The sequence below is a fragment of the Phyllopteryx taeniolatus genome, chromosome 16, assembly GCF_024500385.1.
Source record: "Phyllopteryx taeniolatus isolate TA_2022b chromosome 16, UOR_Ptae_1.2, whole genome shotgun sequence".
Classification (NCBI taxonomy): Eukaryota; Metazoa; Chordata; class Actinopteri; order Syngnathiformes; family Syngnathidae; genus Phyllopteryx; species Phyllopteryx taeniolatus.
The window spans coordinates 16,886,757-17,442,462 of NC_084517.1; the positions used below are offsets into that span (position 1 = coordinate 16,886,757).

Sequence of the window (555,706 nt, forward strand, 5' to 3'; positions counted from 1 at the left end):
GCCGGATTAGTGCCGAACTTTTGCATGAGAGCGCGGAAGGAGACACGCGAGGACTTCTACATCCAGTGCAAAAAAAAAAAAAAAAAAAAAAGATTAAGGACTAAAGTTCCCGTATCTTTGGTGGTGGTCACCATGGAGAACTGCTGTGACCAATGTTTGTGCAAAATGAGTGTATAACGATTTGTTTATATGTTGTTTTAGATATGCATGCAAAAACACACATTATAAAATACCGTGCAACTCAGTGAAATAGCATTTAAAACTTAATTCTGGCCAACTGTAATGTGTGTGTGTATGTGCTGTCTCATGTTTCACCCTCAGGACAAGATCCAGGCTGTTGCTAGGTGCCGTGACCTCCAAAAGCAACACATTCGCGGATGCGGACAGGGCACCATGCAAAGAGAAGGGCTGTATTCTGCTTTCAACCCCCTATGCACAGCCACAGATACACAATTAAACACAACCTTAAAAACACAACGATGGTTTTAACATACTTTTCCTGTGTGGCAATGAAGATTCATGATCAAAAAGTGAGCTTTTTGTTTGGTTTGGACGACAGCGATACAGTTTTGAGCCTAACATTATTGCGAAAATGGTTTTCGTTCTTCTTGTTTCTCCTCGGCTTTTCTTTTATCCCTGCACAATGCTTGAAGGTGCAATTGTCATGTTGTCGGTCAGTTGCCACAGTCAGCACTTCAAGCCCAAGGCAGAGCCACAAAAGTGCAAAGACAGTTAGCAAACAAACTAGGAGGCAGACTAAATAACAGCGGTGGCTTGTGCATTTGTGTGTTTGTGTGGTCATGTCTTTGCCTTTGCGTACATACTGTATGTGTGTGTGTGTTACAAGTAGCGCACGATGGGAACAAAAGTGTCTCGTCACCATGTGCATGCGCCGGGCCACAGCTGTTGTTGGTATTTAAACTACTTGCAGGTGTGTGTGTGCGCTGCGGTCTTTATTGAGCTGTCGTGCGCTGAGCTTGAATATATCAGGCTTGACATTTTGTGTTAATGAGTAGTATGTACGGGTGATGATGGTGATATCTCCTGTTTCAACAACTACCACTTTAATGGACACAAAAGGGCCATATTTATGCGAAAACACTTTGAGGACGCGACAAAAAAAGACTAGAGTAACTGTTACTCCTAATATTCTAGAATATATTCATAGAAATATCGTAGAAATAGCGTCAGAAATGGTATGATCAGTCGAAATGTCATCCATGGCTATCATCATTGTACTGCCATCACTACGGTTGTGTTTGCAATCTGGTCGAAGTGGGGGACTTGAGTCACATGACTTGAGTCAGACTTGAGATGCCAGTTTTAGGACTTGGTACTTGCTTGGCTAAAACCTATGAACGGCAGGGCAGCATTCTGTTGCTTTGAAGGCATTACTGCTCAGTTCTGTTGCAAATGGTGTCAGAAGTGGGACGGTCAGTCATAACGCAATTTGGGGCAGGAGGTGGTAATGTGGCGCAGCATGCTATCACTATGGTTGTGTATTCAATCTGGTATGCAAACTGGTTAAGATGTACAGTTTTTTGGGATACTACCTCCCTGAGTTCTGTAACGAATGGTGTCAGAAGTGGGATGTAGTGTAGTTCCATGCCAAGGAGCCTGGGTCTTGTTGGTCTTAAGGTCAATGCATCACCGCCCCCCCACACAAACCAAATAGATCTGGATTGAAGGTGGTACTCCTTCGGAGTCCTGTGACAAATGGTGTCAGAAGTGGGATGGTCCACCATAAAGCCATCCGTGATGGGAGGCGGTCACGCGAGACAGCATGTATTCACTATTGGTGTGTATGATGGCTGGTTAAGATGCCAGAAAGCCTGGCTCTTTGTGGTTTTGTGGTCAGCGGACAATTTTTTCAGTCAGTTCTCAGACTTTTGTGAAAAAAAAATAGTGTCAGAAGTGACACCATCATGATCATGATAATTCTACTTTAAGTGGTAGATTTTCCTGTCACTTTTGTGGTACCTTCAAAGTTTTGTTTTTTGTAACCTTGACTTTTACTGTTTCAGGGAACAATCCTGAACTATTTCGGTCCTGGAAAAGGTACAGTTCCTTAGAGACTGATATGGTCTTCTACTGTAAGCCTACAATCTCAACAAAAGTACATTATGCTTACTAGGAAGTACAATCCTGGACAAGAAGAATGCATGAAGAAAGTCTGAATTGGACCAGAACTGTGACACGATATGGTATCAGATCAGGGTTAAATACCAACAAAATTCCGTAGGATTGTCACATCCCAAATGCGAGAGATCAAACAGCTGACGCACCAGTCGAGCCAACCCTGGGGTCTGAGTGGGGGGGGGGGGGGGGGCTGCATGTCCCGCTCTGGGCGCCTGTTCAGCACGGATCCCGGCACCCCAGCAGGAGGCCCAGGCGGTGCGTGAACACCCGAGGGCTGCTGTCACAGCTCTGTTTACGGCCGCCACCGGGAAGCCGTGACAGCAGGTTCTCATGGGAGCCAGCCAACATAAACACTCATCCCGGCGAGAACCCTGCTGAATTCCTAAGTTTCCCAACAGGCCTCTGTCAGTGTTATCTGCTTGTGTTTTGAGTTGATCCCACACACACACGTAAGGCAGCTGAAGGTTCCTCCATCCATCTTCATGACAAGTAGCGCTGAGCCATGATAACAGATCAGCATAACTATCACATGGAAACATCTGGGCACGAGCTGTGACCCGCAGGCGGTGCCCTCAGTTATACGCGTAGGTGCAGACTGTGTCTCCTTTTGTGTGCGTGTGTGTGTGTGTGCGTGTCTTACCAGTGCATACCCCTATGGAAAACGCACACGAATAGAATAAGGGCAGACCAAAGCGCTATCTGGTGAGAAACAAGTTCCATTTGTGTTTGTGTGCAAAATAAGCGGGCCCTTCAAAGTTTTAAAGATGCCATTTTTTTAAATATTTATTAGATCAATGAATTAATTGCTAATTAAGTTAAATTAATTTAAGATGAATTAAGTTTTGTTTTGGTACTGGCAGTACACTAAGTGTGTCCAAACTGGCACGAAAAGGGGGAAGCAAGGAAAGACAAGGGTGACATCTAGTGGTCTTTTGTTGCAGCATACACATTTAAACAAAAAAAATAAAATAAAAATTGCATCTTTTCTATTTTTCAAAAAAAAGTAGACGTTTAACTTATTCCATGAGTTAACTTATGAATTAACCATGACAAGAGATGTTTTAATACCTATTCCATGCACCCCACTCAGTTTTTTTGTTTTGTTAATTAATATCTCTGCAGCCCCAGTGAAGAGATGGACGTTTAAGTCTTCACTGGCTCCCAATAAATGCATTATACTGATCATAACTCATGAAGTGGGGATTAAAATTACACTCTGCTACATATATTTTTCCATTGTACACCACACACATGCAGGGCATGCAATGAGTTCAACAAAGGCGCCAAGACAGCCGGCAGGAAGCCGACAAGCGTCAAACAACAACTCGCTTGCCTTCATACATTTTGTCCACAGTGGGACTCCAACTGTTACCGTTGCAGTATCAAAGCCCAAGTCCTTACAGCTAAGCTATTGGAGGAGGTGTGAAGGCCGTCTTGTAATGTCTGTCTATTGTTCTATGAATTAAGCATCAATTTGTTTTTTTTTGCATGCGCTTGTATATTGGTTAACACACCACCAAAACGGTCATTAACGGTGGGAAATTAATGCCCTCCCAATACCATTTGGGTGCCCCATTTTCGGGTAGATGTGCCCCCCCCCTCCTTGCACACCACTGTTCCAGTGGCAAAACAGGGAGTTTTTGTATAAAACTCAATTATTCATACATATTTTTAAAATCTCTGTGACACAGTTTAACTAAAATATGTGAGTTTCTCGCTCCTGTGTTCCACCGTGGATCCTTTTAGCATCCAGATGAGAGACTTAACCCCCCACCCTGCCCCACTCCACATGGCACACACAGATCATATAGACTGGGATCTGTGGTTTGTAAAGGTCAAGAGTTAAAGGGGGAACAGATGGCAAGCCTGACCCACCAACTGCGTATGCAAGTACAGGAGAGCTTTTCAAAACATTGTGTTGTTATTAATGTTGGCATTCAGTTATTTCATTGTTTTTGCCTTTCCAGATATAGTACAGGTACGTACTGGTTTTCCAGTATGGGAATGGGGGTGGGGGCCGGGCTTACAAACAATCTCGTTTGATTGAAAAAACGAGTAAATCCGCACACACTGGCATCCAATCTCGCAGACACACTGTCGTCCCATAAACCCACTTCTTAATCCCAAAGCTGTTTTTATTTTTTTTGTCCTATTTTGTGGTCACTGTGTTTCGCATCACCATAAATCCCCTCTGACTAAGTCTCACCCTCCCTCCCAACCTGCCTCACTCGTCCATATTCAGGGACAGCAGCTGGCATCATCATCATTATTATCTTAACCTGTTCTGGAACATTCGCGGCCGGACAGTGTACCTGGACAAGGTCACCGGTGGCCTCCGTATCCAGCCTGCAAGGTGGTCCAGGACGATTTTCTGGGACCATTTCCTCGACGCACTCAACAAACCCGGCGCGATCTGACCGGCTTAAAAGTGGGAATTGTGCCAAACTGGGATATGTAATGTCAGATGAGCTGCAGGCGGCGCCTATTTGCCTGGTGATAGGATGAAGACGCCTGATGGATTCTTTTTATAGGGATTTTTTTGTTTGTTTGTTTAAAGTCCCTCAAGAAGACCTCTTTGGAGAAGCTATTCTGGGAAAGATTCAGATATACTCGGCACCAACCAGAGAAACTTTTTCCCCTTCACTTGCTGTGCTCTTACCAATCATACATTAGCATCACAACATTCAACCATTTCGAGTATTGAGGTGGGGGTGGGGGGTGGTGGCGAGGAGCTGCGCGTTCTCAGCCGGTCGCAGCTTCAGCACCAGCATCCCATGCGCGTGCCCGCACCGGCAGAGCCTGCCCGGGAAGAAGAGGAGTTGGAGGAGTTAAAGTTTGCTCCGGGTGGGGGGGGGAAAAATATGCGATGAGAAGAGCACGCTGCGGAGACATTCTACCGTCTAATTAACATTTCCAATACGGGGGAAAGGCGCCCTAAAGTCAAGGATGACTTGCAAAATATTGACTTTATGCCTCTTGTGTTTGGCTGTGCGACACTGCTCGTCACGTAAGTCTCGTCATGCAGTACGATTTGCGGTCTTTCGTTGTTATATTGGCATTTTTTTTTCGCGTTTTTTGTGCAAAAAGTTGCACGCAAAAAGAAGCAGTGAAGGGCATACTGTTTCTGCATTGGAATCCTGAAGGGCACATAGTAGTACTGAAAGCACGCCTTCTCGGTATAAACATTGCAATGCAATTATTATTATTATTATTATTAGCGAATGCAATGCTGGGGATTGCAGTCGGTCGTTTCGTGCTGTTCGCGTGCAAGCAGACCGCAGGCAGGGAACAGCGTCAGCCCCGCAGAATTAAGGTGAGCGGGGACGGGACTGTCTGCATTGCAGTGCTTTCTGCACGCAAGTTTGTGCCCGGCGCAGCCTCAACTTGCACCACAGGAACAACGCTGCAGAGTCGATGCGGCTGTGTCGATCGTCTTGGGTTGAAAGTCGTGGGATTTCAAATAAAGACGTTTAAATAGAGGCTTGAGACCACGGCTCAGAGCCCTGGTCGGGACCAGCCCACTGCACCATTTTTGAAAAAATGTATTCATTATTTCTTTTTTTTTTGGGAGGGGGGGGGGGGGGCATTACCTGTCAACCTGTCAATCAAATAACCTGCACACACATTACCTTGAAGGGTCCCCTTTACTCAGATGTTAAATCATGCTTAAATTGGCTGCAAATGACATTGGTGGTTTTAAGATGAGTGCAGTTTTCTGTATTATATATTTGACTACATGAAATGCTTATTTGCATATAGCAAGTGTGAAAGTGAGGGTGAAATCCTACAATCAATGAAGTTTAACTATGCAGCATGCCTGTCATGACTCAGTAGTTCTGCAATGGGAGAGGGAGGAGGGATGGGCACTAGTCACGTGGCTTGGGAATAGTTTGGAATATAAAAAATAATCTTGCCGTCAGTTTCGTTTTGACTACATTTGTGTGCTTGTTACAGTTTTGAGTGGAAATTGATCAAACGCCAACTACAGTATGCTATACGTGCACAATGTAGATGGGCCAGATGAAAATGGACTCGCTTTTTTGTTATTATAGGCTCCCTATAAGCGGTGAGTAAAGTGCTAATAGTAATGAGGAAGGCTCCATACAGTGCCTACAGCGACTGAGAAAGGTGCCCACAGTAAAAAAAGAAAGGCTGTTGTCGACAGTGCCATTGTGACTAAAAGGGTGCCTGTAGTAACTACAAAAGCTGGCTCCATTAGTGCCTAGAAAGGATGCCTGTAGTGCTAACAGTGACTAGAGAGGCTACACAAAGAGACTAGAAAGGCTGCCTATGCCAATAGTGAGTAAAACCGCCTACTAAATTACCAATACAGAAAGGCTGTCTGTAGGGCTAGTAGTGACTAAAGAGGCTACATTTAGTGCAGGGCGCTCAAAGATGCGGCCCGGGGGGCCAAAGGAGGCTCGGGGGACTATATTTTATACTTGACATCAAAGTTTAGTGTTAGTTCGGCCGGCGTGTTTTTTACTTGGTTGTTGCCCTAGGCGACATGTGTTTCTCAAAACCTGTCACGAAGAGAAAGGTTGGCGACAAGCACAGCCAATTTCAGGAAAAGTGGATTTGAATGAATTTGTGTTGAGCCAAGGGCAACCCCGACGTGTCTTATATGCACAGAGAAAGTTGCGGTGCTCAAGAAATACAGCATCAGATGTCTATTACTCAACCAGACAAAATACAAAATACCTGAGAGATGAGGACCAGTGCTTTGGTGCCTTTAGCGACGAGAAAGACTGCCCATACTCCCTGTATTAAGGCCTGCCTGTAGTGACAGGGGTGATTGATGGCTGCCCATAGCGACTGTAAAAAGGCTGCCCACAGTGCCTCGAAAGACAGCCCAATGCCGAGATTGCCAATAGTAACAATAAGGATTTGAAGATAGTCCCAAAGTGACTAGCTAGGCTGCACATAGATCCAATGTCAACCAGGTAAGCTACAAAGGCGAGCTCTAGTGACTATAAAGGCAAGCAAGAGTGCCAATTGTGACTACGCTTTAAAAAAAAAAAGGCTTTAACGTCCATAAAATCCAAAATATTGGGGCAATCGTTCTGATATTGTCAGAGGTTAAATTGGGCATAGGTACAGATGTCTATATCTATTTTGGTGACGATTGCTGGCAGTTTTGTGACATTAAGTAATATTAGGGTTTTTTTCTATACAAGAGGAAGACTCAACGTTCATAAAATCATGAAATCCAAAATATTGGGGTGATTGTTCTAATATTTTCTAAGGTTGAAGTGGCCTAAAGTGAAGGATGACTTGCAAAATATTGACTTTATGCCTCTTGTATTTGGGATGTCCACATAAATTCTGGTGACAATTGATTGCAGTTCTGTGACATTAAGCTACGTTAAGGTTTTTCTCTACAGTGAGCATATAGAGGAATCGCCCAAAGGTCTTCAATGTAATCAAACGTTCAAATTCACCGTGACTCCCTGGCGACCCAGCGAGTCTGCAGGAGACGTCACGTAGACGTCTCTGGAACCAGTGGTGACTCGAATCAACGTCAGGTCCCGAACTAGTCTCCAGCCCAGTGAGATAGCGGTCTATAGTTCCAAAAGGGTCCTATAGTGACTGGTGTCTATAATGACTTAGGAACGCTCGCTATATATACTGCAGTAAGTAGAAAGGCTGCCTGTAGTGCCCACAGTGCTAGAAAAGCTGCATAAAGTACATATATACACACACAGTGACTATAAGGCTGTCAACAGTAACAATAGTGACAGCAGCATCACGGGTTGGATACGCTGGAGAGAACGTACCACCCACCCACCCTCCGCCTCCTCCTCCTCCTCCTCCTCCTCCTCATCCTCTGACTGCTCTCTGCATAGCGCTGCTGCAGGACTGACGTGTCAGCTCGGTAGGCCCGTCCCACTCTCATACAGAAGACTGATGAGTCAGCACAATTGGAGCCGGCGCTCTAAATGTGGCCACAGTGTTTCCACGCCATAGACGCTTACCGATGAATTTATAATAGGTGCATGGGAGAGAGAGGGTAGCTTGGGGGACACCTTGAATTGTCCACACAGGCCTCAGGTTTCCAACTTGACAACGCCCTCCAGTGGGATGCCGAGCCTTTATATAGAGTGTGGCAAAGGAAATAGTTGCCTCACTTTTGTTACTACTGGAGGTATTAAAGCTGATCAATATGTCTTCCATTAGGAGCAATGCAGATTTCCTCTTGAAGAATATTCTGGTTCTGGCTTGCGCTGAGTACAAATATGAATTCTGTCAGAGGATGCAGGCACAGTAGGAAGGTCACATTAACCTTGCTCGCGAGGACTCGTCCACCTGGGGGTGTCCTCGAAAGGACACTGAGCAACGCATCCTCCCTTTTTTTCCCACTCACATTCTGGCCTCTCAAGGTGCGGTACATTTATCCACCACCGTGACACAAGCGAGACAAATGAGAAGGATGGCGGCTTTTAATAGTCGGACTAGCAACTCGCCTTGACACAAGGTGAAAACGCTGCCGGGCATTTAACTCTGCAATTTTTGCATTTCCTTGAACATATAATTGACAAATTTTCCCACATGGGTGAGCAACTACTATGGGTATGTATTACACTTTTTAGTTTGTAAGGCGAGGTTGAATAACGTCTAATTAAAATCCAAAACGTCTCTTCTCATCATGTAGCGCCAAACTGACTTCCATTCGTGTTTTCAGTTATAATATTGCAAGATCAATTTGGGCAACACTCCAACTAATTTTCCTTTTTTTCCCTCATTTTACTCATCACTTATTTGCCCATAGAAGAATGTGTTGATCCGCTGGTGTCTGGTCTCTATGCCTCTTCCTTCCTGGCCTCCTCCAGATATAACTTTCTCTACTCTGCCAATTTTGCCAAATTGTACGGTAGGTTCATTACGCATTGTATGCAGCTAATGAGATGAATCTCAGGGCATTGCAACTATCTGTAAAACACGTCTTCTTCTTCCTCGTAGGCAGCAGCGGCTGGTCGCCCTCCCCCAGGGATCGGCAGCCGTGGTTGCAGGTGGACCTGGGCAGGAAGTACCGCCTGAGGGCCATCGCCACCCAGGGCACCTTCAACTCATACGACTGGGTCACAAAGTACACCCTCCTATACGGGGACAGGCCGGACTCATGGACGCCATATATCATGAAAGGAGGCAATTCGGTGGGTGCTACGAGAAGGGGGACTTTGAATCCTTAGTGGGATGATTGGAGGGACAAGATTAGATGTTTTTACTGTTTCATTGTGTAAACATATTCTAAGTCATATCTATCCATCTGTCCATTTATCTATCCGGGTCTGTGTCCTTTATTGTGTTCATTGTCAACTGCACTGGACTGAAAAAAAGCACATCATCTCGAACACTGACAAAGCTCATCTCATCACCGCTTTATCACTCAGTGTCTCAATAGGGCTGCGACTCAATAACACTCCCCCTTGTCTGTTTGCAGACTCTGCCTGGGAACTGGAATTATTATCAGGTGAAGAGGAACGTCTTTCATTACGCCTTTACCGCTAAACACATTCGCCTGCTGCCTCTGGCGTGGAACACAGAGAACGGAGGGAAGATTGGTGTGAGGTTGGAGCTGTTTGGATGCCATTATGGTAAAAAAAAATTATTCAGCATGGTCACTTTTTGGTTTGTTTTCATGGGAAATTAGTGGGGTTTTGTACAAAGCGTAATATGTATTGTCAAAATGTGCCCCATTCCCCCAGATTCCTATGTGCTGCAATACAATGGGGATGACTCGGTGGTCTATATGTACCCCGAGAAGAAGTCTCGCACGCTCAATGACCACATTGCCATAAACTTCAAAACCCTGGAGCAGGATGGTGTTCTGTTACACAGTGACGGAGTTCAGGGAGATCGCTTCACCCTCGAGCTAAAGAGAGGTCGACTCTACCTGCACATTAGCCTGGGTACAGCCTGACTTTCAGATTACGGTAAAGTTTATCAGCCCTCTTGTTGTAGGTAGGTGACCTCAAGATTTCCGGTTTCTTTGTCTGTTTCAGGAAGTAGCGTCATACACAAAACAGACGGTCGAACTACTTTGGTAGCTGGCAGCCTTCTCGACAACCTACACTGGCACTATGTCACCATCAAGCGCTCAGGCCGTCAGGTGAACTTCACCGTGGACAGCCAGACGGTGACGGCCATATGTAACGGACAGTTTACCCACCTGGATCTGGACAATAAGGTACGTTTGGACAGTCAGCATCCTAAGACGCCACTGTATTGGTTATTTGCGCCTGTCTTCTAGTTGTATGTCGGTGGTGTAATCGAGCCAAAAATGCCTCACCTCCCCACCACCCCGAATTTCCGTGGCTGCCTTGAAAACGTCTTCATCAATGGCATCAGCATCATCTATAAGGCTAAGCGGGAAGAAGCGGACATTGTCATACCAAGAAAGGTATTCTGTCTAGCGTTTCAATGAACTGTGGATGAGAGTTGTAGATCAGTGGCATGCAGAGGGGGTGGGGGGCTGGGGGTGGGGGGCGGTGCTTTCCCCAATCACTCACCTCGGGTGGGACATCCAAACGGGGTTTGCTGCGGATCAACAGCCGTCCCCCGAGACATTTTTCCGGGCAAGCATTGTTGAGAGGTGTCCAAAAACCTGTATCTCCTATCCCCCTCTTTGATGATCGGTTTTCTAGGTAGGAAAACCTCCGTCCACACCCTCTCAACCCCACCCCTGTTGATGATTGGTTTTCCTGGGGCATCAACAATATAAATATTTTTTCAATTTGTTCATCACAGAAGAAGATGCACTTTGCCTGCCGGGATATTCTTCTCAAACCAATGACCTTTGCCGGACCCAACAACTACCTGCAAGTGCCGGGCTACTTCAGAAGGCCTCGCATGTTTGTAAAGTTCAAGTTCCGCTCATGGGACTACACGGGGCTGCTCATGTTCACACGCTTTGCCGACGACCTGGGCGCCTTGGAGCTAGGCCTGAGTGAGGGGCAGATCAATGTCACCATTTTTCAGCCCGGCAAGAAGAAACTGCAGTTTGCCGCAGGTGGACTTATCGCAATGATCGGACAAAGTTAGTGATGAGAATTCCTTATTTGACAAGCTTTCACATGTGTCTAGGTTACAGGCTTAATGATGGTTACTGGCATTCAGTGGATTTGGCAGCCAGAGATAACCTCCTCACCCTCACAATTGATGAGGAGGAGGGTTCCCCGCTGAAGATCACCAACCCCTTCACAATTCGCACTGGGGACCGCTACTTTTTTGGAGGTGAAGTGATAACTGAGATCGACTCAAAAACAAAATCTACACTCTATCATTCATCTATTGGTGTCCCTCTGCCCAGGCTGTCCGAAAACTAACAACACCATCAGGAAGTGTGAGACGAAGCTGAATCGCTTTCACGGTTGCATGCAGCACATTTTTATAGACAATGAACAGCTCGACATCGACATTATCTTGCAGCGACAGTGGGGGCGCTATGCTGAACTCTTGTTGGGAACATGCGGCATCACTGACAGGTGGGAAGCATCCCTTAACGCCCTTGTTGCTCCTAATGTGAAGTCACCGCTGTTGTATGGAAAATATTTTGTATTGTCTTTTATAGATGTTCTCCCAATCCGTGCGAGCATGAAGGCAGATGCATACAGTCGTGGGACGACTTCATCTGTCTCTGTGAAAACACCGGTTATAAAGGGGAGGTGTGTCACATGTGTAAGTATTAAACACTGTAATTTCATCCCGTTTCTTCAGATAAAGCCATCCCATATCATATGACGTGAATCATTTTAACCCTCACAGCTGTGTATAAAGAGTCATGTGAAGCCTACAGACTCAGCGGAAAGTACTGGTCTGGAAACTACACCATTGATCCTGATCTGAGTGGACCCCTAAAGCCATTCGAAGTATACTGTAAAATGAAGTGTAAGTAAGACTCTCACTAATGACTTACATTGTCTTCCAGCCTTATCCACTCATCATCTTCACTATCATCTTCCTATTCCTCGCATTGTTTCGAACCCTTCCAGCATACAAAGCTTGGACTGTGATCTTGCACGACCGCGTGGACGGTACCAAAGTAACAGGGAGTTCAATTGACAAGCCGTACATCGGCAACGTCAACTACTGGAACGCATCTTGGGATGAAGTCACCGCCCTGGCCAACACCTCCTTGTACTGTGAGCAGTGGGTCGACTACTCGTGCTACAAGTCCCGTTTCCTCAACACACCTGGTGAGTCTCTCCACGCAAATGTGGGAATGAAAAGCAAGGATTAGTGAAGGGACACTCTCTTTGCTTCAGGTGGAAGACCTTTTGGTTACTGGATTGGTCGCAATAATGAAAGCCACTATTACTGGGGGGGAACGTTCAGAGAGGTCCAAAAGTGTGGCTGCGCTATCAACCAGACTTGCGTTGACCCCAAGTATCAATGCAACTGTGATGCTGACTACAGACAATGGTAAGATAAGGACATACAGTTTTATGGTCTGTTATACTGACATGAAGGTCATTGTTAACCTTCAGGTACTCCGATAAGGGTTACTTGGACTTTAGGGACCATCTTCCTGTCAGGAGGGTGGTGGTTGGTGACACCAACAGGACTGGCTCAGAAGCACAGTTCACAGTAGGACCTCTCCGCTGCCATGGCGATAGTGAGCTCAACGCTTATGGTTTACTTTTTATAGGTCTTTGAGTTGCTTTCTCTCCCTAACATTCCACTGTTTGTAGGAAACATCTGGAACACTATATCCTTCACCATACCTGCCAACATAACCTTCCCCACCTTCAAGCCGGGCTCCAGCGCTGACATCTCATTCCACTTTAAAACATATAGATACGACTCAGTCTTCTTGGAGAACTCCGACGACCACCTCAAAAACTTTATCCGACTAGAGCTCAACAGTGAGTTCAACCAGCAGCGACCTTTTCTCTTCATTGGATTGGCAGCTTTTGTAAACCTTTCTTCCTTCTTTCCAGCCACCCATAATCTTGTATTCATCTTTATGGTGGGGGATGGCATCCAGAATGTGACACTACGCTCCCCCGTGCCACTCAATGATAATGAGTGGCACTTTGTCCAGGCTGAGATTAATGTGAAATTGGCTCGGATCAAGGTTGACTACCAGCCTTGGACTGTCAAACGTTTCCCCAGTCAGACTTTTGTCACAATGAACTTTACCAATCCTCTTGTTGTAGGTAGGTCACCTCAAGAATTACCTATCCAGTAAAGAGCCCGGAAGGACATAGCATAACCATTGTCTTATGTAATAGGTTCACGCAACCGCACTCAAAAACCCTTCTTGGGTTGTCTCCGAGGGTTGCGGCTGAATGGTGTTCCTCTGGATTTGGAAGGGAAAGTCGATGAAGAAAAAGGCATCAGGAGGAACTGTACCGGCCAGTGTCTCAATGCTACCATACCTTGCCGTAATAGTGGCCAATGTATTGAGGGCTATGCCTCCTACACTTGTGACTGCAACAACACTGCATTTGATGGGTTCTACTGCCATAAAGGTGAGTTTTTGGGACAACTTGTCTATTCTGAAACTGAGGAAGGCTTTAAAGCTGATTCGCTTCTTCTGTTGGTCTTGTTTAAGACATTGGTGCCTACTTTGAGCTTAGCTCCTGGCTAAAGTACAACGTGCGGAAGAAACCAATATCCGACGAAGCAGCTTGGGCCAACTGGATTGACCCGCATTATGATAATTTCAGCCTGGGCTACAACGACACGGCGGACGACATTGAGTTCAGCTTCAGCACCGTCTACACACCGGCCGTGCTGCTCTACATCAGCTCCTTTGTCCACGACTACATTGCCGTCGTACTCAAGACCGACGGTAGGGACCGCATGAGATAAGGACATTCATCGTGTAGTGTATGCGCTGTCAATGCCTTCTGTTGACTTACTTCACACAGGCAGCGTGGATCTAAGGTACAAACTAGGACTCATCACCCACAAGTACGAGCTGACTCGTCGAAACCTGGCAGACGGATACCCACATTACATCAACATTACTAGACACAACAGGACCATCAAAACACAGGTCACTGCTCTGGTTCCGCCCACCCTACAAACACTTAAACCAAACAGTGCTACCTTGGATCTATTCAAGCTTTTATCATTCCCAATACCCTGCAAGATAATTTCGTCTAATGTCAAGGGGTTTTTCTTTAGTTTACCACTCGGTTTTCACAACGGACGAAATACAGATCTTTGTTTGCGTGAACCAAATCCATGCTAGCTGCGTAGTCTCACATGCCAAACAAAATGTATAAATTAATCTCTATGTCACTACAGGTGGATTTTATGGAGCCCATTGTTGAAAAGATAACTTTAGTGGAGGATGCAAGATTTGACTCTCCAAAGTCCATGTTCTTAGGCAGAGTGATGGGTATTTTTTTTTTAATTTCCGTCTCGAAAACACATCTCTTCTTTTTTTAAAGGACTGTATTTTGACCATGCCGTGTGTCTCTCAGAGGTCGGCGATATCGACTACGAAATCCAGAGGCATAATGCTCCAGGCTTCATTGGCTGCATCTCCGGTGTGAGGTACAATGTTTATGCCCCTCTAAAGGCTCTTTTCCGGCCGAATGAAACAGACCCTCCGGTGACGACGCAAGGTTACGTCTCTGAGTCCAACTGCGGCGCCTTCCCTCCTGTCCTAGGTTACGTCCCATGGGAGGTGGATCCCTGGTTTACCACCATAGGTATGCCAGTTCCCCCGCAAATACAGACGTAAACTGTAAACACACTATTTCAGTTCTTATTGTGCATATCTACCTTTCAGATTATATATACATCCATGACGACCTTGGCCTATTCTGGATAATAGGTGAGTCCTTCACACTTTTAGGTATTGATCGCCTATATCTGAGTTTACAAATTAATTAAAGGTGCCATATTTGACCAAAACACCTTTTTTTTTATTTGGGATGGCCCCAGTAAATGTGAAATATGAATTAAAATCTTCCACGCATTCTGGAATTCCAGGCGTTTTTCTGCCGTGAGTCCTGAAATCAGGTCATTCGAATTTCTCAAACTTATCTACGTCACTATTGAAGATCTCCACCTCCCTATCCGCTCCCAAGCCAGTGCTGTCAACATTACAAACACGTGTGCTCTCACAAGTGGGTCTTCTACACAGAGGCAACCAACCAGAGGAAAGGGGGCGGTCTTAGCCGAATACGGAGAAAGCGGATACAAAACTGGGTCAAACAGAAGTAGCTGTCAGAGGGGTCTTTTCTGGACACTCGTATGACAAAACCAAGGTGTTTTGTTTTTTTAAATGAAATTGACACTTTTATACTAAGTCCATGTTAGAGAGTCACTTTATGGGGGTCTAAATTGCCAAAATATGGGACCTTTAAACAAACACATTTAATATATGGCGGTTTAAAAATCTCCTTCATCCATCCATCCATCCATTTTCTGAGCCGCTTATCCTCACAAGGCTCACGGGAGTGCTGAATCCTATCCCAGCTATCATCGGGCAGGAGGCGGGGTACACCCTGAACTGGTTACCAGCCAATCGCAGGGCACATAGAAACAAACAATCATTCGCACTCACATTCACACCTACGGGCAATTTAGAGACTTCAATTAGCCTACCATGCATGTTTTTGGGATGTGGGAGGAAACCGGAGTGCCCGGAGAAAACCCACGCAGGCACGGGGAGAACATGCAAACTCCACACAGGCGGGGCCGGGGATTGAACCCCGGTCCTCAGAACTGTGAGGCAGACGCCAACAACTGATGTCAAGCAACAGTTTTCCACATTCTACTCATGCACAATGGATCTTCTTCAAAATGTCATGTTTTATGGTCCTTCTCCAAAGCAAGATCCCTACAAAATCATCTTCAAATATGAGCTTCTTTTACCTTTGAAAATGAGCACCCTCGATCATCATATTGCAGATGCGGGGACAGACTGTACCGACTCGCCCGTCTGAGACCTTTACCGGATCAGCTCTGTTTAGTCTGCTCTGGGCCTAGTTTATGGCTCATCATCTTACTGCTGGTCATTGATAGACATTGCAGATTAATACGTCACCGCCGGTCAGATTGAGAGGTATTATGCTAATGCAAGATGTTATCGTCAAAGATTAGAGCAGGCATCCCAACATTGGACATTCTGAGCCTGTAATACTGCTTTGGATGTGACACAGGGCATGTTTTTGTAAGAGGTCATGGTCGTAGAATTAGTAGTAGACATATTAAATAATTTAAAAAAAAAATAAAACATTTTTTTGCCATTAATTAAAGGTAACATGGGTTAAAAAAGATTAAATAGTGCTTATTACTAATCTATTATTCCTACGTTTCACAATATGGACACCATGGATGACAAATATTATCGAAAGAACAAAACACAAACAAAAAGGATGTCAAATGCAATCACGTCGTTGTCCAATGTATTCAAAATTAGATTAGAGGTAGCCAAATGCATATACAGTAAGTAAGTGATATCATCAAATTCCCAGTAAAACCACATTTTGGCTGATCAAAAGTGCACATATGTCAAAAAGTAAGCACTGTTCCCCCTCTCAAGAGCATCTGTTTGCCGAGTGATGCTTATCTCTCTCAATAACTGCTATTTTTATCCTGCAGTCATTGTCATCCTGGCGTTGCTTCTTCTGCTGGCGGGCTTGTATAGCATTTACGTATATGCGTACCAGCAGAAGGGCACCTACCGCACAAACGAGCCCAAACACCTGGAGTCGCCCAGCAGCTCCCGGCCGCTCACTGAGACGCTGAGACGGGAAAAGAAGATCCTGCCCGAAATAGATGAGGAGTTCAGGAGCGGCTAAGCTAATAAACCGCACGGTGGGACCAATGGGACAGTGACATTGGGAAGGGCTTACGGGAAATAAGTTACATGACTTTGCATTGATTCTTTTGATTATATTGGCAGTTCCTCTGAGGGAATCACTTGTGGGTTTAGCTACCATTACGGTCCATCCATGGGACGAAAGACTGGAGAAGTCAAAGGCATCAACAGAACAACGCCAATTAATGCATGCCAACTAGGGCGGATGGCTATGATTGGAGTGGTGGTCTGGGTCCTGGGGCTACATCGTCACATTCTCTAACCCCCCAAACTGATATAGTAAACTGGCTAGAGTTCAAGCAATTCATTTTGAAGTATTGTCATCCAATCAATCATTTATATGTATTGTTGTTGTTGGGATTTTTTCAAAGGCCATTTGCGGACCCTGCGTCCTAACAAGTCCTGGCCATGATAAATTGATTTAAGGTAGGCTTTTTTTGCATTCTCAGTCTCTCACTGTTCAATATCTGTATGGCTTGGGTATTGTTTGGTTGCGCTGAGAGGTCTATGACTGAAATGGGTGTGGGAATCAATGGGTTGTCCTTGTTGTTTCCTGTCTTGGGAATTGTCTCGGTTGTCCTGCTGAAAGACAAATATTGCCGAGGGGCCTGGGCTGACCGTGTGGTGGTCACTGGGGTGATTAACTGGTTAAACCCAAACCTGACCTGACTTGATCGTTGAAATTTGTTTAGAAAAAAACTGATTTCCCTACTTAGCAGCATACAGCAGTGTCACGACTGGTATAGTTTTCTGACTAAATTTTTTTTAACGGGATGTAAAATTACATAATTTGCACTGATGGTGTGGTGGAACATGCTGCTGCCTTTGATGCAGACGGTACAGGTTCGATTCCCACCCATTTCCCCATACCCAGCCTGGGTCGGTCCAAAGATGGCTAAAAAATGGGTGGGTGGCATCAGGAAGGGCATCCAGTGTAAAAACTGGGCCAAACAAATCATGCGAGTGACTAGCTGTGGCGAGCTGAAAGTCACAACAAAATCATAAAAGTAAATAATTTGCAGTGGTTCTAAGTACTTGTTACTAGAAAATCTCAACAATGGTTGTCGCTACTGTGTAGACAGGTGAACAGAGTTACTGTATTATGTTAACAGACCTACAAACTGAGAAATTGACAAAAACAAGCTATACTGTATATTAAAAAAATTGCTCAAGAAAATATTTATTTTCTTTATTTAATCTTAATTGATCTAGGTAAGGCAGTTGAGAACAGTCTCATCTGCAATGCCGACCTGGCTGCATTGAATTTTGTGAGTTCTTCGGAATGCAGAAGTCAAGCCCCAGCAGGAAAATGAGGCTAGAGTCCAAGCTGGTCTCATACAGTACATGATCTGATATATCATATCATATAATATACTGTGTATATACCAAATGTGGTCAATTGCACAGCCCGATTAGCTACCATGTAGGCCTCACGGGGAAAACGTACCAGAGTAAGTTAAACCCACAAGCAATAACCTCTGAGGACAAAGCCAAACTACCACCAGAGTCACCTGGCTTAGGTTTTCCAATTCTTTCATCGCTTATTTTCTTGTTAACATTTAAATGAGGTTTTTGGTTTTTTTTTTCCAACCCCAATTGGGTGAGTTGAAATGCCTGGTGCTGTACAAAGTTTGTATTTTGTGAATTTTAAGCCCCGCCACATGCGAGCCTCACACTGACCAGGAGGGTAAAATACTGAAGTGCCTCATCTGAGCAAGCTTGGTTGCCCCCCCCCCGCCCCCGCCCTCATACCCATCTCAAGTAACCACAAAAGCTTAAATCAGAAGGCATTTGGATCCAAGAAAAAGGAATTACACACATTGTTTTCTGAGCCCAATTGAGGCTGCCGATAACCCACTGTATGGACCGCATGAAACCTCCACCTTTAGCCGACAATCTGATGACATCATAACTCGCAATGTGTCCATGCAAACAAAAAAACCCAGTTCGTTTGTAGAAGTAAGCCAGCCTGAGTGACACACGTTGAGAAAGCAAGAGCATTGTAAGAGGTGCATAGGTTTGTATGTATTGTGTATTCTATGCCTAAAAGCTACAGTAAAACAATGCATTAACTATACAGAATGACATCTACACGCAGTTCAGAAAGGCCATATTGTACAGTATTAGTGGTAGATTCCAGTACCGCTAAGGTATCTCCCTGTTATTTAGCGCGGGGCTTCAGAGGATCATGATAATGATTGATTCCGAGATGTCCACCATACAAGTTGCATCCGTCTTGCTTGTTACCTTTTGTCTTACCTCGAAGAAAAGAAAAAAACAACGATCGGGTGGAGACGCTTACATATAAACATACACACACTCTAGGGTGCTTTCACATGTACAGTTTGGTGTAAAAATCACTTGACGTGTTTGGGAAATTTGTCCATTTTGACCAGAGTGGGATTTCTTTCCACAATGGAAAGGCTGTGTACTTGAACTCCATCCATCCATCCATTTTCTGAGCCGCTTCTCCTCACTAGGGTCGCGGGCGTGCTGGAGCCTATCCCAGCTGTCATCGGGCAGGAGGCGGGCTACACCCTGAACTGGTTGCCAGCCAATCGCAGGGAAGATACAAACAAACAACCATTCGAACTCACATTCACACCTACGGGCAATTTAGAGTCTCCAATTCATGCATGTTTTTGGGATGTGGGAGGAAACCGGAGTGCCCGGAGAAAACCCACGCAGGCACGGGGAGAACATGCAAACTCCACACAGGCGGGGCCGGGGATTGAACCCGGGTCCTCAGAACTGTGAGGCTGAGGCTCTAACCAGTCTGCCACCGTGCCGCCGTACTTGAACTCAGTATAAAAAAATTAAAAAAAACACCCATAGGCATACAGCATACTGACAATCTATCACTTAAAATTGGACAGCACCAGATAGAATCCATCCATCCTTTCGCCGTACCGTGTGAAAGCACCCTAAATCACAAAGTACATGTACAGAGGACCATGATGGTGTAAAATGCTGATCTTTTACTTCCAATTCACACACATTTGCTGGTAGATTTATGCGCCACGTCATAGATCAATAGCCGATAGCCGACTACTGTCATTATCACTCTTCGCTAGCAGCTACTGTGAATGTGAAACGAAGCAATATAGCATAGCATGAACACATGACAACAAGCTTCTTTACGCCACTGACGTTAGTTTAACCTGCAGATGCACAACAGCGAGGCGTTTAAAGCAACCTTTTGAATGTGACATTAATGTACCGCTTGCTCAGGACTAAGGAAGTACCATTACTTGCTCTTTTTAGCTGTAATAAGCCACCAATGTGGCCATGTTGGATGGATTGTACAGTGAGTGACGAGATACTGCTAATGTATGCAAATGTACAGATGGCAATTAAAGGCACTATTTTTAAGAGTGCGCTGTAAACGTGAATGTAAATGACAGCGTTGCTAGTATGCAGGAGTGTTCATGTTACATGTCGCTGTATTAGTCAGTCAGTGTGTAGCTTCTCAACATAGCGGTGTCATCTCACTCACCATGCGTGGTCCCCCAAGTGTGTTTGTGTGTGCCTGTATATGTGTGTGTGTGTCCACTATTTGACCACCAACAGACAACAATAAACAAGCAGACCCGTGCACAGATGCCAACTACTCACTACTGTAGTACACCAGTACCAGTAAAGTACAAGTGGTGCCTTGAGATACGAGTTTGATTTGTTTCGTGACCACGCTCGTAACCCCAAACACTCAAATAATATTTTCCCACTGAAATAAACTAAAATAGCACTCTTTATTATTTTTATTAATAAATTAAATTATTATTACTATTTAGAATAATACATGTTATTTTTTCTAACGTGTGCATCTGTGTTTACAGCTAGTAAGATATCTAACACAGTCACTGTGATGACAGTATTAAAATATACGGTTTTGGGGGGTGAATGTGTAATCATCAGATTTAAAAACTACATATGTTGATTTTAGTGCCAATCTGTTTCCCAAAATATATTAGTGTGTGTGTGTAAATGGGTGATTGAGAGGCATTAACTTTGTGCACGTTGTAGGTTGTGGCTTTCTGACGTTTACTTGCATTAGTTTACAGACACATCTGCCACATCCAATATGGCAAACACGCGACTACGCGACAAGACGCTCAATATTCAAGTCTATGTGTAAGTCTATGCTAAAATTGCGATCTCCGTTTTTTTAAGGATATAGTTTCCAGATTCCAGTTTCCATATTGTCTTTATTGACTTTATTGTCTTCTCGTCTCACTTAAATCAATAACTGACGTGACGTTTAGTTAATCTTTGATCAAATATTACTGAGCTAAACTGTGACGTTAAGATAGCTAGCTTACCTGCGTCTGAACGATTAAGGCACCCTTCGTCCAAGTGGTGTGTTTTATCGTTGAGTTGCAAACCTGACTTGTTGCTATTGCCTTTCCCCCCCAATTTCATCAAAAAGATAAATCAAGTCGAGTCTTTCATAAATTTAAGCCAAGCAAGTCGCAAGTCATAAAATCAGCGACTCGAGTCGACTCGAGTGACGTGGACTCAAGTCGACTCGGTTCTCAAGTCAAAGCAAAGATTCGTTTGTCAAAAACTAGTCAGTTGGATCACTCGTATCTCAAGGAGCCACTGTATTCAATAGACAGCGTCATAGTGGTGAGTGAGCATCAGCGGATGCGTTGAATGCTACGTAGAGCCTTAAATGTCCACTAGAAGGCGACGGATGTCACTAGCCACTTCATTAGCGACACCTCAATGTGATCCACTACAACAATGCTCAGTTATGATTAAGAACTCTCAGTTCACCCACTACACTACAACAACAAGCACATTGTCAAATGAATGCCTCTCTTGCACTGGATTCCCTGCCGGTGTACCTAATGAAGTGTCCAGAAGTGATTAGTAGTGTTTGTGGTCACACACTGACTATATTTTGTCATTCACATTTTGTTGTTTTGTTTTTGGTTTTGTGATATTGTCAGTGTAAATGCCCATTGTTATTCTTATTGTATAAATCAAAGTAAAGCCAAACTCACCTCAAAAAGTGTGAAGGAGCCCACTTGGTGTCGTGGTCGTGCAAGACAGTACATCTAAGCAATTCCCAACCTTTATGGAGCCAAGGCACCCATTTTGTACATTAGAAAAACATGAAATAATAAATGAACAATGCTAAATCTATAATTAACAAAATCATTTTCAGATAAGTTGAGATTGGATCATTTCCTGTGGCACCCCTGATGATCTAAGCATCAGATTTGTAATTAAAGATAATGAACAAAAAAGGAAATGTTTAGTTTGATGCAAAAAAAAGCAAAAAAATGATTTTTAGAAGCTATTTCACATTCAATGTCACAATTAATTGAAATGGAATAAAATTAGAGGTTAACTGATGAAATAAAAATGGTTAATCGTAAGAATCATTAATTGAAAACCTGCTATAACTACTGTTATTGGTGTGATCATTTCAGATGGGTGATCATTATCTCTTTATACAATGTAAAAAATTTAAAAGGATATAGGGATTACTCTTCTTTTGGGGGGGTCAATTTTAACAGACACATTGAAGGGGAGATGAGAAGCATTAACAATTAAATCAAGACGTGAAAAAATAAGAGTCCAACACTCCCACTTATGCTAAATGAAGTATATTTTATTTTTGTCTTTTTTAGTACATAACAATCATTTTAGAAACATAAGACTTTTCAAGCAAAAGATCTACCCGGGAACAAACATACTGTATGTACATACAGAAAACGTCAAAAAGTTGAAATGTACAAACACTCAGTGCGACCTGGAAGGGAAAACTGGCAGGTAAGTTACATAATATATATATTTATAAAACCCCGAAAAAGAATCAAACAAAAACAACAACAGTTTTATGTTGAGTCAGAGTGGAACTTGTGAACAAACATGAACTGGACACAACAATAAAGAAAGACTAGTAGTAGTAGAAGTAGTAGTTTCTACAGACGTGGCATGCCACTCGTGTTCACACCATGGTACGATGAATATAGAATGGTCATTTTAAATTTTAAATCAAATCTCAAGGCTGATGGGAATAAAGCGCTTGGCTTTGCGAGCGCGTCATCCATCCTTGGAAAGTGTCAAAAGCTAAAAGGTGCAGCACTACACGGTAGCGTTCCTTCCTTCAGTCTCTTGCAACACTCTAAGAATGCACGTCCACCACGGTAGATGCTCAATAAACGGCATTAAAAATATTGAAATTTGCCGTGAGGAATGATGGAGAAAAAAAAAATAGCAGCTGGTGAGCATATTTTAGTAAATGTGAGGTGAAACTAGAAAAAGGAATGCATGTATTAAACAATGAAACAAGGATACAAACAAAATACAGTCTTAAAAAAAGGCAGTGACAGGCTGATTTTAAAGGCAAAACAAGTTGAAACTGTCATTTAAAATGATGACAAGAAAAACTAAAAAAAAAAAAAAAAATCAGAGGTGGAAGATTTTTTAGTTTTTTTAAAGGCCATCATTAAAAAAATAGATGTGCTTTCAATTCCACTCCTGTCACATAAATATCCATTGTGTGGTTCATTTGGCCAGTCACCACTTGAAGTGCTTGAGACACACTCATCTACATTCTTAATACTCTAAAGAGAAAGCACAATTGAATCCAATTGGGACACGTCACCACGCTGGCAGAGCAAATCTCCACGTAACATTTGAACGGGCCTGAATAAATACCAGGAAAGGTGATGAGCAGGCCTGAAGGATAAATTAAATTAGGCAAGAAGTGGCACTTTTTTTTTTTCCCTCGCGTGAAACTAGGACAAAAAGGAGTGTGAAAATACCTACAAAAAATACAAACAATAAATAAAAATAAATGAATTCCCTTCAGCTTTTATCTACTTTTAAATGTTGGTTAGTTTTCAGGAGAGTACCCATAAGTCTTTTCAAATAAAAGACTTGGTTTTCTTCATATACATTTTTTTTAATTTTTTAAATTCATAATAAAGTCCATCTGTGACAGAATTACTTCATTAAATTGTCTGCTGGTTTTTCAGACAACACACGTTTCCCTTTTACTGTGTCTCACAAGACGTCCGCAAACATCGCACGCGGGTGGGCGGTCCTCGGCATAAACAACAAGTCAATCCAAATCCAATAAAAAATCTTGGAAACAGGCTGACACATAAACTGCATCTTCAAGAAAACACCTGCATCTTTTTGTTGGCCTCTGGGTTTTTAGGAATTTGGGTTTGGGCGGAGCCGGCGACGGCAGGGCTAGGCGTGGAGTCTGACCAGTCGGACACGCACTGAGGGGAGGGGCTGGACCAGGGCTCGGGCGACTCGGGCGAGGGGGTCAGGTAGGGGTGCTCGGTGGGCAGGTGCAGGTAATGCTTGGGCGTGGCGTCGAGCGCCGACGTGTAGCTGTGCTGCGAGGGCGGGGTGGGATAATCTTCCGTGGAGCCGGGCTGGGGGGCCGCGGGTTGAGCGGGCGGGGCGACGGCGACGCCCGGCGGGGCCTGAGGAGGAGGCTGCTGGAAGAAAGGCGGCGGGGGTTGCGAGGTTTGCGGTGTGGGCGGCGTGGAGGAGGCCATGCGGGCCATATTCTGCTGGCCGCTCAAGGAGTGGCTCATGATCTGCTGCTCAGTGATGGAGGGCAGCTTGACCGGGCTGACGCTGGGCGTGGAGGTGACGGGCGTGGGTTGCAACATTGCGCCACGGTACATCTGCTGCTGGTGCATCAGCATGCTCTGCTGCTGCGGGTGCATGACCGTCACTGGGCCACTCTGCACCAGGTTCACCACCTGCTGACCGCACTGGGAGGCGGACACTCGGCTCTGCCAGTCGAACGGCACGCTGACCGGGCTCACCAGGCCCATGTTTAGCCCCATCTGCCCCGACGAGCTCAGCACGTAGCCGTGGCTGACGTCGGACGCCATGGAGACGCGGCCCTGCAGGGACATGCCTCCGTTGCCCAGGTCGTTGAGCTGCGCCAGAGACACGGCGAAGGGGCCGCCGCCGTCCAGCATGCCGGCGTGCACCATGGGCGTGCCCGGGACCGACATGGACGAGTGGAAGAGCCCAGGCGACGGCATGGCCACCGGGGACGTCGGGTTGGTGATGTAGCCGGCGTTGCTAGCGCCACCGTGAGGCGAGTCCAGCGAGTCCACCGGGGAGAGGGTGACCGAGCTCTCCAGCAAGGCGCTCTGCATGTCCAAGGTCAGCTTCTTGTTGCGGGCCTTGACAGAGTCCTTCAGACCACCGGGGTGCTGACCTCCGAGGCCGGAGCCCTTAGCCCCCGGCCGACGGTTCTTCTTGCCCTGCGGGGTGGTCTTCAGGCTGGGCAGGAAGGCGCTGGGCGGGCACATGAGGGGCGACAGGGTGTGCCCGCTGGAGAGGTGAAGTCCAGGCCCGCCGTGGCCCTGGGGGCTTCGCACGGTGTTGTACTCGTCCAGGAGCTGCACGATGTCGTGGTGCATGCGCTCCTGCGCAATGTCCCTGGGCAGCCTATCCATGTGGTCCGTAATCTCCCGGTTGGCAAAGTGAGCCAGCAGAACTTTGACGGCCTCACAGCTTCCCTCGCGAGCCGCGAGGAATAGAGGCGTCTCCTCCTGAACAACACACCGACACGCACGCAGAAGTTTAGAAACACAGCTGATAGAACACGAGAACAAGCGGAGGCCGTACCTTAAGATCTTGCATGTCTTTGTTTGCGCCGTTCTTGAGCAAGGCAACAGTCGCGTCCACATTGTTAACAGCCGCAGCCCAGTGCAAACCAGATTTACCTGACGGGCAACGCAAACTCCATTCAACATTTGCTACTCAACATGTAGGTGAGTACAACTCATTTCAATCCTGCATCAACTTAATGGTTGCCTTTGACGGCCTGCTAGTCACTATAGTGAAGATAAATCACGATCCTTAATACAACAAATGAAAAAAAAAAAAAGAAATATTTGAAAGCATTTCCAAAATATTGACTATGGTACAACAGTATATCATTCTTAAGTCTTCTTTCTAGAAGGCCAATCCCTACCAAATTTCTGTATAAAAAATCATTTTGATTGTTTCTTATATAATATGCAAATGTCTTGAGCTCTGAGTATAATCATTAAAATTATGAGAACATAAAATCATGACATTATTCACTCTGCATGTAGTGAATTTACTGCATAAAATAAACTTGTATTATACGCTTCAGGAAATGCACTATTATCCTATGTACTACCAATGACTCTGCATACCCCTGGTCTTTATGTCCTAAATGTATATTTTGTCATAGTGGCTGTTTGTTGTACTAGAGTGGCAAATGTGTGTCATACTTGGCCAATAAAGCTGATTCTGATGTATTATATGTTCAAAAAATTGCATTCATTTAGTCAATTTCAATTTGTTTTTTTTTTTTTACATGTAATTGTAAATTTGGAAAGAATTTTTAAGAAAAAATATATTATGAATAAAATGTATGAATGATTGTTGTTAAATTTAGAATAACTATTAGTTTTTAATATATGTTTTAGTCCTTTTTCTGCCCTTTGCACCTAATCCCCCCGCCCCCTACATAATACCAATACTTGTGTCATGGTTCGTACAGTTCTGGACTGACTGTTGCCATCTTGTGGCTTGATGCCACCACTGAACAAAAAAAAAAAAAAAAAACTACAATGTGGCTTACTATAAAAATGATTTGGACACCCCTGCTCTAAAGGGCCTGTGTTTTTTGCAGGCCATATGAAAGGTGACGGGTTCAATTTGGATAGCATGATGATAAGAAAAGCAGCAGCTGCTTACCCAGCTCATCCACTGCATTGACATCTGCGTGGCAAGTGATGAGTTCCTCCACCATTCCCTCCACCGCCAGCCGGGCGGCCAGGATGAGCGCAGTGGAGCCGTCGTACATGCGCGAGTCAAGATCTGTGGCCCTGTTTCGGATCAGGATCTACCAGAAGAGAAAGATGGGGGTTACATCTTTGGTCCTTTTCTCGCATTAATAATATTACATTTTTACAGATGTGCGTTCATTTTGATGTGTACCTGGAACACTCCCTGCGCGTCTGCAGCCACGGCGGCGTGCAGGGGCGACCGTCCGGTGTTGTCCTGAGCGTTGGCGTCCGCCCCAGCGTCCAGGAGCCTCTTGGCGGCGTCGGCGCGGGCGTAGCGGGCAGCCAGGTGGAGCGCCGTCTCGCCCGTGCGATCCGTTTGGGCGGCGAGCGACGCGCCCTGGTAGATGAGGTCGGAGATGATGTTGGCCGAGCACTCCTCGCTCTCCTCCTCCTCGGGAATCTCGGGCTCCAGGCCGCCTCCGCAGAACGACGCCAGCATCAGTGGAGTGAAACCGTCTAGTAAAACAATAGTTAGATAGAGGGTTAGATTAGATTACAAAAATTTGATTAGCTAGATAAAGATGTTGGATGCTGGTATACATAGCAAGCAAAAAATAGTAGACTCCAATTATTTTTGTACAATGACGGCAAATTGGGAAGTAGATTATTGACAGAGTGACATATGATGATTAATTATTATACAACCAGCATGTCCAGTGTGTGAAACATTTGAGGGTGTCCCAAAAATGATTCTCTCTTTGACTGGCCATTAACGTTTCATTTTGATTTAGGCCTACATGAACGTAGATAAACGTCTAATGAGTTAAATTAAAGAAAATAACATTGAATTTAAGATAATTTAATGGCATAATAGAATTTTTTTTGGAACACCCTGTATTGGTATGTACAATATTTATAGGTGTTTAAATAAATATAGTTTTCAAAATCAGATCCGTTCTCACTACCAACCTGGTCCTCGGACGTTAACATCCATGCAGTCGCTTTCAAACTCCCCTTGCGGCGGCGTGAGCGCCATGGTGGGCGGCACGCGGATGTCTGCCGCCGCCAGGTGATGCTGCGTCCATTGCCGGCAGTCCACGGCATCCTCGCCGTCTGACGGCATGCTTGGTTCCTCCATCTTAAAAAAAAACAAAAACGGCAGAGCGGTCAATGTCACGATTTAACCACTGTGCTTGTGTGTGTGTGTGGATGTAGCACGGACTGACCTTCAGTCTTTTGGGCTCTGGGCATTCGGTGTCTATCCACTGGTCGTTGTGATCTCCAAGCAGAGACTCTTCAACAGTTTTGGGCATATGTCTGTTGATAATACGGAAGAATATAAAAAATAGGACCAAAAGAACCTACAGCCCTTGTTCTTATTAATGTCACAGGTGAGCAAGAGCCTATCCTCGTTGACTATTTAGACGACGTATTTTTGTATAAAAGTGGGTTTCCCAGACAGCAAGATGTATTTTCCAAAGCAAGTCGTTTTTTTGCGGACGTCGCCATTTTACAAGACTATCGGCTCCGGCAACCTTCGGAAGCACCTGGCAAAGAGCGGCGCAAAGGCGGAAGCGTCTCTTCTTCTTCGGTTTTCTGAGCTCACGTTTGAACACGCGGGATTTTGAGATTAGAGGCAGAACAGAAACTTTGTGTGCGTGGTATTCTGTGTATCTGAGCACACTAAACACAATTTAACCAAAACTGTTAAATGCCTGATTTTTTTTCAATCTTTATGGGGTGTGTCACAGATAAAAAAAAAATCTTTTAAGATTTGAAAAATCCTTGTGTGTGTCCCAGGCCTAACGTCCGGTAATTGTTTCCACGGAGCAGATATAGTGCTGATTCCATTTTTGTGTTAAAGAAACGATGGCTTCTTAGAGTCCGAACTTTACGTACCATCGTATACCGAGGACCCGATGAAATACTTGCAAATATTCCTTGATTCCTCGGAACTTACTTCATTCCGAGAGCATCCTGGCCCACTGGCTCCCTGCGGTTCTTGTTGCTGCTGGGATCCTTCTTGAGGAAGAAGCCCTCGGGGAACCACAGGGTGCTGTGCTCACGCTTTCTCCGGGAAATCAGCATGCCGAACACCATGATGACCAGCAGGAAAAGCGAGGCTATGCTCACCAGCATCAGCTTGGCCCATTGAGGAATAGGGTCCACTATGTCCACAATCTTTTCTCCTGCGCAGACACAGACAAGAAAGTGATTGCAGATATGTTGCTCGTGGTTCCTGCTGTGCTACTCAAGTGCGCCTCTACCCACCGCGGACTTCTTTGAGGGGGTACGGGAAACGGAGCATTTCGACGGCCGACAAGGCTCCGAGGTAGTCCGCGGCGCTCTCGGCCGATGGGAAGCAGTCGTTGGTACACAAGCGGTTGTCTATTTCCAGGTACACTATGGAGCTGTCGGAGTCAAAGGAGAGACTGATGTTAGTGATCTCAATTCTCTAAAATGGTGATTCTCAAAGTACCACTAGTGACATGAAAGACTCACTGTCTAAATACAGCTCCGCTGTATAGTGGTGCCTTGAGATACAAATTTAAATCTAACTCAAAAACCCGTATCTCAAATAATCTTTTCCCCATTAATTGAATGGAAATGCCACGAATCCGTTCCAGCACCCCGCCCCCTCCGCCTCCCCGCACAAAAAAACCCAACAAAAGTTATTGTAATACAGTAATGACATAATTAAATAGAATTATTAAATATTATTACAAATATTTTGTCACATGTCTCTCTGGTGCCCCCTTTGGGCACGTGGGGGCAGTATAAGATAGAGAGAAAGACATACTGTTCATTGAGCTGTCTAACTCCTTCCAACTCATCAGTATGGTACTAATATTATTTGTTGTCCACAAAGGTTAAAGAATATGACCAAGTACTGTTATATTGTCTGTCTACATGTGTTGCTCCACCGTTTGTGTTTAACCCGCTGATTAAAGGGGAAAAGAGCTGCAACATAAATCTAGTGTTAGCATTAAAGTAGCTGATTAAAAGGCTAAGCTATGTGGTGGTTTTAAATACAGTAAACTTCAACTGGGAGTGTCAGTAAACAGCTTGAAGTCGATTTTTGATGAACACATGGCTCGCGTCTCAAAAAATCATTGGCAGAGTTACTCATATCTCAAAGCACCAATGCCTTTTAGTTTTTTTGTACAATACATTTGCATTTAACCTTTAAGAACTGTTTGTTTTTAAACTTTGATTTAAGTAACATTTTTCTTTGAACTTTATATTTATTTAATTTTAATTTTGAATTTGAATCCATTGAGTATTGCTCTAAAACATCTCCCAACTATTCTCCATCTGCGTGTGCGACTGACCCAATGATCTCCTGCTGAGGCTGCAGCTCCCGCTTGAGGCGGGCCTCCCGCCGGGTGTAGGGCCGGATCATAGCCTCGCCGTTGTGGTCCAGCCGGAAGCGCAGCGTGGTGTGAAGGATGGCGCTCAGCTTGAGCAGGAAGGCGGTGCTGGTGCGGAGAAGCTCATCCGGAGGCAGCAGCACCACCAAAACCAAGGCACCGTCCACGATGTCTTCAGGAACCTTTTGAGCGCAGTCCAGGCCATCCCAGCCGCACTCCTCCGTGTTGCAGCCTTGGTCGCACAGGCCGTCGGCATAGTGGTCGATACAGTAGGTCTCATAGATGGGACTGAAGGAACCACAAAAAGAAGATTGACATCATTCTCCCTCAGTAAGAAAGGGGCATGTTCTGTGTTCTAAATTTGATCCAGATCTGTACATTTGCATCCAGATCTCAATCATGATCGTCAATTAGTATCTATGGATCAAAGTTAATCAGGCTATCTTGAATATACACAGCAAATGTATAATTTTTTTTTTTAAGAATTCAGAATCAAATTGCGGCTAAAGAACACAGTTAAATAGATCTCAAATAGACCGAATCTGTTCACTTTTGATTTGGATCCAGAAATTTGGATGCAGTCAAAAATGGAGTAATTCGGCCTAAGGCTTAAGGCCTTAATTGAAATTTTAAAGTAAAATCCACATGGAAAAATTATCCAGATGCAGATTATGATCAAAATTCAATTCATTTGTTCTTAGGTCATACCAAAGACACAAATCAAATTTCAAACAAAATGTGATCAGATCCTCAGGATTATGCTGTAAATCTGATCTGGACCCAGACATTTGGATCCGAAAGTTAAACTCTAAATTTAACCAAAATTAATTCCCTAATTGCATCCAAATTTCTTCAAATAAGTTCAGATAATGATTCATTTGATGGTGGCTCATTATGAAGTTAAACTCAAAATCTGTTGCCACATTTTAGAGTTAAATCCACCAAGCACCAAGAAACATTTTGTAGAACAGGATGAGAAGTTGATGAATTTGCCCTTAGATCATACCATATGTGTTTACATCTGTTCCCATGTTGAAAATGTTGATCTGGATCACGATCAAAACCAAATCAATTTGGCTTTGGCTCAAACAAAAACTCACTTGCAAACTTTCTCCTTGGTTTTGCAGTCAAAGTTGTCATACAGACAGTCTGCATTGTTGCACGACTCGTCGCACTGGCTGTTGTTGAAGACCCGCCAGCAGCGAGAGTCCGAACACCGGGCCCAGGGGTTGACCGCCAAAGAACAGTCGCCGCCGTCCCAGCGGCAAGCCAACGTGCTGCACTCCTTGTCGCACACGCTGTCGTTGGACTTGCCGTGGCAGTCAGCCAGCGGGCACGACAGGGCCGGGATCTCGTTGACTCGGCCGGCTTGCTCGCACCGTTTGCCCGTCCAGCTGCTGGGACACTGGCAGTGGAAGAACGGGAAGGCGGTCTCCTCAGTGCACAGGCCGCCGTTGCGACATGGCTGCGAAGCGCAGCCCTCGTTGCTGCGGTGGGCGCATTGCGGCCCGCCGTAACCGGGCAGGCAGGTGCAGCGCGCCCCCCGTGTGGTGAGAGTGCAGCTTCCGCCGTTGTAGCAAGACAGCTCGCGGCAGGACATGCTTCTCTCGCAAATGGGCCCCGTGTAACCCTGCGGATGAGAATTGGAATCATATTTACTGGCCAAGTATGTCAAAACACATGAGGAATTTGTGTCTGGTTGCTGAGTCACTCTGGTACTACAGACAAGACAGACAGTATAACAAAATATAAATTAAGACATACGGTAAACCTTTGCATATTCGCGGTTTGACATTCACAAATTTGCTGTGAAGTCTACTTAAGCCATGACAATTTATCTGTACAGTAGTCCCTAACATTTATTATTGTGTGCAAATTCAAAAAGATGAGTTGATTGACTGTAAAGTGCTAGTGTGCATATTTGTTTGCACATGTGTGATGTCATGTCAGTTTGTGTTAGAATGTTATTTAGGCTAGTATGCTAGGTAATACTATTGATGTTTATTTGTGTTGAGTAATTGAACTACTGAACAAAGGTTGTGCATATGCCATGGGTTCCTGATTGGATGGTGTTGATGCTTTATGATCCTTTGCTACCATATTGTGACATCTATACACAATTACGAACCCCCTTTGGGGGGCCATGAATTATTTGCAGCATTTCGCTATTTGTGGCAGGGCTCGGCCCCTATTACCCGCGAACAGTTTGGGTTCACTGTTTTTATATTTAGGATAATCAAACCAATGTACCAAGACTTACAAGCTGACATGTGCATGTGTAGCCAACAACAGAACCGGATGCAGAGCATGCTCCTCCGTTTTGACAAGGCTGAGACTCACATGCACTGAACCTGTTTTGGCACCTTCGACCTAAAACATAGAATAAAGACACACACACACAAAGATCAGTCACGAGCGCAGACCTCCGACAAAGCTTTAAAACCTCAATTCTGGATGACACAAGCTGTACTCTGTCCTCTTAAAATGGACTACCAGGAAAAGGCAAAGAGAAATGGAACTTGGTTCTTTTGCATTCCCATTGGAAGTTCACTTAACCCTTGCCTTATGTTCGTTAACAGGAATAGCAATGATCAGATCTGTTTAATGATCCCAAAGTGTCAGAAACAAACACTAATTTTCAACGTCATTGCTCCCCATTTCAATCAATATTTATGGTGGATTGCACTGACTGTATTATGGTAAGATTTGACAAACTGTATGAATGATTTTTTTTTAATATAGATATATATATATATATATATTTTTTTTTTGGATTAATTGAGAGGATGTAAGGCAGCCATCTGCCTCGACCGTTACAGTTAGGAGAGACGAAGCAGGATCTAACCTGTGAAGCCGGCCTTGCAGACACACTGGTAGTCGTTGGGCATCTGGATGCAGTCCAAGCTGTTGGAGGGGCTGCAGGGGTTGGAGAGACACTCGTTGATGTCCCCCTCGCACCGCTCGCCAGTAAACCCGGGAGGACAGTTGCAGCGGTACCCTCCCACTCGGTCAATGCAGGTGCCGTTGTTGAGGCACTTGGGGGGAGCGCTGCGAAGTCTCATAGGTGGAGCGCAGTCGTCTTCGTTGATCTCGCAGAGGACACCTTGTGTGAGATGATTGTTGGCGAGTTAGAGTTATTAATACAACTCCAATTCCAATGAAGTTGGGATGTTGTGTTAAACATAAATGAAAACAGAATACAATGATTTGACATATTCAACCTATATTTAATTGAATACACTACAAAGACAAGATATTTAATGTTCAAACTGATAAACTTGATTGTTTTTAGCAAATAATCATCCATCCATCCATCCATTTTCTGAGCCGCTTCTCCTCACTAGGGTCGCGGGCGTGCTGGAGCCTATCCCAGCTGTCATCGGGCAGGAGGCGGGGTACACCCTGAACTGGTTGCCAGCCAATCGCAGGGCACATACAAACAAACAACCATTCGCACTCACAGTCACACCTACGGGCAATTTTAGAGTCTCCAATTAATGCATGTTTTTGGGATGTGGGAGGAAACCGGAGTGCCCGGAGAAAACCCACGCAGGCACGGGGAGAACATGCAAACTCCACACAGGCGGGGCCGGGGATTGAACCCGGGTCCTCAGAACTGTGAGGTTAACGCTCTAACCAGTCGGCCACCGTGCCAGCAAATAATCATTCAGTTAGAATTTTGTGGCTGAAAGACGTTCCAAAAAAGCTGGGACAGGTGGCAAAAAAGACTGAGAAAGTTGAGGAATGCTCATCAAACACCTATTTGGAACATCCCACAGGTGAACAGGCTAATTGGGAACAGGTGGGTGCCATGATTGGGTATAAAAGGAGCTTCCCTCAATTGCTCAGTCATTCACAAGCAAAGATGGGGCGAGGTTCACCTCTTTGTGAACAAGTGCGTGAGAAAAAAGTCGAACAGTTTAAGGACAAAGTTCCTCAACATACAATTACAAGGAATTTAGGGATTTCATCATCTACGGTCCATAATATCATCAAAAGGTTCAGAGAATCTGGAGAAATCACTGCATGTAGGCGGCAAGGCCGAAAACCAACATTGAATGCCCGTGACCGTCGATCACTCAGGCGGCACTGCATCAAAAACCGACATCAATGTGTAAAGGATACCACCACATGGGCTCAGGAACACTTCAGAAAACCAATGTCAGTAAATACAGTTTGGCGCTACATCCCTAAGTGTAAAGGGGAAAAGAACCATCCGGACTGTTATGGACGCAAAGTTTAAAAGCCAGCATCTGTGATGGTATGGGGCTGTGTTAGTGTCAATAGCATGGGTAACTTACACATCTGTGAAGGCACCATTAATGCTTAAAGGTACATCTAGGTTTTGGAGAAACATATGCTGCCATCCAAGCAACATCTTTTTCATGGACGCCCCTGCTTATTTCAGCAAGACAATGCCAAACCACATTCTGCATGTGTTACAACAGCGTGGGTTCATAGTAAAAGAGTGCGGGTACTAGACTGGCCTGCCTGCTGTCCAGACCTGTCTCCCATTGAAAATGTGTGGCGCATTATGAAGCGTAAAATACGACAACGGAGACCCCGGACTGTTGAACAGCTGAAGCTGTAAATCAAGCAAGAATTGGAAAGAATTCCACCTACAAAGCTTCAACAATTAGTGTCCTCAGTTCCCAAACGTTTATTGAATGTTGTGATAAGAAAAGGTGATGTAAAAAGGTGGGAAACATGACCCTGTCCCAGCTTTTTAGTTAAGTTAATGATTATTTGCTAAAAACAATAACGTTTACCAGTTTGAATATTAAATATATTGTCTTTGTAATGTATTCAATTAAATATAGGTTGAACATGATTTGCAAATCATTGTATTCTCTTTTTATTTATGTTTAACACAACGTCCCAACTTCATTGGAATTGGGGGTGTACATTCACAGTCAGAAGTAGTATAATGGCCAACGTAAACTGAGGACTTTTTAGGCAAGCTTTGTGTTGTCCTTGCGCGTGCATACCCAGTGTGCCTGGAGGACAGGAGCAGATGTAATGTCCGACGAGGTCGATGCACGTGCCTCCGTTCTGGCAAGGATGAGACTGACACTCATTGATCTCCAGCTCGCAGTTCTGACCAGTGAAGCCTGGCATACACTGTAAGGACATGCAAAGGAAAAACAGGATTATTAGATGGGGATATCGTATGGGCTGGGTAAACTTTTATGCTCAAGGGCCACATTTGATTTTTAAAATGGACGGATAGATATAGGTGTGGTGAAGAGGACATTTGTACTGTATGTAAAAATACAGTATATATATTTATATATATAAAAAAAATAAAAAATTAAAAGGGCTGGCTTGTGTCAAGAAGTGAAGCCGGCGTATTTAAACAGATAAAAAAATAAATAAATCTGAAACAATTTATTCAAGTGACCTGCTGTGGCAACTCCTGATTGGACAAGTCGAAAGTCACAAAAACAACAAAAATGAATATTACTTGATTCTAATTCATTCTTTTTAAACTATTGATTATAACTTTTCAAATGATGAATTAACCAATTATTTAATAAAATAAATAAAAAAATGTCAAATTCATACATACAATTTTAATCGATTATGTCCTTTAATTTTATTATCTACAATAAATCCATTTACTAATTATTTAATGGATACAAAATAAGAAAAATAAAATGAATTCAACAGACAAAACAGGACCAAGTAAATGCTTGGCAGGCAGGAGTGGTCCAACAATGTTTCATCAGTGTGAACTCACATCACACTGATATCCTCCAACGTAACCCCTGCAGGTGGCGCCATTGCGGCAGGGTTTGTCTTCGCAGTGGTCCACTTGGCTCTCGCAGTAGCTGCCAGTGTAGTCGCTGGGACACTTGCAGTAGTGCGTGTTGCCCGTATTGACGCAGTGACCGCCGTGGTGGCAAAGCTCGTCTGTCTGGAGTCCTGGTGACAAGAGAAGGAGCCGTGAGCGACTCTGCTGCGTGGCAAACGGGAGGAGGAGTAGAAAAAGGAAAAGTATACCTCTTTGGCGAGCAGCCGTCTCACAGGAGACCCTGGGAATGTCGCAGTAACGTCCAGACCAGCCGTGAGCGCAATCACAGATGTAGGACGAGTCTTTTTGATGACATCGTCCTCCATTCTGGCAGGGAGAGTAGCGCCTGCACCAGTCAACTTGTGTCTAGGAGCGCAGAATAACAGCAACAGTTGGTTTATATTAACACTCAAGACTTTCGGCTTTGATTAGAACTGTTTTTTTTTTTTTTATGTGTACCTGACAACGTGTGCCGGCGTAGCCTTTGGGGCAGGTGCAGCGGAATGACTCCAGTGCATCTTGACAGAGACCCCCGTTGAGGCAAGGCTGCGAGTCGCACTCGTTGACCTCGTACTGGCAGTGGGAGCCAGTGAAGCCTGAGCGGCACGTACACGAGTAGCCGTTGATCCTATCTGTGCACGTCCCTCCGTTGAAGCACGAGCTGCGGACATGGAAATGAGTTAGTTAGTCACATATTAAGTCACTTTACATGCACCAAACATTTCATTAGGTACACCTGCACGATGTAATTCAATTAATCTCAACCTTTATAGAGCAAAGGAATGTTCTACGATAAAAAATAAAATTTTACTGCAAAAAAGCAAATGAAAATGTAACAAAAAGTAAACAGTATATATTGAAATAATGATCTCGTTTAAATTTATTCATAAATGTACTTATTATTCTGTTGTATGAATGGCAATGGGTGGATAGGTTAACCGTACCTTCTACCATTTAGTGGAAGAGTATTTAATTATTTTGCGTGTCATGATGCATCACTAGCATCAATAGATGAACAAAAAATAATTATTATTTTTATCACTGCTGATAAAGTTTAGTTTAGCAGAAGTGCATAGTATTATAGTAGGAGGTGTTTGTACTGTTTTAGCAGAGGGACAACATTTTAGAAACAGCTCTTCGTATGATAGACAACGGTTCCGCACAATGACAAACTCCAATAGCAATAATAAACGTAAGATTAAGTGTCAATACAATAATGCATTTTTCCTCCATCAATGAGCAACAAAATTTGCTGTTGAGCCTCGATGTGACCCCAAATGATAACCAGAATGCTGAATCTGATCCAAATTAGGATGATTCAGTCTTGGTGGAAGTCTTCACTCCATTTCATTCCATTCCTTGTATCTTTCTAATGGTAGACGTTTTGAGACATCTCTTGTTGGAGCTCAATAGGGGTCTCAAACCCACCCACCTTTCCGTGCAATCCGGTATGTTGGTTTCGCAGTGGATGCCAGTGAAGCCGGGCCTGCAGGTGCACGTGTAGGAGTTGACGAAGTCTGTGCACGTGCCGCCGTTCTTGCAGGGCAAACTCTGACATTCGTTGATCTCCAGAGCACAGCGGGGCCCGGTGAAGCCCGGCAGACAGTTGCAGTGGAAGGAGTTGACGCTGTCCGTACAGGAGCCTCCGCTTAGGCATGGATCTTTGTGGGTAAAGGGAGAGAATGAAAGATTTGCCATTGACAACACGCACATTCACATTCTTGCGGCCACTCACTTGGGGAGCAGTCGTTGATGTCCGTGTCACAGGTGGGCCCAGTGAAGCCGGGCCTGCAGGAGCACGCAAAAGACCCGAGTGTGTTGGAGCAGGTTCCGCGGTTCTTGCACGGGCTGGAGAGGCATTCGTTCACGTCTCTGTTACACAGTTGCCCTGCAGAAAAAAACCAAGTCAAGTTTAGGTCACATTCTACGGATACGAACGCTTCCCGTCAGATCCCTCCGAGGTGCCCACCTTGCCAACCGGGCTGGCAGTTGCACTGGTAGCCCAGGTAGTCTGGGGTGTGGGTGCAGACGGCCTGATTCGCGCAAGGGTTCGGGGAGCACGGGGTGAGCACTTCGGCGCACGTGGGTCCGCTGTAGGGAAGCTCGCACAGACAGGTGAAGCTGGCCACGCCGTCGACACATGTGCCCTTATTCAGGCAGGGACTGGACGCACACTCGTTGACGTTCACCTGGCAGAGGTTACCTATCAGAGGAACAATTAATTGGTTGTAAATTAAACGCCAAATGAAACATATGCGATAGTTACGTTTTTGAAGACCCTACGTTGTCAGTGTGATTATTTTTGTATAGGCAAACTGATTTTTCAATTTTTGTTTTGTTTTGTTTTGTTCAGAAAGACCAATAAAGGTTCCACTTTCAAATAAATCTATTTTTTTTGTCAATTATTTAATGGCTTTACATGATTAATTTCCTCCATAGTCTAAAGCCCATTTCTGCTGTTAGGTGTACCACGTGGCTTACCTCTAAAGCCCTGACGACACTTGCAGGTGAAGCCGTTGAGTTGGTCGATGCAGGTGCCGGCGTTCTGGCAGGGGCTCGGCAAACAGTCGTTCCTGTCCAGGTCGCAGTTCCTTCCCACCCAGCCTGGCTCGCAATCACAGCGGTAACTGCAAAGACACAAAAGCAATCAGTGTTTGGCCAAACACAAAACAATCCAAAAGGCAAAGTCGCATGAGTCTTCCTCCCGTGCATACCCGTTGATGTCATCTCTGCATGCGCCATGGACGCAGGGGCTGCTGCCGCACTCATCCACCTGCGAGTAACAGTACGGGGGCTTGAAACCCTCCGGGCACTGGCAGTGGAAGCCGTTCTCCTCGTCCACGCACGTGCCTCCGTTGCGACAGGGGGTCGACGCACACTCATCTATCTCCACGTTACACTTGGGACCTGACAAGATAGCGAGTGTCAAGAATGCTCTGCAAATGAAATTTAAATGTATCAGGGTTGTCCACATTTTTTCCATTGAGGGCAACATACAGCAAAGGAGGTGCAAAGCAGTTAAATGAATTGAAAGCAAGCAAAAAAACAAACCAAAAAAATAGTCTACATTTCAGCTTGGTTTTTTGGTAACAAAGCAAAGTTTTAGTGTGATATCCTGTAAGAGTCCAAATTTGTTTGGAATTTTCTAGTTTTAAAAAGTTGTATGTTTTATTCAATGTTAATAAGTAAATGAATGTAAAGAATTTAAAAATACAACATGTGATGTCTTGTGACATTGAATTTTTTACAATTGCATTTTTAATGAAAACAAAAAGTGTGCGATACATTTTAACATTTTAATGTTTTCTTGTAATCTTCTAAGACAGGTCATTTCTTTATTTCATAATTAGAATACACCGCAGGCCATAAAAAAAACAAGCAGCGGACTTTGGACAACCCTGGTGAATGTTCACATTCCCAATGACTTACCGGTGAAGCCAGGCTTGCAAACGCAGTCGTAGCGGTTGATGCCGTCTTTGCATATGCCGTAGTCACACGGGTTACTGGCACAATCGTCAAAATTGATCTCACAGTTGGTGCCTGTTGCGATAGCAAAGTTTGAAATGCTTTCCCCCCCTCTCACAATTTAAGGGATTTCACACAATTATGACATAATGCAAGATGTTGAGCAGAAAGCATATTTCAAAACCTTCCATATCAGTTGGAAAACTGACTAATAACAGACAGTACAGTATTTTAATATCATAGTAAAATAATAGTACTGTACTTCCAATGTACTTCAAGCAACCTAGCAAACAAAAACTTAAAATATTTGATTGTAAATAATGGAAACAGTATTTAGCTAAATAGGACATTTTATTTATTTCAGATTTAAATGTGGAAATGTAACAAACAGCCAATATTTTGCGAGTAGATACAGTATTAGCTATGTCAGCATTCGCTCCAAGTCTCGTACCTGATGTGCCGTGCTGGCACTGGCAGATGTATTTGTTGACCAGGTCCACGCACTTGCCTCCGTTCTGGCAAGGGTTGCTGTGGCACTCATTGAGCTGGTTCTCGCAGCGGTAGCCCGTGTAGCCGGCGTCGCAGTTGCACGTGTAGCTGGCGATGCCGTCCACGCAGGTGCCGTGGTGGCACGGGTCAGGCTGGCAGTTGTTGATGTTGCTCTCGCAGAGCGTACCCTCATATCCTAACGAGACAACAACAGATTATTAGTGTGTTCGAGATTTATTCAACATGATCAACAGTCAATTGATGGAATCTACAGTGGAACCTCGATTTACGAACGCCTAAATGTTCGAACTATTCAATTTACGAACCACAGACCAAACAAACAAAAATGTCAGATGAGCATGTTATGAAGGAAGGACTCACTGTGGACTTGTGAAAAAAACAAAGACAATTTGTGAGGAGTACGGAAGAAACAAGCTCACAATTGCCACTCTTGTGAAAAAAAGGGACGTTTTTGTTGCTGCTGACACGGCCAAGGAAGCAAAGTATCTTCGAAAAGACCAAGAGAAAGTTCTGGACCAAGTCGATGGCTTGCTGTTAACTTGTTCAATGAAGAGATTTTTGATCAATCACCCCCTGTCAGTACTGCATAGCTTTATATTGTGTTCAAAGTGTACAAACTTTTACTAAAATAGGGACTTTTATTATTTTTTTCCAATGTACAAATCCCGTTTACGAACAAATTAAGTTTGTAAATAGGGGTTCCACTGTATTATTAGCCCATCCCTAACAAGGCTTAACCTCAGCCTCTTCAACCATCCATTTTTGAATGCTTGTCCTCATTGGAAGTAATGAGTGAGCTGGAGCTTATGCCAGCTGACTATGGGCAGGAGGCAGCGTACACTACGATTGCACAAGGCACATGTAGACAAACAACCATTCACAATAAGACTTACAGCTATGGAAAATTTCGAGCATACAGTAGGTTTCAAACTCAAGAAACCTAGGCCACCCATTAGAGCAAATAAACTGTGTGGCATAAAATCTACAGTAAGTTTTTCTTCACTTTTAATAGTTGTAAAATATACGGAAATATTTGCGTGCGATAATTTTCCATGACTTCTGGAATTAGTTGGACACCCCTAAATTAAATTCTTCAGTCAAGCTAGCAGGAATGTGGGAAGAAGCCAAAGCACCCGGAGAAAAGCCAACCAGGAAGGCCAGAGGCAAGTTTTGAATCCAGAACCTCTGAACTGTGAGGCAGACTTGCTAATTACGCCAATACTATTTTATTTCTCAATATTCAGATTCCTTATGAATGTCCACTTCTTCGGCTTAATTTTTAACTACAACAAACTTTTCTCCGTTTGCTGTATTTTTCTACAAAACAAGGGGTCCTTGCGGCTTTGGGTAGTGATCTCCCTGGTTTCCATGCCAACAGGTTGTCTGTGTGTCAGACAAGAGTTGGTTTGTTTGGTGTGTGTACGGCGCGCTGCTGAGTTGGGCATAAGGCCCCCCAGGCCCACTTTTGTTCTCGGCGGCGGAGGGAACAATGGCGGGCCGCAGCACGTCAAACAGAGCCACTTCACCATGCAGAGGAGGGGGGGACACGGGGGTACCAATACAGGGAATACCAAGCAGCTGGCATTTGAAACAATGAAGCAGACCCGTTGATAGGCAAAGGCCCAAAGAAACGCCGAACATCAAAACACACACTTAACAAACGTGGCTGTGATTCCCAACACTATCCTTGTGGAGCTGATGCATTTTTTGGCTTAATAAAACCGCAAGGTAGGATACATGTGGAGGAATGTGAGAGTCGGACACCATACGGTGGTTTGTGTGTGTGTGTGGAGGGGGGTGAACAGATGAACAAATGAACAGATGTCGGGGTGATGACCAAGGTTCTTTTCTTGGCGAATACTGATTCTCAATGACCCTGTGATCTTGAGAGGGGCGGTGGGGTTCAGGGGGGATTAGCGGCCTCAAGTCAGTTTGCGGAGGTATGGATGACCCCCCACCCCAAAAAAAAACAAACCCACAACAACTGGTTAAGGCTCCCGTTTGAAATGCGTACGAGCGTCCGACAAACTTACCTTCGGCACAGCGGCACTCGAAGCCGTTGGGGCGGTCGTAGCACTTGGCGCCGTTCTGGCAGGGGGTACTGGCACACTCGTCGATGTCGATCTGACACATGCTGCCGGTGAAGCCTGGGACAGTCAAACACAGAGGCGACGGGTCAGAGGGGGGTTTTGTCCCTTCTTTGTGGCAGGGGGCAAAGGTCTCCGGCGTGGTCAGCGACGTCTGGCACAGACTGGTTAAGGATGCGACATCTGGGCGCTGATGGAAATCATGTGACCTTGATGGTGTTTCAAGGTCATGGAAAGGAGCTACATCCAACTTTTGGAATTTGTTAATGATCTAAAATACTGACCATATTAATAAGACTTTGTTGCTGTGAAGGCTTGAGAAACTTCGCAGCTTTGAAATCGGTGGGCGAAGTGCCCAGATTGGGGGTTGAATTGCTGCCTTGGTAGCATGCTGCTCTGTTGGTTAACAATGAGAGGATGGGCTGTGTGTTGGTGCTGATGGAGGGGGGGGGGGGGGTAGCAGAGGAGACAGTGGGATTGTTTTCTCTTTTGGGTAAACCCCCCTCACCACCTCCTCCCCTTTCCTACATCAGCTCCACTGCCTCAATAGCGAGATGGGGAGGGGGAGGGGGGGAGATGTCTGTCCCAGATGTAAATTGCAAAACTGGAAAAGAATCTCATTAGCAGGACTGCTGTTCCCCCTTTTACCAGCACAACCAAAAACAACCAGGGCAGGTTGATGGAGACTGCTGTCCCCTCTAAATTGCAAAGGGGAGGGGTCTGGGGGTCACAATAGTGTCTTTGTTCAGGCAAGAGGATAGGCAGACGTTTTATTTTATTTTATTTATTTTATTTTTTTTTTTTTTTTTATAATAAGTGGAGATTCCAAACACTGCAGGCTCACTGGCTCGGATTGTGGCAACATTCAAAGTGATGTGCAGACAAACAAGGATATATATTTTTTATGTATATATTTTTCTCTGCCTTTTTTCACAAGCAAACAGTCCTACGTTTTGGGAAAGTGAGCCCTGGAGAAATATTTTCCAAACTTGGTCTTTGCCATTATTTGTCTTTACAATGTGTATTGTTATCCACTCGTTATACCAGAAATATAATTTGATTTGATCACAAATTCATATCTATATTCAAGTGTAATATTGAGGAGTAGTGTCAAATGAAAACTGATGGCCAAAAAAACAACTTTCTTGAAGCTTCTGATTGGCTAATATTCTATGTTTAGGGAAGACAGAACCACCTGTTGATCTTGCATGCACTTCTCTTTTGAGCTTTTCCTGTTTTGTTGCCCGCAAAAATGTTACTCAAAACACCACAGTATGCGTGGACACAGCATTCAAATTCAATACAATCTTCAATCCTGCGTATTTAAAAAGATGACAAACGCTCATCTTACCAGGTTGGCAGGTGCACGTAAAGCCATTGACCATGTCCCGACAGATGCCGTCGTTCACACACGGGTTGCTCTCACAGTCGTCTATGTCGGTCTCACAGTAAGTCCCCGTGTAGCCTACAAGACAAGAGTTTGCACGTGAGCACACACATTCCAAGTACTGTCTATTGCTCTGCGTGGGTGTACGTATTTGTGTACGGTCTCCACCATGGGAAAACAATTCTGTGAGAAAACCTTTTCTATTTTTCTCATGGGGGACCAGACTGAACGGCAGGATCCGCTGACCTGAAATCCTAGCACGTTACTATCCGCGGAGCGTCGCCGCACCCCGGGTCAGTGTCCCATTCACTAGATGCATGTTACACATTTGTTGTTAGCAAACCTACTAAGGGCTCCCTCTATTGAGGTGAATCCGAGTGTGGAAGCCTGGGGAGCGGCTAGTGTGGAATCCAAAATAATCAGCGGCTCCACATGAGTTTTGTCGGGCCGGCTGACGATGAGGAAGGTGAGGAAGAAGGGCCTGTCTCTGGAAAGCAGAAAAATGGGGGTGGGGGTGGGGGCGGGGGGTGGGAGGCTCTGGGAAAAGGCCTCCTTTCCCTCTCTGTGTATATGAGGGTGCAAAGTGGAACACAGAGGGGCCCTATTGTTCCGTTCCATTCCCACCACTCTACGACTCATTACTATTCACAGCACACCGCTCCCCCTAACTGCTCGCCCTCTCTCACATCCAGTCCTATAGAGCCCACTCCCAGCTCTAATTTGTATAGTTCCCAAAACCCCAGGATTCATGTAGGACCGTGCGTGAGAGTTTCACTCTGGTTTTGTCACCCAGAGTCCAAACCATCACTTTGTCCGCACTAATACCCTTTCTGTCTGGCTGTACAGTGCGCTGAGAACAGGCAAGTGCCCCCCCGGCCTCCGACAGCAATGGTACTCTATTACATAATAGGCCCCTCTGCCAGTCCGTATGGCAACGGTGGAGATAATTCCTTCTTGGAAGGTCGTATTCTATACAGTATAGAAGGTCCTGGTACCTGGCATGCAGATGCAGGTGAACTCTCCGATGCGGTCGAGGCAAGTGGCGTCGTTCTGACAAGGCATGGACAGGCATTCGTTGATGTCGATCTCGCAACGTGGGCCTGCGTATCCTCGGCCACATTCACACTGGAACGAGCCCACGGTGTTGGCGCACTTCCCAGAGTGCTCGCATGGGTTTGCACCTGTGAGACAAAATGGGGATTTTAGAAAATCCGAGAGAAGAGAGGGCGTGGGACTTGCAGTACGGTAATGGCTTACAGTCCATTGACAACAAACGAGAAGCAGACATACCGATGCCGCATTCGTCCATGTCCTGGTTACAAGCGCCTCCCACAAAGCCAGCAGGGCAGGTGCAAATGGCACGGCCGTTGAGGGGGTTGGTGTCGCACACGGCTCCCTCGTTGCAGGGGTTGCTGACACAGGCATCCTCCAGGTGGCACAGCAAACCTAATGGAGATGGAAAGATCCAATAATGCCAATTCATACACTATATAATGTATTACTGTAATCTGCTCTTCCAACCAGTCAAGTCTTAAACTTTTCATACCAAGTGCCACTTAAAAAAAATCTTCCAGTCTCCTGGTCCCACCATCATGACCAACAATAAAATAGTCAGAAAAAGAGGCCAAGGTTTTAGTTAGAAAAAGCACATTTACTGTACTTAAGTTAAATACAATTGCACTGTACTTAAAAATGTACAGTACTTAAGAAGTACAGAAGACACTGTACACGAAAAGTAAAAAAAAAAAAGTACTGGATTATAAAAAACAGCGAGGAGGAAGTGGACGCGATCCATTATGTTATTTACTTTATTTCAAAGAGGGTTTCGTGCTTTGTTGGTGAAAGAAGCAGATAAGCATGTTACTGAGGTACAGAAAATAAATCGATGACTAATAATTTCACTTCTTTTATTTAACTTGCACCGAGGACGTAGCAATTCAATGTACGCGTGTAGACGTATTGTGCAGCAAGTTGCGTCTTCTTGTTGTTCAATTATGGCCTGAAAACTCATTGATGCTTGACGTTTGTGATATTAGCAGTTGCTACAAGTTTCAGGGAATGTACTAAACCGGGACGGAATGCAAGTATTCACCCAGAAAAGACGCATTTTGCAACATCTTTGGCGTTCTCACGTAGATGCCCGCAGCGACAATTGAAACTTCCCTTTTCTCTTTTATTCGGTAAACCCCATCCCCGATTAGCTGACAAGTTTCAGTTAAAAAATATCCACCATTAAGCTCATAAGGACCGAAATTTGGAAGTGTTTTCCAAGCCGGCCCCTTAAAATTACCGTGACGTACTGTAGTAACTTTTTCACTTGCCTTAAAACACTCGATTTAAATAGCAAGTTGAACGTTATTCATGAGCAGTGTGGGCAGTAGAATAGGTCATGTAATTTAGTCATCAATTGTTTTTTTTGTGTGAATTTGTTATGGAGGCGTTTGAAGTGCTCATTCCATGTTTTTTTGGGGAAAATTCCAAAGATGTCGGCCACTTGTCATGTTGCTAATGACAGTATATTGCAACTAAACACATTCATTAAAGTGTATTCATTTATGTTTATTGTAAATACTGTGACACCTTGAGATACGAGTTTAATCTGTTCTGTGACCACGCTCGTAACTTAAAAGACTCATATCTGAAATCATCTTTTGGCATTGAAATCAATGTAAATGCCATATCTCAAGGCACCACTGTATTAAAATCCAAATATTTGTAAAATAAGTCGGCCTAATACTTTTTTTTTAATCTAATGCATTAAATAATTTGTTCTTTTTATAGTGAAATTCATGATAATAAAATGAAAAATGTTGAATTATTATTGTATTATTAAAATAAACTATTTTACACATCTTACACGTTTTGAAAATTCAATGTGACTCTTGAGCACCAACGTTTTCCCACCCCTGCTCAAAGGTCACACAAAGGGCACCCAACTGACGCATTTGCTTACCCGTCTTTCCGACCGGGCACTCGCAGAAGAAGGAGGCGACTCGATCGTGGCACGTGGCCCCATTGAAGCAAACGGCGATGGCGCAGTCGTCGATGTTCTCGCTGCAGTCGTCGCCCGTCCAGCCATTGACGCAGACGCACGTGTGACCCCCGATGGTGTTGAAGCACGTCCCCCCGTTGTGGCAGGCGTTTGGCTGCATGAGACACTCATTGACGTCCTCAGCGCAGTACTGGCCTGCCGTGATGAGGCGTATTATTAGCTCACACGACTCACAAGTAACGCTTTCTTGAACTATGAGGTACCTGTCCATTCAGGTGGGCACTGGCAATTGTATGTGTTGACTCCATCCACACATTTCCCTCCATTCATACACTTGTGGCCTGGGCAGTCATCCACATTATTCTCACAGTTGTGTCCCTCAAAGCCTGGAGCAGATGGAGAGAAAAGGTTATGACAAACAAACACATTAGGTCGCCCCCCCCCCGTTTCACAACGTAATCAATTTCATAACCTCAAGTCACGTTTTCCACGCTACGGGAGGCGTGAGGCAGTGAAAAGTTTGAGAGGGTGTCTGACTGTTTACATCCACTCGTGACTGTTCCCACACGACGCCGGCAGCAGCCACGATGGCTGCCTCGGAGGCTTGCGCTCCCCGGGGTGTTTGCTTGTTTTATAATCTCTCAGTTTCAATGACTTCCTTTCTGGCAAGAGACATTTCCTGTCGGCTCCCCAGTGGCAAGCCAGAAGGTCCATAAAGTAAATTCCTTCTGTTGTGGACTTAGTGGAGCGGGAGCGCGGGCGGGCGGCCGCCTCCGACTTCTCACAACCGCCGCCACACCGTTTCTCATCGGGGGCTATAAATAGCAGGCGGGGAGCTGACCTGCGACGCAAGAGTAAATCCCAGCAGTGGCGCTCAAAAGTGCGTCATCAGCCCTGGGAAAAATCTTCAGTCTTGGGAAAACAGTGGGCCTACGCTCTGTGATAGTGATGGTTTGCATGTGTGCAAAGCCACGTCCCCCCCATGTGGGACGGCTCCATTAGGCTTGACGCAATTTGGCTTGCCTTTGTACAGGCGGGATCGTAATAGGGGCGTCAGCTACGTAGATAGTGTGATATCAAACCAGCGCAACACGACTAAACCTACGTATGCTCAAATTCTGACATAAAAAAAGAAGCACAAACTTTGACACCTTTCTCTATCAGAATGGACATTTTTTCAAAACTTTGACTTTTCTACCAGTAGTGTTTCCCAGCCTCTACTAAAGTAGACCCCTATATGTTGCTGGCATAAATAGATGAACGAAGATTATTTGCAGTAAATAAATGATTTAACTTAAACTGGATCATTTCTGGCACCTGGGTTAGTAATTATTGACTTAAGGGACAATACTCCAAACTTATCGCAATGTACAAATGTAGCTGCTACCCTTATAGAAGGATGCCAAAAATGATATATTTTGGTGGCCGTTACAAATATTGACCATGGAAATAGTCATTTGAATTCAAAGGTAAAAATGAATGTTTTTCATGTAATGTAATTTTTGGAGATGGTGAATTTGCGGTTTCGTTAGCTGTATGCTATAGAGTGTTCTTAAAGTCACTGTGCACTTATATATATTTTTTTAACAGACATGTTTCAATATAGAATAGAGGCGGGACATAAAAATGACAACTATAAAGATGAAATGATGAGAAAAATGCACAGTGACTTTCCGAGCAGCCGATAAATCAATTTGTGTGAACAGTGAATCTATACAATACATGAGGTGCACTTTTTGAATGCAATTACTGAATACTGACATAAATGATATTTTCCATGACATTGCAAGTTATTGAGATACACCTGTTACCATAACGTGTCGGTTTTTAACCTTACCTGGCAGGCATGCACATGCGTAGGAATGGTCGCTGGTCTGGCGACAAGTGCCGCCGTTGAGGCACTGCGAGGGGGCACACGGCTGGGTGGATAACTCGCATGTGCGCCCGTTGTAACTGGGCGGGCACTGGCAGCGGAAGGACCCGTGGGTGTTGATGCAGAGGCCGGCGTTGAGGCAAGCGCCGGGCTTGCGGCACTCGTCCACGTCGCTGCGGCAATTCTTTCCCTGGAAGCCAGGTGGGCAGGAGCAGTTGTAGTGGTTATTCCAGTTGGCACAGCGGGCACCATTGGCACATGGATTCGTGGCGCAGGCGTCAATGAGCGAGCAGTCTTGGCCTGTAATTAAAAGGTGTGTTCAGACTCTCCGAGAGCTGAGAGTCGAGAGCGTTCTTCTCCGTGCCAATTGTGATGGGCATACCTCTGAACCCCCTCTGGCAAACGCAGCTGTACTGCGGGATACCATTGACCACGTGGCTCTTGCAAGCGGCCCCGTTAAGACACGGTGATCGATGGCAGGGATCCTGGTGCTGACACAGCTGACCGATGAATCCTGGACGACATCTGGACAAAATAATTCACACTTGAGCGTTAACTACAAAACAGGTAACAAGGAAAAACCTTAAGAAGCAAACCTTCGGATCCAACTAATTCCCATTATGTTCATTAATATACCGCATCTGGAATTCCGGACCCCGTGATACCTCCTAACTGAGTCATATTGTGGTGACTGGCGTCTACGCCCTGGAAATATTTCATATTAGCGCCGGTTCCTTCAAAAGTCTAATGTGGTTTTGTGGAATCAGTGATGCACTCACAAAGTGAGCCAGGCCATATCCTGAAGGACAGGATTTACCAAACACACAATTTGCGTCCTCTCCAGCTGGAGAGACCCATTTTTTCAGTGTCAGCTAACATTCCTCCGTCGTTACGGCTTTTTCCGCAGGTCAGCTCTAAAGAATATATGAACACACCCAGCGACGGCTGCCAGGAAACCTAAACGATTCCACCCCAATGCCGACATGAGAAAAATTGGGTCTACTCTTAGCACATGTTGAGTAAATAGGAAAAGGCAGCTGTGATATTTGGCGAAGACTGTCTATTCGCTTCCAGAGACACTATTTGTTTTTGCCTTTTACCTCAACATATCAAGAGAGGAACAAGAGTATCTGATTGCGGTCTACGGGCCGACGAGAGTTCAGACAAGGTTTGTGCTAACTGAGGAGGTTAGTTTGAGTTAGAAACCTGACACCCACAGTGGAGCCGATGGCTGGGGACAAGCCCCCTCTTCAAACAGGCTGTTTGATGCTGATGACAGAGCAGTGATGGCTGGGTTTTGGTTCACCCCGAGGCTCTGGCTTTTCTTTCACTGGAGAAGAACCCCTGGGCATAATCAACAATGGATTTCCCTCAGTGCTCCTTTGTAGAAGCGTCATTTCACTCGATTTTTGTGCGCTCTTCTACAAAACAAACTTTTATTTTGCAACACTAGTTGGGAGCAGGCCAGCCTTTCTGCAGTTTGACTGTTTTGATCTAGTTTTCTTTGGCTTGCATTGCAGCGTCACAAAGACAATGGAATAAAGAGAAGCCACAGGGCTTGGTAGAAAGGAGCGCACGGGCGTATCCACAAGAAAGAAACATGAGGGAAAAGCGCAGTAATAGTTAGTATTAGTAGAGCTCATCTAGTGGACTGCATCGTAGACTGACTGCCAGTCAATCAGAGGGCACAATGACTGGGGCCCAGAGTTGAAAGGAGCTGCTTGCAAGTAATCTACATGAAGCACTACACTACCAACGCTCCAACGAAACAGTTGTCCAACCAGGTAGCAAACATTTACCGCTCTGACAATACAAGCTGAAGTTGGCTCAGCTACTACCCCCCACCATCACAAAAACGCCAGCTCGGCCCCCACCCTTCCTCTCACCGCTCAGAGGTCAAATGTCAGAGGTCCCCCGTCTGATTGTGATGATAATGTCACTCATGCTGCAGGGCGGGAGGTGGGGCTACGCCGCAGGAGAGAATGTCTCCGTAGGCTGCAACTGGTGGACGAAGAGCGAGTGAGGGTGTGTGTGTGTGTGTGTGTGTGTGTGTGGTGGTGGTGGGGGGGCTGGTCCAGAGGGAATGCCATGTCATATTTCCCGTAATCCCTTGTCCGCTGATCTGAAAACACGGTGCTCGCTCCGAAATGCAGGATCCCCGTCGCCCTGGCAACAGCGCAGACGAAAGAGCAAGCCTGACACTCAACCAATCACCCGCCCGCCCCTTGGTGCCAACGGCTATTTGTCATGGCTTGGCTGGGTTTATTTAGAGGCAAATTAACTATGTCTGGAATCTAAGGGGTCAGGACAAAAATGAAACGTGGCACATAGAAGGCGACTCGGCGAGGGCCCAAGAGCAAAGGCCGAAAAAATATAATCGAGAATGTTGAATCCCTCTTGAGATTGTGAGATTTGATTCTAGTGGCAAGGCCAAAGGTTGTTAAAAGATTTACAGACCCACTGTTGCTTGAGACTTGGTATCCATCAGCTATTAGGTGGAACTGCATCAAGCAGGATTCATGTGTAAGGAACAAACTTGTACTAATGCCTGCTAAATTTGTTTTCCTCCCTTTCAAATGTGCATTGAGCTTGGCCTCCAAGACACATTCTTTTGTCTAGACTTGACTCATGGCCAGCGTGCTTCTCCCATAACACACAAACTCAACTGATACCAGCGCACAACTTGGTCCTGCTACACCTAAACATCTCCTTATCGGACTCGATTGTGGATTCCGCAGCTTCTGGGAATGCGAAAAGGCCAAGCGTGCCTTTGCTTCCACTTGGCTTTTTTAGACGCATGTTAGGGGCAGGTGCAGGCTGCTGCCCCCCGGGTGCCGACTTCTGACCTCTGAGGAAGAGGACGCCAGATGACGACGAGGAAGAGGTGCTTGAGTGGTGTGGTGCAAGGATGGTGAGAGAGAGTGTGGCTAATCTTAACTGCGTTCAAACATGAGGGATTTTGCCAGCTGCAGTCCCCGACACCACGCATCTGTCCACATCTGTCTTGCACCATTGCGTGTCGAATACTCAGAGACAAAATAACAACTGTTTTGCTCACACACGTGCACGTAAACACGCACGCGCGCGCACACACACACACAAAAACCACTTCACATGACTGAATAAAGAAACACATCATCCTACATAAAACATGCATTAACAGTTCCTTTTTTCATTGTGTTCACGCAAAGGCAACACAACATGCAAACAACCACATGCCTGAACACAAAGAGGAGAAACTTACAACCAGGGTGGTAGCATGAACCCACAAAGGATGACATCCAAACGGGATATTGTAAAGGAAAGAAGAAGAAAGATTTTTAACAAGAAAGAAATTAGATATTTCGTTTGAAATATCTCAGCGGTATGGACATTTAATTTATGGGAGCGAGCGCCGTCACCGGTGGAACCCAATGCCGCTTTTCCTGCTCTCTGACTCATTGAAGCATGGGTAACCTGAGCTCATCCCCTCGCATACAATAGCAGATACTCCGCGACAGGTCAGAGGGCGACTCACCTGTGGACAAAGTATTCTGTGACACTGCTCATACTCTCAAGTCAAGCTCCACAAAGCAACATGTATAAATATCTCCAGTATCTCTATATCTCTAAGATAATTTCCTCAGAGAGCAATGGAGAAGGACAGCACCAACAATTGACTTCTTAGCTTCGTTTTACTATTGTGATTTTGTGGAAACAAAACTCCACACTATTCCTTAATACGAGCAAGAACTACATCTATTCTCCCATTTAAGTCCATAGTGACACATCACTGCCAACTTGAGCCTATCCACATCCCCCTCCCTCCAGCAGCCCTTGGCTCTCCCTTTCTCAGCAAACAGCCACGTTGGGGGGGGGGAGTGTTTTGTGGCCCCCAAATAAAAGAGCTAAAGTAGTCAGAACTCCTTTGTATGAACAGGTTGGAAGGAGGAGGGAGCCAAGGGGGAGCAGTGACCCAAGCAGCTAGTCTTTCAGGTCTGGGCTTCCATGGATCAACAGGCCTGGGCTGTCGCTTGGCAACAGTATCCCATGGAGAGAGGCAGCCTTAGCGGGGAGAAAAGGGGTGCTGGGAACGAGGGTTTTGTGAGGACAGTTTGAGTACTTCGGAGGAACGACCGCTGCATGTGCAGGAAGCTCGCGACACACGACCGCTTGCTTCTTGTGATTGAGTTCCTTCCTATGCCTATCCCTTCCATCACAAGGAAGTTTGTTTAAACAAATTATGCTTATGAACACAGACTCAGGACCACCCTATTGAGGTTCTTTTTAATGTATGAGCATTACCCCGCAAATATCAGTCAATTCAATTCTATTTCAGTGAATGAAAACATGACGCGTACAAGGTCCAGTACAATTAATTCCTACAACAGTCATTCGAATTTGCCCCAAGTGTCAATAGATTTTTGGCGGCAGTTCCCTGACATTTTTCAAATAGCAGCAATAACCACATGACATGCTTTCCAAGGCCGAGGTCTTTCCAAACATTTTGCATCAGACACAACCACAGCCCTCCCCTCTAACCACCAAAGCCGAACCAGATTTATGCAAAAACTTTGAAATTCAAATCAGAACTTTAATTTCTTTCCAAACATGAAAGACAAGGCCCTGTCTAGAATTCCTCAGACCTCCTCACCACATCAGCAACATAGAAAGGAGCTCATCTGAACCTCTGAAGGCCTTTATGGTTGTTTAACAGGAATTGTCCATTGACTGAGAGGAGAGGATTTAAAAGAATATCATTTGGTATGAAAACACAGTCCTGACACAACCTTATCCTGATACTCGCGAAAAGATAAAATGAGGTGCAAGGAAAGAATCCAAGTGTTCCTCTGGAAATGAACAAAGTGAATATCAGTCACCTCAACTGCTGTAGTAGGATAAAATGTATAATAGCAAAAACAGATATTGTAATCAATTCTTATACTTCAGCCCAAGATGAACTGAATCTGATGATTGAGTAAGGCGCTATGATTAGACAGGATGTGTGGAGCACAAAGGTCAGAAGGCAGAACTTCCTGCGGCAGGGCCTGGGAACCAGAGCTCCCAGTTTGCAATTATAGACAAATATCATCCTCCTTATAATAGTTTAAAACCTAATATATGAGCGATGAGATTCCTTTGAAACCATTTAAATAAATCTTTCTGCAATCCATCGTGGCATGACTCCCCAACTAATTGTGAAGTCAAACATTCCCAAAATCAGGACCTCAATGAGACTGTATTGTCAAGCACATTCCTCAATAGCCTTCCAGGGTGAATGAATGAATGGGAGCTATGGACAATAACCTGTAGCTTCCAGAGGGACAGGAGGCATCTTAGCCAGCATTCCTTTTCTAATCCGCCGTAAAGATGCCCAAAGAAAACACTGACTCGCGAGCTGGTGCTGTGGACAAAGACATAGTCGCTCTCCTTGCGTCCGGCCAGCCAGCCAGAAACACGTGACCCGGCTTGGATCCATATTGCAGTGGAAGAGCTGCATACACTTACTGCAATAATATCAACATACTGTTGTTTCACTCAAACAAATCAGCTCGTTATTTAAAAAAAAAAAGCTACTAACATCTTACGAGACGAGCACCCATACCACTGGGATGTTTGCGCGCTATCAAAATACAAATCTCCTTTCATCATGTCTTGAGGGCCTGGGAGTAGCTACAGGGTTACGACACAACACTCACAATTTATACACTAACTTGGCAACTGAGGCCAAAGGCAGCGCATTCATAAAAAAAAGGCACGACCGGCCAGTGCTTACACATTGGAGCCACACCGGGGGCGACTCTACTGTTTATCTTTATAGCTAATTTGTGTTTTTATATTTAATACAGAGATTTATGTCGGAAAATAATAAAGTACATACATAAAGTTGTCACATAATCCTTAATGTCTGACTCCCTGTTCCTGCTGGGTCTTTATTCCTGGGCAAAGTGCCATTTTTTGAACTCTACGTGCTCTGCCTAGCAACAAGTGGCAGTTCAAATGTGATGAGTAGAATCTGTGAGACAATTAACATGCGCTAGCGAGTTAGCAGGCTAGTCCGCTACTCCGCGAACTTGTCTCCCGCAGCACGGGGGCCGGCATGCGACTCAATGGCAGCACCTGGCCCTGCGCTGTCCCTTTGTTGAGATCTGACTCTGCTGGATTACCATCACAACATCCACCAGCTGTCTCCTGCGCTGCGGCCCCCTCCTCCTCCTAGCCGGACCCCCGCTACTTGTTCACCAACAACCTCCCGCCCCTGCAAGAGTCCAGCTCCTCCAGCTGGATCCTCTCCGAGTGACACTCTCTCAATCTGCCTAATTATCGCTCCTGCGGTCATGCCGCCGCCGCCCTATCCAGACTGCACGTTATTCCCACTCACCACCGCTTGAAAATGTTTCCTTTCATTACAGTATTTCGCTTTATAGTGCAACGTAAATGGGCTCCGGCTGCATGATAAGCTGTAAAACAGCATGTTGATCATCTGCTCTGCTAATTTATTGTTAACGTGACCATCATAAACATGTTACAGTAGTGAAATCATAGCATCGTAGAGGCCCCTGGTCTACCACAGCCTGTGGGACCCTCCTCGAAACTGCGCTAACCCCCAGAATAGACATTTCTACATTTTTTGCTTCTATCCAATAAGCTGTTTTAAATGCTTTTGTGGGGCTGTAATAATGGAAGGATTGTATGAAATGTGTATATCTTATTGTTATATTGTGCATGAACTCTTTGTGTATACAGTATGCAAAGTGTTTTTTCTTGTCAAATGAGCCAATTCTGATTCATATTTCTAAGAGCTAAAGTTCAGTTTATGACTAGTTTGACTATTTTTCTTCAATCCTTGGTCTTGTTTCTATTACTTTATCCTTTCGTCACATTTACCAATTTCCATGGCTTGTGTCCTACAGCTATTCAAAACGGGGACTTTCTGTCAGCTCACCTTCAAAAGCTGCAAAACTGTGACACAATCCACCCTCCATTGTTGAATTCAATCACTATTTTTGTTTTGTTATGCTGTTAAACATCTAATACATGCGATTCATTTTGCCGTTAAAACTAGTAAGGGTTGGACTCTGATCTGTGGCCATGAGTGACTCCCCTGTGCAGGAAGTCGGAACACTTGCAAGTCATACATGTTTTCTTTTTTGATGTGCCGCCGCGAAGATGATACAGAGCAACAACATGGCTGTATAGGACATTAGATACACCGCTATCTGGGGCAGTAACAAAGGCAGCTGCCATATATAAAGTACGCATCTCATTTGAAAAGGCCGTAAAACTAAATACATAAAGTTTAGAACCACTTTCTGATGAAGAACATTCTTACATTCTTCGTACAGGATCCCAGAAATTGCATTATGTGTGTAAACATCCAAATTCAACCCAGTTTCTGTAGCTTTTTCCTCTCTGTGCTCACTTTGTGCACTCTGTATCAGGTATCTGCAGGAAGAAAGGATCTGTTCTACTCTTGTACATCTTTGTTCTTTTCTCCTGGTTGGTGGGGTTAGGTAGTCACCTCAGTACACAACTGGTCCGACAACTCTGTGTTTGGCTACTCTGATCTTTAATATTGGCAGTAGACGCATTCCTTCTCATTCTTTTGAAAGTGCCTTGGTCTTATTAAATCAACACGAAAAGCTTTGCTGTTCATTTTCTGTTTTCCTGCTACGCTTTAAAAGGAAAGAAAAAAAAAAAACGGGCTGCAAGAAATTACACATTGGCTGCCTTAATAGCACTCAGGCCACATCCCAACAGCAAATGATTGATAAAACGTGGGCGGCGGTTGCTGCCAATGTGGCTCGGCATGCGGCCGAGCTACACATTGCTGAGTCTCGTTATGTCTGCCTCGCATTGGTGACTGAGATTTACGCATAGCGGGGTAAAAAAGAGGATTATTCTTATCTTATGTGTTCCTGATGTGTCGCCTGATCTCTCATTCCACTAACATGAGGGCCTTTTGGAGGGAAGCAGGTGGAGGAGACTGCTTGTTTTGAACTGAATCTCCTTGGTGGAACACTCATGGTCCCCATCAAAAAAGCTACAAGATGGTTTAAGAGGGGACAAGTGACCCCCTCACCCCCAGGCAAGCCACTGTAGGCTATTTCACTTGACTATTGTCGCTCCTTTTCCCACACAGACCTTCTTCTCCACCCCACCCGCCCTGCCACCCTCAGCAATTTGAAAAACAAAAGCCTTATCAGTGTCAAAAGATGCTTGAGGCAAGCGGAAAATGCGGACACTTCAATTAAATGAAGCTTTTAAGGGGAATCAAATAAAACCACCTGTGTGTAATCATTTCTGTTTAGACATTCAACAGGTGCAGAAGAGGCATGTGGAGGCTTTCTAATGCTGGCAGGTAAATTAATCCATTAGCCACTTTCATGTTAAGTCAATTAAAAGCAGAAATGTGCATGTCGTTGCCAAAGAGGACGATACTCGTCCGGAAAAAATAGCTGACCTCTCTAGTTGAACGCGCTACGAAAAAAGCAAGTGTTAAGTGAATTTAATGACACCTTCAGAGTCAAATGAGTTGCACTTACATGCATCGGGAGGGTGAATCTATGCATGTCCCTCCGTTTTCACACGGCCTGTATTTGTCAGTGCAACGAAAACCTGCGGAAAATGTGAGAAATTAGTTATATTGAATATATCCAGCAAACCTCCAAACACTGAGGAGCCACTACTGCAACATGAAAACTGACTGATGTGACCCCAACTCCTCCTCTAATCTGAGTCCGGCCATGCAATTTGTTGGCATCCTGCAGTTTTTTTGTCCACCTTTAACGTGTTTCTGATGCACTTGGTAAGGACTCAATTGTACAAAAAAAAAAAAAAAAAAAAAAGTTTCTACAACATACCTGTCATGCATGCAAACATTGCTCACTTATTTAAAGTTTTTTTGTTGATATGAGGGAGGAAATGGGGTGTTCAATTCATTCAGCACCCAGTTTTACACTAAACAAATGTCTTTTTAAACACACTTGTGCAAGGCGGGCTCCATTGGTGCACCCGCAATGTTTAAATATTGCTGAAATTGCACAATAACAGGGGCTTTCCACATGCACGAGCAGGAAAATAAAAACAGGTTCATTAATTTGCTTTCAAACTCAATGACTGTACTTCACGGCACTGCATTAACACAATTTTTACACATTTAAAACTGCAATAAATAAATTCTGTACATTTAGGATAGATGAAAAGAGACCATCAGGTGACCATGTCTACACATGTCCAGGAAAACGCCATAGTGTGATGACCATAAAACATTATTTACCTTCAGAAAGATGCATGAACAATAAAAAAGACAAAATAATCCACGGAATATTCCCTTCCATTTCGGTGGAAAAAGTTCCCAGCACTTCGTGGTGCTCTTTCAGTACAAATACATCCTTGAGGGAATCAAATTGACGCAAGAAAGAAAGAAGGCACCGGAGTGTGGTGGCCGCGATGCGAGCTTTGTCATAAAGTCGACCGGTAAGGGAGTCGCGTTAAATCCCACAAGGAAGGAAGAAGAAAAAAAAAAAAAAGTCCTCCTCCGCAGCTCAGCCACCGCGGATCCTCCTCGACTGAGAATCCTTGTAAAACTTTTGGCTGCACGGTGGGAGACTGCAGCAGCACACTGAGCACACTCCGCCTCTCTCTCTCTATCTCTCGCTCCCTCTCTCTTCCACTCTCTCCCTTGCTCTCTCTCTCTCTCTCTCTCTCTCTCTCCCTCGACCCCCACCCCCTCACTTACTGGAAGACCTTAAAGTTTTATTGGTCCCATTATCAACTATCCTTTCATATTCTGTGCAGTTTATCCTCACGAGGGTCGCGGGTGAGTTGTAGCCTATAGAATTTCATTTCATTTAAAGCTAAGTAGTGCGTAACGTTTTGGGTTAAAAAAAAAAAAGTCCTACTAGTCAAGCCACTTCCAGAGGAGACGACACAATGGTGATTAAGCCTATCAGCTCGACTAATATAACTAATATAGTAATATTATAACATAACTAACTCATATATTTCAGTATTTTATCTTTTATATTTCGTGTCAACTGGCGACATTACCCGAAAATCAGGTAAATAAAACGATGACCGGACATGACGCAATCTACCTAGCAATGGGCGGAGCTTTGTCTCCCATTTGTAAAAAGTTAACTAAATATTATTTTGCGTTTCTGTAGGAGAAAATAATCATACAATAAGTACCTCCTGCGAAGATTCCAAAACAGAATAAAAACGTAAAACGGTGGGGACAGACATAGGCTACGCAGAGCTACCAACCAATAGAAATTCACCTCCACAACAATTTGTCCACATTTGTCTGCGTTTCCATATTTTTTAAAAATTTTGTCAAGAACATTACTGCGAGACAGTTATTGCAGTATATTATGTAATGGGATTAGTATAAAATGTAATAAGTGTATTATGTAACAAAATAATCGTGAAGAATTTGTGGCTTCAATGTTTTTGTTATTTTAATGTATTTATTGGGTCAATCTTGCATCAAACACTAGCATACTGTATCAAAGTAGTGTGTATGAGATTGCCATCATCTATGGATTTAGTAGCCTTCACCGATTCCGTTTCTAAATTCCAACCGTAGTTTAAAAAAAAAAAAAGCAAGTCTATTAAATCAGATTAATCAGATCTCAATAGTCCAAATTAAAACTCAGCACTCTATGTTACAAATAAACAAATAACATTACTGAACGATTGGATAGTTTATGCACGGACAATAGTTTAGGTTTCTCTTCTGTGTAATGTACTTCTTGTACAAATGTTTCTCTTGCGTGTTATTTTTGTATATCTTGTATCCACTTATTGCTGCTGAAACAATGCAAATTTTCCCTATTGTGGGACTAATAAAGTTGATCTTATATTAGCAATAATATTTATTAATAATAATATACTTTAAACCTTGTAGGCCCCCGTTTCAAAAGGCATCCTGTCCTGTGTGGCTGTCAGAGGCCTTTTATTATTTTCTCTCCAGACACTTATTTGCTTTTCAAAGTTGGTACTCTATGATATAATGCGGTTCTAGTCAGACCTATGTGCGACAAGTGTACTGTATCAGCCAATCACTTATTTTGGTGTTTGGCTCTACATGTCACAATAGCTTAGCAATTACCAATGCAGAATTCCATCGTAGTGGACGACAGAAGCCATGCACAGCTTTTAAGCTTGACTTATTTTCAACTTCTTCTTCATAGAGATAAGTACGGTGGCTGAGAGAGGTCACAACAATTGCAAACGCAACAACAAATGTAAACGCCACAACACGACAACATACAGCCACTACGGGATGACATTAACCTACAACGTAAGTGACCGGGAGTTCAGGTTACTTGGGACTACGATTGCAGACAGACCAAGAGACTGAATGATCGAAAGTAAGCTATTGTTTTGTAGCCATGATCGATGTCACACAGCATTAAATTGGAACACGTCCAGTCCAGTGCATGTATGCTATCTTGTTTGTTTGTGTGTTTACAGTTTGTGCATGACAGATAAGATTGCTAACTATGTTTTTGTGTTTGCCAAAAAAAAAAAAGCCAAGCCTCCGTCAACCCCTCCTCACACCGCACTCCCAGCATGCACCTCACATCAGCTTGCACCTCGTATATAGAGCTTCGGTTGTTCAGCGGCCAGCACGGAGCCGCTCTCTTCCAGAGACAATAGCCTTAATTTGAATCATAAAAGGAGTCCGGCATTATGACACAGTTTCTCCCCACAGGGGAGGGCGGCACACTAATATTCAAACACACTGCCCTGATGCCACCGTCCCACCATCACCGTACTAGAGCTGGCCTTGAATAAATTGCAAGCATTGGTTAGGCCGTGAATGTTGCAGGATGGTCGGGAGTGAAGTTCGTTAGCGCAGTGATGTCATCTGGGGGGGGGGGGGGGGGGGGGGGGGTATCCATGAAACAGACACCTGCTTCCTTTGGCACACAGCATGAGGTCAAAGCTGGGTAAAGTTTTCAATGGTAGGAAGGGATTCGTACCATGTTTACTTCTACATTAAGCAGGAAAATTTCATGCGTGCATGTTTTGGGCAGTCTCCTACAAGTGCACGAGAAAAGCAGACAAGGCAGAAGGTGCAGTAAAGTTATTTGTCACAACTTATATTTCTTTCTTTTCATCTGACTGGCAGCGATATATGACATTTGCTACTAGGGGCCGAGTAGTAGTAGCAGTAGAGTGTAACTTCTAGTTGGAAGAGGGTAAGATCTGTCCATATGCCAGAGGACAACCTCCAACAGTATGTTTCTATCGAAACCTTTAAAAGGACTCCACCTAGCCATCCATTTTCTATAGTGCTTGTCCTCACACATCAATGAACAAGCATTCACAAGCATGGACAACTGAGAATCTTCAATTAACTAACAAGCATGTTTTTGATATAGGGAAAATGTGCAAACTCTACATAGGAAGGTCGGAGCTGAGAGTCAAACTCTTAACCTCAGAACTGCAGGCAGACATGCTCACCACTGGTATTCAAGAACACATGATCAATCATATATAAAATACACAGGGTAAGGTCAGATCATTAGGTTCACAGGCCTGGCCAGTACTATACCGCTCTCAATTGTCAAATGATCATTTTCATCTTGTCTTTCAAGGTTTCATTTGCCAGTAGTTTGGTAAAAACATCATGCTTGTTGGTGTTTTACAATGTGAGAATCCTCCATAGATGTTCTGACCTTAAGAAATGATTGTTCTTTAACTTTTTTTATGTACATCGTCAATGCTTTTGAGTGCTTTTTTCATCAAAGTTGGAGCCCGAGCATTCGGTGGTGTTTTTATTTTTAATTTTTTTATTAACATTGTCCTTTTTGGGGTCTCAACATGCCTGAAAACAATTTTTGCAAGCGTATGTGCCCAGGGGAAAATTTGTGAAATTTTATTGGTGACAAAACTCTATCAGCAGCAGCCCCTGGAAAGAAAGTTTTTTTTGCCTACGTCATTTAAGCAAGGTTTGACGCTCGTTTGGCATGAAAAAGGGGCGAGAGGGCCCGTTCACGACTCTTAGTAACTTTAATCTTCAATTGTTTTCCGACTTTCAGGCTGTCTTTGTCAGACCAAGAACCCTGTTACATTTTGAAGGACCTCTGACTGAGAATTCAGATACAGCATAGAAATCGTTTGTGCTTGTAACCGCTTACGGGTCACAGTCTTGAATCAAACTTCTAACTATCACGTATTATTGCTCTATGCAAGAACACTATTGATTTGCCAATTAATAAAATTGAGCTTCCATTTGGAACATTCCTCTGCCCTCTTGTGAGAACAGAATCAGCGTCAGACCTCTTTGAGACACCCCCAAAGACTTTTTCTAAATGCAAAGATTGCACTGATTGACTGAAGAAACAATCGGAAAATTTCACTTGCTCCTCTAATGTCATGAATAGAAAAGGAGCCGAGTCTTCCCTGTGGAAACGTGATCTGGCCTGTATTGTCGTATTGTTCTAGAACTGAAAACACGGAACTAAATCACGTGTGAACCGTAGCAGCGGGACAGCCTCCATTCTTTTTCTTCAAGTAGTACAGCCAGCAAACAGTCATTTCAATAGAAATCCAATGACATGTCACGTGGTTATTTATTTGCTGTCCCTCCTCTCTCACGCGCACACAAACAAACATCAAGTATTGGGGTTTTGTTTGGACTGCAGCCAGGGTGTGAGAGTGGAAGCTCTGGTGGCAAAGTTCTCGCGCATCACTCAGGGGGATTCTCCCATCACACAAACAAGTCCGTCGGCTTGGCGATTTATAACTCTGCAGAGACAATCCCCGGTACCTCTCACCACGGCTTACCTTAAATGTGACGGTATAAAACATCTTGATGCTCCCTGCTTTTTTTCCTCCAGCCTCCTCCTGTTCTCTTCTCTGTGAATTGACACAACGCACTTTAATTGCTTTGGTTAAACATTTGATACGTTAGAATAATACCTTATTGTAGCATTCACTGCCAACAGAAGGGCTTTTACAGCCAGAACAACACATGATATTGGAGATTGTGGTAAAGGGAGTTAAAGCAAAACATTGACTGTTATGGTCATCCTTCAATATGCCTAAATTTACAGACAGTGCACAGACATGGCAAAATTAGTTGGGGCAACCTACATTTTCAGAGAAATACAGAGAAAAACATCACAATGACATTTTCATGCTTCCAATTTTGTGGGAAGACTTTGGGGAAGGCCCTTTTCTGTTTCCAGTTCACAAAGCAAGGTCCATAAAGGCTTGACTAGATGAGTTTGGTGGGGAAGAACCCAACTACACACACCTGACAAATGCTCTTTAATAGATGAAGTGGCAAAAAGTACCACAAAAACACACCAAAACTCTTTCCAGGAGAGTGAAAGTTGTTACGAGACATAGTTACTAGACTTTTGTCCATATAGTATATGGTGTGGTAATTATGCAACATAATAATACAACAAAAAATGCTAGCAATATGTCAACATTATTAAAAGTGAAGACAATTTGCAAATTAGACTCAATGTCATTTTTAAGTAACAGGAAGTGCAGAAATGAATATAGAAAAGTGATATCTTTCAGATGAATACTGGTTTATGGTTTTGTTGCAATTTTGACATTCGGGGGGGGGGCAGTCCATTATTACACTCAGCACTTTTCCAGATATAGCAATGCAACACTGGGCCAACATCCCAGAAAGTGACGTTCAAAGACAGAAGCGATCTATTACAACTGGACATCCCAATATTTAATAATGTGTGATTAAGGCTAATGATGCAATATTTAGCATGTGTGATCTACATAACTTGCTTTAGTAGCATATTCTTTAACTAACACCAAGAAGGTCAGAAGCTATTGATTTTTAGTCATCCATCACCCTCTTCTTTTTGCTTGGTTGTCAAAGTGTTAACAGGCAATGTGTGTGCGTGTGTGTGTGCGTGTGTGTGTGTGTGTGTGTGTGCGTGTGTGTGTGTAGACACAAAGTAGACCTGATGACTTTACCACCCAAGCCAGACTGATTTATGGTCATAAACCATGAGAGCACCCACGGAGAGGATTAAAAACCCACCGCCTAATAAAAAGTGGTCACGGCCAATCGCGGTGCAGAGACCCCCTGCAGTCACATGTCGCAGCCAATCAGAGCGCAACAGACGGTGATCTTTGATGATCTTTCATAATTTGGCCCTCGCTTCATCTGGGAAGTACTCGAGCGTCAAGTGTTGTGGGATTATGGGACGTAAATAAGAAAACGAAGGCCGGATACTGTTGTTGCCTACGAGTAAGGCACACGTGCGCAGACGCACAAACGCACGCACGCACACACAACTGCTTTTTCTTGCTGCTGGAAAAGTGACATCATACTTAAATTCTTACAATAATTTAGACATATACACTGGTTATAAAAAGTCTACAAGTCATTGTGCAAATGCAAAAAAAATTCCACCATAAATGTCATTATAAAAAAATTCCACCATAAATGTCATACATGTACATATAGGTCTATATGTATATGTATGACTCAATTGGGGGGGGGGAAAGAAAATAAATCTTTTCAACAGGGGAAGTTAAAATAAAAAAAACTGGCATAATATGGTTCGGGATGTGGTTGTGTTCAAACTTAATCACATTCAAATTCATGTTAAACGGGACTCAGTACATACCTGCCGCCATTTAAAATGCAATGGATTAACCCCAAATAAAGTTAAGATGTTCTGGTAGGCTTTTCTTGACAATTTTAAGTCGCAATTTACTGCACAAGCCATGGTCGCAGAGAGCTTCCACAATATTAGAGGGATCTAATTATTCAAAGGTATCCGTCAGGAGAAGATCACAACAAATTTCCCAGGCATTAAATATACTATGGAACGCAATGAAGACAGACATCATCAAATGGAGAAAATATGGCACAACAATCACATTACAACAGCTGGACGTCCCTACGAAATTAATGAACAGAGGATGTGTTATGGGCTGATGAAAGAGGGTGTAAAACCACAATATGTCAGTTGTTTATTTTTATCTCCACTCTTGAATATATGTATATATATATATATATATATGTTTTACAAATTGAGTTTCAAAGTCACATTAATGGTGGAAAATGTCTTATTTTACATCATAATAACCTGGCATTTGAGCAAGGGTGTGAAGACTTTTTATATCCACTGTATATGTGGCTATGTGGGCAGTGTGTATTCGGTGCACCTGCTTAATATAATGAGCTCTGGTACAAGTGCTGTGTCAAAAACCATGTGCAAGTGCAGAGAGCTGGATCCGGATCCCTCCTTTTGTTGCAAGAGAGGCTCAAAATATTAGAAACAGCTCTAAGTGTGATGCTATGCAGGTTCGACACCACCACAATAATAACATTGATTTAAGTTTCAGAAAAAATGTACGATTCCCAAAGTGGAATACAAAACTGATTATTTTTTTCTGTAAAGGCAAATTATTATAAGTTTTCTTTTTTTCTTCTATTCAGATTTGATTATATGGTGCAGGTGTACCTATTGAAGTGTCTGGTGAGGTTATGTATTCATACAGAACATGAAGTTAACCTTCATTTTGTTCTTCCAGTCCAACACTAATAAATTTGTCAACTTGGACGCTAAGCGCAGCAACAAAAGTTAAACTTTTGTATCCTCTTTCTCTGCGCTCTTTTTCTTCCCCTCCCACCCACTCACTCGAGACACACACAAAAAGACACGCTCACGTGCACACACATACACAATGCGACTGGGGCTTTCTGACTAAAGTAAACACGTGCGAATGATGAATCTTCTTTCGGATTGTGGGAAAATGTGTTTGACTTTCACACAAGCTCTCTAAACGGCTATTAAATCCTCAATGTGTACACACGTCCAGGGACAGGCTTGAAGCGAGAGGGGAGAGAACGAATGTTTTACCTATGTGGAATTTTGTGCTTTTCTGGGCTTGTTCGTCATTACACAAAAGCTTGGAATGATATCCATCAGCGGAATGTGTGTTCGCAAATTCAAATGGGGAAATAATTCGTCTCTCAGGGTATGGCGACAATTCAGCAAAAGGGGGTTGGGGGGGTTGGCAGTGTACTGAGATATTCTGGAAGGCATTTTGGATGACCAGTGTAGTGAGAATTGGGGGTGAGGGGGGGCAGCGAGGGCATGGAATAGACATCCCTGCTTAGGAATGTATCAGAGCTGGAGACGGGCCAGCTGGAGATATTCCGAAATCCATGACTGCGTTTCCGTGCAAAATAGCCGCTTAAGGCCACTGTGAACAGCTGCCGGACAGTGCCCCGTGTGCCCCCTCACACCGCTACCACCTCCCTCCCCCTTGCCCCTTGGAGGGCCTGTAAATCTTGAAGGAGAACAGGAGGTGCCGGCGACTTGCTGAAAGGGATCCAGGGAGGAGCGCGGGGTTTAGTGCTAAAGGTCACTTGTGTGTAAGTAAGGCCCTGATGCTGATGACCCAACACACGCTCAAGGATCAGCTGCTGGACACCCATGACGGACCGTGCACTTCCTGTTCGAAGATGGTAGCTGGACGAGGGCTGAAGCCAGGGTTCTTATGATAACAAAAAACAATGGCAGTCATTAAGAATATAAAAAATATATATCAATAAATAAATAGGAGCTCAAAGCATGTAATGTGACAAATAAAGCAGCAGAACACCCGAGTTAACTTGCGGCATATGCTCCAGTCAAAACGTCAAATACAAGACATATTGAGAAAAATGACTGAATTACAACTGCGGCTGATCCCACATTTGCCTGTGAAAACGGCAGGAGAAAGACACGGAGGCGACCCGAGCTCCCCGTTCATGGCGTCCCTCCTGAGTCAATTGTTGGGGAAGCGCGGTGTCAACCCCGCGCCATCAATCACCCGGCTTCAGAGGAGGGCAGACAAGGCAGGGACCCGCCCCGAAGCACAGGGGGGGTGGAAGTTCTCATGCCCTCCCCGCTTCCCGAAGCCCCACGCCCCTGCAGACTGGACTCGGACAGCTGGTCTGGCCATTAGGGTCGGCCCGGGACCCGAGGGCCCCTGCACAGCAGCAACAGCTGCCAGCCCACTGGCCCCAAACCCCCCTCCCCCAACACCACCACCCCCTGCAGCCCCCACTCACACTACTCTATGAATCCAGTATTAGAACATTCCTTTGCATCGCCTCACAAAGATGGCGGCAGCACACATCTTCCTCGATTATTTGCACTTCTTCAGCTCAGTTTACTGTGAAATTGTTGCTCTTTTTTTTTTTTTTTTTTTGGTGCAGCACGCGGTTTGCAAAGCATCAACCTTGCCAGGGCACTTAACTGCCCATTTTGCAATTATTATTCTCAGTGGGTGGCTCTCTTATGGAGTTATCAAGCCATAATTCAACTCTTCCCAGAGTCACAATGAAGTAATCAAAAAAACAAAAACAAAAAAAAAAAGCCAAATGTCCTGCTGAATATTCTTTTATAATAGGAATATCTTAGCACTAGTTAATACTTAAATGTTTTAATAACACAAAACGTTTTTGTTTTTTTTCTAAAAGCATGAAACACTTTACTTTAAAATCATTTATTCACACGACAGGCGGCACGGTGGAGGACTGGTTAGCACATCTGCCTCACAGTTCTGAGGAACAGGGTTCAAATCCCGGCCCCGCCTGTGTGGAGTTTGCATGTTCTCCCCGTGCCTGGGTGGGTTTTCTCCGGGTACTCCGGTTTCCTCCCACGTCCCAAAAACATGCGTGGTAGGTTGATTGAGGACTCTAAATTGCTCGTAGGTGTGAATGTGAGTGCGAATGATTGTTTGTTTCTATGTGCCCTGCGATTGGCTGGCGACCAGTTCAGGATGTACCCTGCCTCCCGCCCGAAGATAGCTGGGGTGGGCTCCAGCACGCCCGCGACCCTAGTGAGGATAAGCCGTAAAGAAAATGGATGGATGGATATTCACACGACAACAAGTCTCAAAAGTGCCATCCATTTTCTATACCACTTATCCTGTTCAGGGTCACGGGTCAGATGGCGCCTATCCCAGCTGACTTTGAGTGAAAGGCGTACACTTGTGACTGGTCACCAGTCAGTTGCAGGGCAGATATAGAGGCGGACAACCGTTGAAACTCACATTCAAACACATCACTGAGTGGGCATTGAACCTCCGCTGCCTGTACGGAAGTCAGACGAATATATCTCAAAACTGCCTTTTATTTAAACATCAGGGTGAACGCCGAACACACTCGAAGGACATGCGCATCCGTGTTTAAGTGCAGACCACAGCAATCTTCTTGTGTTTGACATTTTACTGGCTCTCCAGTAAAGTGTACATTTACTCATAATTCAAATCTCGCATACAGTAAATGCCAGTGAAGGCTTATCAAAAGACGTTTTCGGCAAAGACTCAACCGGTACTCGTGCACAATGTGGGACATCGCCGCATTTTCAGTGCAGTTTCATAAAAGAAACTTTTCAAAATTGCACGTTTCCCGTAAAACTAACCTCCAACTAACTCCACAGCAAGCTCTTATTTTCTTGACTGCTGCTTAATTGTATTTACCATACAACTATGCCCTCATGTCATTTTTGTGTAAATTGTAGCTTGCAAATGCATGCTGATTGATGTAAACACATGAGTGTGCGGTCTTCTGTCTGTGTTTGTGTGTGTTCCACATAGAGCGGGAGTGGAGAGGCGTTAGAGGAGATTACAACAGTCCCTCGGGGTACTTGTTACTCATGCACTGCTGGCAGCGGCGTGGTTCCCACACTTTCACGGTAGGTAGTGAGGTGAGGGAGGCTGCACCCACACCGCCCCCACCTGCGCCTTTACGTGCCCAAGCAGAGCTCATCTGAGCTGGGATCGTCCGTCCTTAAGAATGGGGGAAGAAGGGAAAGAAAAAAATAAACACTAAGCCTGGCTTGCGTGCAATCCAAACAACTTTCAGCGAGTCACAATGCAAGAGCACTACTAAGGTCTAATTATTACTGAAGCATCCCATTAGTGCAGTGGAGTCAAACTCATTTTTGTCACGGGCCACATCGTAGTTATGACTTCCCCCACAGGACCGTTATGACTGTGAACCCATATGAATAAATTATCTCATATAATTACATATATACAACAATTTAATAGATAGCTACAGTGGTGTGAACAAGTGTTTGCCTGCTGCCCCTTATTTTTATTTTTTTTGCATGTTTCCAGCCAAGGGATTTCTATAACAAGTTTGGTGACTACTCACATGAGAAATGACATAACGCAGAGTCACTCTTCCAAGAAACCATGGAAAGAAACTGGTTGTCATGCAGACACAGTGGAACCTCAGCCAGCTTACTTTATTGTGAACGTTCCGTTTTTCTTTTATATTACTTTCAATTTTGCCATTTTATACAGAGCCGTACTTTTGGTCCCTTAAAAAGCAGGAGGTACATATGCAAACTGTTGTAATTGCTACACTGTTGACCTGATTTGAATGTAAACACCCTCAAATTAAAACATCCATCCATCCATCCATCCATTTTCTGAGCCGCTTCTCCTCACTAGGGTCGTGGGCGTGCTGGAGCCTATCCCAGCTGTCATCGGGCAGGAGGCGGGGTACACCCTGAGCTGGTTGCCAGCCAATCGCAGGGCACATAGGAACAAACAACCATTCGCACTCACAGTCATGCCTACGGGCAATTTAGAGTCTCCAATTCATGCATGTTTTTTGGGATGTGGGAGGAAACCGGAGTACCCGGAGAAAACCCACGCAGGCACGGGGAGAACATGCAAACTCCACACAGGCGAGGCCGGGGATTGAACCCGGGTCCCCAGAACTGTGAGGCTGACGCTCTAACCAGTCGGCCACCGTGCCGCCCAAATTAAAACAAAAGTCTGCAATTGAAGCACATCTTGTTCGTTTCATTTCAACTCAATTGTGGTGGTGTTTAGAGCCAAAAAGATACAAATTGTGTCAATAACCCCATATTTATGGAGCTGACTGGAGGTGCCTTGCTCAGGGGCATGCCGCCAAAAGTGGTGGTGACAAAGGGTGGTTCAAATCCTCAATCAGAGCCTGGGCACAAGTCGCATGCTTAGCGACTCATCTATGGCTGTTGCCAAAATGCTGCCTGCCAAAGGATCCCCTTTCTTGGGTAAGTGTGTCAAGCTGCAGGCAGAGGCCCAGGGTATTGCAAGAATAATGCCCACACCAAAGCCCACCTTCCCTGGGTAAAGTTCTCAAGCTCCAGATGGAGAAGCCCAGTGCCGCAAAGAACTACACAGCCAAGGTTCAACTTCCCTGTGGAAGATTGTCAAGCTCCAGATGTCAGACGGAGAGGCCCGGTGTCGCAAAAAAGCTGCCCTCTCAAGGTTCATCTACTCTGGGTAAGCTTGTCAAGCACCAGGCGAAGATCCAAAGTATTGCCAACTGTGGGCCTGTGAAGCCCTTTGAGATTATTTTCTGATTGTATGGTCTTTCTCACACATTGGCAAATTTTGCCAACAGTACCCAATAAAAGACTAATGACATGACTCATTTCATGACAAAATTCAACAGGTCTCTTTCCTGGCATCTCAGCAGTGCCTGATTCAGAGAATACAACATGGCAACTGGCTGCTTTCTTTGTCCGAGCGCATTGAAGCGGTGTGAGATTACATGTGTGATTCTAATCCCTACTTCATTATAGCGAATGTGCCGAGTAGAGCCAAAGGCATTTTATCAAGAGTTAACATGTCACCGCAGCTGTGGGTCGTCATTCAAGAAAAAAAAGGAAAAGAAAAGAAAGAGTAGCAGATGACACTCGGGGACCAGCACAGGGAGCAAAAAACAAGGATCAGGTCAAAAAACAAAAAAATTGTTGTAAGGTTTACTGGTTTGGAGATTGATTTAAAAGAGAGTGCTGCATTCCTGCCTGTGGCCCAGAAGCCCACTTGAGTGATAAGGGAAGCCGTAATGGAATAAGACGGGGTGGGACAAGAGGGAAGTGTTGGTGGTTGACATGGTTTAAGTGCTGTGTGCCTGAGGGCTAAAAAGGAAATATCTTAAAGGATTGCTGACCGCTGTGTTTGTAGATGATTTGAAACAGCCCATTCAGCCACGCTTGTGAAGAACTGATAGATTATCTGTATGTGATGTCCTCGCCGCAATGCTAATATGGGTAATTTCTCGTTTCACGTGGATTGAAATGTCAACCAAATTTAGTCCTGTTGCTATTAATATTTAGCTTCTCAGAAGTGGGCCGCAAAGGTCAAGTGCATGTTTGAAGCAGGTAGCAGTGCTCTCAGGAAAGACTCGTTGCGGTGAAAAAAGGAGGGGTGCGCGGGCATGGAAGGGGTGGGCTGATAGTGGCAGACATTCCACCCATGGCCTGAAGAAAGGGGAGGACTTGCGGTAATTCCACTTTTATTAAAACACAAAGAGGAAAATAACCAGCCGGTCTATGGCGGCAGGAAGTGAAAATCAGCATGACGGCAGGCTAGATCCACGCTAAAGCACAGTAGGAGCTTGTCCTCATTGGGCTCGTATTTGAGCTGCAGCCTATCTAAGATGACTTTTGGGCGAGAGGCTGGATACACCCTGGATTGGGCACATACAGTATAGACAAACATGTATTCACACTCACATTCACCTATGGACAAATTAGAGTCGAGAGCCTGACATGCATATGGGGAGGAAGACCCGTAGAAAGGCCATGCGAGCACGGGAAGAAAATGCAAACTCAACATAGAAGGTTATTGGGTCGCCGTTTGTCAGAGTAAAATGCTCGCTATTTTAGTGATTGTCAAAAAGCCTAGCGAAAGAATATTTAAGCTACAGCTCTAAAGGCCCAATGTTGTCATTTTTTCCTCCCATTTCCTCTTTGGTTCTTCCCCATCCTGGAGTCACAACAAATCCCACAGATGTTTCCCCATGGAGACTTCTGTGGCGCTCCTCCTCCTCTTTGGCCTGACTTTTGTGTGTTTAGTGCGGTGTCCTGCGGCTTCAGGTTGTCTTATCTGTCCCCGGGTGGATCCTCAAAGGCTCGGCAGTGCTAATCTCTCCTTGAATGGATGACTTTATTGTCGGAGCAACTTTACAACCAGGCCCCTGGCCACTACAACCCCTCCCAGTGACCTGGTCACTGTCTCCGTGGCAACTAATGCAGGAAGTGGGATCATGCTGCAGAGAGGATGAGGTCTTACCCCCAGGATGGCCTGACAAGGCTCTCCAAAATAAATAGCATCACCAGTTCCCCATACCCAACTATTTCATTTATATTACCCCATCCTTAATTTTTCAAACAGGCATTTCTGAAAAGTGCTTTGAATATATAAGTTCAGGAATGCACCGTGCCTCCATAGACTGGCCCTAAACAAATTTAGTATTAGACTGCATCTCTTCTCTCAACGCCCCCTGGAAGAGAAAGGCTGCGGAGACAATCCAGACATTCCTGCATGCCCTTGTGTCCTCTCATACTCTCTAATTTAAGAGCAGCTGTCGGATCCTGCAAATCCTCAACCATCAAAGCTGAGTGAGGAAGAAGACGAGGAAGAGGAGGAGAAGGGGTCACAATGAGCAAGCAGCCCCCTTTAACCCACTTTCTTAGCTTTACATACTGACTCTTGACGCAACACCTGTGATGGTAAGGATGGAGGCAAGATTACAGGGTCTTCGCTGCCGGTCCTGTTAGTAATAACATGAAGCCTCTCATCTATGGGAGCATTCAACTCGAATAAGCTACAAGTATGCGTTACTGGATCGTAACTCCCAAATGATTCACGAATTTGCTATCGTAACTCTCCATGTCACCTCTTAACACTTAAACCTGAAGGATCATGTTTCAGGAAAAAATATAAATACATTTTAACACTATATATATATATACACTTGTATACACACACATACACACACACACACACACTGGATAATTGTTTTATTTGACTTACCTTTTATTCATTTAAAAAAAAGAAAAAGACAAAAAATACCATTAATTTAATGAAAAATACTTTATCTGAATATATACTTTTTGTAGGGATTTCAAGTTTACCTACCTACCTATTGGATTATCAAATTTTGTACATTTCACATAATGCCAACAGCAGGGGTCACCAGGTAGCCCCCAAGGAGCACACGAATAGCCTGTAGGCCTCTTCTAAAAATAGCTGGAACATTGTGATTTCCTGGGAATGTTGTCGTGAAGTGAAATCAACATTTGCAGATTTATAGAAAGGGTTGCATATTGATATTTATCTGCTTCCCACCTTGTTAAATTGTTGACATTTATTGTAAAAAACATGATCTGTGTCTTCACCTTGACGAATAGAATTAATTATTATGAATAACATACAACCAAAGGCAATTTGAGCAAATTTGTTGCTTCAGAAGAGTATATCAAACAGGTAGCCCTTAACATTAATCAGTACTCAAGAAGTAACTTCAAGCTTCAAAATGGTTGGTGATATCTACTATTATGTAATCGCTGTACTGCGATATCACAGTTAGAAAAATCAAAAATAGTGTTGTTTTCAGCATTATTGTCAACAGATGGCTGAAATGTTGGTTTCTTGATTTGTTTTGACGGTTTGCAAGCGCTTCGAATCAGCATTACTGCCACCAACGGGACTGCAGCCGAACAGCGCCGACCCGGACGGAGAGTGTGGTAGCTTCGGCTTTCCGTCGTTGGCGATGACCTCAAGCAGAAATTCTTAAAAAAAAAAAAAAACTCTTGTAAAATGGTCTAGTGTATGTCCAGCTTTAAGCTTCCCACTGGGCCGGCTGGCACCTGTTCCTTTGAGGAGGAAACCAGGCTCGGAGTCACCTGTTGCTTATTTTGGTTTTGCGTCAGTTTAGTGAAAGCAGAGCGATGATTCGCTGTGTGTGTCATGAGAGCTCATGACTAGCAAGCTTCTCACAACATTCCTCCTCACCTCATCCGAATGCAGATGTCAAATGGAAGAGACACTGTTCTTAGAAACTACTGCATATTGGATTATGCGCACTACGTACAATACATATGCATTTAAATGACCCATTTTACAGCAATCAGTATGATTTCAAATGGAAAATTACATGAATTATGGTTCCATATGTTTAAGTTTTAAGAAGTAAATTCACATTTGTTCAAATTTGTTTTGTGCCCTGTGTGTAGTTTGGAAATAGGTTTGTCATGTATAACCTTAGTATTAATGGTGCTTATGTACTATATATTTCACCACATGGTCTATAACATAGGTGTCGAACTCAAGGCTCGAGGGCCAGATCCGGCCCGCCACATCATTTTATGTCGCCCGCGAAAGCAAAAATCATGAGCGTCAGATACAATGGTTCTTGCTCAAATCTGTACCAAAATTTCAAATTCTCATTTGTAATAAATAATAAACAATAATGTTGAGATACTGTATTTTTTTCGTTAACAAACCCATTTTTACAGTAACTTGAACAAGAGTTGAAAAAACTGGTATCCTTGTCTGCTGATTTCAAAATGTATCCGTCAATTTGTTGTGTATATGTAATAATGTGATTAGGCGATTAAACATTTATATGGTTTCACTTTCATAATGCTCCTCTGAGGGAAATTGTAACTACAATTTGGCCCGTGACAAAAATGAGTTTGACACCCCTGCAGTCTATAAGTATCACTCCGTATGTGCTCACATCAGCGTTGCACCTGTGAGTGATGTTTATTCCAATACCCGCACTTTTCCCACTCGATATCACGAGTGGTCAGCAACACGCAAATGTTACGGAATAATCTATTCCCACGTCGCCCACACTTTTGCGTAGCTTGCTTCGCCTCTGGACTACTTACTTGCCTTAAATACGATACATGGCAAGTATAATAATTTAGTTTTGTGCATTATTAATTGTTATAGTAAATAATAATAATAATACATATGTTCATGTATTGCTTGATAAGTGATATGATTGCCACTTGGCAACTGCTGAATGTAACTAATAAAGTAACTGGGAATCTTAGTTACTCTTGGAATAAAATAATAAGTAATGTAACCAAGTTACTTTTAAAATAATCAGTAAAAAGCTACTTTTTCAAGGTAAGTGTGGCAACGCTCCCAAATATGGTATCCAAATTATTCGCGCTCATTCTCTACACTCCAATCTACAAAGATATTGTCATTGTTTGAGGTTCTCACACTCGTGTTGGCGGAGGACATGTTAAGACAAGAAGACCCTGCGGGATCCCAGATGTGGTCCATACTGCCCTGTGCCAACCCCCTAATTACACCATGGACTCTGTTGTATGTACTAATTACTAGGAATGGCTGCCTAACTCAAACCGGCGGATGGATGCTGTTTGATTTATTCGGCCTCTGCCATCTCTATTGCGCACGCATGCGACACCCCCCCCCCCCCCCCCCCCCCCCCCCACAAACACACACATCGCAGGCAGATGCTACTGCAACAACACAATAACATTTCACAATGTTCTGTCTGACTTGACAAACGCAAGAATTGATTGCACTAGTGCATACCAACAACTTCCCTTTTTTATTTTTTCACTGTTGTCAGAATGTCAGTCTTGTAATGGTGTGAATCTTGGACTCTGGAGGTTGGAGTTCCCACATGTACAAGATCTTGGGGGTCTGTTTGACCTGCACTCCCATAGACGTGCTGTTTCGACAGCTTGTTCTAATTCCGCCTCCGAGCCCCTGGAGGACAAACAGGCAAGCGGAAGCACCACGGTCCCATATTGCTCCAATAAGAGCAGCCCGAGGGGTGCGAGGAGGAAGAGGGTCAATGCAATCGCAGCCAGTCTGGAGGCGCTGGAGTGAGGGTGGGAGTGGGCGTGGGGGGGGGGGGGGGGGGGGGTCACAAAGCAAGCCCACACCCTCTTATTTACTGGGGAACTCTTCTCCCTCGGATGGGGTCCAAACTATTAGTGGTTTTTACGTAAATCAGTTTTCAGTCCCTCTTATTCGGAAACCTCCCCAAAAAAAAAAAAAAAAAAAAAAAAGAATCTGATTGCTATATGTAATAATAACAATAGTTCCATGGGTGGTATTTCTCCAGCAATAGTATATTGGTTTCTTCTAAATGTTTAAAGCAGTTAGAGAAAACACTATCCCATTTCGAAGATGGTTGTGGTTTCTCAGGAGATTAGTCACAATCCACAGTTTTGTCACACATTTCAGTTATGTTGTGTCTTAGTACAAACACTAGCTGGCACTATGTAAAAGGAGCATGTACAGTATGAGGGGCCGTTAGGGACATTATTCAGGATTAGCTCCCACACTTACTATTCAAATGCTTTCACACACACACAAACTACTGAAAGGCTCTCATAAGGACTACTCCAACACTCTCATACACACACGAGTCTTGCTCTCATTAACACTACTCAAATGCTCTCATTGTCTACTCAAATGCTCTCAATGACACTACTCAAATGCTCTTATACGCACGAGTCTTGCTCTCATTAACACTACTCAAATGCTCTCATTGACACTAGTCAAATGCTCTCATTGACACTAGTCAAATGCTCTCATTTACGCTACTCAAATGCTCTCATTGACACTACTCAAATGCTCTCACACTCATCCGTCTTGCTCTCATCAACACTACTCAAAGGCGTTCACGCGAGCACGTCAATCGCATTCTCTCACACATCGCTGGCATTCACGAGTTCATGTCAATCATGCTCACACGTGAATAGTGTAAATCTTTTATTAGGTAGTTCAATTCAAAAAGTGAAATTATAGAGATGAACTGCACACTGCACACACTCAGAGTGAAGTATTTCATATTTAAAATATGTATTATTTTGCTGATTTTAGCGAATAGCAAATAAAAAAAATTCCCCATATTGAGAAACTAAAATATAACGTCAAACGAAATAGTGAATTCATTCAAGAAATAAAAGGATTTTTAAAGTAGAAATTAGGCTAGAATTTGCCCTCTGAAAAGTACTTCAGTGTTTAATCACTCTATGAGAACTGAAGAAAAACTTCCAAGTCGACTTTTTTGTGTTCCCAGTGCACAAAGCAAGGTCCACAAAGCCATGTTTGGATGATTTTGAAGAAGCCCATGAGAAAACCTGTGTGTGGAACTAGAACAGTGGTTGTGAGCCAGCAGGCCCTCTGTCATATCCAACATGATCTAACCACACAGAAGGTCTTCCCGGAAGAGTGTTAGTTCTTGCCGCTGTAAATGACAGATTCCAATTTTACTTCCTGCGTATTTTAATGGGCATTTGTCTCAAAACACGTCCATTTAGTGTAACTCCATAGCTTTATCGTTTTGCTTCAACAAATCCTGTTTTATCCGTTCACTATGTTCATCTGGGGCCAATAGTTTGTTCAAAGCAAAAACAAATGCCCCCCACCCCCCATGGCGATACAATCCCCCTGATAACACAAAGACATGCCAACTGGTGGTTTGGCTCTGGCCTTATGTGACTCAGTCTAGCATGTTGCACATGGTAATGTTTTCCATGTTGGACCGGGCAACCTCCCCACGTCCCCTCAAGCATGCCCCACACGGCAGACCATCAAGTGTAGTTTTTTTTTGGTCACAAAATGAGCCCTCGGCCCTGAGTGAGAGGAGGCCGTGTGGGAAAAAATGCTCTCTATGAGCCGGATCGATGCAGGAGCGATAACAGTCTCCACTGACCTTGACCGAGATGCGTGGAAATCCTTTATTTGTTGTGTGAGAACTTCCTCGTTTTCTCCACCAAAATGAGCAGCGGCAAGGTCACCCCTGCTTCTACCCCCCAAAAAAGGAAAAAAAGTCAGTGAGGGTCAAAGGTGCAGAACAATTAAAATGACCGTTGTCCACTAATGTGGCGCCCTGTGGGTGTTAAAGGAAGTTTTCATTTACCTGCTGCAGCCTTGGAATAAACAACACGTGACCTTGAAAGTGAAGCACACAAAACACTGCAAATTGATTCCAAACATTAGAAAAGTAAACATTCTTGCTTCAGCAGTGTAACACTAGCCTGATATTGATTATTTGCATCATCCTACACTTAAAATAGTTAGTAGCTGTGTTCTTTTGGCATGCTTACAAGAAGGATTTTATTTTTTTTTTTACTTTGAAGAAAAATAGGCCTAGAGTGGAAAACTATTTTGAAGTAGGGCAAATTAATGACAGAGTCTTATAATACAGTCACTTGTGGTTTGCTTTGAAGCCAATGAGATCTGAATTGTCAGTTCATGCTTATTTGGGTGGCATCTAAAAAAAAAAAAAAAAAAAAAAAAGAAAAATGGAAATGACTGCTTCCTTTAAATGAGAGACACCGAATCAGGAAAGTCTCTCTCTTGTGCCGTTTTTTTTTTCCTATGAGAAAAATCTCGACAAACCTCACAAATAGTGAATTTTTAGCACGTCCCAGTCGTTTTTGCATCGTTCCCATCCAGGCATGGTGTGGGAATCAAGGGCAAAGATAGGAGGGGATGTGGGAGCATAGGAGCGACTGGTCGGTTACACACAGTAAGGAAAAAAAAGAACTTATATGTGTGCGCATGCAAATGTGTTCCAAAGTGAGTTTCAGGAATCATCAGGAGATGGAAGGATAAGATGATCTTCCACCTACGTAAATCCTCCGCTCAGCCATGTCAACATGATCACTATCTCTTACTCGAGTGGCAATAAACCTCTGTCCATACTAGCCTACTGTCATGTTGTGTTAAGATTTAACTGTACGGAGCTGAACTACACATACAGTAAATATGAGGGCAGGAAGTGAAAATGGGAGAAAATATGATGCTGGCTCCCTTCTATTTTTTTCCATTTCTACCATAACCCTTTTAGACAGATTTGTTTTTAATCTCTGTTCTGGCAGTATATATATTTTTTTGTAAATAAAGATGGGTTTTTGCATAAATTTCACATTGCACTTACTCCCTTTTTCTTATTTTGATTACTACAGCAGCCCATTTACTGTACATGTACTTTTTTTTAACCTTTTAATATTTTTGTTATTGCGCTAAACTTTTTGTTTTCCATTTCCACAACAGCACTTTTGGGCAGACATTTGTTATATCTTTACCTAGTACTTTGCAGTAATTTTGGAAATTTCTACAGCAACTTGTAGCAGCAAAGCAAAGCAAATTCATTCATATAGTGCATTTCATACACAAGATAATGCAATGTGCTTTACATGATTAATAGCATTTAAAAATAACAACAAAACAGCTTATAAACATTTAAAACAAAGAGAAAAATAAGAATAACACAGCGTACAGTGCAAGAAAGCTCATTTAAAAGTGGAAATGCTCTAAAAAGCATGAGAAACCAAAAACAAAAATATGTTTTTACCCTGGACTTAAAAACATTCACACTTGGGGCTGACGTCCCTTCTGTTGGCAACTAATTCCATTTGTGTGCAGCATAACAGCTAAATGCTGCTTCACCCAGTTTGCTTTGAACTCTGTGCTCCACTATTTGACTCGAGTCTCTAGATCTAAGAGCCCTACTGCGTTTAAATTCCATTTATATTTCTGTATATTATATTATAAGAACACCACAGAATCGGGAGCATAGATGTCCAGAATTCACTTCCAGAGACGGTCGAGTACAAGCCCTGATTGATCATTTTATTGATTAAAGGGTGTGTCCTAAGACTTTAGTCAGTACACGGTATGCGAAGGAGAAAAGGCTGCTCAAGAACTGGAATGCTGGTCCTCAACCTTGGCATTTCACATTCATCCCTATCAAGCAGTAACGAAGGTCTAGCGTGCTGTCGTGTTTTCGTGCAAATATATATAACACACATACCAGAGGTGGCACCATGGGAAAGCAGCACGACATTGCTCTAAAGTGTGTCTCAGGACACAAAGAAATAAGCAAAGAGAGGCAGTGGAGGGATGACGTGGACGGAGAGGAGGAAATGGCGCCGTCTGTTTCAAATCAACGCAGATCCCAAACGAAGCAAAGATGAAAACAGTCAGCGCCATGTGCAGAGTCAACTCGTGAGCTTCTGCAACTGCTCTCGGTGGCCTTTGTGGTGGTTGAAGTGGGCGACTGTGTGTGGCCTGCTTGCTGGAGGAGAGAGCAGGTTTTTACTCTCTCAGACACACACACACACAGTCTCAGATGAGCACTGTGCAAAAGATGCAGAGGTCCAATAAACAAGGCTTATTTGATCACACTGCGCCCCAGCAAGCCTGCCAAGCTTCCTTTTTGTCTTAGCGAGGACACAGCCGCCTTCACAGAAACGGCCGTCTTACCAACTGGCTTTGTGGCCAAGGGCACAAAACAGTGGAACAAATTTGCAAAGTAAGACGAACATTGCCTCAACCGTGACGAATGCTAACTTGGGACTTTATTTTTATTATTAATCAAACAGCTGCATGAGGCGCTTGTGTAACATGCTGGTCATTGGCTGCTGATTGCGCCACTTGGTCCTCATCGCTCGGCCCGACTCAGCCCATGAACCGCTGACCGAGAGTTTACAGTGTTGCAAAATGCAGTACACGTCGAGAAAACACAATCCAGTTAATGTGAAGAAAAATGGAAACAGAATGGAATGGAAAGACAATCATCCTCTACAATGCAAGATCAATAACTTCCAAAATGTACTTCAGCCTCTTGCGTCAGCAATCGCAGGTTCGCAGCAGCAATCGCCAGACTAAACCAAAGCAGGGTACACACATTCCGAGAGACCAGAATCCCACACATGATGGGGAAAACATTGACAAGTGTTTGCTTACTGCTCTTTTAGTGTGTGGTACACTCGAGTTGACCAACACAGCACGCCACATAGATAACCATATCTCCACCGATGATTGTGAGTCTCTTCCCCCAAACCAGATGTCAGTCAAAGTACCAAGACTGACCTGTGAGAGACAGCACAGTGCCAGAAGGCATTCGGACTGCTGGAAAATACAAAGACAAAGAAGGAGTAGTACAAGAAGAAATGGAATATGCTAGGTTAACTGTTAGCTTATCTGGTAACTACATTGTGGTTGCAAGCGGTCGTCTTGTCGTTTTTCTTGTGGTTAATGACTGGTGAGATGCGTTACGCAAACACTCACCACAATCAGTCGCTCCTCTATTTGTGTCCGGCAAACGTAAGTTTGCGGCTGCTTTGTGTTCGGCTATTGTTCCGTTTCACGTCACAACCACGAGTCTGTGGCACGGCTGAACCTTTACCCACAGACCGAGAGCCCAGACTTAACTGTTCCGACTTGCTTCATTTGTATTTAAGATCTTCTGGTTGGAAAGGCTCCAGCTGAGTGTCAGACCTGAGGTTCTCTTCATGAAATACCGGATTGTTGAGTACGTCTTCCAAAGTCTTGAAGCCGGAACCCGGTGTTCCTCTTTGGTTTGAAGGAAACCCTAAACTGAGCCCTTGGATCGGGTGCAACCGACGCAGTTATTTCCCACAGTTGGGACTGTACAGCAAACAGCCAGAGCCAGATATTTGACACTAATCACTCATTAGAAGTGTAATGCCATTGTGCAGCGGGCTGGTAAGAGGAACAGTGACAGCTGCTGCTACTGCGTCCAACTTGTGGATTCTAGGAACGCGTGAACTTCCCCAGGAGACGAGCGTTGTTTTTCCTTTCTTGTCATTTCTATTTAGATGGCGGTTTTGTTGCTTTCTGTCGCAAAAATATGAGACGGTGAAGACCGGACGGTCAACATGGAAAACCGAGGAAGTGAAAATACCGATCATCAGTGTGACCCTCAGATCAACCTTGCTTTTTTTTTTTTTTGACCTTTAAAAGGGACCATGAGGAGGTTTGATGCTTTGGTCACAGATCAGCCTGGACTTGAACAACATGTCTAAAGTGGCATTCCGTGAGTGTCTGGAAAGAAGGGATCAGCACTAAGCTAAGGGGGGAGGGTGGTTTGGGAGAGGTTTTAATGTAGCACCTGTCGGGCCCTGGATTCTGCAGAACCGCTGTCCGTGCAGCTGTGCCTCCGATCTCGACCTCGGCCAAGACAGTCCATAGTCGTATCCCCTCTTTCTGGCCTCTGTTTTAATAGCTCGCGTAACAATGGAGCTCCTCTGCGGGTGCTCTGACCTCAGCAGGGCCTGTAATCAAACGATACGGAACACGACTGTGGCCAGTCCCGGAATGAGACTTACACAAAAATACTGGATTTATAAAAATTTCTTAGCGAGTAACAGTTTGAGGTGTCATAAATGAGTCAAAACAAATTCAACTCTATTGTTGTTTTTCTAGTTTTAGAGTGGCTTCAACAAACAATAACTTTCTGTCTGATGTAAAACAATGTATGTTAATGGGCCTCTCTATATGTAAGCCTTTTGAGCTGTTTTTCAAGTTATTTTGGTTACTTGTTTACGTGACCGCCTGCAAATGCAAATATTTGAAAATGCCACACATTTGTCCTGATAGCACTTCTGGAGCAAATTGTTCATTTATAAAGATTACTCACAATTTATGCCTGCTGTACATATTACAATGTTTCTTTCTTTTTTTTATTCTTGTGGACGAGGATCATTTGGAGTACACAACAACACAAAGAAAAATTTAACTTGGTTGTGATGTAAACAAATGCGTAATGTCAACACAACAATACCCATATATTTATTTCCCTCTCTTAAATGGAAACCAGCCCCTAGCATCTCTCCCTCAGAACCCTTGTGAGAATAGTACATATGATGTGACTTTAGGCCTCTGGGTAGTCCTCACAAACGTTCATTTATAACCCGATTGGTTCAAATAAGCCAAGGAAGCAGGAGTCGCACTTTCCCACAGTGCTGCATGAGGCCAAAAGCGACTTCTCCTTTATGACCGCATGGAAAAGTGCACCCCCGCTACGAACACACAGAATGGGCGGACTAGTGGACTGTGGCCAGATAACACAGCCTGACCTTCTCTCAGTCTGATTAGTCAAGTTGAAGCTAGCCACCCATGCTGATAGTGGCGTATAATAAAAGCTGGACACACACATTGGTTATTTTGCTTCGAGTCTTGAGCAACTCAACTGCCAGAAAGAAGTCAGCGATGATATGATTCATATCGGTAAAGACAAGAAATGGGGAACTCGAGTCACATGACTTAAGTTGAGTTAGACTTAAGTTGACTTTTAGGGACTTGTTTGACCTAAACTAAAGAAAAACTCGATTTGACTTTGACTTGGTATTCATGAGACTTAGACTTCAACTACTGTACGGGACTTGACAAGTCCTTCCTGTTTACATTTGAAAATCTGTCATTTGTTTTATTTTTGAAAGAAAAGTTATTGTTTGTATAGTGCACACAAGTCTAGCAACTCATCAGTATCCTATGATGCGAAGCGCAGAGAGCCGAAGATTCTAACATTAGGATTCAAGGATGGAGCTTTTGATAAAATCTGGAAAACGAAAATGGCATCATGCAAGGTTTGCAACTCAAAGAAAGAAAAGCTAACTTCATCCGTCACTAAAATGCACAAAGACAGGTGAGCTACGTTAACGTCACAGTTTTGTTTACTGATAGCTGCTCTAACGCTCACTCGGCTTCATTTCATTTATGTTTTTAATTGAGAAGACAATTTAATAATAGAGAACACAGAGACTGGGGTGGGACCATAAACTCATTCACTGCCAGCCTTCCCGGTTAACATGGATATTTGACTTCTAAAGCCGTCAATGGCAGTGAATGTGTTAAAAACGAATTGCGAATGCGTTAGTTCAGCTAACTAATTGAAGTACAGATATGGAGTGCAAAATCGCTAACTTGTGAATACTGTATATGTTGTGACTTGATTTATGACTCACCTTTCTTGAAATTTAGTGGAAACTCGACTTGGCTGATTTTTGCCACAGTACCCTGGACTTGCTTGAAACCTGAAGGTTAATAACTTAATAATTAACCGTAATAAGTAAAATGACTTATGACTTAATCCAACCTCTGGTAACTCCTAATGAGCCTTGCATTTGTTGATAACGGAAATTGTGTAAGCAGTCTTGACAAATTAACAACTTTGTTGCTGGATCTTTTTTGACCCCTTTAGCACCTATTGTTAAAAAAAAGTTACCAGCGACAAATGTAGCATGAGAGACACTTCCTCTTTGTTAAGATAGTGCTATGCCGTTAGTTGTTGCTTGTGACTTGGGCAATGATTATTTCAACAAACTCCACTTTGAAGTACAAGGTGTCCTCATTTACGCCAGTCCCAACAAAAGATTTTGAGGTTTGAACGAAGTAGTTTGGTCAGTCGCATAAGAATACGTACACAGTTATTGCCTCATGTATTGTTTTTCATTTTATATTTACGTCCTAGAAATGTTTTTCAAACAAATATTTACCGTAATTATGACTTTATTACTGCATCAGCGTAGGTTAATGATAAACTAGGGCGCGATCTGACTGGCCCACAAATTCAGGTTGCGTCACAAGTGTAGGATCGGAACTCCATTGTCAACCACAAACACCCTGTAGAGATTTGAAAGACATTTTAATTGTAATCGCGACACCGTTTGCCAACAGATTTGAATCCAAGCAAAGGACAAAATGTGCGGCCGGCCCTGTATTAATTTTCTCTGACCAAACATTGCCCGAATTGAAAATATTGCTCTTTTTGTCCCGACATGATGGACACGAAAACGATGTGATAACGTTATGGCATAACCAAAAAGATCATGACACTTACTAAGCAAACCGACCAGATTTAGTAAATGTAGACTGCTGTGATATGCTGTTCAAACTCTGTCGCTGCCATATGAACGGAACTCCATTATAAACTTTTTTTTTTTTACTCTTTACTAACTGTATCAGCGCAGCACCTGCTATTATCAGCATACCAGTTTGTTTTCTACAACCGCAGCTCATTTGACCTCCACATCAGTCCAGCCATATGTTACCCAAATCAACAAGAGTCCTGTCGTCATAATACTCCTCATCTTTGAAAGCCTACTGGGGTTTTTTAGGTCCACCTCAACCACATGTTTTGATTGCTCATGTTGAGGCCCTATGGAAGTGGTAACCTCTGAACGTGATTGAGGGACAGGAAGGAACTGAGTCCTTTGAGAGGATTTACTGCGAATTAACACGCCGATTGCCACGATGCGCCACAGCGAAGACCGACTGCTGAGGATCCCGTACAGATGGGCGTGTTACGTTTCAGACACGCACATGTCCGGATACATTACAGCGGTGACGCTGGTTGTCGGTCACATCTGTGTTCCTTTGAACTTGGATTTAAGCAAAATGATGATCTAAAAAAAAAGAGGCTGCATCATATTTCACAGGGAGAATCTGGGTGTACAATTCCTGACCGTATTAATTCACAAACACTCTATGGATGAAGATGGACATTTGGCTACATTTCCTTGATTGATAATACTTGATTTATTGTTATTATTTCTAATGGGATGGACAAATTGCTCTGTTAATGTGCTGACATCGTTTCAATGTACAATGAGTTGATCTCTGTGGATATTGGCCTTAGTGTCAAGTTGTTCTTCTTTGGAAAGAGTTGAGATCGATGCAAGACTGCCCCTGCTGGTGGCAGCCAAGTAGTGCACATCATTTTGCCATATTTAAATTCCACACAATGTCTTAAGGATCAATTTATCCATCCATTCATTTTATCTACCGCTTGTCTATCCCAGCTGACTTTGGGAGAGAACTGGTGTCCAGCCAATCACGGGGCACATACAGACAAAATACATTCACACTCACATTCAAAACTCTGAGGCGCATATGCAAACCTCTCTTCCATTGTCTCGAATGAGTGTATTCATTCTTTTTAACGCATTTTTCTTTCTAAATGTTCTGAAGTGTTGTGAGCTGCGCATGACTGTACATGCCCCAATCTCCCGTAGCTGGCGACGTGTTGTTCTTCTTCTTCAGCAAACTTGTTGAGACTAAATCGATAGCGCCCCTACTGGTTGTTTTGCCACAATCGCTTCAGGACACAAATAATTAATTTATTAATAGATATGGGGTGTAAAACCATGGGTTGGGTAAAGGATTAGGGGGAAGTAAAGGGCGTAGCACTTATTGATTCATGAATTGAACTAACTGAAAACATATCCAAAGTAATATTTCTTTGAATGATACTTTGATGAGAGTTGTTGACACAGCGCCCCAGTTCTCTTGAATCCATTTGGAGGGCAGCTGTGTAGCAACAACGGTTACCATCCAGCTGGCTCCAACTCTGGGAACCGGCGCAGAGAGCTAAGATGCGCTTTGGACCATTACAAGCCTATGCATGATCTTGCCCTCTCTCCGCCTCCCTCCTGCTCTATTTGTCTCTGTTCCTTTGCCCCTCTCTCTCTCTCTTTCATTTCTTTCAAATAGACAAAAACACAGCAGATCACCCTGAATCGTCAATATAATCGGCGGCTCTGTTCAATGGCCTTCTTCCCAAAAAATTACAGTGCCATGTGGTGCGGGATTCCCACATGAGAGGGGAGCGGCATGCGGCGAGGGCTGCATGTTCCGTTTCCTGCAGATTAACTTTGTATGCCTCGCTCTTTTACTGTGACAGACTGAATCAATCTAATGTAAATAAGCATGCGTAACCTTCAACAAACACATGAAAGTGAGAGAATTCCACAAGTTGATATAAACTCCCCCCCCCCCTTTCTCTCTCTCTCTCTCTCTCTCTCTCCAAAGATCTCAAGCTCGCCTTCCCGACGCCGCTCGGGCTTCCACGACTTTGACTTCCCACATTTAAGGGTTACTAAAAAAAGCATCTTCAAATTGCAACCATAAGTTTCCCTCATCCCACGCTCTTTCAATTAGAACGGGGTCTCATACACTGGGAACAGTTCTGTTGTCGATGCAGTTCAAATTTCACTTTATCCAAGTCACGGCCCAGATGCGGGTGTGCCACTGTATGTATGGGATGCATACTGAGCGGCAGAACAACGTAAGGAGGCTCCAAAGAGGGAACCTCAAAGGTCACAGATATTCTGACTCCTCCACACAAAGAAGTAGATCCACTTAGGGAAATCATTTCCTCTCAGCGTTGACAGGATGGTAAGATTTGGGCAACAGTGTAGCACCACAGCACGGAAACTTAAATAGCACGCAGTAGAGCGTAGCCCTCCGTCAAGGTTAAATTTTTAAGTGGCAAATAAAACAAAACAAACAACATTTAAAAAAGTGGAGAACTATATTCAGTAGGAGGCAGAGTTGTTGCATTTAACTTTATAAATTCTACTTGTCAGAGTCGTTTTAATGCAACATACCTTTTAGTTTTACTTGAGTATTTTGTCAAGAAAAAGCACAACCTTTACACCGTTACACTGAGTGACTTTTATCAAGAGCTATCTATTATGGCTTGAACAATTTATCCATTTTGGTTTGTCAGCCTGCTTTCGCGAATGCAATCGAACAACTAGTGACGATTTACTCCATTTCACCAAATCAAACGTTGCCAGGCAGTCACATGACCGACTGACTTAAGTAATTATTAGGAGGACTACTTTTTTTTTTGCATTTACTTGAGTCATATTAATTGACAGACTTACTGGTTCACGATGGACAATCAAGTAATTCTTAGGATTCCGAGGTGTTACTCAAATGAGCAAAAGAGGGAATAAAAAAAAATAAAATAAATAATAATAAAATATTATGCCCCATATTTGTGTCCAATTCCTGGTTCATGAAATGGACGTAAGACAACAATACAACGCCATTATTGTTCCAGGGGAAGTGGTGATGGTTACACCATGATTTGAGAAAGGAGAACATGAATTCCATTAAAGAAAAATGGACAAAAAGAAAATCTCTGTAATTTGTGTTCGTTTGTCCGTCTGTGTGTGAGCAGGCTACTTCCTGGTTCGCAGAGTATGATGTGGGACATTGCAATTGTATCCTTTTATTTATTTATTTATTTATGATGATTATTTTTTAGAAGGTTTTGATGCAACTCAAACAACAAAAAGAAAAATTCAAATTTAAAATATTATTTCGACATTCTTGTCTTTCTTACTTGTTAATGGTTAATGAAATAATGTGTTAAGATTAGATAGAAAGGACCGTACCATTGGCCTTCTGGGGCAGGAGGGAATGCTTCAATCGTGACTGAAATATGCGCATTTTTAATCCAGATTGGTGCCAAAATTGAAAATGTTTTTATTTCTCTGCACGAGCACATTTGTGTTTTTGTCAGTTGAGGTAATAATCTTTGTGCTGGCATAATTAGAAAAAAAAATACTCTTTTATCAGTTCATATATTTACACTACAAGTTTTATCTTACTCAGGAGGATTATTTTTTTTTTCTTTAAATGTTGCAGTATGGAACTTGATCTCTGTGAGATAGTTTGACAGTTTATCCTTCACACTCATCCCTGCAGTGTGTGCTTGTGTGTGTGTGTTTGTGTGTGTGTGTGTGTTATACAGTAGGTGTGTTATTGCTGCACTTTCCTCAAAACTATGCCGGCCCATTCAAGGGGCCTCTGTGATAAACTTGACATTAGAAAGACGACACTATAACCACACATCTTATCTGCAGCGCCGTGTAGAAGGCCCACATGAGGGCTTCTGTGTGTGTGTGTGTGTGTGTAGGTGCGTGTGTGTGCATATGCGCGCTTTCATGCGTAAAAGGATCAGGGCCAGAAAAAGACATCTTTGGTCATCGTGACAGATTAGACGGAGATGTCAGGGCCAAGAGGCAAGGCCAGAATACAGCTGGATAAATGTTGCTGGTTTCATAGGAGCTTGTCTAATTATGAGCTTCGCAAAATGTCAGATGTGGTTTGCTGATGCGGCCCAAACAGCTGCCTCCAGCGCTTTATGCAGCGTAAACATTTGGACGTGCTGTGTCTCTTCATTCGCAGATGACTGGGGAAGTGCTCCCTATCATAATTTACGCTGTCTTTGCATAACGTATTTATAGTTGAATTAGAAAAAGATGGCTAAAACCATCCTGATAAACAGCACATTCAGGCTGCTAGCTAAAGCCTATGCCCCCAGGTGCGAAGCTTGGGTCTTCAATTTGATTGAAATGTGCATTTGGTAAAGAAACCTGGCTCGCGAATCCATTTGAAATACAAAAAAAGCTTATCTGATAGAGCAAAAAATTCATAATGTCAAATTCGGAGCAGTTATCCCACAGATAATGTAGTCTCGGGACGGCTAAACATGTTCATTAAGCTCTGTTAATAAATGGTTAGGTCAAAAATGCATCCTTTAAAACAATGTTCTGTTTTTTTTTCCAGTTTATTATTGTAATTGCAATAGTGTATAATGGCACTGTATGCGAGTAATAAGATGTAGCAGTTATTTTAATATTATTTTGTTAACTGTAGCCTAAACTCCCATCAGTTATTCTCAAAGCCTCTTTAGCACATTATTTATTGGAATTTTGGAATGCAGTTTTTATTTTTATGTGCCTTGAGATACAAGTTTAATTTGTTACAGAACCATGCTTGTCACTTAAAACACTCGTGTCAGCCTCCCCCAATATAAAATTTTTTAGAATGTGTTTTTAGTAAGTAAAATAACACTTCTTTTTTCCTTTCTAATGGTCCCTTGAGGGGTCGCCACAGCGCGCCATCCTTTTCCTGCATCCTCCTCTCGAACACCAACTGCCATCATGTCTTCCTTCACGACATCCATCAACCTTCTCTTTGGTCTTCCTCTAGCTCTCTTGCCTGGCAGCTCCATCTTCATCATTCTTCTACCAATATACTCGCTATTTCTCCTCTGGGCGTGTCCAAACCATCAAAGTCTGCTCTCTCTAACTTTGTCTCCAAAACATCGAACCTTTGCTGTCCCTCTGATGAGCTCATTTCAAATTTTATCCAACCCGGTCACTCCTAGAGAGAACCTCAACATCTTCATTTCCGCCACCTCCAACTCTGCTTCCTGTTGTCTCTTCAGTGCCACTGTCTCTAATCCGTACGTCATGGCTGGCCTCACCACTGTTTTATAAACTTTGCCCTTCATCCTAGCAGACTCTTCTGTCACATAACACACCTGACACCTTCCTCCACCCGTTCCAACCTGCTTGGACCCGTTTCTTCACTTCCTGACCACGCTCACCATTGCTCTGGACGGTTGACCCCAAGTATTTAAAGTCCTCCACCCTTGCTATCTCTTCTCCCTGTAGCCTCACTCTTCCCCCACCACTCCTCTCATTCATGCACATATATTCTGTCTTACTTCGGCTAATCTTCATTCTTCTGCTTTCCAGTGCAGGCCTCCATCTTTCTAACTATTCCTCCACCTGCTCCCTGCTTTCACTGCAGATCACAATGTCATCTGCAAACATCATGTTCCACGAGGATTCCACGTTCCAGTCTAACCTCATCTGCCAACCTATCCATCACCACTGCAAAGAGGAAGGGGCTCAAGGCTGATCCCTGATGCAGTCCCACCTCCACCTTAAATTCTTCTGTCACAACTACAGCACACCTCACCACTGTTCTGCTGCCCTCGTACATGTCCTGTATTATTCTAACATACTTCTCTGCCACTCCAGACTTGCGCATGCAGTACTACAGTTCCTCTCTGGGTACTCTGTCATAGGCTTTCTTTAGATCTACAACGACACAATGTAGCTCCTTCTGACCTTCTCTGTACTTTTCCATCAACATCCTCAAGGCAAATAATGCATCTGTGGTACTCTCTCTAGGCATGAAACCATACTGTTGCTCGCAAATACTATTAAGTCAAATAACACTACTGTGTAATATTTGACTTTTAAAAAACATGCGGTAATGACACAATTAAAACGAATTTAAAGAATTAAACATTTTTGCCACATTTGCTTTTTCAATTGAATGGACGTGCTGCTCCTTTGCTTGCTTGCCGTTGCTTAAAGGTTAATACACCATGACACCAATGTTATTTGTTAGTCCGTCTATGGTATTTTACATTATTTGTTAGCATTAAGCTAAACAGCCTTTGCTAAGGCAAAAGCTATATGGTTGTTTTCAATACACAACGCGTAATTCTCTGTTTTGTTTTATTTTACCGTAAACCTCCACTGTGAGTAGCAAAAACAGCTTGATGTATTGTTTACTGTTTGTCAAACTGCTTATGTAAAATGTGATAAGTTTCCCTGGCACCATACAGTGCTGATAGGGTTTAGGGTTTCACGTCTATGCAGAAAAAAGAAAAAAAAACAACAACAAAAAAAACGGCCGAACAATTGCGCTCATCTTTAACAACTTGTAAGTTGGGTCATTCATATCTCAAGACAACACTGCATTTGTTTTTCTTGCACGTTTACACGATTGGTCATTTATTGTGGTGGGCCGACTATAGTTAATAGTCATTAAAATTTTGAATTACACACTTGATCTAAAAATGAAAAGCAATTTTAAACTCATTATTCGGGACATATCTGAGACCCTAATAAAATGGTTAAATAGGAACACAAAAGACAAAAAACTGGTCTTTTCCAAAAGAGCCACACAAGAAAAAGAAGCATGAAGATTTACAATTCATTTCATCGTGACAAAGAAAAACAAGTGACAGAACAATTACTGCAATATTCCAAGATAAAGTACAGAACATTCGATAACGAATTGACTCAAGGTTGACAAAGTTCATTTTCGAGCATCTTGCCCGGGCCTGCAGCAGCGTCACGAGTGTCACCAGTGTCATTGACAAGCTCTTACAAGCTCCTGCCCTGAAAGCATCATCTGGCCGCAGATCCGCATGAGGGTCTTCGCAAAACGCTTCCAAGCGTATTTTTAAACACACTACTTCTTTACTTTAAGCACATTTGAATGATATATCATTCCTTTTCATAAAATATTTGGGCTTTGTGCACTTTCTGTCGTACCGTCCGCCGAATGAGGTCATGGTGCTCAAAATGCGCGCGCACGCAACATTTCCATGGGCGCTTGTTGATTTTGGCGGTCGAGTCATTCATTATAATGAAACTCATTGGTACTTGGAGTAAAATGTACTCAACTTGTTTGTGCATGTAAGTTTCGGTGTCGCACCCACAATCAGAGTGTTTAAAAAAAATAAAAATACAAATTAGAATCTCATTCTTGGCCCTCCTGCAGCGGGTTTGTGAGAGCGGAGTTTCTACCCCCGGGGTCTCTCCCACGCCCCCGCCCACCATCGTAATTCTCTGTGAGCATGTGCAAACCGCAGCCAGGTTTTGGGGTAATGTTGCATACACACTTTTCGCTATTAGCCTCAAACGTTAGTTGCAACAATATTAGTATGGAAGAATGACTGTGCAGGCTCAAGTCTCAGCCCTCCCCAACACAGCCACACTCAAAGGCCAAAAACAACTGCCCAAGACCCTCTCTTGGGCTTTAATGATTGAGAGGAAAAAATATCAAAAATAAATACATGAAGTAACGCTCAAATTGTTGCGTGGGAGAGTTCAAAATGCCCCGAAATAGACTTTGGTAAGGCTGCCGGAATGACATCCTTTCACCATACAAGGGCCTGTTCTGTGGAGCAAGCTTCAAAATCCAATAAAACTGACCACTCTCAGGCCACAACAAGACGACTATGTTGTTGTTTTCTTTTAAAATAACTCACATAAAAATCTAATCTCATGAGCTTGACTAATGACTACCAACACATTTGCACTGTATGGCCAAAGAACGCGGGTCTTGAAGGGGACATGTTATGAACAATTGACTTTTAATGGCTTGTATGTAAATAATTGTCTGACCACACATCAGGTGTGACCGAGGAATTTGTTTTGGACGATTGAATGTGCTTATGCGTCACATACACACAGTGTTGTGCTGGGGTCACCAACGGAGCTACTCCTTGGGCATTGTTCATTGCGAAGTTCGACCACTGCGATACACACTTCTGAAATAATACATTTACTCAAATTACTTTTTATTATATCTTATTGTTAATTAATGATATTCATCTACGTGAGGACACTGATCCCGTAATGATGTCTCACAATAATTATCAACAATGACTAAGGTAAGAAACAGATATCTATATGCAACACTTTATTTCTCTAAATATTTGCATGTGTTTACATTTTCAAATGATCACGTCAACAACATTCCAGAAAAATAAAAAATAAATGAAGAAAATCATAATGTCCCATCAGTGGTGTGCCATTTTGAGAACAGTCTTGCAAGTTACTCATGTGGTCCTTGGGTGCTACCTTGTGCTTGCGGACGCCATCTTGACAACCCCTGGTCTAGTGGATGACGTGCTGCCTCCATTAGTGAAAATAATTTCATTGTCTTCATGGGTGCTCACTTTTTCTCCACTCTGAGCATCTATCGTCATGGTAATGAAAGCCAGCCTCACCATTTGCCCAGCAGTATAAGATGAAGGGGCGTGGCATCCAACCACTCACTTGCATGAAACAGGGCCAGCCGCCTTAAAACAGCCTCATTAGGGTGTGTCACGTGTGATACAATTTTGGCCGTATTTTGACAATTTCGAAGTTATTAAAACACCAGGTAATTGTTTGAAATAGTGAACAAAGTGCTAATTTATTTGTATTTTTTTTAAAATCATGAATGACTCCATCAAAGGTTCAGGTACACCACTCCCTGAATTCTTGATTTTACATGTTAAATGTGATGCGTTCAACTTTGGGGGAATGGGCCTTTTCTTTTCCCAGTACACAAAAGTGAGGTCGATAAATTCATGCTTGGATGAATTTGTGAAATAAGTAGAACAGAGATTGGAGCAGAGCCAACACCATTCTTTCTTCTGTTGTAACTTCCTGACAGAATAATGGCAATATGTGTCCCAATACTTTTGTCCATAAAGTACATATTGGAAACAGCTCTCCATTGTGTGACGTAGTGCAGTTTTAAAAGCACAACAATAAAACATATTTTATTGCCACACTCTTTTTCTCCTGAAGTTTTGCAGCTGTACCAAATGAACTGTTGGTAGACGTTAGAATGTTTCCGTCTCAACACGCCGTCTAAGATTCACAAACATCAGATTCTCCAATCTCGTTAATTAAGGAGTGACAGGAGGAGTTGTCTGACCAGACGCTGCTTGGAGTAGTGAAAGGCTCCCAAACGACTCCCACACAGCAGAGCTTGCAGACAATAGAATGACTCACAAGCACGCGATGATCAAGTCCAGACGCACTCTCTTTGGTCACATTTATCTGGCCGTGGTGTCACTGCTGCCTACTGAAGCGATTTCTAAGGCTTTGATCCCCACTTTCTTTCCATGTTTTTCTTCTGCGACCTTTCTTTCTTCGCACAAGCAGATGCACAACGCCAATCACACAAGATCCCGTAAGCCCTTTTGTTCACGAAAAGCTGCTCCGTATTCCGGCCGAGAGTTCTATCAAGTCGACGGCGATGGTACAAAAACACGACTTCCATGATAAAGCATGTAATGGCGCTAAACGTGACTACTAGTCACAATCTACAACTACAACGACACTAAAACACTAGATATTTGTACGTCGCTTGCGTCTTTTCTGTTTAAGCAGGGCACACACATACTGAGAATTGGGCCGAATTTGTGCAATTTTTGCTTCTTTCCAATCAAAGTCAGCAAAGGCCCGCATGTAAGATGTCTCTAAAAGAGAGATCCTGAGCGATTACCCTGTGAGTGTAGTCGCAACCTGCCAAGACAAAACCCAGATTAGTAATTAGTGTTTTGAATTTGCCCAAGCACATTTCCATTCTTTTAAAAAGACTGATAGATACACTATGGATCCCACAGAAGGGTGATTGGTAATAATTACCAGATCTGGCACAAAAATAATGAGCCCCTCTGTGATGAGGTTCTCCAGGGGAGCCGATCCGCAGCAGATGCGACCAAGTGATACAAAAGCATTCGGAGTCGGAGCCAAGTGAAATAGTCGGTTGGCACAAGAGGGCCATAATCCGGAGTTCCTCGACCTTCTAATCTGCAGACGTTTAGTAGGGTTGGCACGTCTCTGGAGCTGTCAGCCCAGCGTCCAAGGGAGGGAACTCTGGATTTAATTTGCAAAAGGCCTTGCAAGAACTCTGAGGAAGAAGGCAGAGAGAGAAAGCGAAATGGAGCCGGTACTATTTAGTCCGTGTTCTGGTTGCATGTTGCGTTTCTTCAATTTACACTTTGTATGTGACAGCAAGAAGGCAAAGTAAACCTTTTGCGAGTGTATTCTGTGTTTATAGGTTTCAGCCCGGGGGCGTGTGCCAGAGAGCAGGAAATGAGGCGTTTATCGCCTGTACATCACACCATAACGAGAACCCAATTTCTAAGGACACAAACGGCAAACCCAGTGAAGGGAAGTACAACGCAAAACAACACCCCTGAAACAAATGAACCGCAAGATTTCTATATCGCAATATTTTCTCACTCTCGGGTTTTTGTGTCCGGACTTGTGCCGAGCAGCGCGTAGCTGCCGTGAGCTGTGGGAGGAAAGTGACAGCCAACGGTAGTTTCTGTCGAGTTTTTCAGGTTTTACTCCTGACGCAAGGAGAGTCAAGTTGAGGCCTGTCTCTCTTTTTCTTCTTCTCTTCTTCTCTCTGGCCTTGAGAACCAAAAAAAAAAAAAACCACCAGAGGTTGACGGCTTGCCTCAGAGCGTGGCAGCTCCTGCTGCAAGTCATTCCCATCCTGCTCATCTGTTTATTATTTTCCTGTGCGGGCTTGTGCCTTTACGAGGAAGTGGGAGAATAGGTCAAGCTGAGGGAATAGTCTCCCATGTTTGGTTGACAAGCCCTCCAGAGATTGACTTGATAGGTTTGTGAAAGAAACCAAGCGTTGGGTTTGATGGGAACTGAGAAACGTGTCGTCCGTAGGAGGTTTCAATTTGCACTGGCGCGGCCTTACTAGTATCCAAGTGATTATGCCCAGAAGGATGTAAAAATAAACCTCCTAATCAATCACATCAGCACGAAAGTCAGCTTTGTGCACCACTGGACAGCCAATGGCCCAAGCTTACAGCACCTGGTATTCGAGAACGCTTCAAGTCCTTACAGATGAGCTTCTGCCACAGGTTTGTGGGAACAGTTTGGGGGAAGGTCCCTTTTCTGTTCCAGCATGAATGTGACCCAGTGTGCCATAAAGGGACCGATTCCCAGGGACTCTAATATGTTGTCAAGTCTTCCCAGAAGAGTGGAAGCTGTTATAGCTGGAGAAGGAAGGAACCAAATCCACATTTTTCTTAACTTGCACATCATCCACGTCCACGTCTATCTTTGCTATTCCCTATATAAAGGAACTCCAATAGATGGAGTGCAAATGGTACACACATACAGATTTTAAACACCTTAACCCCATTTTTTTTTTTTAAATGTGAAGACTTCAAATACGACGAGGGGGGAAAAAATGCCGTGCGTGTTCTTGCTTCTCTTGTGTACTCGAGATGTGTGGCCCACAACACATCTAACCAGGGTTTAACATGAACTTTTTGGGTTACCCGCCACTGTGGCTGCGCGCGTGCGGAGGGGGGGGGGGTGGGGGGTGATTTGCTGAGCGAACTTTCCCGATCGAAATACAAGTTGCCAATGTGGCTGAAATTCACCCGCATTTGGCGTGCTGGCGGGTGTTTATATCATGGCCTCCACATAACCGTATCTCCATCGGCAATTGGGAGTTTCCTCTGCCAAAACCAGATGTCTGTCATACTAACAAGAGAGAGTACAAGAAGAAGAAATAGAAGAAGCTAGGCTTGTTGTCAGCGCAAACTTCCTAATTGGCTCTTGTTCCGTCTTACGACAAATTCACGGTGTCCGTGGCTTCGCCGAACACTGTATTGACCACACACACATAAGGATTTGCGGTATGAATATTGAACAGGTTTGCCGTATCCGTTTGTCAGCCCCGACTGTTTCAAAGCAGATCAGAGAGGACCATTACGCTTAACACATCCCACACCACTGGATAATCACTCAGGATAATCTTTCATAAACATGTGGCAACTGCACAACACTCTGCTGACTTTGATCGGAAGGGGGAGAAAACAAAATGGATGCGATTATCGCTACGGGTGGTCCCCATTTTATAGGACAATAGATGGAGTTTCAGTCTCCCTGCTAATGAGCATGATGTGGTATCTGTTGTGATTTTAAGGCTTTAAGATTCTTATGCAAACGGCACGCAAACAATAAGTGGAAAAAAAAAATGTGTCAAACACAATCCAAGCTTGACACCTTGTCGTGCAGGACTGGGAAGACAGCTGTTGAGGTATCACATCATTCTTCTCCGCATGAGTGGTGGATGAAATCCCAAATGCATTTCCCATAACTCTTTCTCTTACACTTTATGAAGTATTCGCCACACCAGAGGAGGTGGCGGCGCATGTGTAGACAGTTGTTTTCACTGCTGCCCTGGGGGCTCCTGCATCAGCCTTAGGTTTTTATGTGCTGCAGAGTGTGGGTACTCCACTCCGGTGCCCTTTGCCCTTCCCACAGCCATAAGAGGGGAGGCCTTGTGACGGGAAAAAGCGAGGACCCACACAATTCCTCTCAAAGTCACATTCCAGGGGACGCTTTTCCCACCGTCGAGCAAACACATTGCTGTGTTCTCTTCTGGCTTACGTTCAGGGGAGTGGGTGATCATGAGTGGGGTCCTACACGGCACTCATAGGCGACCTGACCTCTGGCACATGCTACAGCTAGTCTATTCTGCGCAGGTCAGGGGAAAAGGCAGAGGGCCGGGATGTGGGAGAAAGGGATCATGCCACTAATATGGAATACAAACTCTTGGCTTTGATTCCACTGGAAATATTTGGCACTGTACATGTGAAAAGCTTTTGTTGCATTTTTTTATTTTTATTTAAATGCTCAGTGTTTACAATTTAAATTATAAATCAGACTATTAAAATAAAAAAAATTGAAAGTATATATATATATATATATATATATATATATATATATATATATAATATAAATAAGTTAATCAGATAGAAAGGGTCATTAAGATGAAGCACAATTCAACAGCAGCAGCAATAATAAACAGAGTTGAATAAATTCATGAAGTTTAACTCAAAACCGATCATTAATATCATTGTAATGGCAGAATTCTGTTCAAACATTTCTTGTACAAATTGCGCAGCTGTACCTAATGTTCTGGTCAGTGAGTGCACATGTTTTTTTTTCACTTCACATTATAGTTATTGCACAGAATTTTGGTACTCTGAGACCATAAAGATCCTCCTTAAAATGTGCAGCCTGCATGTTCTCCTCGTCACTTCATTATTTCGTGCATAAGATAACCTGACTCCTTATCCACCTTCGGCTGCAGATTACGGCATATTGCACGCGGAGTTGCTACTTTTGAGTTCTTTTTCCTTTATCAAACCGTCTCGAACTGCTTCAAGATGTTGAGTAAAATATCCTCTTTATGTTGCAGCATTTCCTCTGAGGAGGAGTTCAGGTTCGCAAAGCTGTGCAGGATTCGTGGCTGGGGGAGAGCTTGACATCATAGTTAATGAGCTGATGAGATAAAATAAAAAGATGATAAACAAATCAAAGCTGAAACAAACGCACCACGTTCAGAAAAGTGAAGGGTGGAAAAATAGAAGCAAAAATGAGTGTAATCTAATTTGCTGTAGTTAAAAAGACAGACGTGAGGGGGGTGTGAGATAAGGGGTGCGAGGGAGAGCGGCCAAATGACAGAGGAGTGTTTGTCTTCTGATTAGGCCCAGCCAAATGGAGGCGACTCACCAATGGAGATAACCAACAAAGGCGTCTCTTCACTGAGGACAAATCGACGAACATCTTTTCACGGTCAATAGATGGAGGCATTCTTTTGTTTTGATGAGGGGACAGGGTAAGGGAGGAGGAGGGGGGGTGAGGGGGGGAGAAAAGAAAAAAAAAAATCAATGGACGCGGCACACAAAGATTCCCTTCATCCCGCTTGCAGCGGAGGCCGTCGATCAAAATATGCACGCTGGCTGCACAGCATGCACTCAAAACATTTTCATTGCTCTGCAGGCTTAAGTGCTTGTTGAACCTTCAGACGTTGGAACAAACATCTCAAAACCTTTCTGAGTACACAAAGACGCTGAGTGTAAGGAAATATTACAAACAAAATGTCAAGAAACTGCAAAAGGTAAGGTGGCTTATGTTTGAACAAGAGAAATTGAGTCCTTTAAGATGATTTTTGAAGGAAGAAGGTTCAGGGAGTTTTAATGTGTATTTAGCGCTTGGCGTTTGCAGGATATTTAGATGTAAAAAATGTAGTGAGGTGGGCGGAACAGGTGTTTGAGGGCCTTGTAGGTGGGGAAAAGTATAGCGGAACCTTAAAGGGTTGCTGGTCAACCTTGGATTTGTTTGGACTTCAAAGCAATCACGTCAGTAACGTCAACTGTACACAATCAGGTTGAAGTAATGTTCTAAATGGCCAAAGCAACTTTTTCTAGTATCCGGGATGTAATATTGTCTCTATGATGCCTGAGCAAACATGAAACATGAATTAAAATCATCCATGCATTCCTGAGTTCCAGATGTTTTCCAGCTGAGAGGCCTGAAATCAGGTCATTTGAATTTCTCGAGCTTATCTATGTCACTAGCGAAGATCTCCGCCTACCTCTGTGCTTCGGAGGCAGCGTTGTCAACGTAAACACGTGTGCTCTCACAAGGAGGCAACCAATCAGAGGAAAGGGGCGGTCTTAGCCAAATACGGACAAAGTGGGTACAAAACTGGGTCAAACAGAAGTAGCTGTTAGAGGGGCCTTTTCTGGACACTTGTATGTGTTTTGAAATTAAATTGACACTTTTATACAAAGTCCATGTTAGAGAGTCGCTCTATGGAGGTATATAAGACCAAAATATGGGCCTTTTAATAGTCTTTGGTCACACAAGTGTACAAAGAAGTTCCTTGCTTATTGTAACGTGGAACAGTGCAGTCAGTGGCTGGCTAAGCTAGAGCAAGTGGCTAACGATCAACAGTTAACTTCAGTGCCTGTCACTAACTAAACAAGCTCGGAATGTTGTTCTGTTCTGCCAGTGTACTGTTTATTCTTCTCTTATCATCCATTGTTCAGTCTGGTACAAAAGCCAAAGGAAAAACCTCAATGCAAATGCGGACAAAAAGTAAACATGTCCTGTAAATCTGATACACCACATTGAAGAGTGTTGTTAACAACCCTTCCAAATTTGAATCATTAAATACAATTGCCGTTTTAGCCACGCACCCTAAAAATCAAGCGAAAAGAAATGGTGAAAAACATTTTAACGCTTTCGGACTACTATTCAGCAACAACATCATTCTCAGTCTTTGCATGTCTACATTTGTCATGCATTTAAAAGCAAATCCATGATTTCACTTTTCACCTATCCAGACGATTCGAGTTTTGGTGCCACTTGGAGGCATACTAGGTGTGTCAGAAACGTTTCTGGACCGCTGTCAAAAACTATTTCTTTCAAATCCAAACTACAAGTTTTTCCCTTCGAAATAAGTAATCCCCTAGGAGTCTAATTCACTTTCTCAGCCTTCTCTGCCATCCTTTCATGCACTACTAGAAGGATTCTTCCAGGATCCGCCGCAGTTTCGTCGGCACGGATATCTTGATGTCTTCAAAATCTTCAAAAACGTGTCCCCTTAATGACGCCCTGTCTGTGACTTTGGGAAAGAAAGAACAAAAAAACAAATAGAAATCACAGGAAGCCATGTTGAGTAAGTTCCTCTCCGCTGGGAACTGTCAGATGCTCAGGGCATTGTGAGTAGGCGTGAGTCTTCGCATACATCGTTTGGGTTTGAAACATACTTTATCTTTTGTGACACCAGTCCTGGAACCTTTCTGACACAACATTCAGGACATTTGAATATCGATGCTCCACTCTCAGCAAGTGGTTTCGGGGGTTTGGAACTGGAAGTCCCTGACATGAACTCTGGATCAGCTACTTGATTTTCAATCCATCTTGATTGAGGACAGCCATAAAGGAGCCTGTTATAATTATCTAGCCTGGAGGTCGTAAAAAAGGAGCGAATAAAGGTTTTTGCAGCCATGAGGGATCACTCATCAACGAGGACATGGGCTGCTTTGGTGATCTCGTTGGCGGATAATGCGGCGTTGAGAATGTCTACAAGGTCATAGATTTTGCGGGTGTGGTTGGAGCAGTCAATGTTGATGGAAAAGTGTCCAAAATGAGGATGGGAGTGCCTGTGTCCAAGACTGACGGGTTGCAGTGAGTGCGAAATCCAGACGGGGAGGCACTCTCACAATATGCACATGTGCTTAGTGTTCATGTGCGCCAACTTATCAAATATCACATTGGGACTAAAGGAAAACGACATGCTTCTCTTTTGGGGTAATTCACATAGGATACGTTGACACGGCAGGTCAATTCCGATTTGTTCGCGCAAATGTGACGCGTTTGATTTTTTTGCATATCAATGTGAATCGTACAATCCTGATTTGATGTGCATATAAATCAGATATGTATCCAATGCGACTGCAGTCCGCCATCAACATGTTTGTTGTTTTCCTCATTGTCCTGCTTTTTTTTTTTTTTTTTTAACCTTCCAACAAGAGTGTCAGGTGCAATATTACACCCATATTACATCATTGTTCAGAATAAAAGTGCAGGATCACATTACCTGGTATCAGATGACATTGTTTCCCAGCCTTGCGCAATTACCCGTAATGCTCTTGTTGGGGAATGACAAAACTGGTACGCACACTAATCACAGCCGCGGGATCGGACAGCAGACTTAGATTGTTTATGTTCTGGTCTGGGGAGAATGCGAGCGAGCTAATCACGTCACGCTCGCCACAATAAGTCTGACAAACACTGTGCATGACTCGTCTCTTTTGATATATGGTCCCAAATGATCTCGCAAACAAGCGTCTGGAGTCAGAACCAGAGAGAATGACCCCCATTTCTTGCCTTGCGCGAATAAACGCGTTGAGTGCGCAAGAGGTCAGCGCACAGCAGGTCAAAATGGACGGAAGCGAAGAGAGAGCAGACAGACTGCGGAGTCCGGCGAGATGGATGTGCACAGTTTCTTTCTCGCCGCCGCCTCTGTTGTTTTAATGGACACCCACAGGACAACTTGGCCTTCTCCTTGTTTTGACTTGAGAAAGATTTATGGTCGTCCCCTCATACTCCATATTAGGTCAATGTATATCACAGGCTCATCTTATGGAATGATAAGCAAGATATCTAGAAAAGCTCTATTGAACCAGTAGTTTATAGTCGAAGTTAATAGTTTGGACACTCCTGGTTTCAGGAGTGCGTATGGCGCTCGTAGTAACACACGATTGAGAGGTTTTGATTTCATCCTAAATCATCACGAAACGGACTTTTTGGTGGTTGCTTGAAATAAAAACTGATTCCATTCATCCATTTTTTTTTTTTTTTTTTTTTACAGCACTTTAGGGTTACAGGTGAGCTGGAGCCTATCCCTGGTCGCCTGTCAATCACAGGACACATAAGACAAAACACCATTCACACCTTTGGACAATTTAGAGTCTTCAATGAACCTAAATGCATGGTTTTGGAATATGGGCGGAAGCTGGAGTACTTTGGAGAAAACCGGAGTCGAAATTCAAACATAGAACCTCAGAACTGTGAGGCAGGCGTGCTAACCACTCTTACTGGATTTTATTAAAAATATGATCTCCAAGACTTAATTACTTTTATGGAAAAATCCCATATCTTTTTCGTTCATCCAAGGCCCGACCCTGCTTGTCTTCCGAGATCAGGCGAGCATATAGCCATGTGTGGCTGACTGTCAACATGTTTCTGGAAAACGATTTTTTAGTGTATGATTGTATACTAAATCTAGCTGCCTACATTCGCATTCAAATGCTGTCCTGCACCTTCTTTCTGCATGTAGTTGAATTGAAGGGATTCAATAAAAAGAAAAAAAGCGTCTGCTGCTGAGCCATGCTGACCTGGGATCAGGCTCAAGCACTGTGTCTAGACAGCCGCTCCTTTTAATGCCGGCATCCCGAAACACTGCAAGCCTTTCCTTTGCCTCGTCTGGGTCCGAGTTTTCCGAGCCTAGTTCTCACAATTTCCTGACCTTGAGTCTTTGTTGCTAGGGCATCCAGTCCATCTCGTCACTCTCCGAACGAGACTTATGTGAGGTGCTCCTATATTGCGACAATGGGAGAAATGAGGATGCTGGAAAGTGGATTAACCAGCAACACAAGGGAGCCGGCCAATTGCATGCACATTAAATATTCGGCCGGCATGCCAAAGATAAATATGGAGGCACCGCTCTTTATTATGTAGCCAGGCTGGTAAACAAGCTCACATTCAGCTCTGTGAGTTTAGTGCTTCTGTACATGTGACAGGGTCACAATAAAGAGGAGACCTCAACACGACATGCCGCCCTCATTATGTTGCAATTAGGCCCTCGATTGTGAAACAATGGTTTGATGAGCGCCCCGTTTCAATGAGACTTCTCTGCAACTCCTGTGTTCATTCAATTAGTAAACAGCTCTTCCATTCAGGCACCCCCAAATTTCCACTTTCCCAAATCCAAATCTAACCCCCCCCCCGAATGGGACCCTGCCCTTCGCCTCCAGCGTCCCAACATTGGCATCCTCAGAACACTCGCGACAAACAAGACTACCCCCTCCCCTCCAACTCCCAACCCCTGCAGCCCCCCCCCCCCCCCCTACACCCATTTGATTGTGATTGACAGTGTCTTTGTTCCATTGTGGGGAGCTGTCGCCTCTGATGAAGACACAAACACAGCGGCGAGGAGCTCATTGTACAGCGCACTGAAACAACAGGTCTGCAACCGGTTGCGTGGTCCTCTCATCGTGACGACGGCCAAGTGTGCGAGAGTGTGGACGCAGGGTGTCACCATCAGGACAAAAAGCCCCGAACGAGGTCCCGGTCTGGTGGTACTAAAGGCGGTCGGCTGCCGAGGGGAGGCTCGAGGCTCGCCGTCATTAGGGCGCACCCCTCCTCGGGGATGGGAACCAGGTCACATTCTCTCACACGGCACAAAGGAGGGGTGCATGCCCGAGAGGGGCGGGGGGTCCGAGGGAGTTTTCTTTTTTTTTTTTTTTGATGGGTAGCAGGCCATGACCTCTTTATATCCATCAACAGATCACTAACTCGGCCCACGGTCGTGCACATAAAACGCATTCACACACACAAACACATGCTAATGGGCATGTGCACAGGGACAAATGCAAATCCCCCCCCACCCCCCCCCCCCCCAAAAAAAAGTATTTCTGCACGAGGCCTCTTAGCTGAAAACTCAACTATGACATTTAGTTGACACTACGCAACTGTCACAATACATTGTTTTAGCAAATCATCATTAAATATACATTTATTTTATGATATGCAGACATAAGAGGATACAGGAATACACCATCTTTCATTTGATTATATTCATTTTTTTTGTTGCTAGATAATATAGCTGTCCTGACTTCACAACTAACTTTAAGCTAATTCCCACACAATTATTTGCACTCTTATCTGTTTTTATACACATATTCCAGTTTATTGCATTTTATATCCACTCAACTTTCCTTTTGTCTAACAGTTATTCATCACTTCAATTGAAAATTGATTGCATGATAGTTGACATTTTTAATGTATTAGTTTTATTCCTGTGGTCTTTGTTCATATTTTTGTAGAGTGTCCTTGAGTGCCCTTCAGGGCACCAAGAAATAATAATAATTTAATTATTGGCTATGATGATCATTATTCTTCTTATTGGACAAGCCGCGTCTCATTTCAGGAATTACATATGAATCTGTCCACTTGCTGATGATCCTTGGTGACTCTCTGAGGGAAAGGTTGTGAAATATTGCCACCTATCGCTCAGAGAGGAGCCTCACAGCGAGGAAAACTGGCACGTGGACAAATAAAAAAAAACAAAAAACTTATTCTCAAATGTGTGCCTGTAAAGGGTCAATCAGATTTGTATTTAATTAGAAAAATCAGTTTGAAAAATTAAAAAATATGCGATTTACCCCCAAGAAGCCTCGAAAAGCAACATGATTCAAATTCATCAAAATTCTGATTCCACAGCAGTTACGACAAACGTGACGTTAGGGGGCGCCACGCGATAACATTTATTCTTCCTGATCCAGTTCACACTTCTGCAAGGCTACGCGTTAGCGTTATTATGTCTTTTTTTTTTTTTTTTTTTTAAATCATTATTACGATAGTTACTTTGCTGCTCTCTGCAACTGAGTTCATCTTTGTGCTTTGCCGAGTGTCCGGGGGACTTTGTGCGTTTCCTAAAGTTCATCCCTCGCTGCAGCGATGACTAAAGCCCTGACTGTTCTCATTTTCAATAAAATTATATTTATGTATCTGTTCATGTACCGTACACTGTCGGATCAAGGTGCCTTCTTCTTTTTTTTTTTTTTTTTTTGCGTAACGACTGATTCTGTTTGCCAAGCTTGAGGGTGGAAAGGGGGGCAAAGGTTCTCAGTTAGGCGAAACGGTGCGTCGGCGCAGGCAACTGCACGTCAGGCACTTGAGGATGCTCATGGTGATGTGCATGAGAGGTCCAAAATTAAAAAGCAGGTTGTAGAAGGTGTTGACGGACAGACCGCCGGTCTCGTCGGCGTACTTCAGGGCCACGACGGGGGTGTACAGGCTGTTGGTCAGATTCCTGAAGCGGGGGCTGCTCGACTCGATCACCTTCTTAGTGCACTGGAGGGGACGACAAGCGACGTCGCGTTGGCCTTCGTATTTTTGTCACAATCCAAAATTGTTCTTACTCACTTTGGCTATGTCCTCCGGCGTCTGACCCATGGCTTCGAAGATATCTATAGACGACGGCAGGTAAACGTCTTTAAAGTAACGAACCGTGTCGGCGTCCACGCCCGGATACTCCATCTTGGCCACGTCCTCCATCATCTTCGTCTCAAACTCCGTGTGCACCGGACCGGGCTCGATCATCGACAACCTGACGAGGGGACACGTGGAATCGTGAAGAAAAGACAAGACGGCACGGCACGGTGGCAAGGCATGAGCGTTTCACAAGCCTTCCTCGACGGAGCATCTCATTTCTACTCGAAGAGTCCAGTTGCCTCAATTCAACCTTTGTGGATTACCCAGTGGCGGTTCTAGGGGGTGATGAGGGGTACACCGTGCTTGGGCCACAATGTGCCCCCCCCCCCCCCCCCCCCCTTGTTTTGGGTCAATCCAGCCCCAAAAATGACAAATATACCACCCAAGATGTTTTGGGACTGCTATTGTTTGGCGAAATGTTCAATCAGCCTCCCCAATGAACAGATTTTGATAGTTTGAATTTACAAGCTTAGTTGTTTTTGGACTGATCTTGTCTAGGAAAAGGTTCAGTCAGAACACCCGCCGCCCATCACCCACCCCCCGTTGCCAACTGTACTCGTTCGGGGGTGCAAACTACGGCCCCTCTGAGAAACCAGTGGGCCCCGAGCTGCCCCCCACTGCTAGTTGCCATAGCAGAAATGCTTTATCCCTCTCTTTCTCTCTGCCCAATGTCCTTCTCCTCCCACAACACAACAAGTCGAGGCGGGAAGCCACCTGAGTGTTCTTCAATCAACAGACATTACCTGACGTTGAACTTCATCAGCTGCACGGCCATGCTCTCGCAAAAGCCCTCCATGGCAAACTTGGAAGCAGTGTAAACGTCGTTGAACACAACTCCTGACCCAGGACCATCAAAAGACGACAAAATGAATTGATGGACGAGTCAACCCCGTATCTGATAGCATGCCAGTAATCATCCTTGGCATAGGAACGGACGCCTACCCTGAAGACCCATGACGCTGCTCATGACCACGATGTGTCCGGACCGCCTCTTCTTCATGTCCGGCATCACCTCTTTGATCATGCGCACGACGCCGAAGAAGTTGGTCTCGAACACTCGCTTCATCTCATCGATGCTGATGCTCTCCACGGGGCCCAGCAAGCCCACGCCTGCGTTGTTTACTGTCAAGAGAACATCAGAATCGGGACTACAGTGAAACCCGCTTCATTTCTGCTAGCCAAGGCGATTGCCTGACTAAATGAAGCTCCTCCCTTCACTTCAACATAATTCCTTGGCAGCAAGATGGCACAAAGCGAAATATTTTCATTTGTGAATTGATTGGTTTGGTCTGAGCACAGGTACTGGTACTTTGTTGGGACTTTCTGGTGACCTTAATTGATACCACCACCAGAGGTCAGTGTAAAAGCACAACATAGAAGTGTGATGCAACAGCAGGCTTGGGCAAAGGCCTTGTGGGTCTTGAGTAAAGAGGTGAAGGGGCTTTGGACTTCGCACAAGACGCAAGCAGGCTTTTCAACAGAACCTTTATACACACACACACACACACTCAAGCCTTAGCACATGATCCGACTTTATTATTAAAGAGCTTATTTGGTGCACTGAAGCACAAAATACGTATTAGATCTGCTACATTTCGCTTATTTCCTCATGTTGTCGCTACTACATTTCAGAGAGTACTTTGGGTTTGGTAGGGGTATGGCGTTTATTATGGCAGAGGCCTTTAAAAGGGACATACGATGGAAAATAGATAGCAACAGCAATAAATAATTGTTGCTCGATATTCTGAGTAACTCTCGTGTCGTCATAACAAAAGCCGTACTTGGCATTTGAATGAGACACAACCACCCCTCCCAAAAAATCTGAGTGATTTCAACCAGCGTGTGAAAAGTATGCTGTAAATTCGTATCCATTGTGTATTTTGACAGAAATATGTCAAGGGGCGTTTTATGAAGACACATAGGAACTGTTTTAAAGTGCATAACAATTGCATAATACACATCTCCTTTAATTAAACTCATACGTATACTACATTAAAAATGTAAATATTATTCTATATTCTATCACGGACTCTGTAACTGACTGAATGGTAGATTTACAGAAACTTATCGGGAATTTCCGGAGGTTGCATGTTTTTTGATTTTCCTGTGTTATCCGTTGCGCTTGCTCTCTCAATATACAGGTACATCTCAATAAATTAGTATGCATTTTAATTTATTGAGATGGCAACAGAAGCCCGCAGATGACTAAAAATGTAAGTTAATGTTTTCAAATTTGTAGTGGAACTGTGTGAGGCTTCAGGCTGTCCTTTTTGCATTTTTCAGCTAATAACTCACATCTGTAGTCATCTGCAGGCTTCTGTCGCACAATTTATTCAGGTATGCCATCTGAATAAAATAGAATAAACATATTCTAATTTATTGAGATGGACCTACTGTGTGTGTTTAAATGTGTGTGCATTGTTATAAAAGTGTGATCTAAAAAAAATTGTAAGTGCCGTAAATGCTATAAAAACATGCCTTAAATAGGGTATTTCTCTATAGCGGATTTCACTTATTGCGGGGGTGGTCTGGAACGATGGAGGACGGATTATTGTACTGTGAACTAGGAAATGCGGTATTTGTATCCATCCATCCATTTTCTGAGCCGCTTCTCCTCACTAGGGTCGCGAGGGCGCGCTGGAGCCTATCCCAGCTATCATCGGGCAGGAGGCGGGGTACACCCTGAACTGGTTGCCAGCCAATCGTAGGGCACATACAAACGAACAACCATTCGCACTCACATTCACACCTACGGGCAATTTAGAGTCTCCAATTAATGCATGTTTTTTGGGATGTGGGAGGAAACCGGAGCGCCCGGAGAAAACCCACGCAGGCACGGGGAGAACATGCAAACTCCACGCAGGCGGGGCCGGGGATTGAACCCGGGTCCTCAGAACTGTGAGGCTGACGCTCTAACCAGTCGTCCACCGTGCCGCGGTATTTGTATATGGGGGTTAAATGCTAGGATTCATGTTTTTGTTTTTTTTAGGCAATTGGGATGCATCGACGTTAACAAGCGCCAAGCACTGTCGGGTGATAACTGTACTGTTTACTTCGGGGTCGTAAAATACATTGCTGAATGACTTTATCAGATGTTCTGAAATGATAGAGGCATTCCGCAGATGGGACGTCACGCGGGCCTGATCGACTTACTCAAAATATCAATATGGCGGTCGTTCACGCTGTTGATGCACTGCTTGACCGAATCGTCGCTGCACACGTCCAGCGGCAGCAACACCAAGTTCTTCCCGTACGCGTCTCCCGCCGCCTCCACGAGCTTGTTCTTCTTCTTCAGGTCCCGCATGGTCGCGATGACTACGGGGGAGTACAACAACACAAGCTCTTTAGACTTCTCATTATCTTTGAAATGGCTGCTTTTCTTTTTATATTGGATCTCATTAGACGGTGCAGGTGTACCTAATTTTATGGCTGCTAGTTAACGCTCGACTGACCAGCACCACTGAGGCGGCACGGGGGACTTTGAGCCCTTTGATCTGAGAGGCCACCGCTATGCGACTTCCTCGACACACACCATCAAGCACGCGCGCACACACACACACACACACACACAAAAGTAATCGTGGGGGTCCAAGTTCCTGCGACGAGCATGCCTCACAGGACACAGACCTGATTGGGTTTGAGCTTTACATGTCGGGGCCCACATTAGCCCACGATGACGACCGAACTCACGATGAGCAACGATGTCTATCAACTCGGCTGCGAGGCCTCGCATGTTTCGCTGAGTCGGCAGAGTGACGTTATCAAGGGGAGGACAACACTCTTGCACAACCCCACTCAGCGTTGGTAAACAAGGAGTCGGCCTCGACTGATAAACGTCCTGGCGTCACCTCAGTTGCCTGAGTAAACGTTCGGATTTTTAGATAAAAGTAAACTGTGGTGTAGGTCTCTTACAACTTACATTGTGGGGGGGAAAAACAGCAAGAGTGGACACATTTGTTCACCGTTACGTTAGTTAAAGGCAAGAAATGTCTTCATTTTGGATAATGACAAATTTTACACATAGCAGCCGTTGCGCATTGGCACTGTAGATTTTTAAAAAAGTGTAACTCCTAATTTGGAGTGTTTTTACACCCCAAATGATTACGCTTTTCATTTGACGATGCATGAATTTAATTCTAATCTTGCACTATATGAGGAATGATAGCATCAGAATGTACAGCAAAGGTGGTTCGGCATATCATATATATATCTCTATATATATATCGTATAACTTGTGATGCCATAATTAAGCAGGATGCACTATGAGGAAAAAAACAAAATTTTCTTTGCAAAGCTGCAGCATTGATGGATGTAGAGGTCAGCGTTGGCTTCTAACATGCGCCACATGAAAGGATCTGCGACCAATTGACAGTGTAATTCGGCTGCCTCATTACGGAAAATGTCTGTCCTAATGGGGGTTCCTAATCAATATTTTTTCCTTTATGTGTAGCCATTCGACGGCCTAGCTCTGCCCCTCAACGTCATGGTAACTAAAGCAGTATTTGGCAATGTCAAAACTGCCCCCCCCCACCCATAAATAAATTTAAATTAAAAAAATGTTACGAATGGATGTTAAATGCGCTGTAATTTTTCAAACTATGTCAGAGACCTTTGATTAAGAAAGACTCCAATAGTGAAACAAATATATAATGTGTCTCCTTTAAGGACAGTTGAAGGGGATTTGCAATTAAAGAAAAAAAAAAAATCACTTTTTTTTGTCACATTTGTTAAAACTGTCAGTGGAATTAGCAACATTTCTGCTCCACAGGTACGTTTATTAGTTCTTTTTGAATAAAAAAAAAACAAAAAAAACACTTCAAACCGATAACATTTAGCATGAATAAAACTCCATTATGAATGATAATTGAAGTGCAGTATTTCAGTCATTTTAGCAGCATGGTGTAAAAACCTGTTTCTACTTGGTTGCTGTCACACAAACAGACCCTTGAGCGACTGCCGTATGCGACGGAGATGTTACACTGTACTATATGGTAATGAGGCCCATTGAGGACATTGATATGTCATGCAATGTGTGTCTGCAAGTCCTCAGAAACACTCTGCGGATATCATGTCACATCATGAAGTGAATTCAGTCTAATTTAGCAATTTGCGAGGCCGCGGCGCACACGAAGAAATGTATGTTTGGCGGCCGGACGAACAAGAGGGCCATTGTTCTCCGGGGCTCCTGCAGGAATTACTGCCGAGCCGCTTTAACATTCTTGTACGAACCACACTGTTCTCCGTACACAACGGTTTCTACTGGGTCGCTCTGTTTTTAGCAAACTAAGCGTTGCTTTAATGCAATATTTAATCTTCTTTCCCCAAAGGATCTTAGGGAATTATTGGGTCACCGCCGTTGTTCATAGGGCGACCTCTCAAAAGAAAGCCACAGTCGGGGGAAAAAATAAAAATACTCCGAAGGGGACCATGAATGTGTTTTCATATAATTTGTGGTACATAAAAAATAAGTACAACGTTACCTTGGAGACATTTTTGAGTTGAACATAAATATGTATGATAGGACTGCTGACTGCAGAGTTTAAGTAAGCAGTGATGATAATGCCTTTGGAAATGCTTTAAGGTCAAAACAGCCATGCGGATGTGTGAACGCTTCTAAAGTCGCAAGTATCGATTGTGTTAGCATGTCAATGAGGTTTTGCATTGCTTGTTAGCATTAAGCTACGTGGACTCTTCCGTGGTCGTTTTAAACCCACGTGTAATTCTTTTTGTTTTATGTTTTGTATGATAGAATAAACTTCCACTGGGTGTGGGGCATTTTCAACAGCCGGAAGCCTCTTTTTTGTCTTTATTTTTTTGGGTGATTTGTTCAATATTTGTGCCAAACTGCTGCTGCTACTTGTGAAGCGAGTTGAATCGAGTTCACTGCCACCGAACAGCGCTTGTATCTCCAGTTAGCGTTGACAAGTCAAAAAAAAATAAAAATAATAATAAAATAAAATCAATCAATGTGTCAGTGTTTGTCGCACACTCATGGGCACACATCACGGGTCCAGCCTTGCAAACAATAAAACCGATAAACCGAACGGTTTTATAGTAAAACTCCAGTAGGAATAAGGTGCATTTTTTTTGGGGGGGGGGGGGGGGTAACGAGGTAATAGGTCAGCACGAGGCCGCAGATGTGTGACCACGATGAGTGTGAACGATTGACACCTCATCAGTAACACCTTCTGTCTCTGATTGGTTGCCTTTGTCTTGCGACTGTTTTTTTTTTTTTTAATCAAATTAGAGACAAAAGATGGGGCCAGAGATGGCTGATCTCTTCACAGATCATATTTACATACCTACGAATGACTTCTCATATGCGACATTTTGTTTTTGTTAACTCCCCCTTGAAAATGTGGAATTGAAAACGTCAAAGCGCAATAACAAGCACCAGAGTCACCAGGCAGGGGATTATGGAGAGGGGCTTTTGCTCGAGTGACACCGGTGTGGGACACCCTCCCACGCACCAATGACCACTTCAAACGTCGGAGTGAAAGCCCTCGCTTGTACAGGTCTCACACTTTGCCCCCCCCCCCTTTTAAGCGGTGGCTCTAGGACCGCCACTGTAAGCCCATTAGACACGGAGCGAGCGGTGCAAACATACACAATGGGCAGCGTTAAAAAAAAAATAAAAAATACGGGAAGGGGGGTTCGTGGTGGAGAAGTCACATGAAAGAAGTGACAAGCCTCCTTTTTTTTTCTTCTTCTTCTTACGATGGCGCTTGGAAACCACGTCCCTCCGTAGTCCCCCACCCCCCGTTGTGGGCTTTCACGTGATAATGGTCCAAGCACAACACAAAACAGAGAGGTGACTGATTCCCGATCCTTCCTCTTAAAAGAAAAGAGGGGGGGGGGGGAAGCGATGGATGCCATATGAGCGTGTGGACGCGACACCGAATGCGTGAAAAGTGGGACAGAAGTGCGTAACAGGAGGAACACAAAAAGTAAACACGGACTCTTTTTTTTTTTTTTCCTCTCCAAAGTGAAGCCCACTAATGTGTCTTCTCTAGTTCGGGGGGGGGAAGGACGGTGGAATATAACATGGAAAAGTTTACCATGGTAACGCTTCTTCTCATCTCTGGCCAGCGTGACGGCGATTCTCAGGCCGATGCCGGAGGAGCAGCCGGTGATCAGCACAACTTTCTGCCCGCCGTTCGCCATGATGAGTGTGGATCAGGGCGCCGTGCGGCCTCGCTGCGCTCGTCGGCTCCTCCGGACGCTTTCGCTCGCTCGCTCGCTCCCAACTAAAAGCGGATCGCCGCGGCGGCCATGTGAGCGTCTCAAATGCGGTCACATGCTCGTGGCAGCAGGGTCACGGGGCCGCGGGGTACGTGGCATTGCGAGCGGGCGAGCCCACGCAACGTTTCACTTTATTAAAACCAAGTTACAGTTAAAAAAAAAAAAAGTGGGGGGGGGGGGGGGGGGGGGGGGGGGGTGCATGCGCGTGCGTGCGCGTGACAGAGGGGCAGTGCTTATGTGATTACAAAGTGGGACACAATATGACACTTTTTTTGTGTGCCGCGCAGTATTGACACGCTTTGTTTACAGCTGATATTTCCGGGTCACGTCACGACCAATGAAGTATTCTCGTAACCATTTGATTTTATTCATTTGACAAAAATAATTAGGTGGAAGTTGACACAATCACCTAATTTAACTCGAAGACAAATACACGCGTTATATGATTTTTTAAATTAAAAAAAAAATATATTCTTTGTTGTTAATTACCACGTGTACGCTATAAGACAATATCATACATTAAATTATCACATTCATCTATTATTAATCTATTATTTAAAAAATGGCATAAACATTTTTAATTCCCCCCCTCGGCAGTTTATGGCCATGCCAAAATTCTAATTTGTCAATCAATTTAAATGAAAACCTAAAACATTCAGATTATTCAATACATCCTGGGACCTCCTGTACTTGTCACTTTCCTAGAATTCCCTCTTTTCTCATCTTTCTGGACAAAAGACCAAAGAAAACAACAAAAATCACCTTAAATTCACACTTTCGCAACAGATTCAAACCATTCTCCCACAAAATCCTACCTTATTCTTTTAAATCCACGTTACATGAGAAAATTACCAAATTGTTTTAAACAAACTCAACTCAGATTCTCAATTTGACAACCGAATCTGTCTTGAGTGTTCAGCATTCACAAGCAATTTCTACAGAAAAAGCATTCTCATTATTTATTTATAATACGCAACTGCTGAAAATTAAAGCTGCACTTAATGCCCTGGGTTATGCTGCCATCTCGTGGTCAGAAGGGATGCTACAGGCTCAGTGTATGCATCCTAGCCTTGATGAAGAAGGCATTCTATGCATTTTATCAAAAAGTGAAATCACTGTAATCCCAAAATGAGGCAAAACAACTGACGACAAATCCCAATGCAGTTATTAGCGATAGATCATTTTTCAGGCGTTGGTGAAACCGCGAGTTATGTTCCCTCGTGTCAGCAGCAATTGATGATGAAAGGGGTCAAAGTGCATCTGATAAGAGCTCAGACTTTGGTTTTTTTTCCCCTACCGGGAGAGGTCAAAGTGCAAGAGCGCGTGAGCCCGCCGTGCTTTTTGGCTTGTGGCGATACGATGTGATGGACCCCACCTTCAATTTTGTGTTTTATGGTTGTCGTACTTTACGTACTTACTCCTACTATGGAATTCCCCAAAATGAGTCCCAATCGGAAAGTATATTCCGCAGATGGATGCCGCCGCTCAATTACAAAACTTTTTGTAGCAAGTGAATGACTTTGTGACAATACCTGATCCATCCCCTTTTGTCCGAGTTGAGCCACTTCCTTCTCATGACAATCCATTCTCACGACTTTGTAATACAAAATGAATGCGGCACTTCTCAAAGCACTTATGGCTTTAAACTGTACTAATGGTTCTATTGTGTCTTCCCTCCATTTTCTACACCGCTTTTTCTCATTAGGGTTGTGGGTGAGCTGTCGAACCCAGAACCGCTAACCAACCACTACGCAACAATAACCCTAACCCCACTGATGAAAACTTGAACTCCTAGAGCAGGCGTTCTCGCAATGCCAGGTAAAGTGCATCCGGAGAGCCGCACTGCAACGCGGCATCGACAAAAGCTCAATTCAGCGGATGCTTAAGAGGGCGATACAGCTTTAGCCAACCCGACTTCAGGTGGTTGGGCATCATAATCTTTTGCTTGAATCCTTTGAACAACCTGAACACTTTGTAAAACAACAAATGCTCTCAATTCTTGTGGTACCAATCCACCACCGTGCCCGCAATGACTGCAACCTTCGCGGTGTTGTGACTGAGGGACAACGCTCGCCCTGCACGCAAGCGGAAGTGAACGGCGCGAGACGTAAATCCAAAACTGAGCGAGGAGAGTCCGGAGCAAGACATGTCCGCTAACTCACCGGCAATTAAACTTTGCTTCCTCCACCGCAAAGACTTCACATGTAAAACAACGTGCAAAAGAAAGCACTTTTGCACGGTGTGCAAATTCTGCAGTCTTTAACTCATTGGGAACAAAGTCAAACTTTAGCTGGCATCTTGAAAGAAAACAGGTAAGCTAACGTTACCTAAGTAACACCAGCGCATCTAATGTAATCTTTTTCAGATGAATATTTCTGCAAAGAGGTCATGGTCATGCTTTTTTTTTTTAACTAGATTTTTATTCTTTTGTGTCTCCATCTCATAGTAATGCATAGTAATGATGAATGCCAGGCCCTCGGCCCCTGCATCCTTCTCCTTTAATTTCCCTTTCTTTAAACATTCAAATCAAAATGTTGCAAAGCGTCAAGGTCATTATTTGGCCACAGCGGGGGAATTATGGAAAGGACACACGCTGCCAGCAGGAGCCGCAGTATGAAGGCCAGGAGATGTTTACGTGCTCTGGGGGTGAAAAGTCGTCTCCGCTATCGGGGAGCAGCTGCTCATTTCCATTATAACTGCAAGGGTATATTCTCGCAGCCCTTCAGATCCATCAAGAGTCAACACACTAAGCGGGCTCCTGGCGTAGGAACAAGTTAAGCCTTGCTATGTGAAAAGAAATCGTTGCAAAAAACAGTTTAGTGGATTCTCAACACGGTTGCGCCGAAGTTTCTATTCTTGTGACAACAGAAGCCCGACTGACAATTTACAAGCTGCTGAAGCTTCATTTCCTCTCGCCGGCTCTTCGAGCTGACGTCTGTAGCAAATAAATACGACACTCGCAGGGATTTCCGGGAAGATTTTTGTGTCCCGATTATTCGTCTTTGCAAACACAAAATGCAATTCCCTCGGAAAAAAACCCTGCGTGAATCCTGATGTTGCGAAACCAAAAGGACAAATGAGATTAGTAAGGTAAATGCTACATCGCAGCATAGTGTAACAATCCTGAGATAGCGTACAGTGAGTTTTGGGGTTCATGTTGGGGACCCCCAAAATACAAACATTAACAACCAGGATATAAGCATTTGCAATAACAGGTGAGTTTTTCAGCTTATTGAAAACAGGCACTCCAAGAGATTCCTAAAAATACAAAACAAAATTAAAATAAGTATACACTAAAATGCGCACCCCTGGACAAGCTTTCTAGAGGGAGGGCGGGGAGAAAAACCACCACCTCAACATAAGTCCATGGAGAAGATTAGGGACGTTCCTTGCATACTTTTGCATTCAGAGAAAGTGGACAGGTGTGGATGGAGATGAGGAGGCGGTGCAGGCCCAAAGCTGCCACTGTGGAATTTCAGACAACTGAGCTATTAAGACAAAAAGAGTGAGCGGGCGAGACAAAGAGAAGGAGATAATGCAAGTCCATACATGTAAACACAAGCGGCCCAATTCTCCACTGAAATCTTTTTTTCTTTCTTTCTAGTGACGGCAGCTTAATTGCAGAGTCGACAGGCTTTCAAGCGCCGACACCTCAGAGCGTAATCTTTACCTCTACGCTGTGGGTTTCAAATCATTCATAACCTTTATTTCCAAAAGAGAAGTCGCTCTTTATCTGCTGACCCCCCCACCCCATCCCATCCCAGCACTCTTTTATAGCTTTATTGTCAATTTCCTGTGAACGGATCAAAGACGCACATGCAGAGTTTTGCTGTCCTCCAACTGACTTCTAGCCAGCCAGTCAGTCTTTTTAATACTCCAAATAAATACCCAAGCCAAGTGGTTTGTTTATTTCTTATAATGATGGTTAAAAAAAAGCCCAAACCAAAAACGGATTGACAAGAATAACCCAAACCACATTTTTTTTTTTTTTTTTTTTTTTTTACACTTTCTATGTAGAATTTATTGTATTCTATGTTTTGATTCATCGTGAAATTGTCCCCTACTCTTCACCCGCCCATCCCAGAATCAAAAATGGTATCGTATCGTCATCTTCTTACATCTGTCACATATGCTAACTTCTGACAGATAAGCTCATGCAAAGTGCTAACATTTTACTGTGGGTAAAATAAAATGAACTAATTTAAAAATGTAATAGGTTTTGGGGGCTAGCTCTTATCATATACATTATTTCCAACAAATCAACAGATAAACTACAGGGGATATAAAATGTTCAAACACGCCTCCTGTGGGTGGCATCTCCACGCGATATAGTTGTTTTTTTGGACGAGCGAAGGATGACGGCCTGTGATGGTGTGAACGAGTGAGCAGAGTTGAGGGGAATGTTTGCCACAGTTCATCAGCGGGGCTTTCTGCTCTTTTTGTGTGCAGTCTGCAGGGGAGGTGTGGAATGCAAACTTGATGAGAATAGAAGCGAAGAAAGAGATGGAGGACTAAAGTAGTTGGGGTGCGAGTGGGGGGGGGGGGGGTTGCTAGGATGGGGAGCCACTCAGCGGACTTAAAAACAGTCAAGAAAGGTCGGAGGAGCTGGGAAAGTGTTCTTGGGGGGGGGGGGGGGGGGGGGGGGGCAAATTGTTGCTACAGCTGCACCAGACAAAATTAAAAAACAGCAGAGCAAAGCTCATCAAAAGGTTATTTAAGTTAACAGGAAGGAAACAAACCCATGGTCCATAATATTAGGTACACCTGTACAATTGAATGAGCCAATAGAAGATCTGCGATTGGTTGGCGACCAGCTCAGGGTGTAGCCCGCCTCTCGTCCGAGAGAGACTTTTTGTTTTGAACAGTTTTATTTGTTAATTTCCTTTTTTTTTTTTTTTTAAATGTTTTTTTTTTTGGTTTTGTTTTTTAAGACTATTGATTATCCGGTCAATTCTGTTACTGCTTTGGCGTCCAATCTGTCACAAATCGTAAGACAAGCAAAGGCTTCCTAAAGCGTTTTTTATGCTACTGACTCCCAGTCAGAGTTTACTGTCAAACTAAACAGAAAACAAAGAACTCCACATTTTGTATTTAACAACCACAAGTCTGCAAGTTTAATGCTAACACAATCGGAAACGCCATAGACGGGCTAACGGATAGTTTCTACCTGTATGTGGTGGTGTTATAATGCTTTAAGCAATGGCTATTTATCATCAACACATGTAAACTGACAATATAATACTCACAGGCATATATTATTTATCCTCTTTGATAAACGACTGATACAATTGCAGTTTACAGTTACATACAGGAGGTGTGTATTATTTATTTGCACAAGTGTATTAAACTGCCACCTAGTGGCCAAATTCCACACACCAGAAGGAGCTGCAATGGCTTAGTTATGCACAAACTTTATTTACATTCTAATATGTTGGTATTACAATGTTTCTATTAAGAAAAATAGAGTATCTTCCATCCATCCATCCATTTTCTGAGCCGCTTCTCCTCACTCGGCTCGCGGGCGTGCTGGAGCCTATCCCAGCTGTCATCGGGCAGGAGGCGGGGTACACCCTGAACTGGTTGCCAGCCAATCGCAGGGCAAAATAGAGTACCTATTGTCCTTATAAAACATTTTTTTTTTTTTTTTTCCTTTAATTATGATCTCAAGGCACCACCGTCTTAGCGTGTGCGGACGTATGCAACCAATTGTACAGTGTTGATTGTTGTATCATATTCTTAAAATTATTTATATCATAAAAATACAGCATTCTTTTTAACTGGAGTGTGTTCATTTTTTAATTCCACTGAATTTGGTAATATTTTTGATTATTGGAGTCTTGAGGTGTAACAGTTTGGGGGAGCTGAGCAAGTATTTCAGACTGCTCTGGTCTACTCTGAAATGTGGAAATAAGATTAACAAATTGCGGACACAGACGCATTGGAACTGAAATGCGATCTTAAGTCAAAGTGGAACTTTGTATTCCCAAAAGAAGGGCATTGTTGACTCGCTGCTGTGTTCAAAGACTCTTTTGTGCACTTTTGATTATTATTTGATTAAGTTACCTTGTCCTCGCAATATATGCAGAAAGACGTGATGGCAAATAAGCTGATTTTGGTCTGTTTGTTGAGTGGTTTAGGGAACAGAGATGCTCCTTCGATGTTAGTTCGCTTAGCGCTTCCTTCAAGTCTAATAATGATTACAGTTATCACCATACTGGCGTTTCCCTTTTGCGGCACTCATGCAACATTTGGACATTGTGAGGCCTTTTTTTGTGTGTGCACAATCTAATTAAAAGCAGCTATAGCGTTTAGCAAATGAGTGGCAAGACAAGCTCGTCAATGTGGTCCATTGACACAGTCAATATTGTTTTTAGTGACAATCCCAGGCTCATTTATTGCAGCTCAGTGGTGCAATAATAGAATAGCTGATTAATAATAAACAAATATACAATGTAATATAATGTAATATACAACACCTTTAGGAAGGGGTGCTTTAAATAAGCTAAGTCAGGATGACGGTATGAAAACAACTACAGCTTCCCCTTAAACAAGTGCGTATAAATCATTTTCCAATTAAATCTGTCGCGTCAATTGATTTATTTTTTTTCCCCCTTGAACCTTCCTTCACATGCATGTTTTCCCTGGCTGTTTGCCTGTTGTACTGTTCCGGCATGTTCCACCCCCCACACACTAACAGAACTCAAACGGTTTCCTCCTAATCACCGACGCTCCTCGGCTCCACTTGATGGTTAAAAAAAAAAAAAAAGTCAAGACTACGCCTCACAGATGGCCAAGATAACGTCAGATGGACGACGCCGCGTCACTCGCCGATCCAATGATTAACCACAGCCATCTGTGACACTCAATGCAACCTGTGTCATGTTATTAACATGGTGGATACAGTCAAATATGGGAAAATAAAAATATATGAAACCCATGGGTATCATTTCACATTGCGAATTACTGTTTCCCAACACGTGGGCTTGCAAAAACAGGCTCTATTGCTCTCTGCTGAGTAATTATGAATAAAAATGGGACCCATTCATTTTCCATGTTAACTATATTTCAAAAGCGATTACAGTACTGTCCAAACTAGAGCAAACCTATAATGACCATGTGCATGATTTGTTTTTTTAAATTATAGTCAGTGCTATGCCGTCAAATCAGAGACGGGACCGGCATCCCGTAACAGATAATGTTCACCCTCACCGGTTGAACTGTACTTGCACGGCATTATATCAACAGGAGTCTGATTTATGAAACGTGACGGGTTGCTGGCACGGGAGCAAATGAATAGCTCAGTTGCTATACATTTGTTGTGGACCTGACAAATAAATTAGACCCAAGTCGGACTAATGTACACAGCACAAGTATTTGTCACCTGCGGCTCAGACTGTCCACCGGACTCCTGGTAACTACCCGCTAAAAGCTGCTCGGAATGTGCGTGGCTCCCATTCGGGGCGGCCTTCGCTGCTTGTGAGGAGAGAGACGGCGGCGGGAGGTTGGCGGGCCTTCTGTTTACACACCAGGTCAACTTCAATATGTCCAGTGAGATGGCCGCTTTTGTCAAGACTATTTTCTTTGACGCTATACACACAAAAGTTAGGGCTTTGTGGGTTTCTGGTGAAATTTCAGGATGAACCTAAAAGCACTACAACCTTTACAGGTGAACTTAATTTGACCTGCACTAAACCTTTGAATGCACACGTCCTACTACTAAATGTCATTTGTTCAGTGTCGTCTTGGTCTCATGATGTCAAAATGCGAACAGCACGATGATCATCAATTCCAATTCTATTTCTATTGGTCCATTTATTGTTCAAACACCCGTTGTGAATGTTGCTGTTCAGCATAACATGAATTGAATCTATCGCCATTGTCCAGTATCTACTGAATTGGAATCAATCATCATCACATGCAAATTATGCAATGTATGCATCTACTGCATATACATCGTGCGTATTGTATCATATCGTACCCACTGCATCATATTTATCGTATCATTTGCACCATAACGCATCATATCTATCGTATTTATTTATATGACCTACACTTTTCAGTTGTGAGCTTCATAACGGGGACAAATTGGGTGTAGGTTTAGGTGTCGTATCATTTTGCAACTAAAATCTAATTTAAATGCAAGTTGAGGGTATAGTTCAATATGATCTGCTATGCTTTGATACATTTCCTTTTATTAACATGAGAATGTTTCCCAAAGTGGGCCGAACAACTGACTTAAAGCGAGAGGTTATTATTATTATATAGTAAATGGAACTTCTTCACCCAATGCTCTGTAGCCAGGTATTGCCTTGCCCCTGAACGCACCACATCTGCTGACCTCTAAACTGCGATTCAAGTTTACAGGTAATATCATGTAGAAAATATGTAATGTGCTGAATACTGAGGTCCCATTTTAGAGTGCAGACTTACAATGCAGCATATTGTACACTTTTCTTTTTTTTTTTGACAGCTGACTTGCATGCATCTACGGAATTACGGCTATTACTTCAAATTACATAGCAAATATCATTCTTCACAGCAGCCAAAAACCAGACTAGATTAGCAAAGGTGATCCGTACGTCACCTATGTGGATAATGGCCGTCTAAAGAAGTGAGACCTAACAAATTACCCGGTAATAAAGGTGATTAACGGCGGGGTATTCCTCTGAGCTTGTACACACTGCTTCTCCAAGACGCCCACCTATGGGAGGGGATGGGAGGAGGAGGAGGAGGAGGAGGGGAGCAGAGGGAGGGAGTGATGGCGTGGTGGAGGAATTGAATGAGAAGCCTCTGAGAGGATCTTGAGAGGAGCCACCACAACAAAACAATCTCTCCAACAGTCCAGCCAGTGCAAACACCCATTGGCTTTTTTATTTGATATATATTTTTTTAACATTTTCTATTCATGCATGGCTGCGTAGTGCCTCAAACTTGCGGAACTTTTTACAGCAACAAGTTTTGGTGGAAGAGGGGGGGTCCCCTCCAGATTTGCTAAAATGGATCACTTTTTAAGGAATGGGACAATACGACTACTGGCTTTTATTCTACTGCACTTCACCACCATTCAAGCTGGTAAAGTATAGCTTAAGTAAATGTATGTAAATGCACAAAGCTCTAAAAATATCAACAAATGAAAAAAAGTTCAGTTTTTGTGTGAATGATGCTCAAGAAACTCAAAGAGCGACATAAAAGTTAATTACACATTTATAAGCTGTTTCTTTCCTATGCGCGCAATTGCAAAAAAAGAATCACTATTTAACACTGCGTACACATTGCAAAGTTATTGAGAAGATGGCAGTCCAGAAGTTCCTCGTGCAGGTTTGGGTCAGGTGTGCGCTCGTGCAAACGTCTGACGTCACGCTGGCGTGTGCGTGTGAGCCGTGTCGCTTGACTGCGAAAGAGTTTCACGTTGGCTCGCGAAAGAGCTGAACAACTGACTTAAAGGGAGTAGATTAAAATTCCTGGCATGGATCTGTTGTGCGCTCGCACACTATAAAATTGCCTCACTTTGGACTATTTGGCATGTTTTATTGTAGCCTCCGTCTTGCTCAGTCAATCATGTCTTCAGGTTACAATCATACAAAGGCTACAAAAAAAACAGCATTTAGTGTCTATGTGGCTACTGTTTGAGTCATTTGGTAATGTCCGACTTTTTAGCTTGTATACGTTTATGCATCTGCAGTGCTCTTAAAGGGGTTTAATCATGGCCGGATCAACGCAAAGGCCTAAGCCAAGGGGTCCCATGAAGGAGTTCTTTATAGACAAACTTATTGCCTAAATACAGTGGTGCCTTGAGATACAAGTGACCCGCCTTTCACGTCTTTTGGGATACGAGCCGTCATTCGACCACATTTTTGCTTTGACTTACCAGCACGGACGAACTCAACTCAACACATTTTAGAAGCAGCGGCAATTTGGCAAATAGTAAACAGTTCATTTAAAAAAATAAAAATAAAAATAAAAATAAAAGGGTTCAAGTTATTTAATGCCAGTTCTTTATTGTCAAATTCGACATAAAATACACCTTGCGTATTTAAAACAGCCAAACTGCCTGAATAAAAACCCTGGTAGCTTAATACTAAGGCTAATTAGCATGTATGCTGAGGTGCTTTAACCGTTTAAGAAACGGACTGAACACAAGCAACAACATGTATGCAGACAATATAACATAACCACTCACAGTCATATCGTCTGCATAGAACGACTAATATTAGTGCCGTACTGATGAGCTCACAGTAGAGTTGACCTTTCATTATGAATTCCCCTTCAGTTATAGGCATGACATGCCCCGCTGGAATATGATTGGCTTCTGCAAAGAGGCAATTAAGGACTGCATGGAGTCAAATGCACATCACTTCCTTCAACCCACATTTTGTGCTTTTAGCAACCTTGATGCTAATGTTTCAGAAGTCCTTGATTTTAATTGGGGACAGCCTAATATATATATATATATATATATTTTTCCCCCCTACTTAAAAAAAACAAAAAAAACAAAAGAAAAAAAAACAAACAAAAAACGTTATTGCTGGCACAGTTTGATTACATCCACCGGCTGAAGCAATAACGTGATAGATGCAGGAAGAGAGCCAAGCGTTGTAAACGCATTCACAGCTGCTGTTGCTGGTGTTCTCTTATGAGGGCCTGTGAAGTGATGCTGACTTGGATGTAGCGCTCGGATTTAAGGTGACGCTGACTGATAACGCGCTCATTGGCGCTGCTTTGTGTGCAGGTGTTACACTTGGAGAGTGTACACGGCTGTGTTTAGTCTGAGCAAGCTTTTTATTTTTTATTTTCTAGCTTTTTGTTGCATCAACACCCCATTGAAAGTGTCAATCAAAACTAAGGATGCCATGAATGGAAATGCCGTTAATCCGTTCGCGCCTAGCCAAAAAACAAAATGTTTGCAGTGTTTTATAACTTAGAATAGCAGTATGTAATATTATACTTTATAAACACATAGAGCAATGACCTAATTAAATAGAATTTAAAAGAAACAGCTATTGTCACACTTCTTCAATGTATGTTGTGCCGCTCATTCTGGTGTGTGCGTCTTGGCCACCTGGGGGCAGTATAAGACAGCCATACGGATACACTGTACTGGAAACTTGGCTCCTCTCTCTGCTTCTCAGTACGGAAGTAATATTATTCTTTCTTTGCAGAGGATAAAGAATATATGCCTGTGAGTATTGTTATATCTTTCTGTATGTGTTACTCTACTGTATGTGTTCAGATATTCGTTGCTTAAGGATTAACAACACCGCAACAAAGTTGCTAATTGTTTGCATTAATTATTTAGTGGAGGTTATGTGGTTGTTTTAAATACACATTGTGTGATTCTCTTTGTTTAGTTTGACAGTAAACCTCAGTTGTGGGTTACAATAAACTGCTTGAAGCCTCTTTTTTTTTTTCAAGAATTGTTTACCAAACAGCGCTCGTATCTCAATGTTGCAAGGTCAAAGCAAAAAAAATAAAAATATCAGCTCATATCTCAGGGCACCACTGGATTATCATTGCCAAGACAGTTTGTTTGAGAAGTACTGCTGTGCCCGGAGTTAGCCGCGTTATTATGATTCCCACATAGTTTCTTGGTAGGACACATCCCACTGCAACATGATTGGCTCCTACGTCACGGGAAGGGCCAGCTAGGCAGATGTACCGAGATGAACATCACAAACATGTATCACATTTGTACAAAAATAATTTAAAAAAATAAGTTTGTTATGATTAGGGTTAGGGTTGGGCCTTAAGGCAGTTTAAAATGGGTTAAAATTAGGATTAGGGTGGGTTAAGGTTAGTGGGAAACATTAACGCCGCCACACCTTCTGGAAGCAGTAGGGCGTGTACAACAGCCAATCATAGTGCGGGAGCACGTGTCCAGGAGCCAGTAATATTGGAGCAGGGCGTGTCCTGCCCAGAAACTATGTGGGAATCCTAATAACGCAGCTCCTACCTTTGTGAATAGTGGTAGAGGGTTGTTGTGTTGCAGTACTATGTTGAGTGACAGTTTACACGATGCACTCCGATTTCAAGGGGCCATTTTGAATTCGCTGCAGTTTTACGAACATCTGCTGCCTCATTCTTTTAAGAACGCACATTCGCTCACAAAATGGTTAGGTTTACATCGTTTCCGCATCATCCCTGTCTGCAGTGGCATGACAAAGAGGAAAATGTGCACAAACTTCAATTGACTTTTGATCTGGGAAAAATCAGAGGCAAACGAAAGCAGAAGAGCAGGTAAAAGCAAGGAAAATGGGGATTTTATATCACTCTTCTGGGTTAACTAAATTAAACAGCTGTCTCCCACGCAGAATCTTTTAATGTCGAGTGAAGCTTGAACTCTTCACGGGCGGTAGCACATCTGGCTCTCAGGAGCGTCTTTTTCGCCCCCGCGGGCTGCATCTGTGATCACTGGATGCTCCGAGCAGCTATCCGTGGGACAAGCCGGCGAGATATACCGCAGAATCGAAATGAGAAGACATCGTCAATCGAGGTCTTTGCGTCGCCCGCTTTAGATCATAAACCTTTGTCGGCTTGCGATGCCCTCAAAAGTTTCACCAAGGTTGCTAGTGCTCGTTTGTGTAGAGCGAGCCCCCCCCCCCAACCCCCCAAAGCCTTTTCTAATGCGGTTCCCATTTCATCTTCTTGTCAAGCAGCCAGACTTCTTTGGATTTGATCTTGAGTGTTGATATCTCTCTCTGGAGGAACTGAAGCTTTTCAGACACTCTTTGAGCCACTTCATTAGGTAGACTAGTGAGAGCCAATACAATTCTTTACGAGAATAAGATCATGTTCAGTTTTAATTATGTACGTTTACTGTTATGGCTAGATCAGATAATGGCTGGTATGCATGCATGACAACATGACTTGAAGCGTAATGGCTGCCACGCATGTTAAGATGTACGAGAGTATTTAAGTGACAGCTTGGGGTTGAATGTTCATGTGTGCACATGCTTTTAGAGGGCTCACGTGGGCTTCGTCTGGGTATGCTGTTAAAAGGTGTCATGTATTACGCATTTTTGAGGAGCAGGTATATCCTCAAGTTACCCTCCCCTCAACCATCACTTCAGGGTATTTAGCGATTGGAAACTGTGGCTGAAGCAGAGATGATTAAAAAGGATGTTCTTTGACATTCCAGAGCCCGTTTAAGAGTAGAAGTATAAACATGTGCTCGGGCCTTGAGGGGCAGGTGTTTTCTCGAAGGGTCCGGCAGCTTTTTGGCCTGCCGGCCGATCATCCTGTCAGCAAACATTAGTCAACAAACTGTGGAAAGTGAAGAATGCGGTCTTGATGTTATCCGTAAGCATCGCTATCTGTCAGCTTTCGGTTTCATGTTGGCATCAGTACACTGAATGTATGTTAACTGATATTTCTGCTACATAAGTTAAATAATCATCTTGTGCCTGCATGGTTGACCTAAATCCATCATAAAAAGACATAACTGTGGAAGAAGTTGCACGCTTTCAACCAGTGTAATGAAATATCGACACCTGCTTTCATCACCGCTCTCATATTGAAATTCATGACGACACGAAGCGTATCCGCTGAGAGTATGTGAAAAATCTTTCCCAACCTCTCGTCTCGATGCGCTCCGACACTGTCAGTGATAACTAAAAGCAGACCTCAAAGCAGCCGCACAGCCCAGTCAGTGTGATTGCGATAACCTCTTGCTTGTCATTTTGCATTCTTCAAGCAAACCACCGTCTTGTGTCGTAGTGTTAAAATTAGCTTTTTGTTATTTTTTCAGACCCTCGAATGCGAGTGAAGCGTTTGAGGAGTAAACATCGGAGAGGAAATTGAACAAGGGCGGGGGGTGCAAATTGCTTTTTGATGATATTATACTGATATAATTGGCTTTGCCGAGCTACTGCGCTTATTTTGTCAGTGCACACAGTGGATATAAAAAGTCAACACATTCCTGACCAAATAGTACCTGTGTAGAAGACAATAAATAATAATAAGTTTTCCTCACAAAAATAATTCCAACATGTATAATGCAGTTAAAAAAATGGGAATTCACTGACAGGCATTTGACTAAATTGATCAATAAATAAATAAATAAATAATTAAAAAAAATCACACCTTCAGTCTTCGTACATGGTTTTGGAAAGCGGGAGGAAGCTGGAAAACCCGGGGAAAAACGATGTAAGGACTGGGGGAAAAAAACGAATAAACAAAAACAAAAATCTTTAGACCACAAACTAAGTGCTCTATTTTTGTGACTGTCGTAAAGCCAACACTGCCCGTGGTGTAACTCTGCGAGGAGGCGGCCTGGAGCCGGTGTTGGAACCTCCAGCACATTTAAAAGTGGGACACCTGCGCTGATGTGGGCGTGTTCGCAGCTGACTTCAACCCTGTCCAATCAAAGCGGCTCCTCTCATTCCCTTTAAAGCAAAGTAGCTGGTTTGGCGCACTTGTTGGTCTTTGATATGGTGAAAGAAGAAACTGATTTGCTCGAGTCCGGGAGGTCAAAGTGCACAAAGTACATTTAAAATGAAATCCACGGGCGGAGGATGCAAAGTTTGACCAATATGCATTTCTAACAGCATAACTACTAATTAATACAATGTGCAGTGGAAAATCTAAACTTTTTAGGGTGACAATTTTTAAAGTGTTACCGTTTTGACTCTGTTGCATTCAGTCTTTGGGTAGTAGTCATCAAAAATCAGTCTAGTCTTCCTCCAAATGTGTCACAATGGTGAGAGCATCTCTAATGCACAGTCCCCATAGATTTTCAGTTTGATCTCGGTCTGTGTTATTTTTTTGTAAGACTCTCTGCATACATCAAGATGTCTGTGAGAAAAACATGGTTTATAATATCAAATTCATGATTTATCTTTTTGATGTACACATGCTGCACCGTCTGTCATGCAACTCCCACTTTGACACAGATATGCATCTCCAAGCAGCAAATCTAATTTCAATCATCCGTTTTCCCCCCCGCCTCCGCGGTGATACAGGGTGCGGTCCAAAAAACTATGGGAAACTCCCGCTGCCCAGATTCCTCTTGGCTCGCTTTCTTGTTCAATTCCTGCTGTCGCTCCCATGTGCAATAGTTCACAGTTTACAGAGTAGCATTGTACGAGGCCTGGTGGTATTTTTCTTCTTGCACGGGGATGTGTAGGTGGTGTGAGTCATGGCGGGATGTTTCCGAGATGATTTTGTGACACAAACACAGAGAACACATTATGTTCATGCATGACTCAAACATTGCGGAGGAGCTTGGCTATGTCATCTGTCGAGCCCGAAGTGGAATTGACCTTTTGGGTGGCATTTTTGCTCCGTGCTCTGCAACAATTTAAAGCAAGCCAAAGACATGATTTATAAAGTATGCGTGCAAATTGTTACGTATAGTACTGTAAAGTTGAATTCATGGATGCTTGAGCTTCTTCCCATGTTCTCTGACCTTGTTACGCGATTTCAAAACATTCTTCAGCCCGGAGGGATGTTCCAATATTTCCAAGCATGCTTCACAGTCTTACCACAGAGCAGCAAAGTCAACAATGAGCTTTTCAGGTAGAGAGGCTCCAACAAACCATCAACATAATTGTATCCTCTTCATTCCAACTCAGGCTTTTTTTCCCCATGTCATGTTTGCCAAGCCTATTCCAGTTTATTCTGCACACTTGGGTGTGAAATGTCTTTTTATCCTCTGCATGAATTGTAAGAGATGTAACACTGCGATAGCAACTTCTTTTTCCATGCTTGGAATTTCTGCTTTCCCTAAACGATTTGTCCTTTTTTTTTTTGCACCGTAGAACATCTAATACTATTGTTTTTTTTTTTTAAATCTAAAACATGCCAGAAGGTCAACAGTGTCTTGTTGCATGAACATGTTTTGCTTTGGGCAACACACATTTTCAACAAAGAATCTGAGGACTGTAATTCATGAAGTTCATGGTGAGAAGTGACAGGTTGTCATGTTCGCAATGAGCCATCTGTAATGAAATGCTGATTGAGTTGCTTCCGAGTCCATTTGGTGAGGATCAGAGCTGCACTGGATTAGAATCCCTCACACGTGTACATGCACACTTCCTCCACTGATGTGGAAAAGAGATAAGTTTTCACTCAGCAGTACAGTCTGGAACGGATGCATTTTTCCCCGTTGCTGCTGTCAAAAGTAAAAAAGAAACAAAAAAAAACAAACAAAAAATGGATGATGAATTTTGCATGAGGCAAAGAATTCCAACGATTTGTGTCATATTTTACGGTACGGAACGTAAACAATGTATCTAAACAAAGGAACAATCTGTTGATTGAGAATGAGATCTGAATAACAAAATGCATAATATTAGTGTGATTCTACTTGTAATACAAGTGATAGGCTTCTTCTTTTTTATTTATTTATTTATTTTTTTACAAACAACGCCGCTGTGAACGGATATGTACTGCTTGGTATAAAAATGTGGCACTTAAACATCTCTGCTCCACAGACCAGAACGTTTAATGAGATACTGACCTTCCACTCAATTACACACTTTTTACGATTATTTCCCAACGGAAATTGATTTGCAGTCAGGAATCAAACGAGAGCAACAAAAACCTCACTGGGGGAATCGGACTAACAAGCCAGCTGAATATAAACCGTTAAGAATTTGATCCCAGACATGATGTGATGCAAGGAGTCAAGCGGGGACAGTAAAACGCTCCGGCAAGAAGTTCCCTTACATTTTAACGATGCTTAGCCTCAAGCAAGACAGATCCGTATCTCTGCGGCAACCCGATTGCGCTACTCAAGGATGTAGTAATCGCCTTAATTTAACCTGCATGGCCAAAAAGTCGAGAATGTTTGCCGTTCTTGGTTATTACGGAAGAAAATCTTAATTGACTAAGTCTGGATGAACATACAGTATGCTGCAAACACTTGTGGAACTTTGTTTTTTATTGTTTGCGTCCACATCCCTGAGGGGATATTTTTATATTTCTCCCTCCATTTTCCCATTGGCTGGCCGCGATCCACAGTTGATCCTATTTACTGCTTTGTTGCAACGCTCTGGGATTGAGAGCACTCGGAGCCACTTGGCATAAACATTGTTTGCTGTGCAAATGCCATAAAATTTAATGTGCTGCTTCTCGGCAATGGCGAACCCGCGCCATATGGAGAAGGAAAGAAAGGTTCAGGAAGCAATTTCGCTGGAGGAGGCTCGTTTCAGATGATTAAAATGCTAAGTGCTAACGGGTTAGCTTGAACCGTCTCCCTAGCTACGACTAGTACGCAACACTAGCTGCATGCAAAGTTCTGAATTCACATTTGCATGCCAAAGCAACAGGTGGTGCCCAACTGTAAGGCCCGAATGGAAATCGGGGTTCAGAAGAGTTCCACTGTGACTCAAATGGCAACAGTGGAGTGAAAGAAATAATTGCAGAATGCCATTTTTGTATTTGCCTGTCTGTTTTATAGTTATGGAGCTGGTCCTGGTTCACTGAGAACGACGCAGGACTGTACCGCTTACTTTCTCAAAAAGGGGTTGACAAGGGTTCCATCAGTACTCAACCAGGGAAACGTGAAATTAAATTCCTCTATAGGCTATGCATTAGACCTGGATTTAATGGAAACTATTTTAGCATAATCATGTTGAGATAAACAAATAATTCATAACCAAGGCCATTTTTTGTTTTGTTTTGTTTTTTAGGAGGGGGGGGGGGGGCAAAAAGTCTGTTTTGTGTGCCCTCACATAGGTTTGTGTGTGTGTGGACAGAACGCGATGCATCTAGCCGAAACCAGTGATTCCCAACTAGCGTACTGCGGCACATTAGTGCGCCATGACAGATCATCAGATGTGTCATGGGAAATTATCCATTTTCACTAAATTGTTATTTATTTAAAAGAGAAGTTTGCCATTAAAAAAAAATCACTTCATAAGGACTTGACAGTAGTATTAGATAAGATATTTTGGGGAAAAAATCTGACATCTCTGGCCCCGTCTTGTGCCTCTATTTTGATTAGACATTACGAATAATGCGCAATGTACAATGAACAAGTCAGTGCAAGGGCTCGTGGGTGCATCCGTGATAAGCGTGCCCTCGTAAGTCTACAAATGTAGTTTTGTTCATGTATCTATATGTCAGCTGCGTATAGTGACAGGCAGAGCAATTAAATGCTCATACACAATGTAAAAGGTATAATTAACCTGTGCCGTGAGATTTTTCTAAAATATGTGCCTTGGCTCAAAAAAGCTTGGGAAACGCTATTCTAAATCAAATGTCTGTGGTATCGAGACAAAAAGGCTGAAATGCTCATGCAGCTGTCAGGTGTGCCGCAATAGGATTACAGGCGGGATGGTGTACCACCCCTATCCCATAATGACACTGGTAGAAGCCCGGCCACCTGCCGCCAAATCTCCCAGGAAGATTGCCTCTTCCGACTCTTAGGAAGCAGGAAGCTTGCCCACTTTTAAGACTGGCTTGCAGCCGCGCTAAATCCCGCTCTTTCAGCTCGGCAACAACCGCCACTTAACCGTCGGCGACGACGACGGGATGACGGGTGGGCTGCCTTCATCTGCCGCGAGCTCCGTTTGTGAGCGCGAGGTGGTGGGGCTCATTTCCGCCCACGCTGCCAGGTGTAACGAGACTCAACACCTCTTTCATTTCCATTCTCAGCTCATCCCATCGATGTTCTCCGGGTGCTGGAGATGTCGGAGAACACGGAGGGGGTTTCCGTGCGCCCTGGTCTCTGCAGCAGCCGTAAACAGGTGGAAGGAACACAGCAGGCCTTCAAAGTAAACCAGAAAATCCAGCTCAGTGCTCCCACCAAACAACTTTTCCCTGGTAGTAGATTTTCTAGTATATTGACTTGATGGTTGAAATAAATATCTGCCTCCTGGTATGACTTAGGAGCATTTCCTTTCCTCTTCTCTCCAGAGTCCACATTCCCTGTAAATTTCTCCCTGATGGCCACCGTGCGAGCCAGAAAGGGATCGCAGTCATTCCTACTCTCCGTGTATGACGAGCACGGCGTGCAGCAGCTGGGGCTTGAAGTGGGCCCTTCGCCCGTCTTCTTGTATCAGGGCCGGGCAACTGGGCAGCCCACCCCCGAAACTCACCCCACATTCAAGGACGTCAACCTGGCAGATGGACAGTGGGTATTGGGGAGTGGGTCATCCATGAGGAATGAAAATATCTTCCATATTTACTGTGCTCAAACTACCAGCGGGCTTGTCTCTCTCTTTCTCTTCCACCACAAAGTGAAATTAGGCTTTACGATTTGGCCAGGCCTAAACAAAAAGTCACAGACTTAACCAAGCCTTGATTTTTAATGTGGGATGACAAACTTGGGTGCCAGAATAGCACTCAAGGAAGTGGAAGCCGCTCCCAAGGTTGAACTGTTAACAAAAGTGCGCAACGAAAATAACAGCAACAAGCAGTTTGTGAAAATTGCGGCTTATTTTTGTTTGTATGTTCATTGACAATGTTGTAAAACAATTTGGATTAGGCTAGGATGACTCCACCATTTGGATCCCGGCGTGGGCGGTGGAGGGCGGAAAGAAACGTTCCACTGCTGTCCAAACCAGAAAAGACAGAACACATTTCTCTTGGCAAACTTTGGGTTCCCTTGTTTGGCACACATCCCACCCTTCCAAAAAGTTTTGCTTAATCCTGCTCATTACATAGAACAACCTAGCATAAACAGGTTTGACCAGCGAGGTGTCAGTCCCTTACTGTGCCCTCACAGGCACATTCATAGCCTCGCGCTGACCTGTTAGCTTGGGCTTCAGGAGCTATGCTGAGGGGAAAAAAAAAAAAAAAAAAAAAAAAGACCATCCCTCATTTGCTAACTGGGGATAAGATTAGCAAACTGAAGCAGAGCGACGTGAAATCAGGCAGCTGAGAGGATTCCAAAGCGATGCGGACATTGCTGCTCGACATACTAGTTTAATAATTAATTTGACATTCCCAAAAAAAATAAAACTTCAAACTGATAATGTTATAGTAACACTCCATTATGACTAAGCAGATGTGGCTAACGTCAGCTTGTTTACAATGCTAATTCTAGCTTAGTATTGCTAGTGCAGCTGTTTTGTTGAAGCAACGACACGCTTACATAACTTCATGCTATCATGAACGGCCGCGTTTGAGTGGACGTCAGTGAGGGGAGCGGCTTTGGTCAGAGACTCGGGTGGCGATGTGCAATTACTCAAGTTTCACATTCAATTCACAATTCATTCACATTCCACATTCAAATCTTGCCAGCGGATTTCATAATCCAAACTTATCCTTTAAGTAACTATGATCAAAGCAAGTGGCTCAATAAGCATCTTAAAAATCACGTTTCAAATGCAAATGTTAACGTGCTGCTCTCTTTGCTCTTCCAGATGGCACAGGATAGCCTACAGTGTGCAGGGCAAGTCCGTCACCCTCTTTTTGGACTGTCACAAGGTAGAGACCCAAAAACTAACACGTGGAGCCGACGCCATCGTCAGCACGGAGGGCATCGTCGTATTCGGATCAGGACTACTGGATCAAGCTGTATTTGAGGTAAAGCCCTCCGCCGTTTGTTTTCTAAAGAGGGTTCAACAGTTCGGGTTTGACTGGAAATAAACGAGACTCCAGGAAAGGGAGGCAACTTTTTAAATATGCATGCGGGATCACGAAAACCCATTTACTGGGCTAATGTTTGATGAATTATGGTTGAAAAATACATGACCTCGACTTTATGCATGAGTCACTTCACAGAATGTCAGAATTTAAGAATTAAACGTGTCTGGCACATGCATTAATGGCAGACTAATGCAAGCATGACTTAAAAAGGGGCTGGGTTTGAACTTCAACATCACCTCACTGCACTTCACTATTATCTAGTATCTCCAGTATGAATCTGCACGCGCAAGAGCTCATCATTCCAGAGCATCTGATACAGAGTGGCATTTTTCGCATTGACTTCAAAGCCACTGAAGATCCGATTTGAAAGAAAATTCATAGTTCAAGAGGCCAGAGGGTGTCGTGGGTCTCATGTCAATCAACCGTGGGAGGAACAAAGCATTTGTGGTGGTAAAAGAGGCGTTTCAAAGGGAATAAACGAGGAGAAAGCGGCTGTGCCGAGGCCTCATCACATCGTCCTCCTTGCCTGCTGCGTTTATCTGAATTTATATGAAAGCACAGTAATAATAATTAAGGAAGTCAAGACGTAGTGCCCATTATTTTGGGACTGTGCATACTATGAACTCGGACATATTGTTAGGTACATGTATGTACGAAACAAAATCTGCCTTTGTGAAGATGACAAGAAATGCATGGTTGTAGAAAAGCGCATTGCAAAGAAAACATTTACTGGGCTAATGTTTAACGTATAATGGCTAAAATATGACATTTATGCATCCGCCACTCCATAAAATGTCAGAATTTAAGAATTAAAATGCACATGCATTAACACATATGTGCACCTATGCAAGAAATACAAATACAAGGGCTTTATGAAAATATTCTGCCTCAATGAAGATAACAAACAACAATTTTGCTACTTCCAATTCTTGGTGATACTGTATATGTAGCATAAACATCCAAAAATGCAGTTCCATCTTAAATTCAGCTTAACTTGTAACTTTTGAATTATAATGAATCTATGGGGGAAAATGCCATTTGGCCTTAATAAAACTGAGCATTGTTATTTTTAAGGCACTCAGTGGTACCTTGAGATACAAGTTTAATTTGTTCCGTGACCATGCTCGTACCTCAAGACAAGTCTCATCTTAAAACATCTTTTCCCATTGAAATGAAAGGAAATGCCGATATGTTCAGCCTTCCCCAAAACTACAACACAAATTGTTGTAATGTGCACTTTAATGAGGAAAAAAAAATCACTCCATTATATTGTACTTTATAAAATCATATAGCAATAACAAATAAATAGCATTAAAAATAACTGAACAGTTTCAATTAAATGCTGCTCCTTCTGGTGTGCCCACCTTGGCCATAGAGGGCAGTATAAGACAGATATACTGTTCTTTGAGGTGTTATGAATCCCACTTGAGTTCTAGGTAGTCCTTGCCTCTTTGCAGCAGCCACCAACATATCCTGCCGAGAGTACAAGTGAGATTCATAAATTCTAACTACTCTCTGAGCTCATCAGTGCGGCACTAATATTTGTTACTTATTACTGGAATTTTATATTCCATTTGTTTGCGCAGGTGTACCAAATAAAGTGTCTGGTGAACTTTGTCATTCCTGGTTTGTGTTACAACGAACGATTGGCCCCACTTACAGGTGTAATTCTCTTTGAGGCTCTGCTATTACGTACCATCTACAACATGGGCTCAGTAATTAAAGGAAGGGCAGGTAGAGTATTGATCCATCTATTTTCTAGAGCACTTGTCCTCATTCGGGTCACGGGTGAGTAGGAGCCAATCCAAACTGACCTTTAAGGTACACCCTGGACTGGTTGCCAGGCAGTCAAAGGGAACATATAGACAAAGACACATCCACACCTATGGACAATTTGCAGATTTCAATGAAGCTAACATGTTTTTGGAATATGGAAGGAAGTCGGAGTACCTGAAGAAAATCCACAAGCACAAGAGGAAAATAAACTCCATACAAATCCAGGAATCTATGGAGTTTTCCTTTGCTCTTCTCCACAACGTTTTATAGAAATCCGTGAAGTTTTTGTGTAATCCTGCAACGTTAAGCCCCTTTCACACTGAATTTAGCACAGCACAATGCTCTCTCGACCAACCCATTCATCGGTTATGTGCATCTGCGAAGACTGGTGGCGCATGAGTTGGGCATAATGAGTGGTGTTGTGGTAGTCCAAAACAGAATGATTCTCTGTGAGGTGAGCGAGGATTGCAGGGTCGTCTGAGTATTTGAGGTATTTGGCCCTGGGAGATTGGCTGATGCAGTCATTAGGGTAGTGTGTGTACAGGAGAGGACTCAACACACAGCCTTGTGGGGCTCCAGTGTTGGCGGTGAGTCCTGGTGATGCTTTTGCGCCTAACCGTTCAGCCTGTAGTCTGTCGTGGACGAAGTAATGGACGAGATAGATCAGTCGAGGAGGGATGTTGAGAAGGTGCAATTGTTGGATCATCATATGCCGTTGGATTGTATTAAAGAAGGAGTTGATGTATTAACGGAGGAGCTGAAGTCTACAAAAAGTATCCTGACAAAGGGAAGTTCAGATGCTCAAGTAGTCCATAACTAGAATAACACTCCGCAGAAAGCAGACCTCAAGAAAAGTTCCACCCCAGTCCTGTTATTACAGCTCTGTTTGGATGATCTGATTGCTCACTGCCACACTTGGCCCCAATGCTAGTAGACTGTAATGTCAAAAAGTACAACTCTATACTTGTATCTGGACATTTTTCCCTGAATCCTCGCCCAAATGTTATCAGTTTCATGCTCAGCACATGCGTTTCACAGTTTCATAGAAATTGGTGAATTTAACTTGTTTGTTTGAAAAACCAAGAGCAGCTCCACTCCAGCTCTGCCCCAGTTGGCCCTAAATCAGGTGGACTGTAACGCCAAGAAGTGAAAATAAATGATTTTATCCGCACTTTTATTCAGCTCACCACCAAAATGTTGCGAGTTCATGCATTGCAACATGATTCAATCATTGACAATGTTTTGTTGAAATTGCTTAGGTAGTTTTTGCGTTAAGAAAATAATCAAAACAATGCCTCTCGCACCAGATTAAGTGTAGAAATTTCTTTCACTTCAGTGCATCTCTGCAAGTGAAAACAGTGACTTCATGAATTCATCAGTATACATGTCTGTTTGTGTACATTAAAGCATTAGTGTCATTAGCGAGAGCAAGGCTGGTACCAGGGGACGGCTGATTAAGAGGGCTGACCTAGTGTCCCCTGTTCCCAGGCCCGAATTCTGGGGGAGGAGGCCAGCGTTCCGGCCCAGTTCTCCCAGCGTGGGAGCTGTGCGGCGTGAGACCAAGGGGGACTTGTGCTGAGCCACTAATGTCTCTATTACTTCCAGATTGCATTGAACCCCAAACTCATGTTGGCGAACGCAACGCTTTACAAACTTCAAAATGTCTACACATCTTTTTGAGCTTATTCACAGCCTGCCGTGGCCCTTGTTTATGTGACTCTTAACACACAGACTGTTTAGATAAAACCAAATGTTTATTTGTTGGGATAATCTGATCCCTTCTCCCTTGACTTGGACTGGACATACAACGTTTCTGTACAGTACGGGCAGTTATTCTTGGATGCTGAGCTGTTGATTTAGCACACAAAGGCAGACTTAATAGGTCAAGGTCTGTTTGAAAGTGCATGTAAGTAGCATTTCAATTTCACATTGAATGATCCAGTTTATTGCTAACAAGCTAATGCTAATTCAGGCTAAAAAAGCCAAAAGCTGACCCAGCGGTGGGCAAAGTTCGTCCCACTCTGCTCTTTATTCCAACCAGCCGAGCATTTACTTTATCAACAATCCTGTAAAATTTGTTGCATAATTTCACCTTTTCTCCCCTATAATTGATGAGTTTAAATGTTAATGTTCTCATTAACTATTTTTGTTACTTCATTTTTTTGTCAATAGAAATAACAGTGAAAGAAATGATTTCACATATTCCTAAAAAAAAAAAAAAGGTAAATAATGAGGCTTAAATTATCATACAAATAATTATAATTGTAAAATCGACCAACTATTCTCTGAGCTCATCAGTGCGGCACTAATATTTTCCACATTTCACATTTTGACACTTTTTCCATCAACAAATGAATTGGCACATTGGCCCAATTTATAAATCAGGTGCCCAAACGTTTGCCCATAACTTCAGCATACCCACAATGAAATGTTATTCGACCAAAATGCAGGACACGTGGTAAAAATAACATTTTAGCGGTTTTAGCATAGGTTAGCGCTTAGCCATCTGGCAAATGAACGTCAGTAGCTCTTACATAGTGTGTCGTTCATTTTACCTGCACCCACAGTAAGTGATGGCGAGCAGACGCGTTGCATTAATTTACTTGAGATGACTGAGGCGCATCAAAAGATTGCGTCATTATGTTGAATGTGTTATCCGCAAATAAGTGGCTTTTACCTCAGATAAACTCTAGTGATTTGCATCGCAATAGGCAGTAGTTGAAGTAGTTTTCATGTTGACTGTAGCTGCCACTTTTCAGAAAGCAGTCAATGAATCAGAGCGCATTCGCCTCCGATGTTTTTGCCTGCCGCATCTTAATTGGGGAACGATGAAGTGTGCATGAGTTTTTGGGGGGCAACACTTTAGTAGGAGAGAGAAACCCCGCCGGGAAAGAATAATAGGAAAACTTCTGTGTGAGAGGTTTGCTTTTGATCTCTGTTTGAGATTGGATTAGTGTGGATTTACTCCCTGTTGCCTCCCTCTCCCCCCAAGTCACTACGACTGCAGCCAGACGAAGTGGGCAACGAGTGCCCTTGCTCGGCGGGTTTCTGGCCATAAACTGCAACAAAAGACACTATTTCGATAACCTTCATGCTCACTGTACTAATGCACAAATTAGTGCTTCAACAGTCATTTCTCCAAATGCTTCAGAGATATATTTATGGATTTGCACACACACTGATGACAAGGCCTGTTGTGAGCATCATAAAGTGATACCCCTGGCTGCTAAAGCCTAATTTTAAGTGACTACAATGGGGCTAAAATGACCAAAACATCATTTAGGTAATTGGATTTAATTTATCACAAATGGCTGCCCACATATCCAGGGATGTATATATTAGAGGTGGGATTAAGTCACATATGTAAAAGTCAAAAGTCAGTCTCAACTCTTCACTCAAGTTTGAAGCAAGTCCCAAGCTATTGTGGCAAAAATCAAGTCATGCACCCACAAAAGTTCGAGACGAGTCATTATTTGCAGTAAGGAAGTCATAGGAAATACAATCTTGCAGTCGATATAAAAAGTCTACACACCCCTAATTCATATGTCAGGACTTTGTGAGGTTAAAAAAAAAAAAAAAAAAAGACTAAGATCAAAAACGTTTTCCACCATTAATGTGACCTATAACCTGGCTGTACAGGACTTTTTTTTTTTTTTTTTTTTTTTTTTTTAAATCTTTTTGAGAGGGAAGTAGAAATAAATAATATTGGCTGCCCAAGTGTGCACAAATGTAGTTTTCCAATTGAGTTGTACGGGTTATAGGTCACATTAGTGCGAGAAAAAAATTGTGACAGGGCTGTGTAGACTTTTTATATCAACTTTATATTATATGTATATTTATATGCATACTGTATAAAGGCTTTTCATGTCATGCAGCCTAGCGATCGTCTAAGTCAAATCCAGTCTGTCTTATATTTTCCTAAAATTGGTGACTTAAGTCTGACTCAAGTCAGGTGATGTGATTCGAGTTCCCCACCTTTAGTATATACAGCATATACTATATCAGAGCGCAAAAGGGGTTGCAAAGAAAACGCACTAACCGGACACTTAATTAGGAACACTTGCACGATCTAACGAGATCCGATTCAACATCACATTGTACTGTGCACCACATTCACAGTTGTTGTGTTTTCTTGTTCTCATTCCAGGGAGAAATTCAACAACTGCTGATTGACGATGACCCCCAGGCTGCTGCCGCTTATTGTGTCAACTACATGCCAGACTGTGACTCCGCTTTGCACCACAACAACCAAGACCTGGACCTTCAAGGGGTCAGTCCTGCCAACTATAAGGAACATATTCCAGTTGAAAACCCCTAGATATAGTTCATGACAATACATCTTATGGTTGTTTTTGTGTGTTTTGGATGGATATGTGTGCAAACAACAGCAGCAAATTACACACACACAAAAATGGATATTATTTTTTTTTAAATAGAGACACAAAAGCCAACTATTATTTTCCCTATTTGTCTCTTTGCAGGATAGAGTACAGATAAAGTAATATCCCTTAACACTGCACTAGTGGCTCCTAGTATTCATGATCATAGGGTCACATATCCATGAGAGATCGTGTGCTTGATTACAAGTTTGAAGAGGTCACATCTAAATAAGTTGGCCCGCATGGACATTGTTCAACCAATAAAGTGACAACTACACAAAACATACAATGAAGTACATTTGGATGATTTTATGACTGATGACTTCCTTGAAACAGCCAGCAGGAATGCATTTCCTTTAAATCAAGTGGGTCTTTGTTTAGGTAATAACAACTGAGATGAAGCAAACAATCTTAAGACGAGCATTAAATCAGCCAAGTCAACCAGTAACTCACTTCTCACGGATACTTACAATGCATATGCGCACGTGCGTCTGCGCGAAATCTAGTCAATGAAAGACATCCAGAAATCCTGCTGATCGTGATCCAGTTGGCTTTTACGAAACTACTTCAGCTCTGGGATGAGCTCAAAAGCCAAAACATGTCAACATTCCCCACTGGCTGACATCCCTTTGCACACATTGACCCCGTTCGGATCTAAATCACATCCCCCAATGTTGTTTTTACTATTACGGAATTTATAGCTGTTTGTATAGAGAGATTCTAAGAGTGTGTGCGGAACACAGGTCAAAGATATACTGACATTGTGTGTCGCAGGACACAAACGACAAACAAACAAACAAACAAACAAACATGCAAGCAAACTCCACACCAGGAGTTCCCGAGCCAAGTTTCGAAAGCCGGACCTTTTGACTGTGAGGAAGATGTCCAACCACTCGTTCACCGTGCTGCCCGTTCTAAAGATATTAGAATTGAATTGAAATGCTGTTTTTAAACACATTTAAACAACAGTGCTGAATATTTTTCTTAAATGTATTTATTTATGACAGCACAGTGGACTACTGGTTGCCGCATCTGCTATTATGATTTGCGGTGAAGGCTAAAACGGAGAACCACAGCGCAGGGAAGCAAGGAGGCAAAACAAGAGTGCAGGATGTGCTAAAAAAAGATGACTATTTTCAAAAAAAAATGATAAAAAGCAAACAAGGCATGTGGAAGCAAACACTAAATTAAGGTCCCCCCCAAACAAGGTTCAAAGTAACAAACACTTGCTATTAGAATGCATGAAGAACAAAAAGACAAGACAGCAGCTGTCTACAACCATGCTGCTAAGTGACTCATATTTGAGCACAGGAATATAATTCATAAACATTTTTATTCAGCCACTTCCTTTGCCAGGACTCATTGCCACTTGATTTAATTTGTTCCTTTGTTATGTTCTACATTGTACGTTTGTGTTTCTTTTCTCTGTCATCCAACTTTTCCTCACAATGCCCCCTTTTTTTTCACTAAAAGAAGTCCCAACTGGAGCAGCCAGAAGAACAACATGGCAAAGAGGGCAGGAAGGGCAAAAAGAACAAAAAGAAGAGGGACAAGGGCTCTAAGGGCAAAGGCAAACGTAAAGGCAAGGGGAAGGGCAAAGGGAAGAAGAAGGGATCCAAGAAGAAAAAACTTGAAGAGGAAAGTCTGGAGGATGGCTTCATCAGAGTGTCTACCATGTTGCCCGAGTATCTGTCCCAACAGCCTTTTTTGGACATAGAAAGCACTGCAGAAACGCTCAGTCCCACTAAAGTCTACGATGACGAGCCCCTTGCGGAGATATCTACAAATGAACCCTCAACGGAGGCCCCCTCACCCGTCAGCATGGCCGAATCAGAAATTCATGTTGAGGTAGACAAGTTAACAGCTCCCCTATTTTTGGTCACCATAACCAATCGCTCCCCCTGCTAATCTCACATTTCTATTCTCCAGCCGCTCGCCACTAACCGACCAGCACCGTCATCACCCCCTAGTGCACCTTTACGACACCAAAACAGAGAATGCCCCTCGAGTCTTGAGTAGGCCTGCTGTCTGTGTGCTTAACTCTTTAGAAAATGCAATGGCATGCGTAATGTGCTGACCCCAATGTGATATGCATGCTCTGTACAAGGGATGGGCATAGTTACACTGAACTTGCCTATTCGCGGATTTAGTTTGACCCCATCCTCCGTTATTTGCTGAAAAACTCGCGGTTTTACGTCTGCTCTTCCTCAAACACCCCAAGATGGCGCCAATGCCCAGTCTGACAGTTATTGCTTTGGCGCCATCTTGTGGCATGTCAGTACAAAGGCAGTATGTTGAAGCGAGGGGATGCTCGTCTACTTAACAGGCCAGAGCACGAACTAACTGAAAAGTAGTGCTTTGGCTCCATCTTGTGGCGTCTCTAGGCAATCATACACTAGTTGGTTGGAATTCAGTAAAGAATTCATTGCGGTTTAGACAAATGGGAGGGTACGACGGAGTTCTGCTCCTATTGCAGCGATGTAGCCTGAATTTGGTACATTAAATATTTCTATGAAAAACACTTCCGGGCCATAAACAATCCAATTAAAGTCAGCAAGACAGCGGTAAATGTGTGCCTTACGCCAGCAAACTGCAAATTCATACTCTCATGCGAACACTAGTTCATTGCGCGCCATTCGTAACCTCAACTTGTCATTATTATTTCAAATTCATTGTAAATTCGCCCCATAATCGCTCAAGCAGAGTTCAACACCCATCCCTGGTACGTACTGTTCAATATGTGTCTAATCTGTTCGGCTTAAATAGCATCACATCTCTCTTAAAAATGGCATCTTTGTGTCACTTCCCTGTAACACCCAAGGAATGACTTGCCCATTTGTGCAGTGTACTTCCTTTTCCCTGCTGTTCTTCTGCCCTGCGGCAGAGATACAACTTACAACTTCAAGTTTCTAATTGGCCTTCCAACTTGGCAACACCCCCCCCCGCTGCACATTGTCCACCTGGAGCGCTAACATTTCATCTCACAATCGTCCTGCAGGAGCCCGAGACCGGGAAGAGCCCAGAGGTGGAGCACGGCGACGACCTTTACGGCAACCTTGTTGACGAGCTCGCTGTTTCCATAGTTACAGCGGGCATGAATATTACTGAATCTGAGGTTGGTTGAACATAACGTCACATTCAGTGCAGGTGTCATTATAAACATTTCAACACAGGTCCTCGAACACGACGACTACAATAACACCAACTTTGATTATGACGATTATGACTTATACGACGAAGGCTACGATTTTGCATTGGGAGAAGGAGCCCAGACGTGGGAAGGAAAGGTAAAGCTCCCGTCAGACATTTTAAGCCAGTGGTCGGTGTCAAGCGATTTTGTATTCGTCTGCTTCCCTTCCTCAGTCAAGAGTAGCGACTGAGAAAGGACAGAAGGGCGAGCCTGCGGTATTTGAACCGGTGAGCTGCCGGAGGCATCGCATAAATAGCATAGTGGCCTTCAGCTATGAAAAACATGCAAATGAGTTTATATTCTGCTTATCTGTTTATAGGGTGCGCTAGTGGAAGGACCGGCAGGCCTGCCGGGACCGGAGGTGAGTTGGTGTTATTGTTCTGTGTCCATTTTTGTATTCATCAAGAAATGACAAAGGGCTGCAGTGATCCAATTCAATTAGATCGTTAATACGTTCTAAATGAAAAATATCCGTAAATGCCAAATGACCAGGATGTACACTGGGGCTGGCCTTTATTTGTACAAATCCACATTTACAATGAACCAACTTTATTTGTGGCGGACAGGGACCAAGTCCTGCCATGAATAATGAAAAATTCTGCCCATCCTAAAGATGCCACCATATGGCAGCAATGCACTTTTTTTTTTCCTTTTCTGTTAGTCAAGCTTGGGGTCTGACTAAATATGAAAGCTCCACCCTTGCTTCTTCCCTCTTGCAATCAACGTCTTAAACACCTAACGTACAAATCCATTACAACATGCTGGCAATTTTTTGACTTGAGTTCGTTGTCACATTTCTGTGGGGCCAATTATACATTACTTGTGCACTCACTGTAGTAATCTCGCCACGCTGCACTATTTGCACATCTGTTGTTGACCAATACTGGCCACTCATGCCAGAGTAGCATCTGCTCCATTTGCACACTGATTGAGGAGTATCTGCAACATTTGCACAATCAACATTGTCCCAGATTATCGCACTACTCGCTTGAAGTCTCGGCGCCCTTTGCACAATGGTCATTGGACCGGACTATTGCAATATTAGTCTTTCGAACTGCTCTAAGTGCTAGAGGACTCTGCATCTTTTTGCACAATTGTCAAAAAAACAAAAAACAAAACAAAAAACAAATGTACCGGCATTACCAGATAACTAGCATCCACCAAGACACATTGCATTGAAAACGTAATTACAGTCATTGAGTAATACCACCAGCGACGAGGTGCTGCATTGATGAATGAATGCAGACAACACACCGAGTGATTCATTTGGGTTGGCGTCTATTTGAGAAGAAGCCACTGAAGGAATATGTAAGTCAGACTGACAATATCTTATTATCCTTCACAGGGACTTCCTGGTCCAGCTGGACCAACAGGCCCCCCAGGATCCAGGGGAGACCCTGGTGAAATGGTGAGTAGAGCTTTGGAGCGTATTGTATTAGACTTATTTGACCACACACACACACACACGCACACGATAATACAGCCACAGGATTACAATGGCCCAGTTTGCAGAGTTCAAGTGGCTGGACCGAAGGGTCTCATGTTGACACACAACGTTTGACCTCCTTTTTCTTGCTCGGTTTGTGCACCTGTTCAAATGTTCACAGTGCACAACAAGGGAATACAAATACTTGCAGAGATTAAATGAGAAGACAGATGGATTGAAGGTCAATAATAAGTGAATAGATTTTTCTTTTTTTTAAATTAATTTAAATATATGCGTGTCATGTATTTTAAGGGTCCTGCAGGACGTACTGGTCTTCCGGGGGTTGACGGAATTCCAGGTCCACAAGGGACGTTGCTGATGCTACCTGTAAGTGTCCATAACGCAGAGCCTGCTTTACCAGTATTGACCACAAGGGAGAGCTGTTTGACTGAGCTGCATCCACTCCTGACTTTATTCTTGCCCTCAGTTCCAGTACAGGAGTGATTCCCAAAAGGGACCGGTGGTGACCCCCCAGGAGGCCCAAGCGCAAGCCATCATGCAACAGGCCCAGGTGCTTCTCTTTACCGTGTGCACGAATCATCCCGTCATTAGAGCAATTGATCATGATTTCAAAAATATTTCTCATGCAATTGCGGCTTTCTTCCAGCTGTCAATGAAGGGACCTCCAGGTCCAACGGGTCTTACAGGGCGCCCAGGCCCACTGGTAAGCTGAATTGTCCCGATACAGAACAAGATTTTTAAAGGATCAATGCTCAATTTGATGTTGCTGCATGTGTCAATAACTGTCAGGGAGCTCCGGGCGCCGCCGGCCACAAAGGAAACATTGGCGACCCAGGCCCGCCGGTAAGACCAGACATGTTTATCTCACCACGAGCTTCCATCTGCCACTGACTTTCATTGTCACTGTATTGACTTCCTTTCATCCAGCTTGACCCCCCCCACATTAATTTTTGCATTTGTCTTGTCCATAAAGGGACCCCAAGGATTGGCAGGAGTTCAAGGAAGTAACGGGAAATCAGGAAAAAGGGTGAGCTATGGGATGGAAATGTCTGTATGACATCATGTGATTAAAATTAGTATTATTATTTGAAACTGGACCACACTTCGTTTAGGGCCGTGCTGGGACAGATGGAGGACGTGGAGCTCCAGGTGAAACTGGTGTTAAGGTAAGACATCACAGTGCTGCATTGCAGTGTTGAGATGCTGCAACTTCAGTGCAAGGAACATTCATGACAGAAATTATTTCTAGACTTGGTTGAGCACAGTGGAAATAGCTTTTCCTTCCTATAACCGAATTCTACAGTAAATGGTTTTCAATATCACCCCTTTGTTAACTCTACATGCAGTTATTTTAAAGTAAGAGTCTTTCTCTGGCAAATCCAGCATCCTCCAACATTCCAAAAATATGCATGCAAGTCTCTTGTCATTTTCTAGTTCCCACATTCAACTTTTGATTGAATGGCTGTGTTTTAGCGTATTGGGGCGGGGCTACAGATGTGCTCTGACTGATTCATTAATCGAACTATAAGTGATTGGTCCTACTATTTTTTTATATTCTTATTTGTGTCACACAATAAGTCTAAAACTCAAGGCCCATGGGCCAGATCTGGCCGTGCATGTCATTTTATGTGGCCCACGAAGGCTTGGACCAATTTGTCCTTGACACCCGTAAACAAACACAGTGCAGCTCAGCTTCTGTCTAGCAAACATCCAAATGGTTCTAAAAAGTAAGAGATTTAAGATGTTGACGTTTCTTTTCAAACGTCAATAAATCTGTCCCTGTTAACACAAAAGCAGCTTGTTTCACATTTTCTTTTCTTACTGTACTGAACATGAAACGAACCGTGACCGGAAAACCCCGGCATGTGCCAAAAATTTACGATTATACCTGCACCGTGAGGGCAATCATAACTACAATGTGGGCCGCAATGAAAAAAAGTTTGACAACCCTGCTCTTCGACCTCACAGGGTGATCGAGGTTTCGACGGCCTGCCGGGACTTCCGGGAAACCAGGGACACAAAGTGAGTTCTTATTCCTTTTACGCGATTTGCGCACATGAATGCCTCACAAGGTAAAATGTATATTTGCATCATCTACTTGATTGTTGTAAATTCTGTGCAAGCGGCGTACGCTGAGTAGCATCTGCTCAAAGCATCCTTCCCATGGAGAGAACTTTGAAAAAAATGATATTATATTGCAGCTTTGTGGTGATGGTTTTGTTTTTCATAGGGGGACAGAGGAAAGCCTGGTCCTCACGGGCCTGCCGGAGAGCCGGGAGAAAGGGTGAGAGAAGAATATTTTTCCAAAATCGACAAAATGCACCATGCAGGTGTTTGGTTTGTTGTATTTTTTTGTTGTTGTTGTTGTCAATCTTGCAAGGTTAAAAGAGATTTAATACCGTGATAAACGGATCAATACGACACACCGTATAAATGCTACAGCACCACACAAACCAAAGCAGGCTGCTCTGAATTTAAGTAACTCCAAAATCCTATTCCACCACACAAAAAACAACAACAACAACAAAAAACATACAAGGCTACACAATGCAAAAAAATAAAAAAAAATGACAGACTGAATTTCTGTCACGAGTAAAGTAAAAGAGAGCAGTTTTTCAGTCATGGATGTAAAAGAAACGTATATGAGGGCGGGGTGGAATCATTTAATTGAGCTATTTGCACAGAGGCGGTCAGAATTAGGATGTCATGATTAGGATCTGATCCATGCTGAAAACCCGTTGCCTTCTTTGTATTTGGTAGGGACCAAATGGACCTGTTGGCCCCAGGGGGCAACCTGGTGAACCCGTGAGTAAAACACACACACACACACACACAATACTGCATGCAAGTATAATTACTAACACTAAAAGATGTTATTTGGCATAGTGGTGCTTATATAAGACCTCATTCCATTTTACATGGCACATGACATGAGCTTGTGACGAGTACATGCATCAAGTTATTTTAATGAACAACAGACATACAAATTCATTAGAATAGAAATATAATCCATATAATCCCCAACAGGAAAAGTTAGTAATCAAATATTGGAATTCCCTCTTGGTGTAATTATAGCCAGACCATACATTCCGATTTAGCACCAGAGTAAGTTTTGAACTATGAACCCTATGCATGTTCGACCTGCTGGTTTGACGTGACTTCTAACCCTTTCATTCAAATCGGTTTACATATTAACAATGGCAGTGAATGAGTTCAATCATTATATATTTTGCTTGTTTACCAATGTTTAATGTGCCAAGGCCAATTTTACACAAACATATCACAGCACACCACTAAACAAAAATGTCCTAAAAATTAGGAATACCGAAATAATGATGAATAATTAATTAGTTATACTACTTTGAAAGGTCATTAAAATAGTTACGCCAATACATTTTCTACAGGGTAACTTTAACGATTGTAACTAACTACATTTCCAAAGTAATCTTCCCAAAACTGCATTATTGTACCTTCTGCCATACAATAGAAGAGTATTTAATTGTTCTGGCTGTCCACTATACATCGTTGGAATAGATCGATGAACAAAGATGTGTGTAATGAATAAATATGTTTCGGAGAAATTAAGTGAAATTGGATAATGTCCTGCTGGACCCCTGATGATATCACATGGCACACTAGCGTAACATGGCACCCCGGTTGGGAATCACTGTATTATGTGATATCGTGTTTTGTTTTGTAATGGCCTGTGTTTGTGTCTGTAAAGATGATTGGCTTGATCATAATGGATTATGTATGAATGAAACATTATCATCAAAAACCTGGCATTCCACCAAGCAAAAAGGTTGCACTGGAAAATAACAAATAAAGTAAAATGACACATGCAATATCTTCAGTGCAGACTGTCCTAGCTCCAAAGTGCCTCGTAGAGAAATGCAAGGCAGGCTGAGATGTGAGGAGCACCAGTGGTGAGCGTGTCATTTCATCTCTGCAGTCAGCATACCGGCTGATTGACTTGCACTCCATCCTTCCTCCCATTAGGAGCTTTGGGCTCAGCGGGCGACTGTCCCTCCAAATGCATCGCTCTGCGCGGCGAGGAAATAAAGTGCCATAAGACATGCTCCCGGAGCTGTGTTAAACTACAGATGCTGTTTTCACGAGTGAGATGGGGAAGAAAAAAAAAAGAAAAAAAGCGTGACAGCCAGAGACAAATGCCAGGCAGAAATTGGGTTTACTGGGAACGAGATAGAGGCAGAGAGAAGAGATAAAAATCATGGCCGCAATGATTATATTTCCATATCAATCACCTCCCGGGAGATCACAGATGTGGCTTTGGAACAGGTGGCTTGGCCAGCCTACAAAGAGTATGTTAGCGGGGTGGGGAGGTTTGGCACAAAAAAAACTTTTTACTTTTGAGTCGCTTATTTTCAGTGCAGTATTCCTCGCATCATGTTATAATATACGCAAATAAAAGGATGTTTCGGCTCCAGGGTTCACGGGGTCTTGTTGGGCCGAGGGGGCCATCGGGAGCACCTGGCCAACCGGTAAGTCAACATTGCTTCAAATTCAAAATCAATATCACATTTCTTTTTTTTTTTTTTTTTTTTTTTAAATCACATCAATTATTAACCATATTGTTAGGGTATCCAAGGAACGGACGGAGTGCAGGGGTCAAAGGGAAACCAGGTCAGTCTGTTAACATAACCCTGATGACTGTATATAAAGGATCACCTGCGCTATTCAACGGTTTAGTAGTTGCATGATGATCAGTGGCAGCTTCTGGCGTCTGCGTGTGTTTCGGTGGTGGGGCGTCAAAAGTGGGGGTCTCGCCCGACATGCCGTTCAAGCTAGGACCGCCACTGATGATTGCATAAACATCATTTGGAGATGATGATGCTTGTTTACAGGGCCCGCATGGAGAAATAGGACCTGCAGGACAACAAGGAAATCCTGGACCACAGGTACTGCACACAGGCAAACTCTAGACCCGTTTTTTAGTATTATTATATTTTTTTAAAACTTACCTTGTTCAGCATCCTGTTCGTTCTCTTGTTCAACATAAGCCACCAATAAACCAATTATTATCTTTTTTTTTTTAGTTTTCTCAGTTCAGAATATTGGCTAAGCTCTTTGGACTTTTGGATGAATTAATATACAAATTGACTTGATTTATTATACAGTATATTGTATTTTTTGTAATACATTTTTAATGATAAAAATAATGATATCCACCACAAAGCTAAAATGAATTTCAGTTCAGATTTGACTCGTTTCCATTTCAATAAACCATCCATCTGCTCACTATTCCGGACTCATATACACGCGTGCGCACGCGCGCACACATTCACACACACACACACACATAGCCACAAATATCAGCTCATCTCTGCATTCTCTGCATCTTTTGACCTTTAACCTGACTGAAGCCTTGGCTTTGCCGCAGGGATCGCCCGGCCCCCAGGGTCCCATCGGGTTGCCGGGAGAGAAGGTGGGTCACTTTTGTCTCGCTTATTCCCAGAATTAACTCTGTGTGACCTTGCGAGCGTTGGCACCACACATGCCCACAGGAGGGGACAGTACGACTCAACTAGTGCTGGCTCCCATTGTGACAGGATTGATACCGACGGGAAATCAATGCCTAAGAAAAATACACACGCGCACGGACATTAAGGACAGCCTTGGCCATTGTGCATCAAGCGGCTGGCCCGATAAAAAGCAAAAAAAAAAAAAAAAAAAGGGGCCTAAGTCATTGTAAATACTGATGTAGATGTAAATGTGAGGTATTCTATGTTATTTTGTCTAATTTAGGGTCCCCAGGGGAACCAGGGCATGCAAGGACTACCAGGCATTGATGGACCGCCTGTAAGTATACACAAAAACACACTACGTGCATCCATACTGTCCAAGCATGTAACTATTGGGCGTTAAGAATGACAACGTGTCAATAAATTAAAGGTAGTCCAGACGGATGAAATGTACACAGTCGGCACATGTATATAAAGCATATGTATAAATGGAAAAGAGGAAACTATTTGAATGCAGAGAAAGGCGGAGGAAATTGTAATTTTTTTATTAAAGTTTGACTTGTCAGCAACTGTAGTGTGTGGACCGGGGCTTCAGGCTGGCGTAGCCACTTTTGAGCGCCTCGTTGTTGCGGCATCGAAAATCCCCGCGATGACCAGGTGGGATATATTCAAGCCACCGGAGGCTTTAGGCGAATGTATTTTTGCTGTTATGTGTAGATAAAAGAAGGATCCTAAACGAAGTAGCCTCCATTTTTGCAGGTCATAGTAGTGGTATTTGATTGAGAGTTGAGCGGGGGCGTACTTTCTAACGCAGACGCACCCGCAGCGTTTGAGAGCTAAAAGAACGGCTTCATTTTTTCATAATTTTGAAGCCTCATTTAAATCCTTAATTTTTCTAATCGTTCATATTTGGCAAGGTTGTTCTCTGTCACGTGTCAAATTTAGGAGACATTTTTTTCCCCGTTACAGGAACTTTGCAAATGATACTTGCCTGTACAGTACAATGAACGTGGAACAGATGAATTCCATTTCCATTATTTCCTATGGTGAAAATTGTTCCTAAATATGAACAAACGACAACAGATTATGTTCCACCGCCATGGTTTCACTGTATTTGGGGGTGGAGGGGGGAGGGTGGGGACAAAAAAGGTTCTCATATCCTAGTCTAAATTGCAGCGGGACACATTTGAATGGCTCTCACTCGATGCTCCTTTTAATTATGCTGCAAAGCTTTGGTTCAAGCAATTGCACTTTAATGGGAGCTTCACTCTCACTAACACGGATTTTTCCTCTTTTTAATTGCCACGTTGCAGTCGGGGAAATTCCATTAAGCGCGATGCAATGACAGTGTATTTACAACGCCACTAATTCGAGTTGATATTGTCCCTTCTCTTGCTGCAGGGTCACCCAGGAAGAGAGGGACCCCAAGGAGACAAAGGCACCCAAGTGGGTACCTGCACGTCACATCCTTGTTCACGCTTACTCTTTACTCAGGAACAACAAACTCGGTCTAGGCACCTTAATTATAACGCAGAAGTGTCATTCTCAGTTACCTGCAGGATAGGACACAATAGCTGAATACAATGATGTGCTCATGTAAAATGTCTCTCACTGTTGATTCGTCTTGCAAAAAATATATGAACATTATAATGTGTCGTATGCAGGGGGTGCTAGGCACCCAGGGGCCAATCGGGTACCCGGGACCCCGCGGCGTCAAGGTGAGACAATTGATGCAATGACAGCTGTGATATATATTTTTTTTTTTTTGAACCGCTCCCACTAAAAGTCATTGTTCACACATATACACGCTTTCTGTGATGGACATGCAGTTTGTGTCAGGTGATAGTTGGAGGCAAATGGCTTGGTTCTCAAGGGGAAGTGCTAACAAACTGCGCGGACACATAATGGATGGAGACATGTCCGAGTACAGAGTGTGTGTGTGTGTGTGTGTGTGTGTGTGTACAATAATTCTTTCAAACTTAAAAGAAAACAAGTAACCTTCTCAACGAATTGCAGTCTGAGATTCAATATAAGAATAATACAGTTTTACCTCAAGTTTTACGAGATACGAGCCATCGCTCGGACGATTATTTTTATTTTTTTTTATTTTCATCTTGAGTTGCGAGCAAAAAATGTGAGTCACGAGGACTAGATGGTAGCAGTCAACTTCGCTGCAAGCAGCAGCTTGGACACTAGCGATCAGTTCTTCAAAAAATAGCCCAACTTCTTGCTTCTTGCTTTTTTTTTTTTGCCAGTCACAGTTTAAATTTACTGGGAAACTAAACATAAAACATAGCGATTTACACGTCGACTATTTAACCAAACAGGATAACCTAGCCTTGCGAAAGTCCCCTAAACTTAATACTAACACCTAATGCAAAATGCCATAGACGGGCTAACGAAACTAGCATTGATGTCGTTGCGTTCAAAGACACTCGGAAATCTCAGCGCTCTGCACAACTGAGCTTGCATACTGTACCGTACAGGTATTTTAGTCCTTGTAAAAAAAAAATGATTTAATGACATTTTATTTTGTTTTATAGATGTTGAGACTAGAAAATGCTTATTTTACCATAATTCCCAAAAATTAAGAAATCCTGATATGGTAAATTTTCAGCAACATAAAAGACTTAAAAAAACCTGCGATGCACTGAATCTGCAATCGGTGAACCGCGATATAGTGAGGGATTACTGTATTTTGTATGTCATGCAGCTAAAGAGTTAAGAAATGTCCGTTAAGCAATGCAGCAAACCCCAAACATGATAATCAAATAAAAATAAAAATACAAACTAATCACCACCAGGATTAGTTAAGTATTAAATATTAGTTTATGTATTTATTTTTATTTTTTTCTTAAAGGGAGCAGATGGCGTTAGAGGTTTAAAGGGTTCCAAAGGAGAGAAGGTGAGTTACACTTTGGATGCCTGTGTTGGTTGCATTAAATCAATCAGCCGTTAAATCCTTTGATTTAGTATCACAATACCGAGACACATTTGTCATTCAAGGTCTCACTTGTCCCCTCATTAGGGAGAAGATGGCTTCCCTGGCTTCAAAGGTGACATGGGCCTCAAGGGAGACAGGGTGAGAGCATCCTCATAACGCTTTGTTTTTCCTTCCCCACTTATTTGATACAAGTCTGCAAAACAAACCAACTTTTTGATTGATTTTTCTACCTTTTAGGGTGACAGTGGGGCCCTAGGTGCTCGCGGAGAGGACGGGCCAGAAGGGCTAAAGGGCCAACAGGGAGCCATGGGGGATTTAGGACCTACTGGGATTGCCGGAGACAAGGTATCATATATGAGGAATAAGGATATACTGGTTAATTGTAACTTCTGCCATCTAGTGGAAGAGTTTTGAATTGTTCTGCCTGTCACTATACGCCACTGGCATGGATAGATGAACAATGATAAATTCGTAGTCGATGAATGATGATTTTCTAACCATTTTGGTGAAATTGGATTTTCCCATAGCACACCTGATGATTTCTCACGGCACGCTTGGTACAGTGGTTTGAAATCACTGCTCTTTTCATCGAACACTTTTCAACTGTATTTGAGTGGTAGAATGTCAAGGACTGAGTGACCTCACAAAGGCTGTCCTAACTCAAGAACTCATTTCAGGATTATGACACCATTTCACATTCATGTCATAAAGATAATGACGTGTAGGCTCATATCCAAGAGGTCAGCTTTGCGGGAACAATAGACGGGCCTTTGCACAAAATGCATATAACCGCGATTGGGATATTGTGCTCATTTTAGTCAACAAATCACATAACTGACTTTTTTTTTGTTTTGTTTTTTAAAAACAGGGCCACCTTGGAGTGCCAGGACTGCCTGGATACCCGGGACGTCAAGGATCAAAGGTAATCAAATCCATCACTGATGAGGCTCAGTGTTGTTCCTGTCTGTACCCATTCTTCTTTGGTTAAGCACAAAATGATGATAGACGATTTATTAAAATTGGCTATTCTATTAATAGACCTCGGAACTACCCATTCATCACATGCTGATGAATAAGGGCATTTAACATTGTGTTGTTTCGGATTAGATTAGTTATAATTTGATAGCGTAATTAATTACACGCTGATGAGACACTGGAATGCGTGCGCCAGGCTGATGAACCTCCTCGCGTCTCTCCAGGGATCACTTGGCTTCCTTGGTGCAGCAGGAGCCCAAGCAGAGAAGGGACGAAGGGTGAGGAAACTTTTATTCATTTAAATCCACATCCCGTAGCTTCAAAAATGCACATGTAGGTACGGTTAAAATGGATTATTAATTTTCAATCCAGGGTCCAGCTGGTCAGCCTGGATCTGGAGGCCAAAGAGGTCCTAACGTAAGTGCAGCTATGTGTCTACAATCTAATACATTATTACCATGATTAGATTGCGATAGTAAAGGTGGCCGCTGTGGCGTTTACTTCCTTATTTGGCACTTTCCCACCATGAGATGAATTATTCACATGCTTATTAGCCTTTTGTTTTGGCCGACAGGGGGCCCGAGGAGGAAGAGGAGCAAGAGGTCCCACTGGGAAGCCTGGAGAAAAGGTGATGGGGCTAAAAAAAAAATATAACGCTAATCTTAAATTATAACATTGCATTTGCATCCTGTAAATATCTAACCTAAAGTGAGCAAAGATGGTGCAAGTGAAATAGGCCCTTCATGTTTTTTGTTTTTGATAGGGTTCGTCTGGACAAGATGGCCCGCAGGGATCCCCCGGAGAACAGGTAATCTCGACTCATGGACAGTGGTTTGACTTTAAGTGTCTCAAATTGGAATTTGACAAGCTCCAAAAAACACCATCATTGGCTGAGGTATTTATTTACGCTTCATATTATGTTTTAGGGTCCCCAAGGGCCACAGGGAATGCACGGAGAAACAGGACCAAAAGGACCAAATGTGAGTGGACTTATTGGTGATTTTATTATTTGTCTTTTACCTTACTTTTTTAGACATCATTTAGTTTGAGTTTTTGACACAATAACCAAAGATAGTATTTGCCTAGGGTCCACCTGGAAAAGATGGAGTACCAGGTCATCCTGGCCAGAGAGGGGAACCAGTAAGTCGTCGACTGCATTACACGCACATTTTATTAATTCTTTATACTGTTGCCTTCAGACCCTAACAATAAATGGCCAAAGAGCTGAGAGTTAGCATCATAAACTATAATACAGCGGGCAAAAGTTATGACACTAAATGTTCTTGCTTATAAGGGATTCCAAGGCAAAAATGGCCCCCCTGGTCCCCCGGGTGTTGTCGGACCACAGGTAAGAGGATTAACACGTTAATACCGCTATGGCTTTTATTCTTTTGAATCCTATTCCACACAGTCAGTAAAAAAAATTGTCCAAATGTCCTTTTTAGGGCAAGTCCGGTGAAACGGGGCCAAACGGCGACAGGGGCCACCCGGGGTCACCGGGATCACCGGGTGAGCAAGGATTACCTGGATCGGCCGGAAAGGAAGGAGCCAAGGTGACTAGTTTTTATCGCAACGTCAAGCTCATAATTACTTGGCGGTCCTGTCCTTTTAATTAAAGCCCAAGGACGTGGTCAAAACTTTCAAAGCATTATCTTATCTACTGTTAGCATTCTAACTTCGAAAAGCTCACAGAAAAGATTAGTATTCTTTCTTTGTACGACTCACTAGTCGATGTAATGACTGCATAAGTGCCTGCCGGCCACTCGGTAGAGTTCTTATGTGTGTTGATTATGCGCTTTCCAGGGAGACCTGGGCCCAGCAGGAGGACCAGGAAAGAGTGGCCCTGCAGGGCTCCAGGGATTTCGGGGGAGCAGAGGGATCCCTGGTGCAACGGTATCGCAAAAATTCCGCTACGAGACTCCGCTGAAATTTGCAGCATTTTGATCACAACGGCTATGATGACTGGAAATCATACGACGGAGAAAATCAAATGGCTTGATTGCAAAGTCGTTTGTGTCTCCCTCCAGGGTCCTGAAGGCTTAAAAGGAGGAGAGGGTGTACCTGGTATTGCGGGACTCATCGTAAGTCTAATCTCGAACTATTTCACTTCACCCCATTCGTCTGTGGAGCTTCTGTAATGTAACATGTTAGTACAGAAGAATAAGAACAGCATCCACTCCCTGAATCACGTCTCTCTTTCTCGTGATCCCCCCAGGGTGCCACCGGAGAGAGGGGACCCGCTGGGCCGGCGGGTGCTATTGGCCAGCCAGGGCGCCCCGGCAGTGTGGGCCCTGCGGGGCCCATCGGAGAGAAAGGCGAACCAGTAAGACTCCAAAAACACTCTGAATTGAGTTTACGCGCCCAATTTGATCCGATGCATAACGATAACCTCGATTGTGTGCGCTTTCATTGTTTCCAAGGGAGAGAAAGGCCCCGCCGGGATGGCCGGGCATGACGGGGAACAAGGACCTTTTGGGCTGCCAGGACCTGTAGGACCACCTGGGCCTCCAGGGGAGGACGGAGACAAGGTATTCAACCCTGACTGACGGACATAACATTGCACTTTGAAGGGTACAATGACTCACCACTAAAGTGGTATCGTCAAAGGTTCTGTTTGGGTAAAAACCTGTTTGGGAACATACCCGTCTCATTTTGGGCTTGGAATAGGTACCAATAGTTACACTGCATCCAATATTAGCTGTTTGACAAAAATCTACGTTTTGTATAGCTCCAGGAACAAGAACTCATCTACTTCAGTAGCCCTATGTGTGCCAATGAAGACTGTGTGTTTGTGTTGACATGAGTGCATCTGTATCCGTAGGGTGAGACAGGAGGACCGGGCCAGAAGGGAAGCAAGGGAGACAAAGGAGAAGCAGTGAGTATGAATTCCATTTGTGACTTGCATCAGCAGGAGGCAGAGGACATCCTGGCTCATAATTGGTTTGGGATAATTCATTATGATAACAGTTTGTCTGTACAATGCACCCCGCCGGGATAATGAGCAGATGGCTTTTAATCATGTCTTCAGCGAAAGTATTTAACAGTCGGTCTGCTTTTTAGGGACCTCCGGGACCTATTGGAATTCAAGGACCCGTGGGCCAGCCAGGAATGCTTGTACGCCGCCATAACTCCCAATACACAGCATCAGTGTGCATCCGCAGTGGATCCTTTGGTTTGTTTCGCAGTGTTGATCCGGCTTTGCGTGTTTCAGGGCGCAGATGGCGAGCTAGGTCCTCGTGGGCAGCAGGGAATGAATGGAGCCAAAGGAGATGAAGGACAGAGGGGCTTCAAGGGACCAACTGGTCCTGCGGGCCTACAGGTAAAAAAGACGAGATTACATTACATACTCAAGATCCAGTAATTAATTCAGATTGAAATCCTTGGCTGTCTTCGTGTGCAGGGAATGCCAGGATTGCCAGGGGAGAAAGGAGAAAGTGGGCATGTAGGCTCTATGGTGAGTAAAAATGATGGATACAACACTAAAATGGTTTATTTTGGGGGGCGGTGCTAGGAGGAGTTGTCATTGCATATATGTAGCTGGACTTTAAACAACAACCTTAAGATAAATCAGCAGAATTCTAACCAATCAGTCAATCCACTAATTATACACACCACAGCTTTGTTTAGTTTTTGCTCTACGGCTTCATTACAGGCCTGTGCTAGAGTAGATTGGCACAAATCAAACCTTCAACCAAATCCTATACCCTTTTGTTATAATAACAATAACGCATTACACTTACATAGCGCTTTTCATGATACTCAGACACTGTACGCTGCCATTCTGCACCTACGGCCCCTCCGACCACACTCATTCACCATTCGTTATACAGCCCCAAACTTCATTCCCGTGTATGAAATAAGATATTAAGCTCTTTTTTAATAAAGTCCACTCTTATTTCTGGAGATGAGGCTGTGTTCCTGTATTTTCTCATTGAGCTTTATTTGGAGCAGATTACTATGAACAGTAATCTGCATCTGTTTTGACGTCAAATCAACATGAAAGAATGTTTGTATTTGAATGTTTGGAGCTTAAGGCGACTACATCTACTTAGATTTATTTTATTATTCATTAAAAAAATTTGAGCCAATGCAGACAAATTAGGACTGGATTCCCCCCCCCCGTTTGGTTGATTATAATTGCACCCAAAATGATTCAGATATGAGACGAAGAACGATGAAAGAATTTCCGCTGTTCTGAATGACGAATGGTAGTTTGTGCTCTTGCTGCATGAATTAGATTAGATTAAGGTTAAATTAGATTAATCTCAGTATTGTACAGACGACGCAAGATGGCAGACTGAAGAGCACGTCTGGTTTTACTTTTACTGATCTATTGAGACGCTGCGCAGGTACTCTCTGTGAGGAAAAAAAGCTAAGGTCTGCCTGTTCCAATATTCTCACAGTGCAAACACCTATTTAATTTTCTAATGTAAAGAAATGTACCAAATACAAGTGAACATAAAAGCCAGGACAACATTATACTGCAGAACATGACACGCATGAAAATATTAGAGGTGCTTTGTTTTGACAACAGTCTATTAAAAACACATTTCAAAAAAACTATTGAAAGGTCCTCGTTCATAAGGATTTGCAAATAGGACTGAAAATACTGTAATATGCAGGCTAGTAGTCGGCATGCAAACCATCTTGGAATTAACGGGACGCCGCTGGACACCAAGTGTGTAAAAAAAGCCCCCACGTGTTATCAGAAACGTGTGATGAAAGAGTAAAATACAGAAAGACCATCTCTGAATGAAAGGCGGGTTCCCTTTGGTGAAAGTGGAAAAAAAAGATGAGACGAGCGACAGAGAGGAAGTGGAGTGGAAGGAAGAGGCGGGCCGCTGACTGCGAGAAGGAAGGAAGACGGTCGTGACAGCTGCTAATCAGATTAGCCTCAGCCTTGGCTGACTAATGAGCATCCTCCTTTGTGATAGTCATCTCGGTGCGCCGTCAACCATGAGCGCACGCTCTGCCAGATTCTCTACAGCCCCTCTGCTACCACGGCCAGATTATGTAGCGAGATTAAGCCAAAACAGAAAGAGTCAGAAAACAGGAGGTTGCCAAGGACACTTGTGGGACCTTCGTGTATATGTCTGACTGTTACGGATCAGGAATTGTCACCAGTATGTCCCCACTGAATGGATGTGTGTGCTTTCCACCAGTCTCAAGCTAGATCGTGTTCCTTTCTTTCACACTTTTCCTTCCGTTTACTCAACTGAAGCTCACAGCACAGTTGGGATTAATTGCTTGGCCCTCTGTAGCGCGGCATTGAGCAGTCCAATCACGTTCTGACTGACTGTTGGCTGAGAGAATACGGTCCTTTTCATAACAGCTTTATTATTACTAAGATGGAGAGAGAGATAGTGGTGGCGTGGCAAATGAGGGTAACGACCTGTCTGGATGTCTATCGTGTCGCTGACATTATGATATCCATGATACATTATGATATTTTGGGGTTCCTCTTGTGAGATCCCATGTAGTTTGATTGATACGATACGTGTTCATTTTCAGCTAAAACGCTAATGAAAACATTTGATTTCTCTCTTCACAGGGACCCCCAGGACAGCACGGACCTCGAGGCTCCCAGGGGCTAGTTGGTGCAGAGGTAGGGGGGGCCCTCGTCCTTTTGTCGTTGTTTTTCTTTGTGTCCCAATCTTAGATTGGGATCGCCTCCCTCTCATTTCAGCCACTAAAAACCTAATATCACAGTACAGAGCATTCACGGTGGTACAGACATTACAAACGGTGCGCAAGGAGCTAGTTTGCGCAGAATACGTTGTCACACAGCATGAGAAGGAATGTTCAGTTACTGCTTCTCATTTGATTGTTGTACATTTATAGCCGACCTCTTTTTCATAAATATATTTACTGTGGTTATGAGTTTACGACAGCATAGGTCGGTGACAGACGTTCTGACTTGTGCGAGTTCGGGTTATTGTTAACTGATATAGCAGTGTATTTTTCCAAGTCCAGGTTAAAGAAAAAGTTCAAACTGTTGGTTTTCCCACATAAAAATGCATTGCCAGACTGTTACGCACATGCCAAACCAACAGGTGGCACTATAACCTCTAACTGTAAGATGCCAGAAGAAATTCATGTCTGGAAAAAGCAACTCAACATGACACAAACAAGATGAACAAAACTATAAACATTTTTTTCCATATAGCCTCGAATTGAAAATCGCATACATTATAGTTCAGGATGTTGAGCACGGATACCCAACGGCAAGTGTTCGCCCGACCCACCTGGAAAAGCATATTCAGAGCTAAGCCAGCGATATGCAAAACAACTAGTGTTGTCTGTCGCATACCTGAATGACTCATCAAGAAAACATGATGGTTTAACACCAAAGGAATAAAACAAATATTCAAATGACCTGTCTGGGCCACAGAATTAACTGATACAAGAGCTATATTATTATTTCTCAATTTGAGGGCAGGCCAGACATTCAGTGTCATCTATAGTCAACCCCATAACCCCTAACCCACGCATCCCATGTTATGTTCCAGTTTGTGGTATCGTTGTTTCGACCACACTCTCCTATCAGCCTTTGGAAATTGAATTATTAACACAGCATAAGGATATAATCCCACACAGAGTAACAGTATATCTACAGCTTCATTAATAATTTGCAAGTATTTGACTGTCAACCCTGAGAGGCGGTTATATTTACCCCGGTAATGGCTGTCCATCTGCATACAGTCTCTCACTTTGCTCAATTATTCAGCATTGAAAGTGCAGTAAGCCATGATCCAGAAATGGACTGATATGGGTTCTAGTGGAATATCCCGTGGGCGGAATGGCATGTGAGGAAAAGCAGTTGGCAGCCGGAGATTGCTTCGTTGTGTTGGAGTTGTGAGATTTTTTTTTTTTTTTTTTTTTTTTACTCTGTTTGACTAAAGGCAGTGAACGCAGCATGAATACATATACGCACAAAGTGCTGGCCTCGAATAAGACAAATAGCACCTGCCTCACAATAAATCCACGAAGCAAACCTGACATTCCAGGCTGTGTTTTTTGCAGCAAAGGGAACTGCTGACAAACAAGACAAAAAGGAGACAAAAAATAGCTTCTTTTTTTTTTGTGCCATCAAAAATATTTGAAAGCTTTCCTTTTTTTTATTTGGGGATCCTCTATCTTTCAGGGCCAAGCGGGAATACCAGGAGGAGTTGGTGAACCTGGACCTCCTGGAGAGAAGGTCAGCATGTCCCGTGAGCAATAGCAACACAAAACCTTACGCTTGTGTTTCTAACGTGTTTTCTCTTCCAGGGTGAGGACGGCGAGGCCGGGGACCCAGGAGCAGTTGGCGAGTCCGGCACTGCTGTGAGTCAAAGCTGGCCCTTCTGTCTTAACCATGGCTTCATTTTTACTTCTCTCCCAGCAACTTTCGTGACATCCTTGGCTGATGTTTCAGGGTATTAAGGGAGACTTAGGGGAGAAGGGAGATTCTGGAGCACCTGGTGCGGCAGGACCTCCAGGAATTAGAGGACTACCCGGAGAGGATGGACCCAAGGGCAATATTGTGCGTCTGTCTGACTGACCGCCTTGCCATTGATGTGCTGAAGTAAAACAATCACGTTGAGTGTTGTATTATTGACTGTTCTGCCTCTCAAGGGCCCTGTTGGATTCCCAGGAGATGCAGGACCCCCTGGGGAAATCGGTGTCACTGTAAGCAACTAATGCCCCTTTCCAACACATGGCTCCACTCGCAATGCCATTGACAATATGTGCTACAAGGTACTATTTCTATTATAGTACCTGGTCTTACAGGATTCCAAGTGTGGCGAATCGAAGTAAACCACTGTTGGTCTCTAACTGGTCAAAAGGATTTACCATTAGTGTGTCATCATAGCTTTTGATGAGTGGAAATGAAAGCAATAAACACAAACTCTACCGTTAGCTTATCCTGTTGTTGTGTCTTAGCGCTGGATGCTGCATTATGATACTTCAGTTTCCACTTTCCTGTTTCATCACAAATAAAAATGATCTACAGTGGTCAACAGCCACACGCAAACGTAATACAGGAGACCCTCATGTTCGAGGTAATGATTGGCTGTGATTCCAGCGATCATTTATAACATGTATTGCATATCATTTAGGGAAAAGATGGTGGACCTGGACCTAAAGGTGACGACGGAGAAACAGGCAAAGCGGTGAGGTTCTTTTGAGGGGGTCTCATGCAGGCGTTAACTTAGACCTGCGTTTTCTTGCACCAATGTTTTGGAATCAAATTATTATCTGCAGGGACCCCCAGGAGCCTCTGGAGAGCCGGGTCCTTCAGGACCTCCCGGACGAAGGGTGAGTTTAATGTGTTATATACGTCTGTATGTGTGTATTTTGTACGCGCATACGTGCGAAACAAGTAGAGTCTTCTTTCAATCAACATATTAAATACACAACCTCAGGGTCATGTGGGCGCTGCAGGATATGAAGGGAAGCAAGGCATGAAAGGAGCCAAGGTGAGCATGACATCTTTAAGCCCGGTGGTCAAAGATTTAGATTTTCTGATGTGTTACGTTCATCATTCTATTGCTTGCCTCTTTTGCTCGGTAGGGAACAACAGGTACCCAAGGTCCAGTGGGTAAAACGGGCCCTGTGGGACCACAAGGGCCCCCAGGCAGGTCTGGTCCAGATGGGCTTCAAGGCATCCCAGGCCCTGCGGTCAGTACACAACATTTGGATCTCTGAGTAAACAGCTGATAGTCTGGTTCCATCTCTCAAACTCTGTTGTGTAACCTTGTATTAATTTCTTTAATCTCCAGGGTGAGCAAGGGTTAACTGGTGCACAAGGACAAACTGGACCACCTGGGCCAATGGTGAGCTTCTTACATTGAGCTGATAATAGCGCTAATGAATTGAAAGGCAATTTCATCAATTTCCCCAATTTAAATCTGCACAATTGAAGTGGCGAACTAACATGTCTGATATTGTTAACAGGGACCACAGGGACTTCTAGGACTGAAGGGGGACCCAGGAATAGAGGGAGAAAAAGTAAGCGTGCTCGTAAAGTCTATGTCGTGGGAAATAAAGTTGAACCAGTCGTCTGCCTGCAGGGTCACGGTGGGTTACTTGGCTTAGTGGGCCCCCCGGGAGACCCCGGTGAGAAGGGTGACAGGGGCCTGCCTGGTACTGACGGGACACAAGGGCCTAAAGGAGATGAGGTATGGATAGTTGTAACATTAGATGAGCTGTACTGTAGTCGGTCTTGAAAATTAAGTTGCCTATTAGTACATTCTTCTACAATATACACTTAGGGTGTGACTGGCCCACCTGGTCCCACCGGACCACCAGGACCACCTGGTCTGTCAGTAAGTTAGAATTACAATTATGTATATCGGCATTTAAGTAATTTTGCATTCAATTATTATCCAGTTCAATGCAATGATACCTTGATATAATATTGTCACATTTCTTCCTCTGTTTTTAGGGAGCTGGTGGAGAAAAAGGATCCAAGGGCAACATGGTGAGTCAAAAAGAGGGCTTTCAATTTCTACATTGTTGTTTATGTTCCAACAGCTCTACATGTGTTAGCAATGTGCTGGGGACAAGAATGAAAGTGTGTGTACCACATAATCATAACCCTCCACTGTGTTTACCTCACGAAAAGCTCAGTGGAAAAAAAAGCAGGCTGCCTCGTGTGTGATTTGTCCATTGGGCCCCTTCTAATAGGATTTGTGTGTGATGTTTTTTGAAACCTGCCATACTGTGTCTGGAGAGAAAAAAAAAGGCTCTGACCACTGACTGCAGATGCACACAACTTCATAATCCTGTTACGTAGCAGCCATATGTGCCTGGATGAAGCTTAGCGTTAGCCATGCGGTTCGAGAAAGCCTACAAGCGGCAAATGACTGACATGATGTTCTCCTCTTCTGTTCTCCAGGGTGCCATTGGTTCCAGAGGTGATCCAGGCCCTGCTGGCCTTCCAGGACCTCCAGTCAGTACAAGTTATGATCAGCATCGTGGCCTCCTGGACTTGGTTTTTTTTTTTTTTTTTTTTTTTTTTTCTTCCCTCCTCATCTTTTAATGTTAAACCCTAGGGACCCGCCGCTACTGTGGTTCAACCCCTGCCAATCCGGGAGGGCAGGAAGAAGAAAAGACGAAACTCTGATCAAGCCGGAACCGTCTCGTCTAGAGAGGAGGAAGTGACTCTCAATATGGAAGACTTTCTGCAAGCAGACCAGCCTTTAGGAGGAGAGGATGGAATGGAAGAAGTCTTCGCCACGCTTTCATCCATGAAAATCGAGGTGGAGCTGATGAGGAGGCCCCTGGGGACCTTTGAAAGCCCGGCACGCACCTGCAAGGAGCTCATGATGGTTCAGCCGGATTTCAAAGATGGCGAGTCAGCGCTTCTTTACACTTGCTATGCTGTCTTTTGTCGGCAAAAGCTTTAAAACAGTATAATCGCTTTTTAAATATTTTCTGTGACGTCTAACAGATTACTGTGCCTATAAACTACTATTATGTCCTATAATGTTTGAAATAAATTGCACAATTGCTGTATGTGAATTTGATGTTAAAAATCAATGATAACCAAAGGCACCAGAAATGATGTAGTAATATGATTAGGAGAAGTCTTCTAACGGCAACCACTGTTGATCTGTGATGAAAATGAGCTTGACATCCTCTGTCCTAACCTACCAGCGTGGGGCTTTCTCTTCATTATGGATAACCGCTTGTCTGTGTGTGCTTTGTAGGAGACTATTGGATTGATCCTAACCAAGGCTGCAACCGAGATGCCTTCAAGGTCTACTGCAACTTCACAGCTGGTGGTGATACATGCCTGGACCCTGACAAGAAGATTGAAATGGTGCGTCTTCAGTGTTTCTGTAACAAGTTCAACTGCCAACTAAATCAGCTTACAATTATTCCCGTTACGGGTGTTTAGGTGAAATTAGCAGCATGGAGCAAAGAGAAACCAGGAAGCTGGTACAGTCAATACAGACGAGGCAAGAAGGTACAAATTTGCACATCCTAAGCGAAGATATTGCAACAATAACTGCTTCGTCTGTGATCGAAGCTAACATCCATGTGCCCGCCAGTTCTCCTACAACGACATGGACGGCAACACCGTACAAGTGGTCCAGCTGACTTTCCTCAAACTACTGAGCGCCACGGCCAAGCAGCGGTTCACATACGCGTGCCAGAACTCGGCGGGCTGGTATGACGGCACGTCGCACTCCTACAACCACGCCCTGCGCTTCCGGGGCGCCAACGACGAGGAGCTGACTAAGGCCAAAAGCTCCTTCATCCGCGCCGTGTACGACGGCTGCCAGGTCGGTGCTGACATCATCCCATTACACTACATTTTTATCATCCATCCGGTTTCTTGTCTTCATTAGGTTCGCGGGGGATCAGGAGCCTATCCCATCTGACTTCGGCCTTGTGCACACAAAGATAATCGGGTTGTTTTTGTCCAGATTTTGCCTCTTACCGACTATTAATGACAAACGCCAAGTTATTTGATGTTTAACTCATTCGCTGCCAGCCTTCCCAGTTAACATGGATATTTGACTTTTAAAGCCGTCAATGACAGTTAATGTGTTGATAAGATTAACCTATAAGATTATTCTGTGGTCTGAGTTGTTTTAAGAGTGAAATTGTCCGGATAATAGGGTCCGAAATGGTTCAGGGCCGACAATCTTAAATATTAAACATGTTCGATATTTACGACCAAAAATCATTTGTGTGGGAAAAGCCGACGACTCCCAAGTCCTGACGAAACGGAACGTAGCCAATTAAGAAATGACCCAGGAACAAGGAAGCGCCTATAAACAAAAACAAACATGTCCTATCCGTGTTACTTGGACAATAACATCAATCATTAGTTTAATTTGAAAAATAGTCCCAAGACCGCCATCATTCCCTCTTCTCATCAGTCTTCTTCCATATTGCATCTTGTGTTTCCTGGTTGTTGCTATGGTTCTTCTTCTTCTTCGGAATGGAAGGATACGTGCTGACTGAGGACTGAGGACTTTTTTAAAAATAACTGCGTCAACATTTCTCTTTCAGTTGCGTAAAGGCCATGAAAGTACCGTACTGGAGGTGGACTCCCCCTCGGCTGAGCTGCTGCCCATTATGGATGTGTCCGCAACAGACTTTGGCAACAGCAACCAAAAGTTCGGATTCCAAGTTGGACGTGTATGCTTCACTGGCTAAAAAGACAACAACTACCACCAAAAAAAAAAAAAAAAAAAAAAAAAAAAAACAAGACCACTGAACACTGAAAAACCAAAGAAACGGGAGTTTTACCACTGCCCCAAGCAATATTTATTATAGTATGTTGTAGATTATTTAAGACTTTCTTCACAGCTCACGTTGGGAATTCCTTTGCCTTTACAAGACGACGACATTCATCAGTTGCAACAACGCACCAAGGGAAATAAGATGTGTTTATATGTTTGTTTGATTTTTGGGGGTTTTTTTGTCTTCAATTTCCTTCCACTTCCATTTGGTCCCGCTCAAGGGTGAACTTATGAGCTACCCAATGTTTTCAAAGACTGCCACCGAGCAATTCCCAGACATTTATTTGCATGCTACCAGGTTACTATACTGACAGTTGCATAGCAGCATCGAACTCGGCGAGCATATTAATTCTATACAGGCGCCATTCTTCATTTTCTGTTTGGGGAAGAGATGAATTATCCCGTTTACCCTTCAAGTGCAGTTTGCTAAATACAATAAGCATTTAATAGCTAAACGTGGGCTCTATTGAACTATACAGTGACTCCTTGGTATTCTATAGTCCTATTTTACAAAATCTGTGTTTCCACACGTACTGTATTTGTCTCCTCGCTGCAGGGACATTCCAGGGCAAAAATTAAGAGCATGCTGATTAAAAACATTCATCTATTCATTGCTCCTTTATACCAAGAGACATGTCATGCAACTCTTGTCATTTTAGAGCCTCACTCGAAGGCATTTGTTTCTCTGTATTATTTATATGTTGAAATATGAACGTGTGACTTGCTCTTCGCCGGTGCTATTTTTTGATTTGTTTGTTTTTGTGCCTCTGAGGGCTGATCACAGGACGAGTAGGGGGGAGGTGGCGATTGCTCCTTCAGCAGAACGAATGTGCTGAAGGCAAAGGGGAGGGAGTACGTGGTGGGGGGGAGGGGGCGTGTTACACATCTTCTGGCTGATTGTGCCAATTTCACACGGCCAGTCGCTGGGGACATCTCAGTGGAGCGTGGTTTGCAGCTTTAAAGGGAATCTCCACTCTTGCAATAAACGTGTTGTAGTATTTGCTCGGCACGAAAAGGAGATTTCCCTATGAAAACGAGCTGAGGTGACATTAAAAGTGTCGATCTCAGTTCATTGTTATATCAGGTGATCACTATATGTTAACGTCTTTAAAAGGGGAATTAAAGCCATGTTCCCCCCACAAGAATATGTTGTATGTGACCCCACTAGTTTAAAAATGGTATTCTGATTCATATTTTTCAAAATTTTAGTTTGGGTTCAAACCACCATGTCATCAACTTGTCTTTAAGCTAGTTATCGCAACACACGCAGGGAGGTCACATGACATTCACAACGCAGTTGTGAGACTAATTTTGGTCGACAGAAGAGGGCGATATTGCCCAACTTGGCGACCCCCTGGGATGGATGACAATTGGTGCATTAATCTGTTTAATTGTTATTCCACAAGCGCAACATTAATCTGAATACAGTGTTTTAACAAGTAGGGGCACATACAATGTATTATTTCCCCCCCCCCCCCCCCCGCCCCACCCAAAAAAAGGCTTTAGTTCCCTTTTAAATGAACAAATGGTGCTATGCAATGTTTTACGACGTCAAAATGTGCATCCAGCCGGGGTGATTTGAAATGTACCCTTCCTCCGGTCCTAGCCTGTGTGACCCCTTGTGTGTATGGCCTTTAGTGTGTGTGATTTTCCATACTGTTATTCTTTAGACTCAGATGTTTAGCCTGAACTGAACATAAATGTATCCGTCAGCCAAACAAAAATTAAGTGGTGTGAATAAAGGCGGTGGGGATATGATACCGTTGAGTGATGGTCGGCTGACCTCCCAGACAGTCTAGATCAAGACTGACAACCAGCAGATGATGTCTGCAGTGCTCTGTCTCAACTTCATTTATTTCAATTAGCCCCTTTTAGTCCTCCAGAGGGAAGGAGGAGGCAGAGTTGCAGGAGCGATAAAGAGAAAGGTCAGAAATGACAGAGGATTCTATTTTTACATTTTTGGTAGATCTCGTGACACGAGCTTTCTATATAACCTCAAATTGATCATTATATTTATGCTAGTCCAGGATGTTTGTCACGAACCCCAAAGACGTATTACAGCTTGACGAACAAGTTGCCAGCATAGAAAGGACATTCCGACGAACACCCTTCAACTTCTACAAATTCAACCTACTGTACATTTTGTGGGAGGGAAAAAAAAAAACACTTCAAAAGTCGTTCAAGTTTCATACAAATCTGTACGTCTATACTCAAGTGCGTTGCTCGCCACTGCTGGCGCATGCAGAATTGGAGCAGTAGTGTTGGTCTATATTTGGCATTGTGGAGCTACTTTCAGGCAGGGAACGTAATTTAGCTGTTCTGTTGTCTCTATGTTTGCTCTCTGGCTCACATCCCAGCCTCGTTAGATTTAGGGATGAATCTGTCTGTAGCCTCCTTCAGATGTGCGTTATCATGATTCAGCTCCTCTCTCGCTCCGTCTCTGCCTAAACTGCCACATGAACGATGAACATGAACAAAGTGATACGAACGGAAAGATAAAAATGCACCAAGTTGAGGGAACAAGTCAAACTCTACTACCGAAAAACAATGTAGTCTGAGGAGGATGGGGGGGAATAAAATTTAATTAAATTAAATTAAAACAAAACCTTGGCAAGGCAGAATTCAACCATTTTTGGGAATAAATTATGCCTAAAAATCACTCCAAAAAATAAATACAAAATTTGCACTACAACCATACATGTACAAGAATCTTTGAAGGACTACTTTTTACTTTTAGTCTTATTATTTTAAAATCACTTTTTATGACACAATTTTTGGCAAATCCCCCCCACTTCTGAGGAGGAGACGTTATTTTCCAGACCGGTGATGTGTGTGCGAGTTCAAACTCACCACAGGTCTACGGTATTATCCCAGGAAGGGAATCATTTAGACCAGTGAAAGGGACAGAAAGCAAAGCACTGCGTGGCGGTAGCATGAAACTGCACTTTATAGCAAGCTATTCCTCATTAAAGAAAAGGGAGGCCAAGCTTCCAAGCTCGATCGGCTGTCTTGTTCCGCATAGCGAGGGAGATATTAGCGGGAATATTGGACGAGGAAACGAGGGAAGAAGTTTGTATGAATGAGTTAGGCCAATTTAGACATGCACAGCTGTTCATAAATCCTGAGCAGGCAGCGCTAATGAAGAACCTTAGCCCTGATATGCAGTGTGTGTCCGTGTGTGTGTCCATATGTGTGTTGTGTAAGAGAGAGAGAGGTGGAGAGTAATAGCAACATGAACCGATTCCTCAATAAAGATGCTCGCCCCCCCCCCAATAAATCACAGCAATGAGCAGTAGAGTCAGTGATGCAGCTGTGGCTCGAATCTCAAGTCAAAAAGTCAGAGAAAGTCATCGTTTCCGTTCACTCTGATGGATCGCACCCCTCTCGCACTTGATCAAACACCCCCCAAAACGACCCTCTCTCTTCCTTCTGCTCCATCTCATCCAATACATTTCTCTCCCTCGCTTTCCTGTCGTTCTCCATCGCCGCTGTAAAGAAGGATCGATGCCGCCCCGCCGAGCATCAGTTCCCGTGATGGTGAATGCGAAGTGCAGCATTGCTCATAAAGCCAAAGTAGAAATAAATGTGTGCTAAAGAACCAAAAGGTCATTCGACAAAGATGGCGTCTCTGTCGTTGCAAAGACCAATTAAATCAATGGTGCCCACTTCTAAAGCAACCTTGGGATTAAAAAAAATACAAATAAACGGATCATCATTGCAAATGTTGCATAACCATCTACTGAATTAGCCCGCTTAAAAAGTAACCTCCTGAGGGGACAAGGCTTTGAAATACATTATTAATTAAAACAAACTTTTTTAAATGAACTTATTGTCATACAATTTGTTCAGACTATTTGGATCAATAAAAGCACTTGAGGCCAATAATAAAGTAACCTCGCGAGGAAACAAAAATAAACGGGGAATGAAAAATATTTTGAAGGACCATCGTTTGCCGAAGAACCGTTTGCAGTTTAAAAAAAATGAATAAATAAATTGTTAAAACTTAGTATAAACCTGACAGCAGTACATTAGTGAAATTATTGATAAAAAAAAAAAAACATTTTGGCCGCATCTTGTACTTCTAACTTGATTTTTAGCAAACCACCACGCCTGAGGGAGAACAACCTATCAGAGACAGAAGGCATGACCGACGAAGTGTCAATCACACTCATAGCCGGTTACCGGCAAACCCCTGCAGCCTGGCGCTGACCTAATAGCACGAGCTTCAGGAACTTTGCTGAAACTATTCACTTCACTGAGAGGAATAAAGTCTCTCTTACCTGAAATTGAGCTTGCATGTGTGCTGCTGAAATTCTTGTGATTTCCTGTTATTGAAAAACAACAAGAGAGACATTCGAAAACCAAAATGGAATGATCACAATTCGCTTACCAATTTACAATTAACACAGAACAAGAAAAAAAATAATAATGTGGCACTTCACCACAGCATGAGGCTCAAGAGCAAAAAGTCCTCGCATTCAAGTGCACAACTTTTACAGCTTTTTAATAACTAATGGATTTTCTTTGAAAATTTTGGAAGGAATCAACGCAAATGTTGGAACTTTGACAGCCTAGAGCACCTCACCATTCTCAGTTTGAGCTAGAATTATTTGAAGTATTCCTATTAGCTCAAAATGGTCTCGGGAAAAACCTCTCACTTCTCTCCATTTTCAAAAGTAGACGCCGGGCCACTGACTGACAAGCCTGACATCATGATTTCCTCCGGCGACGCTGTGAAACGGAGGCCTTTCGTAAAACTCGGTCGTCTTTCCTCCTCCGCCCTCAAAGACACATCAAACAATCATTTCTTGTCGACTCCCAACAAAGAGCGGCAAAGCGCTGATTGAACGCTTTGTTTGCCCAACAAACCGCCATCGACTCTCGAGGCTTCAATCTGAATGCCATTAGGGCTCTCTTTGAAGCAGATGTTAACATCTTTACATGCAAATGTGTTACGGCTAGGTTAACAAGTGTACTTGTGTAAGTGTGTGCGCGTGTGTGTCATTGTGGCTGCATTAATGATTGAGAAGAGGTTTGAGGTGAGCGCTTTGAGACGACGAGTTGAGTGACCGGGCTCATGAATAGTGATGGCCGACAGCTGCTCATTAACGTCAGCCAACACACAAACAAACACGTTCGCACACGCACACCCCTGTGCAGATGTGCCGCACAACACTAAAATCCAATGAACTCCCTTCATCTAGCTCCCGTGTGGCCGCTGTACGCAAAGTTGACTATTTCAATTACTTTCTTAAAATAATACAATTAATCAACATTTGACAGTATTTTGATGATAATTTGCTTAATTTTGAATGAATGCATCAACAGGACCCTTGAAGGTTTCCTCTAAAAAAAAGTGGAATAAAAAAACAGATTATTTTGGAATCAACCACATCTGTTCTTTACACAAATTATAAACTGATAACAAAATGACGGAATGAACAAAACTGTGTTTGTTGCATTATACATATGTATACATACACACACACACACACGCACACACACACACACACACATTATATATATATGCGGAAAGCATGTAAAAACCTGACACCTTGCTGACCTAATGACAAATGTGCACAATTTAGACAATATTCAATATTGGTGCCGAATGCAAATATCGAGTACGCTTTTTGTTTCCATGACGACCAGGGTCGGGACTAGGGCTTTGCAACGAGGCCAGGGCGACTCAGTGTTGCCAACGTCGCGACTTTTCCGACTTTTCTAGCGACTATTTTTCAAAAACGTGACAGGAAACAAATCTAAATACTTCTTGTGACTGTTTAAATCTTTACATTCTATTTAATTCTGTTATTACCTAATCTTTTTACAAAGTACAGTACTGAAGTGGGCTATTTTTCTTGTTAAAAAAAATAAATCCATTACAAAAACATTTTGGTGTTTTTTTTTGTGGGTCTGGAACCGATTATGCCATTTCCATTCATTTCTATGGGGAAAGATGATTTGTACCACCCAGTTCCTTAAACAAAAACCTGGTTGTTTAGTTACACACTTGTTGGGTGGGCGGGCACTCCACAGATGCAAATAATTAGTTTACAATTAAAAAGTCAGTTGGCTGTAATACGTCCCCTTTTAAAGATTAATTCCTTGAACGGATAGATTAATTGATATCTTTATGTTTCTTTAAGGAATGTGAGAATCCCCACCAATATTCTGAACTCCTGCTTCCATTCCAGAGGTGTACTGAGCGGAAGAATGCCTGCCTGGAGGTCTGACTGCTTGTGGACCTCAACTATCAATAGTGCCGACTAGTACATTTCACCTCAGTAGCTTCAAGACACATTCAGAATTCTTACATTTTTTTGTGGAGGGGATATAATTTCAGCCACGTACCGCGCATCGCATAGATTCCGCTCACTTACTCTCACTTTTATTGCTTTTCCTCCGTAGCCTGGGAACCACCTTTTTAATTACACAACGCCACCAGCCGCTCCCATCACAGTTAACCCAGAAGGCAGACGGACACGCGAGTGGAGCTGATCATACATTCAGAGCACGTATAGACTTTACTGACCAGTGTGAATTGCTATTTTTTATTTTTGTATTTTTTTTTGAAGTGCCGCATGTAGGGTTCTTCAGACGGTTTAGTGCGAGTGGGACGAACCCACTCTCTGCCACCTCTAGTTTCATGTTGGCTCTGCAATCTAACTGGCTCTCCGCCTCCTATTCCCCTCACGATACCGCATCAACACATCCTCACTAGCCCAAGGTAACAGCACGCCATCACTCCGCAACGTCCATGTTCTTACTCCATCCTCGTGCCTCAAGCCCTCGAACGCCATATACAGGTGAGCTGGCCGTGCATGACAACAACATGTCGCCATGGCAACACAAGAGCCGGCGGCAAGGGGGACGAGGTGTCCGGGCGTGCGGCGATTCTGCATATTTGAATGGTAATGACAATCAATTGATGCTTGCCGCACACCGTCCGGCATCGAATACAGCGCGGCGCACTTACAGCACAAGCAACTTCAAGGGGTAGTTGACGGAAATAAACGCACACTCCTGTAAAGCCAAGCACCCTTGATGGTTGGACAAGTAAAAATTGGACCAAAATCTTCTGGTAAAAACAACTGTCCATCAAATTTTTATTGCTCTTCTCCTCAGTTGGGTTCAGATCAAATCAAATTTTATTTATATAACACTTATATAACACCACCGTGCCGCCCCCTCCCATTCCCACAAACGCAAACACACCCATACGAACACACACACGCACAAATTCACAAATAGTGTTGTGACGTTAATAAGTTCTTTATTCTAATGTACTGTATTAGTTTTCTGCTTCTTTGTCTTGAAAAACATTTGGCATATCAAAAGAATTTGTGCTCATGTACAGTATACATAATGTGTATATAAATTATTTCACTTATATCCCGATACATCGGTTATCGGCCACTATATCGGATATCGGCTTTTTTTAGTCCTCCGACATTGGTATCGCCATCAGCCCCCAAAACCTCAAGTTGTTCGGGCAATGGAAATGTAATAAAATGCCAGTGTTTCGCCCGAAGCAAGCTCCAATTACCAGCAACCCTAAAGAGGACAAACGGTATAAAATGCAATAAAATGTTTATTTAACTGAAGTGATCCATTCATCAATCCTTTCATATTCTAAAGTGTTTGTCTCAATAGGGTTGCAGGTGAGCTGGCACGGAGATTTCAAAACCCACAACCTCAGGACAGTGAAGCAGACATGGAGGAAAAAAAAATATTTCATGCATAATCACAGGTGACGATCCAAAATTAATAAATAAATTTAAAACATTTAAAAAAAAAAAAAAAAGCAGCGTTTGTTTTTCTTTAGCTTTTTAAGCAACATGCAAAAGAAGGCACAACCTCAAAGGCTGTTTGTCACTTGCTAATAATTTCATTAGTTTGACAGTTAACATCTTTTGATTTTAAACGATGACAGTTGTGATGGTGACAGTTTTAGTCCTGGAACAGATTATTTCAACTAATTCAGTTTCAAAACGCAAACAAAACCAACGTTCTGGAACAGAGTGTTGTTCAACCAGCCACTGTAAATTTCCAGCATTTCATTACTTTTTCTTTTCAAATCTAATCAGCTGTCATCATAAACTAAAACTCTTCCGCTCATTCACACAAAGCTAATCAATAACCTGCGGGGATGAAATCCATCACAAAATCAATTCATGTGTTTAATAATCACACATTGGGGGGGTGCTTGTGTATCTGGCCGAAAAGTAACGCACGGATAAATCTCCACACTCTGCTCTGAACGTGTCGTCCCACTGTCCGCTACCTCTGTCCAGAAGACTGACCATCTGTCACCCTTTTTTGGCTGCAAATCATCGCGTATTGACTGGGACCTGACTGGAGGGATCAGGGCTAAAATAAATAGGAAGTCAGTGACCATGAAGCGCTCCCTCACCGCTCCCAAACGCCAAAGGAAGGTGCATATTTTGACGAAGCATGTTTTTCTCCAACATGGAGCTTCACCTCTTATTTAGACGCCACACCTTTACCTTTCCATCCTGATGTATTCAGGCAATATTTTCTTGCACATGGACCTTTCCACCATTTGCCTCCCCAGGAAATCAAACAAATGCACAATACTAATAGCTGCACATTGGTCTGATCGTATATTTAATACAATTTAAAAGATTAATTTGCACGACTTGTTTCCTCTCCCCGGCTTCCAAGATTAGACTTTGGCATAAAATCATTTAAATCCTTTACATTTTTTGATATTTGTGTTACTCCCTATCCCAATTATATTTTCATTTTATTTATTAAAAAAAAAAAAAAAAAAGTGGTTGGGTGCTTTTCTATAGGGAGTTTGGTTAAAATCTCAGTTCAGACCTGTTAGCTAATTTATTTTATGTTTTTGTTTATTTTTTAAAGGATTTTTTTAATTGTATCACTAACGTGCTTAAGGTCAACATGTTTTTAGTATAAATGGCACGTGACTACATTTAATGTATTTGCTAATTTTTTCCTAAAACCTCACTCGTGTTACTTTCAGTCTTGTTACTAAATTTTGGAGTAAAGCCTTTTGTAGGTTGATACTGTTAACGAGGAGTTTTATATATACTGTAGCACTGGTATTAATTAATGTGCCATATGTCATGAATACAATCAGTTGTTTACTTATTGTACTGAGCAGCAATACGTTCCTTTTCCAGGTCTATGGGCATCTTTACACTTTTACTGGTTTCCTACGTTGGTGGCCTCACACAAAAAAAGGACACTTGGAGGTCACTGAGCTGAAGTCGCAGACGTCACGCATGATAGAATATGGATAGATCAAACTTCATAATGGAGCCATTTCTAATGTCGTCAGTTCAACCTTTCCTGTCAGTCCAACAGTCCTGCGACAAGGGGTGTGTGTGTGGGGGGGGGGGTGCTCCCCGAGCCAATCAGACATTCAGTGAGTCACTGTCGTCTCAGGGGGCACAAAAGGATATTAGAAGACAGGACAGGTCTTCAGATCTAATAAGAGAGACTTGAACAGAACGAATAGACATCTTGGAAGTTGGATGTTTTCATGCTGGGAATTCTGACCTAGTCTTACCTTGGTCCATGCTTTAGTTGTTCAGCTGTCCCAAAAGGGTATAGATATTATAGAAAATTGACTTTTTATTGTTCGTATACAGCAATCTCTGGAGGGCCTGCCAACTCATCAAGTGCAAAACGACACAAGCAAGTAAATCTTTTGTTATATGTACAGTATATTTCTGAAAACATTTCTGTGTGCGAGCCGTTGTGAATACAGCGAATCGTGTCATCACAATTCGGATCATTTACACAGCATTCCCCCTCACTGAGTTTCTCCATCTTCTAAAGCCAAAAGGGCACAAAGAGCAGATTAGCATTCGCTAAAAGCTTCGCTTCTGATAAGCGGCAGGAATTGATCGCGAGGTGAAGCTATCAACGAGGTGAGGGTCAGGGGTTAATTTGTGTTTGCCGATGTGTGCACTGCATCCGCCCCGTGAGTACACCAATTGAGCGTGTGATGCGCTGCCTCCGTGAGTAAAAATGGTGATGAGATTCAGAAAGTGAGATGAAAGGCGTCGTGTAATTCTTGATCCTTGGGGTATTTTCATGAAAGGATGTCAGACGTGTTATTAGGACATCTCGCAACCATTTGAAACTGGAAAAAAATATATACATAAGACAGTGAACCCTGCTTTTTTTGCGGTTTGGGATTCATGAATTTACCCATTTGCTGATTTTTTTTTTGGAGAACCTTTCCTCTGTTATTTGCTCAACTCCGTTATTCTCTTTGAGTGGAGTGCAAAAACACTGAATAGATGAGCCATTGGTGGCATCTTGGTGCCAAGGAGCTATGTCGCATTGAGTTGAAGAGCTTCATTTAGACAAAAGTAGTGCTTTTTTTCTCTCTCTCCTTTACAAAAGTAATGCTTAATTGCCACCATCCTGAGGCATCTTGGTGGCAACGAACAATGTTAAAGTCAGTAGAGGAGCTTCATTTTGACTAGTGCTTCTCCGCCAATTTGGGGTCTGTATAGATCAATTGCAGCAGGCCTCCGTCACTATCAAATATCAGTGGAAACACTGGATGTCGGCTTTAAATATTATATTATCTTAGATTCAGCATTATGATACCCACATTTTTTTCTTTTTAGCACTCCGTCTACCACCAGGGACGTTATTGAAATGTGCTAATTTATTCCAAAAACACATGCACACACACACACCAATTGAGAATCACCTATTTTTATATTTATCTGGCCAAATAAACATAATTAAACAGTCTACAGAATCGTGCCTTTGTCACTCGTATGCACTGCAAAGTGCTTCCATTTGTGCGCGTACAAGCCAGCACACATGAAGTAGTGTAAATAACTGCTGTTGTCTCTCGCGGAGCAGTGCTGCGAACCCTGTATCACTATTTCAGGAACAGCAAAAAAAAAAAAAAAAAAAAAAAAAAAAGCAATTTGCATTGTCACGCAAACATGCTTGACTCCACTGAATAATTGCACTGCAGCTCTTGTTTTCGCTGCTAGCTAATGGCCTTCCAGCGTGTGTTCACAGATTTACTTGTTATGGTACATACAGTACACATACTGTGTGTGAAGTGAATAGTGTATATAAGAGTTCTATAAGGAGGCAACAACAAATGTGTGTGAAATAAAAGGATGCGTGTTAAAGTCTGCTGGTGTCCCTTAAAAGTTGCCCTAATAAAAATTCCTAAAAATATTCATTTTCGGACATAGGTAGTGTAGAGCAGATCTATAACATCGAGCAATACATAGGAGCAATCGCAACAAGCCATAGATATATAACATACAAACATTGGAGTAAATACACGCAGTGAGCAGGCTAAGTTAATTGGTATTTAGGATAACAACAGTGTAGCATTATTTTACAAATAATACTTGTGCATTACCTCAGACAAATGATGAGGCTGTTGATTTTGGAGGGATTCAAGTGACCACAACCGCATAGCTTTAAAAATATCATTTTGTGGTGCATAGATAAACATTACGAAGGTTCTTGATTTAATCTAGATACGTTTTTAAGAAAAGAACGGTACAAATGGAAGCAGTCGAGCAGCTTTAGACTGGAGCTGCTTTGGACATGGGTAATAACGTAATGTAATAATAGGGTTATGGTTTTGACTAAGAGCAATCATCTGTGAAAAGTTTAAGTTTACTGAAGCTGTGTGACCAGTAGAGTGCTGACCTGAAACTTTATTTAGTGCACCGAGGCCAAGTTATGTCCCGTTGTGTTCCTTTGACTTCATGAAAATAATGCAAAAGGAGACCCTGGAAAATTAAAGAGCCTTTTCCTCCACTCACACTAACACCTGAAAAGTGCTGAGTCCACATTTCCTTCCGTCCGGGTCCGCTCGGGAGTGCGTTTTGGAAGATATTGGTCAGCGCAGAGGCAAACGAAAGCATTTAATCATCTGTGGAAAGGGAACAAACTAAAAGGACAAATAATCTCTTGAGTGTTTTATGAATAGCTATAATGCCTTTAAAAGGATTTATTCTATAATTAAATGCATCGGTGGCAGTCTTTAACTTCATCATGAGGTGGAATGTTTGCAGATTGTGCTCTGTGGTTCAGCTGCTCGAGTCACCATGTTTTAATTATGTAAAAAATATATTTATCCTGCTCGTCTTCATCTTTGGGAACACAAAACTGGGAACGCAGTCCGAATGCATGCGTAGAGAACCCAAAACACCGGAGTCCGGGATGCTTCACCCACAAGTCTCCTACTCTTGACATTCTTAAATATTGTGATGCTTCAGAACCTTACTACAAAAATAAATAAATAAATAAATAAATAAAATAAATGCATACAAAAACTAGCAGCAGATGCATGAAAAAAAAACAATTGGTTGGTGCAATTTTCAATGGAGCAGAAACAAAATGTAAACAACACATTTCTGCTGGTTTCTCCCGCCTCGGGCAACGTGGACTTCGGATTTGTCTTCCTCTCCTGCAGCATTATGAATTATATTTCCATCCAATTAAAACATAAACAAAGGCTGGACAAAACTTGGGAAGCTGCCTACTTTGTGTAGTACAGATTAACTGACCTCTTTGCAATGCAGATCAATTCTGGATCTACAAGTACTGTTTTGGTTTCATTCTCCACAGTAAACTGTTCACCAGAGTAGCATCAGGCTTGTAGAAATATCACAGAAAATGGCAAACTCAAACAAATGCGTGAAAAAGGAGAGGAGCCCACAGGAAGGTGTGGGATACCACCTACAGTGTCACCCGACTCTCCCACAGGGCTCTCGAATGAGCATCGCCATGACAACTGAACACGAGCAACCGCTTGACCCGCACTAATCAGCTACCATCATATGCTCATCATTTGTTGTTGTATACGTACCAAAAATCAGTGGTTTGCAAACTGACCCCTGGGGCATTCAGGAGCCAAAGATTGGTAGACCCCAAAATATTCTCCAATAATATATTTTGTATAATTTTTGCATACCTATGTATGTGGTCTAGTGTACCAATAAAAGAAAACATGTTTAACCAATTACTCCCCTCTACCTGAACTTTGGGCCCATCCGCTATAAGCGGAACATCACGTGACTGAACCGGAAAACAGGTTGGCAGGCTTGCTGTGTCTGCTGCTACCATTTATTCATTACAAACATGTTATGTAAACACGAACGAAGCCTAAACATCAGCTATTGTCATCTTTGGTGGCTCTGTGGTGACACCTTGGGTTAAAAAAAATATATTGTACACGTTTAAAGTTTCTATGTGATTTCGTCACAGTCATCTTCGCCATTCACCTTTTTATATAAAATTGTCATGAGAACGACATGTGATTGTGATGCTTATATCTCGGTATTTTTTAACTTAGTATCAAAGAACATATAGAGTGGTACCTTGACTTACGAGTGCCCCAACTTATGAGTTTCACCAATAACGAGCCGTCGATTTTTTTCCTTTGTGTTTCACGTCAAAATTTAAACACACAAATAACAACATGAGAACACTCACAAGCACCTCCAGTAGGCCAAAACTCACACTCACAGAGAACAACCGACCATGCTAGTGACGTCACTCATTAGGCCACGCCCCCTTTACCGGCATTCAGCACAGGCGCACAGTTGTTATAACTTCCAGCTTGTCCTAATGTACCATGATTAAACGTCATAAAACCAATGTATTCCTTTACATTCTAGATTTAAAGATTATGTACAGTGTATAAAGTGGGGAAAATTGGTCACGGAACAGATTAAACTCAAAAGTCAAGAGACCACTGTATTTTCAGTTAAATCGGGAGTTCTGTATGGACTGTTTGGTATGCTTAAGGCACATGTGCCCAACTCAAGGCCTGGGGGCCAGATCTGGCCTGCGACATCATGTTATGTGGCCCGCAAAAGAAAATCATGTGCGACTATTTCATATCTCGTTAAAAATGTGTTCCAAAATTGCAAATTGTCTTCACTTTTAATAAAGTTGAGAAATTGTAAGCATTGTTTGCTACCAAGCCACTTTTTAAATATATTGAGCAATATTTAAACAGTTTACCGGGACTTCATATTTCAAAACTAGTTACCCATCAATTTTTGAGTGTATATGTAATAATATGAAGAAACGATTATACATTTATATGGTTTCACAGTCATTATGGCCCTCTAAGGGAGGCCATAACGGCTGTGGCCTGTGACAAAAAGGAGTTTGACACCCCTTAAGGTTTCTTCTGACATAATTCTAAGATATATTAATACATTTGGATTTATATATAGGTTGTATTTTACATGTTTCATCCTAATGTTCAGTATTATTCAGGAAGCACCAACATTTTCCATACTTGTGTTTTATTGCTTGACATTGTTTTGACAGGCAGCCTGTAGATGCTGAATAGCCTCCAACATTGTAGTCACACGCAGACATATTCAGCCATCAAACATTGACATGCAATCAAACAAGCAGGGCCAGTCAAAGACGGCTCCAAGAGGAAGGATTTAACTAAAAAATTTATATCTGTTCTGCAACGCAGACACATGTGAAGCGACAGGGTACTGGGGGGGCCAATAATGACCGTCCGTCTCAAAGGTTCACGTCCTCCTTTTGTCTCGCCGCCTTTGGACTGACCGGAGGACACAAAGACAACAAAATGGGTCATGTTTTGTTTGCGTTCACCTCCAAATGCAGCCACTGTAACTGGGGGTGGGGAGTGTGCGAGTACAGTGGCTCTCGTGACTCAACGTGGCTTGTACTCACCCTCACAGCCTTTATTATTGTCACTCTTGCAGCAGACGACGTGAGAAAAGAGAGGACAGGAAAATGTAATAACATAACAGCCCCCCGAAAAATGGCACAAGATGACACCGCGCCTCCCTACAGATACACATCATTTCAAGCAGCAGCAGGAGGTCAGAATAAAAAGAAAAAAATAGAGAGAGAAAATGGGTTTTGTTGTGTTGTGATAAAAGTATCCATTACCCCCCCCCCCCCCCCCCCCCCCCCCATTATATTTTGGGGAACAACAACATTTTTTGCATTTCTCTAAAACTGTTTAAGATTTTATATTACATCAATTAAATGACAAGCATAAAATAAATTAAAAAAACAAAAAATATATATTTTTAGATTTGTATTCAATTTGTATTCATTTCTCATTGAATAACATGAATCTTAATGGAGAAGATTCATGTTAGAAATTGGCATTTATAAAGGTGTACAATTTGGTGCTAAGCCATATTAGGATTGGCCGGCCTTGGCTGACATATAATGACAATCACAGCACGTTAAAAAAATATTTTGAAAATGTATGTTTCATATCATATGTCAGCCAGCGCACAAGGCAAGCAGAGCTGCAACCATTAACCGATTAATCGAAAAACTAATCAATTATGAAAGTAATCGACAAGGATTTTGATAATCGATTAATCATTTAGAGAGGTTTATCTTAAATTTGTCCATGGCTTGGAATTTCAGCCTCTCAACAGTAAATATTCTCAGATTCTGCAGTCCTCCATGAAAGCAGACCGATTACCTTTATGTTTAATATAAGACATTTGCAAACATCTGCTTTGACTTTGGAAAACAATGCTTTTGCCTATTTTCTGACATAGACCATACCGGTAACTGAATCATAATCAACTTATGTATGTGCATTTTCTGTACTGTCAGTTTCAAATAATGTCCTGTTTTTAAAAAAGGTATGGAAATTGAAACAGTTTCAATTAATTGAAAAAAATAAATGATCAAACTCAGTTGCAGCCCTCTATTTATTAAAACTGTTAGATTTTAATATTGCTATGTATTCTTCCAGCATGAAGAATCTTTGTAAAGACAGAATTTTGCATTGAATATAACAGTGTGCGGGTGTGCCCAATGAAATGTCCAGTAGGCACCTGCTTATAATTGCACAGACTCCCCCTTTCATCATGCATAGCCCCTCGACTCATGCCCAGAGAGACGCATCATAAATATAATTTCGCACACACAGCAAGAGAGGGAGAGTTTTTGTTTCTACGTGGTGCGTTACGTTGCGTGCTGCCCCTACCGTGCGCACATTGCAAGTGCAGCAGCAGTCACCTTGCAACCTCTTCGCCGCTCCTCGCGCAGTGCAGGACGGAGGAGGACCGAGGAGAAAGACACAGAGCAAGATAGAAGGAGAGCGTCCGCTTGGCACCTTGACACTATTATCTAAAAGTCTCACACACCCCTCGCCACAAACATCGGACCTTGCCCCCCCCCACACACCATCTCGAATTCAGCGACAAGCAGAAGCAGAAGCAGAGCTACTGTGCGAGACCCTGAGCCGGGCGAGAACTGCGCGTGTGCGTCCCCACACACCTCCCCTCCACCCTCCGGTGATGAGGCTGCTGGAGCACAGGAGAGAAAAACATCAGTAGCGGTAGAAGAGGAGGAGGAAAAAGGAAGAAACTGCAGAAAGCAAACATTTGGACGAGGATGCATCTCCTCAGTGCCATGTTCCTGCTTGTCATGTCAGCTGTCATGTCCTGCCAGGTAGGAAACGCAAACACGGCCCTCATACTTGTTTTAAACTTCACATGGCTGGCTTTTTTGCATGCATATACGGCGGACGGCTTTAAAGTAGAAATGTTGTTTTCTTTTTTTGGTGGCCGTGGTCCAGTGTTTTAGTTAATTGTAGTGAATGTGCACTGTAGTCAATTGTGCTCAAGTGAGTGACTGAATTGACTCAGTTAAGGCTTTTTTTTTTTTCCTTTTTCCCTCTCCTGGAGAGTGTTCGATTCTAAGTTTAAGCACAAGTTGAATTCATGCACCCAACAGTACCTTCCGTAGGGCCACTTTATTAGGTACACCGAGACTATCCGTCCTTTTTTCTCCTCGAGCCTTTCACAGCTGAGGAAGGGCTCGCCTGGACTGGCATACAAAATCGCAGACAAATAAGAATTCACACCTAAGGACAATTTAGTGCGTTCAATTAACCTAACATGCAAGTTTTTGGAACAAAAAAGGCTTCTTTTACCTCAATAAAAGTGCTCATGTTTTTATTTTATTTTTTTTAATTTTTTTTTAAAGCACATGGGCAGTCAACCTGAGGCTCGTGGGCCATTCGTACAGCCCGCAGGAGTATTTGAGCAAGCCCGCCATGCAAAAATATAAATCCTCAAAGCAACTGTTGAAGGGGAAGAAGTGTTTAACCCATAAATACGCATCGTATATATTAATAAACATTTGTTTCATATTTTTAAAGTTTGGTGTTTAGAATCTCAGCTCAAGACCTCTCGTTTTTAAGTTCACATTTTCTGCAGGTACTCCAGCTTGCACCCACATTCCCGAACCATGCATGTTAGGTTCATTGAACACTAAATCGTCCATTGATGTGAATGTGAGCGTGAATGCTTTTTTCCGTCTGTATGTGCCCTGCGATTGGAAAAATGAGCCTCATCATCATCACTATGAAAGCAGAATTCTACATACGGCTCTCATATTGGGTGTTAGGCGTGCCTAATGTTATGGTGGCTGAGCTTAGGTGGATTGGTTTCACCGCAGAAGCCGAGCGCGTGCGACGGAGGAAACCCACAGCCCAGTTTTGTCGGCGGTGACGGGCGACGATGTGACAGTTGTAAAGCGAAACGGTGGCGCGGTAAATTATTTGACCCAGAAAAGCTATGGAGTCAAGAGAGGAGCATGCCAACTGGCAAAATAGGGTTCAGCTGGTCACCATGCAAATTTTCTGACAGCCTACAAAGCCTCTGCCTGCGACATGACAGACAGACAGACAGACAGGCAGGCAGGCAGGCAGCCGGTCATGGACGGGCTGGTGGCCTCGCAGCATCAGCAGAAGCAGAAAGTACCGGACGTGAGGTGCCACGGACAGAGTCGAGTCACATCCTGTTCCATTTGAGTAGCCGTTGCTTCGTACTGGACAGTTAGGTAAGCAAGTCGAGCTACACAATGGATAGCGACAGTTTGGAGTTATTCTGAAAAGCCATTATTACACGGGGTGCTATTTAGCATCTACGTAGGAAAATTCATTTGTGTTTGTTACTGATAATTAATTGCAATGCTCATATTGCACTGAACAGACGGACCCTTCGCGAAATGATTTTGCCCAATTTGTTTTTCCATGGTTATCACACTTTTTTCCTCTGCTATCCCCAATCTTTGTGGTGACATCACACGCACACACACACACACACACACAAACAAACAAACAGACCAAAGAAGAAGAAAGAACAAATCTGAACGAGATTTGCTATAGACTGCAGTGACTCCCCAAGCGTGGTAGTAGTACCACGTACCAGTAGTATGCAAGCTCCCTCTAGTGGTATGTGAAAGAATCACTGTGTAAGTACAAGCACAGTTCAGTTATGTTTAACTTTTTGGTTTAACATTTGCACATTTGTTTAATCATTGTTCTTAAACTTTTGAGGTGCAATTTTAATTTTAACTTTGTGGCAATATATTTTTATTGAATTATTAAGTAGTTTTTTTTCATATCTAAGTTCAGTGTCAGTGCATAATGTTACAGTGCCGACATGTTATATGTACTTTTTGGGAATAAAACTTCTGTCTCATTTTTGATGAGCACTTGGGTCTACTACGCTACTCTATTTTATGTCGGTAACGATGGTGGCGCTTGAAGAGAATTTTTTTTTTTTTTTTTTTTGGGGAGGTACTTCGAGAACCACTGCGTTAGTCTTGCGTGACTTCCCGCATAGCATCAATTCACCATCCAAATTTGGGACTTTTGAGGCCTATTTTGCCAGAAATGTTCTCCATCGACTTGAGTCTCCACGGTAAATTTGACTTTCAAAAATTGACAAAAAAAAAAAGACGACTATATATAGATTCATGTCCACGTACGTTAGGAATAATTTTCAAGAGTGAAAAAAAGCTCCCAACCCCCCCCTCCAATTGGCCCCCTAAAAAAAACTTTTTTTCCCCTCCAATTGTCCCCGAGGACTTTCATCTCTTAAGAGTCCACACAAGTCAAATTAATCCCGTTAATCTTTTCAAGCATGACCGCAGCGAGAGTAATTTCACTTAACAAGCCGTGATTAAGCCTATATTGGATTAAATATGCTTTGATCCATTGCAAGGTTATCTGGTGCAATACTGCTGGTATTGTGCTAGCAGTATAATACTGTGACATTTAGAAATTGCACGGGCCTTACACGGTGCATACTCGTGCTTCACATCTCGTGTACGCGACGTATACACGACCTTTTCTAAACCAGAAGAGTATACTTTATTGTATTTATAGGTTATTAATTAAAAAAAAAAAAAAAAAAAAAAAGCAGCAGCTGATGACTCACTGTTCTTTGTAAATACCCTCCCCCTCTTTTGACACTTCATACTATAAATGGCCTTAAGGGACAATTTGATGTAAATGCCCGCATTAAATATTCAAGCGGCTGAATGAAAATGCATTGCCACCCGTCTCGGGGCCGATTGCGCTGAAATAAAGAATTGATACCTTCCTGCGTATGCGGAGCCATGGAGGCGACGCTCCCCCACCCGCACTGCATCGGCGCACGCATAACTCCATATTGTCTGGTGAGGTTCCAGAAATATTTAGAGCACTTTAATGAGACAGATGCACTTGTTCATTCGCCGCATGTGTTCATTAAGGACCCATAAAGCCTCGGGGGTCCTCGCTGATAAAGACAGACACCCGCTCGGCACAGACGCTTTCCTGAGACTACTATGTTTGGTTTGCACTATATTCCCGGCGGCCACGCCGAGATATTTAAAGTGTTAAAAAAAAAAAAGTTTTTTTTTTTTTTTTTTAAATTAAAAATTGCCACGGCAGCCACGGTGCGGATTAGAAACCTCGTCGGCCATAGTAAAACGGGGTGAACGCAACTAAACCTGACAGTATGATATATTTATTTGAAAACGGCCAGTGCATATTAATGAATATTTGCATATAAATGTGCCAGATTATAGCCACATAGTTTCCAACTGTGGTCCCGCGCATAAAACAGAGAAAAATAGAGCAAGTGTGCAAAAGAGAAGTGCTTACTGTAGAGGACTGTAACGTAAAGTGCCATAATAAGTTAAGGGGGACTGGGGCAGTGGCGCATATCAAAATTTGGAGGCACTCCGAAGTGGCATATGTATTTCCCGGCATCTCACGCTTGCCACCGACAACTCTTTTAAAGCTAACCCGCGTTTAATTTACCTATTTGCCCGCCACGGCATACTGGTTTACATCACCTAACATTGTGAGAGAAGAGAGCACAAGCACTGCGCAGTGTACGTGAAAATATTGCCAAATGAAATTATTGACAGAAAACACACTATAATCAAACATTTGAGCTTCAGTATTGGACCCCGCCCCCATCTCGCTGACGCCGACTCTGGAGCCCGGCCCGGTAGAGTGAGCTCCATTTGACTCTGCTAGCTTGCAGCGCTGTCCCATTTGAAAGGGGGACGGAGGGCTTCCGTCACTGGTCGAAAAACAACAAGGCGAGGTTGACGGCAGCCAACACTGACGTTTTCTAGGCCGCTCCCAACTCCAAAGTGCAGCGGGGCTGAAAATCTAATTGGCTGACATCCTCAAGCACGGAATCACAAGCCCCTTGTGTACATACACTGGGTACGGAAAGTATTCCGACCCCCTTAAATTTGTCACTCTTTTTTATATTGCAGCCATTTGCTAAAATCATTTAAGTAAATTTTTTTCCACATTAATGTACACACAGCATCCCATATTGACAGAAAAAAACAGAATTATTGACATTTTTGCAGGTTTATTAAAAAAGAAAAACTGAAATATCACACAGCCAAAGGTATTCAGACCCCTTCGCTCAGTATTTAGTGGAAGCACCCTTTTGAGCTAATACAACCATGAGTCTTTTTGGAAATGATGCAACAAGTTTTTCACACCTGGATTTGGGGATCATCTGCCATTCCTCCTGGCAGATCCTCTCCAGTTCTGTCAGGTTGGATGGTGAACGTTGGTGGGCAACCATTTTCAGGTCTTTCCAGAGATGCTCAATTGGGTTTAAGTCAGGGCTCTGCCTGGGCCATTCAAAACCAGTCACGGAGTTGTTCTGAAGCCACTCCTTCGGTAATTTAGCTGTGTGCTTAAGGTCATTGTCTTTTTTGAAGGTGAACCTTCGGCCCAGTCTGAGGTTCTGAGCACTCTGGAGAAGGTGTCCGTCCAGGATATTCCTGTACTTGCCCGCATTCATCTTTTCTTCGATCTCAACCGGTCTCCCTGTCCCTGCAGCTGAAAAACACCCCCACAGCATGATGCTGCCACCACCATGCTTCACTGTTGGGACCGTATTGTACAGGTGATAAGCAGTGCCTGGTTTTCTCCACACATTCCACTTAGAATTAAGGCCAACAATTTCTATCTTGGTCTCATCAGACCAGAGAATCTTATTTCACACCATCTTGGAGTCCTTCAGGTGTTTTTTAGCAAACTCCATGCGGGATTTTGTGTGTCTTGCACTGAGTAGAGGCTTCCGTCGGGGCACTCTGCCATAAAGCCCCGACTGGTGGAGGGCTGCAGTGATGGTTGACTTTCTAGAACGTTTCTCCAATCTCCAGACTGCATCTCTGGAGCTCAGCCACAGTGATCTTTGGGTTCTTCTTTAACTCTCTCACCAAGGCTCTTCTCCCCCGATTGCTCAGTTTGGCTGGACGGCCAGCTCTACGAAGGGCTCTGGTCGTCCCAAACGTCTTCCAAGGATTGGAAGATTTTCTTTTTTAATAAATCAGCAAAAATCTGAACAATTACTTTTTTTTCTGTCAATATGGGCTGCTGTGTGTACATTGATGAGGAAAAAAATAAACGTAAATGATTTTAACAAATGGCTGCAATATAACTAAGAGTGAAAAATTTAAGGGGGTCTGAAAACTTTCCGTACCACTGTAAATGGCTGGATTTGGCAACAATTTAGCGGCCGCTCTCTTGTACCAGGAGTTATGATTAACAAAAGGTTTGAGGGGTTTCCTCATTCCAGATAGCTATGATGATAAGAGAAACTCTACCAGCGTTGCTTTATAACTGTAAAACTACAAAACAGGTACCAGAAAAAGGCTAATGTTTGGGTGACTGAGGGACATGAAGGAAAATTTACTTTTTAATGGGTTGTATACAAATAGTTGGGGTCTCTGGAGTGCCTGCCCACCCATCAAGTGTGAAATTGCTCGAACCAAGTAAATCTTTTGTTATCTGGCCGTTTCTGAAAATGTGTCCGTGAGCGAGTCAGATTGTGTTGTTACAAAAACTAAGAGAAATGTTTATTTTAGCCAGCGGTGGTTTTTGCACAAACAGGAAGGTGCTCAATGGATTGATTATCACGCACATCCGTTATGAATGGCCGGTCAAACCAAAAACAAAATCAACACACCCACGAGCATTCAAGCAGCCGAAGACCTGGAAAGCAATGATGCTAAAATGGAAAATACTGCGTCAGCACCTGAGGACCACAAGAGCAAACTCAAACTCAGAACGCTCAGTCACAGCGGGGCGGGGCAAACATCTGCGTGGGCTCATGTCCAATATGGGCATCTGTGATTAGTCCACAGGCATCGCCTCGCTGCTGACCTGAGCCAAAAAGCACATCTGCTGAGCATGTCCAAGTCCAGTCAAAGCAACAGCAATCAGAGGTGTGGACTCCAGTCACATGACAGGGACTCGAGTCATGAATTTGATGACTTTAGACTCGTCTTGATAATATGTTACAAGACTTGCAACTCAACATGGACTTCAACAACGAGTCGTGACTTCACTTGGACTTGAACTCACTGACTTATATTAACTAATTACTAATTACTCATATTTTTTCACACAGTGCCCCCTAGTGTTCCGACTGAGATACCACAGTTGGATAAAATTGTGCCTTGATAAAAAGATGACAAGCTTGTGTTCCTCTTTCTTTAAATTGCCTTATGTTTTTGATATTCACAGTGAATGCCAAGTTTAAACTGAAATCTAATTAATCAAATTTCCTCACTAGGAATGTTTGTTTGTTTGTTTCCTGCTGTACGCACAATGTGAAATTCAGAAAAATACTGTTATTTAAAGGAGGAAACCAATTGGTCGTTCATTAAGTGAAATGTTTCATTTTCTCGTATATTCATAATTGCTCTTTAACCAAACAAAAATCTATTTTAATACTCATAATTGCTTATTCTGATATAATTGTCAGTAGAATACTAATTACTACTAAGTACTATTATATTAATTACTAATTGCATCAATCACTACTGGATGCAATTTTGTATTTGTGACAGGTCTGTATAATGTCACTTCAGGAATAAAGTGAGAAAAATAAAGTCATAATATAGCATTTTCATAGAATAACTGTAAACCTACTATCAATCGGTTTTGAAGGGCCAATAAACTATAATCCCACCCTTTGACATTTGCTTTGAAGGTGCAAACATTTTGATCAGTCTCCTACTTTTCTTCTAAAGTTTCAATGCACTTGCTTATCAAATTTGTTTTGATATGGATTTTAAAATATATTAAATACATAAATGCAGGATATAATATATTTTTAGTTTGTCGTTAAAATGACTCAAAAGGAGTCGAAACTCAAGGTTTAGGACTTTCGACTTGACTCGGGTACTTGCATGTCTCGACTTGAGACTTGACTCGGGACTTGAGGGCAAAGACTTGAGATTTAGTTGTGACTTGACTAAAGCAATGACTTGGTCCAACCTCTGACAGCAATAAAACCTCACATACGTGTGCCTCAAAATCTCCCCAAGTATATTACATCGCACAAAAAAAAAAAAACGTTGCCGTTAAAGTGCATCCGGCACCTTTACCAGCAAGACTGGCTCTAAAAGGCTTTTACTGACACAGCAGATGTGTAACAGGCAGGTGAGATTGCCTGTGTTTTGTTGAGAGAAGGCCACGAGACGACAGGCTGGATTGACTGACCTCCACAGCCACAAACAACAAGTGTAGCAAGAGAAAGAATGAAAATCTGCTAAGTCTAAGGCAGCGGATTTAAAAACTGTGGTATGCAAACAATCACTAAATTAAATGTTCAAACTGTGCTGAATGTTACAGTGGCTTAAACATTTTTGTTGTTGTAATAATGCAGTACAATACATTTGTTCACTCGAGTTCAGTTGTATTTAACTTGTAAATACAATACATTTTGCATTTAATCTTTTGGAACAATACATTTTAATTGAATTGTTACTCAAGTACACTATTTATCCCATTTTAATTGCAGTGTTAATATTCAAACTGTGCAGAATGTTTCAGAGGCTTACAGAAAATATTTTTTAGGAATAAAACCTCTGCCTCATTTTTTTTGAGCTTGCACGTCTTAAAACACGTCTTGCTTTTTTAGACGAGAACATGGCTGATATACGGGTTGTCAGCGTGCGGGTGTGGACGTGAGATAGCCGGACAAATACACCTCCACCTTCTTCAGTGCGCTCGCTCCCTCCCTCCGCTCCCATTTACGCACCAGCGTGCCGTCTCACAATCATGCACAGATAATGGCATCGCATTGTGTTGGCGAGATTGAATAGTAGCTGATGATTGTTCATGATGACAATGCTGAATGGCAACCAAAACGACATTTCTCTCCTTTAAAAAGAGATTCTGTTTAAGGTGCTGCATTCCATCAGTTTTGGGCCACTATTTCACAGTACTCTTACGAAGTGCGATTGTGATTTATTGATAGAATAATGGATTGTTACCCTCCCCATAGTAATGTTAATGTGTTGGAAAGAGGTTTATTTACCAGAATTTTTACAAAAACGTTAGAATTTTGCGACAGCAGAACAGTGGCTGGAGCTGAGCAAGACTGCTTCACAGGTTGTTGGGTTCAAATCTCAGCTGCTGCTTTCCAATGTTGAGTTTGCATTTGATCCCCGTGCTTGTATGGTTTGTCCAAGTACTCCGTCTTCCTCCCACATTCCAAAAACACACGTGTTGAGTTCATTGAAGAATATAAATCCTCCATAGCATATACAGTTTTGTTTATATGTGCCCAGCGACTGCCTGACGACCAGTCCTGGGTGGAGTCCGCCTCTCGCCCTTAAGTCAGCTGGTATAGGCTCCAGAAAATAGATGCATGATTTTTTTTCCCCCTTAAAATATTTTTGCATTTCACTTATAGCAGCGGTTAACTTATTTTTACAGTATTTGTTTTTAATCACATACACCTCTGCTGTGTGTTTTCATACAAATCTGGCAAAAAGTATGAAGCCTTGTAAAAAAAAAAGTGTCGTGGTCCATTTACAGTAATTAGCAGTACAGCGGTGCCTTGACTCACGAGATTAATTTGTTCCGAGACCACGCTCTTAACTCAGAACACAACGATGCATTTAACTACTAAGTGACACAGTAAGCTGCAGTAATATCAGTTATTTTTCAGAGGATAAAAAAAAATTATATTCCTGCTAATATTGTTTTGTCGGTCTACGTGTTGCTGTAATGGTTGTGTTCAAAAGTCCCTCGCTTAAAGGGTTATAACTACCACAACATTGATGTCAGTTTTGTTAGCCCATCGATGGTGTTAGCATTAAGCTAGCAGAATTTGTTAAATACACAGTATGCAGTTCTATGTTTTATGTTCAAACTTGAACTGGGAGTCGCATTAAACCGCTTCAAGCAAGCACTGTGTATTGAATTGTTCACTACCCGTTACTTGTTGTGATGTTTCGCCGTCAACCTTTTCAGTGCTCATAACTCAAATTTTGGAGTGCAACTCAAGACAAAAAAAAACACAAATTAAAAAAAATTGGCCGAGCAACAGTTTGTAGCTTGTAAAAGTCGGACTACTCACAAGTCGAGGTATTACTGTAGTTGTGTGTGTGTTACTTTCCACTTCATTCCACAGAAAGTACATCAGACCTGCAGAAATGACATACAGTACAACATACAGCAAAAATGTGTTTTCTCATCTAAAATCAAAGAGGTATTACCTACTATACAGCCACGCACATGTGACTTTTACTAATGGATATCCTGTCCTTCCCACACTGTCAGAGTGGAGAATCGTGTATTCAAACCGGGTCTGTAAATGACCACAGACTGGCCAGTGCTTCCTTGGGGTATGTGTGTGTGTGTGTGTTTGGGGGGGGGGGGGCCGCGTGGGCTCCAAACGACCTCTGTCGCGTTGTTTTCGGTTTCGTAGAAAAACCTCGAGGCCTGTTGCCCTTACGTGACCATTAGTGTTCACAAGGACCGAGCTCGTGTGGCTCATAAATTGGCATTCCGAAGGTCTGTGAGGGAAAAAAACCCATTAATGCTTTCTGTTGTAGACAAATGTGACCTTTTTTCTCACTACTTTTCATTATGACTAAATAATGCACACGTGCTTTCTAATATTCTCACGGTTACGTGTGCGCCCTGCTGTCAAGTGTGAGATAAATATCATCCTTGTATCACACTCTAAGAACCAACCCAGCCACCCCCACCTCCTCACTTTCCCCCTTTCATTCTGTGCCAGTGTGTGCTGGAGGGCGCACGCCTCCCAGAGGTTCACGTCTATGACTCTAAGCAAGAGTGACAATCCTCGGACAACACCCTGACCAGGGACACCCATGCACACGCACTGCTTCATTCTCACACACACACAAGCTGCGTCTGTCTCTGCCTTCTGCTTGCATGTTCACAAGCATGTCAGCGATGGGCTTGGAGTCAATGAGCAGAAGCGACGCATGGAATAGATACCAGGGCAGTGACAAGGGGGGTGGGGGAGGTCACGTGGGGGCGGTTAGAGTGAGCCGGTGATCACATGTGACGAGCATTAGCAAAATCTCTTTCATTTTTGTCTTTTTTATGTAGCCGCTGCATTTACATAATGAGAATGCATTTCCTACTGGCTTTATTTGTTACAACAAATTCTAGCTATGCACAAAAATTATTATTATTTTTTTTAATTGTCGAACTGGAGAAAGGACGGGTTTACTGTTTGTCGTACATAGTGACCCCCCCCCACCTATTTGCAGCTCGCTATTAATGAAATCACGTATTTGCTTTTTTTTTTTCTCCTGTAGAGCCTATCCTCTGGGATTCACCCCCAAAACCTTTTTGGATCTCTCTCCCTTCGAGAAACTTTGTTCTGTTCGACTGATCAAGTCAGATTCTCCACAAACCTCATTTATAATACCACAGCGGGAGCTTAAAAACGCCACAGTGACACAGTAAAACTGTTCCGGCATTAAAGGGATACAGATTTTCCATTCTGCTTGAAGCCGAACAGGACAAAAAAGTTTTGCAAATTTTTTAGGTCTCTGTAGGAGCCAAGATGCCACATCAGGCAAATAGAGAAGTACAGTAATTAGGTCAAGGAGGTATTTCTATTCATGTCTTTGTTCTTGATCTTTGTATGTCTGGGATGAGCCAAGTTTAGCCTGGGTTGTTAGCAGGAAGTACAGAGAGTCTTCGCCATATGTCTATGTTTTTGCTGATGCATTTTCTTTTTCTAAATCAAATCATTTAAAAGCCATTTATTTTTTAGTCTAATGTAAGTTTCAAATGATGTTAAAGCGTTTGTGGATCAATGTATGTATTCGTAGTTTAAATTATTAATATAAGCAATTGAACATTTTTGGGGGGCATCAATTTATTCTACAAGAGTCGCAATGCCGCCACGCTGCATTTACTTCGAAAAATTAAATATTTCACAATGTTTACCCTTTGTTTATGGACGACGCCATTTTGACGTACTGCGCATGCGCAGTTGTACGGTATAGCTACCAACTGACCTTGGATCACGGATTCACGTAGGCGTGTCCACCGAGACTATCTCCTCGGGAGGATGTCCGATTGGCCGTGCCTGAGGAACTGGACGGATGTTCGCGGCAGAATGAACGGGAGAAAGTTGTGAAAGATTCATTCAACATAATGTGTTGAAAGCTAGCCAGCTGCAAAACAGACCGCGGCAGAGGTACGGCAAGGGATCCCAGTTAAAGTAAGCCATTTTAAACTAAAATGAAAAACCTTTCCGGAGGAAGAAGCGGTTGTCACGACCCGACCGCATCACGACCCGACCACATCCGATCACGTCCTTGGTCCAGGCGCCCTTCCATCGGATGATGCTGAGTCTTCTTTTTGAAGGCGAGACATCTAAAATTGTCCATTATACTAATGCAAGCTAAGCAAATAAATGATAACTTCTACAATTTATCTAACAAAAATGCACCAGCCAAAATGCATCAGTGTACTCTCTTTCCGGTGTTGTGAGAAAATCTGCGACCCACAAAAAGCTGTAACTATAGATAGATCTTTCTATAGATAGTTTTCAAATAATCAAATTAGATTGTTTTATTTGTTGTACAATGACCTCTTTATTTCGGAAGAGTACAAGGAGTAACAATTCGATTATGATTTGGGAGTTGTTTGCTTGTTTCATGCTGGTTCTTTTATGGCTGTTTGCTAAATATTGTATGATGTGGGTAAAAGGTGGGCTACTACTTAAGAGCCCAAAATCTTTGTTCCATGTGCATGTTTCCAGGCAGAGAAGGTTACAAATGGCACAGTGCCATTGCCCGAACATCAAGGGACGATTGAAGTCGAACTTGCTCAGGTGTTTCCAATGGATGCTTGCTGAATGCGTCCCTCTTTCAGCAGGTCCTCTTATGTCTGAGCGAGAGGAGACTTCAGAGCAAACGTTCAACAGCCATGTCTTGCAGCTCTCCTAGGAATGCTTCAGTATCCCTCATAATGGAACTGCGTGTAGTTGCCAGGGACATGGGAGGTGCTAAGACTGCCGCTCCGGAACAAATACCAAAATGAGCAAAAGGACAGTGTGGGAGGGATGCGTTGCGACGTGAAGACTACTCTTTTAAAGGCTGAATCGACAGCCGCTTCACATTTTACGTGGAAGTGCAGGCGGACGTCAAACTAAGTGGTTGTCAAAACCCAATAAAAAGAATCTCGGATTTGTAGTTTTTGAGTTCTGCCAGGGCCAATTATGGCAGCGGTAACATAGAGGTTCTAAAAGATTTCGAAGTGCTGTAAAATTGCCTGCAGAAAACACAATGTGATCCCATAAATACAGCCACTCCTATTTTGCTTTTTCACATGCATACATTTTGTTTTCTTTGGGCATTGCAGTATACAGCACTTCCTGACCAGACTTGTGTGCGACCTTGCCTTTCTTACTCCATGAATCTTTTATGAGCCCACAGCGTGGATTTCTGACTAGGAGATTGGAATACATAAATATGGCGGTTTTGCCCAGAGATCCGATTGTGCATGGGCACAAAAGGCTCGGCTAGATTACTGCTGACTGAGTGGCATACTTGAGATTTATCAGAAGGCAATGAATCAGGGAGTGCTGGACGGCAATAGACGTTGCTTCCACCTGTTTGATCACGCAGCTGGACCACACACACCTTATCCACAGTCCTTTTTCCCCTGTGGAAGATTTTGCACTTCACAGTTGATTACATTTTGCTTAGTCGTCCATTTCCAGTATTGTACGAAATGGCCTGACTGAACGACAGCTGATAAGCCAGTCCTCTTCCTCTCTGAGTAATCGCCACATCCTTCAAATTCTATGATCCACGGCACTATTATCCCCGAGCATCCTCTCCTCGCCGCCGCCAATGCGACAGCTGTCCTCCCCTGTTGAAACTCACTCAGCAGCAGAGTTTTTATTCCGGGCGAATGAGAGATGAGAGCTCGGCACCATGGCGGAAGCGGGCCGGTGAGGGGAGGCATTTAATCAATGCGTTTTCCGCCCCGGCATTGTCAAAGCCGCGCGGTGAGGCGGTTGATGAGATGACGCCGGGCCTCTCTGGCTGCATCTCGACTTAAAAGTTCCACTCAGACAGGCGTGGGGGCCCAGCAGCCACCAGACACTGCCGCATATCAAGCAGCAGCTTGAAGAGCCGCAGCCCCGCCGTGAGGACGTCGATAGAGCGGCTACATCCACGGTGTGCGATTACAGGAGGCGCCGTGGAACGAAGAGCTTCCAGTGCATTATTCTGATGATCGAACACCTCACAGGTTGAAATAAAAACGCACACAGGCTGGGAGTTGCAAAAGATCTGCGCAATTATGGCTGGTGGCCAGCACAAAGGGATTTGACAGCGTTAGTAATAGCTCGGTAAATGAGCAGTGCCTTGGAAATGAAAAAGAAGACAAAGTGGAGTCGGTGGAAATGAAAAGCGGAGATTACAGGCGAGGATGGAAGGAGAAGAGCGAGTGCCTCCCGACTGTGCCTGCAGCGTTGTCATCTCTCCCGTCCTTAACTAAATTTAACTCCATCACCACTTCTGTTTCCCCAACAAGCGCCGACTTACCTTGTAGATCATCTTAAATGTAAATGTTATATACTAGAAATTCTTCCATCCCTGATCCCTCCCCTTTTCTTCATCAGGGTCACGGGTGAGCTGGAACCTATCCCAGCTGACTCTGGGCGAGAGGCCGCGTACACCCTGAACTGGTCGCCAGCCAATCACAGGGTACACATAGACAAACATCCATGGACAATTTCATCTTCAATGAACCTAACGTGTATCTTTTGGGAATGATCATGGAAGTCGCAGTACCCAAAAACACGCAAGCACAGGGAGAACATGCAAAATCCACACAGGGAGGCTGAAGCAGAGATTTGAACCCACCCAGAAGCTCAAAACTGTGAGGTGGACGTGCTCACCACAGGACAAACGTGCTACTGTCTAGAAAGTCAACCCTACAGATTTTGGAAAACAACCCGTTTGTATCAGTTGATTGCTGTAGAAACCTTTCACTGATTTTCCTCATCAGGGAAGCTGGAGCTCATCCCAATTGATTTTGATTGATCGCTCGTCAATGACACAGCCCACAAAAACCATTCAGCCTCGCTGCATCCGAGGGAAGTGATCATGTCAAACTTTGCTGGAGGATCTAATGCTGTAATCCTCGTTATATTTCTAAAGCGAATAGCTGAGTTCTTGAGCCACACTAATGGTGATGTGATGAATAGGTGGTATTCAGGAGAGGGTCTCTCTTCTCTTTCAGCTTTGGCGCCCGAGGCGACGAGAGCGCTTGGGCCGAACGCTCATCGCACGGTCGCAGTTTGAATGCGAGCAGCCGAAGCTTCTTTCTTGTGCAGAATATTTAATCATGGCGCGTTCCAGATTGGCTTTTACACCTACAGGAATTGAATAGACCTGAGATGAACTGATTAAAACAGAAAACTCGTGCAAATTACATCCATCCCTCCATCCATCCACTTTCTAAGGCAACCACGGGTGAGCTGAAGCCAATCACGGCTGACTTGTGCAAGAAACGGGTTATTTGGTGCTTTGCATTGTGTTAGCTTTAAGCTAGCAAAAGGCAAGGTTGTGTAGATCTCTTTGTTTTATATTTAGTTTGACAAACTTGAACTGGGATTCGCATTAAAAGACTTAAGACTTGTTTTTTTGAACAATTGTAAATGAAGCATGTCACCAGAGATTGAAGTTGTGATATTTCGATTGGTAGACCGCAGGTGACTTACAATGCAGATTCTCCATTGTCTCTATTGGTGTCATTCGCATTTTCATTTAAACTCTGGCTAATAGGATGTGTTAGCCTCTAAATCTTATTATTTCTTGTCAATCTAATTCCCCCACGCCGAGAGGTTGAATCTCAGTTTGAAAGCATCTTTGTCCTTTTAGCGCAGTCAATCAGGCGCAAGTCAACAATCTCAAGTCCCAGGAGGGAGGAACATTGTAGTTGGAGGTGTTCATTTGCTGTCTTAAAAGACAGCAAATGAAAAATGGCCAGAGGAGATTGCTGCGTGGGGATGAATAGCATTTCCCACTCCCTCTTTTGTGGATGGAATATTAATGTGAGCAATGGCCTTTGTGGTACCTTCCAGGCTGCACTCACAAATATCACCATTGAGCCCAGTAGATTTGTGTTGGTGTTCAGAGCGAAGGGCCACAGTTTGCATCTCACTGCACTGGCAGAACATTTTACTGCCTTTTACGGCGCCGAAATCACATCTGTAACCGGGGAGGCGCCGCCCGATGATAGCGCACGACCCCGTGTGGCGGCTCGGCGGGCGACTCTCTTTTGCAATATGGCGTCATCTCCCCACCCTCCGTGAACTTATTATCATTCCCGCCTCACGCTCAGCTCCATGCGAGCCTCTCATTTCTGCTCTGCAAACACATTTGCACTATTTGGATACTGTTCTGTTCTCTGTGCAATCGCTGAACGGATCGGTGGCTTCTCTGGTGAAAATTGCAACTGAGCTCATACAACCGCTTGTGTCGGATCCTTCGATTTGAAAGACTCGCTTCAACGTAAACGTCCACGTTCCATCGTATCTAATAGAAAAGCCTTGAATATTTTCACACCTCTTGCTTGGAAGCATTCACAAAATTACTTTAAGATCACATGTTGGGTCTTAGATCCTTCTTACAGGATTTTAAATGACTTCACATGTATTATGGATTGCTGATGAAAAATCACTTCACCAATCATTAAAAACCCTGTCACGTGAATTCAGATTGAAAATTATGTAGCACTCAGTTGTGGAGATATAGCATTCAACTGTTTTTCACCATTTTAGTTTTCCAGATTTTTTGGGGTTTGTCTAAAACGAGGCCCAATGACGCAGTGTCCGCTGGTGTGGCCACTTTAGAGTGCCTTGTAGTTGACTCTGAGTGCACACATGGCACACAAATAAGAGAAAGACTGACGAGCTCGGAGGGGGCAATTTAAAAGAAAAAAAATATTTTAATATATAAATTACGACTTCAGAGCCAGCGTGTGGACACGGCTTTCGCACAGGCATTTCCGCACATGTCCAGGCCTCATTGTCGCGGAGTGGAAAAGCCTCGTGGCAACCCGGTGGGATATATTACAGCCACCAGAGGCTTTAAGCGGACATATTTTTGCAGCTCAACTATAGTAATGTGTAGGCATAAGAAAGGTGGTAGACGAAGTGCCATGTATTTCCCCAAGACGTAGTAGTGATATTTGATTGACAGTTGACGGTTGAGTGGGGCGTTGTTTTGGCACATTCAGCGGACATGGCCACAGCATTTGAGAGCAGAGAGAATAGTTGATTTTTCACAGTTTGAAGCCACATTTTATAGACAGTAATATTAGATTTTCTTTAACAATTCATATTTGGGAGGCTTGTTAACAACACTTTGTTTTTTCGAGTTTATAAGTCTCACCTCATTTGCAATGCAACATGACATGATGGATATGAGAAGGGGAGCTGCATCCACATTGACTTCCACTCAGGTAATCGTCCGGGCAGCATTATTCTTCTCCTTGTGACTCTGGCATAGAAGCAGAAGTTCAGAACAGTCAGAGAAAGCTAATATCAAAGGATGATGTTTCTATTTTTTTTTTTTTTTCCCCCCACTTGGCAGTATGTGTTCATGAAGGCCATGTTAAATCAAGTTTTTAGAGGATGGGAAATTTCAGCTCACATTAATTAGCATATGGCCTATTTTTTTTTATACAAAGTTTGCTGCCAGATTATTTTTTAACAGAAAAAAAACCTTTTAGACCTGTCCCGGCCAATGTGCTTTTTTTTTTTTTTTTTTTTTTTTTTTCTTTTACCAATGATATACTGATATTTTAAAATTTCTAGATATTTCAGTTGAAGCTACTTTGCTTTATTTGTGCATTTGAAGTCTGTTCTATTGCATTTTTCTTTAGCCTTTTCCCTCTGCTTATCACTGCTTTTGGCGATTACATCCCAAAAAAATACTAGTAAAAATGGAAAAACTAATTTACTGATAATTGATCATTCATTTCCCTGAACATTAATCACGGACACTTCCCTAATCCTTTATCTGCGGCTGTGGCCAGGACACAATTTCATGTGTGTCCTGGCCACTAATTAAAATGATTTCATTTTAAAATTGAAATAATTTCAATTTGTGTTTTCTTCTGGTCAAACAAAAGGTTGAAAAATAGAACGCACTATGATAAGCTCATTTGCTCATCAGTTGTTATAGCTGCGCATATCCATATTTGCGCTTAACTGGGTTCCGCTGCAACATTCAGTTAGAGGTCATTTGGGGATTTCTCGCTTGTGCACAATGCGCCTTGTGTAGCACTAATAATGTCTCCCTAATTAAATGTCACAGCTTCTCCGCACGTAAATGACCTGGAGATAGCGGATACAAACGGCGGCGTCAGCTCCCACAAAGAAACGAGACCGGGGGACTTGCAGGCTGCTCGTGTTCGTTCATTACTGACATACAGTCCGATCTGCATAGTAGACGAGATCCGTTCTTTTTGTTTGCTCGTGTCGGATTCTAATGTTTTTTTTGTTGTTGTTTTGTTTTGTTGCCACCTTCAACAAAAAGTACGCAGCAAACTCGCAGTCACCCTGAGTGTAATTGGCAGCCTTGCAGCACTCTGTTAGTTTGGTTGTTGCATACGTAGCAGAAAACACCTCCATTACCTCGGGCCTTTCCAATGCATCACTGATAAGTCGCTCTCGGTTTTTGCTTTCCTTTGTGCTCTCTCTTTCTCTGCCTCTTCCGAATATCAATATGCTTTTACAATTTTGTGCACTTTTGAGTGGAGCTGGGCGATGAAACAATTTGATTAATTAATTTGAGTTTATTTCTTTTGACAATTTCTGCATTTTTTATCTAGTAGGTTCCAGAGCTCATATTATAGCTTCCAGTGAGTAGTTTTGATATATGTATGTATATATATATATATATATATATATATATATATATATATATGTATTGTTATTTTTTATATAGCCACTGGCGCCTTTGAATCCCTCTAAGAAAGGGACTTGAGCGGAATTATTTTCAGATTGTTTTAGGTACGACAAGAAAGGAGCCTGGTAGAAGGCAATAGCGAAATAAGTCGTCCTGAACCTCGTTGGAAAGCTTTGACACGGGGTATGTGCTTCCAAGTCACAAATATTTTGCAGAGGTTACCTTTAAAAAGCTGAATCTAGCAGTTTGGTAAGTTGTTCAAAGTTTAACATTGGGGATTTTATTTTAAGGCCATATTGCCAAAATTCTACTTCCGGGCTTATTTTCTTCATGTGAAACTAAGTTAAGGTATCTTCATTCGACAAGAAGCCACAACGTAACATCACACATGACAAGGAATGGTTATGCTCAAGCAAACAGTGTGTGGCTTTAGCGGGTAATAATGCCAGATGATGATGTGATGGGCCAAGGAATGATTACTATAGTAACTGTGTATTCATGTACCATCTCTGCATACTGGTAAGCGCTTCCAGGTGTGGCCGAAGGACACGGGAAGCGCAGCACTTGGTCGCCAATCAGGGAGCGGGAACCGAACAGTGGGCACGCTCCACGGGTACACGCCGACCGATTGCGCCGCTCGCCCGCTGCTCGGGACAATATTCTCAACGACGCCAGCCTTCCTGATTGAGCGGCCTTATAGTCACTCATAACCATCATATACGCTCCATAAACTGCTGGGATTGCAATCAAGGGAGCATTCATTGCCGCGGGCTACGAATAGAATTTGAAAGCATTCTCAATGAGACGTAACTCGAACCCCTCAATCACACGTTACAATGCTTTGGAAAAGATTGTGTTTATGGCATCGATATGTAGTAACCTCTCATATCGTCTTAGCCAACAACGAAAATGTATTACTCTTTTAATACTAGTCTATAATGTTATTATAATCAATTTATTACAGTTACAGTCTTCTCCAATCTTATATTGTATTTGTGTAGAATGGCAGTCATCCAGGTCATGGTAATACACAAATAAATAAAATATACATAATGAACAATTGTGAAACATTTTGGTCGTTTATTTTAAAACGGTTTCATTATATCTGAACAACTAGCCATAAAGTAACCACAATTTTAATTGAAACATTCAATTTAAAAATTACTCAAATTGAATGTTATTTTCATCTGAAAAAAAAACGTTTTAAAATGTTTATTAAAAAAATAATTTTGAATACTTTATTTTAATAGTATTTCACATCAAACTGCAGTATCTTTGAAAAAAAATATTGAAATCAAATGTATTTATTTAGAATTTTATTTGTAAAGTTTTCTGTAATTTATTTGAGTAATATTTTGTACCATTTTAACTACTACTCCCAATTAAAAAAATAAAATAAAATAGCCCCAAAAGATGTATTTTTTTATTTTATTTATTTATTTATTTTTTAAATCAGTTCTCTTAACATTATCTGCGAAAGTCTACGAAAACCTTAAAGAATGATGTGCCCTGTATTAACAAACGGCTTTGAGGTCAATTAGACTGCACAGCTGTCAGGTTACAACTCTAGTTATACGCATATGAGTAGTACCGCCCGACGCTGTGTCATCACATCAGCTCCACCTTTTCTCGATTGTCCGGCCTCCACGGGACACGGCGACAATGGACGGACACGTCGCAGGTGATTTGCAGTCAATTGAGTGAGCTACACTCACCTACTGTGTTGACCTTCCCCCGCACATTCACCCAACAGAGGGACAGCAAGCCGGCTTTTATCAGCTATTATTAGACTTAAGCACTATCGAGCCTGTGCGATTGAAGTACTGAGATCTGAAGCCTCAGCGCAGCCTCACAAATCACTGGGACAAATGATGTTCGAGGCTGTGGCTGACATTTTGCAGTGCTGTACACATGGAGGAAATGTTCGTAAAACATAGCATATATGAATATGCGGACAATGATATGTATAATATATGAATACTAACAGTCTGAACTACAATGACACGATATACGACTAGTAAATAATCGAGGGACTTTTTTTTGTGGTGTCATTTGCGTCCGGACTGCAGATGATTGGTGTTTACACGAAGCCACCACTGGCTAATTTAACCATGTCCCTCCCCGCCCATAAATATTCCACCATAACACTGTATTATTATGTTTCATTCTGTTGAGATGATGCTGATTCGACCCCAGTGGGTCTAACAAACACTTGATTTCCCCCCACCCCCCTACCAAATGAGGATGTAAAAGTACTATCATCATCATCACAATGTTGATTCATTCCTCCCAGAAAAGCTACAACCGATCTCCAATACAAATATTTCCCATAAGTCAAATATAATCGTCGGTGCCGCTGTCAACTGCAGCGTTTTATAGTCAGGCTAATAAAAAGAGAACTAAAGGAAAACAAACAACAATTCTCATTAATGAACGCACGCAACTCGGCAGATCTTTCTGCTCGCGCTAAGGTTTACATGAGGTGATAAGCTTCCAGCTCGCATGACAGGATGGAGTAAAGCACGGGTGATTGACTTGAGTTTGATTTATGAAAACGGGATGAATGCACGTCGCTGAGAGCAATGAAACACCCCCGACCCGCAAGAAAGAGCTTCCCAGAAAGGGCACAACTACACATAATGCAGAGACACATGGACACAATAGAGACTCTCGTGAGAACTTCAGTTCATCGAGCATCTAGAGTAGTGGTTTTCAAAACTTCTTACAGAGTATCACCTCAAAAACAAACAAACAAAAAACCTCTCCAAGCACTAACTACCGCAATGATCAACATTAGCCGTAAGTGTTCATTAAGAAAAAAAAAAAACAGCAGGTTTTACTCCTAAAAAAGTATATTCCATATTATTCCAGGCCACTGTAACATTATGCAATTTTAAAATTAACACCATGCTTAAATAAATAAAAAGTACTTCAAGTAAAATAGATTGTAAATAAAAGTTCAAACTTGTACTCATACATTTTTTTTTTTTTTTCAATATTTTTTCAACATTTTCTTCACTAATGCAAATCCCAATGGCATTATCGAGTAATGGTACTTGGTATCGGCATAACTCAAATGTAAGTACTTGCTTACAGTACTAAGAGTAGTTAATACTAGTTTATGGATTGATGATAGAGCAGATTATTGGAAAGCTCAGTAAATCAGAGGGTGCGCAATTTCCCGAAAGGTTCTCGGGGGGGCTTCCACTGTATGTTGTGCCATGCTACTATTTGTCAATTCAGAAGAATCGATTTCCTGTGTGCCGCAAAGGTTCTGCATTTGTTGTGGATTATCGTGCATATTCAACCCGCGATGACTCACTCCTTGCACTTCGGTTGTCGCACATGTGCACTCCCCGCTGCCGTTTTTACTCGAAAGCCCACAGGAGTCCTTAATAGATTAAAAGCACGCCGCTGAGTCGGCCTGCCTCAACCCTGGGCTACACTCTATTTATGCCATTTACATTGTTACCATGGTGAGGAGGTCACATGCGTACAAATTGATTTGGATCCTGCTCTATTAAGAAGGCGGCGGCCCTCCGTGCCCATCATGTAATTATCAAATTATGACTCATTTATTGGGGGGGTGGGGGGGGTAAGCCGGTGTATGGGCAGTGGGCTGACTGCAGCATTTCTCCGCAGCCTGCTCGGCTCACTGTGGACCGGGTCTTTGCCATAAGCTGAGGTGTCATCTCGGGGCCTGTGTTTTCACATTTGAATATGTTGCAGGCTGCATTCAGTGTGTTTGTGTGTGTTATGTTTCTTATCATGCTGAATTTGGGGATTAGCGGTGCTCCACTGCCATCCACGGGCGTGCACGGGTGTTGACGTTGCCACACATTTTCATCACTCTGACTGTATTAAAAATGCCCTTTATAGATGGAGCGTGCCTAAAGGCTGCTGCAAAGTAGCAATTTTTTCTGTGATCATGTTCAAACCTGTAGGCTCTATTTCAAAAAAGAACCATGTATGTACATTGCAAATGTAGGTCAAAGCATTTCAACACAAACAGTGAAAACACTGGAGAAACACTTTTTTTTTCCAACCAATAAGAAATAATAGAAATGTAACTTATCAGCACTAAAGTCAAGCTGTCACCATCAACAATTCCTTTGTTAACTGTGCACAAAGGTTAAAGGTGGGCATACTTCATTAGTCGTGCATTTTTTAGCGAGGGTGTGTCTGCGAGTGCACGACAAATGATTGACACCTCGTAAATCACACCTTCCAGCTCTGATTGTTTGTTTTTCGAGATGGCTGATGGCGGCCGACTGGTTAGAGCGTCAGCCTCACAGTTCTGAGGACCCGGGTTCAATCCCCTGCCCCGCCTGTGTGGAGTTTGCATGTTCTCCCCGTGCCTGTGTGGATTTTCTCCGCGCACTCCGGTTTCCTCCCACATCCCAAAAACATGCATTAATTGGAGACTCTAAATTGCCCGTAGGCATGACTGTGAGTGCGAATGGTTGTTTGTTTGTATGTGCCCTGCGATTGGCTGGCAACCAGTTCAGGGTGTACCCTGCCCAATGACAGCTGGGATAGGCTCCAGCACGCCCGCGACCCTAGTGAGGAGAAGTGGCTCAGAAAATGGATGGATGGATGGAGATGGCTGATTTGTTCACAAATCATATGTATCCTGTACTTCTGTCAAATCAGGATAACTTTATGCACAAAAGTCAAAGTTTTTTTTTTTCAATCGTCAACTCCCTCTAAGTAACATTTTCACATTCTTAACTGTCATAAAAGTGTAAACGAAGTTCAGACTAAATGAAACCAAACAAATAAAACAAAGATGATGATGCATGCATGACACCATTTTTTGTTTTACACCAGACTGAAAGAGCGAGAGGTTGGGCGTGAGGTTCTGTCAAGGTTTTCTTGAAATCCACAGAAAGTGTGAACAAAAAGGCTGAGAACTGAAGCTAATGGCCTCAGAGCAGGCAGAGAATAGACAAGTATTCAAGTTGAACTTCAACGGCTGTGAAAACTAATCTAAAAACAAATGAAAATGACGATTTTCTGCTTGATAACGGTTGTCAGATTTCATTAAGTAAGCCAGACAGTGTCTGGATTTCCATCTGTCAGATGAACCGTCTCTACCTTCAAATACATTTTTTTCCATTGCGCCCCAAAGACGCAATTAGCTGTGTAAATAAAAGGAAAGTGAGAGTTGTGTAATGCAGCAAACAAGCAGGGGGGCGAGGCTACAACACACGCAGCCCAATGCAACCTCGTTGGCAGAGGTAATTAATCTATGGATGATCAAGTTTGCTCCCCGTGCCAAAAGGTTCCATTATGTGAGATAGTGATTTTTTTTCCCCTCTTCTCTTGCCTTATTAATACTTCTTCTGGCATATTAAATGAAGCGGCTAAAAAAATACACATCTAAATTCATGTTTGAGCCTCTGCTGCCACCCAGTGAGTGAATCTAAATGTGCAGAATAACAAAATAGTGAGGGAATGAATGTGATTTACTGATGCATTGGGCGAGTTTGGTGGTAAGCATGCAAGTACTGATGAAGTCAATGAATCCTAGAGCTCAATTTGTTTGGTTGTTTTATTTATACTGTACGAGGAATTGTTCTAGTTCCTTTGTCTGTTGCTGAATTTCTCTCTTTTTTTTTTTTTTTTTTTTTTCTTTGCAAGAATGTGACACTAAACAAGGCTGCCACATGCCCTCCTCCATCTCCTTCATGCACTGCCGCGGGGTGACATCCACCTGCCACCAAGTTTGCGAGCTTGGCGGTGAGATGCAGCACCGCCTGCAGCCACACGGGGGCACTCTTGCACTCTGGCTGCACTCAATATAGAACCGGCGAGGACGCCTAACACGTTTAGCCCGCAGGTGAGGTGAGGAGAGCTGACATTTGATATATATATATATATATATATATATATATATTGTGTGTCATGTGACAGGCACACCCCGAAGGCACTCATATCACTCACGTGGAAGTGGGCGGGGGGGGGAGGGGGGTGCAATGAATAAGTCAGCAGAGCAGGAGCAAAGACGGAAGATGAGCTGACGCTTTTATTTGAGAGGTCCCCCTCCTTCTTGCATCATGAGACTTGCTGCTTCCTGCCAGATAATGACACCATTGTCGCCAATGGGATGACGTCCCATCACACACATTCACACTACTATGAGATATTAGAGTAGGGGTGTCCAAACTATTGACTGGGGGCCACTATACTAAGTAATTTCTATATTGGGTAGCGAGGCAGAAAGAGAAGAAAAAAACAGTTGGCTTCTCTCACTTATTTTGCACCAATCATACATTAAACACGCCTCTGAATCGCAATTGTTTTGCGACACTTTCTGCTCTGTGTCAAGGTTGGCTTCGGATTCTGAACATGCTGCAGGGGCGGATCTATTCTAGTGGACTGCAGGGTCACTGACCACCAAGTTTTTGCTTCATCATCAAGCTTTTTTTTTTAAATTTTAATTAAATGCAGTATATCATTGTTGTCAGGCAGTAGTCTCGCATCACCAAAACCACTCCTTTTCAGGCAATTATTTTTTTTAAAATGCCATCTTGTTCGAGTCTATTTCAAAAGTCAATAAGAGCCATGAGTGACCCAACAATCAAAACGAAGAGCTGACTAGTAATAGGCGGAAACTAATCTTCACACCAACCGACCCTCGTGGCTGACGGGCTTCCTTCTGCAATGAATCGTTACTTCTAGCGATTTTTAACAAAACACACCTGTTCAAATGTACCCAACCTATTTTCACTCGCTTTTCTCTTTAAAAAAAAAAAAAAAGAAAAGAAAAAACTTGCTTTCAATCTTGCGGTGGCAAAATGCCGCAAGGCTCCTCCAGAGTCGAGAAGAGGTGGAGTTATACAACACACCCGACAGTTGACGTGTCCAAGAGAGTAACATCCTCGCTCTCAAGTTTTTTTTGTTTTAAACACTTTAGATTGTTTAATTTCTAAGATCATTTGGGGACTGACCATGAGAATTGATTTGTGAAAAAAATGTGAAATTGATCATATTTGGACATGCAAGGGTTCTGGTGGACAGCAATATACATAACAATATACATATGTGTTTCACATATCTTTATGGATTGGTTTTAGCGTGTTAAATAAATTGAAGAAGAATTTCAAAGTAGAACTTGCATTTGTCGATATTTCTCTATGCGGCCCATGGAAGACAGTTTGGATGCACCTGTATTAGCGCCTCCATATTAGATAGCTACAATTTAAGTCAATGGTTCACTTGAGTTCATTTTCTGTTCTTGTGTTCACACAGATCCAATCTGGCGCCATCTTGGTGTCAGTACAGTATGTTGAAGTGAGTTGAGGAGTTTGATTGAGACGCAAGTAGTGCTTTGCCGTCATCTCTTGGCATCTGTAGGCCTTTTGCAAATCTTTGCGAGTGGGTACCAATTACTCGCGGATTTTTCGCCAGTCGCAGCAGGTCTCGGTCCCGATTCCTACAGGTGCTACTTGACTTGACTCCTTCACAATGAAAACGCTGAACAATACCATACCGAACTGTGATCTATGAAAGGGTGCACAATTTCCAATTACGAATGAATAATATCACACGGAACTGTTGGACTTGCTGGAAACACAGACTGAACGGCCGATCAGATTGCTGTGCTATTATCCCCTATGCTGCTGACAGTCACCATGGGACCTATTTGCACGACATCAGGGAATTGCTAGGATTTCCTATCATGCATTACTCATTATTTGGCATTACAGTCCCCATTTTGCCTGGAGCGACAGCATCTCTCAGCATTCACACTCGTTCACCCTGATATGCGCTGCGAGCCCAAGCCGTGACGGATCAGCTATCAATCTTGCATTTAATCCCCCCCCCCCCGCTGTTGAACTGTTCTCGCCACACGTTCTCAGACCATCAATAGGACAGACAGATGCTGACAAATGAGTTGCCACGATGCCGGGTGACGGCTCGCCCGGCCACCCGCTAATGTCCCGACAACCTTTAAAAACAATCCCCCCGCATCGATCCGGTAAAAGACAGGAGTCGATGCTGCCAGCAAATTACAAGGCACGCATCTGCTTTGTGAAATGAGACACACACTTTGATGTCCAGACCTCTAATATCGACACACACACACACACACACACACATACACATCTGGTTGTGAGTCAAAAAAAGAACAGAAATGTCAGAGAGAGCGGAAAGAGAAAGAGTGGCTACGAGCTGTTTGGGAGGGGATGGGATGCGAGGCAGCCAATGTGATGCTGTGAATCTCGAGGAGGCGAGGACTGAGGGAGGGAGGGAGGGAGGGCCGAGGCTCAGGATGTCATTCCGAGACGGACGATTCCTGCGTGATGCTGCTCTCCTCAAACAGGTCTCAGCGAGCGGCGAGTCCGGTAACCACGTCAGCTGGCTGATTTGATCCCGCTCTTGCCGAGTCGGAACCGAACCGGCCGGAGGGGACCGGGCTCTGGAGGAGAGAAGGGTCTAGGGTGGGCTGTAGGGCCATCCGGGGGCCACCCCACACCGTAGGAGGCAAACATGAGCGTTCCCATGTTAAAGATCGGGGCGGTGCTCAGCACCATGGCCATGGTGACCAACTGGATGTCTCAGACTTTACCGTCTCTGGTGGGACTCAACGGGACCGCCATCTCCAGAGGGGGCACCTCAGAGAGGATTGTGAGTGTGGGTACCACTTACTTTTTTGAGTGTGGGGGAAGGGGGGTGGGGGGCTGAGAGAATTTGTTGGGATTTGAGTTGTGTGTTGCACTGCTGCAAAGGTCCATCTTATCCCTCAAAGAGAGCAATGATGGCAGCAGACACCCGTGTTGAGAGCAATGTCAAAGTGTGAGAGTCGTCTTTTTGGGATAGCGATGCGGCTGTTAATGATGAGTGATGGTGAAAAGCAGTGGAAGGACATAGTGGTGATTGTATGTTTTATGGTGTGTGTGTGTCTCTCTCACTTTGGGAGTGATTCTGATGCCATCGGTCAGTCATCATGGTGGGACTCAAAGGGTGATGTTATAGACGACTGCAGAATTATTGATGAAATGCAACTTGTTTTCTTAAAGGCAGATGGTCACAGATGACTTGTGGTTCTGTTCAAGGTTCCTCTGTTGGACTTTTTAATTATTTTTTTGTCTCCCATTGTTCATTGACAAAAGTGCTTGTTTGTGTGAAGTGAAATAGAGTGGTCCTAATCAGTTTTTCATGGAACTTTTGGTATGAATTATCATTATCATCAAGATTTTATTGAATCAAACTGAATTGACCAGCAGTGAACCCAACTGAATTTAATCAAATTAAATGAAACCAGTATGAATTAGTTCAAATCAGTCCCAAAATAAACACCACCAAATGAAACTGAACTGACCAGCAGTGACTCAAAAGTTGAATAAACTGAGTTGAATCAGCACAACTGAACACAATTAAATGAAGTGAATTGAACAGATTGAGACAAACAGCTCAAATAAAATTGAACTGGAACTTCACTAGCAGTGATTTAATAGTTGAATACATTGAATTGAATCACATAAAGTTGATCAGAAGTGAATACAAGCAACAGAATCGAATCAGCAGAACTGCACCAAATTGGATTAACTGAATGAATCTAATACATTAACCAAACTTAGCCTTACGGAGTTGAATCAAATGGAATTCAAATGCAACTGAACTGGAATTGAAATGATCAGAAGTAACTCAAGTCAAATTGAATTGAATAGAACACAAGCGGATCAACCAAATTCGACCAAACTGAATTGTGCAGAAGTAAATCAGTTCCAATGAAAGTGATTGCCACAGTAGTGACTCAATTAAACCTAAATGAACTGAATTAAATTCAACTAAACCAAGCCAAATTAAACCCAAAGGAGTGATCAAAAGTGAATCAAGTTAAATTTAAATATTTTGGACCAACCAAGTTCAAACCAGGTTTTACTGAATCAGATTGAATACAGAATTGAATTAAAGTGAATCAAAAGTTAAATACTTTGAATTTAATCTTATCTGAGCTGATAAGAAGAAAATACATTTGAATTGAATCAGCAGAATTTACCCAAATTTGATTACCGGTAATTGAATTGAATTTGACAGACTAAACCAAACTGAATTGAAATCAAATGGAATTGAACTAACTGAACCAACCAGAAATTAGTTTAAAAGCATCTAAAATAAATGGAACACAAGTCAAATAAAATAAATTGAACCTAACCAAATCCAACTGAATTCATTTGAATGGGTCTGAATTGAACAATAGTAAAATCAGTTCAAATGAGTGTAAATGCAATGCAAGTGAATTGAATAAACGGAATCCAGCAAACCAAACCAAAACGTAACGAATAGAACTAAAGCCAATTAACTGGAATTTAATTTAATTTCAATGACTGGAAAGGGAGTAGATCGACTCACAAATTAACTGTATTTCATTGAATCTGACTTAATTGACCAAAAGTGAAACAAATCAAAACAGCCCCATTTGCAGTAAGTGTAGCAGAAGTCAACCAATTTGGACTATTAAAATGATTTAAATGGAATGAACCAAACTGAACCTAACCAATATGAATTGAACCAAGCTGGATCAACCAGAAATGAAATTGATCAAAGTTGAATGCAAATTGAATTATGTCCTTGTCATTGATTCGAAAGTGTTCGGCGACGACGTTTGGGGGATTTGTTCATTTATATTTCATTAAGACGCACAAACATGAACTTTGCACCTTTGCTGATGGGCGGTGTTAGAAGATGATTATTCAACACCATTAAGTGAATTCATTTGTCATTTTCCGACGTTCCCGCGGTGAGCGATGCCTCTGCTTTCACCCTGAGCACGTTTTCAAACGGCCCCTCGCCCGATAATGCAAATGCAGCGTTCTGTTCAAACGAAGGAAGGAAATTTAACATCCCGAGAGATGTGAGGCCATCTGGATATGAAGTACACGCACAAGTGTGTATGTGTGTCTATTTTTGGTGGTTTAACCATGTATTCTGACTATATTTGTCTTAAGGGGGCGGCAATGTCCATCTGTTTTAAGACGACTTTCATCATTTAATCATGTTTTAGTCAAAAGCGCAGTCACGAGGTTGAAGAAACACACGGAGCCTGAAACTTTCGTAATGTGAACACGCCTCAGCAGGCTATTTGCAGTAAAACATCACTGTAAAAGGTGCTCAAAGTGTGAGAAGGGTTTGAATTATTTACACCACTAAACTCTGGAAATCCTGCCCGACAACGACATTTCCCTTCGGGGTGTGCGCCCTTGCTTAATCCATCCATTTCACTTTATCTCGCTCGCAGTCGAGTGGGAGATGAAATAGGTTGCCAGCAAACTCAGAATTCTGATTGAGACTCGTGGCTGAAGTCCTCTATTTTGCATTTCAAAGCAGCAGGCGGAATCAAAAATATACATAGTTACGAGGAGAGATTTTATTGCAGGTATTGTGCAGCCGCCTTTCGTCAGCGTTTCATCAAAACTCACAGGGCCGGTTTGATGGCGCCGCCTTGAATGGGTAGCATATGTGATGGTAGATAATCTCCCCCTCATAAATAATAAAAGTTGAACGTAAAGGCCTCATCAGGTCCCATCACGATTAACGAGACGTTTCCCGGCCATCTTGACTCACCAGCGTGTTTGGTGCTCTTATCAAAGGCGATGTCGCGACGCTCTTGTGGCACTCGGGTGCCAGCCAGCCAGCCAGCCAGCCAGCCAGCCCGCCGCTGGCAAACACACGGCTTCTGCTCGCCCTTTCGCACACGCGTCCTACATTCGGTCTAAGTTCAGCGTCGGGTCCCCTCCGCTTTCAAACAGAGTCATCCTGAGGAAATGGACGAACGGCTTGACGCCGGACCGCACGTGATGTCAGTAAATGCAACGCTGCCTGGATGCTTGCGCACATCTGGATAGTGCAAAATTGTGTTTCCTTAATGAGTGCGAAAGGCCCTGAAACGCTCAACGCTGCCACGTTTTGTAATACGTTGGAACGCGAAGCATTGTGGGTATAGAACTGGCAAGACGTGCTAAACGAACTAAACGACGGCAACTAGAAAACTCGACAAGTAATCATTTTACTGCAGATCTCCAACATTGGAAAAAAAATGGCCACTATTCGTATTTGCTTATTTGTCTATTAATCATCAGGATACTTCCTTTTTCATGGAGGATGATCATTCACATTACAATAAAGCAAATGATGAAAAGTGAACATGCATTTCTCGATCTGCACCATTATTTGGAATTTGCACAAAAAATGTTTATTCTTTTGACAAGTTGTAGTTAAATCCTGCTAAGGATATTTATTTGACTATATAAAGCTTCTAAAACTATTGCAATGCATTTACATAAGGATACATTCATAAGTATTAAAAAAAAAGTCTAACATCATGCACTTGACAAAAAAAGCCACTTTTTACTTTGTTATTTTATTAGGCATTATTTGGGAAATTTGACAAAGCCAGAAATGAATATTCATCGAGTAAGGAAGCAGTGACTGTCCTGCACAAAATTTATAGTCCAAAGGTTCTTGCGTTTATACAATGAAAACCACCATGTACTGTGCATCTGCATTTTTAGAATAAAATAGTCTTTACTCAACTCTAAATAAGGAAACTTTTGTTTTACGGCATCAAAATGGAAGGCAGCAGCACACGAGAACAACAAAAGTCAAAGGTTCAATTATTGGAACAAGATTGGCTTCTAGACTGCTATCAATCATCGTCATTGCCTCCCCTTTTAAACGCAGATTTTTGATCTATTACAGTATTTACAAAAACAAATTAATGGGGGAAACAACCGTCTAGACTAAAAATGTTTTTCAATTTAAGATTGTAACTATGAAACTCGTTAAAAAAAAACTGCTTTACTTAGACTCAGAGTGAAACAAAAGCTAATTGTAATAGTCTCGATTCATTTTCAGTCACTGGAATAGAAAGATCTGAGTGTGTAAATAAAAAAAGTTCAGGGATGCACTGCTCTTTCTTTACTCAAACTCATATTCATATCTGTGAATGTGTGATAATGTGAATACATTGACTTCTAGACCTGCGTGTGTTATCTTCAATTTAAAAAAAAAAAAAAAAAAAGCTCTGAAGCAGCTGACAGAATAGACTTTTTTATTTTTTTATAGCATACCAATCAAACTGTGATTGAGGTCAGTGTGGCGCTGTCCGTCAAGCGCTGTAAACCTTTACATCCACTGTGTGGCCCAATAAAGCAAATTGTGTTGATCGATTACACGCCGCTGATTAAACGGCTGCAGACTTTATAGGAGCGGCTTTGTGGCAATTTACAGCGGTCACCTTAAATTTGTACAAATCAAACCCACAACAGGATTGAAACAATTGGCCATGGACGTGATCGATTGCAATTTTTGATCATCAAGAATTTGGTCCATGGTGTATAATTGATAGGCAGCAATTAGCAGAGGTGGTGTCGATTGAGTAAACTAGTTTGCTGTTTAAAGGGTTGTAACACCGACTGTCGAGGCTATTCATTAGCCCGTCTATGGCGGTTTGCTTTGAGCGTTAGCATTGAGATAGCTATCGTGGTCATTCTTATTTCAAATCAACTTTTCCCTTTGAAAATGAATGGAAATGGCATTCTTCCATTCCTTGCAAATAAGAAAGTAGTGATTGGTGTCAAGAACTCAAGTTGAAGTGATACTGTTCAACTGCTCGAAGCCATTTGTTGAGACGGAGCTGAATTTAGCCTGGGTTGTCAGTGGAGACATTCTTAACCGCATGTGTAGGTTTTTGCTCTCCTGAGTGGCAGTAAAAAAGCTCGAGCCAATAAATGTCGGCGATCTCGCTATTGCTAGGTTGCAAAGCAAACACACGCACAACGTCCTTGCACTTCCGTTACATTTTTGGAAATCAGATAATCTGTAAACCAAGTATATATTGTAAGAGGAGTTTGAACTCATACCGAAGTGTTTAATGTTGCGTGGTATATTTAAAGGAAAGTATTTGAGTGTGTGTAGTTTTATCTGCTTGCGTTTGATTCCATTGCCACACCGATATTGTAGAAAAATATTATCTGGTTGTTTGGCATTCATATTTGTGAGGAACACCAATGTCCTCTGCAACATTAACTCGAATTGTAGAGAGGTTGCGTTTTTTGTTTTTCTTGTTTGTTTTTTAAAATTGGTCATAGCCTCTTAAGTTCTTCTTAAATCCTGCTGAAAGTGAGACCTTCGACGACTTCGACAAAAAAATGTATATAATAAATAACATATTTTTGGGTCCCTTAATGCTTACAACAATAAAGATATGAATTACAGGGGAAAACATGACTGCTTAATACTTTGTTCTTTAATATTTATTTAACTTTACAACAGAGGGGAATTTTCCGGTACAAAAAAAAAATAATTATGAATTTATCTTGAGATTTAGGCCATAAGTGTTTGCAGTAGTATATAAGCAACAAAATGAGTGTTGTGGCAAAACATTTACGCATGATGCCCTTCAACGTTAAATCACATTTCGTCGACGCCTTTATTTTCTTTGCTATGAAGTGATGACTTCAAAAATAAAAAACTCTCTCAGATGTGAAAACATGTCATCTTTGATATCCAGAGAGAGTGTTAAACTGTAATAGGTTAATGCACTCTAAGCATTAACATAAACCTTATAAACACATTAATACTGTATATATGCTAGACATTGCATCATAAGGGGAATATGAGAGGATGGAGAAGGATGTAAGTCACACTCACTGTCTCATGAGAAAGTCAAAATATAATAAACATTTAATCTTTAAAATCGGCACAAGAGCTTATTACTGTAAAGTGAGTGGGGTTCTGCGGGCGTTTCAATACTTTTGGTCGGATAATGTATTGTACAAAAAAAAAAAACAACAAGCAGCCCACAGAGAGATTTTTTTGAGGTTAGTTCACGCACGTTTAAAGACAATTCTATCTTGATTCACAAACTCAGCTTGTTGCTTCAATGCATGCATTCCCAAAATGCATCTCTCACTCCCCCGACCAACCTCTCGTTTTTTTCCCTCACGCCATCTCTTGCAGATGTGACGGCGAGTCCAGCTGACGGTTTCATGGGCCAACTTGCTGCGCTGGCATCGCCCAGTGCTTATGAAGGTTCTAATAGACTTCCCGTCATGCTCATAAAAGTAGGGAGCGACAGATTTATGATCTCATTTAGCCGCGCCTGTACAGCAGCCAGCTCCAGGGTCGCTCTAATGAAACACCGGAGGAGTCTATTCTCTCGACAGCGATACCTGCAGCTCGGACGCCTAATTGGATAATCCCACGGAACTTTGTTAATCATTAAGGGGCTCTCACAGCTTCATTGCTGCTGAGCGATGCTCAGATAATTGCAGAAGTTGATTAGTTAGTCCGTCGTCATGTTCGCCCGCTCAACTGCGCAGTTTCTACGCTCCATTGATTTTAGCTGCCATGTGCTGATGGCCAAATATTTGTTATGGCAGGGGTCCCCAAGCACCAGCCCACAGGCCATTTGGTACCGGGTCTCACATATTTTATTGATCAGAGTGTGAAAAAAAAGTTTTATTGTGCAAATCAGGTGCATTTGTTTGTGCCTCTGTCAAAACACTAATCTAGGTCACATGCGGGGGGGTGGGGAGTAAACCCACAATTTAAAATGAGTTTGCTTTCGGTTCTGTGAAAAATGACGAATCTTACTGAAACTTAGTCTCAACATTCTTCTTGTGTATTATATGGATGTACAGCAGTGTTCCCCAACCTTCTTTGCACCGTGGACCGGTTAGGAGTCGGCCTTTTTTCTGACGGACCGGCTGTGGTGGCGTGTATGTATGTATGAAAACCATATGAAAACCACGCCCCCTTGGAACATTCAGCTGTCAATCAAATACATGCTTCCTCCCTTGGCTGCTTTTGGTGTGGATGGCGACTCTTGGATGGGTTAATGGGTACATCAGCGCTATTGTTATTTAACATCCCACCCTAAGAGTGCCAAACTGGACAGGACACAGGAAACAAGATAATTGCAATTCAGACCGTTACCACAAATGTATATTCACGAAGCGCTAACTAACACTGAGCCCTGACGTGGCCATCGTCAAACAGTGGCGATAAAGTCCGCTGGCCAAATTAGCCACTATAAATGGCAGTCTAGTCAACACGTTTCGTGAGTCAGTGTCAGCCTTTCAGACGGTTACTTGCAGTTTATTGGTTTCTGTCAGGAGTCTGATGGTGGGGGAGAGGAAATACTGCCAAGGCTCCAAAAAGCATCAAAGCAAAAATGGTCATAAATGGACACCCTGATTGATTTTTCATCATCTGCCCTCTGCAAAACAGTCGCTCAACTCAATGTCGCGGTCTTGTTCCCCCGCTCCTCTCACCATGAATCTGACAGCTTCATGTCTGCTACTTGCATATTCTATTTAATCCTTCACAGCTAACCGACCCATTTATGTGACAGTGAACGCAACGCCTCTTCTCGCCTTAAAGGGGACATAGTATGTAAAAATGGACTTTTTGAGGAGTTAAACTGCTTTTCTCAGCTCTGCTTCCTCACGTAGAAGCAAGCAGTTGGCCACAGCGCACACAGACTGGCAAGACGATGTGAGTCAGTCTGTTGAGCGACGCAGACAAGGAGATGTCCAGAGATCCAGACAGATGTTAGGCTAACACTTGCTAGAGTGATTCAGCCCGATTATATGCATACACTCGCTGGCAACATCCAGCCTGTCATCAGGCATACACTTGCCGGTGAGATCCAACCCGACATTACGCTTACACTCACTGGCAAGATCCAGCCCATAATTAGGTATACACTTGCCATTGAGATCCATCCCAACATTGTGCATACACTTGCTGGCAATACCCAGCCTGTCACTAGACATACATTTGCCGGTGAAATCCATCCCATAACGAGGCATAAATTCGCTGGTAAGATCCAGCGAGTCGTTAGGCATACACTTGCCGCTAAGATCAAGCCCGATGTTATGCTACACTCACCGGCGAGACCCAAACTATCATTGGGCATACAATTATCTATGAGCTCCAGCCCATTATATCTACGATATCTTTTGTTATATCGCACAGCTCTAATTGGAGCAGGGTATCCAGTCGCTTACTTTCATGAGACGGGTCCGCCCCCTAAAAACAAGTTAATTTCAAGTCAAGAACTAGGTTATGTAAAGTGTACTATTTGAGGTATTTAGATCTACAGTACATCTCAGACATGATATGAAGAAAAATAAACGGCAAATGGCAAAAAAATAAAAAGTACTACATGATAGTTCCATCCTGGTGAATCCAGCTCGCTCTAAACGTTCTTCCTGAGCGGCAGAGTTAGAGGGGAATGGAAATTGGATCGGATTCAAATGCGCTCTTAATTTCAGCCCGGCATTTATGAAATATTAATACGCAGGAGAAGCTTATGGAGAGAAAAAAAAAAAATAAATGAGGAAGCGCAGCATGAGGTTGAAAATTAAGGGGTGTGTGTTACGGCAAAAGGAATAACCTCCAGCCTTCCTCAGCTAAACTTTAAAACTTGGTGCCCACCATGTGATATACTGTTTTAAAAAAGTAATCCATTAAAAAAAACATTCATTCATGGGTTTCTGCAACTGTTTGCATGAAGCCTGTTATGGGATGCGGAAGCACGGAAGGCAGGACATATGGAAAAGTCTCCCAGTTAAGTGCACGCTGCAATCAGACACCATCTTTTCTCCACCTGTTACGACGGCAACAAGAAGCCAGCTTCACCTGCTCGTGCGCCTTCTCACATACAAACTAAAACCACGCCCACACAGATGTGCAGCAATGCATCGCAGCAGCGCTGCTTTCCAAACAAATGCTCACGGGGGGCTTTGTCGCATATAAAATGGCATGCATTATTAAAAAGGCCTCGGAGAGGGGATTGTGCAAATATATAGATGCTCACAGAAATACACACCAGCACAGTCACGCTGCAGAATAACAATAAATGCGGACTATAAAGCGGATCCCACATCCCACTTCTGTCTTTGAAAGATGAGAGAGTTCATTCAAAAGTGCAGTCACAAAGCCCTTGTGAAGTTTGAAACACCAACATGAAGGGAAAGGTCCCACTCCCAATCATCAAGGCACTGCAAAAGAAGATTTCAAGTTAAGCACACAAGACTCACCAGATGTAGAAGTGGAAACTTCATCCCAGCCAAGAGTTTTTATTCATTCCAAAGGCCGTTGTCGTCAAAGTGGAATAATGTTTTCTTGTCACGCAAAGGCTTGATGAATCTTTCAGAATGCCAAGCTTTCAAACAAGTTGTATTCCAATTCCAACCACATTTGCTTCCTGAGGTTACGCCGCTTGACTTCCTGTCTGTCAAAGTCAAACAGGAAATGGCACATTAAAACCACAAGAGATGAAATTAATGATCCGTTTTAAACAGGTTTTAGTTATTATTTCATACATGCATTTTTTAATTCCAAATTGTGTTTTATTGAAATTGCACTTTATTAGATTTATACTTTCATTGATTTATTTGTATTCAACAAATTCTCTGAACCTCATTTGGTCCAAGTATTTTGTTTGTTTTGCTGTTTGTTAAATTGTTCACACATTTATTTCCACTTGCACTCAACCATTTGTTTTATTTGCTCTCAACCCCTTAATGCATTTTTGCACCTTAACGACAAAAGCCACAGTTCCCTCTTGCGTTAAAACCAGCCAATCAGTAATTTAGTTTTTATGCTTTCGTCTTCACAGCTTGACTTTTATTGAGAAGTAAGAAACCAACACAGGCCATCCCATTTTAAAATGTGCCTTGTTGGGGATGATATTTACTATATATGTAAGTATATGTATAAAATGTCCAAATGAAAGCGTTAACTCATGATTAATCACAACAAAAGTATCGCATTAATCATGTATTAACTCAGATTAATCCCACAATTAATTCTGACCACTCCCGCTCCTTTACCGTCACCGCGGATGGATATCTGAAATGCGGTGCGGGTTGCTAAAAGGTCAGTGATCAGGTCAATGCTTACGCCAGTGCAAAGATGATTGAGGAGACTCACTGGTGTGCTCGGCTTCAAGTTTTGCTTCAAACGTTCCGATAAAACAAAGGTAATTTGCATATAGTACAGCGCTAAACTCTGTTTTCATCGTAGCATGAGTTTAAAATACCATCTGGAAGCAAAATGTGTTGTGTATTTGGCACATGAGATTAATTGCAATTCATCAAAATTCAAAAGCGTGATTAATCTGATCGAAAAATGTATCGATTGACAGCCCTAGTATGTACAGGATGTATACATACACAAATACTAGCCTACCTTTTACAATGTATGAATTAGCTGTTGAAATCATCTTTTAATGCACAGTATTGGCCTTTTCACCTTTGGTGAAGGTGGGTAGGAATGATTTGTCTGGAATTTAATATTAAAATTTTTTCCCCAAAACCCTTGCAGACAATACTTTGGCAACCAATAATAATAAAAAAGAGATGAAATATGAAAGAAATAAAATATGCTTTCTTTATTGTGGTAGATAGCGCCGATAGAAGTGCATATTCAATACCAGCACCCACGATGCCAGCCTCGCAATTTATTTAATCATAAAAATTTGATGTGAACTCGCTCAGAAAGAGTGACGGGCGAGAGGAAATGAAGACATGCTAGATGGAGACGGTGTGTGTGCGTGTATGTGCATGTGTGTGAGCGTGCTTGCGGCATAAAACTCCAATGAAACGCACCCCTCCAAGTTCCCCCGCCAAATAAAAATTCCCTGTGATCTGCCGAGCTAAGAGGACGACATGACTGCATCGCTTGGAGGGAAGCGGACGATTTTATTTGCCGCCTTCTGCCTGCACTTATGTTGATGGCTCTTTAATTTCATCTCCAAAATGGCCAATCCTCCTCTCATTACATATTGGCCTTGTCCGCTGAGAGCCAGTGGAGATGTGAATGAAGGAGTCGACGGATGTATATGAATGTACAGTGTGTGCGTGTGTGTGTTTGTGGGTGCGTGCATGCATGTGTGTGTTTGCAAGAAAGAACTCAGCACTACTTCCGATTGGATTAGTCCAAGAGGGACATCCATGCTTTCAGCCGGGCCCCACCCCGGCTGGTAACGGTTTGCGGTATTGATCGGCGCACAGCTCCATTTTGCTGCCCGCTTCCGAACATAAAGGTCTGTTTTCCACTCCACTGCTCCATCACGCCTCTTCTACTTTGAAATGTTGCTTCTTCATCTGCCATCAAGCGCTTGATTGTTCACCGCCACTCATGCGTTGTTGTCCATCCTGCTGTTCTTTTCCACCATTTAAATGTGGAAAACTATGACACTCTCTCTTACGGGTTGTTGTGGGTTTTTGTTTTTGTACCCAGAGTGTGAAAAGCATTAAAAAATATATATAAATTAAGTTAGCTTGGCAGGTTAAAACAAAATATTTTTCTTTATTTCGCTCAGGCTGCTGCACCACTGAGGGGAGGTCACAATGGCCGCGCTAAACTGGACAGATTTTTTTGAAATGCCTGTTGCTAGACAATATTCACAAATTGGCATACGTGTCCCACTCACTACTCTGTTTCCTTGGTAACTTGACACTTAACACCAGAACAGCAGCAACAGCAAGTCAAATCAACATAACAATTGGAAATTGATTTTTTGTTTTGTTTTGTTTCCTCTCTCTGAGTCTGAGGCCAATTATGTGACCTTGTGGGGCACAGAGCCACTTGCCCGTAATACAAAATTATAATGTTTTTTGTAATATTCATCAATTTGTGCGTATCCTTGCTTGGGGTGGGCATTATTTTTTTATGCATTTCAGGGATCTTTTTGATGTGAATCCCATGTCTGAGATGCACGAAAATGAGCAGAGACGCATAAAATTAAGACGACTCTACGTCCGAGGACGCAATGCTATGGATTAAAATATTCCGGTGTGGTGCTGGAAATCCATATCTGTGTGATTTTTTTTGTTTTTTTACAAGACAGGCCTCTAGAGTGCGACTAATTTGGTTGCAGACGGAAAAAGAGAGAGAGAGAGATTTGAGGAAGAAATGTGACTTGAAACCAGACACGTAAAACCCATCTGGTCTCTCAACCAATCAGAGATAGTGAAGGGCGGGATGCGCCCCTCTCACCCTCCCCCTGATTGGCCGTATGAGTCCCTGTGTGCGTGTACGTACTTTTCAAATGCAGGCCCTCTGCATAGTAAGCGTTGTCAAAGTTACGTTTTCTGACGACGAGCCGGTAGGTGCACAGTTACAGAAAGCTGAGCGGCATAAACGGAAGTAGTTCCACAAAATGAATTTGTATTGAAGTCGCAACAAAACCAACACAACTTAAAACCTCAAAGTGACAAAATCCATTTTAAACACAAGCACCCCACACAATTTCTTCAGCACGGCAGTACATTTCCCGTTTCCTGTCGGCTTGCAATTATGTAACTCTTTCCCCAACAATACAAATACAACGTATATGGTGCACGTATGCTCACATTATATACAGTATAACGGACCCACTATTGTAAGAGATGTAGCCGCTGGCCATATTGACAAAGCAGCGTTTAAAGAAAGGCTTTTGAAAAGTCGTACAAATCTTGAATCAAGACAGGTTGCTTTGATCTACTTGTTGTGCTGTTATTAATGTTGCTATACTTTTTCTTTCAATGTACTCACTATCTCTCTTCTGGACGTGTCCAAACTATCGAAGTGTGCTCACTACCGCCCATATTCAATCAACGGAAAACATCTCTCTTTTTCTGACAGTGTTTATGTAGTTGTAAACACTGTCAGCCTCTCTCACACTCTCTCTCACGCACTCTGCATTGCTGCTCTCCACTCAAAGCTAAAATTAGACCGCAAGTGATTCTCAGTTGTTGCGGGAATCAATTGGCATTAATTGCTTTTGGGGAAGAACAACTTTTGGCAGGGCTGCGAGAGCAAAAGAGAATCCCAAGGAGAAATTAGGACTCTGCAGCTAAGTTGCCGTGACAGAATGGGCACAGCTAATCACGATATGGAATGGATTAAAAAGATCTTTTTCCCACTAAGGACATCCCCACAGGACTGCGAAGTATGAGATGAATGCATAGCTTTACAAATGTTTTCAGAGGAGGGAAAACAATTTTGCACACAGTTCGATGTTGATACATGCTGACGACAAAGTATCGCTGAAGTGTTTGCCCGTCTAAGATGTATGTCTCTGCACATTCCGCAGGCGCTATACCCGAGTCCGGAGGAAGGTTGGCAGATCTACAGCTCGGCACAAGGCGCAGATGGAAAATGTATCTGCACGGTGGTCGCGCCGGCTCAGAACATGTGTAACCGCGACCCACGCAGCAGGCAGCTCCGCCAGCTCATGGAGAAGGTGACCGCTGTCGATAACACGCCCGTTTTGAGGCACAACTGAGAACGCACGCTGTCATGCACACACACTACGCAAACTGTCAACATTTTTTCCATGAAATCACTAAAACTGAATCATATCATTTCATCGCATCAGTATAAGTCAAGTGTAACGGTCTGGTTGTCTAAAGCCGGGATACACACATATCGGGAGTCGAACGAAATTTTGAATTGGTTTAGCATTTACGATTGTCAGCCCTGACCGTTTAACAAGCTGATTGGTTGTTTTTCCTCAGGAACGGTGGTTTCTTGTGTTTAAAAACTATAGGCACAAGATGGGGCCAGAGACGGCTGATTTTTTTCCCCCACAGATCATATTTGTCATCTACAGTCCCGACTTACAAGTTTTTCAAAATACAAGCCATCATTCTGCCAAATTTTTGGTTTTACTTGCGAGCGCAAATTTGAGATTTGCGCGTTATATGGTGGCAGTAAATTCAATACAACAGACTTCAAAATAAGCAGAAATTTGGCAAATGGTGAACATTTCATTAAAAAAGAGGCTTCAAGCTGTTTAATGCCACTTACCAATTGAAGTTTTCTGGCAAGCTCAAAATAAAACAAAGAGAATTCCACATTGTATTTTTAAAACAAACAAACTACGTTGCCTGAAGAACGCCCCAATGCTAGCTTAATGCTAACATATAGGCCTACTGGAAAATGCCATTGACATGCTAACGGTTAGCTGCTAACCGCATGCGTATCTTATACTGCCTCCCGGTGGCCAAGGCGGTTACGCCAGAAGGAGCAGCACAAATGCAGAAACTGTTCAATGAGTTACATTCTTTTTAATTACGATATTACTCTATGTTTTTACAAAGCACAACATTATAGAATGCAATTGTTCCTTATTAAAAAACAAACGAAAAAAATGGCGGGGGGAGGGTGAGGTTGAAACGGACTAATGGGAAATATGATTTGAGATACAAGTGTTGAGAGTTTACGAACGTGGTCACAGAACGAATTAAACTTGTATCTCAAGGCACCACTGAGATACGATGAGGACCGTTTGAACACACACGATAAAAAGTGATTTTAAAAAGATAATTGAAAACCCCCTTCAACACACCGTAATCAGGATATCAGTCAACATTTTGTAATTTTTACAATCAAACGAGTCAGACAGACACGTTTATGATTATTGAGTCTTGGCGGGGGTCTGCGCTTTCTACTTGCATTGTAAATTATTCTTACGACGGATGACTGTGCAGAACCGGCAGACATCGTCAGTGCAGCAACTGCACGTAGTGTTGCAGTTTAACAAAGCAAGTCATTTCGGTGCTTCAAATCCTTTTGAAGCAGGCTTTTGTTTTTTTTACCTTGCGTGTGCATTGCGTTTTTTATTTTTTAGATAGAGGTGACAGAAGGCGCCGGAAACAGCTTCACACACTTCCAGGTGCGTCGCAACAAGCGGAAGTAACATCTCGATAAGTCACCTCTGCCGCGTCTTCTTTAGAGCGCTAGCGAAGGGAGGGCCATAAAACCCAAAGTTTGACATTGATGTGCTCTTGTGAGGGAGGCGGGGCTAAATTGAGATGCAAGAAGGGGCTCGGCAAGCCCCCCGCCGGATCAGGCCGGCACCTGAATCCACATATTGGATTCCGCCTGATTGGAAGTTTGCCTTTCCCCAGACAGATTGGTTGCGTCTGCTGTGTCTTCAAGCGCACAAAATTTACACAGACTTTGAAAGAGGCACAATACAACAGAGCGCACATATTCTGACAGAAGCACTTGATTTGGGACAAACAGAGGGCTTTTTGTCCATGGAGACTATCTGCATGAGCACTCTTTATAACACCTACCAAAACACATACCCCTGTCCTTTATTGTTTATTTATAGTCACATATTCTGTGTGTCTGCATTTGATGGATGATATTGGAAATGTAATGTAAAACGACATATTTCCCTGCATTGTTCATCGTTTTGCTTCTGCCGTATTTCGAAACTTATCTAGATCTGGTTTGTTGTTGATTGTCAACAGGGGTGTCTTGTTTAAATGGTTAAATGAGTAAAATATGTTAACAAAAATGTGTGTGAATGCAACAGATCTTGATAAAAGAACACTTCATCTTATTTGCTTATAGTCCAACTCAACAAGGGGCATCACAGGTTACTATAACCTATGTTGAATAATGTCTTTTTTTTTTTAGGAGAGGTAGTTACAGAATTATCAAAAGCAGGGTACCGTATATTCTCAGTTCGACATTCACAAATTCACCTATTCGTGGCTTTTATTTTGGAATTTACCCTCCGTTATTTGCTGTTTTTATGCTTAGGCCATCTTGTGGCATCTTGGAGCTGTGTTTAGACAAAAGTAATGCTTTGCCACCATGTTATGACATATATAGGCAATTATAACCCTTTTTAAAGGAGGAGTCAATTACTCACGGAATAACTGTTTTTAACACCTTAACCGATTTTTAAAGAGACCCCGCACATCACGATGAAGAAATGAGCATGTATTTTCTTGCTGCCCTTATAGTGTGTGGTGTACGATGACCAACACAGTACACCAGAAACAAAAAACTATTTCTCCACCAACAATCGTCCGTCTCTTCCTCCTAACCAGACGTCTGTTGGAGTACCGAAACTTACCTGTGAGAGGCACCATGCTGCCATAGGGCATCCAGACTGCCAGAAAATACAACAAAGAAAGAGTAGTAGTCGAAGTAGTAGTAGTAATAGTCATAGTAGTAGTAGTAGGAAGAAGCAGAAAAAGTAGAAGAGGCTCGGCAAACAAACTCAATCACAATGTCTGTGACTCGGCCGAACTCTGTGTTGATCACACACGTAAGGATTTGCGATCGTAAATACTAAACAAGTTTAACATTTGCGATTGTCGGCCTGACTCCTTTCCAAGCAGATCGATGGGGAGAAATCCCAGTCAGGATAATATTTCAGATACATCGGCAGGATTATCGGTATGCGCGCACGTAGATCAAAGAATCACTGTTGCTTCTTCAGGAACAAAGCGGTATTGCAAGACAAGACGACCCGCTAGCTTCTTGCTATCCCTTCGAAAACCTTTTAAATAATCTATTTCATAAATCACCCCCGCGGATTTGGATCGGTTATACAAAAACTGCTTCATTTTTTGTACTCTTACTCCAAATCATCAAGGGGAAGCAAACATTGGCGTCTCTTCAGGTACAAAGTGGCTTGGCTTGCTTTTCTTCTAGCTAAAGAAAATCACAGAGAAAACCTTTAAGTGTGCTGACACTCGCAAACCAACGTAGCACAATCCATTTTTCAGTATAATTTGGGGCTCTGGAATGGACTGGGGGTGATTACGATATCAGCCTCTGCCTGGAAGGCGCCAGCTATCAAATCCAAGCGCTCCCGTCTAATACCGTCCGGAGCCCGTCTTAATGAGGACACCTGAGGTTTGTGCTATTTGAGCTGTACAAAAGCAAAAAGACGGAGCGAGCGTGTCTGTCTGTGCGAGTGTGTGTGTGCAGCATACACACTAAAGAGACATCCTCATTTAATTCCAAAGCATGCGGAGGAAGAATTTCAGTGGAGACGATCCACAAATTCCTTGAATGAAAAAGACAAGGACAGGCAAGCATGTCAAGGTTCAAAGACTTCACAACAGCTTGGTGCCAGAGTCTGTCTACAGCTTCATGTGAACCTCATACAATGTGGAGCTGACCCCAGAGCTGCGGCAGGAATGTTCAATGTGCAAACTTTTGAAGATAGCAGCCTCGCTCACTGACTGGCATACTGGAGATGCAAAAAGGAGGGAGATGGAAAAGCACAAGCAGGAAAGCCTTCATTCACCAGAACACAATTGATTTGAGATTCGATGGAGTCATGGCAGCGCGGTGTCCTCGTGGTTAGCACGTCTGCTAATCTTTTCAACGGTCAAAAACAGGGGCGTCCAAAAATGTTTCCTCCGAGGGTCGCATACCAGAAAAAAAAAAAAAAAAAAAATGAAGGATGCAAAAAAAATGAAGGGGCCAATTTGAAGTTTTCTTCAACTTTAACATCCATCAAGCAATTATATGTTGTTTAAATATGGGCCATTCCGTCGAATTGGTGCCATTTTGTCATTTTGCCTTAATTGTGTAAGGACTGAAAGTAACAGGAGTGGGTTTATAGCATAGAATTAGCAAATACATGAAATATTACCACATGGCATTTATGCAAAAAAGCATGTTGACACTAAGCACATGATGGCTATATGGATTTAAATCATCATTTAGGTCACAGGATGGTTGAGATTATAAGACCTCCAGTCATAGTCGAAATATCATCAAATATACAGAAAAATAAAGGCGTAAACTTACTTTTGGTCTTCCCATGGCCTGCAATGATGCAACATTTGGTGGCCCGTGTGACTTGTGGCATATTCCAAATTTTCAGAGGGGGTAATGTGTTACGGTTAACAGGACTGAGTGACAACCCATCACCCATTAAGGAAGCTCCTTATTTTGGCATAAGAGAAAACAAAACATGCATGCCTCTATTTTCATAGACTGTGCTACGCACACCTGAGCGCATATGGCGGCGCATCCTGATTTTTGTGCAAGAGCAAGGCTCGCTGGCACGTTTCAGCTGAGTTTTACTAATATACTGCCAATTCATGATGATGGAGTCAATACACTGGATGAATTTCATGGTGTGATGCGGGTGAATGTGTGGAAAAGCTCATTAGAGCACAAGATAAGCCTGAGATGACTTATTGTATGTTCGCAGAAGAGTTAGCGCAGGTGCTTATACTGCACTTGTTGAATTTATGCTTCCTCCTCCTCCACCAGCTTTTCCACTTTTTCTCTCTTTAGTCCTGTCAAATCAGTTTGATTTTGTGGATGTTGAGGGACATGCAATCAAAATAAAATGCACAGTTAATTCAGCATTTCTTTTCCCGGCCCAATCATTTATCACAACTGAAATATTGGACTTTTTCTGTAATAATGAGGCAGTAAACTCCCTATACCTAGTACTTGCTAACTGCAGAGATGAAAACTCAGAAACTCTAGACTGAGAGCCAGACGTGCTAACCACTATAAGACAAAGCTGCTTGAACAACAATACAGTCCTCAATTAAATCAGTTCTTGTCTATGATACGCTAGCATGTATTAACTAGCAGCGGGTCAACCACTGCTTGGTTTTATATGTCCCCTCAAGAAACAAATGCAAGCTCATTGGTCGAACTGTCGCCATCATAAAATCTTTATTCACTGAACTAACTGTCAACGTCATTAAAATGTAATTAACTAAAAAGATTTCATCAACGGCCGCGCACGTGTACAAAGAAACTAACCACTGTTGATATTTTTAAAAAAACATTGAAAACAATAAAGCACTGTTGTGACTTTGATGACGAAAGGCGCCATGCGGAGGTGATTAGCGTCACGCAAAAATGTAAAAAGAGCAAAACACTGCCTCCAATTTGATAACATGGGACAATGAGTATGGTGACATTGTAGGCAAACTCAAAGTGAGTCTACTTGTCCTTGTTGAGTATTTTGGAATATGTGTCACCAAAAAGCCAAAGAAAAGGTTAATCACGCTGACTCGGGTGACAGCATACAAGGCAGGTGGTGATTGGCAGACACAAGGAGCAGGGCTGACGAGAACAGGTGGAGACGAAAACACAACGAGTAGACATGACATGAAAAAGGGACACAGGGGGAAAACATTGTATAACATGAAACAAAAACTAAACCAAATTAAAACAAAGTCAACAAAAACACAGATCATGATAAAAAGAAAATGCATAAAAGTCAAAACCCCTCCAAAAAAGTTTGGTTTCATTCTAGTTTCTTTATGAAATCAACATTTCCAATAGGGAAAAGAACATGTTTTGATGGAGCATGTGGGAGAAGACATGGGTGCAGAGAACAGTAGGCTGGACACAGTCACTGAGTAGGCCGAGCGCGGGGAAGCGAACGAGGCATCTGGAGCAACAGACTCGATGCCAAACGACGACCTTGGAGAGTTGGGAATGTTGGCTAAAGAACGAAATAAACCCTGCGTGCAATTCGGAGGAGTTTGGAGCAGTGCCTGTCTGCGTGAGTGAGCCATTTTTATTTGCGTGGCGATACAGTAAAGACACGTGAGCGCCTCGATTCGCCGAGAAGAAAACACGAAGCGTTGGTTCAAATGAGCTCTCTGTTGAGGGGGTGTGACAGTAGGCTGGTTATGCAGCAGCAGAGTGGGATGTCGGCATTAGAGGATTAAATTTAGTGCTGAGCTGAATGGGGAATCAATAAAAAGCAGCCTGAGAGTGAACATGAGATTCATTCTGTACGCGGTGCGTTCGTTATTATTACATGCAGTGTCCGAATCGTATCTGACTCCAAAAGCGCAGTAACATTTGTAGTATGAGTCATTCTTCGCAGAGGATAAAGAATGCAGTACATGCCTGTGGGTATTGTTATACAGTATTGTCTGTGTTTAATAATAATGTTTAGGTTTTTTTTCATTAGCAAAATTACGGGTTACACATAAACGAGTAGATAAAAAGATGTATTTGTTTTCATTTGAAACTTTACGGACAAAATGGTTACCATTTAAGGGCATTTAAGGGCCTGGAGCTGTGATTGTGCTTTTCTCACAATTTAAGATGGTTCCCAGTTGCACTGGTTATTTATGCCATCTTGTGCTTCTAATTTGATATAAAAGAAACCACTGTACCTGAGGGGGGGAAACAACCTCACAAAAAAAAAAGAAAATTATAATATTTAGTGTTGTAGTAACACCCCATTACGAACTGGATGCTTTTCTGTGGGTAACAAGGTAACAAGTCAGCGTGAGGCCGCGATGAGTGTGCGACAAATGATTGACACCTTGTGAGTCACGCCTTACGTCTCGGATTGGTTGTTTTTCCTCTGGCGTGATGATTTCTTGCATATCAAATCAGAGGCACGAGATGGGGCAAGTAGTTCAATCGAGGTTAATGCAGTACTAATTAAGCAGCCCGAAATGGAAGAAAAAAAACAAAAAATCCCTTCATCAATACACCCCTGCCAAAAATGCACTCTTTCTCAGCACATTCTCAGTCTTAAACAACAGACGAGCACCAATGCCAAATATTGATCAGATAAGGAGAAGGGTCACCATTCAAATTGCCGTCTGACTCACAGGAAAGTTAACTGACTTTCAATTTGAAATGATCTGATTGCACTAAAGACACGCTTATCCACAGAGAATCAGAGCAGATGCGATCAGGAGTCAAACAACTGCAGGGACAGGATGTCAGTACCTTCCTGCTATATATAGACATCATCGCATTATGAGTTGAAGTCTTTCAATGTCACTTATACGATAGTACAGTCATCTGGTGCACCTGCACAATCCGAGCTCCAGTACGATACCAATGCTCAGTTTCGACAATGTAGACGAACGTGCTCCATGCGTGCCCTTGTGATTTTGTTACCAGGTGCAGAATATAAGTCAGTCCATGGAGGTGCTGGATCTGCGGACCAACAGAGACCTCCAGTACGTGAGGGAGACCGAAGGCCTGATCAAAGTGGTGGATGGGAGGCTGAAGGTGGCCTCGGAAAACCCCCGCAGTCTCAATCCAAAAGGCTTTCAGGTACTTGGCTACGCACCACCTCCGCTGCACTGTGGGTGTGTGTGTGTGTGTGTGTGTGCGTGTGCATGTGTGTGTGTTCTCGCCACAATTGCTTCATGTCATTTCACAGTCAATAAAGTTTTGTACGACTCAAAGCAACACAAACTTAATTTAAAGTTCTGAATGGCCCTGTTGAATTATTAAGAGCGGCTCCCATTCCGTGTTTCTTACTTCTTTGTTGCTTTTTGGAGCCCTTCGATGGAAATGTTTCATGTAAATTCTGAAAAAAGATTGTTCGTGGAAACGAAGGACTATGACAGTACGTAGCGTCATTGTAGTCTTTGTGTTTATAATACTTCCCCAGTAAAGTGTATATTTCTTATGACACTAATCGAACTAGGATTGTTTCTTCACCAAGTGAGATTACCAACTACCGGCCTTGGATGCATATCCCAGCGTCGTTTTCGCAGGTCTGTGTGAACAGGGATCATACAAACATGTCTGAGGTTGACCACACATCCATTCCCAGATGCTGGTTGGATTTCAGAAAAAAAATAAAATAAAAGAACCACCCCTAAAAATAAAGCCGAATAAAACAGCCTGTTGTTACTTTGGTGACTAATGCGCAATGATTCACGTAGCAGGCGTCATGGGCAGGCAAAAGTTTTCGCTCAAGGGCCACATTTGATTGATGGGTGAGATTATTCTTCAATGACATTTAAAAATATAAAAAACTTAAATACGTGAAATTGTATCGCATTCCCATTTTTTATTTTATTATTTATAATTAATTAATCATACAATTATTTAGTGAGGTGATTCCTAAATGCGTATGAAAAATTAAAATTAGTTAAAAACCAAAAAAAGTCTACTTTGGTTAACTGTTGCAGAAAACGTCACTGATGATGTAGTGGCATCTCGCCTGACTTTGGCGCGGGCAGCGTGGGTTCAGTTCCCACTCAGTGACGGTGCGAATGGTTGTCCTTGCCCTGCGACTGACTGGCGACCAGTTCAGGGTGTAGTCCGCCATTCGCCCGAGGGATAGGCTCCAGCGCCCCGTGACCCTAACCAGGATAAGCGGTGTTGAAAATGGATGGATGGATGTTGCAGAAAAGTCACAAAAAGCCCCACAAAATCAAATCCTTATAAACTGAGCGCCATGTGTTTCCGATTCATATTTTTCCCAACAATTCTATTCATTTTGTTCAATGTCAGGGGTTGCAGGACTTGAGACATTCCGCCATAGGTTGTGTCTTACGTACCCTTGTTGCCATCCATTTCCACCTTATCTCCTTACAAGCGAACACAAGCTGCGATTGTCTGTCGGGCCCTTTGTCTTCCTGTCTCTCGCCGGCTCCAAATTCATTCGTCACACTGTTGAGATATGAGATGAAGCATATAATAGTTAGATTAAAGAATAAATGAAAAGCGTGCGCTACCACGGGGACATGCGTGAATGTCGCTGTGTGGAATGAGCCTGATCATTAGTCGAGGCTGAGAGGATTAAAACGTGCGCCAAACCAAAACGTTACATCCCAGCTTTCTCAATGCAAAACAACATAAAGAGGAGGGAGAGGGGCCTGGGGGGGGGGGAATCTGCGCATTTGACCAAGTTGACTGATGGCTGCGCTCAGCTCCAAGTTGCGGCGTGGGAGATTAACGGGATCTTGAAAAGGAGGGAGGAGGGTGTAAAGGGGGGGGGGGGGGGGTGAGATTTACGACATGATGCCACAGGACTGAGAGCGGCTCCATCACGAGATTTAAGATCAACCCCAACAAGAGAGAGAGGGTGGCACAGCCCCCGTCGCCCCTGTGGCGAGCATATTTTATCGAGAGGCCTAGTTCTCTCGTGATCTATGGCTTCCAAAGATGGATGATGTGTGGCTCTCCCACTGCTTTCCCATTCTGAACACCTGATGAGTCACATCGAACACACAGCTCTTCTTCAATCAATCATACTGATGGTACACAATCATGTACAAAAGTGGAAAATCATGTGTGGCTCCATGGATGGGTCGTAGGTGGATGGGCGGATGAATAGGTGGGTGAAAGGGCTGCTGGGATGGATGATGGATGGAATAAAATAGATTACCTGTAGCAGGTCAGATCCTAGATCATTGTGAGGCTGGCCTCCCCTGGTAGACACCAGAAGACTTCAAGGGAAACATGGCCAGCTTGAATAAAAAATGGTCATTGTCTTTTTTTTTAACCTGCTAAGCAACTGTATCTTTAGCTGTATTAAAGACGACAAAAAAAATAGACATGAGCCCGGAATCGGAGTTTCGGGCAAGCTGGAACAAAAGACTCAAAATAGGTAAATACTGTGAGTTGCAACAGACCCATGAAAGAAAATGCAAAGGCACAGTAAGAGTTTTGAAGCTAAACAGATGGAGCGGCATTACTTGTCTTCCCCTCCCTTCTCTGCTGACTGTTTAGGATTTGAAAGGCAAGGTGGCCGAGCTTCTCCGTCGCCTGCCCGTGCTGGAGCAATACAAATCGGACACCAAGATGATCTTGCACCTCCGCGAGGAGGTGAGAAATCTGTCCTTTGTGCTGATGGCCATCCAGGAGGAGATGGGCGCCTACGATTACGAGGAGCTGCGCCAGAGGGTCCTGCTGCTGGAGACGCGCCTCCACTCCTGCATGCAGAAGCTGGGTACGTTCTCGCCAGCAAATGGCTGCTGGTGTGCGCTCAATGAATTCTTAATCGCAACCCATCCAATTCTATTAGAGCACTTGTGTGCCTATAGGCAATTATTGTGACCGGCGCGAGGCAGAATTAAATTATTGATTGAACGAACATCATAAACAGACAAACGTTCTGCAGTACAACATTTAAACCCTGGTCGCCCTCTTAAATGATCAACCTAAATTATGAAACGCTTTCCTAGAATGCCAGACTGAATAATTGATTGTGTTTTCACTTGGCTAAACTGATGATTTAACAGAATTAAACAAATAAGAGCTGATGAAACTGAAACTAAAAGGACCATATGCTGTAACCATGTATAATACAATCACTGGAACAGCACAAATCACAGTCCCCCCCCCCCAATATGAAAGTAGAATGAAATATCCTAATGTTATAAAGTATGCTATGTTGTAGCGTCACTCTGATTCTATAATACTGTAACTTAAGACGTGTTAGCAATTCACTATCATTTTGAGCTACTTGTTTTATATCACTCCACTTTCTGCAAGCGCACTCAATGACTGAATGATGATGTTCCACTTGAAATGACGCATCTGTCAATAAATCCACATACACACAATTAAAACAAATGAATGCAGCATGCTGTCACATCCGTTTAAGGAGTCTAATTTAAATGCCTTCCTGCAGGATCCAGCATGTGTGTACATGCGGACATCTATTAATATTCATACCTTCCTCCCTTTATCTCTTCTTTGACCTGCAGGCTGCGGGAAGCTCACCGGCGTCAGTAATCCCATCACGGTCCGCGCGTCGGGGTCCAGGTTCGGCTCCTGGATGACAGATACGATGATCCCCAGCTCCGACAACCGAGTGAGTGTCCTAATCCCTACAAGTGAGCAAGTATAGAGGATGAAGTGGAGCAGAAATCCAAAGGCAACGACAAGGAACATGTAAAATGGGGAGTCTATGGCGATCACATGAGCTTAGCTCCAGCAGAAGTCTTGGAATTCTCAATGAATATTGAACGGAGATGATGGTAATATACATATTGTGCAACTTTGAATGCAGTGGTGCCTTGCCATATGACTGACCCGACTTATGAGTTTTTCGAGATACGAGTCGTCCTTCGGACAATTTTTTGCTTTGACTTTGCGAGCACAAATTCATGATATATGATAGATGATCAATTTTATACATGACAAATTCATGATATGGTGGCCCTGTATGGTGGCAGTGACTCAACTCACTTGACCACAAGTAGCAGTTTGGCTGATAGAATTAGTCAACATTTCTTCGAAAAGCAGGCTTCACGCTATTTGTTGCCACTCCCAGTTCAAGGTGACTGACAAACTAAACATAAAACATAGAGAATTACAAATTGTGTATTTAAAACAACCCAAAAACGTTGCCTTAGGAATGACTCTTGTGGCTAGCTTAATGCTAATGCATAATGGAAAACTCCATGAACTCATTGCTAACGGATAGCAACAACATTGCGGTGTTATCACCGTTCAAGCAACAGATATTTGAACACAAATGGTGCAGCAACACATGTAGGCAGACAACATAACAGTACTCACAGGCATATATTGTTTATCCTCTGCGAAGAACAGAGCTCTGTCAGAGCCCATCTCCATGTACAATACTATATATCCGTCGGTTTTTAATTCAAATTCTATTTAATTATGTAATTACTGTATGTTTTTATAAAGTATGAACAAATTAAACGCAAGGCACCACTGTACATGGGAAGTTCATTCTCATTCATTCCCAATGAAAAGTGCCAAAGTTTGAGCTTCACTTCCAGTGGAACTGTATCAGAAATGTTCCTCTGAAATCTGATAATCACTAATGGATCCATTTACCTCCTCCCTTCGCTCCTTCGCCTCTGCAGCTCCCGCTAATAAATCACTTCATCGTCATGAATGGAGGGATAAATGAGTTGTTTGCGCTAGAGTTTTCGAAATGGCCAAGGTAATTAGCAAGCCTTCCCCTGGACACGTGATATAGAGAGTGGCCTCAAATAATTGAGAGACGATGTGGGTTTCTCGCAGTCCATTTGTGGTCAGAGGAGGGAGAACTGGGCTTGAATTCCATATTCAGACTCAGCAAAAATCATGATGGTTGCGTTTGGAGCCTGTCCTCACGGGAATGTAGTAGGGTTTTGTACAAAAACAATGTTTAGTTGAATATTTAAATTTTGGGGGAGTTACTCGGCCAACTGCTGCATATAGTTTAGTGGTAATATTAATTTGGTACGAGTTTACATTAGCCCATAACAATATCTCATAGCTTTCGGCAATTTTCTTCAAGGACAATGTCGTTCACATAGAGTAGAACCTCCAAAGTGGCTAATTGACTAGGTTAAGAACAGAGTGAAAAATTACAAAATGCAAGTAAAACACACATTCATAGGAATAAATAACATGAAATTAGAGAAGGACATAAATAAGTAAGTAGGGAATTGAGACAATAGCTAGGTGATGAAAGCGGTGCGGAACAGGTGCGTTTTGAGGAGTGATTTAAATGATGGGAGGTCAATGCGGTCTCGTATGTTCGCATCAGTTGATCCGGTGCAATTGCAAGTTATCAGTACTAGGCCCGAGCTGATGTTGCATTGAAATAAGGAGCAGAATTGTATTGCAATAGACATCAAATTGGCGTGTAAAGGTAAGCTCAGCTCCTTCCCCTTGCAGAGCCCCTGAGACTCGTTTGGCAGGCCGAGGATGTTTAAGGCGCCATCATTGCGCGTATCCCACAAGCCAACTGCTGCTCCTCACGCCACCTCCACCGCTCCCACTCGAACTCGTATTACAAGCAAAGTGCCCACTCTTGCACCTGGGTAGAAAAAAAATCTTAGCAAAGCCCTCCTCGCTGTGTTGAGTACAAAATCAACATCTACGTGGAGTGTACTATTTAATTAAATCAATTAATAGATGAACTCTGTCTCGATGGACGCATCGGGAGGATGAGCCGAGAGGCGCTGCCGGCGAGTGGGGCCGTGTCAGTGGGCCAATGTTGCTGAGAGCCCTTCAGGAAGACGATACAGCTGCTAAATTGATCGATTTTCTGTTAAGTGTGGACGGGGGACGGCACGGTGCGCCACAAGCGCTTGACTGCAAAGTGCAGCGACGTCTTCCGTCCTACACGCCAACGCAGATCAACGCACGTTCAGCATGCGGCGGTGCATATAGGTATTAGTTGGGATGTCTAAAACAAATACAATGATTTGGAAATCCTTTTCAGCCTATATTCAATTGAACACACTTCAAAGATTCTGATTCTGAAAGACATGATACAGTATTTAATGTTCAAACTTTTGTTGCAAATATTCTCTCATTTTGAATTTGATGACTGATATCGACATTATCCCGTCATCAGCTGTAAAACGCCAATATTGTTATGTATTGTGCTTGGGTCTTTACTCTTTCTATAGCCTGTGATTAGGTCCATAAATCCATCAGACCTGTTCTTACCCATGCAAGCTCAGAACCTGACATTGGCCGTGCCACGTTTTTTAACATTGCGCTCCTGCTGGCATGTTCTCCTCTCGAAAGATGTTTAATCGACTTCAAGGAGTTACTTAAAGTCTCTACTGCCATTTTCCCGCGTCTGCAACTCTGCAGCAGGAACCAGTAGCCAATCAGCAATAGCCAGACTGGAAATGACGTCAGCTGACGCGGCGCCATTTATGGTACTGGGAGGGAAAATGGCACCGAAAATCAACGCCCTACCTTTGCCCAATCTTTTGCATTAAAGCGAAGCTACGGCACATGTCAGACTTTTAACAAGATTGTACGGCGAACATCTTAGCGCCCAAAATCGGAAGTGCGTAATAAAATGAGACAACAGAGATAAACGAATCAGTTTTACCCATCCATAACAGCATACTATTTTTTATAGTATTTTGATTATAGTATTTAACTTTAATTTTCATTATTTATTTTTTTTCTTACTCAAGGTGACTCAGGTGAGCGGCAGGGCAGCACCCTACTGACCAGCCGCCACTGTTTTCAAATATTAACATAGACCAATAAACATTTTGGGGGGCATCAACAACTCGGTTTTGGTTATTTGCAGCAGGGCTTGGTCCCGTGCCCTGCTAATGATGGGAATTCAGTGTTTGTCAATTATTTTTAGTTAAGCAATTGAAAATAACCAAAAACGCTTCCTTAAAGTAACCTTCACTATCTTCCTTGTGGCAGGTGTGGTCCATGGATGGTTACTTCAAGGGGCGTCGGGTCTTGGAGTACCGCACCATGAGTGACTTCATGAAGGGCCAGAACTTTGTGCAGCACCTCCTCCCACACCCTTGGGCAGGCACTGGCCACGTGGTCTACAACGGCTCGCTGTACTATAACAAGTACCAGAGCAACATCATTATCAAGTATCACTTTCGGTCCCGGAGCGTCCTGGTGCAGCGCAGTCTGAGCGGAGCCGGCTACAACAACACCTTCCCCTACTCCTGGGGCGGCTCTTCCGACATCGACCTGATGGCCGACGAGAATGGCCTGTGGGCGGTCTACACCACCATCCCCAAAGCTGGGAATATCGTCATCAGCCGCCTGGAACCGCAGACTCTGGAGGTGCTGCAAACGTGGGACACCGGCTTCCCCAAGCGAAGCGCCGGAGAGTCCTTCATGATCTGCAGCACGCTCTACGTCACCAATTCTCACCTGGCCGGCGCCAAGATCTACTTTGCCTACTACACCAACACCTCTAGCTACGAGTACACAGACATCCCCTTCCACAATCAGTACTCCCATATCTCCATGATGGACTACAACCCCAGGGAGAGGGTCCTCTACACCTGGAACAATGGGCATCAGGTGCTCTACAACGTTACACTTTTCCAGGTCATTAAGACTTCTGGGGATTGAGAGCTCAAATTAGACTGGACACATTTAATGCTGTATACAATGTTTGGGGCACGGGGGGCGGTGGGGGGGGGGGGGGGGGTGATTTAAGCATTAACAGGCATTTTTTATCAAATCTTCAAAGAGTGCTATTATTCCCATCGTGAAAAACACAATAAGGTCGGTAATGAAACAAAAGACAGCATTTCTCTTTCGTTTTCTTTCTGTGATGAGTAAGCATGGTCCATTTTAATTGTGATGAGAAATAAATATCCGTCTTTAACATTTATGACCTTGGCAAGTCTTTGTCACTCTCATCTTGTAAAGTAAATTCATTTGGATAAGTATAAGACTGAATTTACTCTGCAAGTTCAAGTGGCCAATTTTGATTTAATACCTGTATTTGAATTTTTGATTGTATATTTCCATGTCCATACTTCTATTTTCATTTCAAGTAACATATCCAATATGGCTGTGTTTACATTGACGGAATACATTAAAGAAAATTGCATGTAAATAACTTCACACATCGGCCTTACTCCACTGGGCGTCGTCTGCAATTATTTTGCTTATTTATCAACGGACACTCGAATGTAGCATGTATACAGCCTATTTTCATCATGACTAACGTAGAACTAAGTGTTCACTAAAAAAGTACAGTATATTTGATATTATTGGAAGCCAATGTACACAGTTTAAAAATTAAAACTGTGCTTAAATATTTACACTCAATTGACAAATGTGACCTGTAAGGCACAGATATGAGGCTAGGTCGGATCCAATGTAGCACCCCACGATGTCGTCCTCAAGGTTGTCACTTTTCTGCTTCAAAATAGCACCGCGGGAAACCGTGAAGGCCACGCCGCATTGAATGCATCAAGTCAGAAGGAGACACGCTAACAAACAATTACCGGTGGTCACAATAACAATACACATTTCATCCTAGAGCAGACTGTGGCAAGAAAAGCAGCAAAATGGAGACTGTGGAGTATAATACTGCATCATCCACAGCTGAGGCACAGCAACAGGGTAAGTTCATGACCACATGGGAGCTAACATATAGCCATACCTGCAGCAATTTTGCAAAAGTTGTTGTCTACAAAAAGTCAGAGGTTGTCAAGCACATGCCAAAACAAACCCTGACCCCTTCACAGTTAGGCCATTTTAGCACATCGGCCAAACAAAAGGCAGAAGAAAGCATTTCCAGAAAAGTTATAGGAAGAACAACACTGAATGAAGGAAAATCATACATGTAGACTTATGAAAAAGTGAAGTTAATCCCCAATACCCTTGAATGCCACGTCAATGAAAACAAAAGGTAAGGCGATAAAACATCATAAAGTGATACTTTTTCAGAAAATTCACTTCTTAGTGATGTAGCATGCACCTGAATGACCTAAAAAAGGGGAAAGATACAGATATATTTGAGTTTTGTGCAGTAACTGTTGTGTTGAAATTGCCACTTACATTTTTCTCAAGGTGAAGTACCAGTGAAAACAAAGAATCTGGTGCTAAGAGCTTGCAATATCGCTCACAGTTTGTGTTGCTTGTCAGCTCCAGTCCAGCAAATGTCTCGTCAAGTACTTCGACACGAAAAGAAAACCCATAATAGGAAAACGCTGCAGACGTTTCACGTATCGGCTATCCTTTGGCATCAGACATAGAGTCTCGCAGTGATGTCATTTTTATCCCGCTCAATTATTTATAAGGCAAGTTAAGGCGCAGCCCGTCTCTGAGCTTCCGAGGAGCTGCTGCATGTAACCATGGCGATCCCATTCATCGTGGATGGCCTTTCTGTCAATAAAGTGCAATAGAGACGTGACATTTAAAGCACAATAGAACAGCTCAAACAATACATGGGAACAGATGGCTAGTATAAATAGTGATGGCGATGATACTATTAGCAAAAAAAAAAAAAAAAAAAGTGTTCTAGATATTTGCGTTGATTCAGTTCTTTATCCTGTAATCTAAAATTGCATTTAAGATGAGTGTTGCTATTTAATGTGCAGGTCGATGCAGTAAAATTACAAGCTAATAAATTGCTCTAGTTTTTGGTTTTGGCGGCAATTATTGGACTTGTAGCAATTACTGACAATATTTGCCACTTACAGACCTTCAGGAGCTGGGCCATAATCCTCATGATAATAGACTTTCATTGCTTGGCTACAACTACATCCCACTAAGTTCCATATCTAGTTCTACGATCACTTCTTTTGACCTTTTTTGCCATCAATGGTAGGTACTCTACTGTGGTAAGCTAGCACCAAAAAAAAGTCAAAGAAAAAGCTTAAGACGTGTTGAATGCTTACTACTTTGCTTACAACATTTGATGCAGTTTAGAGACCTTTTTTCAAATTGTATGTTCTTAGGTGGAGTATATGAATGTACATGAATGAGGAATTGATATGACACATTTCCGGGTCTAATCACATATTTTTATGACCACTTTTTTGCAAGGCAGAATTCTTGCTGATACTACAAATTGCTTAGTGGCTTCGCGTAGGAAAAAGACACGTTCACAACTTTTTCCCATCAAAATGGGTTGCTGCCGACATTGTCAACATGGCCTGCGTCACTCGCAAAGCGGAGCATTAGCCGTGTTGTGATTTTGCAATAAAGATCAGCGGCGTGACAAATGGCATCAAGGTCGGCTGCTCGCGCCTATGCTTGCATCACCCACTTATGACTTGGGCGAGAGCTACAATGCAGAGGGGTTTATATACTAGTTCAAAGGACTACTGCACGAATATCACTTTAGTCACACGGCTTACCTTTCGGTTCATTTCAATGGGAACGCAATTATCTCAGCATGTGCAGCTGGTTCTAGCAGATTCCACATGCATTCAACAGTGCAGTTGCTCTTATTCTCTTCATTCTGTACTATATATATATATGGAATTATAGTTATAGAGAAACATTATGCTTGACAGCTGACTGTCAAGTTGTCGTCTTTAAAAAAACAATGACTGTAAGTCAACATCCCTAGGCTGAAAAGTTAGGGTACCCCGTAAAACTCAACTGTGTAAAATGATACCTATTAGTCCAGAGTCCCAAACCCACCCCGGTCCTTTGTATCAAACATGGACGAACCCACCTCCAACCTCCTATGTCAACTACATCGCCCAAAGTGCCTTGTGAGTTTTATAGCTTCACATTTTATGGCTAAGTTTAAGCTCAAGCTGCAGAGTGCAGATGGAGTAATGGGTCAGAGAAGAAGGAGGTAATTTTAAATCAATTAACTCCACTGAGAAACCCTCTCGTTAATTGTCTCTTAAATTGTGTTTTGGGCTTCCAATTAAGTTCGGGCCGTAACTCATCGCTTACTGTGTTGTGAAAGACACTGAAGAGTAAAATGGTTACTGGGCTGGACATTAAAGTTGGCATCAAATGCTCAACTGCGGCACTATGCTGTTGTACTGTAATTAAGCTGCTGCAGACAAAAGTGATGACAGCTTCTATTTGTTGATGGAAGAAAATAAAAATGAAATGACATTCCCAGAGGTGTTGTGATTGAAAATGACAATAAAAAAAATATATATATCAAAAGGAACTAAATACATTTTAAGCACAAGGGCATATTTACCACACTTCAAACTGCCAACACATTGAAAATTTAAATATGAAGCGGAACCTCAGTTTACGAAGAATGCAGTTGACGAACAAAGTCAGGTTACGAACAAAATTTTTGAAGAAAACATACCTCGTTTCACGCACTATTGTCGTTTCATGAACGCTCTTGGCGTGGCCGCTGAAGCCTCAGTTGCTCTTTTTTCCCACACCGCGTCAACATCATTGGCCCCGTGCGTCATGCAAGTATCTTTGTTTATGTGACGCCAAGAGAGGAAGGCGGAAATAAAAAAATAATAATTAAAAATGAATTGCATTTCCATTCATTTCAATGGGAAAACATTACCTCGGTTTTAAAAGGTGAGCCAATCTGTGCTACAGGTGTGTGTGTGACCATGTGGTGCATGAGAGCAAAGAATAAGACAGCTGAGGAAGAGGAGTGCTCACAAGGACTGGGTACAGCAATTACAGAGTGGCCCCACACCAAGAGAAATCTCATAGGCCCATGTGTCTTGAGAGACTCGATCGTGAATCCGTGATTAATACAATGCATGTGTTAATTATCTACTCTATCTCCATTTTGCAGAGGCACAAGATGAACACAGGTGAATATCAGGCCTCGATAGAGAAAGTTAGCCAAGGCATTTAGCAGCAGCCGCGTCGTTCGGCAAAATGAGATCGATCACGCTCGACGCAGCGAGCGTACGGGCGTCGTCAAGAATGTGACAACAACCGTGTAGTCATCCCCCCACGCGGAGCATACATGTATACATTTCACTGCCATGTTTTTTTCCTTCGGCTATTTATCTGTATGAATGATGATCAGTGGTGGTTTCTGGCATTGCGCAATGGAATTTCTGAGGAGACGGCAACATGTCAGAAATAGGGAAAAAAAACAATTTTAAAAAGAAAATACTACGTGAAATTGTTTTTTTCTATTGGCATCAACACATGTAAATCGTTGCTGTTTGTATGGGGAATTTGCTGATAAACGAAGCGAGAGATTATCGATGTCAAGGAAGTATGACATGACAATTTTATGCTCAAATAACAGTTCATCCTGTATTGATCGGCGATTGTAGCTGGGTCATTGAGTGGTAGTCGATCCCACGGCCTACTCAAAACTCTGTGTATTGTGTACCCGCTACACAACCAATTGGATTTGCCGTTTTATAATGGGAAAACTCAATTCACGATCGGAACAAATTGAAAATTCTCAGGTGATTATTGCAAATGTAATAAGAACTTAATAAGACTTTCTTTTTGGGCGCTAAAAGTGTCTAATAATGGTCGTTGGTGTAATTTTATGAAAGACGTCACCACATATTTTAAGTGCCGAAATATGACTTACAGACTGTTCTCATCAGACGGAGACGCGACATAACAAAGGTTCCCAGTTAGTTCTTCCACTTGGCTTCCCTCCGAATCTCTTGGGGACTTTTGCTTGTGTGTGGCGTCTACTCTGGTAGAGCTGGTGTTCATGCAGGATGCCTCTGCTTGTTTTCGACACTTTGGTGCTATAAATACATACGTGGGCAGGAAATGGGGGACTCACTTTTAATTTCATAACACAGTGGAGGGTAATAAAGATACATTTTATACCCTACCAAATGTTGAATATATTTCTCTCAAGGCTGTCTCGAGGTTTCATGTATTCGTATAGATATTATTACGTCATTAGATGCTAATGTTACATGATTGCAACATCATTATAGGATATTCAACTTGGGTGGGCTTCCTCTTCTCGGCCTTTACTGTAGACAGCACGTCCAACATCAACGACCAAAGCAAACGTAATTTAAAGAGTTGCCTGGACCTGAACCATTTATAAACATCACAGGCGAAACATATTATACTGCATTAATATGCAAATGGGGGGAAAGGCTGTGATCACAGCACATTACTGATCCCTGTTATTAAATCAAATTCCCCCAAAACAAGCGACAGGCGCTGCTGAGGTAGTCGCAGGGTTTTTAATTCTGTCGCATATTAATGAGCCTGACTCAATTATACATACAGCACAGACGGGAGGTGAAGGGGGCGGCGGAGGTGGCAGCAGGCCGCCCGACTCTGCCTGCATTGGTTGCTGTCACTTTTCTGAGGAGCCATGCCCCACACCCTTGTCAACATTGCATATGGCTCAAACGCATACAGTTTGCAGTTTGCACAGTGACAACCAGAGGTGGCAAAAGTACTTACAATCTGTACTTAAGTACAGATACTTGGGGAGGGGGCGTAAAAATAGAAGTCCGGTACTGATTCAACTGCTCTCTTTAAAAGTAAAAAAAAAAAAGTAATGACGTTGTCTATCTGTTTTTAAATGTAGTGAGACGAAAGTCATCAGAAAAACAAACACTTAACTGAAGTACAGATACCAAAAAAATGTGCTCAAGTAAATTACTTTGACTAAAAGTGGTGAACCCCTCGAGAAGCAAAATACTCTCTCAAATCATCTTTTCCCACTACAAAGAATGGGAATTCCATAATTCGTTCAAGCCTCCCAGAAACAAACAATTTGTATTGTGTTTTTAAGAAAAATAGCACACTAAAAATATTTGTACTTTGTCAATACATACATTAATGAAATAATTCAAAAGAATGGTTTGCCACTTGTTTTTGCTTCAATCCGCAGTAATGAGTCATTCTTCGCAGAGGATAAAGACTACACGCCTGTGAGTATTTTTATATTATCAGTCTACATGTGTTGCTCCAATATCCGTTGCTTAAAGCGTTACAGCACTGTGAAACAGATGCTATTTTTTAGCCCATCTATGGCATTTTGCATTCTTTGCAAACATTAAATGAAACTGACTTGTTAGCCAATGCTGAGGCTATGTGGGTGTATCAAATACACATGTACCGGTAATTAGTTTTGTTTTTACGTTTAATTTGACAGTAAACTTTAACTGGGAGTGACAAACACCTTTGACGCCGCTTTTTAATGAATTGCTCATTATCTGCCAAACTGCTGCTTGTTGTGAAGTGAATCGAGTTTGCTGCCACCACACTGTGCTCTAATCAGGCCTTGGCTAATCAGTAACGGGGTTAAAAAAAAATAAAAAATGAACAAACTAAAAAGCCAAAGAAAAAACAAAATGTAAACACGTTGAGTGTTGTTGTCATCCACTCTTGTTGCGTTGCAGGACTGTAAACACAAAACAGATAATTGATCTTATTTCCCTGTAATTGCCTTTAATGACGCTTTCTGCCTCACTAATGCTCTCCTACGCTTGCCTGTTCCAGAGGTCATTTTTCGTGTAAACAAGGGGAGTACAATCTCCCACAGGAGCGAGGAAACCATCACTGTGATTCTTTGGAAGGCAGTCAAGTTAGTATCATTTAATATTCTTTCATAGGCATATTATGTATTTTTTCATAGTGACAGTACATTTTACACACCATATTTCTTGGCACCTGACCAACCACAAATACCCCCCACACTACCGAATAGAGAACTTCAAGTAATCAAGTGGGTGCCGCTTATCAGAAGTCAACTGGCTAACTCCAATTGATGCATCAAACAAAACTGCAGCCCTGCTTACCTTTTGTCTATGAAATGAAAGCACGGCCATAACGTTGATGGGGGATTGGGTGTTTTTGTTTAATTATAGTGCCTCTGCTTGATAGTGTTTCAGACATTGTAGTCACTAGAAAGTGACTCTGGAGCTTTGCCACGCTTAGCTGTTCACATCATGTGAGCAGAAACTCAGTGTGTGTGTTAAATAGTCTCAGTGTTATGTAACAGTGGGGTGGCTCGTAATAATTTTTCACACAGGATAAAGAATATAGGAGAGTATTATGTTGCCCGTCTACAGCTGTTGCTTCACCGTATGTGTTCAAATATCCATTTTCAAAGGAATATGACACCACAAATATCCATGGAATTTGTTAGCTCGTCTATGGCGTTTCCCATTGGGTGTTAGCATTAAGCTAGCGGACATTCCCAAAAGCCAAAGTTGTGTAGCGGTTTTAAATATGCAACAAGGAATTCTCTTTTTTTATGTTTCGTTTGACAGTAAACTTCAAGTGGCGGCGGCATTCAACAGCTGGGAGCCATTTTCTTTTTTTTACAGATCTGCTCAATCGCAATCTGCCAAAGTGCTGCTTGTGAAGTGAGTTGAGTTTGCTGCCATCATCTAGCACTCGTGTTTGAAATTCTTCCTTACAAGTCTTAGCTAAAAAATCGTCAGAGCGACGCCTTTTATCTTGAAAAACTTGTAAGTAATTGTATATTTGCATAATTTGTATGCCCTCTTCAAGATCAACATGCAATTCGGAGGTCACTATGTAATAAAGGATTTGGAGTGACGCCCCTGAGGGTTGCATCACGTAGTTCATCTGGTGTAAAACTGAGCCACACCACTGTTTATAACTCGCAAAGAAGAAGACTCGTGCATTTGAAACGTCAACGTCTTCCCGGGCCATGTGCGCATCTCAGCCGATAAGAGCCAGGCCAGGGGAGTTCATGGAGCTCACTGTATTGAGACATCACCGCCGGTTCGCTTCAAATTCCTTAAGGACACGCCGTTCCAAAGCGCAATCACATTTCATACCACAGTCAGAGCCCTCTTGGCCTTTTTCCTCCACCCAAATCTCAGCAGACGAGTTCAGGGGACATCTGAGGTGATGTCGTCATGAGCTAGAGAATGTCACCGCACTTGTTTTTCTAGACAGGCAGAGATTGGGCTCAAGTCGTTCTCAAGGGGAGACAACGAGTGGGGGGTGGGATATTGGGGAACATCAGAGACACACCATTCACACATAGATCCAGACAAACAGGCAGAGGGGGGCAACCGTTCCCCTCGCCACTTCAGTTAGGAACGTTAGCGAGCGTTTTCTCAGGAGAACGCCGCATGAGACATCAAACGCCATGCGCAACGTGACAGAAAAAAAAAATCAGGTCGGGAACATTTTAGCAGACGCAAACCAATCTATGCATCCGATGAAACTTCATGCTGCTCTGCTTACCTTTTTGTTTTCACCGCGTCCAGACTGCAGATGAATGGCACTTGAGTGAAGCTACCACTGGCTTATGTAACCATATCCTCACCCTCAAGGTGAAAAAAAAGTGGCTTCAACCTGTTTATTGCCACTCTGAGCTGGAGGTTACTGTCATACCACACAAAAATCAAAAAGGAATTGCACATCGTGTATTGAAAACAACCACATAGCCTCCGCGACCTTAATGCTAACATAAAATGGGAAACTCCATAGCACATGGGCTAACACTTAGCATCTATGTGGCGGTGTCGTTCTCCTTTATGCAACAGACATCTGAACACAAAACGAGGGAGCAACACCTGCAGACAGATAACAATACGCACAGGCATGTACTCTTTATCCTCTGCAAAGAACGACTATTACTGCCATACTCAGAAGCTGAGAGAGGTGAGTCTCCAGTACAGTGTATCTGTATGTCTGTCTTACACTGCCCCCTGATGGTCAAGGCACGCACACCAGAATAAGCAGCATAAAGTGTGGAAAAAAAAAGGTTTTCTGTGACTTGAATTGCATGTTTGTCCAGGTTGATTTCAGAATTGTACGATGAGTTACAGTGCTGAATCACTGCTCAATTCAGGGACATAAAAGTACTTGTGGGGTGTGGGTAAAAGTTTAAACACTACACAAAAACTTTTTTTGTGCATACGCCAGGGAATTATAAATTATACATGTGACGGCTTGCAAGAGAAACTAAATAAGTGAAGACAGGGGGGGGAAAGGTACTTTGTTGTATCACCACTGTGATTAAAAGCCATAGTCACTGCGATATATAGATCCGTTTGTGAGCTTTATTCTGCTTTGTCTAGGCAAAATGTTTTTATTTGGCTCTTGAATTGGATCTCATTAGATGGCAAGTGCATACCTAATGAAGTGGCCAGTGTCAATACGGGTGAAAGCGAATGCACCGCTGGATCAGCATCACTAAACGAGGTCGCTTTTATCAACAAGCACATCAAATGAGTGCAATCAGCCTTGGACAATGATGCCGTTAATGCTCTCCCAGCCATTTGGCGTTGCGCGCACACACAAACAATTCTAGACCCGGGCTAATTATGCACTTGGCCAATCAATAGTCGGGAGGCTCTTTATCAGGTCGGTGCCTCTTCAAGGAGTCCTGTACGTTGTGGTTGTCTGCGAAGTAGGCCCGTCTAAACCATAGGGCGGCGGCAGCTGGCGAGGGAAGCGGAACTAAGCGGCGACGTGCTCATCAAGGCTGTGAAAGGAGATGAAGAGCCAGTGATGAAATGATGGGAACGTTTAGAAGCAATAGCTCAGTGATCGCACGCAGAGTCTGCGTCGTCAAATTCAAATTGTCTCATGCATAAACTTGCATCTGAGCCCGCAATCTAGTTTCTCGTTCTTCGTATGTTGAAAAGGTCAACGTTACGTATCGAGCACACAGTGCGACGGTGATACTCGGATCCGAGCGAGCTGCCAAAACGCTCGGAATTCTGCCGTGACGAGAGATGGAATCTCTGGGGATTTATTTGCAACTTTAAATAAGAACCGGGCAGTCATGTGGAAGCAAACATGCTGTTGTGTTGTGTGTGTGTGTGTGTGTGTGTGTCCCCCAGTCTTCCTCACTCCATCCTGCTCTGAATATACACTCACCAGACACTTTATTAGGTACACCAGCACTAGCTAATGAGAACGATACAAAATTCTACCTTTAAAAAAAAGAACCATGTTCAGTTTTACGATAGAGCTGCAAAAAAAGTTTAATAATTCAAAAAAGTAACATTTTTTATTATTATCAATAACAATGAATGAATTTAGTAATATCATTAATAATTATTATGAATTAATTAAATATGAATAATATACCAGTGGTATCACTCAACCTATTTTAGGTGGGCTGAAGCCCCTTAAAATGTTGTTAAGCCCCCGCCCCCAAAAGGATTTGGTTGTCGGTAGTTAGCCCCCCTAAAACCGATATTATGCCCCCCTAAACATTTAAGTACTTCCCCAAAAATGCTGCAAACAAAGCATAAACACAATTCATTATTATCTTTCGAGAGGCAGCATGTCCGTTAAAGCCCTCGAATTGGATCGTTTTCGACCATGCAGGTGTACCTAATGTTGTGGCTCGGTGAATACAACTGACTCCCGCCGGCAGAATTCCAAACATGTTGCCGCTGTCTGCCTTATTTGCTCTCTAACATTGTCTGAGGGCAGACCTCCCATCTCGCCGGCAGACAAGGCGGCGCGCCTCGACGAGGGGGAAGAACTGGAAATAAAGAAGAAGAAGAATCACCTTTATTGTCATGAACATGCATGGATGCCCACGAAATTTGTTCTTTGCATTTTGCCCATCACAGTGAACACACACACTTGTTAGTGGAACACACGGCTTCATGGAGGAGGAGCTGTCTTTTTTTATGTCCGGCCTAAGAGAAAAGTGCCTGTAAGAGAATCCTCTTTGCACAGCAGGCCTGCTTCTTCTTTTACAACTCAAAACACAGCAACTGACAGCTCATACAGTGATGGGGATGCACATGTCCAACACGTGCACAACCACGCATGAAGTCAGGGTGTTCAAGACGCAACTGAAGCAATGGCTGGCACCATGAATCATTAATACGCCTTCATCATTTAGATGCGTTGTGTTTCTTTTATAGAAAAGCGCCTGGTGGGCGCGAGCGTGTCGTGTCAGAAGGATCATTAGGGATGTAAGAACATTGACGGCCTTGTCGACGCGTCAGAGCAAGAGGAGGAAACATCCAAGCATGAGAGATTGAGGTCATCTGCATCCTGGTCTTTGTTTCAGATAGAAAAGGAGGGAGGATGAATATTTGAAAAGATATGACACCACTGGGACAAGTGTCACCGAAGGATAAAAATCCCAATAAAAGACAGCGAAGCTCTATCTATGTTTAATAATGTCATTTTTTATTAATAGAGGAGGGTTATAAACAGATGGGACACTGCTATCTCTTCCATTATGAGGTAACGTGGCCTTAAATGTTTAAAGGTCTACATGCCAAAGGTTTTTCTTTTCAATCATTACCTCTACTAAGCTCAAAGAATTAAACAAATACTGTGTTAACATTTTAGCCGCTTTTTAAAATGGGAGTGTGTTGTTACTGCTCTTCTAGTGCGTGGTGTTGTCAAGATGACCAACACCGCACACGACAAACATAACCACATCTCCACCGACAATCACAAGTCTCTTCCACCAAACCAGATATCCATCGTAGTACCAAGACTGACCTGTGAGGGGCAGCATGCTGCCAAAGGACATACAGACATCTGGAAAATACCAAGAAGAAGAGTAGTATTACAATCGATAAGCCTGCAGCTCAGACCACACACATAAGGATTTGCCATCGGAGTTATTGAAAAGTGTTACAATTGTCGGACCCGACCATTTTTCAAGCAGATCGGGGTGGGGAAAAAAAATTTTTTAATAAAAAAATACATAAATAATCGCTCTTGGCACACTACAGGATAATCGCTCAAAATGATCTTTCAGAGACATCCGACAATCTGGCCTTTGATGACTTTGTTTGGAAGTGGGGAAACGGAAACAATCCAAAACATGCCAATCATTGGCGTGTACTAAGATGTGAAAAATAAGTACGTGTGTAGTAGGATGTTAAAAATCGGTACATTTGTACTAGGATGTTAAAAAGCCATATGTGTGAACCAGGCTTCAGGTGTGTTTGGGTCTGAATGCTGCGTTCAACGCGCCGTGTTTTTTGCAATTTCCAAGTGTACTGTTTGGAATTGGCAAATTGACTATCACTAACTGAGGCATTGTGTTAAACCACTACTGTGCTACGTATTACACCATTTTTACATTACCTTTTGTTTAATATCTTCTCTTTTGTGTGTGTGAGACTTTCGTCAGTTCAAGCAGATGACTGGCTTTCCATTAAGGATTACTCTGCCTTGGTAGAGGTTGATTCCCCATTGTGGTGCTTTTGCGAGGATTGATTAATGGAAGCTGCCCTCCTCCTGCAGCCTCGCCACTCCATCCAGTACAAACGCAACGCGTAACCCTCTAATTATAGAATTCATTACGAGTCAGCTTTGTCCCACTTTTATTTTTTCCGCTTCCGACATAGACGCCGGCATGCCGGGACGCTGGCATGCAAATGTGGAAGCGGAAGTGGAGGAGCAGATGTTGGTGTGCCTGTGCAATCTGCTCCTCGTCGTGTAATTAACCTCCTTGCTGTCATGTTGACATCCCGCATGGCAGACGAGTGCAACGGGAGCTTTCACAACATTGCGTGCTCGTTATTGTAATTTTCGTCAGAGAGATTGCGGCATTAAAATGGAAGAAGGCGGCCCAGTTTGAAAACCGGATGAGTTTACAACTACTATGCAGCAGAGGTGAGGGAAGCAAGTCACATGACTTGACTCAAGTCAGACTCAAGCCGACAATTTTAGGACTTGCTCGGTTAAAATATGGAAAATATTTGACTTGACTTGGTATTCATGAGACTTGACCTAGAGTAGACTTGAACTACTTGTTAAATATTGCCTGTTTGCATTTGAAAATGCCTTTGAGACGTCCCCATTTCACTCCAAAAAACTGAGACTTGCAATTCAATTTCATATTCATTACATATTGGTCAAGGTCCCACACACTTTTTATTTTTAAATAACTTAACTGCAACCATACAACGTACATGCAAAAAGCAAACCGTGAGCTTGCTGACAATGACAGGGTGGAAAATTTGGGCTAATGTCAGCATTTTATGAGTTCGCAAGCAAGTATATTTTTAATTTCTGAAATAATTAATATTTTACTGTGATAGCGGACGTGTGAAACTTGACATCAAACTACACACGTAATATGATGATAATTACAAAACATAAATGTAAATATTTATTCTGTATCTATTCACTGTTTCAGCCTTCATGTAAGAAAGACAACTTGTAGTAGTTGAAGTAATGTCAACAGAAATAGGGGGTTTCTTAAAGGGGCAATTACCCCATAATGACAGGATGGACAGCAATTTTAGGGACACATGAAACGTGTGCAATATGAATATGAAAATAGGATATACAGTACATGATCCAGACGACTCGTTTTACCTAATAACTTGTTATGGACAATAAAACCATCTGTCATTTAGTATGATTTAACCACTTGTTACACACACTGTAGTTAGCAGAGCAGTGGGTGGGATGGACCAAAATCACTCAATTTAATGAAAAATAATGGTATACCTGTAAAATGAAGTGACTTATTTTTGTACTGGTATGTGTGCCTCAAAGTTTCATTATTCTGCGAAATGTTTATGACGACTGACAGATTCTGATGAAGAGACCTAAGGGCCTTTATAGTGATTTTGACCCAAGTGTGCGCAAACATGGCAACCCACCAGAGGTCAAAGGCCACCTCATGAAATGCGTATCTCGGAGGGTGCCCAACATTAATGCAATTGGATTAATAGCAGGCAAAAGAGACATGCAACATGAAAAGTTTTCAACGCTACGATACAAATACGACTTCCTCCATCCATCGCTATAAAACCGACAAAGATAGGTAGAGTTTAGCTAACCGATAGCTGTACAAACATTAACTAAGCTTCATGTCGGTTATGCGTTTGTTTAAGAAGACAATAAAGTAACAGACAAAACGAAGACTGTTTTGGGATCATTACTAAGTGAATTGCGATTGTGAATGTGTTCATCGAACTAATGTGAGTACTGCGAGTGCAAAGTGGCTAATGTGCGAAGACATGGCGTGACTGAGCAAGACTTTATGACGTGATTTTTGACTCGCTAATCCAAGCAAAGACTTGACTCGACCAGCTTGAAATTTATTAAATGTAGACTTGCTTGATATGTATGTGACTTCTTACTCCCACCTCGGCTACATAGTCAGGTGCACGGTAATTGGCCTGGATAACTGAGAGAAAATATACACTTTGAAGCTGCTCGTTGATGCAATTAAACCCTCGCCCCATTTAACAGAGAAAAAAAATAAATAAAAAATAGAAATAGCCCACCAACCGCATTCCCTGGAGCCCCACTGAGAGTAAATAAATGCAAGCAACAAAAACAGCCAAATATCATCGTAATAGAAGAATAAATTCTTTATGGCTGGCGAGAGCAGGCTTAAACGTGGTGGAGGGAGTGTAAGCCTCGGCCGAGGATCACCTATACATCCAGTTTTATATGGAGCGAAAAAGTACCTCGGTGGCCGACCCGCACTGATGCAAATTATAGAGATTATGTAAATGTAGAATAAAAAGAGGGAGTCGTAAAAGAAACAAATCAGAGAAGAGAATGCCAACTAATAAAAGTCTTTGAATGAGAACGTGAATAAATATGCGGTGCGTCATTTACAAGCAAACAGAGGAAAGAGCGTTTGCCACTTTTAAAAAGGTAAATAATTGGATTTTCTCTAATGGACTGCACTCCCCATGAATGAAGAAATAATGAACAAGAAATATATTGTAATTCAATATTTCACACTCGCTTATAATAACTTCAGATTATACATAGACTACTAAGGGATGCACCGATACCAATACCAGTATTGGGGATCAGGGTGCAGTATCGGTACTGTTTAAAATGGCAGGAGCCACGTCAGCCGTCATACTTTAAGGACATGGATGACAACAATTTTAGGCAGAGGTGGGTAGTGTAAAAGTGTGAAAAAGAATACTCAAGTATTGATTAAATGATGAGTAGCTTCTTATTTATTATTTTTAAATCAGAGCATGCACATCAAATGGAAAAAAATCTAAACAGCTTGTAGGCTCTTTTTTTTTTTTGAAGAATTGCTCACTATTTGCCAAAGTGCTGCTTATTGTGATGTGAGTAGAGTTGAGTTCATTGCCACCATGTGATATATTCAGTGCGGCAAGAATTGCTGGAAAATTATGAATCGTAAACATCATACAGTAATTAATATCACCTACCAAATTATCATGAGAACGCATTGCCTTTCAAATGATAATCAGAGCCCGTGTGGAATAATTTATGCTGCGCTGCATTTCATCTCCGCAGACAATTTCTGAAGACGTCTGGCTTGACAATAAAAGCAAACTTCACACCGCGCAGTTTAACAATCACACTTCAAAAATGTACTAACAAAGCCAAGGTGGATGTCACAGAGAGTCTCTCAAATCTGTTTTAAAAGCCCGGGGAAAAAAACAAAAAAAAACGTGGACCAGCACGAGATGAGCATTGGATGAAAGGATTTGTGCTCTGCCAAGGCTTTGCTGCTACCAGCTTAGTCCTATTGGGACCCAGAACCAATCTACTCATTATGGATGTTGGCGAGGAGGGGGGGGACATACAAAAATCTGCAAAAGTGTCTCTCTGTGTGATGCCCATGCTGTTTCTGAGCATGAATGGGAAAATTATGTTGAAAATCTGCCAAAAATGCTGACTCATGAAAATTACTCTCCAGGAATTTCCGGAACATCCACTTGGTAATTAAATTGTTGTTTGAGTCTTTGTTGTTGTTGTTGTTGTCAGCTCAAAAAAGGACAAACATGGGGTTTAATTGTTAGAGTGCCAACGTGGTTGTTTAACTTGACTCATTAGGTATTTGCATTGTCTCTTTGAAAGCAGCCACCACTCAAATAGTTTGATTTAAAAAAAAAAAAAAAAAAAAGGAAAGGAAGCAAAGGATGGTAAAAAATAATAATAATAATCATAACTGTCTGGACCTGGAGGGTGGACGAGAGTCCTTCTATTAAGTGACATAGTAGCTGTGAGGGAGACTTGACACGCATGCAAACAAATCTTCTGGGAATCACAAACAAGCACTAAGAAATATAAATTTAAAATCACTCGGAGCGACGCGCAGTAAGAACAAGCAGTGCAATTTGTGCAATCATTCATGTGACTGTTGGGGAAAGAACACATTTTACCAATTGTGTTTTTGTTTTTTTTCCCCTGGAGATTTATGAAGAAGTTTCAGGGCCTCACTTAAAAGAACAAAATGGCAATGGTAATTTTAATAAGTAAATCAGTGAAAGTCAAAATTCTGTTAGAGGTTTATCAAGGACGTGTGGTCAGGGGAGGCAGAAAATAATGATATGATGATTTTCCATCAGTTTTCTCCTCTGTGCCTTTTACAATGATTTTCTATTTGAATCCAATAATGACCATGATTTCATAGTAAAAACAAAAAAATGCTGGATTTGCCTGTTTCCTGTACAAATACATGGGCGAGACGTGAAGTGTGGCAGAGAGCAGCTGAGCCTCCACTCAGATTGCGCAATCCCCCACTAACTGGTTGGGAAGACTTGCATTGGCATGTGTATGTTTCTCTCTCTTCATGTCTCCAGAATAATGTTTTCAGATTCTCTATTTTTTCATAGTAAGGCTAATGTTTTTAACGTTTGTGTGGCACATATTTAGTTTTGCTGATCGCATAAAACTGCAGACAAAAAGCTCAAGGTGAGGCAAACAGTCCTCAGCCTCACTGACGGGTGTTGTATAAGAGCAAACAGGGCCTTCTTATTTTTTTTCTCAAAATCCTTTTTTCTCATCATATGAAACATTTTCTCCTGTGAGTGTTGGGTAAGAGCAAATTTAAGGAATCATGTTTTTGTGGTTTTCAGGGATTTGTAAAGAAGCATTAGGGCCTCACTTGAAAGACAAGAAATTAGCAAAATTACCAAATTATAATATTACAATAAATATTATAATATAGCTATGTAGAGCCTATAACGTTCTACAAATACAATTAATCCTTTAGCAACTCTGTATTAAGTGCAGGGTGGCTAGCCTTTCTTTCATTTTATATATACTAAAGCGTGATGATTCAATTACTAAATGAAAGTGATTCTGCATAAATAAGTTTGTGTCCTAATCTTTATAGTCCAGTTTGCTTGACTTGCGTGGCTGGCCTATGCCATTCTGTTACCATTGGCATATGGGACAGTTCTGCTTCCAAGGAACTATGCCTAGCAACAAGTGACAAGCCCAGAAAAGAATTGTCCCTGGTATTGCTAAAATGTATGATAAGTTTTAAAACATTACGTAGAGTATGTTTGTTTTGTTGAAGTATTTTGCAGTTGCATATTGCATAGCCAACATCGAATTGCACATTGAATGTACTCATAGCTGATCTTTTTCTCATCCATCGCCATTTATGGGCTCCTTCTACTTGGATGTTTTTTGCTTCCCAAGCAGCACTTTGGCTGTTTGCTTACAAGAGGTAGAGAAGCTTATTTAACAGCCCCTGCAATGTTGCGCCTTTAAAACGAGGACAAAGCGCATTCGAGCAGTGGGTGGGCAACTCTAACATAAAATAAACAAACACCACCCAGTGGAAACAAACACTCAAAGAATACAAAGCAGGACTTAAAAGTTGGTCGCGAAAGCAAACCAGTCCAACCTTGAGCCTTTTTCCACCCCTTAGTGCCATCGTAGCAGAAGTGAGTCTCCATATAGCCAATTTCTTGGAATCATTCTATTTGTGCACGCCCATATAGTGTAATTAAAAAATAATAATAATAATTACAGTGGTGCCTTGAGATAGGAGTTTCATTCGTTCCGCCAGCATGCTCGTAACTCATGTAACCATCAAAAATCATCTTTGAATAATCAAGAGCCAGTTTTGTGCATGTTTAATTAATGTCAAGAAGCTATTTTTTATTTATGTTTTTTAGTATGCTACAGTAACTCGTATCATTTCAACTGGACCACATGTCCACTGCAACCCCTGTAGGTTAAACTAAACAAAAATATTAGAAACACTGGTGTAACCACGGCAACCACAGTCCGCTGCATTATCATGGGAGCAGAAAATGGGATGTGCAAAGTAGCTATAGACTAAATGTTGTATATGAATAAAGACAACAACGAAAAAAGTACAAGGGTCAAAGCATATGTTTATTCTTAGATCTTCCCAATGGGAAAAAAAAGAAGAGACACCTTTATTCTCTGTCTGGCACAATGTATGTAATGTTAATTTATACTGTATTTAATGATGAAACTAAGTACAGTGAACACATTGTTCAAATGCCAGGTTTTTGTGAGACCAAGATAAATCATTAAAAAAAAAATTTCCTCCATTATTGTGACCTATAAACCTTTTGAAAGGGGAGAGAGACTGAGATTATGTGGCTGCACAAGTGTGCACACCCTCTTATTACAACCCCAATTCCAATGAAGCTGGGACGTTGTGTTAAACATAAATAAAAACAGAATACAATGATTTGCAAATCATGTTTGACCTATATTTAATTGAATACACTACAAAGATAAGATATTTAACGTTCAAACTGAAAAACTTTATTGTTTTTAGCAAATAATCATTTATCACTTTATGGCTGCAACACATTCCAAAAAAGATGGGACGGGATCATGTTTACCACTGTGTTACATCACCTTTTCTTTTAACAACATTCAATAAACGTTTGGGAACTGAGGACATTAATTGTTGAAGCTTTGTAGGTGGAATTCTTTCCCATTCTTTCTTGATGTACAGCATCAGCTGTTCAACAATCCGGGGTCTCCGTTGTCGTATTTTACGCTTCATAATCCGCCACACATTTTCAATGGGAGACAGGTCTGGACTGCAGGCACGCCAGTCTAGTACCTGCCCTCTTTTACTACGAAGCCACGCTGTTGTAACACGTGCAGAATGTGGTTTGGCATTGGCATTGCTGAAATAAGCAGGGGCGTCCATGAAAAGGACGTTGCTTGGATGGCAGCATATGTTACTCCAAAACCTGCATGTACCTTTCAGCGTTAATGGTGACTTCACAGATGTGTACGTTACCCATGCCATTGGCACTAACACAGCCCCATATCATCACAGATGCTGGCTTTTGAACTTGGCGTCCATAACAGTCCGGAATTGATTATTTAAAACAATAATGTTAGTCAGTTTGAACATTAAATATCGTGTCTTTGTAGTGTATTCAATTAAATATATGCTGCGATCCAAGCAACGTTTTTTTCAAGGACGTCCCTGCTTATTTCGACAAGACAATGCCAAGCCACATTCTACACATGTTACAACACGCGTGGCTTCGTCTGAAAAGAGTGCAAGTACTAGACTGGTCTGCCAGCAGTGCAGACTTGTCTCCCATTGAAAATGTGTCGCACATTATGAAGCACAAAATACAACAATGGAGACCCTGGACTGTTGAGCAACTGAAGTTGCACATCAAGCAAGAATGGGAAAGAATTCCAACTACAATGCCTCATCAATTAGTGTCCTCAGTTCCCAAACGCGTATTGAATGTAGTTAAAAGGAAAGGTGACGTAATGTGGAACGTGTTGTAGGCATCAAATTAAAAATGACTGAATATTTGCAAAACAAATCTTAAGTATTATTTTGAACATGAATTGTCTTTTGTAGTGTATTCAAATACATATATGTTGATAAGGTTATTGTATTCTGTTTTTATTTACATTTTACATTATTTATTTTAACACCCCAACTTCATTGGAATTGGGTTATGTATTTGTCAAGGCAAGATTTCTCTCCTCCTACTGTTGTAACACACACGCTGGGCACTCACGCACGCACACACACACACACACACGCACACGCACACGCACACACACACACACGCACATCAATTTGGTGAGCCTGATTCATTATGAATCATGTAGCGAAAACAACAACTTAGCGCACGGCCCTTCTCGTGAGCTCGGCTAACAAACAGACTACGATGCCGCTCACATCCCCGGACCCGTCTTTTCTCTGAAAGGGCAAAAGCTCGATAGATGAAAGTGCTGCAGCTGTTGGTGCACAAACAAATGAGCGAGATGAATATTTATACGGACGCACACACTTCACCATGCAGTGACGAGAGCTCATTCTCCTCCTCATCCTCACAGCCTCCTCCATCGCTTCTCTGCTACAAACCGTCTCCATTCCACAACCTCAAAATCTAGTAGACACCATGCCCCCCATTAATCGCTGTCATCGTTGTCCACTTGAATAAATGAACAACGTACCTCAAATTCTCACCCCCCTTCAGAAAAAACACCAGGTGGTGCCACGGGGTGGTTGTAATTAACTTAACAATGACTGATGGAACACAGCAGGTCGGCTCTGGCCGAGGTTTTCCGTGTGCTTGTGTGAATTTTCTACCACATTGCAAAAACATGCACGTTAGGTTAATTGAAGACTCAGAATTGTCCATAGGTGTGACAGCAAATCTTTGTTTGTCCATACAGTCATGCCTTGAAATACGAGTGACCCGACTTTCGAGTTTTTCAAGATTCGAGCCCTCGTTCGACCGTTTTTGCTTTGACTCGCGAGTGCACCCTTGAGATACGAGAGCTGTATGGTGGCAGCGACTCAACTCACTTCACATCAAGCATCTTCAAAAGCTGTTTTTTGCAGTTTACTTTCAAATGAAACATAAAACAAACATAAAACCTGTGCATCCACTTGTTACCATTTATACAACTCACATTTGTACATTTGTGAGTGAATTGAGAGGAGATCATGATGCTGTGAGATTTTTCTAATGTAAAATATGTGCCTTGTTTCAGTAAAGGTTAGGAAACACAGACGTAAGACGGTCTTTAATGCAGCGCAGCGAAGTCATTTAATCTCCACAATTTGTCTCAGCAAATGTTCATGTGTTTCGGTGCTGCTGTTTCGGTTAGCAACCGAGATCAAATGGGCACAACTGTTTAGTGTCAGTCTGTGACCAATTGTGTCACTGAACTGAAATGGAGGCGGAAGTGGAGGTTGCAGGAAAAATTATGATTCCAAGAGTTGCATGTGTGATCAGTGAGACCACATAGTGCCACGTTTAACCTCCGACCAGATTTTTAAAACACGAAAAGACAAATTGGGCTGTTCGCTGAAAGCCGAGCCGCAAAATTGCTCCCCTCCTTTTCCCTCTCCTCTGCACTACACTAGCGTTGGCAGTAACAAGGCCGCAGCCATTCATCAATTACCAACCAGAGATTTCCCCGGCTTTACGACACTAAATGAGTGGCGCGCTTAATGCTGAATTCAAGTCGGCAAAGATTCCTAGACGAAGAGGCTGTTGACAGAGTCTCAAAGGGAGCCAGCAAATGGTCGCATTGTCCTTTTCCTGCCCTTGTTGCTGACATTTTCAGCAGCACAAGCGGTTTGTGCTGTGTAATAACTGCGGCGCAGCATTGTGCTTGACTTGGTCCCAGAAGCAACTTAGTTCTGGGCAGTCGTCCATTAGAGATAAAGAGCAACGAGAGCACATTTACTGCTTTTTTTTGTTTTTTTTTTGCCCTCATTTTCTGCACACAGCAAAGAAGCAGGCTTGCTTGTTAACTAAATTGTACAGTGAACCCCCGATTAAAATTCACATGCTTTCTTGTGAAACCTATCCACAGCTATTCGCACAAACACTCACTTAAAATGCTCCAACATGCCACAAGATGGCACCAAAGCCCTGGATAATAGGAAAGTAGTAATTGGTGTCAAGGAAGATGTTGAAATGACACATCTCTACTGAGAGACTAACATCTTTGTATGTCAAGGAGGAGCTAAGTTTAGACTGTGTTGTTAGTGGAAGGTACTGAGAGTCTTGAGCATGTGCAATTATGGTGCATTTTTTCTGAAATCATATCATCTGTAAGGCAGTTTATTTTTCAGATTAATGTTGTAAGATGAGTTTGAAATGACATGAAACTGTTTTGGGATCATCGTTGATGGCATATCTATGGTTATTGCCATTGTAGTTCATCCAAAGGGAGTTTTATGAGGTTCTTACACACCAAACACACCCTTGATGAACTTTTCCCACAAAGTTGGAAGCATACAATTGTCCAAAGTTGTTTTTGTGAGAGAGAGTTGGGACTTCAGTATGTAAGGAGCTTAACAATTGATGGCTCACTGCTTGCACATTTATGCAAATATGCGCTTTAATGTGTTTTTAAACAGAACCCTTATGTCTTTTGGAGCTCTGCGCAGTAAACCGCAGTCTCGAGTCGTGTTTACATGGCTACCATGCATTTCTAGAATTCACAATTCCATCAATTGAAGAAGTATACTCAGAGGTTTTGGAAAGTTGTATGCTTGAGAATAACGCCACAGCTGCTGTGCGTACTCAGGCATCTTACAATATGCAAAGAAGTTGAGAGTTCACTTTTAACCCACACAAAGAAAAAAAACGGATCATTTAGCATCTCATGTTGTCGAGTTTGATCTGACTCTTTCACTCGAGATGGGAGTCGACCTGGAGTACAAAGGTCAACAAAACTACATGCTCGTTATCTTTGCCTTCAAATTTTCAAGTCATTTATATTTTTTCCCTCACACAAAGAAAAATACATTTAGAGATAGATGGCTTTCATTTGACAAGGGTGCTATATAAAACTGGATTTTTGATGGGTAGTTATTCTTCCACAGTTGCTCATACTTATTACAATTGTACCAATCATGAAAAATTGCTGAGCCGGAAAAAAAATAAATAAATGAATGGAAAAAATCTCTATCCATTATGATGTGTCAGACCACCCCACCCGTTCTTATCCAATTTGAATGAATTTTGTGCTGGAATGTAGCCACTTGACTTTGCAGCTGACAAATGTCTTAAGCCTTGGCAGAGGTCTTCTTTCGCTGCGTGCGCCATTTTGAAGCATACACAGAAACTGATAAGACAGGTGATTTAGATCATTCGTTCGCAACTGTTGGACTCACATTTTTCACAAGTTGCAACCCACTTTTACTAAAGTTAGGGACAATAAATAACATGTATTGTTCAAAAAAAAAGCCTTTGAAAACATGCATATCTGTTGATAGACACTGTATCTATGGCCTCAGTTGTTGTGCAATATTATGCTTGTGCCACAGAGAGGCGCGAGGACGCGTGTCATCACGCCTTTTACATTTGCTTTCTTCCGGTGTATCAGCAGAGTTTTTTGATGCTTTAATTCTTTGATAGTTGTTGCCTCCGTGAGGCTGATTTGAGCACAGCTCCTATTAAATATGCCATGCTTGGAATGAATATACTCTTATTCATCCGAATGAAATGTTAAACTGCAACAACAATCACATTTTACATGTTCAAAGGGCCTTTCAGAGCACCTTATTAAGAAAAGATAATCTGGCCCAATTATCTGATTATCCTTATTAATTATCCTGTGGTGTGAGGTGTGCCAAGAGTGATTTTTTTTTTCTCCCTGATTTGGGCCTACAATCATGAATGGTAAAGCTTGGGATGATTGGGATGTGAAACGGCACGGTGGTTAGACTGGTTAGAGCGTCAGCCTCACAGTTCTGAGGACCCGGGTTCAATCCCTGGCCCCGACTGTGTGGAGTTTGCATGTTCTCCCCGTGCCTGCGTGGGTTTTCTCCGGGCACTCCGGTTTCCTCCCACATCCCAAAAACATGCATGAATTGGAGACTCTAAATTGCCCGTAGGCATGACTGTGAGTGCGAATGGTTGTTTGTTCCTATGTGCCCTGCGATTGGCTAGCAACCAGTTCAGGGTGTACCCCGCCTCCTGCCCAATGACAGCTGGGATAGGCTCCAGCACGCCCGCGACCCTAGTGAGGAGAAGCGGCTCAGAAAATGGATGGATGGATGGAGAATAAGCGTTTGCAACTGCAATATCGTTACCAGTTAAGATTGCAGTTAGCCTCGCTTCTTCTATTTCTTCTTCTCTAATTACTGTTTTTTTACAGTGTTTTCCAGCACTCTGGATGCCATGTGGCACAATGCTGCCTCTCACAGGTCAGCCTTGGTACTACAGCAGACATCTGGTTCAGGATCATCGGCGGAGATGTGGGTACGCGTGGTGTGTGCGGTGATTTTTCCTCGTGTGTGTTGTCTCACGTTTAAAAAATAATAATAATCGGTTAAGATGTTAAAAATCACTTTAATCGTCCACTCAAGTCATGATTGAGGACTACTAGAAGTAGAGGTATCAAGGTGGGTAGATCTCACCTTGTGTCTGTATGTTCTGGGTCAAGTCACCTCTTAAATTGTCTGGCTGACGACACAGGACGTAGACTCTAATTTGTCCGACCTGTTCCCTCTTAAGAGATTCACTGTGGCTCGGCAGAGGGTGGATTTGCTCCAAGGGCTGACATTTAATCCATGCCAATTTATCAACACTGCGGCCCACCCGAGTGGATGGATTGGCTGGAGCGGGTGGCTGGCTGCCTCGCAGGTGGTGAGGAACCTTTGGCAGAGACACGGTGCAAATGGCTTTTATTTTACAGTAGTAAGTTTTTGTGCATGTAAATGAGGACGGTGCATTGAGGTAACCGATCGTCTGGTTCGCGATTGAGATGTTAAAGCAGTGGTGGCCATTAAAGGAAGACCATTTTTTCTTGTGCCTTTTTATGGCCACATGGATGCGGGCCAGGATTGCGGCCATGCAGAGAGATGTAGCAATGAATCTTCTCGGCAGCCAAGGGAGGGTGAAGAACATCGCAAAGTTTTTGAAGGGGTTCGAGCATATTTTCTACGTTGATGATATGGAATAGTTATCTTTCTTTGCTGTGAATCCGCAAGGCCATCATAGTGGAGTTTATTTGAGAAACAAGCTAAGAAGGTACTATACTTCCAGGACTGAACCTGTCAGGCGTGATTTTCTTTTTTTCCTGGAATCACCTCCCGCACTCGTCTGCTGCCGTCATAAAAAACACGGATAGTATTATTTTCTGTCAGTTTCTCTCCTCTTCCTGTGCATCACCCAGATTGATTTTGCTTGAATTCACTGCAGGCGGATGATAAAATGTGTGGGCCCCAAAGAGGTACCACGGTGGTGGATTACAAGTCTAGCGTACAGCCCCTTGTTTTAGATGGTAGTCAAGCTGTCATGCTTCTTAGTTTTTACAATGATAACACAAGGGTACATGGGAAACGTGTCTTTCAAGTTACTGTGGAACCCACTTTTACGTCCAGGAGTGCCGGAAAACCTTCAGCAAGCACACCAGGGGCCCTGGCAAGACCCACAAATGGCCAAAAAAAAAAAAAAAAAAAGCACTTTTCAGGTGGTAAATTAACGGCCATTACGACAGTGTTAAATATATTATAGAAGTTATCATTTATTTGCTTAGCTTGCATTAGTATGATGGACAATTTTAGATGTTTCGCCTTCAAAAAGAAGACTCAGCATCATCCATGGAAGGACGCTTGGACCAAGGACGTGATCGGATGTGGTCGGGTCGTGACAGGTGTTGATCCAATATTATGTGTTGTGTCTTATTGCTTAGAATACTATGTCTGGGGAAAAACCCTCTTATTATCAAATATTTTGTGTTGTGTCTTATTACTTAGAATAATATCAAATATTATGTGTTGTGTCTTATTGCTTAAAATACTATGTCTGGGAAAAAACCCTCTTATTATCAAATATTCTGTGTTGTGTCTTATTGCTTAGAACATTATGATTGTAAATCCCTCCTATTTCAAATAAATGCAGGAGCGAGGGGGGGGGATTGTTTAGAGCGTGTTGAGAGACTGTGATCTGAACAATCTCCCATACGCCCTCCTCATGAGAAAAAGTAACAAGCGTCTTCATTCCTTTTGTGTCTATTATAATGTTGGGTAAGATTAATCCAACATAAATTGGTCCTTCGAGCCGGATGTCAACACACCCGAAGATTCCAGTTGTGGAGCCGACATCCAGTTAAGAGACCGTGGCCACGGCATTTGAGACCCTTTCCGGGACTGGTCTTCGGACTTCTCAACTGGGATCTGGAGGTTGACGACAATCCAAGGATTGAAGACGACTTTGGTGAGTTAAATTTTAAAAAAAAATTTTTAGGAAAAAGGAATAAAAGAGTGAATGAATTGCGCGACGAAGAAGTCTGCGGCAGAATAAACCTTGTGTAATACTAGTCCCTGGCAAGTTAGATGGAGGACGGAATCCGATAAAATCCGTGGGGACGGCGGAGTCCTGTACGTACTTAAATTCCGTATTTCTGTATTTCTGTATTTCTGTGTTTCTGTGCCCACGGCCGTCACAAAATTGCACATTTTTCAACTTGCTATAAACCCACATTTAGCTCCAGGAGAATCGGGAATCCTTTTACAAGAAGACCAGAGGCACCACACAGAAATGGCATTTTTTCTGGGGGGGGGGGGTCAGTTTTTGATCATTTTGACAGGTCTGTGAAAAGGAAAATAATCTGCATGCCAGAGGGATTGAGAAAAGAGGATAAATAATAATTTTTGCCTTTTTTTCTACCAGCGTAGTTTGAATGTGTGAAGTGTCAGTCAAATAAAAAAAAAAAAGATGTTGCAGTCCGGGAGATAAATTGCTTCCAAGGGAGACAAACTCCGGCAATTTACATGTCAACAGGTAAATTCAAAAGGTAAACGTCAAAAAATAGACGTGGTGGAAATTCCAACAGAGTTAACATGATCATTTAGGGACATGCTCGTTAATTGATTTTTCTGTTGCTGGAATTATTGGCACAGATGTCCTCTTTTGACAGTAAAAATGGAAATGACATTTGCTAGCATGCAAGCCATTATGTTTCGTTAAATTACTCAACCGACCATTTTTTTTTTTCTTCATAAATTGTCATCGTTTTTGGTTTAAGTCAATGGGAGTCAATCACCTTCTGCCACCAGGACGTACACGTTTACCCCCATCAAAAAATAAATATATATATATATATATATATATATATATATCACAACAGTATTTGCCTTTTTCCCCTTCGTACTCCCAGTGCTAAGACTATCCTCATCCATCCCATCCTCATCTGTCTTCCGAGGTCTTCGGAGCCCGTGACCCATCAGCTGTGCTCAGGCCTCCAAGGGGTCATTCATCAACAGTCCACGCTGCAACCCGGGGATAGATTTCCTCTCCCCTTCCCTGGGCATCAATCGCCGGGGGGGGGCTACTATGCATACTCAAGCAGGCGGTAGAGGCTCGAAGAGGCCAAGCAATGTCACGGTACAGGCCTACGGGGTACTGGGAGAAGAGTACAACCTGTGCCTGACAGTGAGCTGACTGCAAATGTTCCCAGATGGGAAAGACATTGTTTCAATGCGCGACAAAACGAAAAGGTCACATTCGCAGGTGTCGTTTTGGTGTTGAAAGATAGAGAGAGGTGCATAAAGACACATTTTTAAGACTTGAAAGTATTTTGAAAGCTAAGTTACTGTGGTACCTTGAGATACGAGTTGAATTCGTTCATTGAAATCTATGAAAACGCTATTAATCTATTCCAGCCTCCCGAAAGAAATCCAACAAACATTTTTTGTAATGTGTTTTTTTTAATAAAGAAGAGCATACTCTATCATATTGGACTTTACTAAAACATATAGTAATAACATCATGAATTCAAATGTAAAGAATTAAACAGTTGTGCGTCTTGATTAAGTCATTGCGGCTCCTTCTGGTGTGTGTGACTTTCACTACTACTGTAAGTGACTCAGTAACATAATATTAGTGGTTTTTCGCAGAGGATAAAGAATACATGCATCGCCATGTGTTGCAGCATCCTTTGTGTTCAAATAACTGCTGCTTGAAGTGTCAAAAGACCGTCACATAGATGCAATTTATTAAAAAAAAAATTAAAATAAAAAACATGGTTTGGGGCGGCTGGAACAGATTAATGGCATTTTCATTCATTTCAATGGGGAAAGGAGATTTGAGATGAACATTCTGAGGTACAAGTGTGGTCATGAAATTAATTAAACTCATATCTCAAGGCACCACTGTATTTTTGTCTAAATGAAGCTCTTCAACTCACTTCAACACAGTGCCTTGGCACCAACTTGCCAAACGATGGCGCCAAAGCCATACTTTTATTGCTTTGACATGATCACAAAAACAACAAAAGGGTGATTTTTGTTGTTGTTGTTGCAACAAATAACAGAGGATAGGTTCCCAAAAACACAAATACAGTAAGTGTATTTTTTAATGCAGAACCACAAATATGCTGGGTTAACTGTACTGAGAAAAATGTGTCCGTTTTCAACTAGCTACTGTTACTTTTTGTACAAAATCCTGCTACATGCTTTTGGTAACAGGGACCGGTTTTGTTTGTTTGTTTGTTTTTGTACATTGAAAGCATTTGAATATTAAAGAATCAATGCATCCTTGGCTAATACTATTAATATTAGCATATTCTGTGATGCATCGGGTTGGAGACAAGAAAGTCCTCTACAAATTGCACGAGAGTAATGCAAAAACACTGGGAGGGGAACGGCGGCGGAAACCTAGAAGACTAGCGAGAGAAAGAAGGGAGCTCTAATTACACACAACAGAGGGAGGGAACACTGATGCAACAAAGTGGAAAGAGCCACAGAGCAGAGAAAGTTTAAAAGACTTTTTTGGTTATGTCAACGCAGAGGAAACAGAGCACGGAGTTGGTTGTCTCTTCGGCCGATGTCGCCGACGCTTCCCCCCATTTCGACTTGAGCAAAGAGAGCGAGCGGGAATCGCCAATTAAATCCTCTAATTCAATCTCAACTATTATTAGAAACACGCTGGAAGCACGCCGTCGAGTGGGAACTGCACATCTTTGCTCAGATTCCACTTTTCTCCGGGCTGCCCTACGGTGATGACGCTCGCTTGGCAAGAAATGCAGCTGTCACCGCCAGAAAATAAAGACAAAATAAACAGGGATCCCTGAGAGACATTTTAGATCGTCGACAACTTGAACAATTTCTCACTTGCTCATTCATGTGACTTACATGCACAAAATAAAAGAACTTATTTTCATGACTGTTTGTCTTTGAAATTGGTTCTAGCATTTCACAACATTCAAATTGATTTTGCTAGATCTGCAATGAGGAAGGGGGGTACAGCCCGGACTGCTCGAGAAAACCCACAAAAGCACAGGGAGAACCCCTGACAAGCTTGGTAGCATGACGTATTCGTAATTGAGTGTTACTATAACACTACATGTTATGGGTTTGAAGTTTTATTTTTAGGAATGTAAAATCAATTACAAGTACAAAATAGCCAATAAACTTAATTGTTGTGCTTCACCTTTCTTTTCTCAGGATGTGCCCAATCCCTTCTGTCTCTGATGTTTCCTCAGGTGCGGTGGTTTCTTTAAAAAATTTAATTAGAGGTACAAGATTTTTTTACATATGATTTTACGATTTGTACTATTGTCTGGTCATACTGACTGTTTGAAAAAATCTATATTTTTTAGGGAGAGGGGGAATTGGAAGCCCCCCGTTGATTTGTTCTAGTAGTAGTCTTTTTTTTTTTTTAACTGATCTCTAATTACCATTTGTACAAAATCCAAAATTTTCATGAAAACCATAACCTGATGTGAATAGCTGTAAAATAGAGAGAAAAATATATTTCACGTTACATGTGTCAGACACATTTTGTCATTTGGAATTTGTGTGCTTGAGCTCTAATTACTAGTAATGCAATTGGGCAGCTACTTCTTTACAATTAACAATGAATGATGATTATGGCTTTAAAACTGTATCCAAATGTGCTGCTCATAATGCTCCCTTAGCAAAAGCTTGTGCGGAGGGTCCACCGCAACCCAGCAACACATTCTTCCATTACACGGTGACATTTTGACTGAGGCGCTGCTCCACTCAACGGCCTCCATCAACAAAATATGAGAGGTTCAATGACCGCTTTTGTAACTTAGTTAAGAACAGGCATAAATGTCTAGTGTAATTGATACCCAGCTGTTATATTGCCCTCATAAACTTGGATGATTAAAGCCTTTTTGGTTTTAAGGATATTCTGTATGCGTAATGATAATAATAAGCGTGACTAGATGAGTTATTTTCCAAACAACACAGACGGTGACTCACTTTATGCAAATTAGGTGTATTTGAGGACTCTACTTAATGTTGTTTAGGATTAAAAAGTGACATTGGTGGAGCCACTAATTCACTTTAGGTGCAACACGGTAGCTTTTTGCAGCCTTCTTGGTGTTAAAAAAAAAAAGAAGGTAAATATGGAATAACATTAGACTCGAAAAATTAGAATGATCATCTTTAAAAGGCTTACCACTTAAAAATAGAAATGCACAGCTTACAAAAACACCAAAAGGTCTGTTTTAAGAAAAATTGAGGGTTAGTGGGGACTTTTTTTTTTTTCCCAAAAAAATTTTAAACAGTTCCCAGGTGTCTCAATAAAAGGTCTATGACATCTTTGGGTCAAAATAACACAAAGGACAAGGAATAACAGCACACTTAACATCCACTCGTAACACTCTAATGCTCATGTGTGGTAACACTGCAGCTCTGCTTACCGTTTGGCTTTGCTATGACATGGCAACAGTTGGTTGGAAATGGCAGATGTTCACCTCGGTTCATTGGCACGTCATGAGCTGAGAAACTGCGTTGGGCCTGTTATTCTGTAAATTAGTTATATTTTATCATTTAATCAGTAACAGTGGGGTATTTAATAAAATATTTACTTGTTTAATTTCACACTTCAATAGTAATATATCACTCTATAATATTCTACTTTATAAAGACACACAGGAATGACATAACTCAATAGAATGGAAAAAATATAACAGTTTTTACCACTTTTTTTTGCTTTAATTCAAGGGACATTGTGCTGCTCCTTCTGGTGTGCACACCTTGGCCACCTGGGGCAGTATAATACAGACAGACACACATGAAGAAGAGTTTCACAACCAACTCAGTAAGCTTCAGTAATAGAACATTTTCACAAAGTACAAAGAATATATGCCTGTTAATATTGCTATATTGTCTGTCTACACGTGTTGCTCCACTGTTTGCGTTCAAATATCCGTTACAGAAAAGGTTATTGCTCTTCGTTACCCTGCCTATGGCATTTTATATTGTTTATTAGCATTAAGCTTAACAGACTTTAAGGCAAAGATACGTGGCTGTTTTAAATACAGAATGTGTAATTCTCTTTGTTGTATGTTTAGTTTGACAGTAAACTTCAACTGGAAGTGACACTAAAGCGCTTAAAGCGTCTTTTTTTTTTTTAACAAGAATTGTTGACTATCTGCCAAACTTCTGCTTGTTGTGAAGTGAGTTGAGTTCATTTCCACCATAGAGGGCTCAAACTGTATCTCTAATTTTGGCTTGCAAATAAAAGCAAAAAAATAATAATAATAGGCCAAAGGTTGGTTCGTATCTCAAAACATTTGTAAGTCGGGTCATTCGAATTACAAGGCACCACTGTATTTTATACAAGCAATTCAACAGTCAATTTTCCATGATACGTTCTCTTTAAGGAGAATATAAGAAATCACAGATAACAAATAAGTCAATAAATAAATAAAGTGGTGTCTGTTTTTGGCTCAAAAAAGAAGCCATGAAGTCAATATTAGCTTCTAGGCAAAGATGCTATGCTAAATACACATAACAGCTTACACAGGTGGGCTAAATGGTCAAAAATCACACCCGGCTACAACACAGAACTTCCAGTGTATTGCCACAAAGACACAAGGTAGATATGTGTCATGTTAGAGGATGAACAGTAAGTGTCACATACCTGATTGAAGCAAATCCAAACACAGCAAGTAGAGCTAGCAAAGCATTTTGATAAGAAGACAACCATGACTGGAGAAAAGAAAAGCCTTGTCCTTGTGCTGCTTCAGGACAGCTGGGAAATCGGAAAAATCCAACTTTGGTTGCAGTCAAACAAAAGAAATGAACATTTGCTTTGCTTTGCTTTGACAACAAACCTGATTTTTATTTTTTTTTTAATACCGTACATTTTACCAAATGGGTTAATGCAGTGAAGATTTTGACACACTAATGTATAACCCATAGAAAAATGTAATTTATATAGACTTTTACTGCCGTTGTTGTGTATCTATAAGAGTGCGAGTAAATTTAACGAACAGCATGAGACCCAGTAATGCTCCTTGTGGGACTCCTTTATCATCATTAAAGGTTCTTTCCATAGAAACATCCTGACAAAATGTTGCTTTTTGTTGGCCATCAGCAGCCAAAACGCTCCCATTTAACTGCAGTTTGGTCATTCCAGTCTTCCAATTGAAAAGAAACCAAGGCAACACCGATGCATCAATGAAGAGACGTAGAAAATCCAATAGATTTTTTTCATTTAAAAAAAAGGAATAAATAAAACGTGGTGAACAAAACCCCAGGAATGAACAAGAGGCATTCATTGGGTTTTGGAAATTTTATTTGTAGATTTGCAAGAGAGTAAACTTTAAGAAAGGAGCACTTTATTGTTTATTCATGAGTTTCATTTTACGTATCACAAAGTGTCTAAACAGGAGCTATGCGCACTCTCAACTTAAAATATTAATTATTCAGTATTTTTTACTCTGCATCTGGTCTGTTGAAATATGCTTTGAGACCACCAGGCCTTCTGAAACAGTTAACTTCTGTGGATGTGTCTGTTTTTGTTTTTTTTTTATCCTGTGGGCAACTGCTGGAAGACGGAATTTTAAATCTTTAAACACCTGCTGTGCAGCAGAGAGAGAAATACAGTAATTGCTTATTTTGTAACAGAAACCACCATAATAAAAAAAGACTACATGCTTTATGTATTTTTATGAAACTGGATACTATGCAGACAACAGATTCTGTCCTGGTGACCCTTGAAAAGTGGGCTATCAATCAAGTTATTAATTATTATTATTCCTTCTTCTGTATTGATGTCCATTTGAGTGACCATTGAGGTTATTGGTAGATTAATAACACTTGATTTCTTTTGAAATATTGGCACCACATGCAGCTCCATCAGAGCAAAATTTCACCTGTCGTTATTTTTTATCTATTTACTTATTTATTTATTTAAAAGCTAATAGTGTAGTGTATTTTTTATTCATTATTTTATATATTTATAAGGTATTTGTTTATTTATTTATGTCAAGGCATTTATGTTTCATTTTGAGGCAGAATGTATTTTCATTTATTGTTTTCTCCATCAGAACCAAGTTCCACAGTCTTATTTTTATTTAGTTTTTATTTATTTTTAGAATGTATTTATTCATTTATTTTAAAGCAGAAACCTTAGTGTATTTTGTATTAAGAATTATTACCTTTTCAAGGTATTTATGTATTCATTTATGTAAAGGCAGATTTTCTTTAATGTATTTTTTTCCAAGTATTTTTTTTATTTCAAGGCAAACTTGATTTGTATTTATTATATTATTTTTATCAATTATACTCTATTATATTTATTTATGTATTTCAAATTATTGTTTTTATTTAATTGTATTTGATTTTGATGTAGGTGGAACAGTGAGCGACTGGTTAGAGCATCTGCCTCACAGTTCTGAGGACCGGGGTTCAATCCCCGGCCCCTCCTGTGTGGAGTTTGCATGCTCTCCCCGTGCCAGCGTGGGTTTTCTCCGGGCACTCCTACATGCATGGTAGGTTAATTGACGTCTCTAAATTGCCCCAAGGTGTGAATGTGAGTGCAAATGTTTATATGTGCCCTGCGATCGGCTGGCAACCAGTTCAGGGTGTACCCTGCCTCCTGCCCGATGATAGCTGGGATAGGCTCCAGCACTCCCGCGACCTTTGTGAGGATAAGCGGCTCAGAAAATAGATGGATGGATTTTGATGTATTTATTCATGTAAAGCAGAGTGCAAAACTTCATCATGTATCTCTAATTATTTTTTTTCCCCTCCAATTACATTTTTAAGAAACCACTGTACCTGAAGAAAAAAAAAACTGATAATCAGAGATAGAAAGCTTGACCAACAAGGTGTCAGTCAGCCTCGCACTGACTTGTTTCCTAGAGCTTCGGGAGCTTTGCTGAAACTATCACGAAATATCCACATTGGCTTAGCAATTCAAGTTAAAAAGAAGGCGCAGATACCAAGACAAAAAAAAGGTGAACATAGAAGTTGGACACAGGTGGAGGGTCACAGGCAGCTCAGAGGATTCACAACCGACAAGAGAATTTACATTTTTGCTTGACCAGTAAGTTTATCACCACGTTTTGATTTTTAATTGATGATACATTCCAAAAAACAAACAAAAAAAAAACTTTAAACGATTCATGTTTAGTGTTACAGTAACACTCCATTACAAAAAGTCATGCTACCTTAGTAACACCTGGGGCTAACATCTGCTTTTTTACAATGCAAATTACCTCATTCACTGCCAGCCTTCCCAGTTAACATGGATATTTGACTTCTAAAGCAGTCAATGACAGTGAATGTGTTAAATACAGTGCACATCTCATGCATGGAAATTAGGGGCGGAGCTATGGTCAGAGACTCGAGGAGGAGAGGGATTAGTGTAGTGAAGTTACAATCGAATCGTGTAGCAGCTTTAAAACTGCAAATATCCCCTTTAAGATGTTATGTTGTTAAAAATGGATATTGGTCAAGGTCCCACTTATTTAACCAGTTAGTAGAGCAATGAGTGGGACATGTCAAAATCACATCCTTCAAATGGGGGAGGGGGTAATGGAAACACATTTCTTGACTTATCAGTGGTATGTGTGCAAATGTTTGAAGAAGAAGAATCACCTTTTATTGTCATGAACATGCACACGAAATTTGTTCTCTGCATTTTACCCATCGCAGTGAACACATACACATGTTAGTGGAACACACTGGAGCAGGGGGCAGCTGAAGCGCCCAGGGAGCATTTCGGGGTATCAGTGTCTTGCTCAAGGACACCACAGCCGTGAGTCCGGGGGATGTTGGCGGATGGTCCAGTCGGGCTCTTGAATCTAGGTCCCCCACGGTGGCAGGCAATGATCTTAACCAGTTTCATTATTCTGCTATGTTTCAAGATGACTGATTCTGAGAACACCAACGGCACTTTGGTGATATTGACCCCGTAATAATGTTAAGATTCACCTTCCAGGCAAACGCTGGCCGTCGTCCTCCCTCAGCATTTTCCTTGCGCTCTGTCAACGAAGTTGCAGGCAAGTACACAGATTTTGAAGTTTTATCATAGAGGTTAAATTGTTCCCAGCTGCCTGCATGTCACATCATAGCCAAAAAGTGGACATTGAAGGCCCCCCGGAGGATCCACATTGTGTATGTGTGTGTATGACCTGTAAAGCAACATCAGGCTTTGCATTCAAGGTTTTCGGCTCCTAACGAGAGCTCCATCAACACGTCTAAATCCATCCATCCATTTTCTTTACCGCTTCTCCTCACAAAGGTCGCGGGCGCACAAGGGAGCCTATCCCAGCTATCATCGGGCAGGAGGCGGGGTACACCCTGAACTGGTTGCCAGCCAATCGCAGGACACATATAAACAAACAACCATTCGCATTCACATTCACACCTACGGGCAATTTAGACTCTTCAATTAACCTATCATGCATGTTTTTGGGATGTGGGAAGAAACCGGAGTGCCCGGAGAAAACCCATGCAGGCACGGGGAGAACATGCAAACTCCACACAGGCGGGGCCGGGGATTGAACCCCGCACCTCAGAACTGTGAGGCAGACGCTCTAACCAGTTGATCACCGTGCCACTTCTAAATCATCCCCGCAAAATTTGTTCTTTTTTAAAAAAAAATTCCTAAGACCCTAATGAGTTATGCAAATGTATGGCCTGTATGGAAAACATTATCATGCAAAGAGATGGCAATGTACAGGACGCCTTGTTATGTTAGAAAAATGCAACAGTGCCATCTAGTGACACTGCAGCCATTACAGTACAGCAAAAAGTGGTAAAAAGGGCTTTCTGTCGTTGTCGATACAATGTTAATGGCTCAAAGAAATTATTTTTTGGGGTTTCCTTAAAAAAAATTATAAAAAAAATAAAAAAAAATTTAAAAAAAGCTTGTTTTGGAGATGCAAGGATTCCACCCAAAACCCGCAATATCTATTAAATATTAATATAAATCTATTAATCTAATTATTATCTTAGAGTATGAACGACTCATTTCACTTTGAAATGTGCTCCAGATTTATTTAGTTTCGAACCAAGAAAATATCTTGATGCAAAAATGGTGAATATACAGACACGCTTAAAAATACCGTTGATGATTCTAACCTGAAAGGCACCAAAGACAAATGCTTCCTCCAAAACATAGCTTAAAACAAACGCAAGACAAATTAAGAGCAACACAATAATAATTAGCGTATTTTACTTCTCTATCACATTGTAACAATCTTAATTTGAAAGGTTAAATAAGACAATAGTGGTCTTGTGGGTGTCTAAAGCTTATTTTACATAAATACAATAGTCACTACTTTTCGTGTGCATTGATCAGCTCCCTTTTGTGACTACATTGTCCGCTATGTGTGCAAGGTCATAATAAAAAAAACATTTTTAAAAAAACCTACTAAATTCAAAGCAGAACATCTGACAAATTTCTAAAAAAAAAAAGTACATACACGTTTACAATAAATTACATGTAGTAGAAAACACAGCAAAGGGAACCACTATGTCCTTGCTTTCGGTTGGACGATGGCGATATGCCTGCGATTGTCTGCTGTCAACCAACAAATAAAAAACACAAGGTGTCACTTCGTCCTGTTCCCACACAATGGAAGTCCAATATTAGACGTTTTAATGCAGAAGCGAATGCGTCACTGTGTGTTCTTGTACCGTTACGCGATTGAAAATGTGTGTTTTTCGTAAGTGGGATTACAAGAGCATTTCATGTGGAACACATTGTTAGCACCGTGCTTTTGCTAATTTGGGACTACACTTGTATTAGCCAACCCATTAAACCTACTTCCTGGATGCACGTCTGGTCCCGCCCATAAACGCTGTAGCGTCTTCGTGATGGCTCCCATAGCGACGAAATCCATAACAGTTTTGTTGTTTTTAAGGGAGTCCTCTCCTGTCGCTCTCGCCTGCGTGTGTCATTTATGGAGCGAGATGGACACGTAGGACGTCGGGATGTAGCCTTCGTCCCCGTTGCTCCTACGGACGCGTGTCCAACCGTCGCCTTTGTCTTCCTCCACAACGGCCAGCACCTCTCCTTCCTGCATGGCGATGGTGCCTTCGCTGGCGCCTGCAAAATGGCCACAACCTTGATGACTAAAACTTCATTGCTTTACAAATAACTGCCACTACATGCAGTGATATTCAGAACTTTGAGTTTGATTGTTTTTTTTTTTTTATTTAATTATTTGAATCACAGTGGTTATTTTCCAGACTGACGGATGTCAATTTCTCGACTATTCTGGAATTTCTTTAGATTGTGTCATTTTGTTGCATCTTTTTTAGATCTTTTGTCTGACTTGATTTTGTTGGGACAGATTCTGATGAAGTGATTTCTTGACTGAACAAGTCTGGAGGTAATCATGCTTGGGTATAATCAGTGAAAATTGACAAAAAAAAAACTGTGATTAGCCACAATTTATTACTTAACAAGGGGCATAATTACTTTTTCCACACAGGGCCAGGTAACTGATTTTTTTCCCCCCCTCTCTTAAATAAATTTTAAAACACCATTTTAAGTTGACTTGGGTTATATTTGTCTGATATTTATATTTGTTTGATGATCTTAAACATTACAGTGGGGAAACTATGCAAAAATCTAAGAATTTGAAAAGGGGTCCAATACTTTTTCACGGAACTGTATATTATAATAATACAAAGAGAGGAAATGGGCGAGAAGGAAGAAGAGAGTAAGGATACTTCAGAGGGTGTTAGCAATGAATGAATGAACATTGTACTCGTGCATTTTGGTGACAGAGACTCCCCACGTGTCACTTTTTAGCTACAGGTATATATTAAATTATTATTGTAATATTGTTTCAATAAAAGGTAAGGAAACGCTGCTTTAAGAGAAAAATGTGAGCAAAACACAGCACCAGCGACATACCAGGAAAATTGTACATGGCAGTGCAGTTCCCAATGGGAACCGCCAGTTCCTCATCTTCAAAGTCGTCGTCAAACTCGGCATAGATGGCGTGGGAAGAGGCGTCGGGCGTCCCTCCGTCGGAGTGAGCTCCATCCGGGCTGCAGAGAACGCACACATGCGCACACAGACAAACGTGTAGGAAATCTCAACGCGTCAAACATTGGTGAGAGGAAGAGGCGAGAGTCACCTGAGCGGTTCGTGAGTGTCATTGTTGCTGAAGGAGTGAGATTTATATCGTGGCGTGTCTCCTCGACCTCCCGCCTCAGCCAGCCACGTCTGGAAAATTGTCAACCAGATTAGGCATTCAATTGCAATTACGTTCAATGCATGTGCATTTGGAGGGCTCAAACATGACACTTTTTACAACTGTGTGGCTGTTGCAATGATTCTACAATGTACATTGATTAAAGTAATCAGAAATGTGAACTTATCAAGTTAAAACTAACGAGTAATGAACGTTTCATTGTCGAAGTATGTACGGTTAGAATACAAACTACCTGGCTTCTACGAGGGGTAAGGCATTTATTTGTACAAATTCCTCATAAGACAACAATCAAGTATTATATTTTATTTTATTTTATCCACAAGTAAACAATTATGTATGTATGTTGCATACATCACTGTCCAATAAAAAAATTTTATTTTCTTTTTCATTTTATTGAAAACATGAAAAAACACAAACATTGAGTTTTTCATTATATTGCAGTCCCTCCAAAAATGTAGACATGAATAGATATATGAGTAACTACATGTCTTAGATGGATGAAATAAATAGGTTTCATGTATAGAAGCATATTTGCATAGAACAACAAAGGTGATAGCAAGTGCACTTCTCTTTGACTGGGAAAAAAAAAAGAAAAAGTAAAACTTAATTAGTTTTGACACATCACATTAAAATATGAGCTAATTTGAGCAAAAGCTGGTAATGTTATTAGACACAATTTTTTACACCGTGTATTAATCTACATTGTGTAAAGGTCTGTGTCAGTCGCTTTCTCCTTAACCGCCACCGTAAATGTCAGCTTTCAACAGATGCCACATCTGCTCAGTTAAAGGGAGGCGTTACTTTGACGTGCGGCGTCTAATTACTCAAGCGGCTTGTGATTTCATTGGCATCTATTAGAATGGAGGCCACTATTTGAGGAAATACTTCACGTTCAAATGTTCCGTTTTCAATTCTGGTTGAAAATCATATTGAATGTAAACCAGGTAAAACAGGTTATTCATAAAAATAGAATTTATTCCATGAAAATGAAATACAGTTTGATTACTTGCGCAGATCTAGTGCAATTTTTTTTTTTAAATTAAATTAATTGTAAATCCATTTCAACCTATATTCAATTGAATACACTCCAAATATATTTAATGTTCAAATGGATAAATTTTGTTTTGCAAATATTGACTCATTTTGAATTTGATGCCTGAAGCACGTTCCAAAAAATTTGGGACAGGGGCATGTTTACCAATGTCTTATGTCACACCTTTCCTTATAACAACACTCAACAAGAGTTCGGGAACTGAGAACACTAAATGTTTAAGCTTTGGAGGTGGAATCCTTCCCCGTTCTTTATTGATGCACAACTTCAGTTGCTCAAAAGTCCGGGGTGTCCGTTGTTGTATTTTGAGCTTCATAATGCGCCGCACATTTTCAATGGGAGAAAGGTCTGGACCACTGGCAGGCCAGTCTAGTTGTCGCACTCTTTTACTACGAAGCCACGCTGTTGTAACCCGTACAGAATGTGGCTTGGCAGTGTCTTGCCGAAATAAGCAGGGACATCCCTGAAAAGATCTTGCTTGGATGGCAGCATATGTTGATCCAAAACCTGTGTGGACCTTTCAGCATTAATGGTGCCTTCACAGATCTGCAAATTACCCATGCCATGGGCACTAACACACCCTCATAGATCACAAATGCTAGCTTTTGAACTTTGTGCTAATAACAATCTTTGGATTGTCCTTTTCCTCTATGGCTCAAAGGACACGTCGTACATTGTTAAAAACAATTTGGAATGTGGACTCATCAGACCAAAGCACACTTTTTCACTTTGCACAAGTTCATCGCAGATGAGCTCGGGCCCAGAGAAGCCAGCAGCGTTTCTTTGTGTTGTTGATATATGGCTTTCACTTTGCATGGTAGATTTTTAACTTGCATTTGTAAATGTAGCGACAAACTGTGTAATCTGACAAGGGTTTTCTGAAGTTTATTTTTAAGTTTATCAGTTTGAAAATTAAATATCTTGTCTTTGTAGTGTAGTCAATTGAATATAGATTGATAAGGATTTACAGATCATTGCTTTCTGTTTTTATTTACATTTTACACAACGTCGCAACTTCATTGGAATCGGGGTTTTTACTTTTACTTAAGTTGCACAAGCAATGCTGTTAACAAGATGATTTGCAAAATAATCATTACCACAGAACAGCCGTGTTGTGCTACTAAGGTCCTGTGGGTGAACTTAATTCAGAGATTGTAATACGTTGTACCTGCTCCCATCAAACTAAAAGGCATAATTGCCTCTCTCAGTAGGTTGCTCAAAATACTTCATGTTCAAATTAATAATTCAGAGCGCAGCCCATCTACCTTTTACTGGCCAAGGTAAATTATCAGAGCCCTGGAGTCAGCATTACCTCATACTTGTTTTGCTCCCCCCTGAGGCGTTCTATATTCAGATTTGTCTGATTGATTTGGGGTGCCAGACTGGTGGCGTCTCCCAGATCAGGATTCTTTTCATACACATCCTTCATCTTCCCCAGGGCCTCACTGACAGCCAGACACACAGAGAGAGAATTTTAAGAGTTTCATTCACAAACACCATTGTGTCACTACTATGTGAATACTACATTCACTCACAGCCGCCAGAGAGGCTCTAATGGAGATGTATGGGCACACATACAAACCTCTGATCTATTTCCTTCTGCAACTTTCGGCCAGTTTCCTCCAGTTTCTCGTGCAGCCTCTTCCTGCGCTGCTCCGGAGGGAGGTGGGTGAAGTCCTCAGTGACCGCGGGCTGCGAAAAGGTCACAGGAAGTCAACATTAACACTGCGGAACTTACAGAAAGAAACAACCCCCCACCCCCACCCCTCTTTCCCCCGCCCTAAGGAAAAAGATTATACACCAAGGCTCAAGTTTGAGTTCAGCTCACTTTCCAAAAAGAATTTGAATCTAGTCACAATTGGTCACTCTATACGAAGGAGTATTTAGGCCACACCGAAAAGAATTACATTACGATCTTGAAGTCATATTTTCAAGATTGCAGTCACAGTATTACCAGAATAAAGTTATTTTCAAAGTAAAACTAATTTTTGTTAAATTAGTTGTAGTATTACAAAAATAAAACTATTTAAAAAGCTGTATATTTTTAGATGAACAATGTATAATTCCGAAATGAATAGTTATAATATTACAAGAAAAAAGTCATACCTTTTCTTGTAAAATTGCAACTTTAATGTTGAAAATGTAAACATTTTTCTCGCAAAATATTTGACTTTATTCTTGCAAGGTTACAAGTTTAACCTCAGTGTTTTTTTTCCCCTCGGTGTTTTTTCCCCATTGTGGCCCTTTTCTCCGAGAGAACATTTAAAAGTAATATTTAATCAGCAATATTCTATTGTCACGTACAACAGTGAGCTGAACACCAAGGGTATTTTGTCACATTAGTATTTGCTTTTTGTTATTTTCGACTAAACTGTAATAGGGCCACACTGACTCGAAGAAATAAAAGATACTATGAGGAAAAAGTCCTAGAATTATGAGAATAACGCCACCATTTTAAAGAAACAGCCGTATTGATAAAAATAAATCTTAAGGTTGTAATATTATGAGAATAAAGTCATAATTGCATCAGGAGAAAGAATAAGACATGTTACAAGAAAGAAATGTCTACTGACATTCCTTTTTTAAAATGATTGCTTTTTTCTCGTACTATGTTTTAGTAGTATGGCAAGATTCATCCGATAATACTTATGGTATGGAATAGTATCAGTTTATCGTCAGTCCTCAATATATGTGGAACATGACTATTTGTTTTCCCTTGTAATCAGTGTGGCCCTGACACTCTTCTATCATGTTCCTTGGTGCAGAAAAAGCACCATTTTCCTTAAGATTGACCAATTGTGTCCTCCTCTCCTCCACCAACAAGTGACCACCTTTTCAATGCAAAACAAATAAAAAAGTAAAACTTAAAAAGCCAGCTGCAGTGGTTTGCCCTCTAGCGTTTGCTAGTCAGATTTGTTTCATCTTTTTGTATCGTATCCAAATAAGCATTTGCATGGGGAAGGTGGCCACTTTATGAGTCACCCACTTCGCAAACCCGCGCCACTAATGTACTCCATATTACCGGAATCCTCTCTGGTGTGAACTTCTGAAGGGGAAGGAAGCAGAAAGAATATATCGGAACACATTCCTAGTAATTGTAAAAAGAGGCTTTTTCCCTCCGCAATGGTTTCCAATACATGACGGATTTATGAAAGTGTGATGTGTATAACATTCTATATAAAGAATACACACACACAACACAATACATATGGACATTATGAGTGAAGCATGTGAAACAAAACATTTTAAGGATGAATCAAAGGTATAACAAAAACATGAAAATTAGACTTTACACCGATTTTATTGGGCTGATCGGTATCGGCCGATATTTAGCATTTTATGCTGATGGGCAGATCGGCTTTAATGTCATAATTGGCTGATCCCATCAATGATGTCATTGATCGGCTCCGCAAAAGACATTTACTCCGTGCCGCCGCATGTACAGTATATTTGAATCCAAAAGCTAGTTTATTTTTAGCCTTGTCGCGTGTCTTTTAACGTAGTATTGGAAATATCTGACGGACAATAAAGTTATTTTTAAAAAATAAATAAATAAACGTTGGCGGAGTGGAACAGACTAACACGTCTGAGACAGGCAACACGTAATGCCCGTATCAAACTAAATAATAAATAAATAAATTTGCTCTTTCACGATTACACTGTCAAGACTACTGCAATAAACTCTTGTATTCCGATACCACCGCATCCCATTTTTTACAATCACTGGGCTTTATCTTGTCAACTCAAATGCGACCGGATACACTTGTTACCGTGGTGACGACAACAAGAGTGGAGCGACCCGACTGTATTATAAGGACGAAATGGGGAAAAACGTGTGTTGGTGGTCACCGGTGCTCAGGACAGGAGAGGACGTTCGTTTAAGGCTTGCTTGAGGTATGTTCAAGTACTTTTAATATGATACGGCTCACAAGCAGCCAATAAAATGTTAAGTAGCCTAGCAAGCTAGTGGTACCACGAACGGTTGGACGTAAACATGCCGCCGTTCTGTCGAATCATGCTCTAAAGTTTCAGTGTGGGTGAAGTAATTTAATTACAATAAAGTAATTTAATTACAGTGAGTAAGCACCCATTATTTCTCTCATGTAATGTTGGTTTGACCTGACTGATTAGAATACACGATCTGACTAGAGCAGTGATTTCCAACCTTTATGGAGCCAAGCAACATATTTTACAATTGAAAAATCTCACGGAACACCAACAAACAAAAATGTCAAAAAGTGGATAGATTAATTACGGTATTTACTTCCTGCCATCTAATAGAAGACCATTCATTTGTTCTGTCTGTTACGATGCCTCATTGGCATAAATAGAGGAACAAAGATACATTATTTATTGTAAATATAATTTTTGGAGCAATTAAGTATATACAGTAAATGACCAGGTCATTTAAATAGACACATTCCTCCATCTTGTGATCGGATCGGTTATCGTTTTTTTTTTTTTTAAACTTGCTGATCGGCCCCAAAAATCCTGATCGTGTAAAGCCTAATGAAAATACAACAAAATGAACAAAGTGGTGCTTAGGTAGAGAGACAGCCCTGTGGAGACCCCAGCGAGTGACCGGCTCTCCTTTCGGGAGGGACTCACCGATCTCCTGAGTGTGCGGAAGGATGCGATTCTGGGTTTGACTGTCTTATTGATCTCCTTCAAACAGTACGACAGGGGGTCCCGGCCAAACTTGGGGGACGGGGGTCCGTTAACAGGCGAGGGGGCGGGAGGGGTGGAGAAAGGTGGGAGCGTGGAAGGGGAGAGCTGGTAAGGGGAAGTAACAGCATGACGCAGGCGGGTCGATGTACAGCAGGACGGGTGAGAGAAGGAAGAAGAAGGAGGGGTTGGAGGGATGCGGGGGGGAAAAAGGAGACCAACAGACAAACAAGGGGACAAGAGAAAGAAAAAGACACCGTCAACACCTTAAAGCACAACACGAAGCGAGAAGACAACATGACAGCAAACACACACACAGTCACATACACAAGGCCTTTGAGCTCATAACACATACGCACATAATGAAATAAAAACAACAACAGTAAGGCAAGCAGCAGTAGCTTCCCCCCGCACCCCAACTGTGCAGCAACAGCCCAACACCTGCAGTCACACTAATCTACCACTGGAGGCCAAATACACCTCTATTCTTCTATTACAGCTACATTAAAATCTAATGATAATTTTTATTTGGTTTATTTATTATTTATTTATTTTAGTGGGAATATACACTGGGCATACACACTTCAATTCTCATGTTCCTTAGGTTGAGAAAGGGTTCACCCCAGGATGGCGGCATTTCCAGTATAAACTGTCGTCTTCTGTGAGTATATGAATAATATCATAGCCAATATCAATCAGATTCATAAATAAGGAATATCCGTGAATCCAATGAACTAAAAATCTGTGTTTGTTTAACACAGGTGTGCATGTGCAGTAATCCAATCTGTCACTTAAATGACACAGGATACTTTATAGTCCCAATCTAAAACAGACCCACAAGAGGCCTCGGTATGGACTCTGAAACCCAGACACTACCATTAAGTGGAGGTGCCCGTTACCGCGAGAGTAATGGCGCTTTAAGTACAGTTGAGTGCTTGAAGTGAAGGGCTGGTGTTTTCAGGGCTAGATCCACAAAGTCCCTTCAAGTCAGCCTGCTATTCATCGGGCTGCGGGCCTAATTGGGAGAGCATGACTGATGACACACACACACACACACACACACACACACACACACACACATGCACGGCCGAGCGCAGCCTTGGAAGACATGCTGAGAGGAGAGAGGCGTTGAACAAGCAAACAAGGAATACAGAGGGGATCATTTAGTGTTGTGAATGGAACGGAGGGGGCACATGGAGTGGTGGTGGGAGGGTGACTAATCATATGACCAGCTGAACACCTATAAGAGAGAGCCACTCTTCGTGCCCTTTGAGGATAATTAAGAAAATGCCCTCCCCACGGTGAAGTTCCACTCCGCAGCTGTAGGTGGTGGTAGTGCATACTGCATTGTGAGCACCAACTGTGAAAACTGAAGATAAATTCCTCAACCTGCACCATATTTGTACCACCATACCTTCTAAAAATGATTGGTGGAAGTGGCAAATGTAGTTTTTACACAACCCCCACTAACAAACTGTACAATAAAAAGCGCACTCCGAACATAACCTCGCGCTTTTGCACTTGGCGGAGGTAACTAAACGCGCCAATTGACCCTGATTCCCGTTTTCCTGACCCGGCAAATAACATTGCGGCTTGCCCTCACAATGCCTACGATTGTCGCGCCAAGTATAATGGAAGCAGTGTGTTTGTGGATGCCTGCTGAGGAAAAATTCAATGTTGTTCAGGCCCTGTGCTGCTGAAAGCACAAGCGCAGCACAACGCTTGACTGCCGCTTGACCTGTGCGCAGCGAGGGAGGGTTGGAGGGTGTTGGGAAAGGGTAGGGTGCTCACTCATGCAAAGGGGGGGTGTTCTAGAAATAGTCCATGGGGTGCGATAGGGCATAATGATTAAAAAAAAAAAAAAAAAAAAAAAAAAGATGCATGCTGTGGAGCGTTACAGTAGAGTGAGGTCCGTCCTGGCTCGGCCCGCCATGCAAGGAGTCACCCACTAGTTGACTGCTGTGCTACTGCATTCATGTTTTGTATACACAGGTGCATCTCAATACATTTGAATATCTTAGAAACGGTCATTTCAGTAATTCAATTTAAAAAGTGAAAGTTACATGTTATATAGAGTCATTAAAAGCCCAATTCCTCCCAAGTTCATTCCATCCATTTTCTACACCGCTTGTCCTCAATAAGGTCTCTGGTAACCGCAACCTATACCAAGTGAATTTGGGCGAGAGGTGGGGCACTCCTTGGATTAGTTGCCAGTCCATTTCAGGGCAAATTCCTACCCAGATTCTATTTTAAAAAGCATTTAGATTGTGCCTAGTTTAATATTTAAATTTCTTGAGATGGGGAATTGGGAGGGCAGCACTGTAGACGAGTGGTTAGCACAGCCACCTCACGGTTTTGAGGATGGGGGTTTGGATCTGGGCTCCGGGCTTCCTGTGTGAAGTTTGCATGTTCTCCCCGTGATTGTGAGGGCTTTTTTATGGGTACTCAGGCTTCCTTCCACATTCCAAAAACATGCAAGCGTGGAAGGTTGTTAGAAGAAAATTGAAAATTGGCCTGGAGTGATAACGGGTGTCTCTCTGTGCCCTGCGGTTGAGTTGAAACCAGTCTAGGGTGTGTCCCGTCTCTGGCCAAAGTTAGCTGGGAAAGACTCCAGCTCACCCGCGACCCTAGTGAGGCTAAGCGGTATAGAAAATGGATGGATGGGCAATTCAGGGGTTTTCCTTAGCTGATAAGTATAATCAAAATTATAAATACAATATTCAACTTTATTAATGTATATAATATAGGTGTTTCGCTTGTTTTAATTGAACTGCTGTACTGAAAAAAAATTATGCTTCACACAATAATGAAATTTATTGATATGCACCTGTATGTAGTCAATCATGTCCGCTTTGATGACATGCAAAATCCTACCTTCGACTTTTTCCTCAAAAGCCAAAAGTTTTTGCCTCGGTTCTTTCCCAAAAGGTCAATGGGGCCCTTGGGGGTCCCCAGACTGCTGTCTGACGACGTCCTATTGATGCCTTGACTGAAGTCCTCAAATTCCACATCGCCCGGACGCTCAAAGCCCGACTTGTTCTGCTCGATGACCACCAACGTGTCCTGAATCACACATTGTGAGAGCAATCCAGTAGTTAACTCTGCAGTGCTTGTTTAAAGCCAACAGAAAGCATAAGTGACTCACATTTTTCTCACTGACGTTGGTGCCGGCTTTGGTGATGCCCTCTAGGCACTTGCCAATGATGGGCATCACCTGCTTTTCTGTGTCCGAGAACAGGATGTAGCCCTGCGCCAAATTCCGCATTCGCCGCTCATCCAGTTCTTGCATTTTCTGGTTCACACACACAACATCAACAGTGTTTTTGTGTGATGTGAGAATAGTTTTACGTTTACTTAAGGCAAGTAATCTGGAAGTGTAAAAGTGAAAGATAAATGAGAGGTATTCATTTAACTTTTAATATGCTGCACATTAAGCAAGTGGATGGAACGCTTGCCTAACAGTTCTGAGTTCGAATCTCAGCTCAGACCTGTGTCTTCTCCCCATACTCCTCCCACATTTAACAAAACATTTTAGGCTTATTGAAAAATCTAAATTGTCCAGAGGTAATCTTTGGTGTCATTTTATCAGGTTTGTAAGAAAATGTGGGTTGGAAATGCCAAAAATGTCCTTTTTTTTTTAAAGCAATTCTAGTTAGTCTTTTCCACCTGGCATTTGAGACGGTCAGATTTCTCATTATTATGAGACATGTAGATGAGCTTTGCTCTGACAGGCTCGCTCATCTTCCGCAATTTAAATATGGCTCTGATTGGTTCATACCTCATCGTCTGCTAGCGTCACTCGTGAAGCTTGGGGCGACCAAGCATTTATAGCGATGTCGTATCCTTCGATGCAACATTCAGACTTGCATTTGATTGCTGTGTTATTTATACACACTGAATGCACATTCGCATCATGTGCACCACATTGATACATTCCTCCCACCTCTGGCATCTGCGCGCTTGTGTCCGGCGAAGGTGTGCTCTGCGGCCACGGGCAGCGCGAGACAAGTCACCCTGGTTGATTCCTTTGATTTTTTTTTTTCCTTCCCACTTCTACTCCGCATATTTTGAGTTTAAGCTCAACATCCTCCCATTCATTCAAACTGAACCTGTCGCGATGATCATCGCTGGCGACGGATTCAAACTTGGATTTGGTGACGTGGGTAGGCACTTGAATAATGAGTTAACTTTTTACGTCACAAATACACTTACATCTGACCTTTATGTAACCTTTAAATAAATACCGCTCAAAACCTTGCACAAATTATTATCTTTCCAAAGAAGCATTCTGACTACAGCTCGTATAGCGAGTCTCATTAAGATGACTTACATTAAAGATGAGCGGCATGTCAGTGAAATAGAACTCCTTCTGTTCCTTGTTGAACTTTTGGAGTTGAGCGGCATAGTCGTTCTTACACTCCTCTGCGACGTGCGCTCTCATGTGAGCTTGTTGCTTAGCCTTCCGAGAGCGCACACAAAGAAGAAACGGTCATTGGCTGGATTGCATGCGACCTTAACATTTGCATTAAATGCATGATAAAGAAAATAAAAATAAACTCCACTGTTTTCACCTTTTCGACATCCGCCTTGGTAGCATTTATGTCCTGATCAGTCTTCTCAGCATTCTGCGCTGCACGCTCCGCTTCTCGCCATTCTCGCTCAAAGCGCTTTTTACTCTAGAAAGAGGACCGCAAGGAGGAAGAAGAACATAAGCAATGTCAGCATGCTGATTTAATGATATATGGCTTGGATTAAGGCTCTGCTAATTAACTTTTGGAGAGGACATCATACAGAATGGGTCCTTATTGTGGTTGCTGTGGAACAGACAAAAATTGTTTGGCCGCTCTCAGGCAAGAAGCATATTGCTTAATCCTCGTGTTGGGTTGGGCAATGTAACCTGCAGCATGCAATACAAAGTCAACTCATTTTAATCCTAAAATGTGACTAAATTAACAACAACAAAAAACTACATTTGTATGTGTAAATTTGAGCTGTAATATAACAGGAGAGTAAAGGCAAAACAAACTAAAAACAGTGTGACAGCGCAACTACTGGTTATACAACAAGAAAAGCATTATTGCCCAGTCATTTTTTAACTTTTTGGGAAAAGAAGAAAAAAAAATTACACCAAAAAACAAAATAATACAGTCTACACAAAAAATATATATATTTAGTGAGCACATTGTTATTTGTTATTAATATTGTGACAGTAAGTTAAAAATAACTATGCTATGCTATTTATGCGTTATACAATTCTGCTACTACAATAATATCAACAAAGAATAAAAACAGGGACGTGCGATGTAAAGTAAGTAACACTAAGAATACACTGTATGTACACTAAAAATACAGTGTTGGTGTATGGAAATATATCTTTACAAAAAAATAACTAAGACTGAAGTCAAATGTTACAGTATATGTATATAGTGGTATATCATTGTAATCATGTTTTATGATACATTTTTGGCCATAATTATCTTTCATGGTTGCTCAAGGGAGATCCTGCACTTCTACTGTGGGGTCCATTTTGAACCTCCCATTAAAATATGGGGGCCGGCATGTGGAGGAGGAGACCACACTTACGCTTTCTAGCTGTTTGTTGGTGCTCTCCAACGCCTGCTGGGCCTTCTTGGCCTCCATCAGATACTGCAGACATTTGTAAAAATAGAATCAGCGACAAGGGAAGGAAGGGTGGGGGCTCGGAGGGGGGGTTCATGTGACAGCGGGGGAAGACGGCCATGTGTAAGCACAGGGTAAATAGTGACAACACGATGGAAAAAAATTAAAATGGAAAGTACAAATGCCAGTTTGTCTGCCTGAGACGTCTTGTCTGCCGTCAATCTGATAATCCAATGAGACGGAGCCAAGGAATGACTTCTCGCGGAGAGACAGCTCATCACTGCATATCTAGTTTGGCTTCAATAAACTCCCACAATGTCCACATCACCATGACACACATGAACCGCCCCTAATATCTATTACAATGAGGACTAAAGTAACGGAATATGCCTACAGGAAGATAACTTTCTAGGGGAAAAAAAAAAACCTAACAATTGGCACAATCTCTGTTCAAATACATTCTAAAAGTTCAGGATTGGTTCTTGCACAGCACAACTCATCGAAGCATGCTTTTATGGAAAAGCGCCTTCCCCACAAAGTTGGAAGCATTCAACTGGACTGTAGAAGTCAAGTGAAGAATTCAGACTCAGGGGGAACTAAATTGTTTAGTCCACCTAACTGCTTAACGAACTGATTAAGAGGTTTGTTTCAATACCTTTGTCCACAAACACTCCATGGTATGCTCTGAGGCCTGGTCCGTATGTCTTGTTAATGAACTCAAATGACCAACAACAGTGTGCGAAATAATGACAAAATAACTTTTGACCCTAAGTCCACATTAAATTGTGACTATGACAAAGTTGAACAAGACCACAGCTCCTTCTGCTATTGAGTCAGGTGTCATTTGAAATCAGTAGGGTTCTTGCTTTTTCTTGCTGAAAATTTATGCTTTGACGTACTTAACATTCAATTGACTCGGATTCACGTGCATCGTTTTAACTCACCGACTTTCGCTCCTGCTTGAGTTCCTGCAGGTACTTGGTGAGGTTAGCGCAAATGTTCATCAGCATGTTCTCGGCCACCAGCTCCCTCTGGCCCGCGTAGTCGTTCATCTCGTTCAGGATGTCCATAAACGACTGGTAGCTAGTGAGCCTAAACGAGAGGAGGGGAGGAAAGGGAAAGAGGGCAGGTTCAGGAACACGGCGATGAAGCTTACAGGTAACACAGTGCACAGTCAAAGGGAAGTCATGATTGGACCTTCGTGATACCTTTATCCCTGCTTCTTGCAGAAGCGTTTAAACCTCTCAGACAGAAAGTTACAGTGCAGTACAATCTTGACGGTAAAACCTCACAATTTTTACTGAACATAACCCACTGGGTGGTGTACAATTTTAGTGTTGATCCAAATTAGGATTGTTGGGTCTTTGAGTATGTGCTATTCTTAAATGAAATTTAAGTTTGCTCACCTGCCATCTGGCTCATCTTTGCTGATCCGTTTTAGACTGAATTTCTTTGAGAGGTTCCTGAGACAAAACAAAAGTGCATAAAAAATAACGTGACCCAAGGTGCGTCAAAAACGGTGTAGACTGTAGACGTACACAATGCGGAGAAAGGTTTTGGGACATTTGGCTATTACACCTGCAGTGGAACTTCGGTTGTCGTGCCTAATCTGTTCCAGACAAAAATAGAATCGTACGAAAACCAAGGCAATATTTCCCATAGGAAATACTATAATTACAATTAATCAATTCAAGTGTCTGGAATTTAGACACCCAAAAATATTAACAACAAATATTTTATCGAAAATACCTGTAGTTTTACATACAGAAAACTGTGTGAAATAAATATAAATGACTAATGAAGTAGATAAATTAGCTTTTAACACACGTTTACCTTTATTGAAGACTCTTGATAGTGTATGGAATATGGCAATGAAGGGAGAGAAAAGACCCCTTTTTGTACTTTGCTAGGAGTTCTCTCTTGAATTCTATCGTGTTTCTCGCCTTCTTTATCAATTGGCTGGCACTCGGAACAGATGGCAAGTTGTATTCCACAATTCAAACGTTTATTAACAACTCAAGGCAATAAATCCTCCTGGTCTGCTCGGCAACACTCTGGCAAGGTGGGGCAACATTGGCGCAACATATCCTGTCAAAAGTTAGGCCATTCAAAAAAATAAAGATTTTAAATAGTGCTTGTTTATTGAGTGCGACTGCTAAAGAAGCCATGACGTGGCCAAAGAAGGTGGGGTGAAACTGTTATGATACTGCTTGCTTTTATTTTTAAGCTCTGACTTTGGATGTGTTACACCGATGTTGCCGAACACATCGGGAGGGTTATGTATAACAAAAGCATGTGTACGCTTTGCCGTCTGTTGAAAGCTTTTAACACAACTTACGAAATCATTCTGATGAACATGCAGACTAGTCCAACTTCTGAGGCGTGTCCTAATACGTTTGTCCACTTAATGCACATTGCATCGTAGTACAAACTCAGCAAGAGGAAGTTTGGGTCAATGAAAGTAAAAGTTGAATGACATCATGCAGATACACATAATAAAAAATGTTTTTTTTTAAATAAACAGCCCATCCTCTTCCTGGTGCTGCTCTTCTTCCTCATTTCACTCTTCCTCTGACCACATCCTGTGTCATGTGCCCGTCTGCTCCCACTTCCTCAGCGCATGCTCAGCGAGTGGGAGCAGCGAGGATGAGGAGGGAGCAGTGGGATTGCAGCTGGAGAATGAGGCCAGTGTGTTCCGATAGAGTCATGAGACTAGACAAACATGCCATAAACAGCCCTTTCAAATGTGGACGCACACATGCACACGCACTTAAAAAAAGATGATGCAGGAGAAGGACAAGGCCCACCTCAGCTGCTTGGCATAGTTCTGCTCAATCTCCGTCCTCTCCTTCACAAATTTCACATACTTCTCCACCAGCTCTAGCCCGGAGTGAGTGTGCTTCTCGATGACGTCACATCGGTCCTTAAAAAAATTAATAAATAAAAACGTTTACAAAGAGCACAAGGGACAAATTAGGGAAAAGAGACGCTGCAGGATGTGAATCATGTTGAGATAATGTTCCACTGGCTGGAATGCCGTCAAGAATCTTGCTTCATGTTACATACCAGAAGTTCCCACCGCTCCTATTAAAGTAGCATAGTTACTGTTAAACATGCATATAATTGTACATTTGCATGAGCTGCTTGTCCAATATTCCATTCATAAATGTGTCACGATGTTACAAACTCCGGTGCAATTATAGGTTCACGCCCACATCACACCCTCTGCCATAAACTCACTCGAACACTTCCTCGTGTCCTTTTTCAACACCAGCATTCCAAATGTTCAAATAGTAGCCATTTATGGAGCACAGAACCATATTTGGTAACTTGCAAACTCGACATGGACCCCACACAAGTCGTTATGACGCACAAGAACCATGTGATGAAAGGCCATGATGTTAGTGGATGCAAGAAAGAAATAATGACAATTATTATACATAAAGAATATATGATTATCATAATTAAAATACATGCATCAGGGTTTCCCACATTTGTGGCACGCCAACACAATTACATTTTGGGCACCACGAATAGATTTTGGCTTTTGCTGAGCGGAAATTGTGCCTACAAACATGCATGGTCCAGTGCTACCAATGGAAAAGGTAGTGTAAAGCCCTGTAAGTGTTTATATTGAAAAAGTATGCATATATGTATTATATGATTGTATTTTTTATTGAAATATGTTTATATATTATAAGATATTCGTTAAGTCTTGCAGTAATTACTTTTCCCCACGGACTGTTACTGCAGAGCAATAAGCACAAGCCAGGAAGAAAGAAGGTGTAAAAGACAATATTGAAAATTTGGGATCCTTTCACACTAAAAAAAGAAGCCCATGTGCGATGCGCCTATTGCAAAGCAAAACTGGCTTAAGTTACACAACAGCATGCCTACGGTAAAGTAAACATTTATTCACAGTATATTGAATATAACCAACCATTGTTACTTAGAACGAATTACAATCCCTGCACCATTAGGATAGACACCACCACCGGTGCACTTCCAATCGCTTGATTGAACGAAGGCAACAAAATAAACACAACCCCACATTCACACACGACGCAGAGTCACTCAACACGCAGAGTGGCTAACGGTTAGCCTGTTAACAGCCAGACTCCCACGTCCCTCAACCAGCTTGGCCCTACTTGCTAAAGTCACATGCATTCAGTCACAGACACAGGGATAAGGATGCAACCCCAGTTGGACCAAAAAAAAAAACTTGGACCTCACATGCATATAGTATTGGTGTTATGCATAAAGCTCTCAAATATATATCAATAATACAATAAATATATTGTCGCTACTCCGCGGAGTTCATCTGTCACGGGGGTGGTCTGGAATGTAGCCCCATCTTAAAAAAGAGATTACTGTACATTTTTTATTTATTCTATTTACAGTAATGACATTTTTAATTGTCATTTGGTTGTCGTGAATGCAATTAAGTAGCAGAAAAAGAAGAGGAACAAACAGCACAAATCTCTAAACTGGATGTTGTCTTGACAAACGTACTTGCTGAATGGCAGCACAACACTGCCAAAACTCATATAGAATGAATTAAATGTGTATCCATGTCTACAATAATGCAACTAAGAAGCTTAATGTGACCTTGTTAAGCTCATTGAAATTGTTTTCATATCCTGGTAATAAGGCCGCAAGTTATTGAATGAAACCACTTGCTATGATATGAGGCATGACAAAAGCAAATTGCTAACAAATGTAGCATGAAAAAAGGATTTGTTTATTGTGTTTCACCTCAGCTGGAAACCTAAACATTCTCTGTCTGGTGGAACTAGATATTCAATGAAAATAAAAGAGCACGCTCAGACAAGCCTTTCAAGAGTGAGTGACGAGATTGCTGATCGTCTCTCACGGTACATTCCTAGGCGTCATTTGCGGCCAGCGATTGTACTGAGGAGAAGCTGGGAGGTACAGGGGAAAGTACATTTGGAAAGGAGATCCTGACAAGTCGGGCCAGGTCCTGATGCGCCCTTCCGGAGACGACGTTTCGACTAATCACAGAACAGAATAAAAGGTTAAAACAAAAGGTCATCTCAGCTGCCTCGCTGAGGTCATCATGCACTGCAATACAGTACAGAGCTTTCTGGGAGGACTAAAAATGAAAATTAAAAAGGAGGCCACGAGTGTGGATGATCCCTAATGCCCAATTTAAGTGTCAGCTGACTGGCCCGCCTGAGGCCATCAGCATGAAACATCAAAACGTGGTCATATTTATCTACGGTCCAAATAATTAGGTTGTCTGGAACATTTTTGGAAAACAGGGACACATCATTGTTTGTCACATTTTTATTTTTAACGAAAAACAGAGTTCACACACTTTTTCCTCTCTGTCCTGTTAATGTTTGTGTGGTATTAGTTTTAGCAGACTGTGTGTTTATTCTTCTGACGTAGATGAAAATCAGACTACATTTGATGACCAATTTATGCAGAAATTTAAGAAATTACAAATGGTTGACATACTTTGCCCTCCCACTGTATGTGGTTTAGAGAGCCCAAATGTCCACCAGCTCACATTTCACATCATGTCGTCACGTCATTAGGTACACCTGCCCAATCTTATACAGAAGCTGTAAAGAAATGCCTTTACAATGATATTATATATAATATTGCTCAGTTTTGATTTGTTCTTGTGAAAATAGTTGTGTTAAGTGTTTCAAATATTTTGTTTAACACATTTAGCTACATGAGAGGGGCAAAACATTAGAAACATCACTGTGGGCAAACTACAACCACAATAATAATAGATATTAAATTAATGACAAAACTGAGTGGGTTTTTTTTAGACGGAATAATGGATACAGTTTTATATATACTAAAAGAAACATGTTCCCAAGTGACACATTTGTGGTTTCAAACTACTTCAATCAAAAATAACCAGCATTTGCTTACCAAATGCAAAGAATGAGACCGATTGATCTTTAATCACATGACTTAGCATTGATTGCTTAGTGCTCAAGTACGCAAGAATTACAGTGATAATTATCTCTGCAAGTCAACTGAACAGCTCATCAAGCAAGACATGACGATATGTATCCGTCCCCCGGTAGAGGCCCTGTTCGCGCTCGTGATCAAGTTACCGCGAGCAGACACACTGGTTTTGCACACCGCGCACCTTTTAATAGCGGTGGGATTAAGCGTGATCAGTGGACAGATGCCAGAGAAGTGACTGTCGAGGTAAACCTTAACAGAACCAGTGAAAGGGGAACCTCCAAATTGGAACACGTTTCATGATGTGAGTTGACTTCAAAGTTGTTCTCACTTAAAAAAAAATAATAAAATACAATTTTTCCCATGGGAAATCATGTCAAGGGGATTGTTCATTCTCGCCATCATAATTTTTTTATCTCCACAGGTGTAAAAATAACTAGATAAATAAATGAACTAGTGTATAAATAAAACTAAAAGTAAAAATAAAACTGCTCACTATTTGACGACAGACATGTAACAGACGGAATTTCCAAGCCAAGCTTCTCTGATTATTTCAATGCTGGTCCGTAGCCATTATGCTTTCGGCTATATTCACGTTAGCATATTGTTCATAAACATTATGAAACAAAGTGTACCGTCAATAATTCTTAATTATGCACCCACCCCACCCCCGCGAATAGCAAAATTCTGTGAAGAATTGAAGCTCATTATAATTGCTATGACAAAAAAAAGCTTAATGCTTATAAGCGAGGGAGGGGGTCAAAAAAAAAACATAAGCAGGGGATGGAGAAAAAATACCACAAATAAGCGGAGGTTCAGCGAATAACGCCGGATAGGTTCCCAAAAAAAAAAAAAATCTGCAAATGCCGAACTACAAATAGTGAGGCAACATATGTAGACAGACAAAATAACAATACTCACGGGCCCCATATTCTTCATCCTCTGCAAAAAATGACTAACATTACTATTATTGTAACTCACTGAGTCAGTTGTGAGACTCTTCAAGTGTGTCTCTATGTATGTATTATACTGGTCTCTGGTGGCCACGACCCACAAAACCAGGAGAAGCACAGATTAATGGCATTTCCATTAATTTCAATGGGTAGAATTTGAGATGAGTGTTTTGAGTTATGAGCATGGTCACAGAATGTATTAAACTCATAAGTCGAGGCACCGCTGTATTTACTTTTCGATGAAACTACAACATTTTCACCAAAATGAATCCTAAAGCTGGAATCAGAACCTCTGCTTCATCCTGGCGCTACCACCATCCAATCAAAGTAGGGCAAAACTAATTAGACTGTTGCACAAGCACACAGAATAGAAAAAGGGACGGAAAACGTGGCCCGAGGGGGGAAACGCTGTAATGAGGTTGCAGTCTCCCAGTCTTTATCTCTGCAATGCAATTTTGCTTGTCAGAGAATGTGCATAAGCAAGTTGCATCAATGTGCTTACTATTGGGTCTACTAGTGTCCAGTTGTCTTACTAGCTCCAAGTAGCTGCAGCAGCCAGATGCTGACGGAACCATTGATCTAACCACGAACTAAAAGAATCCACTTTGTGGAATAAATGTGGAAAAAAAACGGTACGAATAAGTGTGACAGCATACCGCTTGGGACAAGAGAAACATTTCCCATTAAAGATGAGCCCAAGTCATTTCCGTGTTTCGTTTCTATTAAAAAAAAAAAAAGCGGCTAAAGGAATGGATGGATGGAGGGATGGATGTTTGAAGGTCAGTGCTGATATTGTGCAAATGTGACAGAGAACAATTTTGTACTGTATTGTTGAGATATAGCTAAAAACTTTTTCACTATCTCAGCTGGCTGAATGTTTCGGGCAGGGCTTTTAGCCCTGTGATGACAGTGCGCTGGGGCGTATACTTTCTGGCATGAGGCCCTTCCCCACTATATAACTAATGAGCACGGTCTATGGCTATTCGCCGGAATTGCGGGTTACAATAACATCTTGGCCTATTTCTAGCACAACTACATCATACAGTTAGCCATCAAGCTATGCCTACAACCCGAAAAATGCATTTTCCTTGAAGTGTTTTTTTTTTTTTTTTTTAAACTTCTCTGTGATGTCAAATTTCCAACACATTTTGGGCCTCTTTCGTGGGTTTTTACGTGCTTTGAGGCCATATGCATCTCCGTTTTAGGCTCTGTGAATAACAAAGGGAAATGGAAACAGGGCAACGAGTGACTCGACTTACACCTTTTTTGGGAAACGGGCCATTGTTCGACCGATTTTTCTGCTTTGACTTGCAAGCGCGGACTTGAGATACGAGCGCTGTGTGGTGGCAGTGACTCCTCAACTCACTTCAACCAGCAATTTGGCAGCTACAATGAGTGAACAATTCTTCAACAAAGAGGCTTTAAGCTGTTTTTCTGCCACCCCCAGTTAACGTTTACTGTCAACTTAACATAAAACAAAGAAGCACCTTGTGTATTGAAAAACAACACATAGCTTAGCCTTTCAGTCCGCTAGCTTAATACCAATACTAAATAGCATCTATGTAGCTGTGCTTTAACCATTTAAGCAGTGGATTGTCCGCATATGGTGCAGCAACACATGTAGACAGACATAACAGGACTTACACATCATATATTCTTTGTCCTCTGTGTAGAACGATTAATACTAGTGCCATTCTGACGAGCTGAGAGGGGAGTTGGGATGTCGCAATGAACAATATATCCATCTGTCACTCCCCAAGGTGGCAAAGATGGGCACACCAGAAAGGGCAGCACAATGGCCATTTAACTGATGCAGTGGCAAAAACAGCTGAATTGTATTTAACTATGTCATTATTGTATGTTTTTATAAAGCACAATATTATGGAGTGCTATTTTTCCACATTAAAAATAATACAACAATTTTTGTTTTGTTTTTTTCTTTGGGGGGGAGGAGGTTGGAACAGATTAATGTCATTTCCATTCATTTCAATGGGAAAAGATGCTCTCAGTGTTTTAGTCACACAGTAATTCTCTCTCTCGGGTTCGAGTCGAGTCTTACAGCGGTTAACTTGGTTTTACACTTGCAGGACAGCTACGACTGTTACAATGCACAATGTCGACTCGCCTTAAGCAAGCATCCCTCTCTCCACTTCTTAATCATTACATCAAAGGGTGAGTGCAGTGGGTTCATATAGTTTGATTATACAGCAGGTGACTTCTTTTTACACTTTTGTACTGCTAATAAAGGATTTATGACAATAACAATTTCAGTTCACTTTGCAAACAAATGAGGAATGGACTGCGTTCGGCCTTGTAGGTTCCACTCCATTCAAAACCATTCAAAAGCAGTCCCGTGTACAATCACTGTTGTGAACTGACCTTTAGATGCAATTGTTTTATTACCGCTCATAAAGCATTCCAGATAAATCCAGCTGGAATAACTCACAGAAGCCAAGTTGAATGACTGCTAGTAGAGAACTACAATTATTAACTATCATGTAAGTTGTTTAATAAAGACCTGCTGCCATTGTTGTTTACAGCTCAATGACAATGATCTAATTTTGGCTACCAGTAATTTCAATTTCTTTAATATGCATACCTCTATTGCCATGTTTTTCAGGCTTATGCACCTTGAATAAAAATGTGATTAAAAGTATGTACTACTGTACTTACTGTAATATTTGAGATGTGTAGTTGTTGTTTTTTAACTGCTTCATTGCTTTTACGTCTTTCCTTTATGTTGTTTTTATGTGTTGAGGACCACAATGTAAATAAGCTCTCGGTCTTTATTGTGTTTTTTTTTATTTTTTATCCTAGTTAATTATACTTGATTGTATGTCGGGAAGTGCTAATGTGCTCTTTTCTGTGCCATCATCAAATAAATCAAATGCACCGTATGGGTAACATGGAAGCCTCCGGTGCACGTGAGTAATTTACAAACTTGTGGAACAAATGAAGGTTGTTTTCAAATCAAACACGACGCTGAGCATGCGGATTCATCTCTATGGAAGCCAAGTGTCAACAAGGAAATATGTATTCCCATGGGTGCAACGTAACCCTGCGGGCCAACTCTAAATTGGATGCACGGAATGGAGCACACAAAAAGAGATGACGTCACAACCTTGATGTGCAACTCCACTGGACGTGATGTTCGGACATAACATTAGGTCCAACCTGCACGATCTCATGAGTCAGACATCACAAAGTGGACACGGATTTTTTTTTTTTTTTTTTTTTGCATCACGTGTACCTAATGAAGTCTCCGGCGAGTGTCTCATCGTGCAAACGTGGACTAACTTTCCAAAACTCGTAAATTTCCAACGGGCGATGCGGTGACCGCGAACGCACCATACCGAGGAATTAAAACAAGAATAGCAGCTAGCGAAATCCAACCAAAAGCTAGCAAGAACGAGTGCCCCTGACCGCGTAAATTAACTCGGCAGCGACTCACCCAAAGCTCGGTGCCCCAGTCCATGTTCAGCCCGCTGGCCAAGCCCTCTCGACCGCCCCGAATACAAAGAACTTCTCCAAAGTTGTCCGAGTATAATCCCCCAAAGGCGGACTGCAGAGGAACACTACCCGTCGTCGCACTTCCACAGCGTCGCTCGCTTCCTTCAACAATTAAGTCAAGCAAACCGGTAACATAATTGGCCCATTAAAGCCGTCTGACAGCTGTTAGTCTAGTTTGTCCAAATATTTTTCATAGCGAAGGAAAGAAGGATAAACTAACTGGGTTTCATATCCGCGTCACTCCCAAATCCTTAAAACCTTAAAGGGCCAGCGCACCCAAATTTGACGGCAAGGCCACGTCCCGCCGGCACCGCCGTGCGCGTGCTCGAACGTGCTCTGCGTCGACGCGCACGTCGAACGTCACGTGACACCTGACACAACATTAGGTACATCTGCGCTCTTTCATGCTGTCCAGTGCAGATTTTGTTCAATTCATTTTGTGGCGTTTCTCTTGGCTGCGCTGCTTGCAGTACGTGGATGTTAACCCGATGTAGCAACGGGACTGTTTCTTTAACCAATCAGATTTCAAAGCAAAGCTGGCCCTTATGGCGTCAACCTTATTCCGTCCTCTGATTGCTTGGTCTAAGCAAAACTTGTTACCGTACAAAATATACTCAGTGCACACATTAAATGTACTTTTTATTTTATTTTTTTCCCCTGTTAGATAAATATTGATTCAAAACTGCTCTGGACTAAATACACAAACAGCCGTTTGGACAGACCCCCCCCCCCAAAAAAAAAATTACAAAAAAAAAAAAAACACTGGGCGCCACTAAACCCTTTTGATATCTAAACTGAGAAGAAGGCTGCATGTAGTTTTTTTTTTTTTTTACCTTGGATATTGTTTTATGTAGTGTGCTGCTTTTATGAAATCATTGAACTGCTGCAGCAAAGTCAATTTTATTTCTCCATGTAACAAAAATATTTTGAACTCTGAAAAAGAGGCATTTGGTTCAAGCTTACTTTCAAAGAAATGAGTCAATGTCTATTTGGGTCATCCTATTCATAAAAAAATATTAGTTTGCATTGGTCACGAAAAGTGTATTCTGTATGTTGAAATAATAATGTAAAACGTGTAACTAATTTAGTGAAATGTTCAAAATGTGGTATATTTAGAAGAATACACAGTTATGTCTTGAGGTGCAAAAGTAATTGTTTTAAAATAATAATTTACCCCCCAACATATTTGAAATATTTTGGGGTATTTTATAGATTTTCAGACCTCCAAAGCTGTCAAAAAGGATTGCCTTTAAAACATTTCATGCATAACAAATTACTATACTGGACAATGTGTGTTATGATGATGCTGTTTTGTGTCAAAAATCAAGTAGAAAATACAGTAAAGCACATACAGTCATCATTTATTGTGGGAGGAGAAGTAACTACAATAGGCTGCCAAAATGATTTATCCAAAACACAATTCCAAATAAAAAAAAGAAGATATTTTATACAGTTTTTCAGCACTACAAAGCTGTAAAGGATATCCTTTAAACATCTGTTGTGTATCAAATTATTGAACAATGTGTATTACGATAATGTTCTTCTTTGTGTCAAATAAAGTGGTAAATTTAGCAGAACAAAATCAGTTATCATTTGTTGAGGTGGTGGTGAATTGTAATAGAGTGGTAATATAATAATTCATCCCCCAAAAAAGATTACACATATTTTTTACAAATATTTTATCAATTTTATTCATGGCTTCAAAGTTCTGAAACACTGCCTTTAAACATTTGATGCATATCAGATGACTGAACATTGTTTTTTTTTTTAAACAACGATGTTCTGTTTTGTTTCAAAAATAAAGTGGAAAATTTAGTAGAACACACCGAGTTCTCATTTATTAAGGTGGTAAAAAAAACAACTGCAATAATATTGTTTATATATTTTATACAGTTTTCTCAGGCCTGCATAGCTGTAAAAGATAACCTTTTAAACATTTGATGCTTCGCCAATGACTGAACAACTTACTAGTCTACCTCCAAAGTCAGGTGCAACCAATAAAACTTTAAATATAAAACAGTCACTGTGCATGGCGTCAGCAAATATGTTTTTTTTTTTTTTTTTTTTTTTGCAATAGCACCACAGAAGGCAACCGATCAAGGCCAAGAGGAAAAGTGGAGGCTTCGAACAATATGAGCATATCAAGCTGAAGTTTGAATTATTAACAATATACTCTTGTTTTACTCAGCATATTCTAACATAAGTAGAATGGTAGAATGTAGCCATAAGCCTAACAGCTCTTGACTCTTTTAGATAATTGACATACTTCCTGTAGAGCAGCCTTTTCATTTGAACACATACAGAATTTTTTGAGGTACGACAGTATTCAATTTCTTTTACCTTTGAAAACATCTGTAATTCATATTCCCAGATCAGCTTTAACATGTTATTTAAACACACTGCTTAATTATTTAAACACAGCTCAGTCTTCAGTCAGAAAATCGCAAACCATGGAATTAGGCATTATTTATTGAGTTGCTGTATGTATTTATTGTTATTAATGGTGTATTTAATTATTATTCATACAATTATAAAAAAAAAACTATGCACAGTACAATAATAACACTAATAGATCATCCACAATTAATTATAATAATACTATAATGATAATCATAACGAACAATCATTATTATCATATTTCTTCATAGACATACAAATATTAATTTATTATTGTATTAATGTGTTTTATACTAAAATTGAATTGTTATTTAATTGATCATTGTTTTAATATTTTCACATTAGAATTAAATTGTTATTTTCTCTATTCCCTAATTTGTCATAGTTTAACTGCACTTGAGTTCTGGAAGGTTCTGGCGTTGTATCTCACTACCGTGTGCACGTGTCCCTAATGTTGTGGCCTGTGGGTGCATATCTCCTCTGTTACCTTTCATAGTGAGCGTGATGGATTTGGAAACACCCCAAAATGTTGAAGGCAGTGCAATTGTAAACCCCAACGTTGGTCGACGTGGCTCCAGTGATCACAAGAGGGTTGTGGCGCCCCCTGGTGGTCCTCACGTTTGGTGCGCGGGGGATGGAATTCCACAAAATGTTTGGAGCAGGGTTGCCATCACAACTGCAGACTAAAGTCACATTTTCCCCAAGGTCATACTCAAAGGAGTCTTCGGTCACCATCAGAGTCGGTTCATCTGAGGAGGAAAGTTACATATTTGGACAAACATGGAAAAACATAATTTGCTATAATTTATTTTTATTTTTGGACATGGATAATGATGACTCACGCAAAACATTCCGAGAGCGTGTGTGTGTGGCTGTTCCGTGTCTGTTGGTGGCCGTGATCATGTATTCCCCGGTGCTATTCCTTGTCAAGATTTGACTATATTTACGACGTTGTGTTCACATTTTGTACTGTACGCAGCAAAACCAATGGCTGACCAGGCCACGCACGAAGACTAGTCTCCGAACCCCCACACTCTGCGACATTTAAACCGTTTTTTGGCCGTGTCGCTCGATGTGTGGTGGGCCTTACATGACTGTGTTACAACAGAAAGTGATAGTTACTGCGAGTTACTTCCAACAGTGCTTGGAGAATACCACGACACGCGCAAGAGAAGATGCTGAAGGAGGATAGGCTGGTATTGCTACTGCTGAAGCAAAATCTCGATGAATCTCGAGGTCCATTGTGAGACACGATCAGGCTACTGTTATATGATATTTAATAATATATTATATGTTACATAATATGATGTTATAAGCAAGAAAGCCATCCATATCACAGAAGAGGAAGAAATCAGAATCCTGTAGCTTAGAATCCGCAACAACTGGAGAAGCAAAGGTCAACTTTATCCAACATATGTACCCCCAAAATGGTCATGCAATACGTTGAAACATGCACATGTCATCATTTGCAAAGCCCAGCAATAACCAAGCTAGCGTCCATTGTTATAAACTGTAATCTATAAACTATCTGTCAGAGTAATTTTGAGCTATTTGTCTTATTTAGTCAGAGAGATTTGTGTCTCGGGCATAGTCACATGACTGTTCCACCAAAAAAGGGCACTCACACAGAAGTAACGTTTTAGGAGTGATTCACGCAAGGAAACAACGGCGTTGTTGTAGAGAAGACACAGAACACTCCTGGCCTCACATTCAGTCTACACTATGTTGACCTTACGCATTATGATGAAGAATAGCAATGTCATGCGCTGTTTCTGTGTCTGCTGAAAAATGTCCACATTTCAGCCTACAAGAATCCATATTGGGGTTTTCCATGTTATCTCTGCCTGGTGAGCCTATTGTGCTAGTTCATGTGTGTAAACAAAGACAATTAATTTAAGACAATTTCTTGTGGTTGAATTTGCCATTATTATTTATTTTTTTTTCTTTTAATTTATGTTATTTTATAACGATTTAATTCATGTTTGCTAGTTAAAGTGATATTGTTGGGAAATATCTGCAGTTGCGCATTCCCTATTTTGTATATATGTGTGTTTGACGTTCACGCTGTGATTAAAAAAAATAATAAATCAATCGTAACTCACCAGATCTGTACTTGAGTAGTTCTTTAAAAAGAAAACTGAGTGCTTACAGTGCTTATTGATACTTAAGTAATTATTTAGAAGCCTACTATTTACTTTTACTTGAGTCATTATTATTTTCAAGTAACAGTACTCTTACTTGAGTACAATTTTTGGCTACAGTTCTCTACCCACCTCTGGCAAGGACACGTTCCATTTTTGTGCATTTCGGAGCGGGGGGGGGGGGGGGACTGTCAAGTGAGAAATGTATTTTCTCTCATTGGCACCGTCAACCGCCAGTGTTTGCTTATTGCATAAACCACTTTGAAACATGGAAGAGCGCCTTCATATTCCTCCATCCATTTTCTACAGTGTATCGCTTGTCCTCATGAGGGTGGCGGGTGAGCTAAATCCTATACCAACTGACTTTTGGCAAGAGAAGTCAGTTGGTATAGTGCTAAAGGGCAAACTGGCATTGGACAAACAGCGTGTTAATCAGTGCACGGTGAGGAGAGTAGCAACAGGTGATGGCCAATACTGGTTCATACTTAGTTAAAGTCCCCCAAAACAGAACAAACAAAAATGTATTGTAAATTTGACACATCACAGATTCAATGGTGTCTTAATTTGGTCGTCACTGAGGTAACTGGATTTGATAACCGAACCCTTCATCTTCCAGGTTACCTTGACGTCCTTAACTGGAGCCACATTGATGATGTCACACTGTATTTTTGTTTTACCGTTCCTAAAAGGTAAAGATCCAGTATGTAATAGCAGCTCGACTTACTGAACACAGTTATTTGAAGAGTTTTGTTACATTCATAAGATGCATTATGCTGATTCAGTTTTATTTGGCAATGCATTTTCAGGTTCCAGTCTGAAACATGAACGCTCACGTGCAAAGAACTACATTCCCTTTCCGCTTTCGTAGTGTTCCCATTCGCATCAAACAAGTATATCCCGTCATGGTTCTCGACACTGCTGTAACATGAGACAGTGACACGCCAGCAGTATTCAGTACCGTCCTCGACATCATTGTTACTCACCATGTAATATAGCCCAAAGGAGGAGAGGCATAAACATCCCAAGCGACATCCTTCCAGGTAATAAAAACGTGAAGGCAAAATGAAGATTTTCACGAGGTTGAGTTGATGGACATCTTCAGGACTACTAGCTTGTCCTGGATTAGATGAGGCTCCTTGGGGATTCTCCTTATAGTAATGACTCGGCTGGCTTCAGTTGCACAAGGCCACGCTTAGCGAGTCGACACCCTCCTTCACAGGAAACCTTAAAGCAGATGCGAGCTGTGAGGCAACCGACAATGACTCATGGCCTCTTTTAAAAATAAAGCAACCTTTTCAGCATTTTTAGGTCTTTTTATTGAATTGTACCAAACAGAAAACAATAAAAAATACAAGGCAGGGTCATGACATTAAGTTATCGGTGAATGTGACTGGAGGACCTCTAAAGCAGCAAAAAGAGAGGAAGGATTGTGCAACGCCGTACAAGGCACGGACACGCATTCCCTCCCACGGTTGTGATGCAAACACACTATATGGGCTTGAGCATCATGAGGACCCGCTTGAGTGAGTAGGAGCCTCCGTGGAATTCCGCCCAGTAGACGCCGTCTTGATAACGGCTGCGATAGTGCCCGCCCCGATACCACACGCCATTCAGGTTGGAGTGGGCGCACATGTGATACCACCAGCCTCCTTTCTGGTAGTGGGCACAGTTACCTGTAACAACAACATGAAACTAATAAACCCTCAACGAAGTAAGGAACGTGATAGGGATGTGAACCTGTGTAGCCGTCTTTGTCGCGATCCAGAGTGGTGAAGGCCTTGTTGTTGTGCCACGATAGCGAGTCGCCCGCGTTGCCGCGATACTGTCCTACCCGCAGTCGGTACCCGTCGCTCTCCGACTCTAGCCGGAAGCTGTCGTACTCTGCGAACACCTGCCGACCCTGCCAGTCGTCCAGAACCACACGCAGCTTGTATTTGGTTTGTTTGGCCAGCCAGTAGAGGTGCTCCAGGCCCAGCCAGTACTCGCCATCCAGGTTCCCAAAGCCTTGCTGTAATACATTGCACGGACCAATTTGGTTGTTCATGTTGAATTTCATCATGTTAACGTAAACAAGTTATGTGGCATCAAGCAGCAAAGGGCGGGATAAACTGGGTTGCTGCCCAAACTGGCTGCCACACAAATCAAAAGTAAACAGCAAGAGAGATAAGTTTACTGCTCCGAGCTATGTGCTGACTGTGTGCCCACTCGTGTGTGTGTGTGTGTGTGTGTGTGTGTGTTTGTGTGTGCGTGTGTTGGCACAATGCATGTCCCGCTGATGATCCCTTAAACTGCACCTAAGTCTGAGAAATGCTGCTGGTGTTACATCTTATAAGTTGAAGTGTTTTGTGCATATCGATATCTTAAATTATGAGGACTGTACGTGGTCATATTAGCGGTTGGTTTCACATGATTACTGCACTGCGTCAGTGCTTCACGAATACAGAAGGCTATAGGATTAACAAAAATATGTACTGTAGGGTAATAATAATTGTGCCCACCCCATGAAATGTATGTGCCCTCCTTATGGCTGACGTCTGGCGACGGGTCTGAGTATATTATAAATAATACAATTAATCACGAGAAACATACGGTAGATTTATGGAAAGTGAATTGAGTGAGGTTCTCCAGGTGGTGAAGTTTCCATATAAATCACTCTGCATCCTTGGAACTTCTGAGAACGATTTGTCTTCAATGTAACATTTAGTTTGGTAAAGACTACCTTGTGCATTTAAATGTGAAAGGTTTTAGCTCTGAGCCTCAGGCCTTCCATTTTTCCCGCAATTAACCATTAAGGCAACTTTTACAGGTTGTAAAATCACCTTATACTGCTCCCAGGTCCTGAAGAAATTGACGGAACCGTCCTGCCTCCTCTGGATGACCGTCCAGCCTCCCTGAGCTTGATTTTGTTCACACCAGGCCTGCAGGAGTCGATTGGCGCTCTGCAAGCGCAGCAGGTAGATGCCGCTGGTCGTCTCGCCGGAGTCCAGCACTTGTTGGCAGTCCCGCCACGGCCCTGAGTCGCATGGAACACGTAAGCGGGCACAGTCCTTTGTTGTTCAATGTCAAAATTGACTTTTCAGTTAAGAATGAGGAAAGAGCGATAAGATTTCGGTATGAGGGAATGCGCGGGCATATCCACAAAGCCACGTCTCCTACACTAATACATAACGATCATTCCAAGGTAAATTCCAGGCCAGTATGTTAGTAGTTATGACCATCTGAAATGTTCTGCTTGCTAATTTTAAACATTCTGATAAGGGGTGCACGCTGCTATTTGACATTGTTTTGGCATTCCCAGAGAGATAAGACTCCCTCCCAAGGAGGTCAATGACTCCATCGGCCTTTGCTGCTCGTGCAAGCATTGAAATACATTATGGTATGCAGACAAAAACATTGAGACAATCAACCAATAAGGGGTTTAAGTAGGCTTAGTTATTCATTATTCATCTTAGGGAGACATTTTGGACAATTGTATGCTTCTAGCTTGGTAGAATCGGTTGGGGGAGGCCCTTTTCTGTTCCTAGTGTGCAAAGCAAGGTCCACGAAGTACAACAGAGATAGCGAGCCAGCTCTCCCCATTCAGGTGCAAAAAGGCTACCAGACACACTCCAAAGAAGAGCGGAAACTGGTAGGCGAACACCCAATTTTCTTCCAATTTTACCTCCCCTGTGTTCCAATGCTATGGCAGTACAGCATATACAGTTTATAAAACAGTGTCCAACTATAAGATTGTAGATACCTGGGGTCTTGGTGACAGGGAAGCTAATGACAGGCTGGGCCGTCAGAGGACTGGCGGTGGTGCTGGGAATCAGAAGCGCTCCCAAAGGGTTGTCTTGCTGCAGAGCATTTTGGTCCCTTTGAAGATCGTTGCTGATTTCAGAGCTGTCATTAAGGAGAGCGCCGGAGCGGCTTTTTGGCGGTTCCATCTGCACCTGTACAGGGAAAAAACATAAAACTCGCCGGACACAACGTACAGCCATACGGAGGAATTTGATATGACACAACGTTTTTAAAAAATGCTCAGGTCTGATTGTGTACTTAATATGATGACAGTGCACCTTCTTACCGGGTCAGACTGGGAGGCCTCCTTACATTGGCATTGCTTCTCCAGCCGGGCAATCAGTTGACTTTGGGAGCTCATCATTGACGTAAGCGCACCGTATTTTTTCTCCAGCTCCCTGAAGTTGCTGGCCACCTGTAGCGCCTGATGGAATTTCACAGCTCGCATTAGACGCAAGCGTTTCACGAGAAAATGGAAAAACTGGGACCAGGAAGTGGTTGTACAGTAAAGGGGAAAGGGACTGAGCAATATCGCTAATAGCGTAAAATGTGAACAATTGACACCCCCCAAAATGATCAGAATTGCCTGTATTAATAGATGAAACCAAAAATATAATCCCAAAACACTTTAATATCATTTCAAACTGTACTTTACATGGCATACAAGTGGTATAATTAGAGTAAAACTAGCCTACATAAAATTAAAATAGCCTATAATGACGCTCTGACATTATTACTCAGTAAACTTTGGTGGAGTAGTCCAAATGAAATGTTTGTGAGTGCAAAAGTCAACACTTTACAGGCTGTTTTAAGAAATCTAATGTATAAATGTATCTGCCTGAGACATGGTCCTCTCAATATCCGTTCAGAACTAAGACCACACGATATCACTCCCAGTTCTGGAGACATTGGCACAGCTTTGGTTGGTTGGTTGGTACAACGATCTACTGCCTTGACACCAATTACTACTTTCCTACTAGCCAGGGCTTTGGTGCCATCTTGTGTTACAGAAAGAGCACAAAATAAACATGAACCGTTGAGTTTTTGGGCACATAGCTGAGGATGGGTTCTACAGAAAAAAAACAACTGTGAATAAGCAAGGATTGACTAAACTCACATGCGTTGTCGCGTTAAGCAGGAGGTTCTCCACCCTGCGTTGCTCCAATGCCTGGTCCTTCTTGTGGATGACCTCGTGCAGCAGCTGGCTGTAGAGCTGGGCGATGCGGGAGTTCATGCCGTTGCTCTCCTTGCGCAGGATTCTCATCTCCGTAACGAAGCTGCCCTCCTGCTCCAACAGGGTCTGCAGGCTCTCCAGCTGCTCCTGCTGGCGCTTCAGCTCCGCCCGCAACGCAGCCACCTCCGACTGGTTGGCGGCAGTGCTGGCGGCCTTCGTGTCCAAGCACAGCGCTCCGGATAGTTTCTGCTGGGGAACGATGAACGTATAGGAGCAACGGCCCGCTTTGACGTCCGAGGAACTTGGCGGATGTTTCTCCGTGGTCTCTCTAATGGATCTCAGGCCATTGACTTGTAGCGGGTCCAGACTTAACGCCAAGAGAAGACTCAGTCCTATTACTGGTGCATACTCCATCTTTTGAGAAGACAGAACAATGATTAGGATATTTATAATTAAATGTATTTATATTTAATGCAGAACAACACTGAGTCAAATACGAAGTTCACATTGAACAGTACAGCCGATTTCATGTTCCTGTTCCTGCACTCTTCTCCATCACTGCGTCAAACAGCCTATTTGATTTGTGTCACGTATGAATCCAGCCTTCGCGTACATCACCTTACTTGCTGTTCCTGTCCAATCGTGTGACTCAAATCTTCCACACAAGTGTAAATCCAGTAATAGTGTGTGAGTGTCACATGACCACCTCCATCTAAGGGGCACATCGCCGTCAGCCACTTGTGCTGACCACATGTTTCCTTACAAATTGACATAAAACAACAGTGGCAGAAATGTACTGACCAGTCAACAGTGCAGGCGCAAACACAAGGCGTCCAGAATCAACACACACCTCCATGTCGCAGGCAGCTGGACGCATTGTCACAACAAGCACCGTCAACGTCGTAAACACAACAATCGTAAAATCTCGACACCCTCTCAACACAAAAAGTCTTCTCGAGAGGGGTTCGCGTGTGAATCTGAAGCTTTACTTTCAAAAGGAAAATATTTTAAATTCACTGTACTAGTGGTATCTTTAAGTCGGGTAGTTTAAAATATATCCATCCATCCATTTTCCATAGCGCTTATCCTCACTAGGGTCACGGGTGTGCTGGAGCCTATCCCAGCTAACTTTGGGCGAGAGGCGGGGTACACCCTGAACTGGTCACCAGCCACAATGCAGTCGAAACCTAATCTACTCTGTTAAATTGAACATATATAAAACCACATTTAAAAAAAAACATATAAAAAGTAATCTAATCCCAATTAAAAACAATGCCAAATATAATAAAAATGTTTGTTTCTCTGTATGATGTGTCATTATTTCATGTTAAATAGTCATATGTTATGTTATCGTATGTTAATGAGACACTTCCTTTTTAGTACACTAAAGTCAGCTGTGTAACATTGAAATTTCAAAAATTTAGTGTAATAAAAATACTCTTTGCAGGGTAAATATTTTCTGCCATGCAATAAACGTGATAGCTATTCTATCAGCATCAGACTAATTAAAAACTTACTGTGGCCGTTGCTTCTTCAGAATTCAATTGGCCGAATCAAGACAATCCTCCTGAAAATTTCCTGACGTTCTCCGTGAATTTAGAGCATATGATCCTGAGGAAAATGTGGATAGATGGGGAGTGGGAGAAGATTAACACTGGGCAGCTCGTCCTGCAGCCCCTTGTTTGTGTGCAGGGGTCATGGCCTGTACAGGATGTTGAATGAGGGAGAGGGCTAATTACAAAGTATGTATGTGTGCAAAATCACGCCTCCCAGCTGCATGCTCACTGGAGGAGTTCTGGGATGCGTCTCCTCCCTCAACATCAACCTGAAAGGCTGAAACACACTCCATTTCCCTTGATACAACAGATTTGTTTTGTGGTTCAATGCACAATGATATGTAACGTATTTACAACAGGCTATTGTTGTACAGATTTGTTGAGGAATTTAACAAAAAGTAAATTAGTTCAGTAGTACAGCTACTACCGCTAATACTGCTACTACTACTAATAATAAAAATCATCATCATCACAACGTGTCATAATTGTAAACTGTAGTACGAATTAACTAAATGTATTGATTGCAAAGTCCGTAACTGATTATCAGTGAGAGGCCATAAATTTACTGAGGAATCAATTAAGTTAATGTTTTTTTGTAAATAGAAAGGAGTATTTAAAAAATATATAATTGACACTTACTATTAATTATATCGCTAACGCCCCCTTTCTAGTTTGTTAAATATATCTCCTTGTGTATATAATGTATTTTTTAAATAATAATACGCCTTTAAATTTTTATTATGACAATAATTAATGGCAAAATCAACAGACCACGGTACCACTTAACATTTTTTTAAACATTTTTAACTGAAATTTGTAATGCGTTTAAACCTTGCCACATGGTTCTACATGCATAATAATCGACGATTGTAACACACATTGTATTATTTCGACTGCAAAACGTCAGCGCGCTGGCACAATTACCTTAGGTGTAGCTGGGAACAACAGTGTAAGTGCAAATGGAAACACGGACATATTAGCGTGTGGCACACAGAGGAACCACGTGGATGGAGTGGCGATGTAAACCTCGGTAGCGTTCTAGGAATTGTCGGTTTAAAAAATAGTCGCTATACATTTTGTATATTAAAAAAGTGAAAGAAGTTATTTTGTCGCAAACTGTACGTTTCGCTTCATCATGGGCAAGTCGAAGGTAAGTAGCTATCCTCCTTGCCATGTGCTAGCATGTTAGCTCTAGAGCTGGCCGAAAGTAAACTGAGATAAAGGTTATATTTTTATACCAAGCAAGACTTATTTATTAACATGCATTCTAAATGTTTGGTTCTTTTTATTATAATAGTGTTGATGGTAAAACAATTTACGAGGTCTGTCTGGCCTAAAAGCATTAATTGTATACTATAAAGTAAGTAAAAGAGGATTATTACGTAACAATGCCTCTTTGCCATTTGCTTGATTTTTAGACCAAAAATCAGAAGAAGTCCCGAGCAGAGGCCAACCATGTGGCCCAGGAGACGTACCGATCCGTCCCCCACTCGTTCGTCTTCCATCGGGGTCAGGTGGGGAAAAACGTGGCTCAGCTCATCACAGATGTCAGGAGAGTCATGGAGCCCTACACTGCAGAGCATTTAAAGGTGTAATTTAATGGGTTCCTATCATTGGTGGTCTCTCATTTGCATTGTCAAATAATAACATAAAATTAATATCATCTGTACCAGGTCAGGAAAAAGAATGTGCTGAAAGACTTTGTAGCCGTAGCAGGACCAATAGGAGTGACACACTTCATGATCTTCGGCAAGACGCCCGCCGGTGTTACTATGGTGAGAGAACACAAAAGAAAGCGTACTTGGTGTTAAGGAGAAAAGGACAGAATGGACTGATTGGTCCATTGAAAGATTGGTCCTCTGCATGCTAACATTTTTTTAAAAATCATATACAGAGGCTGGCAAGACTCCCCAAAGGGCCGACGCTCTACTTCAAAGTGCTCAAGGTAAATACTGTATGTGCTCTAAACATAAAAAATGCATATGGACAGGTGCAAGTGATGACACTTTTTTTCTACTTGATTTCCAAGTGATGTTTTTCAAAGTAAACGCACTGATGCACTCGACTGTTCGGTTTTTAATTCATTTTATATTTGAGCTGGTATAAAGAGCCGATTGTCCTCTTTGCAGTACACTCTGATGAAAGACGTGGTCTCGTCTCTAAAGAAGCACCGGATGCACGGGAAGCAGTTCACGCACCACCCGCTGCTCATCCTCAACAACTTTGGATCCAACGGCATGCACATCAAACTGATGGCCACCATGTTCCAGAACATGTTCCCCTCCATTAATGTGCACAAGGTATTCTGAGAGCCACATCAGTGAGTTCACGTTTCATGGAAGAAGTGTCTGAACAGGCTAGTGCCAGCTCAAAAACCCAGTTTGCTTGCACCGACTGTTTCAGATCTTTCCTTTTGTGTCTGTTCGGACTTGCTGACTAATATGATGAAAGTATAGTCTTCTGAGTTTCACTTTGAAGATTTTTCAAAAGTAAACGCTTTCTGATTGCTCTGCTCAGCACTCATTTAATGTGCTGGTTTGAAGTGGAGTTCTGATGAGTTGTCTCCCCCCTGCCCGCAAGGTGCTCCTCAACACTATCAAGAGGTGCGTGTTGCTCAACTACAGCCCGGAGACCCAGGAAATCGAGTTCCGGCATTAGTAAGTCTCTTAACAAACTTGACTACCTTATTTCCTCACACCATTTAAAGCCACACACAGTCTTAAGTTACAGATATATTATAGTGTACTACGAGAGGATGGTGACCCTAAGTGGACAACATTAATACCTGAAGCCCACATGTTCATTTTGTTGTTCAATAAATCCAAATACAATTTTATTTGATTGTTATATTTAATTCTTAACATAGTTGCTGCCCTATTGTATAGTGGCATTTGAATAACGCCTCTGTATTAACAACACTGACTGAAAAGGGGGCTGGGGGGACTGACACAACAGATTGTCCTGGAAAATAAGGTTTAAGACTTTACTCATTTTCATTTAACAATACATTGTTTTTTTTACATTAACAATACATTGTGTGTCAAAATTAAACATTTTAAAATAAATCCCCTCATCCACTGGATGGGGAAATATGATGCATCTAAAGTAAATATATGTTTTGCTTACAAATATAGGTTGTTGTCCAATGAAAAGCACCATCTTTTCCCCCCTCCAAAGCACAACAAAAACTCACCATTTGGAGACTCATGCTTTTCATTGGACAGTGACAAATGTTGTGTGTGTGGCCCAGATGATGACAAACTGCGGACTTGACTGCTCAGTGATGTATGTTCAAAGTAAACGCACTGATGGGCCCCACCGCGATCCAAGAGACATTTTTCTGACTGTTTCAAAATCGGAAATGTCAAACTGTCCTGGTTGTCGTACCTTGAAGCAGCCTGAAGGTGGTCCCGGTGGGCATGAGCCGCGGTGTCAAGAAGCTGATGCAGGAGAGGTTCCCCAACATGAGCAAATTTGAGGACATCAGTGAGCTGATGATGAAGTAAGGGGAACACAATTCTCTCAGGTTTCTTTCAACGATATACATGAGATAACTCCAACCATAGAAAAGGAAAAGGTTTGTTTGCTTGTGTTGTATCTGAGCCATTTGATGCACCTTCCCAGAGGGGCGAAACTTTCGGAAAGCGAAGCAGAACAGGACGGCGAGCACAACATCACCGAGCTGCCGCAGGTGTATTCGGGCCGAGGCAACATGGCGTCCGAGCAGAGCGCCATCCGTTTGACGGAGGTATGCTCATGCGCATCGACTGGGTTTTCGTGTTTTTAAAACTGAAAGTGTTTCTCATCTGGAGCTCTTTGTGCGCAGATCGGGCCTCGAATGACTCTGCAGCTGACCAAGATACAAGATGGCATGGCGGGGGGGAACGTCATGTATCACGCCACCAGTAAGTGCGCTCGGCTGTCTTGGCCCATCTGCTCGTTTTGGTGCAAAGGATGACGCAGTCTCGATGAAATCTGTGATTTCTCTACAAGTAAACGCTTACTGATGCACTTGAAGCTATTTCATGTGGATGTGGAGCCAAGGGAACATACTTATTTAAAGCTAACTCTCCTCGTAGTCTCAAAAACGGAGGAGGACATCCAGGAGATCCTACAGAGGAAAGAGGCCCAGATGAAGGCCAAAGCGGAACGCCGGAAGAAGCAGGAGAAGAACGTCGCTCAGAAGAAAAAGCAAAAGGAGGAACACAAGTACGTTATGTCCCGCTTGCCAATTTTTTAAATATGTGAGACCCCACACATAATGAAAAAAATGGGGTGAATTTGTACTGCTTATCATGTCTTATACTTAAGGTGAGCAACGTGGTACAACACTCACAATGATATCTCCAACAATCGTAAGTCTTCTCTCCCAAATCAGATGTATGGTGTCGTACCTAGACCACCTGAGAGGCAACTTAGTGCCAATAGGCATCTAGACTGCCCCCCAAAAAAGGGCGAGCTCAATGCCAACATACAATGGGAAACGTCATAGGAACACAGTGTAGCAATTAGCATCTATAACCATCTGAACACAGAATGGTGCAGCTACACATCTAGACAGATAATATTACGATACTCGGTGATCTATCCTTTATCCTCTGCAGAAAAAAACTGTTAAGGTGAAACTAAACTCAACTTTTTTTATTTTGTTCGGCAAAAATACGTTGTATGTGCCAACACTAGTCCAAACACAGTATTCTGATTGATATTGTTTTCCTGGAACACAAAATAAGCAGGGCGGTACGGTGGACGACCGGTTAGAGCGTCTGCCACACAGTTCCGAGGACCGGGGTTCAATCCCCGGCCCCACCTGTGTGGAGTTTGCATGTTCTCCCCGTGCCTGCGTGGGTTTTCTACGGCCACTCCGGTTTCCTCCCACATCCCAAAAACATGCATGGTAGGTTAATTGAAGTCTCTAAATTGCCCCTAGGTGTGAATGCGAGTGTGAATGGTTGTTTGTTAATGTAGAATTTTGTGTGCCCTGCGATTGGCTGGCAACCAGTTCAAGGTGTACCCCGCCTCCTGCCCAATGATAGCTGGGATGGGCTCCAGCACTCCCGCGATCCTTGTGAGGATAAGTGGCTCGGAAAATGGATGGGATGGACAAAATAAACAGATGAATTCGTCAATTCTCATCCATCTCAAAGGCCCGCCATATTTGGCAGTATCCCCCTCTACTGTCGACCAAAATTGACATCACAACTGCTTTCCCGCTTGCGTTGCGAAAGTCATGTGACCAAACCCAGAAAACAGGTAGCAGGCTCCCTGTGTATGCCGCAATAACTGGCATTACTACAGGTTAATGACATAGTTTGAACTAATTTTTTTGCAAGTTTGGGTTTATTCCCCTATTGCGTTTATTCCACAAACGCAATAGCAATCAGAATACTGGGTTTAGACTAATGGTGGCACATACAATGTATTGTAGGGGGGGGGGGTGGGGGGGGGGAAGTTTAGTTACCCTTTAACATGTCTACACCACAGGATAGTTTAGTTAATCAGGATCAAATTGGGCCTGTGCTGATTTGGGAATATGTTCAAATCTGGCCCAATTTTAAAAAGATATTGCCTCCAAACAGGAAGAAGAGCCTAGCAGGCATCAAAAGGAAAGCAGATGATAAGGACAAGGACAACGAGGTGGAGGATCCAGGCGTGCAGGACGGTGGAGCGGGGGCGGCCGTGGAGTCAGATGACGAGGCCGAGTACTACAGGCAGGCTGTGGGAGAGGAGCCGGATGAAGGTTAGGATCCATACACCAAAACAAGTGCTCTCTTTTAAGTCAGTCCTTTTGACCAAACCCTTCTTCTTTAGATATGTTCCTCAAGAAGAGGAGAAGCAAAGATGGACCTCGAGGGCCTGCCAAAAAGATGAGGAAACTCAATGGCAATAAAACATCTGGCCAAGATAAAGGTGCAAAAAGAAGTGTCCCAGGAGGGCGGTACAAGGATAAACAGGAAAAGAAATTTGGCAACCAAGAGAAGAAACCATTTGGGAAGAAACAGTCGCCTGGAGGAAAGCCATTCCGAAAGAAAACCAGCGACAGGGAAAATAGGTTTGGGGGCAAGAAGAAATTTGAAGGCAAGAGAACTTTCTCCGGAAAGATAAATAAAGGCAAAGCGTTCCAGTCCAAGAGCAAGAAGAGCAAAGGGGTCTTCAACAAGAAAAGTGGCGGGGGAGCAAAGCAAGGCTTCAAACACAAGAAGGGAAAAGGCTGAGCGCTTTGATTGTTGATAGACATTGACTGTTTGCTGGAAAACTGCAAAGGCGGAGGGACAACTTTATTGCAATGTCACTGTACAATTATGGAAATGCTCATTTCTAATAAATTGCTGAAGAAAAATGTATTAACTTAATTTGGGTCACTTGTAATGTAGGGTGTTGACCTGGTGATAAGTAGGTAAGTAATGCATCCAAATTTGTTTTAATTCAAATCTAGTGTATTTTTTTTTAAGTACAGTACAAAGCATACTACTCACTAATATGGAGAAGTATATAGTTTAAAATATGGCATCTTAGTGACGGACTATAGCTTTAAGCCGTACCGACGATGCTTGACAATTTTATTGTGAAATAGACTTCGACATCTGCGTTGCTTTTATTCCGAATTTCTAGCACCGGAAGTGATGTCAACGTCATGGCACGTATTCTAGCACTGTTCCGGTCTTTGCCGTCCTGAAGCTAAGCTAGGCGACCACTCGGGATGCCGTCGATCGACTACGACGAGTGAGTGTTTTACATTAAAAACGTCCACTTTCTTCCTTTTTTAATTTTTTAACCCAACAACATTTTTCAATCTCTCTATTAGCTCCAAGCCCAGCTGGGCCGACCAAGTCGAAGAAGAAGTAGACGAAGGTAAAACACACTCACTAGCGTCGTCGTAACTCGGTACCTTGCGGACGGATGAGGCCAGCTAGGCGGCTTGCGAGTCCACGTGTTTAACCCGGAGCTTTACGTGTACTCATATTTTTGTTTTAGGAGCTTTGTGTCTGTCGCCAATAAACATGAAAGTTGCACAATTGATGGACGTAGACAAGGAAAAAGGGTCGACCGTCGACATACGTTTTAGCTTGTGACGTAAGTGACTGTTGGGAGGAAGCTAGCCGGTTAGCATTTAGTTTCACTCTGTAGTGTCCCTCGGTCCAAGCGTTTTGGCTTAAAAATAAAATTCACATATTCCGATTTTCGATTTGAATTCATTGTCTTTTTCGCTTATATATGTAAAAAAAGAAGCTATGAACAATGACTTTAGAACCAAGTTTTGTTCTCCTGAAAGCTGTGAAACCAAACAAGCTGTTTTTTTTTTTTTTTACCCAGTCATTAACTCAGAAATATTAATAATAGTAATTATATTTAAAATTATTTTTTTACAATGTGTAAATCAGTGCTTCCTCTTGAAAAAAGTCCCTTTTGTTCCAACATGTAAACAAGGTCCCTCATGAATTAACATCTAAAAGGTTCAATAATATAGAGGTGCAACAATTAATCGAAAGCCAATTGATTATCAAAATAATTGACAGCTATTTTGATAATAGATTAATCATTTAGAGGCCTTGTTTGATTTAACATTGTCAATCCTTGCAATTTCAGCTTCTCAACAGTATTCTTATATTTTGTAGTAAATTTGTTATTAATCAAAACAAGACATTTGGAAAATAGTGTTTTGGGCGTGCTTATGGCTGACAAAAAGCGTTTGTTGTTTTAAAGAGACACTAATTGTCATACATACTGTAGACAATATTTTGCCATGGGGTGGGAAAGGAGACTATTTTTGCCATGTTTCAGAAAATCACAAATAGGTGAGTTTTTCCATGAATAACAGGATAGGTTCCAAAAAAATCTGCAAGTAGGTGAATTGGGAACTGCAAATATGCGGCGGGTCCAATGTAGTTGGGTGCCGTATCATTTTAGAATAATCTGCCAGATTGAAGGCACTCATATTTGTCTTTTTGACAGGAACGCTTCCACCCCTCAAAGAAACCATCAAAGGAAACATCAAAACTATTACAGAGTACAAAATCGACGACGATGGAAAGAAGTTGAAGGTACTTTGGACTTGTTTTTCAGCATCGCTAAGTAAAAAGCGACATTAATTTCATTTTTCTGTAGATTGTGCGGACGTTCAAGATTGAGACCAGGAAAGCCTCCAAAGCTGTGGCAAGGAGGAAGGTGGGATTTTAAAAGGCTTGAGTTGAGTACAAAATGACGCACGAATGATGTGCAAAAAGTTTCCCTGTCTCCTCCAGAACTGGAAGAAATTCGGCAACTCCGAGTTTGACGCCGCGGGCCCGAATGTGGCCACCACCACCGTCAGCGACGATGTCTTCATGACGTTCATCTCCAGCAAAGAGGTGAGGGTCGCTCTCGCTCTGAGGAAACGCCGCACGATGCGTCTGACGCGCACCACCACCTACTTTCCTCCAGGATCTGAACTCCCAAGACCAGGATGAGGACCCCATGAACAAGCTGAAGGGGCAGAAGATCGTGTCTTGTCGTATCTGTAAAGGCGACCACTGGACCACCCGCTGTCCCTACAAGGACACGCTGGGCCCCATGCAGAAGGAGCTGGCCGAGCAGCTCGGCCTCTCCACCACCGACAAGGACAAGCCCGCCGGCTCAGGTACCACGAGGGGGCATGGCGATCGGGTTGCAAATGGGTGGAACATTTTCATAGGAAGTTAGAACATTTTTGTTATCCCCCTGCAAGTGGTCAATGAGTGCACTTTCAATCATCATTTATACATGAGCTTTCAATGGCTACAACTCGCACAGAGTCACTCGACGGAGGGGGGGTTAAAAGCAAGCCAGTTCTACTCTCTCATTTGCTGACACCCACGTCACTCACCGGGCCAGGTCCTCCTTTTATAGCCACATGCTCAGTCACAGATAATGCAGTAGAATGTGAGGATGGCAACCCCTAAATGGACAAAAATAATACCTGCACCTCACATGCACATCTTACTCAAAGAATCCATAATCCATTTTTATGATATTAATCCCTGTGATCATTGACAGAACCCTCGATTCTAAAAAATCTTTGACAGCTGCAGACCTCCATGCAAAATCATACAAATAACATTAAGACAAATTTGAAATATTTATTGAAGAAAAACATGAATGTAGAGTTAAATATTGCCTCCCACCACCCCAGACCCAACACATTTGAAAATGAACAAAAATGCCCCACCCTCTCAATCAAAAAATATTAGTCAGTACAACAAACGTTCATGCTTACATTGTGACGAATAAGAGACGAGGTAAATGTCACATGGTTTTTTTGTATTGTATTTGTCAAATTCAATTATAGTGAAATGTGTAATAATTATGTAATTTTGTATGTCCTCCATTTTGTCAAATCAGCCGAACCAGAGCCCGTGCAGCCTGCACAGAGCAAGACTGGCAAGTACGTGCCCCCCAGCCTGAGGGACGGTGGCACGCGCAGAGGCGAGTCCATGCAGCCCAACCGCAGAGGTGAGATCAAGAATTTCATTTCAAAAAGATTCATGGTGGATGCTGCTTCTAAATAAACCCAAACGTCTGTAGCTGACGACAACGCCACCATCCGCGTGACCAACCTGTCCGAGGACACCCGCGAGACTGACCTGCAGGAGCTCTTCAGACCCTTCGGCTCCATCTCCAGAATCTATCTGGCCAAAGACAAGAACACTGGGCAGTCCAAGGTGAGCCGTCACACGGTCAGTTTGTACTCGCGGCAGAACACAAAAACTAAATCAAACGTGTCCATGCGTCGCAGGGCTTCGCGTTCATCAGTTTCCACCGTCGCGAGGACGCGGCTAGAGCCATCGCGGGCGTGTCAGGATTCGGATACGATCATCTTATTCTCAATGTTGAATGGGCCAAGTAAGTCAACACTGCTCAAAATGTCCAGGATTCAAACACTGAAACTGACTTGACCACTTTTTCTTTTTGCAGACCATCAAACAACTGAGAACTTCGGAATATTCCATCACAAGGCCACATTTTATTGCTGTGCTAAAATATGGCTGTTACCTTAATAAAGAGAATTAATTAATTTCATCACTTGTCATTCTTTTCTTTAAAGGATAAAGTATACTTGTTTTATTTCCCAGGTGTCTATCACATACATTAGTCAAAATACATCAAGGATCAAGCATTATAGGACACTTCACTTCCTTTCTTGCCTTGCTGAAGTTAGATTTGATATCTGCACTTAGATTGATTATCCCAATCTCCAGTTTGAGAGCGCTACAATTTGATTTCGACTAGTCATGATTCCAGTTACAGATGTCTTCATTTGGATTTCGCCTAGTCAGAACTTGATTTTGGATAGCCCAAAATGGACATGTAGATACCTTGAATTGAGGTGAATTAGAGATATCTTGAACTGGAATTATGACTAGTCAATCAAACTGTAGATCTCTCAAGCTGGAGTTGAGAGATAGCTACAGTTCCGTTGCAGATATCTGTAATTCACATAGCGGATATCTGCAACTGAATTGGAGATATCTGTAATGACAAACCCCGTACACAATGAATGGCAACATGGCAATATCTGAAATGCTCATTGTTGATTGGAGGAATCACAATAGGGATATCCCTAATGCTCTTTTTGACTAGGCGAAATTGAATTACAGATATATTCAACACATATCCAGTCTATTCATTAAATGTTAAGGCTTGCCATAAATTGAGTTTAAGGAAGCTGTGCGTCTGAGACAAGGGAGGTCTCGACATACGACGTTTTTAACGGTAGGCCGTGAACTAGTTTGTTTAGCTGCGCAAGAATACGTGAGTTGTGACGTCACGTGGCACAAGGAGACAGTTAGCACCGGATTACGGTTTTCCATTTGCATGTTTATTTTTTTCCCCCATTAAAAATAAATATTTACTATTCGACACACGGCGCTTTTATTCTGAATTTCTAAGACCGGAAGTGTGTCATAATCGGGGCAAGTGTTCGCGCGGTGTTTCAATCTTTGCAGCCTTGAAACTGAGCAGCTGACACGCCGTCCATTGAATATGACGAATGAGTGTTTTCCACTAGAAACCTCAACTTTTTATTTTTTTTTAAAACCCAGTAACGTTTAAATCTCTCCCTTAGCTCCAAGTCAAAGAGTAAGTAGATGAAGAAAGTAAAACACACTCACGAGCGTCGTCGTAACTCGGTGCCTTGACGGGCGGCTTGCGCGTTCACGTGTTTGACCCGGAGTTTTAAGTATATTCTTTTTTTTTTGTCTTAGGAGATTTATGAATGTCACTAATAAACAAAGTTGAACAATTGACGCAAGTAGACGAGAAAAAAAGGGTGGACCGTCGACGTTTTAGGTTGTGAGGTAAGCTACTGTTGGGAGGAGGCTAGCCGTTTAGCATTTAGTTTAGACCAAGCGTTTTGGCTTGAAAATAAAATTCATAAAATCCTACTTTTTATTTTAATCGATTGTTCTTTTCGCACATATGAAAAAAAAACGCTAGTAACAATGACATTATTAGAACCAAGTTTTGCTCTAATGAAAATTTTGAAACTAAACAAGCTTTGCTCCCCTTAACACAGAAATATTTTCTTTACAGTATCAATCAGTGCTTTCTCTGGGGGGGGAAAGTTTCTTTTGCTCAAACATGTATGTAAACGGTCCGCAGTTTAGAAAAAAGGTTAAATAATGTAGAGCTGCAACATATAAACATTCGACAACTAATCGATTATCAAAAATAATTGACAATTTTGACAATAGATTAATCGTTTAGAGGCCTTGTTTGACTTTTAGCCTCTCAATAGTAAATATTCTTAGATTTGGGAAGCAGATTGATTGTGTTTAATCAAAATAAGACAGTTGGAAACATCTGCTTTTACTTTGGAAAACAACGACGGACACTTTATTTAACCATTTTATGACATGTTCAGGGCTTTTCACACTGCACTTGCTCAGTGTGAAAGGCGTAATGTGCAGCGACAATGGTGATGGCGTGTGGCCATCCCATATTTGGAAGTGGAGCCGCTGAGTGGACCTCAACTCTGCAATGTTTGTCATTGTTGGAAAAGAAAGCCCTAACTTTGCTTTTTTTTTTTTAGAAGGAGGTGACACAGCAGCAAAAAAAAAAAAAAAAGCAAATGGGAATATCCCATACTAATTTCACGGCAGCATTCCGGAGATTAAATTTGTTCGTGAGCATTCTAGTTCAAGGAAGAGTACTTCAAGGCGTATTTCAGGCTGAGCGAGGATCTTTCAAAAGGAGTTTAAAAGCCTCCCGCAGAGACATCTTGGTGGAGGTAACAGTGCAGGATGGGTCTGATAAGCACATCTTCCTACTGTCCTCAGGATCTGTACGCCCAAGACCAGACTGAGGACCCAAAAAAGAAGAGCGAAATGTCACATGGTTTGTTGTGGTGTATTTAGCAAATTCAATCAAAGATAGTGAAATCATGTGAAATATATTTGTAAAATGTCCTAGTTTTTTTTGTCAAATCAAGACGAACCAGAGCGCGTGCAGCCGGCGCAGAGAAAGACTGACAAGTACGTGCCCCCCTGGCTGAGGGATGGTGGCACGCGCAGAGGAGAGTCCATGCAGCCCAACCGCAGAGGTGAGATCAAGAATTTCATTTAAAAAAGATTCATGGTGGATGCTGCTTCTAAATAAACCCAAACGTCTGTAGCTGACGACAACGCCACCATCCGCGTGACCAACCTGTCCGAGGACACCCGTGAGACTGACCTGCAGGAGCTCTTCAGACCCTTCGGCTCCATCTCCAGAATCTATCTGGCCAAAGACAAGAACACTGGGCAGTCCAAGGTGAGCCGTCACACGGTCAGTTTGTACTCGCGGCAGAACACAAAAACTAAACCAAACGTGTCCATGCGTCGCAGGGCTTCGCGTTCATCCGTTTCCACCGTCGTGAAGATGCGGCCAGAGCCATCGCAGGCGTGTCAGGATTCGGATACGATCATCCTGTTCTCAACGTTGAATGGGCAAAGTAAGTCAACACTGCTCACAATGTCCAGGATTCAAACACTGAAACTGACTTGACCACTTTTTCTTTTTGCAGACCATCAAACAAATGAACTTTTTACCACATTTTATCACCGTGCTAAAATATGGCTGTTACCTTAATAAAAGAGAATTTCATCACTTTGCTTATTCTTTTCTTTCAAAGGAGAAATTATGCTTGTTTTATTGCCCAGGTGTCTAACATGTCTATCACACACATTAGTCAAACTACATCAAGCATTATAGCACACGTTACACATTTCTTGCCTTGAAGTTAGTTTTGTGTCATGCAAGTGAGTCAGCCCTCATTCCGCTGGCAACTGTTAGAATTTCTGAAAACAATTCATCTTTGAGCAAGATTAAACATCCCCAACAAGTGCTGGCATCCACATATTAGTTCAATCGTTGCATCATACTCTTAAGCGATTCCAGTCTCAACGAGTCATAAAATCCAAATGAACACATGACCCATGTCATAAGAGCTTTATTTGAAATATTACATATAAAAACTACATACAATTTATCCAACATGTTAACAGGGATTAAAAGCACATTTTAAAAATTCTGATCAGTAAACGTGTGCCGACGCGGAATTAAGTCATCCCCACTATGGGCACTTATTGCTGGGAGGAGGAGAACTAGTCTGACACCTCAATCTTCTCTTGTTTGATGTTCTCTGGAAAAAACAAAGGGTATGCTAAGTTGCAAGATTTGTTCTGATAATAGATGCAAGATCAGACAAGCGTGGTCACCTGCTGTCTGTTCTTCCTTCATCCTGTCAATTACGCACTTCTTGATCTCCATTCCGATGGCTCTGGAAAGGGGCGGGGGGACGGCGTTGCCCACCTGCCAGGCGACGACAAGATGCCGCTTAACACGCTAACCTTGTCTACTGGTGCTCAATGAGTCAGCGTGGCCGCTCACCTGTCTGTGTTTGTCCAGGATGTTCCCGAAGAAGCGGTACGTGTCGGGGAAGCCCTGAGAGCGAGCGCACTCCCTCACGCTGACCACTCGGTGCTGCTCGGGGTGTAGAACACGACCCTGTAATTAAAAAAAATAATGTGCCAAATGAAAAACATGGGATTAGAGCTGCAGCTCAGGTCCATAAAAGCATGCTTGGGTCTCTTTTTTTTTTCTTGACCTGTTTTCCCATGGGCTCGGGGTTGGTGACGGTGGTACTGAAGAATCCGTCCCACTCCAGCCTTCCGTAGAGTCCCGCCCAGTGATTGTGGCGGTTTCCGGTGTGAGGCAAACACCACGGGATCAGTGTGTTAAACTGCCGGTCGGCCGGATCGCAAGGATTTCCTGCATTGGCGGACAAAAACTTGTTCACGTTCGAGCAACTTTACCAAAGCGTTATTCAAGACCGTGCGCACCTCCGGCACAGGTGCAGACGCCTCGGAGCGCGCCCGTGCCGCTGCGTCCGTTCTTCTTGTCCCGGTGGGTGTAGCGTAGTTTCTTGGTCATGGTGCCGTCCCTCAGGCGCACCTCGATGTTGGGGAGGTCTCTCCAGTCCGAGCCGGGAGCCAACGGGATGTGACGCATGCGACCCTCCACCAGAGCGCTCATGTCCTACACACCCAAGGAAGAAGGGGGGGAAAAAAAGGCAGTCGTTTTTAGGGTATACAGTTCCACTCTAGTCCTGTAAGTATCTTTTTTTCTTCTTCATAATTACTTTTATTTATTTATTTATTTTAAATCACTGTCCAAGTCTTGGTTCATGGGAAACGACTAAATACCTTGATTCCTGATTCGCACCAAAATTAAAGTACCTTAACTGAAACTTGCACTGGATTTCAGTTTTTTTTTTGAGGGGGGGTTTGACCAGGTGAAATTATATTTTATGTAAGAGTTTGAATACAAACAAAAAGATAGCAAGGAGTATGGATTTGTTTTCCTCCAAAGGCTACATTCAGAAAAATTGAGATGCAAGGGCCACTTTGACCAAATTAAAAGTCGAATAATTTAAAACTAAAATGAATCCATCAAACAATTATAAAATTGGTTAGTTATTTTGAAAAAGCGCAACAGTGAATATAGAGACTCACCTTGCAGACGTGATCCCTGAGGATGGGCTGGTACTGCGTGCCGCGGATCTGCCTCTGGAACCACGACTGAGGCTCGCCGTTGTAGGAAATCTCCAAGGCGGCGGCGCCGTTGCGGATCTCGGGCAGGTCGGACATGGCGTCGCGGACCGTGATGGTTCTGTAGATGCCGCCATTGCCACTGTACGCAAGACGCCATGTTACAACACTGTTTGATGAAGAGAGTGTGTGTGTGTGTGTGTGTGTGTGTGATGCCAAGCTTACCGTGTGACGTTGCTGACATATTTCTTCTCGTCCACCACCACGCTGAGGGAGACGGCTCTGGGAGCGAACACGTGCAAAGGCTCGGGATAGCGAGGCAGCTTCTCTCCGGGAGCGGCGGCCAGGATGATGGCTCTGCGACGAGTCTGGGCCACGCCGTACTGACCCGCCTGATCCAAAAAGGACATCATACCCAATGTGAGACGATGAACAAGAGCACACTGGACACACACAGTTGAAAAACCATAACACTCAAAGCAATAATATTGCTGATCCATAAACTAGGACTGCAATAATCGAAAAACAATTTGATAAAAAAAAAAAAAAAGATGAAAGCAAAATCTCTGCTTCGAAGCATTGCAGGAGTGTCCCCCCGCCCAATGTTACTGAAGTACGGTAAGCATTACTTAATCGATAACACGATGGGATAATCTGTACACTATTCGATTCTAAAAATATTCCATAGCTGTAGCCCTATGCATAACATATATTAGTGATAAAGTACTTTCTGACAAATGCACTACTTCTAGATTGGCTCTTGAAATTTACACATTACTATATTTGACTGTTCTAATCAGTTTATGTATTAAAGACGTGGAAAAATCTAAAAATGTACGCAGCAGTATTACACTAAAATCGTCCCCCCCCCACCCCCCGAAATATAAATTTAACAGGTTTTAACCTATATAAGCTAAATGGTTTGTTTACATTTTGTATCATAAAAGATAAATCTACAGTACCTGCAGGACTCCAAAGGTGCACTGGTATCCCATTCTGACAAGGCAGCGCAGAGTCAACTTGAGGACCATGGATTTTTTGAAGGAAACAAAGTTCCTCACATTCTCAAGCAGGAAGAACTTTGGTCTGTAGTAGTCACAGTAACTGCAACACAGGAAGCCAAAAGGTTAGCCATTCATCAACATCAAACAGTAATTCACTTTAATCAGCGTTTGCCTTGTCACCTGAGGTAGGAGACCACCAGCGAGTTCTTGAACTTTGAGTACGTGCGCGAGTTGAAGCGATTCATGCCGCTGAAGCCTTGGCACGGGGGGCCACCGCAGAGCATCTCCACGTCGCCCTTCTGCGGCAGCTTCTGGCCCAGAGAGTTGGTCTTCTCGCCGGACATGACCAGCTTGAGTAACACGTTGCAGTCTTCTGTGAACACGGTGGTGCCCGGGTTGTTGAGCCTGAAGGCCTGCGCCGCCGGCTCCCACATCTCGATGGCCCACTCCGTTTCGGAAATGCCTTCAAAATAAAAACTGACGTTCATTTGGTAACCTGTGCGGGTTGGAACGTTTCACCGTGTGGGAAGGAGATCTTACCAGCCTGGTGGAAGCCTTCAGAGAGACCGCCACAGCCTGAGAACACGTCCAGTGTGCGATATTTCTGCACTTTGGGAATCTGTGGTCCAGGGGGCTGCTCTGCTGTTTCATGAACAGCTGAAGCCTTGCCTTTGCCTTTACCTTGTAAATAAAAAAATTAAAATAACTGTCACATTTCCACTGAGCCATTAGGAACCGCAGACCCTCAACTAGCTTTTTACATGCATGTGTGTGGCTAGAGCTACGAAGGACAACATTTCCAGAAGGAAGGTTAATTGAAGACTAAATTGTCCATAGGTCTGACGTTTAGTGCAAATGGTTGTTGGATTCCTCGTGTGTTTTGGACATACTTGGCAAATAAAGATGATTCTGATTCTGTGCCCTGTGATTGACTGGCGATCAGTTCAGAGTGTACCCCGCCTCTCGCCCAAAGTCAGCTGAAATAGCGGCTCAGAAAATGGAGGGATGTTTTATTTACCTTTCCCTTTGCCCTTTCCTTTGCTTTTGTGTGTGGCAGAGCGAGCATGGTTTGGAGGATCCTCAAAAGTTTTGGTTTTGGCATTATAAGCCTGCAAGAGAAGATATGGAAAATTTAATTTGATAGGTAGTCCACAAATATTTGGGTCACTGTGTTTTTGAAGGAACGTCAGCATGTTTATTAAGACATCTAGGAACTGTTTTCAATCGTCATTAAACATGTTTCTAAACATTATGCACACTATACCTCTAGGAAGTAGAAGCGGTCCGGCCCCCCGTTGGAATATTCTTGGACCGACTCGTTGAGGTCCTCCCCGTATTCTACATGACAGCGCCCGAGCACGTCCGACATGCTGACAGTGACCTCCTCGTCGCTCCAGTACAGTTGATTGACATCCGTGTGGTAACTGGCTTTCACTCCTTTGTGGGTGTTCTCGGGCCTGGCAGAGGAAAGCCAGAATCATACTCTATTTTATTTATTTATTTAAAGTCACAGGAGAGCAAAATGGTCCATCTATTACCTGTAGAACTTGTACAGTCGTAGTTTGACCTCCGACAAGTCCACCTTGCCGTTGCTGCGCCGGTGACAGAAGATCTCCTTGATGCGGCCAACGCGGAACGGTTCTGGGGCGTCCTGGTTGGAGCCCTTGATGTAGTCCGATGACTTTCTGTAGTATTCCGGATACAAGTCCTCGTCCACGTCTTCTTTCCTGTGGGAGCGCTTCACAGGGCTGACTGCTTTCACACTGACAACAGACAGAAGACCGTGAGAAATAATAACGCTGCCAGACTACTGATGATCATCACCATTTCTAAATAACATGCAGAATATTCATTTATACATTCTCAAATTTTATCAATCTGTCCGCGCTGCTATCTTGGAGCAGTGTAGGCAGAATGAAAGCAGTTTAATTGCAGGACCTTTTTTATTTTTAGATTATTTTTTAATTACAAAAAATTTATATTGTATATATATTTTATCATACTATATTTTATATTGAATGTCTGTATCATTTTCTTGAAGAAATAGAGGCTGAACGGAAAAACATTTGGTATTTTCAGTCGTCTTAATTAACAATTGACGTTTCTTTGAAATTCGAGCATCACCTGAAATTAAAGGCCTCATGAGGCATGTAGACGCCGTCTCCGACCCGGAACTGCTCGCCTCTGAAGCAGGCCAACACGTAGAGCGCCTTAGAGTCGTGCTCTTCGTCCAGCGGCTCAAAGGCACGTGGATTGTCACGTTCCTCGCGCTCTTTAATCCTCACGCAGCTGCTACAAAACCTATTACAATCATTAGAAAAACAAACAATGTGGATTAGAGTGGAGGAATGTTAACGTCTGAATAGAATAAATGCTTGTGCTCACTTGAACTTGCAGTCGTCCGACGCCGTGGTCTTGGGCGGTGTCTCAAAGCGGGCAAAATCCGTGTCGTACCAGAACTGATAGAAGAAACTTTTGCCGTCGTCTTCGATCACCTTGACGTCCACATCCAGCCCACCCTAACGCGCAAAAGCGGCAGTGAGCATCAAAAAGAGGAGACTCCTCAGCAGCAAGGTGGACTCACCTCCATGCACCAGTTGTTGGAGGGCGCCTTGTAGGTGACGTTGACTTTGCCTTGGATGTAGCTGAGCGATATGTCCTCGCAGTCGTCCACCAGGAGGAGCTCTAGGGGGTCTGACGACTCGCCGAGCACCGTTTGAGTGCCGCGGAGAAACCAGTGGGCGTGAAACATCTTACCGTTGTTGTCCTCCCACATGGCCGTGATCCTGGAGGACAACAAAAACATTTGAGAAAACAAATATTCCTTAAATTTGAAAAACTAGTTTCCGGTCTTGAACCCTAATCCTCCTAACCCAGACTATAAATCCTAATTTGAAGCATCACTGTAACTAGTCAAACCATATCATTAGTAAAAGACTGTTATCTTAATGCTAACACACAATGGAAAAAGCCATAGACTGGCCACTGAAACTAGCTTTGATGTTACAGTAGTTGTAACTAAGCAACAGATATTTGAACACAAACGGTGCAACATGAAGACAGACAATATAACAATGCGCACTGATACAGTACATTCTTTATCCTCTGCAAATTATAATTTATGGCAGATAGAGTCGGTTGTGAAACACTTCATATAGTACAGAATGCCTTTCTGTATTATACCGCCCCCTGGTGGCCATGGCAATAAAGCATGAAATACAAAACAGCTTCATTCTCCACATTCTATGTGTTTTACTGTAGCACAATACTGCAGAGTGCCATTTTCCTTAGTAAAAACTATTTTGTTGGTGTGGCTAGAATGAGTCAAGACACTGTTGTACAGGCTTTTACCCCAATTGGGAACACAAATCCAGTTGGAAAACTATTCTAACTAAGTATTTTACAATCCTAATGCAGGCTGGCAAACCTAACCCTGGTTTTAAAATCTACTTTGTGAACTTAACCTTATTTAAATAATAAATATTACTTCGAAACCCTAATGCTGGCATAAAATGTCTCTTCAGAGAAGGCCGTATGCAAACAGTAAGAGGCGCAGTAAACCTGTTTAACGCTGGCTTCAAAGCACAAATAAAGTTGGGGCAAATGAGTTCAGTGCTGAATAAGACATCAGCGTGATCAATGTTGCTGTGGCCGCTATACAAAGTAAACCATCTTTTTTCCTTCCCCCAAATATGTGTGGATTAAAAATAAGTGCTCTACCTAGCCAGGTACAACGGAGTGGATGGATCCTCTGAGGATACCGAGACACAGTCGCCCACCTCCAGCTCTTCCTCATTCACGCAGACCTTTTTGTAGTACTGCTTCTTGTTCTCGCCCTGTAAGGAACAGGAGACCGACTGAGGAGGGCTCGGTCATCACTCACACACACACACACACTCACACACACACACACTCACACACACACACTCACACACACTCACACACTCACACAGAAATGCAAGAGTCAAGCAGCCAGTACCTGAATGGGCTCGCCGATCCACGTCAGCTTGCACTGGGTCTGCTTCTTCCTCTTCACCCGAGATGCTTTCTTGCTCTTCACGGGCATGTCTTCCTCCTCCTCCATGTTCTCATCATCCTCTGCCTCCTTCACGGCCAGGTTCGGGCACCTGAGCCAATGAGGAAACATTAGAAATGACAGCGGCGCAGCGCTCCTTAAAAAAAGGCGTCTAAAAGGTCATCTTTGCTTTATGAAGGTACAGATATACTGTATGCAGTTTAAAAATGCTGTGCAATTAACTAGTTTGCCATGTGGTGAAACAAGGTGGGCACACAGCACAAGGAGGCATACACAGTCCCCCCCCCCCCCCCCATCTGATTATTTTATATTTATGGTCCAAGTGTTTTTTTCATATAAATATTTACTGTAATTATGATTTCACTGTGTTAGGGTCGCTTAGTGATACACCACGGTGTTCCAGTTCTGCCATTACATTAAAGGGATGGTCATATAATGTCTAAACATTTAAATTAAAATATTCCTTCAAAATGTTTTAAATTACTAATTACTAATTAAATTTAATTAGGACTTTTGCACACTCACCTTCTTTGCTTGCAAGCCTGCTTGCTTTTGCCACTTCCTCCAAATTTGATCATGTCCTTGCAGGCGGCACACTTGCCACAGTCAGGAGATTGACAAACCTATAAAAAAAATAAAATAAATAAATTTAAAAAAAAAACATGGGTAAAGATTTCAACATACAAAATTCAAATACAGCAGTGGAGTCTCAGGTTGGGTCCACCATCTTGGTGCAGTAAAGGCTCACCTCGCAGACGCCGCAGCGCTGCCGTTTGGTGACGCTCTCCTTGTCGTCCTGCTCGAGCTGCTCCGAGAAGAAGGTGTCGAAGATCAGGTAGACCAGCTTAGTGGTGGTAGCTTTGGTTGGACCCTTGCTGTCCTTCTCGATCTTGGTAGGGTGACGGATGGCTTGTCGTCTCGCAGCTCGCCTAGTTGTTTTTTTTGTTTTTTTGAGGGAGGGGAACAATGTGTGTTCAGGTGTTTTATTTAGGACCTAAAGAACTGCTGGTGGTCATGTGATGCAATGTCATGATGAAGCAACTGGCCAATCATCTAAGGCGTCCAGCCATGCAACACGAAACAAGCGACACAGTAAAGCTGTTGAATGAAGAGCAAAGTGGGGTACACGCATACCGATAATCGGGCCCCCAACAAAGTCAGCAAAAGCCAGATTAGCGCCGATATACCGTTTAAAAGATTATGCCTGAGTGTGGGATGTATTAAGTTATTTTTCCTCCTCGATCCGCTTGGAAAACTGTGCGGGCCGGCAATCCTAAATGTTGTGACTGACGTTAACGCTCGCCAATTAGGCAGCTTGCGTTGCTGCCGGACAAATTTAGGAGCAACTGGTTGAGTTGAATATTTATGACACGTCTCAAGCAATTTACAACTGAAATGTAGTTACCAGCTAAGCAAACCATTAGCATAGCTTCTATTTTTTCCGTTATTCTTTGTACAGTGATGCAAACCCCAATGACGATCACTCGGGGGGGGGGATTCTGTAAATTTTGTCAGAAACATTTGTGCCTCACGCTCTCAAGCATAACAAATATTACCAAAAGATATATCAGGTTGTACGGTTCTTTTACAAAGCTAAATTGATACAAAAAGAAGTAAAATTATACACATCATTTTGAGAACATTTATTGTGCAGACCTCAAAAGACAAAATAAAAACAGCACTTTAATGTGCAGACAAACACATAACATTGCTGATATAAATATGTAATATACTAATACATAGTATTAGTATATTACATTAATACTATTTCATCATTGTATCATTTTAAAAATCAGCATGCATGTACCCCTCTTTGTCAATCAAATGAAGACTATTACATTCAACTGTTAAAGGAACAAGAGTTTTGTCTATTTGAAGCGTAAATAGTGTACGAGTTAAGTATATAGAAAGCTTTACTGAAAATGGAAACCACCCCTCACTAAAGATAGTCAAACTTGGAATGCCTGCCAACCAATTAGCAAGGCATGGTAATGCCCATGAAAGAAAAGTATACATCTGGAATGTTCCACAACAATGTTCTGGGGTTACAACCTTGACTTCTCGAGGAAAATCAATGAATGTCACACAAACAACGGAGAAGTGAGAAGGCGCTGACTGCAAATTCAAAATGTACGTACTAGTTTCCATGGCAACACTGGGCCGACCACCTGAACCGCCAAAGCACATCACTTCCCATTATCCTGTCTGCTACATGTGTTCTTTACGTGATTTATGTAATCAAAAGCCATTTTCCACACTCAACCTAAGGATCTTTATCTAAAACGCTTTTAGAGGGACAATGCTCAGCTTCTTTGTGAAAGGCAGACAGAGCCCTTGCTTTGGATAACACGACAATTCCGTGGGCGTTCTTCTGCGCCACACCGCTTATGGAGCGACTTGAAATGACAAACCAGATGGTGTAATGACACTAGTACACACAAACTACGATGTGAAGCCATACAAAACAGTAGCAGGGACTTTCCCCCCCCCCCATCACCCAAGCCAACGATGCATTCAGGCCTACCTACCAGTACAGCAGCATGCTGCATTAGGAAATGTCAAAGGAATGGTAGACGTTAGCGAGCGCTTGAAGCCATTTCTTTGACAGAAAAGCTAAAACTTGAAGCAGCTGGAGGAGCCGCAGCGTAAACGGCGGCTGAGGCGGAGCCCTCACGTTAATGGAAATGCCGCAGCGAAGAAAGTCGTACCTCTTGCCCAGCGTAACGCCGGCCAGATTGATGAGGTCGCGCATGCAGGGCGTGACGATGATCGGCTGCTCGTCCGAGTCGCCGGCCTCGTCGTAGCTCTCCACCTGCTCCACCACGAACTGGGCGTGGCGCAGCAGCGTGTCCTCGGTGAAGCAGTTGAAATTGAGGCCCGGCGGGGGCACAGTGGTCTGAAGGCGGGCAAAAAAAAAAAAAAAGGCGCACTAAACTTCAAGTTCATTTTGGTTCAGTATTACAATGTGTAGTTCCTTGTAGTACAAGGAACTATATTTGTTAACTTTAAATCAAAATAGACACCGCTCAACTTATGATAAAAGGCAATCGGCAAGAAAAGGGTCAGGCAAATTCTAATCTAATATGAACGAATTGTCCACCATTGTAATAACTGATTAAAAATGTTGATTCTTCCTACTTTTTTTTTTCCAATATAAAAATGTGTTTACGGGAACATGAAAATTGAGTATATGGTAGCTGCGCACACATTTAATGAACATTGCTCTGGAGGAAGCCTCAGGTTCTCTGATAATGCCACAAAAGGTTGCTAAATATGTTTTTACATTTTATTTTTCTTCATAAATGTTGGTCTGATTGGTCAAGGGTTAAAAAAAAATCAACACTAAATATAGTGATAAAATACACACTGAACATTTACCCCTTTACACATCAATTAACTCAAAAAAAAAAAAAAAAAAAAATTGCCAGGTTCCTGTTTAGCTAAAATGGCCAAATAGGCAAGAGTTAAGGCCCCGCAAATGAGATTGAGTGGGGATTTATTTTTCTCCTTATCCAAAGTAGCATTAATACATCAGTCTCGCCTGACACAAACAGCAGTAATATTTATAAGTATAGAGAATTTGGGATCCGGCAAAATTCCAAATCACCCTCATCCCCACCTCAATCTTGTTGAGGAGGTCCTCGTAACTGGCGTCCGGATTCTTCTGGAGGAACTCTACCACTATTTTGCTCATGTAGATCTTCTCCTGCATCAGCGCAAAGATGGCCGAGTACTCCTCGCTGGGATTCATCAGGATGTAGTCGGCAAACGCTTGACAGGGAGGAAAACGGTTACAATCCGTCGGAGAGGAAATACATCATTCTGGTTTTAACAACCAGAACTGTTGTGATACCTGTGGTGAACCCGATCAGAGCTTTTTCTCCTCCATCAAATCCCGTAATCCACCAGGCGTTAATGGGTCCAAGTTTCTTTGCAGGAACGCCACCTTAAGAGGGAACAGGAATTCAAAATGCTGCCATGTTTACTTACACCTGTCGCCCACAACTTTAGGTACACCAGCACAATCTACTGTTGTAAGAGGTTCCTCCATCCATCCACTTTCTTTACCGTTTATCCTCACTAGGGTCACGGGCTACTGGAGCCTATCCCAGCTATCTTCAGGCGGGAAGCGGGGTACACCCTGAACCGGTCGCCAGCCAATCGCAGGGCACATAGAAACAAACAACCATTTGCACTCACATTCACACCTACGGGCAATTTAGAGTCTTCAATCAACCTACCATACATGTTTTGGGGATGTGGGACGAAACTGGAGAGCCTGGAGAAAACCCACGCAGGCACGGGGAGAACATGCAAACTCCACACAGGCGAAGCCGGGTTTTAAACCCCGGTCCCCAGAACTGTGAGGCAGATGTGCTAACCGACTAGCACATCGATGTGAATATAAAAAAGATGAGAAAATATGAATGTCTTAACTGCAAAACCTTTCAAATATAAAAAAAAAGTGTTTAATTTAATTGCAAACAAAAAACTATGTAAAACTGATCCTTTCATTAACCATTTTAAAACGTGCTGCCCCTAGGCGTGCCAAAGCAAGTGTCCAGTGAGAGCACGCAAATGTCCGAAATGCCAGGTCTTTACCGTCCAAGCAGGGGTTGTCATCGTAGATCGGTTTGACAACGCAACTGAAGTAGAGCTCCACATTCCTCTCAATCAGTCCAGCGTCAAAGGGACAAAGATGGCCATGCTTGTCGTATACACTGCAGGGGCGATTCAATACAAATATTTCTTGTTTATAAGTCCACGTGAAGAAACTTCAAAATGATTTTATTTTTTATTTAATATCTAGAATCGCCACCTAAAGTTTGTGATCCTGTGCTGCGGCAGGTCCTCGTAGCTCTCGAAGCCGTCCTCGTTCGAGTCGAACAAGGAGAGGCGCTCGTCTGTCAACATCTCCGGCTCGTCCAGCTGAAGAAACCACCGCATCGCTTCCACATCATTGGAAGACATTTTAAAAAATTTTTAAATCAAATCTCACGCTTACCGCATTGTCTGGATCCCCTTGAAAGAACTTGAGGTCGGAGTCGTCCAAATATTGCCTGCAATCTTGACATTTGGGAGGAGGAGACTGAAAAGCACAAAAAGTTTTAGTATATAAATCTGTGGAACCTGTAGATGAATAATTACCTGTAGGTGCAATTTGCTTTTTGGGACACTTATTAAAAGGGGGAGATGACTTATTCAAATACTCTACGTGCTAGAGTTAAGGTAGAGAGTTACAATACGGGTAACTAAAAGTTCAACTAGACTTTAACGAGGACATAGGGAAAATTGACCTTTTAGTGGCGTTACCTTTGCAGCAGAAACTGTCTTGGTCTCAGTCATGACTTCTTCAGGAGCAGCCCTGTCAAAGTTTTTATTTTTAGAGAAACAAATTCAAGGGAGTTCCATCTCAAAGTGTTTGAAGGACTTACTTGTCATCAGACTCCACTTTCAGACGCTTCTGCTGAGACTACAGTATTTTTTTTTTTTTGGCCGGGGGGGGGAAGAGACAAAAAAATAAAAAATCAGGCTGTTAAAAGTGTGAAAAGGTGAGCTGTGTGAGCAAAAATTAAGACGATTCACCTCTTCAGTGTCATTATCCTGTTTCGCTTCAGTTTCTCCATTTGTGGCTTCTCCATTCAGGTCTTCAGACTTGCGCTTTTGACTGTAAAAGAGGTGATTTTTCAAATACTTGAACAAGACAACTTTAGCTCAAATTCTCTCTTTTTAATATAACTACATTCACATATATGAAGGAGCTGCTGAGGCAGTTCTACACAGCAGTCATCAAATCAGTCCTGTGTTCTTCCATCACAGTCTGATTTGGTGCTGCTACAAAAAAGGACAAACTCCGACTGCAACGGACAATCAAAACTGCTGAAAAGATTGCCGGTACCCCCCCCTACCCACCCTTGAGGACTTGCACGCTGCCAGAACTAAGACAAGAGCGTCCAAAATCCTCTCAGACCCTCCACATCCTGGTCACCAGCTCCTTCCCTCGCGTAGGCGCTACCGATCAATGCAAACTAGAACTAGCAGACATTGCAACAGCTTCTTCCCTCTTGCCATCAACTTCTTAAATGGCTAACATACAATTCCATTGCAACATACTGCCAATTTTTGTATTTTATTTTTTTGTTGTCACATTTCTGTCGGGCCAATTATACATTACTCGTGAACTCACTGTTGTAGTCTCGCCATGCTGCACTATTTGCATATCTGTTGTTGACCAATACTGGCCACTCATGCCAGAGTAGCATCTGCACCACTTGCAAAATGACTGAGGAGTATCTGCAACATTTGCACAATCAACATTGTCCCAGATTATCGCGCTACTAGTCACTTTAAACTGCATACACTCCTTGAAGTCTCGGCGCCCTCTGCACAATGGTCATTGCACCGGACTATTGCTATATTAGCCATTCAAAATGCTCTAAATGAGCAGGTGACTGTTTTTCTCAATGTCTTTATGTATCTCAAAAGTGTTCTCTGTCAATTGACTGTCTGTTGCCGTACTAGAGCGGCTCCAACTACCGGAGACAATTTCCTTGTGTGTTTTTTGGACATACTTGGCAAAATAAAGATGATTCTGATCAAAAATTACTTTTTTGCATATCGCATGAGATTGCATTATGATTTGTGGCAAAAAAACTTCAAAAACAGCACACTAAAAAAACGATAATTGGCTTAGACAGCTAACAATCCGTCTTGGACGAATATTTTCGGATTCAAGCATGTGGCAAGCCTGTTAAATGCACCAAAAAAAAAAAAAAAAAAAAAAAAAAAAAAACGCACACTTTCGAGAACATTGACACGATGGTTGGTTGCTTGCCGCCACTTCTCGTCACCCTGGAGCTGGCTGGAGATGCTGGTGGGGAAAAAGATCAAGAATACAAGCTCAAATTGACAAAAAATTGATGCATTCAAAAGAAAAGTGCTTTGAACTAACCTTTTGTGTCAGCCTTGCTCTTGCGACCTTTCCCTCGAGCGCTGGGCGACCTGACAGCGTCGTCTTCGTCCTCGACCTCCATGCCGGCGTCCTCATCTTTGTGGGAGCCGTTGCTGAGGCCGTTTGTTGTGCCGTTGGACTCCTCGCCATTCTCCAGATCTAGCTCCTTTCCCAGCAGGGACTTCACCTTGGAGACGTAGTCCTCCTGAGGAAGGAGCGTAATGAAAACACGTGAGACACTTGCCAGTTAAGGTCTTTAACGGAGCTCAAATAAAACAGGCTGACCACGGAGATTTCTGAGTTTTTCATCTTTTCATCGAGACTACAGAGGGCGTCCTGAGTGTCAGCGTGCAGGAAGTCCTGCACCAGCTTGAGCTTCTCCTTCACGTGATCCTGGACAGGCAAAAAGTAAAATTAGCAAATTAAGTAGGAGTTCATTAACTTCAAGGTCCCGAACGGTACGCAAGGAACTAGTTTGCGGAGCAGTGTAAGAATACGTGGTGACGTGGCACAACCGGGTTTAGTTACTGCGGTACACACCGTTTTTTCATTTCACTGTTTTCATATTTATGGCCTAAAATAATTTTTGATACAAATATTTATAATGACGAAATGTCAAGGCTACAAACAGCCTGCAATGAACATTGTCACAAGATGTCAGCCAATTGCAAAGCGGATTTAACGACCATCTAGGATCAGGTCGGATGTTCTCAAATTTACACTTTTTAAGTTGATAAATATTCAGTATTCAAACTCTTTGCAGTATGCGGATGTGGAGGGCCCCATGACTAAATATGTCCCTGCATCAGAATTAACCTTAATTTTTAGTGTTTATCATTCAAATATTTGCTGGAATTTTGACTTTTGCACTGGCCGGGTAGTTTAGTGATACACCACAGTACATACAAGTGGGTGTTAGGGCACCGACGTAGGAACGGAATTACGTCGTAAATTGAGGACCCACCTGTAATGTACACCTCTATGAAATAGAACTTACAACTGACATCATTTGCTGACACTTGTGGAAGCCATGTCATTCACGGTTTGACTCTTACCGAAAATTGACGTTAAACGAGAGTTTGGCACATCGCTGCTGCTTTAAAATAAAAACAACAACACTGCTTTAGCAGTGTCCTGTGACAAAACAGGTCGACTTTACAGCTGCGTTCCAACTCACCTCGTCTGAAGCTCCATCTTCGTGTAGCACCTGCAGCCTTTAAACGAAGGTAAGAAACGAGTCAAATGTTAGTTCATCTTTTGTTTACCACTAGGAGACTGCTCATAGTGGCGCCAAATCCTTCCCCCGCGCACACACACATTAACAGGCTGCATGCTAACGACGCGACATGCTAACGATAGCAACAGCGAGGTAGCAGTAGTCGAGCTTCGCTAAGAGCCCAACAAAACTCAACTAAAGACGCCGAAACATAATAAATGGTTGTTATTCGGGCGCGACGGAGAGCGTTAGCATCCAGTCTTACCTTTTCCTGACGTCCTCTGGCAACGACAGGGAAGTCCTGGCTGGCATGACGCTCGGCGGGCGATTAAAAACAACGTCGAAGAGCGGAGCTAAAAGGGTTTTAAAAGCGTGAGAGCGAGAGAGAAAGAGACAGCGGTGCTCGTCAGCCTGCTAGCATGTGCCGTCCTGTAACGAGCAACGGAAGAACGTGAGGAAAGCAATTGGCGCGTCTGGGCCGTCTTTTTCGCGCGGAAACCTGGGCGTTTCGGACTGTACCATTGCAAAGCCTCAAGGGGGAGACACTGCAAAAGTAATTAGGTGTTATACCGCAACTGAAAAATAATATGCTATAATAAAAAATACAGTATGCTTCATAAAATATCCCAAGTATTAAATTTGCGCGTTTTATTCCCTTTAGATATGATATAATAGTCGTAAATGTGAATTTGAAAAGAAAAACATCCCGCCCCTTGTTTTTAGCGGAAGCTGAGGACCACAGCGAAAGCGGAAACGGACAGAATTGCAAGGTAACAACAAAATAATAGAATGTGTACTCGCGTTTTTTGTTTTTTTTTTTGGGGGGGGGGGGAGTAGTGGTGGTGCATGGAACCCATACTTATATTCGTACATAATAATTCATAACAATTAAAGGTTGAGATGTAGGCCATGCAAACCTCCGTACAGGGGCGTCGAACGACAATGTCAAAGGGCCCTGACCATTTTGGGGGGCGCCGGGTTTCCGACACTGCTTGAAAAACTGATATTGTTACACACCGCAGTGGTTATCTTGTTTGATAGATATAAACAAACCCGCTATAAACAAACCCGCTCCTTTGCAACAAAGTAGTAGACAATACAATACAAAAACAATGATATAGTACAGTCTAACATCTATACCGAAGAAATAAAACGTAATAAATATATCATTGCAGTACATTATAAAATGTCATTATATTGAACAGTTTTTATTATATATATATATATATATATATATATATATATATATATATATATATATATATATATATATATATGCTGTAACACTTGAATTTCCCCTCTGAGGATCAATAGAACATTTACCATATTTTAAATTTACTGGACGTAATACATAATCTGACCACCAGGTGGCAGTGTGACATTAGGATTTCTGCTCCTTTTAGGCGTGACCACAGAACATCAATTAGATCCAGCTGCAAACCTTCATTAGCTGACACTTTCTAATGTTTAGAGTTGATATAAACATGATGTATATAATATAGTATATTACTTTAAGTTTTATTTTATTTTTTGGACATTATTTTCACTTTAGATGCACTTGACCACTTTATACACTTGAGCTCTTATTGCATGCAGTTATTCTGCTGATTTGGTTTTCAATCGACTTCCCCTTACAGGTTTGAGCGTGTGATGTCACATCCTACAAGGAAAAAGGCTGTGCAGAGATCTGGCCGGCTTCCCAGCCCAGCGCAGCCTCCTGGGGCTGATTCGGCCAATGTTCCCACCCAGGAATCCTGGACGTCTGACAGGAAACAGGCCCAACTCTCCCGAGACCGCTGTAAGTCAAAACTCGCCTGAGTCTCCCCCAGACCCAAAAAAATATCTCCGGGGGGCATTTCTCAGATGAGACAGTTTACAAATAGACATTCTTGGTCACACCCCGAATCTCACTCGCTTTTCTTGCCCTCTGCCCGGCTTCCCATCAACGGTGCCTTTGAGGAATTGAACAATTCTATTGAGTAAGACAGCCGTGATTAACCGACAAGCAGTTTGGCCCAATTTCATGCTTTCGTGTCCTAGCTCGTGTTTTCCCAAACCTTGTTGGAGCTTGTTCAATTTCTGCGACTAGTTGTCGTGTGCCCTGCGATTGGCTGACAGCCAGTACAGGGTGTACCCCGCTTCTCTCACCAAAAGTCAGCTTAGGTTAACTGAGGACAAATTGTCCATAGGAATGTGTTGGGTACTGTAATTATGACTTTACAGCTGCATTAGTGTTGGTTTGTGATAGACTAAGGCGTGTGTGTTAGTACCACCTGCAGTGACATTTAAATGAGAGAAAACACAACTTTTTTAGTATTTCATTTATTTTGTAAAAAAAAAAAAAAAAAAAAAAAAAAAAAAGAAATGCAATAAAACTAAAACAATGTACCTACATTAGTGTTTCAGATTGTACCAAATGGACACAGGCGGCGTGCTACAGGACACAAACAAAAGGCTATTGCACACGAGACACATTTTCATACACAAACACACGCGTATAAACTGTACATACATACATACTTACATACATGTTCATATATTTATAGTCAGGCGACACGACAAAAGTGATACACGTGGCAGACGCCTAAAAAAAAATAAAAACAAATACAAATGACATCACTGAAGCTGCCAAAGTGCTTTTCACCATTCCTACTGGGCTGTGTGAGTGTGAATGACTGGGATTTATTTTTATTTTTTAAAATTATTCTTTGTAATAAAAATAAAACACACAGGAAGAACGGGAGTATAATCCTGAACAACAGGAACCGGACGATGGGAATAAACCAACACAACAGGACTTCCTACGGCAGCAGGAAGTCGTAGAGAATGAGGATGATGCTGACCTCCCAGGCTCGCTCGGTGTGGTTGAAACCAGATCTGGTCCCACGTTTTTTTTTTAAACATTTTCTTAGTGGAGGCATTTACAGCTCGGGTTGCACACGAGACATATGGCGAGCAAATGAAACCGGGACGCTTTTTCTTTTATTTTAAGACTTCACAGTGAGCCAGGATAAGCAGTAATACTGTCGACTGCGGGACCCCTGCCCCAAAACCTCCCCCTCCTCTTCTTCGCCTTCTTCTTCTTCTTCTTCATGCATACATTCAGCCAAAGTCCCAAGTGGGACAGCGCAAACAGAGAGACGTTGCTAACAACACTGTCAGAAAAATAAACCAGTTAAAGCATATCACTGGAGGAAATGTGCTTTCCCTTGAAGGAAACCATTAAGATACACAAGACAAGCGTAAAAATAAAAAAAAGGAAAGGGGGGTTAGTGATGCAAGGCTGGAATACATCATACACATGTAATGAGCTACAATTCCATGCATTACAAGGAAGAAGGTTATGGTTAGTCAAATGGGTTTTATGTATGGTTATATTGGGACTATATAGCGCTGCTTTTAGCCGATGGCGTGCATTGTGGAATGGTTTATAAATATGAAGGCCTATTATGTCCTGTATTCACCTTTTTTGTTTTGGATACATTTTTGTTTTGTTGTTTAAAGCGTACACGAGTTCATATCTTTATCAAGTACAATACAACGCAGAGAAACAGCAATCATATGGCTCGTGTTACAATCATAGCATCGTCAAGAGTTTTTACTTCTCATTCATTAATTCAGAGGAAATCCCAAATGTAAAACACGAGGACGTCGGGCGTCAGGCGCTTGGCCTACAAGCTACAAAAGTGCAACGCTGCAAGCTTTGCGTTGAAGACGGCGCGAAACAACACACTTTCAAATGTGGTATTAAGCGTGTCTTTTTGTTTTTGGCTTCTAAGGCTGGATTTACACTGCATGTCCAAGTGCTCAATTCCAATTTCATGCACATATGCGTCTATATGTACATTCCGAGTGACACATAGCCCATATGGTAGTGTTTACACGGACAGAACACATGCACAGAATTAACAACACAAACGTCAACACTGGGCAGTGGCAACAAAGAGCTAAACAATAATTGATCAATGCAAACATTAAACGTTACGTAGCGTTTATGGCCTGCGCTGCCTCTTCCGACCCATTAATTTCAATGCGTGTAACCTTAGCATCACTCAACTGGACGCCGTTGTTTTAAATCCACAACGTTAGTAGGACGGTGAACTTGAACTGAGAGTAGCATTAAATAGCTCTCAGCCTCTTTTTTGATGCATTGTTTAATATTTGTCAAACTGCTGCTTATTGTGAAGTGAGTTGAATTGAGTTCACTGCCACCATACGGCGCTCGTATCTCCAGTTGGCGCTCGCGAGTCGTAGCTCGAAAATCTCGTCAGTCGGGTCACTCCTATTTCTAGGCAGCGCTGTACTTCAAAGATGTCGAGCTCATCATGGTATATCTGATCTGTGCATTTACACTGCACTCACATTGTCAGCTATCTAATACCGATTGGATTTTAATCCACATTTGGAAGATTTTCTATTGTGCTTTTCATCGTTAGGATCGCAGGTGAGCCGGAGCCTGTCCCAGTTGACTTCTGGCGGGATACAGCTTGGACTGGTCGCCAGCCATTTCCAGGCCACGTATAGACAAACAACCATTCACACAGACATTGAAACCTACGGACAATATAGTCTTCCAAGAATCTAACATGCATGTTTTTGGAATGTCAGAGAAGGCTGGAGTACACGAAGAAAAGTCACACAAGCACACAGGAAACCGCAATTCGAACCTGGACCTCAGAACTGCGAGGCAGATGTGCGCACCACTAGGATATCCGATTCTATTTATTTATTTCTAGTTAATAACCCAACTGTGCCACTTGAGAGCTAAAAATAATAATAATAATCATATTTGTGTCACACCTTGCAGTGTAAATCCAGGCTAACAGAGAGAGGGGAGCATAAATATGATTTCATCAGAGTACCCATGAACAGTTTCACATTTCCAAAGCACCCACAATTTGGAGTTTTTGTTGGTGTTAAAAAGTGGTCTCACACCCCAACACGGGCGCCATTTGATTGCGAGTTCACACGATTGCATCCGCTCTCTTTTTTGTTTTTTTCGGGCCGCCGTCACACGCAAGTGGTGCAGTCTTGCATGATGGGCGTGGTCTGGTGTTCGTGTTTGTGCGTGCAGTGCTCCAGAGAGCTGGAGCTCTTGAGCGGCACCATGCACCGGTCGGCGGGCCGCCCGCTCTGCAGCACCCCCCAGCAGCAAAGCACGCGCAGGAACTCCTTGCGCATGTCCTTGCTCCGCAGCGTGTAGATGACCGGGTTGAGCGCCGAGTTGAGCGTGGCGAAGCCGAAGAAGATGTTGGCCTTGTAGAGGATGGGGCAGGACTGGATCGTGCACGACGAATCCAGGAGGAGGATGGTGAAGGCGGGCAGCCAGCACATGATGAAGACGCCCAGCACGATGGTGACCGTTTTCAAGAGGGCGTAGGCGGGGGAGTTTGTGGCTTCTTGGTGGCTGGAGCGCACGATCAAGTAGATCTTCACGTAGAGGATGACGATGGAGAGCAGGATGAGGCTGAAAATGGTCACCACGAAGAGGATGTACTTCTTGGAGTAGAGCGGCAGCACGGCGGAGCACACGGGGAGGTTGTCGATGCAGTTCCAGCCAATGATGGGCAGCCCACCTAGCAGGATGGACGTCACCCAGCAAGCTCCGATGAGCAGGAACATGCGACACGTCTTGGTGGAGCCGTACACTTTGACCTTGGTGATGGCGATGTAACGCTCGATGGCGATGGCCAGGAGGCTGAAGACCGACGCTGCCAGGGCGATGAACGCCGTCCCCTCGCGGATGAACCACTGCACGGGCACCAGGTCGAAGGTACGCGAGCCCGACAGGAAAATGTTGGCGATGTAGGCCGAGCCGGCCAAGAGGTCGGAGAAGGCCAGGTTGCCGATGAAGAAGAACATGGCCGAGTGGAACTTCTTGTTGCGGCACACGGCGATGAGCACCAGCAGGTTCTCCAGGATGATGATGGTGCACAGGACCACAATGATGATGCTGGGGTCCGTCAGTACCTTCTTGTCCTCGTAGCGCTTGTCCAGCTCCTCGATGGTCATGTTCTTGGCGAACACGTAGTAGTAGGGGATCAGAGTCCGGTTGTAGTACTGGGAGTATCTGCTCCTCATGGCGACGGGCTGGCACAGCACGGCGGCTTCACGAAAAAAATTCATTCACTCGGCGAGGTTGTGCTAGGGAATACGCCGGGACTACGAACATCGCCTTGAGGGAAGGTGCCGGAAGAAGGGGCTGGGTGGGAGAACGCCTGTCCCACAGTCACGTCTCAGGAGCTCTATGTGGGTCACCTGTGGACACAAAGAGAAGACAACGTTAGGAATTCTGGCGCTTAAAGGGAGCATATGATGGAAAAGTGACTTTTTCATGGGTCGCATACAAATATTTAGTCGTGTCTTTGGAGTGTCTGCCCAACCATCAAGTGTGAAATTAAACAACCAAGTAAACATTTACATCTCTGCCCAAATTTTGCCAAACTTTCTTGTCGCAGTTTAGCTAATTTACAAGTACATAACAACCGCCACATAAGTGGCAGTTTTCTCACAGTGTGTCTGTTTGGCGCAATCTCTGCTTAACGCCCCCGCCCAACCCACACACACACAAAGCTTTTCTGATGCTTTTTGCATTCTAGCAATAGTCCAGTGACTCGTATGAGACCTTAAATGGCGCTTTGGGGTAACATATATTATTCTGCGGAACAGTGCGTTCCCGATTTCAGATGCAGATCTCATCTTCAGGTAGATGAATTGAGTTCAAGATGTAGAAAGAGTGCTGCCAGCTGGACAAAGAGGACTCTTCTGGCTGACTGAAGGACACATTCCACTAACGCCCGGTACGAATGCGCTGCTGTCAACATGAGGCATTGTTGTTGGAACTAAACCATTCCAGCCTCCGCAGGCCTGTGCAAGATCTCGGAAGCCACATACAAATTAATAAGTCATAGTAAAGTCATTTTTTTTAAAAACTAATTAAAGAGCATCCAATTTTGAATATCTTAAACACAAACATTCAACTAAAATATAAAGACAAATATTACTGATTTATGGTCACGCCCTTGTGGCTAAACAAATATTAGATCCACACCACAAACAACCACAATAATAAACATGTTGTCAAATAAAAATGGGTATTCTTAAATTTGAAAAGGGAGACTTTTTTTGAGTGGATCATTCAAGGGCTTTTAAACAGCTCCCATGCACCATTCTATACCCGCACATGTGTCATTCAAATATATGTTGATGTATTCTACGTCGGGTTGAAAAACAAGCGTACTGGTGTGAAATCCACGCAGGTGAACTTTGAACTAACAGGGTGTCGGATTTTATGGTTGCGCGCATAAAAGCAATTTGCAAATATTCCCATGACTCTGGAAACAGAGAAATATGTCAACTGAATATTGAGAAAAAAATGAAAAACTGGCTCGCAACAAAAGGGACGATCTAATTAGAGGAGGAGTGGCCGGCCTTGAAGCTGTCATAAGTAAGACAACCCATGTGCACCAGCGCCGCTAGTCCGGAGGTAATTTAACACTAATGCGTCTCACTTCCACTCGATTGTGAGAGCGCAATTCTGCAAGGAAGAAGAAGGAGTGAGTGAGGGGGAGCTAAAGCCACACGAGCATGCATGTGGAACGGTATCTGACACAATGGCAGGAATCTGAAGGACCGCACACAAAGAAACTGGCACATCCTGTGACATGCGGAGACCCAGTGAAAGACCAATGAAAATTTTCTTCATGAATATACAGTAATATGGACCGAATAGCCAACAAAACAAAAACACAAGCAATTGACGTCCCCGGCCTAAAAATGTTTAGAATTGCTGTATTATTACAAACCCCAATTCCAATGAAGTTGGGACACCTTGTACAGTGTAAATAAAAACAGAATACAATGATTTGCAAATCCTTTTCAACCGATATTCAATTGAATGCACTAACAGAGACAAGATATTTAATGTTCAAACTGATCAAGGTTATTGTTCTTAGGGAAATATTATCTCATTTTGAATTTTATGCTTGCAACACGTTCTGAAAAAGCTGTGGCAGTGGCAACAAAAGACTGGGAAAGTTGAAGAATGTTCACAAAATACATATTTGGAACATTCCACAGGTGAGGAGGTTAAATGGAAACAGGTGAGTGTCATGATTGGGTATAAAAGGAGCATCCCCGAAAGGCTCAGTTGTTCACAAGCAAGGATGGGGCGAGGTTCACCACGTTATGAACAAAATGTGTGAGCAAATAATCCAACAGTTTAAGAACAACGTTTCTCAATGTACAATTGCAAGGAATTTAAGGATTTCATCATCTACGGTCCATAATATCATCAAAGAAATTCAGAGAATCTCCAGAAATGTCTTCAGGTAAGCGGCAAGGCCAAAAACCAACATTGATTGCCCGTGACCTTCAATCCCTCAGGCGGCACGGCATTAAAAACCGGCATCATTGTGTAAAGGAAATTGCCACATGGGCCGTCCCCCGCGCCATGTTTTTTTTTTTTTTTTTTTTTAGTGTGTATTCAAAATGAGTGAATATTTATCAGTTTGAACATTAAATATCTTGTCTTTGTAGTGTATTCAGTTGAATATAGGCTCAAAAGGATTTGCAAATCATTGCATTCTGTTTTCATTTACATTTCACACAACATCCCAAGTTTATTGGAATTGGGGTTTGTGGTTTAAACTGTAAATATATCACAAACTAAAACAGTTTTATTATCAATTAAAATTCAACTTACGTTACCCTTACAAAGAAATGGCTTACAGATGATTTAATTTTGAAAAAAGAAAAATGCACATGCATGCACATGTGGCGAAAACTCTCAAACTTCCAAACAACCCAGACTAATAACCTCATTAAATAGAACGTAACGAATTAAACAGTTTGTGCTTCATAACTTTATTCCGCAATTCATTTCACTGTATTGCTCCTTCGGGTGTGCCTGCTTTGGCCACCAGGAGGCAGTAAAATACTTTACAGTAATGCAGACACAACAAAGAACAATAGACTTCTTTGACTAAGACTGTAAATGACCCAGTAAGACGCTGTAATGTTAGTCATATTTCACAAAAGATAAAGAATATATGCCTGTGAGTATTGTTATAACTAAATCTGTTGCCCCACTGTTTGTGTTCTAAAATCTGTTGCTTCTCTTGATGTTGTTGTGGAACAACACACGTGTTGTTGTTTTTGTTTAGTGTGGAAGTAAAATTCAACATGGTCTGGCATTACAGAGCTTTTAGCCTCTTTTTGATGAATTGTTCAATATTTGCCAGACTACTGCTTATTGTGAATTAAGTTCAGTGTCAAAGTTCAGAGCGCTCGTATCTCAACTTTGCGCTCGAACCACTGTACTTCCTTGACACCAATTCCAATTTTGGCAGGGCTTTGCCGGCGGCATTTGGGGTCAATTCAACGTGAGCGCAAATAGGTCAAATTTTGAGCAACTAGCTGGGGATAGGTGCCACAAAAAAAAAAAAAAAAAAAAAACCTGGAGAGGTGAATTTGTGAATATTGAAGCGCGAATATGCTCAGGATTACTGTACTGCTGGATGTGTGCACGCAGGGGCAAAGCACAGCTGCATTACGGCAATGCCAGCAATAAACGGCTCTGTGTTTCCTCAAGCGGCAATGAGGAACAATAAAGTCCTTGAGCGCAGCGGCCAGACTTCACACCACGGCCTGCGGCGCTCATAATGCCGCCGCTCACTTTGTTGAGCCTGATGATGCATCTGCGAGGCTGGCACCAACGGACTTACAGCTGCGAGGAGCCAGCCCACCGCGTTGCAAGGAGTCTAGTCAGTCCGCATCAGTGTCTTAGCTCTGTTAATAGACACAAACAAGAACGCCCGAGATTGAGCACATGTGCCAGCTGCAGCGGGCCCATTCACATTACGTCTCGTTCTTGCAGCGTGGATTGATTAAGTCAGCCAAGTTAGAACAGCATCGCGTGACCGTCGGCTTCCAGTTAAGCCTCGTGCACGCGTACTGATTCTCGACATCTTAATGTGTGATCCAACATATGATAAGGGGAGGAGGATGTGTATGTGCTCACTGCTCTCATAGTGTGTGGTTTACCAATGGTACTAATACAGCACGCCACATGCATCACCATATCTCCATCTACAAACCACAGGTCTCCTGCCCTAAACCCGAAGTCTGATGTAGTAACAAGACTGACCTGTAAGAGGCAGCATGGTGTTACAGGGCATTCAGACTGAAGGCAAATACAAAGAAGAAGAAATTGAAGAACCTAAGCTAGCTGTTACCTTCTCTTCATAGACATTATACAAACACTCAACTCAACCAGCTTCTCCTCTATTTGTGTCCGGCAACAACTCAGGACTAGCAATCATGAATATTGAACACGTTGAACAGTTGTGATTATCGATAGGCTACTGAGTGTTTTCCGAGCAGATTGGCGAGGAACAATCACTCTAAACACACCACAGGATAATCACTCAGGATAAACTTTTAGAGACATCTGATAATCAGGCCTTTGATGTCCTTGGTCGGAAGTGGCGAAAAATGATCAAAAGTGTCCCAATTATCGGTAAAGGTGTACCCCACTTAATTGGCTCTCGTTCATTCAATGTCACAATCACGGCACGCGGTTCGGCCGAGGATTTGCGATCGTAAATATTGAACAGGTTTAACATTTACTAGTGTCAGCCCCGCATTTTTTCTGAGATCAGCAGATCAGCGTTAGTGTAGCCAATATCCAAGGACGCTTAGCATGCATTTAGCTGTTATGCAGCCCAAAAAACAACAACAAAAAAAAACACTTCCTCTTTAAATGTGTCCATGCTTAAACTATAACAGCGTGTCTACATTTTTCTTATTGCATTTTGTGGGCCATTTTCTTATTGTGATCACATGATATTACTTCCTTTATTCTAGAATGAGCATGAGACGACTTGCATATAAAAAAAAAAAAAAAACTCATCATGCCTTGCATGAGGGAATTTAGGAAGTTTCTCTTTTTCTCTGATCTCCGGCAGGCAGGTCAGCACATGACTGACTGCTCTCCTCACATGTGTTGTGGAGTCAGCTCGCAGGTCCTCCTGTCACCAAGATGGCATCTGTCGTGGGGAAACCTGATGCGCCGGTTTCTCCCGACACACACACACACCCTCAAAACCCGCCCTGTCCCTCCTCCACGCGGCCCCGCCCCTCTACCTACCGAGTGTAGTTCGCGATGCCACGCCCATTATCTGATGGAAGACTTGACTTCCTGCTATTCGACACCTCGCTGCCAAACGGTGACCCGGATTTGAACAGACATTGTCATAAAAGCTATAGTTTACAACTTTAACTATAAAAACTGCCTTTACAAAGATAATAATGCTCAGTTTTGATTGACACTGTCAGGGAGATATTCACTTAGCTTTTATGTTTATTAGTGTAGTTGTACTGCATCATAACTATTTCAAGTACATTTTTTACAGGCGGAATCGTTGCATCTCCAAAGTCACTCATTTTCAGGAAATAAAAAAAATAAATAAATGTAATCTTGCTTGAGTTACCAAACACCACATCGTCCGAGTTGTCTATTATACCTTACAAGAATACAATTTTAAAAAAAGGCTAATTTATCACGCTGTCATCGTATTAAAATGGTAGGGCACGTCCACATCAAAGTCTGCGCTCACGCCGACTCGGGAGACGAGGCAAAAAGCTTTCAATACTTCACAAAAGCAAATGACTGCGGTGACATTATCTTCCCAAACTCTTTCTCAAAGGTGTTAGCACTCTCTGCCACTCCAGACTTCCGCATGCAGTACCACAGTTCCTCTCTGGGTACTATGTCATAGGCTTTCTCTAGATCTACAAAGACACAATGTAGCTCCTTCTGACCTTCTCTGTGCTTTTCCATCAACATCCTCAAGGCAAATAATGCATCTGTGGTACTCTTTCTAGGCATGAAACCATACTGTTGCTCGCAAATACTCACTTCTGTCCTGAGTCTAGCCTCCACTACTCTTTCCCATAACTTCATTGTGTGGCTCATCAACTTTATTCCTCTATAGTTGCCACAGCTCTGCACATCACCTTTGTTCTTAAAAATGGGCACCAGTACACTTTTCCTCCATTCCTCAGGCATCTTCTCACGCACTAGAATACTATTGAACAAGCTGGTCAAAAACTCCACAGCCACCTCTCCTAGATGCTTCCATACCTCCACAGGAATGTCATCAGGACCAACTGCCTTTCCATTTTTCATTCTCTTTAATGCCTTTCTAACTTCCCCCTTACTAATCATTGCCACTTCCTGGTCCACCACACTTGCCTCCTCTACTCTCCCTTCTCTATCATTTTCCTCATTCATCAACTCCTCGAAGTATTCTTTCCATCTACCTAGCACACTGCTGGCACCAGTCAACATATTTCCATCTCTATCCTTAATCACCCTAACCTGCTGCACATCCTTCCCATCTCTATCCCTCTGTCTGGCCAGCCTGTATAGATCCTTTTCTCCTTCTTTAGTGTCCAACCTGCCATACATGTCATCATATGCCTCTTGTTTTGCCTTTGCCACCTCTACCTTTGCCCTGTGTCGCATCTCAATGTATTCCTTTCGCCTCTCCTCGGTCCTCTCAGTGTCCCACTTCTTCTTAGCTAACCGTTTTCCTTGTATGATTTCCTGTACTGTGAGGTTCCACCACCAAGTCTCCTTCTCTCCTTTCCTGCCAGAAGATACACCAAGTACTCTCCTGCCTGCTTCTCTGATCACCTTGGCTGCAGTGGTCCAGTCTTCTGGAAGCTCTTCCCGTCCACCGAGAGCCTGTATCACCTCTTCCCGAAAAGCTGCACAACACTCGTCCTGTCTCAGCTTCCACCACATGGTTCTCTTCTCTGCCTTTGTCTTCCTAATTTTCCTCCCCACCACCAGAGTCATCTTACACACCACCATCCTATGCTGTCTAGCCACACTCTCCCCTACCACTACCTTACAGTTGGTAACCTCCTTCAGATTACATCGTCTGCACAAGATGTAATCCACCTGTGTGCTTCTACCTCCGCTCTTGTAGGTCACCCTATGTTCGTGCCTCTTCTGGAAAAAAGTGTTCACTACAGCCATTTGCATCCTTGTTGCAAAGTCTACCACCATCTGTCCCTCCAAGTTCCTTTCCTGGATACCGTACTTACCCATCACTTCTTCATCACCCTTATTACCTTCACCAACATGTCCATTACAATCTGCACCAATTACGACTCTCTCTCTGTCTGGGATGCTCAGAACTACATCATCTAGCTCCTTCCAGAATTTCTCTTTCACCTCTAGGTCACATCCTACCTGTGGGGCATAGCCACTAATCACATTACACATAACACCCTCAATTTCAAATTTCAGCCTCATCACTCGATCTGATACTCTTTTCACCTCCAAGACATTCTTAGCCAACTCTTCTTTTAAAATAACCCCGACTCCATTTCTCTTCCCATCTACACCATGGTAAAATAATTTAAACCCTGCCCCTAAACTTCTAGCCTTACTGCCTTTCCACCTGGTCTCCTGGACACACAATATATCAACCTTTCTCCTAATCATCATGTCAACCAACTCCCGAGATTTTCCTGTCATAGTCCCAACATTCAAAGTCCCCACATTCAGTTCTAGGCTCTGTGTTTTCCTCTTCTCTTTCTGCCGAAGAACCCGCTTTCCACCTCTTCTTCTTCTTCTTTGACTTCGACCCACAGTAGCTGAATTTCCAACAGCGCCCTGCAGGTTGACGGCGCCGGTGGCGGGCGTTGTTAACCCGGGCCACGACCGATCCGGTATGGAATTCTTTGGATGAACGCTCATATTTGTTTGGCAAGGTTTTAAGCCGGATGCCCTTCCTGACGCAACCCTCTGCATTTATCCGGGCTTGGGACCGGCCTACAGTTTGCACTGACTTGTGCCCCCCATAGGGCTGCATTTGTCCATTTTTAACTACATTACACACCAATTCATTTTTTAACTAAACAGTTACAATAATAATATAGTATATTTGCCTCAGTCAAAACTACACTTAAAGAGGCCGGCTAATGCATACAGAGCTGTCTTGCATTCTCTTTTTTTTTTTTTTTTTTTTTTTTTTTTTTTTTTTGACAGCAATCTTTTGTCACCTTTTGTTTTGCTTGACACTTGTCACCGTGTGGCTTTGCAGGTGTGTCATGCAACGCAGAGAGCTCACACAAAGACAAAACAACACGACATGCTGTCTGGATTTGGGGCTAAAAAAATAAAATAAAAAAAATTTTAAAAAAAAGAGCGCTTACGAAAAGCGTCACGGCAGCGAGCGAGCGGGCGTGTTAGGACGGGTGACAGACAGACGAAAACAAACCAGGCACTGTCACCTGGCACTCATTACTGGTGCACGCCATCCAAACGTTCAATATCATGCGGAAAGCTGATGCTTACCTTCTAAGTCCTAACAGTTCAAGCTCTCCAGTGACAGCTTGCACAAAAGCCAACATGCTTTTTTTCTTTTAACCCCTCACCTACCCTTTCAAACACCTGATAAGCTTCAATTAGCAATACACCACCTGCTACCTGTCACTGCTTAAAACTCCCACACTTTCTCTTCTTAAACAAGGAGCTTCACATGCCCATTGTTCAAGACAGGAGCGATGCCTTACCTTGGTTTTTTTTTTTTTTTTTTATTTCAGGAAAACCTTGATTGCGCGACAGGGTTTCAACTGCTCGGTGGCTGCGCAGACGTTTGTGGTTTGGAACGAACATCCTGTGACAACGTACAACGTCAGGCCAAGGTTTTCCCCACACTAAAAGAAATGTCTTTTTCTGCTGTGACAATTGTTATTTTTAAGAAGTTTCTGTAACAAGTAGCATTTTTTTTATCACTCAATATCAGTGGGGTTCTATCTGTGCTGTTGTCGGCCTACAGTAATTTTTATTTTTTTTATTTTTTACAGATGCGTTAAAATCAGTCTGACTCTTGTTCTGAACATACTTTTTCCACTTCATTTTGAGCTCGGCTACCTCTGTACTCTTGATGCGTTTAAAATTAATGGTATTCTTGATTAGATATGGTAAAACAAAGTGTGAAAACTGGCTACTAAAACACATTATTAAACACTAATCTGACTTTTGACGACCTCGAGCAAAGTAGATTTGTCTGAATTCTTTAAAGATGAACAGAGTTGTATATATATCTATATATAATATTTTTTTTCCTTGTTCTTTTGTGGTTTGCTATAAGTGAGATGAACAGCAGTGCAAAAAGCACTACAAAATTTAAACAGTGCAACCACTTCAGCTCTAATTGGACTGGGATGACATCGATTGACCTTCTTTGAACAACACGAACACTGACGCGCTTGTATCACAAAGCCACCGCACACATGAACATTTAGTAAGTGAGGTTCTTTTGTGCATGACCTAAACAGGAAGCGCGGGGATGGTCCGCTGGCTAGTGGCCATAGTCTCTCTACATCTCTACCCTGAGGCTTCATGCGCGTGATTGATCTTTTCCACATCTGATCCACACCACAATATTGATCCGCAGTCAATACACGGGGTTGAAAAGCATGCACCAATAGCGGGATGATGGGAATCAGCGCAGCGGATCTTTATGAATGACCCTGGTTGGTGCAGACCGGGTCACGAGCCTGCACGGTGCTGCTGGTTTCAGTCTACCAAATAAGATAAAAATAACAGCGCGTACATCCTTTGGTATGTGACGGCCCGCACGTATGCGACGCTCCTTGTCTGCGTTACATGCTGCCAAAACAGCAAAAGCTGAGATCTGATGTAAAAATCATCTATGCGGCAATTTAGCCTAAAAATTCAGTATACCTGCAATCTAAACTGATCCAGTACAGGAAACTCTGTGTTCTAATACGGTCGAATGCTCCAAAAGTGGTAACATTTCTAATAACATTTCAACACTTTCACCATTACAAGTGTTTACTCCAACACCTTAAAGTGTGATAAGGAGGGGACCACAGACCAGCCTCCCCCACACACTCCCATGATAGTTTACTCATACTAGGAGGGAGCTCAGAGGCAACAACTGTAATGTCTTCACCGTATTAGCTCATAAGTAGCTGAGGTTTTTTTTCATTATTATATTTGTAAAACGGTCATTATAACTTGACAAGAGTACATTATGAAAGTAATTTGTGCTTTGCTCTGACCTGTTTCCTTGTTACCCCAGACAAGGACCTTATTCGTAATGGATTGTTACTATAACACTAAATGTTACCGGTTTGAAGTTTGTTTTTTTTGTTGTTGTTTTTTTTTTTTGCGAGTCCGCGTGGGTGCGCCCGTGATGAGTGCGCTCGCAAGTGCGCAACAAATGATTGACACCTCGTAAGTCACACTTTCTTTCTCTGATAGGTTGTCTTTCATCAGATGCTGTGTTTTTTTTGTGTGTGTATCAAATTACAGACACAAGAAAGAGCCAGAGATGGCTGATTTTTTTATTTTTTTTCACAGATCATATTTGTCAAATACTACTGTCAAGTCATAATGACTGTTTCAACAAATACAAAAAATGTGGTTTTAATTTTTTTTAAATTGCAAACTCCCTTTTTTTTTTACTCTTTATTGTGAGTTGTCCTGCCTGTTTTTCTTGCTGTCTTTTTTCTTCCTGAGGGGAAAACAGGAGTTGTCTATAAGGGGATGGGTGCTAAATGGGGGTTAATTAACTAATTCATCTCAGTTACCTAGCGATTTTTGGACTATTTGAGGACGGGTACTATTTGAGAAAATACAGTATATCTGAATACATTTCTAACTCAAAAGCACCTTTCTCGTTTGAATGTGTGCTTTGCATAACTGATATTATTTACTCTCAACACCATTACAAGTGTTTGTTCCAACACCTTAATCCAAGTGTGATAATGGGGGTGTGTGTGGGGGGGGGTCGAGCACGTAGGAGTACGACGAAACTGCCAGAATCTGGTTTTGAAACAGCAGAGATTCACAAAGTCGTCATACTGAGAGATGACAAGCAGCGCCTCGAAGGGGAAGTTCAAATGAGGAAGAGGAGAGGTGCACGGGCCGCACTAGCTCCTTTTCTGTCACCGAGAGGAGCTCAGAAAAGCTTTGCGCAGCTCCAGAACATGAATAGATTTGAAACAGATTTCCAAACAAAGGTTACTACAGTTTAAAAAAAGAAATGGTAGAAATGTGACCTTAATAGTGCAAATTAGGTATATATACGTTGTCTTTTTGTTTGACTTTGTAAGACAAATAAACTGCTCTTCACTCGATGTACAGTATGTAAATAAATAGTGGGGGATGAATACCTCTCCTACAGTGTCAATCAAAACTGAGCAACAAACATTTTCGATCAAAGGATTGGATGTATGCAGTATCAGTTCCATGAGTATCTTTACGTCAGCAAATCATTGAATGACAGCAGACAGAACAAAAAAAAAAAACTTCCTCTTTTACTGGCAGATAAAACACTTCCCACTTGGCCTTTTTTTGTGTGTCTTTCTTTCTTTGTCTTTAACACCAAAACCTTTCTTGGTCTTTGTTCCATGCAAAAAAAAAAAAAACCCACATGCTTCATCAAAACCTCCCATAAGTGTCTCGATATTCGTGGTGGCAGGGTGGGGGTGAAAATGGGTGCCCTCAATTCATAGAGGGGAACGGGGTCTCGTCTTTTAATTAGGGATTACCCTTTTCGCTTGTCAAAGAGTGACAGTTTGAGCACAGTCTCTTCCGAGGAGTCCGCTGTGCGTGTCAATGCGGTTCAGTCAGTCCGGTGACGGAGGTGGACTTGCCTTCCTCACTTAAGTCCAGCTCGGGAAGTTTGCAGTGCTTTATTTATGGCAGATGTTCTTGCTGTGTGTGGGGTGGGGGGTGGGGGGGCTCAGGAGACAAAGAGCTGCGTAAACAAGGGCATCATAGAGCCTCGGGAGCCATAACACACACATGACTGGACCAGACACCCCCTGCCCAAAATCCCTAATACTGGGGGTAGCGAGGAGGGATGAGGTTTCTCCATTGGTGGCAATTCAGAGGCATAATCTTCCAAATGCTTTCTCAAAGGTCTTACACCCACGAGGAATGCAATAAATAAATAGGGAGAGCTCACTAGACAGTTCGACAGGCGTAAATGAATCTGCATGTCTTTATCTTCGTGGATGACCAATTAATTCTGCACCAAAGCATGACAACAACAAAAAACAGGCCTACTTAAATGCCTCTAACCTCACAATTTTCACTCATAATACCGCAAGGCTGCCGCAGGGTGAGGAAGAGGCAGAGTCTTACGACACTTCTCGTAGTCAGTTGGCTGTTCGAGAGAGTAAATAGATTTGTTCCTCAGCTAGTTCAACACTTGAAATAGGTTAATAATGTGTAAAAAAATAACAGACGACGTGGGGACAGACCAATAGTATCGATTTGTAAAAAAAGACAAAAATATTTACTTGACCATTGTTGGATATACGGGGTTTCTACCCTACAGCAACGATATAAGACGAACATTATTTTTTACTGCCAACACAATTTTCATCCATTTATCCAGAAAAAAAGGGTCTGGACCTGCTCCTATATCCATTGTAGTTCAGTGCTTTGTGGGCATCTTTCACATGAAACTATTCCAAGCATGCCTATATGAACCTTGCTATCACTGCACAAAATCAAAAAGAGTTATTAGTGCGTCATTTTTGGATGCAGGGTGCATGCATGCATGCATGAGTGTGGGGGAAAAGGAAGTCCGGTCAGGTCTGCCTGCCCTGACGAAACCACAAAAAAAAAAAAAAAAAAAAAGGTTTCAGCTGAGACCTTCCTTGTTTACATCTTGCCAAGCATTTCTTGCAATCTTCACAATGAGCTCAAGTTAATGAATGGCTTTGAACTCTCTTTTTCGGACTCTATTGTCCCCTCTCCTCGCTCCCATTCTCTGAACTCCAGACTTTGAACTCCACCCCTTCTCACGTTCCCACGTGAACTTTTTGTCAAGGACACGGGAAAGCGACGAGACATATTCGGAGAAGGTTTCCATGCCGTGACTGCGATCTTCACGCTTGTTTCACCGCATGCACTCTGCAGACGTGGGGGAGAATAAGGAGGAGGGTGAGGAGGAGAGGTGATGTGTTGACATCGACACGAAATGGAACATGATACCATCTACCCAGACTTCTACTGCCGCTGCCTAGCACCCGCTGATAAGACACTGCACTGATGGAGGAACGTCCATCCATCCACACACTCCAGCAAAAAGACAAAGCTCTTAGACTCCCCATGCAAACACAAATCCATTAAAACAGGGAACACTGTAATGGAAGGGGGGGGGGAGACAACAACATGGTTGCCTAGGAAGGGAACATGGCTGTGCTCTTTTAGCGCCGAAACAACCTCTCCATGTCTTGGATATCTCTCTATGATGTCAACTCTTTTCTCCTGGACAGCTACAATGTACTATTAGTCACCGGTGCATGAGTGCACGGAGAGATTTTTATGACAATACCATAAATCATGCTGTCGCCTGCCAAAAGGCGAGCTTGCTTTTAGGGGTGATTTGAAAACACACTGTATGGTCTTTACTTGAGACACGTCTCTTGATCAAGTAATTAATCAATCATGGATTGGCTCGGAGCTTTACTACTTAAGTCATCGTCTTTATAGACATTTTGGACCATTGTATGCTTCCAACTTTGTGGGAAAAGTTTGGGAAAGGCCATTTTCAGTTCCAGCATGTGTGTACTAAAGCCAATAGAGCATTCTCAGAGAGTAGTGGTCTGAAAGAACCCCATTCCAACTCATCTCAACACCTTCGGGATGGCGGAAATTTGAGAGCTAACAATGCTACCCACTTGATGTTTTTCTGGACGGATGGACAAAAATTCCCCACATGTACACTCTACAATCTTGTAAGGATTCTGAGTGAGTGAGAGCTGTAACAATATCTCAATACGTTTGTCCATACGCTGTATTTTTGAATCGAGCAGCTACTTGACTTTGACCTGGCCAACATTTAAGGATCCATTTCCACTTGTCAGTCCGTTCCAATGGAGCAGTCTGGCCTCAAATCGTGACCCGGCTTGTGTTGAGCTGAGGGTTAAATCCCTCATGTTTAAAAGCCTGGAAAGCGGAGGCAAGCTTAATAGCCGTTTCTCAACAAAAGAGGCTATACTGGCTAAATAAAACAGGTTGTTGTGTGTGTGTGTCTGTGTGTGGGGGGCATTGTAATATTTGCACATCTTTAGAGCTCAGAGCTCCAACCGGCTGGACAATTCAAAACCCAAGGAAAAGATGCATGGCTTACTGCTGGATTGGAGGTAACCCCGTTGAGTTTTGCAGCTGCACAAACAAAGCGGATTGGATAAGAAAGACTCCCAAGTGGGAGGAAGAACGAGGAGGAGGAAGAAGAGGAGGAGGAGGTCTTTTCAACCACAGCATCCATCGTGTGTACCTGCTCTCGCACTTTTCCCGTCATATGTGGCACCCAGAAAAAAACGATGACATTAAGCCGTTGCCATCCACTTCATAAATCACTCAGTGCGACCAAAAATCTCACCTCCAAATGCCGGACAGTCGAAAGCTGCTCATACACTGTATAATTCTAAACATCACACTGCCAGAGCAGCTTCAAGCTGTCCCCGAAAAATCAACACTCTGTAATGTTGTTGCCATTTTAGTCGATCAGAAGCCTGAAGAAAGTCATATTCGGAAAAGGCCGGCCAAATATCAAAGGCTGGCAGAATCATATGTGCAGAGTGCCTATGAAGTTATTCTTGTATATCATAAACCAAAAAGCATTAAATCTGCGCACGTAAGAAGATGGTGGTAACGTCATGCAGAGGAGAAGGGCCAATAAAAACGTCGGTTTTCCCCGTCTACACACAAATGCTGACAACGGTTTTTGGAAAGTCTTCACGCTGGTTTTCATTGACCTAAAAAAGTGGATGAAAGGCCGAAACGTTTTTAAAAATACTCGCGTCAGCGCGTAAAATGTCTGGCCTGGCATGTTGTGGGATTGACTTCTGGAATGAAACGTGACAGGAGCCGTATCCCCGCTTTAGCAAGGGTCAGGATATCGTGGCATGCCGCTACAAGAATCTGCGCCTGGTCACGGTGTGTTGAAGTTCGGGGAGGAAGGAGCGGGTGGGGGTGCGAGGGGAGTTCTTATAGTTTGCTCAAGTCTCTGAAGTGGAAAAGGAATGTAACAGGAGTTAAGGGATTTTTCATTGACTGAGACACCTCCGCACTCTGGAAGAGCCTGCGTGGATGTCTAGATGATCACCAGAGCTAGCGGGACGCTGCGTGGAGCGATCTATAAAAGAGGCTAAAAAAAAAAATAATAATAATAATCACAAGGCGCCATATATTTCTCCAATGGGCGACACTCCCTGCTCTTAGCTGTGAATCAGAAAGCAACATGCTGCCGGTGTTGTGTTGTGACTTGTGAGAACAGAAGGTGTTTGTTTTGTTTTTTTCTACATCTGCCACACCCCAAAAAAAAAGAGTTTGTCAGGCTCAGTGTGGGGACAAACCGGTCAGAACTGTCAGAACACTAACCTGAAAAGCAAAAAAAAAAACAAAAAAAAAACTATATAAGCAGCTAAATATTTTCCTGTGATCTGTCACGCTTCTTTTCTGGCCTCACGTACTGAGTTGTGGTTTCACTTGACCAGGTAGAGGCCTCTGGCAGCGCAGTCCTCAGATCTACTTAAGGTGTTGTTAGCCCGCCAATCGCGCTGCATAAAGTGGTGTGTGTCTCCGACAAAAGAGGGATCGCCCTGCCAAAGGAAAAGCCGTCTCACTGCCTCCTGTTAGCGGACCGCTCGGCTGAAACCCGAGCGTCCTGCGAGGGGGGATCGACACCACCCACCCGCTCCCCAGTCCCCGCCTTCACCCCCAGTGACCGGTTTCAGAAAGGGGAGGAAAAGAAAGTCCCTCGCAAATCCAGTTCCCACTGCTCAATTGTTATTTATTTATCCACGCATGCAGTTAAACATCTGTTGATTTGTTTGAGAGATCTATGTGACGCCAATTGTCGCGTTAATCCCTGTCTCCGGTTTACACACGAAAGGCAGGCAACACTCCGCAACGCAAACATGCAGGACTGGCCTTCTCCAATATTGATTACCACTTCTGCCATGAGCTCTCAGAAAATGATAACAATGTTACTGTGTACCATGAACTGACTTTTTATCCCGTCCACACTCGACTTTTGCAGGCCTTGGGCTACAAAACTTGGGTGCCAATTTGTGAAAACCGTACCTGTGTCTGGGGTGGTACGGTTTGAAACCCTTGACTTTTACAGCTTGGGAGCATATCTGTAGCATTTTGACTCAAGGCAAGACATTTGGAATTCTAATACCCAGTCCTATTGGGTACAGTAGAGATTGTATCTTTAACGGTACACTGCACTGTCATAATGTACCCTGAATATGACAGGCTACAAAACTAGGGGTCCAATATTTAGCCCTAAGGGGTTACACTGGTGAAAACTGCATATTTAGGGGTAAAATGGCATTTTCCTGAAAGATACCGCTGTTGTACCCTTGTCTTTCACAGCTTGGAAACATATATGTACCTTTTTGACACGAAATAAGGAGAAACCTATACGGTATAGAGACTTTCCCTTTAAATGGTATGGTAGCTTGTCACTGGGATATTACTCAAAGATACTGTTTTTGTACTTTGGACGCCTGAATTTGACCGTTTGGAAACATTCCTGCACTTTTTGGGCCCTGTACCAGATACTACATTTGAGGGCCAATACTTTTAAGGCTACAACCATTTACTTTTACAGCTTGGTATCATACCTCTAACGTTTTGACCCAAAACCAGGTCCAAAATTTGGAGTGCCTAACTGTATATGATGATGTCACTGTCAAAGGTGACCATCAACACCTTTTGAGAACATACCTGTACCTTTATGTCTCACTGGGTTCTCTTAAATTTACTGCTTTTGTGCGTTCATGTTCACAGTTTACTGTCCTTTTACCCTTTCAACCTTGGGCACAGAATAAAATTTGGAGTTCCGATGGGCAACGTTTGTGTAGATTTGACCTCGAGGGACAAAAATTCTTCCAATTCTGCACGTATTTATGGCAACCCATATCTGTTCAACAGGATTGCGAGACCAAACAGAGAAAGAACAAAAGAAGAAGCCCAGACAGGCCCCGGTGAGGAAGCAAAAGTGTTTGTTCTGATTCAATGAGCCCTGCAATCACACAAAACCAAAATGCAGACGGACGATTGGCGTGTCGACTCCGGTCGGTCCGCGGCATGCTGGGATTGCCCGAGAAGCGGCACCCAAAACAAACTGCGCGACTCTGGCGCGACACCGCCAGCAATGAACCTGCTGACAGGGCCTTCGACACTTGATAAGCCCTCATCCGACGCTCCTGAGAGTGTTTCCTCCTTACTCACTTGCGCCGTGATGTTATCACAAGAGTGTTTTGCTGTCTTATTCAAGTCGCATCGCAGCATTCATATTCTTTTTTGTTGTTGTTGTTGTTGTTGTAGAGTTGCTTCTTTGCTCAGGCCTGGAACTTCCTATAATAACATTGCCACACTTGCTTCTGCTTCCCCTACCACAGCAGAGCAAATGATGGATCAGGGCTGTTATCTGGGCAATAAACATTATTTCCTCCGCCTTGTCATCTTATCTCGCAGTGATTTGGCGCTTCGAGTCAAAGTGCTGCTGACACCTCCACGCCTGTTTTTTTTCTTTTTTTCTTTAACAACCTGCACCAGATGAGGCCTATTTTAGTGGGAGACAGTAGTGATGCCTTTTTTAAGAAAGTAGTGCCGGTCTTTGTGTGTGCTTTCAACAACAGGAGTGTGTTAAGTCTGCCATTGTTTGAGCTGTGAGTTGCCTTTCTCTGGGAAGAACATCTCTGACCCAAGAGATTTAGCCAGAACATTGGGGGGGGGGGCTGGTGATAATGGAGGCTTTTGTCTTATTAATACATCCTTTCAATACAATGCCTTCTTTAGAGTGACGGATGAGCAAGCCTCAACAACGTCGGGGGGTGGGAGGGGGTCATAGCAGTAAGGGGGGGGGGGGGGGGGGGCACAGCAGGCTGAGCAACGGCTTTAAGGACCCCCGCCCCCCTTCACTCACCCTTCAACACCAACCCATGTACGTGCATGCACAAGACAGCAAATCATGCATTGAGCCCACTGTACACTTATCGCCATCTATTTAATGTTTAACCCCACCGTGTTAGCCATTAGACACGCGCGCGCGCGCGCACGCATGCACAACTATAATAGTAGTGGTTGCCACATCTGCGCTGCAAATTTCACTTTCACGCCAAACTTTGGCAAGGAAAAGAAAACACAAAAAAAAAACCTCTTTGTTAGAAGCATATTTTGACTGTCACACTCTAATTTTCCAAAACTTACCCCATGGGAGAGAAAAGATAACTTCGGTCCCCAGTGGCGCTCACATGTGGTCACCAGTTTGCAGAGCAAAAACAACAACAAAATCGCTCCCCCAAAAAATAAATAAAAATGATTTCAGCTCTCCGGCTCCGATCCTGCGGATGACAATCACGACTGTTTTGGTGGCAAGACGCGCCGTCTGGTCCGCGCTGGTAGACGATCCATAGCGGACTAAACGTAGCCGGACTCCAGTGCGAGTCGAGTCAACGAGTCGTAGCGATGCGAAGTTTCCCCAAAAAGAAGAAGTGTCCCGCAGCGGTCTCACTTTCTCGGATCCAGCAGCACGTCTGCCTGCTGCTGACTGAAGTGAACACACATAATCACACGCGCACACACGCGTACACACGCTCCAGAGACTGGGGCGAGCGCGCATGACGCCATCACCACGCGCGCGCGCGCGCGCAAAACACAAACACAAACACACGACCATATGATGATGTGGATGCGGATTTGTGAACACAGATTCATGTATTCCACGCCATAAACGGCTGATTTGGGTGAGCAGCAATGTTAACTAACGAACTAACTAACATTTAAACCATGTGGAAGTGCTACTCTCTTCTCTTATGGATCACAACAATGAAAACAGTAAAACGTTGGTGTACAGATACGACGCGTGAAAAGTGCTGCTAAATAAAACGTGTAGCTCAATTGGCCTTTGTTAAAATGTTTATCGATGAAGTAAATTAGAGCCGATGACGTCATAACGCCACACGTGCTAAACCAAAGCTTGAGTATTCACTAGTTTCATCGGTTCAATGTATTTACATCAGTTTTTTTTTTTTGTTTGTTTTATTTTTATTTTATTTTTTTAAACTGAATATTCCAGATTTTTTTCACTTTGGTCAAATTTTGAGTGAAAGTAAATTGTAATTTGTTGAACAGTATCTGGCGGCACGGTGGACGACTGGTTAGAGCGTCAGCCTCACAGTTCTGAGGACCCGGGTTCAATCCCCGGCCCCGCCTGTGTGGAGTTTGCATGTTCTCCCCGTCCCTGCGTGGGTTTTCTCCGGGCACTCCGGTTACCTCCCAAAAACATGCATTAATTGGAGACTCTAAATTGCCCGTAGGTGTGACTGTGAGTGCGAATGGTTGTTTGTTTGTATGTGCCCTGCGATTGACTGGCAACCAGTTCAGGGTCGACCCCGCCTCCTGCCCGATGATAGCTGGGATAGGCTCCAGCACGCCCGCGACCCTAGTGAGGAGAAGCGGCTCAGAAAATGGATGGACGGATGCATGTAAGCAACTCATATCTTAAATAAGTCATAGAATGGCAACTCCACCAAGGAAAAATTATCCTTCACACACTTTCGTAGAGTCCCACCTCCTAATTGATTGAGATTTGACTATGAAATGGGGAAAAGGTTTGTGTTTAGCACCTCTTAACTAACAAACAAATAAACACAGTAGAAGCATAACCTCCTTGGCGGAGGTAATGCGTTTTTTTATGGCCTATTTCTGGGTCTGTTTCCCCACGTCGCAGCGTAGCGCAAAATCAAGTCCAGATGTTCCACCTCCTCACTTCCTCTCCCCCCTGATGCAGATCCCAGCGTGCCACCGAGTCCTCGCTTTTCCCAACTAATCCCGCTTCCTCTGCGAACGGCCGAAAGAAGCATCGGGGCCCTCTGCACTTTCAAACTATTACCCACGGCAGCGTTTCACATGTCAATTCAGCTTACTTACTGACCAAACATTGTGAACATTAGTGTGTGACCCCGGTGATACTGTGCTATGTTCACCATTGGGCCTGCAGGGCTTGTCAGTCATCATCATTCACTGGGGCAGGTGCTCCTTGTGTTCCGAGCTATTAACGTCATTACCGTGCGAGTCATGCCGAGCGGCTGTGATGTCATGTCTCGGGTGAATTGCGGTTATAGATTTTTATCATGGTCATAAGCAGAGTTCTGTCTTGCAGTTGCCCGAGGAATTGGATTCGTGTTACTTGAGGCCCAAATTGTGTCAGATTTAATGTGATCTTTACTGGTGTTTTTACACTTAAATCAACAGAAAGGTCTTCCCATTTCATCCCAAAGGTCTTCGACAGCGTTGAGGTCTGGGCTCTTGACTCCTTCCACATCCAAGCATGTATTTACCTCTTGGCATGCAACCTACAATAAGGAGGTGCATTTTATTCAAGGGGAGACTAAAAGCAGCAAGAAAACGGAGCACTGCTGCAAATTGGACGCTGTGGAGTACAATACTGCACCATGCGGCAGTTTGGTGATGAAGTGTTGCCGCTATGAGTGAAAATACAATCCACGCTTTTACTGTCTTTGCAGGGGCTCGTGTAGATTTTTTCTTAGACTTGGGGACCCTGTTCGTCATAGTAGTGCATTGATTCAACAGGAGAGAGGGGCAGTGTGAGCAGTGGCTCATTTGCATGAGATTGGAGCACCCCCTCAAAATGGGCTAGTTTCAGCAAAGCAAAAAAATGGGGCTTAAAAGTGTACTGTAAGTCTTCATCTTTGGGGTATTTTGACAAAAACATGTCACAGACAGGTTATTAAGTTACCTGGGAAAATGTTTTGATTTTATACAAATAAATGCATAATATTACATGTACATTTTTCCATTAATCGTCAATGCTGGGCAGTGACAACACAGAAGTCAACAATAATATAAATATTAAAGGTTACATCACATTTAGTTAACCTGGGCTGACTCCCCCCCCAATTATATAAATGAACATTACTCCACTGATTGCTGCAGGAAATTATTTTGCTTATCTAATGATAACATAGACTTGCAGACGCAATTGTGCCACTTGAGAGCAAAAAAATAAAATAAAAAAATCGAAATTGTGTCATTTGACCCAGGCAGTGTAAATCCAGCCTTATTAATTCATGGCGAAGTGTTGTGTCCCTGCATCTTTACTTTGTCTTATCATTGGGGTAGTACCATTAATGGCACCCTTGACACTTGACTTTTACAGTTTGATAACGTACCAATAGCTTTTGTCCCTGGAAAAGGTGCAAATCTGGTTACATTGGAGTCTAATAATCTGCAATTGTGTGGATTCCCCCTAATTATGAATGCATATGGAGTTTTCCCTCCGAGACAGGCGGTTTGCTCATACCTGACTGAGTGACATCAGAGCGCTTACACGGGGGCCTACAGCCGAGAGTCTACCTGCGGTGCTGAGTGAGAGAAAAACAGACAAGTCTGTGCTGAGGCAATGCAGCAAATTTGACTCATGTCGTGTCTGCCCGTGGTTAACTCGGGGGAGAACGGCAACGAGATTGTGAAAGTCTCCCTCCCTGCCGCCCCCGCAGCAGCTGGTATGTGGAACGTAGTCAGGCTCCAGAGAAGCTTTTTTTTTTTTTTTTTTTTAAAGGACTCTTTCACACGTTTCAGGTTGCACGTGCAGCGGGATGTGTCACATCGGCACTTTACGGAGCGTGTTTTTACGACGGGACACTCTCAGGAGTTTGTCCACTGGAGCCGCCTGCCGCGGCACTTATACTTTAAGGGAGGGGGCACTAGCCCTGACCTCACTTCCTGTCGGGGTTCCTCACAAGCATTCCATTGTCTGTGAGAATGTGCACGGGCTCGAGGGACTGTGAACATCTGGCAGCTGTTATTAGCAGCCTCGTAGAGCAACCAACCCAGCAGCACCAGCACCATGAGAGAAAATGGTGGACATGCACCTCGGGTATGCTAATGTTTTATAAGCATGCATTTCACAACACAGGAAGATGGTTTTATTTTACTTGTGACTACGAGGAGAGACCTCATGGGGAATGAACTGCAACAAACAGTCATTTGACTAACCCGTTTGACACTTAAAGTTAAAGCCACTTAGCTTAGGTCAGCCAGTTAGCTTAGCTTAGCATCATCACATCGATTTTTAAGCCAACTATTTCAATGTGAGAGACTACACGCATGAGACATCTTATACAGACAGTCAACACAACCAGTTGCTCGATCTGTTTGACGTCACAATCACGGAGTCAGTGGCTCGGCCGAACTCGGTGTGAACCACACACATAAGGATTTGCTATCGTAAATATTGAACAGGTTTAACGTTAACGATTGTCGACCTAGAAACAAAGACTCCATCCATCCATCCATCCATCCATTCTCTGTACTGCTTATCCTCACTAGGGTCACGGGGAAACAAAGACTCATCTCCTTCAATTCCCGTACTTTGACCGTTAACATTCATCCATCCATTTTCGATAGTGCCTGTCCTAACACATTAGAAGATCTTTCCAGAGTAGTTCTGCTGGTGTAGACCAAGGGTGGGCAAACATTTGGCATGAAGGGTCAAATTTGAACATTTCAAAACTGACGGATGGGCCAGTGAAAATGCGTATTTTAAATAGTTAATTTTGCTAATGAATTATTGTTATTATTATTAACCCATTATTTCATAAAAATAAATAAAAGTTAAATCTATATATCACATTGTTTATTTTATGAATACTTTTATTTTATTACAATCAATCAATTATCCAATTACTTAAGAAGACAAATGAATAAAAAAATAAGGAATAAATATGTTTTATTTAACCAATTTTAGAAAAACTAATTCATGCAACAAATATTACAGGACTCTTGATAATGTAAATCCTCGGTGGGCCAGACTTAAGAACGACGTGGGCCTGCGGGCCATACTTTGGCCACCCATGAGGTAAGCGCATGACCCATTTTTTCCTTGCTGTTGCTTTAAAGATTGCAAAATCGTTTCAAGGCAATTAATGAAAACACTTGGGCAACAACGTGGTTCAAGAGTGTCAAAAGTCAATGAGTCAGCGACAACACCTGAAGGCCTCAGCAGGTTCTTCAATATGGGCGCGAAGGGAGGGGTGATGGACGTTCACTGGGTAGTCATTCTACAGTGTAACTAATTCCTTTGCTCGGGACATTCAAGGAATAGTTTGGCCCATAAAGACGTTTCACTGTCTGGTTAGAGAAAGTTTGCAGGGGCCTGAAAGCATCAGTCACAGGATGCATCTGAACAAAACATAACATTTATCACCAGCGGCACATGATTTCGTTCTTACTTCAGCTTCCCTGCAGAAACGCCCTAACGACCTGATTGATTATGTCGTAAAGCTGTAAAATTCCCTTACGGCCACTCATGTTAGCGAGCACAAGACGGAGGTGGCATTTGTCTCACCTTTGCGAGTCACTTGCCTTGCTTTTTGTGTGCAATAATCAACATGATGGGGATAACAACTGGTTTGTGTGTGTGGAAAAGGGAGATTGGAAAAAAAAAAAAAAAAAAAGTCCCAGATGTGGAGATGGTGATGCGTATCACAAAAGCGCCTCGACAGTTTTTTTTTTTTTTTGTTCTCGTGGCTTGGAGTAAGGCTGGCTTATCTCTGTCTGCACCAAACAGCGGGCTAAGAACTGGCTGTGCCACATGTCTCTGTTGTTCACAGGTTTTCCGTGCACCCACGCACCCCCACCCCGAGACTTTGTCTTACCACTTATCTTTCCACAAACTTTTGTTCTCTCTCTTTCCAGCACAAAAAGGATTGAACTGTGTACAGAGGTCTCAGCCTATTTAGAAATCACATATAGGGCCACTTGACAGAAATGTGTTCATTACAAAAAAAGAATATATTGCCCTAAATGGGGGAGACAAAATATCTTACACAAATACTGTAAATTTATTACTATTTACATGTGGAAATGTGTCAAAAGTTAAGCAATGAAAAAGGGCAATTAAACCAACTACACTGAAAAAAACGTAAACATTGGATGAACTTAAAACAATTCATATAATCCATCACACCTAATGCTTTAACCTTTACTCATGTAAAACATTCCCTTAGAGAAACCTGAAATGTTTAACTTCTTGAAAACTAATTTCTTAAGGTGAAGCAAAACAGCTATTTCAAGTGGTCCTGAAATTAGATAATTCGGTTGTCTTTATTACTTAATGCAAATAATGATTTCAGTATAACCTGAACATTTACATTGCAGTAAAGTAAAAAAATTAAAAATAAGAGAGATTCAACCACCACCCTAACTTTGACGGTTTACTTCAAATGAGCACACTAATGTTTTTCAACTATGAAAAAAAAAAACACACACACAAACAAATGACAGCTTTATTATTATAATTATAAAAAAAATCCAGGGTTGTATTAATAATCCTCCCTTGACATACAGTTGATTATAATTCTCAACTGATTGATAAGTATGAATTAAACAATATGTTTATCATTGTGATTGTAGCTGACTGAGACCTGTTTCTAATACAGTATTTGGATTCCCTCATTCTGCTAAAAACCAGCCAAGACATGAGAAGTGGGTCAAAATATCATATTTAATCAACACTTACTACTTGACATGTCCAATTTATGCCTCTGTTTTTTGTCTGTGTCTTTTGAATACCCTTGTGTATTTTTGTACATTTGAATGAAGACCTTGTTAAGAAATACAATAGATAATGTAGCACAAACTCTACTTACAGCGGTTGCAAAGTGATGTATAACACACACCGATAATATGAGCATTTCCCCCCATTGTTAAATATGTTTTCTAAATTTAACACACCACAGAGAAAAGTGTCGTTAAAGATCATCCATTTTCTACCGCTTATCCGTGGTCGGGTCGCGGGGGCAGTAGCTTTAGCAGGGACGCCCAGACTTGCCTCTCCCAAGCCACTTCATCCAGCTCTTCCGGGGGGATCCCGAGGCGTTCCCAAGCCAGCCGAGAGACGTAGTCTCTCCAGCGTGCCCTGGGTCATCCCTGGGATCTCCTCCCGGTGGGACGTGCCCGGAACACCTCACCAGGGAGGCGTCCGGGAGGCATCCCAATTAGATGCCCCAGCCACCTCATCTGGCTCCTCTCAATGTGGATGAGCAGCTCCTCCCGTACTCACCGAGCTTCTCACCCTATCTCTAAGGGAGAGCCGGGACACCCTGCAGAGGAAACTGATTTCGGCCGCTTGTATCCGGGATCTTGTTCCTTCGGTCACGACCCACAGCTCGTGACCATAGGTGAGGGTAGGAACGTACATCAACCGGTAAATTGAGAGCTTCGCCTTTCGGCTTAGCTCCTTCTTTACCACAACGAACCAATACAAAGTCCGCATCACTGCAGACGCTGCACCGATCCGCCTGTCGATCTCCCGCTCCATACTTCCCTCACTCGTGAACAAGACCCCAAGATACTTGTACTCCTCCACTTGGTGCAGGATCTCTTCCCCGCCACCCTTTTCCGACTGAGGACCATGGTCTCAGATTTGGAGGTGCGGCTTCTCATCCCAGCCGCTTCGCACTCGGCTGCGAACCGCTCCAGTGAGAGTTGTCATCTAAACAAATGACTATTTTGCATTAAAAATAGTCTTGTGTAAACAGCCCTCAATATGTTGCTTTTACCATATTGCACCCCCCTTGGCAGGAGCATCCTGCTTGAGTATTGGATGTCGGATGTGTTTATTGTATTCTGCGCCGCTAAGGCAAAGGAGGGGGTCTTAGAGGATAGTAAAGCGGACCACATGGTTTGAAGAGGATGGTATGAGGGGGAGAGTCATGACTTTTGCGGCTTCCTGCAGATTAGGCCCTGTTTACAAGGATCTCACAGAAATAGCCTGAGCAAAACAGGTTCAAAATCCACACTTCCATCACAAGTCTAAACCATTATCATTGCCATAATGATGGCCTATGTTCGCAGTGAAAGTCGTTGGAAAGATTGCTGCTAACGCTTGTTGGCCCTGCGGTCAAACAGTCATTAGGTGGTCACAGAGTTTGTCTTTTTTTCTTTTAAAGAGGTGCAATAACACTACAAAGGCTTCAGTGTTGTGACACAATCGCACACATGCAAGTTGCTCGGCATTTAATCTTCTCGGGCATCACCATATGGCTCCCATCAGCGGCCAGAAAGCGGAGCCTTGACGTTTGTGACGCTAAATCAAGGAGCAAAGAGGAAGTTCAAGAGGTGAGTCATTGCTTTGCGTGAAGCATTGCAGGACCCTCGAACGAAGCAATGAAATTTACTTTTTTTTTTTTTTTTTTTTACTCTAATGACAACAGCATAGCATAGTTGATAACAACACAACAATGTGAGGGGAAGCCAAATTTGTTTCTGACAAGGTGAAAATGTAACAATTTGAACGCTGCGAAACAAGTATTCACACCAAGTAGAGGGGAAGTGTTTTGCTTCCAAAAGCATGAGTGTGAATGCTTGTCTCTCAGCATTCACAGAACAATGAGATTTTTTTTGAAGTATGATTGCTAGAGTCTGAATGCTTGTCCCTCAGTATTCATATAAAATTAATAAGACAATACTTTGATACTCGATAGCCTAAATTAGCCTAAAAGGAAAGGAGGCACCTGAGAGGTAACGATCGTACAAGAAAACAGAATGATGTGCAGAAGGCAGAGGAAGTGAAGTCAGTCGGTAGAGGGTAAAATAAGCTTTGGGTAAACAGGTCAAGCGTGCGCCCGATGGAATCTGGCCCGGAGAGGCCAGCATGCCGCCTGCCCGGAGGACTTTGTCCGCGTTGATCTTTGTGTATTTTTGCTAGAGGCACGGCGCTCGCTATTTGTTTAAAAACCAGTGAACAAAAGGTAGTTTGTGCAAACACATGCGTCAAAGGTGCACATTTCCCCTCTTCCGCTTCCCAAAGCAACGGCGGCTGCCACTTGGCTGCTGGGAGGTGGTCAATGTTGGGGGGTGGGGGTGGGGGGCGTCATCAGATAAGAAGGATCAGGGTCAGGCCATGACTTTAATCCAAGGTGTGTATGTGTTTGTGCGTGTATGTCTTTTGTTCGTCTACCAGGAATCCTCGCCACTGCCTCACTCTCAAACCACAAGGCACACACAGACATAAGCTCATGGTCAAAGCGGTAAAATGTAGCATTGAAATAGACAAAGGGTGTAAAGGGATGACAGGAGGACAGCGGGGGCCTAAAAGTCACACTTGTCTGATATAGCCCAGAGCACAACACACATCACTGGACAGCTAACACAGGATTACAACGAAACAAGACATCAATGCTCAGACAGCTAAGCAGCTAGATCATAAGTGATATCAAGTTTAAACTAATGCTAGGATTTATAGCTAATAGATAGATAGATAGATAGATAGATAGATATTATTCATAAATTCCACCACGTAGATTTGAATCTCACGATACAACATTCACCCATGCCAAAAAAACAAAAAAACATTTTTTTTAAATCTATCAAGCTAGCTAGTGAAATAGCTTATGCTAATGCTAGCTGTGGTAAAGTCACTATCTCGGGATAACTCTATCTATGTTGTCTGTCTGTCAATCCATATATCAATTGACATTATCTAGCTATGGGGTTGGCAAATATGTAGACACGAAATAAGAAAGAAAGAAAGAAAGAAAGAAAGAAAGAAAGAAAGAAAGAAAGAAAGAAAGAAAGAAAGAAAGAAAGAAAGAAAGAAAGAAAGACTGGCTAACTGGCTAGTTAGATAAATATATAGATAGACTGTAGTACTGTAGATAGATACAAGTGACACAGGAAGTCCAACCAATGAACAGGAAGTGGGACAGAGCTAAAAGGAGACACACAGGTGAGAAGATCAGAATTGAAGGCCTCGTGGAGCAAAATGTGCCAAACTAGGAGGAAGATGAAGAAACAAGCTTTGAGTTTGTAACAAACCGGCTGATCTATGGCCCATGATAGGAATAACATACTCCTCTCTCTCCTGCTTGGAAGCCATTTCCTGGCTGGGAATCATCCCGCAGACAAGCTAAGTGTTGTTCCTTCTGTCCCTCTCCTGACACAAACCTGTTGTAGCCTTCAACTATTGATACTTTTTATCGTGTGGTGGCCATTTTGTGCCAAACCAAATCTCAGCTTCTCTTCCCCACACTTCAACACATTTGAACTCTCTTAAACACCCCAATTATAATTTAAACTTTTTGTTTGTTACTGTAACTGTAAAGATGTAAAATATTTGTGTACATTAATATTTTTTATTATATGATCATTTAAGTGATCTTACTCTAATGAAACTAATGAAACATTCTGCGTTAGAATACCATCATTTCTTGAAACTAGTGTGGCATTTCTGATGAATGGAGACGTTTAACCTTTAGTTATTAGTAATCCCATGTTGCAATGTGGTTTGGATGAACCTATATGTAGCTAGTGGAAAATACTGTCATATTTGCAGTATTATTTATCAGTTTGTAGTTGAATATACTGTATTAAAGTCATTAAAAAATGTTCCCGGCAGAATGGTGAACTAGTCATTATCACCTCCGCCTCACAGTTCTGAAGTTGGGGTTTAAATCCCACTTCCAGCATTCCTGTGTGGAGTCTGCATATACTTCCAGTACTTGTGTGGTACTCAGGTTTTGTAGGTCAATTTAGAGACTAAATTATCCTTAAGTGTACCCCCTAGTGAAGAAAAGCAGTACAGATGATGGATGATGAAAAATGTTTGCAATACATTGGACAGGATATAAAATAAAAACATTCAAAATAATGCAAAAATAAATACTATGAAAGTAAATTACATTACATTCAATGAAAAACATACAATTTATCATGGCAGAAATTATAACTACTAGCCGTAGGTGATTGCCGTTACATGATGCAAGTCCAGCTTCGGTTCCATATGAACCGATGTGCGGTTCACCGTCTTGCCCATGTGGCCAAGCTTATCACACCACCCGTGACGCAACGCTTTGATCCGCATCCTGCAAGCATTCTTCACATCACTGTCTGAATTCTCTCGTCTGATTTTTTTTTTTTTATTGGCTGCAGCTGGAACACATCCTGGGTCCTCACTCCGACTTGAGCCGGGATGGCTCACCTCTGTTTGACTGAACCTGAAGTAATTTTATGCAGGCACAGCAGCACAATGAGGGGAATATTATGTATGTGTGTGTATAATATAATATGTCATGATGCAAATGTCTGCTGAAACCTGGCCAACGTGCTGCATGCCACGCCGGATCATTTCTCTCCTAAATGAGCTTTTAAAGTGGGTTTGCCTTCCTGCAGCTGCAATAAATCTTTTCCTTTTCCCGTAACCCCTGACCTCTGCATGAGAGGGGCACAAGTGATAAGGCCTCACGCTGAACCTGAGCAGGTCCACGGCTCTCTCGCAGGAATCAACTCGTATGAGGGAGGAGAAGGAAAGAAAATAGACTGCAGCATGTCATGCTCTTGAAGGGACAGCTATACGCATTGGTACACCTCCAAATCATTTGTCAGAGAAAATAAGGTGGCACCCTATGAAGAGATAATTCATTAAGCTTTGATTATAATAATAATAATATCCATCCATCCATTTTCAACACCGCTTATCCTGGTTAGGGTCACGGGGCGCTGGAGCCTATCCCAGCTGACTACGGGTGAAAGGCGGACTACACCCTGAACTAGTCGCCAGTCAGTCACAGGGCACATATAGACACGGACAACCATTCGCACTCACATTCACACCGACACTGAGTGGGAACTGAACCTACGCTGCCCGCACCAAAGTCAGGCGAGTGTACCACTACACCATCAGTGACTGATTGGGAAGATACTTGAAATGTAAAAAGATTGGAAATACTTTTAAAAAATTGAGCTGTAGGGCTAGTGGAACCTTGGATCACGTACAATTCGTTTTACAAACAACATTTTCAAAGGATGGTTGCCTCGGTTCATGCACAGTTTAATAACCTTGACATTTAAGCGTGATATTCAGGAGGGAGGCCACAGTTGATTCCTCTTTTTTTCCCTCGATTCACCATCGTTGTTATTGTGCCTTTTCCAGAAATATATTACTTCAAGATTCTGATTGTCTACAATAGCTTTATACACTACTTGGTAATCACCGTGCCTCATCTCACATTCTTCTCCTTTGACTTCCCTGTTGAAACCTTTTTTGGAGTGTCACCAAAAGTCAAATAAAAAGAAAAATGCAGGTTCTCATGGTATAAACAAAATGTTTTTTTTTACTTTTAGAGGTGTATTTCCCTGGTATTTTACCCTAGTTTGAAAACCAAGGTAGAAGGTGGCCTGCTGAAATGAGGAGTGAGGGGAGTTTAGTTTTATTGATTCAGCTGCCACAGTGACTGCGTGTGCTCGATGACCTCATCGGCCACATCCAATCAAGTTGTGAATGCCATCGCACTCGCTGCCAGGCTATAATAGCCTCTTCAATTAAAGGCGAGTTAGCATGTACCACAGATGGGTTTGCACTTATTCCTTTCATGCAAATAAAAAAATGGGGACTGCTGCAGCAGAAACTCAATACGACATGATTATTATAATTGCTAAGCAACCGGCAACATCCGATGGCTAAATAATTCCTAATGAAATCCAGTCTTACTGAAGAGCCACAGTGACTCAAGAGCGGCGCCCTCCATTATGACGAATCTCGCTTGCCGTAATATCACCGCGTGAGCTTTTCACATGATGATAAATCTGAGCGCACGCTGATCCTTGCCAGCTGGGGCTCGGCTCGGCTTCGACGTGTGCGTGAGTCACACCATTCGAGCCTTGTGCTTCATTATCTCAGCCCGTGGAAGGAGCACCATCCGCCTCTAATACAGTACAAACAATTTGCAATTAAATAAAGGAGTCAGTTCTAACATGCTCACATGGCAACAATGCAGCATGCAGATGCTCAACATTGTAAAAACCAAAGCAGTTCATCAATCAGGGACCTGATTCATCCATCCATCCGTTTTCGATAGCACTGTATTCTTGTTATTGTCAAGGGTTACCTGAAGTCTATCCCAGCTCATTTTTGGGCAAGTGGTGGGGTACACCCTGACTGGTTGCCAGCCAATCGCAGCTCATACAGTATATAGACAAACAACCATTTACACTCACTTTCACATCTACGGACAATTTAGAGTCGTCAATAAACCTAATGGGTGGGTGAAATGGGTGTGTTGCGTAAGGAAGGGCATCCGTCATTAAAACCGCAAAACCATGCCTGTGACTCTGACGGGACGAGCTGAAAGTCACTTTTAATGAAGCTAATATGCACATTTTTGGAATGAAGAAAGAAGCCGGAGCACCCAGAGAAAACCCACTCAAGCCCTAGGTGAACATGCAAAGACCACAAAGGAACGTCGGAGCTGATATTCGATGCCCGAATTTCTGAAATGTGAAGCAGACGTGCTAACCAACAGGTCCACTGTGTTGTTCCTATTGATTCATTTTTTTCTCGCTACTTACAGGGCATCCTCGTTTTTAGACAGCACCGACATAAAATGTTTCAAGGTGGTAAAGAACATGCAGTGAACTAGTTTGCACAGCGGTGCAAGAATATGTCGTCACGCTGTTTTTCATGCAATTATTTTCACAAATTTGAGTTTTACTACTGGGTCAGCGTGGGTTAGTGATAGGCTATGATGCATTCTGACTTGCATACAAATTGGGGTTACGTCGCCACCGTAGGAAAGGAACTCCTGTCGTAAACTGAGGAACACAAGTATTCCATAAGCAGCAGCCTTAACAAGTGTTAAGAGAAGAGGAATGTGAGGGTAAAAAATTGTCATTTGAGGTAGACAGTTTGGATTATTTTTTTTTCACGCTTTACTGTGGTTACCTTTGGGAACGGTTGTTTTGTAAAACCGAACAAATGGGTGGTCAACCACTGATGATCTCATACAGTAATGCAGGTGTACCTAACTTTGTTTCCAGAAAGAGTATGTTTCCATTACCCTGTGGTGTCACCTTTAAAACTGTTTGTCATTTTTCACCTTTCTCCCGCTGGAAAAGAGCAGCAGGGTTTCTTGTATAAACACTAAAACCTTGATTACTGTTTAGAACTTTTTACCCCGCCATGACTTCCAGTTTTCTTCTTTCACTTTCTTCATCTGGCAGTCACCAAATGATTTGCAACACCGGCTTCAAGATATTGCAATAACACTGCTAAAATTGCGTGACTCCCGCCTGGAGAAACAACCCTTTGACCATTGTCAAAGTCAGAGTGCCGCAATAGGAAAAGTCCATTTTGTTTCCGTTTTCCTTCCTGAAGTAGATTGATGTTTGAGGTCCTAGTGAAATATTGCTAATATTGCAGCCTCTGACTACTCTTGCCCTCTGACCCCTTCCTCAGTCATCTGCCCCCCTCCCTCAGAAATGCCCCAGATTCCAGGAAAGATTTGCAGTGAAGTTCTGGCTTCCATAAATCACCCTCCCTAGACCACTCCCTTCAGAACATGAAGGGAGAAACATCATGCCCTTTCCTTTTCTTGAACCCCCCTCCACCTTCCTCCACCTCCCTTTCAAAGCCTCCCCCACCTCTCTGACTCTTTTACTGCACTGGCAGATGAGACCTTCCTCACTGCTTTACCACCACCTTTTATCAAAGTCTCTGTTTCCTCACTGCTTTACCTCCACCTTTTATCGGAGTCTCTGTTTCACTTTGAGCCGCACGCCGTGCGTTCAGATCTTTACGGCGCCGTCTGTCACACCACGTTGGCATCAAGTGGCACTGCTTCAGCCAGCCCTGCCGCTGCATTTACCTGTCAGTGTTTTCAGCGTTTGGTCTGGGTGTTGTTTTGCTTTTATAGCCTGCAATACAAGGCCCCGGTGCCAGTCAGTCAGTCAAGTCTAGGTGTCCAAGACTGTAAAACACCACAAGAACGTGCCACAAAAGTGTTGCACGCTCATTTTTGCAAACAATGTGCAAAGTGCAGACGACGGCGATGTGTCATTTGGGGGTGGGAAAGTTACCCTTGACAAGTGCTTTTACGTAAGAGCTGTCTTTTTTTTTTTTTTTTACAAGGCCTGTGGAAAATCTTTTTATTGATTGGCCCAACCCCTGTGAGTCTTCTAGGACATGCAAAGGATAGCTCTACATATTGTACATACTCAGAAAAAAGACCATCACTCTACCTTTATGGCGTCTTGTCACTGTGATGGTCTCCTCAAAGGTATTGTTTTTGCACCCATGGGAAGAAAATTGTAAATTTGGGGGCCATAATGCCCTTTGAAGGGGAGAAACTGGCTAATTCTCTACCTGCTACTATTTATATATATTGCATAGAAGGAAATTATCACATTATTCCTCTCTTGGTGTCACTGAGGTAGTACCCACTAAGATGTACATTGTACCTTGGGTTTACAGAAATGGACCGCGTCTGTGCATCCCTTTCTGTAATTCTCACTTTTCATAGATATCATTTTTTGTATCCTTGACGCTTGTCAGCTCAAGAACATGCTTGTATCTCCTCAGTTATGGAAAAGTATGTATTGCGCTTTTTAGAGGTACAGTGCCTCAAAAGTTCTGCTTCTGTACCCTTGACCTTGATTGTTTTGCCCCTGGAAAAGGTACAAACGATTAACTTTGGGTTCCAGTAATTAGCTTTGTATAGAATTGTCACACCATTGTGGCTTTGCAAGTACAATATCTTATCTTTGGGATAGTACACGCAAAGATGTAGATTGTTCCTCATGGGACAGATTTGGACTGCTACTCTGCTTCCATTTCTGTTAATCTCTTTTATAATCTCCATGACGGATCAGTTTCTGTACCATTGATGCTTGTCTTTTAGAGCTTGAGAACATACCTGTACCTTTTTCACTCTGTGCTGTTTGTACTTTTACATTGACTGTGTACATTAGTGTAAAGATCGATTGTTCCTTGAGGGGCAGGAATGAACTCTCGCTGTTTCCCCATTTCTGACAGCTAACAAATTTCAAATCGATCACAGGGCTGAGTTTCAGGAACGCCAAGGCCCAGAGCTCTGGCGGGAACTCCATCACATAAACAGAGAACATCCGTAAACAGTTTCGAAAAGGCCAGTTTGGACTTCCAGAGGAGTGGTGGGTGGGAAGGAGGAGAACTGGGACAAACTAAGGGGGTGAGAGAATGAAGCACTGCAGCTGATATTCCCTCCATGGCGGCCAAGTTGGGAGGAGCAACAGCAGGCCGCCACTGTGTTCCCCCTTTGGGACTTTCTGCCTGTACAAACAAAGTGAACCAGGGCCTCTGGTCTAATGGGAACCAGACCTGCTGAAGGACCAAAACTCTCCCCTTTGGTCCTCTCCTCTTCTCAATCGCCCTTCTCCTTATGACCAAGCTGAAGGACGCACTTCGATTATCCCAAACAAACCTGAAAATGTCACCCCCCCCTTTCCCCAACCCGTGATCCTTTCTCAGGCGTTCCCACACGGCAACAGTTGATGATGTTCCTGTCTGAGCGCTGACCTTCTTAACTTGCTGAGCAGCCAGACTCCACTGACCCGCACTTATCTCCAACGTTCTCTCACTTCTAAATGCTTTCTCTATCACTACTCCCCTCTCGCACTTTCTATTAATAAAGCACTCATGTAAAGCTTTCAATTGACTTCTGATCATCCTGATGACCTTTAGCTCCCCAATCCTTAGCTCTGGCTCTTCAATCCACTTTTAAAGCGCCATGCTTTCCAAAGAAACATACAACAGGACCCTCGGTCCTTGAATGGCTGAGCATGCAAACAAGATATGTTCCAAAAAGATCAGAAACCTGTCCATCAGTTGATATGGCCTTCCTTCTCAGTTCATAAAATTTGGTTAATTGTGCTTTGTTGGGGGAAGCTCTTATCTGTTTAGTATGTATTATATATGATTTCATAAGGGAATTTGACAATTGATTTAAAAGCGGAACTTATTGCTGAAAGCAGTACTGTAGACTCGCAAGTAGGTTCACAACAAGATTATTTGATATTAAGTTTTGCAAATCGCAAATTTCTACTTGTTTGACAATTAGCTATGCTCAAATGTTACTTAAAGGGACACTTTGTAGAAATTACTCCCATCTAGCATTGAAAATGAGTATTCCAAACGACTAGTGCATTCTAGACCCTCAGCTCTTCAAACACGTATCGTAACAGCGGTAGCCGTTGTATATAAAAAGAAAAACTTGAACAACAACACTGTCTAACAAAATGTTAAAACGTTAGCTTTAGGCTAATTTAGGCAGTGTTGACTTACTTGTCGAGGAGAAAGCTGGCAACTTCAGTTTCAAAATGGCAGACTGTCATGGCGCTCCCCTACTGGGTTAATAAATCTAAAATTCTTTGCTACGAAAATGTATCAGATTATTAGCAGAGGTCATAATAAACAAACGATAACACATAAATGTAAACATCGATTTTAGCCAGTAAAACACTGAAAATGTTACATAGCCCATCCATCCATTTTCTGTACCGCCTACCCGGTGTCGAATGGGGTGCCTGGATCAACAGGTTTGGGAAAGGCTGTACCATGTAAAAACAACATAGCTGGACTCTAAATGGGGTTGGGTCGGTGAGTTGATCGGAGAGGGGATTGTGGTGTTGGCGCTAGGGGCGCACAAACTATCTGTAGTTCAGAACTGGGTATGTGGCTTAAATGGTTGGGTCAGGCTCTTCTACAATGTAAAATCAACCTAGCTCTAAGCTAAGCAGATGTTGTAGTATCGGGATAATGGTGCACCCAACTCTGTAAGGGTTTTGAAGGGGGCACGTAGCTCAAAAGGGTTGGGAAATTATTTTCTACGACCTACAATCAGTGTGGCGACTGACAAAATGGGCTTTGTGTACATGTTTTGATGGAGATCTGGTGGGGGTGAGGCTCAAGTATTTTACTGTATTTAAGGGGGTACGTGGATCAAAAGGACTGGAAAAGGCTGTTCTGTGACGCAACCTCAACGTAGCTATATGCTAAACAGGTTTCTTTTTTCCAAACAAATGTAAGGTCAAACAGATTGTATTTTAGTTCCAAGCATCCACTGTAACTGTATCACATTCAGTTGACTAAATTGTATCGTCAAGTTCTGTTCCATGTCCAAAGGCTTCATGGTGTCCTGCTCATCCCGGGCTTCGTTTGATGTTGTCATTGTGAGAGGGTTCAGAGTTTATCAGTCAATGTCCTCCCAGTCTTCAGTGCAGGCTCTATCTCGCTGAATGTTGTGTTTCACCCAGCTACGAATGCTCAGACAGAGGCACACACAGCCCATTGTGATATTGCCTGGTGACAGTGGGCCTCTCAGACATATGGTGCTGTTAAAATTTCACCACTTTATCTCTGCATTCTTTGTTGCTTTGTGATAAGTTGGAGATAAAACCCACCCAAAAAAGCATGTTAACACTTCCTTATGTTGCTGTTTTCTATTTTGCTTTATTTTCCCAGAGGGTGCGCTAATGCTATCGCAAAAACCTATTTGTGTGTGTGTGTGTTTTTTTTTATGTTTGTGTACACACTCTTTGCAAGACTTTTTATAAGATTTTGGAGTCTATTTTTGTCCATTCAAGAGGAACCCTCACACCACATACTGGCTGTGGACACTTTTCCTTTGGCAAAAGGAGGTACTATTTCTAGTACATAGTCAGCTGGGGGTCTAGGTGTGAACTTGAACGCTAACATAACGTCAGCTAAGCTGACCTACGACTGTATTGACTGAACTAGGACTGTATTTTACCCCACAGTCTCCACTTACTGAAGCTGCAGACCTCCATTTTCTCTTTGCCCTTGTTTTCCTCTTGAATAGAATTTGTTTCTTTGAAATAACAAACACATAAGCTAACATTAGCCTACCCTAGATGACGTACCTTTGCTCTGGACACTGCAGCATTATACCCCATATTCTCCACTTTCCTTCAGCCGTTTGTTTTCCTTGCTGTCCTGAGTTTCCTCTTTATTACAATTTGTCTCTTTAAAATGAAAAAACAACCAAGCTAACATTAGCTTAGCTTGGTTGCTGTGCCAGAACTGATGACCTTGCAGTTTTACACTCCACAGTCTCTACCTTACTGCAGCACTCCATTTTCTTTCCACCCTTGGTATCCTCCAGAATAAAAGTCTGGTTCTGGCTGATGCATTCAATGCGGTGTGGTTTTCATGGTTTACCACATGAAATGGAAAACTGACATTACAGTTGGTACTGTGCAGTTGATTGATCAATTAATAATGAGGTGTCTCTCATCACTTTTGTCCATATAAGTGCTTGACACGTCAGCAGTGGCCAAACGCAGGCTGTGTGTTTTTTATCTGAGTCATCATAGAGCTAACAAACTTACTCTTGGCTTTTCGACTGTGCGGTAGGTGGAATAAATTAGATGGGGAACACGTTTTCCTCTACAGCCTGTCTTCGGAGCGCAACATGAGCTCCTTGGACGCCGGCGGGGAGGTTGTGTGCGCTTTGGGTAGTGTGCGCCTGTGACCCTGTGCGTGATGTTGCCCCGGGTTACGTCAAATTGTTGCTATTGATCCACTGTAAACAAGTCCTTCAAGTTTCTGGCCTGAAATGAAAATAGAGCAATGCCTGAGGCACACACTTAAAACAAGGAACAAAACAAAGCAAGATTTTTTTTTTCCAGTTTAGATTTTTTGATATTAAATCTACCATACAAAACCTCTAACATGCAACCAGGTGGGCGTGCTGTGTTTGTGTGGCTTTATATTCCCACTGATGTCATCGACAGGAAGGAACAGACAAACAGACAAGGTCGTTGACCCATTGCAGCAAGAATAAAAAAAATGCTCCAATCGGTTGTGTGTCCCTGATGTTTCACATTAATGATTATTCCCTGATGTCATGAAGTGGGGGTGGCTTTTTGTCTATGAATGGTCACATACAGGCAACATCTTTGTCCATTAATGGTTAAATATACATTGGTCAAAGTGCATCGGCCCTTTCCTCTTCCTTCATATTGTTCCACTGCCACGTTGCAGCCATTTGGGAGCCGGGAAGTTGGAGACACCTGGATCCAGCTGGTTTCCCTCTGAGATTGTTCTCCTTCGTCCTTGTGTTGCATAAGCCGTCATCACGTGATGACAGTGATGATGTGGCAGGGTCTCTCTGCGAGCCCCCAAGCCCTCACCCCATTCTCCCTTTCTGCGGGGCTGTGTGGGATCGCTCTCGCAAGGGGAGAACTTGAACCCTCTGACTTCCTGCCCGCTGATGAGGTCACTCGGTCTCAGCGGGAGCGTCTGTGAAATTCCTGCTCAATAACAGCAGACTTGACTGTAGGGCACAGTGGGAGGGAGGGGAGGCTAAGCAGATGATGGTTTGATGTGAGGGGGTGGAAGCATGGTGGGGGGGTTATGACCATGTAGTGCTTGTCTGTAGTGAGCCCCGGGGCACTTTGTGCAGCACAGCATGTGCTCTTGTTATGGAGAGACTGCCTCCCTTTTAACGAATTAGTGGCGAGGGGGCAAAAACTACATTGCCTACAAAATCTTACATGATTGGCAAGTTTAAAAAAAGTACAGTTGGCCAGGTATGTGGTGCATTAAGAGTACAGGAATCAAATTGGAATACTGCAGTTAGATACTTTATATCAGGGGTATTCAATTAAAATTCGGAGGGGTCAATATTATCCATGACACAAATTATCTTGATTTAACGGCAATTGACTGTGGGTCCGTATGACACCTCGATTCGGTCCGGACACGGACCGCTCGTCGCCATTTGGAGATGTCTGCTTCATATATTTAAATAGGCAGCACAGTGACTGGTGACCAGTCCAGGGTGTACCCTGCCTCTCGCCCCAAAGTCAGCTGGGATAAGCTCCAGCTCACCCGTTGACCATAATGAGAATAAGCAGTATAGGACATGGATGGATAAAGTTAAATGGAGAATAGAAATGTTTATAAATATCTAGAAATATAATTTAAATAATTATTTAATTGATTTCAAGCCCAAAACAAATGCATCAATCATCGTCAATAGCCACAAGAATCTCAATCTGTGAATAAGAATTGCAATAAAATCCAAATGTGCAATAAAGTTAAGGGAACACAAACAATAACATCTGCAGTTAAACTACTGTGAATATAGCAGTTCCCCAAATTTAACCCCGACTTTGAAATGTGGTTCCTTCCTTGGAGTCAAATTTGACCGAAATATATCATGCATTGCCACAAGAGTGACATGCACACATATAATTTAATGATTAAGACCAGAACAGACATAAATTTATTACTACAAACATGAATCAAATAGAGCTTTGCCAAGCAAAATATGTAGCCGTAGATCAGTGAAAATTCCATCCATTTTATTTTTCTTTAAATTCTGACAACCCACCACCAAATTAAAAGTTAGGGACACTATAATATCGTTTTAGTAATCACGAGACAAGCTGGTTAGTAAATGCCAACCAGGGCTGTGAGTCTCATGTGATGCACTAATGTAGCTTCAGCTAAGGAGGAGGACTTCATATGCTCTCCTCTCCCCTGAGGTTCGGCTTCATTTATGACCAACAAAATGAGGCTCTCAACAAGCCAGATGATCGTCACTGGAGCGTTTAGAGCGGTTGCAGCGTCTCATTAGGTTGTTGTACACAAACCTCTTCGGTAGTACATGTGCGGTGCGAGAAACAAATTTGTGGTATGCTTTTCTCCCTTGACTGTCTCCCGCTATCCTCTGGCTCATGTCACACACTTGAAGGCTTTCGTGAAGGTCAGCTTGAGGCTGAGGTGACTTGCGGTTGTGAGCGGCGGGTCCCGTGAGGGCGAAGGGAGGTTAGCGTGGGGGTTCTGAACGTAAGACGCCCGAGGCGGTGGCGGAGCCCTAGGTAAGTTGAACAGGAGGAAGGGAGGGGCAGCGCTGATGACTGCACATACAAAGACAGCTTGTTTCAGACCGCCTGGTCCTCAAACAAAGAGCCATACTGTATGGAGCAGACTTACAGTAGGGAGTTAATTTGTGTTTCCCCAGGCCACTGTCTATACTCATGTATAACATTGGGGAAAGTGATTGAAGTCCAGGATGACTGTTTGTACCATTCCTAGAACATTAGCGGTAGGTAGGCTACAGTATGTTCGGTAAGAGTTTAATTCTTTTGTTGTAGGGAGGGTACCAAACATTGCACACTTAAAGGGAAGATATTCCTTGGCTCTCTTAACACTGTGTCCATCTTAACCAATGACTGTAGCCTGAAAAAAGTCTATCCAGCCATACATTTTCTACCCCGCTTTTCCTCATTATGGGGTTAGAGTCGGGGTTTACTTTGGATTGGTCCCCAGCCAATCATAGGGCACATAGTACTGTATCGACAAAGAACCATTCCCACTCAGATTCACTTAATTGCACAATTTAGAGTCTTTAATTAACCTAACATGCATGCATCCAGTATTTTTGGAACGTGGGAAGAAAATGGAGTTCTCTGAGAAACCCTACGCAAGCAAAGGGAGAACATGCAAACACCACAAAGGAGGGAGGGAGCAAAGATTTGAACCTAGGACCTGAAAACTCTGAGGCAGACGCACTAACCGCAATTCCACCAGGCTCCCTCTGTGGAAAGCCATTTCCTGGGAAAGGCACAATGGGGAATCAAGGAAGTGGGGAATCATACACACACTGGGATGGTAGTCCGAGTATCTCACAAGAGGTGTTCCCATCTACAGTATGCACAAACATTCACGATAAGAGTTTTGTAAAATCTTCACCCTTGATGGGGTTTTCCAAATAGTGTTTTTCAGAGACCTGAAATAGACTGAGACTACTTATAACCAATGGATGGGCAGTACCATTGGCGGAACAATAACGCCCACTGCAAAATACCCAAATTTAATGGGTTCTGGAGTGAATGGACGGATGGGATTGTAACTTTCCCATTTGCCCTGTTGGACTGTACCATTTTCACCAAAATCCCAATTTCTCAAATGAAACACAAAGCCCTGCATCTTCACCTTTTTTTCTGGATCCTTCACAAACTTCAGTGGGTTCATCCATGGTACTTGTGGCACCTCTATCAAAGTTCTGGAAATTGGCTGCGTAGTTTTTGCGTAGGGTAGTGCAGTTATATAGGTACCCACTCAATGTCCCATTATGTTATGCAGTCAGCTGGTATCGCATCGGTCCCTAGCGTGACCCTGAACAGGATACAACGTAATAGAAAGTTGCTTTTTGTGTAATCCTGCTTACGAAGAAAGCCATCAAAAGAATACTTTTTGCCTTCGTGCGAACATGGTCCGCATCTCCTGTTTTCTAATTAATTGCAGATGCCAACCTCAATCGACTCGATTCGTTAGGTTTTTAAATCTTCCAGAAAGGTTCTGAAAAGCACACACTCACACCCGCGTCATCATTCTGGAGTTTCACCTGCGGCCAACAACAGCTTGATGCCTTCCAGATGTGCACACGCTGTACTCTCCGCTCTTAGCAAACCTTGAAAGTTGGTCAACCTCTCTGCTGGTGTTTACAATGCCCAGGAGATCTCCCTGAATGGATGGAGAGGGGGTTGGGAGGTCTCCGGACCGTTTTAAGCTCCTGCTGAGCCGACTAAAAAAGAGGACCTTTACATCCTTTCCCTTTCACATGTTAATGGCTCATTTATCTTCCAGCAGAGTCAGGAATAAAAAGCCATCCGAAGACCACGGGTGTGGTTTAAAAAGACATTTTGGTGCTTCGGTCCAGATGGGTCGAGGCGGGTCGTGCTTTTAGGTTTTATTGGGTCCTCACGCTGGGCCTGTGGGTGTCTTGTGTCAGCCTGTGACAGCCGTACATGAATTATATTCCCTTCCCCTTCTCTTAGCCAGTACATTAAATCAGTGACTAGATTCTCAGGACTCAAAGACCCCGTGTCCCACGGTCAAACTTGCATGATCCCAAGTTTCACGGGTCATGCGGACCCTGTTTGTTTCACAATAAGGAATCTGGAATGTCACATGCTTGTCTTCAGTTCCTCCATCGTGGCTGCTGGAATATTGAAAGAAGAGACGAAAGAGTTTTGTGTTGTTTGCATGACACAGGGACATCTCCATAGCGTTTGTTTGTTAGCAGGATTACACACACAAAAATCATCAAAATAGCAATGTGTGGTATTCGTGCACTGATGCAGATCAATGAATTTACTTTAGTATGGCGTGAATTGTATAGTCCACCCCAGAAGAGAGACAAACAACTACCTAAAGAAAGGCCTGGCTACCTTAATGCTAACGTTAATTAGTATCTATGTTGTGGTGCTTTCACCTTTTAAGCAACGGATAGAACAAAAATAGTTTAGCTACAATGCATAGACAGACACTATATTAACAGTACTCACAGTCATACTCTCTATCCTCTGTGTACAATGACTAATATTAGTTCCGTACTGATGACTCAGAGAGGAGTATAGACTTTATCATCCATCCTACTTAAGTTTTAGACAGGACATGCTCTGCTGCAATATGATTGGCTGCTGAAAAAAGGCAAGATCTGCCTAAAACGTAAGTGTGATTCATAATAATGCCTCATTGGACAGTATATCCATTCTATACTGCACCGAGGTGGCCAAGGAGGGCACAACAGAAGGAGCAAGATATAGTAGTTCCCCGAATTAAACCGCGAAGGAGCGGAAGGAGTTTATCGATGCAGTGTGACAAAAACTGAAGAAAAAAAAAGTTTAAATTCTCATGAATTATGTCATTGATGTATGTTTTTATAAGGCACAATATAATGGAGTGATTGCGATTGGGTGGTGACCATTTCAGGGTATACCGTAGTTACTGTAGCTGAGATAGAGCACTTTAGATTTGAGTTTTTTGAGTTACGAGCATGGTTACGGAACAAATAAACCCATATCTCAAGGAGCCACTGTGCTATATCTAGTACTTGATGAGTCAATGTACCAAGTGTTATTAAACACTGCTGGTTCCCCATTGGTAGGATATACATCTAGAAAAAAAACAAAAAACACTTATGTTAATGTTGACTTACTCTGTTGCTGTGTCTTACCTGTGGCCACTGCAGTATTAACGTACTCTCCACAGGCCTCCCTTTGCAGCAGTCGTCCGTTTTCATGCTGCCCCCAGTCTCCTCTCATCTCCTTATCCTAAAAGGCGAGTTTGCAGTGTTGAAACCGCTAGCAAGGTTTGAATGTAGCATCCCTTCACTAATGCCTCGATTCCTTGAGTCTCTGACCAAAGCCACGCCCCTCACCAATGTGCATGAGTGCGATTCTCAAAACATCGCCATTCATTATGAGGTGAACGATGTCTTGTCATCCTCTGTAAACCAGGAAGTAACCTGGTAACCAACAAACGGATGGACACAAATATTTGTTTCCAATTTTGTTTACAGTTTGGCCTTGGCAGAGCTCAAAACTCTTCTAGTTTAGGTCAAGTTCTTTGTCGTAGTTTGTTAACATTGGACATTAACTAGGACAACAACATTCTGGCTTCCCAGCAGGTCCGGTGAGACCGAACGCGAGCGCCCCCCTACTCCGACCCTGACAAAGATGCTGCTAGCTGGAAAAAGCTCCAGACCTCTGTGAGAAAGTGCCCATCTGCAGCACACTTTGGAGGCGGCCCAAAGCAAACAAGTTAAAATTAAACCACAGAGCAGACATCCAATAGTTTCCATGTTTAAAGTCCTCTCAAACAGAGGATTTTTACTATTTCCAAGGGTGGAGAAATTGTCAGTTTTGTGGTTCGCTTCGCCACAAATGGACCGATAATGTCTGCAACAGCTGCAAAAGCTGAGGCATAACAGTGCAGAACAGCTGATGGAGGTTTGGACGACATTAACTTGTCCACAGGTGGATATAAGCTCCATTTCTTGACGCCCAATATTATTGCGGTTGTATTATATACTGGTGGAGAATTGCACTGTATCCTATTGAGGGCTGGTTTTTCTATATATTGTCCTTTTCATGTAGCTAAATAATGCAGAATACTGTATATATACTACAACAATGCATCTCTTTTATTGGATATTATTAGATTGTTCATATTGAGTAGAAGGATTGAAACTTGTCATTACCTGCATACTTTAATCAGAAACATTTCTATACGTGGAAAAGTTATTTGTTGAAACTCACTTCTCATTACCCAGAATCTTGCCACTCAAAGCTTTGAGGGAAAAGTCCCTTCAAGGCAACAAAAGCAGAAAGAAATGGGTCAATTCAAAAGTTGTCGGAAAAGTCCACCCGAAAGTGTGACATTGGTTCAAAGAGTGACACAATGCGTCGTCACATCGGCGCCTGACTTACATTTCCTGCTAAATGTGGCTTAGAAAGTTTAACCTTCCTAGTGCCGTGTTTCAGTACTGTAAAGACTGTCAACCAGATTAAACCTATTTCCTATAACAAAGACCGCAGTCATTTATGATTCGGTCAATGTTATGTCTAAAGCAACATTACAATTTATGCCTTTTGACACACATGGGTTCACATGTAGACCACCTATAAGCTCTATTGACATTGGCATAGGTCAGGACTTCTCATGTAAGAAAAACACACATTTTCTTTTTTCCATTTCTAGGTAATAGAAAAACAAAATTGGGATTTCCCTCATTTCATTTCAACACAGAGGCTTTTTTGGACCTTGTTAATTGACCTGTCCCAGTAGTCCTGCTAGGGCCGCAAAGTGAGTATGTGGTCGCTGTGGTTACCGCCCCTCATCCGTCTGGTACCTGTTTGAAGCAGACCCCCCCCCCCACACCCACCTTAAATATTCTAGCAAGGGAAGGGTTCTGAGGAGATGACATTTTTAGTTGGAGTCTACTTTATGAGCGCATGAGCATGGTTTTTGGCTTTCTCATTTGACACCATGCTGCTATCTAGTGGTGACCAGCCAGCCGTGTGCACATAAAACACTAACACGGGACTATATACATTTTATTATACAGAAAACGAAAGGGCACCACGTAATAAGGAAATAAGGGCAGGTTTTGCTAGGTATTGTAATATTAATATAATATAAACAATATATGGGACTGGTTGGCATGTTTAGCCATTCAATGGGCGATGAAACATCAAATTCCAATAGAGTCAAAACGGGTGGCTCACGAAAGGTTGTAGAGCCAATCAGCAAAGAAAGGTAATGGAAATTACATAACAGAATAGAGATATACAGTATATTTTTAAGGGGGTATCCTTATAGTATTTTTTTTTAGCATAATTGTTTTAAAAAAGGAAAATACAACTCAAATAAATCAGTATTTCAGAGGTACCTGTAAAAGGATAATCATCTGTGGTCACAGTCTCATGCTGTTGTGTTTTATTTTAATTAGCGTACATTATTGCACTCTAGGAGTTGACCCCCACATGTAGTGCATAACTGTTTTATAGATGTATTTAGAATAGTATCAAAGATGACCTAAAAAGTGTGCATAATAATAATATAAAATACAATAACCATGAAGTGCATTTTTTAAATGATCCTTGATCTGGCAACTCTGACAAAATGTTCTGAAATTTTTTTTCTCGTTTTTGTTGAACTTTCTTGAATTGAACAGGTGGTGGAGCAATAGAGTTTACCATGAAAACATGCAGTCCAACAAAGTCTGTGCAGTGTGCACACATCACAGCAGAAGCCAACAGATGAAAACACTCACATATGCTTCAAACCTCGTGAGCAGATGTCACTGCATTATTTCTCCTTGGAGCACGCCCCCCAATCCCCATTCCCCCAACTGGAAAACATTGACCATTTATGACTCCCAGAATGCATGATATCATCCCTCACGCAGTGCTCACCCCACCTTAACCCACATTTCTCACACATAGTCAAACACAGATTGGCGAAGAAATCACGCATTGATGGTTTCCCCCATTCTCTACAAATAATCTTTTCCAGTGTGGACAGAGTGACCCTTAAATATTCACAGATGCTGATGATGTCATTACTTTATACTCCTCTACACCTACTATAGGACTTCAGTACATGTTTAATCCTAGTGTGGTGTCTGGAAACATCAAACGAGAGCAAATGCAATTCTGGCTTTTATAAGGTGACTATTACTAAGTTTTGGGGTCTTAAATATTATGGAAAGGTGACAATTGAATTGCTTTTATACAAATAGTTGGGTCTCTGGAGCACCTTCCCACCTGTCAAGTGTGAAATTAAACAAACGTACATCTTTTATTTGCCTATTTCTGAAGCCACATTCATTATGATCCAAACCATTGTAGGATCAAAAAACACTGTTCAAAAACATTTTGACAATAGATGGGTGCTGATGGAACATCTGGACGATCCAAACGAGTCATTTTACGATGAAAAAACAAGGTCCAAAAACCACCACTACATAAGAAAGCCTACTAGAACATCTGATATTTATTTGGGGTTAATCAGAGGCACTTTAAATGGTGGCAGGTGTGTGCGTACTCCTATTTAACACAAGTTTGAATGTGATTGGTTCATTCTGAACCCAGCCTCATCCCAGTTACAAGAGGGTGTGCACACTTTAGTCAGCTGTTTATTTTTGCTTCCCCTCTCAAAAGGATTTTTAAAAAATTCACTTGGGTTGGACAGCTTATAAGTCACATTAATGGTGGAAAAGGTTTTGAAATGATTTATCTTGGTGTCATATTTTGACGTCACAAAAACCTGGCATTTAAACAGGGGGTGTGTACACTTTTGTATGTCTCCTTTAAAAATACTATTATAATTGTGCTTGTTAGTGGTGCAGAACTACACTGCGTCGTAATGAGAGACGTTTAACGTATTGGCCCATTCATCTAGTCAAAGTAACCAAAATATTAGTAACCCCCACAAACCCCGCGCCCCCCCTCCCACCGCAGAGACTCACCAGGACAGGAGAGCACTGAAGAAAGAACACACAACAATTCATTTACAGTGAAATGACCTCTTTCTGAGTCTCGGAACTAACCCAGGCCCATTTCCATGTCAAGAGAGTGCTCGCATGAGAAAAGGAGGGTGGAAAGGAGCAGACAGAAAGTAAAAGAGAAGAAAGGGAAGACGTGGGATGCATTAAAACAAGATTAGAAGCAGCGGAGTCGGGGTTGGGGATAGGTGCTGTTGAGCCAACAACAATTGAACACAGGAAGCCTTTGCAAATAAGCAGTCGCGAGCTAGCGTTTGCAAGCCAAACACGTTTGAATTACTTCAAATGAAGTCCTTCCAATCAGTCAGGAAGCGAGAGCAAAGGAAGAACAGGGATGGGGGGGGTTGTTGGTTAGCCTGCCGGACAGGATGGCCAGTAAGCAGAGCAGGAGGTCATCAGATAAGAAGATGTAATGTCAGGAAATCCAACTCTCACCTCGGAACACACTGCTCTTTTGTGTGTGTGTGGATGTAAATGTGGACATTTCATTATGTCCAGAGGAAATCTCCCATTTATAGAACAGAGACTGGACAAATGTTTTTCGGGATGAATGGACCAAAATCTTGTCAAAAGTCTTCCCAGAAATCTGCAAATCTGTGTCGTCCTCCACTTTTACTTCCTGTGGGGCTATAAGGGATGTGCGGTCAGGGGAGGCAAAGCCGCACTTGCATGTGGAGAGTAAAAAAATAAAGAATTACATAAAATCCTATTCCACTTTAGTTCTCAGGTCAGTACTTTATATTGATTTTCTTTTTGAATCCAATAATAGCCATGATTTCCTCATTAAAATAGCTGAATTTGCATATTTCCTGTCCAAATATACAGGTGAGACGGGAAGTGCGGCAGCGAGCAGCCAGCCTCACGTCAGATTGAGCAATCCTTTGCGAAAAGCAGATATTGCACAGAGCAACAGCACTGTTTGTTGGTAAAAGTCCTGTACTACAATAGAGGAGGCTATTGAAAAGTGCCTATTTGAGTCTCTTCAGTTCTCCTTTTTCAACACTTACTAATTTAATGGGTGCCCTTTTAAATAAGTAAGAAATTGCAATGCCCAGTATGCTCTCTGAACCGCTGTGAAGAACATTCCTTATGGCCAAATACTGTATGTGTGTGAAAAGAATGTCGATGTAATTTTTTTGACCTTTTTTTTTTTTGTCTGACTGCTAATGAATGTTTTAGCAAATACACTAATCTTTATGGATCATAAATTCCAATACATCTGACTGTAATATCAGTGCCTCACCAGCCATGACCCTCACCGCCTGTCATTGGTTAGCACTGTTGAGAGTTTGAGTGTAAGTGTGATTTTTTTAATTTATTTATTATTTTTTTTTAATTTTATTTTATTTTTTGTTTTTTTTGTGGCCTGTGATTGGCAACCAAACCAGTGTAGATGGATGGCCCACTGGGTGTAATACCCATGTCCGCCATCTACAGTATATCACCTGCTGTGTCAAACACACATGGGAGAAATCAGATGGATCAAATGAACAAGTGTTTTCGGGGTGAATAGACAGAATCTCCTAAATCTTGTTGAAAGTCTTTCAGGAAGAAAACCATTTTTTCTTCACTTCTTTCTCCCTGTGGGTGTAATAGCCATGTCACCCAATACTAACCTATCTATATGCTCCCTTTCACATTGCAACATTATGAGAGTGTAATCTATGGAAAGTGACCTTTCCTAAAAGCACCCATGCATTCCAGTGACGGTCCCTCCCCGCTTTAATGACGGATAGCAACAATGGAATCCTTTTTGGCAAATGGGCTTAAATCATTCTCAGTATTGTAAAATAGCGATCCAGGAAGTCTTAGGCCTAGAAGAGTCCGCAAAGAATCACCGGAAATGCGCTGAATTAATCAAACTATGGATGGTTTGGATATAGATAGCATTGCACAACTCTTTTTGTGACTGAAGTGGTTCCACTTTCCCTAAACATGTCAAAAGAAATGATTTACACCCCACAAACTTATTTACGAATCAGGCCCCAAACGACCAAGACAACAAAGAGGAAAAATATGACGATGGAACAGGAATTATTTAAACTTGTCGTGACAGATGAAAGCGTAACGTGTGTCTCTGTCCTAGCTGCTCCGTACAATATGCCTACTTGTAAACGTCAAACCAGTTCAATATTAACGATGGCAAATCCTTGTGTGTGGTCAACACCGACTTGGACCGATCCAGTGACTCCGTGATTGTGATGTAAAATGTCTGAATACTAATTCCCACTTTTTATACTTTTGTCTATTTTCTTCTGGACACCCTTTGGCACCATTCTGCCTATCACAGGTCAGTCTTGGTATTACGATAGTCATCTGATTTGGGGGAGGAGATTCACGATGATTGAGATATCGTAGAACACCACACACAATGAGAGCAGTCAGTATACATATGCCGATTCTTACTGTAATTATGACTTTGCTCCTGTGTTAGAAAAAGACTATGGCGCATTCCGATTTGTGTACAAATTTGGGTTACGTCGCCGCTGTAGGAACAGAACTCATAAACCGAGGAATGAACTTTTTCTTTGTTTTTTTTCAAGCGAAGTGCTCTGGCACCCCCCTGGTGTACACTTTCTTATGTCTTCTATATTGACAGGTGCTAACTTATTTTTACACCTGCAGTGCACCTGCTATAAATACTACTTAAAAGAAAAATGCCAGTAGGAGTTATTAACGATTATTTGATGCAGTCTGATCCTGGAATGGATGAATTCTTTTACCATTATTTCCTCTGAAGTGCGTAAACCAGTGATTCTCAAAGTGTGGTACTTACACATGCTCCCTCTAGTGGTATGCAAAAGCACCACTGCCTAACTACAGTACTGTTGTACTTACACTGTAACTATTAAGTTCAACACATTTGCATTTAACTTTCAAGAACTGTTTGTTGTTTAAAAGATTTTGCGCCAAAAAATGAATTTTTATGTGCAATACCTTTTAATTAGATAATTTTTACACTTCTATATTTAAGCGCCAAGGTAAAATTGAAACGGTGCATAATGTTACAGTGGCTTACCACAATTTTAAATATTCTTTTTTGGGAATAAAACCTCTTGTTTTTGATAAACACGTAGACCTACTGTTTACTGTTAATCATGATGGCGGTACTTGGAGATCTAATTATTTTTTTTGGGTGGTACTTGGTGTATATAAACAAAAAAAAGAACCACAAGCATAAAGTAATTGGAAGTCAACCAGCAATCCTTCAACTGATTGTTTGTCAAAGGTTACATTGTTGTTCCAATGTCTTCACCAATTTGGTTATCTGAAGATTGCACTCTCGCACTCTGATGTTTGTAAGGGGGGGCTGTATATATATTTATCTGATATATGAGCCTTTTGAAAAGCTTCTGATTAATGAGAAGCCGTACAGAGTGATTTATCTAGCAGTATTTACAGCGGTTTGGAGAGCAATAGAAGGAAAAAGGGAGTCAAGAAAGACACTTGGATGAGTTCCTTTCTTGCACAATAAGCTCAACAGGCACTCAAGAATGTGCGCGCACAGAAGGAGCACTGTTGCTACGATCACATTACACTCGGACTTGCTTCACTAAGTCACTAGTGTTCTGGATTTTTTTTTTTAGGGGGGGGGGTTTGGAGAAGTTGCGTGAAAGAAAGCATATGGCCACCAAATGCTGACGTCAGTCTAAAGCATAGAAGTTTCTTGGGTTGAGGGCCCACGCTGTCTGACAAAATTACTCATTCGGGGTCTGCACTCTATTTTGCTCACAATCATGTGAGTCGGTTCCATTGTTGTACTTTCCACAACCCTTGAAAAAAAGTTTTTTCCTTGACAACACTTTCACAACAATAGCTTGGTAACCTGGCGTGTGCATAAACATACTTTTTTATTAGGATAGTTTTTATTATTACTGCTAGTCACCTAGTATAATTTTAGCACATTTTCCTCTGCAGCTAAAGAGAGATCATTATGATTCATGATAAATATTAGGAACATAGCTTAAGCTTTATTGGTACCAGGACTGTGTAAAGAAATTCATTGATTTAATTTCCTGCCTCATCTCCTTGTCCAGTCAGTGTGGTGTGGGGCAGGGGAGCCCTCTGCCCCAATTTGCCAAGGAAACCGCATAGTGGACTCTTTTCCAACAGATTGGTATCAAATTCTGCCTAGTAACAAGCGACCGTTACTAGGAGAACAAATCAGCTCTGTTTGTTTATGTTGCTGTGGCCGCTACAAGTTTAATTTATGAAGTATTACAACCCCAATTCCAATGAAGTTGGGACGTTGTGTTAAACATAAATAAAAACAGAATACAATGATTTGCAAATCATGTTCAACCTATATTTAATTGAATACACTACAAAGACAAGATATTTAGTGTTCAAACTGATAAACTTTATTGTTTTTAGCAAATAATCATCAACTTAGAATTGTATGGCTGCAACACTTTCCAAAAAAAGCTGGGACAGGTGGTAAAAAAGACTGAGAAGGTTGAGGAATGCTCATCAAACACCTGTCTGGAACATCCCAAAGGTGAACAGGCTAATTGGGAACAGGTGGGTGCCATGATTGGGTCGAAAAGGAGCTTCCCTGAATTGCTCAGTCATTCACAAGCAAAGATGGCGCGAGGTTCACCTCTTTGTGAACAAGTGCGTGAGAAAATAGTCGAACAGTTTAAGGACAATGTTCCTCAATGTACAATTGCAAGGAATTTAGGGATTTCATCATCTACGGTCCATAATATCATCAAAGGTTTCATCAAAGGTTTCAAAGAATCTGGAGAAATCATTGCATGTAAGCGGCAAGGCCGAAAATCAACATTGAATGCCCGTGACCGTCGATCCCTCAGGCGGCACTGCATCAAAAACCGACATCAATGTGTAACGGATATCACCACATAGGCTCAGGAACACTTCAGAAAACCAATGTCAGTAAATACAGTTCGACGCTACATCCGTAAGTGCAACTTGAAACTCTACTATGCAAAGCAAAAGCCATTTATCAACAATACCCAGAAACGTCGCCGGCTTCTCTGGGCCTGAGCTCACCTAAGATGGATAAAGTGGAAAAGTGTTCTGTGGTCCGATGAGTCCACATTTCAAATTATTTTTGGAAATTGTGGACGTCGTGTCCTCTGTTATGGACGCAAAGTTCAAAAGCCAGCATCTGTGATGGTATCGGGCCGTGTTAGTGCCAATGGCATGGGTAACTTACACATCTGTGAAGGCACCGTTAATGCTGAAAGGTACATACAGGTTTTGGAGAAACATATGCTGCCATCCAAGCAACGTCTTTTTCTTGGACGCCCCTGCTTATTTCAGCAAAACAATGCCAAACCACATTCTGCACGTTACAACAACGTGGCTTCGTAGTAAAAGAGTGTGGGTACTAGACTGGCCTGCCTGCAGTCCAGAACTCTCTCCCATTGAAAATGTGTGCCGCATTATGAAGCGTAAAATTTGACAACGGAGACCCTGAGCTGTTGAACAGCTGAAGCTGTACATCAAGCAAGAATGGGAAAAAATTCCACCGACAAAGCTTCAACAATTAGTGTCCTCAGTTCCCGAACGTTTATTGAATGTTAAAAGAAAAGGTGGTAAACATGACCCTGTCCCTGGAACGTGTTGAAGCCATAAAATTCAAAGTTAATGATTATTTGCTAAAAACAATAAGGTTTATCAGTTTGAGCATTAAATATCTTGTCTTTGTAGTGTATTCAATTAAATATAGGTCGAACATGATATGCGAATCATTGTATTCTGTTTTTATTTATGTTTAAGACAACATCCCAACTTCATTGGGATTGGGTTGTATAATGAAAGAAAAAGCCCATAATTATTCTGGGTTTATTTACTGCATCTGTACTCCACAATATGGCAATTCTGCCTTTGTTTTACTTTCAGTTTCAAACAGAAACAGTTGTTGGTCAAAGCTCACTAATGTGGACATTTTCGTCATCTCATCGAAAAGCTTGTATAAACCCACTTGGAGCTAAGGGGCAGGGTGGAAAAAAGGGCATGTGATGTGATGGAGCGGGATTGTTTTAGCAGCATGACTGGAATTTTAACACTTGAACACAGTAACCAATTTCTGCCAGGACCTCCCGTTGTTCCACATGTTTGGCTTTAATAATAAAAAAAAAATAATAAAAAAAGAATTTATTGACAGTGACAGAAGGACAATCAGAAATGTGGAATTTGTGCAGCTTGTGTTTGATGTCATTACGTTTATCGAAAAGGCATCCAAAGGTGACTCATCGACAGCATTCTTCCATCCAATCCCCCCTTGAACGTCCATTAATGGTAAACATATCCTGCATTTCCTGGAAATTCTTGTACTTTTCCACTTTCTATCGGTGAACACACTACAAACAGGAAGTAACTGGAAAAGGTGGAGTGCCGAAAGTCCACAGCTTATATTGGCGTCGTCATCCCGAAAGCGACGCAATGGATTGATGCGAGAATGGCATTGTTTGGTTATTTGGTTTCAGTTTCATTTTTAAAGTGCAACTTTAGACAGTACTCTCATATCTTGTTATCGTAAGCATTGTTCCATAGAAAGTGCTGGTAATACAAATATTTAGTTCCAGTTTCTGTCACCATCATTAACTATGCAGGCCATTTATTAAGTGACAAATATTCTTCAGGAAAATACAAGTATAAAAATGAGCAACCGGTGTAATGTTGACCAATTTAAAAAAAAAAAAAAAAAAAAAAAAAAAAACAGCAACCTTAAAGAAGATATGCATTTTTTTTCAAGGTGGCAGCAGTCCATACACTACACTGTGAGTGTGGCTTATGGACACATAACCAAACACAAATAACTCCCATATCATGTCCTAAGACATATTTTTTGGTCTCAATTTTTTTTTATAGGTTGTTTATTATTTGTCTGTTTGTGTGGTTACTGGGGTTGTTTATACAGGATGGGTGGTGGTGCAAAGATGCGCTTTAAAGTCTGGAAAAATAAAATAAGGGAAAAATAAACCCTCCCATTCACGATGAATCAGGAGGGCATCATTACAAAGTCAGATGTAATCTTATTTTCAAGCAAATGTCAACCGTTAATGTAAAGTAAAAAGTTAGAACAATAAAACACATTACTGTGTGACAACGCAAATAGAAGCTAGTTCCAGGAACTACCAGTACCAAGAAGTAAAAGTCGATAGAGCTCTCGGTGGAAATGGGCTGTATGAAAAAAAAAAAGTCAGCTTGGTCAGCAGAAATGAAAGTCTACATAAAAAAAAAGTACAACAAAAGACAAGGATTATTCCTTGTCTTTTGTTGTACTTTTTTTTTGGGGGGGGGGGGGAATAATGTAATTGTCATCCAGTCATTTTCCCTAAAATATTAAATATTAAAGAATCAAAGTAATGATGTTTAACAGAAAATAAGTAACAGTCTCTATATAATAGTGTCATGTAGCTCTGTTATTGAACATACATTGCATAGTTAATAGTAATGGCACATATAGTCTCTGCACCAACAAGAAAACTCCAGTTTGCAGCTTTAATATCCTCTTCCACCCTCCTGGGAAAGCTCCTGCTTGCTAAAATAGCTGATTAAGAAACGTGACTGGATAGGTTTGACTCCAAAGTGCAGCTGCAAAAATTAGATTAGACAACTGTGTATGTGACAAGGGTGGTTTTGATATCCCAATCTGCCCCCCTAATGCAGTTGGTGCGTCGACTGGGCAGTCTAACATGGCCTGACTCACTGGAAATTGGAATCTCTCTCTCACACACACACACACACATACATACACACACACACGCGTCAAGTGAACACACCTCCTCTCTCTTTCTTTCTCTCGCTCCCTCAGTTGTACTTGACATTTGTGCACGGCGGGAGAATGGTACACAAGTGGAGCTGAGCCGGGAAGGGAATCACAGAAGAGGAACTTTTGTAATAATTTTTTTTAAATTATTGCCATATAAAGATGGGCGAGGGGACGATGTTTGTGCGCCTCTTGGTGGGGCTTCTGCTCATCGCCACAGGTAGTCATACCTCTTTGCTTTTCGTCCTGAAAATATTATAAAATTATTTCTAGTGGATCCTCCAAACGTGGAACACAAATCAGTGGTGCCATGTTGACTTCAAAGTAGCTTCACTTTCAAAACAATCTTGAAGGAAATAATGTAAATTAATAGATAGACAATGAGATATACTTGATTCTAAACAAGGGAAATTTACTGTTCCAGTAGTGTCCACAATGATAACAACACAACAACATAAGGCAAAGCAGTCATACCAAATTACTAATAATATACTAATAAAGCTAGGATAAATATTAAACATAATATAATAAGGATCTTAATGATATTAAACATATATTTTAGTCTTTTTCACTTTTTTATTTTTTTTTTTAAATGCAGACTGCCCCAGATGTCTGTCCATTCAACCTCAGTGTATCCAGTCGAGTAATTTTCTTCAGTCGCAAACTGACATCATCTTAAAGCATTTATTTACTCTACAGGCAATGTTTTCAGTAGCATTTTAAAATTAACCTTCATAAATGTTTTAAGTGAAGTTAACCACTGTATAGTAAAAGTTAAATAAAGCAGAACTACTTATCCTTTGAAGAGACATGATGTAGAATAATATACAAAAATGTGTTGTTTATCGGGAAGCTTTTCTAGTCATTGTCTCATTATCCTTGCAGCTACATGCTATTTACATTAGCTTGCTATACTTGATTTGTCCACGCAATTCATTTTTAATTAACTGTATTTGTCAGGTTAGATGACAACTGGTTAGAGCGTCAGCCTCACAGTTCTGAGGAGCAGGGTTCAATCCCCGGCCCCGCCTGTGTGGAGTTTGCATGCTCTCCCCGTGCCTGCGTGGGTTTTCTCCAGGCACTCCGGTTTCCTCCCACATCCCAAAAACATGCATGGTAGGTTAATTGACAACTCTAAATTGCCCGCAGGTGTGAATGTGAGTGCGAATGGTTGTTTGTTTGTATGTGCCCTGCGATTGGCTGGCAACCAGTTCAGGGTGTACCCCGCCTCCTGCCCGATGATAGCTGGGATAGGCTCCAGCACGCCCACGACCCTAGTGAGGAGAAGCGGCTCAGAAAATGGATGGATGGACGGATGTCATATTGTACTGAGGAGCCTGCGCTTTTGCTTTGAGGCAGTGAGCCCCACATCTGGTTTTATGGTTATGGTCACGTTTTTCCTCTTGGCTATGACTTGTACCCTTCGGAGACGGCATCATCAGAACAAAAGCGAAAGAAAAAGCTTTCCCGTGTCACATAAGATGATGGTTTGAGCGGCATGTTTTGTTTGACCTTTTTCTATTTTCAAGAAAACATCTGGGTCATCAACTTTTGGGGGATGGTGTTGGATATTGGGGGTCCCCACTGTATTTGGAGCAGCTTTATATACTGTATTGCTGTTTTGGCAGTATTGTATGTAGTAGTAAGACTGTTCCTGCCGTGTCTCCTTGTCCTTTTTCTGCTGATTGTTGCAGTGAATGCTGGGAAAATGTGTCAGACTCCAAAGGGGAAAACTTTTAGTTTGGATTTGAAATATAGCTTCTGTGACACCAGTCCTGGAACCTTTCTGACACTCGTCTGATGGTTTCACAGTCATAACGGCCCTCGGAGGGAAACCGTAACTGCAATGTGGCCTATAACAAAAATGAGTTTGACACCTCACTTTGAGATGTACCTTTATATTGCTGCAATAACTTTGGACTGAAACAATGATCATATCACTTCATGCAGGTGCCTGCTGCCCCATCGAGTTGAACCCCTCTGGGATTGCGGTGCGATACGGAGACCCCGTGTCCATCAACTGCAGCACATCTGACCCCATGTACAAAGGGATGGGTTGGGAGGCTCCAGAGGGGGACACGGGGCTGAAACTGGTCCATCATTTGACTTGGAGTGTCGACGCACTCAAGACGTGGAATAGCTCGCCCATATGCTTCCTCAGCCCAGTGCCCAAAAGCGGGCGACAGCAGTGCTCCAAGAAGCCGAACGTGGTCGTTTACAGTGAGTCTTTAACACTGGAATGGAACGAGAGCGTGACTCTGTCTGATCGCTTTTGTCTTCTCCCTCCTCCAGCGTTTCCACAAAAGATCTTCATCCAAGCCAACAGTTCTCTTGTAAAGGAAGGAGAGTCGATTCAACTGAAATGTGTCGTCGGCACGATAGCGCCGATTCAAAGTGTCGCTGTGCGGTGGTACAACGGCCAAACGGTCATTGAGGAACGACACTTTGAGGGGTCCATTATGGGACCCGTTGATCTCGTTTCGGACTATGACTATCAATCGAGACAGCAGCGGCTTGTTAAGCTCAAATGCGAGGCAGTGTTGGACCTGACACCCGAGGGGCCACAACTCAGTGTATTTTCACCTGAGTTCCATCTCACTGTTGAATGTAAGTATATGTAATGTCTGTGTGTGTACAATACGTATTGCGATGCAGGATTTTTGGAACAGCTTTTCCCATAGGAAGTAGTCAAAATAAGCCCCAATAAACGCCAATGGAAGTCGGTATCCTAGAAAGATGGGTGACAATAAATTGGCGAGCTTTTTGCCTTCGCCATCTAATGTGGACAGAGCATGGCATCAAATGTTCATCTTTTTAAGGATTCGCCATGAAAAATGGGGTGCGAGGGCCCGTTCGTCAATACTTGCAGCTTCAATCGTTTTGTCCTTCCTTTTTCAGATGACATAGAACTGACGTGTCCAAGTAATTACACCGCAGTGGAGTACGCTGTTCACAACCTCTCCTGCTCCGTGGAGGGCGGGTCTCCCGAAACTCTGATCACCTGGTACAAAGACGGAGATGAGGTGGAGTTGTCGGAGACGCTGACAAGATACGACGCCGGGCAGTACGTCATCGTTGCCATCTCGTTCTCAAGCACGGTCAACGCCACGGTGGACCTCAACGTTGTATGTGAGTCCGTCTGTTATATCGTCTTCAGTTGCCATTGACCAATGGGTCTACCATTCGGTACATTTAAACGCTGTAGCAAAAACTCCCGCATCAGGTCAAGTGATGGTAATAAAATATACAATTACTGTATATACACTACCTTAACTCTCGTAACTTCTAGTGTATATTCTTCTTCTAGATAGATATACTTTATCAATTCCAAGAGGGAATTTAAATCGAGGTGCACGCCTGCCAATAATCAGGCTGAATTTAAGCATTTTTCCACCTTTCTGCTCAATAGCCAGATGTCTGTGAAAGATTATCCTGATCGATTATCCTGTGGTGTGGAATGTATTAAAAGGGATTTTTTTCACCTCCCCGATCTGCTCTACAAACAGTCAGAGTTGACAATCGTAAATGTTAAACCTGTTCAATACTGTGATGGCAAATCTTTATGTTTCTGGTCAACGCTGAGTTGGGCCAGCCCACAATTTCCTTGTTTAGAAATAAGCATCTAAAAAAACTCTGGTTTGAACTCTGAGATTTTGTTCAGTTAAAATTTTTGTCCTGGACATTTTGCTCCAATTCCGAATTGTACAACATTCTACTGTAGTCCTAAAGTCTTTTTCATGCTAACATAGTAAACACAAATTGTTGTGGTTAGATCCGCCGTCACAGATAGAGGAGCTGGAGGACGTTGAAGTAGAGTTGGGCTCAGAAGTATGTCTCAAGTGCTCCACCAGAGGCAACCCGCGACCCGAGTACTCCTGGAGTGCACCCACTTGGCTAAATGTAGCTCAAGTCGATGAAGATGGAGTTTCACGTCTGCAGATCCCAAATGTGACTTCACACCACACGGGAGTCTACACGTGCCACGGCAGTAACAAGAGAGGGACTGTGTCTAAACAAGTCACAGTGAGTGTAAATGGTGAGGGTCGTGTGTGTGTGTGTGTGTGTGTGTGTGTATGTGTGTGTGTGCGTGCGCGTGCACGTGTGTGTGTGTGACAATGATTCCATTGTATGTGTGTGACAGAGTGTGAGCCCGGCTGGTTTCGGTGTCCAAGTGGTATCTGCATCACGTCTTATCGGAAGTGTAACGGAGAGGACGACTGCGGTGATGGGAGCGACGAAAACTTCTGTGGTAACAAAAAAATCATAATTGTGTATCATGTCAGTGTCCACATAATGACCATTAGTAAAGCGTGGATTTAATTATTTGACTGGTTACATTTGCTCACATAGATATTATATCCAGCCAGGTGGTTGTACTTGCAGTTTAGCGTGTGTTCTTGTGATGGCACTTTTGCAGGCGCTCTGAATCTAAAAAAGCGACTGCCAACTGTGAAGCACATGCAAGCCCCTGTGAAGACAGCTTGGATTCTATTTTGCCTCGTAGATGCAGCACCAAGCCGCCAAATAACGCTTTGTGAATTAGTGTCCAGATCTGTGCTTGTGGCGCATGCAGCGGACAAATCATTAGACACACACACACAAAAAAAACATCCCCAACATGTTGACACTTTCACCCAGCAAATATATTCAGCTTACCTTATCAGAAGCTAACGCTAATCTCTGCACCTAACAGACTCAAGTAGTGTTTCACCGCTCTTGTGTCCAGACTGCAAAACCACTGGCTAATTTCACTATACCAATCAACTCTGAATTTGATTCATTGCCTGAAAATTAAGACCCATTTTCCCATACAGGGACTTTACAGTTTTTAGATTGATAACATAACATACTGACATTGGATGCTAACATTTTTGTATTTTTTTTTTAGATAGCTAGCTACCTGGCTAGCCAGAGAGAGAGAGAGAGAGAGAGAGAGAGAGAGAGAGAGAGAGAGATTGATTAACAAGCTACAGTTGGAGGCTAACATTCATTTTCGTAATGTGATTGCCCATGCGCAGTGTTGACACTTGGAAGAAGCAGGAGAGGGAGGGAGGCGAAATGTTACTCGTCAGAACCGCCGTTTCCTCTTCGGGGGAGGAGGCGTGAAAGAGCCGAGCCTGTTGCTAGCTTCTAACTCGGTGGCTCAGCTGGCTCTCCCGGAGAAGCTGGCACACGAGAGAGAGCGAGAGAGACGCCCTCCGGCCGGAGCCTCTCTGCTGGCTAGCTAACGGAAGCCGGGAGAGAGCCGTTACGAGTCGGGGGCAAGAAAACAAAATAAAACAAAAACAAGTCAAATGGATGATTTCAAGTGGTTTCGTTTTATTGTAGTCATTCTAACTTTAGAGGTGTCGCTGTCTAACGGAGCCCAGTCGAGTGAGTAAAACGGTTTGTTATGTGACTGATAACAATATGACAGTTTTCTAAAAATAATCACGCGGTTGTTTGCTTGTTTGGTATGCGGCGAATCAGGCAGGGGAAGGACCACACACATTTTAAACGTTTCTTCTATCAGAATAACAAATGGGCGCATTGTTTGTGATGAAGAGTTTTAATTGTCGTAAAAACAAAAACCACATAATAGACTTAGGAAATGTCGAGTTTGTTTGTGAATTGAGGAATGTGGGCTGAGATGGTGGATGTTGCGTTCAAGTCCAGCACAAAGACCCTAGGAGCAGAGTTTCCTCTGGGAGGGTTCTTTCCTTCCTGACTGCTTTCCTTTCCTGTTGGACCTTGACAAACAGCTTTTGTTCTAAAGGCTCCCTAACACCAGCACAGCATTGCACTGCATGTGTGTAGGGACAAGCCCAGTGTTAATTCAACACACCATACATCCAAGTTGCAACACCTGCGCATGTTCCGTCATCTCCCATGTTAGGATTGTTTGTGATATTGCAATTTATTTCCACTTGACTCTACAGGAGAGCATCAGGAATGCCCCATTAGGATACACCCAGAGACCCTGGTGCTGCAGTACAAGGGCGAAAGCCAGAATGCCACTTGCACGTTCACCGGCTCCAGTAACGTCCAAGCCATAGCCTGGCACGTGGGGCAAATCTTGCACCGCAATGAAACTTGGACCCCGGACACCAACAAGGACTGGGACTCTGTTCCTCTCTGCACAGCATTCTTCAAAGGGCAACGAACTTGCCAGAAGTCTCTCAACTTCACCCTCTACAGTGTGTACATTTTATTCTTTAAATCTAATGTAGTGTTTCCATGTTTGTCTCAGTTGGTAGAGCCAGTCATCCACTGATTTTAGGGTCAACGGTTCAAATCCTAGTTCCAATTTCCCGGTGTTGAAGTGTCCTCGGGAAAGACACAACCCTAAATTGCCTCCATATCGGCCATGTAAATGAGAAGCTGTTCTAAATTTCTTTACCTGGTTAAACAGAGAAACATTATTATAACTATGTCAGTGGCATCGATAGATGAAAAAAGATCAATCAAATGTAGTAAATAAATAATTTTCAGACCAGTTATGTAAAACTGGATCATTTTTCATGTCACACCCGATGATCTGTCACGGCACAGTGGTTGAGAATCTATCCGTCACTGTTCTAAATTGTGTGCTTGCTTCTTCTCTCTTGACTTTCTTTTAATGACCACAACCAGAAACGCCGGACAGCGTCACCGTCCGTCCAGTCAACAACGCGACGGAGGGCGAGCAGTGCCAGCTGCATTGTGACATCATCAACGTGGCTCCCGCTCAAAGCCTCATTGTGCGTTGGTATCAAGGCAATCAAACCATTGAACCGTCACTCAGAGGTAAGCAGTCGTATTCCTCCCCAAAGAAAAAGCAAACCATGTACAGTGGTTTCAATTCAATATGCTGTAGGACAATGTATGATAAGCTTTTCAACATATTTAAACAAAAGAAACACAAATCTCAGTTTATCAGCCACCGATACTTAATCTAACATCGAGTAAGTCCTCACCAGTAGTTGGCGCTACATTGTGGCAGTTTGACACATAGATAGGAGAGTCATCATATGTATCAGAAAACAAGGTAGGTCTTTGTTCACAATTATCTCTCATTGTATTAATTGAAATTGTATATATCTAGTGGTAACAGTACTTGGTGAGTACTCAAGTGTGAGTACTCGTACTGGTATCTGTCTGCGAAAAAGTGGTATCGAACATCCCTAAAAAGCAAAGAGTTATACTTGTTAGCGTGAAATCTAAAAAATAGTTATGAAAAAAAAAGTGCAATATCTTTCAACTTTTAAAAAATGAATTAAAGAAAATGTGAAATGTATTTGCAATTCAAAATAAAATGTGTGACAAATTTCCATAACACTTTGTTATGAAAATTATTTTAAAAGTGTGATGTATTTTAATATTCACCTTGTTAAATTTGTATTTTAAAAATAAATATAAAAAAAGTTCGCTATCTTTCACTATTTTTAGTTTTTTTGCATAACCTTTTGATGCAGGCTGACTTTGACTTTAGACACCACTGGCTTTGATGCTCACCAAACTGAAATCACCTAAGGTCACTCGGATTTTTTGTGTGATTCCAAATAGTAATTTTTTTTCCCCACCCAAAATGTCCTCCAGAGCCTCTGCGATTGGCCGACTGCCCGCATGACACGAACATTTCATGTGATCTGGGCACGACCGGGACGCCGGTGAACGTGTCTGCCAGCGCTAGCTTCTTCCTCAACCGAACCCATCATGAAGCGGCTTTAAGTTGCGAGGTGCACTTGGAGCTGGGACCGGCGGGACCGCAGCTGTCACCCTCCGTGATGTCCCGTGCTATCAGCTTCAGCGTCTATTGTGAGCTCATCTTCCAAGTCCACATTACAGTTTTCACCTGCTATATCGCAGATTTTTTTTCTGGAACGTAATCAAGGGGTTGACTGTATTAAAAAAATAATAATAATAATAAGGTGTATATCTTCAAATTATGCCTCCTCTTGCCTCGAACAGACAAGCCAGTCATCAACACCACGAAGCTCCCGAGAGTCGTCCCACTGTTCCGCGGTTACCCAGAGGAGCTTGTGTGCGAAGCCGACGGTCAACCGCCGCCGATCATCTACTGGTCGAACTTCACCAAAAAGACATCGTGGGAGTTGGGAGGCAACATCACCGTTTTGGAGGCGGGCCGCTACATCTGCATGGCCGTCAATCAGGTGGCTACGGTCGTCCACGAGGTTGACGTGGTCCCAAAAGGTAGTAACACTCTTAACACAAATGCAAAATCTCCTCCATGCTCCCCAAGCTCTTTTTCAAAGGTGTTACAGCTATGAGTGATGCAATAAATAAAACGACGAGCTGACTAAGCAGTGAAATAGGTGAAAATGAGGCAGTACGCATTTGTCAAAGCTAAATATTTTCACTCATTGTCGAAACAGATCCAGACTTCCAATCTTGAGGCGACATAATGGCGCACGCAGAGTAAGGAAGAGGTGGAATTTTACGACACTTCTCATAGTGTCAAGTGTACAGCAAATATTCTTACATTTCTGCAGTCCTCCATGAAAGCAGACTGATTATCTTTGTGTTTAATCAGAATGAGACATTTGCAAACATCTACTTTTGCTTTGGAACGCAATGTTCAGCATTTTTGGCTATTCTCTTGACATGTTACAGGACAAACCAGAATCAGAATCTGATTTTTCTGTTTGTGTATTGAATGCACTGTCAATCTGAAATAATGTCCTGTTTTTAAAAGAAGGGATGAAAATGTTAAATGTTCAACGGACTAATCAATTATTGATATAATCGTTAAGAATTGTACGTTTATAAATTGTTACATTATTAAAAAAAATAATAATAATAACTGATGATGAATCTTGGCTGTGTTCTGTTATTGCCATCGCAGAGGACTACTTGCCCCTCATCGCCGGATTCGTGGCCGCCACGGTGGTGGTCATCTCGGCCATATTCCTCTTCATCTACTCTATCTACTACAAAAACACCAAGATGCGCCGCTACAGCCTAAAGAATCCCAAACTCGATGGCCACAATGCCAATGTGGCCCACAATGGCTGGGACTTGCAGTTCCCTATGACCAAGTTGTCGTGACCGGACCGCATCACCCCCCTTCTGTTTGTTGGCTGACTCACACTGGACTCAAATTCACGTCTCCTTCCAGATTTGACTACCTATCAGATCCTTTTAAAGACTCAGACTTGTGCTGTCGGCGTCAGTATTTACTACTCGGGTTCACTGGACTGAGGAGGTGTGGATGAAAAGGAGACCGCAGAAGCCGATTTTCAAATGTTTAATAAGCACAAAAGGGAATTTAATATAACTCTGAATGTTTTACTTTCCTGCCCCGACTTGTGTGGTGTGTGTGTGCGCCATTCTTTCACTAACTGACATACGAGCACCTGCCTTAAGGAAGCGTGCAGTAGCTCTGAGGCCTCTGCGGTTTGAACCGAGGAAGTGCACAACTTCTCTTACTAATCCGCTGTGCAACCTTTGTAAACACAGCGTGCCGTGTGTCAATCACTGAGCCTTTTCGTCCCTTCGCGGTGCTCTTACCCACTGTGCACTTGTTCTTCTGTAGCTTCTCTCTCTCTCTGTGGTGCAGTTAGGGGAAATGCTATGTCTGAGGTCAGATACCGTTCGATGAATGAATGCCCTTTAATGCTATATTGAACATTCTTTTAAAACTTGGTATTTAAGAGTGAACAAACAGACTGCATTGTGGATGTGAATTTGCTGTCCACTTTAGAAGTGTATTTGCGAATCTTGTTGTAAATATTTGTAACTGAGAGGATTTTTATTATTATTAAATACGTGTCATTTCTTACTGAATATGTGCAAAATCTGGATTTGGTAAAATCACAGTTTAACACTAGTTTATTTAAAGTCCAAGATTAATTAAATATGACGTATGACTATTACAATACATGGTTGGAATCCATGTTTAGATTACAGATTTTCTTTTGGCGTGTGGTAATCCCCATTGTTTTTTGTTTTTGTTTTTTTTTATATTTATTTTTTTAACCGTGCTCCCTTCAATGCCGTCGGGAAGAATGCAACGACCAAGTTCCCCGTATTTCACTGTCATGACATGTTAACACAATAACGCGGTGAGGTGGATTTTCTAATGTGTCGAAACATTTGCGCAAATTTGAACAATGACGCACCAGAAATTGACGTAGTTGGGGTTGTATTTACCGATTACTCCTTGCTACTCACATTTCTGAGAGAGTTTGGGAAAACTTGAACGCAGCTCGGTGTTAACTTTTACTTTCGGTTCTTATTTCTGGGGCACCGGGTGAGGAGGGAGCCCCTTTTAATAATAAATTTTAATATTATTTAGTCGCAAGAGTGTCTGTTTTACCGCCTTTATGATGATGATGTTCATCCTGTTCGGCTGCTTAATAGCGTACGCAGGTAAGAGTTGTTTACTTGCCTCACCATTAGCTTAGCCGCGTCGTAAATGCTCTCTCGTTTTATGAACTTTTGTGAACGGTACACGCGTGGTTTATTTTATTATTTTTTTGTCAGTGTGCTCACGGGTTATCATCTGTGAAATAATTACTTTGTGTGTGATTTGAAGTACACGCACACTTTAGAGCAATAATCGAGTGTTTTCCAACCTTTAGTGAACCAAAGCACATAGGTTAGGTACAGTATTTTACATTTAGAAAATTCTCAAGGCACACCACCAAACAAGAGTGTTGTAATAATGATGATTTCGACACTTAACACACTGGGTGAGTAAATATGTGAGTACACATTTACTTACCCAGTGTGTGAGTGGTCACAGGTGAACACACACTCACTATGTACTGTCTGCCATCTAGTGGAATAGCATTTAATTGTCTGCCTGTCACTATACATCACTGGCACAGGTAGATGAATAAATATAGATTATTTGTAGTGAATAGCAATTTTCAGATCACTGAGCTGGATTGCTCTAAATAAGGCCATGGATGGGGAATATCTTGCGTCTCCAAATTGATTGCGCCATCGTTGTTCATGTCGTTGGTAGCCTTACACTTCCCCAATCCTCTCAATCCATCAAGATCTCAACTGCAGATGACTTTACCTATTTCTACATGTATATTTACATTGCATTGTCATCCGTGGAGAATGGAGGAAGCCTATTTTGACTTTATTTTGTGTCCTTCTAGCCAAGCCTGCGAGCGCCTCCTGTCCGCTGGAAATTATTCCTGCCAGTGTGGTGGTGCCTTTCGGCGGCTCCGTCTCGGCCGTGTGTAAATCCTCTTCCGACCAAGCGAAGGGAATGGGTTGGGAGTCTCTGTACGGAGGAAGGGGACTGGTGAAGGGCGTGTCCAACCTCACCTTACAAATTGATTCGTTGAAACATTGGCGCGTGCGTCCCATCTGCTTTGTCAATCTCAATGGTTCCCAGTGTACTAAGATGTTAGCTGTCACTGTCTACAGTAAGTAGAGTTTTATGTGGACCTGATGATGCTCCACCAGCTCAATGTCAACTTCACAGCGTGTCTCACTTTGTCCCTTTTCCTTGCAGAAATGGCGGACAATGTGTCCATATCGTTGAAAAATTCCGTTGGCCCCATCGTGGAGGGGAAAAAATATGAGGTGCTGTGTGAAGTAATTCAGGCTGCGCCAATGCGTCGTGTCTCTTTGGATTTGCTCTATGGCAATAAGACCTTGGACACGAATTCGATTGACCATGTTGAAAACGATGACCCAGTTTCCATTTTGATTGTCTCAACAATGTTATCCAAGAGAGAGTATAATGGAGGCCAGATCCGCTGTGCGGCAAAGATGGACTTTGGTCCATCAGGGCCAAATCTTCCAGCGATATATTCGGAGCCGCTCGAGCTGATTGTGCAATGTAAGTCTTTCGCACACAGATTCATTCTTTCTTTTCCACAGAACCTAGTGAAATCAATACGGAAACTTCATAGCTCTGTCCCGCTTTCTCAGCATTCACCATTCATACAGTATTGGAATTCTCCCTGATCTCACCTTTGAATGACCTATGAATGTGTAAAATTATCAGGGATGAGACACGATTGGACAGGACAGTGCAGGACAGTACAGTAGCGGTGAGCCAGTGGGGCTAAACTCTGTTAGGAAGCGTTGTGGCAAGTAACAAATGGGACAGGAAAGCAGCCTTCAGCCCGACAGTACAGCCTGTGAGGAAGGGATGCGGCAAGTAACAAATAGGACAGGACTGGATAGGACAGGACAGGATCCAAACAGGGCTAACTTGTGTGCTGGGAATGTACTCTAAATCTAATCTGTATCAACAGACCCGCCGACCTTCAGCCAACCAGAGAACGAGACTCTGACTCTCCCCGTTGGCGTCGTTATGAGTTTAAATTGCAGCGCCTCAGGAAACCCAGCGCCGGAATACAGCTGGAAGATTCCATACTCATCCAAAGTGCAGACTGGAACTCGAGCCATTTTTGACTCGTCTTTCAAGCATCCCGGCACCTACGAGTGCACCGCCGCTAACTCTGAAGGAGCCGCCACCAAACGCTTCACAGTTAACGAAGCTGCAAGTAAGCGCTTTAGAATTCTCACCTTTCTATCTGGCTGATTGTTGCGTAACTCCGCCTCGCTGGTGCTGTTTTCCCTCCTTCATCAGGTAGTCGCCCCGGGACCACTGCTGGGATTTTAATTGCCGTCTTTTTTGTCATCATGTTCGTTGTGGGATGCGGGGTGTCTCTCAGGCAGAAAATCTCTTGGAGCGCACAGACGCAAAGCCAGAATTCTTGATTGGACAATAACGAAAACTCCCATCTCCCACAGGGACTCGAACAACGTTGGCGGTGGTGCTCGGAGTAGTGTTTGTGGCAGTCATGCTCTGCGTCCTGTGGCTTTTATTTGTCAGCCCTCAAGGAACATTTTCTTGCCGCAAGCCCAGTTGTACTCCTGGACACGCTAGGTCAGGTCCTGTATGAGCCTTGTCTGATTTTTATTTTATTTTTTTCTCCTCCTACATTTTTACAACGACAATTTTACTATGAAAATGTGACCTACCCTGCATGCACTGTTGTTACTTGGCTGTGATGCAGGACTGATGCCCCCAATTGTTTGACTGAGGTTTTTTTTTTTATTATTATTTACAGATCGTGTAAATGTGTGAGTGTATGCATGTGCATGTGGGTGTGTGTTTATTATTGTACTGTATGTGTGGATGGAAATCCACATCTTTGGCTAGTCGATGCTTCTCTTAACGGCAAATTCCGGTCGTGTTCCAAACCGCACGTCCAGATGTTAAAAGTCCCATGCCATCGAAATAAAAAAAAAAATCTCCTGTTTTATGATTAACATAGGTCAAAATGAGACTCTGACATTAAGTTTGACATCTATGTGATTTGTCGATTGAATGCATCATGAGAAAATCAATGAGAAATCCAGCCGTCTGAATTTCTAGCTGTAAAAGACATTAAAATAGCTTGGAAAGGGGCATCCTGGGCATTTCCAACCCAAATTATCTTTGAAACCCGATTTAAAAAAAAAAAAAAGCAAAAAATGTTACGAATTTTTATTTTTTATTTATTTTATTTAAATCGATGGCATGGGACTTACACTGTTTATAGCTGTCGGGGTTGCAGTCTATGCTCCATAGTTGTTTGTATTTTGTGTGTTTCATTTTCTGTTTGTGTTTGCTGCACCTTTTTATATCGTTGCGTGTAGCAGCATGTTTTGCATCTGTTCCAGTCCACTTCTGTGAAGCTGGATTTTGTTTTTTGCACTGTAAACACTTACCTGTGAGTTCTGTTCTCTCCAGTGTCATATCAAGACAATCATCCACTTTGTTGTACATGAAAATGTAAGCATTAAATGGACATAGTGCCTATTATGTCCAAAATGAATCATGATTTTGCATTTGTACACTTTTGGATTAAATCAATGTTAAAAGAAAAATTGGCCCAGAAGTTGAATATTTAGAAATACAACAAAATATATATATATTTTTTTTTTTTTCCACAATTTTTGGGTGGACAGGCACTCGAAAGACTCAACTACTTGTATATACGCTAATAAAAAGTAAATTTTCATAAAATGCCCCAAGGTCATCTTATTTATCATTTCCTTCAATACTCATAAAACGCCACTAGGCGACAGTATTGCTGTGAAAACATCTTTCTGTTGCCTCTCTATTACGTCTGTTTGGTGTCTTCAAAGGTTGAGTATTTTTACTTTATTTTAGTTTTTTATTAGACAGCGGTTAATATAGTTAAGAGGTTTTATGAGGGATGGAACATACACATTCACTTTACCTTGATGAAAATGACCAAAAGTCAAACCAGATTCACAGCACGTTGTGTTTGACATTCAGGGGAATATAACTTTATTGGTGTCAAACTCAAGGCCCGCGGGACCGATTCGGCTCGCCAGATCATTTTATGTGGCCCTGCGTGAAAGGTTTACGCAATTTTATTTTATTTTTTTAATTAGCCATAAAAATTATAATAACCAAACGCAGGGTCAAATACATAATAGTTAATTCCCAGCTAGTAAGAAGTAACAACAAATCCCTGGAGAATAGTCGAAATATTGGCAGTGTTTATGGTCACCTGGGACCCATGATAAAACACAAGTGTTCGAGTTAATGTTTTGTTCAGTTATGTAAACATTCTTAAGCAGAATACTGATTCGACCAGCTTGTTTTTAACTGTTTGTGTGCCAACCTTTCTACGGCCCCCTTTGGCCCGCCGCCGCTCTCATTCACCCGCACGTTGCGAGGCCGCCATACTAATTAGAAGTGAATGTAAAGTTAGCTTGACTCAAGTTTGCTCGCTTGCACCGTTCTTTCAATTCCGCTCCCGCCCATAACAACCCGACGGGGTTAATCCTGCTCGTTTGAAATGGAGAGCAGTGCGTACTACTTTGCAGATTAGCGCAAATGCACTGCAAAGACTAAAATCTAACCAAGATTGAATATCTCAAACGCAAAATGTGCTTGTCTGCCAAGATTCCTTATGACAGGGTGGGTTTTGTGCAAGAGCCTTTGACTTTATTTTGTTGGCATTCATTGAATGCATCTTGTGCAGTTCAAATGTGAAAGTATGTTTCTGCTTCAGGCCTGATACAGCTACTAATTGCAGGTGTAGTCGACTTGGTTGCAATTTGCCTGTATTCCCTAACATTTCTTATTGTGTGTAAATGCCAAAAGGTGAGTTTAATGGCTTAATAGTGTTTGTGTAAAGTGCTAGTGCGCATATTTCCTTGCCCGTGTGGTGTCACGTCAGTTTGTTGTTGTTTAGTCCTGTATGCTGGCAAATACTATTGATCACCTCCGTGTCAAGGTGGTTTGTTTGTTTTGAATAATTGAACTACTGAATACAGCTGTCTATGTAACTTGGGTTCATGACTGTGTACATGCTAGATGCATGACGCTGGTGCTTTATGACCTTCTCTGTTTAAATTTCTTTGCCGCCATCTTGTGGTATCTCTATGCAATTACAAACCATCTTTACAGGGGCATTTATTATTCACGGATTTTCGGAATTTACAGCAGAGGTCAGACCATGTCTCCCACTAAAGTGTTGGGGTCACGGTGTTAAAAGTGTGGTGTTTTTGTTTTGGTTTTTCCCCCTCTTTTCTTCAGGTATGTACCGTTTGTTTCCTTTGTTTTACGAAATCTTGCCAAGTCAAATTTTCCTGTTCTATGGCACTCAGTTTTGCTTCAATGAAGTTATAAAATTTCTCGTTTTTTGTCTTGTTTTGTGGTGTTTTGCAGCTGCGCGCACTGTAAATACACCACAGAGCATCCAACAGTCTGGCAGCGTTTTGGTCACAGTTTGAGGCTGATGAACAACAGCAGCACTCCCACCTGCTGGCTCGCAAGCTGAGAATGCACATACAAGTGAAAATAATCATACAATTCCAGATGTGACCACCTACCAAATTGTAACGGCATTAACTTCATATCCAAAAATATGACAGGATAGTTCATGGGGCTCATTCTTCCTTCCAGAGGCCTTCCACCTGTTAAATACCCCTCTTTCCCTTCTGTGCCCCCACTACACACACACACACACACACACACACACACACTGAAGTCAGCTGGGATGAAGGGGGCCCTTGTGTCCAACAAGCATTGTTCCCTGCAGAGTTTGCCAAGCTTGTGCAACTTGGGATTTTTCTTATCCGGGGCTCCTTCAGCCGTGAAGTGAACATGGCCAACATGGCGTCTCTGCAGTGGATTATGGCAGTGTGCATGTTTTGCTCAGGTAGGATGGTATTTTATTCATTTGTATGGTTTCGGCGTATTCATTTAGTAGCGCGGTAGTCGGTGATAATGATTGTTGTTGTCAAACGATGTGATTAAAATGTGTAACGCAGGGTGATTAATGTGCATTCTGCATCTTTATAGCCCTAAATAGGCGATGGTGGTGAGGTTATTACTCTTCATTTTGCAGCATCGCTTGTCAACAAAACATAAAATCCCTTTAAATTGATTTGTATGCTTTTCTGGCATGTTGTCAAATTCCAGTTGACCTTGTGTACACTTTTTTTGATTTTTTTTTTTTTTTTTTTTAACCCTTTTGGCACATCTTTCTAGAACTCATGAGCCCTTCAAATCCCTCACTGCGGAAACGGCTCTCAAGCGGTGTGTTTGTTTGACACAATTACCACTATGGCGGTACCTTGACTTACAAATGTCACCTTAAGTTTTATCATAAATCTTCATTTGTTCCATTATTAATTTATTTTTTGGTTTTGTTCTTTTTGCTTTGTGTTTTGACAGTCCAAAATGGGATTTTCAAGCGAGCTTCAGACGCGTGAAAAAAAGAAAAAGAGAGCCACACTCACCAATGCACTTTTAGATGTTTATTGAACAGTAAAAACAGTGAAACACACACACACACACACACAAAATGAGAACACTCTCAAAGGGCATTGAGAAGATCTTAGTTCAATAAGTGATGGAGTGAAGTTAAAAAAAAAAAAAAAAAAAAAGAGCCACCCTCACTGATGCACTTTCCGCCATTTATTGAGAGGGGCAAACAGTCAAACACAGAGATAAAAAATGAAGACATTAGCAAGGAGCAGGGGGTGAACCTTATGACTGAAGATACATGAACAAAGATACATACACACACAAATGTCCTCTGTGTGTTGCTTTCAGCTTAATTACATTCCATAAACCCAATTGATTTCTTTACAATCAATATTATTATGTTTGTAGACTTATATGTTACAGCACAGCGCTGCGGAATGAATGAAACGTATGTTGTTGTGATTTTGTATCAGTGTCAGGTGACGGCTGCTCGCTGATCCTCAAGCCCGCCAGGGTGGTGGTGGGCTTCGGGGAGCCGGTGTCCGTCAGTTGCGAGGCCGCCCGGCCGGTGCGCGTGCTGGGCTGGGAGTCGGCCATCAGCGCTGCGCACACTCAGCAGGGCCCGAGCGTCCAGTGGAAGGTGGACAGCCTCATCGACTGGATCGAGGAGCCCATCTGCTACGGCGTGTTCTTCACGGCGCCGCGCCAGTGCGAGGAAAAGCTCAACCTCGTCCTCTACAGTGAGATTAACATTGTTTTTATATATTGTTGTGTAAAATATTTCAGATTTTTTTGTTTTTGTCTCATTTTCTCTGTGTTTACAATGAACTATATTTGTTACTTTTCTATTCAAATTATTTGTTTTTATTCTCTCAATACATGTTTTTTTTTGCAATTCATTTTTGAAATTTTTTGTTTTTATTTTTGTTTTTATAGTCTTGTTCGGTAATTCATTTTTACAAATAATTTTGTTTCTATTTAGAATGTATTTATACTTTTTTTCAAGTTATTTGATTGTTTTATTTTTTTATTGTTTTTATTTAATTCATTTATTCTAATTTTATTTCTTTGTGTTCATTTTTAAAATGTATTAATTTTTATATATATTATATTATTATATTTTGACAAATAGTTTTTTATTTGGTTTTTTTTACTACTTTTTAATTGTTTCAATTTTACAGTAATTATTCATTCATTCATTTATTTATCTAAGCTTTTGTCAAGTTTATTTGTTTTTACGATTAATTTATGTGTTCTTTTTTTAAATAAATATTTGTTGTTTTATTGTACATTTTTGTAAAAAAAAAAAAATTTCATTTGTGTCCTAATCTCACAGAAAGCCCAGACAGTGTCACGATCAAGGTGGTGAATCACACTGGGCCGATGGTGGCGGGAAAGGAGTACCAGCTGCTGTGTGAGGTCCAGAACGTCGCTCCCGTTCAGTACCTCAACTTGAAGTGGTACAAGGAGCGCAGAGAGGTGTATAACCGCTCCTTTATCGACCTCAATTCTCCCTCGCCGGTGCAAGTCTCCTCTATCCTCCTCGTCACACCCTCCGAGGCCGACGATGGCGCTCAGTACAGCTGCGTGGCCGAGCTGGAACTCGGACCGGAGGGACCGCAACCTCCCCCGAACGTCACCTCGGAGCCGCTGAGAGCATCTGTGTACTGTGAGTTTAAATGATCGAAAGCAAGGGTGGGGGATTTAATCTGTCCTGGCATACAATTCTAAAAACTAATAACATTTCAGATGAACTTTAAAGGAGACATACAGTACTATGCCTTTTATTGCAAAATTGAAGACACTTCCTAGTTGTTTTAATAACAGCCTTTCTTCAAAATACCCCAAAGATCACAAATTATAGCATACTTTGCACACCCTATTTTTTATTTTTTTTTGCCTTGCTGAAATTAGGCAGTTTTGAGGTGGTGCCCCTGTCTCATGCAAGTAAGCCAGCCCTCAGATCGCCTCATAAACTGCTGGGCTAATTGGTGTAACCATCACTCACTAACCCTAACACAGTTAACTAACACTAATCTGTGAACCCAACAAAATTAAGTGCAGCTCTGCTTACCTTTTGCCTCTGAAGTGATAGCAGCGGCATCCCACCTATGGTGCATGTGAGAGTTTTTGCACGAGAGTATATCTGCACGTAGTGTTTCAGACAGTATAGTCCGGCAACCCTCTTTATTGTCAACTCAAAAGCTGTGCTGATCTCAGACTCAAAGCGATGCAACACTGTCGTCAAACTGGCATCTGTTTGTTATTGTCATTCTCATTCATCAGTTGGCGGATATAAACGTCCATGGCAGCGAACGAGTGCAGAACAGATCAGTCACTAACATATTTTCAGAAATAGGCAAATAATTAAATATTTACTTGCTTGTTTAATTTCACACTTGATGGGCGGGCAGGCGCTCCAGCGATTCAACTATTCGTATACAAGCTTTTAAAAAAGTCAATTTTCCATCCCACAAATATTTGATACGTTATTTCCCCCACCACAGTTCCTCCGACGTTCCAAAGTCCCGACGCAGGAAGCGTGGACATTGCAGAAGGTGGCGAAACGACGCTGAACTGCACCGCCGTGGGGAACCCGGCGCCCGTCTACAGCTGGCAACCCGAGCTGGAGCCGAGGAAGGAGGAGGGCCAAGAAGCCGTGCTCGCCTCCTCCTCGCTGCTGCCTGGAACCTACACTTGCACCGCATCTAACGCGCTAGGGAAGAAGACCAAGCAGTTCACTGTCAAAGCCAAGAGCAAAGGCAGACAGGGGGAGTGAAACAACCACCAGTGATTTTTACAACACATCCAGTATTTATACTTAATTTGTCACGATGTTAACATAAATAGCTGTGTAGTAATACTAGTGTACAGCATATTTACTGTATTTCCTCAAATAGTCACTAGCTATGTCGCATAATAGATGCCATTACCACAACAGTCTGGCGCAGTGGCATCTGTAAAGCTGAAGTTCAACACATAGATTTATCCAGCCATACATTTTCTATATCACATGTCGTTATGAGGTGTCATGGCTGAGCTGGAGTTGACCTGAGCTGACTTGGGGCCAGAAGTGGGGCATACCTTGGAGTCCTCGCCAGCCAATGGCAGGACACATATCGACATAACTCACATTGACGCTTATGGACGATTTAGAGTCTGCAGTTAATGTAACGGGCATGTTTTTGAAATGTGCGAGGAAGCCGGGACAACATTTAAACTCCACACACAGGAAGGCCGGAGTTTCGAACCCAGAACCTCAGAACTGTGAGACAGGCGTACTAACCACTCCCACCGTGCTGCCTGACATGTATTTATTAAATGCTAAATAGTGTCTGGAAGAACTCTTGAGTGACAGATTTTTAAAATGTATTATTATTATATTTTCCTGTACATTATTTGAATAATAATAATAGAATACAGTGGTGTATTGAGTTACAAGATACCACCCTAAAGTCTGTTAGCTTAATGCTAACACATAATGGGAAACTCCATGGAGGGGCTAACGAATGGCATCTATGTTGCTATGGATTTTACTGCAGATTACTAAATCACTTACAGTAGTTGAGTGAATCTCTTCACACATTTTTCTTTTTTTTATCAGGGGGGGGGGGGGCTGGAATGGATTAATGGCATTTAAATTCATTTTAGTGGGGAAAGATGATTTGAGATACAAGTGTTTTCAGTTACAGAATGAATTAAACTCATATCTCAAGGTACCACTGTACATTGTTAATATTCTCATTATAAAAAATGCATTAGTACAAATAAAGGCCTCCCTACTAACCACAAAGCAGTTGACTACCAAATCACTATTTCAGGGGTATGCAGTCATTCTGTTTTCCTGTAATATTCTGTTACTAAAGTAAGTTATGGTGTGTTTCATATTGATAAAAATCATCATGTAACATTTTACGTCTTTTTAGATTGTCTTGTTAGAAATGTATGCTCGGTATAAACACAAACTGTTAAAGATGAGGAAATGGTCGTCACTGTAAATATCGCTTAGTTCGTGAATTAACAACATGATTCTCAATGTAATTGGTCAGAATGTATGAACAATTGTGTGTCTTTGGGGAAAACACGTTTCTTTTATTTAAAAAGAAAATTTGGAATCAAGGAATGATGTGCTTTCTTTGCAGAGTTTGATAACCTTTCACACATTTGCAAATTCTAATTTTTTTTGTCAATATGTTTTTTACACAATAATTAAAATGCTGTTTCTCTAATAACAAATGGGAAAATATATAATATAATGTATAAATGCGTATAATTTCATGTGAATACTAAATTTATTTTAATAACAGGGAAATAAAATAAATCGATGGTTCAACTCCCATTAAAACTCAACTGTCTCCTCAATTAAATTGTTACACTGCAATACCATCAACTGTCAATAGACACTATTTTCTAGAAATTCTATTGGGTTGCTGTGCGTCACGTGATCACAACATTACAAATAAATGCGGAAGCTGAAAACATCGCTTGACATTAAGCGGTCTCCTCTCAGCAATGCCAGCAAAAGACCCTTGTCAAAAACAGGCTTGTGCTATCCAAACGTGTTTACAAGGTATATCGCGGTCAAAATACGTGTTAATAGACAGTTATTTGTTGCAAAACGTCGTGTGCACAATGCTAACTTGGTTCCATCCCGGCAGCTCACAAGTACGTGGCGAGCATGTGCGCGGATGTGATCGATGACATGAGGCGGTGCTGCCGGACGCATGGCGCAAACTCCATCTGCTGTTCCGGTTTTAAGGACCCCAAACACACGGAGAGGAAACCCAGCACGTAGCCTCCAACGCGGCTTTGGATGTAGCATTTGCGTGGGACAACGGCTAGACGCATGATTGGCTGGAGTGTAATTTTATAAAATAAAATATAACTACAGTAAATAAATGGTTACAATTGAACATTTATATTATGAGATCAATTTCAAATGGGTATTTGTTTTTCCATGTTATGCGTACTCGAAAACAGAAGTGATGTTCACTTAAGAAGGGGTGGAGCAACGCAATGCGCCGTGTGACGTACGACAGATAATAGATATGACACGCCTTTCACATGTAAAATGTTATGTGTTGATAGCACACGCTTTGGCATTGACAAAAAAGTAAACCTTTTTTTAAACAATTGGTTGAGAAATTTGTAAGTTCCGACTTAATTTCAATGTCCATGCATTGCCTTTGATTGGAATGTCGACCTCCCCAACATGGCCGCCATGTAGTCATGTGGTTAGCCTTGCTGCTATGGGGTTGCTACCCGAGTGCTACACCCAGATAGTGTAACTAGTCTTCATATCTACGAATAAAGATTTCTCGGCAGGCTTGCTAACTTTTTCAATGGGTACAAAGAGAAAAAGTGAAATTAATTTATTCATGACATAGTAATACATTATTGTGATGATACAAACATTAGCGCAACATTTTTTGGTACATTACGGCACTACTGTAGAGGATGTGAAATGAAAAGCTTAGTAGGTCCCTTTAAGAGAGGGAGGAGCTAAACACGCAGGGCGACAAGTGACACAAGACGCACACCGGAAATGTACAGCAGTACTTTCTAGAATCTATCGGCAGGCTATAGCTAGCTTCTACCAAGTCTTTATTGTCTTATTACTGTAAGGCAAAAACAAAAACTTTCCAGCTTTAAAAATAAACTTAAGAGTTTAGCATCTATTTCCCCGATTTATAATTACCTGCCTTCGCTGTTTTAGCGTATCCCGCTAGCCTCCAAGCTAACGCTACCTGCCTGGAGATTGTTCAGTCATGTCCGGAATAGACTACAGCGTGTGGGACCACATTGAGGTGTCGGACGATGAAGATGACATCCACCCAAACATCGACACACCGAGCCTCTTCAGGTGGAGACACCAGGTACATAATTGATGCCAGGATACGACAAGGAGGGAATAGGCGATAGTTTTCACTATCTTATTAGCCGAGCTGTGAGTTTGCTTTTAGGGATGTCGCCAGTTTCGTTTTTTTTTTTTTTTTTTTAATCCATTATTTGTCATTCTGGACAATTCAATAGGTACACACGTTTACAAGCGGTATGTAAACAAACACACTAATTTAGTACTTTTAAAACCGTATTAAATTAATTATGCATGTGTCAAACTCAAGGCCCGGGGGCCACATCCGGCCCGCCGCATCATTTTATGTGACCCACAAAAGCAAATTATGTTTCAACTTCCATGAGGCTTCCTAAAAGCTGCACTAAAATTTCACATTTTCATATGTAATAAATAACATTTAGTTAATTGCAAGCATTTCTTTTGTTACAAACCATTTTTTACAGTAACTTAATCAATAGTTTAACAAACTATCCTTGACTTATGTTTTCAAAACGAGTTATCCATCAATTTGTTGTGTATATGCAATGATGTAATGAGGCGATTAAACATTTAGTTTCACTGTTATAATGACCCTCTGAGGGAAACCGTAGCTACAGTGTGGCTTGTGCCAAAAATGAGTTTGACATCCCTGGACTTTATGCTTTCACTGTCGTTTAGATTTACAGTGGATGTTTTCCAAGTGTGTGTATACATTACCAGTCAGTGCATTTCGATCAAATCAAGCTTTCATTGATCGGGCACGTTCGTTCTGCTGTTTATGCTGCACTAGCATTGTCAGATATTTAATAGATGTCTGATTCATATTTGAACTCTTCTAATTCATTGTGTATCTTTTTCTTAACACTACCACTTATGCCACTTGAGATTTAAAAAAAAAAAAAATCTGAATTGTGTCCCCTTAACCACGCAGAATAAATCCAGCCTTAAGCCAACTCTGAGCGTGTCATTTCTAGGCCCGTGTGGAGCGAATGGAAGAATTCCAGCAGAAAACGCAAGACCTAAACAAGGGACTCTCGGAGTGCCGTCGCAAAGTGTCTGAAGTGCAAAAGAAAATCCAGGAGCTGAGCCTGTCGGCGGCGGACGACAACAAGGCCGACCTGAGCAAAGTGCAGGCGGAGGAGAAGAAATTGAAGAAGGAGCAGCGAGACTGGGAGCGGAAACTTGAAGATCACTGCCGGGAAGAGAAGAAGATGCCGTGGAACGTGGACACACTCAGCGAACCAGGCTTCAGCAAGGTGGGACAACACTGCACTGGTTCTCAAACTTTTTACACCATGTACCTCCTCAGAAAATACTTGATACACCAAGTACCACCATCATGACCAACACTGAAATATAGTGGTGTAGTAGGCCCAAGTTTTCATCCTACACAAGGCAAACGGAATAATAACATTTACATTCATCTCAATGGGCAAAGATGATTGGAGAGTTGTGTTGTGAGATAAGAGCGTGGTCACGGAATGAATTAAACCCGTATCTCAAGGCACCACTGTGTTATTGTAGCCATGGGCCTGTGCCAGATTCTGACTGTATGACAACCGTGAGGGAAAAAAATATTGTGACTTTTTTTTCCCCCATTGAACGCGCTCCTTGGGTACGTACGTTAGTAAATGTAAAAAAAAATTAAAAAAAATATATATATATTTTAAAAAAATATATATATTTTTTTTCCTCAATAAAATCAAAATGTACAATAAAAGTATTTGTTTCTCAGAAAATTAGTAGCCACTTCTGCTCTTCTACGCTTTAAGTAATGTCAGAGAGCAAACGAACATTGAGATGCGACACAGGGCAAAGGTAGAGGTGGCAAAGGCAAAACAAGAGGCATATGATGACATGTATGGCAGGTTGGACACTAAAGAAGGAGAAAAGGATCTATACAGGCTGGCCAGACAGAGGGATAGAGATGGGAAGGATGTGCAGCAGGTTAGGGTGATTAAGGATAGAGATGGAAATATGTTGACTGGTGCCAGCAGTGTGCTAGGTAGATGGAAAGAATACTTCGAGGAGTTGATGAATGAGGAAAATGATAGAGAAGGGAGAGTAGAAGAGGCAAGTGTGGTGGACCAGGAAGTGGCAATGATTAGTAAGGGGGAAGTTAGAAAGGCATTAAAGAGAATGAAAAATGGAAAGGCAGTTGGTCCTGATGATATTCCTGTGGAGGTATGGAAGCATCTAGGAGAGGTGGCTGTGGAGTTTTTGACCAGCTTGTTCAATAGAATTCTAGTGCGTGAGAAGATGCCTGAGGAATGGAGGAAAAGTGTACTGGTGCCCATTTTTAAGAACAAAGGTGATGTGCAGAGCTGTGGCAACTATAGAGGAATAAAGTTGATGAGCCACACAATGAAGTTATGGGAAATAGTAGTGGAGGCTAGACTCAGGACAGAAGTGAGTATTTGCGAGCAACAGTATGGTTTCATGCCTAGAAAGAGTACCACAGATGCAATTTTTGCCTTGTGGATGTTGATGGAAAAGTACAGAGAAGGTCAGAAGGAGCTACATTGTGTCTTTGTAGATCTAGAGAAAGCCTATGACAGAGTACCCAGAGAGGAACTGTGGTACTGCATGCGGAAGTCTGGAGTGGCAGAGAAGTATGTTAGAATAATACAGGACATGTACGAGGGCAGCAGAACAGCGGTGAGGTGTGCTGTCGGTGTGACAGAAGAATTTAAGGTGGACGTGGGACTGCATCAGGGATCAGCCCTGAGCCCCTTCCTTTTTGCAGTGGTGATGGATAGGCTGACAGATGAGGTTAGACTGGAATCCCCGTGGACCATGATGTTTGCAGATGACATTGTGATCTGCAGTGAAAGCAGGGAGCAGCTGGAGGGACAGTTAGAAAGATGGAGGCATGCACTGGAAAGAAGAGGAATGAAGATTAGCCGAAGTAAAACAGAATATATGTGCATGAATGAGAGGGGTGGTGGGGGAAGAATGAGGCTACAGGGAGAAGAGATGGCAAGGGTAGAGGACTTTAAATACTTGGGGTCAACCGTCCAGAGCAATGGTGAGTGTGGTCAGGAAGTGAAGAAACGGGTCCAAGCAGGTTGGAACGGGTGGAGGAAGGTGTCAGGTGGGTTATGTGACAGAAGAGTCTCTGCCAGGATGAAGGGCAAAGTTTATAAAACAGTGGTGAGGCCAGCCATGATGTATGGATTAGAGACAGTGGCACTGAAGAGAAAACAGGAAGCAGAGCTGGAGGTGGCGGAAATGAAGATGTTGAGGTTCGCTCTCGGAGTGACCGGTTGGATAAAATTAGAAATGAGCTCATCAGAGGGACAGCCAAGGTTCGATGTTTTGGAGACAAAGTTAGAGAGAGCAGACTTCAATGGTTTGGACACGTCCAGAGGAGAGAGAGTGAGTATATTGGTAGAAGGATGATGAGGATGGAGCTGCCAGGCAATAGAGCTAGAGGAAGACCAAAGAGAAGGTTGATGGATGTCGTGAGGGAAGACATGATGGCAGTTGGTGTTCGAGAGGAGGATGCAGGAGATAGGCTCTCATGGAAAAAGGATGACGCGCTGTGGCGACCCCTAACGGGACAAGCCGAAAGGAAAAGAAGAAGAAGAGAGCAAACGAACTGATGTTAGCCATGCGAGTTAACTAGGCAGTTATCTGCTTCAGTAGCGAGTCCTTAGTTTTTCTTTCACCAATTGTATACGTGAACTGTAGCTGGTTGCAAATATGCATTTAAAGACAAAATTATAGTCTGTATTAATGTTTCCATGAATTTGTCATAGAGTGATGGTTGGTGCGTTCGTAAATGTGATATCCTTCCTCCACTAAGCAGCAATGGAAGGGGAAGGCTTGTGTCACTTTGCGTTCACTGAAGAGTCCCCCCCCCAAAATAATAATAATTAAACAAATAAAAATAAAAGCTCATACTGCTGATGGAAAGATTTTGTGGTTTTGAAGCAATTACTTTTTGAAATGGCGGTATATCTTGAAAAAAGAGAAAATTATGCGTAATAATTTTATTAAAACGTATTGCACGTTAAATGAAAACTGTACCTAAATAAACGTTTGAAAACTGTCGTAAAAGAATGCAAATGGATTGTACTTTTATAAAATTATTATTATTTTATTTTTTTATTCTTTATTCATCCAGAAATTATCCCATACAATATCTCTTCATTTAGGGAGTCCAGTGCCTGTGCACTGTTGTTGATGTATCTGTGTACCTGTTTTAAATATTGTTAAGTGCATTGGGATGCCTTGGTGAGATTTTGCACAACACAAAAAAACTTAAAGGTTAAATACAACTTCAATTAACTTATGCAATGTACTGGACTGGGGGGGAAGCCATTGTAACGTATCGTTATGCACAGTTTGAACATTTGATATATGTATTCTTTCACATACCATTAGAGGGAGCTCACGTACCACACTTTGAGAATCATGCTGTACTCGATACATAACACACAAAGGCACGTTCAATTTTCACCCACTGGCTCAGTTTCGCAGAATATTGAAGCCGTATTTATTTAAAGAGTTGCATTAGCGCAATAGGAAAATGCATGTTAATTATTAAACAACTTCTTACGCTTTAATAAGTGTGAACTTAATCCAAATGGCTCTATCGCCAATATCATTCCGGCCTGAGAATTCCTTCATAACAAGTTGAATGAATTTTATTTATGAGCATGGTAAGAGAAATAATTTAACCGCTGCTGCACGTTTCTTCATTTATGGTTACCATTGCTAAAAAGTGATTGACTTTGTAGGGCTGAAGGGGCTGTAAATTGTTACATTTTGTTTCACAAAAGCTAGTTCGTCAATTGAAGTCCAGTAAAGTCTCGTGAAGGCAAAAGTCACATACAGGTAGCTCAGTTTTCATCATTTGGATCTGAACTAAAATAATTAAGATTGCAATTAAAGTGTAGACTTGTTAAGCTTTAATTTAGATCTCACAAAAATGTGACGTTTATGAATGACAGTCCTGTTATGCGGAATATCTCAATGTCAAAATACTTTTGAGGCCCAAGAAATGGAAGGACGGTACTCGACACAAAATGGCTGTAATTTCCATCCATCCATTTTCTGCTGCGCTAAATTAATATAGAAAAATATGTATTAGTGCGGCGGCACGGTGGACGACTGATTAGAGCGTCTGCCTCACAGTTCTGAGGAGCGGGGTTCAATCCCATGCCCCACCTGTGTGGGGTTTACATGTTCTCCCCTTGCCTGTGTGGGTTTTCTCCGGGCACTCCGGTTTCCTCGCACATCCTAAAAACATTCATAGTAGGTTAATTGAAGTCTCTAAATTGTCCCTAAGTGTGAATGTGAGTGTGGATGGTTGTTTGTTTATGTGTGCCCTGCGATTGGCTGGCAACCAGTTCAGGGTGTACCCCGCCTCCTGCCCGAAGATAGCTGGGATAGGCTCCAGCACTCCCGCGACCCTTGTGAGGAGAAGCGGCTCAGAAAATGGATGGATGGATGTATTAGTGCAGTAATACAAAAATGATAACTCTGAGTGTGCCTATAAGAGTGCTTGAATTAGACCTCGTCTGTGCTTCTGCAGATGATGCAATGATGTGACGCGTCTTTTCACTGGAAATTTCCACCGGCGGCTGATAAAGTTCTCGAAACCAAACGTTCGTGGTTTCCTGATTTATTTTCGGGTCTGTTTTTGCAGAGCGTCATCAACGTTAAACCCGAAGTGGAGGAGGAGTCCGAAGAGGACAAGGAGAAGAAGCACAAAACCTTTGTGGAAAAATACGAGAAGCAGATCAAACACTTTGGTGAGGATTGGCATCACGCTCCTTGCATACTTCCCGCTTAGAGGTGTGCTAAATCCCTCCCCCTGCGTTACCTTCACCTCAGGCATGCTGGGGCGCTGGGGTGACAGCCAGAAATTCTTGTCTGACAACCCTCATCTGGTGTGCGAGGAGACCGCCAACTACCTGGTCATTATGTGCATCGACCTTGAAGTGGACGAGGTATGGTACACTGATACCATGTAGACGGATAGTAAAACAATATTCACAATATTCAATATTATTGTCTTTATCCTTTTCGAAATTATTATTATTGTTGTTTATTTATTTATTTATTTTTTTTACATCTCACAGAGTCACTGACAGTAGTAGTAGTAGTAGTAGTAGAAGTATTATTCTTCGTTTGTCTGTATGACTGCATTATACTGCCACCAGGTGGCCCAGAAGGGAACAATAGAAGACACAGCACAATGATTTGGATTACGGCATTAAATCATGCTGCACAAACTGTGTGTTAGTTTATGTAATTATGTCATTACTTTATATATTTATAAAATAAAACGTTTCCAAATTTTAGTGGTCCCGAACACAAAAACCTCAATATAGCAACCCCTGTAAAGTTTCAGGGGGAAAAATAGCTCCGAACACTGGTTTCAACAATACATTTACGTTACTGGAAATGTCTATTATAAAAGGATGCGTGAAAAATTCTACCAAGAATGCAGGCCCAAAATGGAAAGGGAAGTCAGTTATTTAATTTGAAGCAGGCATATTTCAGGGTTTATACTTGGACAAGCTCCTACTCTGGAATGAGCTGCAATCTGAAGCAGGTGTCCTCAACATATGGGCGACGCTAATCTGCAACACTTTTGCTATTTGCTATTTTACCCCCCCACCCCAAAAAATATTTTCCTTAATTTAAAGCACATAACATCTGGTCTCGCTCCTTTGAATAGAAACATGCATTGATGGAGCAAGTGGCTCATCAAACCATCATCATGCAGTTCATTCTGGAGTTGGCAAAAAGCCTCAAGGTGGACCCCCGAGGTTGCTTTCGTCAGTTTTTCACCAAGATCAAGGTAGGCTGCGGTACGTCGTACTGCTACTGAAAATGCTATTTGGCCCTCCCAAAAACCTATATTTGGCATGCTGTGTCCTCCGCAGACATCGGATCAGCAGTATCAGGACGCGTTCAACGACGAGCTGGAGTCTTTCAAAGAGCGCGTACGCGGCAGGGCCAAGATCCGCATCGAGAAGGCCATGAAGGAGTACGAGGAGGAGGAACGACAGAAGCGCTCGGGACCAGGAGGTCTCGATCCTGTTGACGTGTACGAGACTTTACCAGAGGTCTGCCCTTTCTTTTCACTTTCTATAAATGTTCTACCTTCAAGTGCCTGACACTTTTTTTCACCTCCAGGAGATGCAGAAATGCTTTGATGACAAGGACATCCAAATGTTGCAAGATGTTATTAGCAAGATGGATCCGACGGTAAGCGACTTCCTGGTTGTACCCGATTGGATCAAATAATTGTATTTGATCGATTAAAAAATATAGTTTTATTATTAAAGTAAAATAAGGATTTTATATTGAGATTTGAAGTCTTTTTTTTTTTTTTTTTACTTTATCTACAAATGTTTAAAAATCTAATCCAATGTTTGCCCACCCATTCTGGAAAGATTTAACTCCTCATGCTTTATTTGCTTTGTGTTAATTTTTGGGGGGGGTGATTCAGGATGCCAAACTGCACATGAAGCGTTGCATCGACGCCGGTCTTTGGTTGCCCAACTCCAAGCCAGACGACGGGGACGACAAGGAGGAAGACGCCACATACGAGGACGCACAAGAGGAGCCGGAAGAAGCCAAGAAGGACTGACCAACAGGGAGATCGTTTGTGTGCGCGAATGTACTTAACCCGCTGCGAACCCACGGCAACCCCATTAGGTGTGCGACTAGTTTGCCATGTGAGAAAAACAATGAGCAAGACACGCATATCGAGCTTACCAGAAAAGGATTGGCTGTCACGTAACTCCTCCATTATTGTTAAATCCTGCTTGGGGAAATAACTACAGCTTGTCTATTGAGGTCTTTTTCTTTGACATAACTATGTGGACACAAATTATTCTGTACGTTTGAGTATTATTATTGTTTACTTTATTTTGCCCGCAATCACATTAGGTTTTTAAAAAATTTTTTTTTTTTTTTTTTTTTTTAAATGTAGGCTTTCATCAATCACTGTAATCTGGTTGTAATTTCCCACAGATTATCTATAAACTTTTAAAAGTTTACCCAAATTCTTGAGCCCCTGTTTTCTTTTTTTCTTTTTTGCATGTAGCAAATAGGTTTGTATATTCCATGTCACAAACAATGTTTCCCATAGGAAATAATTGAAAGTGAATGAATGTGTTTCTCTTTATTAACAATACAGGCACTTTTAAGTGACATTTTATAATCTTTTACGCTATTTTGTCTCTCGCCGAAATTAGCCCGTTTCAAGGGGATAGCCCTGTCTAATTCAAGAGCGGCCCATATACTGCTGGGCCAATGGCAAGCCTGGCTTTTGTTGGCATGATGACCAGGGGCGTAGCCTTGACAACTTGACTTGGGGAAGCAGAGCCCATAGTGGGGGGGAAAAAGCGAGCATACAGACAGTAAAAGGATTTTCACTGGTGGAGGCAGTACTTCGCTGTGTGTTTGTGACGCATGGAAGGGCGGATCACCAAACGCAAATCCCCCATCGCCAAGTAATCAAGAATATGCCTCGTTTATTGTACTGAGCGGCCTTTGCCTTCATTCTGTTTCACTCTACCAGTTCTGTTTATCACTTTTGCACTTTGCCATCCAAGCCAAAAACACACAAAGAACATAAAAACAAAAAATAATTCATAATCCTGTAACTGGTCATTGAAGTATTGTCAAAGTACAAAGGTTTTTGTTTACTTGCATTGATCCATACGGCCTTGCATCAATCATTCTGTAAGGGATGGCACAGGGCCAGAGATGACAGGTGTGGCTGGTTCCCCTTTTGATTCAAGTGAGCCTTCATCGTGTAGGTTACTGTAGTTACCACCATTTAGCAAATCAACACATTCTAAATACAAACACCTTTTGTTGAAATAATTTTGAAACCCTCTGGTAAACATAAGTCAAACAAATCCACTATAGGATAACCGATAAAGGATAATTCCAGGATATTTTCAGTTTTGTGTTATCACAGACATTTTAAGTAGTTGTAATTATGCACTAAGGTTGTCTCTCAACATAACACAAACCTGTTACGAAAATCCTTTTAGTCATCAAGAGGAAGAGAAATAAAAAAGTGAGTCACATGACTCCGTGGCCATTACGTAAAGGTAATGAATTGCTTTGCCCAGGGGTGTACCAAAGGTAAGTCGTCTCCTATTTTTATGGTGTTCAACTGTATTGGAGTGTCACTCAAACTAAAATCAACCTGTTACTAATATACATTCATTCATTCATCTTCCATTCCGCTTATCCTCACTAGGGTAGCGGGCCTGCTGGAGCCTATCCCAGCATTCTTCGGGCGAGAGGCGGGGTACACCCTCAACTGGTTGCCAGCCAATCGCAGGGCACATAGAAACAAACAACCATTTACGCACACAGTCACACCTAACGGGCAATTTAGATTCGTTAATCAACCTACCATGCATGTTTTTAGGATGTGGGAGGAAACCGGAGTATCCAGAGAAAACCCACGCAGGCACGGGAGAACATGCAAACTCCACACAGGCGGGGGCAGGATTTGAACCCCGGTCTTCAGAACTGTGAGGCCTACTCAGTGATTGGGAAAATAAGTATTAAAGTTTTTTTTTTTAAATTATTATTATGCTGTTTGTTCTTCACCAATTTGCATAGCAGCTAACTGTTTACATGTACTACTGTAAAAAAAATAATAAAATCTACAGCATGGCTCTTCAACTCCTGTTATTGTAATTACAGTATAATTAGTATTCACTTAAAATGTAAATATTTAATTGTAAAGGACATTTTTAAATCTTTTTCGATTACTTAAGAGTTTTGGTAAACAGCAAAATATGACCAAAAAAAATTCATAAAAAGTGCACTATTGAAGGTTGACCTGGATGAATTGTACTATGATTATTTTTTTTTGGGCCAGGTTTTCTTGAAAAGATGAATTATAAAGGGTCCGTTTTTTCAAAAATTGCTGGTGCCTCAATTGCCTGACAATTTTGGTATGACAAAACAGCATTTTTTCCTTTTATTTATATATATATATATATATATATATATATATATATATAATAAATAAATAACCAACCAAGTGTTTGTCTTCTGTCCATCATTGGCAATCCACAGCATCCACCGCACAGTACCATCTCCAGGCATCTCCATTGATAAACTAAGGAAATCCTCCCTCCCTTGTGCTATGCAGATTTTTAATTCCACTCCGGGAGAAAAACACTAATGTTATACCCTCTGTGCTGTCAACATTTAGTACATTGTTCACATCTGACCTTTCAGACTGCACTGGAAATGTAACTGTTGTTATTATTATTTTTAAAAAGACTACAGATTGCTGTTCTTTCTTGTTTTAATATTAGTAATATGCCATGCCTGCCTTGTTTTGTTTTCATTGTGAAGACTACAGGAACAGTGTTTTTTTCCCTTCAAAGTATATCTTGTAATACTTTGTGTATTTTTTTTAACATGGTGTACTTTTTTCCCCCACATTAATAATTAATGAAAAACAAAAATTATCTGCAAACAATCAACCATTCCAGTTCAGTTACATCATTGTAAACAAAAACATCAAAATTCAAATAAACTAATACACAATGACATTTACCTGGTGTAATTTTTTATTATTTTTTTTATTGAATGAATTTACCTCCCCAAAGTCTTTATTGCAATTCCTATTAGTATATATATATAACAATTAAACCTATAGAAACACGCACGTAGACAATTGGCTAATGAGCTATCCGGTGTGAATTCGTGGGAGGTGCTAGGCTTGCTACGTCACTTCCGTGTTTGGTTTACGGAACTAGCTTGCGCGGTCAAGAGAGAGCGAGAGAGAGAGGATGGTGGAATGATATGGTGACGATTTTTTAATGGCAGGCTTGACACCCATTTGTCATTTTTACAACGACTGCACGCGGATAGCCCTTTAAAAGGTCGTCGTTAAATGGTAAGCTTCTTGGTCTGGTCTTCGGGGTTCTGTCCTTTCCGTCATGACCGCGTCACAACGACAACATTTCAATAAAATGACGAGGTTTGCCACCGTAGTTTGTCGTCGACATACAATGTAGAGACCGTCGTGTTCATATGTCATCTTCGGGTGATCATTGCACGCTTGCCACCACTAAGTTTCCGGATATTGCCCAAATCCTTCATTATTTTCTTCTTTTTCTTCTTTTTTTTGATTATGTTTCCTTTGGTTAACTCAAATCAAGTAATCCTATGTTGATGAGGTCGTTTATGTTTTTTTATTTTCTTTTTGACTGCTCTATTCGCCTGTGTGTCCTGACGCTATGGATATTATGGTACTGTACTGAACTCGAGTTGTTGTTCATAATTCGTCCCAATTGAACAAAATATTTATTGCTTTTTCTTTCCTTTTTGATATTTTCTTTTTATTCATTTGATATTATAGTTTATATTTTATTTTTATACATTTTAATTTGTAATACATTTGTTAAATTGTAATGAAAGGTTGTTTTTTTTTCCAACACGTATATTATGTTAACATTCACAAAACATATACTGTTACAGGTGTCCTCGGTTTAGGACATAGTCCATTCCATGAATGTGAACGTTAGTTGGGACGTCACAAAACTACTTTAACGCAGTAGTAAAGTCATAATTACAGTCAATATTTGTATGAAATACACTTTCAGGCCAATACCAAACCATAAAAGGAAAAACATAAAGTACACGGGTAGTAATTTCCCCCCCCCCCCAAAAAAACTTCATGTCAAATGTACATAATATGCCAAAATATAATGGGTAGATAGATAGATGTATCAGTCGGCTGCTACAGAGAGAGAGAGAGAGAGAGAGAGAGAGAGAGAGATAGGTGCTTTATCCACCCACAAGGGAAATTCACTGTGATATACATATACGTGCCTAATACAAAAATAATTCTGAGTATTCATACGCTGCCGGGCAAATTTGTAAATTTACTATGTATGTATGTATGCATGTAATGTACTATTATATAATTGTAGACTACATTATATATTTTTGTAAAAAAAGCACAGATTAACAATATTGGAACGAAGGTTTTGATGGGCCTTCGTTCCTTTTTGGTACTGATTTGTACATGTTAATGTGTGTGTGCATCAGGTATCTGCCGTCATGTCTGCCAGGTGGTCCAAGCTTTCCAAGCGAAGGTCCTCAGCGGAGTCCCTGATAACCCCTCAGGATGACGGCATTTTCGTGTACCTCTTCTGGAGCCCCAACGAAGAGCGTTATTTGTCGCACACGGCGGCAGAACAAGTCACCGCAGAGGAGCTGTGCATATCGGCCGCAGAGACTGTCGGTGAGAATGATGACTTTGACCCAGACGGAAATAAATAATGCATAAAATCAGGTTATGTAAGTGTGTATCCCCGATTGTGTGTCTTAAACAGGGATAACGCCTCTGTACCATGTGTTGTTTGCTCTGTATGACCCCCTGTCACGCTGCTGGTACAGTCCAAATCACGTTTTTCACCCGGAGAAGGGATCCTGTCTCATTCTTCACTACCGAATGAGGTAGGTAATGTAATCGTCATACACAATAAGACGCTGTTGTGTCACTTCAAATACTTCCATCCTTATGTGCAGGTTTTACTTTCGCAATTGGCACGGACTTAATGACAAAGAGCCCCCTGCGAGTCGTTTCGCTGTCAAAAGCGAGCCAGATGGTGCTGCCGCCACTGGCTTACCGCTGCTGGAAATCAAATCAGTGGAGTATTTATTCGCCCAGGTGCGCGTCGGACTTCTCGCAGTATATTGCCTTATCTTGCCTTAGTGATCCCTTGACTGCTCCATCTCTTTCTGACAGGCTAAGTATGAATTTGTGAATGAAATGATTCCGATGGAGAACGCAAGCTCAGAGGAGGAGCTGAGTCGCTTTAGAAGCGAGAGTCTGGGCTTGGCCATGCTCCACCTCATGCACCTGGCGCTGCAGACTGGCAGCACCTTACAGCGTGTTGCAAAAAAGACCCGGTAACACCTTTACACTTGGGACACATGCACAATCTAATGAGCTGTATCCAAAATTCTGCCCTTATGTGGATGATAATCCTCATTTTTGTAGACATTGTGTTACAGTGTCGGTCAAAACTGAGCTTTAATAGCCATAAAGACGTGGTCTCATTTGATTATAAAGAGTATTAGGAGTAGTGAAAAAAAAGGTTGAAAAGTCACAATATTACAAGAAACTACCTATCATATTAAAAGTATTGTCCTTTTTCTTCCCTTTTTTTAATTAAAAAAAGTTGGAAAATTACGAGACTGAAGTCATAATATTAAAGAAAAATAGTCAGAATATAGCAAGAAGAAAGTCAAATCTTTGAAAAAAAAATCATTTTACAAGAAATAAGTAATAATATTGCAAGAAAAAAATCCTAGTACTACAAGGGTAAAGTCATAAAAAATACCATTGCAAGAAAAAGTAATAATATTGCAAGAATCAAGTCCTAATATTACAAGGATAGTCTTTTTTTAGAATAAAGTATTAATGTTGCAAAAAATAAGTTATAACATTGCAAGAATTCCATCATAACATTACAATGATGAAGTTATATGTTTTGAGAAAAAAGTTGTAGTTACAAGAAATAAGTAATAATATTGAGAAAAATATAATCATGAAATTGTAATGAGAAAGTCATAATATCACGGGAAAAAAGTTTTGAAGTTGTCAAGCAATAATATTACAAGGATGAATCCATATTTTTGGGAAAATAAGTCATAATATTACAGAAAATAAGTACTAATATTAAAAGAATTGTGTCATAATTCAAGGATGAAATCACAATTTTCAGAAAAAAGTAATATTACAAGAAACAAATAATAATATTGCAAGAATTAAATCATAACATTACAAAGCTGAAGTCATATTTTTCCATGAGAAAAGTTGTAATATTTCAGGGGAGAAAAGTTAGTTACAAGAAAAAAAGCAACGTTAAAAGAATGAAGTAAATTTTTGCAAGGACGAAGTCGCCATATTACAAGAATAACGTCAAGTTTGTAAACAAAGACAAAATTATCAGACCGAAGTCGAAGTGTTCGGAGAAATAACTGTGTCGATATTACAAGAATAAAGTGGTAATGTGTCTACCGACTTTATTACGACTTTATTAGCGTTTCATTTCCATGTTAAACTCAAAATTGCTTTGTAATTCCATGAGCGGTAGCTGAGGCCAGGTGTCACATAACAGTGATCTCTCTTCCAGCTTTGAAAAATGCATCCCGAAGTCTTTCGCCAAGCACATATCAGAAGACAAAGTCTTTACAAAAATGAGGATCCGGTGGATGTTTGAGCGATCCATGCGCACTTACCAGCAAAACATGGAAGCAAAGCAGCCGGAGGTCAGTGAGATTATGTGCAAGTACCTCTGCGCTCTTGAGTACTTGGTGCCGCGTTTCGGCACCGAGACCTTCTCCGTGCGCCGCATGAGGCTGAGCAGGGACGAAGAGGACACCAGTCAGGACGCCTCGAAAGGGGACTGCGGGGCCACAGCCGCGCACGAGCTGATGGTATCCGCCGCCGAGGGGCTTCAATGGAGGGCAACGACGTGCTGTGAGAAGGTTGGTCATATCCTCGCGGGGAATGATGTTACTTCCTGCTTCTTCCTCAACCCCTTTTGCTCGTGTTGTCTTGTCAATGCAGGCCAACGGCCTCCTGAGCGGCGACTACGCAAGGAAAACGAAGCGACGGCCCAGCCAGCCTAGTGCAACCGCTCCCATTAAGTGGACCTCCTTCTGTGACTTCGCAGAAATAATTCACATTGGCGTCAGGGAGGCTAATGTTTGCATTAGCACTCAGGACAATAACTGCATGGTGAGAGCGCTGCTTGTATTTAACATTCGGGATGCATCACAATCAGAAGAGGCCAAGAAAATTAAAAACACACGAGGAATTTGGAGCCACTCTAGTATTGCAATCATATTGGCTCTAGTACTGAAATAATACAGAAAAAATAAGACCACCCTCACTCTTTATTTTCTCTCCAGTGCGTTTAGGAAATATAAAGCAGCAATTTTTTGGTGTGTGTGGGATGGAGGGGGGCTGCTTTCCTTCCATGAGCTCCTGGTATTTATTTATTTTTAATTTCACAAGTTCATATGTGTGATATTCAGGTCTAACGCATGGATTCAATTCATTCAAAACATGTTTTAACTAAATGTAGGATTAAAAAAACAAATGTGAAAAAAAAGCATTTAAAATCTACATCATTATTGAAAAACATTTGTGTATATTTTACGAAATGTAAATTTTCTCATTTTACCATTGATCTGTTGTGCTTTTTCCATGCACTACTTTTCTGAAGTTTGTGATTGGCTATAAAATGCCCTTAAAGTTAAAGGTTATAGAGTGCCGCCTGGTACTTTGTCATGGGTTGTGTTTGGCCGTGTTGCGCAATGTGCGGTGAGCCTAAGGCACTATTACAATTATGAGACAAATTTTCATACGTATCGAAAAACAACGCCATCTGTTGGAACTAGTGGGGCATTTCCCCCTCCCATCCCTAATACAGTTTCCACATGTTAGTCCATGCCTTTTTAAAAATATTTGTATTCATTTATAAGTCATTTATTCGTCCAATCCATACACGAGCATTTCTGCGAGATCGCCGTGCGCTTCTGGCATTTTTGCGTATTTGGAATGTGAATGTGTCCGAAGATGGCCGCTGTACGGGTAAGCGCCACTTGTTGTCTTTGTGAATGTGCACATAGGAGGTTGAGATGAGCTCCAGCAAGGAAGCCCGCTCCTTCATCTCCCTCCTCGATGGCTACTACCGGCTGATTGCGGACGCCCACCACTATCTTTGTCGTGAGGTGGCGCCCCCCAGAGTGCTGCTGAGTGAAGCGAATGGACTGCACGGACCAATGCAGTGAGTTGTTGTTTTAAACCCAACTATGGCACTCTATATAACCTTTGAGAAAAATCATCTGTGAGAAACATGTTCTGTCACAACCGTGGTGTCTTTCCAGTGATGACTTCGTGCTACACAAGTTGAGGAAGGAGGAAGCAGAAGAAGAAGCCTGCCTCGTACGCTGGAGTATTCTCGACTATCGCCGACTCATCCTTGCTGTACCAACCAAAACCCAGGTGAGTTGGTGTCCGGAGTCATTGCAGCTAAGTAGAGGTGGCACTCTTTTTTTTATATTACCAGGGCTCTACACTAACCTTTGCACTAGTAGCACTGGTGCAACCAACCTTCTCAGTTGGTTGCATCAGCACATGATTTGGTTGCACCATTTTTTGAGGAGGTACAGCATAACCATGGCATACCATAGTTTCGTATGGCGTAAAGATTGAGAGTGACTCGAGATATGATATTTCCAAAATATTTTACTGGAACAAGCAATAGCGGACAGAACAGGTCAATTAAATAATAAAAAATAAACCAAAAAACAAAGGCTTTACTTTTGTTTGATCAACTCGTTCAATCCCCCATCCCTCCACCCCCCCTGCCACGCACACACACATAAATTTCACACACCCTTGTAATATTAACAACAACTTGTGGTTATATTCCTGTGACAAATGTAGCAGCATTGATAATGATAATGTTGTGTGTAAACAGTAAAGCTGTAGGTGACTTGCGGCGGGTCGTGTTTACCGGCTTACCGGACAAGGTAGGTGCGGGCTACCTAGCTTGCTCAGCAGTAGTCCAGATGAGCTGACGATTAACACTTGTCATTTAAGCAAAGCAAAGCAAATTTATTTATATAGCGCATTTCATGCACAAGGTAACTCAATGTGCTTTACACGATTAAAAGCATTTAAAAACAAAGAAAAAACAGCTTATAAACATTTAAAACAAAGAGAAAAATATAAACAAATTTAAATACAATTTAAAATGAATAAGTACCGGGCCAATGTCAATGTAGGTACGTGGTGGTCACTCCACGGTGCTGTTGATAATAGCGCTGGAAGAAACAGTCTTTTATGTTGCAGCAGGCAGCCATTCATATTGCAGCGGGTCGCTTTTAACTCCAATGGAATTCATAACAGTGATTGGGACGTCGCTCTCTTTCTCTGTCTCACTCTCTCTTACTCTCACTCACTCTCACTCTCTCGGAGAGCGTGCAGGATGAGGAGATTGCAGTGGGAGAAAAAAGACGACTTTCAACCATTAAAACGTGCACTCGCGCAAGTGCGACAAGATGTAATTTTTAATCGCACAAGCTGAAAAAAATGTCGCAGTCTCGAGCCCTGATTACAATTTATTGTTTTTATTTTTTTTATCAATGGCCCGCAGAATGGATCAATACCAAGCAACAGGCTGTTTTGCATCCAGCATAAAGGTTCCATCTTCTCCCTGGATGGCTGGCAGCAGGAATTCTCCAGTGTGAAGGAGCTCACAGACTCCCTGAAGGACTATATACTCAAGTCCGGCACGGAGAGCTATACTGTTAAAAAATGCTGTCGGCCCTGGCAAGGAGGTTTGTGTTAAATTCAGTTCCATTTTATTAAATGTTTCTATCATCTAGTACTTTGCTGACAGTCAAGTGTTTGTGCCACCTAACCTGGTTCCAGAGTCGAGTGCTCAGTTTTTTTGACACAAATGTTACTTCTTGGAAACTACTGCTAAATGATTCAAATGACCTCCTCACCTCTCCTTGAGCACTGGCCTCAAGCTGTAATTACCCTTTGACCAACACTTCTTGGAATGAAACGTCTGAATCAATAGCTTGATTGATGGAACTGTCTTAGAATGTCTGTTCATGAGCATAAATGACTGTTCAATCATGGGAAAGCTCCTAACCTAGTGGAGTGCATTTTTACAAGGGTTCATAAGTCATTAGCATGCTTTTTTGCAGATACAATCACAATTGGACACCCTGAGATAAATCAGTTCATAACTGGATCACTACACCGTTTCCAAGTGGGAACTAAGATTGGAGCTCACCTTGTGTAATTGTGTTCAATGGCCAGCCTGTTTGAATTATACAGTGATATCACAAACATCTCACATTCATGATAATCCCACTGTACTCATTGTTTTCAAATCATGCAGGTTGGCTCAGGTGCTACTGTGGCCATGTACAAAATGCTGGAAGATACTGAACCACCAGTTTTCACCAGTTTTGTTGTTATTAATGTGGGAAAGAGCCATCTTAGGGCCACTGTAGTTCTCATTGTGGTGTGGTGTGATGGATGGTTCATTAAAAGTCCAAATCGACAATGTCAATTTAGACTTTTAATGAACAGCCAACACTGAAAGTCGAATGTCTTGTACTGCACAGCTCTTGTGTTGTGCCGCTGACCATATTGTCCTATTGTTTGTCTGCCGTAGAGCTGTCCAACCTTCTTGTGAAGAGACACGGTGTGGATGATGGTGCCCACACGCGCGCTCTATCGCCGAACAAGTTGGATCTATGCTTCCAGATCAAGTACAAAGACCTCATTCCGGTGAGAAGGCCGCGCGTTCCGCCTTTGAAGCTGTTTGAGTTCCGTACTGCGTGGCTGAGGCGCAGGGTGTTATGTTGTCGGACAGGGGCAGCATTTGGGTTGTGGCACTAGAACTCACATCTACTCGGCACATCTGCAAGTCGGGGGAGTAGCTGATGAGCAGGAGGACGACTTAAACGGCGAGAAACACAAGAAGGTCCGAGTGGTGCTCAAGGTTCTCGAGCAAAGCCATGAAGATATCACATTCGTAAGCGCCCGTCACACTGCGGCTAGTCTGGAGATGACTGTTGTTCAAAATCAATACTTTGTTTGTTTTAGGCTTTCTTTGAGATGGCAAGTCTCATGAGCCAGGTGTCTCACAGTCACCTGGTGTTTGTCCATGGTTTGTCTGTCAACGGATCTGAAAGTGAGAGCACACACATTACAGTCTTCTACTTCCCTATTTGCTACTTACTCACGACACAGACACAAAATGCTGTTTGTCAATGTGTGCTTTGATTCTCGTCTTCTAGTGAAGCATGAACGTTGTGCAAACTCACATTCAGCTCATCCCCTGTTCTAAAACACTTTATGAACACTTGCAAATCTGGCAGATGTTAACATTTAGGAGGAGCTAAATGCAAGTACAATGTTACCTTGACTTTACTCATATCAAATCAATATTCCCCATTGAAATGAATTGAAATGGCATTAATCTGTTCCAGCCCAAGACTTCTTTGTTACATTTTTAATAAGCAAATTTGACATTGTATTGTCCAAAAACCTAAAACAAAAGAGAATTTAAATAAACTGTTTTTATAAAGTGTAAATACTGTATGCTGGGACAAGCCGAAAGTGTACGTATGTGCCTTTTAGCCTACTGTACTTTTCTCATTTTGTATTGGTGTGTTTGACTGCCCCCATTCAATAAAACTTGCTCTTGACTTAAATTTTGGCTAAAAAAAAAAAAAAACAAGCGACGACTTGTAACTAAAAAAACCCATAAGTCAAGGTATCACTGAATAAGAGAATAATGTTGAATTTTTACAATCCAAAATAGTAGTTTACCAGAAAAAAAATAGATATATCACAAGGAAATTCTAATGTACCCAATTAACAGTGGCGTCCAAAGATGGGGGGTGGGGTGAATATTGCAGGTGTATAAAATTTCACAATCATTATCTTCATTCACACTCTGATGGAATTCCACCCCTAATTTTGATGCCTGCCGCACCCTCTGTACGCCACTAACAATTAAACATGTACAGTACAGAACAAAAATCTACCTTGCCTACCGTCCTGTGTACATTCTTCTACTCTTCTCAGGTTCTTCTTGTCACAACCGAACTAGTTCTGAGCCCAAATCTTCGACTCCAAAAACTGCTTAAATGATCAGTTAGTTTCATGAACAAGGTGCAGCATAAAATTCCATACAAGACGAAAAACCCAAACAAACAAAACTACACAAAATCAGTCATATAGAGAGAAAACTACTTTAAATAAAAAGGATAAAAACGAAGACAGGAAACACAAAACACACCAGACAAAGCTTAATCAACCAGAAATCATGGACGTGACACTTCTTTTAACACACCTCCTTGCGGCTCCTCCTTTTTTGGGGAAACATTAAAATCAACACAGAACTAAAGAAAAAGCGAAACACACAGGGTTAATACTATGATGTCCGTAATGATCTTCATGTAGATCTGATCAATAGCGGTTCATGTGTGAGCATTAATAAACCTCTTGTGCCTTCCATTGCAGACATCATGGTTGAAGAGTTTGTAGAATTTGGGCCTTTGGACGTTTTTCTTCGTAAAGAAAAAGACAAATTGACTCCTCGGTGGAAATTTATTGTGGCCAAACAACTTGCCAGTGCCCTGAATTACCTTGTAAGTTTCATTCACGTCAGTGTGTCATTTTACTGGCTACCCAGCTAAGTGTCTTTAAAAGTGAACTTTTTGAAGAGGGCCCTCATTTATGGCTGGATTTACACTGCAGTGCCCTATTCTGGTTTAATGCTTTTTTTCCCCCCTGTCCCCCTGTACATTTCTCGTGACACATGTCTGATATGGCTGTGTTTACATTGATGGAACACATGAATAACCTCCACATTTCTCCGCTGGCCGACCATATTTTATTGTCTATGCCAGTGCTTTTCAAACATATGGCGCGCGTGTCAAAACCGGCCTGCTACGGGGTACAATCCGGCCCGAAGGATGAACATTGTGGTGGAGGGGACTAAGGATAATTTTGAGAATTATTATGCTCATATAGAAAATTGAGTGGTAATAATTCCTAGGTCTACATAAGTTGATTTAAAAGTATAATATATAATACTATATTTTTCAGTTCCAATTACCTGTGACTTCAAGTTTCGTACCTTGAAATACAGTCACTGTGGTCAGTTATTATTAACACATGAAGCAAAATTTTCTCAAGAAATCTGAGGTTGTTTTTGTAAAACTATAAAAAAAATGTCATTACAGCTAAAGATTTTCCGAATGTACTTGTATTGATTTTCATTAAAACAAAGGAAGACTATTGTTATTTATGATTATATTAAGTATGGTATGATTTTAGTGGTCTAGCCCGTTTGACATCAAATTTGACTGTATGTGGCCCCTGAACTACACACTACACAGTTTGACACCCCTGGTATACGCTTTCGCTGTAGTATAGATTAACAGCATTTTGTTTTTTTAAATGTATTTGTGTTATTTGAGCAGATGCGGGTGTGTATGCATCCCTGAATTGTGTCGCTTTAACCATGCAGTGTAAATCCAGTATTAAGTGATCAGAATTAGTGTTGCTCGTGTAAGCAGCTGCACATCAGGAGCTGAGAGCTATCTACTCCTCAGAACACTCCTTGCACTAATTTCTCTTGTGACAGATGTAAAATTGAATGTGCTTGACAAGAAAGCTAATTACAACTGGATCTGCATCCTTGTAGGCGACTAAAGGTCTCGCTCACGGAAACGTTTGTGGCAGGAACGTCTTGGTGGCCAGGCAAGGTCTGGGCCAAGGTGCATCTCCTTTAGTCAAGCTGAGTGACCCGGGGATTGCAGTCAATATGCTTTTTCAGGAAGGTTAGTACCGAAAATAGTGAAATAAAAATGTTCTGACTCAGTTTCAAGTGTACCACTATCTCAAAGTGTGAATTCTTGGCTCAATAAGAGCTGGGAAACATTGCTCTAGTGACAATTGTGAATTATTATTTTAATTATTCAGTTGCATTAGTTAATAAATAAAACAAAATGCTAATGTGAAGTCACGTGCGAAGCTTACCGATTGCTTTTATGTCATCTCCCTTTGCTGTAGAGCGACTTGAGCGTATTCCCTGGATCGCTCCCGAGTGCGTTTACAGCGAGGCGCCTGTCGGCATCGGCGCTGACCAGTGGAGCTTCGGAGTCACGCTGCTGGAAATCTGCAACAACGGCCATCTCCCAATGAGCGACGCCACGTTGCTGGAGGTCGGCCACCGAGCCTTCACCCTGCAGGATATACTGACCGCTAACAGCAGAATCACCTCCATCCGTCCCCCGTCCACAGAAAGAGCGCTTCTACCAGCAAAGGGGAAAGTTGTTGGAGCCGTCCTCTCAGGACCTGGCCACCTTCATCAGCAAATGTCTCATCTACGAGTCCTTGGAGAGGCCTTCCTTCTGCTCATTGCTCAGAGACCTCATTGACATCATGAACAAAAGTGGGCTCCCAGACATGTTCAATTTTAAATGACAACAAGTCTTGACATTTAATGTTTTATGCTCTGCACAGATCCGAATATATCCCCCAGTGAAAAGCTCCCTCAGGCTCAATCCACCGTGTTCCTCAAGCGCTATTTGAAAAAGAGGGGCAACTTAGGAAAGGTGAGTTTCGGTCTCAGCGGCTCGTTTGTTCCACTCGTGTAGCTGAGCTCATGGCTCACGCCGTCCGCCTTCAGGGTAATTTTGGAATGGTGACGCTGTACATGTACGACCCCGCCAACGACGGGACGGGTGAGCTTGTGGCCGTCAAGGGTTTGAAACAAGAAAACGGCCCCTTGCCCAAGTACTGGCTGAAGGAGATCGAGACCCTCAAGTCCCTCGATCACAGCAACATTGTCAAGTACAAAGGATGCTGCACTGAAATGGGTGAGTCAACAGTTGTCTTAAAATGTGTGTCTCAAAATGTGCTACCAGTGGTACGCGGGGCGCCATCTGGTGGTATGCAAAATAATCATTGAATGCTGAATATTGTCACAACCCTGCAGTTGTTTTAGCAGATTGTTCATGGGTTCTGTAATTTCCAATTGTCTCGGAGGCCATGAATTTAACCGAGATTGAATTGTGATTTAAAGGGGGAGTCTGAGGGCGGGGAGGGTGTGAGGAATTCCATCCAGTTGTCAAACTATGGTTGAAGTCACTCTGTCTTGGGGGGGATTCTGTCTCGTGCAAATACCGAGTACAGCTTTTGTTACCGCGACAACCACGAGCATAAGTAAGAACTTTGTTATGAAATAAGGGCTTCTTCGTGTTGTTAACCTAGCGACTTTTCCGACACCCCTCTCACCACTGTTTCCAAAAAGCGCCGGGCGACAAATGTAACAACTTTTGTGGCATTATTGGAGACTCTGAGACTCCAAAGGCTAATTTAGTCATATCACCCCAAAAAAGGGAGTGCCCTTACGGATTTGATTGCATGTTCAGTCTCGCAGGCAGTGCTTCATTTAATTTCGATACTCATGGTGGCGCTTGTCAATAATAAGTTGCAATGGGCGATCACGTTACAGTAACTGTCAAGTCTATGTTACCTGTGACCAATAGTGTTGGACCATACTGTAGCTCACGTCTTCCAAGGCTCACACGAGTTAAATGTAGCAGATTTTAGGTGTCATGTGGGCTGAACTGTCACACAAATTTTATAGATAGGTTAGCTACTGTTAATTTAAACACAGAAAATGGTGGTAAAATTCCACAATTGTACTTCTGAGGTTCCATTCCTGAACGGAAGGTTGCTAACTTCCTTAGCGTTACCCATTGACAGGAGGACAGGTGGTGCAGCTCATAATGGAGTTCCTTCCGCTCGGCTGCCTGGAGAAGTACCTTCAAGAACAGGAACAGAGTACATCCCAGTGCCTGCTGTTTGCTCAGCAGATCTGCCTGGTGAGCTGTTTACTTCACATTCTCCTGCGGAATGGTTCAGGATGTTTGTAGATGTCACGCCCATTGTATGGAAGGGAGCGTTTCATTTTATGCTCATGATGCTTAGTTCTATGAGCAAATGAAGTCTAACCTTGTTTTAAATTGACTCAACTTTTAAAGGGAATCCCTTTTAACATTTTGCTACTGTAATATGATACATTTATGAGATCAAATATGATCTCATACATTTTTCTAGGGGATGGAATACTTGCACTCAAAGCGATACATCCATCGGGACCTCGCCGCACGTAACATCTTAGTGAAAAGCAACAGCTTGGTGAAGATCGCAGACTTTGGCCTGTCCAAATATATCCCGGAAAATGACACCTATTACCGCGTGTGTGAAGACGGTGACATTCCAGTGTTCTGGTGAGTTTGTGACACACACACACACATAGAACACACATCATTTGTACATGTGTTTTTGAATAATATTAGACAAAATTACCATCCAGTTTGCATGTCATCCCCATGCTTGTGTCACGGAACCAATTCAACTTGAATCTCAAGGCACTACTGTATTTGATGCTTTGTGCTGCATGTTTTTCAGGTATGCCCTCGAGTGCCTGAAACTCAACAAATTTTCGTTTCGCTCTGACGTTTGGTCCTTTGGCGTGACGCTGTACGAGATCCTGACCCGCTGCGACCGGGGCCAAAGCCCCCCAGTGGTAGGCCGTCGCAAAAACGCACATTTGCACGTGACTCTGTTTCAAACGCACCGTGTACTCTGCTTTGTAGAAGTTTAGCAAGATGGCGGGGTTATCCTCCAGAGAGATGAACGTGAGTGCCCTCATCAGCTTGTTGGAGCGGAGGCAGTACTTGCATTGTCCCAAAGACTGCCTGCCTGAGGTGAAGAATATCACAACTTCCATTTTAGGGCCTTAATAGGTGTCTAATAATCCCTTACCCCCCCCTTTACAGCTGAGGAACATGACCGAGCAGTGTTGGAATCAAGATCCCGCTCAAAGACCGTCATTCCGTTCCCTCTTTGAGAAGCTGGAGGCTATCCGTTCACAGCCAAATGTTGACTTTTTTAGTTCTGGACTTCACTCTATACTTGATTGAAAACCACTTAAAAATACATTTACAAATGTCAGCTTCTGCCATATATTGTGGCCTGGCATCAATATTATGAACAAGGACCATCATGCAGAAAGGCCAGCAGACCGAAATACTATAAACTTGTAAGTATGCATTAGGTTGTTGAATTTTTTTATATTTTACAGGGTTGATAGAGTTTGGATTCAATTTTGTATAAACCATAAAATACTTTCTCGGTTTAACAAATCATCCCCACTTTGTTGTCCCTTTTTGCAACATTGCATAATACAACACACATTCACGGTGGTTGGCACAGGCAATAATAACACATCTGCAGGATAATTCAGACCTTGCTTGTACAGTAAATGGTACCAGAAGGGTCCCTGATGATGTCAGTGTGTTATCGTCAATTCTGGAATTATTCAAAAGTGAATTCCAGGAGCTTTCTTGTGTGTGCCAAGTCCCTGGATGGTTGAGTGCACAGAGGGAGGCTCATTTTTGGCATAATAAGGCTGCTCGACTCTAACAAGCAGGAAAACTACACTGAAGGCAATATAATACAGACATTTAAAAAAAACAAAAAAAACCTTATTAGTTATATACCGCGGCACGGTGGGCGACTAGTTAGAGCGTCAGCCTCACAGTTCTGAGGAACCGGGTTCAATCCCCGGCCCCGCCTGTGTGGAGTTTGCATGTTCTCCCCGTACCTGCGTGGGTTTTCTCCGGGCACTCCGGTTTCCTCCCACATCCCAAAAACATGCATTAATTGGAGACTCTAAATTGCCCGTAGACATGATTGTGAGTGCGAATGGTTGTTTGTTCCTATGTCCCCTGCGATTGGCTGGCAACCAGTTCAGGGTGTACCCCGCCTCGTGCCCGATGACAGCTGGGATAGGCTCCAGCACGCCCGCGACCCTAGTGAGGAGAAGCGGCTCAGAAAATGGATGGATGGATGGATGGATGGATAGTTATATACCAAGTTAATATTTACCGTCTTTATTTCTTTCATAAAATCTTTTCAGGATTGTTTTCTAACTATTCAAAACACGCGCACACACAATTTAACACGCACATCTTAAAACAAAAACCATGCACTGTTTGACAACGTGTACATTTCTAAGAGAAGCATGCCAAGAAGTTGATAATAATGAAGACGTTTGTGTCAAAGTGTGCTTAAGTGTAGAAACTACACTACTAGAATGTAAATGATGTCAATTAATGATGTCACCAAGGTCTTGCAGCATATAAACACTTTTCTATTTGTTAATTTCAAATTACACCCATTAAATACACATTAAATTCAACAAGAAATATTTGAAAATTTTGAATTATTTGGAGAGTCTCATTTTGTGTAAGTAAAATTTGCCGATTAGTAACAAGATTGATTACAAAGGACAAGACTTATAATTATTACATAAAAATGTAATGATAACCTTTAAACCAGCTGTGATGAAATTTCCAGTTTTTCGATACATTTATACTTTGAAAAGACCCCCCACCCCTCCAGAAAAAAAAAAATCGAAAATGTGCTCTTGACCGTCACGTTGGGTCATTTCCGGTTTGGGCAGGGGACTCAAAAACACCCGGAGCCCCACCTACTGACGTCACACAGCTCCGGTCCAATCAGAGGCGGTGTTGGGCCCATGTGTGTATTGTTTAAACTGCTCAAATGCGACTGGCTTTTCCAGAGCAATCAAAACTTTCACTAAGTGAGCGATGGCGGCCGTCGTGTCTGTGAGCGCAAACGCCAAAGAAGAAAGCACAGACACAGCGCTCGGCTTCGTCTCCCGTCCGCTCCACGAAAACTACGACCTCGCTGCACCCGCCGACCGCGAAAATTGGAGGCCGGGGGAGCGCCGCTGGCATCCGGAGCTCGAAGCCGGCGAGGAGGTCCCGACCTCGGGACGCGAGGGTCAGCAGCGGAGGGCCGACGGAGACTTGACACCTCTGAGCCCCCAAGAGATTCAGAGCCGCTTGGAGAGAACTCGACGGGAGTTTTACAACCGCAGGAAGATTATCATAAAAAATCTGCCGTCTGACGTCAGCAATCAGGTAGGGATGAAAACTTTTGATTGACAGGGGGTCGTTCGGCTAGTGTTAGCCTAGCCGTGCTACTTTTGTTAGCCTCCTGGCCAGGACCGTATATATATAGTAAAGAGAGAATTTGTGTGGGTTTTTGTGTGTGTAGTGATAATGTGTATGTTTAAAGTGGTAATGGTGGTGATAAAGTGAGAAATGTTTAACCGAAAACTCAGACTAGTATATAGCATGTACTAACTTTGTTGTGGGTGTATTTTGAGTTTAGTGGTAGATTGACGTGACTAAACTCAAGACGGTAAGCTTAGCTGGACAGTGTGGAAGAGGAAAGTATGTATGGAATAGAGTATAATAGAGTGGGTTTGTGTGGGTTGGGGAGGATATTGGGTGTGTGAATATAGGATATAGATAGTGTGATAGGTAGAGGGATTTTGTAATTGTGTTAGTAGATGAGTGAGGGGTGATTGGATGTGGATGTGTGGGAAATAATAGAAAAAATTGGGGTTAGAAGTAAAGGTGGTTAGTGGGGATGAGGAGTATAATGTTCAGGAAAAAGGGGTGGGTGGTAGTACTTTGTGGGGTTTCGAGATGCGAGTTGCGTTCGAACAAAAGGTGGGAAGGCGTGCGTGCAAAACGCTTCAGAATGTGCTCGACAGCATCGCCGTTCGTTTGTGAATGGACAAACGCAGCGTAGAACAGTTTCCCCCCCCCAACAAAGAGTCAGTCATTGGCCTTGGTACACCCCATCCTCCCCTCCCAGCTCCCCACAGGTGCACTTTTCCCTGATCATGAACTAGTAGATTTGAACTAAAATGGCCACCAACTCACATTAGAAAGTATAGTAATTTAAGGGTTGGTGGTTATTTAATTTTCATTATTTTATATACGTGTATATATATATATGTATGTATGTGTTTTTTTCATATGTAACTTTTATTTTTATTCTTTCTGTTCCAGGAGGTCCATGAGTTGCTGGGCAACTATGACTTGAAATACTGCTTTGTAGACAAATACAAGGGCACAGGTAGGTCATATGCATTATGAGGGGAGAAAATAAAAAGTTGTTTTAAAAAAAAAAATGTAAAACAGTTTATTTTAATAATTAAATGACCCAAAGTCAGCTTAGAAGTGCTCCAGCTCACCTGTGACCCAAGTGAGGATAGGATGAGCGATATAGAAAGTGGATGGATGGATGAATAATTATCATTTTAATATTTGTACTGTATAATTAATGTAACAATTAACCAATCAGGTATATGTAGAATGCCACATGACCAAAACCAGAAAACAGGTCAGCGGACTTCCCGTGTATGTTGCGCCAAACGAGCATAACTATGTTTTGATGATATGATCGTTTGAAGCCAAACTTGCTCAAATTGTTTCATCAAAAAAAAATAATCTAATCTGAAATGGAATTTTGGTGGAAAAATTCAATATTAGCTCTGTTGTTCCACGAACAATTTGTCATCCATTGCCCCCTGCAGCCTTTGTGACACTGCTCAATGGTGAGCAGGCGCAGAGTGCCATCAAGGAGTTCCACCAGCACGCGCTTCGCGATCGGGACATCTCCGTGCAGCTGCAGCCCACCGACGCCCTGCTGTGCATCGCCAACCTGCCGCGCTCCTTCACCCAGCAGCAGTTCGAAGAGCTGGTGCGTCCTTTCGGCAACCTGGAGCGCTGCTTCCTGGTGTACCGGGCGTCCAGCGGCCATTCCAAAGGCTACGGCTTCGTGGAGTACATGAAGAAGGACTCGGCGGCCCGGGCCAAGTCTGAGCTGCTCGGGAAGCAGCTGGGCTCGCGCATGCTCTACGTGCACTGGACCGAGGTGGGCTCGCTCACATACCTGCTGCTGCACTCAAAGTGTCTCTGTGTGGACCGTCTGCCTCAGAGTGTTTTGACCGCCCAAGACCTCCGCAACGCGCTGGCCGATGCCCACCCTCCAGTCTTCTGTCAGGTCAGACTCTCCATACAACAATGCAATGTTTGGACCAACTGGAGCCCCCTTTAACACTTGTTGATCAGTTTCTGCCCAGACATATTTGGACAGTGACAGGTGTCCTTTGCTTGATATTCTGATGTGTGTGATTGTGTAGGTTTGGCACCTGACATGATGTAGTATACTTTGGATTGTGAGCTGCTACTTTTTCTTCCAATCATTCGGATACAATCTGGCTTTTCTGTTCTGGAAATTTACCGGGAGTTCATAAAGGCTAGTTTGTGAAGCCCCTGAAATTAAAACTGAAGGTCAACACTTCAGTCTTGGTTTAGTTTATGATTCGCATCAATTTTGGTGGTATAGAAGGCAAAAGTCATAGATTCTGTCTGTCACTGTGCAGTATTTGTAGGCCTACCTCCCATGGAAGTTAAACATTCCAGAAATGTTCCAATGACATGGCATCGTTGATGCTTTGTGCCCACAGTTTAGCCATTAGGGTAATAGCGCCACCTGCTGCCTTGGCATGCACACGATAGCCTGCTTTTGTATTTTGGTATGGACAGATTAAAAAAAAGTGTACGTTTGACCTGGTGGATGAGGATGTTGTGTGGGGGCGTGGGCGGTCGAGGTCAAATCCACGGGTCATCCCTCACTGCCATTCACCTTTAGCCCAGATTGCATGTGGCCACCCTGAGCAGTGCTGGTTTCCATGGTGATGACCACCTGACTCCCCCAGGTGGTGTCATTCATCAGATGTTTCTGGAATGACAGTGTGTGACTCTTTAGAGAACATGCATGGTTGCACCTTTTCTGGTTCTTTTCAATATTCTTTTAATATTTGAGAAATATTTTTAGTTGCTTTTTCTATTTTCACATTTGTAACTACTGAGGTGCTCACATGTTCATATTCTGGTCCTTTGTTTAGGCAGGCAGTGTTTCATTGCGCTTGTGAAAAAGCTGAACAAGGGCAAGACTGAGTCACTTTTTTTTTTCCTGACTTTTGAACAAACGAGGGGCAGAGGTTGCTTGTAGATGTGTATTATTTTTTTTAACTACCTTTTGTTTTTTCCTGCAGTTGGCTCAGGGACAAGATGGAAGTTTCCGTCGCTTTGCGGTGCTGGAGTTCGCCACAGCTGAAATGGCCGAGGAGGCTCAGCAGCTGTCAGACGGCAGGTTGGTGGGCGGCACGCACATCAGGACAGCCTTCTGCGCCCCTGGTCCGCCTGGCCGCAGCATGCTTGCTGCTCTGATTGCTGCCCAGACCATGGTAAGTGTGCTGCACTTATTTCTTATTACAGGTTGAATGCAAACAGTGCAACTGCATGCTGGTTGACCTCCAATTTGTTCATAACAATTTCTCCTATATAGTAGGGAAATTAATTCCACACCATCACAAAAGCCTTTTATTTACTATAGATACAAAGGTTTGGTGTGCGCTCACTGTCTAATGTTCCAACCCTCAACAGGCTGTGAACAGGGGCAAGGGTCTCCTGCCGGACCCCACCGCCATGCAGATCCTCTCGGGCCTCAACAACCCGGCCGCCCTGCAGATGCTGCTCAACCCGCTGTCGCAGGGCCACAAACAAGGTGACGAGCGCTTCCTCCCAACTTGTCTTTTTTGTTTGTACCGCCACGCCTGATGCCCTGCCCACCGCAGGTCTCCTCGGGGCGGCCCCCGCCATGCCGCTGCTCGCCAACCCGGCTCTCCCTGCCGTGCTGCTCCAGTTGCTGCTTCAGAATCAGGCGAAAGCCCAGCAGGTGCACACCGCCTCCCTCCCAAAACCTCGCTACCCTTGAGTAGTCAATCTGTTTTGATTCATCCTTACAACACACTCATTCCCTCCTCTCCTTCCCACTTTGCCATCAGCAAGCCTTTCTGGGAAGTCCTCTTCTTTGGGCTCAGGTGCTGCACAGTCATGAAGGCCCTCTAGTGCCCTGTGTGAGTGCTAATGGTGTTTGTGCCTGACCGTGTGAAGTGCTTTCTTCCTGTTCGCACCCAAAACATCATGTAACAAACATGCACTCACCTGCCGCTTAATTAGGTACGCTTGCAACATCTGAGACAACACCTTCAGAAAGATGATAATGCTCATTTTAGACAGAGTTTTATGTCGTGTATCATAGTGTTTACATTATTTAGCTTGATAATGGGGCCACAATATTAGAATCAATTAGATGCAGTGCTTTCTACACTGCTACAGCTACAATAACTTTAGTCTAACTTTGTCAAGCTAAATGAGCTTAGTTTTTGTAAAGGCATTTTTCAAATTTGGCAACTTTAGCTTGCGTACCTGAAGTTGCACCGGTGAGTGCATTTACATGATACCTTGATGCTGTGGATTTGTAGTTGATGCTGGTGATTCTTTCGTTTACACCCACGTTGAAATTGCTGCAAGTCAACAAAAAAAGTGAGTGTGTGTGTGTGTAATGGTTTTGTGTGGTGTGCAAGTTGAGTGCTTAACCAGCGCTGCAGTTCTGTGACCTTCCCGCGCCATTCAACCTCTGCCCTTTCTCTCCTCTGCCCAGCAGGCAGGACTCGTGGCAGAGAATCCTCTGGCCCCTCTGCCAGTCCAGCAGGGAATCCATCTGCTCAGCGAGCTCCCCCAAGGTCTGACACTACCCTAATGTGACTCTGTGGATTAATTTTCTAAAATTAAAATGCCTGTGTCTTTTATTATTTTATTCTTCCTCTTTTCTTAAACGTACAGGTGGCGTAGTCTCAGGTCTCGACCCGCTGGCCCCATTAAAGCCGGCGTCTCTGAGCAGAGCGATGGCAATGGATCAGGAGTCTCCCAGCTTCCCGCAGACTCCCTCTCCCGCTTTGCAGGGTCTGTCTGTGCCGCTGCTGGGCGGACTGATGGGGCCAGACGGCCTCGCGGCGCAGACGGTGAGGCTCCACCGCACCGCACCCCACGACACTTCACGGCTCATTTGGCTTTTAATCTTCCATAATTCCCTCTATATAGACGCACATCCACCTGACGCATCTTTAAAATGGCCTCCATTAAAACAGAAAATGACCATGGAGTAGTCTTCGATGCAACAATAAATAATTGCTAGCCTGGATTAGACACGGTTAAAAAAACAAAACAGAAATCAGGTCTGTTAGTATTCAATGCTTTATCTAAAATAGAATTTGCTGGAAATGCATTTTTCACATGCAGTGGAACCCCAAGAGTGATAAGTGGCCATATGCAATTGACAAAATTAAATTCTGTTTTTCAATAATGGTTAAAAGATGGTTATTGTGATTCAGGAATGTTAGCCTTGTTTTAAACATTAATTGGATTCTTCTCCCCCAGGTCTCCATCCTCGGAGACCCAAACAAAGATGTGACACCTCCACAGAGTTCCTTTCTCTCTGTCAACAATGCATTTCCTTCAGGTGAGTATCCCCCATCTGTCACAGTGCTTGTTTTAGAGTCCAATGTCTCATGTCTGGCTCTTTCCACATTTCCACACCACCTCCAGGAGCCAACTGCAGACCTCATCCCTACAGGAAGAGACCCACTCTAAGTAATGTGTCCAACCAGCACCCTAGCATGCACCCCAGCTACAACCTGCGCTACCAGGACTCTTACAATGCTGAGTATCCTCCTCTCCACCAGGTAAGCACAACTTCTATTTTCAGCCATATTTCTATAGACAGAAATGAGCCTGTTTTAGATGGCTGACCCTGTCTCATACAAGTGTTAACCCACCCAATATACTGCTTGGCCAATGGCAGGTCAGCCTTTTGTAGAAGTAAAACAATAAAAAGAATGTTTGCCTGGCTAAAAATTATTTTTTTGTACAGCGCAATTGTAAAGCCATTTCCAAAAATGCTTTTTAATAAACGTTCAAATAATTTCAAAATGTATCCTCTGTTTCTCAGTGGATTAATAAAGTATATATTTGAGCAAATAGCTATGTAATCTAATACAGTAAATCCAATTGAACATGTTGCGTGTATCGATCTAGGTTTCGACATACTCCATGTTCAGACATTTTCTACAACCACTTGATCGTTAGCAGAGTTCTTCTTGTTGCAGGATCAGCTGCAGCACTTGTACGAGGAGCAGGAGAATCTCCACATGGGGGACTTGACAAGCTTCGGACAGCAGGTAGCTCCACACTTTTAAGTATCTGAATGAGATAAATAGATGGTGCCTCGACAGCCGTTTTTTTTTTTTCCTCTCTCTCTTTCTCTTTCTTTCCTCCTTTCTGGTTCCCACAGCCCTCTCCGTCAGACTTGAGCCAGCGCCACTTCACTTACCCGCTCAGCACGCCCCCGTCCTCGTATTTCAGCTCGGACGCCTCCGCTAATGGCTGCCTGCCTTCCAGCCAGCTCAACAGGGTAAGTCTAAATCTGATGTCATTTTTTTTTTTTTTTTTTACCTTCTCTTTAATGCAGCACTATCGATTTTTACTTGTCAGAGGGGGGGGGGGGGGAATGCCGTAACAAAGAATATGGCCATGTTCAATCACCACTGCAGATTTTTGAGTACTAAAACACCACACAGTGAAAGTAGTTTTGTTTGTCTTCAGGCTGTGGGGATGCCTCCTGTGAGCCACACCTCTGGCTACCCTCCAGGACTTGTCAACATGATGAAGGTAACTCCTTTAAAAAAAAAAAAATATATATATATATATATATATATATATTCGAAGAGCACAGACTTCTGCAATGGCTAAAAGAAAAATAAACATGATTGAGTCATTTTTGAAAATTTAGAAATTAGGACACCCAACCACTAGGGATTGCAATCAAGTGTGCTTCAGACAGCCTGGTAAATGAGAAGGGCTACACCAGAAAATGTACAAACTGTATACAAAAATGCATTAATTTTAGTAAAAAAAAAAATAATAATCCTTGCGTACATAAACTGAAACAAATGCATTAGTCTTAGCATAAACAATATATAAATACTGGTGAAAAAATAAAAATCTTAAGATTGAAATAAGTACGAACAAAATTGCAAATTAAAATAAATGAAATTTTAATTAAAGTAAATACAAATGTATTTCTACCCCCACCTGAAGTTATATACGATGGTTTAAAGGTAATTTAAACTTGTAAAATAATGTGAGTTTAAAACTTGATGACTTTGTGATGGTGCCAGAAGTGTGGGGCAGAAATGTTTACATTTAACAAATATTGTCAGCGGTGAAAATGTTCTCAATTTTAACTTTTTTTAAATCTAGATGACAGCAAAATTTCCTTGGTCAAACGCGACCAACCCCTTTACAAAGCATCCTTAGCACCAACAAAATGGCTGCATCGGGAGCTTTTTTCCACCTTTGCTGCTTACATTAAACCCTGAGAAGGCGAGATGTTGCTGATGCGGCATCCTGCACTCTATTAATTAGAAGACCCTGGTATCTAGACCCCAACGCAATTTTCTTTTTCGTGCCATCAACTGTCTCCTTCAACGCCTCCCTTCCCAACCCCAATTTAGACTCCCATCGGGAGCCACAAGCGCGTCTTCTCCCGCCTCATCCCACCTCCGGAGCCGAGCCCCGAGGGCGGGCTACGTGGGCCAGCATTCTCAGGGCCTGGGCGGGCATTACGCAGACTCCTACCTGAAGCGCAAGCGCATCTTCTAGAAGGGAAAAAGAAAACGACACAAATTGGCGCCGCGGGAAGCCAGGATGTGATGGAATCTCCTCCTACAGGGACCGGCAGTCCTTCCAATTGTCTCCTATCAGAATTCTTGGTGTTTTTTTTTTCTTTCTCGCCTCCTTTTGTTTGTGTATATAATTTTAGTGTGTTTAAAAAAATATATATTTTATTTTTTAAAAATAGCCCTTTTTAAAATTCTTGTTGGTGGTAGTTTATCATGTTTACCAGCAGGGACTTTACAAAGTTAAGCTAATTAAGTCACTTTTTTTTTTTTTTTTTTTTGTGTGGCGTGTAAGTAGATAGTTTGGCCAGTATTTTGATTGTCACAGAAGTGATGTTTTCCACACATTTCAGACAAAGGGGGATGCCTTCATTGTAAGTGTAGACCACCAGACTCGTGTCGTGTTGTTTCATCACCCCCCCCCCCCCCCACCTGTTTCATGGTGTCCCCTTTTCTTGCCATCCACCTTTTTCACACCTGCCTTTTCAGAACTGGTTTAAAAAAAAAAAATCCCAAGCTTTTTCCACGTCATTTTCTTGTCCTTTGATCGGCACCCTTGGAGTTGTCTTTTGTTTTCCCCCTCCCTTCCACTAGTTAAGTGCATTTGAAGCGCACTGGTCACAATGCGTGTCTTGTTTGTTGGCAAGTTTTTACGTGTTTAAGTCCAGATACAGTTAAATGGTTCCTCTGGCAGTCCAAACAATGCACCATGTTTTGCAATCCTTTTGTGCATATAAATATTTTTTAAACTTATTTTACTTCAAGTGGAAAGTTTGATTGTGAAGAACCCATTACCTCCTTGCAAGAAGATGACTATCCTGAACCTTGACGCCGTTCCTGCCCAGTGTTGGCCGTTACCACTTCTGTCTTTTATTTGCTGTGTAAATAGTTTGATCACTTTCTCTCTCGCTTCCTGGAATGTTTGTGCTCCGCAACCATAAATTTCCTCAGTTCCGATGCATATGACCGGATTTGCAGCTTGTTGTTGTTTATAGACTGAGAGATGTGGGCCAAAACTCTTGATGGTCAATAATCTCCATTGGCTTGATTGTAACTGCTCTCTCTTCCATTGTCACCTCTGTAGTTTGTGTCTGTGTGTGTGTGTGTGTGTGTGTGAGAGAGAGAGAGAAAGTAAATGTTATTTAAGCTCACTCTGCTGTCACTTCATTTTTCGGGGCCTAAAGCCACAATATCTATTGTACCTCAGCGTACTGGTGTCAAACCATGAGTCCTTCGGTCCCTTAGTCCTGTAATCTTACTCTATGTAAACTTCTGACTTTATTCAGTGTATGTAAACATGGTTTCAACTCTGTGTTGTGTAAACGTGCGTGTGTGTGTGTGTGTGTGGGCGGGCGGGCAGGCGCGCGTGCTACAGTTTACGTAAGAGTGTGTAAATGTATGTATTAAAAAAAACAACTGAGTAGCAGTTACACAAAGTGTGCATGTAAACGTGTATTTGTAACAAGGCAACAAAGAAGGGTCTAAAATGAGGGAGTCCTAAACAGTGATGTAATGAAGTGGAAGTGAAACGTCTGCACAGTAAACAAGTCAAGTTCTCATTTAAGGCAAACATCTGCCGCCTAGGGCGGCACGGTGGGTGACTGGTTAGAGCGTCAGCCTCACAGTTCTGAGGACCCAGGTTCAATCCCCGGCCCCGCCTGTGTGGAGTTTGCATGTTCTCCCTGTGCCTGCGTGGGTTTTCTCCGGGCACTCCGGTTTCCTCCCACATCCCAAAAAACATGCATTAATTGGAGACTCTAAATTGCCCGTAGGCATGACTGTGAGTGCGAATGGTTGTTTGTTTCTATGTGCCCTGCGATTGGCTGGTAACCAGTTCAGGGTGAACCCCGCCTCCTGCCCGATGACAGCTGGGATAGGCTCCAGCACGCCCGCGACCCTAGTGAGGAGAAGCGGCTCGGAAAATGGATGGATGGATGGATGGATCTGCCGCCTAAGCTCTGCTTAAGGTCCCCTTGCCCTCGTTTGTGTGCCACGTGTACCACGCCGTTATCAAGCGGGGGGCCCGCGGGTGCCTCTAATGGACCCATTAGCGGTGTGTAACAGCGTCGGGGGGCTGACATGAATATTTAGCATCTTATTGTGGAGGAGGGAAGAATAATTTCCCTCAACGCTGATAATGAGCAGTGTGAAGATACAAAAAACTGGGATGTCAGGGCACGGCCAGATGACGCCTGGCTTTAATTCAAAGCAGGAATGCCACGTAAGGGTGGGTCAAATGGTGTTCTAGACGAACTTAAAGCTTTTAAAACAGTTGGGGAGGAAGGGAGGGCAAACAATAACATGATTTCCCTCCGTAGGCCGCCAACAGAAAAATCAAAGGACGCACTTTGAATTTTTTTAAACATGCTAAAACCAATCCAATCCATCCATCCATTTTCGTACCCCTTATCCTCACTAGGGTCGTGGGCACCCTGGAGCTTATCCCAGCTATCTGCAGGTGGGAAGCGGGATACACCCTGCACTAGTCGCCAGCCAATCGCAGGGCACACATAAACAACCATTTACACTCACATTCACACCTATGGGCAATTTAGAGTCTTCAATCAACCTACCACGCATGTTTTTGGGGTGTGGGAGGAAACTGGACTGCCGAGAGAAAACCCACGTTGGCACGGGGCAAACATGCAAACCCCACACAGGTGAGGCCGGGTTTGAACTGTGAGACAGATGTACTAACCAGTCGGTCACTGTGCCGCCACCAATCCAATCCATCAAGCAATTATTGTTTTCACATATGTATCTTGTAGTTACTGTACTGCCTTGAAATATGAGCGATACGCCTTACAATTGTTTTGCGATTCGAGCCGTCGTTCGGCAGATTTTTTGCTTTGACTTGCAGGCAAAAAGTCTTCAAGCTATTTGTTGCCACTCCCGTTTGAAGTTTACTGTCCAACTAAGCATAAAATAAATAGAGGATTACAGGTTGTGTATTTAAAACAACCACATAGTCTTGCTTTAGATAAGTCATTTCATTTTAATGCTAACAAACAATGCCAAATGCCATAGACGGTCCTAACGGATAGTATTAGCGTCTGTGCTATAATCCTTTAAGCGACGGAACACAAATGGTGCATTGACTCATGTAGAAGTACAATATAACAATACTCAAAAGAATATATTCTTTAACCTTTGCAAAAAAAAAAGTATATATTTTAGCGTTAGTTGTGCAACTTTTTTGAGTGTCGCAATGCCTGTATTTTACTGCCCCCAGGTGGGCAATGTGTGCACACCACGAGCAGCACCATGTCCATTGAATTGAAGCAAAATTTTGGCAAAAACTTTATTTACATTCTATTTCATTGTCATTACTGAATGTTTTTATAAAGTACAATATGATAGGGCTATTTTTCTCCAAAAAAAAACCAACTTTTTTGTCGGGAGGCTGGAACAGATTTATTGCATTTCCATTCAAGGTACCACTTTGCAAATAGCGAAAGGTTTATTTGCTTTTTTAGTGTAACACTTAATGGGTTTGCAGATACTCCAGAGAGACAACTATTTGTGTAAAAGAAACTCACAAGTCACTTTTACATATGGTCTCTATAATTCAACAGTTTAAAAGAAGTTTTTGGCAGACATACGTGGCCGGTCGACGTGATTGGCATCGGGGGGGAAAGTCCTGGAACTTTGCGGACGGCCCTCCATCCCCTCTTACACCGACGTGTTGATAGTAAAGTGAACTCCTCTTCCTCCAAGCATGAAAGGTTGTGATTAAGTTCTTCCCCAGGCCCAGCTTCCAATATGCGTTTTTTTTTTTCTTTTTTGAAAATTGCGCAGAAATGATAAGGAAAGGCAAGGTGGTTTATTTCCAGTCCCGCTGTCATTACGTTGGCAGCTGATCGAAGGCTCGTATCTCGGAAAATTCATAAGTTGGGCCACGTATCTCAAAGCACCGCTGTATCCTGTACCCCTAAATGTCAGAAATTCATTTTTTTTTGAAAAAACGTATGTTACAGTAACAAATTCACATTTTTTGAGAGGAAAAAAGTTGTTTTATGAGAATAAAGTTATATTTTTTCAAGACAAAAAGTCAAGATTTTGGATGTATTTGGTCGAGATAAAACGTAATCTTATGAGTTAAGTTTAGATAAAGTCGTAATATGATATAAAAGTCAACGTTTAACAAGGGTGGAAAGTCATTTTAACAATTTAAAAAATACAACTTTATTGTATAATAACTTTATTCTCATGATTTTGTGCCTTCTGTTTTGGAAATGTTGCATTTACTGTCTAAAAAAATAGGACAATATTCGTGTAATAATCCAACTTTCGTTGTTTAAAAAAAGACATTGTTTCTGTAATAATACATTTAAAAAATATATTTTTATTCACACAGGGCGCTCATCAGGTTGAAATTGCTAAGCTTAGGTAGGGAGGAGTGATTGGTTTCTTATGTTTGTTTTATTGGCACGCAGGTCCCCATACGTACCGTAGGTATGCACTTTTTAAACATAATGTAATACATCATTTATTGCAAGTTATTTTGCGAACCCCCAAGTGACAGCTGGTGGACCCTTGGGGATCCGCGAGCCTCAGTTTGAGAACCTTAAGACCCTCCACAATAAAGCAAAAGTAGCATTATTTTGTGTCCTTCCTCATGTTTCATGTGCTCCGAATTTATTGCGGCGCTATGTGCCGGAAACATAAAAAAAAAAAATGCTAAAAATGTAAGCAAGTGGCGTATGTGGAGCGCGCGGCTGCTGTTTATAGCAGCATTAGTCAGAGGGAAGCGGCCCACTTCCCCTCGGTGACAAACACTCCATTAAGCAGCACAGCGTGGAAGGTAGCTACTGCCCCCTCTTTCGCGTCGTTGGACACCATTTGAAAAAAAAAGTTTTAATGACGTTACATCTTATTGTTTGCCAGGAGGGCCCATGTATTCAGCTTGAGCGATATTGCATCAATTCACAAACAACATAAAATAGGGGGGGGGGTGCTCAATTGTGACTGTCCCAAAGTTTAAGTTGTTTAAATAGCATATGTCATTCAATTGAATCCCCACTGTGTATTCACAACAAAATATATATTACAAAGAAGAAATTTGTTTTGATTTGCCACTGCAAATAAGTACGTAACAGTAACGTACCAAATAGGAGGCAAGACGGTTAGCATGTTGGTCTCACGGGCTTTGCTGTCGACATGGCGGTATTACACTCCGCAGTCTCCATTTTAATGATGCTCTCCGTTTTCCGTGCTGTCTATTTGGGTTCACCTCGTAGTGATGAAATTAAAGCCAAACTTAAATTATCCACCTGCAGCGAAGCAAAAAAGCCGTTCTGATCCTGTTTGCTGTCATTTTATCGCTTAAGGAGGCTGCAGTCAGCTGTTAACTTGCATGAAGAAGGAGTGTTTCACTTACTGCAAAAGATATATTGGCAAAATAACAGCTAATTAGACGATTCATTTGACCTGGTAAATGATATTTTTCCTCCTGAACCTCATTGTACCGGATTGGCACATCAGCGCTGTAGATTTCGCCTTCATTTTCACGCACGATTGTAAGCTATCATCTGTGAGGGTATGTGAGCCACACGCGGTTCCCGAGCCCCGAGTTGCAGACCCCTGCTCTCGACCTACAGATGGTTTTCCTGCCGATTCCTTGAGATATTCCGAAGAACAGCTACATTGCCAATATCGTTCTCGAATCTTCCCTCATAAGAGTCTGCGCAATATTAATAGTCTCCACTTGCACTCCTTCCTCTTATTTCCTTGGCTGCCACTTGTCTGGCACCTGATCAGCATGCAATTACCAGATATTGTCAAAACACTCTGTGTGTGTGTGTGTGTGTGCGTGTGCTTGCTGTTTTTGGGCGGAAGAGTTGTTTTTCCTCGCTATTTTTCTTCTTTCTGCACATTCACGTGTAGGAACCCGTGTGTGGGACGGACGGCGAGTATCAAAACTGAAAGGTTGTATTGACAATGGTGTCACTTTGTCCAAATATGTTGGAGCACCTGGAAATAAAAATGTAAATGCAGTAAAATGCTAAAAAGGTCATTGCCACATTCACGCGAATCCTCCTGTTTTATTTCAATTCTATTCCCGTCCTTGTCCAAATACTTTTGGCCCTAATGATGTCATAGATTTTCCCAACATGCATTTGTGCGTGTGGAATTGAGTTTCCTGGTGTCGTGTGTCCGTTAATAGTTTGCAGAGGTTGGAGGGGAAGCGACCATGTGGTCACTCAGACTCTGGCCTCCCTTCTCGGGTTACTGCTTTTTCAGGCCGGCGACGTCATTAGCGCAACTTTCTTGGAGCCGAGGTACTGTAAGCTCTGAAATCGAGTTTGGTGGTGTCGTTGGAGGTCCCAGAAGTGAAACTGTGCCTCGCCCCTCTGGATGCACTGTGAACCCACACCCCCCGCCCCTCCCTCAAGTGGGCCTCATCTCCATCTCAGCCGTTAGGACGGCGTGAAAATCCAGTGGAACCTCTCAGGTCCAACACACAGTCTCTCCATTAGAAATTTCTGTCACTACTTTGAAACTTTAAAACCTTTTTTTTTTTGTGTGTGTCAAGGGAAAATATTAACCCTTTAACTCATTCACTGCCAGCCTTCCCAGTTAACATGGATATTTGACTTCTAAAGCTGTCAATGGCAGTGAATGTGTTAATCAACAAGAGAAGGACAAGTACTTGGAGAATAATGAGAGATGCAATTGAATACAAACTTGCACGGAGACAGTTCAAATACAACCTGAAGGCTCCTTTCTAAGTGTCTGCCTATTTCTCCTTAGGCGAGCTCACAATAAACACAAGTGAACAGGCAGTTGTCATCTGCCTTGTACAACTGGCAACCCCCTACCACCAAAGACATTTTGCTTCCTCTAGCTAGCTTACTGTGCGCCCGATAATTGCTGATATATAGTGCTGTAGGCGCTATTCATGCTGTTTGAGCCCCACACCCCAAAAATTGCAAAGTGAAGTGGTGAAAAACTCTTTACTCTATTTCTCCACAATTCAGTATTACATCATTCTCAGTCTTGGCACGTTTGCAGCAAATATTTTCAAACATACAAATCTCTGCATTTGCTTTACAGGGTATTTAAGATTCTAATGGCAAATGTATTTTTTTTTCTTTTAAACACTTAGGGTCAAAAGAAGTTTTCGGTCCTTTTGCTGACTGACAGCAAGGGAGGGGGAAAAAAAATGCTCAAATGTGGCCTTATTGTCGCAATGTGTTGCTCATTTAAACTAAGGTGCACAAACACACGCATGGCAACGTGAATATTTAATTAGGTCTCCTCTGGCACAGATGGCATCCATTTCCAGCATTGTCATCATTCCCCATCACGACGAGTACCCGAAGCGACCATGCCGAAAGCCAAAATGCACAAATTGTCCAGTTGAAGCTATATTCAACGTCACACCCTCTCACCCTAAAGCAAATCTGACATATGAATGCATTATTCACAGCCATGCGGCAAGGTTGACTGGAGGGCAGCTGAACTTGCAGGTCCACTTAACCCCTCCCCCAAGACCACTCCTCTTCCCCTCCCTCGCCCAAGCCATGACTCACATGACTCAGTTGATTATCCGCAGATATTATTCATAACGTAGCGGCCAGTACAACTCCACAAATACGGAGGTCGCTTGACATTTCAATTATTGCTGGCCCACGTGAGCGCACAACGCAAGCCGAAGACAATTTGATGGCTATGCGTTCAGTGACTGTAATCCTTTAATTCTGGAGGGAATGAGGTCTGCTGAGTCGCGTGATGTGTTGACATCACGGATGAAACGTCTTCCACCTGAACTTTTGGAAATTTTCCATCAGAGCTCCAAATTCTTCATTGTAACTTCAACATAGCTCTGTATTAACTGTTATTGGGAATTTGTGTGTGTTGAACACATTATGTTTTTCAACATGTTGTTAATTTTGGAATTTTAATTAAAAAATAATTAGTGTTTATTCTACAAGTGTATTCAAGTGTTTTGTGTACAGTCTCCTGTACAATACACAAACGATTTTTCTCACGTACTCTAATGATGCCGTTTTTCTTTCCACTGACATCCAAAGTGAGAATGCAACAGCGTCGCGTTGTATCGATGCCTCTGCTGGCATGGGCAAAAAAAAAAAAAAAATAGAAATAATGATTTAATTTCATTTGAGGGAAAATGAGAAGAATGAGAGGGGAACAATCCCTCAGAGTGTCGTTTGTTAGCTGAGGACATTAATTACAGCGTGGAGGCACCAGGGATGTAATGGTCTTTACACACAACAATGCTCCATTCTTGCTCTGTGTAGGGTTTGTGGTAAAAAAAAAAAAAAGAAAAGATTTATTTTCATCTGTCATAGAAGAAGGACGGAGGAACAAGACAAAAGTTGTACTTTATTGCATGAAACAATATCCATTATTTTCTTTCAGGTCCTGGTTTCTTATGTCCTAAAAGGAAACAGCCAGTCGTCGCATTCCTTCACCTTTCCATGCCGGCATTTTACAGATTGTTATTCGGCTATAAGGCGAAAACTAGCAACTGTTGGTCAGCTTCTTTGATCTAGTGAACAATGGGCAACTTGGAGCGTAGACTGTCAAGATACCAAGCACTGCTATCAATCATTTAAAAAAAAACAAAAAACTTTAGGATTTAGTGTTTTCTGATAATGCTGCAGTATGTGGAAAGCGAGATGGCCCTGATTGTAAGACTCACTGGATGGCAGTGATAAAAAACAAAACAAAACAAAAACACCACTGTTAACTGGCTTGAGGTGTTTCATTTCATCCTCCTTGAGAGAGGATTAAACGTGAAGAACACGACACACGGCTACATCAGAAATGTTCAGTTGTGAACTCATAAGTCAAGGCACCACTGTACTTCTACTGCCGCCCTCGTCATACGATCAATCAATCAATCAAAGGTCATACTTGGCTCTTCGGTCTTTAATAATTCATGCTTTGGACAATTGTGTGCCTCCAACTCGGTGGAAGGCTCTTTTCTGCCGCCAGTGCACAAAGCAATGTCCATAAAGATGTGCATTGGTGCGTTTTGGACATCAAAAGTTTGTTTTTATCATTTCTTCAAGGTAATTTTTTTTTGCCAAATAAATGAAAGGCATGTTGGAACCAGTAATGTCTCCTATCTTACAGCCAGAATCTCACCTACTTTTAACCTTAATTGCCAGTCTGTCTCATTCTTTCATATTTAACCTGACCAGGGCTTATACTGTATATATAAAATTCAACCTGCCAAATTGGCTAGCGGTAGCGGCCGTGTTACCCGCCAATGCTGAAATTTGGCGGGTTGGCAGGTGTTAGTGTCAAGCCCTGAACTTGCCTATAGAAGACTTAATTGCCTTTCCAAACAGTCAACGTATACGGAACCAAACCGAAAACAGTGACCACCAAACCCCGATTTTGGGAGACCTGTTCTCCCCTTATTTCCTGTTTCATGTTGTATTGATTTCCATTTCCTGTTCCATGGTCAAGTTTCCTCTTTGCCGAGAGGACCGATGTAGTCTTTGTCTTTATCTTTTAGTTTTGTTTTTTTTGGTATTGTTTTTGTGACAATGACCTATTGGAAAAGTGATTTTTGGCCCTCTTTATCTTCCACATATATTGAGGACTGACAATAAAATGCTACCAAGCAATGCTGTATAGTGGCCAGGAAAAAGATACTGCAGTCCTTCATCGCAGTGAGTGGAAATTCTTTTTTCGTTTTTAAGCGCAAGCGAACCAAAAAGCAGAAAAACATGCCAGAAGTGATTTTCTGCAATGTACTTTAGATGTCATGATGTGTGCAAGCCTCCCGCCCTGACATCATTTGAGCAATTTTTTGCACTGAAGAGAGGAGGGGGAGAGGGGGGGGGGGGGGAATACAACCACAATGGATGAGCACATAAAAGGTTGAGCTGACAAATCGTGGAGGAGAACAAGCAACCAACCAACCAACCACCACGAAGGCCAGCAGACAGGGAGGGAGAGAGGGAGAGGAAGCAAATACTGTCGGAGAACTCCAGCAGTGAGGATGAGGACGAGGGAGTGATGGAACCACACTGAAGAAGAACCTCCTTTTTTTTTCTTTTTTTTTTCTCTCGGGGTTGGATGTGAAGAAAAAGGGGCGCCCGGATGGTGAGGAAGAAGTGCAATGTGGCGCGTGCAGGAGGGATGAAAGTGCGTTCATCTCCACGTCTTTCCATGGAGGAATCTCGGGACTCTTCCCTGCGCCGCCGGGGCGCATCCGGCGGCTCCGCGTCGTAGCTTGCTGGGAATTTCTTGGAATTTCTTTGGATGAGCAATAACGCCGCAACCCCTCCCCTCTCCTCTTGTCTCCCGGCGAGCGTCTCGCAATAAGTGGCTCGCGAAGAAAGCAATCGGTTCTCCATCAACCCCGATCCTGCTGGCGCGCCATGAAACAAGAGGAGGCGTCAAAGTTCAGGAGAAGCTGCACCTCGTCACCTGAATGCTGGACCCGCCGAGACATGAGAAAAAACAACAACTAAGTGACCACCATGAGATTCATTCTGATTTTCGGAAGCACTGTGATTTATTATTCCTTCCCATGTTCTGTAGTCGTGTGTGGACTTTGCGCTCAAGTGCAGCGACATGAGACATAGAAGAGAGCCATATTAGCCACGCGTTCAGTGCCCAAATCAATTCTTATTCTACTCTTCTTTTCTTTTTAAATTTTTTTTTGATTCCCCCCGACTATGATGGAAGCGCCCACGCCGTGCTCCAAGAAGAGCCTGTCCCTCTCGCTGCCGGTGCCCCGCGAAGGCCAGGCGACCCTGAAGCCCCCGCAGCACCTCTGGAGGCAGCCGCGCACCCCCATCAAGATCAAGCACCGCGGCTACTCCGACACCGACCGCCGCCACCACCAGCGGCACATGGAGCGCTCGGACGCCGTGGACACGAGCGACCGGCCCGGCCTCAAGAAGTCGCGCATGTCCTGGCCCTCGTCCTTCCACGGCACCACGCACGCGTCCATCGGGAACTGTGTCGGCAATAGACGGTAAGAGAAAGAGGGGGGGGGGGGGGTCGTTTGCGTAAAAGTGCCGAGCGAAAGGAAAGGAAAGGAAGGGGGTGGAAAAAGAAGGAGAGAAGAGTGGGTGGGTGGGTGGACTGTTTTTTTTTTTTTTTTTTAATATGTAAATAACGCAGTAATCCTGCATCTCCGTGAGGCAGAGGGACGCGTGGGTTTATTTTTTCATTATACGATTATTTTTGAAATTATTATTTAGATTTAGGGTGGTGTGGGGATGTTGATGCTGCTTAATAGTGTCTGCGGATTGTCAGGTGAGATCCGCCCACTCAGAAGAAAGCTGTACAAAAATCACTTAAAGGCACTGAAAACAATACAATTTATTACAGTATTTACAATTTCACCTTGTTGCATTTTTGGTTTTTTCCTTTCGAACCTATGCTGAACAAAACCTCACCTATTTGTGGGTTTTTGTGCTATTCTAACACACTAGGATGCCAATGAAGAGGAATGTAGTATACTAATTCAGTGTTTCCCAACTTCTATTGAGTCAGGGCACATATTTTACATTAAAAAAAAAAAAATATCTCACGGCACGTCACCTAAATAAAATTGGCAGAAAAAGTGAATCCACAGGTTAATCAAGTGCCCTCTCCTTCTGCCATCTAGTGGAAAAGCATTTCATTGTTTTGCCTGTCACTAAACTTCGCTGGCGTAGATAGGTGAAACAAAGATACATTATTTGTCGTAAATAAGTAATTTTCGGACCGATTAAAGTGAAAGTGGCTAATTTCCCGTGGCACACCGTTTTTTTAAATTTTTTTGTGTGCTCTTCGTCCATCTCAATAGGACGGTAACCAGTGTCAAGAAAGTATGTTGAAGTGATACATCTCGACTGAGAGACAAGCTTTGTATGTCTGGGAGGAACCAAGTTTAGCCTGGGTTGTCAGTGGAAGTTGCAGAGAGTCTTCGTTGCATGTTCTTGGTGCATTATTTTTTTTTTCCCTAAATCAAATCCTTTGCCAGCCTTTTGTTATTAAAGGTAATGTAAGATGAGTTTGAAATGATAAAGTGTTTTTGTGGTGTATTTAAGGCATGGTGGTGGTGGTTATCATTTCTGCCTCATTGTTCCGCGGTTCTCGGTTTGAATCTTGGCTTCCTCTGTGGCATTTGCGTGTTCTCCCCGTGCTCGCGTGTGTTTTCTTTCTGGGTACTCCAGCAAGATTGTAATGACAAGCTCGAACACGTTTACGGCTTTCCTACGTCGCAATAAGTTCCATTTCCTGTTCTATGGTTGTCATCACACTTTTTCCATTTTCCACATCACTGGTGCGCTTGTGTTGTAATCTAACTTGAACTGACTTTTTGTTCGAATCGTGGGACTGCAATTTCCCAGAGGTCTGGTAGGCGGCGTCGCCTGAAGGGTTTTCGGCAGCGTTCCGAGCCGGCCGGAACGGACCCTCGGGTACGGTAAACGCATGTGACAAAGTTAGGCGGCGGAGCTGGAGCCGGACTGTCACGTCGATGCTTTCGTTCTGGCGTCAAAGTGTCACACGACGGCTGCTCTCGCTTCAGAGACGACAGGCAAATAATGCAAACGTCGCAGCAAGCTATATGGACCCCCCCCCACCAAAAAAAAAGACAAAAAACTGTCAGCTCGCAAAACACACTGAGATGGAATTACACAACGCGTGTTAATCAAGTCGATTAGATTAACTGCATTTTATCCCAGTGTGAGTCATGGAACAATGCAGTTTTTTTGATGGGATTACTTGGCGCTCACACGACTGGCAGCTCCATTTATCCTCTTGAACGCAGCAGCTGCTGCTTTTTTTGGCCTGACGGATGTAAACTTGTTGTGCATAGTTTACATCATTGCACCTTTAGGCCTGTCAATAATGTGACGCTACCCTTAAAAGCTTCTGCTTTTGTTGCCCCTCCTCTCTTTGATTGATTGTCCAATAAAGCTACCAGTTTACAAGCACAGAAGTGAACTATTGCTAACTCTATTTCTGACAGTGTGTCAAATATCCAGTAGTCCCCAGATGACGATTGATGCTTTTAGTTTAATGCACTGGCAGCATTAAAGGAGCTGTGTTTTATCTTCTGTAGTCTATCTTTACAGCACCCGCGTGACTGGTCTTATTAAGTGTTGTACCTTGAATTCCAAGTGCCCCGACTTCTGAGGCGTGCTTCACATACGCCTGCCACTGGTCGAGTGAAGTGGAAAGAAGAAAAAAAAGTAGGAGAACAGTCGTGATGCACTTTCGGCTTCTTATTAAACAGGACAAACTCGCCAAACCCACAAATACAAAATGAGAACACTCGCCAAGGAGCATAGAGGAGACGGTCACACCCGCCGAAACTACGGAGGCTGCAATTTCAATTCATTGCAATCGAAACATTTGATTTGCTAAATAGTACAAGTAAATTCAAAGTGAAAACTTTTGCAGCCTTTCAAGCACGCGCCACAGCAACAAGTGTCGCTGTGATTTCCCTTAACATTGGCCAAACAGCAGAAATGCACCGCCAAATAATGATAATTGTGCTAAATGTGAACAACTTACTGCGGCTTTCCTGACTTTCTGCTTTATTTCTAGTTCTCGTGTTTATTTCTATTGTGCACGGTGGTTTTTAGCGTGAATAACTGATGAGAGAAGCCAGTGCATTAATTATAGGAGAAATATTGCCCGTGCATGACAAAGTATGCTCTGGGCTTTATTGAGTTGTGATTTAGTCATTGATATTTTTTTCTGTACAGTACCATCCTTTTAAAGAATCAGAGGAGGAGGAATTGCTTGGCAATATTCTACATTCACCGACAACGGATAGCTCACACACCAAATTTACGCAGAACGTTCACGTTCGAACACAAGTGCATTGACGTGGGCTGGGTTTCCAGCCAGAGAAAGCAATTATCCCGCTCGGCGTGTTTGCCGCTGGGACAGCCAGGTAACGTTTGCACAACTTGGGCAAACGGTGAAACTTGTCCTCGTTCTGGGCCCACAACAGCAGCGGGTCTCCCATGGTGGGAATTTGCAGTGTTGGCAAATAATCACGGACCTCAGCTCTGCCTTTTCCTCAAACCAGAATCACGTAATCAGCCACCGGTTGACGCCATTCTCTGAACGTCATTGTGTAGTAGTAACGTCGACTAGTCGACTAGTGGACTAGTCTTTACAACCCCAAGTTTGGACGCGATTGAACATATATACACACACACACTTCTTTGAGCATGACAAATTTCAAGTGGTTTATTTCTATTGTGCAAGGTGGCTGTTTTTGTGAATAATGAGCGAGAGGGTGCAGTTGGATTTTTTTGACTGTGGATTATTTCTTCATTTTTGTTGTTTTTTATTGTACGAAGGACGGTTGTTGTTAATTACTGAAAAGAAACAATCGTGAAGGTCCAACAGTGCCAGAAGATTGAAAGTGTAAGACCTGATCTCAGGTCCCGTGAAGCCCTGACAGTAGGTTAGGTTTTAGGCAAAGTAGTTGTAAAAATAGCCTAGAGAAAATAGATACTAGCTGTAAAAATAGCCACTGCCTTTGTTTACATCCCGTCAGCGTGCTCCCTTCCTCTGAACCAGAATGATTATTAGGCCAATATCAAATCCCTGCGAGTCGGGCCGGAGGGTCTCTAAAGGGCCATTAGGGTTCTGACTTCCTTCTCCGCTGTCCTTATTTGTTTTTTTTCCCGATTTCCCTTCGACGTCGCTCGGGTCAGGCCCCCGGCAGGAGGTAGATTGAAGAAGAGTCCGATTTGCGTTGGCGTCCCCGGGACGCGCTGCGGGGTGGTCCAATCTCCCATCCGCCGGGACCGAGCGCCTGCCTTTCTCTTTCTGTGGGCGGCACGCACAGTGAGAGAGATGGAGATAATTTGATTCCTACAAGCACATTAAACTGGCTCGGGTTTTTGTGTGTTTGTGTGGGTGTTTGTGCTGTAGGAATGGAGGCTGGCAGCTGAATGTTATAGTGGTAAGAGTCAGTGTGTGCGTTTGCGTTTACGAGTGGGCTGCACACAAGTTAGCGTCTGACCCTCAGCCTGTATGGACCGCCATGCGCCTTGTTTTTATCCTTTTTTTTTAATGTCCTTATCGGTGGGAGGCCAGAGGGATTTCCGTCGTGTTTATGCGCTATTCATTCTTTTTCCACATATTACAAAGAGCGTACACGCTGCCTCTTCGCTCACGTCCACAGAGCGCTGGGAGCTGGATGCCTCATCTCCTCATCTCTTTATCGGGAGCTCTGCGCATCCGGCAGCTCCGCCCGCATCGCTCAAGGCGAGCCGGATGGAGAAGCTGCTCCGGGCAAGTCTGCTGGCACTTCTGTTCTGATGGCATTGGGCCGACAGGGAATACGGTGTCATGTCGGAGATATGGCGGAAGACAGGCAGGAGAAGAAAAAAAAGGTCTTATAACCACGTTTCATTGGGCGCTAACGCTTCTGTGTGGAGGCGTTTTTAATGTGAAAAAAAATGCACTTAAACTCATTCATTGCCAGCCTCCCAGTTAACATGGATATTTAACTTCTAAAGCCGTGAATGGCAGTGAATGTGTTTTAAGTAGGTTACATACAGGATCAGGAAAACTACCCTACAGGTACGCTCAGCAAACGTAACACTAACACACTAACTATGTGAAAATTGTAATTAAGTACAGTAGCAATGCATTTGTACTCCCTTACATCATAAGACTGGCCATACTACGATATAAGGCAGTCTTTCTCAACTGGTTTGTCGGGACCTAAAAGAGGATTATGAGCCATTTTGGGTAGGTTGTGGACAAGTAGTAAAAACAAAAAACAAAACAAAAAAATACATGGGGTCCTCGATTTACGACGGTACCGACATACGACATTTCGAGGTTCCGGACAGCGTAAGAATACATCTTCACGCAGTACAAGAAGGCGCGCTCACTTTGCGCCGTATTTACTTCTTTTCATTGGATTGTGTTTGCATTACAGTATATCAATGGCTTAGTCGTGTTTTTCAAACAACTATTTACCGTAATTATGTCTTTAGTATGTCTTTTAGTGATAGACTGTGCTGCGTTACAACTTGCGTTCAAATTTGGGTTACATCGCTGCCGTGGGAGTAGTGAAATATTTAATGTGCTTGGTCGGAATTGCCGTTTATTTGGAAAATTACATTATTATGGAAGGCATGGGTCATTGGGGTTTTTATAGCGTAACAATTCAAACTTAAATTGTAACTATTTGCATTGGAAGAGAAACCTTTGATGATGCACTTTCCAAAAAAGAAGAGATCAGTACCAAAATATTCATTTTTGCATATTGCATCCTCTTTTTGTACAAACAAGGTGCTCTGAAAGGGACTGATTGAACATCTCAGCATTATGTATCAAATATATGTGATATACTGTACATCTGAAGAGTTCAAACCCAAAAGCAGAATAGCGCCATTTAGACAAAAATAGAATCACACATGCCTATCACGGCATCCTTCGATGTTGCATTTCCTAACCCTAAAAACAAACTACTTCCGCCGTGCCTTGAGATATTTTTATTTTGTTCCGTGATCACACCTGCAAGGCAAAACACTCTTATCTCAAATCAGATTTTCTCATTGAAATGAATGGAAATGCCCTTAATCGTTAATTGTTATGTGTATTTTAACGAGGAAAAATAGCACCCCATAGTATTGTACACTATGAAAACATACAACACAGACATAATTAAATACAGTTAAACAGTTTTTGTCACACGTCATCTATTGAATGGCCATTGTGTCTGGCTTGGCCACCTGGAGGCAGTATAAAACATAGATGGATATACTGTTCATTTTGACGTCTCGACACCTCCCACAGCTCATCAGTACGGCACTAATATTAGTCATTCTCTGCAGAGGCTTAAAGAATATATGAATCTGAGTACTGGGATCGGCTGGCGACCAGTTCAGGGTGTACCCCGCCTCTCGCCCGTAGATTTGCTGGGATCCACTCCAGCACTCCGCAACCCTAGTGAGGATAAGCGGAACAGAAGATCGCAGGGCACATATAAACAAACAACCAGGAAATTATTTGCTCTTAAATTGGTCGGCTGCCGATCGACCCACCGGACGACCTCGCCGTGGCGAGAAATGAAGTCGGTTCAATCACTCGCTCTGAGTCGGTCAAGACCTCATCTCGAGCTTGAAGAGAATCAATCAGCTTGAAAGGCGCTGATGGAATCGTTTGGGACATGGTTGAGGCGAAAGCCGAGAGCGACCGAGAGCGACCTAGAGCAACGGAGCAAACAAGTGGGATTACGTGGTTTGTTTTTGGTGGAAAGGGAATAATCATCTTTGACAAAATGGAAGCCCCCCTCCATCCTGCATGTCTTACCGTCTTCGCCCCTCTGGCGTCTTTTGTTCGACACTCTCGCCAGAATATGCTAATACAAGCGCATCAGTCATCGTGTCCCGTGGCCTCCGCGCTGCGGGAACTTCCAAAGGCGAACCTCAATGAGTGACGGCGAACACAAGTCTTCCCCGTGCCATTCTGTTGCCATGGTTACCCCCTTTTTTCCGCACTTGTAGAATAGATCTCATTTAGGCCCCAAAAATAGGCGACTTGGAAGGCTCAGTGCGATAATTTGTCAATAGTCATAAGTTTGCCTTCTCCTAACGGTGAAAAAGTAAATATTAATAATTATAATTTGCACCAGGTCTTGTAAAGTGACATCTTCTTGCTTAAAGGGGTCTTATAGTGCACTTTCTTGAGTGATTTAAAACAGTTCCCAGGTGCCTTAATAGCATTTCTGTTACATGCTTTCATCAAAATACCCCAATGATCAAGAATTATAGTACACTTAACAATGTTTTTCAGACAATGTTAGTTCATTTCAGTTAAAAAGGTTGTGGTGTAAGTTAACGGGTTTTCCGTCGCCATTTAAAGAAACAGGCAACACACCAGTATTAAAAAAAAAAAGATCTTTCAGGTAAAAATGTCGTGTAAGCGTATTCAAACGAAAACCTTTTCCATCTGCAGAACGCTGTCATCATGTAAAGGAACAACGCCGTTTTTATTCATTTGTAGAATAGATCTCATCTTGGCCACGGGAGCTTAGCATGAAAAAGTGAATAATAAAAAAAATAATAATGTGACATCTTAGACATGCAGTTTTTTTCCTGCAATTTAAAACAGTTCCCATGTGTCTTAATAAAAATGTTGTGACATCAGTGTGAGGGCAGAGAGGTAAGGGGGTGCTGCTGAGTTATTGAGGGACGTCGTCAAACACGGCTCGCTCACAGTCACATACGGTCGTGCTTTGAGGTACAAGGTTACGGGGTTTAGGAGATACAAGCTGTCGTTCGGCCCGTTTTTTCCCCTCTGGCTTCCGGGCAGAATTTCCAAGTACGAGCGCGGTATGTTGGCGGTGAAGTGAAAAACCACTAATATTACTGCAACTCACTACTGCCACCAGGCGGCCAAGATGCACGCCCCAGAAGGAGCAACACAATGTCTATTGAATTGGAGCAAAAAATGTGGCAGAAACTAATGTTTATATTCCATGTAATTGTCATTACTTTATGCATTAATAAAGTAAAATGTAATAGTGCTGTTTTTCTTATGAAAAAACTGCAAAAAATATTGTGGTTATTTTTGAGAGGCTGCAATGGATTCATGTCATTTACATTCATTCCAATGGGGAGCGATGATATGAGATACTAATGTTTTGAGTCAAGGCACCACTGTATTAGGAAATAGGCAGACCCAACTATTTGTAGACAAACAATTCAAGTCCATTTTCCAAAATATGTCCCCTTTAATAACAGCGCTGAAGTGCTTTCACTCTCTCCAGTAAAGCTGCTCTTTGCCTGCCTCACAGGCCAGCTGCCATCATCATTTAGCACATAATGAGCTACAGTTAATTAGCACGAGCATGGCATTTCGTTGTTGATTTATACTTTAATCGACGCCGAGGAGCACGAGTCTCACTGAGAGAGCGTTCAGGAAAACCACCCCGACAAATACAACTCATTTGTGACCGCGCAACCATCTGTCGACGACGCGGAGTGCACTGCGCGAATTCCCGCTCTGCGCTAATTAGCTTCCGGAAGGCCGGGAATTCGGAGCTCTGGCACATGGCAGAGACGTCAAGTGCGAGCGTGTTTGTTTGCCGACAGGGGAGACGTGCGGCTGGCGTCCAAGGTCCGTCTTTTGTATTTGCTCTGAGCTCACTGAGCCCGTCTCGCCTCAGATGCCACGTGTGACCACTAAGCCGGTGGCCTTTGTGACGCTCGTGTATCTGCTCCTGAATCTGTTCTGTCTGCTTGTGGTGCCTTCCAGGAAACTCCAGTGGTGGGATGTAACCAAGTGCAAATCTCTTGCTATTGCAAAAGCACATTTTCAGGTATCTGTACTCTATTTGAAATGTTTTTCTTTCAAAAGACTTTTTAATTTAAATTCCGACGTTTAAAAACTGATAGCTGTACTTTCTACTCCTTACTTTGTCAAAATAGGCTGGCTGCTTTTTCCAACTTTTGCAAATGCGACACCATATACGACGGACTGAAAAACGACCAGCCGATGGAGTTAAAAAATTGTCCGTAGTAGTATTTTTCAACTTTAGTAAACAGATATTGTATATACAATAAATCACAGTAAAAATTAAATTTTACTTTTTACGTTTGTACTTAAGTACAGGAGTTGAATCAGCACTTCTACTTTGACCAGAGTCTTTTTCTACACAACTATCTGTGCTTCGTCTGAAGTACAGAGTGAAAATACTTTTGCCACCTGGAAATTTCCCACCTACGCCCAGAAAAAGTGCGTCAGACCTCTCAAAGTTGGAATTCCTCATCAACATTGCCAAAATGAACAAACGTGACTCTGATGTTTGTTTGTGAGCATAATCATTCGTGTTCAAATGAATGTTCCGAGACTGTAATGCTACACAACACGCTAATTAAGTGAGTTGGACATCATCTCGTGTCAATTTAGTCACAAATTGACTTACTCAGTGTGAAATCTGGGCTGGTTTACTTGAATGCAAAGATATTCTGTTGTATGACTCTATTTTGTTTTCACGTATCATTCAGACATGAGGCAGTCAACATTTGACAGCTTAGGCTTTGCAGTTTTTGTAAGCTCATGCCTCGCCAATTTACATTGGGATAGCATTGCACATTTGCCACCTGGCGAGAAGCTTTTTCCATCCCCGACTGCAGTTCAGCACCGGTATGAAAACCTTTATGTCTGTCCACACGCCACCAATGCATATTACAATTTACACTTCAGGTTGTTGAGCATCAAATTCTTCTGCTCAAAGCCTTTGAACAATTTGAAGTCGACATGGGTAAAGCTTTCACTTTCCAAAGTGTCAGTGCAGCTCAGCGGATAGACTTTCCCTGGCTTTGCGCGAATGCCTCTAGTAGTTCAGTGTTTTAATCAGCGGTGATAGTAGCAGACCTGCTGCTGCGCAATTTATCAAAATCCTGTTTCAAGAAACTTACCATGGATTGGAGCAGTTTGACGACCATAAATCTTCTCAAACTGGTGCTGAACTGCAGTCGAGGACAGAAAAGTTTCTTGGTAGGCAGCAATTTTGCAACTTTGTTCCAATGTCAACTGGCGAGCCATGCCCAAGGGAATAATATGCTTAGAAAAACTGCAACAGTAAAACTGAAATTAAATGTTAGTTATTAGCAGCTGCGACAATGCTGATCTGTACTCAGTTTTGCCAACGTATCAACTTTAACAAACTCCTCTAGAAACCTTTTTATTGTTTTTTTTTTTTCATAAAACGTGACGAGAAACAAATGTCATGACTTTTTGTGGTTTCATCTGAGACTTCTGGAGACTTTTGAGATTCCCTCCAGAGCAGAAAATGTTCACCCCACCGTATCCAGACTGCAAATGCGTCCACTACTGGATAAATAAACCATATCCAATGAAGCAAATGCAGACTGCTCACCCACAGACACATTTTCAGAATTAGGTGTCTCACAAAGGATTTACTTGGTTGTTTAATTTCACACATGATTGCTGGGAAGGCACTCCAGAGACCCAAATCTTTGTATTCAAGCAATTAAAGTCAATTCCCCATAATAGGGCCCCTTTAATTTGATCATATTTTTTTTCATAGATTTAGGCATATAAAAAAAAAAAAAAAAAGGTTCTCCTCCCCATGACTTAATGATATATTGTAAAGGCAGGCGGCCTGTAAAGTAATATTTTTTTGTGACAATGTGCTGGAGAGGTGCGACTGGGCGACAATCCCGGCGAGAGGAAACAAAAGCATAAAAAATTCACAAGCGAAAGCCACCTGTTCCTCGGCCACACAAGCCTCCCTGTTGTGTTTGCTTCGGCGTAATAACACCACCAATCTGTATTATACGGTTTCATGTGTTCAAATCCATTGCGCTCCTTATGTTGTAATGCAACAGAACAAGGCATTGTGCAACAGAACTATCCCGTAACACAACTCGACCGGCTCCTTTTGTGTTTAAGAAAAAGGGGACTCTGTGTGATTGCTTCGCTCTTTGTCATCATCTGGGTGACTTGCATTGATCGCATCTCCTCGCTGCTTTGCCGCTTTGTCCGCTTGCTTGCTGCAGATTCTTCCGCACGAGCTTGAAAAGCCTAAACATTGTCCACAGTTATGATTGCAAGTGTGACTGCTTGTTTTTCAATATGTGCCCTGCAATTGACTGGTGACCAGCGCAGGGTGCTACCCGCCTTTCGCCCAAAATGTCACCTGAGATACACTCCAACTCCAACCGTGACCTAGAACAGGATAAGCAGTCGAAGATGGATGGATGGATGTTGTCGTGTCAACGTAGCCTACATGTCAGATGTGTTCCACCGAGGGGGAACGTCCGAGCCAGAACGCGCTCTGGGCTGCTTCCTGTCTGACTGAGGATGCGTTTGAGAGACTGAGGCTGACAAACACGCTGTCGAGCGCACACGCGCACACACAGAATCAGCAGAGCGGAAAGAACAAACGACGTACACCTGTCGAGCAGCGCGTCCTGTCACACTAATTTGAGCGATGTCAGGGGAGAGGCGAGCGGAGCGGTGGGATCAAATGACTCTCTCCAGATGCCAGATTAAAGGACGGCATGTACAGACCACACTTGTGTCGCCAGTGTTGTGAGTCACAAAATGACAGTGAGTAGCACTTTTTGCTTGAATGCAAAAATGTTATCCGTCAAGCCACATATAGACAAACAAGGGTTAATGCTCACGTTAAAACCTATGGACAATTAAGTCTTCAATCAAGCTAAATTGCAAGGGTTTTGGCATGTGTGAGGAAGCCGGAAAACACGAAGAAAACTCACAAAAACATGCATGAGATCTTTCCATTTTGTCTTATTCAAAGCCATGATTGTATTCACGTCTAATGTTATGCTGTGGAATTCCGCATTCGAATTCAGAGACATTAATATTGGAAGCTACCTTTCAAATGACAGTCATATATAAGATATTTCATTTTCGGTGGCCAAGACACATTCAGCTGTACTGTACACACACGAGCGTGGATGTCGCATCCCAAAATGAGCTCGCTGGAGTCTTCAGAGAATGGGCACAGATGGCGCTGATAGTGGCAGACTTGCGTGTGGCCCAATCCAATCACACACGGCTTTGTCCACACATTTGTTCATTTTCTGTCCACCGTGTGAATCATACTCTTATTGTTTATGCTTTTATTGCATCTAAATTTTAATTTCAAATACAACGTTGTAGTTCCCCATTGTTGATGTGCCTCGACTGAGATGAAGGCTGTAAATGATTACTAATAGGAGCTTGTTTGATTCGCTTCACTGCGTATTGTGCCTTGGCGGGGATAACAATGCTCCGTTTGGATTGACACCATCAGACAGGTATTCATTTAACAATTGGAGTTTAGCGCCGCAGGTATTCATTTAACAATTGGAGTTTAGCGCCACAGGACAAAGTAGAACTGAAATAGTGAGCCAGCAGGCCCTCTCTCTCTCTCTCTCTCTCTCTCTCTCTCGCTCAGGTACAACATCAGAGAGTGGCAGCTGTTACAGCTATGGTTCTGTATTTTCTTCCGTTTTCACCGTCCCGATGCTTTTACTCCACATGTCGAATAGACGGAGCATATCAACAACATCGCAGGAGATGATGGGAAAATGAGCACAAGTGGAAAAATGTAGGAGGAAATGATGATGCTGAGGCGGAGGGCCTGGACGTCACCGCAGCTCCCAGCTTAATTTCAGGGGAGGTCAGGCTTCCTGCGCTGGAACATCTGGAAGCGATTGGAGCATGAAGTGTATCTCAACCTTCGCTACCGAAAACATCCACCTCCTGCTCTTTTTTTATTTATTTTTTGGTGCCTAGGCAGTGATATGTTGATTTTGGAATTCAAATGTCAGGCAATTGGTAACTGCATTAAAATGAAACTTTGGCAGTTGAAAATACCCACGGGACACTTTATTAGGTACGCCTAAAGAGCTGTGTCAAACATTTTGTCTTTAATAATGCTCAGCTTTGATTTGTCAAAGGTATTAATTTCAACAGCGGGAAAAGCGGGGGTGTCAAAACACCCACAGGTCTCGCAAGTGCAATGAAAAGAACCCTTTCACTGGGAAAAGTGTGGGTGTTGAAGCCTCCACATCCCTGAGATTGCAACAAAAAGTATGGGTGTTAAAACCTGGCATTGGAAAAATGTGGGTGTTGAAACATCCACATCCCCTAAGGGTGTAACAAAAGTGTGAATGTTGAAACCTTTCACCAGGAAAAGCGTAGGTGTTGAAACACCCACACACCCACGGAAAGTGACAAAAAGTGTGTGTGTTGAAACCTTGCAGATGGTAAAACACCCACATCCTCCGCGGATGCAACCAAAATTTTGGGGTGTTGAAACCATCCATCCTTCCAGCCATCCATTTTCTACTGTCTACTACTGCTAATGGTCACGGGGGCAGTAGCTTTAGCAGGGACGCCCAGACTTCCCTCTGACCATAGGTGAGGGTAGGAACGTAGATCGACCGCTAAATTGAGAGCTTCGCCTTTCAGCTTAGCTTCTTCTTTACCACAACGGACCCATATAAAGTCTGCATCACTGCAGACGTTGCACCGATCCGCCTGTCGATCTCCCGTTCCATTCTTCCGTCACTCCTGAACAAGACCCCAAGATACTTGAACTCCTCCACTTGGTGCAGGATCTCATCCCGACCTGGAGAGGGCACGCCACACTTTTCCGACTTCAAATTCAAAACAAACGCCGTGATTATAAGCAATAGCCACACTAAAGTTCTTGAATGCACGGTTCATGGTTAGTTCTTTTTTTTATGTCATCTGAGGAATGTTTGCAGCTTCCTGTCAAAGTCAGAAGGAAAATGGAAAAACAAATAGACAAAGTAGTCCCGTGTGTGCGCAATGGAATAAAAGTGTCCACCTGCAGCCGTCACAAGAATTTTCCACGATGCACGAAAGGCGCTTTGGGCGAGTGTTGAGGAGGCCAACGAACGCGCCAGCGTCCATGTGTGAGCACAACCTGTCTCTTGTAGGTCAAACTCGCTCACAGTCACACATCAATACTCTGTATCCACGATGTCAAAGGGCAGAGGGGCCAAACGTGCCGCATGGGGGCCATTGGAGTAGCAATTCCTCTTCTTCCTTTTGTTCTTATTGACGTTTAGCCATTAAAATCCTACATAAACTCAACAAATTATCAACGGATCTGATAGGATTCAACAAATAGAAGCATATCAACATTTTCCATGCTGATTTAATTTAATTACTGCCGAATGCACACTCGGGAGTAGTTTGACATGACAGCTTTTCACCTTGTAAGGACAAATTGGTGACACAATTTTGATCAGACCTCAGAAGATTTGACAGCAATTTGAATAAATAATTACTGTATTTATTTGAATGTAGACGTGACTTTAAGTGTTTCCCTGTCAGGGGTCACCACAGGGAGTCGCGTGATTTGTTTGGGATTTTTATCTAGGCTTGCAGTTTGTGGAATCGAACCCACACCTTCTGCTTGAAAGGCAGCAGCAAGTCTGTACACACACGGCACAGTGTAACCGCAAATGGCACTATACTACCAGTGGTACTTTATTTTTTAATGTCATTTTAAAACTGAAATTTAATGTATTTTTAATTTTAATTTGTCATTCATTTGATATATTTTAATTGATTTATTTTTTTAAATCACTTACTAATATTACATTCAATTAGATTTGTAAAAAAAAAAGATAACATAAATACAAATATTTTTTAATTAATCATGAATTCAAAATAGATCTATACATATATTTAGAATTTATAAAAATCATTTAATGTAATTTATTTGTCCACTACTTTAAAACACTGCCTGATTCCATTCACTGCCGGCACATATTACTCCACTCTCTGTGACTTGGGTTTCTGTTCTGTAAATCCTCAAGCGAGGGTGGATGTCAGAAGGAACCCACGCTGGTGAAAACAGAACCTCCTTGGTGGAGGTAATTAACTCCCGCAGTCTGAGTTCCCTCTCGCTTTGTGTGAGCGTGTGTGTTCACGCAGTGTCGTGTGCATGAGTGTGTGTCCCGGGGCTGATTGTGTGATTACTTGTGGGAAATGAGAGCTTTTGTTGTGGTGAGAGGATCAAAATTGAGTCCTCTCCAAACGTGTGAAGCTTCTCTCTCCTCATTTTTTTTCTCTTTTTTTTTAGCAAGGTGACCACTCAAAAGACATCGTTAACGTATATTACATAATTTTATATGCAATGGCATAGTGTGTCTGGACTCTTAATTGCAGTTTTCATTCCGGGAGGTGAGCCTATATATACATACATATACATATATATAGGGAAGCTTAACACTTGAGAGAAGGTGGAAAGCTCTTGATTTTACCCATCGCCTTGGCAATAGTCTCCCCCCCCCCCCCCCCCTCCATTTGACATGAGGGCCCCCGTTTGATTGGCGGCGGCGTTTACCACTCAGTTGCATAAGAAGCGCACAAACGAAGGCCAGCCTTTCTCTCTCTGCCAAGCTGCTATAAATAGGGCCAGAGGAGCCTCGGGGCTCTCGGCGTAATGAGATTAACAGAACCAGCCTCGCTTCTCGCTATTTCATTGAGCTTCGTTTCACTTTCCAGCCTCTGGTTGCCATACGTCCACCCCAAAAAAAAATTTTTTCTTTTCATTTTGCTGTTCCTGAATACTTTTGTTGGAATTTTCTATGGGGGGACAACGGAAACACAAAGGGAGAGTTTGCATTGTTAAAATGCTACCAAGATTTGAATGTAGCCTCAGTTGACTAATCCCGCCCTCCCCATCCAGTCTCTGACCAAAGCCACGCCCCTCACTAACATGCGAGCACAATTAGAATACAGTGGTGTCTGGAGATACCAGTTAAATTCGTTCCAAGACCACATGCGTAACTAACTCAAAACAGTTTCCGTTCCAGCCTTCCCCCCCAAAAAACAACAAAAATGTTGTAATCCGTGTTTGAATGAGGAAAATAGCACTCCGTAATATTATATTTTATAAAAACACAAGTAGTGACAATTAAATGGGCCGTATAAGAGTGACAGACGGATATCGTCTTCATCTTCATCGACATCGCAACTCTTCCCAGCTCATCTTTACAGTTCTTTGCAGAGGATAAAAAATATAAAATATAAAAAAAGACTTGAGTATTCATGTGTTGCTGCGCTGTTTATATTCACTTTGTTGCTCAAAGGGTTATAGCGCTACAACATATATGCTACTTAGCATTAGCATTAAGCGAGCAGACTGAAAGGTTAGCTATGTGATTCTTTTAAATATACAAAGTGTAATTGTCTTTGTTTGACAGTAAACTTCAACTGAGAGTGGCAATAAACAGCACGAAGCCTTTTTTTTTTTAAAAATAAATATTACTATTTGCCAAAGTTCTGCTTATTGTGAGTTAAGTTGAGTTCACTGCCACCATATCTCACCTCTGTACTTGCAAGTTAAAGCAAAAAAAAAAATTGGCCAAACAATGGCTCATATCTCGAAAAATTCACAAGTCGACCCACTCGTATCTTAAAGCACCCGTTATGAATGTACCCGTGAGTGCTTCGAGCCTACTAATCACACCTCGTCAGCCACGTCTGTCTTTGATTGGTTGTTTTTCTTGGGCGCGGTGTTTTTAAAAATAATAATAACACTTTAATGCCACAATTAAAGCACTGCTCTGCATTCATTATACAAATATTATTTATTTTATTAACTTTACATTAAAGTGTGACGTTGAGGGAGTGACTTCACTATCAGTTAACAACAGATTCACCTTTTTTTGATTGACCATCATCACTATTGTGCCTTATCCAGAAAAGGATTTCCTCTGGCTACAATTGGCTTTGTGGCTGTAGCGCCACCTGTTGCTTTGTCGCGCACTGTGCATGTGTCTTCAGGTTGATAGTTGGAACAACATCGTGGACATTTTTTAAAGGGGGTCGAAGATGTTCACGTGGACATAGCCCAAGGGTGATAAAGAGGCGCTTCTGCGTGCCAGGCAGAGCGCTTTACTTTATGGCAACGGCCAAGAAGTAAATACAGGGGATCTCAGTCCTCCTCCATTGTTGTGTCTTGTTCCGACTAGTATTTGTGGTTCCTTGCAGTACCATAAAACTGAAACTGAAAAATTGTATTGTATCTCTTAGGTCACAGGCTTCTCACTTGACCATTCACAATGGAAGCCCGCAAGCAAGCACAGACGAGTGACGAGTACCATTCAAAGCTGAAAAAAACTAAAATAAAAATACACCTTTTAACTATTTGATTTAAACATCTCCTTGCTTCATTTGGCGCAGTCGACTTTTCCAGACGCCTTGGACAACAGACGGCGTGCGTCTGGTGCGAGGTGATGCCAAGTGGAAACAGAAGAGGCACATGAATTATGGAACATTTCTGAGGCGGAGAAGAATTCTAGTGTTTTGAAAGAAAATAAGAAAAGAAATGGAGGCTGTTAGGGGTGGGGTAGGGGCAGTGAGTGACAGAAGAACGAACACGACAGACAGACTGAGTCATCGGACAAACGCGGTCCGTTAACTAGCCCGCCGCGAGGACAGTTTTTGAGGACAATACACACGGACCATCCCGCCTGTACCTCGCTAAAGACTCGAAGCTGCCAGTGTTTCGGAGTTGTTAGTCTAGTCCTACTAATGGGATTCTCCTGTCTATTAAAGCTTATGGGAATTGTACTCTAATAATGGAGTACAGTTATGCTAATTGTTACATTTCATCTCCGGGGAGGCCAGGAAGAGTTTGCAACAGGGATTGTAATTACACGGAGCTTTTAATTCCTGGTAGGCATAACATAAAAACGCTTTCATCTAGAATTTATCATCTTCATGTAGCAAATGGCTAGATATAAGTTTAAAGTCCCTTGTCACCCCTGCACAGGAGCAACATATAGCATCTTTTCAAGCTCATTTTTCACGTTTTTAATTAACTCAAATTCATAATGTATAGAGCAAACATTTTAATACTTGTAATATTTTGTGCCTAAACGACATCCAGATTGATGTAATTTTAGCAGTTAACAAGTGTTACCTTCAGCATCATGTTTTAGCGCTTAGCCATGGGGCAGCTAACACGTACGGTATTTTTCGACACGATGAGCCACTGACCCAGTGTTAAAATCATCTTAATTGGGAGTGTGAAAAGTTCCCTTTTATCCAACTCTGCCAAAACTGAAATAGTTGTGAACAGAAAGGATCATGTGTAAATTTGGGGCAAATGGCAAGTGAATACTGGGACGAGAATTAGCTAAACGCTAATACAGGTATATATCATATCATACAGGAATCTCAAAAGTTTTCTTTTTTTGGGGGCACACGGTAAACTAAATGCTAATAGATAATCTCGCTAATTTACAGTATTTTATCATATGGGAGTGAAAGAATTTATTTTTACCAAGTCAGTTCTAAAACAGACATACTGTACGGAGCATCTTCATTGTGAACACTGTGGCACCCTTTTTGTGAAGGAAATGCTCAATAAATATTGCATAGACAGTTAAATTATAACAGGTCATGTTGAGTTTGTTAAAATTAACTTTTTTTAAACCAACTTTAACTAATCTTTTAAAAAAAATTTTTTTTTTTTTTGCTACAGTGCCAAAACAGACATATGTCGCGACTATATTGTAAACATAGTGGAGCCCTTGTGATTATGGGGTTAGTAAGCTAAATGCTAACTGCTAATGTTGCTAATACTTCACGTCAGTGGCAAAACACATTTGTAGGGACTACAGTGTTAATATAGTGTAGCATTTGTGAATTGTGGCTGAATGGTTAGTGTGTTTGTGACGGAGCGTAAGCTAAATGCTAACGGCTAATCGCTAATATGTATTTTTTTTTTGCCTCATTGACAAAACAGAGTGAACGATTGTGAGGCGAATGGCGAGTAAATATTGGACAAACTTTGAGCTAAACACTAACAGCTAATGTTGCTAATATTTCATATCATATGGAAGTGAAAGTATTTCCTTATTTTTACATCAGTGCCAAAACACGTTTGTAGCAACTCCATTGTGAAGACAGTGAATTGTGAGGGAAAGGGTGAGTGAATATTGAATGCTAAACGATAATGTTGCTTATGCATGTGCGTAATGGTCATATAAGGGATGCAACAAATCTTCAAGCATGCACATTTTGGAAATTGCTAAATGTAAAAATGTTTACTGATGTATTGTTTGCTTGGTGACGATGGGATTGCCGACGAACAAAACGGCCAAATAAACACACTTGGAGGCAATCCATCAACATGTTTGACTGCCTTTAGTTCACCCACACAGCTAACAAATGAGAGGACAGATGCAGGCGTGACGCTGTAAGTGGACCATTTTCGCTGTCAAATCAACCTTGAACGCTTCCTCACTCGGCAGCATGCTGGGCAAGGCTTATTTGCGCCTTGCGTTACCGTGCATACTTATCTGTTGTTGCCGAGTAATGGTCGTATGACAAATTTGATGCATAGGCTGCTTATTAGTGGGTGTTTTGCTTGTTGATTGGACTCAATGTGGCATCCATTCATATGAGGAAAGAGGATATGGAGATTGATGACTGGATGGATGGATGGATTTGTTACATTGGAGTGAATTATAAAATGTACAGTACATATTATTATTGTGTACGTGTGTGTGCGCGCGAATGATAAACTGAGTTGATAGAAGGAACAATAAAATGTGTAAAGGGATATACAGTATTTTATATTTATATATATATATTTATATTTTAATGAATTCCCAAATCTACACTCGTTAGCTGCTAGCTAGCAACATAGATGGATACATTGTTGTGAATTATACGTCCTGCAGTAGATAGGGATCTAGCGAGATAGATGGAATAGTTAGTCAGCTGCTACCTCGCTAGTTACATGGCAGTGACTGATAAAAATCTACAGGAGACGGGAATCTAGGAAACCAGATAACTTTATTCTATTGTAGTGAACCTGGAAATAGATGAGGAGGAGCAGAGTCACAGTAACACGCTGGTAGCTGTGGATGAGTCACACTCGTCTCTCCTGTCTCTCGTTGTGTCTTCATGTTTTCTTTTCTCAGTCAGCTTGAAAAGAAAAGCCTGCAGAGAGGGAGTCACTATATCCTTAAAATACACGCGTGCTTTTCGTGCTTGTGTGGGCTCGTTGGCTGAGGGCGAGAGGCCAGGGTGTCGCTGGTGGAAGTCAGCAGTCCACCTTCAGTGGACTCGTTTGGTTCACGCATCAGCACACAGCTGGTCGTAATTGGTTCGCTAAAAAGTGCTCGCTTCCGCGTTCGAGGAAGGCCGGTCGGAGCAGCTCATTCAATTCAGCAGGATGCCGCCTTCATCTGCTCCTCCATCCATTACTACCAACACAAAGTCCATTAAACGTCAAAGGCCAATGAACGACACACACTCACGAGCATTTGTGTTGCTCAGCTAGTCATTTGTCTGTGTGTGGTGGGAAACTACAAAGGCATGTCAGACGACGATCCATCTGTTTTGGAGACGAGGAGGAGGAGGACATACTGGAAAAAGGTTGCTCATTAAACAAAGAGTGGCTCTCCTTCTGAATTCCAAATGGCGGGTGTAAACACAGCAGGGTGTGGGGAATCACGACTTCCAAATGGCCCTCGGGAATTGACACATAAGGGTTTTATCGTAGCACATTTGAATTAAAACAGTATTCTGTTAAAGGTTAGACAGCAGCACCAGGCGACATGGTGCGTGTTGTCCCCTGTGGAGCAGCGGTGAGGAAAATAGACATTCTCAAGATGCACTCAGGTAGCGAGGCCTTGATCAATCAGGCCCTCGGAAATAATCCATGACATTTTAAAGAGTGCTCGACAGCTGCAGTGCTGAAAAGCCAACTGCTGATTTGACCTTTTGGATGCCAGCTACTCCCCTGAACTGTTTTGAGTAGCATATACTGTTAAGAAAACAGTTGGCTTCTTGCTTGCCTGAATCTCAGAGATTTTTATTTCCAAATGCTCTTGGTAAAGTGCTGAGAAGCGAAGTCCGCGACAAATGTGTACTTGTATGAACGGTTCCGTGGCGGCAAAATGATTGGGGACCGCTGATGTAAAGTACCGATATGACTCAACTTGGTTACCTAACAACATTCAAAAGCAGCAAGGGTTCTTTTCTCAGTGATGGAGCAAAGGCATTATTTATCGACGCAGGAATTTTAAAGCAATTCTCAAAACCTCTGGCATTACTGTTCTCCATTTGAGCAAAACCCGAACCCTCGTTTGAATGATGCCTAATTCGTACTCTGCTCTATCTTTGTATATAATATACATTATATGGTCATTGAAGCAGTATAAAAATATAATGATGGCTTTTGCATATATTGTGTTCCTATATAAAATCAAGTAAGAATGCCTTTGCTTTACAATTTCCTACACTGGGACTTGCCAGCCAATGCAGGAAAAATGGAAGTGGCCGTTCTCTGGCTTTCTCTCTGTTGTCACATCCCCCAGGTCTTCATTTTGCATAATATATTCAGCGCCATGTCTTGAAGCCATCTGTCATCATGACCTGGCAACCCAACTCCATCCAAAGGCCACGTTGGCAGCCGCTCTTGAGCGCCGCCCCTCGGGGGCAGTTGGACTCGGACCGAGCCGCCGAATCAAGTGCTAAACGCTAACGTTGCGATCCATGAGCGCTTAAGCTCTTGGTGGCGGCGAAGGCAGTTCAACGCTATTCTCGAATATTCTCTGGGAGACAACCACAATGCACTTAATAAAGGAGTCAGGCGCCAAGTGACCTTTTCCATCATTCCCGGCAAAAGTCGGTTGTGTCGTCGGGAAGTGGATGTCTGTGTCCCGCAGCGCTTCACGCGACAGCTCAGAGTGGCTGCGACCTCGCGTTCCATTATAAAGCAATCCACTGAGACATTGTTAATCCTTCATAGGTGACAAGGAATGGTGGACAAAAACCATTTCAATACATTAGAAAAGTCACATCAATCATTTTACTGTCAATCGGCGTCAAACAATATTACTGCAGGGCATTTTTTTAAATTATAAATGTCACCAGCGGCAGCATGGAAGGCTAGTGATTAGCACGTGTGCATCACAGTTGAGAGGTTCTGGGTTTGAATCTCGGCTCAGGGCTTCCTGTGATGAGTTTTCATGTTCTCTACGTGCTTACGTGGGTTTTCTCTGTGTTCTCCGGCTTCGTCCCACATTTCAAATTGCGATTGACTGACGACTAGACCGGCGTGTACACCCAGCCTCTTGCCCAGAGTCAGCTGGGATGGAATGCACCTCACCCATCACCCTCGTGAGGACAAGCAGCAAATGGCACCCCAAAAAAATGGATGCATGCATGTCGCTAGCTACATCAGGCCCTGATAACAGACTTGTCATCTTTGTGACAGGAAAACCTTCGCATCAAGATCTCTGCTATCTCGTCACACACAGGAATTACTAGCTTGTTTCTTCAAAATGACGCGTCGATGGGCGGCACGGTGGCCGACTGGTTAGAGCGTCAGCCTCACAGTTCTGAGGACCGGGGTTCAATCCCCGGCCCCGCCTGTGTGGAGTTTGCATGTTCTCCCCGTGCCTGCGTTGGTTTTCTCCGGGCACTGCGGTTTCCTCCCACATCCCAAAAACCATGCATTAATTGTAGACTCTAAATTGCCCGTAGGTGTGACTGTGAGTGCGAATGGTTGTTCGTTGTATGTGCCCTGTGATTGGCTGGCAACCAGTTCAGGGTGTATCCCGCCTCCTGCCCGATGATAGCTGGGATAGGCTCCAGCACGCCCACGACCCTAGTGAGGAGAAGAGGCTCAGAAAATGGATGGATGGATGGACGCGTCGATGATGAATTTGCTCAACCAATTCAAACCAAACCGACAGTGGTTTACGTCACTCTTGGAACCCCAGTTGATGTCTGTGAAGCTTCTCGTTCATTCAGGACATTTCATTCTCAGGGCATTAAAGCGAATGTAATGCAGTTGCGATTGATTCAATGCCCTGAGAACCCCAGTTGATCAGGTGCAAGAAATAGTACCATGTAGTACCAGCTTTTTTAGGTTTTGTGCAGTGGAAAGAGGGTAAAGGTGTGCCAAACTACAGTCAGGACCTCTGGAATCAATTAATTAACAAAGTTTAAACACTTAAATCGATTCTTTCTACCTTCTGCTGTTACAGTCTACTCTAATTGGGGTCTAAGTGAGGCAGTGACCCACCAGACGCTGCAGATGAAACAGTGGTGACAGAGGTCGTGTGTGGCAGTTTGTAATTACCACGTCATACAGGACTATAATGGAACAATATTGCCTGGCGCATCATGATTTTTATTTTTTTTTTAAATTAAATCAGTCACAGTCAGACAGATATCTTAAGGATTATTTGGCCTCAGCATTGCACTGCTTATCTTTGTAATTTTTGGATCCAGCTACTGTATCAGATACAAAGGTGGAAGATAACATTTGAGGCAGTGTGAAGACTTGAATTTCGCAATATTCCTTGAGTAGCGATAACATAGTTGCCATTTAGCAGGCCGTAGAAAGTCTTTGTAGGTAGTGGCTGCCCTTCGGGCTTCAGGCCAATTTCCTCAAATAAAAGCCAGTTGTGTAAAAACAGTGTGTCTCATCTGGACCACTAAATCCAGGTGTATATCAAGCATTAATAGATTAAAAGGTTGCTAGATGCCGGCCGTCTGCCAGCCATGTTCCGGCTCCGATAATCCCCTCTGGTTTAGCACATTTAATAAATCTCTGTCCCGTGGAATTGAGCAGGTGTCAGCTCGCGGCCGACACCTGTGGTTCTGTAAATTCGGCGACCGGCCCTCTGCGCTGGAGTCGCGATAATCTGCCGTAATCCTCGGCTCTGTGAGCAGACCACACCGTGTGCTGCAGAGCTGGATGGTCTGTGGGAGGTTATATGTATATGCTCACTGATGTTGGACCCAGAGAGGGGGTTTATCACAAATTGAACATGCCTTCCCAGACTGTTTAGAGGGCACGTATTATGTAAAATTGACTATTTACGTGCTATTATGTAAGTAGTTGGTCTTTGGCGTGCCTGACCACCCTTCAAGTGGGAAATTAAACAACCAAGTAAATATTTTTGATCTGCTTGTTTTTGAAAATGTGTCTGTCAGCGATTCCTCCTGCACTACAAAAGAGTGCTAACTTATTTACATAATAACCACCCCTTACACATGATCAGCTAGCTGAGCCAGAGCCACTTTTGTCAAGTGAACACAAGGTGGGTCCACTAGGATGTTTCTGTTGATCGTTGTAGCTTCTGGGAGGATAGTACTGATGCTTTTCCTGACACAAATGAACTGGTTTGTCTCAACATGTCTACCAACCAACTCTACACTACTGCACATCACTGTCACACTGGCAGTCTTCCTAAGTCTGCTTGCCAAGTGCTGATGCCCCGCTGATGCCCTGCTGGCCAATCTTTGGCCTTGTCGATTCCTTCATCCTCATCCCGGCTCACTTGGAGCTAAAGTGGCCAGATGCCCTGGCCTTGCCCCACCCTGTGTGGCATCCGCAGCACTGCCCTCCCCTTCGGAGCTTCCGCTTCTTGTGCATTGTACTGTAAATGCCAACGTTAAAATGGAAGCAGGCGGGAGCGTGCCTCTGTCATTCCTTGTCCTCTTGTGATTGCCTGAAAAGCACACAAAGGGCAAGCTGAGGCAAGCGGACATGGATGTGTCACTGGAGATGCGTCAGTTACGGGCACGTTCCCCCGAAAGCGTGTCCAGGCCTGAGGAATTGCTGCAGACTTAAAGCGCCTCACATGCTCAATGGCTCCCTCGCAGGATGATTCAGCCGCTGTGATTATACATTATGGTCAAGCCAATAGCAGTATTGCCCTTATTTGTCCCCCCTCCCATTTTGCAATCTCTTTACTCTCTCTTCACTGCACTCCCCCACACTTCTAGCAATCAGCCAGGTGCTAAATGCCTGGGTGAGGCACAGCTCACGGGTAGGAGGAGGGATGTAAGGGGTATTGGCACTTGCGCTTGAAAATAAGCATCTGTGCTTGCTCGGCAGAAGACGAAGCGGGGGCAGGAAATAACTGTCATTCTCCTCTGAGGGCAAAACTGTGCGCTGAGGGGGGAGCGAGGGTGATGTACTCCGGCAGGTTAATCATTAACTTGTTAATTTGAAGAGAATGGAGAAAAATAGTGTGTGTGGGTGCAGGGGATGGGGTGATATTGACAGTGAATGTTGTTTTTTTTTAAGTAGCTTAAGGAAAGGTTTATATGAGAAAGACCAAATTAATTAGAGATTTTTTTTCAGAATGGATGCCAGCATTGTAAAAACACTACCCGTATGCCTGTAAAAACAACTGCTGTAGTATTCATGCCAGGGCACTAGTTGGCAATGTGACCCTATGTACTGTATGGGTTTATAATTTTCATCCATCCATTTTCTATAGCTCTTCTGCACTGGAGCCTATCCCAGCTGTGCCCCTGGACTGGTCAACAGCCAGTTGCACCGGTCCCAAGCTCAGATAAATAGGGAGGGTTGGAGTGAAGATGAGCATCTGTCCATAAAAACTTACAACAAACTTCACCCAAAAAACAACAAACCCAAAAAGGGAACAATAACATGTGCTGTCCATGACCAATAAGGGCACTAGCGATATTTCCATCAACAATTATGAAGCATCCAGACCAACTGAATGTGCAAAGAAAAATAAACTAGCCTCACTGTTAGCTTATCTGGTAACTGCACTGCAGTTGCAAAGTCTTCTCCTTGTCACTTTTGTTGTGTTGAATGACTTGTCTAACACGTGATACAAACACGGAACGCAACCTGATGCTCCTCGATTTTAGTCCGGCCATCTTCAAGTCCCTTCCTGATTGACGTTTACTATAGTCAGCTGCAACCGTTTTCTGACCAGATCGGGGTGGTAAAATCACTCTTAGCACACCCAAGGATAATCGCTCAGGATAATCTTTCAGACACGTCCGAAAATCGGGCCCTTGCTGACTTTGAAATTTTGCCCAATTATTGTTATGTGTGTACCCCGCTTAATCATCTGTCCCTGTCACAATCACATTGTCTGTGATTAGGCCCAACTCTGTGTTGAAGACACGCATAAGAATTTGCGATTGGAAATATTGAATAGGTTTAACATTTACGATTGTCAGCTCCAACCGATTTCCACCCAGGTTAGTTGGGAAATATCACTGTTAACACACCCCACACTCCAGCATAATGGCGAAGGAAATTCTTTTATCGACATCCCATAATCAGCCTTTGTTAAAATTGTTCGTAAGTCGGGAATCAGGCTTTAAAATGGTCCCGATTATCGGTATGTGTGTAACAAGTATTTGTCGATGATCATTCTGAGCGTTTCCAGCTGTGTGGTTGTCTTTGCGACTTCAAATCTTTTTAGGACAATGCAAAACGACACCATTTTGGCCATTTTCAGTGAAAGGCAGCCTTGTGTAAGTGCCCCTTCACTGAGAGGTCTGATTAATGGCTGCGTATAGCGGGGAGGCCGGAGCTGACACCATGCAAGACATTTGGGAAAACGCTGATGTGGCGGGGCCTTGCTTCCTCATCATGAATCCTAATGAATAATCTATGACAAGAAACAACTGCGGGGAGGCCGTGGAGACCGGGCAGAGGTCAGCGCAGGGGGGAAATGTATGTAAATCCTCCCTTCCCCTCTTCTCGTTGAGGTTTAATCAAACTAATCGCTGCGTTGACTCAGTCCTCCATAGCCCTTTGAAGGCTGTGGCATTAATGACACCTAATCCACCCCCCTCCTCTTTGTGGCATGAATCTGTGCAGAGAGTGAGAGAGAGGGGAAAAAAAGAAATGAAGTGCCGCAGCAGAACAGCATGATTTTCCCAGCTTACTGCATTTAGCACACAAGGACTCCCTGAAAGAGGACGCTAATTTAATAACCAAACGGCGCTGATACCTATGTACAAAAGAGAGTTCAGATTTACATGCAGGAAATATGTCGATACGTTTGGTTTGGCTCACAAACAGACAGAGAGTAACATTACATCCATCTATTTTCATTTTTATTCACATCATCAAAATAATGGATTAATCTGTTCATTTTTTTTCAATTAATCGGCGAATTGGATAAAAAAAAATTTTTTAATTTCCATCCCTTTATTAAAAAAAGGCACACTCTCCTTTATTCTCGCCCACTTTCTCTCTTTGTTGCAACCCGCTTCTTGCTTGACAATCACTCCATGTTTTTGTGGTTCAATAAAAGCAACACAGTACAATATACAGTATGCGGAGCCTCAAAACCCGATAGAGGGTGACAGTTTTCTCGTTGGAGCGCGTCGGTAGATGTGCAGTGCTCAATCGCTCAATAAGCGGGCGTAAGTCGCCAGCTGTCATCTTTCCGCGACAGCCCATTCCAGCCGGGTTCTCATTTTATGTGGCTTGCTAAAGCAAATCCCTTTGTATAACGCTGAGATATTGCAAGCAGTTTTTGAATTTCAAATCTAGTCATCCATCATCATTTGTTGTGTGCATGCAATAGTATATGGTTTCACAACTACAATGTGGCCCTTGAAAAAAATTAGTTTGACACCCCTGCTGAAGTCTCACGACATTTGCTGAAGTCTCGAGTTTCCTTCGTTGAACTCCTGGAGTATAGATACTGTTTTTACAAGTTCCACATTGGCGATCGCATCCTTCCATCACGAATGTGGGTTTTTACTACATCCATTACCTCAGGCGTTGTCCAGCAGTGAGAGTTAATGTGCTCCTCTGCATCCCAGGGCCGAGACTTTGCTATCTCCCATAAAGAAGGAGCCGCTCAGCTGGCACAAATCGACGTCCCGCTGAAGGTCTCTGATCATCGTTTCGGTGCTTGAAACGCTCCTCGCTCGCTAAACCAGCTGCCCACGCCCGCAGCTTATCGCCACCTTGCGTCCCGTGCGAGCGAACGTGCCTGCTGCAGTGTGAGTGAAAACATAAAAACACACCAAATACAAAGAGTCGAACAGGGTTTTTTTTTTTTTATTTTGTATTTTTTGTCCTCCCTCCGTGGGTATGAGTCACTTAGCCAGCTTTCACCAGCTATTATGCAGCCCGGGCTCACAATATGACACACGATGGAATAATTGTCAGCTCTCTGCAGATCACAATGGCAACTGTCATGAGCGTGATGATTCCTGAGGTTTTCCCCCTTGAAGTTGTCTTTTTTTGTTTTTGTTTTTTTTAACGTGAGGACTTTTCATAAGCGAGCTCTGCCCTAGGTGAGGTACACACATACTGATAATCGAGCTGCATTTGAACATTTACAAACAATCCCGCCAAATTGGAGTCCAATTCCCCACTTCCGGTCAAAGTCAGCCACGGCCCGATTATCAGATGTCTCTAAAAGATTATCCTTTACTGGGGGATTTCTTAAGTTGTTGTTTTTTTCTTTACCTCCCCAATCAGGTCGTAAAACAGTTGGCGCTGACAATTATAAATGTTAAACCGGTTCAATATTTCCAAATGCAAATTTGTACGTCGTCAACACCGTGTTGGGCCGAAACACAGACTCCGCGGCAGCCGATTAAGCGGGGTACACACATATCGATGATTGTGAAAATTTCAACGTTTTTCCCCACTTGAGATCCAAGTCAGCAAAGGTCCAATGCTCGGATGCCTCAGGCTTGAGAGTGATTTTCCTTCCCCCAATCTCCTGGGAAAACGGTCTGGGCCAACAATTGTACATTTTTGACCTGTCCAATATTTATATATTGCAAATCCTTATGTTCTTTTACTTCTACTTGTTCCTCTGTGTATATTATAGCAATCTGGGTGTCTTGTGGCACCTTGCCCGGGCCTGTTTTGGTACTACGACAGACATCCTCGATTGTTGTGGGGTTTGTTAGTCATCTTGCGTAAACCACACAATATAAAAGCAGTAAGAACACTCGGTTTTTTTTCCTCATCATGTGTGGGCTCTTTAAAAAAATGGGTTAAGATGTTCCACAAACAGCTTCCTCTACAAATGCTTCCTTCTCTTTTTCCAATGAAGCAACCAACTGTACCAGCACTGTGTCCAAATGCCATACGGGTGCGGCGTGAACACAATGTTTGTTAATAACAATCGAAACGTGCTCCTGTTATTGACGTAACAAATAACACCTCAGCTTGTTCCGCCAGCAGCACAACACTCTTTTGGTAAAACATGAAAAAAGAATGCTTTGTTTCAACATGCCGCCATGTAAGTATGAACAAAAAAAAAAAAAGTCCACAAACCATTAAACCCTGAGGCTGTGGAATATTCCTATCTCCGATGTCATCGCCAAATTAGTTGTGCTTGACCCGCTTGCACCTTGGTAGAAAAAGCTATTTCATGGTCTAATTGTCACTGGTGGAGATGATGATTAAGTCAGCGTTGTGTCTGTTCCCATCTAAAGGCCACGCAAATTGTTGTTTCCGAGCAAGGATGTTGGTGTCAAAACACCAAAATGTTTTGGGTGCAATAACCCCCCACTCCCCATCCTCCTCTCCACCATCATGCACACCCTTTAGTGGAACGTGTAAACATTGGCACAGCCAAGGGGGGTGGGGGCTTTGAGTCAACCACATTGCCTTCAAAATTTTCTCTTTTTTGGCTCTTTCTGGGTGGTTCTCTATCTTGCAAATCCTCATTGCACACACACACACACACACACACACGCACACACCAACATACAGACAGTGAGTGTTGTTGTCTTGCCTGTGGTCTGTTACTGATCAGCTTTCCTGTTGCTGCAGAGCAACTGTGAGCCGTGAGATAAGGACATTGAGAGCACATGCTCGAGGGGCCCAGCCGAAAGGAGGTGAAGAGTGAGGGAGGGGAGACAAACTCAGTCAGAGATATATTAATTTGAAGGGCGTGAAGTTGATTAATTTGAAAAATAAGAGGCTCGTCTTACAGAAAGCAAGGAAGGGCTGTGTTCTCTCCGGTGGGAGTGGAGCTGAGGTGGTGAAATATCAGGAGATGGGTTGCCTTGTCTCCTTTTAATCGACAGACCTGAAACGACCCCGACGTATGCACGGATTAAGGAGACGTGCATAAATCCTGAGAACAAAGTGAGGCGGGGAGGGAAGGATTTGAAGCATCCAGAGCCTGAGGATCCAAGCGCAGGATATGCATATCGATGGACTTTGACACAGCTGGCATGCGGGCGAGCGATCCGGGCCTTGTTATTTGATCCGGTGGCGTTGAAGTCGCGGCCAAGTAGTTTGGAGCACTCGTACGGGACAAGACGAGCATTTTGAAGTGGAGCTTCAGGCGGCGATGACTCAGAGGAGGCTGTCGCGACAGCTGACTTTATGGGACGGTCCGGAGGGGCCTCCTCCGGCCGCCTCGCTCACCTCGCCGGTGTCACCGGGCGAGCATTCTCGTGGACCAGGAGGCTCAGCGTTGTTCCGCCGTCTGAAACTGAACCGCAGCATCCAGGAGCGCAGACGCTCGTGTCAGTGTTACTGCAGGTATGCTTCTGCATCTGGAGAGTGCCTTTCGTGGATCAACAACGTGTGGAGTTTCTATAGGACTTATCTTTTACTATGCTCTTTAAATCTCTAACTTCCAATGGCTTATACACTAATCACAGCAAATTAGGAAATTCAGGGTTAAATTTCAGCCTAAAATGTACTGTCACATATAAAGGGGTATTTTCATTGACCTTCTCCAAACTTTCAAATGTCCAAATGTTTAGTGTTCCAGTACTTTTTGCACATCTCTGTTCTTTAGAAGCTGAAGCCAAATTAACAGCATTTTTATTTTTTTAAATTCCAAGGACATCCACTTCTGTGCCTTTCTGTGACTCATCCAGTCTCTCAGTATTTATAGTTTGAAGGGGTGCGCTGATGCCCCTTTTTACAGTACTTACATTTCAGTACAGATACTTGATACACCTTACAATTGTGATGAAACTGTTTTCTTTGAATAACGTTAATAATGTTAAAGAACACAGAACACAAACAAAGCATATGTTTCACTCAAATATAAGACTTTTTTAGAGTAATAACTTCCAACTGCATGCTCTTTGAATGCAGCCTGTAACACAAGGTATTTCCATTATGTGGTGTCTCAGTTTGAACAATAAGGGGCAATGTATGTATGTAAAGGGAGAACATAGGTGACAGACCACAACTGAACGTGGAGAACTGCAGCTCAACACTTCTGTCGCTTCTAACAAACAAATTAATTACTACAACTGTGTGATCGTCCACTCCCCCAACAATAAATAAAGAACATATTCGCCGTGGTTTACAAGGTGTCCCTTGAACACAACCCACGCAGCTGCCACTTGACTGCTGATGCAAACATGAATGGCAGATGCAGCGAACTGCAAGCCGCCGTCAACTATATGACCAAACAGGTGAAAAATAACATTGTAGAAACTACAAACTAACACAGATGTATGGAATTACCTGCAGCACAGTTTCACAACACGAACAACTGCGAATGAGTTCAATGCGTCAAAAGTGTGTTTCCGTCTGCAAAATGTCACTTTAAAGATGACACAGACGTATCGGTACCGATTTGACCTGCTGATGACACTCGAAAGGGTTCACTTCCCTCTGAGAACATCCTGTTTGAAGCCTCGCAGTGGTGAGATACCGTTGATCACTAGATATTGCACATGCCGTCTTGGTCTCATGATGTCAAAATGTGAATCGCATGATGAGGAGAACTGTTTAAATACTAATTCTAAACAGACCAGGAAACGTGGTGCAAAAAGTACTGAAACATTCAACAGCTGCATTCAAAGGTTCAGAGAAGGTCCATTTAAATTCACATGAAAAGGTTTATAGTGCACTTTAGGTTCATAATGAAATTTCACCTGAAAGCCGAATTTGCGTTTAACTTTTTGTGAGTAGCGTGTGTCATTAATCACACAAGCAACAAAACACATTTACTTTAAGATTTTAAGATAAACAGCACTGTTAATGATTTGCCTGGCCACTTGTTGCTTACCTTAGACCTTAGGTCATTCCATCCTCAGGAGGATATTCATCCGCAAGTTTTTTTCCACTACTTTTGCAGGCAGATTTGGTTTTTCTTGTGGTTTCCATGGTATAGTTTTTGTTGTTTTGTTTTGTTCTTTCTTTTTGTCAAGGTTTAGGGACATTAGCCCCTTCTCCGCACTTCATGGATGTCCCAGGTTTGCTCGGCATATTTTATGGCTCGTATTCATTGCAATCATGCCCCAGAGGTCAATTAAAAAAAAACAAATTGGCATATCTAGTCATGCCCCTTGATGCTGTTGATGTGAGAGGTTTGTTAAATAGATTCATCTCACGAATTGAACTCCTCTTTATTAACAGCAGTCACCACAAGGAAAGGCGATGAATAATAAGTGGATCTTGATGTCGTAATTCAGATACATAAAGGGTATCGGGTGTACAAATGATAATACTTCTGGATTATCTTTGTAAAAGTCATCATTTTTGAGCTCCAGTTTTGATTGTGAAGGTGTAGCCTAGCCACAGTGAGGAAGTGTTTTGGGGAGCATAAACAGAAGTCTTTGGAACGATGAAGCACGATCATCTAATTTTGCTTGAGAATATAATGTGTCAGTAAAGCGTCATTTCCAGCAGGCTTGTGGCGACGTGCCATCCAACAGCTGCACGCTGCGCCTGTCACATCGTTTTCTTCACACAGATTTAAATAAGGACCGACTGCGATGCTTTATCGTGTTACATCTTGGTGTCACTATCAGACGGGCTCTCATTTGAATGTATAAAGTGCACATATTAACATCTGCATCCTCCTGCCATGTCGTCCCCGTCACCCCCACCTCAGCTTCGATTCGGAGAATGGGCCCTCGCCGGGACGCAGTCCCATGGATTCGCAGGCGAGTCCTGGGTTGGTGCTGCACCCTTCTTTCCCGCAGAGCCAGCGCAGGGAGTCCTTCCTGTACCGCTCCGAGTCCGATTACGACACATCCCCCAAAACCATGTCACGCAACTCCTCCATCAACAGCGAGGGGTAAGCACGCAGACATCAACCTGCTCCAACTTTGTACCAGTCACCTCCAAAGAAAGACAAGAATTGAGGGCAATATTTCTATCCACACTCTACCGTGGCCTGTGCTCCAGGAGACGCCGCAACACAACTGCATTTCGTACATTGTCTGCTAGCTTCACCTTGAACAGTCCACTCGGTGGATGTAATTAGCTTTACCGTGACTGATACTACCATGCATTGCAGGAGACACGACACACAACAAGCACCACCTGCAAATCAGACGTGGCACCTGTGAAGCTGATGATATGAAGGGAGAAAAAAAAAAGTGAAAAACAACAATGAAAGCTACCTTTCAGTGTATTTGTCAAAATAGATATGATATTGTATTATAATAAGTCAAGGAATATTTTAAAATATATATATATATATTTATATTTCAGAAATCCACTGCTGTATTTAATTTAAAAAAAAAAACTGTAAAACTGATGTTTGAGGTGGAGAAAAACAAAAGGGGGAAAAAAATGAAAGCTACCCCTATATGTTAAAATAGATATTATATTGTTATATGTAAAATGTGTCTTTTATTAAATAGGATTTAACCTTCTCATGCTTTCTTTTTTTTTTATTTGCCCAATTGGCGCGTTGAGATTAGGGAATGTCGTCAATTTCGCCCTTTGAGACTTTTTCGTGATAAAGGGCTATAAAATTAAACTTGACTTCAATTAATTATTGAAAAACAAGTTGATGAAATTTATCAGTGGGAGACACTACGTCCCGCTAAAGCTTACGTCGTCCACTAGTGCCACCTCAAATATTCCACTAGGTGGCTGTAATCACCTTTATCATGACTGATGCCACCGTGCAACGCCCCGTGACGTGGTACCTGTAAAGCTGAAGTTTAAACAGGAGGAAAAAAAAACTACAAGAACAAAAGGGGAAAATAGGAATGACAGCTAACCTACAGTATATTTGTTTGACTATATCATATTGTGATATTGTGATATAAAATCTATGAATAATAGTAGAAAAAAATGCAGTTTTACAAATAAAGGCCTCCCTAATATCAATGCATGCCCCTTGGTTGTGGCCAGCTGCACATTTTTTATTGGCTTGCCGTATATTCTTATAATAAAATTATACCCAGCCTACATCGAAAGGTGATGACAAAAAGGTAGAACGTTGAATGATAGCACACTATTTTTTTTTGTCAAAAGGTATTTAATTGGAAATATTTTTTTTTCAAATGTTAAACAAATAATACATAGTTTTATGAAAATGTGTCACACAATTTTGTTTTAGAAATGGAACTAAAGTTAAATGTTATTAGATAAGCATTGTTTAAAAAAAAAAATCCCACTAATACTACTTTTTTGCTAAATTGTCACCAAGAACACTAAGGTAAAATTTAGACTTTTTTCCCCCTTAAAATATGTTAAACTGCTTAGCATAGGTTGACCTCCAGCATTTTGAATAGTTTGGTGAAGAACGCTTGAAGATCCCTGCCTTAGACGCTAAAACCTTTTCATCCACAGGCATGCTGAAGACATGATCGTCACCCCTTTCGCTCAGGTACGTTGCCCCTTGGTCAATAACATGCCAATTAATGTCAGTGAGTTGTACCTAATTGTGGTGGTCCCCCTTATCCTTTACCCCCCCCCCCATTCCCCCCCCCCCCCCCCTGCCTCCCCATCCTCAGGTGTTGGCCAGCCTACGATCTGTAAGAAGCAACTTCACCATCCTCGCCAATGTCACCACACCCACTAACAAGTCAGTATCATGTAGCCTCGTACTTGTGCGTATTCTTTTTCATCATCATTTTGGCAACATTATATTCCTGTTAAGCTGGGTACACACATTCCATTCCACGTCCCAATCAAGAAGTCCGTGGCTTAGCCAAACTCGATGTCGACCGCACACATAAGGTTTTGAGATCGTAAATATTGAACAGGTTTAACGCTTCTGATTGTCGATCGTCACAGTTTTCCAAGCAGATCATGAGAACAAAAATGGATAAACAAACCCCACGCTACAGGGTAATAGCTTAGGATAATCTTTCAGCCACATCTGAGAACCAGACCTTGGCTGATTTGGATCGAAATGGGCAAAAAAATGCTCAAATTTGACCCGATTAGCTGTGTTTGTAGCCTTGTATGTCCAGTCATCATTTGTCACTATCAACGAGTCAATGGTTCGGTCGAACTCAGTGTCAACCAGTGACACACATAAGGATTTTCCATCATAATTATTGAACAAGTTTAACATTTAACATTGCCTGACCGTTTTCCAATCAGATCGGGGAGGAAATGTCACTCTTAATACACCCCACACTTTGTTTGGAAGGGCAGAATGCAGCTCAAAATCGGCCCGATTATCAGTATGTATGTATCCATCTTTATTTGGCTCTCCACCACCTTAGTGGCAGGCACACATTTATTTTCCCGACATCTAGTGTAACGAGCTGATCAATAACGCTAAAAACGATGCTCTTTTTGTGATGCGGGAGACACAAGCTGATTGTTGTTGGCAGACTTTCAGCCTCTGCATCAATATGATATATAAAGCAATGCAGAAGAACGACCAGCGTTCTATAATTATGCCGCTGTGTCCTGAAAATTCCTCCCACCTCGCAGCTTAATTATGAAGGCTATTTGAAGCAAACAGCACTGTTCACACTTTGACTGTTTTGAATATTTCAATCATAACAAGAGAATTTGTATGTATTTTGGGATGGGAGAGCGCACATTAAAGCTTTAACCACTATTCAGCATCCAGCATTTCAATGCATGCGCTCATCTCATACGGATGAATTCCATACATATACATACATACATACATACAAATATAATTATAACTCGTGTGTGTCAAAAGCGTTTGTTGGCCTCGTGGTGAAATGTGTGTCAAGGATCGACAGAGGGCAGCAGCGTGCGGTTCTGCTCTCGGCGTAACGAAATTTTTGTCCACAGGAGGTCGCCCGTCACAAGTCCGCCCGCTGTTCCCCAAGCTACCCTCTCTGGTAAGCTCGTTGGATCAAATATGCACCATCACTTGCAGAAAGGATATGACAAACAATACAAAAAAAAGAAAGAAAGAATAATAAAAAGATAAATACAAATAAATAAATGAGTACAACTAAAATGGTAGAAAATGAAATTAATAATAATAATAATTTAAAAATAAGAACTAAATAAAATAAAGTTAAAATAATTATACAAAATAAAAATAAATACAGTGATAATAATCTTTCAGATTTATATTATTACTATTTGATCCGATGTTTTTCACTATAAAATATTAGGCACACCTCAACGAAGTTAGATTGTGCCAATGAAGTGTCCCGACAATGAATATCATGCCTTTGTACAGTTGTTTTTTATGTCATGGAAAACTGCATCTATTCTGTAGATTCATACATTGTGATTACATTTTTATTATCATTTTGATTTTGTTTTTATAATTTGGATAAATATGGTTTACGTCTAACAAAAATAAATAAATAATAAATTCAGCATCTCCTGAAGTTGGAGTAGTCTATAGGATAAGAAAACAATCCAAAAGATTTTCCATGTAGAAATTAGGTAACAATTGGCCTTCTGAGCAGTACGTTCTTTTATATGCAGTCAATACTTGGTTGGAGCTTTTTTTTGGCATGAATTATGGCGGCATGGTGGCAATCAGCTTTTCCAATATATTATAATTTATTATGGTATATTTGTTTAAATTGCTGCTTGTGTGCGTGCGTGTCCCTGCCCAGAGGAGACATACCAGCAGATCGCGCGGGAGACTCTGGAAGAGCTGGACTGGTGTCTGGACCAGCTGGAGACCATTCAGACCCACCGCTCGGTCAGCGAGATGGCCTCCAACAAGGTACACGTCCGCCCGCTGCACACCAACATGACACGACATGTACACTCTTATTGACTGACAACACATTAGACATGGTCCAATTGGCCCCTTGGAGCCTTTTCAAACATCTATCAATCATCCATAAGAAATTGGAAGTTTTGTTTGAAGCTTTATTAACTTCACAGGAAATGTTACAACTAATTGTTTAACATTCCTTACAAGTGCAAAAACAATTCACCACTGCTAATTGTAGAATTTATACACAATGACTATCGTGGTTACCCTTAACGTGACGTGACATGTATAGTTCAGGCTGAGAGTTCTTAACTCATGCAAGTGTAAAAAGAAGTCAACCGCTGTATATGCTTTGGAGGGGAATCTGTTCACATTAGGACTCAAAACAGCTGATGTTCCAGTGTACATTCTTTTGTTATTGATGTACACTTACAGGGGTCCTTGGTCTACAGGTTCCAAATTAATGAGTTTTAATGTAGCCTAACTTCAGTAATTCCCCCCCCCCCCCCCCCCCCCCCCTCGAGTTTCTGACCAAAGCCCCTTACTGACGTGCAAAAGCGTGGCCATTCATAATATCATTCAATTATGAAATTGCATTGTTGTCATAAATAGTCACAGAGAACGCATATCTGGTTTCAACAAAATAGCAGCGCGAGCAATACGAAGCTAGCATTAGCACTGTAAACAAGTTAGCCACAGCTGTTATGTTGGAAGCAGGACTTATTCGTAATAGACTATAGCACTAAATGTTACCTGTTTGAAGTTGTATTTATTTATTTTGGAATGTAAATAAATAAATGAGAGGTGATAAACGTACCCGTCGAACAGAAATGTTACGTTGGTGTTTGAGAAGGACAAAACAAATGTGTGGCACAGTGCGTGCGTGTTGTGCTTTACTACGTCCTCGTTGCAGTGTGTGTACGCAGCGTCTTGAGCATGCACACATGGGGCAACGAGAGAGGCCTAGTGAGGGGAGGGGGGGAGTGGTCCTGATGCTGATGTCTCCACTCTAACCTCGGTTGCTATCGAACAGCAGCAGGCTCTGCCTCTGCCGTTTCGTCATTGGCTCGCCATTCTGACCGCAAGCCATGTGGTCCCGGGCAGGATCCAATGACATCGCAGGCGACGCTCTCGTAGTAGTGTTCTGTCTTAAAGCGACAGGCACAATTTGTTCTTTTCCACATATAGTCCCCTCTTTTGTTCATATTTTTAACATGCTGAGCTCCGGATGTAAACAATGAGGATTCAGTCTGGCGCCTTTTTGTATGCATTTAGTGTGAGAATCTCTCGGGGGCGGGGTTAAACAGATACTTTGTGCTGCAACCAATCAACAAAGATCCAACATGGAGACGCATGACTACAGTGTTCCCACTCAGTCTATCGCTTTCACACACACACACACACACACACACACACACGCACACATTCTCGACAGACGTACACGCCGTCTCGCCGCGCATGCGCACTGGGGCCGCCATCAGAAGCCAGCGGGCGCAGGCACGCACGTGCATGCGCGTGCAGCCACACCGCCTGATTAGCTTCCGAGAGCCGTCTACGGTATCCTGGGGAGAAAGCGGCGTGAGTGGCGACAGCATCGCAAGAGGAGGAGGACCGGCTGCCTAAGGCGGCCCGGATCGGTCTCCGGCATCCTTTGGGCTCGGGGTGACACGGAGCAGTGCGCTGGGCTCAGCCGGGGACGGACGGGGCTGATCCGCCGCTACGAGAACCGGGCTGGCCCTCTCGGATCCGTACCGTGGGGGAGGGGCGGTCGACGCAGGGAGAAAGAGCCTGTTTTTCCAGACCGCGGCTGCAAGGAACTCTCCCATATTTCTTTTCTCCAGTCCTGTCTGTTCTCTCTTGTGATTCCCCTCCTGCCTTCCTCCCAGTGTCGTCGCTGCTCCCTTTGCCTCCATTGTTTGATACCCAGGTCGTCCTGCGGTGCTGCTGTCACAATCTCCCCGTCTCGTCCACTTCTGTCATCTAACTGCCCTCATTTTTTGTTAGTCGAGCATCCCCGTCCTGCCCGTCTCTCTCACGTTGGCCTCGTCTTCCTCTCCAGGCTCGTCTCTGTGCCCTTCAGACGGCCCCTCTCTGTTTACTCCATCTTCTCTCTCTTCGCTCCCATCGCCCTCAACCCTGCGGTGGCTCTACATTTGGGTCAGCCTGATCAACAAATAGGATGAGATGTAGTCTCCACACCTTCCAGATCCAGGGGCTCCTGGGCCCCGTGTCTTTTTTAGCTCACATTTGTGGCTGGCCTGGAGCCGTCTCTGGACTGACCGGGTGGGACGCTTCGGGGTGCTGCATGTAGGCCAGGATAGTCTGCACCCTTCCCTCGCCCCCTGCCCCCGTTCCTTCACCCCCTCTCGGGGCAGCCTTCACTCTGGAGTGCCCCGGCCTCTCCCCACGCACCCTGACGACACCCTCATGCCAATGGGGCACCTCCAGTGCTCCCACCCCCCTCCACTACCGGACCACCTGCCTGTGTCACCGGCCCAAGCCCCCCGTCACCCTCAGCATGGGTGTGGTGGAGGCTATTGACCCCACGCCGTCCCCCTGTCCCTCGCCTGTACCGGGGGGCTACCGGCTGCCCCGCTCCTCCAGCTACAGCCCCCTGCAGGGGAGGGCAGGGGCAGAGCTGGACCTCGGTGAGGCGGCCGGCGGGGTCCTGGAGGGGGGTGGGACGACGGCGCAGCGCAGGACCCCCTTGGTGGATCTGTTCTGCGAAACCTGCTCCAGGCCCTGGCTCATCGGCTGGTGGGACCAGGTAGGGCTCGCGGAGGGCAAACGAGGCCTGGCGGTGGCCATCTTAGATTGCTGGAATCATCAAGTGTCCCAAGTGTGCAGTGCATGAGCAACTCCTCTTGTTAGGATTCATGACTCTCAGCAGCATGAAAGCATTTACATGGAGGGAAGACGCTTTGTTTACATGTTCTGCTGTGCACATGTTTGTTTACCCAAACATGACTTTATATACATAGTCAGCCGTTTCAGAATATCTATCTATTATATCATATATAATATGGGATATCCGCACTGCAAAAACTGTAATCTAACTAACATTAAATATCTCAAAACAAGGCAAAATATGCTTGTTTTTTGTCCGGCGTGATATTTCTGCTTACGATAATGGGCCTGCAGAGGATATAAAATAGTCAATTGTAGTTGTAACAAGGGTCTTACAGAGCCTGACGTACTGCGTGCACTAAACTTAGATGAGGACGGAAGTAATGGTAGCATTTCTTTTGGAAGCCTAACGTGTAATATTACAGTACTAGAATTGACCTTTCTGAGCGAGGTGGCAAACAAATGAGCTTCTGTATGAGTCAAATCTCACTGAAGAATTTAAACAAAATATGAAGGGTGTGATTGTGGTCCAATTTGCTCTGAAGGAGAACAACTCTAGTTGACAGTTTGTTTTGGACCAATTGACATATGTTAGGCTCAGGGGTATTTAGACAATGACGAAGTTTGCTTCACGCATTCCCCCCCCCCCCTTAGAAATCTTAGAAATTAAGGTGTTATAATGTGTTATCAAGGTTTTATTACTGGTTATGAGTAAGTTTAGTAGGTAGTAATTCTACATCCTAGGGAGCGTAAATACACTGCTTTTAAGGCATCGGTGGAGGTTTTTGAGGCGCGTTATGTTTATTTTTAAGGACTTCCTGCCAAGTCAAATTGTCTTGTTTTATTGGCAGAGGATTTGACATAATTAAGTGAAATAATCCACATTTCAATACTTTTTTCTTGTATTTTAACGCAGTTTTTGCAGACATAGTGCCTATTTCCATTTTCGGCCCAAATCTGAGCGTCAGTATGGCTTGTCAAGAAAATACCACGTTGAACTACAGGGAATTAAAACTCGACTGTTGATTGATTTAAATGCTGCTGTTTCCAGTCAGATGCACACACGAGAAAACTATTTGGTACGGTGGTCTCATGAGAGGAGAGACACAATGTCCGTTGCATGTATTTATGTTGCATTTGTGCGCGTGTCATGTCTGTGCAGCATTTGCTTCATTAGTCAGTGTCAGAGGAAGTGTTGTTTGTCCTGGCGCCAAGCAAGTGTCGCTCGGCGGCTATGACTCAGCGTTACAGCGTCGGCGAGAGGGAAAAGGCGCGAAGGAGAGCGACAGGGGAGGCGGTCCGGGGGCCTAAAAGTACCACTACGCGTGGCCTCCTTCATCCCGCCCGACAGCCTGTCAGAGCACCTATTTGCGAGCCCGCGGATAACGGAAAGTGATGGTAAATAAAATGGCAGTGGGGGTGCTTTACAGGCAGCCGCGGTGTTTTGCGATGCGAGGGAGAGGCAGGAAGAAAAGAAGGAAAGAAGGGAGGACGGTGTCGTCAGTTGACCTTGGGAAAGGTCATAGACACCTGCCTACTCCTTTTTGAATTGTCACCCAAGCAAGCCACCGCTTTCATATCAAGCTCAAGTGACTGGCTGCGAGGAGGGAGTTGCCACGGCAACTACTCGCTCGGGTTGCCTAAGAGATTATGTGTGAGGCATCGGTCAGTAGGACATCGCCTTGTGCCTTCACCATTCAGACATGCTGCTTTTACCTTCTAATAATAATAATAATAATAATAAAAACTTGCTTGATTTAAGGATTGTAAACATCTTTGAGGAAAAATGCAAAAACATTTATTTAAAAAAGTTGTATTAATATTGCAGAACATCCGTACATCATTATGTGCTGCATTGTTGTGTGAAAAAAAGTGTCATGAATCATAATTGATTTTCTCACCTTTTGTGAATAACGATGCAGTGATGGTCATGATAATAACTGAATTCAACACATTTGACTCAAAAGGAGGGTGGTTGTGTTGTTTGTAATATTCAAATACAACATTAATATACACTCACCGGACACTTCATTAGGTACATCTGCACAATCTAATGAAAGCCAGACACCTGAGTATCTGGTATTTTGGGTCCTCAGGCTGGAACACAAGACAATTTTGGTTTATGTGAGTCAAAACAATCCTTCGTAAACCTGTGTGTTGGCATAACAACCAGACGCCTGACTCTCTGTTCTTGTGGGTCTCCAGGTGGGATTTTAGGACAGTCAGATGTACAGCATGTAAGTCAAAACAATCCTTGTTAAACCTATGGGTTGCCATAACAACCAGACACCTGGGTATCTGGTCTTGTGGGTCTTCAGGCTGAACCACAGGACAATTACCCCCCTGGTGCCAAGGTATTAGAAAAATAAAATTCATTGATAATCTGTACCCTCAATTTACTAATATGTACCCTCAATTTAGTAAACTGTACCCTCAATTTAGTAATCTGTACCCTCAGTTTAGTCATCTCTACCCTCAGTTTAGTAAACTGTACCCTCAGTTTAGTAATCCGTTCCGTCAATTTACCAATCTGTACCCTGAGTTTAGCAAATGTCTAGGGCTGCGTATACAGTTCAGTTTCAGTTGAAAAAATGGGATGTAGGATATATCACGACATGACAATTTATTCACAGAATTCACAACAGTAAGAATATAATATCCAAATAAATTTGACTTTACTTGACAGATACAGATACGTATACAGAGCCCCAGAAATTTTGCTAAACTGATTACAGATTAGTAAATTGAGGGAATGGATTACTAAACTGAGGGTACAGTTTACTAAATTGAGGGAACAGATTATCAATGAATTTAATTTTTCTCATACCTTGGCACCAGGGGGCTCCGTATGTTAAAGCTATGTGATGGCGTAACAAGCAGACAGCTGGGAATGTAACCTTGTGAACTTCGAGACTGGAACAACACTAACATTAAAACCAGGAAAGGAAACATAATGAATATTAATGAAGTATGGTAAACAATACAATTCCCATTAGAATAGTAATGGTTAATATGATTTGATGTTCGTTTAAAATTGAAGTGTTTCTGCTCTAGAATGAGTCTATCATGGAATCAAATGAACAATGTTTGTGTTTGTCCCCTCTTTAGTTCAAGAGGATGCTGAACAGAGAGTTGTCCCATTTGTCAGAGATGAGTCGCTCAGGGAACCAGGTGTCTGAATACATCTCCACTACCTTTCTAGGTAAGCCGAACATCATGACAAACTGTGGCATTTGCCTCGTCGCTTTGATCCCGGGCATACACACAGCTCTCCAAAATGAAGCTCCAATCCCGGCTGGCAACTAACGACCTGCCCACCTAACTCAAGTGAACTCGCTCCGGCAGATAAGCAGAACGAGGTGGAGATTCCGTCGCCGACCTTGAGGGAGCGGGACAAGCCGATGTGTCACATCAGTGGCGTGAAGAAGCTCACACACAGTTCCAGCCTTTCAAACTCCACCTTGCCTCGCTTCGGCGTCAAGACTGAACACGAGGACGCGTTAGCCAGAGTGAGTGGAAGTGAACAAACGAACAACCCTGATGTGGTTTTCTTTCTTTATTTCTATAGCTCTTCTCTGGATATTGTTCACATGACTTTTCCTGTCTCTTTGTATAATTGTGTTTGATTTTGTGTGCTGTGCCGTGCCATCAGGAGCTGAATGACCTGAACAAGTGGGGCCTTAATATCTTTCGTGTGGCAGAGTTTTCGAACAACAGACCCCTGAGCTGCATTATGTTTGCCATCTTCCAGGTGAGCAAGCCAATGCAATAGTGCCTAGTTGCTTGTCGTATCATGTCAGCCTTCCCTTTGTTAGTTAAAACCAGTGGTGAGTTGTCAGGGCCTTTGGTGCTCCCTAAACACTATCAGAACCACTGACCTACATTTACAACCTAAATTCTAATATTTGTTCAATGAAATTGGATTAATATATCCACAACAGTATGCTCTGCATTTCATAGCGTTTATTTTGGCTGCACGGCTTCCAGTGCCGTGTGTAGATTTTTTTTGTCCAATCAGATTTCAGCCTCTTTGTGCTGCCATGTAAATCTAATCTGCCCAGGGTCTTCAGAATAAGACGTGAATCAGGAACAAGAATTTTTTGTTATGGATGACTAATTCTGCATCTAAAATATACATTTATTACAACAACTGAGCAGTGAGCCAATGTGTAGTCTGTATGTTTGAGTAAAGAGTACCTCCCACTGTAAGAGAGAGTATGTCGTATGTAGCCTAATATTTCATATATAGTAGTAAATTGTGGTCCAAACAGACAAGCAAATGCTAACTACCTAAGCATTTGCCAAAGGCAAATTGTTCCAAATAACAAAAACAGGCAAGACAAAACTATTGCAGTAAAGTGCAATAAACAATACAGGATGACAATGATAATCAGTTGTGACCACTGCCTGCTTCCGGGCTGCAGGAGCGAGATCTACTGAAGACCTTTAGGATCCCAGTGGATACGTTTGTCACCTACGTGATGACGCTGGAGGACCATTACCATGCCAACGTGGCCTACCACAACAGCCTCCACGCCGCAGATGTCACTCAGTCCACGCACGTACTGCTGTCTACGCCGGCTCTAGATGTAAATATCACTAGATGCTTAACGGCTCAATGGATCGCAGTTTGTAAAGCACACAATAGGCCCATCTGGAGCGGCTACTAAGGTGTTATTTCTCTGTCCCGTGGCAGGCTGTGTTCACTGATCTAGAGATTTTGGCTGCGTTATTTGCGGCCGCCATCCACGATGTGGACCATCCAGGAGTGTCCAACCAGTTCCTCATAAATACCAGTGAGTAGAGACGCAAGTGCATGACACGACAGACGACACAACACCAAATCAGTGCTTATGTTGGCGTTTTTGCGCAAGCGCGCATGATAGCTGTATTAGCTACGATGCTAATTGGTCATGACAAAGTTAGCTATTTATTTAAACTAAAGCAAAGTATTGATGATACGTACTTTTCTGATAATACGAGTAACACCCTCCATTACAGCTGAAAACAAGGAAAAAATATGAAAAAAAGAAGAGAGGATTTATCTTTGGCCTACCAAAGAGAGCAATTAGCTTGACGATGTAACTTCTGTTAAGTCATATACCGTAGTCACTTTTTTTCCTCTTCCTCTAGATGGATTAAAAAAAGGTTGTAGCCTCCGTTGAGAGACGCAAATTCAGAGAATAATGACTGCTAATTAAAACACATATGTGATTAAACAAAATGTTTTAACAATTATATGTAAGACATCGACAAAATCATTTCTAAAAGAGCTGACTCTAAAAATATTTTACGTTGTAGTTGACACGTAAGTTGGTCATCTAGAGGGAGAACAGGAGAAAAATATTTGGTGTATTACAAATACTGTATTTAGGAACCAGTTTTGCTACATTTACATTTTGTCTCAGGGCAACTATAGTTTACACAGCAAGTGCATGTATCTGTATTTTGTGCATGGACCATAATAGTAACAATTTCAACAGAATTTTTATTTGTATTTCTTTTTGGCTGGGGTTAGAAATCAGCTTTAAACTGACGACTGTTTATACAAGTGCATCTCAATAAATTTGAATATTGTGCAATAGTGCAATGCAAATCAAAAAGTGAAACTTATATATTGTATGGATTCAATACACACACAGTGAAAATTTGCACCATTTTGTTTTCTATAATTGTAATGATTATTGCTTAAAGCCAAAACCCAAAATTCGACATCCTAAGAATTTAGAATGTCACATAAGAAAGAATCAACATGATTTTGAATCTAGAAATAGGCAGGAATTGGCCTGAAAAGTATTTTGTGGTGTTAAATGAATCTGTATCATATATGAGATTCACTTTTCTAGTAGAACTACTGAAATAAATGAACTGTTCTAAAAATATATATTGTATTGAGACACACCTGTATAAACTCACATAGCGTAATCATATACTGGTGTATTAAAATCCCCTTTAATCTCACTTTATAGGCTTTCATTGAAAATACTTGGAAATCAAAAGTAATTACTAAAAAGATTAAATAAAAATATGCTATTATATATATATATATATATATATATATATATATTGTTGCTTTCCAATAAAAAGCATGTATTTACATTTTTGTATATATTTTTAATTTGAAAAGCACCATAAATTATTTTTGTTTTTCATATAAACAAATGCATTTTGCAATAGAATACATGCTTTTCACCGGACTGATTATTATTTTATTCAATTATATTTTAAAGGTCATTCGGTCTTCTGTCGGGCACCATCTTGAACACCCACTTAAGTTACCAAATATGGTGCCTTGTTCGACAAAAAGTTTCAATCAAATAATAAATAATCATCTGCGTTGCACCCGCTGCAGACTCCGAGCTTGCTCTGATGTACAATGACGAGTCTGTTCTGGAAAACCATCACCTGGCTGTGGGCTTCAAGCTGCTTCACGAGGACAACTGTGACATCTTCCAGAACCTCAGCAAGAGGCAGCGACAGAGCCTGAGGAAACTTGTCATTGATATGGTGACTTTTGTTTCCTCACTATTATACCCAAAATGCATCCTCATCATCATATCTTCGCTAATAATAATTAGTGAAAATGTATCTATGCAGGTTTTGGCCACAGATATGTCCAAACACATGAGCCTGTTGGCAGACCTCAAGACCATGGTGGAAACCAAAAAAGTGACGAGCTCGGGAGTTCTGCTGCTGGACCACTACACTGATCGGATACAGGTGAGGAAGGAAGGTGGACCACGACTGACATTTATTTATATATAGTTAATAATTGCCTGAAATAAAAGTTTATATTTTCCATTGAACTTCTTAGTAATTGTATTAAGATTAAGATGTTAGAAATGTATATTGATCAAAACTCTATGGTCTGGTCTAACTTTTTTAGACATATAAATTAACGGCAAGCATCATCACCTAATAATGACGGGGTGGGCAGGAATTTCAGGGACATATGCAAATTGTTCAATATGATTATGAAAATAGAAGATACATGATCAAAATGACATTTGATACAACAGCTTGTGGACAGTAAAACCATGTAAAAAAAATGCAGTATCATTTAACCATTTATCAAAAACAATGTAATCATATTTGGGCAGCATGGTGAAATAGTGGTGAAACGTCTGCCTCTCACTTCTGAAGTTCGGGTTTGAATCTCGGCTCTGACCTTCCTGTGTGGGGTTTGCGTGTTCTCCCCGTGCTTGCGTGGGGTTTTACCGGGCATCCTTAAGATTACAGACGGCTGCCAGGGCCTACTCCTGTTCCCTGTAGCACATTTTCAATTTGGAGTTTGATCTACTTTGTCAACATATTGCGAGGCAACACTTTAATGAAAGGCTGAGCTGCTCGTTATTGTCTGCGCCGAGCTCAAGGCAGCGTGACATCTCACCCCGGAGGCAGCAGGCCGCCGTGCACACACGCGTTTGACCCCATCTGACTCATCGTGTCGCCAGGTAGCGTCTCAAAGCAAAGAGCTCGAGCCTTTTTATTAGACATCCCAGTCTCCACGCCAAGGTGGATAGTTGACCATTCCTAAAAGTAGGTCAGGTTACGTGTGTATTACACAGTTAGATCTATCAAGCGAAGGGTTCTGAGAATCCAAGTAGGCCTCGTTCTTCAGTGTGCATCAAGGCAACATGGTTAAAAAGTGTTGTAAAGTGATTAAAGGGGCTATATTAGGACAAAGGCAGCAAAGTGGGTCAGTGCTTCGCAGATCTGAATGACAGTTCTGAGGTCGGGGTTCGAGTCCAGGCCCTGGCCTTCTGGTTTCATGTTCTCATTTTTGCTTGCATGGGTTTTCTCCACATTTCATCCCACATTCCAAAAACCTCCACGTTAGAGTTATTGAAGTCTGTAAATTTTCCATAGGTGTAAATGTGAGTTCTTGTCTGTCTATATGTGCCCTGCGATTGGCTGGTGGACCAGTTCAGTCTCAGAGTGAGCTGGGAGAGGCTCCAGCTTAGCCGCAACTCTAATGAGGTCAAGCACTATAGAAAATGGATGAATATGAAGTCAAATTGACTTTTGAATTGCTTGTATACAATTAGTTAGGTCGCGGGAGCATCTGCCCACCCATCATGTGGGAAATTAAACAACAGAGTAAAAATTTCGTGAGCTGCCCATTTCTGAAAGTGTGTCTGAAAGCAAATCATTCAGAATCATCTTTTCTGATTTGACACAAATCTCCGCCAATGACCTGGAAGCTAGGCTGGGTGAGAGCAGAGCCATTTTCAAGCAACGGACGGCCTATACGGAAGCAGCAGTCAAATGTCAGCTGTCAAATGTTTGGCAAAGTTGTCGAGTGTTTTCTTATAATTACAGTGCATTACTTTTTGTACAAAACCCTTCTAAACTACTAACTAAACAGGTTTTGATTTACTGAACTGCAGAGAATGTCCAGGCTATTCTTAGTGGGAAAGCCAATAGTACAAATGCATTTTTATAATAATACGGTACATATGAAATACAATATTTTTTGGTTTTGTATTGCAAGAGAATAAAGAGGCAAAGGTGATGGCGTATTTTGTATTTTCCAATGCAGTGTTCCCCCACTATAATCACGGTACATTGTTTGCTAACCCACTATATAACGTTATTAAGCAATCTTTTTTTTTTTTTTTTTTTTTTTTCTTAGGGGGTTTTACAGTACAGCGAACGCCTGCATATTCACGGTTCGGCATTTGCAAATTATTCACACATTTTCTGGGGGGAACATATCCTCCATTATTCACGATATACTTGTACTATGCTTACTTACTGTAATGCCCTCACATGTGGGAAAGGAGAGTCACTGCACTTTTCAGCCAATTATTGAATGCCAGGCGAACAGTCAAACACAAACATAAGCAATAAACACGCTCAGGCATGAGCTGCAGACGGCCACAGCTCACACCCAGACACTCGCGAGCAGACTCGTCGACATCACATGCCGTGTCCGTTTGTGTTGCAACATACTGTAGCTTCATTGAAACTGATGACTTCCCCACCAATTAACAGGGAGCCAACGTTTTCGACTGTGTCCGTGCAGGTGTTGAGGAACATGGTGCACTGCGCCGACCTGAGCAATCCCACCAAGCCTCTGGCCGTGTATCGACAATGGACGGAGAGAATCATGCAGGAGTTCTTCAGGCAAGGCGACAAGGAGAGGGAGCGAGGGATGGAGATTAGCCCCATGTGCGACAAGCACACAGCCTCCGTGGAAAAGAGTCAGGTAAACCAAATCGTCCTTAATGCAGTCCGACTGTTTGTGTGTGGGTATGGATTTTGGCATCGCTGCGCAGATGGTAGATGGTGTGCATGCTGGGGTGTCTTACTACAAGCGGTACTGTACAGAGAGCGATCAGTCATCGGGGATGGCAGTAGTCATCCTCCTACATTGTTAATGCTCATTTGTAAGAGTCCCGATGACAGAATCGCATTGGCTTGAGACTTTGTAGCAGCTTTTAAAAAGTCTCAATCTAAATAAAAACACATTTGCAAGCCCATGCCCAGATAGCAGGTGGCTCTATATAATATTCCAATCAAAATTCTGAAGAAAGTCATTCCCGAAGGTTTTGAAGTGTTTTTAATGTGTTTGCCCATCTGCTTCTTAGTTAGCTCGCCGGAGAGGTGGTGCTATTTTGATTCTATGGCGGCGTGTACCATTGATGTCATCGTGAACCCTCAGGGCAAAAGTAAAGTCCTGGGGCCACATTTATCAAAGAGTGGGTAGAACAGGTTTGGAGTTTGTTCATAGAACTGAAATTTAGAATGTGTGTAAGTACATAAAAATCAGTGTGTTATGAGTGTTGATAAATCCCACCTGTTCTAAACTGCCACGCTCGCGCACGTCGAGCCTCATTTGGCAAGGCGACCTGGGCCAAATATTTGTGGCTGGCAAGCACCTACCTCGGGTCAAAAGCTTGCAACATGGTGATTAATCTTTGCTTTTGCGATGTATAAACGGGCACCATGTTTTTGGCAGTGTTCCGTGATTGCCTTCTGCCCGGCTCCTTTTTCGTTGTGTACAAAGCAATGTGAAAAGGATTCTGCTCATGCCCCTTTTCAACAAATGTTTAGGCCTGTAGACATTGGTCAAGTGTTTTTTTTTTTTTTTTTTTGCATAAACCTACAGGCTAACAACAAACAAACGACACAACACCTTGTGTTTCGTGGCCTAAACTAGTGATTCCCAACCAAACCAATTTGTGAGTAAATTGAAATGAGATCATCATTATTCAGTATATATACTGTTTGTGAATTTTCTATTTAGTGGTGTGCCATGAGATATATATTTTGAATGTAAAATATGTGCCTTGGCTCAATAAAGGTAGGAAAACACTGGGCTAAAAATGATGTATCCCATCTGCCTGTAGGTGGGCTTCATCGACTACATCGTCCACCCTCTGTGGGAGACCTGGGGGGACCTGGTGCACCCCGACGCCCAGGACATCCTGGACACTCTGGAGGACAACAGGGATTGGTACCAGAGTACCATCCCGCAGAGCCCGTCGCCTCCTCCCGTGAGCCAGGACAAGGAGCTCAACGCCTGCGTGGACAAGTTCCAGTTCGAACTCACCATAGACGACGGCTCTCAAGCGGAGTGCGACGAGGGCGACGCCGCGCCGTGCCCCAACCACGTGGAACAAGACGGCCACAAAGGAGCCAAGGAGGACGAAGAGGAGGACGTCCTGGCTGAAGAAGAGGAGGAGGAGATCGAGGACATCATCGAGGAGGAGGAGGACGACGAGGAGGTGGCGATGGAGGAAGAGGAGCAGGGCGAGGAGCTGAAAGGCGAGCTGGAGTCCGAGTCGAAGAGGGAGAGACTTTCTGACACGAGTCCTGTAGAGGAAGAGGAGGATTCTTCTTCGCAAGCTGACGACACATGAGTGTCGCTCTTTGTATCACGGAGCCCTCCTCACTTGCACATGTGATCTTTTTTCATCCTTTCACGTGGCCAAACCAAGAACAACAACATTAATAACAAGACTTTAGTGACAATACAGACCTTTAAATCTATTTTTCAAAAAGGGAATCAAGCGGAGTTCATCACACAGCAACTGTAGATGCGAAGTAGTGAGCATTGGACAGGATGGTGTAGCACTCTGGGACTGGAATGCACACAAATAAACACACACAAAGTCATTTTGAATGCAACGATGCAATGTGTGCACGTGTGCATATATGCAGAATAAATGAGCATTGCGGCACCCCCCCCCTCCACCACATGGGCTGCTGTTTTCCTGCAAACACACACTTGACTGTATGTTTGTATGTGTGCATTTACGCAAGGGATCGCTAACAATGATTCTTTTCTTTTTTGTTTTGTTTTGGAAAAAGCCATCTCTTAATGGAGTGTTTAGTCCCTATTAGCAATTCATGTTCAGTAGAATCCCAACAGGAACTGTTCTCCTCAGCAAAGCGAGCAACTTTCATTTTTTTTTTCCATTTCTGTCGGAAAAGAAAAATAAGGGAGTTGGATGTCGGTGGGGGAATATGGACGTCTTGGGGCCATCTGGGTCCCGTACCCCTTTACGAGGAGAGCGCTTAGCTAGAAGATGGCTCTGTGCCTTTTTGACTCACCAGCCTCCCTGAATGGAGAGCTGCGGTGAAGCAATGCATTGTGGGTCAGGAGTTGTGTGCGCGCGCGTGTGCATTTTGTTCTCACTTTCGATTGTCTCTCGTGGAAGCTACTGTCCATGCTATTGTGGTGTGTCTGTGGTGACATGTTTTAAGCTGTCAAGTCTTCCTTTGTTGCTCTTCTGCTGGTATAACAGAGCAATCACCACTATTACCAACTCTCATTTCTTTCCTACAATAAGCCATGTGATGCTTCGGCGCATACGTTTTGCCTTTACTTTCTTTTTAACAGTGGGAGGAAGGTGGGGTGGGAATGTTATGAGATCAGCGGATCAATTTCGCGCCACGCCCACTCAGTCTGTGTGTTTATGTCCTCATACGATGATCACCAAAGTAGATAAGTGCGGATTATGGGAAAAGAAAATCAGGAATGTTGGTCTGGAAATTCCAAATAGATCATTTTTTATGCCAGACCACTTCCGCTCTGTCGCCTCACTTCCCTCCGTAATAAAATATTATCAATCCCACTTTACCTTATTTATTCACAGGGAGTGAAGATAATTCCAGGCAAAAGTGGTCACTGTGAAAAGGGTCTATTGTCCTTATTATGGTTTTTTTTTTTGCCTTAATGTCAGAGGCAGCATTCATACTTGCCGCTATATGTAGAGGAATATAGCAGATACCCTACTATATTTATATTATGTCTGTATGCTTGTTTCATTGTATTGGTCAATTATTTACAGTATGTTGTGGCTGTGCTCTGACCAACATAAAGAATGTGTTTTTGTTGTTGTTAAAATCACTCCATTGCAGCTACCACGCAGATAGAATAATGGTGTTGCAGTTTAGTGAGCATTTAGGCGGGGTACACACATACCAATAATCGGTCCGTATTGACCTTTTTTTTCTCCTCCTTTCTGGTCAAAGTCTGCAAAGGCCCAATTGTGGGTTATCTCATAAAGATGATAGTGACTGATTATCCTGTGCAGCGGGATATGTTAAGAGTGACATTTCCTCCCCCATCTACTATGAAAATGATGGCATCTGACAATCGGAAATGTTAAACCTGTTCAATATTTACAATCTCGGACTCTGTGATTGTGACGTGAAACGGAGGGAAAGCCAATCAGGAGGCGAACTGTTGCCAGACACAAACGGAGGAGCAATTGGTTATGTTGAATGTTTGTATAACGTGTCTCACAGGTCATTCACCACAATAAAACTGGCAAGAGGAAGAGTTTGCCACTGCAATATAGTTACCAGATTAGCTAACGGCCTAGCTTCCTCTATTTCGTCTTTGTTTTTCCATCAGTCTGGATGTCCTGCGGCTCCATACTGCTCTCACAGGTCAGTCTTGGTACTACAACAGACTTCTGGTTTGGGGGAGGAGACGTCGTTATGTGTGTTGCGTTGGTCTTCTTGTGCGCACCGCTATAACAGCAGTATGAACACATATTTTTTTCCCCTGTCATGTGTGGGTTCTCTCACATTTTAAAAATCCGATAAGATGTCAAAAATCGGCACGTGTGTACCCTGCTTTTGAATGACTTATTTGTAGTTGGCCGACAGCGTGGTAGGACAAGAACAAAACGAAATATTGTTCAATGTATCATTGTCCACTTTTTTTTTTTTTTTTTTTTATAAGCTAGTGTCATTTTCACAGTGTAAAAAGCAAAAGAACGACGATGAAAAGTGGTGAGAGAGCCAGGTTCTGCGGGTCAGCAACCGAACTCTTCGTTTTGTGCGCGTGTGTGTGTGTGTGTGTGTGTGTGTGTGTGTGACCACGGGACTATGGAATGACAAGCATCAACACAACATTCCCATATGCACTGGCCTGTTCACTTAAAAGCTATTGTTTTCTTTATTGGTGGCTTTTTTGTGTGATGTCATGAAGCTATATATATATATATAAAAAAAGTTACTATTTAATTGCCATACAAACACGATACTGTAGCAAATTGTTTCTTATTAATAAGAAGATTATCCAGTGGATTGACTGCTGCCATTGTTTTTAAAAATGATGATAAAGAAAAGCACGGAATGTGTGTTTTCTTTGAACAGTTTGTGTACAGTTTATTTTTATATCATTCCAGTGGCCGGTGGGTGTAAAAAAACAACAACAACAAAAACAAAGAATCACATGTTGATATAGCTTGTAAGCGTAATCACTCTTGTATATAATGTAATATTCCATTGTAAATGATCAATTGAACTGTACAAACACACTGCAGGCCACAACCTTCACCTCTTCAGTATGTTCTAGTTTGCCTGTACTGTCACCTCTTTGTTGTTCAAATATATGTGTACCAGCACTTTATTTCACCAGGCTCTGAGGCAGAGTTTCAAGTCGTGTGTAAGTGTGTGAGTGTGTGTTCTGTGCTGGGGAGGGGGTTGCTGTTAACGATGATGATGATGACGTTCCGCTGGGCCAAATCACAAAGCCTCATTGTACCCTACAGAGTCAAAATGAGCCATTCGCTTATCGACTGTCCACGTGAGATTGAATTCACTTGACTTATGAAGTCAAAACCTGAGCGGCTAGCGACAGTAGTAGTCACGCGGGATGTGACACATTTTAGCGATAAGAAGTGTGTCCTTATCTATCTACCATTTCTAGCACTATCACCTCCTCTTGTTTCTTAGTAACTTTAACTAACCTGCCTGTCAGGTTGGAGCGATGCAGACTGATTCCCTCTAACAGTATTTTTATTAGCTTTAATTCACGTGTGTGTGTGTTTTCACAAAAGCGTGACAAATTATATTAGGGGGTAAAACAACATGAAATGATTGTCATATTTGTAAATTAACTCACTGTAACGAGTAAAATGTGTCTGAGTTATTTTTTATTATATTATTTTTATGAAAGGGTTTTCCTCTTAAAAGAGCCGAGGTGTCATTTTGTGAATAAATGCATTTACTAAGCAAATACCAATATATATATATATATATATATATATATATATATATATATATATATATATATATATATATATAAAATATGATAGTATATGAGTATTTTTTTTTCACTGTTCGGTACTGTAAAGTGTGTTAGAAATACAATAAAGGTCGATTTTTATATTACATGGTACTTTTGAATGTAGTTTGTTTGGTCTATAATGGAAAAAATACTGTGCAATATTAAAAACAACATACTGTTACATTAATGTAGGCTACTATGTAAGCATAGTATATTACAGTATATATCAGGATGTAAAACATTCAAATATGAATAATCGTGGTATTGTCATTAAACATTTTGAAGACTACGGAGATATTTGTAATTTGACCATTTCAAATCATAACCCAGATAAATCATGATAAAACTCAGGCACGAGATGGCTGCAGCGTCTTAAATGACGGCGTTCTTAGCCAATCGGTATGTACCATACGTAAACGACGAATCAATGAAACGGCAAGCTGATTGCACCATGTTTAACCAATCTACACTAGCCCTGGAAAGACCAACCAATCATATGCTTGCAAAATACAGCTTGGTGGGGCCGTGCGCATGTGCACTGCGTCACTACGGAACTGCAGCGCGAGGTCAGGATACAAGTAGCCATTAGCTTATCTTTCGCGAGAGAAAGAGAAGTCAACGTTCCGGGTAAGTTTGCCTTTTTAAATACATTTTTCGTACGTTAAGACGTATTCGGTTAAATCCACAAGAGTCTAACCGTTTATTTGGTTTAAAATATCGATAGGTTTTATCTGTTGGGGCCTTGCCAGCATCCCATTCCATTCTCGTACTTCATTACGGCGTAGACGTTACCCTCGGGACCGTCCCAATGACCCCAGGACCTGAGCACAAAATCATTCATGAGACGCCAAGACACGAGCCAAGTGTTCAACGCAGGACATTTTGCATTACCCTAAGCTGGTCTCCGAGCCGCCGTGCTTTGGTTTCTGGGACACTCGATTGAATGGGCAGAGCCTGTAGATGTACCTGAGAAAACAAAGAAAGTTGTTCACACCAAATAACCCCAGCCAAAAAAAATTAAAAATAAATAAATACACCAAATTGGCACATACTCGCTAGTAATTAGGTCGTAGCACTGGCTGTAAAGGTAGGCAAACTCAGCACTGGGTCCAAAGTCTGAGGATGTTTCCTTTTCACGGTTGCTGCAAAGGAATCCACATTGTCAGCTTTAGTGAGGTGGAATCAGGCTGGACGCACAATTTCAGTGACACGGTCCAGATTTTTTACTATCAAATGAACAATTGGGATATCCGTCGTGGCAGCATAAACAGGAGGGGAGGGGAAAAAAGAAAATTGTGGAATCAGCTATATCAGGCCTCTTTGAAATCTGGATCAACATTGGATATCTGCCAGTGCAAGTTCGGCGTAAACGCACAGATCAGACATAACCCGTCAATGCCATCTTGGTGTCATCGATGTGTACGCACCAGCCCACCACTCATGCTTCACTGTACGTACGGTGTTTTTTTTTTTGGGGTGATGAGCAGTGTTGAGTTTGTGCCCGAAAATTCCCTTTTGGAATGATGGCCAAAATGTTCCTTGGTCTCTAGGACCATCACAAAATCTCCAAAAAAGATGGGAAATGTGTTTGTGAAATATCCAATGTAGGGTGTTTAATATAATGCAATTGTATTATTACTAATGTATTATTGTTTACTTCGGTGTTGTGATTGCCTGCTGTTGGCACTTGTGGAGTTATTTATGTACAATTTGGGCACCTGCGCATGATTGTTTCATGTGTTCCGTCAGTGTAAACAAAGCCGTAATCGGATATGCGCCAGTTGAAATGTACATGGAAGTAGACTGCCCGCAAAAAACTGACAGAGACATAGAATTGGAAGGGAGCTCTTGGAGCTGCAGTGGAAAGCCAGCCTGATGTGTCACAAAAAGAACATTTGCATTACTGGAAAAGACGTCAGTCGCATTCAGAGTGCAGTGCTTACTTCTTCTGATCATCCAGTTCCCGGAGAGCTCGCTCACCCTCATCAAACTGTTCCCTCGCCTTCTGGGCAGCTAGCAAAGGAAACACGCTGGATTCAATTACTAGGCCTTTACGAGGAATTTAATGCACACATGTCCACAATGTTAGGTACGCCTCCACAGTCTAATGAGATCAAATCGGGGCTGCAACGAGTACTCTGGCATTTCAAGTACAAGTGTCGTCAGACGTACAGACCACTCCCGCCGCTGCTGGCAGCAGCGGCATGCTGTCCAGACGCCGCTGGCATTTTCATGCTTTGCACATGATTACTTAGTGATACTTCTTCAAATGATTTTATAGGTTTGTTGTGTTATAGTGCCATTTTAGGTTCATCCAGAAATTTCAAGCAAAAGTCACCCAAACTTTTCGTGAGTAGTACTCACATTGACACTTTTTAATGGTCCCGTTGTGTGTTCGGCAGAGAGCAAAGGCGTTAATTATGGCGATGGCCTGCCAGAGCTTCATCCCTCTGCTGTTCCTGAGTGCGGCAGTCTCGGCCGTGGAAGTTCAGCGCCCCCGTGGTGTCCCCCTGTCAAGTGAGATAGGATTTGTGTACAGCGGTCCCTTGACTTGCGAGTTTTAAGTCGTTCCGTGGCAATGCTTGTAGTTAAATCATTCGTATCTCAAATGAACATTCCCCATTGAAATGTATGGAAATTGCATTCATCTGTTGCAGTTCCCCAAAAAACGGCAACATATTTTTGTAGCATGTTTTTTAAAAAAATTGTAATTTTTACATTTTTTAAAATAGAAAATAGTAATATACAGTATTGTACTGTTTAAACCCATTTTTCATCCCTTTCATCTACAGGTAGTTTCAGTGAAAAGTTGAGAACCAAAATGCTCATGTTTTTCTTTGATTTCAAGCATTCAAGTTAGAATGCTTGAAAATTCCGCTCCACTTATTCTTCCCAATACTCACTTTCCTGGAAGCCATCGAAAAAAGGCAGTTTCAAAGCAACCTGTACTTTGACTGCATGGTAACTACGTGAACTGTTGGGGGCTGTGAAGTTCACGACTTCATCTTGTGGAGGTGTCCCTGAAGCTCACTCGTAAGTTCAGTTTTTGCTGCCGACACAAAGCAAAAAAAACTGACCCAACGCTAGCTCTTGATTTGAAAAACTGCACGCGTAAGTCAAGGTACCAGGTGCAATAAGACTTTTAGTCTGTCAATGTTTGTAATTGGAAATTGGTATATTGCATTGTCCAACAGAAAAGCACTTCTACGTGGAGGGCAAACCGTTCACCTGCTTGGATGGTTCCCGCACGATTCCCTTTGACAGGATCAATGATGACTACTGTGACTGTCAGGATGGTTCGGATGAGCCAGGTTTGTTCACCCGACAGCCTCCATCCCTTCCAAATCGCATCTGATACAGCACACCCATTTGTTCGCTTGCAGGAACTCCGGCTTGCCCCAACGGCAGCTTCCATTGCACTAACGCGGGTCATCGACCAGTCTTTATCCCATCGTCCCGCATCAATGATGGCGTATGCGGTAAGGTCACTTCTTTCCTTTATTTATTTATTTATTTATTTATTTTTTATTTTAAACAATCTACATTGATGTTGTCAGGATTTATATTTAACGTAAATGTGCCCTTTCCAGACTGCTGTGATGCAACTGATGAGTTCAACAGCGGTGCGAGCTGCCCAAACACTTGCAGGTAAGTGTGACTACACTGGTCACAACGTACAACCCCAATTCCAATGAAGTTGGGACGTTGTGTTAAACATAAATAAAAACAGAGTACAATGATTTCCAAATCATGTTTAACCTATATTTAATTGAATACACTACAAAGACAAGATAGTTAATGTTCAAACTGATAAACTTTATTGTTTTTAGCAGATAATCATTAAGTTAGAATTTTATGGCTGCAACACGTTCCCAAAAAGCTGGGACAGGTGGCAAAAAAGACTGAGAAAGTTGAGCAATGCTCATCAAACGCCCCAACTTAATTGGAATTGGGGTTGAACAACGGGGTACACATACTGATTTTTTGACGACTTAACCAATTCTTAAAAAGTAAAAGACTCCTCACATGGTGAAGGGGAAAAATATCATTTGATTGCTTATACTAGGGCTGAAACAATTAATCAAATGACTTGAATAATTCGATTACAAAAATAGTTGAAACAAAAGCTCTGCCTCGCAGCTTCACATTGATAATTTTTCAAAGCTGCTATGTTCACAACTGACGCCCAAGCATTTAATGCAGACTGCATATCAGCCAGCTGCTAACCTGAGCTTGCAGCAGCCAACTCTACAGTTTCATTCGCTGACTCCCATGTCACTCACCAGGCCAGGCCCCACCTTTTCAAGACACACACACTCTCAAAGTCACAGATATTATTGTCTGGATTGTGAGGATGGCGATCCCAAGTGGACAACGATGATACTTGCACTTCACATGAACATTTTGTCGATTAATAATGCAAAATCAGTTTTAATTGGATTGTTCGATGGGATAATCTGTCGAGTAAGCAATTCAAAAAACATTTATATAACTTTACACATTCCATAATTGCATCAGGATAATGTTTTAGAAACCTGATAATCGGGCTTCAGCTGACTTTAATCGGAAGGGAGGAAAATGCTTATGTTTGTCCCAATTGTCGGTATGTTTGTTAGGCTACTTAGGTATAACTGCACAGTTTGTCAATTCCTTTATAACAAATGCATAAATAGGTTTTTCAGAAGTGCCACAATTAAAAATTCTCTTCTCTAATCATAGGGAGTTGGGGCGCAAGGAGAAAGAGAGTCTGCAAAAGCTGGCTGAGATTGCAAAGGAGGGCTTCCTTCTCAAACAGCAACTCATTCAGGAGGCTAAGAGGGGTCTGGAGGAAAAGAAGGTGTGGATGAAAATTAAAGTCCAAGGAGCTCCTCAAACTGTGAAAATTTCATTTTTAGAACCGAATTACAACTCTCCTGTGACAAAGCACATAGCTAATGTATTTCTCATTTAGTTAACACATCGTTATGTTTGATTAAATGCGCTTATTTGCCCCGACAGGCCAAGGTATTAGAACTCGAGGCCAGTAAGAAACAACTGGAGGAGATGGTGGAGGCTCTGAGAACCGTGAAGGAGACGGCAGAGGAGCCCGAGAAAGAAGCTAAAGAGCGCCATCTCAAGGCTTGGGAAGGTAAGTAGACCTGTCCCAATGGGGCAGCTTTTCAATTCACGTGGAAGTCACTATTCACATATTTAATGTAATAATTGTTGGTGCAGATCAAAAGGCTGCAGTACACGCCGAGAAGGACAAGGCTCGAATGGTTGAAGTGTTTCTCGAACTGGATGATGATGGCGATGGCTTGTGCGTATCAACACCCAAATCATAAATGACTCAAAGAATAATACACTTTATATTCAGTGTAATTGTTTTGACTCATGCAGTTGCCTCCCATATGTGTATGAATTTATGGTTTCGTAAGATTACCCTTTGCTGGTTTGTTTTACTAATAAAGTGCGTTGATTTCAGTATCTCCCTGCCTGAACTTCAGACCCACAGTGAGCTTGATACAGATTCAGATGGTTCTTTCACTGAAACAGAGGCTCAGGTAAAAACACTAGTTTAGAACTGATTTGTTTTTGTTTTTATTCGAGACCAAATGCATGACAAGCGAAACATGGGCAAGTGTGTTCTTACTACTCTTTTGTTGTGTGGTGTCCTCAAGATGACCCAACAGAGTACATCACACACGTGGTAAAAAGATTGACCTTAAAGGTGCCACAGGGCGTCCCGACTGCTCGTTAATACAAAGAAGAAAGAGAATAGTAATAGTAGTGGTAGTAATAGTAGTAGTAGCAATGGAAGATGCTTGACTAATTGGCAGCGTATCTGGTAACTACATTGCAGTTACATAGTTTTCTCCTTATCATTATTATTCCGGTGAATGACTTGTGACACACGTTATACACTCAACACAACAAGTTGCTCCTGAATTTGTGTCTGGCCTAAAACCGCTCAAAGCAACTGACAAGCAATTTAATGATGCAACATGTTAAATGTGTTCAGTAATTTAACTCAAAGAAAGCCTTCATTGAAAGCCCCCTGACAGTTAACATCACGTTTGTCTTTGAATTGCGCACAGGCCCTTTTGGGAGGCGTGGACAAAGCGGATGCGGCAGCGTTCGAGGCCGTTTGGAAGGACGTCAAAGAGAAATACATCTCCGAGGTAAAACGTCGGTACCCCCTCCCCGATGGCGCACTCTGTCCGTACGAGGCTCAAGTCCCATAATGTGGACCTTTCTTGGCGTCAGGCCCAAGCGCCGGTGGAGACGCCGCACGAGGAGATGAGGGAGCCGCTCGCCGACAATGACTCTGAACATTACTCTGAGGGGGAAATCCCAGAGGAAGATGATGAGGATGATCAGGACGAGGCCGATGAAGAGGAGGAAGATGATGACGATTCAGATGAAACAGACTACATTGTACACTTTTGGAGCTTGTGCTCTATGTGTGGAAAAGTTCCTGTGACTCAACCCCTTGTGTTTCTGTGTTTGTGTGCTCGTCACACAGAGTCCTCCTCCGGTACAAGAAACGAAGGATGACGAGGACGAGGGGACCATGCCGCCCTACGATGAAGAAACGCAGAACCTCATTGATGGCAAGTGCTGCTATGACTCAGCTATGACGAATCACTTGCACGTAAAATCCACACGTCAATGCATACCTAAATATAACATCCCGGTTGATCGTAGCGTCTTAAGTGTGTGCGCGTCGTTTGACTCACGCCAAAAATGTGCCTTAAAAGTTCAAACTAAGCATAGTTAGCTTTCAGTGTTTGTGCTTTTCCCATTAACTTTTTTTTTTTGTTTTTTGTTTTTTTGTGATGACACCAAGAAAAACATGCTGATAACCATAGAACCAGAAAAGTACAAAATAGACATAATTTAAGCGGGTAGATCCTTATGAAAATGTAATTATTATACATTACTCAACACTTGTTTTCCAGCAATACTTTCCATTATGTGTCTGGCATGTCTTCAAAGGAGGGAGTCGTTTTACTGTATTTTCAAATAATTTGACAGCGTTGTGGCACGGTGGGTTAGTAGTGATCGGCATGCCTGCCACACAGTTCTGAGGTCCAGATTTTGAATCTTTGCTCCGGCCTTAATATTTGGAAGTTGCATGTTCTCTCTGTGCTTGTCCCCCCCCCCCACCCCCCACCCCGGCTTCCTCTGGCATTCAAGTGTCAATGTGAGTACTACTCACGAAAAGTTTGGGTGACTTTTGCTTGAAATATCTGGATGAACCTAAAATGGCACTATAACACAACAAACCTATAAAATCATTTGAAGAAGTATCACTAAGTAATCATGTGCAAAGCATGAAAATGCCAGCGGCGTCTGGACAGCATACCGCTGCTGCCAGCAGCGGCGGGAGTGGTCTGTACGTCTGACGACACTTGTACTTGAAATGCCAGAGTACTCGTTGCAGCCCCGATTTGATCTCATTAGACTGTGGAGGCATACCTAACATTGTGGACATGTGTGCATTAAATTCCTCGTAAAGGCCTAGTAATTGAATCCAGCGTGTTTCCTTTGCTAGCTGCCCAGAAGGCGAGGGAACAGTTTGATGAGGGTGAGCGAGCTCTCCGGGAACTGGATGATCAGAAGAAGTAAGCACTGCACTCTGAATGCGACTGACGTCTTTTCCAGTAATGCAAATGTTCCTTTTGTGACACATCAGGCTGGCTTTCCACTGCAGCTCCAAGAGCTCCCTTCCAATTCTATGTCTCTGTCAGTTTTTTGCGGGCAGTCTACTTCCATGTACATTTCAACTGGCGCATATCCGATTACGGCTTTGTTTACACTGACGGAACACATGAAACAATCATGCGCAGGTGCCCAAATTGTACATGAATAACTCCACAAGTGCCAACAGCAGGCAATCACAACACAGAAGTAAACAATAATACATTAGTAATAATACAATTGCATTATATTAAACACCCTACATTGGATATTTCACAAACACATTTCCCATCTTTTTGGGAGATTTTGTGATGGTCCTAGAGACCAAGGAACATTTTGGCCATCATTCCAAAAGGGAATTTTCGGGCACAAACTCAACACTGCTCATCACCCAAAAAAAAAAAAACACCGTACGTACAGTGAAGCATGAGTGGTGGGCTGGTGCGTACACATCGATGACACCAAGATGGCATTGACGGGTTATGTCTGATCTGTGCGTTTACGCCGAACTTGCACTGGCAGATATCCAATGTTGATCCAGATTTCAAAGAGGCCTGATATAGCTGATTCCACAATTTTCTTTTTTCCCCTCCCCTCCTGTTTATGCTGCCACGACGGATATCCCAATTGTCCATTTGATAGTAAAAAATCTGGACCGTGTCACTGAAATTGTGCGTCCAGCCTGATTCCACCTCACTAAAGCTGACAATGTGGATTCCTTTGCAGCAACCTTGAAAAGGAAACATCCTCAGACTTTGGACCCAGTGCTGAGTTTGCCTACCTTTACAGCCAGTGCTACGACCTAATTACTAGCGAGTATGTGCCAATTTGGTGTATTTATTTATTTTTAATTTTTTTTGGCTGGGGTTATTTGGTGTGAACAACTTTCTTTGTTTTCTCAGGTACATCTACAGGCTCTGCCCATTCAATCGAGTGTCCCAGAAACCAAAGCACGGCGGCTCGGAGACCAGCTTAGGGTAATGCAAAATGTCCTGCGTTGAACACTTGGCTCGTGTCTTGGCGTCTCATGAATGATTTTGTGCTCAGGTCCTGGGGTCATTGGGACGGTCCCGAGGGTAACGTCTACGCCGTAATGAAGTACGAGAATGGAATGGGATGCTGGCAAGGCCCCAACAGATTCACCACGGTATGTCTTTGTCGGCGCTCTCAAAAGAGAAAAAAAAAGCATATGATACAAGTTTTGGGTTTGTCTTGCAGGTTAAGCTAAAATGTGGGCAAGAGACGGCGGTGATATCCACAACAGAACCAAGTCGCTGCGAGTACTTGATGGAGTTCACCACTCCCGCCCTCTGCCAGGACCCCAATACCCTGGACCCCATGCTGCATAAGCATACCGAACTTTAAACCCCCTCTACTCGTGAGTAATATTTAAATATAGAAGTCATTCCATACGATAATGCATGCACTGCAGTGTTTGGCTTTACACGTTTTACTGGTAACCTATTCGAAATCTTTACTGTAAACTCGATTCTTAACCACAAAGCTCGGAATTAAAATAAAATGATGTCGCAGTGGACATGGTTACGCAACAATATAGCGTGTCTCAGCATTTGATGGCGAGGTAATGGGTCGGTGTGCCGTTATCGCTCGCTCTCTCTGTGTGTGAAGAACGGGCAGGACTGCATCAGAGGCAAGGTAATGGCATCTTCCTAAGAATTCATTACGTTAATAGAGGCACAAAAGTTCATGAAATGTTACAGTTTAATGACATGGTGTTGGATAGTATCATTTGGCAGCGTTGAAATGCTGCACTGCAGTTTCTGAAGCCCAGGTTGTCTATACTAACTACAGTATACTAAAATACTGCATGCATACTCATTTCTTTTGATGTTGTAACGTCATAGCAGCATGTTTAATGTTATCACAAGAATGTTGTAGGAAAATGTACAAATGTCGACCATAATTTATTATGGGATTAGCGCCACTGCTTTTGTATGTAGTTTGGCTATATGAGCACAAGTCATCCCTAATTTCCATTTAGTAGGGAAAAAATGTATTATACAAAGGCATGTTTAATATAATCCGAGTGTCACATTTCCACTAAATCTTACTAAATTCTGAGAGAATCTCGTCAGTTTCAGTGTCTCATTCATTGATTCAGAACATTTCTGTTCTTCATAATTGAATATATATTAGGCTGCTTGAATGTTTTTTCCTTGCTGATGGTGTTGCTGTTGTTGTCCTTACTAGTCTAAATCTCACATCATAATATGATGTAAATGCTGACCTTACAATAGCATACAAAATGGCCACGTTGGTGGTTAGCGCTTAGTCCTCGGAAATTCAACCCCAGGGGTTTGACACCCGACTAAGCGACTTTTCACCCAACAACAAGGAGTGCCAAAGTGAACGTGTTTGTGCCCCTCTCGCAGGTTGTTCACCAGGGACCACGTAGCCACGGCAACAGGAATCACGAGGCGCCGCCGCACTATTTCATTATGTTAAATAAAAAAATGAATGCTTTTACCTGTGTTTGTGGTCTTTGTTTTTCAACTTTGCGTGTATAAAAAATAATGTCAAATGTCTTACAGAGTTGTGGTTCAGTTGTCTTCTGCTTCATAATTCTTGTAATAATCTGAGACTTTTTTTTGGGTGGGTGCGTGTTTTTGAAGTGATCAAGGTTCAACTGCATATGTCATAGAGACTGGTAATAATTTAACTCTAACATCTTTTAATTGAGGAAGTGACAGTTTAGTGTATTTGTTCAGTTGACAAAATGGGGACCGCTCCTTTTTAAGTTTTACAATTTCAACACTTGTGTATATACTTAATGAAATTGTGTATAAATTGAAACCGTCCAATATACCTTTAGTATTGATTTTTTTTTTTTTTTTTTTTTTTGCTGTTTTCAAAGTAATCTAGGTGCAACTTGTAATAATTTATCTTTACATGAATAAACGGTAGCATCTTGTCGTAATTGCAAAAATGAAAGTAAAGTATATTTGTTCAGTCAACAAAATGGGGCCCACTCATATTTGTAACTTTTATTTTTTCTGGCATGTAAAGTACAAATAATTAAACAATTCCATGAAAAAGTCTTCAAGCGTCTTCAGCTGAAATCCCAGTAGTAAATATCCTAAACTAAACTGAAAGGTTTTACTTGAATTTTTTTGTTTTGTTTCTCATTGCTCGTTTGGTCATGTCTGGAAGTATGTATGAGTGTTTGTATTCCACTACTTTTGATCGTTTTCACCTTTTTTTTTTTTTGATTTTGTTCTACCGTTCCAGGAAAAATGTAAGAAAAAACATCACTAATAATAATATACTGCGTCCCCTCTAAATAAATAAATAGACACAAAATACAGTTGGTTGAGAAACAGAAGAACCACTCGCCCCTTCAAACAACAAGAGCTTCCTGCTGCTTGTCATTCATCAGCAATAACCAAGCTCTTGACTCGCTTCCCTGCTCATTTTTGGCCAAAAACAAAACATTCTGCTTGCACAAATTGATGTAGCAGCTCTTTATAAATATTCCCTAATGTCCCCATTTTAGAGAAGCATGAACAGGAAAGCATCTTGTGAGGGACAACCCCGCCCCCATCTTCTGGATCAATGCCCAAAGTGAAATTGGGGGGGGGGGGGGCTGTCCCTTGTCTCAGGGGCTGGCTGAGTGGTTGAAAAAAAACAAAAAACAAGACTGTGATTAGGTTAAATAATTAAGAGGATTTTTCATTTGAACAAGACAAACAGAACACAGGCAGTAAAGGCATAACATCTAGCACACAGCATGTATGTTTATACACTTCAATTAGTTAAATATAGCAGTGCATTCTTTGACTATGGAGAACGTTTTCCAAATCAAAACTTCTAGAGTTGTTTTTTTCTAGTTGTCCCCCCGTTTTTTTTTTTTTTTTCTTTCCCAAGAAACGAAATGGTGTAACCACAATTTTGGCAAAAAACTTAAAAATCTTTTAACCTTGCAAATATAACGAAATAAACCATAAATATACACAAAACATACTTTATACGAGGCAATAATAATAATAATAATAAATAGTTTTTAAGTTAACAATAAGTTAAAACTACAAGCTTAAAGTCGCCCAAATAATACAAGTTTGTTGGCGCTATTTTGAATTTTTTCTGTTTAAATTATTTTTATGTTGCAACAAAAGCTACCACAGACTTTTACAAACACAATCGAACACAGTTTGATTGAACGAAAAGAATCTAACTAAGTCTAAAATCGGCATATCACTTTAAAAAACTGCAACTAATCAGATAATGGAGGAAAAAGAAAAAACCGTACCCAATCAATGTAACCAAACATAATCTTGACCCATATGTGTTCTCTATGGCAACATCAACAACACAAATACACTCATTTAACAAGAGAGTCCTGATATGCAATTAAAATCAATAAATTACAAGAGGAAAAAAAAACGATATTCAGTCGACATGGGCTAAAAAATGATGATCTATTAGACAGTATTCCTTTCAAGGTCACTGAGGATTGCTCTATTCGGTCGGAGCGTTTGAGCTTGCATGGTCAGAGCACAAATTAGGGGGCTGAGGAGGTCGTTATGGAAATTTCCAGATCAGAGCTCTCGTTTGAGTTCTCCTAACGAGCCGGCTCATCCGAGCGCCGTTGGTCGTCTGATCTCATTTTACTTGTTTGTTCCTGTCGCTATTCCGCAAACCTTTTCAGTGTGACGTTTAATTTCTTTTTTAAAAAATATATATCATTTGTTCTCAGTCAATATAAAAACAAAGCACATTGCACTTACTGTTCCATAGGAAAGTTTTTTTTTTTTTGTCTTTTTTTTTTTAAACATGATTATTGTTGTCGCTCGAGCGGTGTGTGTGTGTGTGTGGTACCGTTTCCTGTTCCTCGGCTCTCTTCTGTACATTATGAGTGAGGGTGGTCTTTGAGTAGAGTGCGTATGAAAGGTCATTCTGGTTTTTTTTTTGGGTGGACTGCAATACATTTGAGGTCTCCAATCTCAGCCTCCCTAACAACGTACTCGGTATTCGGGCGCTAATGCCCGGCTGAAAATAGCTGTATTTCTCGTGTTAAGCAACAGCAGTGAGATCGACGAATGCTAGATTAAGTATTTGAAGCGGTGCAGTGATTTTTCTGGATAAAATCAGTTTTGAAATGTCGGGGGAGGTATACTGTATCCAATGCTTCCCTTTATCAAGAGGTGATATGATTCATGGTTTGTTTCTGATATGCATTTTTAGCAGTCGGTGTTTGGGTGAAATGTGTTCAAATGGGATTTGCTCACTGCTGTGATGTTTCAACATAATATTGGAGCTTGGTTGGTTTTAGGATCCACAAATGATATGTGCGGCGGAGATGTTCAAAACTAAGAACTGAAATTGCGGAGAGGGTCTTAAAGACGCCATAAATAACAGATTTGTACAGCAATTAATGGGGGCGGGGGGGTTGGGTGATATATTAAAGTTTCACTGACTTGCAAAGCAAACTCTTTGGCAAAAAAAAAAATCAACTCTATCTAAGCACTGGTGCTCAGTGTTTACCACAAGGCCGCATATTGTCATTTCGAATCTACGCGTCGTCTTTTTTTTTTTGCGTTGCAAGCAGCTATTCAGTTTGTCAGCTGAGCAATGAGATGGTCTCACCGCAACCCCTTTTTTTTCATCTGGGATTTACAAGTTAAAGAGCCAACACGAAGCAACACTGTACACGAGTTCAGCACAAGAGTGTCTGAAGTATAGATGCGTGTGTCATACAACTAACGGTTCAGCTTGACCTATTTTTTTACGTCAGATTCTGTTCTGTTTTTCGGAACTGTCAAGTTTGTCTCCAAAACGTTAGTCACGGTCGAGCAGTTTAAGTTGCTGTGTGCGATACAGTGTTCCTGTGCCCGTTCCCTAGATCCCCACCCGTACACCGCATGCTCTCCCCCCCACCCACCCCCTCGCGCTGCAAACATCAGAGGGTTTAAAATAAAGACATGCGATGTCCCAATTTTTTTTCCCCCAAGTTTAAGAATCTGTAAAAATTCAGCACAAGGTCTTGTTCCTTTGTATGTATAAAAATAGATTTATCTCTAATGTAATCCTTTCAAAGAGATCGTCCTCTTTGGCTAACACAGCGTCATTTAGAAAAGCAAAAAGCAAACATGTCTTGAATATAGTTGACCCTATTTAATCTGTGATCGTGTGCAGATATCGAAAGACATTATCCCCTCCCCATTGTAGAGCTCTCGTCTACTGTGCGACAGACACTTCAGGTAAGACGGGTGGGCTTTAATGTTCCATCAAGGGTGCCGTAAACATATTCCACGGCACTGGGTTAGAGATATTTTGAGAAGCAATGAAATGAAATTCCATCCTCTGTTTTAGACAGAAGCTCAAATCTGATTACTTTTTTTCCGGCTTGATGTTGCTCAGTTTTCTTTTGCGAGGGCGGGAGTTCAGCGGCTTCAAGAATCCGCCGAGTTGTTTGATAGGAGGTTTAGAAATAAAAGCGAGAAGCATCGGTCAAAGCTTCAGGGATGACTTAATCTTTGATGTCGAGGGATAGTCTTTAACAATGCTTGCAGTCAATGTTTGGTCCTTTTATTTGGAGCTTCGGTTCTCAGTGACTGTTTTAACAGAGTAGACTAAACTTTAGGATGTCAGCAAATAATAACGGTTCTCAATCTCTCAAGGTTTTGCAAGCGTGTTATATCTATGCAGACCTGCCAAGTCATTGGTCAATCCCAATCTTAATTTTTCTGTTGTAACTTTACGATTACTTTATTAGCCTGATCACATGGGCTGTCTCAGGTTTTGGTAGCGTTCCAGCAAGAACCATTGTGTCACGATATGTGGTTTAGGTTCTTTCCCCCCCCCCCCAATGTTTTGGTCGCTTGAAGCATCTCATGCCAAATTATGCACAGATGCAATTGAAGCGATGTGAAAAAGCAAAAAAAAAACTTTTTTGTTGAGCTGACAATCAGTCACAAGCCCATCAGAGAGATCCTAATGTATCCACTTGCTACTTAGCTTTGACTTGACAGTCTGCTTCTGTTTCATCCACTCTGAGGATCGATTAGGAATCATTTTGCTCTCGTGGACTTGTGTTAGGTATACTAGCTCGGTGTTTGGAGTGACAGTGGGGAGGATTTGTGAATGCCCTCAGACTAATTTTTAATTCCAGTTCCCGGCCGGATTCACAAGCTCACTTAAAAGGCAGTGGGTCGGCGCAAACAAGCTCGCATAGGGGAAGAGAAACTGCCTTTACACTCGGCACCGCCTAAAGCAGGTCAGGAAACAGTAGTCAACGTTTTTAGAAAATGCTTACATATTCGGCTATTATTACCACCTTATATATTGAATATATAGTTATATTTTTGATAGACGTATATAAGAGAACACTGTCTTAATTTCATTTTCTTTGATCTTAAAAAAGTCACTGATTCAAAATGCCCAAGTGTAAAAAAAAGTGACTACATCCTCTCCAGCACGATACTGGCAGATGTGATTGGGTAAAAGTTTTGGGTAAATTGCACATATTCGTTAGAAATTTTGATCGCTATTCTTTTTTTCTTTTGTTCATCAGTCGCCATCATTTGCCTGAATTCAATCAAAGCACTCAGTACACATTCTTTGTCACATTCGTTAGACTGTCTCCTAAATAGATAGCTCTTAACCCCTAACCCAACAAACCAGCTACGTACCCCTTCTAATTCAATCCAGGCAAAGGCAGGGAAGGTCTAGCATGTTGTGGAAAGAGAACAGAAAAACTCCACTAGTGTGTTTGTTTGAAACTCTGACCTGTGGATGCTTGCCTATGGATAGGTTTGGTCATGTGTGTCGATATGTGTTTGCACGTGTGTCTGTTTGTGTTTTGCGATTATATATTGTGGATTTGTGTGCGAAAGCGTCAGAGAGAGACTCAGTCCAGGCCCATATATAAAGTGATGGCACAGAGGGCTCAGGTAGCCCCCTGTGCAGGTCAAAGGTGTGGCGCCAGCGGCCCATCTCTCAGGCCTTGTGCTGCTTGCTGGTCTTGAAGGAAACCTGCAGCACGCGGTCGCCCAGGCGGTAGCCGTTGAGGCTCGCGATGGCCATTGCCGCCTCGTCGTAGTTGGTCATGGTGACAAAACCGAAGCCCTTACATTTGTTGGTGGTAAAGTCACGGATGACCTTGACATTGGTGACGGCGCCGAATGGTCCGAAGAGCTGCCACAGGACGCTCTCGTCCGCCTCGGGCGACAAGTTGTACACGAAAATGCACCAGCCGGCTCCAGTGGGACCTGTGAGGTTGACGCCGGCGAGGCTGGTCATGCTGTCGATGGTGATTGGTGAGAATCTGGGGAAGAGAGTGGGAGAACTACCATGGGTGTCATTCTGAAGTTCCACACAACATTCACTGCTCTACACTATCTTTAGTTGCCATGTGTCTACGTTTGTAGTTGGACAAGGAGTCACAGGACCCCCATCCCCATGTATATGCACCGCAGTGGCTCCAAACTACCTGCTTTTTTTTTTCTTTTTTTTTTTTTTTTTTTAACAAAATGACAGTGTGTGCCCCGAGACAAAGAGACCCACACAGTGTGCTTATTGTCTCTGCTGGCCAAAAAGCCTTCTGTAAGAATCGAACACATGAATCACAATGTTCAACTGAAACCAGAGTGTTGAACGAAACACAGAAACCTAGAGAGGGATGAAAAGCAAATTAAGAGTCAAATCATACAAAAACTGGAGCAAACAGACGCAAAAACGGAATCTGGAATGTCCATGCTGGTGAAAAAAGGGGACATTAAAGCAACTGAAAGGGCAATGTTAGTTTGTAAAGAAAGACGTAAATTATTCCGATCGATTCAAATAAAACCAAACAAAAATAAAGGTTAAACAAAGCCATGCCAGAATACCCTGCTGTGATGGGGCTACTTGATTGCCGTTACAGGCTGTTGTCTAATTTCCAAGTCAGCAGATGGTATTCCGGGCACTTTGTTTGGGTGTTCATTTTAGCATGGATGCTTTTGAAAATACACCTTTTGGCATTTACCTCTTGACTCCGTAGCTGGCGTTTAGTAAATTGTCGAGTCTGCAACGCAAGAGGGAGAGTGAAGGGATGGAGAAGTTAGTTAGGAGATCTACAAGGCAGGGCTGGCCTTTCAGTCTACATGTACGGAGCTCGCTGCATGCCAGCTGGCCTCCAGAGGGCATCCTTCATTGCAATGTCTCGCCAAACCATCCTACCATATTCATTGGGCTCTGACAATTTTGTTGGATTTCCCCAAATGGATTCCATTGCAGAGATTTAAAGCATACCTTGTATCCTTGTTCCTTTAACAATCCAATCATTAGAAACAACATTGTACTGTTAGGACAGAAAGCCAATCTTAGACCACTTCTTTGACTCCCTTTAAAACTCATACTAAATATGAAGAAATATTCTGTCGTGAAAGCAGTCAGCATGTATGGCAGTGATTATGAAAGTTGTGTTTTTATGGTAAAAATCTTGTCTCTTACATGGGTTTTGAGCTGTTATTTGGATCTGGTCCCTTTCCGAGAGAAGGGATCACGCTGCAGTTTAAAAGAAAGTCAGAGAAAAAGATTTTTTTAAGGATATGAACACTTGAATTTTTCGACCACACAATTCCCTTAATGTAAGGAAAATTGTGATTAGGACACGGTGTGGACCACAAATGGGTTTGGGTTGTGCCACTCGATAGTATTTGCTAAAGAATGAATAGTAGTGTAGTCGAGGGGTGGTAGTGGTCTAATACTTGTAGAGACTGTTGAGTCATGAATGATATTCCATTTCAGAGTAGAACTATGACATTTTGACACAGCTCACATTGTTCTAGAATAACGAGTTGTGTTTGCTTAAGAGTACTCTACCAATTCAGCATGGTCAGACTCGTAGAGTCGCAGGTGGCTTCATTAAACCTGTTCACAGACCCACCACTTCTTTCAGGGACAACCCTGTAAGGTTTTCATTCAGTTAACTTCCCTTTAAAAGTAGCGCGATACAGACAAATGATGTCCAACTTGGCCTGAAAACGTCTTTTTCCGTCTTGGTTAGTGATGGTTCCGTGGGTGATGTGAGGATGTTCAGGTTTCAGTACCTGAAACGCTGCGTCTGGTGGTGCAGGGGCCCCGTGTAGCGTCGGGCAGCGGTCTGATACAGCTGAGTCAGCAAGGCCTGGCCCGTCTTCTGGCTGGGGTTGTTGGCAAACTTGACAGTGATGGGCTCGGCAGCGCCCAGAGGCTTCTGTCCGTTCAGGCCCTTGATGGCCTCCTCTGCTTCGTTTCGTTTGTCAAACCGGATGAAGCCCACTCCCCGTGATATGCCTGCTCCGAATAAGAAAACACGCCAATGTCACTACCTTGGCATCCAGGATCGGTGCCTGTGGAACAACTGTGACAAAAGCTAGATAGAGTTCATTTGTGCTAATGTGAAATAAGGCTATACCTGTAACTTGGTCCACTAAAATGCGAGACGTGATGATGCGACCGTATTGGGAGAAGAGCTGTTCCATGTCCTTCTGGCTCATGGTCTTGGGTAGTCCACTGACGTAAAGGTTTGCGTCACGGATAGAAGCCGAGCTTGGCCGAGCATATGAGACCTAGAAATAAAGCAATCGTCAAGAAATCGGGCAATAAAGACTTGTTTTTTTCGGAATCAAAGCACTAAATTAGTGTCTGTCCCTTTGTCTCTTTATGAACACAAGACGCAATGACGCACTGTGACGATCGCAGGCAATTTAATCAGTCGGGTACCTCTCGTCCACAACAAGCCCATGAGTCGACTGCTTAAATACTCCAAAAGAGAACAACAATAAGCCTTAAGTGTTGTGATACTAGATTATTTCACTGGTGCATCTGTCGTTCTATCCCTAACACTTTCCATCCCTTCTGTTGGGTCGGCTCTCATTACGTTTCAGAGAAACATCTGATTGTAAAACAAAACAAAACAATATGTTCTTGTGTGCAAGCACGACTGAGAGATAGCCCAGCTCAGCACGTCGTCGTCCTTGTCGTGAGTCGTGTGTTTGAGACAGAGTGCGTGTTGTCTGAGATAGGCTGAGCTGCCTCTTCTCCTTTGTCTCTATCCTCTGGGAGGAACAACCCCACTGGCAAACAGGCTAAAATGCATCGCAAGACTCGCAGGATCCTTGACAGCCCTTCAACACACGGCTCACGCTCGTTACGCTACGTTACGGTTCCAAACCCCCCCCCACATATGATTAGCTGTTAGGTCTGCAAACGTTCTGTATCGTTTTTCAAATCAAACAGCTCGAATGATCTCTTTAGCAATGAATACAGGTGTTCACCAAACACTGTCTATTGTGCGCTATGTGTAAGCAGGAGGGTTGTGCGGCTCGGTGATTAGGGTGTTCTGGACAAGCCGGGTGGGGTGGGGTGGGGGCGCGACACTAGGGCAGCAGAGGCTGCCCTATAATTAACCCTCTCCCTGCCTCTCCCACAATGCAGATGGTGCCTGAGGCCCATATGGCCTCTAATCCTGTCAGCTCGAAACCCCCTACCCCACTACTGCTGCCCCCCCCCCCCCTCCCCATCTCTATTCATGTCTCATGCAAAATCTGAGCAAGGAACATGGAGAAACTCGAGTTCCAAGAACCATTACATTAGCAAGGGACCCAAACTGTAAAAACTAAATCATTTGGTGACTATTGAAGCACTGGCGAGTTGGTATAGAAAGTATCATCTTTAGACACTAAACATAGAATTCTACAATTATATTGGTTGTCTTATGTTTACGTTTTCCTTGCAGCTGCAGTCGTAAGTCAGACTGAATGCTTCATTCGCAGGCAGCTGTTGGACAATCACCTGCTCTGCTCAGCAGGAGATTTGATTTCTTCTAGTGCTGCACTTTGTCCCAATAATCTTTGAACTCAACTCGGAGGGGGCGGATGACAGGATGGTAGCAATTAACAACGTGCTGCCTCTTTCCCCTCATTTGATTTGGGGACAAAAAAGACCCCTAATTAGCCCCGATTGGAGGCAGATGGGGGTAACCTGGCCTGACCCCTCCTGCGCCACAGCAAGGCTTCCTAATTACGTTTCCATCACAATAACCTCGGCATGCTTTCTGACCTCCACTGGCTCCCTTTTCATCCCTTTCTCCCACTTCTTTGTTCTTGTCGCCGCTACCTTCTGCCTCCTCCCGCCTCCTCCCCTCCCTGCTATGTCTTTCGTCACCTCCCTCATGACCCCTTGACGAAAATCTGCACTTCCTCTCTTTTTGACTCGTGAGCATTTTTCATTTTATTTAAACAAATGCGCCTTTGTAGTGGTCCACTCACCTTGATTGTTTTAGTCTGTAGTTTGAGACCATTTAGTGTGTTGATGGCCTTGTCCGCGTCGTTTGGATCCACGTAGTTGACAAAGCCGTACCCCAAACTCTGACCTGTGGAAAAGTTTTCGTTTTAGCGATTCCAAATGTCAGAAATAATCCTGTGCGCAAAGAACGGACGACTACCTGTTATCTTGTCCCTGACCAGTTTACAGGACTCAATCTCCCCGATGCTACCAAACAAGCTCTTGAACTCCTCCTGCGTCATGTTCTGGGGCAGGTAGTTGACAATCAGGTTGGTTTTGCTGTCGTCCGTGGCGCCATTGGTGCTGATGACTGGGCCGTTGGGCAGACTGGTTCCGCTCGGACCGTTGGACACCTGGGTTTCCATGGTGCTGATTATCTGCTGAGAGAGACTGTGGCGTCAGATTGGCTGACATTTTGTGTGGTGTACAAATGCTGATGGTAACCATACAGATAAGCACACACACAAAAAGAGGCTTCCCTCTTTGTCCTTGTCACAGGGAAAGGTCAGGAATCAGCATTGCTAAAATGGAGATGGATGCTCAGGCTGATTTAATATACAGCTCCCCCTTCCCTTCCCTCCCTCCTCTTCCTGCTCCCTGCCTCTGGTCCTGCAGATGTCACAGACCCTTTTTCCATTCTCAACCCATCCCCCTGCTCACGTTTAGGGTCAAACACCATTACACCGTGACAAAGGGATGGACGGTGGTGATAGCGCGTGGGGAAACGACACCTGGGGCGGCTCACAAGCAAGATTTGGAGCTTTATAGCTAACGCCTTGTTCAATGAAGAATATCAATATTTTGCACCCGTACTTGCAGGTGGAGTAAGAGTGCACGTCGGTACTTTGTTTGTGTCTGTGCGTTGTGTTGCTTAATTTGTTCCACGGGGGATTCTCAAATAACAGCTGTGTGGTCAGAAACGAAACTTCCTGCTCCACTTTCCCTCATATTCTTTCCCCTTCCTTCTCTCTGCCTGTCTTTGTCTTGTTATTTCCCAGTGAAAAAAAGCCTGCTGCAAACGCAACAATGTCACATTTCCTGTGGCGCACGCTTGTTTTGTATATAAATATAAAAAAGACAATCCTCCGAGTCTCTTGGCGTGCTGCAACCTGCAATTGCAACCTGACAACATCAGCCCAAATTCTACCTGGAATATTCTCACAATGTATTAAATATGAGCTCATTTTGACAGTATTTCAGCTGACTGTTGGCCTTCGTGGCATGCACGTTCCCTTATGACACATAACCATCTTTATTTGAATTCCTGAAGGATTGTTAAATAATAAAAAAAACAAAAAAATTAATTAAAACGATTTAGATTTAAGACCTATATACTAATCCGATGCGTGGTGATCCTCAGCTGGAGAGTTTTCTGGACCCGCCTTCCATTGTGTCTCAGCACATACATCAAGTGTGTGCCATGTTCTCACATCTCCTCCAGCATCTATGAATAGCTTGGTCTAACCTGCCTCTTCCCCTCATCGCTGCAACCTGCAGTCTTCCTCCCAGCCTCACCTACCCTTCAGGTTGCCCGGGCAACCGACCCTCAAAGACTGCATTGTGTCTAAAGGATACCTCGCGTGGCTTTTTCTTACTCCAAGCTTGCGTCCGCTTCTATTACAGTAAATCCACGCCCAGTAAGACGTTTTCTCCTCTGGGTATACCGATGTTACACTGCAAGCACAGACATGCAAGACAAACAGAAGACGAAAGCGAAATCGGTATACGCAGGGACGGTTTTGCCGTCCTACAAATACAAATACTTAACAGCAATCTTGCACGTCGAGACGTTGATGAGAAATGCGCCTCGATTTGCTGCAGTTCAAGCCCCCCTTTTGCATTGCTATGTGATGTGACGCGGCCTACTAGCAGGAATATGAGCAACTGCGTGTGTCCCAAATATGACAAAAGTATTTTAAGTGGGGTGGGGACAGAACATATTCGGGCAGTGAAAAGAGTAAAATTATATAATTCACAAAAATGTGAGGAGCTGCCCTCGGAGATTAGCAGTTGCAGCCGGCACCGCGGATTAAGATTTCTATCTAGAGGATGCTTTACTCCTTTAATAAGCCTTTTGGGGGATTATTTCATCTGTGAAGAATCAGAAATCAGATGATGGTGAGTTTGCTTTGCAGCAACACCCTCGTGTCAGGCTTATAATTACATGAATAATCACTAATAAGAATATAAATGTTCCCTTTAGTGCTACCGGGAAGTCTGTTTAGATTTGGCTCTGCTTTTTTTTTTTTTTTTTTTTCCCTGTCATCCATCATAACATATCCCCTGTTTGCTAACTAAGAAAAAAAGCTGAAAAACGATCACTTATAAACCCTCTTTTAAGATTTTGAATGAATTCAATTTGTTATGCTAGTGCTGTGTGGGCCCCCACCACCGCCGCACTCCCCCTCTCATCTCCCCCCACCCCCCCCCCCTTCTATTTTGGGGTTCAGTGAGATCTCCCTTAATATTTAATCTACTGCATCAGCATCGCCTACACATGCTCCCAGACTCGCACGCAAACACGAGGCCAGCCTCCTCTTGCACACCCAGCCAGACTCGCACGCAAACACAAGAGTCCTCCTCCTCCTGCCTCGCTCGCTGCCAAGCTCACACGCGGCCTACACTCGGAGATCACCCAAAAAAAAAAAAAATAAATAATAATAATAATAATAATAACAAACAAAAAAGTGAGGTGCTGCATGACTACACCTAAAAGCAGACTTGTTTTTCCTCTCTGCCTTTCTCCTTTCCTTTGAGTAGCATGTAAACAGGCCTGCCAATTCACTTCTGCTCTAAATGCAGCGCAGCACTGCAGGCTATGTGATGTACACTGGAAGTCATCACACGTTATGCGCACTGTGAGAATCACTAGAAACTAAATGAAAGTGAGATGTGAAGCGAAGGAAAAGCGTGTAGCGACCATCAGGAATAATCTGGTTTGGTTTTTGTTTTGTTTTTTAAACCCTCGACTAAATCAAAAGTGACACTAAATCCAAAAAGTACACTGTACTTGCTTGACATTTCTGATGTTGCATTTTCATGGCTTTGTATTTGTTAGAGTGACTTTTCAAAAATAAATAAATAGCTGACCAAATAGTGCACTAGTAGTAACAAATGTACTGAAAACAACACTTAGTTTGCATTTACTCTAGTACCATTTCTTTTAAAGAAATAGCATATTATTTTGGGTAGATACATATCCACAGCTGCAACATTTTTAAAAAATAGACCTTTAAATTACTTTTAAAGTGCAAGACTGACCTTGAAAAGGGTGTGTGTGACACCTGCAACGATAACAAGCCACTTCCTTGTTCTATAAATGCACTTATATCAAACATACCTCTTTTGTCAACTCAAACGCATGCTAGGCTGAAGTGTAAATGAGCCGTCTAAATAACACAGATTACGGGATTATCCCAAACAAAGGGCATTAGGCACACTCTCCGCACTTTAAGGGATTATCATGGCAGCTGTGGAAAAAAAAAAAAGTCACAGCTCATGTCAGACGCCGTGGATCTTTTTCATTCTAAAAAAAAAAAAAAAAAAATGTTTTAAACAAAAGTAAAAATAAAAGCTAGTCGAGTGCTGCTTTCACAAAACGGCAGCTCACTGAAATACGATCAATCTGAGCGCTATCCAGCGTGCTGAAAAAAAAGGGAGTGGCCATTTGACATCTTCATCTCCTGCACTGTCCTTTCATTAAATATGAAAAAGTACATTTCTCATTTGTCTGTCTGTCCAGTATAACCTTGACCCCCACCCCCCCCCCCCCCCCCCCCCTCGGCTCCACGTGCCCCCATCCCTCCCGGCGAGCTCTGCAGGCATTCACCCAGCGAGCAGCAGTCTTTTTGCTGAATAAACGTATTGACAGGCCCAAACAAAAGAGCCACCCGTTCCTCCTCTTCTCCCTCTTGCAGAGGCCGCGGCAGCGCTATGAATATTAATGCCAACAGTGGCGCTTTGTGCGTGTGCGCGGTGGCCAGGCGGGGGGCTGCGGGACAATGACTCTTACAGTCAAGTCTTAAATTAAATAAAATAAAAATAAAAATCGTATATGTTTTGAATAATATTTTTTGTTTGTTTTGTTAAAAAGTAAAGGTGGCATGAGACGTGTAAGCAGCAAAATGTGAACCTTGAGCCTCCTTCATGGCTTTTGTCTGATAATTTTACAATAATACAATCAGCAGCAGCTCACCTCTTACATAACATTAATTACGTTTCATGTCCATGCCTCCTCACTAGGAAAAGAAAAAACTAAATTAGAATTAACAGGGCTTTTAAATCATCAGGCAATATCTATATGTTTTTGAAATGCAATAGCCGTTGAAACTGGTTTAGTGCCACGGTGGCCTCGGCTCGTCCTTGTCCTTGAATTGTGTAAGAGCCTCGGGAAGGTTGTCTGACTCAACGCTTTTTTAGTCGCTTTGGCACTGCGGTAGCGACGTTGGAGGAGGGCTGCGGCCCGTGTGTGTGCGTGCATTGGGGGTGGGGGAGAAGGAGGGAGGGGCCGGGGGGCGGGGGGGGGGTATAGTAGGGTAAAGGGTGGGGGGCATAGACTGTCTGTCCATGTGTGATAGGTGATGAGATAAAAGAAATGGGAATAATTGTTACAAAATGCTCCAATTATAATTACATGTCCTCCAGTTAAAATTATTTTCTACCTGAATTGGTATTATTTAACACTATAATTCAACGTAATTTAAAAAATAATATTAAATAAAACATGCCCTGGCACTTGTATCCTTGAATAGAGAATTCATTGAATTGAAGTCTTGAGTGGACGGTGCAATGTGGACGTTAGGCCACGCTGGGCTTCAAGGCCCGGGTGTCCAGCCTGAGACACGCCCAAAAAAAATGGACCACAGGCCACGGCACCGAGCCAATTCCTTCCTGCATCTCTCCATTTTTTATTTTTTTTTTACTACCAAGCATGGCCGCCGTGTGTTGTATTTTTTTTTTAGAAGTAAAATGGAGACCGCTTAACTCTCTTTGCTCACTCGCACGCTAGCGTCGTAAATTTGGAATTATTCCTTTTGTGAAAAGCAAAGGCAAAGGATGCCTAACGTCTCTCCTCCCCCAACATGGACTGACTCGACCTTTTTTTTTTCTTTTCTCCTTTTCTTTCCTTTCTTCCCTTGCTGGATGGAGCAGCCTCCGAGGTGTCGTGTTTTGTCTCCGGCATCCTTGTGATGCACGCACCACGCCAAGAAAACCAACTTTCCGCCCTTCCCCTTGCCTCTCCTCCCAAAAGAACGGATTTCTCCCTTGTGCGGAATTCCATATTGCCGTTAATCGAGGCGATACGGAGAGAGCGGAAGCTATAATGGAAAAATAAAGATGAATAAGGAGCCCTTGTCATAAAACGCTAAAATGTATGCAAAAATTACAGCACAAACATTTCCTAATACGGCCCCGCTTTCCCCTTATCGCCTTAAAGCTATGTTTACACTAACGGCGGCGAGATGGCCGCATCACATGTGTACGCACTAACACAAAGGGGCCCGAGCAACACAACATGCAGTCCCAGCATCCCCCTGCAGCCGACATAGAGGAAACAAGAGAGGCAGAAGGCATACGTACAGTAACCATTCTTGACGCGCAACGGCAAGGAAATCTAGGTCCCTCTTTTCTGCGGAAGCTCGGCGGCGGTCGTTCGGTGCTCTGCTCGCACGGCCCCCCTCTGGAGTTCCAAAAATGAAAAAAAAAAAGATAAAAAAAAATACAAACTGGGGCCTGACGGGGGGTGGGGGGGGGGTCTCAGCTTATGGAGGTTGTTATGTGGTCCTCTATAGGATGAAAAGAAGAAGGAGAAGGGGTTTTCTCTGCAGGATGGCGGAGGTGGAAGAGAGGAGCGTTCTCTCCGATGGTGGAGGGCGGTAATGAAAATATTGTAGAGCGGAGAAGCAGTGATCCTCGGCAGGGTGTGTCCAAGGATGGGAGGAGGAGGAGGAGGAGGGTGAGGAGGAGGAGGAGGGGGCCTTCTGGTTTGGAGTGTTTTTTTGTTGTTGTTTTTTTGTTTTTTTCGTGTGCGTTCGATTCCCTGCTCGCCTCGCAGTCTCCTTCTGCGCCTCTGCTGCAATGTTCTTCTTTTATGTGCGTTCCTGGCTGGCGGAGCCGGCCGCTGATTGGCTAATTGTGCAGGGAGGGTACTACGCGACGACCATTGCGATGCGCTCCTCGCCCATTATCCCCTTCAGGAGAGAGATCACCGCAAGCACCCAACCACCGCCACCCACCCACCGACCCGCCGCCACACTACAACTCCCCCCATCCTCGCTCGCTTCCCTCTCTGCCCTTCCATCACTTCACTGCCTGCTTCTCAATGCCCTTCCTTTCTTCCTGGCCCCCACCCCCTACCTCTTCACACACACACACACACACACACACACATAGAACTGAGTGAATAGGACTCCACCTGCACTGACGGAACAGATGGGTGCAGCACTTGTCCCTTCGCACCCCCCCCCCCCCCCCCACCCCCCATCCCCTCGCATCCTCCCTTTTAAACCTCACTCCTCAGGCTTTGGAAATACACTTTTTGACAAAAAGGAAAACGCATGGCAAGGCCGTGGAAAATGTCTCCCATGTGTGAATGCTAGCTAAAAACAAAGCATGAAGAAGTTGCGATGTACGAGGCAGATGGTGAGCCATCGGGGGCAGGGGGGCTCAGGTGCAGACGTGGGAATAACAAGTTAGAACCCCAGATCACATCTACTTAAATGTGTTCAACCTCCAAAACTGGGATGAGACGACTCTTGGCCAAAATGTGGCCGGCGGTGATTGCGTGTTTACTTAACGGCGTCCCGCCGCGGCCCTTCCCGAGGAATTCTGGTCGCAGGTCCGCCCACCTCTCAAGGCGGTCCCGGCTGAGTGTTCAGTGAGACAGGCTGTTTGGGCTCATCTATAATGCAGGCCCCTGCCCCGAGACATCATGTGTGACAAATGACCTATTTCTGTGCAGACCCCCATAGGGCTGTGACCTGGGGGAGTGGGGAGGGGGCGGCTACCACTGCGTAAATCAGTATATGTTTGTTTTTTTGTAACTTCCGCTAAAGGAGGTTACGTTGTTAACACTGTTTCATGGGATGTTAATTAGCCGTATTAACTATGGACCAATACTGATTGCGACATTCATTCAATTATGGTGCGGATCACAGATTTTTTGTGATAGAGTATTTGCCATTATTTATTTGTGAATATTATCGGGATTCTTGGTGAAATACAGTCAACCAATCAAATGAAGATTTTTTGGAACTCTGCTGTACCTTTTGGCATTCTAGTCTGCGCTCAACCCAATTCACATGAAAAACTGGAGGAGTGGCACAAGACCTATTACATACATTGAGGTGGCTCTCGTTAAATTATAATATTTTGTATTTTAGGAGCTCACTTAAAAAAGTCAAAATAATACACAGTATTATATAGATTCACTAAATACAGGTTGAAATCGTTCATGATTTTGATGATTATACCTTGCATTAAAAAAAAGAAGAAATTACGCACTCACTTCTATCATTACGAGAGAATGTTTTTCCAATATTGGACTTTGTTTCTGAACTGCAAATATGTGTCTTGATGTTCGGCATCTATGTGGACATGATTCAAAGTAAGCTCGTTCTTCCTCGGTGGATGTATGTGAGTGCCACTTGATCGGTTTATTGATGAGTGACCTGGTCAATGTCTACAAAATAATTGTAGACCTGTGCTTCCATTTGGTGGCTTTTACCCCCACTGAAAACGAATTTGAATGCAGATCCATTTTTCTCCCTTATTTTTAATGTACTACGTACTGAGTTGCATTGTACTTGTTAGTAAAATTACGCTAAAACTACAGACTTGCGTAAATCATGACATAGGCCATGGAAGGATATTACAGTTTAGAGCAGAAACAGGAATATTTTCATTTCCAAATAAAGCTTTTTTAAATGTATTACATTTTCCTTCGCTTCGCAGTAAATGTACAAGGTGGGCCATACTTTGGAATCTCGTCAAAAGTATCTTTTTAAGAAAATATTAAAAAGTGTGTATGGAAACTATACTGTATGTATAGATATCATCGACAAAATGGAGGCATATGTGTAATAATGCGGGGCCTTATATTTGGTGCAATTTCCTTTACTGTGTACCATGTTGCTACTACAAGTTCGTTAATTAGTAGTAAAAACAAAAAAAACTACTTGACTGAATTTCACCAAACTTGGACGGGGGATAGATGGAAGATAAAGGTGCAGACTCATTTTGTTACTTTTGTTAACATTGCAAGAGTTTACATTCCTCCCATTTTCCTTTGCTTTTTTGTTAACATTGCAAGAATTGTCTTTATTTTGTTTTTACTTTTGTTAACATTGTGAGAATGATCTTTTTCTCTTCCAAATTTACATTTTCCTGCTTTTATTTTATTATTTATTTTTACTTTTGTTAACATTGCAAAAATGTGCTTATTTTGTTAAGATGAATTGGAATTTTCACGCTCCAAGTTTTCATTTTCATTGTTTTATTGTGTTGATATTGTGAGAATTGTCCAAATTTTTCATTTTCATTTTTGTCCCTGTTTAATTGTTTATTTTCATTAGTTTTTCCTTTTACAGTTTGTATTTATTTCTTTATTTACGTGCGTTGCCATTTCGATATTTAGTCTGCTGTTTTTCCCTGCCACTAAATCATCTTTGTGTGTTTCATGAGTGTGGTGCTTATCTTATTGTTGGCACAAGTCAAATCATGATTTTCATGAAACTTTTCAAAGGGCTAGGACATAGATTAACATGTGTTCATTTTTCTTTTCACATTTCCCACAAAGACACAGTCTTTCTAGTTTGTGTCGTGCAGTTGTGAGCTTGACCCCCGAGGTCTCCTTCGCTCTCCCGACGTGACCTTGAGGAGTCCTCAGATGTCTGGCTGAGAGGAATGGTTGCGCAAATGCAGCAAGCTGTTTACATGGCTGGCCGCTGGCCCATTATGGATCTTTGTGTGCAGACGCGCGTTTGTCGACGTATGGAGCAGGAAACACAAAGACTCCCCTCCCACTCTGCGTGTCCGTGATTCCGTCTCTGCTCCGGTCGCTTTCCCGGCTTTACGTCGCCCTCCTTCCCGGCTGCTTCCCAACACGGGCCCTGGCCTGGTGGTTTACATAATTGCCTTACATAAGTAGCAGGCTCGGCTCGGAGCTCGGGCGTTATTAGCGGCGATGAATATTGCATGAGGAAAGCACTCGTTAATAAGAGGATGGAGATGGAGCCCCGCTGTCAGTCTGTCTTAACCCCGCCCCCACAGTCCTCTTAAGCAGTGACTCAACGCAGCCTGCATGCGTTGGAGCCTTTGAGTCACTTTGTCAGCGAGAGAGCCAGTGCGCATGTGTGTTGTGTGTGTGTGCACGTCAGAGCAGAGAAGACAGGCTTCTGTCATTAGGTCCTTGTGTTTTTTCCATCATTGTTGGCGGCATAAAAGCGGTCCTTATCGCACAAAGGGCCCCCGAGTCCGTGGACTGACTGCGGGCCCACTTACAGTTCACACTTAATGTGAATAAATAGGGCCTAATTGTGGTCCCTCATTAGAGGACCCGTTAGCAGCACGGCAGCTGAATCCTTCACGTGGCTAAAGAGGGCATTTCAAGCGCCCATTGGACGCTCCTGAATCGCAGGATCAAGCAGTGTTTTTTTTTTTTTTTTTTTTTTGGGTTGCTTAAAAGCTTTTTTGTTATCCTACCCGGTTATTGTCTGATTGTTTGACGCATGTGATTAGGAGCGTTTGCTTTTCTTTTGGATTATCAAGGAATGCTCAAGGATACATGCTGAATTTAAGGAAAAAATATATTAAACATATCTATCAAAAGGACAAATCGACAGATAGACAATCTAGTAACAGTACGGAAACGAGCAAGGATAAAATCTTATATTTAAATTCTTGGTGTATCTTCTGGTATGGAAAAGGAGACTTGGTAGTGGAACCTTAAAGTACAGGAAATCAGACAAGGAAAGAGGTTAGCTAAAAAGCAGTGGGACACTGAGAGGACTGAGGAGAGGAGAAAGGAATACATTGAGATGCGACATAGGCCCAAGGTAGAGGTGGCAGAAGCCAAACAAGAGGCATATGATGATATGTATGCCAAGTTGAAGACTAAAGAAGGAGAAAAAGATCTGTGTAGGTTGGCCAGGCAGAAGGACAGAGGTGGAAGGACGTGCAGCAGGTTAGGGTGGTTAAGGATGGAGATGGAAATGTGTTGACTGGTGCCAGTAGCGTGCTGGATAGATGGAAAGAACACTCTGAGGAGTTGATGAATGAGGAAAATGAGAGTGGAGGAAGGGAATGAGAGAGGTGGAGGGGGAGGACTAGGCTGAGACTGAAGATACGACAGGAAGCAGAGCTGGAGGTGGCGGAATGACGATGTTGAGGTTCTCTCTTGGAGTGACCAGGTTGGATAGGATTAGAAACGAGCTCATCAGAGGCACAGCCAAGGTTTGATGTTTTGGAGACAAAGTTAGAGAGAGTAGACTTCGACGGTTTGAACACATGCAGAGGAAACATAGTGAGGATATTGGTCGAAGGGTGGTCAGGCTGGAGCTACCAAAAATCTGTGAATAGGTGAATCTGTTGGTCCCGAATCGTGAGTTAGCAGGGGGGTCCACTGTATATGTTTTTATTAATTATAATACTGTAGAATTAAAAACCACATTTCAAAAAGTAGTTTTTGGGACGGCTGGAACAAGTTAATGGCATTTCCATTCATTTCAGTGGGGAAAGTTAAGATACGTTTGTTTTGACTTACGAGCGTGCCCGCAAATGTATTTCCCATGAAAGTGACATAAACATTGTACCCAAATAAATGTTTACAAACAAACAATTCTTAAAAAGCCTAAATGCAACTGAAGTGTACTTAGGCGGGGATTCTTTCGTGTCGCACATTTTGAGAAGCGTGCGGCATTGTGCCGTGATGCTTGTCTGTTTTCCCCGTCAGTGTGTGTTTATTCAGTATGTGTGTGACACTGTGCCAGTGTATGTGGGGGATGGTCTCTGGAAGTCCCTCTTGGCACTTTGTGGGCAGCAGACGCAGCGGTGCGGCGGTATTAAAGGTCCGAGCATAAATGAGAGATGTTATATATTCAATATGGCACCTTGATGTGCGCATTTGGCAAATGTTGTTTTTATACACGGCCAAAGTTGTGGGCTCACCTTGCACTTTTCCCCTCCCAAATCTTCCTCACTCCCTGGGCTATTATTAGAGTCGACAGGCTGGTGGGAGGAAGTCTCTGAAGTAGACGCTCGTGTCATCTTTTTATTTATGGATTTATGGTCCGCCCCACCCACTCCCCCGCATCCTAATTCTTCAAATTCTGCACGTGTACGGTTTGTTTGTACGCACAGCAGGATGCAAGATTTGCTCAAGCCGGCACAGGATGAAAGGAAAGTCCCGATGACGCACATAATTGTTGAATGATGCCGCTCCGGCGTGCACCGCAATGGCTCGGAGCTGGAGTGAACCCGGACTGACCCCCCCCCCCCCCCCCCCTCCACTTCTACAGACACCCTGTTTTACTCCAAAGCTTTTTAAATATAAAGCTGGCGTTTATGAATCTTTCATTGTCTCCTGTCTGATTGGGTATCTGGGGAGAGACCTTAAATACACACAGCTTTTAGACATTCTCTTTCTTTTTTGTTCTCCTTCTGCCATTCCTGAAGTGACAAGACGCAAAAAGGCAGGTCCCGTTTAGCCGTGCCTGTTTTTAGCTCAGCAAACAGTTTTTGATAGCATCAATATTGCAGAAATACCCGAAAGGTTGTCATGTATTGTCAATTTTCTTCCATATTTAGTCGACGGGACAATCTGTGCAAATGCAAAAAGAGGCACTGTTTCGTCATTGCATTCTTCCTCATGTATTCCAGATACATAATGAGTTTCTATTAATATTATGACTAGGGCCCGACCGATTATTCGGTGGTCTCGAGTCGGAAAAAGTGCACTGTTCATTGCCCTGGGAAACGGGATCGGAGGCTGCTCACGAGAGGAAACGAGCAAAGGATGCTGACCAGATTGGGCAGAGTGCAGGGAAAGCGAATGGAACATGAAGCTCCAGCTTGTGGAGGTGGGAGCGGGGGGCTTTGTGGGAGGGTCAACATCAAGTCTCCTCAAAGTCCTTGGACTGCGGGCGGGGACTGTATTGCAATATTCATTCTCGTAATATTACAACTTCATTCTTTTGTTATTACGACATCTTTGTTCTCATAGCATTACTTTTCATTTTCATTCATTTTTGTTCCCATTAACTATTACGACTACTTTCTCATGCTTCTCATTTTTGCCTGTTATTATCCCGACTTTATCCTCATAATATTGCAACTTTATTCTTGTAAGCGTTTTATACCTTTTTCTTGTAATAGTATTATATTCACACGGTATTACAAGATTATTCTCATACTCAGCGATGCCAAGTTTTCCGATTTCTCCGTATTTTGGAATGGGCTGTTGCCATTCAGGCCAATCATAAATCAGCTTTTCTCTTTTTAATGCTCGGTTGCAAATCCTTTGCGGTCAAGTCTGGAATGCATAGAACTCACCAGATTCTGGATTTCATCCCTGGTGATGCTCTGCCAGGCATCTACTGCCACTGTCTTCATTTCTGCTTGTTCTTGCAGCGTTTTCCCTTCAGTTATGATCCAGGTCAGGTGACTGACTTGGCCATTGCATACCATAATAATAATACAAATAATTCTTTGCCTTAAAAGAAGTCTTTGGTTCCTTTCTCAGTAAGCTCCGGGCCGTTGTCCACTGACTTGTGAAGCATTTGGCTGAATATGTGTATTGCCCAAAAATACTTCAGAATAAATTCTACTGCTTTTGTCAGCAGTCACGTCATCAATACAGTAGCTACAAGGGAACTCGTTCCATTGGCAATCGACTTTATTCCAACTAATAAATATGACAAAATGGGTTCTATTATTTATTATATTACTGTATTATTATTTTAATATTTATTCTTGGAATATATATCTATTATGACTCTACTGTGTTTTTACTCATTCATTTATATTATGACTTTATCCTCATAATATTCATTTTTTCTTTCTTTCAGTTTAGTCATTGCAATCCATCTCGCAACGCTCATGCTCTCACTTCTCTCCTTGCAGTCGAGCAGCCCCCCCCTCCCTTGTGCACCCACCCCCACCCCACCCACTCCTTCTTGTTTCAGTAATAGGAGAATTGAAATCAATAACACATTAGTCTAGCCCGGAAACTCTTGTGGAATTAAAAATGAATGACTGAGATTGCAGCTCTACCTGCCGCTCACAGAGATGCATGACGGCCCTCTGGGATATATGGATGCTTTCTCCCCCCCCCCACCCACCCCCCTTCTCCTCATAAACAGGCCATTTTGTGCTCTTCTTACAGAGCTCGTTTGTTTAGGAATCAAACGCCAGACACGTCGTCGGGCTCGTCGGCGTGATTTGATGATGTCGGCGTGAGAGTGAACACATTTAAAGCTGTGCAAAATCAAAGGCCCCACACCCCACCTGCCCACTACTACTGTATTTTGAATATGAAAGAGCACGCTGGTAATTAGCTGATGGCCTTTTAGCAATTTTCTCAATATGTTACTCCAAATGGAATTGAAGCTTTCTCCTTGGTTAAACATGCAAACGACATTAGGGGATGCTCATCCACTACTGAGCACGACTGTATTGTCTATTATATATATTTGTCTAAAAAAAAAAAAAAAAAACCCTCTCACAATTCTGGCATTAAGCAAATACAAATAATTTTTGTAATCCTAGTTGACCTAAAACAGCAAAAGTTTAGTCAGATTTCATGTCAAATTGTCATTGAAAAGAAAAGGGTAATGTGTCTTTTTATACAGTCATTGCTAGAAATATTGTCACCCCAATGGTGCCAATATTTTTAAGCATGACTGTATATGTATAAAAATCCATATATTCATATATGTATATATGTAATATATAATACAAATATATATAATCTCATATATAATACAATAATATATGTAATAGTAAGCATAAGGTATTATTTGTGAAGTAACTTTTTTCCTCTTAGTATGAGATCTTTTTTTCTCATCTCTCAGTTCATCGTCGTAAAATATTACGACCATTCTATTAAATTACAACTTAATTATTGGAAGCATTTTTGACATTTTCCTGCCCTTTTCTCTTGCCATCGGACTTTGGTTTCATAATATTACAACTGTTTTTCTCTTATTATGACTATTTTGACAATGTATTACAAATGTAGTCTTGTAATACTGAGACGTGTACATTCTCTCAGCGACTTTATTCTCAATATTGTCTTCTCATCTTAATATCACATTACAGTGTTCTCATATCAGGACTTTTTTCCCCTCGTAATTTGTATTTGTTTTATCTTATTTCCAAGGTGGCCCAATGGTTAAGGTCATCGCCTGCCACCGTGGGGGACCAAGGTTCAAAACCCCGACTGGACCATCCGCCAACATCCCCTGGACTCACGGCTGTGGTGTCCTTGAGCAAGACACTGATACCCCAAAATGCTCCCCGGGCGCTTCAGCTGCCCCCTGCTCCAGTGTGTTCCACTAACATGTGTATGTGTTCACTGTGATGGGTTAAATGCAGAGAACAAATTTCATGTGCATGCATGCATGTTCATGACAATAAAAGATGATTCTTCTTCTTCTTACATCTTGTGAGGGGGAATCACATCTATGCTGTTTAGCTTAAAGCGTGATTTGCAAGGCGGTTGGCGAGCGCTCGCTGGTGGGTGTACAGTAACATGATACAAAAAGTCGCTCGCTATACAGTACTAAGATAATACGGGCAGCTGATATAGAGGTGGATATATTCGCGGGCTGCATTTGATCCCGTCCAAGATGAAACGCTCAGTGACAGATGGAGTGATATTGTTCCCCCCGTTGGGCCCATGAGCACGGCCCATCCTGCGTTGCCTCCCTGACAGATGTAGGGGGAGGACCGCAGTGCACTCTTCTTTCTTTCAATTGATTTGGGTGCTCGTGCCCTTAGGGACCAGAAGATGCTGGTGTAGTGGCGGTGGTGGTGGGATGGGGGAAGGCAGCTAAAGTGATCGAGAAAGGGGGGCCTAGTCATTTCCTGCAGTCAAGGGGCGCCTGCAAAATGTCCAGAGTGAGTACTGTAAAGAAGCCGTAAACACATTATATGCATACATCTGCATGGATTTAAACAATAAAGCGCGCTAATAAAGCCGTACAGCGCGCACTGAGGTTTGGTTAGTGAGTGATACCCTCGCATGCATCCATGCGTGTAATGTCGGCACAGCAGAAAGTGCGGCTGCTCATATTTGGGCCGGAAACTTTGTGTGTTGGTGCGCCGACGTGCATCTGATTGATTTTTCACCGTTAAGAGTTACTTCTTGGGTGCTGCACTGCTGATTATCGCGAAGGGATACCAGTTTGATATACATCTCTGAAATAACAAATGTGCTCAAATTACCTTATTAGTAATAAATCATATTCATCTATGTGAAGACAGTGATCATGTTAACGATTTCTCACAATCGTTATCAACAAAGATTTCACTTTTGTTAGCAAATAGATAAATATCAATATGCAGCGCTTAATTTCTGTAAGTGTTTACATTTTCAAATGATCACTGATCAAGACTTATGAAAATTAATATATATATTTAAAACTATAAAGTCGTACTTTTTTTTATCAGAAACAAAAGTTGTAATGTCATGAGAATAAGGACTTATTTTTAAGTAGATAAAACACTTTTTTCTTTTCATAAGAAAAAAAGTCGTAATAGTACAAGTATACTCTTGTCCAAGATAAAGGCTGTGTTTTTTCCTCAAAGAAGTACTAATATTGTTAGAATAAAGTGGGACTTTTTCATGATAAAAGTAAAAATGTATTGTGACAAAAAGTTTTTTTCTTTTCATGATTAAAATATTATTTTCTCTCAAGAACGTCATCTAGACAGAAATGTAGATTTTTCTGAGGGGGGGGAAATATAGTGGTATTATGAGGCTAAAGTCAAACTTTTTTCCAGATAAAAAATTGTTTTAGAGAGAGAGAAAAAACATTTAGAAAAGTCACAATATGAGAATAAAGTCATACTTTTCTCAAGATGAAAAGTCCATTGTTTTTGTTTAAGTCATAACATTGAGAATAAAATTAATAGTGGAGAAAAACAAAAAAGTGCCATATTCGACGAAAAAAGTTATGAGATTAAAGTCGACTCCTTTTCAAGATAAAAAAAAAAAAGTAGGAGTTTTATAAGAATAAAGTCGTAATTTTTTTTGGGCAGGGGGGAGTTTGGAATATTACAAGTATACACCATTTTTTTCAAGGTAATTAATTTTTTTCTATAAAAAAATCAGATTCATAACAATAGAGTCTTTATTTTGGGGGGGGGAAAAAAGTCACAATTTTATGAGAGTAAAGATGATATGATTGATTTGTGCTGTTCCTGGACTAATTTGCTGGCATTTGACAGATGCAGCAATGATTACCTTTCAGCCCGCCAAACTTGCAACCAACCCAGCCCTTCAGCGTAGGTTAAATGTTAGGAGAGCTAACAGCTGTGTCTGAGCAGATGTATTCTCTCGCCGGATAACCTCACTGGCCGTACCCGGAGGGCAAACGTTGAGACGGGGTTGGAGGTCGACGCTGAGCTTCTCCTGAAGATGCTGACAACGCTTTGAGGGGAACAAAAAAATAGCATCTGCCTTTTGGCCCTAGTAAGGCCACGCCACCGCCACTGAGGGATAACGTTATTGATTAGGTCAGGGTTTGCTAAACTGAGGGTCGGGAAATCAAAATGTGTCATTGGTCATATTTTGAATAAAAATGTAACAATAATATCAGGATACTGTACTCATAATCTTATAAAAGAATAGTCATATTTTTCAAGAAAATTTCTCCAAAGGTTACAACAATTATGTTTTTTTTTTCAGGGCTACAGACTTTTTTTGTAAGTATAAAAAAAAAAATTACAGGAAAAAAGTAATGTTGCGAGAATGAAGTTGCATTCTTTTTTTTTTTAATAGATGAAAAGGCACATTTTCTGTTGAAAAGTTTAAATGGCAGAAAAATGTCTTTTTTTCACGAGAATACAGTAATTTTTATAGATAGATTTTTCTTTACAAAAAAAGTTATATTACAAGAATCGGGGTTTTTTTCAAGATGAAAAGTCTCATTTTTCCATTCAAAAGTCTTAATATTACTTGTTTATTTTAGATAAAGGAATTTGGGGGGAAGTTTTATTTGTCTGGAAAAAGTCATAATATTGTGAAAATTAAGAATTTTTTTAAATGAAGTCATAATATCACACTTTTGAGTAAAAAGGTTTTTTTAAGTCATAATACAAGAATAGACTGTTTGAAAGACAAGAATAAAATCTTATATTTTGAGATTAAACTCACATTTTTCAGCATTAAAAAAGACAAAATTAAGTGATTTTTTTTTCAAGTATAGGTTGTAATGTTACAAAAATAATTTGTTATGTAATGTTATTTGTATTGATGTTTATCAACGGTATGTATTTGCTTTTGCTGTGTTTTACTCTGCCGTCTGCTGCCAGGTCGGTATTACAATTGAGAATCTGTTCTCAATTGTGTTACCTGGATAAATAAAGGTAAAATATATATTTTTTAATTAGATCTGAGAGTCATCCTAAAACCCTGAAAGCAGGCACTCAGTAAAAAAAAAAAAAAAAAAAAACGTGTTTAATGGTGATTAATTTTAATAGGACTCCCTATTGGAGCGGGACGGAGGGGGCCGAGGACGCAGGGGGCGTACCCAGGCCACGGGCGCGTGGCGGCGGAGCAGGTGGATGACGGGCAGCTGAGGAGTGGGCTCTCGGGGCAGCAGGGGTCTGGGTGGAGGGGATGGGAAGTGGGGGGTCCATTTTGGAGGACTCTTGGGGTTGAGAGAAACCTTGTAAAAAAAAAAAAAAAAAAAAAGAAGGGAACCCCATCTGGAAGTGAGGTGGGGGCCGTGGAGTGAAAGAGATCTAGTGGGTGGTGTCTGACACTCTCTCTTTTGTTCTT

At 42.6% G+C, this 555,706-nt stretch overlaps 21 protein-coding genes and 5 long non-coding RNA genes across 62 annotated transcripts; 15 read left to right on the plus strand and 11 right to left on the minus strand.

The window, feature by feature from the left end:
- Positions 1-4,365: 4,365 nt before the first annotated feature.
- Positions 4,366-22,020, plus strand: cntnap1 (contactin associated protein 1). Of its 2 annotated transcripts, none has more exons than XM_061749835.1 (24): positions 4,366-5,146; positions 8,909-9,010; positions 9,100-9,293; positions 9,581-9,734; positions 9,846-10,049; positions 10,143-10,327; positions 10,391-10,540; positions 10,888-11,149; positions 11,224-11,373; positions 11,450-11,624; positions 11,711-11,817; positions 11,905-12,027; positions 12,132-12,335; positions 12,405-12,561; positions 12,627-12,754; positions 12,831-13,004; positions 13,080-13,298; positions 13,374-13,613; positions 13,697-13,936; positions 14,016-14,143; positions 14,398-14,491; positions 14,577-14,807; positions 14,888-14,932; positions 16,708-22,020. In XM_061749835.1, the coding sequence occupies exons 1-24, from the start codon at positions 5,086-5,088 to the stop codon at positions 16,905-16,907; spliced, it is 3,927 nt and encodes a 1,308-aa protein (XP_061605819.1). In that variant the 5' UTR covers positions 4,366-5,085; the 3' UTR covers positions 16,908-22,020. The 2 variants fall into 2 exon arrangements, with proteins under 2 accessions (XP_061605819.1, XP_061605820.1); XM_061749836.1 differs by having other exon boundaries at positions 8,912-9,010.
- Positions 22,021-22,526: 506 nt separating this feature from the next.
- Positions 22,527-57,711, minus strand: notch3 (notch receptor 3). The gene is made up of 33 exons (XM_061748836.1): positions 57,424-57,711; positions 56,690-56,762; positions 48,547-48,689; positions 48,129-48,464; positions 46,555-46,677; positions 46,253-46,486; positions 44,590-44,745; positions 44,295-44,480; positions 43,264-43,377; positions 41,859-41,972; positions 39,767-40,000; positions 39,280-39,390; positions 38,565-38,757; positions 38,332-38,477; positions 37,820-38,053; positions 37,586-37,738; positions 37,283-37,511; positions 36,310-36,511; positions 36,060-36,216; positions 35,797-35,981; positions 35,045-35,177; positions 32,902-33,159; positions 32,317-32,426; positions 31,157-31,686; positions 30,018-30,344; positions 28,957-29,096; positions 28,646-28,874; positions 27,912-28,002; positions 27,655-27,823; positions 26,897-27,201; positions 26,654-26,801; positions 25,550-25,647; positions 22,527-25,473 (listed from the first exon to the last, which is right to left on the minus strand). The coding sequence occupies exons 1-33, from the start codon at positions 57,482-57,484 to the stop codon at positions 24,061-24,063; spliced, it is 7,335 nt and encodes a 2,444-aa protein (XP_061604820.1). The 5' UTR covers positions 57,485-57,711; the 3' UTR covers positions 22,527-24,060.
- Positions 57,712-57,820: 109 nt separating this feature from the next.
- LOC133465754 (uncharacterized) lies at positions 57,821-68,806 on the plus strand. Of its 2 annotated transcripts, XR_009784747.1 has the most exons (4): positions 57,821-57,966; positions 59,342-59,521; positions 67,746-67,843; positions 68,271-68,806. It is a non-coding gene; the product is annotated as an uncharacterized LOC133465754 (long non-coding RNA). The 2 variants fall into 2 exon arrangements; XR_009784746.1 differs by lacking the exon at positions 68,271-68,806 and having other exon boundaries at positions 57,822-57,966; positions 67,746-67,884.
- A 28,952-nt stretch (positions 68,807-97,758) lies between these two features.
- col5a3a (collagen, type V, alpha 3a) lies at positions 97,759-166,519 on the plus strand. Of its 4 annotated transcripts, none has more exons than XM_061748612.1 (67): positions 97,759-97,868; positions 130,379-130,546; positions 130,640-130,856; positions 132,091-132,253; positions 138,240-138,362; positions 139,945-140,319; positions 141,470-141,586; positions 141,645-141,758; positions 141,835-141,888; positions 141,981-142,022; positions 143,007-143,069; positions 143,400-143,474; positions 143,575-143,658; positions 143,755-143,811; positions 143,898-143,951; positions 144,082-144,135; positions 144,221-144,274; positions 145,077-145,130; positions 145,339-145,392; positions 145,869-145,913; positions 147,557-147,610; positions 147,708-147,752; positions 147,974-148,027; positions 148,510-148,554; positions 148,875-148,928; positions 149,993-150,037; positions 150,256-150,309; positions 151,452-151,496; positions 151,620-151,673; positions 151,773-151,880; positions 152,404-152,457; positions 152,735-152,788; positions 152,883-152,927; positions 153,085-153,138; positions 153,274-153,318; positions 153,437-153,490; positions 153,597-153,650; positions 153,805-153,858; positions 153,956-154,063; positions 154,314-154,403; positions 154,538-154,591; positions 154,726-154,833; positions 154,931-155,038; positions 155,332-155,385; positions 155,571-155,624; positions 155,722-155,829; positions 155,911-155,964; positions 158,062-158,115; positions 159,655-159,708; positions 159,780-159,833; positions 159,925-160,032; positions 160,125-160,178; positions 160,610-160,663; positions 160,755-160,808; positions 160,916-160,969; positions 161,064-161,171; positions 161,273-161,326; positions 161,448-161,501; positions 161,564-161,671; positions 161,765-161,818; positions 161,938-161,973; positions 162,391-162,444; positions 162,548-162,845; positions 163,205-163,317; positions 163,396-163,464; positions 163,550-163,783; positions 164,520-166,519. In XM_061748612.1, exons 2-67 carry the CDS (start codon positions 130,411-130,413, stop codon positions 164,664-164,666), a joined length of 5,460 nt encoding a protein of 1,819 aa, XP_061604596.1. In that variant the 5' UTR covers positions 97,759-97,868; positions 130,379-130,410; the 3' UTR covers positions 164,667-166,519. The 4 variants fall into 4 exon arrangements, with proteins under 4 accessions (XP_061604596.1, XP_061604598.1, XP_061604595.1 ...); XM_061748611.1 differs by lacking the exon at positions 97,759-97,868 and adding an exon at positions 120,555-120,853; XM_061748613.1 differs by lacking the exons at positions 97,759-97,868; positions 139,945-140,319 and adding an exon at positions 120,555-120,853.
- On the minus strand, positions 103,041-111,935 carry rdh8a (retinol dehydrogenase 8a). 2 transcript variants are annotated; one of them, XM_061749816.1, is made up of 7 exons: positions 111,598-111,935; positions 107,957-108,055; positions 107,693-107,854; positions 105,482-105,661; positions 105,283-105,376; positions 104,471-104,654; positions 103,041-104,398 (listed from the first exon to the last, which is right to left on the minus strand). In XM_061749816.1, exons 3-7 carry the CDS (start codon positions 107,841-107,843, stop codon positions 104,171-104,173), a joined length of 837 nt encoding a protein of 278 aa, XP_061605800.1. In that variant the 5' UTR covers positions 107,844-107,854; positions 107,957-108,055; positions 111,598-111,935; the 3' UTR covers positions 103,041-104,170. The 2 variants fall into 2 exon arrangements, with proteins under 2 accessions (XP_061605800.1, XP_061605799.1); XM_061749815.1 differs by lacking the exon at positions 107,957-108,055 and having other exon boundaries at positions 111,598-111,934.
- Positions 154,828-217,568, minus strand: LOC133465622 (uncharacterized). 3 transcript variants are annotated; one of them, XR_009784689.1, is made up of 4 exons: positions 217,372-217,568; positions 197,792-197,899; positions 169,033-169,077; positions 154,828-155,823 (listed from the first exon to the last, which is right to left on the minus strand). It is a non-coding gene; the product is annotated as an uncharacterized LOC133465622 (long non-coding RNA). The 3 variants fall into 3 exon arrangements; XR_009784688.1 differs by lacking the exon at positions 169,033-169,077 and adding an exon at positions 190,465-190,532; XR_009784687.1 differs by lacking the exon at positions 169,033-169,077.
- Positions 179,107-180,855, minus strand: LOC133465624 (uncharacterized). The gene is made up of 3 exons (XR_009784691.1): positions 180,756-180,855; positions 179,468-179,492; positions 179,107-179,333 (listed from the first exon to the last, which is right to left on the minus strand). It is a non-coding gene; the product is annotated as an uncharacterized LOC133465624 (long non-coding RNA).
- olfm2a (olfactomedin 2a) lies at positions 180,970-236,920 on the plus strand. Of its 4 annotated transcripts, none has more exons than XM_061748617.1 (6): positions 180,970-181,222; positions 221,415-221,564; positions 228,992-229,147; positions 231,563-231,782; positions 232,543-232,649; positions 235,985-236,920. In XM_061748617.1, the coding sequence occupies exons 1-6, from the start codon at positions 181,166-181,168 to the stop codon at positions 236,657-236,659; spliced, it is 1,365 nt and encodes a 454-aa protein (XP_061604601.1). In that variant the 5' UTR covers positions 180,970-181,165; the 3' UTR covers positions 236,660-236,920. The 4 variants fall into 4 exon arrangements, with proteins under 4 accessions (XP_061604601.1, XP_061604602.1, XP_061604599.1 ...); XM_061748618.1 differs by lacking the exon at positions 180,970-181,222 and adding an exon at positions 182,515-182,617; XM_061748615.1 differs by lacking the exon at positions 180,970-181,222 and adding an exon at positions 207,592-207,952.
- On the minus strand, positions 229,707-268,651 carry LOC133465623 (uncharacterized). Its single transcript, XR_009784690.1, has 6 exons — positions 268,513-268,651; positions 267,567-267,631; positions 267,287-267,391; positions 232,511-232,665; positions 230,389-230,500; positions 229,707-230,190 (listed from the first exon to the last, which is right to left on the minus strand). It is a non-coding gene; the product is annotated as an uncharacterized LOC133465623 (long non-coding RNA).
- A 4,210-nt stretch (positions 268,652-272,861) lies between these two features.
- On the minus strand, positions 272,862-297,072 carry trip10a (thyroid hormone receptor interactor 10a). 6 transcript variants are annotated; one of them, XM_061748605.1, is made up of 16 exons: positions 296,745-297,072; positions 289,199-289,314; positions 287,798-287,854; positions 287,336-287,483; positions 286,356-286,418; positions 285,344-285,448; positions 285,103-285,231; positions 283,918-284,064; positions 283,647-283,835; positions 280,716-280,880; positions 279,130-279,153; positions 277,690-277,799; positions 277,420-277,552; positions 274,979-275,067; positions 274,753-274,889; positions 272,862-273,936 (listed from the first exon to the last, which is right to left on the minus strand). In XM_061748605.1, exons 1-16 carry the CDS (start codon positions 296,766-296,768, stop codon positions 273,785-273,787), a joined length of 1,788 nt encoding a protein of 595 aa, XP_061604589.1. In that variant the 5' UTR covers positions 296,769-297,072; the 3' UTR covers positions 272,862-273,784. The 6 variants fall into 6 exon arrangements, with proteins under 6 accessions (XP_061604589.1, XP_061604591.1, XP_061604590.1 ...); XM_061748607.1 differs by having other exon boundaries at positions 288,730-289,314; positions 296,745-296,777; XM_061748606.1 differs by lacking the exon at positions 279,130-279,153 and having other exon boundaries at positions 296,745-297,071.
- Positions 297,073-298,153: 1,081 nt separating this feature from the next.
- On the minus strand, positions 298,154-308,668 carry angptl6 (angiopoietin-like 6). Its single transcript, XM_061749413.1, has 9 exons — positions 308,035-308,668; positions 307,813-307,906; positions 306,239-306,709; positions 305,408-305,545; positions 305,081-305,273; positions 304,161-304,354; positions 303,079-303,349; positions 302,325-303,014; positions 298,154-299,949 (listed from the first exon to the last, which is right to left on the minus strand). Exons 3-8 carry the CDS (start codon positions 306,707-306,709, stop codon positions 302,830-302,832), a joined length of 1,452 nt encoding a protein of 483 aa, XP_061605397.1. The 5' UTR covers positions 307,813-307,906; positions 308,035-308,668; the 3' UTR covers positions 298,154-299,949; positions 302,325-302,829.
- A 165-nt stretch (positions 308,669-308,833) lies between these two features.
- On the plus strand, positions 308,834-314,195 carry ppan (peter pan homolog). 2 transcript variants are annotated; one of them, XM_061749411.1, is made up of 12 exons: positions 308,834-309,001; positions 309,270-309,440; positions 309,525-309,626; positions 309,746-309,796; positions 309,981-310,151; positions 310,432-310,508; positions 311,246-311,353; positions 311,476-311,599; positions 311,678-311,756; positions 311,931-312,060; positions 313,431-313,591; positions 313,663-314,195. In XM_061749411.1, exons 1-12 carry the CDS (start codon positions 308,987-308,989, stop codon positions 314,064-314,066), a joined length of 1,593 nt encoding a protein of 530 aa, XP_061605395.1. In that variant the 5' UTR covers positions 308,834-308,986; the 3' UTR covers positions 314,067-314,195. The 2 variants fall into 2 exon arrangements, with proteins under 2 accessions (XP_061605395.1, XP_061605396.1); XM_061749412.1 differs by having other exon boundaries at positions 311,249-311,353.
- A 267-nt stretch (positions 314,196-314,462) lies between these two features.
- On the plus strand, positions 314,463-317,886 carry LOC133466073 (eukaryotic translation initiation factor 3 subunit G). Its single transcript, XM_061749414.1, has 10 exons — positions 314,463-314,574; positions 314,657-314,703; positions 315,805-315,893; positions 315,958-316,017; positions 316,095-316,199; positions 316,273-316,468; positions 317,209-317,319; positions 317,392-317,528; positions 317,603-317,709; positions 317,782-317,886. The coding sequence occupies exons 1-10, from the start codon at positions 314,552-314,554 to the stop codon at positions 317,795-317,797; spliced, it is 891 nt and encodes a 296-aa protein (XP_061605398.1). The 5' UTR covers positions 314,463-314,551; the 3' UTR covers positions 317,798-317,886.
- Positions 317,887-318,733: 847 nt separating this feature from the next.
- On the plus strand, positions 318,734-320,952 carry LOC133465899 (eukaryotic translation initiation factor 3 subunit G-like). Of its 2 annotated transcripts, XM_061749065.1 has the most exons (7): positions 318,734-318,945; positions 319,071-319,163; positions 320,145-320,202; positions 320,297-320,407; positions 320,480-320,616; positions 320,691-320,797; positions 320,870-320,952. In XM_061749065.1, the coding sequence occupies exons 3-7, from the start codon at positions 320,193-320,195 to the stop codon at positions 320,883-320,885; spliced, it is 381 nt and encodes a 126-aa protein (XP_061605049.1). In that variant the 5' UTR covers positions 318,734-318,945; positions 319,071-319,163; positions 320,145-320,192; the 3' UTR covers positions 320,886-320,952. The 2 variants fall into 2 exon arrangements, with proteins under 2 accessions (XP_061605049.1, XP_061605048.1); XM_061749064.1 differs by lacking the exon at positions 319,071-319,163 and having other exon boundaries at positions 318,747-318,945.
- Positions 320,953-321,279: 327 nt separating this feature from the next.
- Positions 321,280-336,622, minus strand: dnmt1 (DNA (cytosine-5-)-methyltransferase 1). 2 transcript variants are annotated; one of them, XM_061749683.1, is made up of 35 exons: positions 336,369-336,622; positions 336,065-336,101; positions 335,173-335,280; positions 334,888-335,092; positions 334,734-334,806; positions 333,522-333,603; positions 333,371-333,408; positions 333,249-333,300; positions 332,941-333,024; positions 332,755-332,864; positions 332,538-332,656; positions 331,789-331,881; positions 331,555-331,706; positions 330,644-330,831; positions 330,464-330,478; positions 328,684-328,864; positions 328,461-328,558; positions 327,879-328,026; positions 327,620-327,735; positions 326,484-326,685; positions 326,285-326,418; positions 326,024-326,200; positions 325,438-325,662; positions 325,164-325,356; positions 324,918-325,008; positions 324,440-324,580; positions 324,080-324,362; positions 323,858-323,999; positions 323,121-323,287; positions 322,860-323,037; positions 322,188-322,383; positions 321,953-322,116; positions 321,736-321,852; positions 321,564-321,657; positions 321,280-321,487 (listed from the first exon to the last, which is right to left on the minus strand). In XM_061749683.1, the coding sequence occupies exons 1-35, from the start codon at positions 336,413-336,415 to the stop codon at positions 321,450-321,452; spliced, it is 4,488 nt and encodes a 1,495-aa protein (XP_061605667.1). In that variant the 5' UTR covers positions 336,416-336,622; the 3' UTR covers positions 321,280-321,449. The 2 variants fall into 2 exon arrangements, with proteins under 2 accessions (XP_061605667.1, XP_061605668.1); XM_061749684.1 differs by lacking the exon at positions 330,464-330,478 and having other exon boundaries at positions 336,369-336,621.
- A 198-nt stretch (positions 336,623-336,820) lies between these two features.
- On the plus strand, positions 336,821-350,860 carry LOC133466251 (uncharacterized). The gene is made up of 3 exons (XR_009784902.1): positions 336,821-336,873; positions 337,741-337,901; positions 350,726-350,860. It is a non-coding gene; the product is annotated as an uncharacterized LOC133466251 (long non-coding RNA).
- Positions 338,454-360,799, minus strand: s1pr2 (sphingosine-1-phosphate receptor 2). The gene is made up of 2 exons (XM_061749759.1): positions 360,402-360,799; positions 338,454-342,361 (listed from the first exon to the last, which is right to left on the minus strand). The coding sequence occupies exon 2, from the start codon at positions 342,227-342,229 to the stop codon at positions 341,114-341,116; it is 1,116 nt and encodes a 371-aa protein (XP_061605743.1). The 5' UTR covers positions 342,230-342,361; positions 360,402-360,799; the 3' UTR covers positions 338,454-341,113.
- A 9,109-nt stretch (positions 360,800-369,908) lies between these two features.
- Positions 369,909-417,595, plus strand: icam3 (intercellular adhesion molecule 3). The gene is made up of 20 exons (XM_061749929.1): positions 369,909-370,124; positions 398,544-398,813; positions 398,886-399,200; positions 399,492-399,722; positions 400,366-400,629; positions 400,735-400,842; positions 402,512-402,769; positions 403,206-403,358; positions 404,151-404,369; positions 404,523-404,765; positions 405,418-405,616; positions 405,691-405,740; positions 407,687-407,959; positions 408,049-408,378; positions 408,800-409,051; positions 409,302-409,447; positions 412,498-412,735; positions 413,760-414,026; positions 414,623-414,955; positions 415,794-417,595. Exons 1-20 carry the CDS (start codon positions 370,052-370,054, stop codon positions 416,063-416,065), a joined length of 4,494 nt encoding a protein of 1,497 aa, XP_061605913.1. The 5' UTR covers positions 369,909-370,051; the 3' UTR covers positions 416,066-417,595.
- A 103-nt stretch (positions 417,596-417,698) lies between these two features.
- cmc4 (C-x(9)-C motif containing 4 homolog (S. cerevisiae)) lies at positions 417,699-418,205 on the plus strand. The gene is made up of 2 exons (XM_061749760.1): positions 417,699-417,856; positions 417,945-418,205. The coding sequence occupies exons 1-2, from the start codon at positions 417,799-417,801 to the stop codon at positions 418,079-418,081; spliced, it is 195 nt and encodes a 64-aa protein (XP_061605744.1). The 5' UTR covers positions 417,699-417,798; the 3' UTR covers positions 418,082-418,205.
- A 577-nt stretch (positions 418,206-418,782) lies between these two features.
- On the plus strand, positions 418,783-429,679 carry LOC133466248 (hsp90 co-chaperone Cdc37-like). Its single transcript, XM_061749758.1, has 9 exons — positions 418,783-419,162; positions 420,097-420,378; positions 424,779-424,884; positions 424,967-425,082; positions 425,817-425,939; positions 426,025-426,207; positions 426,278-426,349; positions 426,594-429,072; positions 429,197-429,679. Exons 1-8 carry the CDS (start codon positions 419,055-419,057, stop codon positions 426,732-426,734), a joined length of 1,131 nt encoding a protein of 376 aa, XP_061605742.1. The 5' UTR covers positions 418,783-419,054; the 3' UTR covers positions 426,735-429,072; positions 429,197-429,679.
- A 192-nt stretch (positions 429,680-429,871) lies between these two features.
- tyk2 (tyrosine kinase 2) lies at positions 429,872-443,920 on the plus strand. Of its 2 annotated transcripts, none has more exons than XM_061749755.1 (24): positions 429,872-430,028; positions 431,186-431,381; positions 431,473-431,596; positions 431,669-431,810; positions 431,889-432,052; positions 433,282-433,636; positions 433,719-433,889; positions 434,786-434,943; positions 435,044-435,161; positions 436,318-436,501; positions 437,356-437,471; positions 437,557-437,718; positions 437,790-437,877; positions 439,215-439,342; positions 440,404-440,539; positions 440,772-440,923; positions 441,003-441,153; positions 441,225-441,316; positions 441,391-441,580; positions 442,473-442,591; positions 442,827-442,999; positions 443,181-443,298; positions 443,369-443,479; positions 443,552-443,920. In XM_061749755.1, exons 1-24 carry the CDS (start codon positions 430,026-430,028, stop codon positions 443,693-443,695), a joined length of 3,495 nt encoding a protein of 1,164 aa, XP_061605739.1. In that variant the 5' UTR covers positions 429,872-430,025; the 3' UTR covers positions 443,696-443,920. The 2 variants fall into 2 exon arrangements, with proteins under 2 accessions (XP_061605739.1, XP_061605740.1); XM_061749756.1 differs by having other exon boundaries at positions 431,537-431,596.
- Positions 443,921-445,149: 1,229 nt separating this feature from the next.
- On the plus strand, positions 445,150-453,360 carry raver1 (ribonucleoprotein, PTB-binding 1). Its single transcript, XM_061749757.1, is given in 16 exon segments — positions 445,150-445,723; positions 446,666-446,732; positions 447,193-447,662; positions 448,720-448,911; positions 449,111-449,231; positions 449,302-449,402; positions 449,512-449,583; positions 450,174-450,252; positions 450,353-450,531; positions 450,947-451,028; positions 451,115-451,251; positions 451,675-451,746; positions 451,860-451,979; positions 452,171-452,236; positions 453,082-453,150; positions 453,152-453,360. Coding segments are annotated over 16 exon segments (2,241 nt in total). The 5' UTR covers positions 445,150-445,387; the 3' UTR covers positions 453,230-453,360.
- A 9,896-nt stretch (positions 453,361-463,256) lies between these two features.
- On the plus strand, positions 463,257-516,961 carry pde4a (phosphodiesterase 4A, cAMP-specific). 3 transcript variants are annotated; one of them, XM_061749026.1, is made up of 15 exons: positions 463,257-464,212; positions 496,347-496,532; positions 498,044-498,080; positions 498,208-498,278; positions 499,475-499,524; positions 500,263-500,375; positions 506,325-506,418; positions 506,562-506,725; positions 506,869-506,967; positions 507,641-507,805; positions 507,913-508,012; positions 509,569-509,723; positions 509,814-509,936; positions 512,245-512,427; positions 513,572-516,961. In XM_061749026.1, exons 1-15 carry the CDS (start codon positions 463,911-463,913, stop codon positions 514,082-514,084), a joined length of 2,355 nt encoding a protein of 784 aa, XP_061605010.1. In that variant the 5' UTR covers positions 463,257-463,910; the 3' UTR covers positions 514,085-516,961. The 3 variants fall into 3 exon arrangements, with proteins under 3 accessions (XP_061605010.1, XP_061605011.1, XP_061605012.1); XM_061749027.1 differs by lacking the exon at positions 463,257-464,212 and adding an exon at positions 493,169-494,026; XM_061749028.1 differs by lacking the exons at positions 463,257-464,212; positions 496,347-496,532; positions 498,044-498,080; ... (1 more) ...; positions 499,475-499,524; positions 500,263-500,375 and adding an exon at positions 501,438-503,136.
- Positions 516,962-517,795: 834 nt separating this feature from the next.
- LOC133466342 (glucosidase 2 subunit beta-like) lies at positions 517,796-519,958 on the minus strand. The gene is made up of 5 exons (XM_061749930.1): positions 519,925-519,958; positions 519,696-519,765; positions 518,805-518,894; positions 518,644-518,718; positions 517,796-518,573 (listed from the first exon to the last, which is right to left on the minus strand). The coding sequence occupies exons 1-5, from the start codon at positions 519,956-519,958 to the stop codon at positions 518,480-518,482; spliced, it is 363 nt and encodes a 120-aa protein (XP_061605914.1). The 3' UTR covers positions 517,796-518,479.
- On the plus strand, positions 518,265-527,922 carry prkcsh (protein kinase C substrate 80K-H). Its single transcript, XM_061749037.1, has 18 exons — positions 518,265-518,379; positions 520,155-520,269; positions 520,947-521,063; positions 521,136-521,231; positions 521,343-521,400; positions 522,472-522,589; positions 522,751-522,880; positions 522,967-523,051; positions 523,217-523,295; positions 523,830-523,913; positions 523,999-524,169; positions 524,258-524,345; positions 525,290-525,359; positions 526,162-526,251; positions 526,338-526,412; positions 526,483-526,582; positions 526,654-526,813; positions 527,829-527,922. Exons 2-17 carry the CDS (start codon positions 520,173-520,175, stop codon positions 526,798-526,800), a joined length of 1,605 nt encoding a protein of 534 aa, XP_061605021.1. The 5' UTR covers positions 518,265-518,379; positions 520,155-520,172; the 3' UTR covers positions 526,801-526,813; positions 527,829-527,922.
- Positions 527,923-528,425: 503 nt separating this feature from the next.
- elavl3 (ELAV like neuron-specific RNA binding protein 3) lies at positions 528,426-543,778 on the minus strand. Of its 15 annotated transcripts, none has more exons than XM_061749040.1 (8): positions 543,283-543,778; positions 537,863-538,082; positions 537,687-537,790; positions 535,832-535,985; positions 535,485-535,710; positions 534,886-534,939; positions 534,419-534,457; positions 528,426-533,740 (listed from the first exon to the last, which is right to left on the minus strand). In XM_061749040.1, the coding sequence occupies exons 1-8, from the start codon at positions 543,289-543,291 to the stop codon at positions 533,392-533,394; spliced, it is 1,155 nt and encodes a 384-aa protein (XP_061605024.1). In that variant the 5' UTR covers positions 543,292-543,778; the 3' UTR covers positions 528,426-533,391. The 15 variants fall into 15 exon arrangements, with proteins under 15 accessions (XP_061605024.1, XP_061605025.1, XP_061605022.1 ...); XM_061749041.1 differs by having other exon boundaries at positions 528,426-533,719; positions 535,485-535,713; XM_061749038.1 differs by having other exon boundaries at positions 535,485-535,713.
- Between the last annotated feature and the right edge of the window lie 11,928 nt (positions 543,779-555,706).

Coding starts and splice junctions, on each gene's coding strand:
- notch3 (XM_061748836.1), bottom strand. CDS start 57,484: ATGGAAGGGAATATTCCGTGGATTATTTTGTCTTTTTTATTGTTCATG. Junction 48,465..48,546: donor TTGCCAGAGGGGGTTCAGAG/GTATGCCCATCA, acceptor TTTTAATTACAG/GCCAAGACTGCTCGCTCATT. Junction 38,054..38,331: donor GTGTCGTCAGGGCTTTAGAG/GTAAGCCACGTG, acceptor TTCCTCTGATAG/GTAACCTCTGCCAGGTGAAC.
- elavl3 (XM_061749038.1), bottom strand. Junction 537,791..537,862: donor GGTCAGGGACAAGATAACAG/GTAGTCGTCCGT, acceptor ACTTTTCCACAG/GTCAGAGTTTGGGGTACGGC. Junction 535,714..535,831: donor TTTAGTGGACCAAGTTACAG/GTATAGCCTTAT, acceptor TCTTATTCGGAG/CAGGCATATCACGGGGAGTG.
- col5a3a (XM_061748611.1), top strand. CDS start 120,778: ATGGATCACTTTTTAAGGAATGGGACAATACGACTACTGGCTTTTATT. Junction 144,275..145,076: donor CAGGTGAAACTGGTGTTAAG/GTAAGACATCAC, acceptor TCGACCTCACAG/GGTGATCGAGGTTTCGACGG. Junction 160,033..160,124: donor ATGGACCCAAGGGCAATATT/GTGCGTCTGTCT, acceptor CTGCCTCTCAAG/GGCCCTGTTGGATTCCCAGG.
- cmc4 (XM_061749760.1), top strand. CDS start 417,799: ATGCCAGCAAAAGACCCTTGTCAAAAACAGGCTTGTGCTATCCAAACG. Junction 417,857..417,944: donor TATCCAAACGTGTTTACAAG/GTATATCGCGGT, acceptor CCATCCCGGCAG/CTCACAAGTACGTGGCGAGC.
- dnmt1 (XM_061749683.1), bottom strand. CDS start 336,415: ATGCCAGCCAGGACTTCCCTGTCGTTGCCAGAGGACGTCAGGAAAAG. Junction 333,025..333,248: donor AGACAGTTTCTGCTGCAAAG/GTAACGCCACTA, acceptor TGTGCTTTTCAG/TCTCCTCCTCCCAAATGTCA. Junction 328,559..328,683: donor AGCGCTGCGGCGTCTGCGAG/GTGAGCCTTTAC, acceptor TTTTTTTTATAG/GTTTGTCAATCTCCTGACTG.
- olfm2a (XM_061748615.1), top strand. CDS start 207,809: ATGAGCGTTCCCATGTTAAAGATCGGGGCGGTGCTCAGCACCATGGCC. Junction 207,953..221,414: donor CCTCAGAGAGGATTGTGAGT/GTGGGTACCACT, acceptor CACATTCCGCAG/GCGCTATACCCGAGTCCGGA. Junction 232,650..235,984: donor TCCCCAGCTCCGACAACCGA/GTGAGTGTCCTA, acceptor TCCTTGTGGCAG/GTGTGGTCCATGGATGGTTA.
- prkcsh (XM_061749037.1), top strand. CDS start 520,173: ATGGCGATGGCCTGCCAGAGCTTCATCCCTCTGCTGTTCCTGAGTGCG. Junction 524,346..525,289: donor AACGCAGAACCTCATTGATG/GCAAGTGCTGCT, acceptor TTCCTTTGCTAG/CTGCCCAGAAGGCGAGGGAA. Junction 525,360..526,161: donor GAACTGGATGATCAGAAGAA/GTAAGCACTGCA, acceptor ATTCCTTTGCAG/CAACCTTGAAAAGGAAACAT.
- pde4a (XM_061749026.1), top strand. CDS start 463,911: ATGATGGAAGCGCCCACGCCGTGCTCCAAGAAGAGCCTGTCCCTCTCG. Junction 498,279..499,474: donor GTCACCACACCCACTAACAA/GTCAGTATCATG, acceptor TTTTGTCCACAG/GAGGTCGCCCGTCACAAGTC. Junction 508,013..509,568: donor CCAGTTCCTCATAAATACCA/GTGAGTAGAGAC, acceptor CACCCGCTGCAG/ACTCCGAGCTTGCTCTGATG.
- LOC133466073 (XM_061749414.1), top strand. CDS start 314,552: ATGCCGTCGATCGACTACGACGA. Junction 315,894..315,957: donor ACGATGGAAAGAAGTTGAAG/GTACTTTGGACT, acceptor ATTTTTCTGTAG/ATTGTGCGGACGTTCAAGAT. Junction 316,469..317,208: donor GGACAAGCCCGCCGGCTCAG/GTACCACGAGGG, acceptor TTGTCAAATCAG/CCGAACCAGAGCCCGTGCAG.
- s1pr2 (XM_061749759.1), bottom strand. CDS start 342,229: ATGAATTTTTTTCGTGAAGCCGCCGTGCTGTGCCAGCCCGTCGCCATG.
- trip10a (XM_061748605.1), bottom strand. CDS start 296,768: ATGGACTGGGGCACCGAGCTTTGG. Junction 285,232..285,343: donor CCAAGGCGGATGTCGAAAAG/GTGAAAACAGTG, acceptor CGCTCTCGGAAG/GCTAAGCAACAAGCTCACAT. Junction 280,881..283,646: donor TTTTGAGGAAAAAGTCGAAG/GTAGGATTTTGC, acceptor TCCCCTTACCAG/CTCTCCCCTTCCACGCTCCC.
- tyk2 (XM_061749755.1), top strand. Junction 436,502..437,355: donor CTGTCGGCCCTGGCAAGGAG/GTTTGTGTTAAA, acceptor TGTCTGCCGTAG/AGCTGTCCAACCTTCTTGTG. Junction 441,317..441,390: donor AGAGGGGCAACTTAGGAAAG/GTGAGTTTCGGT, acceptor GTCCGCCTTCAG/GGTAATTTTGGAATGGTGAC.
- rdh8a (XM_061749815.1), bottom strand. CDS start 111,703: ATGGCGAACGGCGGGCAGAAAGTTGTGCTGATCACCGGCTGCTCCTCC. Junction 104,655..105,282: donor CTGATGAAGTTCAACGTCAG/GTAATGTCTGTT, acceptor TCCCCTCGTCAG/GTTGTCGATGATCGAGCCCG. Junction 104,399..104,470: donor CGCCGGAGGACATAGCCAAA/GTGAGTAAGAAC, acceptor CGTCCCCTCCAG/TGCACTAAGAAGGTGATCGA.
- angptl6 (XM_061749413.1), bottom strand. CDS start 306,709: ATGGAGTATGCACCAGTAATAGGACTGAGTCTTCTCTTGGCGTTAAGT. Junction 304,355..305,080: donor CCCTGTCACCAAGACCCCAG/GTATCTACAATC, acceptor CATGCGACTCAG/GGCCGTGGCGGGACTGCCAA. Junction 303,350..304,160: donor GGACCTGGGAGCAGTATAAG/GTGATTTTACAA, acceptor AATGTATTACAG/CAAGGCTTTGGGAACCTGGA.
- LOC133465899 (XM_061749065.1), top strand. Junction 320,408..320,479: donor CATGCAGCCCAACCGCAGAG/GTGAGATCAAGA, acceptor AAACGTCTGTAG/CTGACGACAACGCCACCATC. Junction 320,617..320,690: donor AGAACACTGGGCAGTCCAAG/GTGAGCCGTCAC, acceptor CATGCGTCGCAG/GGCTTCGCGTTCATCCGTTT.
- LOC133466342 (XM_061749930.1), bottom strand. CDS start 519,958: ATGCCGCTGCTGCCAGCAGCGGCGGGAGTGGTCT. Junction 519,766..519,924: donor AGCAGCGGCGGGAGTGGTCT/GTACGTCTGACG, acceptor TTCCTTTGCTAG/CTGCCCAGAAGGCGAGGGAA. Junction 518,719..518,804: donor TACGACCTAATTACTAGCGA/GTATGTGCCAAT, acceptor TTGTTTTCTCAG/GTACATCTACAGGCTCTGCC.
- cntnap1 (XM_061749835.1), top strand. CDS start 5,086: ATGACTTGCAAAATATTGACTTTATGCCTCTTGTGTTTGGCTGTGCGA. Junction 10,328..10,390: donor ACCTGGATCTGGACAATAAG/GTACGTTTGGAC, acceptor CCTGTCTTCTAG/TTGTATGTCGGTGGTGTAAT. Junction 13,937..14,015: donor CGTCGTACTCAAGACCGACG/GTAGGGACCGCA, acceptor TACTTCACACAG/GCAGCGTGGATCTAAGGTAC.
- ppan (XM_061749411.1), top strand. Junction 311,354..311,475: donor ATCAGTGAGCTGATGATGAA/GTAAGGGGAACA, acceptor GCACCTTCCCAG/AGGGGCGAAACTTTCGGAAA. Junction 311,600..311,677: donor GCGCCATCCGTTTGACGGAG/GTATGCTCATGC, acceptor CTTTGTGCGCAG/ATCGGGCCTCGAATGACTCT.
- LOC133466248 (XM_061749758.1), top strand. CDS start 419,055: ATGTCCGGAATAGACTACAGCGTGTGGGACCACATTGAGGTGTCGGAC. Junction 424,885..424,966: donor GAAGCAGATCAAACACTTTG/GTGAGGATTGGC, acceptor CCTTCACCTCAG/GCATGCTGGGGCGCTGGGGT. Junction 426,208..426,277: donor TGTACGAGACTTTACCAGAG/GTCTGCCCTTTC, acceptor TTTCACCTCCAG/GAGATGCAGAAATGCTTTGA.
- icam3 (XM_061749929.1), top strand. CDS start 370,052: ATGATAGGAATAACATACTCCTCTCTCTCCTGCTTGGAAGCCATTTCC. Junction 399,723..400,365: donor GGTGGACCTCAACGTTGTAT/GTGAGTCCGTCT, acceptor TGTTGTGGTTAG/ATCCGCCGTCACAGATAGAG. Junction 405,617..405,690: donor TTCCCTATGACCAAGTTGTC/GTGACCGGACCG, acceptor GTCTCCTTCCAG/ATTTGACTACCTATCAGATC.